This window comes from Parambassis ranga, chromosome 10, assembly GCF_900634625.1.
Source record: "Parambassis ranga chromosome 10, fParRan2.1, whole genome shotgun sequence".
NCBI classification, from domain to species: Eukaryota; Metazoa; Chordata; class Actinopteri; family Ambassidae; genus Parambassis; species Parambassis ranga.
In genome coordinates this window covers 16,719,793-17,296,508 of record NC_041031.1, presented here as the reverse complement: position 1 = coordinate 17,296,508, position 576,716 = coordinate 16,719,793, and the positions used below count along the sequence as shown (strand labels likewise).

Here is a 576,716-nt window from a genome sequence, read left to right as displayed (position 1 = left end):
TTTTGTGTGTTGCTGTTTCATTTGGTGCTGTGGACCCGTGTAGCTCTCACACTTGTTTCTGTTAGACTGGGCTGACGGTAATCATGAGGAAGATAAAAACATTAATTAACTTTATGATGTGTTGGTTTCTGTGTGATTTCCCTTCCTACTGTCCACATTAATCATGTGGTATATAATTAGGAGAAGTTTGGGGTTCAGACATATAGCATCAAAGAACCAACTATGCCATTAATGGATTAGTTGAAAAGAGCTGTAATAATACATCTGGCATCAGAAAAAAAGATGGTTTGAAGGAAAGAGCAGAAAAAGGATGTTGAAAGTGTGAAGTAGATTTTAAAATGCACAATGACTTGTTATAAATAGCCTACATTACGTGGCTGCTGAAGAGGTAAATGTGATAGAAAAGCTCAAACCTATGTTTATTTTGCTTCAGATTGCGAAGAGAAATGTTTGATTTTTGAGGGCACACCTTTGATTGTGTAGATGCAAATACAACAGATGTATGGTTATCACTATAAAGTGGAAAATCAAAAACTTAAAGTCTGATATGAGAAAATTAGATTATCAGTATTACTGTGTATCCCCTTGTTGTTAAAAACATATGTTATGGCTGTAGCATGTGTCAAATTAATGTTGTATTTCTGTCTATGATTCTTTTAGTTCTATAATGACAATAATCAGTGGCTACGAATATTTGTTTAATTAATATGAAAATGTGATTTGAGAAAGTCACTGAGGTATTTCTTTAGTATTAACAATGAACAGGAGCTGATAACCTAGAAGTACAAGTGCGGTTTATGATACAGACCCTGAGACTGTGTGATTCATCGTATACTCACTGCCAGCAGAGCTCTCTGCATCAATACAAAGTAACTTGAAATGACTGCCTCTGTTTTTACAATCAAAGTCAACATCCTGTGTTTCGTCTGTGCAGCTGACGCCTCATTATGGTTAGATCACTTAAACCGTAATGTTGTCTGCAGGAAGCAGCCAACTATTCATGTTTATGTAGTCTGAAACATAAAAATTGACATTTCAAACTTTCCTGTCTCAAAAGTTAGGAGACAGGATATGGCAGCAGCATATGGTCACATGAAGTCAGTTAAATGTGGGAGAGATAATTGAGCATGTTTGCTGTATCATTTCGAGTCTGATAATTTGATTAAATCAGGAAGTGCAGGAATGGTTCATAACACATAATATAAAGATAGAAGAGAAGAGAAATATAATGCAGCATGAAGCATCACGTTTGTCCATCCATACGTGACGCAACTTCACAAGCAGCCACAGTGTCTACATCACACACATCTGATTGGTTGTAAGCATTTTTGGACACACTAGGGTAATGCTCAGTTTCCCCAATAATATTATTTTTAAGCATTCTGTTAAAAAAAAATATCTTGGGTAGTTAAGTTTAAGAAATATTCATCCATTGTAGAAGTACCAGGTACTGCAGTACTTCAGATGGCCTCTTGAGCTTGAAAAATAAATTGATTTGGTCTCTAGTCAAAATTTCCATGTTCATGACAAGTGTCTAATTTCAGAATAACCCATGGATAAGAAATAGCAGCTTTACAAGTGTTTGTCAGATTCTGAATGTGTCCATTTTTTTTTCTGGCTGCAAATACATCAGCTCAGCCTCAAGTACACTTGGGCACACATCAAAAATGATATTGAGCATGCCCATGTGTTAGGTATCAGGCAGTGTCACTTACAATCTGTGCTATACTCACATGAAATGCATTCCACTTGCATCTGTCAGCCACTAATGGGAATGGACAAGGATATATCCAATGTTTGACAGGGGGTTAAAGTATACAGAATGCAGAATCACCAAAGGAACAGAGTGAACAAATGCAAATCTCCTTCTTGGTTAGTCCAACTAGACAAAGTCAAGCCCTTACAAATCTTAACCCAATCTTCCGTTGAGCAGAAGTGGTAATCCTTTATTTATTAATAAAATCAAATTGAGCAAATGAGACTTGGGGCGCTGTCTTGTCTATTATGCAGAAACTTGAAGCCGTGGAATTTCTTTGAAACAAATTGAAGCCATGTCTCAATGCACGCTGGACATTTTATGGTAGGTTTAGCAGGGAAATCTCAAAGGCTCATTAGATGTCTTCTGGCTGTGCTTGGTAGCTAAAGGGTATCTGCAATTCTTATCTAAAGTGGCAGGCTCCACTCAAATAAGACAAGAGCTATTATGAAACTAGTCCTTGCCAAACTTTAAGAGACATGTTATCCAATGAAGAGGAATTTTTAATGTCCTTGCCATACTGGAGGACAGCGGTACCCACGACGGTGCCTCTAGCCCTGGAGTGTTGTAGCCTGTCTCCACTTAAACTGATGGGCCACATCATTACCAGGCTTCCGCACCACTGTGGATAGAGAGAAAGGCAGGTACAGACAGGGTGAAAAGGAAAGAGCAGTGCCTGGGATCAGCTCAGTGTAGCTGCTGGGGCTCAGCTGCCCACATATGCGATTCAAATGCAGAGACTGGTGCGCTGCGACAGGGCTGTGCCGGACCAGGTACATCTGTATCTCTTCCGGCGCAATGTGGAGGAGGTAGTGAGTGACAGCAGGTGGGGATGCAGCCCAATTAGAGCAGGGCTGTTGGAGGATGATGAATGGGGCCGGCTCAGAGAGCCTAGGAGAAACATAGGCATAGGCAGGCTCGAGATGCCCACAGCTGTCTTACTGAATGAGTATAAACATGCTGAGGGGCTCCTCCATACAGAATAATGCAGCCACCATCTGCAGGCTGCCGTGTGCTCTCCTGTCGTATTCCACCTCTCTTTCACAGGCTATGACAGTTATGAGCTCACCTCCTTGACTGGCATGGCCTTGAACTAAATTTAGAGAATCATGCAGCTTGACACTCACCCCTGTGTACATTTATATAGAGGTAAAACTATACATTGTACAAAATCAGCTTTTTGTATGTGAGTGTGAATATTATCATTGAGAAGAGGGCTGTTGTATGATGTGTACTCGCAGCATCATCACCTGTTGCTAGGGGATATAATTATGTTGCCTGTCATGATGTCCTTAAAAACCTAGATTTTACCTTAGGAGGCGCTGGTTTACCCTCAGTCGTCATTTTTCTAAAGTTAAACATGGTAATAAAGAGGTTGAGTTTGTTCTTTTTAAATAACCCCCGAGCCGCTTTCATCATGGCTCACTGGGCACAGTAAATATACTGTACTTAATAAGTCTCAAAGCTTGCATTGACAGGTCAAAGGTCAGCTTCAACAAGAAGGTAAGAAAATGCAACTGTGAATATCGGAGGTAAATATTTCAAATTAGTTGCAAAAAATAACATGTTAACTAATAAATAATATTAAAAATTCACTGTTGTGTCTTTGCCAGTTGAAGCATCATAGTTTAAGTCTGTTGTGCCTGTTGCTGCTCTGACACATCTGCAGGTGGTAGAGATTAGTAGAGGTTTGTAATTCAATTTTGCGACTGTATGAAATGGGCGGAGACTTTTTGCAGGCCACCTGTCTAACCCCCATCTTTCTGTGTCATTACCGTTATCCTCTTTGTCTTATGGGGGGGAAGGGTGCCTAGTTCCCCTCTCCTCTTTAATGTGGGGTTAGTTCAACAATGTCTCTGAAAGATAATTATATAAACTTCTTGTTTGCACTGTTTGAGATATGGGTTGGGTCTGTGCATGCAGGAAAGGGAGCAATGCAGCACAGCAGTGCTTGAGATAAAGAGCATACATTTACCTGTTAATTCCCTCATGAGTTACCTCTCCTTGCATCAGTGGGTGGGTGTGCATGAATGAGCAAGGCGATCGAACAGCAGATACAGTAGATGAACAGCATTACATGACTGAAAAGAGAGGAAGGAAGAGATGGGGCACATTGAAAGAAGGGAAAGAGAGATGTTCCAGTGGTGTTGTGCATTGGTGAACACATTTGTCTTATTGCACCATCTGCCACAGAAACACTCTTCATAATAAATGATAATCCATGACTTGAATTGAGCAAAGAAAATCACTGCCATACCCTCCACTGTATAGGCAATTCTATAAAACAGCTAAGAAAGAAGGGAGTGTGTGAAAATTACAGCACACACGGTCACAGAATGGCAGAGATGACACCGTGCAGAGGATGTGTAAACCTAACAGCCCCCCCCAGTCTCACAGCAGTCTTCTGAATAGATGCCAAGTGCTCCAATTTAACACTGATATGTACTATGAATTAATGCAACCACTGTTCCAGTTCATTTTCACATTTTAGACAAAAAATTAGACACAACCATACATGTACACACAGAATCACATTATAACATTAATGTGAATGATGGCAAATAATAGGTTAATAGGTTATTCATTCATTCTACCAGATAAATAGAGATACAACAATAAATACATATTTAATTAAGATACAACAATACATTCACCTACAAATTTATATTTTTCCGTTGCACAAAATTAAAAAAAAAAAATCTATCAGCATGGACTTCAATTTCCAACATCCACCAAAACTAAAATGTAGCAAACTTCCTGTAACTTGTGCACAGTAATCTCATCATTACCATCATAAAGGCCTGCACTTCAGCTTTGAAAATAAATAATGATACAGGCTCACTACCAAGGCAGCAATTTAGGCTGTCAGTTAATCTTTTTTTTTTTCCTTAATTTATTCTTTAATCATTCTAGTCCTCTCTGGCTTCCCTTTGAACAGACATGCAGATGATGTCATTATGCAACACAAGAAAATTTACAAGAGCTATAATGCTGTAATTTATGTAACACCGTTTCACTTCCACCTTTTGCTAAAGTCAAGATTTTCACCTTGCAGAGGTGAAGGTTGGGGTCTTCTCTTGGCTGACAGGGATAATCCCCTCCTCCAAAACGGTTGTGTTCAAACACTAATCACCGCCCCCAGCATAATTGACTGATCTGAGTTTGGCTCAGGCTAATTTATGTGTGCAACGCCAAGAAAGCTTAAAGACAATCCTGGGGTGTCATTTATGTGATGGATATCTCCCTCTCGTGCCCTTGTTGCTGTGTGAAGTCTCATATGTTTACATATCTAGATGTGACAGGCTTGGTGTTAAAATGCAGGCTTCTGGGCAATTTTTTATGAAATGGTCCCACGCACACCTCAAAACATGAAACATATAGAATATGTCTTTGAATATTATGAGTAACACTCTGCAACTTGTGGCCAACATCTGTGGCACCGTGTAATTAATAAAAAACTGTTTAAAACACAATTCCTGCCCCCATATTAGCAAATGTGCGTGCATTTTCACACATGAAACATATTTCCATGTTAAAGCCATACCTCGAGACCAGGGATGTTCATTAATGGGGAGATTTCTGGGGAATTAACTGGGGATAAATTAATGAAATGCACTGGTTCTGCTATAAGCCTGATCTTTGGCTTCTGGTGTTATTACTGCTGCTGCTACCCTGAGCCAGCAAGTCAGAGGAGATGCAATAAGATGAAAGAGCGCTCGGTATGTAAATTATATATCACGCGTTCAATTGTGTCCTTCGTTCATATTGGCAGCATGTTTCGTAAGAAGTAAACAAAAGTATTTTACAAAAAAAAAAGTTATGATGGTAATCTGGCAGCTTAATGTCCCCTATTACAGATTTAATCATATTCTGCCCCCTCTTTAAGACTTGTTCAAAAGATTGAGAATAAAATAAGTGTCCAACTATAGGTCATTACCCTGCATAATGATCATTACATGTCTATTATAAAACACTAAAATCCATTAAAAACTTTTCCAATTAGAGCTGGCCCTGAAAGGTAGGTAGTTCTGAATGGGGAATATGTTGTACAGAATATGTTGTACTATAACATAACCTGTCCGTTTTATATATAGGAGACCAGTAACTGCGGTTTTACTAAAATGAATGACGTTACCCATAAAGACATTTTAAAAAGGGATGTTCAGCCATCACCCTCTCAGCACTTTTTGACTCGGTCCAAAAATAGTCAAAAAGACGAAGGGTTAACGGAGCGTAGGCAGACAGCTATCAATCTGCGAGAGCAGCCACCTGTCAGTGAAAAGACTTCTCATTATGCATAACTTTAAACCTTAATATCATCTAAACTGACGAGTTCTGTAAAAATTACTGTAGTTTTGTTTTATTGGTTTTACAGGCTGTTGGACATTTTAAACACACAAACCCTTTAGTAGCTGTTTAACAGCCACTGCTCTTGGCTTCGTTTTGTAGGCCACACAGTTTTCTGCTTGACTAAATCAGGTGGGCACTGTAGTTTGTAACAATGATGATATTTCAGCGTGAGTACTTGAAGTGCTCTTTCCAGGAAAAAGTTTATTTGGGATCCACTTAAACTATGGTAGAGTACTCATGTGTCATGGCTTACTGATGTATTTTGTATAGCTTTTGGACAATAGAGGCCTCGTAGAGATAGAGATCAGCTGTAAGGTTCAACTACTTCAGTAATACGTGTCAGTATTGCTTCATTTATTGTTAATTTTGTATTTTTTTAGGGGTTGTGTTGTCTGTAAGGAAAATACAGAATATCATCAGACACATCCTTTAAGTTGGAGTTGATTTCCTCCTTCTAACATAAATACATTTCAGATTTAGCCTGACCATATGACCATGGCTAAATTGCCATCTGTTGTGCCTGGAAACAAGATGGAAATAACAATTTGAGCAAGAGGGTCAGCTGGGGTTGGAAAAAAAGGACATGGAGAGAGGGTGTAGAGTTGGAGGGTCATCTGGCAGAGTGGCAGGGCTTTGTAACTCATGGCCAGGCATAAACCCCTCACATCTCTTTGTGTTATTTTGAAAAATGTACTTTTTACTGACGTTGTGGTATGCAGCTGTTGCATACGTTGCAGTATATTTAAACATATAGCACCAGAGCAATTTAGTGCGACACAACAGTGACTGTGTTTTTGAAAAATACATATAAACAGACAAATTCCTTTCATGTTGTATGTTGTGTGCTGCTGTTTATGTGTGTCTGAGAGTAGTGTGCGTGTTATAAATGTACTTGATTTGCATGTGACTACAGACCAAAACTGGGTCACTACCTGCTGGTATAAAGGCATGTGTGCGGCTCTGGGATGTCGTTCTTCATCTGCACACTATTTGTGAGCAAACATACTGCAAAGATGGTTACAAAGGTACCTTAAACATTACCCGCATCACCACACAGCTGTTACTACTAGCCACAGGCTCGGTCGCTTAGTTGGGCAGTAGAAAGAAAGGGGAAAAAAAGGAAAGAAAGAAAGAACTATTACATCAGCTTTGAAAAATTCAAACCCTGAGCACAACACTGACCTGCCAGAAAATTGTTGTTTGGAGAATTAAATGAATTATGAAAGTGCAGAAAAACAATTTAGTCTTGCATATCCAGCTGCCGTTCTAATAAATCACTGCCACCCAAAAAGAACTAATTTGTGTTGTTGTACTGTGAGCATGATTGATGAGCATGCTCCAGGTTGCAGTAAAGGAGACACAGTTCAATAATGCTGCACTATATCTTTAAAAGACTGAGGGGAGAGAGAGAGAGAAAGAGAGAGAGAGAGAGAAAAAAAAATCTTGTTTTAATCTCTTCAACTAGCATCCATTATTGATATTGATGTGTGTGTTTCTTTTACATACGACCGGAATCGCTCTCAAGAGCAGGAGCCAAAAGAATTAATGCCTTTTGTTGTTTTTGTTGACGTTTTTGTTTCGTTGTACAAAAAAAACAAACATTTGGCAAACGTTCCGCCTTGAAATCGTGTGTAGCAGCTGTCACTGGTGATTGTACAGTCTGAATTTATTCCAGTCTGCATTGCCCCACTGCTGAATCTACATTGCTGTTGACTATAATGAAAGCTAAACTTCTCTGTTACTCATTCATGCTGTTTTTTGAAAGCATACCTGCCAAAAAATAAAAAGCCTCAGCAGCCACACCATGTCCTGATGATAATGAGCATAAAAGACATTAGCCGAGCTTGTTGTAGTGTCACACCACGTTATGCTGTGTGCTGATGTTTCTTGTGAATGCTCTGTAGTCGTTTGGCAAATGTTCACCACTACTTAAATGTTTTCTTCACTTCAGATAAAATTAACAGGACATATTGTTACATGCTAACAGCAGACGGTACAATCTGGAAGCACGCTTGCAACTGGGAGATAAAGAAGCAACAGCAGCACACAGCAGTACAGCCCTATGGTTGAGCAGGGGCAGGCTTGACACCGCGGACATCAAATTGATATTAATATCTATATGAAGCCTTTACCTTTTGAGTTATCGCTCTAGCGGTCAAATGCCTTCCAGGAGCGAGGTACAGCTGGAGAACATGAATGTTTAACAAGACTGCTGCATAGTTCACCTCAATGCAAGCCTGCAGCTCTGAGCTGAATTATTAACCACTGCAAGCTTGGCCCAAATTCCTACTGAGATTACATTTATAGGTCTACATTCAGCAAAGTGTTAAGAAACAACAGAATTCTTAATGTTAGAAATTCCTGATGTAATTGCAGTGACACTGGCAACAATTTTCCCTCGCAAGGAACAGAAATAGTGGTCCCCACTCATGCACTGATATGAGTGATTCACTACGGCAAATTAAAGAGTAAAGTCATATAAATGTACAAGCATTACACAATGAGTCAAATAACATTTCATAGTTATAGATGAAGTGGTTCATGTTGTGCTTCCACCCAGAGTGACAGAGACAAGGATGGTTCTTATTTTAAATGAGAGGCAAGGAGCACAGAGGCACACGGTGGGCAGAGACATCTCAGTCACTTCTCGACAGGCAAAAGTGGGAGTTCAGCTGAACTCTATGCAAATGAGCAGAAGTAAAAATCCAACAATAGCCACTTGAAGGGCAGGTGTGCTCACCTTTTGTTCTTCCAGAGTAAAACTTATTTTGACCGCAGTTCTTATCACACCTTTTCGATCAATTTCAAAATGCAGGAGAGTCTCATTGTAGTCTCAGCTGCTTTGCCTCAAGAACACAGTGCGTCCCCGTCTATTTACAGAGATGACTAAAAAGAATAAATCATGGTGTCTGGGGTCACTCCTAGTGAGCTGTCTTAGTAGGCTATTTTTTTTTAAGGCCCAGACAGACCAAACCGACATCAAAGAAGTTGCTTCAATGAAGGCAAACTGTGGCATTGCCTGAGGTCGCTTGTGTACAAGCCAAAAAGTTGAAAAGACTACATCTAAACTTCTTCTGCTAAGCATTTGATGACAGATACTGTTGAATACTTTCCTTACAGTTTGCCTATTCAAAGGGCATATTCAAATAGCTACATAGATAATTGGACAGCTGGGATGTGGGGAGTGGCTCAACAAATGGTCATTTGACACACCCAGTAAATACTATCATGTAAGAGTGCATGTAAATGTATTTTTATGCAGTAGTTGAGACGAAATTTCTCTTTATTTTTTGTCCCCGTCCTTCACTAGCAGCTGCCTGCACTGGTGTCGTCAGTATACCTTTAGCTTTTTTATAATTACATTAGGAGAGGGGTCAGCACATGCCACACATAATGAATAAAACTTATATATGTAGCAGTTACGGAGTTTTAGATTAGAATGGGCAAACCAGGAGTTGTCCTGATTGGCAGCTGCATTGATAAACAGCTCTCTAATAGGCTGTGGATAGGAACATCCCATCCATGACTAACTCTGACAGCTATCCTGCTCTGCTTCAAAGCAACATATCCACTCTCCTCACTCTAGCACTAGGCCTCATTTTCAGCAGCTGCCTCAGAAAAAGACATGGATGGCAGCCATCTCAACCTCCAAACCAAGCGCAACACCCATCCACTTTCCCCAGTCTACTGTACATATATACACTGCCTGTAGTCAAAGTGTTGTGTTGGACTTGCATGGTAATTGCTCAGTGTTGTCCAAGGAGCAGCGGTAATGAATGCAGCATGTATTATGGCTGGGAGAAGCCAGGGTAGAGCGGCTTCTGTTGTGAATGTGGGAGAGGGCAGTGAGGTGATGTGGAGTGAGAGGCTGCTGCGATATGGTAGAAAATCAAGTGCTACACAGACACGTTGTTCATAAACCACATAGGCTCTGCTTAGTACACTGCTCCAAGCACCTTGTAGTGGAGCTTGAAATACCATCAGCTTCCCCAGGCACTAGTACAAGTGAGATATGTTAGTGGCTGGCCTTCTCCATCAAACAGCAGTGTATACAGTACTGCACTGCGAAATACACCCGTGTGTTATATATATATTGCCAAAAGCTTTAGAAATATTCACTGAAAAGGACATGCATACAAAAACTATTATTGTCCTGACTATTATGCTGATGTACAAGGACTCAAGCCTTAGGTTACAGAGGTCTTTGATGGATTGATATAGGTTAAAGCCAACATTAAGGGCCCTATTATCAATTATATATCCGTTATACATAAAAGAGCTATGGCTAGTCTTTCCGTCATCATGTGTGAAACCTTGGAATAATTATAATGGCCTTTATAGACTAACTGCTGCTTCATGTGGTGTGGGGGAGCTTAATAACAGTGATGTATTTGTTAAGGGGATAAAATACTCTATGTTCCTGTTCTGGTGAGCATATAATATGTGTAATGGAAACCGTGTGTCTCTGAGAGCGCACTCACTGGCATATTATGCATATTTTATCATGTCCGATAAATAAATATCTTTATACAGATATCATGAAACATTGGCACTGATCTGATGAAAAAAGTGCCGACCTCGTAAATATTTTAAAAACACATCCAAACAGCAGTGTGCATGTTGCACCAAGATTAGGCATTAACGCTTTGGGTTTTGGGTTAAAACAACATTTCAACATTTAATACGTGATAGTAGGGAAACCTATCGCGCTTTTCTCCACCAACTGGCCTGTTTCATACGCCCTTAAACCACTGCTGTTATTTTTCTGATGAAATCAAGCTGAAACTCCCTAACAACTGAAATGTATATTGATGATATATGTTGATATACTGACTACAGGGTGGGACATGGGACAAGTGCTGATCTGGTTCAGGTTTTTTTCTAAATGGCAGATCCATGTGATACATGCATCACCCAGGGGGAGACATTCCAGCAAATAACAAAAGAACAGGAGCTCAAAGTAATTATGTGTGGTGTGCATGTGAAGGAAAATTGACTGGACTGACTTAGACCACAACTCAAGTGTGTAGCTAATTTGTCACTATGGCTAAGGTTAGCCAAACTTTAGCAGTGATCTTATCTGTTTCTCAAGGCCTCTATATGCTGTGTGATTTTTTAGCAATCTTATAAGACCATTGCATGACACACTATGCGAGGTGAATCTGATGAACTTTGATACGACGTCAAGTTTGATGCATGCAGATTGTACAATTGTACAATTTACTGAATCGCAGGCAATCACAGGTTATGACGTAAGTCAATATGCGAGGAGGAGGAGGACGTGGATGCGGAGTGACAGGTCGCAGCAGCTGTCACACTGTGAGATAGTTTTCTGACACTGCTAGAATTTTATCACAGGTTATCTTTGGTCGCAAGACGCTGACAACGGCCGTCGTTGAACCCGCCTCACAGTGCGAGTAAGACCACCATTTAAGACCTAGGACGAAAGATATCTCCACGATTCTCCTACGGTGGTCATCTTTGGCTTGGAACAGCCCAAAATTGCAGTGTAAAGCAGCATTACATCATATTTAATTTTACAAAGTAAATGTAGCTCTCATCCACAGAACATTACTTCTAATTATTACTCAGGCAGTAAATAGGAAAATATATTTCTATACGCTTATTTTTTATAGATAAAAAAGATCACTCTTTATAATTGGTCATTTTTAATATTATGCTTCTTTGAATTTGCCACATCTCACACATACAGGTAACCTAGGATTGATGGTCCTGACTCCGTTTGCATGGCTTATATTTTGTCCTTGTAGCTGTTTGTTTGCTGCTTGCGGCATCTCTCAGACCCTCACTCCTGGAAATGAAAAGTATAATATTCACATATGACGAACTTATTGTATATGTCTTTAATATATATATATACATCTGGTTGATAGTTTGCCAAAACACAGAAACTAAACTTGAATCTTGTCGCATACATTTTTAATACATGAATATTGCATCAGGGAGTGTCTGCTCTTTGGATTGTAGCTCTTTGTTGAAGGCTTTTTTTTGTTACTGACAGAGTGGGCAGGTCAGGAGCATAGAGGAAAATGAGCACACTTTGCCCAGCCGGCAGGTCACTGCCCAGCTGGGAGCCCTTAAATGAGTGCAACCTTTCAAAGAAGTGTTGTTTGCTGAACCAAAAAAGCAGTGGTCACAGTGGAAATGAGAACACAAGAACTTTTTCTTATAAGCACTGAGATATCACAGCACAGAACCTGCTACTGCCTGTCAGTCAGCAAGGTCGTCTGACAAAGGCTCGCAGATGAATCAAGCGTCTCTGGTTTTGCAGCTCGAGTTGTTCTGTCACTACTTCCTTGTGAAAACACCACATCCTCATCTGCCATCCATGCTGCTGCATGGTCCTTGTTAAATCAGAATGTAGATTAAACAGTATGTGTAAAGGAAATGGGCCATTTTCTATAAACTTTAGTTCCTAAAGATGAGCCCTCGACTATTATTAGAGTTTTCATGCTGTGATTTTAATTAGGTTTCCATTAAATTCAGACCCACAAGCGTTTTGCAAATAAAGTTCAGCAAGACAGTCCTTGGCTATATGGACCAAGGACACAATACAAACAGCCATAATGCAGGTTCATGATTACAACACAGTTTTTTTAAGAGATGTTTAATGGTTGATCGGCTATTCGAGCACTAAAAGTTTACTCTTCCCATTAATGTTTCTCTTGTGGAGTCCACTGTATTCTTTTTTTAAAGAAAAGCTAATTGTGTAAACATACAAAATGAATCCTGTAATATGTTGGGCTACTGATGCAGCCTCTGAATTGACACATCTGGGGACACTTCACACACATGGTGGCACATTTCCTAATTTTGCCAATAGGGAAATAAACATAAGCACAGATTTTGAGTGAGAGACACAGGAGGTCATGTAGTAGCTACACATTCATTAATATTGGTCGTTAAAATTTGATTTTAATTGCTCCCCTGTTCAAGAAGTCTGTTTTCTCTCTTTTATTCTTTTATCAGTTTATAACTAATCTCTGCCAAGAATGATAATAAATGAGACAGTTTCTTTGTGTTATATGCGGGGAGAAAACATTTGGCTTGGTCAACTCAGCTCACCTGCACTGTGTAGGATGGTGTCTCCATGTTGTGCCACTTTCTAGAAGGTGGGGGTGGGATCATGGTGAAACATTACTAACAATGCTTACAAAACAGAAGTCCTTCCTCATGCCCTCCAGCAACTGTCATCTTGCATGTGAAGTGGAGTTTTCTGTCGGGCAAGAATGTGCAGTGGATCAAAGGGTTTGTCATTTGGCAGTTTATTCCTGTTGTTAAAGCGTCCGCGTGCATGCAGATCAAATCTGATTCTGCTGTTTAGATTCAGTCCATCATCTATACCTCAAGTGTCTGACACTCATATCCATATCCATTTGACAGCTTTGAAGAAAGACGGAAAAAAAAGTTTGATGGTAATCATTGGTGAGGGTAAGACAGCAAATTTTTGGATTCTGGACATCCTTAAATTATTCCATTTGTGCATATTCAAGGCTAAATAGCTAAATGAAGGTTGATTTGAAAGCAGAGATAGAGGAAAGCATGAGCTGCGATGCTGATACCTTACTGCTGGAGGCCCTTGGGCTGCTGCTCCGCTGCCTTCCAGTGGGAGGCAGATAGAGTCATCATTAGAAAGCCTAGAGAGAGAGAGAGAGAGAGGGAGAGTTGGAAACAAACAGAAAGAGAGAGAGAGAAATAACAGGTTTCACCTCAACTCCCTGCTCTCACTGATTCTCTTTGAACTCACAGCCAATTTTGCATGATTGCGCAGTCCTACGCCTCTAAGCCAGAAGGGCCCAGCGCTTCCGACATCTAACCCCTGCGCTCAACCTGTGGAGCCAGTTCCCGTTCGCTGCCTCAACTGCCTGCTTCAGAACAAGGGCCAGAGTTGAAGGAGGGGGGTTTACACACCCCTTAGCTCCAGTAATCACCTTCTTTTTCTCGGCTGCCTCTGTGAAACAGTTTTAGCCTGAAGATAAGCAGTTTTACAACAGTAAGCGCAGCAAAGCACATTTTGATCAAATGTGGTGAATAGCAAGTGGAAATGTAGTCGAATTTTATTATTCAAACTCTTTTTTTTTACATTTTATATCAGCCATAGCTATAATGAAGACAATAATTTACAGTATGTACAAGCTATATATTTTTGTCTTTGCTCTTTCAACAGATTTAAATGGTGTATGCATTTCATTGTGAATACTTTATCATATTTTCTTTTACTTTAAACCATGTTTTTTTAATATTCATTATCATCCTTTTTGTTTTTTTTTGTTTTTTCAAATTACAGCTTTCTGTCAATTTTTGTGCAAGGTTATATATATTTATATATATATATATATATATATATATATATATATATATATATATATATATATATATATATATATATATATATATATAAAGTTTGGCAACTCTTGTCTGAGTGTAGGAATGGACTGTTGCATAAAATAAAAAAGAACCATTTACTGGAGGTCTTGGATGGGGTCCGTAATCTCTTCTTGTGAATAGAAGTCATATGTGTAACACCTCCATCCACCAGCCTGACCTCCACCTCCCTGCTTTCCACCTCACTACATAATGGTGTGTTTACTTCCTGCTTTCTTCCTGCATCGGCCATGACTTGTAAGCAGTCCAACATAATTACTAAGAGATCTACAATGCACATGTCCTTACATAATCGCAGGCTCATGCCTGACCAATTACATGTAGGATTCAAATGATATGAAACAGAGCATCATGTTGTCTTGACGATGGATTCTTGTCTTGCATGTTTGCATGTATTAAAATGAGTAATTTCGGTGTGTGTTGTGGAGTAAGAAAGTGCAAATTGAGGTTTTGCTCATGTTGTCAGAAGTGAAGAACTGTAAAAGATATGATATAGATTATTCCGACCTAGCCCCTCCTCATCTGGCTGTTGAAGTGACTGATACGAAGCTTGTTGCACATTGATGAAGTTTGCTTTGGAACATATTTAACCCAAACTGCAGAGTGTGTTAGTCTTTTGTCTACGGCCAAACAGCCAAAGCCTGTATGTTATTTTGGGAACTGTTACCAATCTGCTTCTGCTGCTTATGTCAGGATCGTTGTGGGTGTTGCTCTCGATTTGATTGCTGGCTCTGCATAACACAGGTCTGTAGATAAGAATAAACTTCGAAGTGACTGCAGCATGTCTTTGCTGTTAGCAGTTTGTGGGGTTACGGACGGTGATCTTGGTGCCATAAACACTGAGGTTCTTGGAGAAATCTAACTGCTTTATTACTGTGCAGACACTGAGCAGAAGATTTTTCTCCTTGCACCACCCAGCAAAGCTCTCCTCCACATTCACATACCATTTTCTCTTCTGTTCTTGCCTTCACAGATGAATCCCACAAGAGACGAACGAGGAGACAATCCTGGAGGTGGTATAGCCCTGAGCTGCTTTTCAAATTAGAGGAGTTGAAGAAGAGAAGTGACAGCCCAGATCCATGAGTCATCCCCAGATAAGTCTAACATGGCTCCAAAGTGGTACAAAACTCCACCTGTTTGAAAGGAAGACATTTATTCTACAGATGATGTACCTCTTTTGATTCTGCATTGAAGCTGCAGACTCAGTTTTTATTCATGTTTTATTGATCACACAGTTTTCGTTAAGATCCTCTAATTCTAATACTTAGTGTTCTTTGATGTAATATTAGTTGTTTTTAGTCATACATTTTAGTTCTATACTTTAAGCACTACAGTTCTCTCCATGTTTGACAGTATATACTCTCATGCTTAAAGTAGGTGTTCATGTCCATTGTGCGGTTTAGCAGAAAATGCACTATTGATCTGTTTATACTGAAAGTATTTCAAGAAGTTTCAGTCTCCACTCTGCCAGGCTAGTTGAACATTGTGAGTCATTCATTGTCAAATGCAAAAATATTTCTTTTTCAGATATCTAAAGTTTAGTTGGGCGATAGCCTTTATTAGTCCTGTACTCATTCGTACTGACAGCCCATCAACATGAGAGCATAGCTTGGTGAAAATACGTCTCATGCTATGCTTGGAAATGTTAAAGCATGTTTTTTCTGTTGCTGTCAGTGGGTAGGAGATCAATGTGTTACTCATACCTCAGCTAGCATTATCAGCTAAAACATATAATGAAGCTGAATTACAGTTTTCTTTAAAGCTGTCAATATTTGCTCGCCTTCAGCTGATGTTTGTATTTGATTCTTTTCAGTAGACATTAACCCTTTAACATGGCTTTTGAGGTACATTTCGTGTCTATTTTTATTCACCCAGGCCGTGTTATCTGAAAGAGTTCAAAGGAAGGCGGCTGGACTTGTCTTAGTACTGAATTTAAGGCTACGGTAACATCCATATAAATATATGTACTATATATATATATATATATATATATATATATATATATATATATATATATATATATATATGATTCAACGCAGAGGAAAAAACATCAAAGTTCAGCTGCGGTGTTAATGTAGACTCAGACAGCCTGAGGTTATTGAATCATGCCTATTGAGAAGAAAGTTTCAAACCTACCCATTTGTTGTTATTGTTCATGGATAGCCTGTGTTTATAAGAATATAATTACTTTAGAATCAAACATTCAACACAGCTGTGTAATAACATAACACAATTCCACATTAGCAAATCTGAGCTGGAGACATCAGAATAGTGTAATGTTAGGGCTGTCATTTAGAAAATGAAACGTCTATATACAGTGGTCCAGATTGTGGCGAGTCATTCTCTTCACATTTCTAAGAGACAAAGAAGCACACCATTTGCCATGCACCTGACTTGCTTTTCTATCAAAGAAGCCAAACATCTGGGGGGCAGAACATTCACTCCACGGTCTCTACACTCATCCACCCACATGTAGAGTGTCTCCTTACTTTGCAGACATGGTGTGTAGTGAAACGAAGCCTCTATTACAAATGGTTCTATTAAGTGCCCTCAGTGGAGGATTTTAAGTAGCCTTGTGGTAATGATGGCTCCCACCTTTTCTCTCTGCTTTTTCTCTTACTCTCTCTCTCTAAGCGCTTTTTCCTTTCCTCCCTGTCTTTTTCTTAGCTTCAACAGACCCCGAGAGCACTAAAAGACACTTGTCTCTTCATCTCTTTTCAACGACACAGAAAAGATGACTTCTCTCTCTTATTCTACCCCGTTATGCATATCTTAGCTGCTCTCAAAGTGGGCCTTCAGAATTCAGTATTCAGCCAGGCCATCTTATGGTAGGATTGAATGCAGATCAGTGCTTTTTACTGGAGAATGTTTGATACATCCAAAAATCCCTCGTAGAAATGATTATGGATTCTGGGGGAATCTTGGGCCCTGTTTGAATAGGGCGAGCTGGAGGCTGATTCCACTGCTAAGAAGAACAGAGGAGATCAGCCTCCATTGTCAAGCCTGACAAGATTAAGCTGACTCAAAAAGCTGATCAAACCAAGCGAGATTCTGCGTGGTGAGGCGAGAAGTGGTGGCATAGGTGGCTGCTCTGAGGTGTAAACAGAGTTCTGACATTGACAGGGACACTTCTCATCTCAAACCCGCAGGGCCAGACAGAGACAGACCCCCCCCTTTGGCAGCCCTGCAACCACCTTGTGAGGTGATGACCATGAAATCCTCATCTTCGCCTCAGCGTTAGCAGATATGGTTGCTCTGTGGCATGGCTGCAGCGGTGAAATAAGCAGCAGGCAGGTTTTATCTGGCTGCAAAAGAATAGGATCGACCGGTTTTGTTTCATCTTAACCAAAAGTGATCATTATCTCGAACCTCATTATTCTTGTTGCTCTATATTTGCGTTTCCTGAGAAATCTTTGTCACCTCATTTTTTTTCTCTCTCTTAATAACTGTCGCTCTGTAATGAATGTGGTTATTAAAGGAACAGCTGTACAAAATAGTACAAACATAAATTGGAATTTCTGCTGGAGCAGACAACCCATTTAATAGCATAACAGATAAATACATCTCATTTGAAATGTCACCTCATCCACCCCCCCTACCCATCTTCAGTTATTCTGTTTTATGTGAGGTCTCTTATGACCAGCCATGCTAGTTGATTATAACATTAGAAGAGTTGCCTGCTCAGCAGTCAAAAGTATTACAGCCTCCACTACTGTAACAGCCATGTGTCTTCCCCCCGACATTTTCATCTCCTATGCAAATACAGACCCAATGGAGCCAGTAATCATTCATCAGGAAACTGTCTCCAAATGGTAACTGCTTCTGTCCTGTTCATTCATTATTCATCACCATGGATGGGTCAGGCAGCAAGAGGCTCCTCTAGTACACAGTCAGCCTCGTTCCACTGTTTATCTCTCTCTCACTCTGAGTATTGAAATAAGGGAAAAGTCCAATGTTCACTTATTTAGCTCTGTGCTGAGTGATAGAAGTAAAGCCGTGTAGCTTGGTTCACTTCTCCACCCCCGGATTTGATAAAACACCTTGGCCGCTGCTGATACTCCTGTTCATTACTGTGTTTAATGAGAAACTTCTGCATACACTGCACAGAACACACAGCGAGCGCACATTTCACAAATAAGAGGAAAATGTATTTAGGAGGAGCTGCAGATGTGGTTTCATCACAAATGTGACAGGCACTGTGACATGTAAGAAACACCTTCATAAACAGGCCAATATACAAACACCTCGCTGAAAACTCATTCATATCTCCTCGCCCTCTCCCGCTATCATCTGCAGTGTTTAATTCATATTACACTGGAAAAGCAGAAGCATCAAACCAACATGTTAACCCAGCAAAGGAAGAAAAATGAGCTTCCTAGGATGCAGCAGCACCGCGCTACTGTGTCTTTCTGGTGTCTCGTCTTGATCCCTGCAGGAATTTTCTGTCTGTGTATTAATAACCACTTCAAAGCGAATGTGCTTCCCTGAATGTGTTGTGCATGCATTTAGAGGTCTATCTTCCTCTGTTATGAACCCCCACAGCACACTACATGTAAACATATGAAAGGCAAATGCACGCCAACCTGCTGGCTGTAGTCTCTCATGGTGTACGTTGACTGTTTGGGTTTTTTTTTTTTTTTTTTTTAAAATCTTTGATTTGTTTTCACACATGCGCCCATACTTGTGATGGATGATTTTCCATGCACAGTATTCATCAAAGCTGTTGAATAGGTTACTTGTCACTGTGCAAATGAATGGAAAAACTATTTGTATAATGCTATGAAACTATAGATTGGCAAATTTCAAATTTACTTTGCTAATGGAACACATCCAGAAATAATATATGCTTTCTGTCTTCAAGTTGGCTGATAAGCTAAATTTATGGCGGTTGACTTTTGTCCTAAGGCGACAACTTCAGCAGGGGATGCCAGGAGTTTTCAGCTGTGAGGGTTTTGTGAAGTTTATAGAAAGGGCCTGGGTACATCCCCTCTAGTCTGTCATCATACTTAAGTGGAGCATTGTCTAGGCCCTGCAGCTCCCCCAGATAAAACTGCCAGTGGTGCAATTTCCCCAAGACCCCTCAGGGCCCATAATTCTCTTTGTAGGTTGTCTGACAATTTGCTAAGCAGTTGAGTCAGGGACACACACAGGAAGACTGAGAAGTGCCGCCGCTCGCTGAGCGTTCACTGTACAAGAGGTTCTACAGACTATTCTGCAAGGTTATGTGAACCATTTAACCTTCAAATTTCATATCGCAGTGAAAATGGAAATATCGAACTCTAACTCAAAGCAATATGAAGCACTCAGCAGGGCGCAGACAGGCAAACACACAGGAAATTTATAAATTCAAATAACGCAATATGGCTTTTATTTAAAAGAGGCAATATTTGTTTAGTGGCGATCATCAAAAGAAAGGGAAATCCGACAGATATACAGTAAGAGCCAAAAGGCAGAAGAAGAAAAGGGATTTTGAAGCTCTTTTTATCTAAGCACCGCTTCTCTCTGGGCAACCCAGATTTAGTGCGCAACATGCATTAATCACCCCGCCAACTGTAAAAAATTGCACCAAAGGAGTATGTTGGCTGTAAGCTAGACTGACATACATTCAGCACGCATGAAACATGTCAACTGCTGTACAACTGCACACGGAGGGAGCCAAGCCCTGTAATGATGCTCCGTGTTCCCCTTCACTTGTTGTGTTGCAGCCGTGATTATGTGTGTATGTGTGTGTGTTTTTTTTTCCCTGAGTGCTTCATAGCAAGCCATCTGTAATGCTGCAAAACGATCACTATGCCATTCACAAGGACACTCTGAAAAGTTAAATTTATGCAAAAATCTGTTGTGCTGCCTGTAAAGAAGAGACAGACAGCAACAGACAGCCATAAAATCTCTCTCTTTTTAAAAAAAAATATACTTCTACACTTAGCAATGGACATCCAAATCATATTTCCAATCTTTTTTCACACTTTTTTTTTCCCGCACAGTAAACCATTCACAATCAACCTGTAATTGATTGTAAGACGGAAATTGCCTGTTACAATCTGGGATAGAATTGCTAGAGGGATGCATGAGGGAACTAAATAACAAATGAGAGGACAGGATGAAAGACACTGCTTTAATTCACCACAACTGATTTGATAATAAAACTCGAGCCCATTTCACAGTATAGCCAATTATGTCTTCAGTGAGTTCTGCTATCGCGGCTGTTGGAGGTTTATGCCTCACAATCAACTCAGTAGCATATATAAAAGCAGTGGGTTGTCTGTCACTTAATGGTGCAGTTTGGAAACACCTCGACACATCCATTTATGTGTTATGTTACACATAATTAAACCGCACATGATGATTATTGCTTTATATTTGTGTTAGTTGTCAAAACATTTTAAAGCTTTCCCCGGTTTGAAAACTTTTTTTATTGTATGGTGAGCTCTCTTGACTAATTATGCAATTCAAAACACAGAAGAGGGCTCCAAGGTGACATGAAGTATGACTCAATTCTTCATGTGAAGGAAGTAATTAATTAGGATGTCAAATTCAGCGAGCATCCTTGCCTTCATTTTTCTTCTTAATTGGGGAATAATTTGGAATTTGGAGAGGTGGCATATCGCATATAATGAAGATTGACACCTGTTATTTCTCCCTGTCTCCGCCACCCACCGCTGACTACGATTTATTAATGGCTGTGCCCTTCTGTTAGGTACATGCGTTTCCTCAGAGCTCACTGTCAAAAGGGTCATATCCCAGGACACAGCGACGGCTGCTGAGGTGCCACCCTTAAGGGCAAACCTAGATGACAGAACAGAGCTGCTCCTGGGCTTGACTACTCATAACCCATGTAATGGCTGCCTCTCTCAGAGTGATGACTTCATTTTGACAGCCCTAATGAAAGGCTCCTAGACGCTACGGCCCCCCTGAAACTAATATCAGCTTTAAAAAATGTCAAAAGGTCAAATACGTGTGTTTGCACCTTTCACACAGCACACGCTGGCAATGATCCGCCCACACTGAAATTAAAGCCGCTGTCTGGATATGGAGGGAAGATTAATTGCCCTCTACAGTCTGGTTGTACTTAATCTCTGGTCCTCAAAGCGTGGCTATGTCAGATTAGGTTGCACTAAGCGCTTAGTGTACACACAGATAGTGACATGTTTAGGTCTGTGCATGCATATGTAAAACATAAAACACATACAGCTGTGTGGGTGGTTGCCGAATATGCAGAAACAAAAGCTACACATATATATATATATATATATACACACACACACAGCTGCTGAGCCAGACACCAAACGTCAATCTTCAATCCAGAGTAATTCACCTGAGACAGACCTGTACAGTGTTGTCACAGGACAGAGGATCCTAATCAAACCTGAGCTCTGTCAGTCCACTGCTCACCTTTTTTTCACACAAAATCAAATTAAATGAGCGAGGGAGGCATATGTGGTGAGAGAGAGAGAGAGAGAGAGCTACTGGCCTGAAACAAGAGCAACGATTCCATCAAAAGCACGACTAAATAATCATTGTTTGTGTGTAGCAGATTGGGCAGCTTGAAAGGGTTAAGCATGAGTGGATTAAAACGCCGGCACACATCCGTTTCCATACCCTAATCCTCTTAGTGCCCACTCCTAATACGTTTTTATATCTTTCCTATCTCTCACAGAGGTGAAATATCAGATTAGTTGCCAGGCTTTGACTATATCTTATTACAACCTCATCTAACACTGAGGAGTTGTGTGTTTCGAGCGAGGCGGGGCTGCCTCCGTGAGGGGCACTGGCCTCATTGACGTTTGTTTTACAAGTGCTAAATTAAGGTTTCAGCACATTTGCTGTGCTTTAAATATGGATGGTGCGACATTACCTTCTAATTTGCTCATGCATCATGCATCCCAGTGTGTTTTGTTTATAGTGTAATGTCAGGAGTCGATTCTCACCTGTGTGGTGGCAGTTTGACATACATTAGTCTTGGTGACTGTAGCAGGAAATGTGATGTAGATGCTGTGTTTGTGTGTCAAGGCAGGTGAAAATGAAGCCAAACATTTTTTTTTTCATGTTTCCTATTGTGAGAAAAACAAAGTGGTTTCTAGACATGATGTGTATTGACTCTGACATGTACTAACTTGTTTGTGCACACACACACACACACACATACACACATAATAATCCACTAGATAGTGTAAATACTACAAACAAATAGGCTATCAACCTGAGACCCAAATTCAATTTTAATATTGCCCCCAGCTGAATAATAGTGTTAAAATCAATCATTTTCTTGCAAAAGCTAATGAAACGTATGAGAACACAGGAATTAAATCAATGAACATGTTCTCATGGAAGGTTCTCTGATGCCGATAACAGACATTCATAGTTCATAAGCATCTCGTATAGACGGGAAGAGACGAGATATCTCTGCTGACAGCTCATGTGCAGCACCTGTGCAACTGTGCATCCTGATTGATAGACCTAGCATAGCTGTGTCCCCTGCATGCAGGGCCTCACTTAAAGGCACCTCTCAATAAAAACAATACAAATTTATACAAATATATTTAGAGAAATTTATACTTCTTGCATCCACATAAACCACCATGGTGATAAAATAATTAATTTTTAGCCATATAGGTGAGAACAGTGCAGCAAAGTATTTCAACTTGCCAGTCACACCAAATGTTGAGGTGCGCAGCCTGGTGCAGCTGGAGCAGTGCCTAATCAGGTCACCTTTACAGAGAACCTAATTTGCCTCTGGAAAAAAGTAAAGACCGTGCTGAGTCACTTACTTGTTTTTTTTCTGCGATCTATATTTGACCTGACCGACCTCTGTGGCTTCTGACTAAACCTGGATTTTTCATAGAGAATATCACTCATAGAGATACCATTCCTGGACAAGCCCTCAGAGCATGTGTCAATGAGCTGACAGACGTTCTCACCTCCGTATTAAGCCTCCCTCAGCCAGAGAACTGTCTCCTCCTGCTACCTGAATACCTACCATCGTCCCGCTTCCCAAGAAGAGCCCCATCCTCTGTGGCTGGCTCCTGGCCTTTCTGACTAGCAGGCTTCAGTCTGTCAGAGTAGGGAACAGGACTTCAGCCAGCCTCATTACAAACATCGGCACACCACAGAGCTGTGTCCTCAGTCCCATCCTCTACACCCTGTTCACCCATGATTGTGTGGCCTCCCACAAGGACAGCATCAACCTGAGGTTTGCGGATGACACTGCCGTGAGGTGGCCGCTGTGAAGTGAGGACAACAACCTCACCCTGAACACAGAGAAAGACCAAGGAGATAAGGAAGGAGAGGAGCCCTCATCAGCCACTGCTTATCCGGGGACTGGGAGTGGAGAGGGTGAGCAGCTTTAAATATCTGGGGGTCCACATCAGCAAGAACCAACACCACACAGCTGGTGAAGAAAGCTCAGCAGTGGCTGTACTTCCTAAGGACATCCTCTGCAACTTCTGCAGCTGAATTGTTGAGTCCATCCTGACCAGCTCCATCACTGTGTGGTATGTCAGCTCCACCGACATGAACCGTAAACTCCTGCAGAGTTTTGAAGACTGCATCTAAGATCACAAGGACTCCTCTGCCCTCTCTGCAGAGCATCTACCAGTGCAGAGTCGATAGGAGGGCTGCCTCCATTATCAAAGACCGCACCCATCCCCAGCAAGGTCTGTTCTTTCTTTCCCTCTGCCATCAGACTCCTCAACAACTGACAGGAGTCTGTAACAATGGACCTACTGACTGTTTACATGCAGTGACATAGTAACTGCAATATTGTCTACTGTTTTATGCACCTTAATATTCTCCTACTTTCCCTTTTTGTTGCTTAAGTATTTCACTTTCCTGTTATTATTTGTCTCTATTATGTATTGCATATTGTGGATATAGCCAACTAGTGAGTGCACCTCTGCTGTCATACCTAACAAAACACTATCAGTTACCTATAAGGGAATACAATGCCAAACAATTCACCTTTGACTTGCAGTGTATTTTCAGCCTGCAGTGCTCATGTTCCGTGTCTGCATTGCGGTGCACTTTCATATCAGCATAGAGAAGGGACCAGTTAATCCACAGGGTTATGATAGTGAAAGTTCTGCTTTATCCACCTTAAGATGATCCTGCTTCTGCAGCCCTGTGCTGCCCAGATATCAGTCAGGAGCCAAAGAGAAGAAAAAGTACAAGCGTTTGGGTATGAATGTACATCCCGAGGTCTGTGAGGGGCCGTGATGGCTCACCCGTGAACAGTGTGAGGTTGTTCCACCTTTGTGATCACTGAGGGACGTACACAGCAGACCAGGTTTTAGTACTGACAGCAGTATAAACACATATTGATGGGGAAGTTTAACAGTGCAGCTGTAGGAGAGACTGGGAAAGGCAGTTTCTAGTCCCTTTGTTGTTTGACTTAATATGGTAGGCAGTGGCAAGAAAAATGAACCATGTGTGATAGTTATAGAGTGCATAATTTAAAAGTACCTAATGGTACTGCACAAAGCAGCTCTAAAATGAAGAGTCTAGCTAGAAAGATGGAAAAGTCCAATGTTAAGAACAAGGATGTGAACAGTGCATCATTTAAGGCATTCAAGAAAAACAACAAAACAAATAATAAAAAAGGTTTTATAAGGATGGGATGCATTCAATTTGTTTGTTAGGTGTCAAGGATACACATACTGAGTGTTTACAGGCCATCTTTCATCTGCAGAGAATCAAAAGCTGCCCTTTTTCAGGAAATAGGTTTCTAATGTGCGATAAAACCACAGTAAAAAAAGCTCTGCCACTAGAAAATAAATGAGGAAGTATTAAAGAGGAGGCACCGCTGCTCTGTACCATATGAAATATCTCATTCCTAACATTTCCGAGTTACACAGTCAATGCTCAGGTCTGAGGGAGTTTTACCTCCAGTGCTGCCATTCAGAGTTCGCTTCCTCGGTGCATTGATCCAGAACTATGTTGGAAAATAGCCAGAGCTCAGGGAGCAAGAAGAAAACTGTTGAGTAGCGATTCCAGAGATGCCTCCTCCTCCCTTCTTAAAGAACTGCTGACATCATCTGCATCTCCTGACTTATATGGCTCTCATAAATTCAAACACATGGTTGGTTAAAACACATGAATGAGAGGGAACAACTCAGGTGGAATACAAATATGGAGGCTTTACAGCCACATGATGAAGCAGTTTCCAGGGAAGCAGAGCACTTGAGTGTGGACATCTCTCTTGCTATCTCTTCTTCTCTCCCTCTCTCTCTTTCTATCTCCGGCTGCAGCATGAGGCTAGCTATGGGGAAATTACCCATGAATGAAACAACTGTTGACACAAAGAGAATTATTTTTTTGCCCTTGCTCCACTGTACGGGCAGTGGATTATGAAATCCTGTGATCCATCCTCAGTCCTCAGGCCTCGGTAAACATTAGCTGACACATGGGGGAAAGGAATCCCCGTAGCCTCAGGGCCAGATTTCCTCCTGCCAAAATAAGCAGCACTACCCCACTACATACAGTAGTAAGAGAGATAATGAAGCCGGGAGGCTCCAGACAGAGCAATTATCTTAAATCTTCAGGTATTAACCACCTTAGCATACCGTCAGGATGTATTGAATAAAAAAAGTGAACAGAAAGAGACACCACTTGTAACCTTGATATTTCTAAATATGCGTAACCTTAACTTCCAATGACTTCCTTTACCCTTATTGCTCAATGAGAACAGGCTGTAGCCCCTTCTGAAGAAGTTCATAAGACGACCATATAATAATAATAATAATAATAGTATAGACATCTGGCTTTCATCTTCAATGTGAAAGGGTACAATCAGCATCATTCTCAGGTCATATCATTCTGTTGTAATGATTAGTGTTGACAATTATTTTCTGCCCCAGCTATCATGGAAGCAACAATGGCTTGTTGTCTTGTTTAGATAAGTCCTGTGACACTTTTGCTATTTTATCATATAAAAGAAAAAAATTCCCTTCTCATACCTTCCTGGGTGGTGTGTCTTCCTCAATCTCGGGTCCTCTACCAGAGGCCTGGGAGTTTGAGGGTTCTTCGCAGTATCTTGCTGTTCCTAGCACTGTGCTCTTCTGGACTGAGAGTTCTGATGTTGTTCCTGGGATCTGTTGGAGCCACTCTCTCTGAGTTTGGGGGTCACAGCCCCGAGGGTTCCAATTACCACGGGAACCACTGTTACCTTCACCTTCCACATCTTTTCTAGCTCTTCTTTAAGCCCTTGGTATTTCTCTAGTTTCTCATGTTCCTTCTTCCGTATGTTGCGATCACTTGGGATTGCTACATCTACCACTACGGCTTTCCTCTGCAGTTTGTCTATATATATTTATGATGGATTATGGTGAAGGAGCCACACATTTTTTGTAGTTATTCCTAGTACCTTGTGTAATATACCCACTTACAGCTGATATGTTTGGTCTAAAAGTCATGTATAGTTTGTTTAAGGACCTCTAGTGGTCAAGTCATGTCACAGAATTGTTTCAGATGTGTGACTGACATAGAAATCTCCTGCTTGTGTCCAATTTGCTGTCAACATCAATCTGATTCAGTACTGTGATCTGTCCTACATTTTAACCAAGCAGCTCAACTCCAAACTGTAGCATCAAATTGTGCCTCTGTCACCTGTCAACGGGCAGAAAAAGTGAGAACTGGATGTGAATGCAAATCAGACTCATCTCTCCTTTTAAGTAAAGATTACAAATGCTAATATGTTTTTAAATGTTAAGGACCTTCAACCTCTCCACGGATCAAAAATCAGTATGTGATGCTAAAATACAATTTGCTTACCCCAGACCACTCTGTGCCGAATGCACAATTAAAGTATACCGAACATGGCGTGCCTTTCATATGCCATCTCCTTGATCGCGCATTGCCACAGAAGGATGTTAAGTCTCCCAAGGAAGTCACTCCTCCTGTATCCCAACGTTTTCTGTTACTGAGATAAACTGCAAAGGAAACTGCCACCTTCCTGTAGCACCTTACACCACCTTTAATGCCAAAGGCCTTGAAGACAGCTAATTTCCATACTAATTTCTTTCTTTTCTCCCTCCCCACGCGGTAATTCCACACCAGGCATGAGGAAAGAAGACATGTGTCGCTTGATCTAATGGCGAAGGACTAATTGCATTCTGGGATACATGCCTGGAATTCAAAATGTCCCCAAAAAAAAACAAAACACACACAAAAAAACATGTTGTGCAAGCAGACTACATACAACATCGAGACAATTAATAACCCTCCTTCAGGGGAGGAAAATTTGGACTGTCCAGCCTCCCAGAAGACTGCACTGCTGCCTTTATTGATATCTGCGGCCAGATAGAGACAGGCCTGCCATCCCCAGGCAGCGTGACTCTGCCGGGGCTCCACTGTGACTGGACTGTTATGAGGCCAACTTAGGCAGCCTGCTCCAATCATAGGAGCACAAACAAGCCCCTAACCACACTGAATGCTAAGCCAGATCAGTCTCGGGGGTGGTTTGTCAGGTTTTTGCAGGGATAACATAGCATGAGATTATTTTTTTTTCTGTCTCTCATTGCTGTAGTTCTCTCCCTCTCTCTCTATCTCTGTGTCTCTGTTATTTTGAATTCACTTCTCTCTGAGGAGGAGAATGCTGTTTTGACATATGTTGACATGCGCACACACTCACATACATACATGGTGCCATAGGCACAAATGTGCCCCCTTGCTTACACCCACACACACACACACACACATGATGATGTGTTGACAAGTTAATGTTGAAATAACCAGACTTACTTGTTTGCGGCCTGCCTTGCGGAACCTGTGCCATCAAATGTTCCTGAAGCCAAGTATTAAGGTGATGAAGTGGAACATTTTAAACTGGCACAATCATAGGGCAGAGTCCTCATTACCATGAAGGCACTGGTGGCACATTATGAAAAGCAATAAACATGACCCTTCCTTCATGCGACTGCATCTATCACGCAGACAACATATGGGTGCCCGCAGGGGTGGCTGTGCTTACCCGCCTGGGGTCTGCTAACAACACTGTCATGGTCAGTGTAAAAAGGCAATGTCGTTTCCTGAACAAAAGCTACTTTTCTAGCAGCAGGAAGCCTACATTTGTTAGAGTAAGACTATAACCTTCCATCTTAAGTAAAAATGTGTGCAGCTGTTCTGCTTGTGCGTGCTCGGAAGATAGAAGGAGGCAGTAGCAGGCAGAGAGGATGTGTGTGAAGGGAAGTTTACATCTGTGAAGAAAAAAAAAACCTTGCTGTCTCTTTTTACAGCACGCAGCTCAGTCAGGCTAGTCAGGATTTAGAGTATTACCACGAGTAAATCAGCCCCAGCCGCTCAAAACATTTTGGATATTAGATTAGATAGACAGATTAGAGAGGAATAAAAACCCCAACAATATGCTTTCCTCATCTTGTGTCCCCTGGTTGTGAATGCGAAGATCAATAGACAGATTTACTTAAAACTGACATATGTCAGCACCTGTAAAATGCAGCCGAGCATACAGAGACTCAAAAGCACAGCTAGAGGTAGTGACCATGACGCCTCCGTTTACTGCTTCACTGTGAGGAGGTGAAAAAGGTACACAGCCACACTAATTTGTCTTGACGAGAAAACAGCTGTAAACACCCCTGAGGGGGGCCGACGAGATAAGTGCCATGTTGTTGAGATGGTATCAGATGGCAACTATGTCCCACCCAGGCACCACACTACATTTTCAGGTGTTCTATCCACCATGTTGTGCCTATTAATCAGAGTTGACATTGAATAAACACCGCAACACAAAGCTAATTGACCGTACGCCAGGTGAACAGAAACGTGTGTGCTCACACATCCTGTCTATTGTCTATTCAGAGTCTTGGGTTTTGTGTGCCTTTTTGTCTTTTTTTTGTGTTTGTATTTTTTGTTTCTTGAATGGACCCAGATCTCTAACAAAGACTACTGATTTTTGCACACCAAGGTAATCAGATCAGAATGCAATATCTGGCACAGTATTGTGCCAGAGATTACACCTTTTGTGCTTCATGCTATAGAAATGAACAAGAATGTTAAATATCATGCCTAAGAACAGGAGGCAAGCATTCAAAAATGTGCTGCTTCAGATTTTGAAATCAATATCGCAGGGTTGGTCTAAAAGGGTCTAACTCAAATTATTTACTTATTTATGTTTGTGTGTGTGTGGTTTTTTTTTTAAGTGGCTCAGGTTACCCAAAGTGTTCGTAGCTGCTGTAAAATGTTCAATTTTCCAATTCAGAAACTTATAAAAGAAAAGAATGCTGCAGAGTTCATTTTGTGTGTTCAAAGAAGTATTTTGTTGATATGAGAAAAATAGTACTGTAATAGGCAAAAAATGAAGAATGAACCACACACTTCTCCTGCCCACAGAAAAGAGAGCAATAAGTGAGCCAGAATGTTCAGCATGTCCAACACTGTAAAATTCACAATTAATCTCATTAATTATTATAAGTCTTATCTGTGTTTTACAGCTCTATAAACTGTCTCCACAAGCATGTTCTTATAATTTTCCAATCCTGCCAGGCTACTTACATACATAACTAAGAAATGAAACAAATTGCCATGGCAACAAACGTGTCAATATTTCTCCTGCTTTCGGTTAGCAAATCTAATTTTGTTTCTTGCAGTAATTTGAAAAATGAGCATTTAAGGACAACATGCAATGTAGCAAATTGCTAATGTTCTAAAACTGTAATTCCACTTTAGGAGTTTAAACTGCTGTTTATCGTACAGACATTCGAACAGAAACAGTGCGAACACATTTGGCTCGAAACATGAGAGGGCTGTACACAAAGTCTGTTAATTGCCACCCAACAGCATAAATAGCTAAAGCAATTATGCACAAATAGAACAAGCTTCTCTTAAACATATTTCATTTCAAAAGCAAATGGGTCATTGGGTTACAAATTATTAATTGTTCAAACATCAACAAACTGCATATTAAATCAATGGCAGCTTTTGATGATCAGGAGCCCCACCAACCACGCAGCTTCAAACAGCCACGTTTGACAATTCTTCCCATTCATTTGCATCTGTATGTAACAACGGCCACGTCCACTCTTTAACAGGAGACCATCTGCGCCCACCCGTCCTCTGCTTGTGTTGGGTGAAGCACAACAACGGAGTGTTATTTTAATAAACCTGAAGGAGCCTATTCAGAAAATCCTGGCACACATGTGATCAACAGCTTTTCAGGAACTACCAAACATTTCTGCCCAACAGGTTTGTCATCAGAAACCATGAGGGGAAAAAAGTTTTGTTCTAAGCTAAGACTGCTGCAAATAACAGAGGGAAGCACAGCTCCTAAAATAGGCACAAACATTTTATTTCCACTCACTGATTCACATCTAAATGACGGGGAGGGAAAGAAATGCTGTTGAGTGGTATTACCAGAATGAACCATACAGAGCTGAGCTGTAACCACTGTACTCTTTCTTCTTCAACCCCGCCATGATGGAGTCCCAGTCCAGTGCTTTGGGGAAATTAGGATTAAAAAAAAAACAGGATTAAATTAAAAGTTGCACAACAGCCACAAGCACATCAAAAAAAATAGTTGCTGAGGAGCAGAAGAGCCCAATTTTCTGTTGAATTGTACTTGAAGCCATGTTGTTTGGTGAGCCCAGGGGACACTGTGAATCCACAGATGGATGGCGAGAGTTGATACTAATTGATGTATCATGGACAGGCGTGGTGTGGAATAGAGTGGAGGGCGTATCGTCATTGACGAGATGCCCATAGATTAAGCCTGTCAGTTCCCCTTCCTTTTTATGCCTCTGGCAAGGGGTGCTCAGGAGGAATCAATTTTTTGAGAAGCTGTATGGGTGAGGACCATAATAATAACATCATCTTCAGCTCCTGCCAAAATAAGCATGGCCATCTTGCCCATTCAGAATCAATGCGCCTCTGTCTCTGCCTGTCTTTTTTTTGCTAGCTCCTGTAAGTCCATGTCTCCGCACGGGCCAAGATCCAGCGCCAGGCAGGACACAGAGGTGATAATGCCAGCATCTGTCAGAGGGGCTTAGATATTCCTTTCCAAGCAAGCAGCAGGGACAGACTACAGACGTGTGCCACTCCTTGGCAGCAGAGGAAGAAGAACTATGAAGTAAAATCAGTCATTCTGTGTGTACTTTCAAGCTTCCCACCACAAATGCTTCCAATGCTCAAAACTGATGTGAGGTTGTGAAATTCCCATAGATTTAAAGAGCTCTGCTGCTTTCTGTCTCATCCTGCACGGCTGTAAATCACATAGATGTGTCAGAAAATATCACTTTAAATGAAGAAATAGGATTTACAGGGCTGCATAAACACACAGTCTTACTGCACTTCATAGGGGTTTTGGACTTTTGGGTAATTTCATACATTTTCTGCCAGTTTCTTCAACAACAAATGTAGGCTGCTTAAATTAGAATAAAAAATTGTGACACCATCTCATCAAAGCTTAACTAAGGTCACAGATTTCTGGGTTATTTTGACAGCATTGTTATAAGTGAGAGATTTAATGACAACTGTGATAAACACTAATTATCACTTTCAAACCTCACTCTTAAATCTTAAATGTGTATTTTGCAGCATACATTAAGGTCTTCTATAAAGGTAGCTCTACTGGTGAATATACAGTACAGCAGAAGTAAAGACATGGCGAACCATTCGCTCCTGAGCTGTGCAGACTGACTGACAGTTTAATGAATCAGTCAACAAGTAAACACATTACTTTCTCCCAGTGACTTTTCCTGCTTTTTATTTTCTTTTCTCTCCGCTCACGGTGAAACAAACACCAATGCTAAACAGTCAATGCCACAGCTCCCACGGCAAAAAAATTTAAGGGATTTTAACATAGTGGAGAAATCAATAAAAGACACAAAGGAACGTCAGCAGCAGGAAGTATATTGAGGTAGATTGTAGCTCATAAATGAAGTATGCTTTCTGTGAGGAAAAAGAAATACATTGTGGCTAAATTACTGCTTATAGTTTATGATCAACCATGTTGCTTGGGGCTGTGTTGCTGCTTTTATTCACTCTGCACTCAACTGCAGGGGTGAAAAACAACATCGGCAACATTTAGCTATACTCATGGACAGTATAGCTCTGCTAATTGGACCAAATTATTATAAAGGATGTTTTAGCCAAGAGTGATTGCAGACTAGCGTCGGTATCCGCCTTTTTGACAAGAAACGGAAAAGTAAAAGATAAAAATAAATCACATACATGCATGAACAATACAAATAAGAGGTCCATTATACCAATTTATCAGAACAAATCTTCCTATCAGGCAGGCCATGCAAGCTTCTGTAACATAATACAAACCATACTATGCACTATGTGTTGTGCTGTACTAGAAAGCCCCGAGGAAAAAGAAAAGTCCCCTGCCACCGCCTACGGTAGTTTAAGTCGCCAACATTAAGAATTTATGAGCCTAAAGATTCTTCTGGCAGTCTCCAACGTGTCTCGAGAAAGTGTTATGGCAGAGCAAACAAGTTGCTTTGTTGATACTTGCTTACTTGTTTGTCAAGATGTGATTGCATTATGCAAGAGAGGAGGAAACATTTTCACAGAGACAGTGCACGGCATGGAGGAGATGCTGTTGTTTCATCTTCATCAATTAGGAGATAAGTCTAAGAGTGTGAGTGTAATATTTCCTGTTGCTTTTTCTATGCAGCCACATATTCTGAACAGTTTAAATCAGAAAGATGCAAGGCCCGGTGAGGCTGCTGCGTGCAGGGCAAAATCCTTCACAATAGTATAAAAATATAAACAAATGAGGTAAATTACATCTCACTATTGCACAACAATGACCTTATTCTCCTTCCTATATAGAGTTCAATCACTCTTAATTGATTAGCAATGATTGGATATGCACCTCTTGGACAGAATATTAATTGTGGTCAAACTGCAGACTTATATTCCAATACAGGGAGGAAATTGATTTTGCTGGTGGGTGTCATTGTTATTCTTGTGGCATGCCATTGTTTGTTTTTTTTCCACTGTGGGGGTGAAAACAGTCTGGGGGTGAAAAAGACAAGCTGGAATAACAGAATCGAGCGGACGCTAGGTGTCACCCTTGTGACTTTGAAATCGCTCTGCCCCTCCACAGGATGTGCTGGCGGCTGAGCGCGCCGGTGAGAGCTGGGCATGCAGGCAGGCAGACTGGCTGCATGGGAGGAGGGTGTGTGTGTGTGTGTGTGTGAGAGAGAGAGAGAGAAATGGGGACCGGCTGCAAGCGAGTGTCGCCTCTATCTGAATGAGAAGAGTGAGATTTCAGGGAGGGTGATGATGACAGTCTGCAATATGTGCAGAGGAACTTTATTCTCAACCCTTTTCGACTTGTGCGCGCTGAACTGTTGACACGATAAGGAGCCATATAATGTCGGCCTGAATTACACGCAGATAAGAGAGAAGGGGCGCTTGAATAATAGCTAATAATTGATGTGTTGTTCCTTTTATTGTGATAATTAGCGGCAGGCTGGAGGTCACAGTGCGCCCACCTCATTAAACTTATTAACATACAGTGAAGCCAATTAATATTTTTCATAGGATCATACATATTTTTCTCTATAATTTAACACAATCTGCCTTTAAGTGATGTAGACATCAGTATATAAACATGAAGCCTGAAAGATGATGTTGTGTGGACAGCAGTTGGAGGCCGAATGCGATGCTTATTCTGGAAAAAAAAGCTTTTTGTTTTTTATTTTTATGACATCTATGAAACAGCTTTTTGGTATTGATTTGGCCTGTGGTAAGATTTCCTCCCAGCATGCAGCTGCATGGGAACCCATCATCTATAGGCCCCTAATGTTTGTTCATTATTGGGAATTGCCTCACCGTGGTGCCTGCTGTTGCTGAAGTTCACACATAGTGCACATTAAACGCAAAGACAGGAGAGGCGCGTTCAGGTGATGAAACATGATGCGTACGGTTGCAGCGGCTCGCTGTATAGATCAGCACTTGATTTGAAAGCGTGCAACATTAAAGGTAGCAGGAAATACTATCCAGGATCTGCACTGATGCTATCTGCTCTGTCTTTCACAAGGGTTACCAAACCTTGACGTGTCAGTGCGCCTCGGAACAGATCCACGGATAACTGTGAGCATCCCCACGGTGAGGATCTGTGCTGTAAAATATGACTTGTTGGATAGAGCGCAGCAGAAGAGAAAACAAGGACAGATCTGTGGAAAGTTATCCTCAGTATCTCTGCTCTGCCTCTGCTGGGGAAGATTAGTCTGTTACTCTTTTTTTTCTTCTTCTTCTTCTGTGACGCCCATGGGAGCGTCCTCAAAGACCCCCATGGGCCCCCCCCCCCCCCCCCCCCAGACCCCCTTTTGGAACCGCAGCTCTAACGATCATCTAATACTCAGCTTCATGTCTCAACCTGTACGTTGTAATTGCCCGTTGAGTCGTCCATCTGCAGGAGAACAGGTAGTTGGCCGTGTTTCATTGCTGTACTTTGCCCCACCCACCAGCAGCTCCAGCCCTCCTGTGTAACCCCTGATTGGCTGAGGGGATTGCGGGTCCTGAGACTGAGCGCTCGGCTCGGAGCTGCGCGTCCGCCAGTGTGCACCAGTGAAGCGAGAGGAGCGCTTGTTGGAGTCAACTAGACAGCCTACTGGCAACGAGTGGTGATTTCTTTTTCTTTTTTCCCTCTGCCTCAGCCAGGCTGGATATAGGCTACAGTGCTTCAGTTTGCTGCAGCTCAACATGAAATGCGTTTTGAACATACAGTAGGCTCTGGCATCGTTTCCTCCCACTGGCTTTTGGCTATATTTTCAGCGGATTTTTTTGTGTGTGTTGCACTGACTAATGGTCGGGATATGTGAGATACGAGGAAATTAATTAGTGAGTAAAAAGCTTGAAGACTTTCGGACCGGATGAAAGAATAAATCTGCTGGAAATAAAAAAAAGGTAATCAGGACTTGAGTGATGTGCTGAGACATTCCTGCAATTGCACCCGTGTTCTTTAAGCAAAGATATCCGGACTTAGGCTGTTGAATAATTTTGTGACTGCAGATCCTTTTTAGCTTCTTTTTTTCCATCAGATGTGCAGTTTGAAAGTCTAAAGCTGCAGTTTGAAGAGGACATTTTTGCTTGTAAGATATCACACAGAACAAGATGTTTATCCAACCTGCGCCTTAAATATTGACTGGCATCAAGGCGGATCATTTAACACGGACTTTTGAGCTCCATCACTTCATCTGCACGGAAGATAATTGTTTTTGTGGACTTGCACACAGGAATTCTTGTTTTCTGTCTTTGCTGTCCCCCCCTCATTCAGCTCACTTGAAAATGGACAGTTTATTATGTGAGTCGAGACCAGTTTGCCGCTTGATGAGAACTGGCCGGATTTATACGACTAAATCGCGATTGTGAGAAGATTCAGCATGTTTTCACTGATCTGTCGTCCTCAGTGTTTCGTCCGCTGCAGCAGACCGGAGGATGTGCTCTGCCTGAGAAGAGTAAAATAGGTTAAGGCACTTGTTAGAATTCTATCTTTCACACTATGATATAATTGGCGCACAAAAACAGATATTCTTCACGCAGACACTTTTTGTGAACATTTTAATGAGATGATTCGTTTGCATATTTTTTCCAGTTTTCTTTGACGTGCGTAATTCTCACCGTCTTTATTAGGGATAGAGAAAAAAAACTCAACAGGTACAATGCAAACCAAGGAGATGGAATTACTACAATTAACTGCTGTGTTCCTATTATTTTGGGTCGGGACTGAGGCTGTAATCAACCTAAAGTATGGAATAAACGAGGAGATGAAGCCCGGGTCAGTGATTGGAAACGTGACAAAGGACGCACTAAAGCAAGGATTTCAGATTGCACCGCAGCCCCCGTACTTAAGGGTTATATCCAATTCTGAACCACGGTGGGTGGAACTCAGTCCAGCCGGAATCCTTACGACCCAAATGAAAATTGATCGGGATGTAGTTTGTCGACAAAACCCAAAGTGCATTATTTCCCTAGAAGTGATGTCAAACTCCATGGAGATCTGTGTCATCAAAGTTGAAATTGAGGATTTGAACGATAACGCACCACGATTCCCAACGAGCCACATTGACATTGAAATTTCAGAGAATGCCTCCCCTGGTACCAGGTTTCCCCTAGAGGGGGCAAGCGATCCGGACTCGGGGATCTTTGGAGTGCAATCATATTCCATCACTCCAAATGAGCTTTTCGGACTAGAAATAAAGACCAGAGGGGATGGGTCCAAAATTGCTGAGCTTGTGGTGCAGAAATCGTTAGACAGAGAGACCCAGTCCCACTATACATATGAAATCAGCGCAGAAGATGGAGGAGACCCTCCAAAGATAGGCGCGGTCCAGTTAAATATAAAGGTGATTGATTCTAATGACAACAACCCTGTTTTTGATGAGCCGGTGTATACAGTTAATGTGATGGAGAATTCCCCTATCAATACCTTAGTCATAGACCTGAATGCAACTGATCCAGACGAAGGCACTAATGGAGAGGTTGTGTACTCCTTCAATAGTTACGTCACCGAGAAGACCAGGGATGCTTTCAAAATTGACCCCAGAACCGGAATCATCACTGTCAACGGTGTTTTGGATTATGAAACAACACAAATATATGAGATCGACGTCCAGGCTAAAGATTTAGGTCCCAACTCTATTCCAGCTCACTGCAAAGTCACAGTGAATGTGATGGATACGAACGATAACCCACCTGTCATCAGTTTACTCTCACTGAACACGGAGATGGTGGAAGTGAGTGAAAACGCGCAGCGTGGATATGTCATCGCGCTGGTGAGGGTGTCAGATAAGGATTCTGGGGCAAACGGCAAAGTGCAGTGCAGGCTGCAGGGCAACGTTCCGTTCAGACTGCAAGAATATGAGAGCTTCTCCACTATACTTGTTGACGGCAGGCTGGACAGAGAGCAAAAGGACACATATAATCTGACTATACAAGCGGAGGACAGTGGCATCCCTCCTTTACGCGCCACAAAGTCTTTAGTGGTGAAAGTCACAGATGAAAATGACAACCCTCCCCACTTTCTGAAGCCACACTACCAAGAGATGGTGATGGAAAATAACCTCCCAGGTTCATGTCTGCTAGCAGTGTCAGCAGAAGACCCAGACCTGGGGATGAATGGCACAGTTTCTTACTCCATAGTCCCCGGTGAGATTAAACACATGGATGTAAACACATATGTCAGCATAAACCCCTCAGGCCGCATTTACTCCATGAGATCATTCGACCATGAGTACACTAGGACTTTTGATTTTAAAGTTTTGGCCAGAGACAATGGAAATCCCTCCTTGTCAAGCAACGCCACTGTGCGCATTGTTGTGCTGGATGTCAACGACAACACACCTGTTATGACAAACCCCCCTCTGGTCAATGGCACAGCAGAGGTTTCCATCCCCAGAAACGCTGGGGTGGGTTACATGGTTACCCAGGTGAAAGCTGACGACTACGACGAGGGGGAGAATGGGCGGCTGACCTACACCATCTCAGAGGGGGACAGGGCTTTCTTTGAAATCGACCAGGTGAACGGAGAGGTGCGCTCCACCAGGATGTTTGGAGAAAACGCCAAATCTAATTACGAGATCACAGTAGTGGCGAGGGACCACGGCAAACCCTCCCTGTCTGCCTCGGCCTACATTGTGGTGTACCTCTCACCAGACCTGAACGCACAGGAGCCTATTGGACATATCAACCTGTCTCTCATCTTCATCATAGCACTGGGCTCTATCGCAGCTATCCTGTTTATCACCATGATTTTTGTGGCGGTCAAGTGCAAGAGGGATAACAAGGAGATCCGGACTTACAACTGCAGGTACTGACTAAAATCATGTGTGTGTTTGTATGTGTGCATGTGTGAGTGTATGAGAGAGAGAGAGAGAGAGAGTGCGTGTGTCCACGATCGTGCCTGAAAACCTGCCAGTTGTCAGTGCATTGCTTTTCATAGCAGCATGTAGAGGCCCTAATGTGAGGACTGCAGATTTTCTTCCAGCTGAAATAAACCCGACTGCTTTAAATCAGACGCATTCTGCTGAGGCCCACTGTTCCCTGTTAGGGAAATGTGATTGATGGATTTAATCCTTCCATTGTAACCAATTGACTCATAAATACGACGGTTCAACTGTCATGTTCAATTTGCGGGTGTGTTGCCGGACAATTAACGTCCCACTGGCTCAATAGCAGTCCCAGACATTTATTATTTAACGTCCACCGCGCCTGATTGGCTGTTATCAGCTTTAATCTAGCGTGATTGTGGACAGTCCTCCAGGATTATTCAGCCCCCCCCTCCCCTGTCTTCCAACACTGTGTATCCAAAGGGGCTGCAGCAATTAAAGACGCTGGTGTTTACATTATTATAAAAAAAATATGTAGGTCACATCAGAGCCAGTGAGAATACTTAGTGAAAAAGGAGCAGGTTATTATTTCTGGACCTTGCATACTGAATATTCTGTTTTCTTCATCAATCTGAACATCAGGCCTGGCTTTGATTTCACTGTGTCACATTGCCACCATAAATTTACATATAGATTGGTTTTGAGAATTTAACCTGAAGCTATAATCATATTTTGCTGGAAACATAATTTTGTTGATTTAAAGTTCATTTTTCAAGCAGTAGTGGTCACAAAAAAAGTTCAAAAACTCCCTCAGTATTGATTAGTAATGATGGTTTTTATTCTTATGCTATGTTTAGTAGAAAAAAAACATGTTATTTCATATTTTTCTTTCATTTTTTAAAATATTATTATTAAGAGTAATCCTAATTTGGTCTATCTGCATTAAAATGCCTTTTCCTTAAAGCCTGATTGGAAATGCAGGGCAGGTACTGTGCAGATATAGATTTACTTAAAAATAGTTTGCCATGTTTTTAATGCCAGTTATACAGTTTGTTCAGAGAGGAAACACTGATAAGACAACAACATATTCAAAATTCAAAACTGCTCCCAGTACTTTACTCTCCTTGTGTGAGCCACTCTCCCTGCTGGGTGCTTTAATCAGCACTGATGTGCTCTGCCTCTCAGTCGCCACCTCGAATATGAGGAGCAGTTATCTCCAATTTATTGCTTGTCCTCTGTCAGTCTGTCTGACTCTGAAGATTTCCCCTCCCAGATTTCAATTTGGGCACAGAGCAGAGAGACAACATGTTAAAATGATAAATGAAAAAAGAGAAGGGAGTATTTTCTACCCTTGCAGCTGCCCATTTGCTTTGCTCTGAATCAAGGCAGAGCAGAATAGGGGGGGGGGGCGGGAGCTGTTTTCAAGATGCAATCTAAAAGAAAAATGAAAAAGACAAACTACAATGGTGGTTCTTCTTAGTCAGAAGAAACGACAGGAGATTAGTGCAGCAATTTAGTGAAGAACAGAGGCCAGTGCAGCCTTTTCAGGCAAGACAGGAGGCAGACACATTCCAGATATTGCAATTTCATGGGCTGCTATAGTTTTGCTCTGGGTTTAATGCAGGATATCAACCATATGCTCTCTGCTATTAAATATGACCTCTCCCAGAGTTAGAAGTAATGCTGATGGTTAAAAAAAAAGCATCACACATTATGGAATATGTCTAGTGAGGTTTGTAGTCATCACTGTAGAGTACTTAACATCTGTTCTCCAGCGGAAAACTGCAAGGCTGTACGAAGAATGGATATTTCCCCCAGTCTGAGGATCCTTTGATAAAACATGGCTGTGTTGCTCATTTGCTCTTATTAAAGTCAAAATACTCAGTTCAAGTTTGCAGCAGCCACTGAGAGCAGCTAAATGAATTTGAATCTGCAGTTCTCCTGCACTCCGTACTGCTGTGGGCTCGCTTGATAATGAAAGAAAAAAAAATGGAAATAGTGTTGGTTGTGTGCTTTGAATATGATTGCATATACCGGTAGTGCTGCTGAGTGTTGTTTTGCTTTGCTTCTGTGGTTTTGGCATGTTTGCATATTGTCTGCCTGTTTGTGACATGTCGATTGTTGAGCATGCAAATGCAAACAAACAAGGGATGACATTGCAAGCTGGGTGAGGGAAGTCACTAAGGTATGCTGTTACATTACATGGAAATGGGCAATGAGTCTTGTGTGGCACCCATGGCCGAACAGCGCCCTAGCTGGCATGGTGGGCGAGCTTTTTTGATCGTGTGCACAGGGGAGGGAAAGACAGAACACTGCTTTATTGAGTCTGTTCAGTTTCTTCTACTTGCGCAGGGTGGCGGAGTACTCTTATGGCAACCAGAAGAAGTCCAGCAAGAAGAAGAAGCTGAACAAGAACGACATCCGCCTGGTGCCACGAGACGTCGAGGAGACGGACAAGATGAATGTGGTGAGTTGCTCGTCTCTCACCTCCTCGCTCAACTACTTCGACTACCACCAGCAGAGCCTGCCGCTGGGCTGCAGGCGCTCCGAGAGCACCTTCCTCAACGTGGAGAACCAGAACTCACGAAATGCAGCTCCCAACCATGGCTATCAGCATCCGTTCACAGGGCAAGGTCACCAGCAGCCAGACCTCATCATCAACGGCATGCCGCTGCCAGAGGTGAGATACAATCCACTGTGCTCTGTCCTTGATCCTTGCCTGGGCTGCTTTGGCTATTAGAGGTAGAATCAAGGGATGAATGATTTTAAAATTGATTTCCATGATTAAATGTTTTGGTGACAGTGAAAAAGGAGTCACCTTTATTAATTAGCACATCACCTCAATCAAACTAAATCCTCACAAAGTGATGTAGACATACTATGCACACCCTTTCAGTATACCTCAAGGTCTGGCAATATTTCTCATTCCATTGCACCCTGTCAGTGAAATGTTTGTCTATTATTGATGGAAAAGCTGAGCTATTTGAAATGGCAATATGTCAGTGGACCTGAATGGAATCCTTCAAGCCATTTCTGGGTGCTGAGACTGAAGCTGACCTGTGATGAGAGCACTTTGCCAAGCAGAATTTGGAAGTCTGACAAAGTGGATTATTTGGCCTCACTTGTTTTTCCCTTCTTTATTTATTTATATATTTCTGTGCATGCTGAGCTATTGCAAAAAGAACAGTCGTTGCACTGTGCACCTGCCAAATGTATTGACCCGGGCTAATCAGCTCTAGCACACATCATTTCAGGTGTTAGCAGAAAGAATAATCATTGCTTAAATCTGTATGGCGTCTATTTGGCTGCAGTGTTACCGCATGGTTGCTCTGCACAGCCAGCCATTGAATTACCCTGACATACCATGCATGGCTCCAGCAGAGCAGCGACGGTCTCACAGAAAGGCTATTCAAGCTGACAGGTGTATGCCGACCAGCTGATCTTTACTTTATAGATTTTTGTATGTATGAACTGGCCTATTGGATTCTTTTGGCAACCTCCCTCTTTCTCTTCATGACCCACTTCTTCATGATCCCAAGGGAGAAAGGGACATTTGTGTTTGTGTGTATGTGTGAGAGAGAGGGGCAGAAAAATGTGCACCAGTGTGTACATAAGAATGTGTCTCATGCTCACTCATATAGACACTAGCAAATAAGCTCCAGCTCCACACACACACACACACACACACACACACATACACACACACACACACACACACACACACACACACACACACACACACACACACACATATATGTAATTGATGGGTCCAATCTCCATTTGACATTCAGTGAGGAGATGGTGGAGAAGGTGGGGGTGTGGGGTTCAGGAATGGGGGTCTTAAAACAAGAAACACAAGATGGATATTGATATATTGACTGGATGATCCAGCAAGATCCAGGCACCAGTGGATCCTGAGGGGTCAATGAGACCTACTTACAGGCATGCTGATTTACTGAGCCTGTCTGAGCTGGTTCTGAGCGAGTGTGTGAGTAACACAGGTGGAAAGAATGAGAAAATGTTGTAGGGGGTTGTTATGTGGTGTTATCCGGTCAGTGGAGGCAGCAGGTTCATGCAGCGACCCGTATGCTGTGAGGTAGGTAGTGCCATGCAGGTTGCCACCACCCTTCCGCAGCCAAAAAATAAATAAATAAAAAATAGATGTGGCTATGTTTAAATCTTCTGTGTTTGCAGCAATAAAATCAGAGTTGCCTCAGGATTAGGACATCCTTTATTTGTTTCAGTGAATGCAAAAGCAGAGAGGGAAGCAAATAGATCGAAAGATTGATTTTTGATGATTCCATATGCAGAGCTGAAGGCTTGTCTTGATGGAGCTGTGCGAGGGCAGATAGAGAGATAAGGAGTGAGGGAGTGTGAATCTCAAGTCTTAGTGCCAGGTGTCTGAGCCAGGGCCACGTTTTCTCATTTTCTTAGAGGCAGTTGATTGGCTTGATGGAGGCCCGGGGCTGTTTAGCATGCAGCTTCCCTCCCTCTTCTTTATGCACTGGATGTTGACAAACATCTCTTTGACCCGGCTTCTGCACATTTTCTCTGGACTGAGAAAAGAGAGCGTGTGTGTGTGTGTGTGTTCTTGAGAAAATAGCAAAAGGCGTTCATTTGCAGGAGCACGCCTTAACCTCCAACAGCCAGCCCCACGACGACAGCTGTCATTTTATTTCCACCCCATAGTGACATTTGCAGAAGACAGAAGCTAGAGTTAAGCTAAATTATGTACAAAAGCTGCTCTTAACTAAAAAAATGGTTTGGGTATAATTACAATACCATTTATAGTGCAAACAAACAGCAGTGAAATGACTGATAATTGCTTTGTTATATTGAGCAAGCTTGGGCTTGAAACCACTTGACTCCTCAAGTCCTCTACCCATATCCTATTGACTGGTAAGGACACACGAGTGGCTGCACTGTTGTGATTACTGAGGCTGCTTTGTCCCGAAAAAGCAGAAATAAACAAATAAATAAATAAATGTTTTCATCCTGAGGGCAACCTCATAATTATCCGTGATTCATTTATCCTCTGCAGAAGAGCTTTTTGTTTTTACACCAGGGCACAGTGATGGTTCCGTGTTTGTTTATTTTTCCAAACGTGTAGTTTTAAAATGATCATAGCCATCAGAACATGCTCAGAGTTGCTTCGCTTAATGGAGGGGTGAAAGGATATGAGCTGGTGTCTATTTGTAATTTGTGTTTTTGATCGATACAAATTTCTCCTGCATTGTTTCGTAAATGTAGGGCAGTGAGCATCCTGCTTATGTCAGAGCAGCTGGAGTCGAGCTTTTCCTGCTTCAGACAAAGCAACCCTGGCACACACACACACACAAACAGCAGACTCGGCCAAGATAACAGTGACAGGTCTCCCCAAAGGCCTCATACCCGCAATTGCATTGTGTATATTGTGTTCTCCCCTGTGAGTATGTGTACCTGGTATATACCTCCCTGAACATCACTGTCCGTTGTTTTGAGAAGCATCAGCTGTGAGATGTTTGTTAGACCTGCCTGTGGTAGGCACTAATATGAACGCTCGCAGGAGAATAGAGCTGTCTTCCATGGCTTAATTATAGTGAATCACTTGGTGGGGGAGACAATTATACAGTAAAGGAATGGCCTTTGGCTAGAATGTGTTTTTGAATTTGTAATGTGCACAAAGGCTTCTCACACCTGTGATTCCTGATAATGAGCATAGTAGCAAAATGAGTTACATCACTTTATCGATTAGCCTTATTCAGGTATGAGAGTGATGATTTTTCTTTTACACAGGGAAAAATCAATCAGAAAAGCGTAATGAATTGGTTTTGAAAGGTGGTCGGACATTGCACTATGTGGTGTAAAATGTTTGACATTCAGTCAAGAATGTGTTTCAGTTTAACTAATCGAAAAAAATCATCCACCGGATGCTTTCCACACTCCTGATACTTAAGTCTTAGCAATACTACCACAGTCTCGGGTCCAATTACAGCCCCCAAAAAATTGATATTGGTCGTGTGTTTCTTTATCCATCTCTCACAGTTAATAAAAAAAATGCTAAATAAGAATATTAATATTGAAACAAAAGAACCGGCAAGGGAGCACACAGCACCACCCTTCTGTTTTTTTTTTGTTTTTTTTTTTACCATCTCCCCCGTTAGTAAGGAAGATGTTTTGATACTGATGTGGGAGACACAACAGGGAGTGGTACCAGCGAGGCTGCACATCCCTCGCTATCACTTCACATCAGGACAATATGCATGGGAGCATTCAAACGTGTCGTATTGAGCATGCAAAGTAGATGTCATGCTGTCAGTGCGTACTACACATCTGTTGAAAGTGCCAATCTTCCCCCTCACACACTCACACACACACTCGTGAATGCACACACAATATTTCTTATGGAGTAGAATATGGGCTGTGGCATTATCATGTACATCAGAAATCTCAGAGAAGGAGATATGAGAGGCACAATCACACATTTACGATGATCAAACACTGATGTGATTCTGCATTTAAAGCTCGCTTTTATGTTGTTGTGAGGAAGCAGTTCTGCTGTCTTTGACCGTTAATGCAACAATTAATATTTTTCCATCATCTCAGCAGCAGGTTTGTTGTTTCCCCTAAATATATATATGTATATATATGTATATATATATATATATATAGACTGAAGGTCATTTTAAGTGATAAAGATGGTTCAGATTTAGAGTTTGCATTCAAGCTTTATTTTCCGTTTATCTGTGCAGACTGTAGCTGGCAAAATCGTTTAGCATTGTTTGTTTGTTGTCTGGAGAAAACTGTGATTGACAGAAAGCAGAGCACATCACGATTTGTTGAAAGTGTAACTGGAAGAGAACAACATGGAAAGCAGAGAGGCAGAAATTGGAAGTAAAAACCCTCTCATGTCTGGTCTCAGCTCTCGTGTTGCGGCTGAATGCACACATTAGTGCAACAGGAGGCGGTTAGAAGGTCCTTCAGAATGTAGTTGTTTGGCCTGATATGAGTTTTTTAGCGTTTAATTTCTGTGCCTCTCAAAATGGAATGAATGAGTCTGACATTATCATTACATAAGCTGAAAACATCCTGAGTCATAGTCTTAGTTTGAAATGAGAAATTTAAGATTGTGATACTAACATATATTGTGTAACTGTGTTGCAGAAAAATCTTGGAGAAAAGCATTTAAGTAGAAAAAAAGCAGGCAGATTCTCAGATGAGGCTGAACCTCGTCAACTCAGTTTGTCAGAGACTAAACTAATGGGAAGAAAACAATGACAGACATACAGATATTGTACAATAAAGAAGAAGATACACGACTGATTGATCTTAAAAGTTATTGTTTTTTTTTTTTATTTATGTGGAGACTGGGAGGTGTATGTTGCACCTTTTGAAGTTTCCTCCATTTGAAAAAGATTCCTTTCATCTCCGAATAAAAGCCTCAGAGGTGCTCTGATTGAGTGGCAGATAAACCTGTTAATTATTTAGAGAGGTTATTTGTAAGGCAGAGTCTCTGTCTTTCAAGTGTCAGCGTTTATAAGGTGAAATAAAGTCGTGTCTGTCAAAAATAAATTAGGAGTGTGACAGTGATGCACTTGGTGCCCTCTTGTAACGCTCCTCGGCTGGCTCCTCCCAACATGTTTAACACACAAAACTGCTGGAGCTTTGGGTGATTGAGCGACATTACTCAACAAGATGGTTTTCACTTCACGAACAACCAGTGCTAGTTTTACACTCGGTTGGGTTTTTATAGCCTTGACCCTAACCCGCAACACCCCATCACTGCATGTCATTCCTGATGTTGCAGAGGCACGGTGAAATGACATAACAACCCCAGGCAGCCAGTCAGAAGCACCCAGGCCTGCCGGGTGGCCACCCTTTTGTTAGGATCAGAGCATCCAGCCAAAAGAGCTTAAGAGTCAAAACACATGAGTGATGGCGCCTGATGTACACATGTCACCGTACGTGTCCCTTAACCACATGTGACTTGTGCAGATTATACAGAGGGGAGCTATACTGCAGGAAAAATTGAGGAGAGACAGAGTGAGAGAGAGAGCTATTTATAGAAAGTCAATGATTTTTCCTCAACCTGTATTGCTGCTGCCTGAAACATGTTATTTTTCTCTGTGAAATGCGGTGTTAAGATCAGGAAGTGATTTTGTAGCACAAATCACATTAACCTCTACAGAAGGCAATCATGTCATTTTTCTGTTACTTGGGTGGAAATTTCAAATATTATGATTGTTTCATGGGGTTTGTATGTGTGGTGGTTAAGATTAAAGTTATATTCGAGCAGCAACTCAGACAAATAAAACTAGAAAAGTGGGGAAAATATGAGAATATCTGCCAACAGTGACTGGAACAGAGGCTAGTAAATGTCATCCGACACACACACACACACACACACACACACACAACCACACACACACACACACAAGGACACACACTAAACACATCAGGTAAAAAAACGATCAACCTTTTGCAACTTGTTTTAAGATGAGAGCTGAAGCAATGGGGTTTTTACTGGACACGTATCTAAACACAAAAACAAAGGTGGCTAATAGCATTGGGCTTATAGGTTGATGGGTCCACCCTCAAATGAGAAAGGGCTAAATGAAGTGAAGGAAATGGACATCCTGATGATGATTATCACTGGGGAAGGGGACATCATTACGCACCTTGTTAAGCCCTGCAAGCAATGCTGCGCCGGCGTAATTACCCATTTAAATGAGTTTCCTGCAGCGTTGTTGTTTTTTTTATTATTATTATTTCTCAAATTAAACTCTCTGACACAAATATGACGCTTTTTGTTTCCTTTAATGGAAATTCTTTAACACTCAGGAACATACAGTACAGTGGAACTGCAACATGGACATGGCGTTCCTTTCGGTGTTTACACACACTCAGAGACAGTTCATGGGTGTGAAGGTGGAAAACAAAACTGCAACAAAAGTCTGAGGGGGGAAACTTTTGACAACAGAATTCTGCAGGAGAATTAAAAAAAAACGTCTCTGATTAAAGCACGTTTTGCTGCCTGTGGTGGAAATGCCTGTATTTCCATTAATATAGAATAGAAAAGGTCAGCTAACACATAAAAAAAAATACAAATGTTGTGACCAGGAGTGAAGAATATGTGCAGTGAAAGCTCACATTTCAGTGTCTGTCAACAGGAATGTGCCCCACCTCCATCCCTGTGGCTTAAGATGAATATTAAAACCGAAACATTTGTCAGAAAACATTTGTCCCTACTCAAGAGAAAAGAATTGCCAGCTTTATTTGGGGAGAATAGTTTCTTTCTTTTCTGATCTGTCATGGAATAACAAAACCAGAATGTTTTTCAGAAAGTAAACGAAGTGCGAAAAAAGTAATTACAGTTTTCCTGTAATGATCATTATGTGTGCCAAAAACTAATTTCATCTAAATATGCAAAGAGAAAAGGTATTAATTAAAATTCATGGATATCAAGCTTGTATTCTTTTCTCTCTCTCTCTCTCTCTCTCTCTCTCTCTCTCTTTTTTTTTGCCTTCGCTGAACTGCAGGTTGCCAGATTTTGTTAGTAGGGTTCCCAGGGCTTTCTCCTGAGTGCTGATGCTATACTTCTTGAATGACAGGGAAATGGGGGAGGGACGCATAACAATACTCGCTGTGAACGGAAACTTTTCCAAGCAGCCAGCCCTGACACCAGGGAAGAATGACCTTTCCAAGTGTCCTGTTTTTTGCCTAAAACAAAGAGGGAGCAGGAGGATGTTAGTTAGCATTTCCCCCATCAGATTAAATGTCAACTTCTGCATGCATAATTGTAGAATGGAACGGAGGAAGACTTGAAGTGAACCAATTTGCTGCTGGGAAGAGTTGTTTCACTGCATTGCAGCTATTGTCACAGTGCACTTACTTACTGTTTGGTTGGGTTCCTTTTTTTCATCTATATGTAAGGACTGCACCTGTGATTGTAGCATGGAACCAAAAGACTTGTCACATGTCTACCTTTTTTAAAGAGCAAGAGCAAACATCATTATGTTGCTCAGAGAAATGCTGCTTTATACTTTGGTTTTGTTCACTCTGTAGTGGTCGAGCGGCCTTTCCTGTTTCTCCCCCTTCTTTCTTTTCTGCAGATTCATAGAGTGCTTTTGTTTCCAGACAGAAACCTGGATTTGCATTGGGGGAGTGCATGTATGGGATGTTTGATGAACAGAGAAGCTGTTGGCAGGCGAGCCACTATAGCAGTAATATCAGCCACCTCAGAGGCATGCAGCAGTATGGCTAGAGGAGCAGCAGGGTAGCGTAATTGTGCATTGTTCATCCACAGAACAGAGGCAGAGCATGTAATGAGCTGTAGCATTTTCACCCAGCCAGCTTAATGGGCTATGACCGAGTATAGGCCTCTCAGAGCCCTTCGTATTCCCCCTGCCCTGTGTGGCCAGTGTCTTTGGGCCTCTTTTTCTTCCCCTCCATTCTCCCATTCTTCTCTGCTCGATCAGCGTCAGCCATTCTTTCACCCCTGTTAGCCCCCCTCCTTTATCTCTGCTCCCTTATCCATTGTGCCCCTGTCTGAGGAGATGGTGGGACCCCTAATGTGTTGAATGTGTGGCTCCTTTTTTCATTCATGATGTCTAAAAACCTTTAAGCGGTTAGCCTGATTCAGCCTGACATAAATCAGAATAGCTCATTGACGGAGCTCCGAATGCAGCGTGATTACATTAAAAACCCCAAACACTGAATACAAATAAAAGTTCAGGAGGAGAATCTGCTGATGTTAGTTGTAGGGGATTTGTTGTTAGAACTCAGCTCATTTTTCTATCAAAGGCTGTTTTGCATTTTGATTATCTAGTTTTCCTGAAAGCAATTCAGGTGTGCCTGATTCACTCAGGTTTGTTTTCCTGTGCCCAGGCGTATTATTTACACCCATATCTAGTTCCCAGGGAGGCGGGAAACCATTTCTTTGCTTGAGTGATACCAGGTCAAGTTGGAAAGACAAGAATATGTGCTGGGGAATAGATTGGATATCTACTCCGGACTGAGTGCGGAAGACGAAAACACTACTAATGATAATAGTTATTATGGCCCTGCGAGGGAATTGATAACGACTTCACCCATACATTTGTCCTCTCTTATGATATCAGAAAACAATATTCGGGGTTTCAGTCATGTGGCTGTGGAGCGCAGTGGGGCTTGAGTTTTGACTTTCTGCTCACATCCGCAATTTGACATACCAAAGCACAGGCAGCCGAGCTAATGAATGAAAAGCACTTGGCCCGCTCCATGTGCAGCGCGCTCTCCAGTAGCCTCCTTAGTTCAAGATTAGCTTTTCCCAGTTCAGTCTTATGGGGAGCCAGTGAGTCCAGACGGCAGCATGTCTATACTTGTTAAAGAGAAGATTGCTTATAATCTCTGCACTATAATAACAGGGATTGACTTCTCCTTTGGGGAGCACGGCAGGAAGGTCACTATGGAGCTAAATTCGAGTGCTCTTATCTAGTTGAGGGATTGTTACATCAAGGAAGACTGTAATGTGGAGACATACATGCAGGCACACAAAGGAACATCAATACTGCAAGCAGGCGGAAGCGTTCAGCACTTTGAGGAGTTTCCACTGCACGGCTTTTTAGTGGAAACAAACAATAAATAATAATGTCGTGATTAATGAGCTGTAGCTTAGCTTAGCATAATATTAAGACTGGAAATGGAACATCACCTACACACCCATCTGAAACTCCTCTACAGAAACTCAATAAAAAAAGTTGTTTTAGTAATATGTTTATGTAGGAGCATCAAAACATCAAAACTATTCCTTCAAATAAGAAATATGAGTAAATATACGTACTATACTAGAGACTGGCACCAAGAAGAGAAGTGATAGATATAAATTGCACATTTCTTTAATTTATTTGTCTGTATGTTAATGTGTGACTGCCCCCTTTTTTATTTGACAGCAGACAAAATACCACAAGGCCTGGGAGAGTGGGGTGAGGGGACAGACATGGGAGTAGTGTTCTGACTTTTCATTTGTTCGCTACCCAGTAATGATTATTTTAGCCTCTAAGCCCCAGATTTGGCCTTGTTTTGCGGTGGGAAGCAGCATCAATGGGGACAGAGCAGCCTTGCGCCGGCTGAGGAGCTTGTCTGTGGCTAAGCTGGTTGGCAGTGAGAGTCAGGTAGTCATAGGAGGTCAACTGGAAAGTGAAAAGGAGAGAAAATGGCATTTGAATCTACATGGGTGGGGATGTGTCGAGTTTCGCTGCTGTCTATACTCAATAGTTCCTCTGGTGGCAGAGTAACAAAATGTTCTAATTATAGACCTTCATCCTTTGCCTTGTTTGTAGAGCTGGTAACGAGCCAGTTGCCAGCTTGCATGAGCAACTGCAGAAAGCTGACTTTTGGTTTAATTTGGAGGACTAGCTATAATCCAGACTAAGTCCCTTAAAGCTGAAGCCTCCCCCCCCCTCCCTCCCACCACTGTTGGATTATGGGAGTGTCTTTAAAAGGATAAGGACCTGCTTATCACTGCTTCCCTCAACACTTGTTTGGGACTTCAGATGTGGGGGAGGACTGTTTGTCGTCACCCAATGTGGCCAGTGTAGACGTGAGTCATAGAGATTTGGCATCTGACAACTGAGATCAATGATAATCACAATTTACGGTTTTTAAACCCCTGCAGTCACAAAGACATATGGATCTTAGCATTATGTCTCTGCTCCCACCCCCAGTGAATTTCTTCAGGAAATTCCACATCCAACAGCGCTTTATTCTCTTTTACATGTACATTTATTAGCTGTTTGATACAGTGGCTTCGGCTTTTGTTATGTGAACATAAGGCCACTTGAATATTAGAAACTCTATGACAAGATAAGCTGATCAAAGCCTCACATTTGCATGTGTTTAACATGAGTTCTACATTTTCTCTTAAATTAAAATGGTACAGTGGCAGAATTTTTTCTTTTAAAATTAAAAAGCATTCTCTCATACTCCTTCTGTTATTGCTGCTACTACCTTTGAATTGTGACATCACTGTGAATCCTAGTACCTAGGACATCTAGCAAAGAAATACACACTTGTACTTTGTAATTTGTTCACACAATGTCTGTTCATGCTTGGCGAGATAAACATGGTGGCTGGTGTTTGTGTAGTCATGGTGATGTAAACACCAGACATGGTAGTTAAGAAAATGGTGGTGAAGCTATCTGCATCTAGCTTACCAAGCTATCTGTGTTTCCCTGTCTTAATGCTGAGATAACTGAGGCTTCATTCATACACAGATCAGTGTGATCTTCTCGTCCAATCATTATCAGGAAACATCCATATCAGCATCAAGTATTTTCCAAAATGTACTTATGCTGTAGCAAAATTAATGCAAATCATGATCCGGCTTTAGAGGTCAGTAAATTCACCATAGAGTAAAAGCGTCATGATTTTGTTTGATGTAATGTGTTTGATTGTAATAAATGAGCTGAAGTGAATCCATTAACAGCTAAAGCACAGTTCAGGTGACAGATGGAAGCTGTAGAAAAGGCTTATCCTTCCTTTTTGTGTTGTTTATTTCTGAAGAAGTGTTGCAGGGAGTTGCCGGAGTAGGTGTGTGTGTGTGTGTGTGTGCATGTGCGTGTGTGCTACAGTTGGGAATAAAGACCAATCTAGCACATACAAGCATATGTGTTGTTTGAGATGCTATATTTTGAGTGTGATGATGTTACTTATCTCATCGGGGGTGGGATGGTGGTGAGGTGAGGGAGCCAGGTGAATTCCTGGTGGAGCTGGGCTGTGAACCCTGAGCTCTCAGCTTAGGAGCAATCTGGGAGTTACAGAGAGAGCCGAGCCTCCTGAGGGGAGCATAGAAATAGAAGTACCTCAGTGTGAGTACTTGTTTACCTCTGTGTCAACATTTTTGACTCAGCTCATTAACCTGTGCATTTGGGTGGATCAGAGCACTGCTTGCCTACTGTGTCTCCCTCTCACATCTTTTTTTTTCTGTACAATTAATAGTTATAATTGAGGGTGAGCGCAAACACTTTAAAATCAAGCTAATGAAGAGATGCAACGGCTGTGTGACAGGCAGCTATCACCCCGTAAAGGCAGCAAATCGATTTCAGCTGATACCCGTTCACAGATACACCCTGTAGCACTTTCCTCAAATCTAATCACGGATCCATTTAAACGGTGTTAGCTGGCAGTCTAGCGGCCATTAAAATAAGTTTTCAAGTTCTATAATTTTGATTGAAAACAGAAGCACATGCCGAGGTAAAAAGTAACGACATTATAGGTCTTCCGCCATCTCTGAGAATGAGAGGTGTCGCCACTTTTATCCCAGCTCCTCTCCTCCCATTACACATGCAGCCAGCATCCTCTCTAAATTGTTTTGCATGACCTTTGCTACAGTAGCTCTAATTATTACCATCACACAGGCCCTGTAAGGCACACAGCTAATTATACTGGATTTATCTGAAGGGACATTGGTGCCATTCTTCATAGACACGTCTTGGCTGCTGTCAGTATGGGTGATCTAAAACCAGAATAAGGTTAATTTAGGTAATACAGTAATAGTAATTAGAGTCACAATAATTACAAGCATAATTGTAATAACAATGAAGAGCAGCCTATTAGTGTTAGAGATCCAAATGAACTTGCATCATGTATGCAATACCTTATGTAATTGAGAAGAATGACACCACCAAAAAAAAAGGAAAGAGCGCCGTGCATATGCATAATGACGTTATTACAGAGCCAGATTGTTGCTGTTTCCTGCCCATTGCTCAGAATCGATGTTTGACAGCAGTAGTTGAAAGATACATTTTCAAAGGCATTGTGGGATTATCCGTTAATGTAGGTACCAGGACCTCTAGTCATTGCATCTCATAAAGAGTTGTTATTAGAGGAAGCAATATTTTTCAAAGCTCCAACATGAATGAAGAGGGGCAGTTGGAGCCGTCTTTTGGCTGGCGGGCAACTCATGTAATGAGCCTAAGAGGGTTCCAATTATTCCACTTGCGATCAAAAAGGAGAAGGAGATTACTTCTCTTGCCTCTTTTTTCTTTGACATTTTACACAGTAACATCTTTTGATAGGGGCTGGAGGAGTAGAGGGGAAAAAAACGATTGCCAGTGAGCGTCTGATACTGTTGAGCAGGCTCCAGCAGTACAGTCCTTTCTGTCTAGCAGAGACGAACACAGTGCTTTCACACACACACACACACACACACACTCTTTTTTCTTTCTTTCTTTTTGGATGTGTTTGGACTAAAAGTACTTTTTCCAGTGCACGGTACATTAACTTTCCTCTTCGACTATGTCACCTGCTCAAGACAGAGAAGAAGCTTTCACACGTCCGCAGGCTTTGGCTACAGCAGACCTGATGGTTGAACGCTGCCATGTTTTTCCACAGAGTTATTGTAAATTGTGAGGATGCATGTCGGGTACTCACTCATTCACTGCAGTAGTTTTTTTCTTTCCCTCTGTTTAACAGTGTAAGTCATGTTCCGCAGAATGCAAAAGGGAGTTGAATTATTTGATTGTGTACAGATTTTTTTTCCCCTCTGCCTTTCCCAGATTACAAGTAAAAGCACATTAGATGCCTGGGGGTAACTAAAAGGATTTCTCCTTACTATAGGACATCAAACTATATCAGCCTAGGAGAAATAAACGATGAAAAAAACAAAAAACAAAAGACAAATAGTATTATGTACCACTGCACTGAGACAAAGAGAACTTTCCAATCTACATCAGCACAGATAAACATCCACCCCTAAGATATGTTCTTGGTAGATAACAGCTTAGTGTTTGCAATACACACAAACGCAGACGCAGTCGTACACAGAGCGGAGCTTTGATAAGCCCGAAAATTACTACATGTTGTTTATGGTGGCAGAACAAAAGGATTCAAGGTCTTCATTTCAAGAAATCAAACTATGGAAGGGTGGTTGCCGAGTTGAAAATGCATGTCAATTGGATAGATTTGACTAGATAATATAGTCATAATTATTATGAGGAAACAAGATATGTGCTCAGTGTGTATGTGATTGAGAACTGGGAGTGTACTGTGCCTCGCCTTCCCCTGGGGATCCACTGCAGGGGTAGGAGGCAGAGATCCGCCGTCTGTTGCTGTTTTCTGTGACCCTGCATATCCCCCTGCAGTGAAAAACGATGTTTGCCCCCAAAGATGGCCCTAATACAAATTAAATTAAATGAAGTCAGTGCAGCTAATCCCTGTGCGTTTCGGCTGCTGAAACACTACCCCCTCCTCCCTCCCTCCCTCCCTCCCCAACGAGAGGGTCAAGCCTACTGCATCTGGACCCCTTTTCCACTGGCCCGGCTCTCAAGCTGCTAGGCTCCCAGTCCCCAACGGAGATGACAGGAAGCCCCCGCTCCGGCTGTGTGTTCCTCTGTGACCGTATGTGCACAGCAAAACATGTGCTTTACTGTAAATCTGTGTTGTGTAGTTCCCTTAATTTCTGTTGTCTGGCTTGTGCATATAACAGTCAACGTACAGTTAAATGTAAAACACAAAGAATTCACATGTTCACATCTTTTAAGACAATGTACTAAACAGCAGCGGCTAAATAAAAACACAACATTGGATGTTGTTTTTTTCTGCCTGTGCCCTGATGGCAGTCTGTCATCATCAGGACTGTTAACAAGCCGGATTTACAGATGCAGTGGTGATATGCAAGCAGCTAATACTCTGCTGTCAATCCCAGCACTGACAGCTGCCTAAAAGAATCGTCCCAAATATTAGCACCAGATGTGCTTCACATTGAAGCACCAGCAAACAGCATCAGAAATCTAATTGGGCTTCCACGGCCGGATCACTGAGAGAGGAGTAGTCTTGTTGTTATGCAAGCTAAAAGATCTGTTCAATAAAATTCCCCCCTTTCTATTATATGCACTTTGGCATCAAGCCCAATCATCCACCCCTGATTTGAACACCGGCTCTGGCGGGTGAGACAAAGTGCGTCGACTGAGTTGTAGCAGCTGGTGTACCCAGATATTGTGTTTAGGGGCTTGTGGGCTTGGAGGGCGGGTGTGTTTTTGATGAGCTGAAGCTTGGAGTAAATGTGTGTGTGTGTGTGGCAACAGTATGCGCATTTTGTGTGTGCACCTGCACACATGCCCTTTGAAAAGCTCCATCACCCCTCCATCCAGCCAACACGCAGTGTAAACATGGTTTGTTTGAGCGAGTGGCCTGGGGTTGTTGGATTAATGAGCACTGATGAAGTTCCACTTGTATCCTAGGTGCTGCCTCCCTATTTGCTGGAGTGGCTGTGATGTGGTAGTGTGTCTGGAGGCGGTGACTCATTCCCTTTACCCAGTGTCAGATTAAGGCATGTCAATAAACAGACCCACTCAATCCATCTCCGAGTGACTGCATCCGCTCACAGAGCCTCCCAGTCTGTAATGAGCTGCTGCAAATCTCCATCCAACTAAAATGTCTGGAAAGATGCCTTGTCACAGTGAGCAAGAGAAAAAAGAGAGAGGGAGGGCGAGTGAGACAAGGAGACTACAGCAGTACCGATGTGACTGGCAGCCACCTTTAAGCTGCTAAGAGAAATCGTGCCGAGCTGCGCTCCACCATGTTGTTGTTGTGTGTGGATGCGCTCTCCTCTAGCAGATGCACAGATTTCTAATTTCTCATCTCCTCATGTGCATTGACTTAATCAAAAATTAATATAAGTTTACTGATTTCAAAAGTGACTGAAAGTTATGCTGTTTTTTCACTCACTGCTCTCATGTAAGCATTTAAGAGGAATGTGTTTACATAATCTACAGTGTTTCTGAATGTTTATTTTGAAGGCCCAGCCCAGGGGAGGTGAGAAAAACCTTTGGGAATATCTTGTGCACTAATTTAGCGTCCCCCCCTACACACCCCCACCCTCACCCCCCTCTCTCTTGAACGCTGGCTAATCTAGGCCACAACTGAGGAGAGAAACCGCTCTCGAGTAATTCTCTCAGAAAAATTAAATGACTGCTAAAAACATGTGTTTGTAATGCTTTTTTTTCCCAGAGGGGGCTGGAAACCACAAAATCTACCTGGATTAGATGTTCCTCTTAACATTTCCGGAGTCTCTCTCTCTCTCATGTGGCGCCATAGACACATTAACGGATTTTGGAATGAGAGGAGTGTGAAAACTTTTCTGTCTGACATCTAAATTAAAGAAAATCCCTCAAGACTTGCCTAAAAGGGGAAGTTCCTGCTATTCGAGTTTGATTAGGTTCCACAGGCTTTAAGAAAAGTAAGCCGATTTCTTTTAGGAAACAGCATAGATAGTCAGGTCTTTTTCCTGCCCCCCCCCTTTTTTTTACTATGTAAAACCGTGAATCCTAATCTCACAGAGATGTAGAGGTTCTCTGTTTGACCTGCAGAGGGAATAATTAGACCTGAACGCCAAACAGGTGTCAAATGAAACCCTATCCATGCACTCTAAGTGGACACTATAACTCCATCTGAAAAGCTTAAAAGCCCCAGCCTTGTCTCTGCAGACAAAGACAAAACAAAAACACCGACCCAGGAAGCCACACAGCCACCAACAGTTTGAAACATGTTGGGCTTGAGCAGCGATTCCCTGTAAGACAACAGCTCTGACTTAAGCCTCTTTAGCGTCAGCCAACTCTGCTGGAATGCAGACGTCTGCAAAGGGGGCCTATTATTTAAAATCTTTTCATCATGCTGAAAGGGAGGGAAATAGCTTTGACGTTGAGAAGCTCATGAATAATGAATGCTGTTTCTATCAATGTATGTATAATTAATCACATCTCTACTAACTGGACTTCTCTGGAGCCTGTAGTCCTGAGTGACATGGAGACTGGTCTGGAGTATCGTCTCTATATCAGAATAATAGACAGCCACATGATCTGCTGTTTGCTTTGTGGGTGTGTTGCACAGATGGAAGGTAGCAGTAGCATTAGCACTTAGCGATGGCTTTTTTTTTCTATCACTTTAAGGACAGAGAAGAGGATGGTGGAATTGTTTTGGTCTGAATAGGCAAATATTTGTTCAATTTCACACAGGAAGGCACGAAAAAAGGAGGAGGAAATGCAAGCAGGAAGTGCTGTTTCTGTTTACGTATCTGTTTCATTGTGTTTCAGAAAAGCTGTTATTTAGTGTGCTCAAACAATACCTAACAATTCACACATGTGGTCAGGGACACAAGTGACCTCATGATAGCACCGGGCTTATTTGTTTTTCTCTGTCCACTCACAAAGACTGCAGTAATGTACAACAAGGCAAGGAAATCTTTTTTAAAAAAACCCCTTCTCCCCACAGAATCACTCACTTCCACAACATGATTGATTTCCAAATGGGCTTCTGGGGTGAATTGATGGGTGATGAAGTGAAATGATGCAGAGAATGTGGCAGGTTATTTGTCACACGTGTACCCTTCTGTCACAATTGATTGTGTATAATTTGAGTTTGCAGGGTAGCCAGTTGATATTAAATGGTAACAACTCTGTGTATTCATCACGGCGGTCCCCTTTTAGCAGGCAGAAATAGAAAATGTAATCTCATCCACAGCCATGGCTGTGCCTCAGGCACTCTTTCACCCTTTTTACCGCTGATCCTCCCTCAGGGGGCCCTGCCCTCTCTAAAGGAAGAGGGAAATCTATAATCTAGCAGATGGCATAGGGTCTATGGGAAATGTTACAGTCAGGACCAAGGTGGTGATGATGGTGACCGGTATATGTGGCAAAGGGATCCCCAGGGTTCAAGGGTTCCTGCATTTATTTTTATTTTTTTTATGTGGTAAACAAAATATAAGCCCACATCCAAACAGGTGCACTCACAGTGTGCATCTTGGTCATGGGTGTTATGCAGACTGAACCTGAGCTGCTCAGAGCCTCTGCTGGGTGCAGACCCACAGACGAGGACACCGGGCGCCAGCACAGACCTGCAAGTCAGGCATTGTTGGAGCAGTGCTTTTGTAGTGAGGCAGAAAGAGTCTGTGTGTGCAAGAACGTGCAAAAGGCTCAGAGTGAAGCGTTTCTTTTCACATTTGCAGCGTATAGGATAAGAAAGTCCCCTGCATTCACACACACAAACACACACACTCCTCAGCATATTCACATGAGGGGAATACATACAGTACATCTATAAACAGCCACTTTAATGCACTAACCATCATCTGTTGGCAGCCTGTCCTCACCAGAGAAGTGTTAAAGTATGTAGCTATTTATCCTCCTGTGTTCATGAGGAATTATGCCTAGAATCTACTGCTTGGGGACTTGTCACCATGATAGCCTAGGAAATGATGGAGCAAGCTTCTCCATCATTGTAGTTGGTAAAATTTGATTTATTCTAAACCAAATGAAAACTTTAACTGAAAACTGTAAAGTGAGAAAATATCGGCCTGGAATTCTGCTTTTTACCACATCTCTGCTCTTTTATCTTTATCTCAACTAAAGCCTAGCAGGATAAAGAAGTTTATTTTATGCTCTAATTATGCTTAGTTTACCCCGTTAACCCCTGGGTGTTTCTTAATCCCATCCTTCTTTAAGGAATGGGATAGGAATAAGAAGGGACATAACATTTCCTAACAGGACTGAAGGGTGTCTGTGACCGAGCTGCAGCAGCGAGGCACGACGTCAGACTGCTCAAACACAAAATGTAGCCACAAAATTCAATCTGGCAGTTTTAATTGATTCTGTCTAGTCTGTTGTTTTAAACTGTGTGTTTTAGTGTGGCAGTAACAGCATTTTGCGTCCACAAGAAGCATGGCTGGATGTTTTTTGTCAGTTAAATTGATGACATTAAAGAGTTGCATCCATGACAGACATGAAGCACTCTCCTCTGTAATCAATTTTTCTTGCTTTAGATGCTCCACATTGAGACACACCCGCCATCCTGCTTAAATATCTTCTGTTTTTTTAAATATATTACATTTTATGTTTATCTCAAATGCTAGCTTTGCTTGCCTCTGCTAAGGCCATATGCTGTAGGCTTCACGTCAGTCCTATTTTGCTTTTATCTGAAGTTAGCATGTTGTTAGTGCATGTCGCCTCCTCTGTCCTTGTTTTGCCAGCTTGCTTCTTTGTTTAAATGCTATGCTGTGCAGCATCAGCTTAGATAATGCATACCATGGGGCAGCTGTGTGACATTTTTTTTCCTCTCTTTTTCTCTCCTATCTGTGTGACATCTGCTGAACTTGTCGGCTCTTTACTGGTGTAACAACTGGTGTCTTCGCTACCCCCCACCCCACCCCCAACCCCTCCTCTTCTCTCCTCTCTGGTGCTCCCCATGCCCCGCAAAATGAATACACTTGCATCCAGACTACAGAACCAATTGTCACGCTGGGAGGAAGGCAAATCAAATCTTACGGCAGCAACTAGGTGAGGAGATTGCTTTTCCTCTCAGTGGCAGAGAAGCAAGTCCATCGTCCCTGTGCCTCAGGTTTTGCTGGAGAGAAAGAAGTGAAGGGTTGAAAAGGGGAGAGCTACTGGGCTGCAGCAGCTGGACAGCAAGTCTCCCGCAGGTCAACTCTCACCTATTTCCTCCCATCTTCGACGTCTCTCGCTCTGCACTCTCTTTCCACTTCTCTCCCCACTCTTCTTGACACCACCTATCAGTCACCCGGTGACACCAGGGACTACTTTCCTGCCTCTGGTCCTCCAGATGAAACGGAACAATAATTATGGGGATAGAGTGGCTCTGGCCGCCAAACTGGGGCCGCTCAAATCACAACAACACATTGTCCAACCTGATTAAGTAGCCATTTGTGGCGTCCTTGCTGTAGTTAAGCAGTCCTCATCCTCTTGCCTGAAACTTGACCTCCCAGCAAGATATATTGACATGTCCTCCAATTTGAGGTCAGTCAGAAATGTGGGGGAAGACATTACATTTCTTTACAGGAAGCCTGAGCTAATGCATCCGATTCTTCCTCAGAATAGGCAACCTTAAGTGACTCATCAGTGCCCAAGGTTATACCTTCACATGATGTGATGTGTTTATTTCCACCGATGATTTAATAAATAGAGAAAGTAAACTTTGTTATTAGATTCATAAAGAGTTGGAGTGATGAAGAAGAGCTTAAGTGGAAAAGATGCCAAACTTCATGCACTATGAAGAGTTGCACCAACTTTGTACTTAGGAGTAAGAATCACGTTATGGCTGCCTTCCTCTCACTCCGAACATGCCAACCAAACCAATTACAGACTGCAGCCAGAGTGACATTCACAAGAAATGTTCTATCTTGTCTTTTAAATGAAGTTTTCCCCTTGTTACTCATGCCTTGCATTTTCATTAGCCCCTCACTGGATGCGCAGCCACTGTAGCAGATGAGGCCATTTCAAATTGTGTACGCTGGAGCTAAAGTGTAGCAGAGGTGGAACACAAAACATCCGGCATACAGTACACGATGACTGTAGGATATAAGCAGTATTCCAGCTATATGGTAATCTATAGAATAGAAATTTTCAATTAACTAACTATTCAATAGAAATGTTAGAATTCGGCAATGAGTCTGATACAATAGCTCATATAAATTTGTAAGATGTGGTGTAAATTATAAATTAAAGAAATAAACATTAATGATTAATTCGTGTTGCAGTACATTGCCACTACTGTTACCTTTGATATTTAATGGAGTCAAGTTGAACAGGAACAAAAGAAGTCAGGGGTAATACAAAAGAACAAACACTGTGTGTTCTAAATTATGAGCTAATAATAAAATGTTAATTAAATTCCTTCTTTATGAATTATCTCCTCAGTAGTAATGAGTTAAAGTTTAATTGGGGGTAAATGCTAAAAAAGAGATAGAATGAGGTTAACCTTCAGCACACAAACACGTTGCATTATAGGTTCAGCCAGCAGCGATCAAAGGCCCCGCTTATCGTCATACAGCCATGTATTGTTGTTGATTATACATATAAAACTCCCTAAAGTTTGCTGCAACCAAAGAGACAAGAAGAGTGTGAGCATCAGTCAGATAATAATTCAGCGCAGCATCCTGACTCTGAGCAAACAAGGACGTGCATTTGGTAGCATTAACAATCTCCTACATTTTTCATAGACTGCAAACAGGTCATGGAAGCTATTTGCCAGAGGTAAACACCACACATTCGTTGCTGTGATCTGCCAGCATCACTTTTTATTTATTTATGTGTTTATTTATTTATTTATTTCAAAAAGAGATCCAAGAAGTCTGGGACTAATATTTGACGTTTCCTTCGCTAACCCGCCCTCCCCCCTTTTTGCTTCCCCACCGTGTCCTCACAGCTCAGATGCCTTGTTGCTGGGATTTTGCTTCCACGCAGGCGCAAAAAACCTTCAAAATGTTCAACCCCGTTAACATCCAATAAGAAGAGCGTTTACACAGTCGCACACTGAGTTCTAATCCAAATCTGTTTGGTCACCATGTATGACAGCTGTGCGGGGCCACCGCTACCTCAACAGCAGGCCTGTGTCAAACGCCCAGCTCACTTTATAATCAGCCACTGTGCTCCGGTGCCAGCATTAACCTTTCATACCATCAGGGTGACTTTTTTTTTTTTTTTCTTTTTTTTTTGCCCGTTGGGTCTTTGATATCGGCACTGTGGACTCCGCTCGGAAGTCAGCCATTGACTCACAGCTTTTATCAGGATACAGTATCTGCGCTGTGGAATTTTAAGTGAAGGCTCTGCTTTCTTTCTGTCGGCAGAAAACACTTGCATCTCATCAAACTTTCTCTAAAGGGTCAAATCCTGGTTTTTGCGCAGGACTGGGGGAAGTTCTCTTGAGAGTCTTTCATATTCCGTGGCCCTCTGACATCTTTCATAGTAGATGTAGGAGGGGTTACCTGCTTTGTGTACAATGATTCCTCTGTCCGTGCGCTCTTCTCTTCAGACATTCTCCTTGCTTAAATAAACGTTGAAAAAAAATGAATGTAGGATCCCTTTGAACTCTGTTCTCTAATGTGGGTCAGAGATCTATCGCATGCATATTCTGAAAGCCTTTTCATCTGCAATTGCGGAGTTAAGATTCCCCTGGTACACTCTTAATTTCATCTACTTCTCTTGCAGTTATTTATTAAATATTTCTACATTAATGTCTTCTCAAACATGGTAAAAGTGAAGAGTTCAGAGAAGAAGAAGAAAAAAAAGGAAACTTTTCTTCTCTCTCTGTCTGCATGATAGTGTGTCCTCCCTAATGACTCCATTTTAAAGACAGTGGGCTGACCGGCAGTGAAGAGAGGGAGGGAGTGAGCGAGGGATCGAGAGCGGGGAGGGTGAAGAGGAGAAGAGAGGCTGTGCTCACTGCAGCACTCTCCTCGGCTCTCAACTCCCAGTCAGCCTCTCTGTGTGTGTGCTTTGAAAGAGAATAGGATTCAGCCCTTTGAAAGCCGAGGCTGCTCACCAGGGCCTTTGTGTAAAATAACATTTCAACTGAAAGCCAATTACTGGTAACATTATTTTGGTTGCTTCCATTATTAAAAGTACCACTCTCTGTTGCCCCAATCATCTATCCACCACACCCCAACCCCCCCTCTCCTCAACCCCCCCCCATGTACTCCCCAACCACCCCGTTCATCACTCTCTTACAGACGGAGAATTATTCCATTGACTCCAGTTACGTGAACAGCAGAGCCCACCTCATTAAAAGGTATGTCTTGATTAGGAATTGTTACCAGCACCCCATTACCATTGTTATCTGTAACTGTTTTATCTAATGAGCGCACAGACACCATTGCTGCATGTGTACCTGCATGTTTCCCATTCGGTATAATTGCAAAGGGGAGGGTGAAGATTTGGGGGTAAATAGCATTACTCCATAATACGTTTAGTAGACACTTGTTGAAATGATCCACAAAGTCAGATTATTAAATTACAAGGAAGAGCAGGAGAATCTGCATGTAATGATTTCCATATTTACAGATAACCCTATTATGTTTCTCTAATTTGGTTCATTAGAACACATGTGGTCTGAATTGTATCAGTGTATGGCTTAAAAACAACTACCTAATGATTAAATGAGAGATTTATCCCTCACAGTTTCCTGAGTAGTCTTTTTTTCCCCTAGTGTTAGTGTATAAATGTTTTCATTGTGCATTGTTATTCAGTGCACCTGTATGAGGATATTGGATATGGTTGCAGGTTTTCAGAAGACGGGGGTTGGGGGAGGGCCATATAATAATTCCCCCCAGACACAGAGGGTTTTGTAACCAAGCTCACTCTGTAAATCTACAGTTCTCCCTTCTTCTTCTTACCTGCAGCCATAGAACATTCCTGACTTTTTTTTTGTTTGAGGCCATCCTAGCCTTTTGAAAACCCATTATGGCAATTTCCCCCCCAAAAGATTCCCTGCATTAATGTAAACAAAGAGCATTCAAGTGTGGGCCTCTGCAGCACACTACAAAGAAATCCCCTCAGGAGCCAGTGAGCCTATGGTCTGGGACAGGTGCAATTACAGTGATAACATCAGAGCGCCGGCATTACCTCCACTGCAGTCCTCTCTCCCAGGCTGGAGAATGTGAGGCTCAGGCATGGGAATGCAGCTACCTTGCACTGTCCTTCACTTCCACTTCCTCTCTTTTTGTTTGCTCACTTTTGTTTGCTCTCATTTTCTGCTCTGTCTGTCCTTTCTTCAGACCTTTTGTCTATCCTTACATGAACTCATTTGCGTATTTGCATATTTTTATTTAATTTTTTTCCCTTCTCTGCAAGAACACATGTTCATATATTCACCCCTATTTAGTGTTGTTTGTAAAGCAGAATTTGTTCCAGTGGGATAGAAATCAAATGACGGGAACTCACGCTGTTACTGTGCAGCTGTTGATTGTGCCCCCACACCCCACCCTCTTTATTGACTGAGAGCCCCAAACAAGACAGATGCTCAGTTTGTATGCTTCCAGCGTTTCCTACATCCATCTTCCTTCCAGGAATTCTTGATTACTGCAGTATTTGATTGTAGTGAGTGAGTGCCTCCTGTTTGTTCAATGTGATGTCCTTGAAGTCAGTGCACCCATCTAAAATGTCCCTGTCTTAAAAAAAGCATCCCTCAGCTGCTGTGCTATCTGTTAAGTGAAAGAATCTTCTCTCAGTCCAAGAACAGATTTAAACCTCCTTCTGATTGCATGCTTACAACAAGAGGGAGTCTTTGTTCTTTCCAGTGGTGTAGAGTTAAGACTTAAAGCAAAATAAATTAGTGTTTTTCTTCTTTGAATTCGTGGCAATGGACCATGCTAAATGGCAAAGAATCCAAAGAAAACATTTTAAAAAAGCAAAAAGGACAGGAGGGGAAAGACGGACAGCTCTTCACAAGCCATTAGAGACACAGAGACGAAGGAGAGCATGTGAGAGAAGGTGATGTGACAGTTAATCAACATTTCCCTTTCCTCCCTCCTGGCCCCCATGTAGCACATCGACATTCAAGGACCTGGAGGGGAACAGTCTGAAGGACAGCGGCCATGAGGAGAGCGACCAGACCGACAGCGAACATGATGTCCAGAGAGGACACTATGTTGACACGGCTGTCAATGACGTGCTGAACATGACTGTCCCCCCTAATGTTTGCCAGCTGCCAGACCAAGGTAAGAAAATCTCTGCTTGCGTGTAGGCGCACCAACTGTGCGCGTGGGTGTGTGTGTGTGTGTGTGTGTGTGTTTAGACGATTGCAGCATCCTTTTGCAATATGTTTTGCGGGTTTAAAGATAAGACCTCCGTGTAGTTGGCTGTTTTTATGCTACCAGAGTATCTTTTAAGGTGCATTATGCCCATCTCTGGTCTCAGATGTGCAACTATGAATAACATCACAGTTTTTTTGTCTTTGATGTCCTGCTCTAGTAGCTAATGTGAGGGATCTCTGACTGCTAAGGCTACCCTTTGATACAGGCTTAGGCAACATTATTGACTGATGGTAGCCATGTCTTCTCTTGAAGCTGACCTGACTTCAGATGTGCTTGAATGGCAGCAATTAGGCTCACAAAGGTAGAAGGTGGAAATCTACATATCTCAATGTGCCCTCATCCATTATTCAATGGGATCATTTAGCCTGGAATTAATGTTGATGCTTCATTTCTGACTCACTGTTTAAAAAGACATCCACTTGGTTGGCAGAAGTCAGTGTAAGGGTCATGTTCATTCTTAACTACTGCCAGTCAGACTGAAGAGGAGAGTGGGTCAGTAAGAGGGAGAGGAAGCAGGATAAATCAGCGTGGAGCAGACCTGTATGTTACTATATGCACCTGAGGGTATTTACCGAGCTCAAAAGGAAACACCACCAGCACAGGTGCAGTGGCTCAGTATAGCACAGGAGTCAGTGTGTGTGTGTGTAAAAATTGCAGACATTCAGACTCATTAGCAGTTTCATTCACAGTGAGGAGGAAGCACCGTCTATTTTATATTTAAAAAAGCACACTCCCGCAGACGGCACTTACCAATATCACTCACTGTGTCTAAACTTTACATTCGCACTGTGCTCCAATTCAGGAACTTGTGCCAAATTTAGTTTTTCTTTCCTCAGTTAACATCGACATAATTCTGGCTCTTCTTGCACTGCCCCAGTAAGGCAGTCTGATGACTTTCCTACTACTTTCTTCTTTCTCTTAAAGAAGAGAGATTTTAATGAGGGTGAGATAACGAAAAGGAATTTCATTTTATGAAAATGCATTAAGGATTTAAGATTATGTGATTTTTTTTTTCAAATTAACAATCTATTTTTATCTGTGGACTGTGAAAGGGTGTGTATCTGGTGGAAGAAGCCTGGTCCCTATATGTGGCTGTTGACATTGTTCCAATGCAAAATTGAGGCATACAAGTAGAAATGGCTTCTTTGGGCTTGCAGCTCAAACTTTGTAATGACTTTGCTGAGAGATACAGATAGAAGTACGTAAGGTCAGGAAGTGCAGTGACTACTACAGTCCACGTGCACTGCGTGTTCCCTTGGCGGCATCAGATGATAATGAACAATGAAAAGTGAATTTGCTGACTATTGGTTGCCAGCTGTAATTACTTCACAACCCATAAAAAAAAAGTTCCTGTAAAAAAAATGCATACTGACAGGTCTTCTAGTTGTGGGATCTCATTATTGGAGACAATTAGAAACGATGTACATGAAGAATATTACAAGTGGGGAGAGCTCTCAGAGGCAGCTCCTTTTTCATTAACACCACCAGTGATTGTATCTGTTTCAGCAAAATGGATGCATGCCTCCTGAATGTGTAATGCAGCAACGCGTTGCTGGTAAACAGAACATGAGGCTGCCATTCTTTTGACCAGAACAAACAGATAATGACAAAGTATCTGTTTTGAATTTTAATTTGATGGTTTGTTATTGGCTCACTTTTTTCTTCAGTAAGGACTTGACAAAATGGCTTCACTGGACTCTTCCCCTTTTGTTTTTTTCATTGTTTTGGAAGTCTGTTGGCTGCAGCGGTCACACTGGAGAGTAATGAGAGTCTGTTCATGATTATTAAATGAATTCCGCAAAGATCACGTACAGAAATGTAATGACATGGCAAATGAAATCTTCCCTCTATTACCATCTCATCGGTCTAATTATGTAGTTAAGGGGCATGATGGGATGACGGCGATGGGCAGATTTTTGGCATGACGCACAGCTGTATCTGTTCCTCCTGTTGTTGTTTTTTAAAAATAATATTTTTTTTTAAACTCCTGTGCAGTTTCTTCATTTCCCTGATCCGTCCTCCTCAACTGACTTAGTGAGTACAAAGGCAGGAATAGAACAGTTGAGGGTTGTATAATATGAGAAGTGCAGTGGTTACAGTCATGTGACGATGTGGTTTTTACTTGGTGCTCGTCTGTCTTAATTGACAAAAACGGGCACTATCTGCCAGTCCTATTGAATGAATGGAGGGAATGTTCAGAAAACAAATAGGCATGTTCACTAAACACCCCGCTGCTTAGACGTCTTCTGGGAGTAACTCTGTTGTATAGTGCGTCTCTCCTGCCAGCTAAAGCAGAAAACAAGTCGAGAGACTGCAATTGCCAAAGGACAACAGCACACACACGAACTGAGGATAGCGGAGCCTTGTGTGTGTGTGTTTTTTATTGTTCTGTTTTCTCGTGTTGATAAGCACCGAGAACAAAAGGAAAGCTGGAAGGGAGCGGGAGGAAGGGTTAAACTCTCGGGCTTTTTACAGTGCAAATGTTTACCATTCCCAGTGCAATGTAAAGATGCTGTTTGCCCAGGAGGACGAACCGTTACCTTTTAGCCCCTCAATCTGCGTCATCTTGTCCACTTTTGTTTGCGTGCCAGGGGTCAGCTGGTAACCAACCCTGCACCCGGTTATAGTCATTATGGTATTTGACTTTTGTCAAACGAGTTCTGCTTTTTTCTTCTTCTTCTTCTTCTTCTTCTTCAGTGATGCGGTGTGAACAAGGTCATTCATTATTCCTTCACCAGCCACTACCAAGGTAACTTTAGGCAAAGTGCTTGTGAAGAGATTTTCGACTTAAATCGGAGTGAATAACTCTTCGTTGAATCCCTGCCAAGAATCTAAAGAGGCATATGTGCTCTTTTTTTTGTTGAAAACCTGACCTTAAATATCCTCACCCGGTGGATTAGATTAGGGAAGTATCCGAAGAACAAATTACATTAAATCTCTTAAAATCTATAAAGGAAAGGATATCTTTAACATGTAATGGCTCCCTCATATCTGCCAATAGAATAAAAATGGATGATATTGCTGTGGCTATAAACTGAGGAGAAGAGCTACATAAAATGAATTCTTCTTTATCTTTATAGGCATGTCTGTGAAGTTAGGGGGATTTGGTTGAAATGTGCGACATGCTAGCTTTGGCTCTGTAGAACCATTAGTGTCAAGGGAGAAGCAAGGGAACAGACTCCGAGGGTGCTGGTGACAAAGGGAGCTTAATCTATTTTTTCGACTTCCTTTGATTGTCATAGCTCACACTTTAATTCCCCCCGGATATGGATGAGCCCGTGGCTTTCAAGGATTAAGATTCATGTATTGTTAAATCGCTCAAGTTATCTCCGCGGGAGGGAATCGGAGAGCATGATGCCTTTTTTTACAGTGTCCGATTTGCGGGTTTTAGAGGTTTGTGGTCCTGGTTTTGGAATTGTTTCCAGGTCAATGTGTAAGTGTTCTTCAAATAAAATCCTTTTCCTCTTAGCTTATTAGACTCAAAGGGATCCAAGACTGCTCAATTAACCAGAGCAAGGAACAGGGCTCTTTTATTTCTGACACATTCCTTGGCCTCCACCTCTGGAGAATATCTCTCATCTATCTGTTAGCTCCCTGTAGGTGTGTGCCTGAAGCTGGAGCCCAGGAATGGAAGCCCCCTCAATGGGCCACAGATTTCTCCATATTCCCTCCTTCCATCAGCAGATCCGCAGGGTTTCACTGTTCCTAATTGATTTCAGCTCCCCCCCTCTACCTTTTTTTTTCCTCTCCTTTTTCCTCCATATGTCTTCCTGTCTTTCTCTTCTGTTGCCATCTACTGACTGCAAACATCGCCATCACACATCTCCCAACTTTGTGCCAGTCAAGCAGTTCCCGTTCCCTGTTGAATTAAAGAATGTGTAAAGGCACCTCACATGTTTCCGCCGCAAACTTGCCCTAAATTCACCACGGGAACATTTCTAGTTTGCAGTTCTCTGATCTACTAACGAAAATGCTGACAGGTGTCAGAATCAGGAAGGCAACAGGAACAGGGCTGTGCTGACAACATGAGAGGGGGAGAGAGCGTCTGTGTGTGAGGGAGACAGAGATTGAGAGATGAGCTCAGAGTCTAGTAAGCAGTCTTAGTGAGGGAAAATAAAAAAGAGGAAAAGAAGAAACAATCTCTCTGACAGGTAGGAGCGATTTTTTTTCTTCCCTCACTCCAAGATAACTGTGAATGCGCCACAAGATTTGACTGATTCTCAAACAACATTTGATTGAATTAAGCATGAAAAGTCTCCTCGTGATTCTGGCTGGCAACAACATGTGTTGTGCGATGATACTTTATGATTAGATTAACATATAAACTCCATACTGGGACCATCCATTTTGATTTGGATTTGCCTAATCTAATGTGGAACCAGTGGAGGTAAAATGGCTGACAGTGACAAAGAGCTCAGTGCAATACAAGCATTAAGGAAGATAGAGTGCAAATACACTGGAGAAGGCTTGCAAGCAGGTGTAGTGAGGTCTGTAATGAACAACTAAGATGCAGATTTTGCCTCTGAGATATAGAGAAATAAGAAGGAAATAAAACGTTGTTTCAAGCTGTGTCCATCTGGGCTCATCTCTATAGTTTTTTTTTTTTGTCATCGCTGACTGAAATTGCGTGATTCTGCAGAGCTGTTGTGTTGAAATTATGCCTAATGTAATAAAACAGAGCCAACACACTCACTGTGTGAAGAAAGTCTGCGTCTGCACAAACTGCTTTTATTTCTGTTCTTAATTTGAAAAAAGGCCTCTTGGTAGTGCTTGTTTGCGGTACTAGCATTAGTAAATCAACAGATTCTTTTAAAATCATCTGCAGACCCATCCCTTTGGTTAATTCTAAGAGGGAATAAGTTAGGAGATAAGAGGAAGAACTTAAACAAACGTGACACATTTTCATTCTCTGACATGTTGTTTTTTTTAACATGCATAGCCTCTAGCTGCTCTTTCCTCAGCAGTACAAACAGAAAAGCAATGCAAAAGGGCTTCTTCTCCTGCCTAGACTGAAAACATATAGTAATGTTATAATACTATAATGGCATCCCCTGAACCCTCACTCTGCCAAAGCTCTCCTGAATACACCCAGTGTATTTAATCAGCTCAAGAGGGGACTGCTTATCTCTTTGCACTTGTCATGGATAGCGTATTGAACATATCAGAGAGAGAAATGGGAATAGTTCATTATTTTCTAGGGCTCACAATGAGCCTGATGTATCTCATTGCAGGCCCTCCACTGACAGCTCATTTTCTAGACAATCCTGGCATTCAGTTCACAACGCGGCAGGGCAAGAGAGAGAGAGAGAGACACAGAGAGAGGAGGAGGAAACACAGAGGCAGAGAGAAAATAGGGCTCCGGATCTCCATTGCTTATTCATGACGCTGTGGCATGCTAGGTGTGTTAATAATCTCCGCAGAAACCAAGTGAATCACAGTTGTTTGTTGAACACCTAGCCAAGCTGGGCCCCAATCGACAGCAGATGGGAAAACAGGGGGATCAGGATGATCCCAGACAGAGGGAGGGAGATTAAGAACAGGTAATGTGCAGAAGTTGATGGGGGCCGAGTGTGTATTAAGGAGAGAGGAGTACCTGAATTTTAAAAACTCTCTGAGCGTGTACACAGTATGCTGAGTGTGTATGTGTGGCTGCAAGTGTGTCTTTAAAGGTTAATCAGAGAGGGAGTGGGAAAGCGAGAAAGGGAGGGAGAAGAGGGGGGGTGGAGATAAAGAGATGGCACAAGAGAGAAATACTATGGGTTGGGGGGAAATAGAGTGAAATTCAAGAAGCAGAGCTATAGCGTTGTCTCCAGTCTGCTCGCCTTTTGTGGCTCTGATTGATTTTAGTTCTTGTCTGAGGAACTGAGGCAGCAGCCATTTTTCTAACCGCACCATTGTGTTTTTAATTCTTTGAGGTCACAGCATGGACACAACCCGGACTCCACTGCATCACAAAGCAAGCCAGAGACAGCCGCTGAGTGCAGCAGGGCTTCTCCATGTGTACTTATATCACCTAATAAACCTGTTTCCAGAAGTTAATCAGAAAAAAACTCTTTTACTAATTACGTATTAATCTTAACATAATGGCTGTAATTAAATTATTTTAGTTCTTACTATCTTACTAAATGAGGGATATAATTGCTTTTAATCTGTCCCCACACCTTCTAGTAATTATACTGCCAAATCTCACTTTATTTTGGCAGGGGCACTGGCTTCCTGTCGTGAACAGGTGATGGTAATCTGAACACTGATCTACAATCTCCAGTGATAGTCTTATCTTCATGTGACTTCAACACAACAAGAGGTTAACAAAGCCTCCGTTCTGCAGTGCTGTTTACAGTGCTTCATTTACAAACTTATCACGCTCACCAACACAGACACACCTATCGTGCCAATTATTTCTCTTTGCATTGTGCTGCTTTCTCATTCATTCTCAGTCACTCGTTAAAATTTTACATGTGAGGTAACAGTAACAGACACTAGCCTTCCCAAAAAAGACAATGGAGACACCAGTTGTTTCCACAAATACACTGAGCAAATGTTGTTTCAGTGAATGTCCCTTTTATTTCCTAGTGACAAAGCCCTCCACAGTCGCCATAGTAATCTGGCAATAACAATTGAGGAAATCAGGCGATTTCGTTTGCAGTAAAGTCTGAGGAGGAGAGAGATAGAGAGAGAACCAGTGAACAGGGTGACCGGTGTTTGTTTACTTTGACTATAGGAGGATGTGGGCTAGAGGAATTGTCATCCTTGTGATATGGGCATCAATTGTATTTATTTACAGCTGGACTTATTACACAGTTGTGTATTATATTACTGTCTTACTGAAAATGGCAAATTTATGGCACCTCTTATGGCACTGGTCTGGACAGCCAAATTCTGGGTTTTAGTGGAAATGAGGGAGCGTGACTGCTGTATTAACTCTAATGGTAGCTGAGAGGAAGATTTTTATGATGCTGCCAGGGGAGTGCATCCCTATCTGATTAGGCATTGTTGTCTGTTGTGCAAGGGAGGCAATTTGTGTGCATAATGTGGGTGTTATACTTTCCCTGCAACCTTTATTATGCTAGGGTCTGCTAAGGTCCAAGTGATATAAATGTTTGCCCTCAGTGGGTGTGTGTGAAGCCACCAGTTAGTCTCAGCCACAGCTACAAATACACCAACTTTGCCTGCACTAGAGAAGCAAGCTAGCTGCAGAGAAAAGAAAATGTGTAATTGAAATAGGCCAGAATAATAAGTACATCTAGAAATTAGTATAGTATGAGCGCCTGTATATCTGTGGGGTCTATAGCAGGGTAATCCCAGTAACAGTCCTTGAACACTCTTTTACAAAATCATGACTTACCACAGCCTTGTTGATGAAATGGTAGGACTCTAGATTGATGCCATGTGGAGTAAACAACCTGATGGGGACATACTATACTCATAGACCTAACTCAAAAGGAGCCTCACTGTGTGGCTGGAAGTAGGCAGGATAGTCATAGAGTGACTGCCAAAGCAGGGCTTGTATTACAGGGATCCCAGGATATCAGACACCAGGCGGCCTGTGCTCCCTCCAGGCAGGGCAGAAGCTGGCAGCCGGCCCATATCCCAGATAGCTATAATCAGCTCCATTACCTGTAGCACTGACTCCCATTTAGTGGGGCTACACTGCAAGAATTAAGGATGCTGTGAAATTTAGGATAAGTACAAATGGCGTGCAGTCGCACATGCTATATAGCTACACCTGCTGCGGACACATACATCGCACACACAGGAACACATTCAGAACTGTACTCCACATCAACATGCACTGAATGGAGGGAGATTTTCTGGGTATTATGAGTCTTGGCATGAGGCGTTTGTTTTATCTTCCCTCTCTGTGAAAGGAAAGATTAAGAATATACCCTGCTCTGTTTAAAGGAAAAATCAGCTGTCTTCTGACAAGTACATTGTAGCCCGCAGTTTTCTGTCCAGAATACAAAGAGACATTTATCACTGCAGCTTGGGTAAGGGAGGAAGAGAGAGGGGGGTCTCCTGTGCTGCAGCGATGTGCATTTCTTTTTTTAACCCCTATTACTTCCTTTTTGTGGGGAAAAAAAAAAATGCTACACCTCCATCCGCTTTAATCCATTTGAGATTTCCCCCCCTTTTTATTTTTCTTTCATATCCCTGTCTGCCCCAAACGCCTTTGTCATCTCCATCCTGGTTCTTTATCTTAGTTCTCATCACCTTGGTTCTCCTGACAACATTATAACTCAGATGGAATATGTAGCAGGAATATGTTAAGTTATGTCGTCCTCCTCAGTTGTGGCAACAAAAGGTTACTACCTCAGGCAGAGTGCTATAATATTTCCATATTTTGCTTCTCCTCATGTATATTCAGCAAGACTGATTTATTCTGTAACATTTTACAGCCGTTGAAATGCAGAGTTTCTCTCTCAGAGAGCCTGCATAATACTGCATGGTGGAAAGTGCTCAGCAGAAGTTAAACAGAGGTTAAAGGGAAGTCATCCAAACCTCCTCTATCATTACTATCTTTCATTCACCAATTAGTGTCAGTGTTGCCCTCGCTGTCCTCCAGATGACCTTGCAAAGATGAGCTCAGTATGTTGTAATTCAACATTTTGAGTCAGTCTCAATGGTGGGAGGCACCTTGTGTCTGCTAGTAACCCAGAGTATAAAGTATTGATGAGAGAAGTGAGGGCACAGTAAGTGAGATGAGGGACCCGGTGAGGACTCAGAGAGCCTCCCCCGTCCTTTTTCTTGACTACTAGACCTTGCTCTTTGTCTTTCAACGCGTCTTCATATTCAAGAGCCTCTCGTCCTTTAATCTTCTCTGCTGCTTGTTTGACAAATTAATGTGCAGCCTAGAAACACATACAGCTACACATCAAAATTGTGATGTGCACAAGCTGAACAGCACATCAGGTTTACCAGTCTGCTTATTTTAGACTCAGTTCATTTGTGAGAAAAAGGTCAAGAGGCAAACAGGAACCAGCGCGGTGTTTCTGCACTGTGGCGTAGCTGACGGTGGTGGATAATCAAATTAAAGTAAATTCATTGGCAACTCACACACACACATTCTCAAAGGCCTTGTGGTTTTGCATTGTACTGCTAATAAGATATTTCCTTTAGGCTATCACATATCTTTCTGGACATTAAACTTATTATCATATCACATTAGTATATTATGTAAAATCAGGTTGGTGTGAAACATGTAAACACTGCAGCAACTGCTACAATAATCTGCTTATTTACAGAAATAATAACATGTTTTGATCGGGGGTTTTATGATGCACGTTCACCGTTGAGTTGAATGAGGGACAAAATTCAACAGCCGAATGTCACTTTTTAAATCCCTACTGTCCCCCACCTCCTAAAAAGGGAGGATAAAAGGTAATGAGAGAGGTCGGCTGTTAAGTTTAATGGCAGACAGGAAAATCTCAGAATGGCTCTTTTTAATGATGTGCTTCTTCTCATGCAGTCCTCGTTAAAGATGAGGCCAGAGTGAACAGAGAAAGGACAGGGGGGCAGCTGTGGTCAGCACCCCCACTATCTTCTGTAAGATCTGCAGGGGGGGTCTCCTTTGTGTGCGCTACGTAGAAATCCTGTGCTCCTTCTGTATTCAGCTCACATTAGCATCAGAAAATAAATAAAGCAAGCAATCAGGCCGTGACCTCATATATCCACAGTGCTTACAGCCCCCCCACCCCACCCTCTTCTGTTCCTTCTCCTGTGCTGTGCTCTACATAGGTTTAACTAGCTTGGATTTGCAACTGAATGTCAGGCTTGCTGTTTGGCTTTACCACAGGGCAGGTTGTTCTGCAGCTGTCTCCAGAGAAAAGGAACTCCAGGATGGAGAGGAGCGAGGGAATTGGATCTTTGACACCTGTCACTTCCACTCTGCAGCACCTTGCTCCCTTGCCTCACATAAGGACTTTTCATGTCACAGCTCAGCATGTTATCATGAGTGGGCACAGGGCCTGAGAAATCCAATTACTACTACTGTGTCAGACCCCTGCCATCATCCTAAAGTATGCTATAGTCATGTTCCTTAAATCAGAAAAGATGTGCCTATTAGTTCCTTCTCTTTTCTTCAGACCAGTCTCCCACCTCCGTTTCAATCGGTGTGTCTTAGATAGGAGCTGCAGCTCTTCTCAAGGACTGCCTTGCTGCTGACAATCCTCTGTGTAGCGTGGCACTGGCTGGTGGGTGGCTAATGCTATGGACATTGGTTCTGACTGTCTTTTATTAAGTGGTATCATGGTGCAGACCTCACTGTGGTGGATAATGGAGAAAGCTGGGAAGGAAACGGCATGCCTCCCAGATGCCAAACAGATTGGCCTTCGTGACAGGGAAAAAGGAAGTGTGTTAGAAAGTGTTAGAAGGCCTCCTTCGTGCTTCTCCTCCACTCAGTAGGTGTAAATCTAATGCATCTCCACACAGCAGGGGCATCGCAGTGTTCTCCCCATTTCTTTTATCTGCTGCTCATCCCTAAGTGACATTGTCTGTCTGGTTCAAAAAAGGAATGGGAGGGACTGAATTTTCAAGCCATGATCTGTTTCTCTGGGAGGCCCACCTCCTCTTAGTCTACACGTCTCTGCATATGAAGCAAAAACCTGCCCATCACACTGCATACCCCCACAATCACCATATTGCACTGTCTTATTTCCAGAGGTTGCTAAGAAAGGAAGAAATATGAAGAAAATGTTTAAAGGGAATTTTTTCAAAAAACTGAAAAAAATACAGACATAGTAAGGAGAGAGTAGAAGCCATGTCTGGTGCTTCTATGACAAGATAAAATGGAATATAAAACGCACAGTTCTGGCTAACACAAAGCGTGCACGGCTGAATAAGAAGCCATATTATATTAATTATGTAAGGCCACTCTTTTGAGGCAAAGCTGAGGCTCACAGAGGGAGAGAAAATCCTAAGATATTGGTTTGCTGCCTGGTGCCATCCCCAGTTGTTTGAATGCACAGACGTGTGCTGAATTATTGTTTTTATTTCAGATGGCTAAGAGAAATGGAAAAATTACAGAAAGAAAAATCACCAGAAATTTTCCTTCATGAAAAATATGTGGAGAAATAATGGTTTATTTGTCTAGGCTGCTTGTTGGTTGTACATTTTTTTCAAAGCCCTTAAATCTATTTACCAAAAAATCGTTAGTTTACTGTTTTGTTGGAAGTTGGAATAAAAACATGACTTTACAAATAGCCTTCTTGGTCAAATGGACTTCTTTTATTGTGGAAAAGCCCTGTACCAGACAAAGCATCGTTTTCTGGGCATTCCTGTTTATATGTTAACTTCTACTCATCAAAGCTTCCTCCCTCTTGTCATAGCCATATTAGGGTCAATAATGCATCTTTCAGTTTCATGTAGAATATCCTACTATCACCCAGAAATGTGATAAGATGACCTCACTTTTTGACATCAGCGATCCCACTCCATATGTGCTACCATCCTTTAGGCCATTTCTCATTCTCCTCTCCATCCACACACACTTGTGTAGCTTTCATCTACCCCCCTATCCCCATTCGTGGATGTAATTTAAGAGTCTACTTCTGCCCCCTTGCTTCTCCCAGACTCAAGGGTTTAGGAGCAAATTAGCTCACTAGCTCGGTCAAACTTAAACACAGAAATGCTGCATTTGTTCCAGTGTATTTAAAGGTGTCCTCTGCCGATGCATTGTAGCAGAGGAAACGAGCCAAGCAGACAGAGGCAGGCATGCAGGAAGGCAGGCAGGCAGGCGGTCTGGCTGACTGGCTGGCTGGCATGGAGGAGTGGGCAGGTCTGCAGCTGGGGACGCCAGCAGCATGCTGTGCTGAGTTTTGGGAGGGCATTGTATTCTTGTAGTGGGCCTGTAGCGCCTGAGCACAGGTTAATTTGAAGCTCATCATTAGAAGAGCGATTTGGATGCTCAGAATTGACAAGGGTGACATTTGCTGCGCTATTATAGCAAAATACATCACAGTACAACACAATACCTGTGATATAAAATGCAAAGACTCCATTATCAGTTTGACCAGTGAACCAGTGAGAGAGTGCAATCCTGTAAAGGTAAATCACAGGGTGTGTTTATCACTTAGCGAAGTGTCAAGAGTGGAGAATGTTGTCAATTCTCTCCTAAGCCCCCCCCCACAAAAACCTATTTCAGCTCCAAATACATCAAATTATGCGTACGCAATGAGCTCAAGTTTCATTTTAATTTTGACTTTAATTGCAGTCTTTTTCATCCTGTATCTTTCATATTTTAAAATAATTGTCTGCTTAAAAAAACTCCTAACCCAAAGATGAGTTTCCTCTGATGAAATTCATCACTGAATTACATCCCTGATTAGTTTTTTTGCTTGGAAATGTTATATATGGCCACACAATTATCTAATTTACTTGCACCGAGTTATTAAGCTGATTTATTTTTTTTTTTTTGCCAGTGACAGCGATATGGTTGGTATCACTATCTCCAGCAGAGACAGACATATTACAAGTTGTTTTGCAATTTAGCTGTTTTTAATTAAACCCTTACCAAAATACACATACTGACCCTCCTCCTGTCATCACAGCATTTGCAGGCAAAATACGGATGTACTTTTCACCATAATTTACTCTTACAATATTGATTATGTATGCACATGCTGAAAAAAAAAACATTTGTATAGGCAACAAATTAGCCATAAGGACAGTGAGACAGATATTCCACCTAATGAAAAGGTGTAGTGAAACATGCAGGCTGAATGAGTGTCGTTTTCTCTTCCAGACCTCTGCATGTTATTGGATTGGCAGTGTGTTTGAACAGTTGGGCACTTTTCAGGCAGACATGATACAGTGGCCTTCCCACAGGCTTTCTGGTGTTTTGTGGTCACATAAGTGTATTGTACTGGTGCTGGAGCCTACGTTGAGAACCCATCCGCTGCCTCTTTAACACAGCTCAGCCTTGTGCAGCCATGTGCAGCTCTTTATGCCTTTCTGCCTGGGTTAAATCCAATTCAGAGTGCCTGTTGAGAGAGTTAAATGGTCACTGGCTCATGTAATGTATGAAAACCACTACATGAGTTATAACACTGGCTGGTCTAAAAACTTACACATCACACAAAACCTGACCACTCTGAATCATCCTTGCTCTCCACATGTCATAATAGCAGCTAAGGGTAATGCTTTTAAAGCCTTGAAAACTGTGAGGGGAGACAGTCATTGTAGGAAGATGGCACAATAAGGTGAGAGAATCCCCTGAACTAAATATTATTTGTTGCAGGGGCACTGAAACCAGCCCACCCACGTACGTCATTATGACAACCAGCTCGCATCATTTCCACTACATCAAGCAGTCCATTGGCTAGAGGTCCTGCTTTTGAACAACACACTACTCTGCGATGACACAGTGATTTATAAAGCAGCATAGCGATTGCTTTTTTTCCTCCCGCTGCTGTTACACAGCTGTTAAACAGATGCTGTTTGTACCAATTTAGAAGCTAGTGCATTGTTTGTCAACACCAGTTTGGAAATTCATTCTTTATTCCAGGACCCGCTATTGACTGCAATGGCTCTGCCAGCAGCTAGGGAGGGATCATACAGTGGAAGCAAACATTTTTCAGATTTTGGCTTGAGCTGTTGCTACCTTTTAAAGCCGTTATTGACATGTACTCAAAAGATAATCAACTGTAAGACTAGCTCAAAATTAAGTAAACCTGCCTTTTTACAGGAGCTTTTGGGAGGACACGGGCAGGCCTGCTGGAAGTGACAGGCTGTCAGACAGTCACTGCAGCATTAGATGGATTAGACAGTGAATTTGTTCTTGATAAATTGACTGTTTCTAATGCTCAGAAATAGAACAAGGGCCACATTAAACCCTGGCTTCACAAGCCATACGACAGTACTAACATGGTCTCCCAGTGTGTCTAATATTCTTGACAATTAATAATCAACTGGAAGAGTTAAAGGAATTCTGGTCAGATAGGAAGAAATGAGAAGAAGAGATTTTCGGGTGAAGGATTCATTTAATTACATCAGCGTACGTGAGACAGCAGTACTGATTAGATGAAACAGGAGGACAGAAGGAGGAGAAGCATAAAGGATGGCCTTGTGTGTGGAGCTGTGAGAGATGAATCTGGGGTTTTTTGGGGGGGAATCGCTTGATGTGACTGAACCAGATGCTGTAGGGAGGAGGAGAGGACTCGGTGCTGTGTAGAGAATGATGGCTTGCGTGGCGCAGTAAGGGTGCCCCTCTACTGTTTGTAAAAACAAGACCATCACACTCCATCTTGCCGCTCCCGCAGGAGCCAAGCCTCCAGGCTGATTTATGGCCCACAGACTGAATTGGCTGGCTGGGATGACAGCAGTGCTTGGACTCTCCCTGGTGAGTAGTGTAGGAGGCTGCTTGGCCAAGCTTCAGCCTCAGCTGGCCGTAGAACTGTCCTCTGCTGTCGTTAGGACAGGCTAGATGTTAAGCTCCATTCCCGACGTTGAGTTCAGAGTGTCTTGAACATGCTTTGGACTCAGAGCACCGTCCACAGACACTTGCCCTTTATTCTGTTGGTGCCATATTTTCATTTTTTTCCCTCCCCTGTGATACTTTCATCAGCTTCTGCATCACAGGCTCCATCAAGACTCTGTAGTAACAATTTAGATTTAATCAATCTTTGCCATGTGACTGCCAGGATGGAAAATTAATATGGAGAGCAATTAGGAAACAGCCATCTCGCTGTCAAAGATACTCCAGAATACCAAGATGGGAGCAGAAATGTGGGTGATATTTTAGCAGCAAACTGCAAACCTTCTGTACAGCAGTCAGGCATCACTGTCTCCCGCTGAGTGGATCTTCAGGGCTGTGGTCACATTTATCTTCTATCTATACATGTAGATACGTCAGTCACCTCACACAGCCATGACACGAGGCACAGTGACAGAGTTGCTGTTTCTTTTCAGACTATAGTGGGTTACGTTCAATAGTTTTGTCAGAGCATTTTAAAGCCGTTTAATTTCAAAGACAGCGAGTGAACAGCGGGAAAGCAAAAGAAATCAAAGGGAATCTGTAAAATCTACGCAGGCCCACCAATAAAGAACATCTAGGTTTAAATTTCTCTAAATAATTTCCTTTCATAACAGGAAGGTGTACATTAGACTGTCTGGCTGTCAGTTCAGGAGTATCTATTTTCATATGACAAACAGAATCAGGACATTTGTTGTTACCGCGACAACAGAAATGCCAGCATCCAGAGGAAATGAAAAAAATAAGTAATTTAAGGCAAAAGTGACAGACATTCTTTGTAAAGTGATTTATAATGCCACACTGCTGTTCCAAATTCTTTTTAGGGTTCTCCGTGCCGCAAAGCCAAACTGACTGAATTGTGTCATACAGCCAGTCCCCATTGATTCGTGGTTCCAACTAAACTAAGAAATGCAGATTGAAGATTTCTGTCACCTGAATCTGGGTTCAGATCACATCAGCCCATGTCTCCGGCCCTCCAATCTGGTCTTCTTGTGTTTCTTGTGACTGCTTACACTTATTTTGTAGGATTACATTATTGTATTAAACCTTGAGGCTAGGCGGCGTGCTACTTTTGGAAGGGATAAGCTCCTGTCTTTTCCAAGCCAGGCTTCATATGTTAGCCAAACAGCACGCAAAATAGCTGGCAAAATCTCAGGGAGTTTAACGGGGAGTTCTCTCTCTCTCTCTCTCAGTGAACACAGCCTTTTCCCGTTTGTGTCATAGGATTTTGCTGATTCTCTTTTTTTTTGTACATTAGCAACAAACAAACAGCACCTGTAACTGTGTTATGTGAGGAATCATTATACGCAGTGCACAAGGGTAAATTGAGCAATGAGCTTGTCAGGTTGTGGGATTCCCACGCTGAAGCTAAAGATCTGTCTGCTGTAACTTGAAGTTCAGACGCCTTCATCTGATTGAGAGAAAGAGACAGGACTGAATCGGCTGCTGGCAGGCTGCAGATACAAGATGAAATGGCAGGGAACGTGTGGGTTTTCTCCCTGTGCTGATGCAAAGTGATGCTATTCCAGGTAACTACAAACAGAAAAACACGGACAGCACTATCAGGAGAATTTGGCTTGTGCATTTGAAGTGGCAATATTTATTATTTTCCACTGCAGTGTGCATCCGTAGGTGCATATTTAAAAGTGCTCCCGCTAGGCTTTGGACCCTAATTCAGTATTAAACTGCAGTATGTCTGATTTGTGGCAGTGCCTTGCTACTGACACATTGATTTTATTTTTATTTTTTTGACTCATCTACCACCAGATTGTTTTGTATTTTAAATGCACAACACGGAAAAACACAAGCAGCCTCCGCCTCCTGATGGAGCGCCCGCGGTAATTAATAGGTATTAAATCCTAGATCGGAAACGCTCCCAGTGACATCCTGCTCTGTACTGTACTTTAAGTCTGTTAGGGGAAATGATTGGCAAGCTTATTTTCCTGATGCCTTTGAATACACATTCACTGCAGGAGGTGCCTTCACTGTCTTCTGTTTTTTTTTTTTTTTTACTACCAAAAACCTCACTGTAAAAGGCTCTCATTCATCTCTTACCATTACAGTTCAGAAATAGGAGGAGATGATGTTTTGTTGAGATGGATGGCCTGTCACTTTTTTTATTTAAATTTTGCCTCCTCCATTTTTTGTGGCTCTTTTAGAGCAACATCTGCGTTTTATGAAGCTCTGAGCAGAGGCAGGATGTGTGAGTGTTAATAGCACTTGGCTTTTATAACAATGTCATTTACAACCCAGTTGCTCTCCCATAGACCCCTAAAGGAAAGGAGAGGAAAATGCCATTCACTGCCAATGCATGCACTGCTAAGCAGAGAGCATGCAACTTGTGTATATTTCTTTGTGCCTCAAAGGTTTTTCATGCCTTAGAAAGTGCTTTAGGCTATAGAAATAAGCCGAAGTGTTTAGAGGAAATTGCATTCATTACGGAGATGCTTGTAAATTTTTAATCAGTGGAGGAAAAAAAAAAAGTCAAATATGTCAAACAAGATCTGGGGAGAAATTTTAGATTACTAAATATAGAGCTGGAATTCATGTTAAAACTTTTGAAAGCATTTTTTTTGTAAGTTAAATATAATCTTTTTTTTTTTAATATACTTTCCACCGTGGTTAAAAATATCTTTATTGCAGACAGTCTTTCAAACAAACTGCTCACAGAGCCATCGTACATATAGGATTTAAAAAACAGGACATGGGATTTATAATGGCTTAGACATACTGTTGCAGTGGACAATCTAATATTTTTTATTATTATTTTTGTATTTATGTATTGCACTGCATTATGTTCTTGGTATCTGCTAAAGACTTTTCTGTTGTGATTGCATTATTCAGATTGGATGTATTTAAACAAAAAAAACCCAACTTATTGCCTTTTGTCTCCTTGATTGCTGCCATTGCAGTTCCATGGACCAATCAGTATTCAATCCAATTTACATACACATACAGGGCTATGACAAGTTAATAACATTCAGATTTTGCTCATTTTTACTTTTTGGCTTCAGTAAATGAGACAGTGATTTCACAACACCGCATATTTATACATGTATCTATGTGCAATGTGGATAATAAGTGTTCCTATTTTACACTGAAGATATTACATTTTGTGTTTACATGAATTGCTATTGTGCGCTACATTAGAGATGCTTTTTACGAAGCCTTATCTGCATTTATTTAAGTGACTGATATGTGTGAGTGTGTGTGTGTGTGTGTGTGCAGTCAGACAGACACAAGAAAAGGAATGTGTGAAGCCTCTCTGAACCAGTCATGTGGACATTAGCCGCTCATGCTTTGCATTCTCTGCACTGGTGTTTGTGTCTTCTGCCTACAGGCAAGATGATTCCTTCTGAATCCCCCCCCATGTTTGTGTTCAAACAGCCCATGATACCCTTTACTCACTCATATTCAGTCATTTGCGTACCTTTTTATCTGTCAGTCTCATCAGATTATACTTTATGAGAGACAGCTCTGGCACATCTGCCCCTGAAAAGCCTGTCTGCAATCTTTAAATATCGATCCCCAGGGCCTTAGCGGAGGTGCCTCTCATGAGTGCAGAAAAGAAGGGAGAAAAACAGATCATTAGTGATTTTAATTAGGTGATCTGTCAAGCTGCGATTGCCAGATGTAAGCGTATGCATTTGGGTCGATCGCAATCCCTCTCACAATCCCTTCTTGTCACCTTGGGCCTCTGGAATGGAGGATTGCTCTTAGGAAGAGTGAAACAAGCAGTAGAAATATGTCACCGTGTGTCTGTGTAGCAGGTTCTTCCTTAAGATTGGAGCTGGTGGAAACATGGTTCTGCTAATGTGTGGCAAATCTGTTGTCATGAGCAACCTTTAGTGCTGCTTTTTTAACAATTAGGTGTACATATGAATTAACAACAAACACAACTGACTTCATTTTTTTTGTTGTTATAATGAGGCAGAGATGTTCTCAAAGTTTTCCCCCAACACAACACAACAATCTGCAGTTATACAGACTCAGACAAACCTTTTTTTCACTCCAGCATTAAACATCATTACATATTTATAACTCGGCGCCAGATGACAGAGACAGAGGGGGAGACAGATATGAACCAGGCAGCAACACCGCAACTCGTCTGGTGTCTTTCTGTGTGAGATATCTGATTGCACTGTTTAAACCTGCCTTTCATCTAATGGTGCTACAGAAAACCCAATTATACAAGAGCTGCAAATGGACTTTTGATTTAACAATACGTAATTTAATTGCCATATTAGACGCACCCCAAACATCCAGCTCTACTTATCAGTGAGCAGTGTTACCGGGAGTGCTGTCTTGAGGAGATACACGTAGATGGAGTGCAGTGGAGATGAAGGAGAATCATTCAGAAATGTTTAACTTGTTGTTTAAATGAAAACAAAATCAACTTTTTTTCATAATTTTTTTCTTTCTCCATTTTCCCCTTCTGCAGATCCCAGTGAGGGCTTTCACTGCCAGGATGAATGTCGCATCCTGGGCCACTCTGACCGCTGCTGGATGCCTCGCGTTCCCATCCCATCACGTGCCAAGTCACCTGAACACGCCCGCAATGTCATTGCTTTGTCTATTGAGGCCACCACGGTAGATGTGCCACATTATGAGGATGGCACAACTAAGAGGACTTTTGCCACCTTTGGCAAGGATGGGCCTGAAGACATGGAACGGGGAGAGTTAAAGGGAAAGCGGACTCAGGAGTCTCAGGTGTGTAGCCCCAAGGCCAATGGAGGGGCTGTCCGTGAAGCTGGCAACGGGCGCGAGGCAGCCAGCCCCATCACTTCCCCTGTGCACCTGAAGAGCCCAGTATCCAAACCGTCATCTGCCTACAACACACTGAAATGCCGCGACGCAGAGCGCATTGCCAACCACAGCCTGCTGCGGCAGCCGGAGGGGAAGGACAGTGAGCCGGCTGTCAGGGAGATCAACACGCTTCTCCACGATGGCCGGGACAAGGAATCCCCCAGCAGCAAGCGCCTGAAGGACATTGTGCTTTAGCAAGCTTATCTACTAGAACACATCAACGTGCATACACGCAAACAGTGTAAACACACAATATATATACCCCGCAATAGCTGTGTGTGCAACAGGAGAAAGTCCGGCTCTGGAAGAGAGAGACACCCATTTGCAGTATACAAAATTCAAGAAGCAGCTTGGGCTGATGAAGATGAACTGTTGTGTGCTGCAGCTAGTTGTGTGCTCAAGCCCAAGTAGTGGATGTGGCTTTGTTTGTAGTCGCAGTACTTTTTCCTTGTTTGCTTTTCGTTCTGTTTCCTTTTTCTGAGTCTGCAGTGAGTGGACAGTCCGGATAATGTTGACTGCATGGATGCGGCCAGTGGAGCTCTCCAGCCCTCGAGCCAAAGCAGGACACTTACAGACACCTGAGGTGTCGCTTCACACGTACAGTTATGCCTTTTGAACTACTTTTGTATCACAAACGGACATTTGCCTTCTTTTGGTTTTGCAGTCTGTTTTAGCTGCCAAAATTGCTCTTTGTTCCTTTGTATAGTGAGCTCCGTCACTGTAATAAACAGATAAACACAGGACTCATCCGCACCTATTGTCAATTTACTCCTTCAACAGTTTCCAGTGCTTTCAGGACAGGGAACCAGAGCCTTCTTCCCTGACTAATAAGAAGAACTTTCTCTGAGTTTCCCTGAGGACGTCCTGGTGTCATCAAACTGTGAGGTCCTTACAGTATTTATATTTTATCACGGATGGAGCTAAATGAACTCTTGCTATCTGCCAAGCCACTCTGCACACTGGAAGTGGGACAGACAAACCCTTGTGTTCAAACTGAGTTGTATGAAAAAAGACTACTTACCGCTTTTGAAATCTCCTGTGCCCAATCTTGATTGTAGCCAGTGGAGCACAAATTAGAACTTTTTGTGCTTTGGTCTTGTACTTTTTTTGACTTTTGACTATGGGGCTAGGATAGAAGGGATCGTCACTCATGTCTTGCTATGTGAAACTCTGTATAGGGTTTACTATTATCATTTTTAATAACCTGTTGTTATGTGACAATCCCTTTAATGTTTTGTTTCAAGAGGAAAAAAAACAAATAAACATTGGTGTTCAACTGAAGCTACAGTAGCGTTTGTTACACAAACACAAAAATAAAAAAAACATATATGCCAAAATATATTTTATAAATAATTTAAAATGTATAATGAGAATATTTAATGCTGTGTAGTTATTTTATGAGTAAGTTATACTTGAAATTAACTTGCTTTTGTTCATTTGTCCTTTGCTTTTATATTGAACCTGATTTGTTTTTTTATTTCAAAATGAACTTGGATTTTTTTTCGTTTACTGTGTGATCCCTGGCAACTGTTGACTTGCAGTCTACCTTGTTGTAAAGAGTTTCTTATTGGTCGGTTCTTGTGCCATCCAGTTTCTGTGTGGGCTACTAGAAAAATGTAAAAAAGACAAAAAAAAATAACGACAACAAAAAAAAAGCGATTTCAGCACCAACATTAGTGTGTCAGTTCAATGAGCTTAGAGTGAGATAGCAAAAGAAACCAAAAAAGATGCAAACAAAACCTTAATGACTGCAGGATGTTGCTTAAATCTTAGTAGCTGAGGGAAAGAACAGTCTCCGGTGTTCTTCAGGCTGTAACGGGGTTCCACCTGTTTTAACTGTGCATTAGGTCAGCTTTCCTTCTTGGGCCCAATCAAGTTTTAAACAACAGCTTTTCAGCTTCTACTGGGTGCACTAGCTCTATTCAGCACTGCTGTCGCCCTGTGCCATCTGTGTTCGGCTGATCTCAAAGATAAGGTGTAGATCACAGTGGTATAAACAGGGCTCTCCCCTCCTACGAGCACCACACAACAGACTGGGTGGAATTGTGTTTGAAAGAACTAAGGTCTTGGAAGAGCCGTATGCCACATCAGCAATGTGGTTTTATGTTGCTTTGCAGTAAACTATGTACAATGTGGAAAAATATGAATGAAAATGGACAAATTGCATACAACAAACTAGATCTTGTAGCTGAATGTTTTGCTGGTCTCACCCATGGCTTCTGGCAACATGAAAATTGGAATAATCACTGAATGTATACAGCAGCTTATAATTAAACTATTAAATGTTCTCTCCTTTGTTTCTTCTTGTCATTACTCAACACAACTTGTATGAGATTGTGGTCCCTACATCACTTGCACTTTCCTACACAAAAAAGCTCACTTACAGTTTGTTCTTGCTACTTGATCTTCTTCCCTGTGTTCTTTAAGTCTCTCTTTTCAATTATTTATAAGTTGTTCTGTCATTATATCCTTCAGACCCTCCTCCTTCCCCATCTCCACTTTACCCTGATGCCCAGGTGGTGCTGCTTTAAGTCACCACTAGTGCACTATTTGGACTTTGCTCTGCTGTAGATGTCCAATCAACACAATACTTCAAATTTCTGTACAAAAGTTGAAATCCCCTGCAACCCTAAAGCATTATGTACTTTTAACATAATGTATCATGTATTATGTACATTGAATATACAGAACACAAATTTAATATATATTGTACATAGCTGATAGCAGATCATCAGATGTCTTTTTTTGAAGCGACCGGTGTCTTGGACCTCCTGAAAGAGGTGTGCAGCAATGATGATGTCAAAATGGTGACAACTGAGCTATGCCTTCATCTCGGAGAAGAGGTCTGTCGGTGCCAACTCAGGTGAATATAGCATCACATTCCTTGATGGCAGCTATCACTACTTGTGGGCTGTAGTGTTATCCTGATGGAAAAAACCCTCCTCTTCCTACACTGATTCTTCTTGATTGTCCCCATAGCTGCCTCGAGAGATTACCGTGATGGGGCTCTGTAACAGGAAGCCTCTGGTTCAAAGTGATGGCTACAAATTGCTGGAGAAACATCTTAGGATCCTTCTCAAAAATGGTAAGACTGACTCTTGACTTGACTTCAAATGACATGGATGGAGGCATTGACATATTCCTGGAAGATACTCAGGTCTGCATTCTACTGTACGGTTGTGTTTTTCTTCTATCTACCAGTTATGAATCTTGTCCATGACTGGCCTGTGTTGTGCGCTGCCGCTGACTGGATCTCTCCACCATGTTTGAATTTAGCACTCCCCTTCTTCACCATGCTATAATAAGGAGCATGCTTCCCCGTTGTCCTTGTTGACCTTATGGTAATAAACCCTTGTTGCTGTGGTAGCGTGCGATTGCACAAAGGCCGGACAGTGCTCATTTTCAATTTTTAATTACATAAACAGAATAATTACATAAGTAATAGACTTCAGACTCTCTGCTTGAGTGGACATGCATAGAATGACAGCCACAAACATATTAGCTGGAATTCATAAGTGTATTCAATCCACAACAAAAGCTAAAGTGATTTCTTAAACAAAAAATGTTAATATCAGCCTAACTTGTGTTTAATATGCATTCAAACCACTATGAACTGCCATTAATTAACTTTGAATAAATATAAACAAATGTGGGAGGAAAATACAATGTTTTTGCCATGGAATACATTTTGCCAATGCTGAAATACATTTATAATCTGTAACATGAAGAATAAGAGCTGTTCTTGAAAGTGTGTGTGATAATGCACAATTTTCTATTTGTCATGATAAAACAGAAATTAATAGTTACAGTTGAGGCTGCCTCTAACTCTGCATTAATATTCTATGCATTTGCTGATACTCTTTTCCATTATTTCCAAAGCAGACCTTTGGGAATCTTCCAACAAGTGAGGTGAGTGTGTGTGAGTGTGTGTGTTGTGCTGGGTGTCTATTTCTGATAGCAGCACTCTTTTCATTTTTTAGAGTGGATCACACACACGCCATTTTTGAGACATTTAACGTCCCCAAATGTCTTTCAAAACACTACAATGTAGACGCTGATCAGGAACATGTCGCCTGTCATTGAGACACACATTCCTCTGTGTGCTTTTACAGCCAACAGTATGATGTCATTATAGCACCAGATCCCACTTGAAATATTGATTTATTAGTCGACTTTGAGTGGAAGGGTCTAAAAGCTATGAAATAAGTTGAAAGGCAAGACAGAGGCTGATTCTTTCATGGTGAGTCTGCAACACTTTCTGTGACATTTCCACTCAATAAAGCCTCCACTTTTCACCTCCCCCATAGACAGCAGATCTTTCTCTTGAATAAGTTTGTATGGATTGTTAAAAAAAAAAAAAAAAGGAGCAGAGAATAGATGTAGAACAGGACACATTCCAGCACTGCAGAAAAAGAAGGAAGCAAACAAGCACAGAGGGGAACACACAGCTGCCACACAGCTGCCCTCTATGATAAGAAAAGGAGGTTGGCTTCATTTCTATAATTAATTTGTCATTCCCTCTATACCCCCTGGTGGAGCCGACATGAAAGCTGGTCTGAAAGCTAACACATCCATTAGTCTATAAGGAGGATCTTGTTTCTCCAAGCTAAGTTCTCTTCTCATGGGCAATACCACTATTCTAGCCCTGCCCCAATCATATGAATTACTCATGCCCTTTCAGCACTGTTTAGACCCCTGAGACTTCATAACAACCCAAAGGTACAGTCATGCCTCCAACTAAAGGGCAAAGAATGCATTTTAAAGTCCATTTTAGTCTCATTAACCTGAAAACAAACTGCCTTAGCAGCACACTGTTGCAGTGATTTTTTCATATAAACATATATGTTTTAAAAAAAATGTATTTGCAATTCAGGAAGTCCCCAAACAAGTGTTAGTCCATGCATCTTTAATTACACTTGATTCATTGTATTCATGGAAAAATCTCCATCATGGCAAGATTTATATCAAAGGTTACCAGGACACACATTCTATTAACATCCTATTAATGTTTCAATTATCATTTAGCAAAATCGTGAGAGAGGGAATCAGAGAACAATTATTCTGATTTATTTCTGTTGCAGACATGCAGTGAAAAAGAGCAGGAGGACAGCCTGCAGCCTGCAGCCCTGCATTCCTTCAACACAAAACAGTTTGTCGCTTGTTCTTTTGAGTGAGACACTCCTTCAGCCAACCCCCAATCAGGCTCACTGATAGCTGTTGCTCTGGTGACCTCATTCTATCAAAAGGTCTTGCAGCTGCTCTTGCTTCATTATGACCAACTACTCCATTCACTAACCTCCAGTGGAGGTTCACCAGGGGATTAGGTGACAGCCAACAACATGTCTGATGCACTGAAGTAGTATACCAAATCTTGGACTGCCTGTTGGATACCAGAAGCAAATAAAAACACTGTCAGTTGATGTGATGTTAAACAATATATTCTGAGGGAATAGCTTCTTGTCTACATAAAAAATTGGCCAATCTAATTTATATATGCTATCCGGCATGGCTGGAAAGTCAATTGGGATTGTATGCAGAATAACTACTGTGGATATGCTGTTTTTTTATTTTTTTTTAAGTTTGTCAAATGTATTTTATTTTGTTCTTATTATTACTAGGATGCTTCCTATTGGGCAAATCCAAATCAAACCTTCAGAGGTCTTGCATGTACCACATTCATCATTTTGCACCATGCATGTTTATACTTTGTTTGTACAGAACAGTCTGTGCTTTGACAACTACTGGAAGATGCAGGATGAAGGTTCCTCAGACACTGGAACAGCCCCTGGTGGGATTTTAAAGCCCCTGGAAATGAAGCTTCCCTCATTCAGACTGACTTCTTCAATATTCCTTCACTGATGAGCAGGGCAAGTGGTCAAATGTGCATAGTTGAATGTTTATTTTTTAAAAGAAATACAATATTAATATCATTCAGTGTGGTTTGACTATTTTCACATCTCCCTGTAAGACCATTACAAAGCAGATCCTGCATATTAACACCTATAAGCAAAAATGATTATCATCACTGCTGGATAGAAATCAAAAGGGTTCAGAGCAGAGTTCACCTCCCGTGTGTGTGTGTGTGTGTGTGTGTGTGTGTGTGTGTGTGTGTGTGTCCTCTCACCACATCTGTACAGAACATCAGTCGAGCTTGAATGGAGATTTTTAAGCTCCCTGGTGGATTCTGGCTCGTGCTGCACTGTGGAGGACAAGTTCAGACTTTGCCACTGTGAAGGTTTCACTGCACTCACAGTCATCTGAAAGTGGTAAGTTCTAAGAATGGGATATTAGCTCAGAGACTATGGTGTGAGACCAGAAAAGGTTTGTAGAATTTATGAGGACTTTCTGAGATGTCTTTTTCATGGTCTATTGGAACACACACAAAAAAAATCACCTTTTGTTAGGGCTTTATATTGTGTCAAAGAGGTTCGTCTTTGTCTCAGTGAGAAGTTGGCTGGTCATTGCTATCACCAAGAAGACTGATTACCCTCTCCATCTCCCCACCACAACTACATAGCTAATAGGCCTGGCCAGTAGCCACTTCCCTTTGTGGTAGTCACAATGGATCTTTGATCGCCACGGAAATGAGTTGCTCAAACAATAGTCTACACACACTCATACTGAGCCCTCAGTGCAATGTGGAGCGGCGTCTGCCACATTCCCCCAGCAAGCTTTAATTGGAAGTGATGCTAGACAGATCATATCATAACCATTAGTGATGCCCTGATAAAACTGACCTGGGAGCTGCTCTGTGAAGCCTCTTTGTCTGAAAAGGGTCCGATGAGCCCCAGGTCCCATCAGGCTGCCATCTCCAGCAGCAATCACAGCCTGACCTCAGTCACCTCTCTCAGCCCTTAATGCCCAGGATGCTGGCTCTGGGGCTGTGGAACAGGGGTAGTTGACCTCCTCCCTCTCCAGAGGATAAAAACGCTGATAGCAGGGACTAGAAATTAAAGACTGTGGCCTTTCAAAGCCTCCATTATTGTCAGCAGGAGCACAGCAATGAATCTCCCCAGCCTCTCCGTGGACATGCATTATCGGAGGGGTGATTATTTGACCTAAACTCTCTGCTTGCCAATGACTTATTTTACCCTGGCACAGGTACATTCTCTGACCTCTGTGCCCCCTTAAAGTGACAGAAAATACCAGAGTTTTCTTGAACTTTGGATTGTAAGTGTTATAAATGCTTCAAGGACTTTTGGGAAGCATTTCTAATCATTTTTCAGTCCATCTCAATCTGTTTTCTTTCTCTGTGGGATGATGCCTTTTACAGGAATATACTGAGGGACTAAAAAGATTGGATCAATTGTTCCACTGCTACAGTAATTCAGAAAGATGGATTGCAGGCCGAAGTGAGACCAAAATGTGCTGTGAAAAGCTAAAACTAAAGGCGCATGTCACTTTAAATGTCAGTTCTCTTGGTTAAAACCTTTCTCTTGTCGGCTGCAGACAAGAGAGTAGTTTTTTAAAATATGCAGTATCTTCAAAACCCTTTACAGCAGTGAGAGGTCTTTCTGCAGACCTTACTAGCTGTTGTTGTGTTTCTTGGGATTTTTTTGACAGTAAACATCTGTTTTTCAGAGCGTTCTTGAACACGGCAACATCTGCGGGACAGATACTGCTCATCCACTCAGCCTTTTTTATTGATCATTTACCATACATTTGATGACATATTGATTTGAACTGGTTTGTTTTTCTGCTGTTGTGTACAGTAACACAACGTTGTAGGCAAGATGTACAGTTTACATGGTTCAGTGTTCATTTCTTGGCCCACTGGTTTTATATGCATTGCCAGGGGAAATAATGCTTCCATTGTGTGCATGTAAAAAAGAATACAGTGAAAATAATCTTCTCAGTGGGCAGCCCTGTAAAGCTCAACACTCTGCAAGCCCCAGCAGTGAAGGAAAATGAGAACTTTAGAGCCTTCACACGCCCTTTTTTTTTTTAAACGTGTCAGGCACTGTTGGCACTTTGGTCCTCACTGATGTTACGGATAGATGGGAATGAGGCCAAGTTTAAAAGTAATTTGAAGCATATTCCTTGAAGTGAGTGATGCATTTTAAAAACTCTGGATGGAAGTGTGTCTTGCATTACTTTTATAGCTAAAACTGTGTATTTGTGTGTGACAATGTGACATTTCTAGTCCTGTCCTTATATGGTGACTAGTTGGTAGAAATAAATGTTTGCACAAACATTTTGTTTTCTGTCTTATACGATGGCAGTGGCCAAGTCCATCGCAGCCCAATGCTAATACTTCTATACTATTTAATATGCCAAAGAAAAAAATTAACGTTTCCCAACATAGTACAGAACACAGTGTGCCACAAGTACCAGGATGTTCTATGTCTCAGCCAGCAAGCCAGTATTTTTAGTTCGTACTGATCGACTGCAGCCCATGCATGCCTTCCTCCTGCCATACTCTCTTCCACGCCCCTGTTTTCTCCAGATGCTGGCTACCTGATTGGTTTCTACCTGTGAAGTCCAGGCCATAGTGCTAATTGGCTCATTTGAAACTGGCCTGTCCTCATCCAAGGCCCTCGCTTAAAGGAGCACAGCTCTCTCTGTAGTGATAAAAGCACCATTTTTACCTTTTTTGTTTTTGCTTGCATACCAAAGTGTTCCGGTTCTCTACAGTAGCTATAGCCCAGCATATACTCGATTACCTATCTTAATCTACTGAGTAGCTCTAAGCAGGAGAAGACGTTTTGCACAAAAGGAATAAATTCCTTAAACAAAGATATACTGTATTTTCCTGCTGGCGGAGCAAACAAAGAGATTTCAACAGCAGACAGATAAAAGGCTGGCAGCTGGAATGCAGAAACCACTTGTTTTGTCCTGCATGTAACCTAATTAATTTCCTTCTGGTGTCTTATTGTGACAGAACAGGTTCTTTTCTTCTTGTTCTAAAGAACAAAAAATAAGGTAACATGTGATTAAAACTTATTGGTTATCATAATGAATTTGATGTTTCACTACAATATATGCTATACCGCAGTATTTAAGCGCCTATAACCATAATATATTTGGTATATCTTTTTTTTTATTTTATTTTATTTGTTTTTTTTATTTTTTTATTTTTTTAATTTTTTTTTTTATTTACACAGTTTGCCACTAATAGAGAACAGTTTTGGCTAAATGTGGCTAAATGTGTTTCATTTAGGAACTCACTCCAATGTGAAAAAGTATCATCTGTTCAAATTGTCTCGGTATGAACATGCACAGCACACTTAAATAAATTCAATTATCATTATTCATATAATAATATAATTCACATTATATGCAAATAGAATCCTATCACATGAGTGTGTGTCTTATTTAGACAGGCTTCTCAAAATAAATGCCATTGTACTTGTTAAGAGGCAGTGACAAAGTGTTGGAATGGATTTCAGCATTCTGCCAAGAAGAATGAGAGATTACTCAGAAAGCTGAAATTGGAACGGTGTGTAGAGTGCATGCTACTCATTGTTCTCTATGTTATTTAAATCTCCGAACAAAAGTGAATGGATCGCCTGCAGCTTTGACTACAGGTGCATGTAGTTTCTAGTGCAGCTGGTGGAAGAAATTGGACATGGTTTCTGTTGAGCCGAAGTTGTCAAATGTTGTGGAGACACACAAAAGACATTAAATATATTAAATAGTGCCTGGAAAGGAGCATTAGAATAAAAAGTGAGCGCTGGCCGTTGTGGCTTTATCATCACAAATACATCTTCACAGATTTGTTGTGGGTGGTTTATGTAATGTAGCACAGCAGTGTACATATCTCCATGACTATTGTGTTGTTGAAATTCTCTGGTAGAGCACACAATAGCTTCATGGGCAGTATTCTACTGATGATGATGATGCTTCTGTCGCTTAATGTTCACCACAGCTCTATTAACAGTCCTGCCTTCAGTGTTCAGTGTTCACATTGATAAAAGTATTTTTTTTTTCTTCCTCTTTGGAAAGTTGTATTCTGGCTCATTTAGCAGATGCAGCTCAGTCTCTCAATGCAATTCTTTTAGAAGTCACAGAAAACCCTGGGGAGTAAGTGTCTTTGTTTAATGTGACCTCATGAAGAATAAGTAGCCTGGTGTGAGGTTTTTTTTTTTACCCTGAATCACTTCAACAATGGGGGACCTGGGTGATACCACCAACACTGCAGGAGAGGGAGAGAGCATAAAAAGCTACTGGGATCCACTCAGACAAACTGTGAGCATTAGAATCTTGCCACCCCCATTCTTCACTGCTTCTTTTGGTCTCTCTCCTCGGCTCGCTTGGGAACTTATTCTCGAATTCAACAGGATGGCTTCTAATGAACCCACACCTCAATTTCCAAAGCAAACTAGCATTTTTATGGAACAATGTGCCACCATTATGAGATGGTCCTTAAGGGATTTTCTGAAGTCTGTAGCACTGCTTCAGTGGTGCAGTTTATCACTTCCCTAGATTAGCAATGCATAGAGGAGGGAATGTTACTGCTAACAGCATTGAGAATGGGCCTAATTTTTATTGTGAATAATGAATCTAAAGGTTAGGCCATGCTCTGCCGGGACTAGGAGAGCTCAATACACCACTATTAATGCAGACTAAATACTCACAAAACAGCCATATGCATTGTGGTGCATATAGTCAAAACACACACAGAAACCCTGCAATTATCTAACAACATCTCAGGGAGAAAATGTGTTTCTGTGAGATTATTTTTATCTGTAAGCTAATCAAAAGGCTACTATCATGACCAGGAAGTTAAAATAAAACAGCCTCTGAGCTTACATAACATCAGCAGTAACCAAACTGTATACAGCACACTTTATTTTTGGTTATGAATAATTGGTGTATATGTGTTGTTGTTTGATAGAGATCCCCCATATCCTATATAAGGCTAAGTGCAGTCAGAGCCAATTCCAGCTCTCAGGGGGCGAGAGGTTGATTAAAACATTGATAGAGATGCTTCCTCATTTACTTAATTTTAGATTTCTATGTGTTATGTTTTCTGTGTGTTTTTCTAATGTTGCTGTGTGTTGATCTCTCTTAGCCAAGAAGACAGTAATTGACCAACAACCTGGTAGTCACCAAAGATTACAATCTGAACTCTCAAGAACAAGCAACAAATTGTCATCACAAAGATAAACTCAACTAGTTTACCAGCAAAGCAATGATGCAGTGCACAGATAAATTATCCTAAGCAATGGTATTATAGGACCCTGCTACTGTGTAATAAATTATAAATCAAGCAGAGACCATTGTCCTTATGTCCGTGCTGGTACAAACCATATCTCATCGCCCTTAGGGCTTTATTTCTCTTTGTAGCACCTTAGATACATATCTAATGCTGTCACAAAACCATTCTGATACTTCAATTAAAACAAGAAATAAAAATATTAACCAGCATGTAAATACCGGTATGTACTACTGACCGTGCAAATTAAGGTTTTTTGAAGACTTTAATCATTTTTATTGTGAGTAAATAAACGTCATAAACAGTTTGACCAGCAATATGCGGACGCCTCATTTTACCTTGACTGCAAAAAAAAGAAGTTTGACCAGAAAAATCAAAGTGAGTGCAAAACAGTATTTAAAAAAAAAAAAAATCCTACTGAGGTCCTCCTGCTGCTGCACCAAAGCCTGTCTGCCCAGAAACAAGGTGTTACAGGCATTCATTAAAATTGGTATTTGGCATGATTAATGATACTTGCAATATACAGGGAAGCTACAGGCTCTATTAAGGCTTTGGCAGGGTAATTCAGCTGCGTTGGGTAAAAGGGGTGGGTGGTCCTCGCTCCTCTCTGAGGAACCCCGCTTGCTCTGTCATGTAGTGCTGTGCTGTATTGCCGTTCAGGAATCAACACAATAACTTGATTTCGTTGGACGAGGAGTCTCTTCTTTTTTTTTTTTTTGCCTGATCATTATTTCCTCATTTTGCATTCATTTCATCAGAGATAATTTATCTCTGCCTGCTTTAATGAAGTGATAATTCCATGATAATTAACGTAATCCTGCACCAAAGCAAATTTGCCTAATGACTGTTGTTTTGATAGTCAGAGTTGGTGCATGGGAGAATGTCCACACTGGGAGGAATCAAGGCTCTGTGCCAGACAGAGGAAACAGGAGAGAGCAGAGACAGGAGCCAGAGGAGGGAGAAGACTGCCAGAGAATTTTACTTTGTGACCTTAACTTTCTGCTGTGGGTTGAAAGGACCCTAGCACTTTTCATTCAGCAGTTCAAATAATAGGGTGCTAATAGGTCAGCACAGAGAGAGAAAGCCTATTTGGTCTACCCTCTTATGTCTGACTACAAATATGACTGCGTGGAAATGATGAGCCAGGTGAGGGAGGACTTAGGCCAAGGTATTGTTCCTGACATTTCATTTGTTCTGGGGTACCAACTTTGACATTTCATTTGTTTGATATTTGTTCGACCCACGCAGCAGAAAAGTTTAACCTTTTCAAATCCCGGATTAAACAGCCATAAATACTCCTGCTGCAGTCAAAACAAATAGATTAACACTGGATAACGTGTCAACAGTTGATCATGCTGTAAAGATATGTATGTATGTCTGACTCATGCGTGTCGAGAATATAGATCAAATAATTAAAAGAAGCAATTTAATAGAAGCAGATGAGTTACCGTTTCACAGATAAACATGGATATAATTAACATCACAGTGTTGTTTGCCTGGTTCGGTATTATTATTATTATGTAGTAGGCTACTTTGTATTATATATAGCTTATATAGATGTATAGGCAATAGGATGGAAGAGAGGCTCAACCACAGGTCCATGGCACTTGTCTCTTGATATGTTTTAAATATATCTGCCTCTTGAACCTGGCTCCTCACAGTACTTGGACAACAATGGTGTTTGAGTGTACAACTCACTTATATAATTACTCTTGGCATAGACCTTTAACAGGTTCAAGCACAGTATAAGGTTAAGGTTTTATCTGAGCATACACATGTTGTATGCATGTTAGCTTAATGAAACTGAAAGTGTAATCTTATTTTAGGTATTATAAATCAGAGCTGCACCTTGTGGTAAAATAACTTTATCCGGGAGTTTGAACTTGCTTGTGGTTGTTAGTATTATTTTCTTAATAAATTCTAGTTGAGCTGTTTTTTCCCCTTCTTTTTTTATTATATAATGAAGTCCACAGTAGATGAAGAGAACATTCATAATGATAATGTATACACCTCATTAAAATGTTTACAGGGAAAGACTAAGTATGTGTGGGTCCAATTTGATCCTGCCAGAAACACAACACTTTCCTGAGAAAATGAGAGAATATAGTGTAAAGAAACAGATACTTTATTATTTTTTGTCAAATAAAAACAAAGCAAAAACATAAAGACAGGTCATTACATGCAAATGGAGCCATCCACTGGTTAATTCTGGATGTAGTGACATCTGGCAGCCCAGAAATCACCACCATGTTTGTGTATTATGTATGTTTAGGCATACAGAGGAAGCGTTACCCCCCCCCCCCCCCCCCCCCCCCCCAATCCTTGACAAGCTGACTGACCCACTTCACTCAGGAAGTGTTTCCACTGGGAAAATTGTTTTAAAACAAGCTCATGGTGATAATAATGAATTAAACACACTTCCACTGAAGTCTCAGGCTTATTAGTGTTCTGCTGATCAGCAGTGTGTGTAGCCATGTAACACCAATAAGCATCAGCTGCTTATTTTAGTTAATAGACAACTGGATTACAGGTGAGTTACTGAAAGGAATTTTATGGAAGTGTCGTTGACACTGACATCATACTTATTTAAATGAGACATTTTCACTCTATCCGTGAGGACAGATTGCTATTTATTTTGCACGTATTTACAGTGACACTGGTAAACAGTGGTAAAATAAAGCGCTGGAAGCAGAGTACAAGTGAGCAGTTGATGAGATTTGAATCAGAAATGATCTAGGCAGACTCCATAAAATAGTATTAGCTACATGTTTTACTAATCCGGTCAAATGGAAATGCTTATAGTGTCTGTGCACAGGTGAAAAGATAAAAAACATGTGTTATTATAATAAACATTTATTTATCATTTGAACTGTGTACAAGTACTGTATTGCCATCAGCAGAAATATCTCGTTACCCAGCCAGAAAATCACTGGTCCATGAAAATGCCCTTTAAAAATCATTTTCTGACCGCATGCACACTGTATTTTGGCTCAAGGATGATATTTGTGTATTTAAAGATCGGTCCTTTCTGCCTTATGTGTTATGTTGTTGCCTATATGGAGCAAACAAACAGCCATTTGCACCTTCAAGTGATTCCTTACTCCTGATTCCTTAGAGTTCCTTACTCCATGGTCGCTGAGGCAAACCTAACTGATATGATATGATATGATATGAGACAGTTTTTTTTTTAATCCACCATTTTTTTGGGAATTCTTCTCACATTTGAACAAAGTGGTGACTTTTTCAAAAGTGTAAACATGATTAAAAATAATAATAATAACAATAACATTCACCCCAAAAGAATGGTGCATTTTTTCATTTGTAATTGCATTTTGTTGTCACGTTGTTGAATGTTGCGTCAGCTCAGAGATGCAAGAATTCACAAACAGAAAATGATTTTGATTAATGTATTTAAAACTGCAATCAATAATCTACAAACATTATTAACTTTATTTGGAATAATTTCTCAAAACACAGCCACTGAGTAATGAAGTGTTGTCACTAATGGAAAATGCAGTGTGGAATAAGTGAGGAAACATACAGTATATTGGAGTAGGCACAAACCCCCCCAAAAAACAGTGCAGTTCAACTCATTTTCTGAGGAAGCCTAATAGAAGGTTTCTCAGGCCCTAAAAAGTCCAGCTGTTGACAGAGAAACAGGGTGGTCTGTCATTAAAAACCTCCAATTTGCTGAGAAAAGAATGACAATGTGCCCAAAAGGCCTCTGCAGTGATGGGACCTGCACACCTATTCACAGCAGTGTGAGGGTTTGTGTGTGGGAGGATTAATTAGGGAAGCTTGTTGGGTTCCTCTGTTCAGAGTACGTAAATAATTTAACCATCAGGGGTCAGATCCTATTAACCAGTGTGACATCAGGTCTGTATTGTGGCAGTGTTTATAGAGCTACAAATTACTGGGGAAGCTAAAGAGAAACAGGGTTAAGAAAGCGCAGCACTACATGATGCAGCCTTGCACACTTTGTCTGACAGTGAAAGCGTGTCACAGTTATAACTACAAGCATCTAATACTCTCACTCACAGCTAAAGGTGGGAGAGGTATAAATTGGCTCTGCTGATTCTTTAACTGCTTCCATCAAACCAGATTAGGAAGGTGAGCTGAAAGATGGACCCCTGATGGTTAATTGAGGTTTTATTAATGCTGCTGAAATTCCACAGGAAAAGGAGCCAATATGACCGCAGGGCTAGCAGGGAGCCTTCCACATTGCACTGTTTTACACCAATTACAGGCGTTTCCCAGTGTCTTTATCCTTACACAGTAGGCAAAGAAACCTATTTCATTTGACCTTGAATGTCCCTGTGTGGTTTTCTGCTCTGAGGATACAGAGACACTCCCTAGTGAGAATTCTATAATTAATAATTCATCAGCTCATTGCTAACAGATAGCAGTCTGGTGGAGGACTGACACATTAGTAGTTTGGGGGCAGTCTTTTCACTCAGTCCTAATGAGGTGTTTATAGTTGATTATGTAACAACACTATTATTCAGAATTGACTTATTAACCATTTTGCCACTGTCTAAATGATCAATATCACTGCTGCTAAAAAGTAATAATTATTCTGTAAATATTTAAATTGCTGTTCTTTTACAGCCCTGTACAGTATTGTAGTTTATCGTTTAGATAGTAGATTCAAGACTTTCCTAAATGATTAGTTTAAGGCAATGTTCACTACCAGCTGAAGCCATGAAAAAGCACAATTTAATGTCATGACTGGTATCAATCTTCTCCTCTACTTTTAGTGCGTATTTCCCAGAATGTCAGGTTTGTTCTAACAGTTATGTGACTCCTGTCTAAATATTTGTTAATAACCTTTTTTGAGTACCCTAATAGATTCTTCATTTTTGATCTTGTCTAGATCCTTCTAGCAAGTTCAGAAAGAAAGTATGATGCTGCTGTCTGCGGCTGTTTACTAGTATCTCTGGATGAATTGACACATCTGCCTGCTGGTGTTGCTGGTGTCAAGTAAATTGAAAACCGGCAGTGGTAGCTGTCACAAACGTTACTGTGGTGGTTACAGACACTATTTACAGCCCTCCCAGATCAAGGCTTTGCTTCTCCAGTTGCCTGTGCACGCACAGTTTTGTCAATTTACTCTACTCTGCACCAGTGGATTGCATGAATATTAAATTTAGGCTCTCAAAAGTGTCTAGCGGTGTGTATTTGACCAGGGAAAAATGGAACATGGAACTGTGTCTAACATCTTGAGGTCATATATATATCCACATGATTAATAGTTCAGGCCATCTTTTTCCTTCTCTATCTGTGCATTTTAGTAGGAATATCATGATCCTCTGCACACATGGGTAGTAAGGTGTCAGCAGAGCTCAGTACATTGACAGAAAATATCTTCCTGCAGAATCAGACCCCTCCTCTATTGATTTTATTAAGTACACCCAGAAATCGGTGCTAACTGCCTTTTAGAATGACGACCCCCTTCTGCTAGTGAAGCTTTCAGTCTGTATAACATTAATATTCATTTTCTTAGTTTTAACGAACCAGGCAACAAGCATGGAGTGCCCCGGGAGCACTGCGTTTAGCATCAATGGAGATACAGTCAAACAACCAAACGCAGAGGAAGTTGGCTGTCTCCTTCCCCTGGGCCCCATATTAATGAGACGATGCCACACTGCAGCCAATTACAGCCACTCCCAGACAGATGCCTTTGGTCCAAGACAACCACCCAGCGTAGACTCAACCCCCACCTCCTCCAAGTCACCCCTCCTTTACATGAGAAAACATACATCATTTCCCTCTGACAAAAATCCATTCGGGATATAAATTATGCATGTTATTGCAGTTAAAGTAGCCACCAACAATGGATGTTAAAAGGGGAAACTTTAGTACTCAAAACAAAATGTCCTGTTAACCCACATGTGATTCCATGTGTTTAGAATATACATTGTTTGATTAACTTGTCACTTACACGTCCATCCATCCATCCATCCATCCATCCTCTGAAACACTCCTGTTCAGGGTTTGCTGGGGATGTAGGGTTTTCAGCACCCAAAGGGCAGGAGGCAATAGACAGGTGGACATCACCAGCATACTAGAGAGCTAGAATTGGTGCAGATAACCACACTTTCACAGAGTACACACAATAAGAAACACATTTATACCTCCAATATATCTGACCTGCAGCATGCAGTCTTTGAACTAAACACAGACGGACAAGAAAGGAGCATGCTCAAAGCATGGTTGAGTTGGTTTTGACCTTCTCAATGTGAGGTGACAGATCTCAATATGCAATTATGAGTCATCAAAACCATTCTAACAGAGTATTTAAATCATAGCTTCCAATAAAATAGCTATACAGCAGCCTTAAAAGAAGTCCTATAAAATGTAATACTCTTGGTGGCCAGTCTAGCAGAACAAAGACGACTCTAAATAAGAGTGCTTTCTGTTAAAAGGGCTTGTCTAACTCTTGTGAGATGGCTTATTAATTGTGCATTACAAAGTTGAGGCAGTGAAAATAAGGCTATACCTGCCTGGAATCGCAGCATTCGTGGCACTGGATGACACGACTGCGGCCCTTCCAATAGGCAGACTAAGTGGCTACACTGATCACAATGACCATAAGCAGCAGCTGCTTTGCCTGCTGAACTTTGAGTTCACAGCTGCTTTTTCAATTACAGCCAGTTTTACAGTACAAATTCATACAATGGAAAACATTTCTTTTACCTCATTGTCTGTTATGCAGAATGTCCTGAGTAGGAAATGATGTTTCTGTGGAGAGGCTTTAAAGCAGTGATTGTCTTGTGGCCCACGCTTTCCATCCGGCCCCTTGAATATCACTGAATTGCCTGGTTAGCAAGGAAAACTAACCAAGGGATACATTGACATACAGCCAGGGATGGATTGAACCTTGACATTAAACAGGTGGTTCTCAATGAACACTTCTTTTGTTGTTTCCCATGCACATATTATCTATTGTCAGTCCTCCAAAAACGGCTTTTGGAAGACAGTCAGTTCCTTTCATGCATTTTTATACTGTTCATTTTTTTAATGTAGCTTTCTCCACCTGGTCCAATAGTGAACGGGTCACAGATGATCCAATGACTTCAAAGTCATCAAATCTGAGTAAGTGAGAAATTTTCGCACAGCTAAATTTCTTCATGTACTCTGTGAAGTCGCTGTCCCCTACTGTCTTAGGTGTGCAATAAAATAGCAGCCTCCCCCACAACAGCTTGGCAGCCTAACAAATATGAAGCCAAAATATCGCAATCGCCCTCTAGGGGCTTGCCACTGTATAGGTAATGAGTCTATCATCACTAACAAAGGCTACATAATGACATAAATTTGGAAGGAAAAATAAAACATTCATATATCAAATATTAATATATAACAGCACATTTTTTATCTATTTTTTTGTACAAGATCATCTGGCCCTTATAGTTTCTGCCGAGAAAAATTCCGGCCCTTGGACAAATGTAGTAGATGACCCCTGCTCTAATAGTATAAACCCTTAAAAATGTGTGCTGCATACAATAAAATCAAAGATTTCTATGAAGACTTCAGACAAAAATTCTTTATCATTGTTTCCTTTTATTATTTAGTTGTGTGGCCATTTATAATTTAAGCCTTAAATTCAAGGCCTAATCTTGTGCTTGAAAATTACTCTGTACTACAAACTATACAGGCCAGGACATTGTTCAGCAAGAACATTTGCACTTTGACATCATCTGTGAATATGGAAAGAAAATAAGTACTAAATCTGCCAGAATCTGGCAGCTAATGTGCGCAGACAAAACACTGGCCCATTTTGAGAGTGGAGGCAGACAGATACCAATAGGGGCCTGGGGACCTGAAAATCGTTGGGCTTGGCTGGTATTCAGGGTAAATCAGGGCCAGTAGTACGATGCATGGGCCCGATACAACTCAAGGGAGGGGGCGGGAGTAGCATGACTGGAATTAATTTTCTGTGATTGAGGCAATTGCCAAGGTTTCTGCAGAGAATCAAACAGTGGAATGTCATCGGAAGTGTTGTGTTCAGAGGCAATGTATCCTTGGTCACACTTAGCGCCATGGAGATGTTAGTGATAGCTTTATCTTGTATGTCTTTGAAAAACTAGGAAAAAGGCTCTTCCCTTGAGGAAATAAAAACTTTCTTTTTAATTTTAGGTGAGGACCATCAGAGCCTAATTTTAAAAAGACCGGAGCTTTTCATTATTTGAAGCATTATAAGCACAGATGCTGGAAAGGTGACGTGTTTGACACCAACTCAGAACAAAATATTGGACATACTTGACCAAACTGAGCTACAGCTAAAGCTAAATTGATTATTTTATTTTATGTGATGCTTCTATTCCCAATGAGTAATTATTTGTTATGATGTTGCAGCACCTTCCCAGTGTGTGCTTAAACTCTGCAGTACATAAACCTCAGTTCTTCATTCTTTACTAGATTGTCAGTTCACCTGTCCAGTAGTGCGCTCCGGCCAATCATTCTTCGTAATTTATATTTCCTTTGTGTTTTGTGATCAGTGGAGTAACTATCGGGTTCCTGTGCCAGGCTTTTGGCAGGACACCCACCTTCTCTTCAGCAAAGGACCAAGATCTTACTATGGCTGCTATGGAGGACTGCCTTTTACTGACCGGCTCAACCATCGTTTGTTGTTGATACTGTTCATATTTACTTATTATTAAATAAACTGCTGCATGTTCCTCCTTTTTGGTTCAACTCTAACCCATAGTATAGCCTATATCTCATGGCATGTGAGGGGCTAAGAAATTAAGAGTAATAATCACAAACAAAACCATGACAACAGTTGTTTGTAGTCTATATACAAAATGTAAATCAGACTGTAAACCTTGTGTAAACACACTGAAAACCTTCAGTCAACTGTAAATATATCCTGTGAGTCTTTTCCAGAGGGATGCTCTCACAGCCTCTGGAAAGCTGTATTTACTGAATGCAAACACACAGTAATTGTTATAATCTTTATTAAAATGAAGTGCTCAAATGTGAGACAATTGAGAATTTAAACAGAAGTCCAGTATTGGTACTTGAAAACAAGTGTAACCAGTATTCTGCTTCATTAATGTAAATGGAAAATGCTGAATGGGTTTCATTTGAAATATAAACAATGTGTAATGTGTGCTCTATTGTGTTATTTTTGCCTGAAACACCAAGCTGAGTTAAATGGAAAGGAAGACATCTGGGTTTAAGTTTTTATTTCTTATAAAATAAAAGTAAATATTTTTAGTGTAATGTAGTCGTCTACAATATCAGCTATAAGCCCATGTCAACAAGCCATGAGTAGACTGCAATATAGCTTCCGGCCTCCTGGGGCAGCAGCGTGCGGAGGCAGCACTGAGCTGCCAAGTTGCTGCGAGCCATGAAAAAAATAAGACATTTTGGACCAGTTTGTACGTCGGCATTTATATCATCAACGGACTTTAACTTCACAAGTACGTTTTTGAGTTTTAGTTTTCAGACGCAGTGAAGTGTTTCTGACAAGTCCACTGGCCCTCTCTTCCACCAGTATCAAGGTGTGTCCAATTAGCATCGTTATTAGCATCAAAAGCCCACGTTTGTAGCCGTTTAGTTCGCCATAAATGGTTGTAAATACGTGCTGAAATGAAACGTATACACATAATTTGAACATTGTCAGTGAAAACACGGCGGGGACAGACACAACCTCTCAAATCACATCATCAGCAACAGGTGCTGTCATCAGTTAGCGTGGCTGCCAGGAAGAGCCGACGGCAGACATCTGCAGCAAAGATAGCGGTGTAGTGTTGGAGCAGACACATTCGTCCCACCGCCAGCATCAGGGCTATCATCAGCAGCGGAAGTGTTGTTTGTCTGGCAAGGCTTGTAAACGACAGCTCTTGTGGGGCAGATAAAGTAAAGATGAGAGAGCACTCAACGGGCCAAGAGTCAGGACAAGCCAGATGAAGAACTGGGTCAAAGGCAGCTCAGTGTACACAATGATGGAAGGATTTTGGAGAAATGGTTTTGGACAACTCATCAGTTTTAACCTGGATGTCTACTCCAGCAGGCTTACATATAAAACCTGAGGCCACCTGAGCCGCTGACACTGAAGAGACCTGTTGGTGCATCGCTGACTCCCAGACAGACTGTCCCAGGAGGGAAATTAATCCTATCTGCAGGTTTGGCTTTGACTGTCATTGGTCCAGAACAGACCTGTCCTATCCTGCTCTGGAGTTCAACCTGGTAATCGATGCAATTGAGGATTGGATACGTTTGCACACACACAAGGACAAGAAAGAGCCTCTAAAGGTAAGACATCCTATTTACTGTGAGCAGTGTGATGGAGTTTGGTGCTTACTTGTACTATTTGTTGGTTGTTTGTTAGAAATAGCTTGTTTGTTGTTATCATGGGTGATTTCTGTCTGGTTTACTTGAGCTGACTGTAAATGAACGTAGGGTCATCTCATGTGACAGTGTTTCCATGAGGCTGTCACATCAGTCGGTTGTTGAGCTAAGTGGATGATGGGTTTGCTCTTTGACAGTCTGTTACCTTTGTTGCAGTGAGTGAAGTAGCCCTGCTGAGAGCTAAGGTGACGGTGGGCTGCAGCTGTCATTCAGATAGACTGTCACATCTAGCTCTAATTAATTAGGTTAGATATGCATGCATTGTTGACATTCAGGCTTGTACAGATGTTCCAATAGACACTGTGGTAATAGTAGCGCACACACAGGAAGCCTTGGGTTGAACTACAGTATTTAATTATCCAATGTATCTGTGGCGTTGTGCTAAAATATTTATATTTAAAACAATATCTGCATGTTCTACCCATGTCAGCTCCCATTTTCCAAGACATGCATGGTCACTCTGAATTGTGTGTGAATGGTTGTCTTTCTCTAAGTATTATTCCTGTGACAGACTGGAGACTGACAGACAGGGTGTACCATGCTTCTCACCTAGTAACAGCTGGAATAAGCTCCAGCTCCACATGATACCGTACACAATAGAGCTGATAAAACTGATGGTTGGTGGAGATATGTATATTGCAAATCACAATTTTAATGAATCCTTACTCTTTACATTATATGTATATTTTATGAATCTGCAGATTATTCTTACAATTACCTGAAGAATAGTTAGATCTTGAAAGTTTGGAAATAGTTGCACTCGAATGAATTTACTGTGAATATTTAAGGTGTTATGTTTTGATATGCAGATTGTATTTTCTTCAGCATCAAGTAAACAGCACACAGACAAGGACAAATGAAGTAGCAAATCTAATGGTGTAAAGAAACAAAGTGAGGTATCATGATACATGTGTGGACATGTTATTCTTTCTATAGATACATGCATCTTCTGCAGTCAGTGCAGCATAATAGATAGGAAGTTTTTTAACTGGTAGCTGTGTTGTCATGTTATAGTCAGATTAAAGTAATCTAAGGTAGTTTTGTTACTACTTGTGGTTTCTCACCCTAATTAGATTTAGTTCACTTATTGTGCAAAATATGGTATTTCTGGGTTTATTGCTGAGTTAAGTTTCAAAATATTGTCATTGTATAGTTGATACATTGAAGCACTATTTGTGAAATTCAGCAAAAGTTGCACTACAATTTTCTTTTTTCCTACAATGCACATGTAAGTGCCCTCAATTGAAGCTAATCAGCAAAATAAGGATGGCATTGTAACAGAATGTTTATCGGGTCCAAAGAAATATGCAGCCACTGAAAATTTGTGGGTGCCTGACTTGGTGAAAATTGCACTGCAGTAAGAGTTTAGAGATATTGAAATTATGCTTACATCACATTTTATTATAGAGGAGGTGTGGACATTCCACTCCCTAAGAAATTAATTTGTTAGAGCAAAATGTACAGTGAAGATAGATGAGAAATTTGGCAGGGAGTGAACAAGAGAACCCCAGGAGGTATCAGATCTGCATATTTTTCTAAATGTGTCACATGCCTGCAAAAGTACAGTACACACTTAAACGATAACACACATTGTATCAGGTCATCATGTTGTAATCTGTGGAAAAGGTTTTAATAGGAAGTGAGACAACATTTTTGAGATTTTTGTTTCTGGGCACAGGCCCTGCTGTTGTTCTGCATTTGGCACAGAGGCAGTATAGTGCATTTCAGCTGAACCACATATTAACACAAACAGTCACGTTTATGGGACACAAATTGTCACTTGAAAAATGCTGGCAGTAACCTAATCATATACATAATGTAGCTTGAATGATGACTGATGGCAGTCACTAACAAACAGTTTGAAATGAGAAAGCCCACAAAAATAGTCTGTAGTATTAAATGTAATATCAGAGAGTTATTACAAAAATGAATTCCTTAAAATGGCTACACTATAATCTGTTCTGTTTATGCCTGTACTGTGTGTTTTTTTTGGTAAAGAAAAATCATTTTAAAATAGCCATACATTTTGAGGTCAGTACAATTTGGATACAAGTATAATCTGGAGTAATTTAATCTTAAAGGCAGCTCAGTATTTATGCTGATTTAGCTCAACTTTTCTAAATTAAATGTTGAATGACATCCCCTTGAGGAACGTGTGGCATAAACCAGGGCGGCACTTTTTACACCTTTATTTGCTGATGTGAAGTGAGAAATATCAGCTGAGATTGCTTCGCCTGGAGAACATAAACTCTGGTAACACTGGATTCAACTCAGAACTCCCCATTGGCAATGACTGTCCAACCTTGGAGCAGCTGCTTTTTCTGCTGTTCCTGAAACATCTCTTTGAGGCTGAGGTGTGTTCCATAGTGACAATTTACTATTAGGTCTTAGTAAGGCAATGTGGGCAGACAGAGATGACCTTTGTCCTCCCTTTTGCTTCCCACAAGGCAAAGAGAGGCTCCTGTCTTGTCTAGGTCAACTTCCCTTTCAGGCAGACAGCTCTTCAAACTGTAGGGACTGCAGTCACCTCTGAGCCGCCTAGGTGCCTCACAGAGAGCCTTGGCTCTCTCACCTCTTGCAGTTACTGCTTAGAACACCACACTGTTGTTGCATCTGCAGGAGCTGTAAAGAGAGGCGAGGAGAGTAAACAAAGAGCTGGTTTAGATGTACCACTGACACTTTTGGCCAATTACTCATGTCTGTGGTCTGCAATTGGCCGTCTGGAACAGGGAAAATGGGTCTGAAGTGAAACATCGAGGTCCAACCACAGTAAATATAATTTTGTTTTGTTTTCACTCCATACCTTCAGTGGAGACAAAGAATTGTTCAGGATCTGAGGTATAAAACTGGCATTCAAAATTATATTTAGGTGATATCTCTCTGTAGCATATTCTAAAACATTGAAAACAAATGTGAATGTTTTAAGGAAGACATTCTTTAAAAAGAGATTTACAGTTGCCTCCCACCAATGTTGGTTAACAATGCCAATTTTGTGTACTTTTACATGCACACAAAAAAAGAAAATCAAAGATGGAGAGATGATTATGTGTTAAAGGCTCATTTCAGCATGGCAGTTTTTACCAAGTTAACATGTTCACTAAGGAGACTGGGGCCTGTGGCAGTAAGTGTCCTCTTCCCTTCTCTTGTTTTCAGTCGCTGATTTAATAAAGCTGTCCACCTAAACTGTCAAATCATCATGGTTTGGGTTAAAGACCTTATTTACAGTGATAAATATTAGAGGGCCACCATTCTTAATTTGCTTTTCTGGAATTTTCTTTATGTTTGTGGTAGTAGTGGGGTGTAGGTAGGTTGTTTTTCCAGCTTCTCCAGAATGTTACTCCTACCTGTGTTTAGCTGTGAATTTTCTGGACCTTCACACAATTTTCCCATCATTTATGTTTCCACCTAATCAGTGCCACACTGCTTGGTGTCACTGAGATGCACTTATATTCTGACAACTACTGTATGCGTCACCATTAAAATGTGAGGTGGGGTGAGATTTGTATCTCAGACCAAACATACCCACAGGCATGTAGCAGGCCAGGCTTTTGATTGTGTGTGCATTGCTTGTTAAGACCATACTCAAAAAAACTGCATGTACCTTACACATTTGTCTTAGCCACAGCCTATAGCCACACCAAGTTCATTGGATATAAAATAGTCATTGATGGAAGCAGAGGTATATTCCCAAATATTCTCATCGCAGCTGAGAGGCTGGAACTAAAGAGTGTTTGGTTCTTTGCCTTGAAAAAGACTACTAGTAGCTGCAGGTTTTTTTTTCTTCTGGTAATTGACTAATCGATTGTATCTGCTCTAAAGCCAGATTAATGTGATGTTAATTTGATATGAAGGATAAAGGATAAAGCCACTTTCTAAAAGAGTTCAAAAGGGACATCATCCTGTATAATATTGTTTTAATGAAATATGTTTCCATGAGTACATTTTTGCCAGGAGTGGGATCATATTTTCTGACTGAATTGTGATACAGATATATCAATACTCTCCCACAATATTATTATATACCATATTTATTCACAGTTTTTTGGGAAAACACAAGATATCTTTAAGCGTTAAATGAATGGCACAGTGGTGTGATAGAAACTAGAGATAGTTTGACAAAGCAAGATAGAAAACCCATTACTGTTCTTCTTCACGGCTTCCACCATACCTCCTGTGTTCTTGTGAATTAACTTTCAAGGGCACAGAGTTTCAGCAAATATTTCATTTCCCAAGATGGCCATCACTCAAGCTATCACTTGAACAACTCAAATCCGCCTTTTGTGAAAGAAAAAGGGAAAAAGATAGAGGGTATATAGAAAGTGGAAGATGACGGAGATTACTTTGTGCTTTTTTTGAGTGTCAATGTCTGGAGAAAGAAGTTGGAAAGATTGGAAGCCTGTCAGTGGACAATATATTGTATTAAAATGAAATCGAATTCTTCCCTAAAACTGCACCTTTGCTCATAATTTCAATGGATTTACTCCTTCTAATTAAGATAAAGAGGATCTATTTATAGGTTTAAAACACTACAAATGACACTGTGTTAAATATTTATTTTTTGCTTACACTTCAAATGTATCTATTTTTAATTGAATGTCTTTCTTTGCAAGATTGTACATTAATCATTTGATGATGTGAGCAACATGGCATTTAGCCAGCACTGATGTAAACTGGGTTTCAAAGAGAAGGTTTATTTTTAAAATCAGAGCAGTTCTTATTCTGGTTGATTTACGTACAAAGGTTCAGTAAAAAAACATTAAAGAACAAATGCAGCACGTGGAATCAATGCATTCTATTTTCTTTACACATGTTGGATTCTTTGTGTACAAAAGAGACAACATGATGGACCTAATCATGGCACTTCAAGACTCATGGTCTGTTTTCATAAAGCATATCAGCAAACTGATAACACTGTGTCAGCGTTTCCTCAGCTGAATTAGATATGTTGACAGCAAGCCAGAATAAAACAACAAAGAAGTGCATGGTCTGCATTTAAAGAATGGGAGGGCCTTCAGAAATTTATCAAACTGCCTTTTTCTATTTAAATACCAGAAGATTTTTTTTTGTACTTGTTTATGACAGGGCAACAAGTGCAAGTGTTGCTGGGGTGATAGTGGGGGTAGGGACACCGAAGACAGCTCCGGAGGTCAGTGTCTTACTGCTGCTGCTTTCAACATGTTGAAACCACTGGCAGAAGGTCAGATTACCCCCACCAGGATATGAAAAGAGAAAACAGTGCATTAGCCGCACTTTGTTCCTCCAACATACACAGGCTTTTCCCACTGGTGCTGCTGGTTCATTGTCCCTGGGGCTTCAATGGGTCACAAGCTTTTGGGGTAGAAAGGACAGGGGGTTGTCACACTGCTTTCCAAAGGTCGTTGTCTACGTTTGTCATAGCCCTAAGCCATCAATGGGAAACAACTGTTGCTCTGCTATTGCAATACAGGGATATTAAAGCTATTTATCTAGACACCCTGCCTCTGCCAAGACAGCTTGAAGGGGCTCTGATACATGCTTGATACACTAATCACACTCTCTCCCTAGGACCCCTATTGGCTGCCCTGAATTGCTTTCTCTCTCAGTTTCTCCCTTTCTCATAACTTTGATAACCCATGCCATGCAAACACAAATTGACAAGTAGTGCACTCGAAAAAAACTACTGACATTCCCTGCACAAATACATTAGCTTGAGCTTGTGGTGTCTTCTGCTGTCTTTTATACAGCACTCAGAACAGGCGGACAGCAATGCACCTTCAGGGGACTTGTTTGTTTTTCAGATGCAGACAGCTTCCTGTGAGGGCTATTTTGGTCATGGTCACATATTCACACACTTCTTCTAGATGTCCATCTGGGGTCTACATATCTGCTTATAAGTGTGTGCAAACAGTGGCTGGTGCTGCACTTTCTAACAAGGTTGCTGTTATAATAGACATGAAGTCAGGCAAAAACATTCAGAAAATGGTTAGAATTTATGTTTTTCTTTGGTTAGTTGCTTTCACAGCTTTAGTGTTGTCAGTGGATCTGCTGGTGATGATTTTTGTTATTAAAAGTTTGATTATTCTTCTTTTCTTTTCGGTTTATAATTTAATAATAGTCCTGAAGCCCAGAGGAATTACATATATATGGATTATAAATCATAGCAGAAATCTCAGAAAAATACCTGAACTTGTGTTGACACAAAAGCACTCAAGAGGAATAGTATGGCATGTCAGGCATTATAGGTAAAAGCTATATCCTTAAACATTTCTCACTTGTGCTTGATTGTACTGATGCTCGGTTTGCAGCAAACGGCAGGTTGATGGATCAATTGCTGTGGCAATTTTCATCTGAAGCTGTTCATAGCGGTTGTTACAAATCGATGTTTTAATGACTGATGGGAGGGAACGTGTCTTCTTAGTTATTATTGTCAGCAATCTTTTTCTGTCTATGCCGAATCTGAAAAAAATCTGACAGTCTGATGGTTGGTTGTCACTTGCCAATTCTTGCACTAAAACAATTTTCCAGCTATTTTAACAAAACGTTAAATATCAATACTAAACAATGACAAGAAAACATTGACTATTTCTGTCTTTCTTTCTCTGTTTTTTTTGCTGAAAAATGGAAGAATACTTGCACAAGCAGTTGTAGTACTGAATATTTATTGTATAGCACTATTTCAGGATTTTGTGCCACAGATAGGTAGCACCCAGACCACACGCTATAATAGCCATCTATTTTCATGCACATTTCTTGGTGCTTTCGTTTTCTTTCACTGAAAAGTGTAAATGTTTTCTGACAACAAAATGTATGACACTCATTTATAATGTCTGCTCTGCCAGTTTGGAGAAAATTACTTTGTGCTAAAAAGCCACTCAGTGCTTTGGACATAAAAATTCACCTGCTACAGTTTCACAAAACATGTTTGCTTTTATGTACAACCAAATGTATCAAGCTAAACTGTGTCCCATATGCTTTTGCTTTGCTACGCTTCCACATTTGAAGAGACGTGCTGAATGTTTTATTGTTGTCAGTGTCTGCTTCTTCAATGGGGGCATCATATCATTTTGGTAAACACTTAATTCTATAGTCCATTGGCTGGGAGCAATATGTGTGATTCCTGCAGCAAAATGGTTTATGGTGCAGTGATAGTTTTAGGAGAATTTGTAGGCCAGTCCTGACCCTGATCCAGTATATGCACTTTTCACTGCATGCCTCTCAAACTTGAATGGAGAAGCCTTTATTTGCTTGTTAATGCTGCTACGCATGCAGCTGGTATGAGCTTGGCAGTTGTGCTTGGCTGTGCAGTGTACCTTTTATTGACAACACTTTTCCTTGCAACAGTGGTCCCATAAACTGTAAGAAAATTGAGTTTACATAAGAATCTAGAGCTGGGCTGTGTTGCTCTCCCCACATGGTGCACTGTTGAGTTTTAACCTCCCCTTTTGGGCTTCTTAAACTTGTTTCTCAAATAGACATAATTATCTAAGTCTTGGTAATGAATGAATTAGTGTGTAAATATTTTTCTTTGTGGGTTGGAATCCCTAAAGCAGATAAAAGTAGGGCTCCTCATGGTAACACAACACTACCAATCCCTTATGTCATATACTCCAATTTTTGTTGTGCTTAATTGCAATTTGTGAATAAGAAAAAAAGTTTTATTTTTTAATCTAAAAACTTCTTTTAGATGAAGCCTGTTACAGGTCTAGGTGCAGAGAAGGGTGTCAATAATGCAGTGATGCTATGTATTTATTTATATCTTCCTGATGTCTACAAAGAGTTTGACTCAGATCTCAAGATGGATGTGCAGGTTCTAGTCACCTGTGAGTATGCTTTAAACATGAAAGTACTATTGACTACAGCTATCGGTGGGCTCTATAAATGAGGACATAATCCATTTATTTTACATATAAAACTTTTAAAGAGTATGCAAAGAAGCATTCTGTCTGTAATCATCTCTTCATCACAGTTTGAATCACTGCTTAATACTGAAGGACACTGAAGTCTTCCTTTGAAATTCTGGCTTGAAAGGCCATATCTGTAGAAATCATGGTACAAAGGAAGGGAACATTATTGAATAAGCAGAGATAATTGAGTGATTAGGAAAACATCTTTCAATGGGAGGGAATGGAATGTGGTAATGATAGAGTCTACCTCTCTGTACTTATTGAGTGAGGTTCAAGGTTACTTACAGAGGCTGACATAGCTAATCATTGCACATGTTTTCTTACAGTGCCGTCAACTGTCCGCTCTTTACAAAAGATTATATCCATGCCCTTTTGGCTTCGCCCACTTATACAAAACTTCCTGTCAGAAGTCAAAATTATGAGATTTCTAGACAACCATTCATTACTCTACATTACACGATGTCAAATAGTTGAACTGTTCTTACAGAACTAAATAAGCACAAGATAGCAAATACATTTTTTCAGAAATATATGATCAAAGCATTGCCCTGGTTTTATGAGGCGAAAGACAATAATCAAGAAGATGATTGGCTGATCAGGCGGGGGACTGGCAGCTTGTAGGTGATCAAAACCACCACTGGTGTTTAGACAGCCATGACTCCTCCTGTTTTGTGATTAAGTGCATGTAAGTCTTTAGGCAAGGACTTCTCAGCATGGTAACCATAATGTTATAAAAGCTTTGTTTAAAAGTGATCTTTATGTAAACTTAGCAAAGTTGTGCCCAAATTATCCAAACTGTGAAACTGAATGGAAAACTGAAGTGAAATGAAGTGAAAATGGGACATGAACTCCAGTCTCCTCTGTGAACCTGTTGAAGGTAAATGATATAGGTTTGTACCTCATCAACCACAATTTCACTGTTTATTGGTTTTGTTGGTTATTTAATACACAACATGGCCATTTATGTTGTTCCCCAAATGTTCTTTTCTGTGGTCCTTTCGTTTTTATAACGTTTTCTTACTGCATGATATGATGACATACTGAAATCATTAAAAACATAGGCTCTAGCACATCTTGAGATTTTTGAATTCACTATGTGTGAGGGAATAAGCAAAGACGAGGTAAATTATGTAGTTTCAGTTTTGGCATGTAATGCTTCATTTGAAGTCATTTCAAGTATTCATGGATTATATACAAGTGATCAAAAGCTTCTCCCATGCGTTGTAATGAGTAACAAACATATTGTAGATAAATGTGTTACAATCAGAACAACGTAAGCTTTTTTTATTGTTACTGTCAATTCAGTTATTACATTATCATATTATTATCATATAATCTTCCTGGATATTTTTTGTGGCTAGCAAAGGTTTTAGTGTGTGGTACTTGGGGATGTATTGCATTATAATACGCGATGCTTCCATTTTGTTATTCTGCTGTAGCCATAAATGACACAAAAATCTCTCTTCAATCCGTTCTCTCTGGCTTTTTCTGAAATTAATTCTAATTTTGGCACTGTATTAGAAATCTAGTTCCGGATTCTCTAAATGTATTTTCTTTGATGAAAAAATACAATGTATCATTTAATATATGTCATATGTAATATGTAACCCCTCCGTTTGGCGCTTGAATAGCTTCTGTGTACAGTACTGATTACCGATGCCATGTTATCTCATTTTGTTCTGCCTTACACAAGTATTAATATTGTTTACATTTGTGTCTGCTTAGAGTTAAGAGATTTTTTTGCGGTGCTTTATATTGAGGATTTTTTGTATTTATTTATTTTTATTCTTGATAAGAACAAACTAGTCAGAGTGGAGTCATAGTGTAGCAATGTTTCTTTTTCCTTAAAAGCTTTTCTGACAGGCAGCAAATGATTACATTGCCCACTGGATGTTAAGTTGCTTTCAGCACTGTTGTTGTCATTTTCCAAATCCTTATGAGTCTTTCTTTGTATCTGTCCTTGATTTTGTAGCATTTCTTTATAAGTTCATGAAACATATGATACAAATAAGACAATAGATGTACAGCATATTTGGTATGTGGTTTTATTAGTCCCAAAAGGCCATGTAAACGTATGGAAAACATTACTGTCTACTTCTAGGACAGTGCATTATCAATACTTCAGCATAAAAAGATATATCTGTTCACCAAGAGAGAGTGAGAGAGAGAGAGAGAGAGAGAGCAGTTGTGTGTTTTCTTTCTATCATTGGCACTTCATTGAAGTCCATGTTTTGCTGCCAAAAGCTAATAGATGACAAGGACCGGAAAGTGCTGTATAACATTATAGCTAATTGTCCCTCATCAATAATACATTACTTAGTTAACCAAATCTTGATACCCTGAATTAAATACACAGGCAATGTCTTCAGTTAGTGTGCAGTCAGTAAAAGAAATCCTAGATGCTCATTTAATGACAAAATTTTAATAAAACTTTTGCTGCAAAAAAAAAATCTAATGGCCCCTGGAGGAGAAATTTGTTTTGATATCATGTTCTTGTGAACTAACTGTTGGTTGTTCACCCAGAAACTAGCACCTACTTTAGCTTGTGAACAAAAATGTTTTTTATCCTTTACATGTAGATATTTATGCCGTTGTCACCAAATTACGCCTTCCAATTACAACATTCACAATAGTAATCCATTTATGGTCTTGAAGATGGAAAAAAAAACAAAACTAGACCTGACTGGACAGTTAATTTATTTATGCCATATATAAATTCATTGTTCTTGTAAACAAAAAACTTCATATTTCTAGAGGACTATCATTGTTGTGTCTTAATCTTCTTGTTTATTGTCTAAGTCTCAGTGACATGTTGGAAATGGTGATTTTTTTTTTTTTTTTTTTTTTTTTTTGCAAAGACGGAAAAAAACACTTTTTAACATGAAGGAACAGCATCAGCTCCACAGTCCTACTGCAGTCGACTTAACAACAGTGTTAAAAACCCATGAGGCTGGTTCCTGAAGGAATGCTTTTTGGGGGTGGGGTTTATGCACCACTAGAGAAGGGTAACAACAGCATGCCATAAGAAATTGATATAACACAAAGGAAACTACTCCCGAGAAATGTTCCCTCTGGCTCTTTATGTTCAAGAAATGGCCTTTTTCAAAACACCACTGGGCAAAACATTTCAAGAATTATTTTATTTCACTTCTGTTGAAGCCAGCAAATCTGCCATGCCAAGTCCATTTTTGCGACTTGCCATATTGCAGAAGAATATGATGCAAATTTACAACAGAGACAGTGAATAATAGTCATCTTCTCTAAATTATGTTTTTGGGTAAATCATACATTACCTTCATAACAGCTTCAACTCATCACTTGAGAATAACAAGCACAGTATAATCAAACAGCAGTGATTGTATTTTATTTATTGATGAGAGTAAATCAAAGTGTAATGCCACTAAGCAATTACAATGCCAGTCTTAATGAGTGCCTCAATTTGCATTGGTTGATTGCCAAAAAGAAAAGCATTGTTTTGCTGTAGTCTTCAATTGATCATTTAAATTAATTCCTAAAATGTGCATGATAAACAAACAATAATCTAAGTTTATGATAATTTACGAACTGAAGACCACGATGCAGCGCTTTTAACACAAGACGTTTCCCAATGTATGTAAATTCATAACAGGCATTTCAGTATGCAAAACAGGCAATAAATAACTTCTGAAGACACATACGATGGTTAATTTGGCTTTTTATTGACACAAAATGATTAAAGAAACATTTATCAGTATGAAATAATTACATTACATACATTGCAACAGAACAATTAGCTGTAACTGAACATGCAATATCATGGATCATCAGCTAATCATATGCTGGATTTGCTGTACATTCTTTCCTTGCTGCAAAACCATGGACAAAGCTACTGACTGCAGCATAGCACAGTGACTGCTCCCACTCTGAACACAGAAATGGTGCAAAGCTAAAAACATAGCTGCTTACATCAGTGTTCCTAAATTGGCAACCACTTCACTAGATTTAATAACTTCTTAGACCTTCTTGGTGACTGTATTTTTTTTAAAGCTGACAGTGACAATTTTTTCAGACTATCTGCAGAAATGTTGGAGTATACTGAACAGTCTAATACATACATACTTTTTTTTTCTTCAAATGACACATCTGTTCTACCCAAAGCAGATCTCAGTCATTTGCCCGCCAGAAGCAAAGGCCCCAATCTAACCATGAAAAACAGTGGAGCAGGTGGGCTCTTGATCTGCTGTGACCTTGCCACTGGTCTCAGGTGAGGTGAACATTCTTGCCACTGAGTGAGCAGCAGGCATAGGGAGAGGAGACCAGGCACAAAGACCTGTCAGCGGCTCTCTTTAGGTACAACAGTAGCTAATACAAAACATTACATTTTTCCTGGAGAAATGTAAGTAATGAGATATTAAAACATATTCTTCTGATTCATTCACTTTACCCACACTTTTAAACTGAATCTTTCATCTAATGCAACTCTATGTGTCTCCACGTAGTGGTTGACAACATTTTCTTCAGTAATATCTTGCAGTCTTTTCCCTGTTGAGAGCAGCAGTCATAGGGAGCATGTGCTAGACTACTTTTCAGTGCTGATATATTGATTTTTCACTAGATACATTAAGTTTCATTCAGTAATGAATTACATAATTACCATTTCAATGACTGAGCCAGCAGCTCTTATTTCTTCGATGTGATCTTGTTACCCTTGATTTCCTGTAATTCCGCAGATGTCACTTTGTCTGGGCTTTTCCCCTGAGACGGCAGTCACGGGGGATAGGGCCTAGATGACTGAAACTAAAGCTCAGGGAAAAGGACTAGTTCCCCTGTGTACTGACGGTGTATCAGAGTTTAGGACCCTTGTGACAGTATATGCAGCACTGCGAGAATAATAATACTGTAAAACTCTGAATGGAAAGAAGGAAGAGAAAAAGAGATACAGATGGCTACAGTTACATCAGCTATATCCATCCATCTGTTTATATCCACTTATTCTGTTGAATACCATGGGGTACTGTAGCATATCCCAGCATGCACTGGGTGAGAGGAAGGGTACAGTCTTGGCAAGACTTTAGTTTATGACAATGAAAACACACTTTGCGGAACACAATTTCAGAGTTCAGATCCAGGTCACATAACTGGAAGGCAGAGTACTTCATCCTCAATTTGAACCAATATAATTTATTTCTGTTTTTTTTTTCTGCCAGCACAATAACTAAAGTAACAATAACCAAATGTACTTTGATATATTAGTAATCCAACTATAATACGATACTTTTGTAATCATGACAAAAATATCATAACAATAGAGTTAGTGTTTTGATTAGATTGTGAATGTTGACAATAGCCACATTAATAAGTAAAATACATTTAAAAAAAGACTGCCCTTGCACAGTACTTGACTTATATCCAGATTACTCCACAAAACGAGTGTATATGCAGTGCTTGGCTTCCAATACAACCACGTCCCTGCTCCTGGTAATCAAACATATGGGTCACATATTGCAGGAGTCAGAAGAATCCCAAACTAGAAACCCTAATTAATGTCTCAATACTTGCCAAATTGTTGGCAAAATAGTTAATGTGTGATTATTGTACTTCAGTCCGTAGATGGTCAAATTCCATTTTATAAAACTGGCCAATTTTCAGTTTCTAATCCTAATGAGGACTCTTATTACTTTATTGGACTGATAAGGTACCAGTCTGTGACAGTCAATTTTCAAGACCCAAACCCTATCAAGGAACTATCAAGTGATAGAATAGCTGCAGGATCATTAAGTGAATGTCTAATTAACTTATTATAAGGCATTTCTGTGGCGGCTATCAAATCCTTCCTCTAGGCACCAATGCATCCATCTGACCTGATTTGATTGCAGTCACATTAATGAGCTCTGTGATGTCCCACATTCAGCCTCACCTCGCTTCTCAGCTGCAGCCAATAGCAAAGGGGTATTTAGAGTGGGGGGTTGATTGTGTGTGAGAAGACAAGAGACCAGAGTCCTAATAGAAGTGCAAGTGCAAGCAGCACTTAAATGCCCCTACTGGTATTTAAAGGTTAATTTGTTTGTTTCTGTGATTAAATTGCTCTCCATTCGTGTGTCAAATGTTTAGAAAAATGTCAGTTAAATCTGCTTAGGCCGAATCCTGCTGAGTGCTGGTGTATGTCTGCATGCTTGGAGGGATTATTGGATGGGGGAAGGGAGGTCTTAGGTGCAGGGATATCCCAAAACACTTAATTTAGGGACACACAGCTGCCCTGATATCACACAGAAGTAACTTTGTGTGGAATCAATGTCAATGTTCATTATATAGGTGTCATGTGTCTGTGCTGGCAGGAGGGAAGAGTAAAAAGAGAGCATTTATTTTCATGCAAAGTGAAATAATTTGCTTAACACGCGTGAAACTTATTTGCAAGACTCCCCTCAAATTTTTGCATGAAAACAACATGGAAAATAAGTAGACAAAAGAAGTCAATCACACAATATATAAGCCGGACACTGTGGCAAATTTTACCTTGTAGAACTATGTAATTACCTACTGTATTGTTTTTAGACTTGTTGTAAGTGTTTTACACCTCTGGGATTGACTTGTATCTATTGATTAGGTTACTTGTTTAACACATCCTTGACTATAAAATGTGTGACCAAAAGCATATCCAAAGGTCATCCTTTTAAGATGTGAATGATAGTGGAGGGAGATTTTGTCAGGATTAGGGACTCTGTGTGTGTAAAGCCCTGGGTTTAGACTTTCACTTTATCCATCTACTCTTCTCTCTCTGAATCCCTCTGTTGGCTAAAGTCAGAGAGGTTCGCTGCACTGCCCCCTCCTGTATGGGAACAACTATGAATATAAATAGGTGAGCTCCTCAAGGTATTACAACTCATCCATGCTTGGCAACTGGTTGAGAATGTCAATACCTGCATAATACAGGAATTGTAATTTCCTTCCTTTTCTAAAGGTTATAACGGCTGAGGTTTTGCGGGTACAGTTTAAATTATACTTGCACCATAATCTGCTATTTCAGTGTCACTGATATTAATGTGTATACTAATAATGGATTGATTTTCCGTATACTAGCTAAATTGGTTTAGTGACTGCTGCTATGTTGGTGTTTTGTAAGGAAAATAGTCAGCACTATATTAAAACTTCTTTTGGATTGAATAGCTCAGCTCATACTGCATAGAATATGTAGCTTGAAAATACTGTACATATTTGACATTTGAATGACTCAAAGCCAAAGTGCACAATGCATTTTTGTGGACTGCCGCAAGGATCTTAAATACTGTGAATTCTGTAAGTGGACCACCAACATACCTGGCATGAAACGAATAAGCAAAAATCACACAAAGCGCATTAGCAGGCAGGAGACAAATCCAGAGGCAAATAGAAAGAGACAATGATACGGTTTTAGCAGAGCAGGCCATTAAAATTCCATTTGAATCATGGCGGTTTGCAATTGTGAAAAACAGCAAAGCTGGTAACACATAGAACCCAATGCTGGGACTGTGTGACTCAATCCTCTCTGGAATTCAAAAATGTTGCTCCTTCCTGTGATCAGTCAGCCTGGGGCAAAGCTGGCACTGCTGGACTGTGCCTGAATGAGAGAGAGAGAGAGAGAGAGAGAGAGAGAGAAAGAGAGAGAGAGAGAGAGGGTATAACCGAGTGAGAAGAAAAAAGAAAGGAGATGGAGAGAGAGAGAGAGAGAGGGAGAGAGACATGTTGGTATGTGTGTTGGGCTCTAGGCCATGATACCAAACTTCCTTTGAACCAAGCAACTGTGGGCTGCAAGACTGATATAATATTTAATAAAATAATTACATACACTGAGAAAAATGCATTGGATAGGCAGTGTACCTTTTTATGCTGGGGATCTGCAGTACTAATAGACATGATTTGGCTAGTTGCCTCAGCTCTCCGTCTCTCTCCCCCACCCTCTGTATAATACATCATGCAGCTGCTGATATTAAAATTTGTGCATAAAGATAGAATTCTAAATGCTGGTAATATATGACTGCATTAATGCTATTTGTTTCAGCAGGCAAAGTTCATTGTCAGCAGTCTTACGGGGACATCATTAAATTCTGTGCATTTGCATTCACATTGGCTCAACTATATTAGCTAAGACTCGGTGCCTGTCATATCCAAAGGAAACATAAAAAACATATAAAATCCCATCAATTAAACAGTTGTCAATTTGTGTACAGGTGAAGTTGCCTAAACGTTATTAACGTTTCTAGAAAAAATGTAAGTGATCTACAGTAAAAAAGTTAATCAAATTATGTTATGTAATAGTTTTGTTTTTATTGTGAACTATTTCCTATATTTATTATAATTGACTTAGGAGATATTTAAATTGAAATTGAGCCTTTGGGCTGTTACAACTTTCTATGTGATGTATGCCATCATGTCAATGCACTCATCATTTCTGCTTACACCGCATGCTCTGCCAAGTGGTGCATATATCAAATCTTTACAGAAACCCATAGCTCATCTTTCCTTGAGCAAACTACAACACTATGCAGTCTTACCTGGGAATTTCACATAAGATTAATCTCTTAAATCGGTAGTGTTGGACAACTAAAAAGGTGCTGATAAATCTCCTCTTAAAAAATGTGCTGTCTTTTCATAGCTTTCACTTTTATGTTGAGGTTTGTTGACAGCATGTTTCCTCTGATTGGAAGTATTTTTACATTACTTAAAGTCTGAGGTAAACAATTTTAGACATTCTTGCAATAACAAATAAAACCTCGTATTCTGTTGTTTTTTTCTGCAACACAAGTGTACCACCTTATCTAAAGTCCAGAGATTACCAGTGATTTATACATATAATAGCCATACCCACAAAAAAGTTAGCTCAATAACAGATAGATGGGGTTGCTTAGCAACTGCTGAGTGCCATAACAGCAAGTAGTACCTGCTCCTGGAGGCAGTCTCCATCTTGTAGGTTTCTCTGTCTTCTAATTGGCCAGGTGGGTAAACAATGATCCCTTGCTCCTCCATCCTCCCATTTTCAGTCAGGGTCTGAAGTGACAGATAGCACCAGCATTATGCAACCCTTCTAACTGTGAGACTATGTACAAAACTGAATTGAAATGAAATATGGAGGATATTTACTCCCCGACTGAGAAGCCCAGAAATTTACTGCCTAAACCTGTCCCATATTTCAACATTGAGGTGTGTTGTCCCTCATTCCCAATCAATTAGAAATTATTCAGGAGGTAAACTGCATGAAATATGCTTGTGGCACTTTAAGTGCAGAGAACGCAACAGGCTGCAGGGCTAGGTTGGTAATTGTAAACAAGTAAATGGAGGAGCTAAGTTGGATGCAGAACATAAAGTGGGATGGATATCTTGTCCTACTTTTCAAACATTGGTTGCCTTTGTGTGCGTGCAAAACACTATATTTTGGCAGTATAAAACAGCAAGTTAATATCAGCTTAAAATCACTATTGCTCTCGCTATAAGTGCCAACACAGCTGCACCCAATTTGACCATACGAATTGCTTGTTGGAGTCACTGGTAAACTCACCCAGTAGTGTAATCACAATAACCTAAAACACTTTGAAGTAAGAAGCTGAATCTTTAGAGGTTAGCAGACATAAAACTTTAAACTGTTATTGATTTTAATGGATGTGATTTTTAAACTCTTGCCTTGGCAGTTAACTGTGCTATGATGTGTTTGTGTATACCAGATAAAATGCTCTGTCACTCCAACTTCTCTGTACACAGTTATTCCTCATAAAATCAAGGACAGGTTATTGAGATGTATTGTTGGTTTTGGAAATATATACAATTATAACTTTAAAATAATGTATACCAAAATCTGGTGTTTGGTTGTTTGTTTGGTCAAAAATGAAATGTTGGAGTGAGAATACCCACAGTTCCATCACCTATAGTGAGTGTGGTGTTTTGTATTCAGAAGGATCAAAAGAGTGATGACTGACAGTCAATAAACCCTATAGCTTTAGCTGGCTGTTCATGTTATAATGCAGGTTGTTATGTTGCAGCTTGATTTCTGTCTGGTATTGAACACCCTCTTCAACAGAAAACACTAGACAATAATAAATCAGAATCCATTGAGCAATAAATATAATTTCACATTTGAGTGTAGGTCTAAAAAGATGAAGTCATTTCTTTCTTGTCTTCACAATAGAGGACAGTGGAGAGAGATGGGATAGATGGGTACCCTTTTAAACTGAGGCTGTAGTCCTAATTGCAGTGGTTGCAGATGCTGTTTGGTCAAACCAGGAAGTGATGGCCACCCAGCTGTCATTTGGTCATCATTGATTATCAGAGCCGTAACTCAGGAACATATCCTTCAACCTGAATATTTTATCAATTCTTCCTATACTGAATACACTAGCCCACTAGGAAGGGTGATTTAAAAATATAAAGGATATACTTGTTTTCCTGCGCTGATTCTGTTTTATTGTCTCTTGTAGCTGCCTTGAGGCACCTTACAGTTTATCAATAATCACACCAAATTTTAGTTAGAAATGTGCTTTTCTAATTATATTGACATTAAAATTGACTAAATTTTTGATTAGCCTGTGTCAAAACAATCTGCTCAATGTCAAATAAAGGAAGGCACTAAATATAGTAAAATATATAGTACATACATAGTCGATGCTTTAAAGCTGCATTGCCTCACTCTTCAAATGGATCTTAATCAATAATTCAAAGTACCACTGAAAATATGCTGCAATCACTCTGAGTTACTTACCATTGTCTTTTTACAGATTTTTCTAAATTTCATATACATATACATGTAAGTTTGCATGGGTAATTCAGATAAGCATAGCTTATTTTTGAACAGTATTCCAGTGTGTGTAAGTGTCTTTGTGTGTGTGTCCTTAGACAAAGAGATGTGCTGCGTCTCTCAACAGGGTAGTGACACTTGCAGGACACGGTTACCAGTCTGTACATCATGATTAACCGAGATGTTTGTCCTGTGGCAGATCCATGGCATTTACCTCTAATTAGTTTTTTCTTCACATCTGCCACACTTGCAGTTATACAGTTGTGTCTCACCATTTGTCATTGGCCCCGTGGCATGCATTAGTGGAAGTGAGAAGGACTTGGATAGCCATGTGTCACTGTAAAGACAAGACGGAGCTGGTGGGCATCCCAAGAGACTCAGTAAATTCATTTGCTGTGGTGCTGATGATAGCACAGGTCATCTGTACACATAGGCTGGATGGCAGTCCCTCCAGTAGGGAAGAGCAGAGGAGAGGAAAGGGGGAGAAATGGAGCTTGGGAAAAGGGTGGATGAGAGGGGTGCATGGGGTGCATCCAAGCCCCTCTCACACTGAGCTGGGAGGCGAGAAGGAGAAAAAAGCCATAGTGGCTGATAAAAGAGCCATTCAGCTGAGAACACCAAGGACCTAATCACCAAAAACAGCCTTGATTTTGAGCCAGATCCCAGAGGAATGAAGAGCGGGCAGATAGAAGGATTTCTGTAACCCCTTCATTAAGTAACTTTTATTTATTTATTTGTCCACATGATGTAGCCTTTATATAAAGATATTGGATTCAAATTCAGTTGTGTTGTGTCTTAGTGGGAAAACATTTGATAAAGTGTGAAGAGGCAAGAGAAAGACTGTAGGCAAATGGAGAAAAAGAACTGGAGGAGCTCCTTGAATATATTGGGGATTAGATAATGCCTGTCGACATGTCATGAGTTGCAACATTGCTGCAGTTTCTCTTGTGTAACAAAGTGTGTTTACATTTTAAATCAACTCCAGATGGGAATGGAATTTTTAGTCTTCAGTGCTGTTAGCCACTCTGAGGAGCTTTAACTCTTCACATTTGACTGCCTTTTAGGCAGCAACCTGGAAATGGCTTTTCACAGCACTTCTGTAACTAGCAGGAGACGATTGTATTTTAGTCCTCATATATTATGCCTCAGATTAGATCTATATTGAGAAAAAATTCACTTGCTCAATCATATAGTCTTTATTGAAAAAAATACATTACATTGTGTTTTTTAGACTTCGGTAAACATTCACTCTTTAAAAACACAAAATATGCTGTTATTTTCATCAATGGTCATTGTATAAAATTACCTCTGACACAGTAGTGACAGCCGGGTACCATGTTTGATTTGTCATTCCAAACTTTTAAGTACTTATTTACTTGTAGACATATAAAGTAATATCACCTGGAGACTTTTTATAACACTAATGCACTACAAGGATGGAACTATTATAATAGTAGGTATTAAATCAGTGGGCAAGGCATTAACCTGGAGAACCTTTTTTCCACAAAAAACAATGCCCTGGTGTTTGTTAAACTAAATTTCTAACTGCTGACCCCCTCGGGGGAGGTGCTTTCCAAGTTCCATTATGGACTCTAATGTTTTAGAGAAACCGTGTCCAACGCTACAGAGTTTGAGAGCTTTATGCTATAGTCAGCGATTTAAAGGTTTAATTTAAAAAGGTGCATGCTTTAACATTATGCTGGCTAACAGTTTAATGTGGCATTATTCATTCTCGCCTGGGTCCTGCCCCTGCAGCTGACTAAAATACAGGTAGGCCAATGCTGATAGAAAAGAAGAGACCCTGTTCACTGATGTTCATGTACAGTAGCAAACCTTTGGATACATTAGGCATTTGTTTATAGATACAGCCATTTTACTGCTTCAAAATTGTGTAGTTTATTATGTTGGATAGAATGTTTTTCTTTGTTGCTTGACTATTTTAACACTCTTAACTCCTTAAAAATAAACTAAAAAATGAACATGTAAAGTGCGATTAAACTGACATTTAGAGACTGTTTTATGGATCTTTGTGCATCTTTTGTTTTGTTTTTTAAAGAAATGACAGCTGATTAATGACAAGCGATTTTCAGTTTTCAGTATATAGCTAACAAAACTATCAGTAGTTGTTATATTCTTAGAGGTCAAATTTAAAGTTCCACTCCCGGTTCAATTTCAGGTTTTGGACAGATAGCCTTTCGTGTCAGAATTCATATCTGAATCAATATTTGCAAGTAGTCCAGTGCCTGAGGCAGTGAAGCAACCCCAAGCCATAACAACTCCACTGCTATGCTTCACAGTTGTTATGAGGTTCCTAGCCTGAAAAGCTGTCTTTGTTGTTCTGTGCCAAACATATCTATGGTTACTCTAGCAAACAACTTTATCTTTGATTCCTGTATTCAGAGTACATTATTTCAAAAGGCCTGGTCTCTGCTTATGAGTTCATTGGCAAACTGTAGTTTTGCTCTTATGTTCTTCTTGGACAGTGAAGGTTGGTTTTTCATTGGCCTGCTTCCCATGCAGGTCAAATTTGTACAGTTTCTTTCTGATTGTAAACACACGCGCTTTGATAACAACAGTTGCAAGGGTTGTAGTACCTTCAAATTATGTGGTGATAATTTTTTCTTAGAGACTTCTTTTATCAAACAGTGTGCTGTTTGCTGAATTTGGTGTGGTAGCCCGTCCAGGACAAATTGGCGGACATTTGACTTTCGAGATTTTTTATTTTTTTAAATCTTTTGCCAGACACATTGGCATCCAGTCATGATCTGTAGTTTAGTTTAGTATTTGAGGAAGTTTTGTATCTTAGTTGAACCTCCTGTTTTAATGTAAAGATCAGCTTTCCTTGTGTGTCTCTGTTTCTTTACGTCGTAAGTTCACCTTGGTTTTTGTCAGTTTGTCTGTGTAGCTTTGATGGTTTTTGTATAAATAATAATAAATAATTTTGTAATTTTTGGCAGATATACCTTTGAATAATACTTGTTACCACAATCAAGTGGTCAACATGAATCAAACACATGACATGTATTTAATGTCTTAGAGTATAAAGCACATGTAAAGATGATTATTTATTATAATTATTTATTAATTTTCATAATTCAGATGGAATCTGTGTCTTCAAAGCCCTGAGCCACGTAAGGCCTATTCTTGGACGTACGCTGGTTTATAAATGTTTTAGATACGTCTATGCATGTGTGAGAGAGAAGCGGAATTAAGCAAAGTGACAGGCAACGATCACCGGTCAGAATTGGATGTTAATGAAGATATTTGTCTGCATGAGTGCTTTGCATGACTTTGACATTAACTTATTTTTGCATCCTTTCTGTGACCCTTCCTTCAACCCCTGATGTAGTGCATTGTAGGGTTAATGAATCTAAATAATCTATGGTTGAGTAAATTGTAACTGGATTTCTTGCTAACAGGCTTATCTATCTAACAGGACTTACAGACTCATACAGTAAAAGTTGATGCATATGCTAAGCCAATCAGGGTTGGATTTCATCTTTTATGTGTTTCCATGTTATGTATTTATTATGCCTGCAGCTAATAATGGAACGGCAGAAAAGCTAGTTAAAGGAGTCTTCCTGTGTTGGTGGAATTAGGGTTATAACACATAATGGTTGTTCTATTTCACACAACAGTTTGCCCTTTAATGAGGTTGTTTTGGCAGGAGTGAAGCCTGATAACTATCTTTTCTGTAAAGCACTTAGTGACACTATTAGACTCTTCACAAGCTTCAATTTAGTGTCTTTTTCAGGTCAAGTCTTCCAACTTTGTGCACTGGGAACATTAAACTACACTCATGTAGTGTCATTTAATTTTTATTCCACAATAGTTTTTATGTTGTTTTTGCAGATACTTTTTAGTGACACCAGCACATTTAAATGAAAATAGAGGGTAATATTAGTGGGAAATCAAAAACGCAGCTGTGACCCTTTTATTCATTTTCTTTTTTTTTTTTTATCGTTTTGTGAATGGCATGTCAGAAAGTAGTATGTGCTTTGAGTAGGACATTGTTCAGCGGTGTTTTAACAAGAATACTGGCAAAGAGGTTGATATACGAGACATATCAGTTTGTGTTTTCTTCTAACAGCATCTTATTGTAAATATTGTAATTAAAATCATACATTGATAAAACCCTTCTTCATTTTTTCGGTTTAACCAGTACAGGGTTGTATAATAAGGCCTTTTTCAATTGTGCATGTTAAACTGGTTGTATGTTGTAATGCAGTATCCTAATTCCTGCTGAAAAACCAGTGGCAGGCTTTATTATGGGGATATAGTTCACCCTCCCTATTTGCTATTCCAAATATTTTCTCTTTATTTCTATACACACTTGTTTGGCTGAGGAAAGCAGTATAGACATGCCTTTTCAAGTTGTTCATTAAAATAGTTGTGTGCCTTTTGTTTGCAGCTGTGTGCAGTTTTCATTGGACTGAGCTAAAAAAAAAAAAAAAAATCACAGCTCTTCACATGGCCTTTGAAATGTGTGTGTGTGTTTTCCTCATGGTAGAACAGAAGTACGAATTGTCTCAGGCCTCTGTCTCTCTGGGCTGTGAATGATTTATTTGCCTCCCAAAAGCCTGAACTATGACAACTTGTCAATTAAAGTCAGGATCATGGCTGCTGACACATGACACTTTTCATTTCATTCACTGCCATGCTGGGGCACCTCTTTATATTTAATCACAGTCAGCCATGGGAACCTTAAAATGTTTTTTTAATTACACTGCTCTGTTACCTAGTATTTCATTTTAGTTTTTCTTTCATAAAGCCACAGTTGACTGGTATTAGGGCCTAAACTCAGATTATCATGGTTCAAACTTTATCTTAATTTAAGATGACTCTTTGAAGGTCCTTGAAAATGTTACACGAAGAAGAAGCAATATTCACCCTTCAGTACTCGCTGTCCTCTCCCTGTGATATCAGAGCTAAGCATATGTTTGCTCCAGCATGCACATAAGAGGATAATAAATGCATATTAGACCTGAGTCTTTTATGTGATGCACAATATGAGATGCAGGCCTCTAACAAGATTGTACATCATCAAAGCGAAATATTTATATGGGTATATTTTCTGGGCATATATTGTGTTCATGCCTGCAGATTACATGTAGCCAGCAAAAGAAACATTTATTTTCTTTTGGGCTGCGAACATGTTGGAAAAATTTCATTTCATCTCACCTGTTCAGTCAGACAAATCTCCTACTATCTCTGCTTTAGAACAGTAAAACCTGAGATTGACCTGATTGACCAGCCGTTTTCACAGAGGCAGAGTTCATTGTCAAGGGTAAACTCTGTCAACTGCACCTACATTAAATTATGCAGGAAGTAGGCAGGGGATCATTATGTGACATCTGCAGTGCCACCAAGCACTGGCAAAATTATAGCCTGGAGTACTGTGTGATTGGCACTTAATGAGCAAATGTGAGTGACAGTGAGCTTTAGCCTGGGGGCAACAACAGCATGGGGCTGTGGTAGGTCATGAATCTGGAATAATGAAACCGTAAACGGTCCCCATCACTGGTATTGATTTTTCTTAGACTTGGTCTATGTTTTATGTCTATGATCACCTACCCATATTGTAGCTGTACTCTCATAAAGCAACCTGCACTTACAGGCACTATGCATGTAGTAAAAGAAGAAAGGTACTTTTGGATGAATGACCCATTCTTCCCCTGATGGAGCCCATATTTCATATCATGGTTGAACAGACTTTATTAAACTGTGCTCATTTTATATGTAGCCCTGTCTTTATATAAGCTAAGGCTTTGTCCTGATAGAGGTCTTCTGTCATCACTTTTAAACAGAGAGAAAGGGATAGGTTTGCAGAAATTATACCTTAGCAGATGAGTTGCACTTGACTCCTGCTCTGTTGTCTTATCAAGACCTTCATTATCATGCTACTGCTAGAGTGCTTTCTGACTGTAACTGGAAATTCACAGGAAGCCCCCTCCCCACCTGCTGAGGCCTTCTATTCCCTGTCCCGAGCCATTATGCAATTCCTCATGGTTGTGTGACTCTTCTCCACACCCACCTGTCTGCCAGTCTACCTCCCCTCCTATCTGCCAGTCACATTTTCATCTACAACCGCCTCCACTCCCCACAGCTACTCTTACTTTTCAATTTATGTCTCCCATTTGTCTCAGCCTCTAAGCACAAGGATGGATGTTTACAGTAACAGAGCTGCCAGATTTTGATTTTATGTTTCATCATCAAATTAGCAGTGTGTCACATCTGAATGATCTAAGTGATGTTAAGCGAGTGATATGATATTCTCACCAATACATTAAGGTTATGTATGCATCATTACTAAGCTTTGAATAACTATAAAAGTGGCTGCGTGCTGAGGAGATATACACTTGATTCTCAAATGTGTGCTTGATTCATCAACATGAAAGATATTCCAGTGTGAGACAACAGATGTGCGGCAGCAAGGTCACATTTAGAATGCCATTGAATTAATCAACTGGTAACTCTTCCTCAATAAATTCATTTTTTGAAATGATTCTTAAAAGCATGACGCTGACACTGACACATGACAAAGATAAACACACTAAATTAGAAGCTATGGGATCGCATGCACTTGGCAACACTTAAATCCAGTGGGAGGCCTTGTGCTATAGCTGCACTTGCTATTATTACCCTTTGCACCCACCATCATAACAGGCAGCCTGACTTCCTGTACAGTTTTTCAAGGCGTCTAGCTAGCCGTCTGTACAGTCTGTATTCTTTTTTTTCCCCTGACATATCCACATAACAACATTATGAGGGACATTCAATTGTTTGTAGGAAACTAATTCATATTTGAATTCAATGCAAAAGTACTTACTAAAGTTGTATTTTAATACTGTGATTCTGTGCAGTATTAAAGGTGATTGAATAACCAGTAAGCTGATCTGCCTATAAAGGTTAAACTTTAATTGTCTCATGCAGCTGTACAGCATGTGTGTGTATGCACATACAGATTTTGGGTGAAGTTCTGTCTACAGGACCGTAACAGCCTAAGGGCAAAAGAGTCCTAACTGGCTGAGTTAGGAGAAACTCCAAAAAATAAGGGGTGTGTCTTGGCTTTGTGACTCCCAAGTTTTTGGAGTTGTTTCTAAGTGTGAGAGAAAAGCGGCACATTTAGATGTTGGCTTGTTGATAAAGATTTATTTCATTCAATCATTACAAGTGATAATTCATTAAAAAACAAATCAAAACAAAACAAATATAAATAACAAAACCTCCCTTTGCAGGGTTAGGTTCCTCAGCTCTGAAGCTTCTTCCTAAAAGTTGCTGTCAGCATCTTTGTGGAGACATAGTGCCATTTGAGAACAGCTTTAAGATCTGTTTATTGTGGTCATATACAAAGACATGCTGCAATGCAGCACAGGAAGAAAATGAATAAGAAGACCGCTTCTAAGTAAGCTGCTGTAAGCATTATTTTAACACACACACAAGCTTTAAAATGCATTAACATATCTTTATGAGAAGGGAAATGCATTTAGAACATTTTAAGACCTCAAGGACACACAAAGTACAGATTGTTGAGTAACCTTTCAGCTAATACAATGGATAGGATCCATTTACACCAACACACAGTCTAACATTAAAGTCTGTATGCGTGATGGCGATGAGTTTATGATACAATGTTTTTTGTGGCTTCAATTTTGCAGTTCTTTCCTTGCTCGTATTGTCTCCCTTTATTGTAAAACTTGATGAGGAAGTTTCTAAAGTTTAATGGCATACACTGCCAAGAAGCTCTGCAAACTCTTAGTTTATTCTTGTCAAAGTGCTTAAGTATACAATTCTGTTCCAAAACCTAATGAATTCATTTAACATTTAATAGTGGAATTCTCTTAATGGTTGTGTTGTGTGGTTGGGAAAAAAAAAGGTCTATGTTGTTCAAACACAGTAAATAGAGTCAATCAGTTCAGTGCAAGTGATGTTGTTGAGTGTTGTTTCTAATGACCTGCTGTGCGCACTACAATAAATAGCATTTCCCGCTCACAAGGAAAATGTTAATATAATATATAATAGCATAGAGTTTTTACAACACAATAATTATTATTCATTTATCCAGTCCAACACCACATGTTTGAATGACTACTGGAAAATAATTTCATATGAATGAAAGACTGAACATTAAGTCAATGTACAAGATTCAGTTTTGATTCGATCAGAATACGCTGTTCCTTTTTATGCTTTTTAACTGGGAATTATTGTTTCTTTCTCCTCTCAGCGCCATAATTTCCTGGAGTTCACTGGAAAGTATAATCATACACTGTACACTCAGTGGAGATAAGCATCCAGGACACCAAATGACTTTCAGTGATTTCACAGTTTTTAATTGGATCCTATAGATAAGACAATTTGTTATCTGAGTTTTTGGGGTGTTTGTCACTCTAGGCAAAGAGTGGGTGATCTGATTTGAACACGAGAAGCACTGTAGAGTTAGCATATTTTCCAGTCCAAGTAGACTGATGTTTCCATACATACAGAAAGAGCTGAATGAATCTGAAACAAAAATGAACCTTGAAAACTGGCCTGATAAAAAGACTAAAAATATATTTAAAAAAAGAAATTCAGCATCAAACAAGCAAAAAGTAAGGCGAAACACAGTATGAAACAAACATGGACTGTTATGCAGATCAAAAACGGTAAAATATGGAATAACATTATAATGTTCATTGGACTGTTTGCGAACTCAAACTAATTCTGCGAAACCTCACAATATAAAGTCAAGACTTACCTCAGACAATATATCAATCTGTTCTTGTATTGTAAAATGCCATGGTCTGCTCAAATAAAGGTTAAACACGGAATCAATTTGTGGCAGCGGGTGTTGATTGTGTGGTCATGCATTGGTCTATGTATAGAAGTATTCATGGAGCAGTTCAGAACTTTTTGCAATAGCAGGAAAAAGTTTTTTAAACGTAAAAAGTAAATAACTAATTTTTCCTCTTAGCAGTAGTTCCTCAAATGTGCTCATTACAAACTATTCAGCAGCGCTAATAGTTGACTTGGGAGTGCTTATGGCAGATGTTCAATGTTTATGTGATGGCTCAGAGGTATGGGTTGTCGCTGCTGAAGGTCTTTTATTCGGTTAATGTGTAAGGAATCTACAGATGGACTTCATCCAAGCTAAAAACAAAACCCTTTCAAATAGCCTATTGATATCTATTGATCTCTACCCCCCTCCCCTCTGTTTGTGTTGGGGGTGTAGTAACAAGATCTGACTTTTTGTCCTTGGGTAGGCCTAGCAGAGTCACTCATACACATGCAAAAAAGGGGGCACATGTACATGTATGGGCCCTGGGAATGAGAACTAAATGCAGTGGGCTGTGTGGATGGGTAATGGAGGACAGTATGTGTCCTGGGATCATGGCGGATGGATCCTCCATTGCGAGGGCGATGAGACCTGAAGGGCGACAGGGAGATGGAGGCATTCAGGGAGAGAGCAGCCGCAGCCCAACGCTCTGTTAGGTGCCTAATGGAGAGACAGCAAGGAAGCAGCAAGCACTATAGGGCCCACTGCTCACAGAGGAACACTGAAGGAACACAAACTCACAGACAGGGAAGAAAAGTCAAGCAGCAGGGGCTGCTACAAGACTGGTGTGCTTCTGATTGACAAAAATCACTTGACTGTGTTACTAGAGTTCTTTGAAGGTGCATCATTTAGGTTCTTTACCACAACACAAAAAAGAAACCTTTTCCACCATTTACAGGAGAAGGAAGGGGTTTTTAGTATATTTTCTCTTCTTAGAAAGGACAAACTCAATCATGTTTGTGTGTTAGGCTGAAAAGTGAATAACCTTTTAGTCTCCAAGGCAGTACGGCTTAGCTAATTTTTGTCTTTTAGGCCCAGTTTGATAGTATGCACATTTGAAGAAGTACACTGTGTCTGTAATTATGAAACTCTCTCTCTCTCTCTCTCTCTCTCTCTCTGGAGATGCAATTAAGACAAATAAACTTTTTTTTTGTCAGTTAAGATTAAGACAAATATTTAGATTGCTATAGCAGCATGTTCATGCTTTGCCTTAAGTTAGCTCACACAAAATGCATCACCAGAGCTGGCCTAACGTGAGCCTTTTTAGTGTCTTTTGGTCAGCTGTTTAAAATGCTAGTGTAAATGGTGAGTGAGAAACCAGAGAACTACGGTACAAGTGTGAACACACCCTAAAAGTAAAGTAGAGTGAGCCTCGGTTAATATCAATGTTTAAACATGCTAAACTAGCACTAGTTATAAAATACTTCCCATTTGAATGCCCTTTTGACTGAAAGGAGAACAGTATTGTTGCCTGATGAATTAGTCTTTTACGGATTTATTTGTATTTTCTACATTTGTTTTATTTTGCCGCACAAAAAAATACATTACCTTTTCTGAAATATATATCATTTAATGTGGGAAAAAAACACTACACTGTATTTAGACAGTGGAGCTGCTTATCTAAAAATGTTCTTTGATCCGAGAGTCTGGGACAAATACAGATGGTAGGACACATTTTTTCATTTTCTTTCATTTAAGAGGGAGACTATATTTCCAGGTACAACACACAACTCTACCTTGGACTGCTGATATCACGCTTAATTGGATCAAAGTCTTGTATTATAACAAGACTTAGAATTATTCTTCCTCAGCGGAGGAGCTGTTTAATGAGTTCTTTTTCAAACAGTCTTACCTTGAAGGCAAATAACATACATCATTGTATTTTTCTGTACATATGGGAAGCTTAGGAGCGCAGAGTCTTATACGTTTTGTAATTTTTTACAGAAAGTTCAGTTAGTCATGTTTAGTTGACAAATGGAACATGGCTTCATTGAGTGATTGATTCCTTTGTAGACAGTTTTATATCAGTTTCTTTTTCTCTATTGCCATATATTTATACATGTAAAATGCCAGAGACATCTTTTTTTTTTTTGGGGGGGGGGGGGGGGGTTCACATTTCATCAAGGGCTGCATGGCTATGATTAAATGGATTATCTTGATTATTTGAATCAGTATTAGATTGCAAATAATTTATTAGAATTCTTAGTTGGTATTACTGACTCAATTATTATGCAACCATTGCAAAGTTTTTCTTGACCTCCATGCATGAGTTCTCCCAGTACCCACGTACAGGAGGACTGCACAAAGGCTGATGCTGCTCATCTTCTCAGCTGGTACTGACTTGCAATTTTTTATATGCCTGAAACAGAAATACCATAATATTATATATAACAATAAGTTATTGACTTCGAAAATGTTGCACATATTTTTTTATCTTTGGCCACAAAATTATCATTCTCCCATCTCACCTCTTACTATCAGTTTTTTTCTTTTGTATTAATAAAGTTTAGCATCCTCCTGAACGCTTATAAAGAGTGGTGCACCTTCACATACATTTTAAAATCTGTGCTAAAGTTATGAACATTCATTTTTAATGACCTTAGCCTCGGTTAACAAGTTACTCGGGAACAGTTGACATGAATAATTTAAATATAGTCAGTACAACAGAACGATAGGAAAGAGTATATTGGTTACATAAAGGTGTGAGTAAAAGTTGTTCAAGTATGGGCAACACAGAAAAGAGAAAAGTACTGTGTCTGTGTATTTTGTACATAATTTGGATGACATAGCTAGCACATTTTGATGGTAATATAACATTAAATCCCAGCGTTGTAATGTGTGGTGCACAACATATAACACTGCTCTCAGCATGCTACATGTTTAAAGCTATCGTAGTCACTGACACACAAATTATGCCAACAGACTAAGAACAGGACTGAACAGTCGGCCATGTCTCCTTCTGTTTTAAAAGGCATTTGTTATGTAAAATGCATTATAACTACAACCGTGTCAACAAACATCGCTTACCAATTACAGCTGCCATCATCTGTTGGAGGTACACTAAAGAGAGTAAACAACAATTTCAAGAGTGGAATGAGAGTCTTGAGGTAGACAAATATATTCTTCAGTTTTGAAACGCACGTTTTGTGACAAACGGCTCATTACTTGCATGGCAACGAAATACTTATATGAACATACACTAAATGTTCATATATATTTTATTGCTACCCATCAGTTACTTTATCTTGTGGAAACAGATGGCGATTAAATGTACACTTTATGAGGTATGAGTTGTGGAACCTCCTACAGGAAAATATCATGAATAGATACACTTAATTAATCTCAGTCTCCTCAATCATTGGCCTTTCAGCTCTTTCTATGTAGGGAGCACATGTATTCACAAGTGGAAATGGGTTCATTGAAAAGACAGAGGGGGAACTAGGTTAGAGAGCTGAAGCCCCAGAAGGACTCCACTACACTCCACTCAATAAGAAAAGCCCTAAACGGATTTCAGTGAGGGAACTGCTCAGGGAGAACTGAACAGATTGATGGATACACGTTCTGCATGCTATTGCTGGTGGAACAGCAACACCAAAAGCATCTCATCGACAATTACAGCAGAGAGAGCAGGGAGGGAGATAAGGCCAGGGGAGACGATGCATTTCAGGAAGATATTAGGTTTGAGTAGGAGAAAAATATATCCACACTGCCTCATTCAGTCTGTTTCCAGTGCAGTGTGTTAAGAATCCTTGGCAGTATTACATGAGTGTGTGCAATTCAAATCCTCTCATTGTATTTCTGCAGATTCAGTATGTTTCAAGGTCACTCATAGTCACCTGTAATTGATTATTACAAGCAAGCAGCCCCAGACTGATAAGCTCCTTTCACCATCTTAACGCTTGAGCCTGTTTGAGAAGACTGTATTCTCTGCTGCTGTTAACTGCCGACAAAGGAGGTGTAACACATTAATAGCTCAAGGTCCAAGTGCAACATCTACGATGCAATCTCAAGTTGCATATACTGGGACATATTGATATCTCTGTGTAGGCATTTTTAGCTTTACAATAACACTGCACTGAACATCAATACTTAGCACAGTCAAATGAGTATTGTGCGACACAAAGCTTGTGTTCATTTAGCAGGGCAGAAAAGAAATGAAATCGCTTATTAGTGCAGATTGGGGTTTGATCTAACTTCTAAAAAGCCACATATCTCTTCTGCAGGTGTGGATTTACTACTGTAGTGGTATCACAAAAACAAATACTCACCAACTGAAATCTTAAAATCAGTGTTGCGTTTTAATGGCCATCGTTTGTTCAGTGTTGTATAACACAACAACCGCAAGCCATTCCTAATTTGGTATCTGTGTCTGTGCCGTTCTCAGTCCCCATTTGCACACCCGTTCATGTGTATATATGGCAATAATAGCTATTAATGGGGTGATATTCATCAATGTGGGGGGTGTAATGCACCTACTGTCTAAAGGTAGGACAGTAACATTAGGTTAGGAACTGTATTTGTTTTTGTAAATCCTGTTTTAATTCTAATTACCATGCATACTGTTAAGATAACATCTGTAAGTTAGGATGTTTTGTAATATGGCCCCAGGCGTTACAATGCAATAGTAATAAGAAGGTCTGAATTTGCTGCTTAACTGTGCAGCCTAACAGTATGGGACACAATCATAGGAGAGCAGGGAAGAGACGAGCCACCTCACAACGTGGCACATGGCTTCAACAACACATCTCAGGTACTATCTGATGCATATGACAAAAAAAAGCATCAGCTTCTGGGGGGCCTTGATAAGATATCTCTTTTTGTTCTCTTTTCCACCACTACTGTCTCACACACAGCAGGAAATGTGTGGCTTGGCACAACTTTTGAAGTCTCACTTGGACACGCGGCAAAGGAAAGGGTTGCAGGTGTTGATTAGACGTCAGCTTCACTTTGGGAGATAAGTTGCTGTGTGAACAGGCCATTCTTGATTTTCAAGGACACAGGATGCATTTGAGAGTCTGCCAAAGGTCTGCCTTTATGCTGCTGCTCACTCCGAAAACAGCCAATGGGAGAATGATACTGAGAACGCACTGTAAAATGACTCTTTCAATCATTTTGTCTAATACTAATGCACAATATTACGCAAAGGAGGCAAAAATCAGGCATTAAATTAGATGTGCTTATCAAATTAAATACCTCTCAACAGATTAATACATCTTAATCTTGCAGCCTTTATTCATCAATAATGCTAAAGCACTAGATGACAAAAGGGTGTACATTAAAAAAAACAGCTTAAAAAAACCTCTCAATCATCAAATCAGTTATCTTTTTCATAATAATTTTGATGTATTATTTTTTTGTATAGCATATGTAGAAAGAGTGCAGCTTATTATGTTTAGCTGCATTTTTTAAAAAAAAATCACTTGGCTGCAGGCAGCTGTACCTGGTGAAGACCACAGAAAATCATTTGAACATCAACCTTCACATTCTGCGATGTGCAGTGGGACTTCAGCCCAGCAGCCTGTCATTCACTATGTTAAAACAATGCAGGTACTGATGATGTGGTTGCTAGGCAACACTAAATACTTGATTTTTATTGAATAAAAGAGGTATGCTTGTGTGTGTGTGTGTGTGTGTGTGTGTGTGTGTGTGTGTGTGTGTGTGTGTGTGTGTGTGTGTGTGTGGATTGTCTATTATTCATTGTAATTAGTTATTTTTCATATTTTGGCAATTCTTTCTCTCAAGAGGAGAGAGAGGCCATATGATAGCAATGTTCCTTTGCTTGTCAACATGGCGTGCTGCGGGCTGACAGAGCTCAAGGCCAGATTGAGGAGTACTGAATCAGTTTGTGTATCTGTATCTATATGGGTGTGTTGTTGTGTGGGTGTGAGCCCATACATGCATAGTTTGTCTTTTAGGCAAATAGTGTGCATAGCTCAGTGAAAACAGTCCTACAACTATAATAAACATCACCTAAATGCCAGAGGAAGTCAGGCACTGGAATTAAAGTTGCTGTTACAGTTGACCCAAACAAACTGAAAACAGACTTTAACTGTCTTTCCTTCTGTTGCCTCTTCCCATGGCCCTGGTAAATTAGTGCTGACTGAATCCTCCAAGTTCCATTTCTGGAGGCAGCAATGTTATTAGACATCACCCATGTCCTAAGCCCCTGCATTTCAACCGGTTTAGGAGAAATGTAGGTCATTGTAGAAAACCCACCTCCACGCCCCTCCAGCTCAAATCCAACTGACATCTTTGAGGTAAGAGAAGTCTTGGGCTGCACACTAATCCTTCCGGTCATACTGAGTTTCAAATTCAATCTCGGGTTTCTCATTATTGGTTTCGGAGATACTGAGACCCCATATTGGTCAAGAGATAGTCCAGCCAATCTGATAGAGTACTGTAGTAAGGCCTGTAAAAACTAATGATTCCTGGATCCATGGGTTAGTGATATTTACAGCACACAGCAGGTGTTAAAACTCAGGAGGCAAGACAGAGGGCTCAGTGTACTCATTGTTACTTGCTTAAAGAGAAAAGGTGCCCCAAATTTTTGATACTGGGGCATCTTGGGGCAATAATTTTTCTGTTTGTGCAGATGTAGAGGTGAGACGGTGAAGACATTTGCAATATATAAGATATGAAAAGGAAAAGGAAAAAATATAGAGTTTATTGAATAAGTCATTTCCTGAAAGGGTTACAGAAATTCACAAAGCACCTTGGGGTTTGAAAAACTGTTCATAAATGACTAAAAATGTATTCCTGGGGAAATTATGTCAGCACAAGAATGTATACAGACTTACCTACTTACACACACTATACGCACACATAACACACTCCTTTTATTATTACTGGGCATTTTCTGTCACTCAGATGAAGTCCCATTCTTTCTTTGTGCTTTCTCCTGATAATACAAGTGTCATGGATTTCTTTTCTTATTCCTCTGAGATGGTCTTAAATGTTGAGGGGAAAGTCGCAGTAATTGTATGTCTGTGTGACAAGAATCTAATTCCATCTCATAACAGACTAAAATCCTCCTGATTGGGGTGAGCAGTTAGATCAATACTGTTGACATGGTAGAAAATAGGTCAGGATGTATCTGAGTCAAAGCAGCACAGGGAATAAACATATCCAGTACACTGCTGCCTTATGAGACTACAGTAGTGCAGCAAAATGGGCCTGAAAGTAGTGTGTTTGGACATGGCCCAACAATAAAACAGTGACTAATAAAATGTTGACAGGCACAAACCTCTGGTTGCACAACCCTGGATAATGCAATATGTCTGGCTAGTGTTAGTAATGTTTGGTAATCCACATGGCCTGTATCCGGTTAATATTTTTTCAGCCAGCCAGAGGCAGTTTAGAGCACACAAGTACACACACTTGAAAGAACCTCACCACATATAAACACATGCACACAGATGTGAATTTCACATATAATAACACAGGGGTGGGAAAGTAACCTTGGAAAGGAGTTCTGTAGTCTTTGCACAGCTGTTTAGTACTCAAACATCATGTATCAATTGCTCAGTTTCATTTGTTTTTGGACACATTAAAAGTCTCTGGAGTGCTTTTATGTATTCTTATTTTTTTAATTCTCTGAGTCTATCAGGTTGTTAGTTCTATGAATGATTTATCTTTGCCTTTCACTGGTCAAGCTGTTCAAGGCTCATCTCCAGCAGGGTTGACCTATTTAGACATTTCTTCAAATTTAAGGAAAGAAATAATGCCCATTAGTTGGATGTTAAGCATAGGCCTAACATCCAAACATGTAGTTTTTCTTAGGTTTAAGTTATTTCCCAGTCTCTAAGAATCACAAAGTTGTATATCGCAGTTGGCAATTTGGCACTGTACGAGACCTTGCCGTAGACCTGTCTGGGCAGATGTGCTGCTCTGATTTGGCTGTAGGCTCATGGTGGAAATCCAGTCTGCAGGGTACAGATTGAACATGGAAGTAGATCAGAGATGATCTGTGTGTAGATCATGCAGATACTTGTGAGGTTCTTATAAAATTTGAGTGCACAGTGAAATGATAATTAGAGATTTAGAAACTGAAGCTTGGTTTAAAAAGACATATAAAATGGCTTTTAATTTAAATATTTACATAGTTTACCTCTGTCAAAATGCTCAATAATTAGCCATTTATATGATATAATTCACTTATTTAGTTTATTACCTGTGCAATAAATCAATCCAAATAATTACCTCTCTTACACCAATTCACTCACCTTATATTGTTTTGTATAGCAGGGGATTCCTGCCTTTACTGTTTTAGGAAAGGTATCCCCTATAATTAAAGTCATAAATGTCCAAGTCGTCATATAGGAGGCTTGAGCTGTTTGTGATGTGCTAGGAGAAGTTAATATCGCCAAAGCCGACTTATCTATAAGAGGGTTGCTTTTAAAGCAATCCTATGCTGACGTTCACCTGTTGTGAAGGTCCTAATACTGTGCTATAAGCTGTCTGACAGACAGCTGGGGTTTTTGTAAAGGGATTCATGTAAAAACACACACAGATACAATTCCACTCACAGACACACAGTGTTAAGACCCAGAGGTCTGTTGTGTAGACCCAGGCCATGAGTGCACATTGAATAGCACTACATGGCTACAAGCCTGGCACGCTTAAGTGCACAGCTATGGATTAGCGGTTAGCCCAGCAGCACCCCTTGATTATGCACTTTGTGGTGACAACCTAAGCACGACTCCATTATAATTGACCTCCTGTTAAACCAAGCAAGCTCACACTTTTTCTATAATGGTTCCTGTGAATAAACCTTTAGGTTCTTTACCTGATGCGTGGCCAAGTCACATGGCATTTCACTCTGCAATTACCACACTGAGGCAGACCTCCTGCTCCCCAGACTTTATTATTGCTACATGCTCCTTGGGTTTCCCAAATGACAATTATCTCCCCATGTTCACAGGTGATTCAGCATGAGTTCCATTAGTCTCTTGGTAGAATGCTGTTACATTAGTTCATGGCCTCTGGTCTCTTGTTAGTTTCCAGGCCACAGTAATAACAAATTGGTTCAGACTGAATCAAATTTAAAATAAAAAAAAAATCCTTTTCAATAAACATTTTATTCAATGTTGTGCTGTAATAATATAATACACTACACTCTCTCCTGATTGATTGAGGTAAATACACTTGTTGATTGTGACTTTTTTGTTGGCGGACTTGTTTTCACATCTCGCTAAGTACTATCTCTGACATGAAGTCTGAAGCTCTTATGCAGGCAGAGCTCACTAACAAAATTGCAATAGTCTACTATTATAGATATTCACAAATGTCATAGTTACTCATAGGCTGCACAACAAATAGGGCTCAGCTAAAAGGAATTTTTAAAGTTCAATATTATGGCTCTATTTAAATTACATCTAAAAACACATGTCAGAGCATATTCCAGAAGCATTTAGGTTTTCATCATAAGTTTAGTGTTCTGTCTTTTTTTGTCATTTGTGCTCTACAGAATGAATGAAGTTTAACCAATAGCCTTCTCTCTGTATGACAATCAGAAATGAGCAATCAAGTCATCTCTGTGAAGTGATTACAATCACACAGCTCTCTTGTGCATCAAAATCTACTGTATGTCAAAGGAATTTAGATCTTTGGCCATCAATGGAGGGAGGTTCCTGTGGTGTGTGTTGCTCATCTGTGTGATTGATGATAGGGCCTTGCTCTCTGTGGTCTCTGACAGGGCCTCAGTGGACTAGTCCCATAGCAACTACTCAAATGTGACAAGCAGACCAAGCTGGCAGACAGTGGCCAAGGTGAGAGCAGGACAGATGGGAAGCCTCTCTCCAGAGTATCTGCCACAAAGCAGAACCAAACAAACTGCTTAAGTATTCACTTTGGTTTCCCTCCCTTCCCATCTCACAGGCATGATCCGCTTTTGGCCCAACCAACAGACCTTTTTCATTTACATTTTGACACTGGTGTTCTTCACGCTCCCCTGCTGCACTGAGCCCCAGGTCTTCAAGGGTAATCAGACTGGTTGGTTGTAATATGCCAGGATGCATCTGCAATCATATGGAATTGACCATACATTGAAAAAAGAATGTTAGGGAAAACATGGATGCAAGCTTTTTCAACAAACAACACTGTGGACTTATAATAAATCTGGACAGACAATGGTCCCCTGTGAATTGCTGTCAAACTTAACACAAATAAAAAAAAAAAAAAGTGCGGTTGGAACTCGTGTGAGTCACTGGAGGAGATGGCAGTGCACACACCACCAGTCAAACCAGGCCCCAGCTCCTCCTCTTCACGCCTGAATGGCATCCTAAACATGGCTGTACTGACCTTGTAAGCAGCCATTAAACACCTGGAGGAATTCTCCCCATCTAATTACATTTACCATCGCCAGCCCTTCAGTGAAAACAGGGACTGTTACCCACAGTGAAATGAACAGTGTCAAATTGAGTTCAGGTATATATATTTAACGATAACTGTGAATGCACAGTACAATAGGATATTCCATAATACCTTTTTTTTTCAGAAAGTAAAAAAAAAAAAAACTTGGGTATTGGTGTATAGTTGCCAATTTTAGAAAGTAATTAAAATTTCTTGTTTTATCAGACTAAAGCAAACATTTGTTTAAGTATCACATTTATTAAAAAAAACATGAAAAAATGATGATAATCAGTTTTATTTTCTCTTAAATAATGCCATGCCATGAAAATGATTTACCTAATAAATAAGTAGTTTTGATGGCTGTATATAAACAGCAACTGAAAATGAGTTGAAAGTAAATGGTTCTACGCAGGACATAAACCCCAGTACCAAGCAAGCCAGCTCAACCACAATGACTCATAGTTCATTAAAAAAGTACAAAAAACTTAGGATTTTGAATTAATTGATTTTTCACTTTATTTTTTCCACATTTGTAATACATCAAACTGTAAAATTTACTTTGCTAAATGTAAATCACTACTCTTACAAAGACTACAATATGTAAGACAAAGCATTTACATATCTGGATGTAGCAGCTAATGTTTTTGTTTTTATTGGAACAACACCTGTGTTTTGGTGCTGGTCTTCACAATAGTAAGGCTTGCTTCATTCCGATGCTACATGATTTCATAATAAACGCTTTATCTTCAATTACCATTAATGAAAAAAAAAACTCAGATGACATTAGCAGTTTCTCGTCGACAGCTGGTACTGGCTTTTCCCAGAGGTAGATTATTTCAGCTGTAGCTAATTAATGCTAATTCTGTAATGGCCACACTGAAACCTTTGTCCATTGGTTAATGTGCTCTTTCCGTTGACAAACATCATCACTCTATCACTGCGAGTCAACTGTGTTTTGACATTCAGCAGAACTACATTTAAGAGAAATCCATCTGACAAATATGCTGGAAACCTAGTTAATGTTTCTAATTTATAAGAAATAAATAAGTTTAACTTATTTACATCATTAGCTTCACAGTATCTTGCTCTTTTCACTTTTAATTAGGTGCTACAGTAATATGCCCCAGCTCAAACCTGATATAAATTGATATGCATCTAACCACACTCAATATGTGTCTCTTTGATTACACATTAACAAAAGAAAACTTTGGAGTCATGCTGAAGAAAACTGCAGCGTGTCTGACAGTGGTGGAACAATTCCAAATAGGCCTCATGGTTGAGTGAACGAAAGGCGTTGGTAATAGCACTTCATTGTAGATAGACAGGATGCTGAGTGGAGTGAGGTGGGTGGGGAGTGCGCTGGTATTTTGATATCATTCAAAAGCTCAGCCATGACTTCGCAAAGCAATTACTATACTGTCATTTTGAAAATGGGGTGTCAAATTCAGATCACTAAAAAGAATGCAATTACGCCTAGACCTGACAGGAATGAGAATACGTTCTATTGTTAATGTATAGTATGACCGATGCCTTATGAATCTCTCAGCACAGTTACATGCAAGTTTCCTGGATGAGCAGAAACTCCCTACAATGGTTTTGTTCCTCTACTACAAAAGAAATGAGAGAAAAACCTTCCCTACCTATGTGTCAAGTGAACAAAAACATTACATTTCTATGAATTTAATATAAATTTACGTTGATTAAAATGTAGTTATAAAGTCAAATGGCTTTTTTACATGATGTATAAATTTTCACCAGAGTTGTAGTTATGCAAATGCTGGAGGTGGTGAAATAAAAACCCCCTCAGTATAATGTTATGTTATCTAATGGAACAGACCTTAAATATGAGCAGTGCTTTCTGTAAAGCTTATGATATTCAGCATGTGTTGAAATTGAGTCATAGAGCCGTTGCTTCAGCCCTGCAGTTTTTTTTTTAAAGCCACAGTATAGTTTGTTGCTGTAATATTATTATACATGATATTGTAATATTTCTCCCTCGCCTACATTCGCACACACACACTTTCACTGCTTTTATGTTTCCACCTTTATGTGACACTGTGTCAAATTGCTAACTGTTGGCAGTAGATATCAAGCTCAATGTTTTTGGAAGACCAGGCTGAAAATTCTAAAATGATGCGAGATTTTTAATATGTGTTGATAAAGTTTCAATAGACAAGAGTAACAGGAGAATTTCATAGTGCAGTGTTGTATAACAAACAATAACACTATTCTAAACACGAGTTTGTGTGTGTAGTCTGGTTTTGGTGTGATAAAAAACATAGATGTAATGTCATTAGGTTGCCCTATAATGAAAGGTTGCATATTTGAGCTGTAAATTATTGCATATTTCACAATATTTCATGACACTGGGGAATGACCATTGGTCAAAAGTCACACACACAAACAAGAAACACTGCCACCTAATTAGCCCAGTAGACTCCCTGAAGAGTTTACCTTGATAAATTTGGCCACAGGCTTATGTACTCATCACAGAGTGTACAGTATGTCCTCTGCTGTGTGGGTTTTTGTTTTGCTGTTTTCCAGTGATATCCCCTAATTTAGAGTGTGTAGGTTGAGAGCCTGTCCTGAATTACAAATTAAATAATACTGGATCTGCTTAGCTGCTCCATCCTTCCAAGCTGAAGTGCTTAAATAAGTATATCCTATATTTTCTGACAGCCTGAAAAAGCTATTTATGTTGCATCTGTAGTGTTTAAATTCAGAAGCTGCATTTTTGAAAGACCTACTCTAAGGTCTAAACTACAAAGGTCAAATTAATTGTTTTTTAACAAATCTCACTCGCATTTGATCCCCAATGTTTAATTTGTGGCCAAGTATTGACAGTGCACAATGAATCTTGGGAGTTGTTGGGCCACAAACACTTCAGCCAGTGGATCCTTCTAGACACCACTATGATGCAGAGACTGGGTCTCACTTTAGGGGCTGCATTTTGCATAATATGTTTTTCTTATTGACAAATTAACATTGCAAATTAAAGGATAAAAAGACAACAGCCCATCCATGCTTAAATATTTATCCTTAAAAGTTTCTGTTATAGTCAAGCCTAGTTCTTAAATTGTAGCACAGCTATGTAAACACAACTTGTTAGCTAGGTTAAAAATACAGTCACTTTTAGACATCCTGAAAGCTCACAAACAAACACGCAATAGATGATAGACTGATCAGCCATGATTGTTTGTGTTTGTCCCAGTAAAGTGTCCGGGTGACCTGCTGTACATTAAAGTTTCATGTATTTTCCATTATTATTTTATGTTTAGAGTATCAATCCTTTAACATTTAATAATTGACCACAAGTCGTGATGCATCGAACAATCATTTTTTTTCCTCCCACCACTAATATTCACCCTCATTCTAAGTTGACTACTAACGTGGAATGTTACCAATTCACTACGCATTTTAGAGTGACCGATGCCGTGCTGTAAAATCACATTTTTTCTGAAGGTAGACCTTTATCATTCCAAAGTTAATAGTTAATAGTGAGAGATGAGACCCTCTTTTTTATAACTATTTGTGCATTCATAACTTAACATTACAATAAATATCATGTTTTGTTTTACATTATATTTAAATGTAACTACTAACAAAGCAGATTATATCCCTTTAATGGACTGAACATGTAAGATTGCATTGTTTCCAGTGGTTGCTCAGACCGTTCATGCCTCTGATTATTGTCAAATTGTGGTTTGCTCTGTTTGGATTCTGATAGCACTAAGAAGATGATACAGGCTTCTCAAGTTTTGTGGATGTAAACACTTCACTGGTTGACATGAGCCGAGTCCTGTGGGATGTAAGTTTAGCTTCCACAGGCCTTGTTGTCTGCCAGTTTCCCTACTTCATAGCATTTCAGCTGGACAAACATTTGATCCTTGAGTTGGTCCCACTAACTTTCACTGTGTTTTCGAGAAAACAAGATTATATTATAGTTGCTGGTGTGCAGATGTTGACAGCTTGCTGCTGCAAATAAAATGCTTGGAATTAATTGCATGTACAGTGAAGGTTAATTGACCTAAATGATCGCTAATCCATCAGGACTAAATGCTGCAATTATCAGTAAACATGAACATTGGTAGTTTTTGAAAATAAAAGAACCCAAAAACCCTGAGGATATGAAGCTATCTTACACACAGCTTGCAGGAAGGAGATAATGGAGGTGGTAATTCATTCACTCAATATCTTGACCTTTATTCGAACTGGCACATTACCATGTGCTGATAGAAACCATCCCAAACATGACCTTAGGTTGGTAAGTATTTGCCATGAAAGCTGAAATTGTTTTAAAAGTCATTGGTTTAAAATTGAGAATACTGCGCTAGGTTGCCTGTGCAGCAGAATGTCTAAAGAATTGATCAGTACTTTTTATGACGGCTTCTTTCTTGAGTCCAGTTTGTGTTTGTGTGTGAAGTCTGATTGCCCTTCCAGGTGTCATAAAGGCTGAATGGACCAGTGGCTTTGTGCAATGACATGGTAGCTATTTCATGGCACTCCCCAATGGTCAATGACTCTGCTTCGTCATTGTTCCACGCCATTGTGCAGCTCTTTATGGGCACAGCTGCCACCTGTCCTCCATACAGTGTTTTCCAGAGTGGGAATGGCATTTTTACACTGTTAGAACTACAAGTGACAAGCATTTGACAAGCTATTTGAAATTCTGGTCCCACTCCACACATCTGAGCTTATACATAGTATTAGTATAGAGAAACTATAGCTGGTTTATTTGTAGAATCTGCTACAGAGGAAATCTAAAATTATAGCAGATTTACCCAGGGAAAAAAGGCGGTCTCATACGTCTTGAGTGGTATCCCTCCAGCTTAGCCATTAGCTTGCTGTTAATTTCATGCAGAGCAAGACAAGGTCCTCAACACTCTCTGTGTGCACTATGTGTCTGCATATTAACTGCTGAGTCAAATCAGACATTTACAGAAAAGGGCAAGACATTTGTTTTAATGGCTAATTGACATCACATTAGTTTTATGCAGAATACAACATCTATCCAGTCAATAATCACTTATCTGTGCAGAAGCTCAAGACTGACATATGAAGGGTTTGAATTTTTATTCTCTAAAATGTGGAATCAGTAAAGTGGTTAGCCTCCGGGGTTACTATTTGACAGGATATTGTCTTTGTGATTATTTTCTGGATAATTAGCACTGTTGGCCAAAACACTGGCATAGTAATGGGGAAAAATGCTGTAACTCTAATATATTAACATATTTTAAGAGTGATTCACTCATCTGGGCGTTTTGCATTTTGCTGCATCATGCCTTGTCATACTAACAGCAATACAGAGATTTATTTAAAAAAAGTTCTGCTGCAAGGTCTTACTCAAAGTTGAGTATGAGACATATCTTTGAATGTATCTACACAATTAGAAACACAGTTGGGTCATTTTATCACTGTTGAGAAATTGCTTATTATGTGAGCATAGAGCAAGGTAGAGCTCATCAGGTATTGGAAATCATGCTGCTTCAATAGTCCACCAGCAGTGCAAAATGCCTACCTCTTCATATGCTTCATATCCTTTGAGATTGGAACTAATACAACCCAACTGCATTTTCACCCTCTCACTCTTTGCTTATGTCAGCAGGTGATTATATTGCTCTCATTATAGCATTATTTCTATTCAGCAGTCAATTAGAACAGCCTCACCTGCTGTGTTATTTCTCCAAAGAAGAAGCTCTACACCATACTTTACCTTTATTTGTTACATTTCTATTACATACTTCTACTACATCACTCATTAACATATTTTCTTATCATTTGCACAATATAAGTGGTAAGATATTATTATACACAATTATTCCAAATATTGAGTTCATTGTGAGTTATCTTGGTTTAATATCCTTTATTCAATCGGGTGTGGCATTTGGTGATGATAAAACAAGAAGTCTTTATTCTCTACTTTACACATACTACTGAATGTAATATCCCTGGAACATGTTGTCAGCCTTTTCTACAAAATTTATCCAAAATATCAAACACATTTGACTCAGTTAAGTGTGTCAGGACACACAGGGATGTAAATCACATAAACTTCAGTAGCCATAACTTCATTTTTTAACATGCTCACATGGCCTAACAAAAGCCTGTAACATTTGTGTGCCACTAACTCTAATTTTTAAAGCTATAAAACTATAAAAGCAATGAAAAATATAGAACAAAATCCTTGATACTGAAGGAAGGTTTACATTACACGTACAACCATGAAGCTGTTCTATCCAGACCTCGGTGGGCATGTTAGCTCGTTTAGATGAGTGGTCCAGTGAAATGACCCAAATTAGATTGTTAGAAGAATAGCCTTTATGTGCCAAAGTGCCCCCATTAGGAATGCATGAACAAATGTGCATGTACAGCTTTCAATCTGGCCACAAGAAAGTTGTCCAGTTTTTCATTTGGTGTGTTAGATACAAGGGGCTTTATAACAAGGAAACTGATTTCTTATACACACAACACAAATATCAAAGTATTCATGGTTGTTATAATGTCATCATCTGTACATCTTTTTATTAAATTAATACTCAGATAAAATGCCCTCTAACTGCCTGGCCCAGCCAGTCCCATACAAACATGTCAGAAGAGTTAAAACATTTTAATCTCTATTGTGTTTTTCTTTTTATAATTACAGTTTTGAAAGTTAAATCCCAGTTGATGTTTTATCTCTTCTGACTCAAAATTATTTGTCACTAAATTAATTGCTCCACTCAAAGCGCAGTTATGGGAATACTCTTAAGCTCTGCCATTGGAGAGACTCTTTCAAGACATGAACAATAAATGATGAAATCCATATTTGGAATTAAAAAAAAAAAAAAAAAACAGCAAATGAACGTATGTGCCGAAATACCCTCATTAAAAATAGCACACCATAACATGTCTACGGTAGTGTAATTGCATATGTTCTATGAATTGTTGTAATTTAGAGTTTAATGAATGTGTCAATTACACTTTCACTATGAAATTATGACTCTGTAATTTGAAGTAACTGGGAGAGTGTACTATATGGTTTACATGGGTTGGCACAGTAATAAGCCTCAAATGCTGACAGTGCATCAGCAGCAAAGCACCAAGCCCCTCAGAGAGCCATCAAGCAGAAAATGATAATTAATTAATCATGGAGTGTGAGGCAAACTCAGTTCTATTAGCCCTTTGGTAATTCCTACCCCTCAGTCTCTACACTAACCATAGAGATCATGCCTGGGCTTGTTGACTCTGCAGCACTTCGATCATTGCACAGATGGCTGGTTGGAAAATGTTCATGACCTCTTCATTTACAATATTTTTGCCAGAAAACTAAACAGTCTGAGAAGAAGTGCCTGTTGCTTGTATACATATAGTAGCAAACACTTTTGACTTGCAACATAACCCACACAAGCAGTTTCCTTCTTCCTTCTGTTTCAAAGAAACCAGAGAGCATTTGCTTTAGGGGTAATATCAGCCTTTTAAGTCCTTGGTGGTTTGTAGTCCATCCTCCCTCAAGGCAATCCTGCCAACACCGTAGCTATATATTATTCTGCTTCATGACTTGGTTCAAATGTGGTTCACATGCTGCAAGTGACTCTCATGTTTTTGGTTAACATCCAAACCCTCTCATGGTTGTCAAAGCTGGGTTCTGTTTTCTCCCTCAAAATTGATTTAAGATTAAGATTAAGAATTACTTCATAAATTCCTGGGGGGAAATTAAGTTGTAGTAGCAGCATATCAAAGAATAAATACAACATATACAAGGAAATATATACACATACACGCACACACCTAGTAGCATAATATATATACACACACATAGTAGCAGATAACTTCCTCACTGTGAAACTGAAATTCAGAAGATTTGTAGGCCAAGTGGTTGATCTCTTCCTCTATTGTATATTCTGAACTGAGAATAAGGAAACTCTTCAGGCTATATTACTAATACTGTGACACTGATGGAAAGAAAGTGTCATTTTTCTGTGACACTCGTATCGAGGATTATACTTAATTAAGCTAAATTAGGGATACAACATCAGTAAGATTAGCTCGCAGATTATATTTGAGTCGTACTAGTTTGATATTATATCCTTACCTGTAACCATCTCTTCAGCAAATGTAGCTGTCTGTGATAGGGTGTGACTTTGATGTCATGATGATTAATAGTTACAATTAATGATTAATGATTACAATTAATCAATGTAATTAACAACTTGATATAAAGTGTAGTCAATTAAAATGAAAACCCACAGTTTAAAAACACACATGTCAGAATTTTATTTCATGCTCATCAGAAAAGGTTGATGTGTTTAGATTAGATTAAAATTGTCCTCCAGATGCATGAGTCATCACCATATACACACTCAAGGTAAAGATCTATAAATTGATTTCTAACTATGTAATATTGAGTGTCTGGCTGTAGCAGAGTGGCAGTGCATGCTGGCTATTACTCATTGGTGAATTTTGTATGTGTTGGATTGCCCATGCGGTTACCAAGCGAGACCATAAATTAGTCACAGAATTTGTTTTTAAATCGTGAGTAGGTCCATCAAACACTATCTCACCTCATCCAGATGAGTATTTCCACTGCAGCAGGGGCTGGGAGACTGTAGTAAATATTACAACAGAGGAGAGGGGAGTGTTAACTTCTCTTTAAACTAAAAATATCAGAATTTTTAACATCTTTTTGAAAGCTTATACAGTCTCTGTTCCTCTTCTGTTGTTTACTGCTGGATAGCACTTTAAATAAATAGAGACTAGTATAAGTTTCCTTAGGCCAGGCTAAAAGTGTTAACAGTAAGATTGAAATTTTAACATGCAGGCAAACCATTCTGTGGACTCCTCTGGTTCTGATCACTCCCATGTATTGGTTTTATCACATAGCATTTTCCTTAAATTCATGTCCCTATTTCACTGTGAATGTTTAAGGCAGGCATTCTATGCCTAAAGCTATAACCACCGGTATAAAGTATAAAAGATATCTAGAGGTTATGGACCTTTCTTTGCATGTTAATGTGAAACTGTACATTCATACATGACATTTGTGGAACAGACACCTTCCAACATCTGAAAGACATTATCTCAATTATGGTATGAGAAGACGACAGCACAGACCTTTACTCTGGCTCAATGTCCCAGAGGACTATGAACATTTCCATTTTGCTACAAACCATCTCCATGCAGGTCTGTATATATATATATGGGTATTTTATAGGCCTGTGGTCTGGCAAGGACAGAGGAATTAGCCTGATCTACATTCATTAACCTCATTCTCATTCTCCAGAGCAACAGTGCTGTAGAACTATCTGTCACCACAGCACAAAAATGATGAATTGGTAATCAGTTGAGAGCTGTCAAGAAAGCCCCAGGAATGCAAAATTTACGCAGTTGTTTGCCCTTGCATTAACTGTTTGTAATCAAATCACTATTTATCTTTGGTGCAGTTAGACATATTTTATGACCTGGTGTTGTCATATATAGGCAGAGAGACAACAGCCAACAGTGGTAGCCCAGGCAACACTGAACTGTTGGTATTTATTTCACAAAATTAGACCTCCTCCTGAAGCGTATGATGTGTGTTTGATGTGATTCATTTTTAATCATCCTGTTAAACTATTCATCATTTCCTTAATTAAAATGGATACATGCATACAACAAATCAATATGTTTAGCTGCTGTAAAAATAATAAAATAATCCTGCAGGTAAAATAAAAAATCAGAAAATATTATCAATAAAAAAGTACAGGCAGTTAATCTTATGTGCTGCCTTAAAAAAAGGAAAAATAAAGTTTGTCACCAGCACCTGGGTTTAGTGCCCATGTTGACCCTGCCACAAGCACAAGAGTCCTGCAGAGGAATCAATACAGTGACAGCTGAGCTCCAGAAAATCCAAACTGTATCCTAATTAGGAGGTCAGCGTGTTCCAAGAATTTCTCTCACCTAACTAATTGTGCTTTAAAGTTCAGACACAGCGAGCGGTTGGATACGGGAGAGCTTGGAAGGGCAGCCGATGGGTAGTCTACCAACCTGTTGTTAATGGCTCATGTTTTAAAAGTTAATGAGAGCCAGAGTTAAAAGCAGCATTAGCTAAAGGCTAGGTGGAGTTGAGCTATGTGGATTAACTTTTCATTACCTCCTCATTAGGTGGGCCTGGGGATTAGAGGGACCTCTGTATGAAATGTAACATGAAAATATCCAAGCCAGTTTGGAAGAGGGGAGCGGAAAGAAGATAAAGTAAGCAATTGAGCTTTTTGCCTCTCCCTCTCCTCAACGCTGACAACCCCCGCTACAGCTAAGTTGACATCGTTTGCTCCCTATTAGCCAATAAGAAGAAGGCTTGTAGGAGGAGGGATGCTACCTTTCCTTGAGGAGGTGACTTTGGAAACTAGATTGGGTCATTAAAAGTAGAATAAGGAAGGCCATTATAATTCCAACATTGAAGTTGCCATTTATTTGCATTGTGAAGTCCCTGGTGTAGTAGTTAAATGTCACTTGCCAACTTTAATGAGAGTAAAGTTAGGGAGTGAGGCCAGAGCTGATTAGTGTTTTCTGCAGCAATTTTATCCAATGCAGTGTCCAAAAGGACCATCAACACTTCTCACTGAGCGACTACTGGACAAACAGATATTCCCACATCTACCACAGCTATCACTGCTGCTTTAATTACTCTGAGTGAGGTAACAGAAGGTCACAGTCTTTTCAAGCTGATGTGTAATGTGCTGTGGGATGTGCCATTAAAGACAGTGTGTGAGTGCAGATCTTTTCCTTGTGTAATGTTAACATTTATTAAGATTGCTGTACTAAAATTAGAGTGAAACACATGTTTAAAACTCCAACTTCTTGAGCCCAAGTTATTTCATTATCAGGCCTTATAGAGCTCTTCACAGGTTGACTTGGTTCTGTAGGTACTGAGATGTGACCCAGATCCAATAGAGCTGGCTACAAATGACCTCAGTCTGTTTGCGTTAGGTCTTGTTTAATTTCCACATATCTAGGCTCCCTGTCAGCATGTTTAATATCCTCAGTGGATCCCAATGGATCAGAGCGTGCTCAGTATCAACTCTGATCAAGTGACATGTCCTAGTCACTGTAGGAGAAAAGTCTTCTTCTCTTACCCACATGGCAGCAGGTTTAAGCATGTAACAGACTTATTTTTGGAATTCTTGACTTTTATTGACATTTATTCTTAGGACATTTTAATTGTGCTGCACTTTCCCCTGCAGTGTTTTGTTAATTAATGGCACATCATGTTTGTGTTCTCTCTACTGGGGACGTCATGTTATCAGAAATTAGTGATGCCATGAGTGTTGGAGACAGGAGACAATAACAACACGTGGAACTTATTTGCTGTTTAAAAAAAAAAAAAAAAACTTTGACACTAAGAGTTGTGTGTAGAGATATTTTGAGTTTTCAATTTTTCAATTAAAAGTTATTGACAAAAAAATGTCAGAGTACAAAGTAAAACCTGAAACTTCTAGAAGCAGCTTAAATCACTCCACATTTATACATAGAATTGATGAGTGACTTTCATTCATTTGTGGTTTCTTGACAGCCCTATCATGAATTTGGTAGTTGCTACCACTGGGACCAATGAACGTTGGAAGAAATAGGGCTGAAAGAATAAAATAAAATGAAATAAAATAAAATAAAATGAAAAAAATTAACTAACATTCAAAATAAATTAACAGTCATTATATTGGTATGTATTGACATTTCAGCTTTACGTGGCACCACGGCCTTTTCATTTATCAGCATGTAACAGAGAGCCTGTACAAACCAATGAGTCTGTGTCATAGAACCTACACAGTGATAAACATTCAGAAATAACTTTAATGTGGGGGGAACAAATTGGTACTCCCTGCTGATGTACTTTTTTACAAAACTGATGTGACCATCTAGTATAACAACAATCAACACTAAGAATATATTAAAGGAAACAAAAATGCATGCACAGTCCCACATGCAATCCCTTTTGAGTTTCTTTGTCCGTTCGTGTGACCTATGAGAACAAAGGGGGCAAAAAGAAAAAGAAAACGTGTGAAAACAACTCTGAGAGGTGTGAATATAATCTGAATTAATGAGGCCATATCTTATGAGACGAACAGTCTGGAGTGACTGTGGGTGAACTCACATCATTTGGATAATTAAAGCAACTTACGTTGACATTTACCACACGTTTGTGAGATTCACACTAACGATAACTGACACCAAGCCTGGCCTCTCTTGTTGTGTTTATGATCAAATGATTGCCGTAGTTTATTTCAGCTCTGATACTCAAATTCTGGCATTGACTGGAAAGGGACACCAGTGACAACAAAGAAATACACACCTATCGTACTAATATCTTCATTATATCATTATACCCTATGCTTAGCCTGTGATAATTAGACGTTAGACGTAGTAATGCGTTGTATTCTTTCACCTTCTGTCTGATTGTCATCCATTAAACAGCATAGGATTTCCTGAAGAAACACTTTTTAAACATGTTTCCAAAGCTGGCCCCTGACAACTTCCTCTTACCGTTCGCTCATTGGGGTAGCACACATTCACTGTGACACCATTTCCCTTGATTTCCCTTGCTGGCCAATTAAGTAGCAGCACAAAGGAAGTAAGCTGTAGTCACACTCCTGTTTTCTTTCCCATAGTGGAATGAAATGATCACTCACACGCCCGTGAAACAAAATGACCGTGTTCTCCGAAACAGCCTGTGACATTATGAATCCACCAACATTAAAATAGAAGTCCATGCCTTGGCATTTCATAGTCACATTAAGGATAAAGAAAGACATGCTCTGACATACACAGGTGACAAAGACAAACTCGAGAAGAGGCACAGAATCCATGGATTTTTTTTTTTTGTGCCAGCACAAGTGACTCCTGTAAAAAAAAAGTCTCATGTAGGTCTGATAGCTAACAAACCAAACTATGAATGCCAATTATCAATCTTTATGCATGTGGATACTTATCATACATTGTAAACCCCAGGGTAATTAAATGCAACTGCTCTGCTTATGATAGCTATCATCAGTCTCTTTGCCGGAGCGGTCAATCATTCTATTAGAGGCCTTGCAGGAACACACTGTATGCTACAAGGCCGGTGGCAATGCACTGCCGCAGGCTAGCAGAACTAATTAGAAGGTTGCCCAGTGGAATTCTATCTCCACCATGTCCAATCTACCCAACCCATATCTACTTTTCATCCCAATTTTCATCTTAATTTCAACACACCCTGTTTCTGTTTCTCTTAAATCCCCCATCTCTCTGTCTCACGGGCCATCCATCACGTTTACTTGATATGTAGCCTGAAGAGTGTGATGCCCCCTACAAATTGAATGGGAGCATTAGAAGTGAAGTTTGTGATTTCACGCTGTTCTCATGTGGGTTCCTGAATATGAAAAAAAATAGATCATTGCTACCAATGTGAGAATTCTTTTTTGAGTACTTGAAAAAACAATCCAATGGAAAAGACTTTTTTCCTTGCTTTTCAATTCAGAAATTACATAAATATATTGGTTATCAGTCACTGTATCAGATGTCAGCTCATCGAAAGAAATTCACGTTGCCTTTTCTTATAACTGACAGTAATGTCATTGTTCAGCAAATACTCCAAGAGGTCAATTTTATAATAATACAGGTCAGAGAAAAACATCAATTTCTCACCACTTACCTTATTAATTTATATATTAAGATCCATTTTCTGTCAACATTTTTATTGATCACTTGAGTGATTGTTTCGGCTTAATGTACTTTATAAGACTATCTAAGGGGGGCTCTATGAAATATAATCACATGCAATACATGGAAATCAAGTTATCAAAATTAGTCAGTTAGTCTATTATTATCAATTAAAATTAATAAAATTTTTATTCTGGGGTGAACATTCCGATATAATAGAGCATGCCCATTATTCAAGTAATTACAAGAATTGATACGTTCATGACCTCAGGTGCTTTAGAATGGAGGAAGGAATTTTAGAAAACCTAGCAGATTTAGTTCCCTCTACTTATATAAACATCCAGAAAGGGCAGATTTGTGGGCTCATATGCTGTGCTGGTGGAAGATCACTCACTTCCTCAGCTTCCCATGTGCAATCCTTTTGACTTGCTCCCTTAGCTGTCTGAGAGATCAGTGTAGTAGAACCCTGTAATTGTGACCGTTTTTCATGTACTCCACCAGCAGCACTGCCTTTGCATTCCTGAAAACTGACTGAGGCCATCAGCTTGCCGGCAGACTTGGTTGATTTGTTATTCTTGGTGAACCAGAAACTCTGGGTGTTTCCATCATTTCAATTGTTCTTTTGTTTCTGGTTGAAAAGGGGTGGACCCATCCGCAGTCAGATCTCCCAGGATTCACCTCAAAAATGGCAGGTTGTCCCTTGACATGTTGTGCAGAGTCTGTTTCTCATCAGGCCCAAGGAGTTTTAGGACATAGTAAGCATTTTTGTGGATAACTGCATTGACATGTTCCTGGGAGATAACAGACTGGGGTATTGTACCATTGTGTTATTCATCAATCTGTCAAGATCATATCATGGATTTCAGCAGTGGTCTCCTGTGTGGTGATGGTGACCATGTGCTCCTGGACTCACTGGGTGATAAGCCAGACTTGTCCAATACTTGGAAGTTTCAGTTCCCAGAAACAAAAATACTACTAAACTTATTGACCGTCTGCATGTTCATTTAAACAGATAAATTACAGGAGCACATTGTAAGATCTTTATAAATTACCTCCTTCTAGTTTAGGCCACTAAATTATCAATCACCAGCGATATGATGCTCTGTGTAACATAAGCTTGTAGAGGTGAAGCTACACTGTAGTCACACTTTTTAGACAAGCTATGTTTATCTTATATATCATATATCATCTGGTTGTGCATATAAGTTACCTGTGCTACATAATTAATGTTTACTGTGAATACCTCTATGAAACTCTGATTGTATTTTTTGGACTTTCTTCTCTCATTTAAATCAAGTCTTTAAACTGGGAGGTACAGATGGCCGACACATTTGTAAACAGATGCCCTTCCTTTATTTCGCATACACTTTCTCAGGAACAAGCACACGCATTGCTATACACCTGCACAAGTGCATCTTGATCAGTGATTCTAAACAGATGCCCTGCCTTTCTTTCTCAGAAACAGTCCAACAAACCACTATACACCTGCACATGTGTATCTTAATCAGTGTTTGATTCACTCCCACGTGAGGCCCAGCCATCCTTCAACTACACATAGTGATAAATTACTCTCAGCTAGTCATATGTGAATTAAAATGATTATACTAAGATGTGCTAGTAATCATGCCTGAGGGCTTATTAAAGCTGTGCTGTTTTTCTCTTTTGGTATCCTTTATGAATCCATCGTTCCACAGATCTATAGTTGTATCATTTCATGTTTGTATTCTGTATTGCTTCAGTGTTTCGCTGCAACTCTTCCATCCATTAGAGCTTTTCTCATATATTACTTGTGTGCGTTTCATTTGACAGATATAAAAATGGACTGACAAACGTTAGGAGGCAGACAGACATTATGACACATGGAAGAAATCAGAACACAAACTTAGAAGAAAAACGGAAGGATAAAAAAAGCTATATTTAGACTGTGTGACATGAGTTGTTTCTGTCAGTGTCTGGACTACAGGCATCCTCTGGGGTTTGGGAAGGGTTCTATACACTGCCAAAGATGGATAATAGGATATTTTGAGTAATTTTATGAACAAAGCTCAGCTGCCGCAGCTCAACCTCAAGTAAACAACACACCTTGGGAATAGCCTCTGTTCAGCCAGCTTCTGTTTGTAGATTCCTGTCTGGATGCATGTTTTTGTCTGCCAGATGTAAAGAACAGGCCTAACCCTGTTAGCCCAGATGGAGCTATTTTGATTTCTTCTGATGTACATATCCTCATAAGTGGAAATGAACCAGAGGAAATTAAGATTAGTAACACAACCATTAAGCACCGTACAGCAATGTAAAAAAAATATAAAATATTAAGTCCATTGCCATTTTTTTGTAATTCTGCATTTGTTAAATGTACACTACTACAACAGAGACACTTCACAATGCACACACACATACAGAGAGAGAGAGAGAGAGAAAGAGAGAGCATAACATGATTTATAACAAATAAGTCATTAACTAATAATTAATCTAGATCAGTTGATTATTTAGAGTAGCAGGGCAGGAGGATACAGTGATTATCTACACACACAAGCAGACTCCCTCTGGTATACCCATACTGTACCACTGCAGGAGAAACAGGATTCCACATGAACATCTGTTGTCACAGCTGGTGTCATCCTCCAGATCTTTGTAAGATGTTATAACAGTGGTTCCGGGTCTTAGGGGTTCTGTTGTTCTCTAGCGATGGCTTTGGCCTTGTTTCCTCCCTCTGCAGCCATTATCTGAAATGAAAGAGATGTAGCTATGACAATGATCTCTTCGTTCTGTTGCCTATGAGCTGTTGGCACTGGTAATGATGAAAAAGAAGGGCTTTGCAGAGGGACATTAATGCTTCCTCAATGCTTTGTGTTTTTAAATATACCACATGCATTGAACCACACAAATCAACAAACACTACAGCTTAGTGTAAGGATCACTGTGAGGAAGCTGTGTAGAGCCAGACTGCAGCGTCATCAATGGAAGCTACCTTTGAAAACATTAAGACAGGACAAATGGATAGCTCGCTGCTGTTCATTTAGATGAAAACATCTGTTAGCCATTTTGACTTTTAGTCCAGATATAAACTGAGTTGTGTCTGATATACTGACATCCTTTCATTCAGCTTTGAACTGCTTATTCGTGTCGAAGTGCAACACTATGAGCAGAATGGCCAGGTTTTCTTTTTGACTGCAAATTCCTCCAGCTCTTGTTATGGAAGCCCAAGTTAGCTTTGCCTGGAGCACTTCCAAAGGGAGGCATCCAGGGGAATCGTACCAGGTGCTTGAGCCACTTCTCATTCTGGCTCCTGCTTCTGTGGAGGAGTAACAGTTCAATACAAAGGCCCTACTGACTCTTTAAAGTCTTCACCTTATTATGCAGACATGAGGCCAGCCGCCCTGTAGAGGACCGGCATATCTATTTATTTAGGTCTCAAACTAAAATGTCTGGCCTGGAGGTGAGGTTCAAAGTTCAGATAAAAAAACGGCCAGCTAATCAAGACTGTTGCTCCATGGCTCACAGGCCCGAGCCAACAACTGCAGATCAATGTGCTCAGTCTGTATCTGGAAGCCAAACTTCAGTTGCAGTGCTAAGTGGACAGCATTTAGAACCGCCGTTTGTTATCTGTGGTGTAGTTTCAGTGTTTGTTGGCTTCTTGTCATAGCACAATAGCATAGACTACAATGAGAACATCGCAGTCATACTAAAAGGAGAGAGTGAGGTCAAAACGGAGCAAACATACAATGCATTGCACCCAAATCACAAAAATATCTACAACCAAGATCATAAAGTAAGAGAAAATCAATAATGCAATTGGACACAATAGACTGTAGTAGTTAGACAGCATCTCTACTTACTGCTGATACCCCTAGCTGGCAGTCACCCTCATTTTCTTAAATTATTACATGATAACAAAAGAGAATTTGTTCTAAGATACAGTTGTTATGTTAATTAGATCACTGTAGATACGCACTAGAGTGTTCTGCAGAGAGAAGCCAATTAAAGACACAGAATATCTCAGATGAAGTCTGGCCAGTAACAATCACGGACTGTTCATCTGAGCAGCTTGACACTATTATATGGATTATTACTTGGCTCTAGCTAAACCTCCTCATGAAAGACATTTGTGCTGCTTCTTTTTCTTCCTCTTTTTTCCCCCTTACTAAAATACAGGAAATTATTCCTACTAGTGTAGTTGAACATTGTCTAATGTAAGATGCCTTATTTTTTTATATAACTGATGTAAACAGAACACAAATACAGCATTAAAGCTTCACAAAGCCATTAGTATTATTATATATTCTGTTGCAATTTCATGTACCACTGTCGATCCCCAGTATGTGGTGTGCTTAATTACAAATCATCCCACCAATATGGGAATTAATTTCTGTGTCAAATGTATTTTTATTCAGCGTCTACTACAATAGGTGTGGCTAGCACTGACAGCTAATACAGAATAAATACTCTAATGAACAGTGAAATTTATGGGAGCCGGAAACAGATGTGACTTTAGTAAACACTACATTCTCTCACCAAGCAAATCGATGTTAAAAACAGTCCTGCAAAACTAAACTGTTACAACTATTCTGACATCCTCCCCATTTCTCTATCCATTTTCATTAACCAAAATATGTGATTGGACACTCTAGTATGGTTATATATCAATCATCTAGTAACATTTCCATTTAGACATATATGTATTTCTTCTATTAAAATTCAGTGACTATATTTTTTCCACCCCGTTATGGTGAATATATATATATTTAAATGAATATAGCACCAATGTGAATTGACTGGATGCCCAAAAGCAAGGTGAAGAGTAATTGCAAAGTATATAGTTACCTACTGTGCATTGACACCTTGGCCAATGAAATACACACAGCAGACTTGTTGAAAACAGAAATGAGGATGAGTGCTTTATGTGTGGATTATTTTCTCATTTACTTGTTTCTTCATTAGAGCTTTTACACTCAGTTGCACCTTTGCAACTGTGAAAATGTATACTTTATCACAAGGGTTATACTGCAGGTTTTAACCCTAACTTTGGTGGAAAGTGTTCTGTTGTGTACTATTTGTTGCATTAGTTACATGACACTAGAACTGGTCTAAATGTAAATGGCTTATCTTGGTTTCAGAAACCTGGATAGGCTATTCCAATATAATGTATGATACTATACATAAACATCATATGCAAGAACTTGTAATGTTAGGTATAAAACATTAATACTGTTGAAATCATGTACACAGATATAAACAACCACCTTTCTCATTACAACAGTGAGCTATATCCTGAATATGATCAAAACACAGGGTGAAGCATCAAAGTGTGACACTAATGTAAACACACTGCGAAACTATTGTTTTGTTACATTTTCAGACAGGCACAGTCTGATATCGTAAGGAAACACGTCTGCACAATTTTTCATCTGGCAAAACTAATATTTGCATGCACATTTTCTGTACAAAAAAAAAATATCACAAGTATATTTATACCCATAAATAGCAACTGTGCCACCTCATTATGTGTAGCTATCATATGTGTTCTGCATAGGATATGTTATAATAAATCATTTCTTTGAATATTAATATAAAATGAAAAGATAATTTCAATATGGATGTGGTTATGTGTTGCTAAAATTCCGGGATTTATTAAGCTCCCTTTTTTTTCTACAAAGCACAGAGCAATAAAACATGTGTTCTGCCACTTCCGCACACAGCAAATTTACACACACACATACACATAGGGATAGTTTTTCTTCTTTAAAATATTATCACTTATATTGTGTAACTGGTGTCTGTGAGTGATGTGTTGTGATGTTGTGTAACTGGGAAGGGTGGGCTGTTTTGTTGTATTGTAAGTGGTGCTAGCTGTGTTCTTGACTTCTTTACTATATGACAATATAATGGACACAGGAGACAAGAGGTGATAGAGACACTGTGCTGTATGTAGGACAAGCATGTACAGCTATATTCATAGTCCATCTAAATATATAAAATATATTCTAGAATTCATTTAAATGTATCACCTATAAGGATACAAATCTTGAACAGACTGTTTCAGTCTTTCATATTATGATATGCAATAATATTCACTGTATTTTACCATAGATCCTTCTGTAACGACCTTGAGAGTCACATTTTTTAATTCAATATATGTTCCTTGTGAATTAGAGATTTTGTGTTTTTATGGTGTCCATGACGGCCTCTACTAACCCAAAACGTATGGTACAAATCTAACCACATGGGGTTACTGTTGGTAATGCTAATCCTTATGCAGAAATGGAGTATATCAGATTAAATTGCTCTAAATATAACAAACATTATGTTCTCCTGTAGAAGATCACAAGCATGGCTTATAGTCTTTGCTTTGCTGCTAAATGCTAATTAGGAATGCAGTGAAAATTGCTTCTTTGTCAATCAGAAGCTTAGTTGGCCATTTGTCTTTTCTAAATTAATGACTGCTTTAACAAGAGAACTTTTCCTTTAGCACAGGCGCTAATGACTAATAAACTCAACACTGGTACTTTCACTGGAGTTGTGTGGCGTGGCAGCTCAATGCTAATTCTTTCAGAATGAAGGGACTTCATTGTGAAGCACTAGGTGCTGCGTTAGGTTACAAGGTTTCCCAGGGTTATGAGCTTCAGAATATATAGAGAAGTGCTCAATCCACTGGCACACAGTCCTACACATTTTATTTCTAAGAGTTCCTAATGAAACACAAAATGTAATGCAGGCACTCTGCACAAAACACTCACAGTTTGCACATACACACACACAAACTATGCAAATGCCACAAAAAGGACAGGAACACATATTCCTGCTTTGTGCAATAAGAAGGTTAACCCTGTTACTAATTATGACACTAATTCATTATGAGAGAGAATTAAAGCCTGGCCTCTGTTGCTGCCCAAACTCCAATCAGGCTGTAAATGAGGCAGAAAAAAATGGGCTGAAGTCACGATTGGATAGACTCTTCAGACGTGAATTCCAGCACCTGCACATCAGGAACCGGCTACTTCATTGTTTGGTACCACCCTCCTCCTATGCATCTACAGCGCATGAAAGTATGAAAAAATAATAATTCTGTTCTAAAATGACTTTCACTATAAAATCTAAATATAAAAACACGAATCTGTGGATTGAACTATGACTGTCCACCTCTGCATGGGGTTAATGATCTTCATCATGAATTGTCTCATTTAAAGCTAGACATCAAAACATCATCTACCAGAAGAAGAGACTATAAGACTGTAATCATGTTTCATATAATGTATTTTCTTTGTCTTGCGGCACATGTAAATTAGCCATGCAACAAACCATGCATAATTACAGTGAAAATCTTGAAATAGTGATATAGTCCTTCAAAGTCCTGTGTTTTTTTTATGTTGAGCATGGCTGCAGCAACAGATAATAACTGTAGAACAGACTATTGGCACTGGGACATGACCAGACATCTGTCACATATGATGTATTGTGTGCCCAGTGAAGCCTCACCTTTTCACCTTTTCCATTTTCTCTTAGGATAGATACAGCTAGCACTCAAGAGAACTGCAGCCTTAAAGGAGACTATAAACGAAAATATCCTAGAAACCACCCATCCCATTTTCTTTATTGTCCTGTGTCAAGGGAAGCATCTTTTCTGGAACTCCTCTTGGCCATATTATGACAGCTAATTAAGAGGATGATGAGTGCCACATTGCTCTGATGTGATGGTGAAGAAATTAAAAATGAAACAGGAGATTATGGTTCTAATAATATCATTGTGTTTTGCTCTGGCCTAACACCTCAGACTTACCATGCACAATCAAATGTCATCACCAAAAAAACAATAAAATACATGCAGCAAAATCCATTGTTTTTCCAGATTGTTCACAACATTTCTATTTATTCATTTGACAAAATGTTAGGTAAACCAGCATTGTTTGCATAGATAGATCCATGTGATAATGTAATGAACTACATCTGTGGTCATGAGGGGAAACTGTCCAGAGTTTTTAATTGATTTTATTTATTTATTACAAATTTAACTGCAGTTAGTTAAAAGCAACTACAACGACCACAAATGTAAAAGGTTGAGCATTTCCTGGATTTTGTTTGATGGCAGTCAGATCCTTCGTTCTTCAGGGCTGGGTCAAAGAGCTAAGAATTACCCAGGTAGTCCTATCTCACATAACTATAAGGAAAGAGAAGAAGAAGAATGGTCAGCAAGTAAGAAAAAGAAAAATGTCGCAGTGTTATTTTTGGCTAAGATTAAATTTGCAAGCGAACATGCCTGGAAATCAGCAGACTTTAGAAATGTACGTTTATTTTAAATTCTACCTATAGAGCTCTGACGGCAAAATGTTTATGTGGAGACAGCCAGGGGCAGACTGCACACAGAAATCTGGTCTGAGATGGTTTCTTACAACAGTAGTGAGTGAACATGCATTTATTGATGAAATCATGAACTCTGAAGTGCACCGTGACTTTTGAAAGTAATTTTACATGCAGACTTTAATAATAATAATAAAACAAATCACAAAACATTAATGAAATAATCCAAATGACTTTGTTCCATGTGATTGACCTAAATTACACAGGGCACTTTAGTAAAGCCACTATTGGTGTAACTGTAACACAGAATAATACACCTTTTGTATCTTTGTTGTGTAAGATATTTAGCCTAAAATCTTTGCATGGCCATTAAGGGCTGACATTTAGTTAACTAATATATCGAAATAAATCCATTACATCAAGTCTGGCTTAAATGGCCAAACAGTTTCAGGGCCATCCCTTCATGGAATTATATTTTGAAAATACATACACTGTATTGTCTATGCCATGAAATAGCAGCATGTGCGACATTGATATATTAAGATCATATTCAACACCTTTCTTGTATGACTGTGGGAGGTGAGAACATTGGATGTAAGAGAGAATCATCTGAAAAGCAAATTACGTCTCAATGAAACACCAACTGTGTTTATTTTAATAGCAGATGAGAAAATATATTGTGCTGTGCAAACAGTATTTATTGTGGCGCTGCATGTTTAGGGGTTGATTTTCATAACATGCATAAACCACTAGGTAATTGTGAAGAATCTTCTGCATGATACAGCTGCTGCTTCTGTTCCTTCATTTATTGTTTTTCTTTCTTGTATTTTAGGTTCATATCCCACAGTTTAGAAAAAAATAAGATTTCTTCAATCTAACCTTTCAAGAGCTGAGCTTGATTGATGAGTTTACACTGGTTTTCTGGTCATTGCATTTGCAAATAAAATCAAATAGACTCCTTTTGCATATTTTACAGAGAAAGTACTTGAGAATTTAGAGGTAGGAAGGTGTGTATAGCTGTGCTGTAGCTGGAAAAAGCAAAATTGGACCATAATACAAACATATTCCTTGCTTTATGGCAGTCAATATATGTGTTTTTTTTATAACCACACATGGATGTGCAATTGCAGGACTAAATCTTTGGGATTTTCCTGCCATTTATCCTGTGAAACATCTCCACATCTTTGAAATCCCAGGCAATGTATCCTTAAGACTAGATCCTGTTGAGGGTGAATTCAGATGAAATTGAAGCTTAATTTCACTATTGCTAAGATCGGCTTGTTGGCATAGCCATTGTGAATACGTCAGTAGGCCGACAATATTATAAAGCTGAAAGCACAGATAGCACTAATCTGCACAGATAAAAATCTGGATTTCTTGTATTTCAACTCTGGATATAGCTCTTAGCAATGCATAGGGTAAACTTTGAAAGTCACTTTCAGTCGAGACTACCTTCAAATGTTATTTGAGGCTTGGCAGCAGAGTTCCCTGACAGGTTGTGCCCCCGCTGCCCTAGTTGCCGCTTGGCCCTTCTTTGCTCTGTATGGTGAAAGCACCACTCAGTACTGAGATGCCTGTGGAGAGGCTGTGAGTGGGGGGTGTGGGAGTGTGTCAGTGGTTATGTGTGTTGTTGGTGTGTTATGGGACCTGCTTGGCTGAAAACCCAATCAAACAGCACTTGTAACTTACACCGGCTCAGACAGCTTCCTTCATCCTTGACTGATGACAGGCAAGAAGGAGGTGAAACATTTGTGGTGTTATTTGACATAATTTTCAACCAGATCCATTTACTCATCGCTGCAAAGCACATCATGACACATTAGTGACATACTAATGACTTAAAAGGAAAACTATTTATGTCATTCACAGGATGACAAAATAACCTTAAGTTATCCGTGATTGATTAGGATGTTGATCCATACAAGTAATTAAAAGATATTATTTATATCTAGCTTCAGAACACTGTTTTTGGTTTGTTGAAATGCTCCCAATGTGCCACACCTATCACACTGGGACTATGAGGACTGACCTGCATTACCAGACATTTCCGTCACCAGGGCTATTAAGTGATGTTGTAACACTAAAAATGAGAAGTGGCACACCAACATTGTCACAGTCTGTTACATTATTATGAGGCATTACCTCTTCACCACTTCTTTCTGGGTCTTTGCTCCGGCTTGCTCCTGTTGGCTGACTGAAATAATCTGGGAATTGTTTACTTGAGTCACAGCGACACTGTCACTCTAGGGGATGGATGGAGGGTGGATAGGGGTGTAGCTTAATATTCTTCTTCTGACACGTAATGCACCCACATGAATGTTTGTCATGTGTGGGCGCCTGTTGACATGTTATCATGGAAGTGTGCATTGGTAGCAGGAAGGCAGAGACCATATAAATCTTAGACAATGGCAAATCATTTTTAGCAACCAGTACATCTGCTTGAGTTTCATTTTGAAACAGACTTTGCAAATGTTTGCCTTTGCAACTGCCTCATTTTAGGCCAGTTACCTATAATAACTCATTACGTTAAAATCATCACAATACATGAATGGAAATAGTGTATGACTCTGAGCATATGTACCAGCCTATGCGAATAGTGACTTGCATGTCCTGTCTTTGTGGTGGTGAAAGTCCAGAGTAATTCTGTATTTGCTAGTTAGAATTTATCAGAATATCTCATGTAATTTAACTTCTAACATGAATGTTTAAAAAGCCTGTATGCAGTCATTTAATCATATTCTACCAGGGAAATTTTAAAAACAGGAAGTGTGTGTGAAATTTGCCCAGTGAAAACCAACTGTGGTTAGCACATTCATTTGTATTTGAAGACACACAAAGTGTAGTCGCTGACACACACACACACACACATACACCGTGCACACAAAGTCGCATACAGGCACAGAGTGAGCACCTGCTGGGAATGTCTGTGGGTCTGGACATGACCCTGTCAAGAATGTTCAGGAGATTAATTTTCCAGGCCTGTTTTCTTAGATAAAATTTGCGACGGAATTAGAAACGTGAGACGTGGGGAACAAATCCGAAAATGATATATATTTCAAAGGGATTAAATAAATCAGCATATTTCTCAGTTCCTTCATTTGTCCTTTGTTTCAAGCCAATATTTTTTTAAGGTAAAATAGACTGTTAGCCTTGTCAAAATGTATGAAGTTGTTGCAAGAATTTCCAGTGATAGACATCGTCCATGGAAAATGAAGCTGGGGCTCCATGCAATGGTAATCAGGGCAGAAAAAAAGAGCCCTCTGAGTAATTTATCCTCCAAAGTAATTTCAGTATTTATGGGATTCACCTTCAAAATGTAATGTGGCATGCGGGTAGAAAAAACATAGGAAATGAGAAATCCACCAAGGAGGAGAGTAAGGGGAGAGGGAGGAAGAATAAGAGAGTCAGGGAGGGAGAGAATTCCAAAGTGGGAGTCATAAAGTAAGTCATCTCCACAGTCTGCCATCCAGACAGGTCTCCCGTGACCTCCAGCACCAATGCCCTGCGTCCTTCACATCTGACATAGTTGGGAGGACGTGCTGGAAATATGAGACTGTCTCCGCGTACTCCATATTTGAATGCACATATTATGTCTTTGTCTGGATTGGAGCATCTGTTAAATGACTGAATAGTAAATTGTGTGCTGAGGACAGCAGACTTGCAGGGCAGATAAAGGAGCTTTGTCTTAGTTACATTTCAGCAGGTAGCAGCATGGCTTAGACTGCCAACAGGTTTTGCTACTGTGCAAGCCTAATGGTGGATGACTGAGGGGAGGAGAGGGAGTCGCTGGTAGAAGAGATGCGATTTTCCACTTGTCCAAGCGGTTTTCTGTGAAATCACATGAGTTGCCTTGCGCTTTTTACAAGGAGTGAATTGCACAGCATAGACTTTAAAAATTGCTTTATCTGCTGGATGCAGAATAATAATCAGATAATAGAGAGTGTTTGCATCAACACACCCGGCTGTATTCATGCTACTTTTTATGGTAATGCAGCTTTAATTTGTTGTATTTTTACTATTATCAATTGCCTGCTTGATAGTGAAGAAGGCTTTGTTGGTCTGATGCAGTTGCTAATTGGAATATGGGTTCAATGTTAAGTGTTTCAATTTTAGATTACACAAGGTTTGACTCATCAAAGCTTTCCTTGAGACCGAACTATGGGTCACATAGTTGGTCACAACCAATCGGTGTCCCTTGGAGAAGAGCTGGTAGTTATGGTTGCATTTGGATGAGAGAGCTGTGATTAAATGCCAGCCTAAGCCAGGTTTTTGGCTAGTAAACATGTCTTTTAAGTGCCAGATTCCTTAAATTGTCAAAAAAAAAACATGTTAACTAGTTGCTATAATCAGATGAAGAGTCTCAGTGGCTTGTGGACTGGTTGAGGCTTCTTTCTCCCAGTATAATATGTTGTCCAGTGCTAGGACTTATTTAACTTTACACTACTGTAAAAAAAAAAAAAATCAGCAGCCCATATATGGATATTGAAATCTATAGAATTCCTATACCTTCTGGTATTCATTCATACCAACACATAATCTCACATCTCAGTAGTTCTAACTGAGGGCTATAGTTCCAGGTAGGGCTCTTTGTTTCTTATCAGTACATTTGCTGAGTTTTTGACTGCTTTACTGCAAACTGTTAATGCACTTCTATCACTAAAGCAGTAATGCTCCTACTGATTCATGAAATAATATGACTATGTTGCCTTCAAATCAATGTAACACTTATTACTCAGCTCCATAGTTATTATCTTTCACAGTGTCAGTATTGGTTTACACTCATGGTTCATCTTCTTACTTCCTAATCCTGAAGAATACAACCTGTATTTTCATATCCATTGTGTTAGAGATGCCAAATCTACATCCTATTTGTTTACATTTCTTAGCAGAGGATGTACCTTTGTCCTTTGAAGAAGGGTTTTCTTTCACATCATTTTAAAGTACACTGTAGTGAGCTTCTATAAATCTAAGAAACATTTTTGTTTTGCTTTACCTATTCCAGTGTAAAAATAACCACTTATTTGGTTACATCGTGCACTTTTTTGTTTACAAAATGATGACAATATTGCTGAGAGTATTGACATAGCTATCAATAAATTCCCAAACCCAGACTTACTGAGCATATATTCGATCCTCTTCGGTAAGATTCCTGCTTATGCACAGAAATGGAAACAAGTTCTTTTTTTAACTTCTGAGGATTGTGTGTTAGTACTTGAACAACATCCAGAACAGTTTTCTTGCAGCTGATCAGAATTCTTGGCTTGCCTTCCTCTTCCTTCAAATCTTCTATTTAAGGATTGCACCCCCTCCGAGCTATTGTACCAGTGCCACTGCGCTAATCAATCACAGACCACACTGTGTGCGGCTGTATGCGTGCACTTGCAAATTCTTAAAGGGGTGTTTAGCTAATGCTATTCGAATGATTATGAGTCCTTAAACATCAAGCCTATTGCCAAATTGCCCTTGACACAGAAATATGTTGTTAGCTAAGATAATGTGCTGCCCATTATTTTAGGCTATAGTGCCCTGCCAGAATGCAGGATTATTTGGAGCTTGCAGGGCGGTGGCAGCTGCACACTTAGAGATACACAGAACAGGGAACAGGGAGCATCTCCACCATTATGTTGCCAGTTATGGAGACAAGAAAGAAAATTATAGGTTATATCTACAAGCAGAATGAAATGCCTTTTGGCTTCATATGATATAAAGTATTTAGAAATGCGACAGTTTTATGATGTGAAAAAGCTGGAGTATTTGTAAGAATTTCTCATTAAATAATTGCTGTGAAATAATGACACCCTGTAGGGCTTTAAAAATAACTTTTACACCTGGTACAATCGCTACAAAGATTTGCTTTTTGCTTTTATGTAGTGCATTTTGGGACCTCTCTATGCAGTTTTATTTCCCACGAAGAGAACTGTACTTTTTCCTCTGAACATCAAAAGCAGCAAAGGAAAAATGTATTAAATATGTGTCTAAAAGTTCATGTACTCTTATTGGAAATATTAAAATGTTGTAAAAAAGGTCTTTTTTTTCAGTATTCTGAGGACCCTAACGCATTGTGCTCTGATTGCTGTTTATGAATCTATTTGTCAACCCAGATGTGTAGTTTCAGAAATATCTAAAGCAATTGTTTCTCATTGACTCTGAGTAGATGAGATATGGATTATGTATTAACCAATGCTCTCTGACAAAACAGGTGATATATGCAAACACTTATGTCCTCTGTTTTCTTCAGTCAGCGTGCTTCAACATTATAGTTAATACAGACATGTTTTAGGTACAAACTGTATCATAAATCATCAGCACATCCCACTCCATAACATCTCCATAAACATGGATGAATGTGATAACCAGAAAACTCATCATGCAATCTCATACAGCAAGGATTGGCAGTGAAAAAAAACCAACCTCAAACCCTAACCTTTACACACCGTATAAAAACAACTCCTGACATACATGCACCTAAACCATAAAAGGAGGCTTGGGTGGATGGATGCATGTTGCACTGTAAATCAAACACCTGCCAACAAAACTGTCAGAGCAGTGTCAGTCTGTGAGAGTTCAAGTGAATTGCTGGCATAACTGTGGAGGTGGTACACCAGTTTTAAAGCAAGTTAAAGGGCTAAAAATAGACTGAGACAGAATGCAATACATTGTACTTAACATGCTTCATATAATCCAGATGAAACTGTGTTCAGAGTGCAATCCTTACATTGAGGCTGCCATGCAGCATGTTTGTACCCAACCAGCATCAGGAAACATTTATGCAGTAATTCAAGCTCATGTCTAATATAAACATAAATAAACATTTGTATTCAAATGTATTACACTGGATTTATTTCTTTGTGATACACCATGGGACATTGAACTGTATACTTTTATACATTAAATGCAGCCTGTTCTCAGTAGAAACATAGGTTTAGCCCTGTGAATGTAAAATGGGTTTTACACATGGACAGGATCTATTTGTACCCAAACAATGAACCTTTTATAGAGCTATCCAAGTGTGTTTAAGCCTAAATAGGAAAGTTAATAATAATAATAATAATAATAATAATAATAATAATAATAATAATAATAATAATAATAATAATAATATATTTTATTTGTCAGCCCCTTTCTGAACACTCAAGGTCACCTTACATCAATATCAATTCAAATTAATTTTCTCAATTAAATTTAAGTTGTGCTTAACAGGTGCTTAACAGAGACCCAGAGCCTGACCCCCGTCCAAGCACTTAAAAACCATTGTCTGCTTTTAGGTGACTGAACCATGTACGTCTTTGTCTTTGCTGTTTTGATTGTTTCACCCAAGCAGTCCTATGTTCCATTTTTTAACTCATTAAATGTTTTGCTGTTTTATGCATGGGAATGTGTTGCAGTCAAGTACAGTGGCGGTTATAAGCAAATTAAACCAGTAGTGGAATTTCAAGTTCATTAATATAGAAAGTAATGTTAGAGTTCTTTTGTTTCAAAACTGAGGACACACCGAATAAATTGACAGACTGATATATTGTGTAAGTTGAGAAGTTTGCAGGTTCTGTTAAATTATGTATTGTGAGTCATCAGTGAATGGGAAAGTGTTGCACCCATAATGTAAACTCATCACATATGCTGTATGAGGAATCTTGCAAAAAACGACAAAATGTCTATAGTTGTGAAAACGAAACGAAAAAAGTGCAATAATGCCCTTTAGATGTGTTGAGTAAACATGATTGTGTACAGAAGTAGTCCCACCGTAGAACTTACAAAAAAGCAACCTGAATGATCCATTTAATAATAAATCAAGCATTGAAAGTAAGACAGTGTGTGGGGAGTGGACGATAAGTCTGTTGACACCAATATAAAAGTCTATTGACACTACTGTATTGCCTGTAAAGGCTGTCGCTGGCTGATATTGAGGGTATGTATCAGTATCTTCTTGGTTTTATTTTGTTGCTGATGTGTGTTCATAAGAAGTGGCATTGTTGCAAAAATAGCGTAGGGTGCTCATACTAGTAAGTAATTAACTTATACGTTGTATTGCATGATGTGTAAAATCCTATTTAAAAACTGGCACTGACTGTGGAGAACACAACAGCAGGATATTATCATGGATGGATGTCAAAAAGAGGGAGTCCGGAAAGCTGTTTGTTGTTGTAGCAATTAAAGCAGTTCGTGTTTTGTGGAAAACTGTACAAATAGATGTCCAGTAGATGACAAAAAATAAATAGGAACACAACAGCCGAGGCCTTTTCTGCTTCAGAAGCTTACCATGGGTAAGACTGTGTCTGAAAGATGTGTTGTACACCACCTGGCTGATGCATTTCACAGAATACATCATTTAATCACTGACCCTTTGGTTCTAAGAGAGAAAGAGAGAGAGTGAGAAGGAGAGAGAGAGGAATAATAAATGTTTCAAAATGAATTCTGACTCTATGAGATGTCATATGAAGCTTTAATTTTAGAATCCTCATGAAGCAAAATGACCAAACGTATTATCAGCCGAGACTAATCCTTTTTATATAAATCCCCACATTTCCCACTTTGTCTTGTTATGAGAGACCCTGCATGTCTCCTGGACGCTAGCTACTATCTTTATTCTCCCCTAAAAACCATCAAATAGTACAGGTGGAGGGTGGACACAATCTCATTCATCATGATCAATGTCTTCATGTGGCTTCCATATCATACGAAAGCAGATCCCTACTCACCTTAACTGCATCTTCCAATAAAGCAAAAAATATGAGTGAAACACAGTCTGAATATTACTGAATATAAAAGTGAATTGGAAAGCCAGGTAAAGGAATAAACATCAAGTAAACCAGACAGCACACATAATGTACTGGGAACAACAACTTTTTGGATAATGTCATTCACTCCTCCAGACAGACATCATTGCACAGAACTGATCCTATTCTGCAAACTGCCCAAGTTAAATTATATTTGAGTGACTTAAGACTTAAGAGTTTGACAGACAAGACCAAAATGAGATAAAGGAAGAGCCAAAGAAAACAGTCACCTTACTGAATCCCTGTGTGTGTACTACCACGGACAGTAAAATGCTTTTAGCAAGGAGTTTTGGTTGGCTGGTGTCTGGAGAGGATTATTTTTGCTGAGTGAAGCAACTCCTAGCTTGTGAGAATTAAGCTACTTTAGGAAGAATGCTATGTGACACCATGTCTATAATGTCACTCACCAATTGGATCTGGCAATGTCATTACAAAAAAGAGTACAGGATAAATTAGGGCTGGGCGATAAATCGATTTTAATGATTAATTCGAAATTGCTCTTTAAGACTTTGTTTGTTTGTTTGTTTTTTTTCATGTATATCGATTTTAACTTCAACCACTGACGCACCCCACTGTGCTCCCGTAGCTCAAAGTGGGCCAGCCCTCCCCCACCTGTATCTGACAGTGTCGCACAACATGGCAGCCGGCAGAGAAGAGCTCGCCCATCAAAAAGGCTGTTTAGAAATCTAAATGTAATAGTTATGTAGCCTAATATATTACAGATACAGATACCTGTCCAAGAGCCGACTGCCCTCTGTCCCTACTGTCACTTCTCAGTGCTGTCTAAGGAAATGAAAGCAGTGCTAATTTGTTTTAGTTAGCATCATCATTGTCATCAAAAAACATCTAAATGTTCTGTCCCAGGTTATTCAAACACCAGCCTTTTAATATGACCTGGTGCATCATCATAGTGGACAAATTGATAATCATGAACATTACAGTGAAACTAAATATGTGGAAGGATTAAGTCTACACTGGGCACTTAATAAAATGCAGTCCATCAGAGTGAGTCACTCTGTTTAGCCGTCACACAGACACAGGAACAAAAGCTGTGGCAGACATACGGTGATGATGAATCCATTATATTTGTAGCTTTAAGCACCATCGGTACATTAGCATGCAGTAAAAAAGACACTGTCCATATACTGTTTATAATCCATTACAGGATTAGGATCCTATGGGAAGGTTACGGCACAATCTGGTGAAAGCCCATATGGCTGTGTAAGGCCAAACAGATTTAATCTTTAATCACACATTTTGCTCATAATCTCATCATCAACTGGGCGTGGTGTCTGGATTTTTTTCTCTCTCTCTCTCTCTCTCCTTTTTTTAGTGTAGCCGTTAGTCAAATGAGGCCACCGCAATCAGCCCTGACAGATTTGGAGCATGTTACAAGCCCTGTTTGTCACAGGCTGTACCTGCCACTCAACCAGCAACACAGAGAGAGAGAATAACAGAAAGGGAAAAAAAGATAATTTTGTCATTTACCTTTTGAATGTCTTTAGGTAACCTGAAAAGAAGTAATTTTAAGCTCCCCTGGGGCTTAAACGGCGTGCCTTGATTTCGCGGAAAGTGCTGCAACCCACACACAAACTGTACTAATTCTATAGCTTTGCAAATTGCCAGCTCAAACCTTCTATAGATCCTGACCAAAATTTGAATGATAGGCTTGTGCTATGGTAACCACCATAAATAAAATCACAGTTTTCCTACTTCTATACTGGAATAATTGAGCAAGGTCAGATACAAAGCTAGATTAAGAAATTTTTCAAAGCATCTTCAAACCTGCACACTAAATCTAAATGAATCCATTTAAAGTTTGAATGTTACCGTTTTAGGTCCATTTAACCCAAAGTAGGTCAGTTGTTTCTGATAAATCCTAAATAACTGTGACTCTTTCAGACCTCTCCTGATTGCCTAATTTGAACAGATGTGGATTTACATGCCAGGTGGTGATTTCAGTGTGTGGGTGTTAAAAAAATAGCAGGTTTTAAAAAGAAAAGAGAACCTAATATTTTCAGTTCTATTCAGCTTCAAGGTGAAAGACTGGGTGTTAAGTGTTTGTTGCAGTTTTTCTTTAAAACCTGCTTTTTTAATAAGGCCATGATGACAGGGACGCTTGGTACATAACATAGTTGAAATCGTCCTTGAAAATGAACATCACACTCAAATGCATTCATTTTTAAAACAAAGAAGATGTGCTGGGAAAAAAACACATTTCTGATTTAAAAGCTTAATGTGATAAATTGAAAACTCTCATTTTCCATGTATTCAAACACATGCTCCTTCAAAGAGCCTCTACAGCAGGGTACAGGAAGGGCAGGAGAAAGGAGCAGGGGGTGAGGTCTTCTGCCTGTTTCTCAGATTCTCTCCACATAATCACCTGCAACAGGATTAGTTCAGGGGCTCAGGGTCTGCCACTTGGTTATAAATATGTTTGCCAAAAGCCCCAGCTGGCCTTCCCTGGTATTTGGACCAGGTACTCCATGTCCTCCTACCCTCAAGAGCAAACCATGCTTCTTTCCGGCATTCTTTCATGCATGCATGCACCCGCCTGTCTACAACTTGTACATGTACAACTGACATTTTTCTGTGTCTTCTTCTCTCTTCAATAGAAAATATTTTGTACATGAGACTGTTTCTGTAAATGCAGCCTTACTGCCTTCATGCCATGTAACTGAGGTCGGTTGTCATGCAATTTGCCTCTTGCACTGTCATCATGTGCTGATTGAAGGCTTTAAAAGTGCATGTCTGTGCTTTGTAAATTACTGCGCTTAGCTAGTAAACCACTACACGTTAGCTTCGAGTTGCAAATGCAGCTGCAGGGTCCATACAAATTGCAAATTAAGCACATTTTAGAGGAAAATGAGCAGGACATCATAACGCAAACTTGAACCATGTTTGCTGCTAAAATTTCAGTGTGCTATGTTTCTGCATGACTGCACAGTTCTTCTGAAATTGTTATATATATATATATATATTACATGACTACATGAATTAAATTCACACTAAATACATCTCAGACTGCTTATCATATGCAGATAGTGTGACAATAGGAGGGAACAGATAAATAAATAGGGATGAGAACAGAAAAATACAAGTCAAGATGACAGGGTAGACTGTATGGAACATATGGACACTGTATGGAAGTAATTTGGTGTTCTTTGCATATCAATAATTTTGAACAGTTGATATTCACCTCACATGTTGTTGAGTCTGACTGAAGGCTTTGTGTGTGCAGTAGCCTCTCCTTCTTTGTGGAAACCCTTAGTAAGTCAGCAAAATATTGTACAGAATGTGCGTGTACTCGGATGAAATGCACACACCCACTATGTGGAAATACACGATAGAAAGGATATACAGTAGAAATGATAAAAATTTGACCTATGACAAAGATTTTAATTTTAATCAACCTATCACACTAATGCATGTGGATGATGCTACCCCAATTTTAGTCCATATCGCCCATCTCTACCACTATGTGTGATGAGAAAGTGTACACACAATACCAGTTTAAAATTAAAATGGAAGAAATAATTGAAAACAGTGGTATTTAACACTCATATTCTCCAAAATGTGCACCTTAATTTGCCAATAATCCACTATACATTTTAGGGTAGGGTAAATTTATTTTGATAGAGGACATTTCTGCTAATCATTTTGTGGTAGGTCATTTATGCAAAGATAAGTTTTTGATTATGCATGGCCAGAACTGGAGTACTAGAGTCAAACAGACATATGTGCATCGATCTTAGGTCAAGCATAAAAGATTGAGATTCTAACACCTTGCAATCCTGATAATCTCTGTATGCTTATCAGTGCGGAAAGACTAGGAAAAGATGAGAGCATCCTGCTGTTGCTTATCCCTTCCCAGCATGACTGATCAGAGGAGGAGGACACAGGTGGAGACCTGGAACAGTGTCATCATCAATGCTCAAACAGAAACGAAACAGTTTGGCCCAGGCACCAGGAGCTGGATTTAGCCAAGGTGGGAAATGCCAGCCAAATGCATTTTTGCTCTTCTTGATTCCATGCTCCCCCTCTCATAACAATATCAGGGGCCCTTCCATGGATGGAAAGAAGACTAATATTGAACAGCCAGGCCAGACAAATAAAAGTAAAGTGTACTTAGCCACCTGTGAACCAGCTGGAGAGGAGATGGCCATAAGATGGCATTGGGTCCTCAGAGATTCGGTCTGATGAACAAAATGAATGAAAACAACAGAAGCACTGGACCTGCTGTTACACAGAAAATTATGCAGACCCTTTATCAGAATTACTAATGAATGGTGCTGCCACAGAACGTCAAGGCATCTGTGACTTGGATGAACAGTGTGTGCTATGTTGATTAGGATGTATTGGTCAAAATAAATCTGACTGCTGCGTCTGTCACAGGCAGATTTGATCAAGACATTTACAGTTCAGGTCACTAGCACTAGTGTTAAGTTGGTTTTATAAATCTGCATTAAGTTTCTTCTTTCAGCTCATTTATTTAAATTACTCCTCGTCCTAAGGATGTCTCCACATAATTTGCAGAGAAAGAGCCCATCTAGGCCCACCTAATCGATAATCAATCTGGGGCTGAAACGATTACTTGAGGAACTCAGATTTAAAATCTTTGCCTTGAGGCTTGGTTTGATTATGAAATTATTACACGGTGGGCAAGTGCACAGCAGTAAGTGAACCAAAAGGTGTTGCTGTGACACCCAAATGAGCAAAAGAGGTAGGCAAACAGTAGAAAACCATCACAACTCTTAGGCATTAATTCAGTAATTTAGTAGGTAGTTATGCTAACTACTACAAATGTCCTAAACAATACCACATGTAAGACCGGGTCTCTGTTTGGACTTTCCTTTTCTAAGTCCACACAGATTTCCTGCTTCAAGCTCTTGCATGAAAATTACTTCGATGACTGAGAATCTTTGTTGAAAGCATACACATTGGCTATTTTTACATACATACAAAGCTCCACCATATTATAGAGAATAGAAGAAAATTATCTTTATCGTATAGCTTATCTATTCATAAAACAAAACAGTAACATTATTCTTCACATTATGTACTGTAAATAATTTTGATCCCAAACCGGCCTCCTGTACCTTCTTGAAGACTATTAACTGGTAGTGTATTCCATCTTACCATCTGTACATAGCCATTCTCTGTAGCAAGGTTCAACTAGGAGACACTTTGTAATACGAAATTAGAATGCAAATTTACTTGCAAATAATTGACAATAAAGCTGTAAAGGTTCTGTTGCCAACTCCTACTCTGTGAACTTGTAACCAAGGCTGTGCAGATCCTGGTAGAGCACTCTGGGGGCCTCTGAGCCTGCCCCAGGTGTGTTAGGATGAATAAAAGACGAAAAGAGGTGGGACCAGAAGTGAGTGTGTGAGAACAGGGCTCAGTCTCATTGTTGAACTGCAGTAAATTGTATTTACTTTTTAAACATGAAGCTCCTTTCTGTTACATATCTCATTTGATAGGTGTGTTTAGTAAAATGAGAAGAAAACCATTCATTCAAAATTCTAGGCAATCTTTTCACTGATACATTTCTCCTAAAATATAACAAAGAGGTCTGCTCTATGTCGAATAGTTAGCCAACACAACTTATTATGCATATTATTTATATTAGTGACATACAAATATTGTATATTGTATTAAAGCATAACATGCTGCTTTATTTTTAAACTGACAAAAAAGTAAAAAGTGCAGTAAAGTAGTGAATCCATCTTGATCAGATGCTCTGTGGTGTAGAGAACCTGTAGCTGTGTTAAGGGTAATGCTTGTTGAGCAGGAACAAGAAGACCCTAGATTAGACTGAGCATTCTGTTTAAACAGACAGGGTTTTGAGATGCTACCAGGATTTTGAAGAGTTTGTCTGTTGTTTTACTGTAGAGAAGAGCGGCGTGGACAGTACATGTGAGAAAATGTAAACAGTGCATATTCGACAAATGTTGTGATACATAGTGCTGTCATAGTCACACACACACACACAACGGAGATGGTGGCAGCTGTAGCCTGAAAATATTTAGAAAAGAAAAATGCAGGAAATAGATCAGAAGCATGCATGAAAATATACACATCCTGTGCAGACAGCTGAATGTCAAGACAGCTGATCAAGACACTGTAAAATCAGGCTCCCTGCAGGCAGGAGTGGGCGATAAAGCCTCCAAATTATATCACGATATTTCAGAGAAAATTCGTTATAATTAAATTTTTAGGAAAAAGAAAAACTACACACATGCTTGCACACTCATATGCATGCACAAGCACATACACACACACACCTGTTCTCATGTCATTAGTCAAAAAATCTCTCACAAAAACATGTTTGTGTTGCCATTTTTGTGGTAACGTAACACCACAGAGGTAGCTCACTTAAATGGTGCCAAATCCTCATTCAAGGTTGAAGCTGTCTCTCCCCCACTACTATGGCAGTGTTGATATGTAAGTGGCAACCTTCAAGGACCGTAAATGCATCATAAGTCATCATGTCCTATCATATTGTAAATAACATGATATGATGAGTTTTTATCATATAAAATTTATACTGGGGGTAGTGTGGACATTATGATTTGGCACACCCCACACTGCAGGTATCTAAATATTGTTTTAAAACCAGTGAAATGTATCAAAAGATATGACTCTGTGTGTGTGTATGTAAAACAAGATCTCCCTTGCTGATCATTCAAGCAAGCCGATTGTCAGGAAACTAGCATCAGCTATGCTACCTCCCACACATGGCCTCATGTTGCCAATGGAGAGCAAGATCATAAAACCAAAAATGGGTGGGTTTGAGCCTGCCAGCAAAGCAGAACCAGCAGGGGAGCTACAGTATAAGCAGCAGCCTTTTCAGCACTGCCACTGTAAGCAGAAGCGCTGAGGACTGTGGTGCTGCAAGATAAAGTCCATATCTAAGGGTGGACAATCCGCTCATTTCGGTGGACTGAGCTTCTTATGGTGAAGGTGCTAATCACAGTCTTGCTACTAAATCTGAGATGAAGGGGCATAAAATTAACCTGTGGTTGTGCTCTTCAGATTGAGCAGAGATTGGTGAATAAAGCTAACCCCCAGCCTACAAGCGTGCTTTAGGCATCCAGCAGGCTAGCAACAAAGAGGCATGTTAAAAATACTGCAGACTCTGTGCAGTAACTAAGCCAGGCTAGAAGAAAGGGTTTGACATCTCTGGTGGAAGTCATATTTGGCTATGTTGTCACTGCTTTTTCTGGTTTAAAATAATGGATAGGTTAAGGATCGAAAAGGGTCGACCTAATTTGTTGAATATATTTATGCAAACATCCTGTGTTCTGCTCTCCAATATGATTGCTTATGTCTGTGGAGTGTTAAAAAGAACTAACATACATAGGCTGACTTGGTCCATTGTTCATATTGCCATTGTGCATGTTAAAACACATATTTAGATGCTGTACAAGGGTTGCATCCTTTGAAGGATAACATTTCTAGACTGAATGTGTCGCAGTAGTGAAACAAGGCTGTCCCATTTCTAAGACTCCTTCAAATGCGGTCAGTAAATTTATCCTTCCTGTCCTTGGTCTTGAAGGATCCGTCAGGTGGATCCAGGGAATCCCCTGGAGTCATTGCACATTGGTATTCTTTTTACCACGATATACAGTGAACTCCACAAACTAAACTCTAACATTTTAAATGTTAATATGAAATACAGGTTGCTAGGTGACAGCACAATGTGATCAACAAGCAGTCTTACACGGATCAGACCATCACATTTAACAACCATTGGCATGACTTTCATGGTTTTAAGAAGGGCACACCTCTGTAGACCACATGCTTTGAAAGATGTAGCCTCTAATCTGGGACACAGTGTAGTGACCCTGTATGGAATTTAACATAACCCATTTACAACCCTCTAAAAGATGAGCAAATATCAGTTCCCCTTGGAGAATGAGCATTTAGTGCTATAACTTTAATATCATTTTTCAAACCATTTAATCACTGATAATGCATTCACACTAACTCACTGTATTCAATTATCTGATCTGTGCTGACATTAGTCCACCCTCTGCTCAGTGTTAGCACTGATCAGTATTAATCTAATCAATTATAGACTCATTTGACAAGCCAAAGGCTACACAAATCTTATACTAACTGAGCTCTGTAAAACATGTCATGCATTGTAATGAGAGTACTTGATAATAGCCGTCAGCCTGAGCTATTTGTGCGGCAACCAGGGCAGATGATTTCAAATATTGAGCATTCAATAAAAGAAAACCACCATAGCATCGTTGCTAATTATACAATTCTCATGCTACAGGGGTATGCTCCCATGAGAGCTGACTTTCCCCAGCCCTGATGCACATGCTCAGAAAGATCATATTCTTGGTAGTATCAGCTGAGATGTGATTGCATTCTGCCTGATATTCTGCAGTTCATTAACCTATAGCTAAAAAACCTCCCCAGACAGTTGATCTAATAGAGAGGACACAGTGCTCTATCCCCTCTGCTCCAATAACTAAAGAGTAAAGATAATTAGGGCTCAGTTAACAAGAGGAGAGATGCAAATTCTCTTTTCCATGATATAGTTCAATTATAATTTGCTCCCCAGTGGGCTTAAGAATCCTGGGAATAGTCACCGTGTATACCCAAGGGTCATCCAAATGCATTCCGTTTGCTTACATTGCATGACATTTCCACAGTGAGATGTAAGGAAAGGTGTAATCCTTTGGTTATTGCTTGTCAATAACCACAACTCAAATGGAATCTTTCATTTAACTCACACCTAGAGCAGCACTGGGGAAAGCTGGCCTTTCTAATAAGGGGGAAAGTAAAAAGGAGTATAACAATGCCAATGCATAATGGATTAGCCCAGGTTTGCAAGCTGAATATCAAACAGATCCTCTAGTACACACGGGCCACCTGAGCTCTGTTACAACAGAGTTGTTAAGGTGTGAATAAGCCACTAGGTGAACGCCCACCCTGACGCTCACTTTGACACACGATATAGATAAATGAAGCATGCTAATGAGCTTTCCAGAGGCTTCCCACCAACAGGAAAGGATAATCTGTTAGGACTTGTCTCTGCTCGGATTAGTTTTATATAATAATATAAGGAGAGTAGGCAGAAAATACCAACGCAATAAATATGGCTGACTATGGAATAAAAATATGTTAATGTAATGAAGTCCTATAAACTGAAATAAAAACACAGCATAATACTTTGTAGTTCATTTTCTTTTTTCTACTTTGTAAAGCTCACGTAATTTGTACAATAATTTGCATCAGAGAAAAGCGGTGCAGCGGCATTGCTGTTAAACTGGAAAAACTGATTAGGTGGTGTCACAACGTCGGTATTCTCAATGACTGCAGCCAAGATGTTCACATAAATACACAGATGTTGAATGGGTGGAGGATGTCAGAGTGAAAAGTTGCTGCAGCTGGTGCCAAGATACACAGTGTTTGGAAATAGACACAGGTACACATACCCGGCGCTGCCACGAGGTACTGGCACATGTTGAAGTGGACTTGGCACTCAGGCATGCGAACAGATGTTAATCCAGGACAGATAATTACATCAGTGAGTGAGCAGACATTTTTCCACTTAATTTCCGTCTTTTAAAAGTGTGACTACTCCCCAGAGGCACTTACTAGAGAGATGCCCCTAGATCTGGTACCTGGGAAAGAGCCTAAAGCACCTCATTGAGAGTCTTGATCAGTAGGCTTCAGTGTGACCTCATCCTCAGTAGGAGGCCAATCAGTGTCACTTCCACAGACGTGTTGCTGAGTGTGTGCGTGTGGAAAGGACTTAACAGCCCATTGCATTTTCTGTTATTTATCATCTTACCAATACACATGCTAATTGTGAGCTACAGAGAATTTTATATCTGTGTTTTGCTGACAGTTGTATTCTTTTGTATACATCTGTTTCATAAAAGCTTGTTTTTAAGAAATTAGAGAAGTAAGACGCAGTTAATTGTAAGCTTTAGCTTAATTTTTTTTAATTTTATTTTTGCAATTTGCAACTCCACCTCTCATATTTCTACATGTTATTTGACTTCCATTTATAAATGTGTGGGGGTTTTTGTGTTGTTTTGTTTTGCTTTTTTAGCCATCAGTAAGATTTTGTGGCATGATGGCGAATAACTTCAGTGTGCTCCACTAAAGTGTCAAATGATTCTTCATTATTGTCTATCTGGAAACCAGTAAGTAGGTTAGATGAGAGCAGGACAATTTATCAGCAGCTCTTAGTTGTAATTTAGCAACCCAGATCCACTGTGGCACAGAGTTGAGCTCTGGGACAATGGTTCTCTCCTGCCCAGGCCACAATAAATCTCACTTTAAATTAAGTTAGCATGTTCTGCTACATTGCTTAATGAGCTGTGCTAGTAAACAATATTGTGGTACTCTCACTGATTGATTGGTGACAGCAGCTATACTGCCTTCACAAGGGCCTTGAAAGGACACCAGGGGTTCTTATGGCAGATGCTTTCATCACTTCTTCCTTGCAAACAAATAGGGGTCATTGTGTTGCCTCCATACTCAATAAAGTTGTAGGAGTAGTCATACAAAGGGTGACTTCAGCTGTAATATGATTGTGTATGCATGTGGCTGATTGTGTGGTGTGTGTTCACGTGTGTGTGTGTGTGTGTGTGTGCGCTTTTAGGTAAGTGTAAAGGAAGGGTGCAGAGCTGCATTAGGAAAATTTACAGTCCATAAGACATTAGATAATTCATGGTGTGGAACCATGCGATAAATAAAGCACAAGCGTGGGTAAATAGTCTACAGCTATGAGTGTCACACTTGTAAAAGACCTTCCAAAGACCTTCTTGCCTTTGACAAAGCAAGTGGGCACCAATAACTTCTCCTTACCTGCTGCCTGTTTGAAATATAAGTCTCCACTTCAGCCAGTCCTTTACCAAGAAATGTATCTTTGAGACAGTTTGTGTCTATTTTCTTAGTCTGTCCCTCTTGTGATGCTTTCTGTTTTCTGACAGTCTTGACTGTAATGTCCTGTCTTCTTCTTATCAGCATCTACCTTACGTAACTGTATAAAGTTGGAGTTAAAACCGTTTCAATGAGGTATAATTAAATGTGGCTGCATGGTGTGGGAAATGAAGTGTGCAGTATTGAGCAGTGTTGATATCCAAAAAGCCCTTTCCCATCGATCGTGCGGAGAACTTAGTTTTATGTCCTTGGAAAGTGCGGCAGGTAATCTATTGAGTTATTAAACTGTGAAGGGGCAAGGGAATACTGGAGCAAACTGTGATTCCTATGGGAATTCCCGCAAACTCTTCTTAGTCTAAACCCATGCACCGAGTTTCAGTATTAATAGACAAAGCCATTCTTTTCTGACTTTTGATATTACAGTGTTGGAACTGTAGTGCAGGGAGGAAAAGTGAACGTAATGGACAACTGCCTTATAGGTTCCTGAGGGAATTAATTTGCTGTAATGTTCAGTTGACAGGAGGACATGACAAAGAGACATGCCAAACACAGGAAACATGGTTAACACTTCCAATCGTGTCTGGGGTAAAAGAAAAATTGCCAGGTTATCACTTGAGAAATAAAATATATATTTATACACACGCATATACATATATCTTTGCTTGAGGGCTTGTCTTCCTGTCACAAAACACAAGCAGTATCACACAGAAGCCTTTCACATACAATTCAAATTGTGCCATTTTTGACACGTCCCCTCTGATAGTGTTCAAACCACTGAGCTCAGATGGAGGTGGCACTCAGCCGGGCAGTTTCCTGGCCCCAAATATGTGACAAATTCATTTTATAAAAGGTGCAGGTGGCAGATGAGGCTCTGCAATTGAGTGTGAGCACATATCCCTAGGCTGGCTGGCAGGGTCTCATTGGGAATGCCGATATGCTCCATACGCTTTTAATCACTCGTCAGGGAGCAGAGATGATACTAGGCCAGATCTGACACATTTTAGAATGGGTTAACACTGCCTAGGCAGAGTAAGAAAAGGGAAATGACCAGCATGGGAAGCTAAGAGAATGAGGGAGAGTTCACTGATGTGGAGAAGGCAGGGTATGAACTTGAGGTATGTACAGCAGATTGTGCCTTACTGTCTCCAGGGTGAAGCTTGTGTTTTCCTCCATCTTCTCCCCATGTCCCAGAAGAATCCTAAGCTCAGCAACAATATGGCTCAATTATAGGCAGCCATTGTGCCCACTATTCTCCCGCGGCATGTAAGGAGGAATTAAAAATGTGTAATATCTGAGGAATCGCACACCCGGATGCACTGACCTGATATGTGACACTCTAGATTCTCCTGTCTGGAGCTTTTGTTCTGGAAGACTAGTCTGGGGAACAGCCTTGTTCGGTAAAATTGCTTACATGGTCTGAAGGGGCCATGCTGGAGGAAGAGAAGAGAGTTTGGACATTATTATATTTACAGTACCATTTTTGTTTTCCTTTTTCACAAATATTGGAAGGAAGTGAATAGCTTGTACAGTCACAAGTGTGAAAACAAAACGTGTTGTGATGTGAATGACACCTAATATGCTGACTGTTTTTAAAGCTAAATGAATTAGAAAATACTTTTGACATTTGAAACACTGTGTCATCCTTTCAGGAGAAGAGGAAGTACCCGTTTGCTTTTATCATTGTCTGCTCAGATGTAAACACACACACACACACACACACACACACAAGAAAAACATCCTCTGAGACATGGCTTCATTCAAACCAGGTGTACACAGGTGCACCTTTACGACAATATCCCAAACACATCAGCTGCCTGTTTTTTATTGTCATAATACACATGTACACTGGATAACCATATCACAGCCATATCATACAGATAAATGTCATACGCTCCCAATGTTTGTCCTTTAACAAAGCAGTGTGGCACCCGATAAGGACGCAATGTAAATTAGGCCTGAGGCTCTACAGTACTATAACGGAGCCTGTCATATCCAAGAATTAAATGCAAATCATGCATTATCGCCAAGCACACTCCCTATCCTGGAGAGTGATGCCTTTGTGTTCTTATGCAGTGAGCAGAAGGTGCATAGCCTTCTAGGTGGAAAAAAAAAAAAAAAAACACAGAGGAAAAAACAGGCCTTTGACAGGGAAAAAAGCAATTGTGACTGAAAGGGACTTGTCAATCGCACAAACAATACCTGTCGCTCACCCTGTAATTATGGGTTTCATTACACAACCATGCACCTTTCTCGTGCTGTCACTGCAACTCTCTATCACTGTGTATGCATGCAGGCAGACACAGCACACTGCCACACACACAGTGGTGAGCATATGAGACTAGCAGCAAACAGGGTACATGACAACTTTTTGTTTTTAATCCTCAGAAAATGTACGCATCAAAACAAGGTGTAGTAAATCCTCAGGCTTGGCTCTTCAGCTTAAAAAACAAAAAAACAAAATAGTAGTAAGTTTGAGTAATGCAAAGACACTGCAACAAAGAAATGTCAAGGAGAGAGATTTTAATCACAGATTGTGCCTGGTGCCTATGGAGAGTTACATCTACAGTACAGACAGGTACAACAAGACGATGCATTCATTTACAAGCTCCTCACAAATGCAGGCTGCATGAACAATGTTTGAACTCCCAGAAACTCACAATTCAGAGTATCTTCTTTTGTGACTGAGGTAGAAATACAACTTGCTTATGTTTTAAAATAAAATAAAATTATATTTTAGGCCAGGGCTTTTGTGTACTTGTACAGGCAATTACACTCTCACACATTTGTTCTTACATGACCAGTGAGCTATAAATATGTTTTTCAATCCACTCATTGGAAGATTGAATGCCTCATGGAAATTATACAAAAACATTGGAAATTAGTAGCTTGGTCATGCAACCTCAAAAGCTGATATTGATGAATACCTGTAAAGGCACAATTACAGTGTGTGGATGTGATTGCAGAGGTTTTAATGGAAATTTATTATGACTTGACATCCCACACAAATGTCCATTGTGTTCGATGTTGGCCATGTAGCATCCATCCTTTGACATTTGATAAAAGACCTCAACATATTTATAAACTCCTCCCCATATAATAATGGGAGCCAGTGGCATTAGGGTAGTCTCAGTCTTTCATTCACTCCTTTATTCTCATATGCATTTGCTATAATGCTTTGGTGGAGGCCATTCAGAGCTAATGAATGGATGTAATTGAGAGGCTGGAGTAATATACAATTGAAGTCTTTCACGGGTTTTATGGATCTGAGGCTAATTAATGAAAAATAGAAGCCGCATTGTCTCCCATCAAATCCAATCCTTAATTCACCAGGGTCCCAATCACCCCTTCACTGGAGCCTAACATTTTAATCATCCTACCTCTAGAGCACAAGGCCAGTCCCCTAGTCGATTATTGCAATTCAATTTAGCATATTAATTATAATCACTGCCATAGGGTATGTTCTTTCCCTCTACTTGAGGTGAAACTGCTCAGTGTTTTCCTCTTCCAACATATTTGCTTATCTTTGGCCTCATTTAGGGCATGCATATATCGCCTTGCTACTATGGGAAACAGCATGGTAATTTACCTCCTTGTGCCCTAGACTGTCGGTGTAAAATACATACCATGTTAAATATGAATTTATAGAAATAAATGTATTTGTGTATCTTGATAGCCTAGACCATAGTTTTATGACTTTCCCTCAAATTGTTGATAGCCTGATTTGTATACACTGCACTAAGACTAACATGCCTAAAGGCAGGTTGAAGCAATGCTGCAGAGTCTGCATGATGTGAGATGATGATAAAGTAAGTCCCCTTGCTGTGGGTCTCTCCTTGCTTGACACAGAGGTCTGCCACCACCAACCCCCCCTCGCTCCCTGACGCCTAGGCCTCGTCTCTGCCTTGCTGTCCCTCGGCTCCTGGCATTCCTAGCCAGACCCCTGTCAAATCCCAGAGAAGAGGCAGATGGGCTTGGCTTTTTATGTACTAATCAAGGAGGAATTTGCTCCCTCACAGACACGTCACCTTTGACCCATGTGTCTAGTCACATTCATTATTCATTCTCACAGAGGTGAGCTGCTGTAAAGGGTTGAGAAACCGAGAGACAGAAAGAGAGAGGGAGCGGAGGATGAGCAGACAGTGGCAAAGAGGATGTATGTGGGGTGATGAGTGCTTGTTGTGCTCTGCTCCAGCTGCCAGGTTATCCTCGCATTCAAGTGTCCCTCAGTCCTCCACACTACCTCATGTGGAGGAAAATCTTGTGGTCCATGTTGTGCTTTTTCTTGCAAGCACTCCCATACTCCATGCCTTCCCTGTGTTCTCTCCTTTCTGGTGGCAACTAGGGACAAACCATTTAGACAGCATGATCAGTGTAATGACTGAGTGAGAAGCAAAAGAAACAGGAGGGCAGCCAGGGCAAAATTAGCTTGTTAATGGTCAGATAGAAGATATACAAAGGTTCAGTCGCATTAGAATTACCAACCTGTTCACCCACCATTACCTTCATCATTTTGCTAGTTCTGCTACAGCTTGCAAGCCCTGAAGCATTACCATGAATTCATAGCAATAAATACATCTATTACTGCCACAATTACAGATGTTTTCAGAATGTCCTTGAACATGCAGAGATGACGAAAGGATAACAGTGGCCTTGCTTAAATTATTCTTTTAGTTTTAGGGGTTCAATCATCACATATATGGAAGTGACAAGGATTTTCGAGCCAATACAATTCTGAATTAGCAAATCCATTTCTAAAATTTATATAAAAGGCTACACACTAACTGACTGTGGTTGCAGTAAGGATTAAGTTAATGCTCCAGGGCACTAAGTGTAGACTGACTGCTCGCATGAAGGGATCTTTTATTGAACATAACACCATTAGTAAAATTGGGTTGGTTAGCAAGTCATTATGTTGGTTAATCACTTGAGTTGATTAATCACAGCCCTACAATAATCAGTGTATGTAAGGCTCATATAGTATTTGCTGCTCATTTATGACTTCAACATGAATGTTGATTTCTTTTTTTAAATCAATACCTCGTGAAACATGAGGCACATTAACTACAGAAACGCTTATGTGCCTTCTCATGCTCTGTTTGTACCACTTTTATATCATTAGCACCATGACAACAAGCATTTATGTGAACATCAATATATTTTCTAATCAACACAATGAGGGGAAGATACAAAAAAGGTGTGGAGTGCGTTCAGCACAAAGCAACAGCCAGAATGTTAGAATGTAATAACGTCAGCAAGTACCAGAAAAATGTGATCACACTTCTCAAAGGCTAATTCCATATTACATTCATGTTAGCACACTAATCAATTTAGATTCACCCATCAAGCTTAGTCAGATCATTAGGAAGCAATTTTCATTTTGCCCAAGAGTCCATTAGTTGCTTGAGTAACATTGGACTCTAAATTGATGCACTCAGATCGCATCTGGACTGATTTCAGAACAGAATTACATACAAATGCATCATTAGATCTAAAAACACATTGTCAGTTGCAGACACATCAAGCAGTAACATCTTTACAGCACTACCAGTCATTCCAGTAGCTTCTATTATTGATGTGTTTATGGTGGCTTTAGGCACCCTTGCTCCTCCACTTCTTAATAGATGGAAATAGCAGCGTATACGCTTCACTGAGCATCACAGGAAGTGACTTTCAGCTACCTTACACAAGGTGGGCAAATCAGTGGGGAGCAAGCCATTATGGCAGTGTTGTGGTTCATTTGAGTGCCATGCACTGTGCAAGAAAACATGATCTTTCCAAGTGGCCAGGGGATTCTGCACAGCAGGGTCGCTGGGGAGGAGTTGCCCCGTAAATTAGAACTAATTACAGCTTCGATTGAGCTGAAATCCAGTCTGCTCAGGCCCACATTTCCAGCAAGACACAGGAGGGATTTCACTCTCTCCCATTTAAAGCTCAGTATCCATAGGCAGCAGTAACGACATTAAATAAGCATTTCAACATCCTCTTGAAGAATATATGTGGGGGAAAAATGAGCAGGTTTAAACATGCTGAGTAAGGATGTTAAAATATAATTCATGAAATTAGAACCTGACTGTTTCTATTTTAGGCTACAGATTAGATAATACCATACTGTTTGCATAATCTTAAATTGCTAATGAGATAATTACTGCTGCATGGTCTGTGACACAAAAATGATTGCTTATCCTCTGTTTTTCTGTTTTTTTTGTAATTGTTGCAATTAGTGGAATAAATTATACTTTACTGGACATTCTGTAGCTTAGCATGATGCAAGTGTGATGAAATCTTTTCAGCTGAAGCTCACAGAGAATGGAGAGCAGGCTTTGACTTCATATCAGTATGAGCCTTGACAGAAAAAAAAAGATTTCTCTAAATATAATAAAAAAGAAATGCAGTGTATTTTTACTTGCAATGTCATCTCAAAGACAGCTTCTACACCAGACCAAGGCCTTTCACTTCCCTCAAAATCATGTAGTATCTGCACGAGGAAAGCTATGGCCCACAGGATGCTAGCATTGTGAATTGTGTTTACAAGCTTCTTCAAGCAATAAAGAAAAAGCCCACAAGCAAAATATACCCTGGTAGAGAAAGAGAGAACAACAGCAAGGGTTGGAGATGATTGTGGTACCTGGAAAAAACATGGTCAAAGATGTGCAGTGGTTCGATTAAAGAATTTCAGAGACCAATAAAAGGAAAATACTAATAATCACGGCCTGTTCAGGGTTTTTGATCCATTTAGGGTGGAGACGAATTGTAGAGGAAAAAAGAGAAGATTGTAAGTTTGGATTCGTTTTAAGCCTCCAATCAAAAACCTCAAGAGCACCAACAGTGACCATAAATCCTTCCAACCCCTCTCTGCTTTGTTAAAGATGATCTCCAAGGAATCATTCATTTTACTGTTACCATGGGCACTGGAACAAATCTCTCCCATCCTCTGCTCTCCTCTGAGCTCCTGTTTTTAAACTGTCAGAGCTACTAGGAAAAAAAAGAATTACTCTGCTCACTCATAGCATAGCATTAGACTTACCCAGCATGGCATGGGGATGATTGCCATCAGCTTCTGCTGCCATGTCTGTCAGAAGGACGGGGACGTCTAACTTGCATCACCTAGAAATTGGGGGGTGTGGGGAGGCTTGACGTAGTAACATTTTTGCTGCTCACCTACTGGTTGTTGAAATTGAGTGAGGTGCCCAATCTTCTCAGTAAGGGTGGCAGACATAGAACACATTAACACCTGTGAGACTGGTAAGCTACAGCTTTGGCAAAGCTTCTTAGCCCAGGCCTGTGTCATCCATTTTATATGGGCTCTGGCACAGGGGCATTTCTACACTGCAGCCTCACTGCAGCATTACAGAAGGGTAAACTATGCTCAAGCAGCACTGAGGCAGTGTGTGCTCTTTGCATCACTTTGACTTTCTACAAACAGACAGAGAAAGTTAGTAAAACTTTGAGAAAGATGAAAAGAACTGCTTGACATTCCAGTACTCAACCACATTAACAGTTAACACAAGCTCACAATCAGTGACACTACTGTAATGCTGTGCGCTGTAACCCTAATAACATACAATCAGATTTAAAAGATTTATTTAGACAATATGAACAGAATGAACAGTTCTCTTCTGGTAAAATAAACAAAAACGTTTAAGATCCTGTTAGACTGATAAAACCACATTTCAAAGTTATTAGTTTCACCTACTTTACTAAAACTAATTAAATTTAATTCAACATCCCTGCAATAAAACTGACGTTTATTAGGGCTGTAATGTTTTTTGAAGCCGTTTAAAAAAAGATTTTCCCTCAACTTTATGGTCATTACCAAGGCTGTATATTCAGACCGGAGTCTGTTGCTAAGAAGTCTTTAAAGTATTTTGCCTGCAATAAATTAGATGATCAGTGGACAAAATATTACAAACCACCACCTTTAGAAAGGCCATACCAGTGTTAACAAGCTGCTGTAAGAAAATGTAACTCTAAATCTGTGATCACTAAACTGTAGCTGTAGATGTAGCTGCAAAATAATATATATATATATATATATATATATATATATATATATATATATATATATATATATATATATATATATATATATATATATATTTAATGTGAAAAAAACACATTAGTATATAGTTAAGTCACAGAAAAACAAAATATAACTTTAGGGTTGTAAGATCTACACAGCCATGTTGACCACTGACCACTGTAGAGTCTGATTAGGCTGTACATTCAAACATTAAACACTTAGTGTGGCATTGTCATATAGTGTGGATAAGTGAAACTTATTTGCCATTTTAATATTTAAAGATGTAAATAATTTGATGCTGCCCCTCATATCATTTCATACTGTACAATGTTCATGCTTCATGCATATTCTGTGGGTGGACATCGTTATTTTGCACATATTATTTATTTATGTATTTTTGTTTTTTACCTAACCTCTGCTTACTCCAGTCTCATTTGAATGACTCCTTTCGTTGGCTTGTCATTTTACTATCTGGTAATATAAGACAATAGAGTACCTAGTGACATCATTAAAGTTTCATCTTATTAACCCAGTAGGGAAAAGTAGAGAATGCAGGGAAATGGACATCATTACTGAGCAGAGTACTTTCAGGGAAACATACTTCTTTTTTTCTTCATGCTGACATTAATGATTGGCTTCTTTGTCATGCCATGGCAGGCTTGTCAGATTCTGCTACTATGGAGATGAGATCCACCTCAGGCTAAATAATGTTAATGGGATGCCCACACAAACACCTATCACATATGTCTTTAAGATGCTACTCACCACCTCATCTTGTCTTCACTTCCAGAAGCAACATCCTGCAAAAAAAAAAAAAATCTATCACAACTATTTCTCTAACCTTGAGCTCTTGTGGGAATTTACTTTTTAAAATTTATCTCAACCAAATAATAAAAATACATTAAAAAATGCATCATCTGGAAACCTGTTTGTGGATTTTACCATGACCTGCTGGCTCAAGATATGGCTAAGGTTAATATTTCTATTCCCTGAATTGTATGTCGTATTTACACACTGTTGCTATCAGTCCTGCAGCTTGACACAGGGCTAAGTGATGTCACTACTGGGCTGACAGCTCTCCAATATGTATGGAGGGGGTGGAGAAACAACAGTTGTGCAGAAGTGAAAAGAAATTCTGAGGGGACAAATAAAAGATGATGGGGAAATATTGTGGACACATCTGTGTGGTTCCAACACAGAGCCTCATAAATAGTCTGCACTGAGAGACTCCTATGGGAGGTGAAGTGGGCTGCAGCTAATGCCACATCCATGTTGCGTGGTTGCAGAGAGGAGTGGAGGCTAAAAATGATCATTACAATCATTAAATCAAATTGACGGGTGGCTACAGTCAGGTAAATGTTGAATTCCGTCCAGTATCTGTGGGATTAAGGAGCGACATGAATTCTTTGTCGCTAATTCTTCAAGACAAATAGCAGGGCTCCCTAGACACCGCCCCCTTCAAGGCAGCAGGCAGCCTGCACTAATTAGCAAGGGAGGTGTGAAGGAGAAATCATTACTTTATCCACACACTGTGCCCTACATACTCCCCTCTCCCCCACAGACGCCATCAGTCCACCTCCTATCTATCCTCTCCCCACAGTCTGCAGTGTGGTGTGGTGCATGTGCATATTCACGTGTTCACCTGTATTTGTGTGCAAAAACCAGCAATAGTGAGTTCAAAATGGAGAATAAAAGGGCAAACAGACAAAGGCAAGAAACGGGGATGAGAAAGACAGAACAGGAGAGTGGATGATGATGATGAGGATGATGGAGGTGCTAGAGGGAATGGAACACAGTGTCAGACTAACCACTTGGCAAAGGAGTTGGAAGGAGGGATGGAGAGAAGGGGGCATGTTTTGCAAGGTGTGGACAGCTCATCGCCATGACTCCCTGGGTGTAATTACAATAGAATGGTCTCTGATTGATCGTTTGAGCTAGCAGACCTCCAAAGCACCTCTGTGCTGTGGCTGAGGCCTATGTAGCAATGCTTAGTCCCCCCACCCCTTCGCCCGTGGACCTCAGCTGGGCTCTTATTCCCAGCAGCATGATTCATGAGTGCTGGAGCACTCTCCTGACCCAGGCAGGCCTGCAGTCCAAACCATCAGGTAGCACTCAAAACAGTTGCCCTCTCCACAATTAATTAGCTAAAGAAGCAGAGGGCAACCACCACCGCCATCACTTTCCTGCTTTCATTCTTTCATTTTAAAGCCAGCATTCAGCATTCTTAAACTGTTCATAATAAGATCTTGTTACCACGGAGCACAGATCAACAAGAGGGGAAAATAACCACAGTAGGCTGATCTTGCTAGAAGCACTGCTGCTCATACGCTGACACAATCCACCACAGGCTTACCCGTAGAAGTACATAGCCAAACCAATCAGATTGTGAGCTAGAAGCCACAAGTAAAGTGGTGCACTTAGTACATCCTGGCCACTATCTCTTCAAGAGCATCTTGAATATTTAACCATGGCTCAATTTTACATACAAGCTTTCAAAATATGTGATATTTATTTCATGGGGACAGAATGCATAAAAGCTGTGAAAATTGAACCCTGTTGCATTTTTTCCTCTTTTCAAAAATGCACTTATATTGAGCAGCACTTACCAACACAGTGCACTCACTCTGTTTGTGCCTCAAGTTACACTTACTACTACTTCCCCCCCAAAAAGTCAAAAGTAAAAGCAGGAAAGAAGTAGATATATTGGGAAAAGGATGAGAAGGAAAACCATTGTCTGTGAAGGCCAGCAATTTTACCTGAACTTTTTAGCAATACAGCTATATCGGTGCAGAAAGGGGAAAAAAAAACAAAACAAAACAAAACAAAAAAAACATCTATGCAGGCACTTCACTTTAACACAGTCATCACTCAACACCAGCAGCAACTCAGAAAGAGAAACGCGAGTGGCACAAAATAAAACACTGCTCTAAAAAGGATGCACAACAATCCAGAAACATTCATGAGTGAGTCACATCTAAGGCAAATGATTCCACATACAGTAAATCCCCCTCAACAACCCACCCACTCAGTCCCCACCCCAGAAAAAAAAGCGTCTTTTCAGCACATATTCATAAAGGTTCTCTAATGGCTTCCAGAGGGACAGGGGGGCCTTCTCCTCAGACAGAGACATTTCACAGGCCCACAGGCGGAGCAGAGAAGAGCCAAGAGAAAAATATCAAGTCTGAGAGACAGTGTGAAAAAGAGAGAGAGTGACAGAAAGGAAGAGACAGAAGGAGAGAGAGGATGTCTTCATCATGAGTGGAATAAGAATACCGCCCCACTGGGGTCTATTAGTGAGCCTTTGCATACAGTGGCAGCCTCACTGATTTCCAAGTGTGGCAACAACATTTAGCCCTCGGTTTGCTATAGCAGGGATGTTGAGGTTGTTCAGGAAAACCCAGATAACCCCTTAAATTCTCTATAGATGCTAGATTTGATGGGCAAATAAATAAACAAGTAAATGAATTATTGCAGGGCCTTTTGTAATAACAAAGAATACAACAAAGCATCTAGTGGCATCATGTTACAGTGGTCACTTTTTTTAAAATATGTTTTTGTCTTTTGCTTTTGTCTTTTCAAACTTAAACTGGAACCCACCAGGACCTCATCCATGACTTTTCCTGTGGTTTTAAAATGTGGGTGTCTCAGTAAACCACTATCTTGGCAGTGCTCAAATACCTCCTATCCACAAATAGGGTGGAGTTTAATTGGAGTGTATGCCGACCGCTTTCAATGTGAAACAATACCCAGTCTTTAGTCAAAGTGGCCAAATTAAAAATGTAGCGCATATGGCAAATGGTTATTAAAGCTGCCAGATAAACAAACAAAAAAGGTTGTAACTTTGCAAACATGTAAACTACTCTAAAGTTGGCCATTTTAGGCTTACCAGACTGTCGTCATGTGTAGTCAGCACCAAAACCTGTAAGTGTGTGAGGGGTACAGACTCGACCAAACCTCTGTCGCAGTCATTCAAACGGGCTGAGTCTGGATGCAGTCAGGTAGTGTGAACTGGTTCCTGAGCCACTGAAAAGAGAGGGTGGGACACTGTCAGAAGACGACAGAAAGTAGCGGGACTATCAAAACAACAGGCTCCTCCACTAATTGATCCAAACCCGTTTTTCCTTCTTGATGTTTTTCAGCGCAGGTAGCTGCACAAACAGCAGCAGCAAGCTGACTGCCGTCAGTTTGTTTGTATCTTCTTGGAGTTTTTGGTGGTTGGCAAACAGCAAATTGCTGTATTACCGCCACCAGCTGACAGTAGGATATGTTTGCTGCATTCAGTTGGCTTTAGTTGGTTTGACAAATCTTGTATTCTGTGATCCCTCATCAGGAACAGTTTTAAGTGTGCGACCCGCATCGTCATGATGCCTGTGTGTTAGTGTGTCCTCCTAGGCCTTTCGAAATCTCTTAAGACTGGGAAAGTCATGTCGTGTGTCCCCAGCTTCAACATGATGTTCTATGAAGATTAGTCAGTCAAGGAACTGCAGGTTTTGTATTTGTATTTATCTTTCTATAGAGAATGAGCCATAGCCAATAGTGATTGCAAACAGGCTTTAGTTCAAGTGCATTCACCATTTCTTCATCAGTACTGGGAATCAGAAGCAGCCCATTAACAATTCTTCATGAACAGATTCCTCTGCTCGACATGGTGCTCATTAAAGTTGCATTGGGAAGGTGCCATTTCACTTATTAGCCTAATTGTCAGGTCATGTAAATTGGGCAGATGACAGTGAAGGTGTCTGTGCCAGAGGACATGCTAGTTTCAGTCAGACACTGCCGCTACACAGTATAAGTCATCACTTGCTGAACACGTTCATACGTCACATATACTGGCCAAATTAAGCCACAGACAAATTAAACAAGCTTGCTCATAAACTATGGGACACAGATGGGGGCATGCTATATATCATTGCCATGGTCCTCATCAATCATTGTGTGGCTGGAACTCTTAACTTCCCATCTCATGGATAACTGCGATACCTGCACCTCCACAGTCTCATCACCCTTAGTCGAGAGTGCGGTGTCAGAGTCGGGTTGACTGATTAGGTGACTCCTTACCTCAGACTAACTCACCTCAGTCTTGCTTCATTACACAGCTTAATTTCTGATTGAGGAGCATTTGAAGAGTGTTTCAATCCCAGTCCAATCAAAGTAAGTAACAGGTACAGGTGTAGTGACAGAAAACAAAAGTAGTCCTGCCATGCCATCCGCCATACCGTCCCTGTTTGCAGACTGTTTGATTTTTTTTATACCACCTCACCAAAACCATCCTATATGTTGTTGAAGTCAGTAGCAATTGATTTATTCTGTTGTTCATGTATATAATGATGCCAGTTTTAAGATTGAGATTAAGAAAATCTTTATTTGTCCCACAATTGAGAAATAGCATTATTGAGAATATGCCCCAATAACTGGTGTGGGGTAAACACTTGAACACTCACTAATGTGACCAGTATTCAAACGCTCACACGAAACATCACAATGTGGAATAATCTTAGTGACTTTCATTGTTGGTGCCAGATGGGCTAATTTCTTAAATGGGCAATCTCCTGGGATTTTTATGCACAACAGTCTCTAGAGTTTTCTCAGAAGGGTCCATGAAAAAAACAAAAAAAAAAACAAAGCAAAAAACAAAATAAATAAATAAAGGAACCTGAGCTGCAGCTCTGTGGACTGAAATGCCTCTTTGTGATGAGAGAGGTCAGAAGAAAATAGCCAGTGGCTACTGAAGTACTCCTTTGAGTGTATAGTGTGCATGTATGTGTTTATTCCTCAGTTCATATGCGGTGTTCTTTTGTGCCAGCAGCACCTTGTTATGACTTTTTACCTTGTCCTATAGTTTCAGCTCTGTTCCATGACTGACGTATTAGTGCTTACAGCCCTGCAGGCATGTTTGAAGGAGACACTTAAGTCAGGTTTTGCACACAGCTCTGAGTTAAGGTGTTTTTTTTGTTTATCCATTTACTGTATTTTAGAAATAATCATTTACATAAAATAAATCACAACATGTTTGAATACACATGATTTAGTTCTCAAAATGCACTCAGGCTGTACCATCACAGTAACTGACACAATTAAAAACCTCAATGGATTACAAGATACCAGAAGATGTTTACAAATGGCCCTATCATTCAATCTGCTGCTTAAAAAACAAACCTCAATGATGAAAATACCTTTTTTTCCACTGAAGCCAGACAATACAGATAATTCAGTATTTGTACAGTGATTGTAAGGAAACCTGCAGTACTCATGATGTTTCATTAGTTATTGGGTGTTAAGTGTTAAAGCTCTAAGTACATCCTTTTAATGTGGTTCTAAAGTACATCAATGTGATATGCTATAAAACCAATTACTCATTCAGTGTACTGACTTAGCCTTTCCATCACATGAACAAACACATTCATCTAAATAAAGGTGTGCAAAAAAAGGATAATCTATTTTTATTTAAATTTCAATGATAGTGACTTTTAAAAGATGACACATAAAAAGCAGTGGACATGGAGTGATTAAACATCCAAATAATAAACTGAGATCATACACTACAACAACAATAAGAAAATAATCTACATCTTGTACCTTGCTGTTTGATTTTTATGCCACATATGAGTGAGGAAGGGGCCAACAAAAGAATCACAGGTGTTGTACTCCATGCTCTCTTAAACCTGCACAATGGCTCTCAAAAATATAAAAGGAAGGAAATGAGAGGGTTGTGCACCATGCTTCTCAGGTGAACAGCTGGACTGTGGAATATTTGGCGGGCAGAAAGTACGAGGCACAGCTGGCTTTTAAGAGGAAGAGCTCCCCTGGAACCTCTGGGAGGTCACAGCCTGCTAGGCCGTGAAGCGTTGCTCGGCAGGATCCGTGTGTAAAGGCAGAAGGCCTGTGCCACTGTGTGCAGATGTTCCCCCCACTCGGCTGGCTGCTTCAAAACACGTACACACACATGCACAACACACACTTGCAATGCACAAACCTTGGTGCAGGGATGATTTAACACTTCGAGCAAACACTTAACACAGACACCTTTCACTGACATATTGTAGGTGCACACACAAGTAGGCAAGTATGTTCCTACATATTAAATCTGCACAATCATGTCTGCACAACTCACGTCACTTTCCTGTATCCTCCATAGCAACAAGCACTACCTCAGTGCTTCTGAGTGGTACTGCTGAAAACAATAAAGTAGGGTCTAAATGAGCTCTCCAAGGTCTGAAACACAACCAAATGTAGCAAGGTGCCCCTCAAATGCAGCAGCAAACTGCTCCTCTTCTCTTCATAACAGAGCAGCTTCTATTCATTACCCAGAGGAAAAGCAGAGTTGCAGGACAAAGTAAAGATGAAAAAAGCTCAAGGCTCCAACCTTCACACCCCTCAGTATTATACCTTGTTATGTATGTCTCTCAGTGCAGTGTGCCGCATTTGAATAGCATCCTCACACACAACCCAATCAATAGCAAAAATAAAAGTCTTGCCTTTGATTCCTGAACTGTATGCATTTATTGACCTGAGTGCACCTTAGAGAAATGTCCATGAGGGGATCAGCCATTTTGTCCGTGGTAAACCTAGCCAATGTTTGTGGTATCATTACAGACTAACTCATCGAATAACGTCAGTCAAAGGCATGGGAGATGTAGAATGGGAGATGGCACCGCAGGATAGGTATAGTCATCAGACCCAGAGCATCAGCAGTGTGTTGGCAGTGATGAATAGAGAAAAAGACAGGATGAATGGCAGGTCCTAGTGAGGGACAGCACTCTGCACTGCAATCTCCTCCACACCGTCTGTCCACCCCAACAAACCCCCTCTCAAACCCACAAGACAAATCCCACTGCTGACACCAATGGACAAGCACATCTGGCAACCAAGGTCCAGCAGGGTCCACAGTGACAACACCAATCAGCCACTTGATATTCACAGTGCCGACTTACCATTCTCTCACTCTGATGCCAGAGACAAAAAGAAAGAGAGCAAAAGAAAGAAGGGGGTGTGGGGGTTAACCTTTCAACAGGAAATCAAATATTAATCAGCCCAATCACAGGCAGATCACCGTTACTGCAGTCTGACATTGATGTTCAATCAATCAAATGCTCTAAATATGGAAAGAACAATGATATCAACAATAGAGGAACAGGAGTGAATGATGATAGCAGGGCTATGAATATTAACATCCTGGTGCATCGCTAATCATCGTTACCAGAATTCTATCATTCAAGTGTTTTTTTTTTTTTAATCCACTCATCAGCATGTGCCACATGTTAAGTGTTGAGGACAGTATCGGTGCAGGGATGTTTGTTTGTGATGCTAAAACCTGCACTGATATGACAGCAGTGGTCATTTATATGTATTGTGAGTTGTATTGCCTTTTCATTAATTATGTACTAGAAACTGGCCAAAGGCTATATTGTTTTCTACAGTGAAAATTAAATATTGATAAAGCTCCAGCTTTCACCCCAGATTTCATTGTGTTAACAAATATGTTTTGTTTGCAAAACAATTTGGATTTAATAATTCATCAAAAGGGGGGGAGGCCATTATCATTCAGTATGAGCCCCGTGCAGGCTCCAGATGTCAGGGATCATGTCTTCCTACTGACAATACATGCAAAGTCTGTGCCCTCTTTTATACATTATTGAAAGCAAATTCTGGAGGTGGAGTTAGACATGGGCACAGGGACGGATACCTAACATGTATAAAGGTGACCTGAGACTGTCAGACAGGAATCGTGACAGAACTACAAAGACGTATTTACACCCATATTCTGTGTGACCATATAAGCAGTTGTGGTTACAGTGCAGTGATTTTGTGTCAAACCAAAGAAGGATTTTTTTGAGCAGCTCTGGTCCATCTAATGCCCTGTACAATAATATATGAAATATATTTTATCAGTCTTTAAATCTGAGCAGCATGGGTTGGTCACAATGGAAAGGCTTACCATTCATTTGTCATTTTACATCTTTTCTAGACGGAGCCTTAAGATAATAAATACCATTGACCTGTGCCAATTGTATCCTTTCACATTGCTGGTAAAAACCTGATGCTAGTGAGAGCAAGACTAGATGAGGTCTTGTGCCAGTTTATCCCCCTATTCCCTTCCCTCAACCCCCTGAGGACCCTGCTTGGTCTGAAGGGTTGACCCTGATTAACTGGTTTACATATGTGGGTTTAACCCTCTTTAGCAGCCCATACACTCACTGGGGATGCCTCAGTTAACATGAAATATTTGATTATTTTGTTAGTTGCAGGTGTTATCAAGAAATAGTGCACATATAAGCTCTTGAGGCCAATGTTAGCCAGCATGTTACTATTTTAAGTAGAGTCACAGCTCGTTTTGGCTTCTGCTTCAGTGATGTTTTCTAACAGCAAGTAGTTGCACCACAGTCTCTGTTTTGTTTACATCTGCTTCCCCCTGAGATGACATGAGCTGCTCTCTCTGTCAGGCTAATCGTAATAATATCTCATAGTGTATGTCGTGCCATTATTGTTTTCAATTCTTGTGCTATGTGTGCATGGTTAAGATGTTTAGGGTTTTTCAATGCATGTTGCAGAAAATCTATAGTCTGGGTTTCTTTTCCTATTCAGTGTAAAGATCTAAGTCACCATGAAAACTGGCCATTTAAAGGTTAAAAACCCACAGGGCCACAAATCCAGGGTACAGAGAGATCATTGTGTCCCAGCGGGCTATAACATTAGTCACCAGCCTCATGTTGGTCATAAATCTAACACAGCAGAATCTTGACCCAGCCTGGGAGCATGAATCTTTAAAACTGAAATTATTCATTATTTGTCATTATGAGCTGAAAGCAGGGTAAAAACAGTGGCGATTACAACCTTAACCTGGAACATCCAAACCCTATTGACCGCTCTGTCAGGCTTCGGGTAACAAAGCTTGACTTGACATTCTGTTAGCGGCAGTGTGGGGGCTGCTGAATACAGGGGAAGTGGTGTCTGATAGGCGTGACGGAGAAGAGAAAGAAAGAGAGACAGGAGACGCCTGTTTGGGATTTACAGCGGTGGCAAGCTCACCTAGCAGCTGACCGTACTGCTTCACAGGTCAGCCGCTCTAACCGGACTCCATTAATACGCCAGTCCACCTTGTGGCACACTTTATGCTCCAATGCATCCACCGCCTTAGGGACAACTTCACTGGCACTTTACTGTAGAACAGAGCAAGAGATGCAGGACGCCTGGGGTCCAGGAACAAAGAAACCCTCTGAAGGAGCAGGGTAAAAGAAAAGTCACACATAAAGTTTGAAGTCTAGCTCTTCTTACTGTGTACTTATATACACCACTGTATATTGCTGTATATGTGGTGTGCTCAGAGAGCTTGAGGTTGTACAGGAAAAACTCTCCCTCTTGTAAAGGTCAGAGTTTCTTATTTTTTGCTTTTGAGTTGAGCGGCTCATCTGGTATGCCAGAGTCCACTTTTTTGGCCCAGTAGCCTGAAGCACACTTTAGGGATGGGCATGGACATCATGGTATAAATGTGTTTTATGGCCAGGCAGCTGCCGGGGGCAGGCTGTTTTTTATGCTTTCTGGCCGAGTACAACATGGCCACCTGCTTGGCGTAAAAACCCTCACTGCTATGCTGGGCTTTATGAGCACGTTCTGCAACGAAACAAAGATATACAAGGACATGCGCGAGGAGAGCTGCAAGCTGCATATGGTGTGCACTTAAGCAATTCATTGGTGCTATAAGCAGTGGCAAATCCTTGTCTCCTCATGGCTTTCAGAGCGCCATGGGACCTGGGGGATACTGCTTGGTTCACGAACCCACTGATGAATTACTTTTCTCTGCAAGTCCATGTTTCCCTTAGGCGTGACTGCATGTGTCACTCCTCTGACAACTCTGTTTGCTTAAGCTCCAGAAAGCCTGCTGATTATCCTGAGACAGTGGATGGAGGTGCTGTGCTGTAACTGGGTGGGGATTCACAGATGATCACCCATAAGATTCAAAGTAGAGAATGTGCTTTGGGGCTGTGGAGGGCAGTGAGTAGCACTCAACCACCTGGTCTTCTGAAAAACAAGTTCATGTATGAGGAAGAGCGAAAATGATTATTAGATGGATTTCAGAGTGTCATCCCTCTCCCCTGCTATCTCACTTTCACTGCGAGCGGCAGAACAAAATTACTCCCTGCCAGTGAATAATAAGGCAGTTTATGAAACGTGACGAATGCAACGGCGCTCTACATGAAATACCAATGAGGGAGGCGCCCCAGCGTAGCAAATGCTACATCCTAATATCAACAGTCACCTTGTGTTACTCCCTCCGCTCCCCAGAAGGACACATCACGGACAGAGTGATGAGCACGGAGCATAATGTGGAGACACTTAACAGTCCCAGTGTTGGCATGCGGGCAAAGACAGGTGACCTGCCACATGCAGGCAACATGCCACCGTCCACACCTGGATGGGGTGGAGGTCGTCAGTGTCACCTGTGTGCTGACATGCTTTGTGCATATTTATTCACAGAGGGAGGTGAAGTGTGTACATGACTCAGATACAGTTGTTAGAATCAACTTAGACACTCGTGCGAATCAAGAAACTTAGTTGAGATGACACGCTCAGTGAAATGTGTGAATATGAAATACATTATCAATCAATTAATATGTGCAGTAAAGGCAAATGAATTGACAGCTGTAATGATGAATCCTTCAAGTCATTTATCAGGTAAATGTGGATATTACTTGGAAATTACTTTTCACTTGCAAAGGTAATTTCATACTGTTAAAATGTAATTTCATACATATTGTTAATGGTAAACTTCCCTGATAGTATCCTTTGCCTGTCAGCCTTGTGATATTTGCACACATATCTAGTAAAGTTGGACAATAAAGGTGATTAACCTTTGGTCAATCTTTTGCATTTAATCCTGACTAAACAATAGGCTACTGTTCACAACCATAAAGACTAGAGCAGACCATGAAGCTGTAAACTTTGGACTGTAGGGCCACATACACAGATCTATATAGTTGAGCTCATATTTATCTGCACTTGTTCTTTAGAAAACTGTGAATGCATTACCTTACACTGGACCCTCCCCTTCTCACTCATGAGCTACTTACAGCCATCAACATTTATTCTGATTCCATTCCCTCACTAACATTGGCCAGCCACCTGCAGCATCAGATGTGCGTGAGTAGGTGTGAAACCTACCCGCATACTGCCTGAATTTATTTATTTAGGCGCACATTCACGAGTAGGTCAGGACTTGTCTGATTTGGTTGCAGTCTGGAGCCCTGCATTACATTGCACAATGAAATTACAAGCTGAATCCTAATAATATATATAATCTAAATATCTATTGGGAATTTCTCCATTAATGTATCCTATACCTGGCATGTTTGGAATAGAAGAGGCCAGTGTGTAAATGTACTGAGTGTGAGGTGAGTGTTGAATTACATTGTCTACCAATAACAACATTATACTTGTTTTTCAAACCAGACTTAAAGGAATACGTCTACTTAAACCCATTTGGGATTAAACATGAGCAGCCCAAAGGAGTTGAAATTCAGATGTAATGATAAACATACAGTGTTTTGGTCAGCATTGTAAAAAAGTCTTTGAGTTATACCAAAAACAGGGTGGACCCTTGAGGAACCACAACTAATCATTTCTTAGTATATTCTGAAATTTGTGTTGTTTACATCCAAGTTTGGAAGATATCAGCTTTGGTTTGCTCTGTCTTTGGCTGAAGATTGTTGTTTCTGGGCATATGTATGTATACCTCCTGTCAATCAATGACTCTGTGGCAGGAATGCGCCTCATGTCACCTGGCTTCTGGTCCTCATGCCCACACAGTATGTTATCAGACGCTTCCCAGTGCACCTGTAAAAAGATTCGGGCATTTGTCAGAGATTTAATTTATATTGAAAATAATCTTCAGCAGCACTCCTCATCAAACAGTAATGGTATGAACTTCTCTTTCTCAGCTCAGCACTGTCATTGTGTTTTACATCGTGCTGGAGTTTTTGTCTTTGCTTACTGCAGCGCTCTCTCCCTCACCTCAGACTCCTCCGCAGCTGAGTGACAAAGTCTCTCCTCTGTGAAATCATGCGTTTCCCTCTCATCTTTATCTCTGATGGCCATTCCTCCAGCTCGCGGGTCATTATTTGATGCTGGGTGCGGCAAAGTTGAAAAGTCTACTTTGATAGCTTGCACACTTTAAACCTTTCAGTGCAAAATGACTTGATGTGTTTCAGCCAGAGCATTATTAATAATCTCAGGGTTAAGATGCAGAGCTGGGGAATGCCCTCCATTTTTTATGAGTGTTTGTGTTGGGGGTGTGCATGCATGTACTGTAAGTTTGTATCCATGGGGTCAACCCTTTTATCCTCGTCTTTCAGGATAGAGTGCGTGAGTGTTTGTGTGTTTCAGCATTCTCCACAGGGACTATTTCAGTTGAGGGCAAAGAACACAGAGAAACTTTGAAAGAGCTTTTATGTACTTCTGAGTGAAATGATCCTAAGAAAGGCTCTTTATAAAAATACTTTTTATTCAGGCTTCCACATCCAGAAGGGCACTTACTCAATTACCAAGCTCCCTTCCTCCCTTTTTACATCCATCAATCCCGCCTCTATTCTTAGGCCTGTGTGTGTGTTGTGTGCCGAGGCACCGCTATGGGCAAAGAGCATGAGCTTAGTAGTAAGCAATGTAGGGCATGTCAGTGAGTATACAGTGAGTCAGACATTTGTAAACACTTTTTGGCCATATTGTAACTTCAAAAGATCATACACTCAGAAAAAAGACAACATATTTGATTACTAATCTTGCTGTTGTTGGCTATTTTTATAGCAAATGTTTACTGGCCCTGATACCTTTAAAAATGCCTTTATTATCACCCATTGGCTGAGGTAAAACGTGGCATGTAGGCTGATGCTGTATGACAAGCTATCTGAATGAGAGGTAAACTCATTCTGTCGCCCTCACTTTTGCATCTCAGCTCTCTTTTAACTGCAGCCTTGTCACTCAGTAGCCTGAAAGCCCAGACCTCACACAGGTTTGACAGATAAAAGTCTCCTCACTTCATTGCTGTTTGACATTTTACCTCCCAGAAAAGTTTCAGCCTCTCTCCTCCCTTTTTCTCATAAACACACATGCATGCACGCACGCACGCACACACACACACACACCCACCCACCCACACACACACACTTTCTCTTCTTGATGTGAGTCTATCTTCTCTCCTCCTGTCCATCTGCCTGGCAAAATGGGGCCTCAGACAAAAGGAGAGGGAAGCTAACTCAGTGATCTGAATCAAATGGCAAGAGGAGGAGGGTAGCAGAGGAAAAGAGGAGTGATGGGTGCCAGGGAGGGAGCGCAGAGACGGTGGAGACAGAGGGGTTGGATGGTGAAGGGAGGCATGAGGGGCTGGATGTGAATTTTTTCTGACAGGTTGAAGTCTCCTCTGAGCTGACCCTCTCCCTGCTGGGAGACATGTCTCCTGGATGTGGGTGGGGTGCAGCAGGATGGAGAAAAGGGGATATAAGAAGGAGCAATGAAGTGTGATCATGGGAAATGCCATGCTGAATGCAGCAGCCTCAGTGTTTCATGCAGTATTTTAGTTTGACCCGCAGCACAAACTCTTGCAGGACTCTATCAGTATTAAATTTTCCAGGTTAAGTTAATACCACCATCACTCAGTGTCAGGTAGCATTGTTGAACTCAGTGTTACTATCCAACACTTGAAGCACACTGACATAGAAGACACATCGGCTGTCTGGGTCATTTTAAAATTTCATGTACTGAAAAAATATATTGATTTGTACATAGTAACATTGCAGCAGGGCAGAGTGGACAAACACAGTGACAAGTGACTTACAGAGACTCCAGGGCCGAAGGAAAAAAAAAAAAAAAAACAAGATAAAGAGGACAGATCATTGGTTTGAATGTCTGGGGAGGATGTCTGAGTGTCTGTACAGCAGACGAGTAAAAATGTCCTATAGTCAGATAGCTGCAGGCATTTAAAGAGCAGGAGTCTGGATGCTGAGTAAGCCTAAGAGAATCAGACAGAATAGACAGATCAGTGCATGGTAGCCAATTCATCATTCATTTAGTGAATCAGCAAAAATTCAATTAAGCTTTTCAAAAAGATCTTCTGGTTCCCTTGCTCTTAGACTATATGATTCATTTCAGTTTCCTGGTTTAGTATTTTTGCAAAGTAGCATATTTTAATTTTTGCAGCTCAGCAGCTCCGTGAGGTCACACTGTTAACATGCTAACTTGTCATATTTTATATGTTCAACATGTCAGCATTCAGGCTTAGTGATTATAGTGTCAGTAGTTGTTTGGTCAGTTGTGAAGAAAGTACATTTTTGAAATCATTTGTTCTTTCAGCTCACAGAAATGGTCAGTAATCTGTCACTCAGTAGACTTTCTTGTCTGGAAATCAAGAGTGCATGCATACAAATTTAATCACAGGGTAGCTGGGTAGCTTCTAAGACATGAAACAAAGAAGATAAAAAAAACTGTGATTTATCTGCTCTGTACTGTGACATAGCTTTAAAATAGTAGAACATATGAAATCCAAATTACTTAAAAAAGGAGTATTAATTACTCGCTGGAGTTAATGTATTATAAATTTTACTACAGTAGAGAAAATACCTTTCCATTATTTCCAGACACATTTATCCGTTGATAAGCTGACTAGTGTAATGGATTCCAAACGTTCATTTGAATAAAAGTTGCTTTGAGGTGCGTATACTGAAAAAGTTTGTGAAGCTTTCTTCATGGGGTGCCTGGGTGTTCTGCATGCTTTCATAATTGTGGGCCCATAGAGCATGCTCATTAGCATTCTTCTCAGGCGAGAGGATAGGGAGAACGTGAGGCAGAGATTCTGCCTGCTGAGCAGTCTGACTTCCTGTTGGCTCCCTGCACACACAAGGAAGGAAATAAAATAATCATATGGATTCTTTGAGACTCTCTGAAAGTTATTGGATCAAATGGAACAAATTATGGTGATAACAAAAACGGTTATTTTTCAATAATGTTGCAAAAGTTGTATTCAGCTTTGAGCAGTAATTTGTGCAATTGGTTGTAACACCGTCTGTCCACGATGCCACACAATGTTGGCTGGTGGCTTGGTTGAGTGGCTCATGTCTTTTTGTGGTTGTCTGTTCTAGTTAATGTTTGAACTTTTACCAAGCAGAATATCAGTGAGGGGTGACGCAGTGTTGTCTTGAAAACCTGCGGGCAACTGTGCTGTAGTTTGAATGTTAATTGTATGTTCTCTTTGCTAAATAAATAAACGCCAATCTGTAACCGCCAAGCATCCGTAATCGTTTTGTAGCTGTGCCGCCTACTGACTCAAAACTAGTGCTGTGCAATTTACTGGTTCGCACCGAAAGACAGTTTTTATTTTTAAATTATATGAATTTTTCATATACAAATGTTCGGAAATCAGCACGGTGGTTAATTGTTTCACAGGGGACATTTTTTATTGCTGCACCGCTAAACAAGCATGGAGCGGAGCACAAGTATTAGCGGAGTTGTTGAACGTGGAAAGAGGAAGTTCTGAACCAGAAACGTGTGTGAAACTCCACATACGGCCCTACCACTGCACGTGCACACACACACACACACACACACACAGGTTCTAAAGACGTTTCAGTGCAGAAGCAGCAGTTTAGGTAAACATGTTTAAAATGAAGGAGGAAGAAGATGTTGCTACTATTTAGGATTTCACAGTTTTTCCAAATATCTCAGCTTCAAACATGTTCACCTAAACCACTGCTTCGGCTGTTGTTCAGCACCAAAGGTCACTGTATAATTCAGAAACTGATATAACAATAATAATAAGATAAGATAAGAATCCTTTATTAGTCCTCCGCAGGCGAAATTCACAATATACCGTGATACAGAATTTCACAGAAGAAAAGTCATAGCAGAATAGTGAAGCTATAGCAAAATCCATCCTCGTCTTTCGTCTATATTTCAGGCTTTAGTTTCTAGGGGGACTAGAGGCATGAAGTAGTCATGTAGACCATAAAAAAAAAAACACCAAACAGCAATCAACATATTGACACTGAGCTGTGGATGGCACAGAAACCAGGTGCACTGTGGTGTAGCAACATTCCAAATGTGTGCCAGGTTGTTCTTTTCACATATGTGGTACACACACCTGCAGAACATTAGAGAAAATTCTTTCACAGACACACTCATCGAGACAGCCACTCACCCTGAACACACACGTACGGGCATTTGTCAAACTCTCATATTTAAGTGCAGAGAGCTGCTTGAAGAAGATTTCTTCTCAGACAGAATTAGCCCGGGTAAGGAGGGAGCCGATACTGTCTGCTTTGTCTCATCTCCATAATGTTTGCTTATTCCATTAGGTGGAAATGCAAAATGAAACACAATTATGTTGTACTCCCGCTGACAACTGATCTGTCACCGGGCGCATTAGAAACACAACTGAGTACAGGGTGGAGAAATTAAAAAAAAAAAAAAAAAAAAAAAAGTGGAGGGAGAGGAAGACACAAAAGAGAACTTGTGTGGGCCTTGCTCATCTCTCAGAGCCTGACAAGGCTACTTAGCTGGAGGTTGTGAAAAAATAAAACAGGGTAATATAAATAAATAAAGAAGCAATACCTGCCACACACACACACACACACAACTGCACCCCTAAGCTCATTAAACAAACACACTTCCAGTATCTCATTCCTAGTTCCACCCATAAGACGGATCTCTCACCCTGGTACGCAGAGCACAATTACACCAGACCAGACAAATATAGCACGGAGGTATAATCTTTCTGAATCACCTGGAAAGTCAAGAAGATAAAAAAGCTGCCCTTTTTTTTTATATACTTGCAGTGCCGGTGCCTTGTAAGGAAGTAGGTTGGCCTCTTTCAGCATGTTTACTTGCAGCCAAGTACAAATTAACCTCCCAAGATCAACAATAAACCTAATTAGAGTTGTGTTCTGCAGCACACATCTCTAAACACAGATCACAGCTTGTTGAGAGATGAATCTCCATCTGTCTGGCTGCACACTGGGAGGAGGAGAGACTCCGAGAACATCAGTCCCAAGATTGGTAGAAAGGAGCTTTGTGTGTGTCTGTGTGTGTGTGTGTGCGCATAGGGGCGAGGAAAAAAAAAGTGAGAGAGAGAGAGAGAGGTCCCTGTGGCCATGGGGGTTACTTCCCCATGTCAAGCCTTATTTTATGATGTCATGCTGCAGCAGGGAAGTGGGACGTGACACATGCAGGGAGGACACGCCATTGGATTTGAGCATGTGTGGTGGCGGTGGCCGGGACTGTAACGCTAAGGAGCTTGGACAGGAGCAGCTCTGCCCTGCCATTTGACACTCACTACCAGGACTCAGACAGGCAGAATCACAGTGAAAGGCATGTACAGACTCAGTTTAATTTCCACACTAAAATATGATGTAGCTTTATGATTCATTTTATGACTGCCTATAATAGAATCAAGCACCAGAGCTTGTTTTTTTGTGTGTGTACAAAATATGAATTTAATAAAAAAAACAAATACTTCCCTGGTTATCACATTAAATCCTTCAAAACAAACAAACAAATTATTGAATTCCCACATTTTGTTTTCTTTCCTTTAAGTCACAGGGAAAGATTTGAAGGTCTGGAAATGATTAAAAAGGGCAATTTCATTCCTGGCTATGTATTTTTGTAACTCTGCAGTAATTTCCCTAAGCTGCTGTCGGACTTGACAGCATTATCACTTTGCCTTTGACACTGTGCAAGATAAAGCAGTAGGGACACCAAGGTCCAAATATGTTGCTTTTATAGGTAGGAGCTGTCCCATTCATCATGCGCTAAAACCTGGAGCTCTCTCTGTAATCCTTGTCCATAAGTCAGTGTGGGGCAGGTATCTTCTGCCCGGCCACAAACTACACTGAGGATGTAATTTCAGACCCAAGCGAGGTTAAAAAAAAATAAGTGATAAGACAATGCACCAGACAAAGACACACACAATGTGTTTCAGAAATCAGTTTATATAACAAAGTGGTTATTATTTAGTATCATATTCCATTACATACTTTATGGAAGGACAGTGTGCATAACCATTTTGTTTTTTTTCATGTTCCTACGGGTACAAATAAACTTAAAATGTTACAAATATAAATGTTTCTTAAGACAATAAAACATACTCAAAGACAACAAGAAAGGTAGGCAGGGACATGGCAGCTTACACATCGTGGTCGGACAGGGTTTGTCAACAGTTATGAGCATTGTTTGTTGATTCAGCCGCGATCGGTCCTCCACAAGTACTAGCAAAGTCGGAAAGGAGTGGATATGTGGCAGCTGGGAGCTATTTACCAAAAGAAATACTTTGCAAATAGTTCACTCTGTTAGTGGGAATGTTGTATTTACGAATCTCAGACAACTTTCTCCCTCTCTCTCCCTCTTTCTGCCTGAGCAGAATGTCTTTGTGGGGTAAAGTGCGCAGTCAGTGTTTGAGTAAGTGTGTAACATTGCAAAACTTTTTAGCTTTGCCACCTGTCACCACCAGAAATGGCACGTTTTGACAAAACCTTTCATACCCCTGCCTCCTTATTATTTTTTTTTTTTTTTACAATTACCATGAGCACAAGTCATATAATCAGCTGAGGTTTGTTAGTTACAAAACAGTAAAAGAGATGAGGGGATGATGGTCTCTAATATGATGGAACAGCTCTCTCTCTATTTTCCTATAAAAACACTTTATCCTAAGAGATGGAATGAGGGGGATACACGACAATCACTTACAGGGGCCAATGATGAATGTTGTCACTAGAAGTTTCTCTTATAATTAAAATAAACTTTTCAAACACAGTGGATGATGCACAGAATGTAACGTCCAGGCATAGGGAAGATGCTGGAACTTCTACACTGCAGTCCTTCTACAATGGAAACATTACAAACGTTTTCCACATCAACTCCAAGTAACCTCCAAAAAAATTTGTTTTAGATAAGAAATACCACAAGACTATCATGATCACATCAAACCTCCTACTTTGAATGACATTTTGTATTTGAGTTGTTTTTTCAAATGATGGTTAAAATTTGTAGAAATGTTTGCAGTTTTTTTTAATGACTGTACAATCTTACTTAAAATTTGATACCACAAAAAGTTGGCACACTTGAAAGGAAATTTAAGTTTTGTTTAAATAATGAAAAATTTTTCAGTCAAATTATTTTATGAAATAATCACTGGTTATTGTTTTGGCCAATCACAAAATAAAATAAAAGGTGTTGAAATAATGATAATAATAATCAAACAGTTCAGTTTTGTCGACCCGTCCATCCACCCTGATCCCCTCACGAAAACCCAATTTATGCTTTCTGCATCTGCGCGACAGCTCCGAGCACCACAGAGGTATGGGTGTCCCTGTTATAGTTTGTATACTTTAAAATCAGCACATACATATATATTAAGGTTTTTAAAGAAATGTCCCTGCTCATTTGCTTGTTTTAAAGTATTTTTAAAGCAGCTGGAATAGAGCTCCTCTTGCTGCCTTTTTTAAAGGGTGTCTAGTTTTCTGGCACATGCACAGCTGTGGCTCTGCAGACAAGTTAGAGAAAGAAAAAAACTAATATTTGCTTGGTCACTCGGACTATTGCAAGATGCGGAAAGTTAACATTTTTGTGGCTCTGCAGCAAATACTACAGGAAAAAGAGGGTTTAAATGTAAAAGGTTAGATTATAATGTAAAGAAAAAGAAAATAAGTAGAATACAGCAAATATCACACTAGAAACTGGCAATGATGGAGAACTGATATTTAACAAAAAAAATGGTCCAGAGGACACAGAGCGATTATCACTGCTGTGTACAACACATCCTTAAAACTCCTTCAATGCAGATCATTCTTTATGCTTTCTCTGCATGACTGTCTGAACCTTTTATTCAGAGGAGAATTATTGTCTTTAAATATGCGGCGCTCTCAGAGCATTGTGGGTACACCTTGAGCCAAGATGATGTGTTTTTTGTTTTTAGATGCATGCAGGCTTGGAGAGGAGGCATTGTGAAACAGACACGTCACAAGCATCACTGTTTGAAATGAAAAAATCTCCATCTACTCATCCCCGGTGTCGAGCACACCGAATCCTATTTTGCCAAACACACAAAGCCTAAAGCTGAGTTTATGGTATAAGTTAAGTAACTGGTGTTGTGGTAAAGGGGTCACTTATGCCATTAGTGCTGGGGAATTGGAGGCTGTTTGGAGGCTTACTTGCTAAGACAAGCATCATCTTGTCCGCTGTGCCCCTCGGTCGATTATTCTGCTCGTGCCCAGTCTCCGTGTGGATTCAGTGGTTGTTTTTAGTAGCATCTGCTTACAGTTTAGGGTAGTGAGGGGACAGGATGGCCTCAGGCATGAATATATGAATAAGGAGTTCACGTGTGACAGTGGGTCCACACAGAGTAACAAAGCTCATAGCAAAGTTTCAACTATCTTGTACACAAACACCAAGTATCTCCAGGTACTGTAGTAGAAGTGTTTTTTGCTGCGGTGCTGCAGATCCCACAGGAAGCAGGGATTTTAAATAGAGTGTTAGAGTCATGAACTCCTGGTGCAGATTATAAGGGCAGGTTTTTTCCTCTCCAAAGGGTTTTACTTTTACGACTAAAAATTGTTTAAAACTGAAAAAAACATTTCATATTTTTAATATCAAGGTTTAGGCATTACAAACTGTATTTTTATTCCTTATATTATTACACTTTTAAATGCAGTAAAACATGGTTCTTTAGCAGGATTGTGGTTTTTCTTACAAAGCTCATTTTAAAACCCAATGGGAGAGAGGAAAAAAAAAATCAATTGAAAATCTGATGTGGGAACCTAACCGGTCTCTAGACAGACTCATAATAGCTGGACTGCTTTTTAGTGCCTTCATATTAAATAAAAGCAACACACAGATTGAAATAGATTAATAATGGAAACATCGTAATACCTTTATATAATCATGTGTCCCTTGCTGAAAACCTGTGTGTGACCACAGGGAGGACAGGTCAGAGTTCATGTTAGTTTCTCCAGGCATTTAAAAAATGTGTCTGTCTCACATGTTAACAGCAAAAGTGACCTTGGGACAGAGATCAGCACCCAAAGGCATTGGTTAGATATTACACAACTAAAAATAAAATGCATCTTGTCAAAAGGGAGATGGGTTCATGATCCGTGAGTCACATGCTCTGACATATTGGTGTGGACAGGGGGGGCCAGCTCTCGTGGCTTTGCAGAATAATGAGTCCGGAGATTTTCTTAAGAATGCTGAAATTCTCCTGATGTTGGCTGACGAAGAGGCTGAGAGGAAACTGTTTCCTCTTAGGTTAGGAGTTTGGTGATTTGTTCAAGAAAACGTCAGCAGGTTGACGGCTTGCCAACACGGTTGTTAAATCCTTGTCTTCCCCTTGTTCTCCATTTAAAAGACAGCTGCCCCCTTGCCCGTTGGCTGAATGAACGGTGCACAGTGTGTTCTCCAGGATAAGCACAACCGACTATGCAGTTCTTCTTGGCAGAATGTCTTTCAGATAACATTCGATGCATGTTTTCATGTCAAAGCTGTGTAGGATCTGTAGTATTTTGATTATAAAATGATTAAAATTGATTTTTATACAAAGAAAACCTTTCATTCCAAAGAGCAGTCGCCTTGATCTTTTTTTTTTTAAACAAGCAAGAGGACACAAACATTTAGTGATGAGACATTACTGAATAAATATGTAAGGCATAAATTCTTCCTTTCTGTGTAGTTTCTTTTGGTATTTTTGTTTCATACTTGGTGCTGTGTGTGTGATTCCTCTGTAAAAGACTGTGTGTATGTAGGCGTGCCACGGTAAGGGCTGCTCCGTCCCTCCTTCAGATGTCGTCCAGATCTCCTCCTCGCAGGCCTCTTTGGCACTTGTCTAGCGTCTTATGGTAGGCGCGGGTGATCATCGAGCTTGGTGATTTGCGTTGTGGCGTGAACGAGACCTTTCCAGGACTGCACGGCGGTTGTCTGTTGTGAAGAAAAAAGAAAAAAAAAAAACAGTCAGAAGCAGTGTGTGAGCCTGAGAAAGAACAAGACAGCATTGTTGCATTGATCCATACGGGCGCAGGAGCTCAACTAAATAAAAGACTGTATAGAGAAACTAAAGGAGGCGAAGAAAAAAAGTCAGAGGGGAAAGGAGAAACAACATGAAGCAAATTCAGGCTGATTGAGAGCAGAGCAGCAGGGGAGGATGGAGAAACAGAAGAAGCTGCTGGAGTGGAGGTGCTTGTGTCTGGTGTCATAGTAACTCCATTCAGCTTCTGATCCAGGCTTTTACTCAGACAACCCTTCAGTATTCTCACATCAGATGCAGCGTATGCACAGTGGACAAAGTAAATGCACTGTTCTGAAACACGGTGAGCATTAGAACAATGACTATAAATATGATATATATATTTTCTGTTTGCCTTGGTAGATCGTTAAGTCTGATTCATACTCCATGAGAACAGTGAACTTTCTTTTTGCTCTCGGTGCTCCAAGAAGAAAATGACGTCACCTTGTTCTTGGAGCGCTAGTTCGGCAGTTCTCAGCTTGTTCTCACACATGGTCTGGGCAGAACTTTTTTCTCGGTGAGGTTCAAGAACTATTGTGTGATTGGTCAGGATTTCAGAGTGGGCGTGGTCAATGCAGAGAAGCAGAAAAGCTTCTCCACTAGCACAGAATCCACACAGGTTAAACAATACTGTCTGCCAGACCTAAATCTATTATCATGCTACAAGCATGTACACCTCTCTGAACATAATCAACTTGTTATCATCCCTCATCCAGACAAACAACGTTCACCTAGACTGCTGTTTTTGTCGTTGTTCAGCAGTGAAGTGTGTTTGCAACCTGTGCACAGCACACACACAGCCAGCTGCAGTGGAAGGGACATATGAGGAATTCTGCACACACATTTCTTGTGAAGTATGAAAAGTCCGGGCCAAAGCCAACTTTATACTTGTTCTTGCCACCTCGGAGACACGAACAAATGTCTCTGTTCTTGTGGAGTATGGAACAAGCTTTAGTCTCAGTGTGGTACGTTTCATCTGCAGCCTTGTAGTGGGGAGTAGCTGCACCATGCTGTGCTTATAAGTGTTCAGAGGGCGGGGCGACCGTGGCCACCTGTCTGCCTTTGGAAAGAAAGTTTTTATCAGCACAGAATCTCTGTGGTTTGATGTTTTGTTGAGCTTGTCTGGACATTCAGACGTGAGTTTGCAGTTTGTCTTCAGTTAATGCTGCTTTACACAAAAAGCTTCTCATTGGTGAACTAGTAAAGGACTTTAATGTGGAAAAAGTCAGAGACTGTGTCTGTATTTTCAATAATTCATCTGATTGATACCTCACAGTCTCAGGCATATGTACACATCAACTCCATTCAAACCATTGTCCATCCTTGAAGAAATAAGAGTTGCCCTACATAGAAATCAAGTCATCATTCAACATGGAACCAGGCAGATCTCAAAGGTCAAACACCTTAGTGTCCTTGGAACGTAAAGATAACATTTTAGTTCGGAACTGAATTGTTGTCCTGAAAGATTGATCTTTTGTGTATTTTTCTCTATAGTATGGATATTGTAAAAAAGGAGCTTTGTTTGTTTTCTTTTGTTTGCTTGTTGGTTTGTCTGTTAGACTCCAGGAAGAATAGCTGGAGATCCTAAGAAAGAAAAGGACTATATGAAATAGTATGTAAAGAATCTAAAGACACTGACGTTGGATTGTGGCAGGTGAACAGCCTATAACTTTTGATGTAGGTACTGATGACAAAACAAAGCTCCAACAGTAGTGATTGCTTTGTAAACAATAGTTATTAATTTCCTGTTTTGTATCTGAAGCAGTGAATGTGGCATCATTAACTGATAAGAAGCAAGAAGACCTCAAAATCATCCTTATTGCTAGATGACTTCTTTAGTTTGGCATGGAAACAACCTGCTATGAGGCAAACTAATCAAAGTAAGTCCTAAGTGCTCAACTTTTAGTGGCAGAGAATGTGTCTCTGCTGTCTTTGTGGTATGCAGCCGGGGACCAAACACGCTTTGGGTTTTCTCTGCTGCCAGTTCTATGACGAGTCATACAAACACTGCTTCCTATGCCATCCAACCATGGCTGCCCAGAACTGCCCATGGCATCCGCCGGGCAGCCAGGTGGCAGGTGGGGCCGGACAGAACCAGGAAGCATAGCCACGGAGATGACTGCAGGCACACCCACACAGGACTCCCTGGTATTTCCAAGCGTGCCGCCGCCAATGTGGCCATTAGTCAGTGCCAGCTGTAGGGTGCCAGGCGTCCTGGGTTGGGCGTTGTTTAATGGCACTCGCTCCATCCATCATGTCAGGTAATGAGCTGAGAGTGACTGTGATGGCTAGGAACACATACACAAACGTGCACACACAAGATCCACACAGACTCCCACATTCACAGCAGAGAACAGAAAGCACTCACTTCTTCAGACTGGATACAAAGCATCATGCAGATGGTGCACAGAAGGAGAGAGGGAGAAAGCAAAAGGGAAGGAACAGAAGGACCAAAAGGTAGACAGATCGAAATGTTTAAATCGAATTAGTCCATGGGCCAGACGACAGGTTGATACCACCCAAGAGAAAAGGTTGCTTATACTTTTTAAAAAGAAACAAGTCTGTAGTCAACATTTTGGTATGATAACCCATTGAAGTCACAGCTAAATTACTGTTATCAGCTGTTAAAGTTACCCTTCCCCGACGAAATTAAATGAAATACATTTTAGACACTTAGTATTGGCCCTTGTTAAAGACATATTTCAATGATTTATAATATGTTTGGTATCGTTTTAAAGGGGACATTCTGAGCTTTCATTCATGCTCTTTTGTATATACTTTTGACAAGTACAGAGGACACTGGAGCCTCAAGTGAGACATAACCGTAATGTTCTCAGTGAGAGAACCACAACCCAAGGTTTGACCCTAACCCTAATGCAGAGCTAGGGTTAGGATCTCGGCCGTCATGAGGCTTAGAGATTTAACATCACATTTCTCCACAGTCCTGCAGTAGATGTTCATGAATCTCACGGTGGTGATAGAGAAGACGTTCTTTAACAATAATCCAGTAAAATATTTGCTGCAGTCCATCGCAATGCTTAGGGACTCAGGTGAGACATTTCCGTAATGGTCTCAGTGAGACAAATGCAATAAACTTTGAACCACAACTCTGCGACTTTCCTAACTCTAACTCTAACCCTAGTTTTGACCCTAACCCTAAACCAATAGCCCACAATATAGAAGTTATAGAATACTTTTGTATTGTTTAGTTGTTAATGAGTCTGTTGTAATTGTCCACCCTGCTTTACTGCAAAGAGGTGGTATTGCAGGAAGATTGCCAGTTCAATTAATGTACTTAAAAGTTAATAATAGACTACTCAATGTAGCAATATGTCACACATATATATATATATATATATATATATATATATATATATATATATATATAAATACTTATTTAAGTTGTATAGTTGCAACCGATAAATAATTATCCCATATTAGCATTGCTCAAATAGAATAATGTGGGTAAACTTTGCATTTCCTGAATCCTTAGAATCATGCCAGTATTGAAGTGTTTGTATTTTGTATCGCTTGTGCTTCCTGATGCCACAGAACTAAAAGACAAAAGATGATTTAGGCAGAAATGGCAGGAAAATGTGTGTGATTACAAGTTTGAAGAGCTCCAGTCACTGTACTTGTCAAAAGTATTCATAAAAGAGCTTGAATGAAAGCTCAGTGTGTCCCCTTTATTTTACATTATTGAAATATGTCCTTAACAAGGGCCAATAGCAAGGTATGCAAAATGCGTTTTTTCATCAGGGGAGCGTAACATAACAGCTGAATAATTTAGCTGTGACTTCAATGGTGTTATCATACCAAAATGTTGACTACAGACATGTAGCTTTTCAAAAAGTATAACCAACCTTTGCCACCTTTAGTGGTACTGACATCTCGTCTGGCCCGTGGACTAAAGGGTTCTGTATTCTCTGCTTCCTTTTGTTTCACAAACATTCATATTCGGTAGGCAATCATTAAAGTTAATGCTGTCACAGTTAACAGTAACAACACATCATGACTACTTATCCATGCACTCATTTTTCTGGCCACAGGTTGTGCCTCACTCTGGAAGCATGACTTACACAACCTTTCAAAACAAGCATTCACAGTATACAAAAAGAAGGAAAAATGGGGACAGTTTAAAAAGAAAAAAAGTAGATCATCCACAATCTATCCCTGCCAATCATTTGCAAGCCCAGTTTCTGTAACCTCGTTTCTGGGCAAACAGTCGCCTTTAACCCTCAGTCTATCAGAGGAGCGTGGTAAACAGAGCAGGGAGAATACAGACCCTCTGTCTAATGTGAGGTAATCCTAGGCCACGTCTATTACTGTAAATAGGATGGGGGGTAGAAAGATTAAAGGAAACTATACAAAAGAAGGTCATATATTAATAACGAGACAAGTAACATCATGGAAAAACAAACAATCAACCCACAGATCTATCACAATTACTGCTGCGGTGGGCAGCTCAAACGATGTTATTTGTCCAGCACAGCACAACATACATACATGTACAGTCTGTGAGTCACATCATATACAGAATACCTTCCATCACAACAACCTAGTTTTAAACCGTAGTGCGTCTCTGTAATTGATTGGAACATGAAGTTTACACAGAACAGTCTGTTCTGTGTGTGTTCTTCGTCGATTCAAGATCCAATGATCTGCTCAATTTTTTTACATTTTTTTTTTTTTATTTTTGTGTTCTTCGATTCCATGGGATAAATGATAAATGAGTACGTTTCTTACCCAAACTGAGCCAAAACTTTTGTTAGAGGGCTTTGAATAATTCAACAAGTGGGAGGAAAAGGGCAATACATTGAATGTGACAATATTTATCAATAAGCTGTGAGTTTTAAATAACAGAAAAATCAGGGATCACATAATTGGTGGCTTCAATCCTGTTAAACCAGTAATCCATCTACAGAGAGCAGAGCCTGTTGGATTCCAACATATACAGCTGGACCACAAGTGTTGTTGTTTCACCATCAGCTGCATTGACTAAAACAATGTACCCACAGTTAACCTTGGTATTGATTCAGAGTGCAGGTGTATTGATACTAATATGAGAACTGTGCACTTAACAAGAGCAAAGGCTGCTGCCTTTGTTACTTGGGAGGCAGTCACATTATATGCTGTGTAAACTAAAAACAATGGAGACCATTAGTGTGATCACTTGTTGAACGCTGCCATATAATGCTGTCTGCTCCTTTGTGTAGAACAACAAATGAAAAGTGCCCTTTTGGGGGGTAGTTGTGTCTTGCCTAACTGTCTGAATATATTGTAAAGCTTTCGTCAAAGACTTTTCAAAAAAAGGAGAAAACTGCATCTCCCATCAGAGGATCCTTGAATGGAGAGCTATTGGCTTCTCATAAAGACTTTTCTGTTCCTATCTACAGTTGCATAAAAGCCCATCTTTCCCCACCTCACATCAATCTATCACAACAATTGAACAAACAGCAGCCATTTCTACAGGGAGAGAAACATTACTGCTAGCCTCTACTGAATTGAAAGCTTCAAGCACACAGGTGGAGAGGGAAACAATGTGAAACTAGGGAAAAAGGAGGAGAGATCCACACAACTCTATGTCTCCTTTATAAAAGCTGATTGCAGCTCTTTCTACTTGCATTGGTTTTGATGGCTTCTTTACCTGCTTCTCCCAGAGGCGACATCTTTCCAAGTTACAGTAAGCATGACACAGAGGAGCACAAGAACAGGAGAAGAAATTGACAAAAGAAAAGCAGGTATTCCATGATACAGCAGGGACATGTTGGCATACCAGAACTTAATTAAACGCTGCCTGGCACTGTTTCTCAAAATGTTACTAAATGCACCAAGGATTTCAATGAGTGTGAGCAGATGGAGGGGGGAAGTCACCGAAACACCCACTGAAATATATAGTTCTTTAAGTGGAAACAGCTCGATGTAGAAGATCTTACACACACACACACACACACACACACACACACACACACACTCTCCCTCCGTTTCTAACACATAGAAGCAAATCCTTGCATGTATATCATGATGATCCCTGCCACAAGGGAAAGACTCTGACAAGGGTAATAGGAGGAGGAGAGGACACCAAGCTTACTAAACAGCTACAGCAGAGGCTGTAAGCCGCCACAAACCCTCTCCTGACTGTTCGGAGGGCCCCCAGTGAGACTTCATTTCATGTTGTGATGGATGTTATAAGATTCTTCTGAAGAGATTAAATATCATAATGACTTTTGTGTTACTGTCATCTCCTGCTAATTGCAGCAAATTACATCATGATAGGCTTCTATGATCTGCAAAAAGAAGGAAAAACCTGACAGCCATCTATCAGACATTTTCACTTTGAGGAATTACCTCTCAGTGGCCAGTACAATCAGGAAGGCTCTTGGAGGGATTATGCTATGTATGCTAATATCATCTGGGCTAACATTTACTCATCAAGGTCAAGTAAATAGTTAAGAAGCAAGCTGCTGCAATAGGAAGCAAATGCAAAAACTGCAGTACCTCAAATGGCCACTTGATGCTGGCTCCAACTTTGACATAGACCCTAATGGTAAATGTCTAACAAACATTTACTGTCAAATAAGCAGTTTTCTTTTTTTGCAATTATATCAAGGCTTAAAGTTATGTGGCAGGGAGTGGAGCCAGAGCTATTGTTGGAATATTATTACTATTTGCTGCCTTTTATGTTGAATAAGGGAGCAATGACACAAAGGCAGTGAATTGTCAGTGCCTTTGTCTGAGTTCCACTGCACTTCATTTTGAGTTAAAAACATAATAAAGGTGATTAAATCTCTGCTCGCTGCACATCAACATGTGCCTCTCTGTCGAAGGGGGGAAGCATCTGCAGAAGCAGCAACAGGAAACGCCGCAACCTTCTATCACCCGTTTTCATCTCCTCCGCCTCTCTCCCCTCCCCTCGCGTCCTTTCCTCTACCAGCCTCCAAGCTACAGAGTAATGGAACTCCCTACACAGAAACAAGATACGGCGTATAAATGGGATGCAGAGGGAGAGAAGCTATTTCTTCCTATTGAAAGTTATGGCCCGGGTATCGCAAAACTACAGTCACGGCAAACAGAGCCCCTCGTTCACTGGTGAGAGTAATCACCCCAAACAAGGAGCAGGGGAGGAAAACACAGTGAGGAGAAGGTGAGAACAGCTTGTGGAGGAGGATGGGTCAAAGACAGTGTCAGGGAGAGTTTTCCATCAGATGTTACAAGTTCCTCATTGATTTATAACAAGCAGCTAAAACATATACAATGCAATGCATGGTAGAAGATTAAAGGATTTCTCTGCTGCACCTCTGTTAGTGTGAGCTTCATTGTTCTGCTATGTATAAATATATAAATATAAATATATATAAATATGCTTTAAAACCATTTCAGTCAGATTTGTCTGTCTCTACAAGTTGTTTTTTTAACAAGCTGTAGTTTCCAGTAAACATGAATCACGTTGCTTCTGGTAAGAAAACCAAAATAATTTGTTGAGTTCTGCAAACAAGCTAACTGTATGTATGTTTAACAGCTTAACAATGATAACTGCACGGCTCCATTTTTAGTATGAATCTTGTAATGTGTATTTTTTGTCTATACCCTTACAAGCATGCACTATTGCCATCTCTATAATTATCAGTTCCAAGGGGAAAAAAAAGTTATTATTACATTAATGCACAAATGTCTGCAAACCACACTCTGCTATTTTACTTATACAAAGATTTTAATTGGAGCTGATGTGTAGAAGTTTCGGCCGATAAATATAGAACTGTTTTTTTCTCTTTTAATCATATATTTTATCAAATTATATTTTTCCCATTTAGCTTAACCAACATTTTAAATGAATTTCTGTAATTTAAATAAAATGAATTAAATTGAATTGTTCTAAGCATGTTGCATTTTTGAAGGCATAGTATAGTACAAGCGCCCTGGCCTAGATATCTATCATCTGTTATTTGCGTATGTGCTGTCTACATTAGAGACTGCAATATCGCACATTCGAGCTAAGAACACATGAGTCACGACCTAATCTGTCCTCCCATATTGCTTGTATGAAACACAAGAATACGTCTCCTTGTAGTTCAAAGGACATCATGTTATATATTTACATATTCCGGTGAAATGTGTTTGTAGTCAAACAGAAATGTGGATTACCTTTAAGCAGTGATATTTTTTTAAGTATTACTTAAATGAGGGGGCTGTACACATGTCAGGGGAAGTGAGAGCGAGGGGGCTGAAATCCGGTGCTCGATTCGGTGTGTTCTCTCAGCATGCCGTAGCAGACAGAGACGATCAGGGGTGGCATGACAGAGAGAAATGCCTAAGACAGGTCTGGACAAACATGCTGAGGCAAGATACTGAAATTCTCCCACTTTCTGTGTTTCTCTCTCCGTCATACACTCCTTGTCCTCTTTTCTGTCTTTTTAAATATTCTGTTCTCCTGATTTTCCCTCTTTAATCCCTCTTATTACTGACATTAGCTCCAGTGTTTACTACAAAATGCTAACCTCTTGTGCTTTCAAAATCAGGAAGCTAAACAGCAACACTATCTTTTAACCTGAAATGTACACTGTATTGGCATACATGTATACAATTTAGCATTCCAGTTTGACAGTTTGTGTACAGAATGCAGAGGCAAAGTGAGTTTAACTGACAGTCTGTTGAGATAAACGGTAACGAAGAGCGGTTCGCAGAGAGCAGGGTGGTCATAACACATGCAATTGGTTTTGACAGCACAGGGATGTGGTTAATCTTTCCATGCCTCTATCACCACTCTATCTCACTGGGTACTGTGATGTGCATGTTTGGCAATACCGGGGACCGACCCAGATAGTGAATACAGCTATTCTACCCCAGCAGTTCCACTCTTGCACGACTCTGCCTCCCCGGATTCCACTTAAGTTCCAGACTCTCCTTGACTGAAACCGAGTTGTGCATCTTCACTCAAAAATGGCACCAACGCTTGGATTTATATTCTTTTCTACCATGCTTACTATTTTTTTTCTTTCCATTATTACAACAACCTTCCTCTTCATGCATTCAGACATACTGTGCATAAATGCACCCCATTTCACTGTCATGTTTCTGCATACACATAGCACATAATGCACATACACTGACTCACTACTCTTCACTACCGCTAGTGAAAGGAGCTCAGTCTCACAGTAATGCTTCCTGACTGCTTGGCACAAAATATTTTTCAGGAGAGCAGAAAATCACTGTACATTCTCATAAACAAATGCATGTTTAAAAAAAAGAAAATGCCACTCTGTAGTAAAGCTACATCACAGACAGCATAAGTGTGACTTTGTGCACATAAAACCTGTGCTCTTCATGCACTTATGTGTCTGCATGACTCTTTGCATGTGGTAATCTCCAAAACATCCATCTCCTTCATGAAGCTCCGCTAACATTTGTTAGGCTTTTGATTGAAAAGGCCCTACAGTGCACAGATTCCTCATTGGGCTCCTTGGGTTCAGAAATCTCCTTAAAATATCTCTGCTGGACTTAGATACCTCAGTCACGGAACAATGCCTCTCGGCATTCTGGGATGCAGCAGAGGCACACACAGCCCAAATGAACAGTTATATGAAAACACTTTTGCGATCGATCAGTGCCTGAGGCAAAACTCCCATTCATGATTATCCTCTCAGCAGTCAAGTTTTGGGAGGCAGGCTTGAACCTAAGTACAAGCATAAAAGAAAACAAATATCCTCCCGAGTAAATTCCTGAAACTGCTAAGAATTGCCCACCTGTTTGCCTACAGTTTGAATTTACTTTACACTTTGACATTATCTCCCTACTTTGGCTCGCTGAAGTGTACAGTGCAGTTGGGAAGTGTGGTGGTGTTGGGTATGCAGTATTTTATCTAAGCACAGGGAGCATCTCTACATTTAAATATCGACTCCAGAGCTGCACTTTAACTTCTAAAATCACATTCAATCAATTTCCAATATAACAAGACAGAAAGGGAGCTAATTTACTCAGACATAATGCTTGGAAAGCTTCTTCAAAACATGCACTGTCAAAACATGCACACTGGACTGAAGCCTTTGATTTGGGGCTTCACCAGCAGCCCGAGACCATGACCACAAGGCATGCAAGAGCCATGGAGAGCACAGATGGGGCCTATAGCAGAGGCCTGGGTTTCACAGGCGTGAGCCAGGAGAGAGAGTAATCCATCAGGCCAAGGCACTCTGGAGCCTAGGGGGGGCAGTCACTGATCCTATAAGACTGATTGGGCCTCTGTGGGAGGTTAGACCCCCTGACTACATGGACATCAGTGCCTGGTTTGCTCTACTGAGGCTTGATCTGAACTGGACTGAGCCAAAGCAGTGACCTGCTTCCATTTGGATTCTGTAGAGGCAGCTATGTAGATCAAAGATAACAGCCTGCACTGAACATGTTCCATGAACTAGGTGAAAATAGATTCAATAAAGTTCAATATTTCACATCTGAACAGGTCCAGCTAAGACTTCAAATGCGAAAATATGTCATCATTTTACTACAAATAATTCATACACCTGTCCCCAAACAGACATAACTCTACGTACTATAATTACACTGCACTGTATTTAATACAGTTCAAAACTTTAGATGAAGTGATATGAATCTAATTACTTCATCCAATGGTCTTCCGAGCAGACGAGGTCAGAGACAGCATCAGCCAGACGAGCAGCTGGAACCTGTGGCAGCCAAGGCGAGCCACATGATTGACAGGTGAATGAGTAGACAGAGAGATAGTTAGACAAATGGAAGCTAAGATATAGTTTGACAGACAGATGGGAGCGTAAATGGATGGTTTGGCAGCATGATAAGGTAAATAGGCTGATGGATCACCAAACAAATGTGGGAGGAGGAAGGAAGAAAATAAAAGAGAGAGGAGAAGAAAAGAATGCCTGCCTGCAGACAACAAAAGATAGGAAGCCAGATAGCCTGATAAACACAGATGGATTGTGTTGATACACAGGGAGGTGGGGCAAGATCGATAGATTGTTTTATTCTATTTGCTTGGCAAACTGGAGATTTGATGTGGCTGGTATCAAGGCGATCTGTTTCTGACGACGCCAGGCGTGACTGTTACAGATGGCGAGATAGCGACACATCTCAATCTTTGGCTAGCCTCACTGCAGTCGATCTTAGCTGCAGCGTTAGCACCACCAACAGTGGCGTCATCACTTCCCGAGTGTTATCAGAAAGCCTGTGTGAAATGTATCATTTCCTGTAAACCTCCACCCACTTTACATTAGGTGGGGCTCTGATTAGTCAGGGTGGATCAGGAGCTGCAGCTCGGACTAAACTAGCTCTCAAAATTGAGAAAGGAGAGGATTCTTTGCATTTTCTCAGTTTTGAACAAAACAAAATGGATGCCCTGACAACCCGAAGCCTCATTACTGCTGCTTGCGTTTATTATGTCAAAATGGAAGACAAGGGTATGCGAGATTTAGAGGCAAGGGCTCTCCTAGTTAGAAAGGTGGCTTTTCTCTGTGGCTGCTTGAGGGACATGGGGTGCACTGCAACAGCATTGATGAGTGTTGCAGGGCTTATAATAGACAGAAAAGGCCCAGAAAGCATGCCCTTTAGAGGTGCAGCATCTCTCACTGTCTGACAGCTTGGGTCTTGGCTTCACAATGACACCTTCACAGCGTGCTCAAGATGACACACATGCTCACAGGTGCATAATTCTCACACAAAGTATCAGGAGCACAAATAAGTTTGGCAGCACACACACGTATGCGCAAACTGGCAAGAACACATGTGCACGCATCCGCAGACACACACACATAAGCGCTAATCCATTTGCGATGTGTAGATAATACCTGACAAGTGGAATCCCAGCAACATGCTGACAGTATTAACACTTACAAAACAAGCCAGGCTATAAAAACATCCTGCATTCAGGCTGAGGAAAGTGTTATGGAAACAAACATCTGTTTGTGCCATGTTAAGGAAGCAGTACACATCCTTGGCTATAAACAAAAAAAGCTCTCTAGGAATAGTGTTGAATTTCTGTCAGAACCACATAGTAGGTGAAGAAGGGAGGTAAACAGATGTGGTTTCTTTGACCGAGAGAGCGGTTTGCACCAGTCCACAACAACCGAGGAGAGCCCTGTCCACTGCAAAGGCCTCTCCTTTCTCATTAGTATTGTTGAAAAAAATGTACTACTGAAATGATTAGTTGACAAATCAAAGTTTTGAACACTTACTAAGTACAGCCTCCTAGGTTGTTGTTTTACATCATTACACATAGAACTGTGTTTGCATTAATGACACTAATTGTCGGAAGGTACCAACTGGCTCAACCGTTAAAACTTCACAGTGGGTGCTGAATAAAAAGAGCAAGATATACAAATAATTTTAAAAATTAATATTTATAAATATATAATATAAAATATATATAAAAAAACCTACATGCATGAAATAACAACAGAGCAGAAAGGTCTAGTGCAGAGTAAATTACCTGCCAACTATTTGGACCGTTACAATAAACACACCAGGCTTTGGAAACAAAACTGGTCAGACACAATAAGGCTTTAAAATTTAGCACATTCAAGTGTAGAAATTGGTGGAAAAAATGTTAACTCTATGGCAGAACAAACATTTCACTGAATAATAGATGAACCCCTAAATTATCATATGTGCAATTGTGTGATTGGCTTCATTTCTCAGCCCTGGAGGCTGCTGCTTGGTGAGAGGGGGAGAGAGAGAGGCAGACTATCTCTGACAGAGTGTCACAACTGCAGACACTTTTCAAATCTTAATAGAAACATACACAGCAATATATACACACACACACACACACACACACTAAACTGTTCTAAGAGCTTGTACTCAATAGCCTGGAGCCCAGCATCACCACAGCTGCAGCCACCATAGGAAAGGCTGAACCCTATATGGCCAACATAAGTTCAACAACATCTAATGGTAAAAATTAGCAGTTGTTGATAATTGCTCGTCTTTAGTGTTTTGGTTGCTGCTAGCAACACATTTTTACTAGCATTAGCAAACATTAACACAGCTGCAACTAACATTATGCACTCAAACAAATTACTGATCACATATCAGTAGATATAGGTCAGGCAGTTTTGCAAGTTAAGTTACTTTTTGTTATTGATGGCTCAGTACAGATTTTTTTTTAGAAATAAATAAATACAACTTGTTAGACAGCTGGTAAGTTTTCTAGCAACAATCAGAGCCGCCATCCAATCTCAGGATTCTCTAGGACTGCTCGCCACTGATGCCTTACCCGAGTTAATAAAACATGGTGTTGTGTGTTATTTATTTATTAATCCCCTTTTTGATGTGTCCCAGTGCACAGTGAGAGCAGTGGTGGAGATCACAGAAGGCTTTGCAAGTAAGCAGCCTCACTCTTTCCTTCCATGCGATCACCATCAGACCCATTTGGCCATGTGAAGATGCTCCCTTCTGTTCACATGGGTGGGGGGAGAGTGTGGGAGGAAGGAGGGGGCTGTTGCAGGGTGGGTGTGCTTCCAGAAAGACTTTTCACTTTCTCTTTTAATATAAATCATTCATACTGAGAGATGCTCCCTCATGTACACAAAACACCACAACCCTTCCTGTGATGGGCTACACTTTGCTACCTTCATGTTTTTGCTTGTGCATTGCCTGTGTTGCTGTCAATGTGGGTTTTAGTGTACAAGAGTAGAAGTAGAGGTGATAGACGTGTGGACTCACTGGCTGCACAAACAGCAGGAATTTGAATCAAATTATTTGAAATTTCCTTTGAACCAAGCTGAAAATCATCATAATAATCTTTGTTCTGTTTGATATTTCTGTCACGATTGCAAATGAGAAAAAGAAAGTAATTTATTCACCTTTATAAGATTGTGAATGTGTCTGTGTCAAGACTGATATGCAGAGTTGCAGTGATTCTAATTCATCCATATTCCTTAACTACATCTGACAGCCACTGTCTATTAGAGCTCCATTGTGTCTACAACTTGAATGAAGCAGATGGATGTGCAGCCTGTGTGTGTGTGTGTGTGTGTGAATGTACATCACTGCTATACGTATGTGTGCTCTTGCCAAATGAAGCGGCTGCAGGCTGACTACACATACCCACAAACCAGACATCTCAAGCGACAATGAATTCTGTGTGGATGAAAAATTTATCTGTCCCCTTCACTTATTCATCAAGGAGGAAGATTTTTCTGCAGGGATGCCCTCCAGAGATGTGGCGCTCACATGCCAGGCGGCCTGCCGCCACTTTACCCACAAGGTTTTCAATAAAACAAGCAAACAACACAATTCCAACACCTATAAATAAGTGATCGTTCCTGAATAAAGTGCTGTACACACAGCCCCTCACTGAGGCCACTCATCACACTTTAATGGAGCCCTGTACCGGCCAAACTTATTTCTCTCCTCTCTCCCTCTCGCTCCTCCTTTCTGTCTTTCTCTATCTTTGAGCAGAGTGAGGGAACAAAGTCAATGGAGGGAGCAGAAACAGGAGAAGCTGAGGTCCATTCAGATCATCATCATCCCATCACTTGGCTCAACACTGGTTAAGATACAGCTCCTTCATGATTTATGAGACTATCAACATGCACTATCCTCCCCTGTCTCTCATCTCTTTTATGCACATACACACACAAAAAAGTGCATACACCTCCTTGAGTTCTTTTCTTTACTTATTTCTCCCTTTCTGCAGACAGGTTGTTCACAGCAATTTGAACATTGAGAACGGTAGCTCGCCAGATGCTTGGGCGTCTGTCAACGTGGTGCTATTGTTAGCTAGTTTTTGATGAGATTTACATGGCAGAAAAGCCATCAAATAAGATATACTACTGAGAATATGAGAAGGGATCACACCTAATCCGCACACCTGTGTCTTGGCAGCGCTAAGTCTCTCCTATCTAGACCAACAACGAACATGCACACACACACACAAACAGATACATGCATCCACCTACCCACACCCACACAATCAAGACTGCAAACTTACACAGCAGCTTGAGTCTGATTTAGATGTGGGCTTTCCTGAGGCTCAAAGGCTCACAATTACCATACATGTTCAAAAACACGCTTGAAAATGCACAGAAGCAGGAGCAATACACTCCACAGCACCTACTCACAGATTTACCCTGTGGTCGTCTAAACCAGAGGAGCAAATCGTTTTTAGGATTTTTATTTACCCTCTGGCAAGAGGAACTGTCCAGCTGTACACTGAAACTACGTTAGGAACAGGAGTGAACGGATTGTATCAGCCCATTGTATTAGTTTAGAACTTTCTCTGTGAACAAGAGTTCACTGAATTAACTTTTATTTTAGGATTCAGTTCCTGGGGTCCTTTACTTTCTGGGACTATTTGGCTGAAAAAGGCTCATTGTACCTTTTTCTCTCTCTGCACATCTGACTGATGTGCACACACACTCACACACACACAGTGCATATCAAACCTGTGCTGATTAAAAAAGAACTAGGTCACAAGTGTCCTGGCTAGTGGCACTTTTTGCTCTGGCCCTATAAGCCTCTTGGTTACCCAGAATCCCTTGGCATCTATGTCAGAGCCAGGGCCTGAGGCAACACACCTGTGTCCACACTTCTTCACTGGGATCAATTAGCATTAAAGTTTCAGAGCTGCTTTCCCGCAGTGTGGACATAGTGTACACTGGAGGGGTACAGCCTGAAAACAGCCACAAGAAGAGACTGACAGAGACGTGCAGAGAGTGAGACAGACATACACCACATCAGTCAGAACAACACACACATACACAATTGTTCCTTCAACTTTAACCCTGTAGTGGCTTCTTTGTGGTTTTCATGAACGGACAAGCTACTACACATGTCAAATGTTTTTGTGCACTACTCATTCACACACATATCTGTCAACATAATCACATCCACTAGGGTATAACACACACTTAACACCAATACCAATACTGGACAAACCAAAAATGCTATATTGGGTATTGGTGAGTGCAAAAATAAAACACCAGTGTAAAAAAAACAGCCAAAACTGCTTTTTTTTCTCCACTCTGCTCTTCTGAAAATCAATTCTTTTTTCACCGATATAGACCCAAAGTGCAACTTCCTGTTCTAGAGCAGCACAGAAGAATGAGAATGTTAGACAGAACTAGCAAAATGTCAGCAATTGTGCTGAAAACTGGTTGCATCTGCATTGTGCAATGTTGCCCATTTTAACAACAATCTGTGAAGCATTTGAAGAAAGAAAGAGCACCGTGACTTCCCAGAGGCAAAGTAAAGGTAAATGGACTGGGAGCAAACGCTGTGAACTGCACTTAGAGAACATATAAAAACATATATACTGTGCTGTGTTTTATGTTATTCAATAGGGGCACAACCCTGACTATTGTTGAAGTGTATACAGAAACAGCATTTTGGCTTTGGAATTGATATAGGAAAGGAAAAAGCAGTGCTGCTCAGCTCTGGAAAAATGTTCAAAGAAAGACCATGAACTCTAATGCATGCAACTTTGTGGGTGTCAGTAGTTATATTTAAGATCTACTATCAACACAATTCAAAGATCTTCAATATAAAGCCCTATCAAGACCTTTGTATTATTCCATGCAGCGAGAGGAACATGTTGGACTTTCTGTTTTTGGCAGTTTCTCAAAACAAAACTCTCTAAAGAGGTCATAAACATGAAGTATACGTCTTTAAAAAAATGTAGCCATAGTTATCCACCCACAGGTTATTATTTATTATTCGTAACCCTCCAAAGTTCACATGTGGCTAAAAAAAAATGTTCTGTATGAGCCTCTATCTTCCAAGATAAACCCGCTCTTCCTATTCAAATCAAGCACCACATAGCTTGTCCCAAGCGGATAGTCAACAAGTAGGTGGTAGCATTTGTTTTGAAGGGAGCGTACAATCCTGGGGCTTTCACCCTGGGGGGCTTTCCCACCACCGTGTGTCACTTTACAGGAAGCGTGGATGTGTTTGGCCGTGTGTGTTCCTGTCATTGTGTGTGTGTGTCTGTGCCACAGAGGAAAAAGAGCACTGAGGGCAGCTGTACCTGCGCTGCCTCGTGGTTGTCTCTTGACAGTGCCCTTCACATCACAGCATGGGCTTGGACATTGGATCTGACAGAAGTGACCTCCATGCCACATCACCCTCGCAGAACACACAAACAGACCTGCACCCAACACAAACACATCTGCACACATGCCTGATAACTCACTGGCATGTATGAGTTTTTAGAGCATTTAAAGAGCGAGATGATGCATAATCAGGACAACAAAAAAATAACACACAAAAATACTGCATATTCAACACATCCGTGCCAAGAAAAACCACAAACTGCAGACCACAGTACCCCCTCTGGGCTGCTTAGCCACCCAGCCCCCCTGTCAGACAGCTATCAATAGGGATTCCAGCAGAGTGGCTGCTAGACAGCATGGGTAAACAAAGAAGGGATGAAAAAAGAGCCTGAATCAAAGGCAGAGTGGGGACCCTGTTATTCTCCCTGAGCAGGAAATCATTTGCTGGCAATTTGTGACTCATTTTGAAGCATTTTGTGTGGGGGTACGTTTGACACATATGTCACATATATAGTGATGAGGAGGTGGGATGAAGGGAGTTGGGTTTGGTGGTAAACTTTTACTTATATATTTAAAATGTCAAGAAGTTTGTTCTTTACAATGCTGCTATTTCCAGAGAATTGTTGGCTAATCAGAATTTGTGTTGCATGTGTCAAACAGGAGGCAGTAATTGATGGGATTCAGTGCCGGCGCGATTCAGCGTGATTGATAGGGAGCAGAGGAAGCACTGAGACTTGCATTTTTCTTCCACTGTAAGTAATAAAGAATATACAGCATTTGTGCGACTGCTGGGAGTTGAGTAGAATGATTATTTTATCTGACATGTCTTTCCTAAACTATTCAATCAATGCAGGACTAACATTTCCACCTTCCCCGACTGATTAGCCTTATCCTACTCCCCATAAACACAGTGTCATTACAAGCAAATCCTTTTCCTCTGCACTTTTTTGACCAGTGACATATTTACTTGGCCTCCCCGAGGCCTAATTGAAATTAAGTTAGGTGACCTTTGGGGTGCCTATAGGGACCCGGTTGTTCTACAAGCCCTGTACTATATTTCATTTGCTTGAACCTCATAAATCAGCCTGTTGAACTGGGCCGAGATGATGGTCTCGACCTTTCTCATGACATTTCCAAATGGCCACATCCTCCACCTAGGCTCATGCCACCATGAAAAGCACCCAACCATAGTATATGAAGATGAGAATGAGTCTACTACACTGAGTGCAGGACACAAAATAAGCTAGTGGCATTGGGAAATAGCATTGATTTCCACAAGTGGTACTCTGTGTGCACAGCTCTGCAGAACCAGGTTTTATCGATGAGAACAGCGGATACCTCGCATATTGTGAATATGTAAAGAATGCTTTTGACTTTCTGAATACTCAGTAAAAAACATTTTTAGTGAGCACTTGAGGTGTTGTGAAGGAAAATGTAAGGACGCAATTTAAAATGATGTTGGTGGCCTTATCAGCAAAGCCAGGTGGCTTTATGTGTTCTTTCCTTCAGCTCCGTGCGAACAAGATTCTCATTGTGGTGTTTCTAAGCAAATCTACACTGGCAACAGCATGGCAAGACGCTTTCCAATTTTGCATTGCTGCATGCGTGGTGTGTGTACTATGTATAGTCTGCTGAAGGAACCCGGTGTATGTGTGTACTTGTGTGTTCTGCAGGGAGAGAAGTAAAGGTCCACTTGTGACAAGCCTAGTGGGAATAGGAACATCTGGTGGACCGGCTGCTCCTCTGGTTAACATGCTCCTCCTCAGTGGCCCCTGATGCCAATACACTCAGGTACCAAATGCGCACACACACACACAAGTACATGCTGATGCGCACACGTACATGGACACATGCAAAGTCAGGTGCATGTACACATGCATACTCCTTTTCTTTAGCAAAACCACATGATGTTCGTCTTTTTAAAATGGTCCATCATGTCAAAGCACTAAAAACCATTATCACAGTGGAGAGAGATATAAATAGAAGGCTTATCATTCATACAACGATGCTAAAGAGCAACTATGTCCAATTTGCACCAGATGCTCTTCAGAGCTGAATTAAGCCTGCGTTATTGCTGGTGGAAAATGTCATGTTATTGGCAAGGTGAATCCTCTCCATTCCAACTCCTGTTCTTGATGTAGCTATGCATGGATTTGTGCTGGCTCGCTCCCATATCCACCCTGTAATCAACCAAATACAGAGCCACGACTTATTTTATCTCTCTCACTCCCTCAGTTACACATGCATGTGTATTTGAAGCCATCATTTATAACGCTGCTCAGCTCCGGTGAGGTGTCATCTGTGCAGCACCGGATGGAACTCACTTCAATTAACGGTTCCCTCACCTTCGTTAACTAAGTAACATAACAAAGTAAGAGGTCACATTTCCACTGAGCGTACGGCTGTGTAATGGGAGACGACAGGAAGAGTCACTATTCCTGCATGAAAGGTTGAGCTACTTGATAGAAGTGGCAGCAGTCTTAGTGGAATGATTGCTCACTGCCCCCAGGGCTGGCATTTGGTGCCCTAGGCAAGATTTTGCACTAATAACTCCGACCTCCCTCACTCCCTTCCTCCTCTTTCTGTCTCCCTGACACACACACACATTTTGAGTCTGTGCCTATAAATCCACACCCTGAAATGTCCTTATTTGAACAGCAGCCCACCTACTGTTATTGTGGGGAAATTTTGGCTCTCACATTGATAGTAAGAGGACATGAAGACACACATGAACTGCAACCAATCTCAAGCCCACTGTAAGAAATGGTGGGAGAAGGGTGTGTGCAGCAGGACCAGACTACACTTCCTGAACAACCCTGGCAGCCTGAGGAACACTCCGCTGGTCTCCTGCCAGGGCCTCAGCATCCTTCCTTCACCAATCTATGTAATGGCAGTGCTAATGATGGTAAAGCAGGCTGTACCTCAGAGAGCAGTAACTTAGACACAGCTAACACTATCGCCACTGCCACCATTCCATGGTGGTGATGTGCTCCTGATTACACACACACACACTTTCTTTATCGCAACATGACCAAAACAGATTAGACAACGAGCGTGCGCACACTTTCACCAACTCCTTGGAATCTAAACAAAAATAACACTTATTGTAAATGTTCACTTTCTTAGCTGTTTGTCATGGCTGAGAAAATAAGTGTATTGATTTTCCTTTTTTTTGGAAAAACAGAAAGAAAACAAAACAAAAGTGAAGAATGTTACAGAGAAGAAAAGGTAGGATGGAAGGCATGAAGGAGGAGAAACTACAAAACATGAAAAGGCTTTTTAATGTTATTGGTGAACAGCAGTGAAAAGAAATCTGAACTCCTGGAACAAGGGGTTATTTTTACACCCAGTGTGGCGCAATGAACCTGGTGGATATGCATTGATTTCCTCAATGATAAACAACACAAGTAGCATCTAAGTAGTTTGAGCACTGGCCCCCTGCAGCTGATCATCACACACACCCTAGTCCCAAATTGATGAATCTCACCAGGCATCCCTGTGTTTATCCATCTGACATCAATCATGTTCATCTGAGAACAACAATGTGCTTTTTTTGTGTAAGATGTGGACTTTTGTATTTAAAGCCACACTAACAAATACAAGATGCTACTGTATATGTATATGCAAATGCACCAATGGGCAACTCTTTGGGCTGCAGTCCCTAAAATGGCCACTAGAAGCTGTCTGCAAAAGCAAGTCAATCTCTCATCCATTTTTCTAGAGCCACCTTTTAAAGCAATACATATTTACAGGCTAATGCAAATTTCACATTCCATTTTCACAGATTTACACACATGAACATTCTGTGTTGATCACTGAAGAGATTTTGGGCTAGAGAATAACCACAAGTCACATTCCAGTGTGTAAATTGCCAACCAAGTTGTTAAACTTGTCTGGAAATTTAGAGGTCTGGTGTTGCCCTCATCAACGGCCTATTCAGCTGAGTCTTTGTGGGCAGCACTAAAGCTGATCACGCTATCAAGCTGTATTATGTTCCTTGATAAGTGGCAGTGGTATAACATTAGTCACAATAATGACCTCTGAGGTGTCCTGATGCAGGCAAATAATGAAGTTGGTGGAGGAAACTCCATTATGTGTTTTGAAAATCATCCCTTCAATCTCATCTATTACTCTCCTATACAGAGACACGTCTTTGTGCCTTATTGCTTATTTAACCAGATCATGTTTACGTAAATCAAAGTGGGTCTTTTCAAGCAAATACATGAGCGTCTTTACTGATTAAAATTATAACCGTGGCTGTGTCAGTGTGCAGCTTGCTGAGGTAAAAACCAAAGTTGTCCAAGTAGTTGCGCCTAATTTGATTGGGATACATTTTGACAGAAAATCAACTTTTAATGAAGAGCCGTGTGGTGGGAGAAATTAGCCATTACCCTACAGAGCTGGCATAAAATGTTTATAAATGACAATGATGTTGGCACTGACTGTGAAGGAAGTGCAGAGCTTTGGGAACGCGGTGACGTTTAGATTGTCAGAGGATGGAGCACTGACTTCACCTCATCTGAGGAGGTAGAGGGGGGGGAGAGACGGCAGGAAGAAGAAAGGGAGTCTGATGGAGAAGGAAAAAAGGAGGAGGGGCGAGAGACTGCAGTTATGATGTGTATAAGAAAAGGAGACAGTGAACGACAGGGCGAAAGAATTTAAAAGGCACGGCGTCTGTTGGCTGGCAGGATGGACGGAGGGAGTGAGGGAGGTATGCGACAGCCGAGCGTGGCAAGTGCGGCAGAACAAACCGGTGGTGACTCACGGGCTCCTTCATTCACCGCTGTGATCAGATCCAGCAGGACAGGCCACCATATGGGATGGCACAACTTATTCATCCAATCACTAGACTACATACGGAACCGGAGAGGGGGAGGTGTGTGTCTGTGTGTGTTTGTGTGTGCATGGGAGGATAAGGTGCCTGAAGGTTCCCCGAATATGACACAAAAAAAGACTAGGAATGTAATTATCTACTAAACGCACTATATTTGAAATAAGGACACAATTTGAATTTTAAGAAGATTTTTTCACTGCATTGTCGTTCAAACTGTTGTTCCACAAATCTGACAATCTCTGCCTGAAAGTTAACTATAAAAAAACATGAAAGCAACACAATTAAACTGGGAATTCTCAGATACCACATTTAGCTATTTTCACTCGATATACATACATATAGTGTCTCAGATTATTTGTTTATCCTCTTACAAAGAAAAAAAAAACAACCTCTGACTCTGTCATCCAGATGACATATTGAAGGGAGTCAAATACATTTAAACAAATTATTAAATAAATCCTTCTGCGATAATCACTCCTGTCTTTTCCAGGCCTCCGTTAAATGCAGATTAAAGCTAAGCTCTGAGAGGTGAAGGGCCTGGCAAATTGAGCCCCAACACACCAGGCACAGGAATAGAAACAGACATAATCTAACCAAAGCCAGATATTTATGTGAAGAAAAGAATGTTTCTACCCGGTTGGCAAGAGGCATCATAAACCCTTTTATAAGGTACCTCTACTACACTGCGCTTCACAGAAAGCAGAACCAATTTACTTAACTTCACAACATGCAGGGGCCCGCCGATAAAAGTGTCTGTCCTATGCCGTGGCTGGCAAAGATATTGTTATCCACTTTGTTCCTCTGCCACCTTGCCAGCTTACACATTTTTTTTTGCAAGACTGATAGCAATCACTGTAGGGTAATTTAGGGATTAGACTGGAGGTGTAGTGTAATCACATGCTTTTGGGCTGGCAACACAGTCATTTAGGATATAGGTTGGCAAGACTGTCCAAGATGTACCTTTAGGTTTCTTATCTGAAACAAGGGTTCTTAGAAATGCTCAGGCTGCTGTCCCGATTAAGAATTTTTATATTTTTATGTTTTCTTTTTTCAGTCCCCCACTGATGCAATTTCCCCATTGTGGGACTAATAAAGGTTTCTTAATAGCAAATATTAGCAAATATTTTAGTTTCTATTTATAATCAATAATACATTTTCCAATATGAAAATAAAATGTGTGCTTTTCTGAGTAGAAGCAGGTGTAAAATATTAGTCCAGCTCTTCAGCTGCATTCATTCCTCTTTTTATACTGGTAACTCAGAAAAGATGCAAAAAGCTCTGCACTGTTTGCACAAACACGTCTGGCTATTCTCTAAAAAACACCTAGAGATAAGGACTTGATGAAAATGTAAGATTTCAGTGGGAAAAATCAGAGGATAGCATTAGTTAAGTTAAAGAACCACATTACACATCCCAGAAGGTTAGTTGGCAGTGTTATCACATTGTCAGTGAGTCTTATTCACAGCCAGTCCTCCTGCTTCCTTTTTCCCTCTGCCCTTTGCCACAGGCTCCCTTCTTTTCTTAGATCCTCCGCTCCAAATGATCTACTTTTCACTTCTCTGTGTGTGTGTGTGTGTGTGTGTGTGCACATTAGGGGCACTTTAAGAACAATTTGGTGTGGTAGGTACAACTCTGCACTTCAAAGAGGCTAAGTATTGAATGCAATGACATGTTATATCGCGTCATCACTGTTCAGCTGTCGGAAAGGAATGAAAGGCCTTCAACCAACAAAGCTGCTTTAAAAATATTTACTACAATATTTACTACAGTACCTCTGCACTGCCTTTGTAGATTTAAGCAGCCTAATCTGATTTCAGCTGTAAAAATGCCCAGCGTATGCTCGGTATATAATAATTAGAAAACATACTGAGATCTGTAATGAGGAAAAGGAAAGCTAGAAGCATGAGTGACCGTCGTGAAGTGAAGGCAGAGCTCCATCTCAAGGCTAAACAGTAACAGCTCCTATATCTGACCACCGCCTGAAGGCTCACGCTCCACACATTTTGCCTGTTGCCCTATCTGGGGCAGCTATATTTGATGAGAGTTGACAGTGGTAAAAGACTGTCTGCATCAAAAAAAAATGGTCACATTCTGACTCCAGATAATAGATGTTGCCATTCTAAGCCAATAATAGTGTCTATAATGAAATCAGTGGAGCAGAAAAGAGGCACTCTTTCATTTCCTTATACAGGGCCGTGCGTTTTGTGCATCCCATTATTCATCAGGTCCTGGCTGCTGATAACTGTCCCATTTGCATCTGAATCAAGAATGCCTTATAACCTCCCCCTCCAAAAAAACACCACCCCCATGCAAATGAGTGACCTAAAAAGAGCAGGTACTGTATTTAGTTATATGTGAGCAACTGTGACCTACTCTGGAGGTTGTGTTAATGCGCTACCAGGGTGGAATACAGAATGCCAGAATGCACATCGTAATAGCATTAAGATCGTTGGATACATCTCACATCTTGATGTGAGGCAGTCGGAAGTTGCAGAAGCAGCTTCAGTATTTCTCTGCTTGGAAGTTTCTGCCAAACATCTGTATTTTGTGTTGCCCTTTTTCTCCTGACATGCCCTACTTCCATGAACAAAAAAGGGTAAGCGTGCGTCGATGAGAAATGTGAATAATGTTGGCCTTGCTTTTCACAGAATGCTTGACTCACTTCAGTGCGTTCTATGGTTCAAAGGTACCAGACTTCCTTACTTAAGATCTTTGCTGCAAGTTAGCGGCATACTCTGTGATATTTGTGATCAATCATAACCGCATAAAAAAAGATTGCTCTGGCTCAAAATAATAAAAAAAAAAGATACTATCCGTAAAGTAGTGATCTTTTGAGGGATGAACTCCACAGAGGGAAGTCTAGCTTCACCAGGCAGACGGACAGATTAATGGAGTGTACCGTCATATACAACACTCAGGGTGCAATCCCCTGCTGTGTCAACACCACAGTTAAAGCAGCAAATTGCGAAATATGTGTAATCCCTTGAAATACAGGTGGATTGCTTTACTGTCCATACAATTCAAGAATACTGTAAAAATCTTCCCTGCATTTACACAACTAAAAAAAATGAACAAAACATTCACACAGGTAACCAACACAAACACACTCCCAAATGCCAGAGGGCAAGTGGATAGAGAAGGGCTGTGGAGGTCCTTTGTGCACTCTGAGTTTAGGTCTTGGCCATTAAATAAGCTGGCACTGCAGAGGTGAGCTGCATTGACAATGATGTATGAGAGAAACACAATCCATTGCTGTTATGAATTGGTTGGCTCTGGTGCGGACACTGCTTTCACACGCACATGCACACATATACGCACAAAGGCATAAGCAAGTGCACAGACACAGACATGCGCACGCACACAATCAAGAGGGAGCAGTAGAGCCAATAGTATCTTCCTCTCTTCCAGACAAATTCAATTTTCATCCAGGACATATGTAAGCTGATTAAAACAGCCAACAAAGACTGGAGAAATATGTCACATCCTTCAGGACTGGACACAATATTGAGTGCTGCTTTGGCAATGGGATGCCTGCTCCTTCTCTGTCCAAGTCGCTGCTTTTCTCTCTCATGACCTTTCTGCATCACCTGATGCCATCATGCATCTCTTTCTTCTTTTTTCCTATCACTTCCTTTTCATTTCTGTACCCCGTGGCTCTCCTTCCTCCTGTCCTTGAAAAATCAAATGCTTTAAAAATCTTCTCTCTCTCTCTCTCTCTCTCTCTCTCTCTCCATACTTTCTCTTACATACTTTGTAATATATTAGTGATGTAACTGAGTAGCAGAGCAGTCATCAGGATTCTGGATGTTGAGGTGAAAGTTTTCAAATGTGGTCTTGTGGACTCTTCTACCTCTCGGGCTGTGGGTTATACTACCAATCCTGGTTCTACATTTTTTCATTTTTTTTCTCATGTAACTATAAAGTTCATGAGAAAAAAAATGAAAAAATGTAGAACCAGGATTGGTAGTATAACCCACAGCCCGAGCACAGACAGAGAAGAGCTGAGAACAAGATTTCACCCTGATAACATCACATCATTAACAGTTTATGGTTTCATATTAAGCTTATAAAAAGATACACCACTCAGGTTAGTTGTTGGGTGGTGTTAAAATGTAAAAAAAAAGAAAAAAAAAGAATCACAAGTAAGTTTTTATGAATAAATTAAGCCCTGTTTAATTACTGTGCCATTGTGTCTTACATGTGACATACTACTAAAAATACACACCCCTTTAGAAAGTTTAGTAAGACAAAGGAAGCAGCTTCTTTTCCCTCTTTGCACTTGTGGCTGGGGTGGAGCCTTGCCAATCTAAAGTGTGTCACGCAGACACACAAACCCACACATACCCATGCACCAGGGGTGCCGCAATATCTGTTTAGCCACCGCAATAATGTCATATCACCAGAAGATGTGTGAAGAACACATATGAATTATGGATGGGGGAGGTTAATTATGGATGGAGGGAGGGCAGAAATAATGCCGTAGACATTTCCCTGAAACACATGGTTGGATACATGGCTGTGGACCCAGTGCACACGTCTTGGCAAGTATCAAGTCAGAGAGATTCCTTAATTAGCTAGTCAGCGCTGATAGTGGTTGGTCCTTGTTGCGTGCGGATGTGTTCAACCTCATTTTAGTTAAAGAATACGCTTCAGATGCGTGAGATGAACGCGCCTAACTCAAGTTGACAAGGAAAACTGTTCACGTCGACAACAAAGCAGCAAAATTATTGTATGAAAAGCAATTATACTAACGCTCATCCTTACAGTATGATGTGCAAAGTGATCGTCAAGACAAAGACGAACGAGATCCAAGAGGAGCGAATGAGGCCTTCATGTTCCGTTCTGTCAAAACATCCTTTTTGGCGAAAATATACTACTTTTGTAATCTTTGTCTTTAAATGCACTTAACACGCAAATATTTGACAGGTTTAACATCTTTTAATACATGAAGAGTGTGAGGTATTTGATGCAAGCAACCGTCTGCATCTGTGTGGATCAGTGATTCCTTTGCATGAGAGTTGCACCTGCAGCTCTGAAAAATCGTAATGGCCTGTCAACCACAAACAAAAGAAGTACCCTCCAAAAAGGGGGGTCAAAGATTGGTTTGATAGTGAGAAATTGGGGGATCCAGACTGGGTTGGTGGGATGTCTTAAAGAGAAGCAAAAGGATCAGGCTGGAACTAACTAGGGGCGTGCCGTTGCCTGGATGAGGAAAAAAGACAGGGCCATTGGGAAAGAATGATGTCTCAGACACCCGTGGAGCCTTGTTTTGGAAGCCTGTGACCCCTGGAGGTTTTGTGGAGTTGTAGGAGGATTAGTCAAATGGCCCTACTGCTTTTGTGTCACAGCCATGACACCTCACCCTGTGCTGCGTGTAGTCATAATTGACTAAAAACATCTATCCAAACCCACCATCTATCCAAACACACTCACTATGCTTCAAAACACTATAATGAAAATAACAGAAAGGACCAGAACGTTCTGTCTTACCATTCACACACTGCTGTTTGGCAGTGAAATGCAATTTCAGAAGAATGTTACACAGCTTTTTTTGAGGTATGAACAGTGCTGTTACACTAAGCTCACTCAATTTCTGTCTTTGCAGGCATATCTGTAACTGTCTGTCACCTCTGGTGTTCTACAGATCAAACAGAGTCTAGATATATAAGACTGCAGTTTCTTTATAAAGAGAGATTACTACAGCTGAGTAGGTATGACATAATAATCTTATGTTCACATAGGTTCACTGAGTTAATATTTGCACATGCCTCTGATTCCCAGCTGCAGCATGAATACAGTGATGGTGATTACAATTCCAATAGTACAAGTGACTAATGAGATCAAAGACAATGAATCTTTCAAGGTTAAAGAACATACAGGAGGAGAGGTGGAGTCTGCTCTGACATCCTCAAGTTCAATGGAGGCAGAGTGGCGAAGCACAAGGCCATGTCTGATTTTGTTGCAGTCCTCAGCTTTGAGGGCCTTGGGACATCCACATGGCCACATTCACCCAGCTCTACTGAAACATTCAAAGCTTTGCTTCCAAAGGGCCAAACTTTTGTTCCCTCACAAAAGGTCTGACCAGAGGTTCTCCCATAGATGGGAGCCCCGTTCAAAATCAGATTATTTCCAGTGAAATCCTCCTTTCTCCACCTGCCACTTAACTATGTCACTGCCATTGTGTCTCCCCTTATAAAGCTCTCCAGTTTGGCATAATGGAGGCTGGATGTGTATTATTGCTTTTACTGCCGTTTATTCTAGAAGGAAGGAGGCACATCCCACCCCCACCCCACCCGTCTTACTCCTTCCCTTATATTTTTTTCTTTGAAGAAAAATCTGGGCCACATGCCCCAGAGGAACGCAAAGTGCTTTAATTCATTCGCACCTTTTCTCTCTGGCTGCCATCTCCAAGGCCTCTCTTTATGCCCAGAAGTGATTTGTTCAGGCTGGACCATCAAAGCAATTATAGTAGCGGCCTGCTTCCCTATTATAAGAAGAGATGACTGACAACAGAGGGATGGTGCAGGGGTGGAGGGCACTTGGCTTCAATTTATTTGATCTGAAAACATTTGTTTCTTTTTTTATCCACTTGAGTAACAAAACACAAACAACTGGTCAGATTATTTGCAAGTTGTTTTTTTTTGACTAAACACATCTTATCCAATTGGCTATGCGACATTTTTCAATTACCTTCCTCACTTTTGCTGAGCGAAGTGATGGTGGGCCACAGTTAGGTGATGGAGGACAGAAGATGCCAGCGATGTAACAAAATACTGAGAGGCATGGCAGGCAGTGATGTGTAGCAATTAATGTAATGGACATGAGAGTGCACAATCTTTGGACTAATGAGAATGTCTTATATTACAGTGCAAATGCACAGGGTCGCCAAGACTCCTATCATTACTGGGCTATAGGAAGATAGCTCACCACAAAAGGGGATACTCCGTAAATGGATAATGTGGGTGGAGAGAGCCGAGTATGGCGCCACTGAGCCCATGTTACAACCAAGAGTAATAATTCTGCCTGGAGTGACATGGGGTCATTGGGATGGATGGAGACAGGATGGAAAGGAAAATAAAGCATTTAAAGAAAACAGGGCATTGAGGTTGAAGTAGGGGATAGCAAGGAGTAGGGCAAAGTGAAGTTGATAAGAAAGAAACTGGGGTCATAGAAGAGCAGAGAGGGAGGGGGTGGGAGAGAAACAGGAGAGAAACAGTACCACAAGCTGAGTATCACAAAGAAAAGAGGAAGAGATGAGGGTGCATGGTGTACAGACAGCAACGGGGCAATATGACACATTGGCTAATCAGTCTGCTGTCCTTCTCTTTCACAAGCTGTCATCTCCATGCCATCAAGCCATCAAGACCCGGTGCCTCTCCTCTCTCATTGACTGATTCCCCTGTTCGATTATTCAAGCTTTATAAGCAGCAAGCATCTATTCAGCTAAATGCAGAACCAGTAAAATGAAAGGGCTGCTTCTTCAGCCATATTGATGATCATAAAAGTTTTACAGTTGGTAAAAGAAAAATCAATTTATCAGACTGTTGCTACCACATAAACATATTAAAGGTGGTATCAGGGGTGTTGAAAGAGCCCTGCAATGTAGGAGACATTAATAATGCACACCGTAAATGATTTTACATGCTCTCTCACTAATCATAATGTACGGTGGCTGAATATTTACAATGATGGAATGCTATATTTAACCATCTGCTGTACATGTGAGCGTGCATGCATATGTCGCTGTTATTGTTGGCACGACACGTCTCTGGCTTTCGTTTTCACACTGACCTCACTTTTCCTTTTAAAAAGCGAACCTGTGTGAGTCACACTGTGACACGGAAATCAGGTCAACCGCTGGCCTGCCAAGGAATGCTAAGCTTCAGTAAGCATTCCCACAAATACAGGGCAGAAACACAAAAGCAAAAAAGAAAAAAGAAAAAAAAAACACACACACAACGATCAACTATATAGCCACACACCCCTTTCCTTCACTTGTCAGAAATATTAAGGAACATCACAGCTCCCGTCTGCCATAATCTGCCCCTGGGCAACAGCGACCTGAGCCACTGCAAGAAACTCATCTAGAGTTGAAGGAGAAAGAAAAAAAAATAATAGTTGAGGTAATGCAGTGTGCAGCCTCATCCTTTACTTAGCTGGCAATGCCTTCGGGGTGAAGATGTTACCAACTGAGCAACCTCAACTGGCTTTCAGCTAATGCATGACCTCCATACTGTCCAGCTACTGCTCAGGACTTCATCCCATCTTCATGTGAGTATAGGCTTCACATGGAAACACACACATATGCACTCCGAAATACATACAGCAGACATGCATTATTATGCATGTACACACTACACTCACATTGGCACACATGCACACAACAACTCTCTACCCTTTGCCATCTATGTGCTTAATCCGCATACACTGGAGGCAGAAGGTCTGTACAGTGGCAAACTGTCTATTTTTAAACTTGACATATTAGTCATCTCTTAGGGGAGTAACATTGTAATTTATGGAATTCATGAATACCAAACTGTTGTGTTCCTTCTTGTTTATTCCCCCCCCTCCTTCCCAGCAATGTGTATGTAACTGCTTGGGATGAATTCAGATAAACTCACAGCTGCAGCTGAGTAGGATCCCCGTCTCTATAAGAGACAGCCGTCAATCAGCTTCTGCTGAAGAGGGAGCTCGGTAGCTGCTCACTCCATTTTAGGCATGTTGTAAAATGTGTGAAGATTTCTAACTGATTTTTTAAGCCCTCGATGACAAGATACCGTTGCTAATAGAAACAAAGATGTGCAGCCAAAAACTCTTGTCTTTTTGTTTCATAGTCTCTTTGATCCTATCTTATTATGTATTTAGTAACCCATACAGTTAGAGCATGGGGCTTTTACATATAAATGAATGTGTGTTTCATTCGAGCAATGCAAACACAATGCTGTTTAAGCTTATAAATGGCAGGCAAATCTTTTTGTGTATCAGTAGTGTTAAATCTGGGGCCTGTGCAGACATTGTATACTGTAGGCATACGTCATAATCACGATTCAATGGTAATAATAACAATAATAACAATGTACACAATACACTTAGGTTTGAGAACCCAAAACTGTAACTTAAGGAGTTGTGAAGTTTGTTTCTTTAATCAAAAGGTGCACTGGCAGACCTCTGGCTAAAAATATTGCCTTTCAAAGCTAATGATCTCCAATTGTACACTTGTGAGTAATTAGGAATCACTGTTCCCTCACTAGTTTACGAGAGCAAATGTGTCATTGTGAGAATAAACAAACAATTACACTTACACTCATTATGCTCTAATTGCATCATCGTAATGACAAGCAAGGGGGGCATCTTATTAAACAGTACCAACATAAAGCAATAACAAACTGCAGGACCATACCCGACAACTTTAAAATTTGACACACAAAAATGGGAAGTTATATGAGAGCGTGCATTTAAATGCCTCATGGGTATTTGGTGGTCAGGGACAACAGCAACACACTGCATGCACTTAATGTCGCTGAGAGTGCTGCTACAGCTTGGAAAAAACTCATACAGGCAATAGAGTAATTTAACCCCAGCCAAATCCTTCCATCAGCCACTAACCAAATAGAAGTCATGATGGAAGGAAAGAAAAAATAGAGAAGCAGCTAAACCATTGGGATTAGTGCTAAGTAACTAGATGGGCCATATCACTTTTCCATTACGAGAACGGAATAGCTATTTCAAGTGCTGAAATCTAAATAAAAAAAGGTGAACTTAGTCCTTCCTCTGTCTTTAGCTCATTCATGTGTAAATGCTGTTTTTAAACTGGCCTATATGAACAAATAGAGCACTGCCATCATATCCTTGAGCCCCATCAATAAATAAAGATGACACAAATAAACAGATAAATAAATAAATATGAAGGGCCCAGCAAATGGGCATCAGTCAGCATTAGCGATGGAGCCACGTCAAGCACAATCATGCTCGGCTGTTGTGTGATGTGTAAGGGTGTGTGGGGATGTCACTGGGTTTGTTTTTCACCCTGAATTGTACCTTCATTTACCACTCCCAGTGTGTCTTCCTATCTTTCACCTATATCACTAGATACTATGCATCTGTCCATTGTTTCACAGTTTAGTATTTGCACACATAAGGTCACCTTTTAACCATCCTGCCCACCTCTGTGTCTCAGATTTAACTTTAATTTACTTTAAACTTGTATTTCAGTTCACTAGATGTGTTACCAATGTACACGCACATATTTCTCTGATGCTTAGAAGCCACATTTTCCACAATGTGTGGAATCTCTGATCTCTGTGATCATATTATGATGTTTGCTGTTCAGATAGCAACAAAGATGGCTTACTGCTCATGTTAAGTAAACAACGCAGCTTGGTGGTTGAAGTGTGTACATCCTACAAAGGGTGTGGGAGGCTTACTGCTGTTATCATTCTTTAGTGTTAATTAAGGCTGTGCCTGCCGGTACAATTAACAGCTTCAGAAATAACCTTTAGCTTGATTTTATGTTTTCATTGGATTGATTCTTCTTAAAATAACCTTCACTTATTATAGGCAAAAGGATATATAGAATATATAGGATATATATAGTTTGTGTGTTACCTGCATACAAAAGGTTATTTTTGCATGTTGTGGATTCATAGGTCGTCATAGGTAGACATGCTTGGCAAGTCCAAGTCCAAGTCCAAGCCTCTATGCTATCAGGCTAAACAAGCACTTACTCACTAGTTAGTATGAAATAAATACTGCAGATTTACTTTTTACATAAATGCATTGTTTTTAAAAAAAAATAAATGTAATTGTATATAGATTGTCACCAAATTAAATTATAACTGTAACTAAAAAAACAGTAAATCTGTATTCCATTTCTTCACCACACAAACATTTTAGTCAAGTGTTGCTGTCTCAAAACATTGTTAACTAATTATACATTATTCATTTTTATCTCAAAGTACCATGGTTTCAGAATTAGCATATTCAGGTTGTAACTGAATAATAATGGCAGCTCAACATTTAGAAAAGGAAGCTGTGACTTAAACCCACTTGAAACCATGTGGAATTTACCTGGTAACACTACTAAGATTGAAAAAAAGGAACACGTCACAGGACAGAGGGCTTTGCATACGTTTTTTTTTCCTTAATATTCTTGTTCCCAGACTCACCTTTACTGACAGGTCCTGCTGAACGGAACATTAAACAGTCTTTGGCTGAGACAGACACATTCTGTCTGTGTCTGTATTTATGTGAATTACCATTATCACTCATTGACCGGTATGCAGTCCTTTTCCTATAGCTCAATATTACACATCATCACATCAAGCCCTCCTAATGGGAAAGTAAAATATTATTTCCAGCTCATTATGGTTGACAGATTGCAGATTGTAGCTGACACTTCAAATGCAAACATCAGCCTGGGCATTATATCTTATACTTTAATAACAGCTGCATAATATGAAGTAGTTTTGAAAAAAGCGGAGGAAGACACATTTGATTCTGGCTCTGTGTCTTATTGTCAGGGGAACACATAACCATACAGAATGGCATCCCATTCCACCGCACATTATTTGTTCTCTAGCTCATCATCACTTGGCCCTGGTGTATGCCTAATGAGCGATAAATAAGGTTTAATCCAACTGACACAAGTTGCCCATCCTTCAACACTAAGCATGATAGCTTGGGCGAGATTCCATTGGAATTATATGAGGGCAATTTTTCAGCTGGTAGGATGGTCCGATTGCCTTCCCTATATTTGGCTTTCACAGGCATTCCTTTGGCTTTAAGCTCTGCGAGTTTATAGGTCTATTAGGAATACATCAACCAATGAATGACATCAATCTTATTGCATGAATGTGCCCTGGGTAAAAATAAGATAAAACCTTCCATTATGGGGCCTCCAAAGCACATTTGGCCCACAAAATTGATCCAGTATTGACAATTTACACTTAGGGTGACCTTTCATAACTGCCCACATACTTGAAAGCCAATATTGTTTGGAGAGTGAGCAAGGAAAACACTAAGCCCACCACAAAAGCTGCAAAGAATGTTATTGAATATGATAAGTCTGCAGACATTTCTTGCTCTGCAGTTGTTTGTTGATGGTTCTCTAGGAGGGCAGGCTGAGCGCTTTTACTCGCACCAATAAAGTAAAACAATACTAGTCATAGGTGTCTAAAGCTTTGAGTCCATTATTGCACTAGGTCATTGACGTTATTTAAAACAAACAAAAAAAACAAAACATGAAAAGGACAAAAAAGGAAGGAAAGAGAAAGTAAGCATCACTACAGGAAGCTTGGCACCACATGATTTGTCTTCTCAGACATTGTAAAAGGGCATAATGGCATCAAAAGGGCATTTGGCCAGCCCCCTGTTGATACCCTGTACTCAAGGAGACAGCCTGGGTGTAATTCAAACAGCAAAGGGTTTAGGGGGTACTTAAGAGCAGGGGCAGGGGCGAGAGACCCCTGGTGTCCACTCGGAGATATGGCCTTTATTAAGATTTGATTTATCTCCTCAAAATGGCTCCATGTCACACTTCACTTATTTTACGTCCTCTCTTGGCAGAGTCAAGCAACGAATCAGTTATGCGCCAAGGGTACTCAAATGGTACATAAAATCTTCATCTATATTTCCATGATGGGTTTTCTGCTGAGGATGAAAAATGATCAGGTCCAGGGAAATGCCCTGTGGGTCAATGGGAGGGACAATGGCTTTGTCTGTGCCCTAGGACATCAAATCTTAAATGGAGTGGCTGTCCATGCCTCAGTTCCTTCCCATCAGCCATTCTCTTCAGCCGCTGATAAACATCCTTATCTTTAAGAAACAGGTGATAGATTTCAAGCAGCACGTCTCTACAGAGCTCTTCTCTCATCTACTCTATTGATATCTCACATCTACTAAGCCATCCGAGCTTTAGCATGAGGCACCGACACCCTCTGGGTCCCTTTGCCCCAAATCATGTTAACTCCACTTTCTGTAGAATCGCCTCTAGGGCTGCCCCAATGAATAACATCTATCAACACCCTGAAGTGCAGGCCAGGAGCTTGTGGAGGCAAAGAGCCTCAACTCAGAGGCACCCTACAGCAATAGTCACTATCTGCTATGTGGCACAAGTTCTAATATGTGTGTATGTGTATAAAACAGTACTGGAGAACAACTGCCAGCAAGGTTGAGAGATAACAAAGAGATAAAACGATGTGTACAACATATCTATGTGTAAGGAAATTAATTGTTAAGGGAATTATGATTACTATCACTTCCTGTGATGTAATTAAAAAAAATCCTTTAGATCAGGAGAAAGATGAGAAAATAGCTACCAGGGTGAACATATTGTATTTGTCTACATCAGTGTAATGTGTGTAACCAACATTAGTAATAAGATAGGGGACATAAGGAAGCACGCAGGGATATGCTTTATCTTTACAAGCATCCCATCAAAGACACTTTCCGTTGAAATTTTCAGTTACCTCTTTGCAGATTCATCCCTTTTCTGCCTTTAAAATTTCATGAGACAAAATAGGTAATTTAATCTTCATTAAACATACAGGGGGCTCACTTTCTGGTCTGGCCAGCTGAATTAACTGCTTGGCTTCAAGGGATTAGACATTCAGGCGGAAATCCTGTAACCCTGACAAGCCTTATATCATTGCACCTCCATTTTTTAAATAGGCATAAGATGACCCCTCTCTGTTCAATGTCAAATAAGTCCTTAAGAGACTTAGTATATAGAGCAGACTGAACTTTTGATGGACTGACCTGTGAAGGTGAAGCAGGAGATGAGGGGCAAAGAGAGGAAGGCAGAGAGGCGCAGGTTTGGGATTGTAATGACATTGAAAAGGCAGTAAATAAATAAGATTGGCTTGGTACTCTTTGAGCTCTGATTGATGTGTCTTTTGGGATGCCCCCCAATATGAAAGACCTACTGAGTCTGTGGCTTTCATCCCTGACCGAAAATCAATGGCCCAGGATGTATGAAGGCTCCTGCACTCTACCCACCAATCTCCTGCCAGATTCCCAGGTAACTGTCTCACAAGAAAGCAAATAAGAAATAGACGAGGAGTAGTTTAACACGTATCCTTTGTAAAATGTAATTTTCAATTACACTGACTGGAGAAAAACAACAACAACACTATCCCAGTTAATATAAAGTAATAAACCAGCTGGATTCAACATCACAGTACTTCCCAAATTATCCTCCTGAAATGAGCCTGGACCCACAGTGTGGTTTCTCTGGTCTCCATCAATCCATCCACTTTCTGTGTGTTGAATTAGGAATGGCTGGTCTAATTGCATAACACATGAGTATGGCCTCCCGGGTTAGATTTTCCATCTTACACAAAGTGGAGACAAGGAAATAGGAAATGCTTCTGGAATTGGATGTAATTGTGACTGGCGGCGCTGCGAATTGTGCTCAGCCTGACACTCGAGGTAGTCTGCTGAAGTACGGTTTAGCCTAAAGGACGACAAAGAACGCCATGGTGGGTTTAAATGAACTCCTTATGACGTAAGTGGCGATGCTTGTGGGACTCTCAGAGACTCGCTGGCACACGCTGCTCGTTTAAGGATGACGTGAGGTTAATCAAGCTTTAAAGCATGAGATTACAACAGGCATGACAAGCAGGAGTGAATAGATTTGGCACACACTGTGATAAAACTGCTCAGAAAATTTAGGGACTGAAGTAAATTCAGGGACTGACTGCTGTCTGCCCCTCAGAGAAAGCACATATATACACAACAAGAGTACATAAACATTACTGCTGTTGTGCTGACCCAAAAAGGACGCCATCATTCTTTAAACACTGACAAAAACATTTTCACACCCTGCACACAGGAGTAACAACCCGCACACTGCTTTCAGTGACTAAGATGCCTTTTGTCACCAAATCGTCCATCACCAGGAAACGCCATTGTTTCTCTTTACTGTGGCATTTTTTAAAAAAAATTCCTTGAACTGTATATTTTTGCCCTCCCATGTTCTATAGCAACAAAATTTATTTCTAGCTTCCATGTAGAAAAAAACATCCATGGATCCAGCATGTCAAAAGGATTTTCCCATCTCATCACCTCATGGTAGAGAATCCATGCAGCTGTTTATCAAACCAGTAGCCGGCTCCATATCAATAACAGGGAGCTCTCGATGCATAATGCATTCTGGTAGCTTAGCAGTGTGCTGAGACTGCGATGCACAGTGCCATGCAGGAAATAGAACCATCATGAAGACTGTGTGGTTTAGGCTGTCTTACAAAAGCATGAAAATAGGTCACAGAGATACTTTAGATTCAATACAAGTCAGTATTTAGTTTAACAATGACCCCTTGACACATGTTATATAGTGCATGGGTGACCTAACAGCCTAAACAATATGAGACTGTAGTAAACTAGTGAGCAGAGTGTGAAGGCTGCAAGTAAAATAAGACACGTCCCAAGTGCAATCCCTTAGATTAGGTACCAAGAAAGTCCAGTACAACACTTGCTGCAACAATTGATTTGTCAATCCCATCCTTCATCACAAACAAGACTCAAATATACTTTAATTAAAGTCTCACATGGGGGCAAGAACTTAAAACAAAAAGGAACACTCAAGAAACTGCCAAGTGATCTTTACCAGATAATGAAGGGCGCTTCACTCTATCTGCAGTTTCAGTCCATCAAATTATTCTAGCCTTGTGTAAGTATTGTGTTCTGTGCAGTGTCCTCATCAGGAGCCACCTGTGCTACTAGAAACCACTACAACATGCCAAACAAACAGAGTCTGTGTCAGTTGTCCTGCTCTTAGAAATACTGGCAGTTCCTCCCTATGTGTATCACACTAGCTCCTGTTCAAGAGCTTGACACTGGAGCTGCTATTGTACATAGAAGCAAGCCAAGCTATGCCTAATTAGTAATTCCACACCTCGTGTACTAGATTTAGCTCCTTCCTACCAAGGAAGGTAATATTCCCAGGTGTAAAGACAGTTCTCCCAGTCAGTTGTCCACTTCTAACAGCCAACGTCTTGTCTTAATTAAAAAAAAGAAGCTTTTTTCACAAGTGCAGTAAAACAAAATGACTGATGGGTGCCTCCAAAAATACACATGTAGTCATTATTGCAGTATCAAATTAAAATGTACATCAACACCATCATCAATGAATCCGCCAGCACAATGGCAGGTATGTGGACATGCAACATCAGCAACAACAAAAAACACATATCCTAATGAGACAGCCTGCACAGCGTAAAACAGCAAGAATCTGTCAGAAGGAAGGATGTCTGGGGTGCTACTGCATGTCAGTGTGACATTTACCAAACATACACCATACAGGAAAAGTAGGCAAGACACAAAGACAATATGAGTGGACAACAATGTCACAAGACAGAATGTGACATCATGCTGTGACAGGAGGAACTGATATGCTGATTGAAGCTGCTCTATTAGACAGAAGCTGTGCTAAGTGACACTTTTTAGGGTGTTTTACTGTTGCACATTCAGGAACAAGGGGCCAGCTCAAGGGTTCAGATGTTATCCAATGTAAGGTTTGCATCATGCCTATTGCACCCTCTCCAGTCTGTCTTTTCTACTCCTCCACCTTCGAATGTTGTGTTATGATTAAGTTTAAATTTATCATCAAGCCAAAATGTTCATGTTTACTTTTTCAAGTAACTTTTGTACATCTTTTCCACTTAGCACAGGACTCTGCAAGTTGTAGAGCAGCTCAGCTTCAGTGTTGACAAGGACGAGTGTGAGTTACGAAGCCAAAAGAAGAGCAGTAAGAAGCACAGTGGTGTTGGTTCAGTGTTAAAAAAGGTAGGTAAATACACACACCTAGAGTTCTGCTACCATAGTTAGCACCCGGCCACCGAGAGGCTGGACTGGAAGGACTTTGATCACCTGTAATAATGTTTGTGATTAGAAAAAAAAAAAAAAAATAAAGAGAAAGAAAGAAACAAATACAGAAGGGAAGGGAAGAATGGGGAAAAAAAAAGAAAAGAGAAAAAAGCCATCAGAAGAGATACATTTCAGATAATGGCAGAATGGCTCCCAGAATCAGTTGAAAAAACCCACACATTAAACCCAAAGTACAGAAATATGAAGTGCAGGTAAAGAACATAGCTGCTTATGATTATTGATGAGCAGCATGTGCGTATGTATGTATGTGTCGTATCATTTTTTGTCAACATATAACATAAAAATTGAAGAATAGAAGACTGTTATGACCATTATTAAAGTTTTATTTGTCCGTCCATATTTGGAAACAGTAGTCAGTAGTTAAGACACATACATACATACATACAGAAACAAATTATGCTCCAGATAAAGGTCCATCAGAGTGTAAGAAGATGTGATTCAGGAACAGTTGGAAAGGTTCTGGACAATGTGCCACAAGTTATCTTTCCCAAATAAAAACAGACTCGGCACAGAACATCACCAGAAGAGTACAAATCTATGCCAAGTCATCATCTAGCAATGCAGCAAATACATCTAACCAGCTAAATTAGCCTGAAATTCCACGTTTTTGGAAGTGTATTTCTATATGAACAGAAATATCACAAATAAATTATGATCGAAATTCAAATAAAATTTCCTGCCTTGCCTTGTGTAGCATGTCTATATCCAAATCATCCAAACCTGTCGCTGGTCTGATTTTAATTTTTTTACCCACTTTTTCCTGTCATGATTTCCAATGTGGAGATTGCAGCACCTGTGGCTCTTCTGCAGCACTCTGACTTGCATTTCAATTGACCCTGGCACCTTTAGTAGGTGGTACTCCCCTGGGCTCGGCCCATTCATCATGGCAGAATGGAATATGTTAACACCAGGATTACACTAAATCAGCCTCGGTCCTGCTGCTAAGTGCTTTATGAATGGGAACAGGACAATAAATTTCTAATGACCTGCACGAGGACGCTCAAGTGCTCGTCTCTGTTCCACCTGTTTGTATGTCCATGTGTTTCTGCATGTGTGGATGCTTTATGTGTGTCATGAATCCTCGGAACAAGAAAAAAAAACAACAAAAAACAAACTCTAAATGACAAGCAGCAGTCAACTGTGTTTCATGTGGGCTATTACTGACAAAAATAACAAAGATTACAGCTTTACCGTTGCGCGGCGTCCGTTTTCGCCGATCACGGAAGGCTGCTCCTGATTGTAGAGCTTCCATTAGGCTATCCATCACACCAGTTTCATCTCCTTCTGTAAGAAACCAGATAACAGAGGATGTTTACAAGATGCTAGGGTCATTAACAGTCCTTACCTGTACAGACAAATACATGTAAGCACACACTTGGATGACTGCGTCATGGTCTAATTTCAGGTATTGTGGTTTTGATGCCTTCTACCTACAGAACCATGAACAGTTATATTGAATGACAATAAGGCAGTGATATGATTATTAATAAGCTAAACACAATCCTTGCAAGTGTATGTGTGTTGAGTCAGAGGACTCTCCCTCATGTGTGTCCACTTTTTTTCAGTAAAGAGCAAGGGGAGGAGGAAAATACACTTAGATTTTAGTTTAGAGTTTAGAGGAGCCTCAGGATGAAAGCATCCAGTGATGGTCATTGACAGATATTCTTTCTGTGGCTAACGCAGGGGAGCTAAGTGCTCTTTACAAAGATTTAGTGTGGAGCCGCTCAATACCCAGGCGCTCTATCATTGTTCAGTCAATGACACGGGGACCGGCCTTCGAAAAACATTCCCCCTGCCCACCGTTCCAGCTGTCGCGTGGATCCATGAAACCAGAGAAGTGGAGGCAGTCAGAAAGGCTACAGGGCCAGGTATGAGAGACTTTAAGTGCTATAAGGGCAACAGCATGACTAGTTGTAGGCACACTGTGCACAGGCAGCACACTGCTCAATGGTAACGGGGTTCAAAAATAAGCTGAGGTTCTATATCTGGGTCATCTATCTTTGCGCCCTAATACTAATGAGTCAGAGGGGCACCCTTTTCATCATTCTGGTCCAGAACAGACATTATTTTAAACTAGGATCATTAGGGTGACTTATTGTGGAGCTGGAGACTTGGCCATCAATTCTTTTGCATATATGAGTGAACTAGCTCTTCCCCAGTGTTTACTATCAGGACAGAGGCATCGTGTTTCTGCACTGTGCTTACAGCTACCGATGAAGGGGAGCGCTCGAAAATAAGTGGAGACAACTGCTACTTTCAGCACACAGCACTTTCCCAAGTACAGGGGTGATCAGTCTATTGTTGCGCGCTCGCACAGGCAAATTGAATTTATGAGCAAAACACGTTGAGACAGAATGGTACCTGATTAATTTTAGGAAATGGCACATATTTCTGCTATTACCAGAGAAAGTCAGCCTTGCAAATGTTTTATCTTCTCCAGCAACAAACCACCCAACCTGCAATCATTCATGCAAATAAACAGAAAGAACACAACTAAGAATAGAACGACATCTTATGCAAATTTTTAAAAAAGAAGCTCTTCAGTCGTACTCACTAATTTTACTCTCTATCTCATTCCTTCTCTTTCTTCCTCAAGTCCTTCCCAAGGGCTACTTTGAAATCAAAGTATCTGTTCCGGCTGTGTGCTGCGCTTAAAAGCAATCCCGATTAAATCAAGCTTAATTAGACCAGCTTTATCAGAACAAAACCAAAGCCGAGCCAAGTAGTGCTTATCTCAAATTGCAGCACTACACCTCAGATAGCAAGCTCATTGGTTTAAAAGGGGGAGCATGGGTTTCGTCTCCTGTGGACCTGAAGAACAATATGGCGAACAACTTGCAGCCTCTATAACTATATCAACTCCCAAGATCTTTAGCTACTCCTTCTTATGTAGGCTAGCAAGGACACATTGTGACTCTGACAGAAGGCAGAACGTGTTAAGTGTCAGGTAAACATTTATCTACAACCACCATGGCACAAGAAACTTTTTGACAGCTCCTTCTTCACTGCCTTCTTCATGGAGACCCAAACATCACAGGGGGCACCTGACACTTTGATCAATTTGTCCTACTTCTAGCTTAACTGTAGCACAATTCATCATTTGTAATGGCCAGGACTTGGGAGCCCTGGTAGACTGGGGTTCAGGGGGGGAGGAGGACTGCAGACACAGAGAACCAAAATGACTAAAATGGGAAGCATACTCCCCAGTCACTTCACAGTGCTCAATTAACTATGTCCTAAGCTGTCTAAAAATCTTAAACTAAAGCAGGTCTTTCTATCAGCAAGAAACTCTTAAGAATAAGCATACTTCAGACTGTATGAACTTACATACAGGGTTATATCTACAAATCTCTACAGACAAGGTTAGTATTTAGTAGGAAAACTGAACATTATTTGACTACACTTATTCCAGTAATCCTCAAAGCAAACTTTCCTCATTACTTGTTGTAACATTGCCCACTTTAACAGACATTTCTGCCTCGTTGCTGCAATTCACTCGTCTTATTTTGAGCTGTTAAACCTAAGGCAAATATTCATCTGCTTCTCATTAGCTGCAGTAGTACATTGCATGGTGGGGGGAATTACAGAAAAGCTAACCTTTTATGCCCAAAGATCTTTCTCAAGAGGAAAGATCCCCTCTGCTCACAGGAAATTGCTTTCTAAATGGGTTAAGATGGGCTAAGACCCAAGACATTGACAAACCCTTCCAGTGATGAAACACCTTGGTGGGCACCTCAACCGACAGCCCAGGGGTCCTTTAATGATCTTATTAAAGCTTGTGGAAGCGTGGAACATGGTTGTGGCTTTCATACTTTCAGGTAATTTCTTAAACAGTTAAACCTTTAAGAGCAGGACTAAAGCTCTATGAAACTCTACCTTCTAGAGAGGAATGGAGTACCTCTGCCATATCTTTCCTGTTGATCACCTCCAATCCTTCACCCCCTCCATTGTTTTATCTGGATATCTGGTGGTACCTGATCACAGAGGGCCGTGCCAAATGTAACCATGAGCCCTAGGGAGTGACTCAGGCTGCAATATATTTACAAGCAGCACTATCACATTTTCTAATTAGAGGGATAACAAGAGCGATGTGCTCTCAGCAGGACCGACATAAACATTTCACACATCAGATTAGTTTTTTCCCAAGAAAAAAAAAAAAAAAATCTGTAAGAAAATGTACAACTAACCAATCCCAGGAGTAGAACACTAAGTAAAATGTGGACAGTAGAAAGCACACGCAAGGCAGAAATGTGAAGAGTTTCTGGGGCTGCAGTTGTGTATGTTGAAGCGGGTTATTCAGAGAAACTAGTGTAGCACAGCAAGGTCATAAAACACCTTCCCGGATACTTGACGACCTGAGTCCTGTGACATTTAATTATTTCTAAAACATACACCGCAGTATGCAAGTGTGGACATACGGAGCTTCAGCTACAGTTACTGCCTGCCTAGTGCCTACACATTTTAATTCAAGTGCATGCTGTATATTTTCTAGAATAGGGCTAAAAATAAGTCAGTGTAAGTCTGACAAAGACAGCATAAGGAAGGGAATTATTGTAGCCTGGCCAGCCATCCTAATTCTCTTTCTATTCTACACAAACATTAGACTGGTCTCTGTGGATGCGAGATGGGCTTCCAGGGGGCGCAACTATCGGACACAGGAAAAACAGAAAAAAATCCATCTGCACACATTTGAATAGACATACAACCAATCATGAAGCATGTGACGAAGGCAGAGCGACAACCAGACCAGTATAAACAAATGACGTCATCCAGTGGAAAACGTACGCCTGAGAATGTTTGTTGGTTTAGTTATAAAAATGTGAAAATCAGTGCAATTAGAAATTCTACAAATAGCGGCAGGCAGCAAGTCGTCATATAATGCCGCCCCATTTCAGATAAACTGTCATGGTAGAACTGGTGGCAAAAGGGGAGGAATTTCAGACCCATTTCACAAAGAAAATTTTCATGCAGTGAGGGTATGGATAGCAAGGCTGGAGACACAAGCTAATAGGTGACAGAGCAAATACGGAAATAAGCAAATAACATCACAAAATCTTTATCTGTACAACACTGCAAAGTAAAGGAACAGCTGTCACCTCAGAACATGACAAAGCTTCTCACTCAATCACTCAAGCAGAATAAAACCTGTGTGTTTTTGAATGAAATGCTGGGCTTTCTTTTTAAACACCAAAGGCATGACATTCCTATAATTATACCGCAGTATCAACAGAGCCTTTTCATAAATTCAATTTGCTATCTGTCATCTCATGCATGTTTTGGGGGGAGAAAACACACAGCAGATCGATTGAGAACTCAATTTCTGATGGCTCACATGCGGCCTTTTGTGATTCACGGGGGAACAGAGAGACAGATAATTCTCAGAATTCTAAAAAGCTTTGTCTAGTACATTCATACGAGCTTCTGATACGATTGCAAACTATAACATCTTGGATCAAGTCACAAGTGAAAGTAGTAGAAACAGTGACAAGTTAGTTGACTCAGTTTATAGCATACAAAACAATCTTCATGGACATACTTTAATCAATCACAGCCATGTTTCTAACTAAATCAAAGTGTTTGACAAATTCAGGCAGAGCAGAGATGTCTATTATCCACTACTACCACCGTCCAACCAGTGCAAATTCCTGAGTCTAATTTGCACTGTAATGAGATCTAATGAGAGCTTGCAGGCTGTGCGCTTGATAAATTGAAACCACTGTGAGCGGGGAACACAGTGAGAGTTTAACCTCACCCATATCACCCTCCATGGCTCCAGTAGAGAAGATGAGAAACAAAAGGAAGAATGAAGAGGAGAGGAACAACTTTTTTTTTCCCTTGCTGCGGATTGTTTTTGAACACATTTGAGCCCATCTGTTCCCCCACAGAAAGTCACCTGTGCAATTAACCTGGACCATTAGCCGTGAAACAAAGGCCTCTGTGAAGGGAGGGGGTGCTGCTTTATGGCCAGGTGGAGAGGCAACAACCACGCTTTCTTTAATCTCAACTCGTCTCTCTACTCGCACTTGTATGCACCTGGTTTTGTGTTATTTTCACACCTGAATTCAGGCAGAACCACCTGCATTACTCAATACTCCATCCTCTTACTGCTCTGCTGGTTTTGAGCCGAGCAACCCCCTTTCACTTGCCTTGCTTCCCTGCTGCCCCAGCAGCTCCTAAGACCTGGGCAGAGAGAGAACACAAGTGCCTGGAGGACAACAGTCGTGCACCTGTTAGATGTATTTCCTTTGTTTTTCCCTCTCCCTTCTTTCACCCTCTCCCTGCTGCCCAACCACCCAACCCTGACAAAAGCTTTGACACAACAACCTCAGAAACTTTTTAGAACGGCCTCAGTCTTTAATTTGTAGGCACACACTGGTCCGCTTGAGTGAAAAAAAGAACAAAAATAATGAGAATGGAAGAATAGGATGGATAGTAAAACAACACATTTGCCTGCTGATTAATCTGGATTGTTTTCCTGGAACAACTTGATGAGCAAGCCCTCTCTAGTCTGGCCAAACTCAATTAGGGATGCTCCCACTACCCTCTACTCTAGGAGGAATAGCAGTGCAGCGACTGCTCCGCTGTGAGGCTCTGTGTAGAGACAGGGTCAGAGAAAGTAAGCTTGGGAAGACGTGTAAGGGAGGGAGAGTGTTTTGAACATGAGAAAGGTGTATCGTGTTTGACATGCATGAAGCAGAGACAAGTGTTGGAGCTCGACTGGCCTGGTCACTGCAGGCCTCATCTCGCAGGCTCAAAGAAAGAGAAATGTCCTGACTGCATGAGACTTCAGGAAACGTGGAAAGAAGTTGGATGTCAACAAGGGAGAGATGAAAGTGGATTAGCCGCCGTGGCGATTTGCATTCTGTGGTGGAACGAAAGCCCCAGCGATGCCCCGAATAGCTGGATGCATGAATAAGTAAACAAACAAAAACAAAAATAAACCCTCCATCTGGATGGATGCTGCCAGGCCCCAAGTGAGAAACAGTAGGGAGGGGAGGCTGGGAAATGTGGAGGGGTGGCTGTGGGGTGGGGTAGGGGAGCGGGGGTGCTTCCACCATAGCCATAACCACACTGTGTTTCCTCTGCTATCATTTACTTCTGCCTCCAGCCTCCCCCGGTAACCATAGTCCTATCCCTATCTGTTCACTGCTTTTGGCTAGTTTGTCCAATACCACCATCAACACACAAGGCAGAGCTCCAACCCAGCACTGACAGATGTTAAGTTGACACACTTTCTCTGAGCCACATGGGGTCATCGTGTCAGGATGCCAGCAGGGCCATGGCGCCTTTCCTCTCTACAGACTGCCCCTTTTTCCATAAGTTAATGCTAAATATAGCTACCCATGCATTTTTACTGACCTCACAGCAGGATGTACACTTTGTTGATGTCTGATTTTAACCATGCGCTCGCTGAAAATTGATCAAACTATATGGCCATGTGCAGAGGTTTAGCTTCAGTAAAGTGTTCTATGTTATCACATTAATAAAATGTTTTTTGATCTGCTCTCTTTCACTATCAGTGCAGCAGGATAAAACGCTGTAAAAGCCGCATACCTCAACCTTAACAAACCTTAACAAAAACAGAAAATAAGTAAAGACAGAGAGAAAAAGACACTGGAATCTGCAAACTTTCTGTATTCACTTGAAGGATTTTAGATGCCATTATGAATTAGAGATAGGGTATGTGCTTATAGGGAAACAGCCTGTGTATTATGGCGGCCATCCACCTCGCTGTGGAGCACTGACATGAATTTCTAGAAGGTAAATAAAACCATTTGAGTAGGCAAAGTACGTTTTGCTGCTGACCCCTGTCCACAGTGGTGTCAGCACATCTATTTGTTTCCTAAAAAATATGGACGCACCAGCTACTGTAGGTAATACACAGACTATGCAACACTGCAAAAGAAAATAAACAATCCATTTTATCATTAGCAGCAACAGAAATCAGTCAACATCCGTTTCAGTGCAGTCAGCAGATTAGATGTAAGTATTGCTGTGGTACAGCAGAGAGACGGTGCAGTCACAATGAGCTTGGTAAATGAAGAAGTGCAGGTGATTTAATTGCAATTGCAGGGACATCAGAGAGGCAGAAGAGGTGTAGTGAGCTACTATTAACATTCAAGGTTCAAGTCCATCCATCCCAGTGCAGATTCTGCTTTTTAAATGAGTGAAACCTTTGGATGGTGGATGCAGAGTTTTGGAATCCAGATCAAGATAACATGTGAACCAAACCCCACATGGGCTGTTTGCATCAGTGAAAAGGCGGTACTGTCTGGGGAAGCTAAATGGATTTGACAATGGGATTTGATGGTCTTTGTAGTGAGGGTAATTCGGTTTGATTGACTGTAAAGTGACTGGTGAGGTCCAGATCTGGGAGGGGAAATGATCAGACATTTGAACCACCCACAAATTAATGAGATTCAACTGTGCCTGAGCTGATTTCACTGAGGAGGAGAAGAACATTTATGAAAGCAGTGGGAGAGAGGAGAGTATGTGAGGAGGGTGAGTGTGCAACAAAGGGAGAGGCATGCAGGAATAGCAGTGACAAAACAGAAAAGACAGAGATGCACGTCTCAGTTCTTCCCAAACTTGAGGTTTCTTGGTCTGTCTCTCGATACAAGACAGTGTACTTCAAACTCCTAATACTGAAAACAGACCATAGAATAATTTCATTTATTTTAGGAAATATTATAATCTTATGAAGGTTTGTTTTATTGTCCCACTTACAAAAAAGATAATGTATTAAATCCTTGCATGTCACTTGTTTATAAGTATCTCTGTACACGTCTCATTTCCTTCTGCTTGGTCTTATAGGGCTAGGCTGAGTTAGGCACCTCGGGGCAGATTGTGATTCTGACTGGAGATAAAGCACAATCTAATACGCTGTTATTTATTAGAATGGGTGTATGACAGCAGATAATCCGGTGCCCTTGTTCCCATCTTTCAAGGTAATGATGGAATTCACCTCTCCATACGGCAGGAGCTTTCAGAGCGGGCCTTGTACTTCTTGCTCTTGCATGTAGTAACAGGAAAATACTTTTCATATTTATAAAGCATCCTAATGCACAAAGAGAGTGTCCATGTCAAAACATCAAAATGACACTTCAGGTAATAAACAGGTAGAAAATTCAGAGTCATTGTATCATAAATACCATTGTTACATTGTGGAAAGGTCTGTCTTTGTTATATTTTACATCAAACATGAAGGCCAAGTCTTGTTCTCTAATATCAGCTTCATTTTCCAAGCTAAGCTGAGGAATACTGACAATCTCTCTTAAAAACATTTCTACTTAGGTTTCTGACCTTCACGTCAGTCCGAGCTATCTCCCCTGGTTATATTGTTTGCCTTGTCTCTGTGCCGTGGCGACACAATGCGAACTTGGAGCCAACCTGTCCACCCCACCACTGCTTGTCAGCACTTGTCTATGATCACCTAGCTGGCATGGCTGCGAAGCAGGTATGCACTGGCCTACCGGCAGCTGTCAGTGTCACACAAAGCCATCAATCCACATCTCCAGCACTGTCATTCTTGACAGGGCTCTGCCAGCCACAACCAGCCGGCCGGCTGCACGGAAATATGTCACTTTAGTTTAACATGCCACAGTAATAGACACTTGAATTTGAGAAATTTGCTTTGGTAAACAAAAGAAACACACACACACACACACACACACACACTGACATTGTGCATTAAGAGTAGAAAACACAAAATGACAAGGACATGTAGAGCTATAGAATCAGGACAAGCACAAATGCCATTTATATGAATTGTTTACATTACATTGCTGAGTTATACAATACACAAAAAATTATAAACACTGCAGTACTCCAGCCTAACTAACCTTACCAACTGATTCTACTCATATTTAGTAAATGCGATGCTTTTCACGGAGAGTAGCCCACTTTTATTTATGTAAACATACACTATACACATCCTCACAGTGTGAAAGGTTGACAAGGAGGATGCATAAATAGAAGCTGCAGGCCCATCATTGTCAACATGCCAACTGCTCTCTGCAGAGGATCATACAGACGTGGAGACCTCGTTCTAGCAGGGCTAGCTGAAGGAGAAAAATGCCTCAACAACTATCAGCGGCAAGCCTCTTCAAAGTGTCTCCTTAAATTACTGGACATTTCGTTAAATGTGTATGACTGCCATATTTTTTTTAACTATTGTTTAAACAACTTTCGGGTGGTGTGCGCACAAAGATAATTACATTACAGATGATTATAATATGTGTTCGAAGCTATATTATTTTATAAACACTGTGCCAAAACCTATTTTCCCACTATAATATTCCCACAGAACAATCCAATGTATGGATCTATATTCAGCTGCTGTCTGCAAGCTGTTGCAGTGGATTGAGGTGGCTCTAATTCAGCATGTAAAAAATATGATCACTTTGTAAATAAAACGTAATCATAAAAACAGCATCTGTGGAGCCTCTGTGTGTGTTTTTAGGGTTTCCTTGTAATAGTGTTTTAGGGATATTGAAATAATTGATGGTACAAAAAGCTACTATTCCTGTCAAACGTTCCCATTCTGAGATCTAAAAATGGTGCATTAATGGATTCATGGATGAGATGCTATGAGTGAAATCAACAGAGATAGCAGACAGCTCATAAAAGCAGTTATAAAACTCTCAGGTTACAGCCCGCATGCTTCTAAACTTAATGTTCTTCAGGTTGGCCATGAAAATGTTTTTCCAGCTTCTGGGACTATTCACTTGCCGGGTTTAGTTGAAGTTTCTCAGGTCAGAGAAAAGTCAACAAAAAAATATGCAAAATATAAAAACTCTGTCATTTCTCCGGTACGACCTGAGAGAAACGCCTGCTCTAAATGAAATGTTCCCCTAACTTTTATATCCTAGTTATTTGTCCATTCCTATGTGCCTTATGCCAAGCTGCATTGTGCTCAAAGAAACAAGTGTGCTTCCCGGCTCTGTTCAAAGCTTACTGAATTTGACTGGGGTCCACAGTTGACATGTGGGTTCAGACACTTGCCCCAGACGGGGGCAGTGACCCTGGTGAAGCCAGCCGAGCAAGCAGGCGGCCAGAGGGGCCTGGTACTCCTCATACATGCCTTAGAGAAGGAAAGTCCAGATGCTATTCCATGCTCTGGCTCTTGACACACTCAGCATGCTGCTCATGACATTGCCTCATGAGCTGCAATAAAAAAAAAAAAAAAAAAACTATCCTGCTGCGAACCATCCTCCTCTGTTTTAGACAGAAGCATTAGTTTGGCTTTATTCTGCAGTGTTCAACAGTTATTTCCAGTGTAGTGAAGTGATTTAGTAAATGTTGAACATCTGGTCAGTTCCAGAGAATATGGAAACCCACTTAGAGCAAATTAAAACAAATGGGGTGACTGGGTAATGATTTCATAAGCAATTTCCTACATTAGGATTTCTAATACTTCACAAAGAAAACGTGTTTAGTGCTGCACTTGTCTCATCTATCAATCATGCTTGTTGAAGGAGTTCGCAGGGTGTTGAACATGGAGACAGCACAATCGTGAGTTTATCAACTGGGAAATGGGATTTTTATTTTTATCAGTTTCCTAAAAGCATTTGTCTGTAACCACTCCCCCCCCCGCCCCACCCTGCCTGGTGCCATCCTGGCAAACGCTAAATGAATTAAACTCTCATTAAATATGCATTTCATTGTTAATCATTTGCAAGCGAAGAGGATTAGGTTGCAATTTGTGAAATGACATAAAATCTATCCCTTCTTAAAAAAAAAAAAAACAATTGAAAAACAATAGTATGATGCATCTAGTGGACATTTAAGCAACACAACAGATAAATCAGTAAATCCATAAAAAAAGATAAGACACCGACCTGTGGATAATTCTCTTAAAACAATAGCCATATGTTTACTCCATCTGCTCATGCTGTAAATATGGGCTATCTATCTATCTATCTATCTATCTATCTATCTATCTATCTATCTATCTATCTATCTATCTATCTATCTATCTATCATCCATCTATCATCCATCCATCTATGGCTGAAGACAAGAATAGATATATTGAAGTATCCATTTCAGTGTTTGAATTAGCTTTTCCACCTACAATGCAAAATTAATGCTGAAAATGTTTGGACATGATTAATTGATAGTAAGAGAATTCAAACAAGCCTCTTTGTGCCGTACACTACCTTATTTTTCCTCAGCCTTCATAGAAAACACAACTGATGCTCAACATGAAATATTGATGTGAAAAGTCTCCTCTAATAACTAACTCTTCAAATATCTGAAGCACATGTAGAATTTTAGAACAGAATGGGAGAGAAGAGCCAACACTCTCAAGCCAAGGCTGTCAACTGGGGAGGAGTGGATGCACAAAAAAAGAAAAGGCAGGCAACATAAAAAAAAAAAAAACAAAAAAAAAAACACTGAATATCCTGCGATGTGTGCTCCAACCAAACAGCTTAAAGGGGAAACACAAGTGTAAACCACCAGGCTGCTGTGACCTTCAACCTGATTCTGGCTCAGGTTTGCATTCACAGGATTCATTTAAAAGGCTCTGGGTTTGATTGTCCTTTCTATGATTATGTTTTACACAGAGACAAGTTAGTAGTAAAAAAAATATTCAAGGTTTAATGAAAATGTGTAGTCAAAGCTGGTAAGGACCTTGGCGAAGAAAAAAAAAAACACAGGCGCTGCGGCTTAGAACATCTTGAATTTAAAAGTGTGCATTTCATAACTTCCAAGGTCATCGTCATCGCGACAGTCCACTGAGCTAGGTGTTGGCGCGGAGCACAATCCCCACTATCTCCTAGGCTGCAGGCAACGTTGCCCATGTCATCCTCATGTTTTATTCATGCGAGTCATATTATGGCATTCAGAAACTGAGATCAAAATCTGCTCTGGCAGAAACATTTAATATCATACCTCCTTCTCTATCCTTCTCCATCTGGTTAGCTAGAATAAGAGAGAAGGGCAGACAGCTTCCTACAGCTCAGCCATGTTGGATTATTAAAAGTGAAGCTTTCAGAGAGGTCACTGCTCAGGAAAAAAAAAAAAGTGCAGCGTGCATCAATTATCTCGGAGAGTTTGTGGCATACTGAACGCTGTCTTGTCACATTTCCCAAGATGGCTGAGCTACAGAGAGGTCCTTGGCTAGTACTGACATTTAGAAGCTGGTGAATTGTGGAAATCCCAGTATGTTTGTCAAAAAAAACGGACAAAAGACCACACTGACTGCTTGCAAAGCCCCTCCGGGCTTGAAATTCCTTCTCAATGTCATTGGCATAACAAGACACAAGACTCCAGCTCTGTCACTCTAATTTTTCAAGTGTGAACAACTGCAACTTACACTGATCAATACGTGGCTTACTGTTATTGCTGGAGGACAATGGAGGAAATTCACACACACACACACACAAAAGCATAACACTGCAAACAGTGTTGACAAAACACTGCTGCTGTTTTTTCTCTCGTGTTTTTTGCACATGAGCAATAAAAAAATAATAACAATGTGGCATCTACAGAGAAATCTTTAGTAACCTGATTACCACTGTAAAAATGGACACTACCTTAGTATGATTATTTATTTTTTCATTAACTGTGTAGCTCTTATATTGACCAGGTCCACCTAAATTTAGAGGTTTTACATACATTAACTCGCCATCACCACACGGGGCTACATAGCAATGCAAAGCTCAATAGCCTTTGTGCTTATTCCAATAACTGGTGATATCACTGTACCGTAAGACTGATATATCTTACTAAAAATGTGGAGAATATATACTGTAGGAGAATCTGTTTTTGTCTCTATTCAAAGCAGCATAACCTCTCTGTTGTTTGGAAGCATTGTAGCAGCTATAGATGTAAATATAAGATTCCTTCACAGCTAAAAAAGATGACTTCCCTCACTCCTACACATTATCCTTTTGCTTCTGAGTTCAACTCTATATGAGGGAAAATTCCATAAATCCCCCCCTCCTGTTCTAGTCCTCCAAACTCCCCACCTGCCTCCTCGTCTCCGCCTCTGTGGCGGCACAGGGAGAAGTGACATACCTTTGTTCATGTCAATCAGCTGCTTCTTCTTCTGCTGGCGCTCCTGCTTCTCGCGCTCTGCTTTCTCCTTCGCCAGCTTGGCTCTCTTGATCTTCTCCTCCATCTCCCTCTTCTTGTGGTTTTCCTTTACTGCTTCCTGATGAGGCACACACACACACACAGATAAAATCAGAATCTGGCTCCTGCCACCACCACTCTTTTAGTGCCTTCACTTCTATATAGTGTTCAGACACAGAAGCATGCCATCAGCAGATTTTTATTCAGAGAGGGGTTTGATAGTTGGAGATAAGCTGCTGGAATAAACAATATATCATGCTTGTGTATGAGCTTTTCTAAATATAAGCCTATTTGTCTGCAAGGCATCCAGCCTGCTTTGCATCTTTTCAATAACACAAAGAGGTGATATGTTGTCAATAATACATCAATATTGCATTTTATGCATACATTTAAAGAAATGCTCGATGATCACCACACATGCTGGTACAGTATATTTCCTGTGACTATATGGGGGAAGCTATTACATGCAAAATGAGCAGTGTAGCAGCAGTGTGCCAGTCTCTGGGGAGGGAGAAAGAGATATCCTCCTCCTCCTCCTCCTCCTTCGTGACCAGCTGAAATGTCAGGAAGGAGTCAGAGAAAGAGAGATAATCAACAGTATGTATTCAGCCTTTACAAATGTGTCAGTTTGTTCTTGAGCCAACAGAGAATAAGATGCAACTGTGTGACCTTTGGAGACAACAAAATGTTCGCTCATCTCAAGCCTGTGGCGTAGCCTTGAACAGGAGCCATCATAGGTGTAAGTATGTGTGTGAGAAAGAGGTCATACTATATGTGCATACGAGTTAGTGCATGTGTGTGTGTGTGTGTGTGTGTGTGTGCATGCAGTATGCCGGAGTCCATGAGCATTTCATCTCATCTGTGGTGTGCCCACTCCTCCACCCCCTGCACCCCTGCCCCTTTAGTATACATATGCGTGTGTGTGTGTGCGTGTGTCAGTAAGTGAAGGCATGGCCCTGTCTGTGCACTGATATAATAAGTGGCGACAGTAGGCCCCCATCTAATGCCCCTGTGGTCCTGATGTGTGTGTCGTGTTGGCAGCTAAGACAGAGGGATTACGGGGATTGTGGGGAAGGAACAAGGAAAGAGCAGCTCATCATGCCAGTCAATAGCAGAGCTTTTCTCCACGTCCAAGGACACAAGCCCTCATTGTCACTGTCTCCTTGTTAGATGACAAGGGCAATGAGAGAGGGGGGATGTAATGATGTTCAAGTAAGAAATACAGAAAAAAAGAGCTAAATAATAGGGAAGAATGAGTCTGATTTCATATTATGTGCATTACAAAATTTTTTTTTTTTTTGTCACTGCAGCAGATACATATCAGCAAACACAATCAGGACTCACTCAAGTCAGCCTGTATTTTATCACCACATCAACACTGCGTAAATGATACAACTACACTATTGATTGTGTGCACTTTGCTGCTGTTTTCAATTAGAGTGGATGAAAGGTGTGCTTTGTATTCAGTAAATGAAAGAGTTAACCTGTTTGTTTAAATAATGGGCAGCTCCGGCATCACAGGACAGGATTCAATTCACTTCTGCAATAATATCACTGCAATGCTCAATATCTGCGCCATAAGTTAAAAGATAAATTATGCAGATTACAAATAAAATCCTGTCGGCAAAACTTATTTTAAACAAACAACTAATTCTGACTGTAAACATGATTATGCAACATAATTATGTTGCTCTAATCAAACAGCACCACTAATTAGCATAGCATCAAGTGTGTGTTCACTGTTCTCTTATTTTTCCCTTTACCATGCTCTTTGATGGCCCTTATTTTGCTGTCGGCAACAACCGATTGTATCAGGTCTCGTTTTCTTGGCAACTGTGTGTATTGTAGGAGGACATACAAAAGAAAACTATTCTCACGAGATGTGTTTTTTTAAAAATAGTCTTTAGTGCCAGCTCCAGATTTAAACCTCACTGGAACAAAACACAACAGATCTGGTTCCTTTTGAATCTGCTCAGATATTTTGGATGAATTCCAACAATGTTTAGAAAAACCCACACAGCACATTTTGTGTCTTGATGCACTTAAGACAAATGTCAAATACCTACAATGTGATATCGACCATGGAAACATGGTATACTGTCATGGTGAAGCTTCTCACTATGATAACTGGGGTACAGGTGGCTTAATTTGTCGTTTTAATCAAAAGAATCTTCAGTAACAGTAAAAATGGTGTAAAACATATTCAGGATAGGGTTCATTGACCTTTGTTGATCAACAAAAATATAATCAGTTAAGTTAATGTAGCTTCTTGTGTTGTTTAAACTTTAATCTTAAAATGTGCCATGTGTGCCACATCAATTTATTACAGGCACATTGGTTATTGAACACACACAAGCTGTCCTCGATTCTTGCCCTATCTGGTAATGTAAGACTTTCTCTTCCATAACTCCAGTCACATAATGACTGATGATGAGATCATGAGAATTTTACCTAAAACCTAAAACCCTTACCCTTTAGTTCAACATAGTGTGTAATGATGGCAGGTAACACAGCTGAAGTGGCACATAGTTGCTTTCAGGCCCTGAGGTGGTGATTGCACATCACACTCATGGCCTCTGTAGTGTGTGAGACGTAGATTATAAATGCTCCTCTGTCTATACCTGCCTGGAAAACTGAATGCTGTGTAAACGACAGGTCCAATCTACCAACAAAGAGCAGGCAGAAATTTCCCTTTTCCAGGTCTGCTCTTTCAATAATTCATGAAATGTATTTGCTGTTCTTCCTTGACCCTGCACAAGACAATACATCTCCCACTGCATGCTTTCCCTTGTATGCATACAAGTTTGCCCGTCCAATGAGGGAGCAATAAGTATTTCCAACTGCTCAGTTGTGCCCAGTGATCTCACACAGAGTGTCACTGCTATATCTCATTTGAATTTTACAAACACTACAACGCCTGGGCTTTAAGCAGCAAATGTGTTTATTAGCCATCTGTTACACTGCAGGCCAGGATGTGAGGGGAAATGGCTTCAAGAAGTTATAGGTTACAGATTGTGAGACTTCTGCTCTGTGGTGTACATGTATTCCCATATTGATAGGTGACCTCTAAAATCTGCTGCAATGAATTTAATGACTCTGTCACATTGCTGTAAGTGAAGACACAGAGGAAACATGACAGTGATTCAGCAAGGAGGTGAGGGAGAGCAGCTCTGTCATCCTCAGCATCATCGGCATGATTATGGTAATTTCTCATATTGTGACGGAATTAGCAAGCTTTAGAAATATCAAATGGGCTCAGAATGGACGCATGCACCGCACCACACACACACACACACACACACACACACACACACACACACACACACACACACACACACACACACACACACTCACAAGCCATCATTCTAATCTCTTAGATGCTCTATCTTGCTACTTTGCGAACCCGGTCTGGGTCTTTTGGTCTTATTAGAAAGTCACTCAATTAACAAGGAAGACTGTTAGCTCATCCCAGCCCATCTGCTGTGCTTTGATAACTCATTAATGAAAAAAAATCCTCATCCCCATGCTCCTGGTCAGGATTACGTACACACACCCTGCGATTGCATTTCACTCATACTCTATTTCAGAATATGGCAGCAGCATTAAATTAACAAATTGTTGGACTCTTGTTGGAATACTGACTCCATGTACTGAAATCAAATAATATTTCATTGGCCACAGAAAAAAAAAGACACAGAGAGAGAGAGAGAGAGAGAGAGAATGGGATGGGAGTGAGGGAGAGAAAGAGAATGAAACAGAAGGAAAATAGAGTTAATGGATTCTCTTATCAGTTACATTCAGTTCTGTGAGGACTGTCTGTCAATGCATTTACTCAAATGCCTTATGTCGGTCGGGTGCATTAAGCCCGAGCTTTTTAGTAAAAGCAATTTAGGGTGACTGTATTGCAATGGAATTCTTTAATACTGCAGATGCTTTGTGCTGTGAATGCATTACACAGAGCAATGCAACATAGACGGAAGTGAATCAAACAACTCAATGTCTCAATGTTGAAATAAATGTCTGAGGCACACCAGACGTGTCAAGAAGTTAAATTTAGTCAAATTATTAACTGACGGGAAGTCATAGCATTCATTTGAATGAATCAGCGAAGGTTCATGTAGGTCAGCTTTTTTACAAGATAAATTACGAGCATGCATCTCCCCGAAAATTCCTTTGCACTGACAAGAAAAGCTGAGGACGAGGAGAAGCAGTGAGCCCAGTTGTTTTCACAGGGTAAGAAAATAAAAACAACACTCAACAACCATCGATTCCTTCTGCTCTGCAAGCAGATGGGATTAGCCTTTCTGTCAGCTGAGCTGAAGAACCAAAAACTATAAATAATATCTGAAGAATATGGTGATTAAAGGATTGTTTTTATATGAATATATTAACTTATCAACAGCATATCCCACCCATTTCACAACACCAGATCCCACTCACATCCCTCCCCTAAACCATAGCAGGAAAGTTTAAATCAGCAATAAAATATTCATATGCAGCTATTTGCTTGAGAGAATAATTTATTTTCTTGGGTGGAAGCCTCTTTTAGAGATATGCAACTCTGGAATCCTTGAGGGAGCGTTGTGCTGTGTGTTTGTGCACTTTGATCAGTGGGAATGAAAAGTTGGTTTCAGATGGGGATCAGAGTAGAGAGAGGAGAAGGATTCAGACAAGGGGACCTTGCCATTCATGTTAATGGATTGTGAAGACTGAGAGTATGCCGTCTGGACACCATGTCATCATCCTGACACCGGGGGCTTTTGGTGCGCTGCCAGGAGGGACGGATTGACTGTACGAGGTGGAAAAGCAAAGATGCTTGAATAAATGTTTAACAGACTACTCAGCGGAACAGGAACTCTTCCTCTGTTCTGAAGTGATGTGTTTACCTTACCATCAATATTACCTCTACACAGCTAATCTGCTTTGACCTTTATTCACTACTCTAAGAAGCTGGAATGTTTTCGTTCCTTTTAATCCTAATTATATTCCAATTTCAAATGTACCCCTATAGTAAATTTTTCTCGCTTGTGTATACAGCTCTACCTGTATTACTCAACGTAAACAGCAATTGTGCTGATGTGTTTACTGAAAGTTCATAATTATTTAAGTAAAATCATAAATCTTACTGCCACGCGTGCAATTTTAAACTTTCAGGCATAAAGCAAAACTGATTAATTTCATAACTCGACAAACTTCTAACCAAAGTCCTCCTTTGATTTATTACATTTTACAAAATTCAGCAGAATCTAACGTGCCCTGCGGTGACCGCACACTCACATGCATAAACCTAAGCAGCTCCAAGCTAATGAAGCTGTGTTTAACAGGTTAAGAAGATTGCCCGAGCCTCCTTTATCAGTAAAACACTCATCACACTCTGAGCATCCCAGCTTTAAAATAATATATTCTAATCTGTTTTAGAACTTTGTCTTTCTTCACTTTTGATTTAGTGCTAGAAGTTTCTTAATTATTACAGAAGAAGAAGAAAAAAAAAACCTTTCTGTGCACCATACCAAAAAAAAAAAGCTACCTACAAGGACAAGAAGAACATCAACAAGATGTGGTTGTGGAGAAAGAGGTTATGTTTTATATCAAGGAAAAAATAATTGGACTAAAAGATGAGCTACGGGAAGAAACTGCATAGAAGGAGAGCACGGCAGGGGAACAGTGAAATAACTTAAAAATACAAAAACTGAAGTGTGTCAGGACCACCCAAGGAAACACAGGGTAAATATTAGAGTAACCAAGTGTTCAAGAAGTGAAGAAACTAAAGAAAAAAAGAGCAATAACGGTAAAGTCTTTGTGGTTGTCTTACAGTGAAAAGGGTGTGTTTGAAATATAAGGATGAGGATGATTTGGATGAAAGTTTTATAAAAAGTCAGGACACCTCAACTTTCCCTTATAAGAACCCCAAGTTTATAGATGTGCATTACAACATAACCATCTTACCCTCTTAACATTCAGTTTCATCCATGAGCTTCATCCATTAGTATAAAAATGTTTCACTCATGTTGGCACCATCTGTCAGCACCTAAAGTTTGATGAAAATGTGTGCATGTGTAACACAGACTCATTTCATTGACACCCAATGTGTGCAAGCAAGCGTGTTCAAAGGCATGTGCATGTGTGGGCGATGGCTTCTGTGAGTCACTGTGCGTGTATTCCCACTCCGAAGAAACAGCAAACATGACATTTTCATGTACATGCACACAAACATGTTCTCTCTACACTCACCATGAACAGGATGCGGAAGTTGGCCAGATCTCCGAAGAAATCCTCCACGCTGACGGAGTGGGGGTCAAAGGCGAAATAGCTGCCGATGTTCTCGTAGAGCTTCTGCATGTTCTTGTGCATGGTGGACAGTTTTTCATACTGCTCCCGGGCATGCTTGCAGAAGCCGTGAGAAGGGGCCAAGAGTCAAGGAAGAAAAGGAGAGTGACATGTTTCACATACAGACAAAAAACATGCTCAAACGCCATTGTAATCAGACATAAAACCTCACACCAGATAAGTATGTTGATCTGTGGGGGGGAAAAAAAAGCTATTGTGAAAAATGATCACAAGCTTTATGGCATTCAAAAGGCCCACCTATGTCAAGGTCAGCGAAACAAAATACTGGATAAAGAAGGGTCAGAGACAATCTAATGTGCCATTACAATAACCTCTCCATCTCACTTTGGAGTCAATGGCATGGTGAGCTAATAGCTGCAGCCCTGGAGTAATGGAAAGGTGTTTTGTAGTCAGCAGCATGACACAGATGGTTGCTGGAAAAGCTGATTGCAGTCATTGTTCTATTGTTTCTCACAACAACAGTGGGGTCAGGTTGTTTTGAACCTCACAGCTCACGTCGCACTGTGTAATTTACTGAACAGGCGGAGCACTTTTCTCCTGGTGAATGACTATTGACAGCCAGCATCAGTTAAGCATTATCACAGCAGCCATTGACCTCATAGAGACTGCACTTGGAAACTCCAAGACTCAGGGAGCTTGGAGCTCCGGGAGGGATGAGGATGACACAACACACACACACTGCATGCACAAGTTCAAGTACACTAGGTAGAAGACAAGTATGGGTAAAAAAAAGAAAGGAAAAACAAACACTAGTGTTGATATACATATATTACTTGCTGCCGTAACTATATAAAGATACAATTATAGCTAGTTCCAAAAGTGCATGAAAAAGATCTCTTATCTCTGTTTGTTTGCAAATACTGTATGCAATCAGGCAACAAACACGAGTAGTCAGATGATTAAACAAGTTGAAAACAGGCGACAGGTGACAACAACAAAGACAAAGATTACAAAAATAATGTTTATCAGTTTATCTCCTTACAAATAATAATCAAACCTTTGCACAGATAAAGCTGCTGGGTTCGTCCACTAAACAACACTTAACCATATATATTAAGGACATTCTGTGTTATTACTAAAGAAGCCGATCTTCCCACTGTTTAATAAAGTGAGGATTTGAGTATGTGCTACATCTTCTTTTTACAGATGCTGGCCTGCATTAGGTCAGGCTCAGAAGCCTGAGAGAACAGGGGAGTTGAGTGGATTCATTTTATTTTTGACAGGATTCTTTTATTTTTGACTGACTGCTTTACCAAACTGAGACAACAACACTTCCTCACAGATGTATCGTCACTGATCACTAGCTATTGCCTGTCAAATTTTGGGAGATGTGTATGAGCCGAGACAGTCTGGGATTTATAAGAGAGAAATCCGGCACCTCGAGACCACAGCTGAGGAGCAGTGGCAGCATGTGACGTCAGCCTCAGAGAACTCATGTCTGCTGGCCATCTGCTGGCCAAGCTACACTACAGCCACTTTCTGCTTCTTTGTGTTGCACTCAGGTGTTCAGGTTGTTAGACACCTAAGAATGATGCCCTAGTCTGTGATTTGTCATGCTCTGCAGTGTGTAGCTGCATACACCACCTTGCTATGTGTTGCTGCTAAATAAGCAAAGACCTGACTTCAGAGCAAACATGAGTGCTGCATAGCTGCGGCTAATTTTAGTGCAATCACTAATTTAATACTAATCTGCAGACACATCCTACCTGCTGTGTCGACTGTTGAATTGTACATGAAAGCTTCGACAAAGAACCGATTAGCAATACTTACAAGACTGTAACATAGAGCGGTGGTTTCTTTTTGTCAATTTATGTCAATGTATTTTTCTCTCCTAAAATCTATCATTATTTAAAGGAACTGGACTATACTTTGCCCCTTTGCATCTACTAAGAGAGCAGTTTCCTGTTCTTTGCATCATGGGTGCAGTTATAGACAATTAGTCCTCTTATTCTTGTCGCCTTGGCAACATACACAGGCTGGTGGTACAGCATGTGGCCTGTGATTCCCAGGGTGAAACGGTTACCAAGATATTATTCTTTGTGAGCAATCTGCTATTAGTATGTGGAAACCACAGTGTTTCTACAATGCTGTTTGTTTTTATTTTTTATTTATTTTTTCCTGTTCTGTCATCTTGGTAGACGTCCATATTCAGGTCCAGGATTTTTTTGCCCCCCCCCCCCCCCCCCCTCCCCCCAGCAAGTTATTAACTTGCAAATGTTTTCCATGTGGATATAAATAAAACATTTATATGTGCCAATATGTGCATGTTTGATGTATCTACAAGTACACATGCTTACATGTACGTGTATGTGAATGTGGATGGGCCCCAGCTGAGAGGAATAAAAGGGCCGACAGAGCGGCTCGTGTTTAACAACGATAGCCCAGTCCTGGTTAGCAGCAAGCCCACACACGTGCACAGTACAACGGGTGGACTCGCCCTTCTGTCTTTCCTCTGTCTCTATCTCCATGTCTGCCTGGACCTGATCGACCCCCCTTTTGCTTCTGTCAGGCTGCTGTTATCTTAACTCACACCTTCCCCCTTACTCAACTTGTGTGTGAACACTGAAGGGTCCAATGGATAGATGTAAAAGTAAAACTTTTATTTACATCAAAACTCCTCAAAGAGTTGGGATTGCATTTGTTTGGTAAAGTCTTAAAATGATCCTCGCAAAGAAAAATCCCTTTTAGGGTTCCAGTCTACCATGACCAGCACCATATGGTGTTGTGCCATGTATTAGTGAAGCTGAACTTCAGTACTTCATCCAAAAATACTGAGTGCTAGACAGAGATTCATTTAAAGTCTTCACTTTCAGTAACATCCAACTGGTCATTGTGCAAAAAAAGAAAGGATTCAATAATAAATGTGTAATTATGAAGAACTATTTATAATGACAAACTGAAGACATGCAAGCTCATGCCAAAAACAATGTGTTAATTTAGCATAAAAGATATGTTGATACTATCCAACACTGGCACAAAAATGCTGATTTACAAACAGCATTGATTCCACAGTGCAGTAAAATGTTGAGGTCACAGCTTTTGCCTCTCTTGCAGAATAGCAGTTAAAAACACTGAGGCAGTGATAGTTGTGGCTTGTGGCTCTCTGTGTTTCACTTTCTTCACTTCTCTCCTCCGTCTCTCTCTCTCTCCCTCTCTCTCACTCACTGCAAATACCCATGTATGCACATGCACTGTGGTAGATGTGTCCCACTGGGGACTGGACTGAGGCTGGCTGGGCTTTTGCTCCTTGTATTTCCACATCAAAGACATGTCATATTGATGGAGCCTGACGCACACTATCCTGCAGCAACACAACCGGTATGGAAGAGCCTTCATCCAACATGCATAAAGAAAAAAAAGAATAAATGCTCACACATAGAGCGCGCACATTCGCTCTGTCAGGTTGTTACTCTTTTTCTTCAGCTCTACTTTCTCACAGTCATCGAGGCCTCTAATGTTTGTTCTCCTCCAAAGATACATCTTTTTTATTTTCTTTCTCTCTGTCCACCAATGTCTCAATCAGACACATTCCTTTTATAATTCTCTTTCTACATTTCCCCATTGATATTTTCTGTATTAAATTCTCTCAAATACGAACTCCCTCCTTCTCTCTCTGACTCAGAGTGAACTTTCAGAAGTGTGCTGTTTGAGCTGTGTCTGGTATTCAAGTCACTTGGGCTTGAAGCAGAGCAGGGAGCAGAGACATTGGGTCTCAAGGTAAAGCGTCGTACAGCCTTTGGTTGCCCCGGCCCTGTTTGTCAGTCTTTGCTCTCCTCTCGTAGCTGTCCTCAGAGGAGTGCTACACTGCCTGCACTTCCTGTGCACCAAACACCACCAACACAGAGCAAGACAATCGCTCCAGGGCCAGAGGGCTTAATGTTGCAAATGCAGATGTGTTTACTGGATTTTTATGCTATTGGCCCTTCTGGAATTTCTGCATAGCATTAGAATGAATGAAGGCCATCCGGCTAAAGAGAAGCTGATACAACAGAATCTGTAGTGCAAACATGGATTGCAGAGAAGCAGCAAGTCACTGGCTTAGACAACTCTAATTTCTGACAGTGTCATAACTGACAGTGCTGATTTAGATGTCAGATGTGAAATATGATGTGCTGCACTCTGATGCTTATGCAAATGTCCCGTTGTCGCCAAAATTCACCATGTAAACATCCAGAATTAGGTCTGTGTCCTGCCACAGTGTCCTCATTAGTGTTTAATCAGTCAGTATTTATCCATGTGTTTGACTTGCCAGAAGGGGTACATCTAACATGAGTAAGCTGTGATTAAGGGCACACATTTTAACACCACGTCAAAATCATATCCAAGTTAGATTTACTCACAACATGTATGAAAGAGGCTTTTTTTGGAGCAGAATCAATTCAATGTCTTGAAAAAGCCCAGAGAACGAGAAAAAAATCAATTTATAGAAAAAAACTGTCTTCGCAATGGCCACCTATGAGGGTGGCAATACATTACCTGGTTTGTTTACCTGTGTGCATGAGAGAGTTATTAAAGTGCTGCATAAAACCCTACAGTGGGGGCCCAAAAAGCCTCCTTAATAAATCTCCTGTAACCTACTTCCATTAATGTTTATTTAATGCTTTTCCTATGTGCTTCCTGGCCCCTCCATCCAAGGCCCCACACTAAGCCTGCTTTTCTCCTAACCCCACTATCCCTGCTCCCTTTATCCCCTCACCTACTGCCAACAGCCCCTGTGGGCCAAATTACACCATGGCTGCCCAGTGACTGGACATAACCCGTAATGGTGGGAGAGAGAGAGAGAGAGATATGCAGGAATGGGATGTAGAAAGTGAGAAAAAAGACAAAATATTAAAGGTAAAAAAACTAACTGCAGCTGTCATAGCTTTTTCCACCAACGCTGAATAACACACATAAGATAAGTCCGCCTCTTCAGAGAGGAGGACAGAGCCATTCTGTTGTGAGCATGATACAAGCTGAGGGAGGTCCACAGGATGAGCAGGCAAGCGGCTGACAGTATCCTGTGTTGGGCCACAGTGCAGACACCAGTTCTGTCAGAGGGAATTAGTAGAGCAGCCAGTTCCAGAAATTTAGGATGTGACCTGGTGCTGAGGTGGATGGAGGGATGAGAGATGTGTGTGAGAGGACAAGGAAGAGAAGATAATGCGAAGAGAGGAAGGGCAGGAAGCAGGGAACTAAAAACACTAACAAATAAAAAGTCACTGTCACATTTCCAAATGTGATGGATATAATCTGTGCTACGTTTGCATGTTCATTGAATACTAATTATAATAAAATTAATATTAAACAATGATTAATGTTTGTATCAACTATTAATTACACATAGATAAATCTCTCTGAATATTTTTATGCAAGGCCACAGTAACATTAGAGTTATCATTGCTTACTTCAGTACAAAATTAGAGATCAGCACAGAAATGTGAGTCAACAACTGAAATTCTCTGGCACTTGCACTTGTATTTACTGAGTATGGGAACATGCAGTGCATACTGCAATGGCGTACCAATAATGCTCAAGTTGAGTGACCATCAATGGCTGCTATTCTCACTACATGGCAGCTCACTCTAAAAATGTAACAAACTAACTAATGGTAGCAATCTGACATCACAGTAGCATGTTAACATTCTGCTGTTAGCATATTTTGACAAACAATTTCTAGCATTAGCTAACATGGTAACGTTAGGACCAGCGTCTGTCTCACTGCATACTTTTGCCACCTGCTGGCAACTCTGAATACAGAGTGAGCCCATCAGAAAGCTGCTATTATTTAACTTGTGAAAAACATGAGTGTGCACACAAAATTCCACAGCCACCCGTTCAATATGTGTCAAGATGTGTCACTCTGGATCGAAGTGGAGTGCAGACTGATCGACCAGCGATGATGCCAAGAAAAAGACACAACGACCCCTGCCCCACAGCAGTGGCTGTCTTCACAGACAGCTAACCTGCACTTGAACTGACAACTGGCATAAAACTATTCGCTCAGTGCTTAAACATAAACTAAATCACATGTGATTATATATTTAGGTAACAGCTCACCTGAGTCTGAAATAAAGTCTGTCTGTTGTGCATATAAGACTGCTGGAATTCAAGTCAGGCTCATTTTACATTGTGGGGATAATTAAATCTGTACCAAACGGAATGCTCTAGTGAAACAATACTGAGTGAAAACTGCTGGACTTTGTCCAAAGTAATCAAAACAACACCTTGGATGGAAATCAGCAGTGCCACTGAGAAATGCTATCCTGTTGATTCATCTTTGTCACTGCAGAATAAACTGTTTTTCCCCCTCTGCTTCTACCTGCCTGTCTCTCCTGGATGCTGAAAGTTGTAAATAAGTTTGTGATTATCCAATGTCGTTAAAGTAATATTAAGAGAAGGTTTTAGAAATTGTTTTCTTCTTGTTATGAATATATTTGGGACCAATCACAGGCCTCTTATGACACTACAGGCATGCACTGTGCCCAAACATTTGTGCGGTACTTGACATATATATAGTTATATATGTGTGATGAATGAATTTTCCTCACATCAGAGGTTCATTGGATTATATTATCACTTAGACATGGGGGTCATGACCTTTACTCTCTCCATACTCCTCTCCATCATCTCACCTAAGGCTCCCATCTCCTCTTTCTCTGGAAATTAAAAGCCAGATTTGATGTCAATTTTACTGTCAATTTATTCCGCCCGTCCGTCCCTGAAATATTTATACGTGTAGAGAGGAAGGTTGCTACTGCTTAAGCATTCAGAGCTCTTCACTACAGCACCCAGCTGGTGTTATAACAGCTCAAAGAGGGGGAGTCTGGTGGGTGTAATGACTACATCTGATAAAGGAAAAGAGACCATATAAATTAGAAATGAGGGGATTAGGTCCGTGGGAATGACCTGTTGAATCATGGATAAGCTATTAAAAAAGCGGTCAGAGCGCAGGAAAAAATGGAAAAAAAACTAATTTGATATCCACTATAATGGGGTCCGTGAGTGAATGTGAACACAACACAGTTGAGTTAAAATATATGGAGAAACATACACACACATAAACACACACACTATTTTATCTTTGATAACCATTTATGTTTTTCGGCATCCTTTCATCCTCAGCTAAAGCAATCTCGTGCCACATCGATGCCCGGGGCCGCTGCCTCTTTGTGTAATTTTCACGGCGCGGAAACATGACAATGCAAATCCACTGTTTACAACGTTCATACTTGTCAAATTGTAAAAGGTCAAGTCTCTCGCTTCCCCTGATCTAATCGGTAAACATCAATCCCTACCTAACATTACAATGGCTTACAAGATGCCCCTTGATGAGAGAAGTACTTGCAAGAACACAAGCATAATGCACATTATTACTAGGTTCAGGAAAGAAATCCGAACTATTTAGTACACCTGTCACAGTCGGGGCGTGTGTTTTGTCAGCAGCAAGTAATACACTGAGGCATTTTTTCCACTGGCACGAGACAAGTGTTGCCAACTTGGAGACTCTCTCGCTAAATCTGGAGACTTTGTCTAAAGCGAATAGCGAAAAATCTAGAGACTTTCTCTGGTGACTTTTGGAGACTGACATGAACTCAGCTACTGTCCTAAACGAGCAGCGGGTGCAACCGTGAGCTCCTCCCCCGCCCCAAAGCACGCACAGGCGGTCAGTCTCACAGTAGCTTCACGCAGCAGTCAGAGCAGAGAGGGGACCCACACCACTCTGTGTAAACTGCCGCTGATGGAGCAGGATGTAATTAGCCTATTTCAATGGCAAAAACAATATAACATTTAAAAAAAAATAAAAGCCTGTCTTTCTGTCTCTGCCACAACTTTTTTCCTCTTTCCTACAGTGCAGTGTCTAATACAATTGCACATAACTGGTCAATTATGCAAATCATGTAACAATGTCATTTAGTGGGACAGCCAATAGCTACTGTTCTTACTGAGGAGTTGGCAACACTAAAGCATCTCTCTGCAGCACTAACACAAGCAGTGACAGAATGGAATCTTTAGAGGGCCAACAGCAGCAACACAAATGTAATAACTGACTCCTAAATATATCAAATGCTGGATAATTAGCCTATATATTTTATGCTGATATGATATTTCCAGAGTGTTAAAAAGTCAAACAAGCAAATCTCAACAATATAAACCAAACTGTGACCTCAGAACCGTGATGCAAACCGAACCGGGAACCGTTCCGCCCCTGATCCTTACAGACACAGGTCTACTTGGAAACAATTTCACACAGCTAAAGAGCCATTAAAAACCCAACAAGGCAATTAAATGTAGCCTAATGTAGAATGTAGACGAGTTTGTGCTGTTACATTTAGTTATGAGGAAAAACATGAATAATCCTCGACATGCTGTTGCACATCTATTGATTAGTGCTTCAGTGAATCCATCCACCACCTTCTTTCCCTCTGCACGACAGAGCTGGATGAACCTGGGAGGAAAATGACTGCAATCTCTTCTCTCATAATTGCAAGTGCTTCCAGTTTAATTATTTAATCTTGTTTAGATAAATTCACGCTACACCTTTGAATGGTGAAATAACATGCAGTATTTCTTTATCAACGCAGCTAGCATTAGTGCCAAACATAAGTGGCAATAACGCTGCCTGTGTCTTATTTATGTTTGCACCACTTTCTGATGTATTTTGCTTATTTTGAATAGAACCAACATACAGCACTCCAACCTCCTATTGAAAGAAAGAAAGGCAGCTTTTTTCTTCGCAGTATGATGGCTCAACAGACTCATCTGGCTTTGTTACATAGTGCAGATACTGTTTTGTGCAGAGGGCACAGTACTGTTTCCATGCACTATGCCTTGTCTATTTGTTCTATGAGACTATGGCAGTGATGAATCACAATAGCGTGTCTCCAGTTTTTGTTCATTGCTCTGTCTCTTTACCAGGCTCCGATAAGCCTTTTGTAAACACTACACTGGAATATACAACCAGACCGTTACCACAGTAGGTGTGTTATTGATTATTCATGCAAACTAAAAGAGGTGCTGTTTCTCAGAATTATGAACATGCATACTTCCTGTGAACACTGTTAATGTTAACATGTTACACATGGATAACAGAACAGCACATCCACTGACAACAGAAGGGGTGTCTTGTTCTTTTAAGGTTTGTGTGTCCCTGTTTGTGAAGGCTTAGGTATTTTAGCTATGTTATTAGGTTCTGAAAACATCATAGCTTATTGCACCATTTCCTCTGCTAACACAGCTAACATGGTCACTAGATGACACATAGGTTTGTTGCAGGAAGCCAAGGAAATGTTCAAAGTGACAATCTTTCCTATAACTGCTTCTTGAGCCAAGGTTGGAAAACCTAAAAACATGCCTGTAACTGCCCTGACTTCCTTGCTTTAATCTGACTTAAATCCCAGCAAAAATGGTTATATCATGTGATCTTGTGCTCTCATGACTCAAATGGCGCCTAGCAATTGCAGCACTACTGTTGTTTTTCTGCTGAGAACAGCTAGAATGCTAACACTGTAGCACATTGGTTTAGTCTAAGACTATATTTATCAGACCAACTGTCAAAGTGCACAGACATGAAGAAATCTCCAAGGCGCAGTCTTTAGTCGCTCACTGATACGCAGCTATTCTTGCTTGTGTTATCCCTCTGTATGCCATCTGCATCGATTTTAGGGAAAGCATTTGAAAAGTGATATTTGACTGGGGTTAACGCACAGCTTCTCCAGATTACATCTTCCTTGTGTGATCACCATGCATAAAGTTTGAAATGGGACTTCTTAGGTGGCCACTTAATGCATGCCGTCTGAACACAGCAGTAATCAAGCCAGGCGGTGCCGTCTGCAAATGGACATCATGTTGGGCTGCCTTTGATGTCTGCTTCTAGACTGCAGGCAAGTGCTTTAAATGTCAATGGAATCTCCTGCCTTCGTGCTGGACTTTTTTTTTTTTTTTTAACCTTGTGTGTGCTGAATTTCTTGATATTATGTAAATTACATTGATACATTTTACATAGTGTTCAAGTGTTCTGTTCTAATATGGGAACAAGAGCAAGGGTCAGCTGCAATAATATGCTGTATATCATTTCCACAATTCCCAACAAAGACATATTCAAATTAACTGAGTGCGTGAGGAAGAAAGGCTGAAATCTGACATCCAGCGAGGTCCACCAATGCACTGTTGAAGCACAAATCATTACAACTCTCAAATGACATAAAAAGCAGTATCTAAATCAATCTGCTGATTTATTCCCAACACAATAAACAAACTTTTATCAAAGGTAAGGGTGTAAAGGGCAACAGCCCTTATTTGTTGATAGCTTTCAATAGCTTTCAATAGCCATATCTCACAGTGCAACTATGTAGTTAACAACTGGCCAAGTTTTTAATTTGTTTGTAGATAAAGAAAGGACTGTGGCAGGAGTGATAAAAGACGGGCTGAAAGAAAGAGGGAGAGAGACAGAGAGGGAGAGCGGAGAGAGAGACTGTATATTGATCAGATTCCTTCAGTCAGACCACTGGCCCAGCAGCTAGCGTGACAGAGTACAGCTCCATTCAATAGCCTTATCATTACCACAGCACAAACCCATTCAGCAGGTCAGGCTGTTTGGCCCTCGGTTCAGTTTGTGTGTGTGTGCATGCAGTGGAAAGGAAAACGGGGGGGGGGGGATACATTTCGATTCTTTAAGCCAATGAATCCCATTATAAGACCACTTACAGCACATTTCTTTGTCCAGAACACTATCAGCCTAATGAAGTGTCCTAAGAGTAGAGGGAAAGGCAAAAACGTAGATAGTACTCCAGAGTGTAGAGTTTGTAGAGTCCAGGTGAAGTTATTGATGGACAAACATAGTAAGAGGACAGCGGACATTTCTCTACAACATCGCTGCAATGTAATCATACGTTCAGTGTCCTACAGTTGTACCATAGTCCTCTCTGAGTGACACGCTGTAAATTGCACCCAACTAACAAGAAGAGGCATGTCAAACGTAACAATAAGACAATCGGCACTAAAGTATTGGCTAGAATGGGTTCTTTAAATACGAGGACAACCTCGTCCTTTATTAGATTACAGTCAGACGTGAATGGCAGAAGTAGCTGTCAAAGCTAGAGGAGGAGAGAAACAGACTGAGGAGAAAGGAATAATGGAGCCGTCTCCATTGGCAACACAGAGGCACAGACACTATTTTTAGCAAATTAATTTAAGGCTCTAAATAATTAACTGATAATTATCTGGCAATCAAGAGTAAGATAAAATGATCTTCCTGAGAGGTTTTTTTTTTATGTGGCTCAGCGGGCAGGCGACAGAGCTTTGTGTGACTCGCCAGTCAAAAAAGAAAAAGACAAAAAAAAAAACTGCCAAGTGTCACGATGCAGAAAGAGGGAGAAAAAAAATGACAGGGAGAATACAGAAAGATGTTCTTGCTAGAAGGCAAGTGGATTTGCTGATGATTAGTGCCTAATGAGTGACAGAAAACTGCCACTTTAAATGCATTTGTGTGTGGAATAATCGATGTGTGCAGCAGCTGTTCGCCATGTGTTCCTCATACATGTTGATACGCGCAAACGTGTGTATATGTAAGCATAAATAATCAAAGTTCAATTGACATTCTCATTTGCCCTTACAACAAGTTATGTTTTTTTTTTTTTTTTCTCTGACTGTCACAAAACTAAAACAGAGAGCAGTGAGTAAAAGTTCAGTAGTTTTGGTCGCAAGTTCAGTGGATGTTTTGTGTCCAAGTTAGGTTATCTCCACACCTGACCCTGGCAAGATTCACTTTAAAAAGAAAGGAAGAAGGGGGGTGGAGAGGGGTGAGGAGCCTGACAAGCAGTTGATAAACTGCCTCTGGCTATGTGTGTGTGTCCTCCAACCTGTAAAAAAAAAATAAGATTACCTTCATTGCCAGTTCATCTCCTTCCTACCTAGTCCTTCCTCTCTTGTCTTTATCTCTGTGACCTGCTCATATTTCACTTCTCAGCCCCTTGGCCATTACTGCTGTCCTCCCACTATTGAACACTTCTCAAAATGAACACTGTCACATTCACACAGTACAAGCTGCCAAACGAAATATGCAAATCTGTCAATCCATTCAATCTTTCTCTCATGCCGCGCCGTGTCTCTAATTGCAAAAAAAAAAACTACTGATTGGTGCACAGGGATGGAGATTTTGATATCCCAGAAGACCACTAACAAACAGTTTCTAAATAAAAAAAAAATCTGCCTTTTCATGTGAAAAACATAACAATCATGCATTTACAGGGGGAGATACGTGGACATATGTTTGCATACGGAGAGGGCACCATTAGTTTGACGGTGTGACAGGTTTTGGCGAGAGCTAAGGTTGACAGGCCTACCTAGCCTCCCCACTGTGCAACCTTTTATAAAAATCAATGCCACCACTAAACACAACTCTCCCCTGTGGAGCTGGGCCCTGTTACAGCCTCCTTCTCCTTATAGTATGGGGAGGAAAACACAGACAAACAGATAAATTAGAGCCTGCCCAGCTGCCCTCCTCTCATTCTCCAGCCTGTCTGCTATTGTGAAGCGACAACACTGTCAGTATTTTTTTTTTTTTTTATTTTGCTGCTTTTTTTTTTAAAAGTCTGCCTTTGAAACAAGAGCTCTTGCATTTACACTGCACTTTCTTCAGCCAATTATATTTTCTTTTCTCTACAGAAACTAGCTGTGAAAATCATTGTTATTGGCTTGATTGGTTGTCGATGGGTGAAACAGGAAAAAAGGTTTTGGAGGCATTGTACACATCCAAGAATAGGATCTTAAGAGGGACTGGCCCACTGCGTGACTTTACTCACATTATCTTCGCTGACATACATAAATTGTTCTCCCTTAAAAATATGGCAAAAAAATGTGTATTACTGCAAAATGAACAAAAAGAAATGGCAGGACGTGGTGCAGGAAGGGGGGTGCAAAGCCTGTTAGCTGGGTAAATAGACATTAGCCCTATTGTCTTGTCTTTTTGTCTTGCACCTTAAGAAATGTGCTTTCATAAACTGTTCTCCCAGCATATATTCACTGACAGAGGCACTGACACTTGTAACTTGCTAACAGCTGACAGCGATCGCACTGTCGGTGAAAAGCCTGAACACGTCCTTTGAAAATGCATTCATTGCTGCGGAGTATAGCATTTCTTGACACTAAGATCAATCTTTATTTTTTTCCCACAGAATATTTATCAAGTGAGGCGTTTGAGTACCACACAAACACAAAGCGGCTCTACAGGTATGCTGCTTGGCCGTGTTACCTGCTACAACTGCTCCATAGCACCATCACTGCAGTCATTTGGCAGTCTGTTGCTCTAATTTGCATCAGATTACATGCCCATGGAGACAAACTCTCCTTAATGGGTAGCATCATCCTCTGCAGGTGGCAGGGAAGACAACGTGAGTTGGGGACACAAAAATGATCTGCCTCCTCGAACGCTCACTTGTCATTGGCTGATTGCTGCTCGGATGACATCCATTTGCACTCTGAGATATTTGCAACTGCACACTTTCTCTCTATTAACATTAACCACACCATCCAACAATGTGGACACATTAACCCAGATATTTTGTTAATTAGCACATCACCTAAAACCTCAAAGACTTGTTAGACCTCAGCTCTACCTCTTCACAATGAAGCATTCTACTATGATTGTGCATACTACACGCATACATATATATATATATATATATATATATATATATATATATATATATATATATATATATATATATATATATATATATACATACATACTTAATTTTCACTTAAAAGTAATGCATGTGAGTTTGCGTTATAATAGGTGGCTTTAACTAAACTAGATGCAGCCCACCTTTCATGAGTGTGGGCAGGGGTGGGCTGTGGGATGATATTGAGCAGGAGAACAATCTATATCAGTCATTAAAATGCAAATGTGTTTACCAAGTCTAGCTTTGATGGCGCACTAATAACAAGCAGTGTGGAACAATCATGAATCAAACTTGTGTAGCGACCTATTGAACATACGCCGACGCCATGTAATGAAACAAGAGCTGAAATAAGAGCAGTTTCGACAGTCAATACAAAATCCTGTCATTATCTGAGAATGTGAAACAGAGAATTAAGCAGCACAAGATGACACTGGCATCGTTCCAAAGCTGCTTTTTCAAAGGAAACCTAGTTTCTATGCCCTAAATTAAAGACTATTACATGTGAGACAGATAGCAAATGCCACTGCGATCTGTAAATAAACAGGGGTATAAGCACAGCACCTGTTTATGCATTGTAATCCGATGCAGCTGGATAGACCTCGCAGGTAGCAGCACATAGGGATCTCCTGCTGAGGTTGTCAAGTATGGTATAGAGATATTAACACATCAGGGAGTTAAATAAATGCTAACCCAGTGTTCTCCAGCTGTTTCACACTTGCGACCCCTAAAATGAGGCTCCTTGTAATACCTCATAACAGCTTGCATTGTGTCTAAAATGTATAAAACCTGAGTTCATTTAAAGGGTAATTTCAGCATCTTTTTTCGAATCTGCCATATTCTAATTCCATTCAAAACAGTTTTTAATAAATGTTTTATTACTAGCTGTTCAGGTCAGCTTTACATGCCTTTGCCTTCTATCTATCATGATATTACTGCCTTGTTTGTGAGGGAAAACAAGGCAAACAACATGAAACTGAAGGTACATTTTGATTTCAGACAGGTCAGTCCAGTTTAATGTTTTTCCAAGATCTGAATGAAAACCAGCAGCCTGTGCTCAGCAGCTTATACTTCAAATTATCTCCATGATTGACCATGACATACCTCCACTACTACAGATAAGTTTGTGAGCAACTATCAAGAAACACAGTAAATAATTGAACTCCAAATCAGAGGAGGAGGATTGGGCCCCTCCCTTTACACAGCATTAATTAAAGAAACAAGTGTTTAGATGAGAAATCACACATCAAAGCAACAAAACGATCCAAATTCAAAACAAATAGCAGGGTGAGAAATACTCTTTTAAATTGCAACAACTTCTCTGACATGTAGTGTCAGCTAACCTGCAGATTTTACACACCTAAAAAAGGTGTGTATAAATGAGGTTTTCATGGTGAGGACAGGCTGCTAAGTGTTGGTGTATGTTAAATATTGCAGGCATCTCTACAACTACAACCAGGCTTACAGTCAAATGTAGTGAAAAGTAGTTTCATTCAAGTCCAGAGGCAGAACATAATAAAGAGCCATTTTATTTCATTGTTGATAGAGTATAAATGTATTAAATTATCATTTTTGGCTGGAGATTACTTTTTTCTTTTAGTGTCAACAAGTAGGACAGACAATACCACTGCTAATCACTAAGCACAGATCTCTCTCTTTCTCATCTACAGACAAAATGAAAAGCTCCAAAAAAAACCACACTGGGTGCCCCGGGAGTCTCTGTGGCAACACAAAGCCATGTGGGGCTCTGTTCAGAATATCTACTCACTCATACAATCTCTTGGAATCCTGAAAAGAGTTAGCAGTCCCTTTTAGAGCTTAGTCAATCTGAGTGGAAGGGATATAGAGAAGAAAGGAGATTGGTAACATGAGAGAGTGAGCACGAGGAAGTAACGGATGGGTGAGGGAGACAGAAAGAGAGGGACTTTGCAAATCATATCATCTCTGTGAAAGCAGCGCTGAAAGATAGAGATGAGCATTACTACTAATCTCCAATCCACACCTTGAAAAGAAGTCTGACTTTCATTTACTGCTAACAAGCTCTGTCGTGTGATCTCTGTGGATGACAAAAGCACTCAATGAACAGATTACACACTGTATTTACTGTACTGTCCTACAGTATGGAACAAATCAGAAAATCTCCAGTACATATTTTAGTCCCCTAATTCCCTCATTTGAGATGAATATTGAATTTTTGGTTTAACTATCACAGTTTTGGAAAAAAACAAAAACAATGACAACAACAACATATGTTATTTTATATGAAGCCATGGCAATCAGTAAAGTGTGAAATTAGAACTAATCTCAGAAAGGATTATTATCTCCGATCAGTCTGCCATCAGGGAGAATACTTGATACTGTTCTGTTTCAGATCAAATCTAATAAGCTTAAAGGTAAGTATAAGGCTTAGTATTCATTTGTGGATAGAAAAGCCCATTCTGTACATAGTTCACTTGTAATATGATAAGGAGATATTGTTGGGGGATTAGGTTATCTCCCAGGAGATCTATTAGTGGATAAGTCCTACTGGCTGTCTTATGAATCATTACCTTACTGGTTACAATCTGATCTGCACACACCCTCCTTAAACTACCAACGCTATGACCACACACACACACACACACACACACGCACTATGATTTAAACCCTTAAGCCGAACAGCAGGCAGATTCAAGGCATAACAATAGAAACCCAACATCGAGTACCAAAGTGGCACGTTGAAAGATCACTTAGGGTGTCATTGAGCTTCTGTGAAAAAAGAATAGAGAGATGAGAATCAGCAGATTGCCAACCTGCGCCCGCAGCACAGCAGGGCACATCCATTGCCCTGTGTGGGATGATAACCGGAGAGGTAGAGAACAGACGCTGCATCAGCTGTATATTCTGCAATGATGGCTAAAGTGACATTAAATAACACAGGGGCTAATCCTCTTTATGGAGAGTACAGTTTCAGTCAAACTGGCTTCAGCAGAGTGCTTTTTGGCTATTAGCAAAAATATCCAAAATGGAGGGCTTTAACATAATGGTAATGGAGAAGCAATTGGTAGAAGAATGCTACAAAGTCTGATGTTATTATTAACAAACTGGCACTATGTGTCACCAGCTTGGCCTATACATTACACATTCAGCTCAGGCAACATCCTGTACAACAGTCACGACTCTGGTATTTAGCAAGAAGGGATGATGGAAAAAAAGAAAAGAAAAGAAAAAAAAAAAACAAACTGAACTGCGTTTCTGCACAGAGCCTAAGGGTCTGATGGGTGAAATTCAATCCACTTTTTTCCACCTGTTAGAAATCTATTAGAGGCCAATAAGGATGCCGAGAGGAGAAGGTTTGAGATATTTCAGGTCAGCCTTGGAGGTTAATTGTTGAGTCGTCTGTCTGGTCAGTGAGGGGATCACTGTGTGAAAGCAATCCTGAAGGCAGGGGATGAACAGTGAGTGTGGATGGCATTGAGGCGATTAGAACAGTTGATGGAAGAGGCAGAGATAGAGAGAGTCACAGAGAGAGAGAGAGAAAGAAGAGGGAAACATGAACCCATAGACCTCAAATCAACACTATCACAAGGCTGCCAATGCTAAGTGGGTTTAGAAATACACTTAATGTGTTTAAGAGTGGTTATGTGTAGCCAACAAGCCCACCGTGGCTGGCTCTACTTACATGTGTGGTTTAACCTTTGTGTCAAGAAGAGATAAAACAGAAATGTTAAAAATAACTACCCATCACTTACTGGAATGTGAAAAAAAAAAAAAAAAAAAACTGTGCACATGAGACAACCCGTACCACCCACCCTCTCCCCTTGCTGAGGTAATTAAAGAGAATCTGCTGAACAGAGAAGACAAACTGATTAAAGTCCGGCTTAATCACATCCACGGAAAACCTCAAGGAACTTCCACTCGACTACTGTTCCCTTTTTAAGGTTACCATTTTAGAGGAAAAAATACAAACATAAAAAAGCTTAAAATAACAAGCACTGCGGCTGGTAATGTGGAATTGTTTACTTTGTTTTGATGAAGGTCAAATTAAATCAAGGAATGTAGGCTGTGGTGGCTGATGATAAATATTTGCCTGTCCTTTCAGATGTACAGTGAAAAGACATGGCCCTCCTGTGGGCATCGCTCCACATCTCTCGGGCTGCCTCCATGCCAGTCCCATTTCACAACTTGTTCTACATCTGTGACACACCAGCACACACACACACACACAGACACGCTCACACATATACATGAATGCACGGAGGCACTTCCTCTCACACATACAGAATGTCCCTCATCACCTTGCTCAGAGATGAATGAGTTTGCCGCTGTCCTCAATCATTTTAATCACTTCAATGGAAAATGCCTCATTCACAGCTATCGTTCCCACACTGCCTTGGAGCTATCTCATGTATACACATTCCTACACTCCCCTGTAACACCCTCCTCACACAGACACACATACACACAATGACTGAATGTCTTTCACTGATAGTACCAACTCCTGTGATACTGGAGCATTACCCTCACCGTCTCTCTCTAAACAGAGATAACAAGATGCCTAATGACAATGACATATAACTGACACTCCACAATTATTATCATTATTGAAACTCTTAAACATACATATCCAGGTTGGTGTTATTCAATTGACAACCCAAAATATCGGCACAGGGCTGAATTTGGTTTTGATATTGAATTTCACCGTTTATCGTGGCTCAGATGTTATGTATCGACTTCTTTGTGTGTTGATATGTGTTTATTGATGCTCGCTGTACTTGTATGCCAGTTAATTGAAAGAATTATTTAAGACGGATGCATGCTGAGATCATGCTGCAGCAGACTGGTGCAAGAGGAATCCTCAAGATGTTGTGGTTTTTAAAATGTTCTGTTGTGAGTTCTTTGTTGTTTGTGTGTTTTTTTGGGTAACATTAATAAACAAATGACTACACTGTGCACAAGATTTTAGGCACTAACATAAATCAATACCTCACTCAGTAAACAGTTCTCCTACCATACTTTTTTTTTTCTCCAAGGTTTTTGCAAGTAGGTTGTTGCACTCATACTGGAGAACTTTGTAAAGTGAAGGTTGTCTCAGCTGCTTCTGTCTCTTCATGTAGTCCCAGGCTGACTCCAGCTATGTGACCCTGGCTGTTGCAGGACTACTTTTTTATTTTATTTTTTTTTTACACACAGGGGGCTGTACTTTTGAGGTTTGTTTAATGCACTAGGGAATAGGATTGATGTCAAAGAGGAGTCTCCTGGATGCACAATCACATCATAGCATATTTCAGCATTATCGGTGTTATATTGCTTAAATAGAAGGACCATCAGCAATGCAATAAATAAACCTGAATATGCCAACTAAGAGCAACAGGAAGCCCTTTAATATTAATAATGCTAATACTACTGGGAGGCTCGGCCGATTGTTTCAAAGATGCTTTATTGGAAGCCATGGCAATGCTAAAATTAGAACTGTGTAACCAAAAGGAGCAAGATAGTGCAATCCATGGTTGTTATTGAACATGCAAATTAAAACTGAAATTACTTTGGAGAGCACTGCTTTCTAAGTTCGATGCTGCTCTGCTCCAATGATAATTACTGGACTGAGATGTACATTTTTTTTTAACTGTATTGTTTGTGTGTTTCTTCTCATTTGCATATGAGTCAGAGATAAGAGTCCCTTTCAGGGCACAGCTCCTGAAATACTTAAGTGAACTAAGAAATACAGTAAAAGGGAACAGAAGCAGCTAAAATATGTTGGTACATGTTCACATTACACCAAACCATTTCATTTATGTAAATATCAAAAGCATTACTTAATGCATATTTCATGTTAATTCCCTTTGTATTAACTGGGAAGAGCCCTGCCGTGTACCAAGCTACATACATAATAAGCATTGAGGAAATGTGAAAATATTACTATAACAGCAATGACATAATATAACTATAACTATATAAGAGTGGAAATCAAACTATTAACACTATAGGAAATGTTCCTGTTATTAAATGCCTGTTGTTTAGTACTCACCTCTATTGCACCGGTAGGTGGAAAAATATAACAATGAACATTTGACAAATCAGCCTTTAAATTCAGATTTCTTCATGCAAACTGTAGGAGTAGGGCGATGGAGAACATGCAAATAGAATTATATTTCAGATGGAGCATCATGACCTTGCTCACAGAGGTTTAACAATATGACTACTGCACCAAACAAGCCTGAGGCACTGTAACCCCTGCTGTACCATCCATCACAAACGTGCCTCAAAAGCACAGTCGGCCCACAGAGCACATGAAAACTGCAGTCAGTCATTCAAATGGCTCAAATTGTTCTTTATTTTGATATATCATGTTTCAACTCGCCCCTAGAAACAATACAGGAACCTTCCCAATAAGTTTTCAATCACAATTATTGGTGCCATGATCTGGCACCTTCACTGAGGTGTAGATCTTACTTCCATGTCCTTTTTTACTAAAATAACATGCACATCTTCCTCCATATAGTGTTGCTGTGCAATAACACCTAATCCCCACTCAGCAGTGGTAGCGCCAACATGTCCCTCCAGTCAACGCCTATTCCTACCTACACCTCTGGATGTGTGTTTTCACACCTGTACATCCTCTGTGACATGTAACATCAGGATATCATTGGACAGAAATGTGCTTGAATCTGCACTATAGTTGGCACCACCACTGTGTTAAACCATCTTCAATGTGGGCCCGCAAGGAAAAAGTATGTAGGTGTTTAGACAAACAAAAATAGAAATGAAAAATGTTTTTGACAAACAGTCTCATCACAAAGCAGTTTTGGTGTCGAGCTGTGAAGTAGGAGGAGCTGAGGGGCCCAACAGTAAACCCCTTACATTAAAAAATTAACATTTCAAAGATTGTATTTTTTAACTAAAAATAAATAAATACATTAATTCTCAGTATGGAGTACTGTGAAAGAACATCAGTCGCCAGTAGAAATGTCACCATGACAATGCTACTGGCGTATGTTAAGGCCTGCTGTTTTAAATATTACAACATGCTACGACGACTGTTAACCATCAATTTGCACCTCAGCCAGTACGAATCAGCACCACATTATATCTGCAGAATGCACTAGTGTCTATTTTAGGACCAAACACTGCCCCAATCTAACATAAACATTCATTGAACTCCATCCATCCATCTTTAACCGCTTATTTAAAGTCATTTAAAAGTGAACTAATCTTAAATTTACTGTAAGTTATTGAGTAAGTTTAGCTTCAGCACACACTTAGGTTTCTTCTGTATGTTTTCATGAGGACTAAAATCTAGAGAGTCTTAGAGTCATGTCCTAACAATGATCAAGTTTCCTATTCCAGACATGGACTATTTAAATTTGATTTTACCATAAATAGTAAGTTAATGTAATGGCAACTTCCCCTCATGCATCCCCTCGTCCTTGAACATACACTAAACCTGCCGTTACTCAGGTAAATGATAAGCATCATAATGTAAAGCACTAAGGTAGCAAAGCACTGTGTGTACACCATTTACACAAAACTCCGGCTTGTTTTTCATCTGATGATATGTATGAGTACTCAAATCTGCAAGATTGACACAAAAAATACATTCCTTACATATATTATCAAGTAAGAGAAACTACAAAAAAAAGAAGAGATCATACATTATTGCGACACCTGTATGGGTATCACTAAGAGTCGTTGCAAGGGGGAAAAAAGGAGATCTGAAAAGAAAGACATTATGGTCTCTGAGGTTCCTACCTATGTTCTTAAGTTAGGAAGGAAAGCCCTGAGGCATCAAAGCAAAAAGCCTAGGGATCAACTGTAAGTCTTCATCACAGAAAGTCAATTCAAGGTCAGCTGCTGGTTCAGGTAGCAGATGTGCCTCATGCATCCCTGTAGCTGTTAAATGACAAGGCTTACACCCTTCAACAGACTACAGTGTGTGTGCAGCGGTGAGAAAAAGAGACAGACAATATGAGTGGGGTGGGGTGGGGGGGGGGCACTTGTGTTACTTATCCGTTTTTATTTTCATGTCTCTGTTATTGCAGCTAACACCAACCTGTTAAATGAATCTCTCTCTGTCACCTAATGTGCTAGTGCACCAGCGAGAGGTCCCACTTAAAAGCAAACAGACTCATCTTGTGTAATCACGTTCATGGAGGAGGCATCATCAACACGAGCAGTAGCACTGGGTCACTCTATCTATCCATGCTGCTAATTGGGGGTTAATTGTTAATGAAAACCCACACAGGCATGACTTTTGTTGTGTCTCACAGTACATTAGCGCTGCTGTTGAAGAAAGATGTGAATGCTCAGGTTTCAATGAAATGCCTGACAAACTACTGTTTTGAAGACACACTGGTGCACATCAGATGTCACTACAGCAGCAGTTACGGCAGCCTGTGTGTAACACAGAAATAAAACTAGATGCACAGACGAAGCAGAGACAACACATCAAGTCTCACTTTGCATATAACTGCCCTAAACCTAGCAAGTGGCATAGATTCCAGGAGCAGGTCATTGATTGGTTCAATTGATTAAACACTCAATCACTGCCTGGGTGTATATTTATTGGCTGTAGGCAAAGGCAGGATGCTGTGTTCCCTGGCATTTTTTTTGGCTTGCTCGATCACAGAACCACATCTCTCACACCAAAGATGGGGACATTCTCGTTAGGGTCATACAAAGTTCACTCCTTCATACCCTCTCTCCCATCCCAGGTGAACGTAAGTTTAAGTTTTTCACATGAATAAATCCTTTATTTCCACGAGTTTAAATCGAGGCAACTGGACTCATGGACTGTTTTTTGAAGACGTTTCACCACTCCCCCAAGTGGCTTCTTCAGTTCTTCAGAATTGTCAAAAAAGAATCCTCGAGTTCAGTTGCCTCGATTTAAACTCCTTTAAAATTACTGTGTGTCTTCTAAAATAGCTGTCAGTACTATATAAATAAGTAATATTTAATTCAACAAAATGATGAAGGTCTCTGGTATATAGAAAATCAACAGATCAGAGTATTTTAGCATGAGCGTTTGAATCTGAAGTAGTACGGAGTTACAAGCCTCTCAGCACATGTCATCAGCAAAGAATATCCTCTAAAAGCTGGAATTCAACAGTGTGTTTTGACATTTCTGTCTCGGCCTTGACTGGCAGAGAATGCCAGCCAATCCCCATTTGAAATGCGACAAGGAAAAACAAAGCCTGTCAGAATGAGTTGGAGAGATGTCTACTGAGAGCCACATGTGGTGAGAAAGAGAGTCAGGGGGGAGAGAGGAAAGGGAGGCAGATAGAGAAATACAGAGAAAGAGAGAGAGAGGGAGAGAGATGAGAAGAATCGGTTCCTTCCCTACATGACTCTGTCCCTGAGACACACGTCACGCTGCTCCCCCCACAGTGGGTGACTCTGACAGGATACTGTCTGTGCAGCATTCCCCCTCTGTGTGATTGATGAGCCTCATTTTGCCAATTAATGGAGAATCCCCTGTTGACTACCATCAGATTGCCGTTTGTAACTGTTAGTGTTTCTGACTGTCACAGATTTATTTTAATTAGCGATCCCTTTCTCTTCTGACTTTTGTATTGTGTCTTGAATTCACAGAGCCGAGCGTGCACAGTGCCACGGCAAGAAAACGGCCCGCTGAGTTATTTACCATCATTTATTTATTCACAGAATGCACAGCAGGTACCACCGAAGACCACATCTTTCTTAGAGGAGTCAGCCCCGATGTCAACCATATAACGTATCTTATAATCAATTAGCAAACGTGAGGCAATTAGTGCACTTTATTTGCATAATGAAGCGCCTAATTGCTCTAAAGCGAGCCAATTCAGTCAATAAGTTCGGCAAATGGTTTGTGAGACTATGTGTATGAGCAGGCTGCCGCAGAGATGGCCTGCAGTCATGCAGGCACAGTGATCCGTAAGGTCCTGTCAGGGGGAGAGGAACGATAGCCAACATGAAGCTATGTTAACAATCAACAGAGGGCCCAGTCGCAAATAAAACAACAACGCCTTATTCCCTTCAGGGTGTCAGTGAAAAAAAAGGAAAAAGATCACTGGGGTAAAAGGAGAGGAAGTGTTCAGGCATTAGTTTGATTTACATTTTAGAGTGGCTTTCAACTGGCATACACAGCAACTTTAGCTAATGACACTCAGGCCTTTTCATCAAGGAGCTTTCCCTGCCTTTTGGACCCTGCCCCACTGCACTTACAGGCAATAAGGCCCAACACAAATAGAGCTACAAGTTAATACACGTGTGCAGAGGAACACATGTCTGCTCCCAGCATGAATTACTGTACATTTTACCTACTCATTACTAACATTTAATTCCTGTTATAGCGGATGCATTATTACTAGTCATTATATAGGATCTAATGTATCGTTTACAATAAAACCATCTTTCATTGTGGACTCACATGCTGAAAGACACTGTAAACCCTCGACAGCGCATCTTTACTGTAAAAATAACCCTAGTCACGTTTTTTTTTTTTTTTGTCTTCAACTTGCATTTGATAGAATAATTTGCCAACAATAGGCCTGCCATTCACCTGAGTCTTGGGGATTTCATTAAAACGTCAAATGAAAGTGAAATCATGAGCCATGACGGCAGAGAGTGGGGATGGCTAAGCAGAGAAGCGTGCCTGGTGTCTACTGCAGGATTAGAGCTCAGCAACAAGTGCTCAAGGGGGGCTTTGCATCAAGCCCAGGAGCCCATGACAAATGAGGGCGGCTGGGCCTCCGTCTATTACCCTGCACTAAGCCCAGGCCTTTTGGGGAAGTAATGAGGTGCAGATTGGAGCCTCTGCCACTGGGTCCTTAGCCCGACTTTCACCAGAGCAGAAATAATCAGCAGAGACCTGGGTCAACGGTGCCAAAGCTACACAGACGCTGAGCGACACATGGAAACACTGAGATAAAACAGATCAACTAAACAAATTTCTTTTCAGAGTGCTTTAACCTGTTATATCAGTTCTGCATGTGTTGCTTGTTGACATTGCACCCTAAACGTCAGAGAGGTCCTAAGGATGTATACCGGAGGTAACTACATATTTTATACTGCAGAAGAGCAGGCCTGAATCCCAGCAGGACACAGTGGATCCCAAAGGACATCTTCTAGGCCTGGCAGGGCATGGAGGCTTTATCAGTAGAATATGACAGTTGTTCACTCAGGAGCAAAGGGGTATATCCAGAGTACATCATGGGTATACTCCAGCACCACCCCCCCCCCCCCCCACTCTTGCCTCTGGAGGCCACAGTCCAGGCAGTCTGTCAGCAAGTTTACTCTACTGGTTAATGGAGCTGCCACATCAGGCCAAGTGTCACAGACTAACAAGATACTGATTGCCCAACTTCTAGGAAATTCTCTCTTATGACCAGAGGGCACAGGAATGGTCTGTCTGGCAGGGAACACGGCCGACGACAGGGAGAGGGTGATGGAAACAGACACTTACCGATGACACAAAGCAACTGAAATATATCACTTTTTGCCTTAGTTAATATATGGTTATATTATATGGGTCTTACATGCAGTACAATATATTGAGTTAAATTTCATAATTTCTAATTTATTGTGACATTTGGTCACTATATTACATGTACTAGTCCGATACTAACACTTACTCTAACCTAAAAACTAGTCTTTGTTGTAAAACTTAATGATTTATTTTGTGGGGACGTGCCGTCATCCCCAAAGAGAAGCCCCTGTGCAAATAGATTTATGTCTCCACAAGATGAGCAATACCAGTACTGGCTCCTAATAATGATTAACTCATTGGTCTGTGGGAAACTCGATCCAACCACTGGCTTTTCTGCCCTCGACACAAGCATACTGTTCTAAAATACAACCAAGCTCATGCTAGTCTGAACAATTACAACTACTGCTAAATCACAAATATCTCACATGTTGCATGCAATGCCAAATGACTGCCACCTTGGCAATATAGCAGAAGGGGAGGGAGTTATATATCTAACCAAAGAGTTATAATTCATTCAACCAACAATGCATTGTTCTTGTTGGAATGTGCATACAACACAAATGAATACATAATGTACATATCTAAGAAGAAGCACAGTGTTCAGCTTGTATATATACACATAGGAAGACAATCATATCTTCTATGAGATGCAGAATTCATTATAAAAGACCAATATTTGTTCTGATGCTTGTAACCTACTGTCACAATATCGGTTTCTTTGTCCGAGTCAAAGTCACACTCAGTTAAAAGACCGAGAAGCAGACCAGGCAGAGAGTGAGACTGTTTATTTACACCCGTTTCCACTGAATTTGGGGTAATTAAAAGCCTCCATGGTTTATCTGTGCTTTAGTTAATTGGCCACACAGTTTACAGTGAATTTCATTAATGGAGGAAAACACTTGGGTTGGGGTTGGGGGGACTTGAAAGAAGGTGGTGATTAAGAGAGAGAGAGCTTATGTGTGGCAAAGGATGGGTTTAAGTATTTTTGCTTTAAAAATGATAAGGAGCTACTCAAAGTGCCATTAGCATGTTTTTAACCCAGTTCTACACAAACATACAGAAATAAACATGATGATTCTGTAAATACTCTGGCTACTGTTTCAAATACATAAAGGTGCACTAAGCTTCTCCAAACAACACCGTGCTTCTCCAGGATAAACACAGGGGAGATGTTTCTGCATGTTGAACTCAGCAGCAGGCTAAATAGAACAATTGTTGTCTAACTGCCATTTATTTGACCTTAAGTGCTTGGTGCTGATACAAGAGATTGCTGCACCTGTACACAAACCTAGCCTGAAGCCAACAGAGTCTGCAACTGTTGCAGTTTGACAGGGGCCATCCATAAACACATTGTAGTGAAGCTCTTTCTTTGAAGTGTGAACTAAATCAGGCTGAAGACAGGAAACAACAAGAAAAGGTGGAACCTGTAAAAATGTGTCTGTCGATTCTTAAACCACAATAGAGCGGCATTAGAGGCTTAGCCTTCAGCTGGAAAACAGTGTTGCTGGACTGACTCTGATAGCAGGAGTCAGCTGGTTTGAACAAAGCTTCCTCATTAGTATGACAACGTCACCCAGTCCCTGGTTAACTTGACTAAAATTCTGGTAGATAGTACTAAAAACAAAACAAACAAAACAAACAAAACATGGCAGTGAGCCACAGATTCAAGTCACTCATCTTCACTCATTCGGCCTTGTAGAAATATTCAACAGCTATGAGGATACCAGGCTGGGGAAACTCAATGACTGTGTAACAATAACACAAACACGCACAACACACTAAAACAGACAAAGAATAAAAATGAATGGTTGAAACTGTTGAAAATACCACAAACAAAAAAGACACATACTAGAACCACAAAATGAGAAACTGTTTTTTTGTTTTAAGAATCTTACAAATTGGTTCTTCAACACAAAAAAGTGTTCTCTGAAAACAGTGATTTATCAATTATTGTGTGAAGATGGGCAAGACAGATCCCGCTTTGACTGTAGCATTCTGGGAAATAAAAGGTGAAGTTAAATATCACTAGGTTGGTTTCAGTCACTGAGTACAGCACAGAGAGAGAGAGATGTATTGCACATGCCCAAGCATTCATCAAGGTTCAGTCCGGTCTCCCATCATCCCCATCAAACCACCTCACTACATCAATATTCTAGTATGCACAGTCTCACTCTACTCACTTCTATCATATCCAGCAGCAAACAGGCACGTGTGTGAGTGTGTGTGTGTGGTAGCAATAGCCTCCCTGGTGAAATAGGGCTCTCTGGGGGCTTGTGCCTCAACTCTACAGCCTTTGTGGGCCCCCATTACTTCTGACAGATAGAGATCACTAAACTGCTGAACAAACACCCCATTCAGTCATTTGCATACATTACAGTAATGGAAGGAGAAAAATGTATCAATAAAGCCAAATGAAGTGCTTCCACTAAGCTTTTCTTTCCTTCCTTCCTTCCATCTTTTCTTTCTTTCTTACTTTTGTTTATCAGATTTTTTTTCTTTTTTTAAGAGGAAAAAAAAATCACAAACTGCTGAAGTCTAAACAAATTAAGAACACTAATCATGCATGGTGAAAAAAAAATATTATTACATTTTAATTAAAACTATGCTGCTGTGGGGCACACGTTGCATTTAAAACACCTTGCAGTGACCAAGCCTTGCTAAAATTAATCTCAAGCAATCTCAAGCAAAAGACAAGAGTCACACTGAAACAGAGGCCTGTGTACTTACATACACAAGCACTGTAAATTACTCTCCCTCCCTAACACACACAGAAAAGCACACACTAGCAGACTGACTCATTCATCACAGCACAGAGTCAAGACAACAGAGCTTCACTTAACTTTTTCAGGGTTGCTCAAGCATCAAATGCATGACTTTTAGCTGTTGTTCTTCCATCTGTCATGCTTCAAGGAACTGTCATCTCTTTTTTTTAACCCCAGATATAGTTTAAAAAAGATGTGTTTCCCTTACTCTGCTAGCTTACATACACCACAGGAAATATGCAGCATTGTATTTCACAGTCGTTGTTCCAACACTTAGCTGTGCAACACAGTATAGAGTGCTACATAAGCTCATTGCAAACACAGGTACTAAAAACCCTCGGCAAATCAAGCAGTCTCCACTTTCTATCTCTTAATCTCTCTGTTTGCTCCATGTGCGCATGGTTTCATCCCATCATCGTGCTAGCTTGCACAGAATCAGCCCAACATCTGATATCTTAGAGAGGTTTAGAGTGGTGGAAAGTTTGAGAAAGAAGTGAGGCAAATTAAGACACACACAAAATGTGTAGCAAACAAACCCACCTCAGAGCAATCCTCAGAATACATTAGGCTAAATGTGACTGCACACTTCTAACTTCATATCATTATGTACTGTGCTATAATTAACACCACACAAAAACAATACTTTTTCTACCTTAGAACTACAGTAGTATAACTCACAATAATTACCTTGATATGATTACATTACTATTAACTGTATCACTTATTATACACAGGACATGAAATATATGCTCCAGTGAGAAAACAGAGAGAGTAAACAAGCATGCCCTTTTTCATTATTTGACACATTCTTGTGCCTCAAGTGCATCTGCTCAAAAAATAGTTCAGTGAAAGGGGAAGAAAACTACTGTACCATAATGACAACACTCCAAAATGGAACACAACACAGATGGAGGATGAAATATATATGCTTTCCTACTGGTGCCTACTTTAAATAAACCAAGTGCTAAAATAGATCTTAATAAATCCTACAAAGCCTCTTTCCTGGCACCAAAAACCGATCAGCTGAGATGGGGGAGAGGGAGTGATGTCGGGTGTTTCAGGTCATGGCCAGTCAGCTTCTCTCGGACATTCTCTAGGGAGGATCCCCAGACAGTGAGGAAGAGCCACACTGCAGTATATCTACACTTCTCCATTTCCTCTCACTCAAACATCTCGTTCTCACAGGAGCCTCGGAATCGATACAGACAAAGGGAGAAGCTTTGTTGCCTGCGTGCTCTGCATCGCCAGGGAAGTCTCTGCTTTTTTTTTTTTTCTTTTAATTATACAAATTTAAATGCCCATCTTTGACTGGGAGCAGATTGTTAATGCATCAGGGGGCCATTACTCTTATGGCACCAAACGTGCAAACTCAGCCGAAGTAAATCTCAGAAAAAAGGAAGAGAAATCAGGTTAAACGGTGTCTTATGTGTGAGCGGCTAGCATATGGAAACACCTACTCACTTTTCAGATTACTCTGGAGTAATCCTTTCTTTTCTTAATAATGTTAGACAAACAAAGGAGACCCTGCTGACTGCATCATTGTTTTGTCTTTTTTTCATGAAAGGCACCTTAGCCTTAGGGTACTGACAACAGACTTGATTTTCACCATTGATCAAACTTATAGAGTGAGGACCTTTTCTCCAAGAAAGGGCATTGAAGAAAGTGCAGAGACATGGCTAATTCAATTTGGGAGCAGAGATGCTTGGGTTTAAGTGAAATACTCTGTTATCAAAACAGGAGAGGTGCCATGAGGCACGGTTGGTTGTGTGGAGAGGCTTGTGGCCGGTCAGGAGATGAAATCAGGAATGGGCGATAAGTTGGTGTGAGGGGCTAGAGCCCCTATTAGAGTCCCCCAGGGGACAAGCAGCAGTGGCAGAGTGCAGTAAAAATAGCCACGGGCATGATTTTACTCCTGGGACCCAGGGAGGAGTGAAGAGGGAGATCTGATCAACATCTCACAGCAAGGCAGCCGGATTCATTCCCCAAGTTCCCTAGGGTGCCACCTATCACACCAAGTGACTTAAACTGCTTACCACTGCCAGGCAGAACATAAACAGCAAACACCTTTGCTACTGCTGCCAACAAAATGGGACAAAGAATGTGCAAATATAGTCCAATGCATATGCTGTTGGAGTACAAACCTGCGTGCTGGTAAAATGACAATGAAAAGGATATCGACATCTTTTCCACAAACTTATCCTGTTTGTCTTCTGTTTTGGGGAAGTTTTCAATGTCGTTCTCAAGCCTCTGAATCTGACGCTCCATGGTGGTCAAACTGCCCTTTAGGATCTCAGCAGACACTGTAAAAGAAAGAACAAACGTTTGACTACAGTACAAAGAAACAGCACTTCCTCAAACACATACAGGGAGGGTGTTTTCTTTACGTCAGACAACAAAACTACTTGGTTAGCATTAGGAAAATATTACAAAATAAGAACATTAATGTCCATAAATTAAAGGGTGTGACATCATGTTAGAAGAAACAAGACTTAGGACTTTAATCTGCAACAAGCTTCTGTGCCATTTTCCTGGCCATGAGGATAAAGAGTAATGCTCTAAAATCCAACATTGACATTTTCCCATAGTCATAGGAGGGTTCTATCACTGGCTATTTAAGTTGCTTTAAAAAAATGCAACAGATTTTTTTTTTTAATTAAAAAAGGCCTTAAAACCAATCATGAATGGATGTGTGTGCAGTGTGTGCACGTGTGTATGCAGTGGCTCATTAATCAGTCTGTAATCACTGTTTGCAGAGTTGTTGTGGAATCCACAGTATTCAGATCAGGCCTTTCAAGTAGAGACTTCAAACAGCATGCAGTGTCTTAGGGGATCAGACGGGACAGGAGCATGGACGCAGTTACAATGTTTAGGTTGCTGTTAAAGGGTTTAGTTCTATTGACACACAAAGACGCACACACATACACACAGTGCATGTAGATAATGTTTCGAAAATAAAGAAGTAAATTAGACATCGGCAGAAAGTCAACAACTAAAACATTTACTTTATTTTTTTTCAAAATAAATAATATCATTAATATTTGAATTGCAGAAATCTTTCTTTTATTTTAGAGGGTTAAGTAAGTCACTGTATTTGTTATATTTAGTATAAGGAGCACTTAGGCACAGATGGAAAAAAAAAAAAACAAACATAAAAATGAGAAAAACAAAGTACTCAGAAAAACACTACAGCCTTGTTCATATGTATGTTAAAATAAACTGGGCAGATAAGATAATAGTGAAACCTAAGCTGATGCCGAAACTAGCTGAAAGATTCAGATCGATGCCCTCGCATTGACCCCAAATCACAAATGCATATGTATGCAAATAGACAGCAGAACAACCTCAATCAGATCTTCAGCCTGAGAAAGATGGATGTAAAACTAAGTGAGAGGTCATGGGGGTCACCATAATAAGTGTTTACATTTCTCTTTGAGCCGGTGTGAGGCCAGGAGCTACATTAATTTAAAACTCAATGGTTGGAGCTGCAGAAGAGGAAAGGTCAAGGGGTCACAAAACCTCTAAGATTCTTTCGCTTGAGAGTGTTGATGTGCACAAGAAATTTCATCCGCCTTAATTTGTGAACCTATGTAGGTTAAAGACGTACAGGCATGCAAACAGATGGTTAGAGGCGATCATATAACAACCTACTTAGCAGATGTTAAACACAAACAAAACAACAAACACGCCCTGCTGTGTGAAAGACATTATCCATTGATATGTAGTAGCTGAGTGATCATGTATTTCAAAAACACTGCCGTCTATGAAAATGGTGATTTAAAAAAAAAAAAAAAAACATGCAGGCAACACCATCATGCTGTCATGTCATCCTTTTACTTTGCAACACTGATTGAATACCACTCAAAGCACCAATCATGGATAACTTATATAATTCAACCTACACCACACTGACATCTGCAAGGTTAGGTGACCTTCTTGACCGTAGCTGAAGTGCTAAGGAAGTGAGTAGGCTGGTAATAGACAAGCTGTCATCAGATGTAGCCTCAGTGACACGAGGGTTGACCTTGTCTTGCTTTACATCAGTTCCACAGCTTTGGCTTGCTCTTTGTCTCATTTCCTGACAATAAGATTGGATGGCAATACTGTGGATCAAATGGCTTCACACAAACACTGAAACAACCTGTACCACAAACACAAAGGTGTCTAAAATGCATCCCCACTAGAACACACACACATACTTTCACAGATGCACACAAACTGCTGTCTGTGATCAGTCTAGAAGCAATATAATAAGAGTGAGGGTTGAGGTCACTGTCATTATTAGACTTTTCAGCCTAGCTAGCTGGGCAGACAGGCTGGGAGATTCACCGTCCCTCCTCCTCAATTCTCGCCGAGCTGACTCCTGGGAATGGCAGTGAGAAAACCACGCTATCACATAGCTGTTTCTCCACTGATAGGGCCTCTGAGATCCACATGCTCTTGTCACTATGATCTCAGACTTACTAATGGTGAAAAAGGAAAGTGGAGAGACGATGTGAGATAAAAAAAAAAAAAAAAAAGAAAAGAAAAGAATTACAATAACACATCAAGCCAAGCAAAGGTCACTGTCATTCATCTGGGCTTATGGTGGTTGTTTGAGGTTTGAATGATAGTTCTGGGTAATGATTTGGCTGAAACATTAAATACAGTTACTGCACTAGCCAAGAAAGAAAGAGTGGCTGTTTACATAATCTGAGTGACTACAGTACAGACAGTAGTTTACATGGGAATTGCAAAGTGACACACATAAATGATGTCGCTAAAACAAGGATATTATATATAGGATATGTTATGCTTTTCAGAAATGTATATATGCTAATATTAAAACCCTGCCTCGCTCTAATAATCAAGTGTCTACAGAATGTAGCACAGACTCTTTTGGGATATCATTAGTAAAATTACCACAGAAATAACACTGCTATTTTCAGGGGACCAACATGGCAACATCAGTAACTTCTGCATTCCAAGTGAGTTAGAACAAGAACAGAGTGGATGTAGAAGAGTGTGCTGTATATTATTGGCTGCATGGAAGACCTGCGTATGTCTTTTAACATTCACATGATATATGGTTTCATCCTGCAGAGGATGAGAGGTGTATAAGAGACAAGGAAGAGGTGAGAAAACACAAAAGCTCCTAGAAGGACACACAGTAACTTGTTTGAATAACACCAAAAACCTTTGTGGTCAACAACCTTCTAATTTATTGATATGAGCTCAGTAATACTCGCCGCTGACACATTATTCATTCTGAAGAAGAAAAGACAGATGAAACATATTTCATTAGGGTTTGCCCTGCTTCCTTCAAATAAAACTGCCACAGAAAAAAATACAGCATAGCTCACAATACCAAATCAACCTCCATAATGTGAAGATGTCAACTTTCTATTCAGTAATTTGTAGAAAGGGCCCATTTTCCTTCTGATTTATAGACAAATAATACCAATCTTTCAACCAGTGCTCCTGCAATGCCGCCAAAGGTTACAAAGGAAATTGAGATTTATTTTGAATGTTGCTGCCAACATGGCATAAAGGATCAGGTTTTAAATAATCTACACACTTTTGCAAACAAAGACAAATGCAAAATAAAACCAAAAGGGAAGGTCACTCATAAAAGCATTTATCACCTTACCCAAGTGTGTGTATGCTTGTGGTTGCGTAACTTTAAACAGCAGAAATAAACAGGATACATTTCATATTGATCACATTTTGTGATAATGTGTTTCTTAAATATGTCTGTGAAACACATTTAGGGACGTGTTAGTCTAACGCACATGTTGCCATGCAGCTTGTCCTCCACACAAACCTTGAATTAATGCTTTAGGAGGGTGTGGTGAACAGAAAGTGAACTGGTTTCAAGGATCTAAATTTATCAATGAAATTATTGTCATGTATTTCATTTATTTGTTGATACATTTACACTAAAACAAATATTCTTATAACTCAGGTATACCCACTATAGAATTTAGACTGCTTTCCCATTGGCAGTAAATGAACTTCTCCTGAGGAGTCAAATATGACAACATGAATGTGCAGAGAATCCAAACCAGAAATATGTGCCAGAAAACGGGCTTATTCATTAGCATGTCCAGCAGCAGCTGGAGCTAATGAATACCTGCAGACCTGGGAGTAAATTGCACGCTTCAAGGTAGGGTAGGAGATTTTGAAAACTCAGTGAGAGTCAGCCAGATTTTGAAAGTAAACACGCGCCCTTTTCTCCTGGAGCTCACCCCGAAGCCACGCCTCCCAACCAGTCTGTGACTTCGGCTATCATGCACGTACCTCTGTGGTGCGTGCAGAGCAGGAAGAGAGTGCCGAACTAATCAGTTGCTATCGCATTGTAAAGAGAAGTTACACTAATTTAACAAAAAGTGCATCAGAATGAAATCTCCTACCCTACCTTTAAGAAGATCTTAGTAGGATATTAGCGATGTTTTCCTCCAGCATGAAAGAGGTTGATCAGTATGTTGAGTTAATCTTCCCTTGTATTTCTCTATAGATAAATTAAATGTGTTGATTTTAAACTCTATAGATCGTGTTAAAACTTTAAAGAACTCAATCTTAGCCCTGCAATTTTTTTTTTAATTTTAATTTTTTTTCTTTTGCATAGAACAACGCAGAATATCTATAGAGGGCGACCTCTGCAAACCCTTATGTGCACATAATGTCTGTTGAAGGGCATATTCATCACATCAGGGCAAGATTGGTTATTGATCAGCACGATGATACCAAAACATGATGGATATGATGTCTCCTTAAGAACACTTTGTACAAATTAGTTATTTAAAATAGACCCGCCTACTTTAAAATGACACAGAGTTGTTGTGTTTTTGAAAAACGGAGGAAAGAGAAATCACACTTTTGTTTCTTTTTTCCTAGCTGTTGGTGGCACCTGAAAGTGAATAAGAGATGAAGTGGGAGGCAGACTACTGTACACCAGTGGAAAGAGACAAGAGGATAAACACAACTCTGTGTGTTCTCCTTTCAGCAGGAATCAAAGCGGCTCGAGTTGCAGCAGTGAAACTGATATTGTTGCTGTGACAAAGAAGTCACATTGTTCTTTCTGATTACCTTGGATCATGTGATGTTAAAAACAGCAGGCAGGAGAAAGCGGCAAATGAGGAAATTTAATGGACAGCAGAAATAAAGGAGATAGAGAAAACCTTGTGGCGCTGTATTAACTGTAAACATTCTATCCATGTCTTATGTCGGACTGGTAAGTTATTTATAGTTTAGTAAATAATTGAAAGCACCAGTTATGCTGAATTATAAATAATTCCACATATATAAAGGGAATGCTGTTGTTACATCTTAGAAAACACTCTAAGATCAATCATTTGATCTTTGTGAACACAAATATGCAGTATTGTGTGCACTTAAAGGGGCAAATCATCTTCGATTTTGTCCTATTTCCTCATTTAATTTGCATTGTCCTCAAGCCCTTCATGTGACAGAACTGTCGCTGTAATGAAGGATTTATCTGTTCGTCTGAAGAGAAATGCTAATCGTCCATAAAGAGGAGAAACCTAAGGTTAATATTCATAATGGTTAATCTGCAAATCCCTGCAGCCATGTTAGCGGTGCCACTATTTTAATTACAATGATATAAATTATTACTGCTACACAACTCGCCTATGGAAAAACAAGGTTGTCCAATATTCTAAAACTGCACAATCTATAATAAAAAATAACAGGCAAGTACATAAGCATTAAACCAAGAACAATAAAACATGACATGAAAACTACATAATTGCGTAAATTACAGTTGTGAATGGAAGCATGGGCTGGAGCCAAATACTACAGCCAGACACCTCCAGCCCAAAAAACCTACACTTTACTGTACCTCACACTCCAGAAGGAGGGCTTGTTTACAATGGGGGTCATGTCTGTGAGACTTTATTGCTTTTGGCAGCCATCTGAGCTACAGCCCAGTGCCAGATCTCTGGAGGAATTACAAATGGAGTCAATTACAATATATTTTGATGCATGGGAAAGTTTAGACATTGACCTGGGGTGATGACAATTCCCCGGGAAGTGGTGAGGAAATCAGTCAGGGTGATGTGCTGCTGCTATACGTGAGACTCTGCCCTCTGCAATAAAAGGAATAAGGAACTGACTGGGACACAGTGGTTTACCTTCTGTCTCCTGACAGCCTGAATGCTAGTCATACACTCACTTTGAAGATGGTCATTTCTCTTTGGCAAGACATATTTTTCTGTGATACCGTTATAATATGTTTCTGGTGTCATGCAAATAACAGAAAATTATCAGTCAAGTGTACGGACAATTTGGATGGTGCCTGATTTTTAGGGAAGGTGTGAGACAGACACTGATGGGGGGTGAGGTGCCCCATAGCAGGTCTGCTGAAATAACCTGTTGGGTGAAATAGACAGCTGAAGCTGAAGGATGTTTTTTCAGTAACAAATCAGCTCTCATCAAGGTAAATTAATATTAAAAATGCCAACGCTCAAGCAACTAATTAATTACAGTTTTCTAATGGCTGCTAAATGTCTAAATGCCTGATAAAATGCCTTCATTTCATAACTGTTCATCACACTCAGTTGAATCTCTTAACAAATGTAAACACATTGTGAAATAATGCAAAGTACTTCGCTCAGAGAAGAAAAAGGCGATTCTGCAGGCAGAGGAAGGACATGTGTGAGTGTAGCAGACAGGAAAGATGCTCGGTGATGGAGGTGTGGCAGTCATAATAGCCTGCAGAGGTTGACTCATGCCTCTAACCTCATTCACAACTTCAAAGTTGCACCTTATCACATAGCTGAGGCTATTTCACCCTACACCTCTAAGGGACACACTTCACTTCACATTTCTAGATTTGAGAAACCCAGAACCTTCACTGGCCTGAGATCTGCAAAATGCACAGCTAAGAAGGGATTAAATGTTTTTTTTTTAAAGTTGTCTTGATTTGACTATGGTTAAGTGTTTGTGCTAAAGACATCTGAACAATTGCCTGATAATCTACCACTACAAACTAAGCAACAAATCGCCTGCTTTTAAATATTTAATATTAAGTGTAAGGACATGAGTTATTATGCAGTAGCTGCAAGCAGCCATTACCAGGGTGTAGGCCTGAGGGTGCACGCACAAAGACTCACACATATATTGTTTTAGAAATGTGCCCGTTCCTCTAAGAGACGCAAATTCAAAGATGTTACAAATTGAAGAAGGTTAAACATGCGATGTAGAAAATCTCATGAGTGCCAGACTGAGATAAACAGTGCAGAAAAAACAATGTATGCAAAGAGAAACTAGCGGCATCTGTGTAAAAATGCTATCATCATTCTTGTATAAATTGTATTTTATTGCCGCTGTGCTTAGAATGGTTGAAATATAAAAGGTTTCATGTAAGTCGGCACTTGCCTTGTACTATGGGGGGGGGGGGGCAAAGAAACCAAAGCATAATAGCAAAAAGGCTCCATGAAAGGATCACATAGTTGAGTGATTATTCTCTGTAGGTTGCCTGACCCCTCTTGGTACTAGTTTTGCAAAGAAACCTGTCAGTCTTAATCCATCATAACTGATGTAAGTTGGGGCTGCATTTGTTCAATGGAAACCAGAAACTGTGGGTAAAGAAGTGTGAAGCAGCTTTCTATGTGTTTATATATAGAAACTACATTCATGTTTGCCTTAGTGGTGGGTGGTATTTAAAAACCTCGTCTATTGTAAATGTACCAAGTATAATTACAGTTTAGGAAGTGATAAAAAAGCAAAAAAATTATACAGTTCCTCTATATGCTATGAAAAAAGACCTCAAGCAACAGTAATTAAAATGCTTTTTTTTGTTAGCCTACTTTTCTCTGCAGACTTGCACTCTAGTGGTCGTTGCAGGAGTGTACACCTACTGGTGCCTTTATGATTTACACATGGAATACTGTCTATAATGAAACCTGGACTGCAGCCATTATTATTATTATTGTCTCCTCCATTGTCATTCTAAGTAAGCACACTATGAGAAATAACACATTTTTTTAGTGAAACAGTAATGTTTTTTTTCTTTCATCAGAAACAGCAACAAGGTCAGTTTCCTTGGGTTCAGTGGGTGCTGAGCTGCTTCCTCAGGTGGTCCCATAACACCTCCCTCTGTTTTGAGTTTTCCCTTCTACATATTCTCTTCTTGCTTAGTGCTTCCCTGCCCCTAAAATCCTGTCTTTCAGTCACTCTTAGTTCTCCTTCTCACTCAGACTCCATTTCCCCTCCTGTCACAGGCTTTCTCTCATGTTCTCTTTTGTAGTGCAACAGCTCCCTCTGTGAGACATGCTGCTCCCAGACACAGGAAGCTCTTTATATGGGCATATTTACACAAATCCTACTATAGCCATTCTAATATTCATATATTTATATATTTTTAGTTAAAACAATAAAATATTTTTCTGTGTGGCTCATTAATACAACTATAACTGTTTGTTTAATATTTTTTTGTGATGATGGAGATGGGATATAACAATGCTAAAAACTATATAATCAGTTTCTGGAATGAAAACAAAAACTTCACTGAGTGAAACTCAGTAACACCAACTAAGCACTATCAAGAAAATAATGTACATTGCAATTTATATGGACTAAATAACTACTCAAAACCAGTTAATATAGAGACAATTTTTCCTGTATCTTCCATATATTTCCAATTCTTTTTTTGTTTCCCTTCATTCATTAAAATATGTGTCTGTTTATTTTATCACTTTGACCACAGAGCATATTTCAGAAATTAGATTTTCTACAGCTCAACGTCTGCACATGTGTGGTGGTGTGTGACTCATAGGAAGAGTGTGAGGGTGGGTGATGACTCAATCACTGCGATTGCCTTCTTTTTTTTTTTTTTTTCCTTTTGTTGATGAAGCAACGTAGAGATATTTGTTCCACTAATTACCATGTGTGATTCTCTACAGGGTCACACACTGCACAGTGTTGGATTGGTGTAGGAAAAAAAATACATCTTTTATTACTCATTTTTGTCATGGAAAGGAATTTCCCCCTTGCTGTGCTCTATGTTTATGATAAACACACTACTATGCTGCAGATCACTGCTCATCTTTTTTTGTTCTGATTTGTTCTCTGTATCCAGATATAGAAGTTACATTAGCTATTATCTTTGAAACATATATGAAACACGTTACATCTCATACATATGTGCATGCTTGAGGTGCACCACCACCAATAGAACAGGAGAGTAAAAGTCTCATTGTCATTGTTCGGTGGAAAAAAATGAGATGCAGGCCAGCCTCTACACAGCTGCAGTTGCATATTAACTACAAGATTTGTTCAATTTTTGTTGTCTTTTTTTTCTTTCTTTTCTAATTTTGGTAAACTGTAATACACATTTTAAAAATGTTTTGTACTTTTTTCAGTGGTGGAGGAAACACCAGCTTAAGAAAAAACAACCAAGGAAACATTTTCATCGATTTTACAGGTGGTCAATACAACACATGTAAACTGACTCACAAAATAAATAAATAAATACAGAAATGTCCCAAACTGTACTGCCAATAATTAACATATATATTTCCATATAAATTTAGTCCTTGTCTACATCAAAATAATCCCACAATAAGGAATGTTTTTTCCTCAGATTGACACAACTCCATCCATGGCAACAGCAATCTTTAACACTCCCAAAGTCTTGCTCCGTGAACTCTGGTAACCATGCCAATCACTGCCACCTCCATCCCTGATTATTGATGAGATTGAGATGGAAATCATGTGTTCACTAGAGGAGAAAAGACAGCCAGACTCTCCTTGATTGGCTTTAAGCTGAACAGTCATAGTGAAATGGCATCAGTCAGATGGTAGGTCACACTACCTCAACATGCTGGTTTTACTTTCAGATGACTGGTTATGGTGGTTCCCAAACAACAGCAGCGGAGCAGGAAAAGGGAAGGTAGCTGAATTTAATAAGCAGGGTAACAGACTAGAAGATGTTAAAGCTGGGTACAAGGTATTTGGCAGTGGCAGCAGGAATACATTTTGAATTATTCAGTTAAAGGTACAATCCTCAATCTAAATGCAGCAGAGTTTGCTGGGTGGATTTTAATCTAACCCTTGAAACTGCAGTCAGGACAACATTCTACATCAAGTGTACCTGATCATTGACAGATTGATTCTACAATGCACCTGTTCTGCAAATGAAAGGATGTTTATTACAGCTACTTTCCTTGCAATAGCATTAACTTAATTAAAAATGAATTGTTCATTTAATATCCAAGTTCCATAGAAGGTATGGGCCACTGTTCACACAGTTACAGCACAGTAATACATTACTTCTGAAGTTGAGATACTTTTCAGGACATCATCCTTTTGACAGCAGGTAAGTGGCAGTAACAAAAGGAAACTATATTCACACTTGATGCCACATTTGACACAAATGCCACACACTGTGTATATGTGTGTCAACTGAAGATTTCTTGGCCCTGAAATGACGCAAATGTACAAATAAATGAGAGAGGTCAATGGAATCAGTTAGCTTGCAACGTCAGGAGGGCCTTTAAACCCAGACTCCTGTGTGATGGATGTACCTCTACGATCTCCAACCTACCAACAAATAGCTCCTTTGTAACACAACCTATGCCTGTTGATGGTTGGTTGCCTTTTTTTAGTAAGATCAGATTTAGTAAGTGGTCTCCATAAATAGGGCTTTAAGAGCCAAGGCGTACACCTTTATATTTAAGTATCAAATGTATACTCTTTAACAGTTGCTAGGTGATGGGAGCAGTGTGATGTCACAGCTGGTGATGGAAAAAGAAAATCATCATCTTCATAGGGAAGACCATTTAATTTACTTGTACAGGTTTTCACACTCTACGACCAGGAGAGATCAAACAAGAAATGAACGACTTTGGCCTGCAGTCTGAACAATATGTGGGCGTAGGTTTGCTGTTTTCTCTGTCAAATAGTCATTTCTTTTAAATAATGAGTCACGTTACTATGCAGACATGATACAGTCGCCTCCAGAGGACACGTGACCCAGTGATTCAGCAACACGTTGATGTCTGAGATGTGGCTAACCAATGGACAAAGATCTGGTTATTTATCATTTACATATTATCATTTTGATATCAACTTAACTCATCTTAAACACACTCAAAACATACTTTATATCACCAGCGGCTTTTAAGGTTCCAAATAAAATAAAACAGATGCCTACATAATTTTAAAAACACTGTACAGCAAGCATTAAGGTTATATATAATGTGTTCTACTTCTTGTAGTTGGGCTGTGACCCACATGTACCTCCCTAAATTAGGATTTTCTTTGTCCCTATATTGCACTAATAAAGTAGATAGGAGATTCATATCCCTTATGTGATGAGAAAGGTCAGATCAATTCCTCCAACAACCACATCTGTCTTCATTTAGCAGCCACCACATAAAGAGGACATAGAATCCCTTTAGAAACACATGTTTAAATAAATGTAGAATCATGAAGTATTTAGGCAGGGATGTGTTCAGTATTCATTTGGCTGGAGCGTTGACATGTCTTTTGTTTTCTATCCTCATGAGACAGGACTCGGTATGCATGATTGCCGAGCCATAAACACAGCCCCTTTCCACCTCAGGCAATCCTTAAACTCATCAGCAGGGTAATGAGACTTTCGAGCTAGGAGATGAATTAACTGGCTGATTTTCTTGTTTTTATCCACCCCCCCCTCCCTACCCCAATACAGAGTAGCTGAATATAGCATCGGGAGCAATCCAGGACTGTGATGTATGTGGCATGACCAAGACACACAGAAACACAGCTGTGATGAAGAAAATTGATTGGCTTTTGCTGGAGGAGTATGAGATAATCAGGCCTTTGCATTAATCAATGTACGGCAAAAAGCGCGCTGAAAGGCACTTGAGAGGGGAAACTTACAATGTAAAGCAAGACTGCATGAACATGCACAAAATTACAACTAAAATCATGACTAACAGTTCCATATCACAGCAAAATCTAAACTCAATACCAAAATCCTAAGACGTGCTGAATTGATGCTTCACTAAATGCAACAGGCAGGACTGCAGCTGGTGATGGATCACATACTACGTAGTAATAGCAAAGCTTACTAGTTTGGGTGTCACTGCAAAGATGGGTGGGATCATAATGCCCTCAAAGTTATCACCCCAAGATCACTCCTTAAATCTCAGAAGCTAAGAAGGGCTGGATGTTTGGATGGGAGGCTAGATAGATGTGGCTTAGCTATTCATAACAAAACTTATCACTCATTATTAGTAAGTTAGTCCTGTGTGAATGAGAGGCAAATGGTGAAGTGCATTGTCCCTTAAGGTAGAATAGTATAGTCCATTTACCACATCTCACAGTCAAGTGAGAAGAAGCAGCTGGTGACTCCATGTGAACTGAAGGGGACACATGGCAGTCTGCACCATCCTCAGGCTAATACATAATGTATCCCTCATATACATGTGGACTCATTAGATTGGAAATTTGAACATGACATAAAAATAACAGTGTACTTAAAGTGCTCCAGTACAAAACAAGCAACTAAAGAAGCCTGACTAAAAAGAAAAGACGAGAAAATGTGGAATTACTAAAAGAACAGAGCAGACAGGAAAGCCGAACAGACTTATGTGTGTTTAATATAAGCCAGAACCGTCACTATCAACTTAATGAGGATCAAGTGCTACCTTTTTTTTTTTTTTTTTTTTTTTACTATTACCTGCTGATAAGAAAAGATGTTCAGACTATATACATGTGTTTGTGAGTCTTTAAGAGTTATTGGCATATAATTTCATCTTATTATGTGATGAGATGGTTTGTTGCTCAGAACCACTGGGATGCATACTTAAAAATCTGAAAGGGCAGGCACTTGGACTGGTTGGAAGAACCATCTGTCTTTCACTGCCAGTGGTTTCTCACAGGACACTGATTGGTCTGACCCACAATTTGGCGGCCACAAATGCAGAGTTCAAAGTCTGACAAGATGGATTTTTGTGTTCTTATAAGCCCGCGCATCAGATGGAGTCCAGCTGCCTTGCTAAATTAGGCACCATGATGTCCACCATGTGGTTGAGCTTGACAGTCAAATGTTGACAAAAGTTGTCTCAGATGTGTTCTTTTTAAAAGCTAGCTAGCAGAGATTCGCTGCCATTGTGGGGTAAAAGAGCTGCTTTATAAAAGCTGACAATGACACAGAAACTAAAAGTACACCGGCTTTGTTACTCAGAGGAATCTGATTTAAGCACAAAGCTGGCTTTCCTGTTCGTGGTCCAGATGCCAGCTTACACCAATCACAATTTTTTTTTTCTACATTTCACAGTTTTATTTATTCCAAATTATTCCAAATTTTGAGCTGCTCAAAAATAGCTTTTTTCTTTGTTTTTATAAAAACAGAACTACCAGAGGCACTGCTAACAGGAGCAGACAGAAGACTGTTCCAGGTATTAAATGCCAAAACTCTGCCAAAAACATGTAGGACCTTGGACTGCAAAAGACATACAGTTACTAGGGTGTTTGTGCTGTTATCTGGTAGCCCAAGGCAGCTTCATTGTGCACTCCCATTTAACTGTTACTTAGGGGGTTTTGTAGCTTGCAGCCAGTTAGCCTATTGTAATAACCAACAGCTTAAGGCTTTGCTGAAAGCTGTTATTGCCCTGAATGTACAGTAATACAGCATGAATATAGGCCAGCAGCACAATGTATTTTTAACCATCAAAGTATCACAAATGTGTGTGTAAATCATTATTATAAAATGGTTCTCCAGGAGTTTCCTGGAGGCTAATTTAATTAATATTTTTTACAATACAATAGAAGAAATAAGCCCTTAGGTAGGGTGATCTGTCAAAAGTATATGTTTAGGACAGTAAGATGATAATCACGACCACCATCATAGTAAACCTTGCACTGCTCACATGCAATCACATGTGCAATGTATGGCAATTCTGCGAAGACTTAAAGGAAAGGTGTTTTAGATGACTGGGTGCATCCTCAAGAAGCCATACAAGCAGGACGCTGATATAGAAGAACACAATGCAGAAGGGTCCTCACTAAAGAGCATAACCATTGAAGGGTTTGGCCTTTTCATATATGAAAATGTAGACAGACGGGAAAATCACTCCTTAATCATTACTCCTTAAGGGCTCTTTAAATTGCGGCCACAAATATGTGCCATTTTTTTTTTTTTTCAATCACTTTTGACTGCAGGTGGTCGGCACTGCAAGGTGAAGTAGGTCAAGAGAAAATCATAAAAACTGACAGACAACCAGCAGCCTGTATGGAGGCAGATGGGTAAAGAGACTAATTCAGACTCACTTTCTGGTCAAGGTTTGTAGTAAATCCCACAACTGTATATTCTCTTATAAACATTTGCAGAAGAACAGGTTTAGTTTGGTATAGGAGAAACCTTGCTTTCACTCTCTTGTATCACAGAGAGTTATCTGGGGTGAGGGTCAGTACAGCAGGTCGAGGAAGAGCCAGCTTTCAGGACATTCAACACATTCTGAGACTCTATACTACCTGGCTGATAAGGTTAGCTTGGAAGCCCCAGCACAAGTGTGTAAAAACAGATCTACATGCTTAAACTAAGGGTGGAGGAAAAAAAACTGGACCCAAGTTATGGACCCAAGTTATTCTGGATGACTAAAGCACATCTATTTTATGTGATTGAACTGGTGATCTAGTTGAGAACGGCACGTCAGCTTCTGTCAGTGTCAGTCTGCAGTCATAAAATGTGCTCATTGTTAGGTATGAGTTCCTCTAAACTGCTGGCTCTGATGGCGTCCAAACGTTTAATCCAAGCTAGTCAATATAATGACAGGGTGACTCCTGTGAATAACTGGACACCCACAGTGAAATGCTAACCATGTTAACAGCATCCCAAAAATTTTGCATCTTGAATATGTGTTAAAAAAAAAGAGGGGGTGGGGTCAGGATAAAAAGCAGCAAAATGGAGGCAGAAACCTCTCCAGAAGAAAAAAAAATGTACAGGGGAAGCTGGAAACAATAATGGGCTGACATGAAACATAATCCCCTCTGTCTGCGATTTTATTGGCAGCCCCTCCAAAGAATGGTGGCTCCCCTATTATGACTTAACACATCAAAATCGCAGCATAGCACACACAGAAAAGGCCACCTGATGATAAACACAGCTGACAGCGTCAGAGGCTTTATCTCGTGGCTGCCTGCAGCTCGACACAGGTTCAATTTGGCCTGCAACAATCGATTCTGTCCCTCCTTACCTCTGCTTCAGTTGGTGGAATAAAAACAGACCTTTCGGTAAAGAGCAGGTCTCAGCTGGTATGCCATGTCAAGGCAAAGGAGAGGAAAACTAGCGATAGCAAGACACCTGCACTGTGGTCAATGGCACATTTTGACTGTTGTCAAAAAAGTACAAATCTTTTTTAAAATATAAATAAAGGCTGAAGGCTTTATACATCTTGGGTCAGTAATTAATGAGAAGAGGATATAATTAATAATCAGACTGTGGATTGAAATGTTGTGCAGTGTAGTCATCGTCCTTGTTGTGACAACACTGAAGCCATCAGGTTAGCCTGTGGTAATGACAGTGTTGTCAGCCAGTTTTAACAAACTCTTGTTAAAGATTAACAACAGAAGGGTGTCATGCCAAAAGTGGGCAGATATCAAATATGTGCTATGATGTGTACGCATGTTTAGAGCTATGTTTTAAACCTAAGGCCAGCTAGGGATGTGGAACAGTATACCTCAAAACAAAATTATGCAAAAGTGCTGGTCAGCCCTGTTTACATTGGTTTTGATTATTCAAACTATGTTATTTATAGAGACAAAGGTTAGGCAAGGATTTTTTTTGTTTTTGTTTTTGTTATTTCTCATGCAATGTGATGCCACTTTCAAAATGCACAACTAATGTAAAGCAATAGCCAAACATTTCAGACACTTGAGGAGTTTTGATTATCTGTCATACAATATACCATCAGAGCCAGTGGATTATTTTGGAATTCACTCCAAACTCACTTGTTTGGTGGCAAGCTGAACTCACAAATTCAAAATTCACTTGCAACCACAGTGCTGTCTTCAGTGACTAGATGAACAGGAAATCCTGCAACAGGTGTGTGGTCCACAGAGAGCTAAGACCAAGATAGTGGTGTTTCTACCCAGACCGTATACCTCCACTCATAATACTACAATAATTAGTACTATTTTAAAAAGTAAACCGACTCCACATATTAATAAGGTTTTTTGGTATGTGAACAAGCCGCCATCTTGTGGTTAATTTTGTTCCAAAAAGTGACACCCAGCCTGGGTCTCTCTATTTGAAGAGAGCATAATCATTTCCTTAGCTGAAAGCGAGGGGGTTGAGAATGATATCAGATTCATTACATGGGAGGAAAACACTCTGTTATGGTGGTGCACAATATAGAACACCCCTTTCATGACAATTATTAATACCCTGTCCCATTTATTTCCAATATCAACCCTCCCTTCAATGAAGGTTGTCCCTCTGATCATTATGCAGGCGACCTGGCTTCAAATCCTCAATTTCACATGCAAATGCAGTGCAACTAATTTAAATAATATTTGAATATGGATCACACAGTGTGACTCCATATCACAGAGCTGTAAAAAAAGAAGGTGGAAAATGCAAATCATCAACATGTAAGAGAAAGGTCACAGTCAGGACCTGTTAGATTTATTTTGGAAATAAAGGGCTGGCTGCTAAATTAAACCCATTTCATAAAGCCTGAGGACAAAATTAGAGGAGATCAGCATGATTTACATCATAAAGACAAACAAACACAATATGGTTCGTACTACACAAAGGAGGCTGTTTCTGATGTGAAGGTGGATTTGGCTAGTGTATGATAAACAAAGGTGCCTTTTTTTTTCATCCTGCACTCCAAACAATGGCAGGATGAGAAAAACAGGTGATGTACCAAAACGCCTTGGCAACAGAAAGCCTTCTGTCTTAGTCTAACACCCTACAAAACCACAGCACTAAAAATATTTGAGAAACACAGCATGGCTAGTGTTGTGCATTGATTTATATAACAGTCTACAAGAATACAGCTGAGCTTACTTTGAAATTCACCGGTGCATAATTTCCTGAAATGGCAGGACAAAGAAACACGTGTGGCATCCAGAGAACAAAAACACCAGGAAGATGACGGATAAAGATAAGCCTGGCAGAGAGAACCTGAGCATGCCATATAAATGTTGCAATACAGGCTGTGAATGCCTATGTAGCGCTCCGTCGTCGCTCCTCTTGGGAGTATAAATCATGACTGATGGTGGAATCTTCACACATAGCGGCATGCATTAACTGAAAGGGGCACGGGGGAGCCTATTCCCTTGAGCCCAGTAAAACTCCTATCAACAGCACTGCAATGCTAGCTTCAGGCCATGCTTTTAAATTACATATTGATGACAGTCCATGATAAAAATTACTCAATTTAGTATCCAAAATCAATTTCCACTGCACAGGGTGGTTGTCGAAAGCTACTCAGATTCTTATGACAGCATTTCATCCACAGACACGTTTTCTCAAACAGTGGTCAATAGAGGCAGAGAGGCACTTTACAGCAATGACCACCCAGTCAGTAAATGATCTGTTGCCTCTCTGGGTAAATAGTGTGTCTGTTATGATGTGTGCTTTTTTTCCGTGGCATGGTGTGATTTGTGTGCATGGAACGGACAGAAGTAGGATTGTCACAAAGATGAGATCTTTAAACTCCCTTCTGCAGATTTTGAGCCTTATATATCTATATCAACACAAATGTGTTGCTATTATGTATGAAGGTTTGGAGAACATTTCACATCCGGCAGCAAACATACAATTAAAAGTGAGACTGTAAATAGATTTTGCAATGTTTCTCCTTATTGCCTGTTGGTTAGCGGTTAGTTGTCCTTTTACGATAAGAGCAGAGGCTAACTGGGAGGATGACACACAAATCTACAGAAACACCAACATGGACACACCGTGCTTACTCTCTAAGAAATACCTGACAAGAAAAAGTGGAAACTTCAATAAAATTGTTAACTGAATGACAAACCCTCTTGTTTGCAGCTTGAATATGTGTTGCTCTTCTTTTTTGCTGTCGTAACATCTTTGTCACACCTTAATCAGAGAGCTACCTACTGATCTTTCCTCACAGGATGATGATTGGTCCAAACAACTGTTGCTTGGCAACACTTATACCGCTCTGGTAAAATGAGCTGTCACATGAACTTGTGATCTCATGAATCTAGGTGCCCAACAAGTAGATATTTTATCAATCTTTGGATCATTCCTTGAAGACTTTCTTCATTTCATTACCTACACCTGGTTGTATCTTTAAGAATGTGCTGTGAGATTGCAGCCTATCCTGGCTGGCTGTGAGGGGGAGACAGGTTGACCACTGGACCCCACATGGTCCATCACACAGAGTTGCCCACATCAATCACCCCTGGTTCATAGAAAAATAATTCACATCCCAAATAAGAGGGAACTGAAAAGAAAAGCCAAATGACTAACTGTCAACAGTATGAAACCAACATGATACATACACCTGACTTTTATAAATACATTTCTACACATATTTATATCACATAAATCCTGAACAGGTTGGGCATATGTTCTTCCAGTCAGTCAATATCACAGATCCCAGCACTTGTTATTGTAACGTGTCAGCTGAGCCTTATCTAGAGGGTGTAGGGGGAAAAACTGCTCATTTGTATAACAATCATAATCATTATATTCTTTATCAGAATAGCCCGACAGACACGTTATCAAAGTCTCTTCGCATAAACCAGCTTCAAAGTTCTCCAGCGTTTAGCAAAATGTCCTGTCGATGGCTTCTCAGCGCAGTTGCTAAGCTATTGTTATGGTAGGTCAAAGGCATCATGTCTGCCTCTCCCTCTGTTACATGATTTTATCAATACGCAATATGTACGGTAAATCAGACATCATGATAACGTGGAGTGAATGAATGAAAATGTCAAGGCTGCGATAATGTGAAAAGCCAGTATCTAGAGAGCTAGGTGGGAACTCCCACCACTTTGTACTCTACCACTGAACATTATGTGTCTGACTGGTATATCAAGACGTTTCTACCTTGTTAGTAGGTCCATGCAATATGCAAAAGATCAGCTGAAAGGTTGCCTTGGGAATATGTGCTGTTAAAAATCTGACATAAGATATTAGGTTTTACTAATGTATACTATCTACAGAAAATTTGTGCAAACTAAGAGCTAGCATGTCAGTCACTGTGTTCTCTGCTGTCGTATAGGGATTGTCAACAACTGTACAGGTACTTTATTACACAGCTCTGATTGGTGGCAATCAGTGGTCTGTTATTGGTTAGGAACCGACTACAGAATAGAAGACACATTGTGCCTATTCTGAATAAACAAATTCATTTAAATTAAATGCACAATTACTGCTATGCGTATGTGGTGTGCTCAACACACAGTGGAAAATACTGCAATTATTTCAATGCGGAGGTGTGGATTGCTTCCAGTTATAAGTTAGTGTACAATAACAGAGTTGCATTTGAAACGGAGCTTCCTTGTTCACCTCAGCTCATGGAACACTCCCAGCATGGGAAATGGTCTACTGTGACAGGCTGAATTTCTAGGCTGGCAAAAAGCATTATTCTCATTCCTGGTCCCATTGTCAGCTCTCATTGAAATCTGCTGTCACAGACTGGAGCCTGATGCTAAGCAGAGCTGCTGGCCCCCCTGCATGTGTCTATCTCTGTCTACACTCAAACTGCCTGGCCAAAGTGGTGATGTAAGAAATCAAGAGGTGGAGGAAAAGGGAGATGGACAGAAAGAACAAAAAGAAAAAAAAAAAAAAGAGAGAGAGAGAGAAAGAGAGAATAGTTGTTTTGGTCTTGCAATGAACTACTCATCCACCATGAAGTGAGTACAGCAAAAAAAAAAAAGAAGTGAAAAAAGAAAACTCTCCAGAGCTCATCACTCATCCTGCACTGGTGGAGCTCGACAGGTCTGTTTCCTCTTTCTAATATTCTTCATGACAGACTGTCCATTTACACTGCTGGCCTCGCTGATCCTGCTCTATTACTTTCAGGGTCCAGGGATGAGTATACCTTAAGCAACCAGTGAGAAAATTGTTTCCATTTCTAGCTACAGTGACAATGTCAAGACGACTAGGGGTAAGTGCACTTGGAGTTATATTGCTGTGCATATGCAGTGTGTTTAACACACAGACGTGATTACGGTACTTGTCGTGCAGCAGGCTATAGATACCTGAAACTTGTGTCTAAGACATGCTTGTTGTTTTTTCATAGACTGCAAACAATGAAACTAAAACTCTGTACATGCAGCAGTGCGAAATATGTCCACTCAAATCGGCTCCCAAAACTCCCAAAACTGTCATTATTTGTTTATTTCTGGGAAAAAAAGGTATCTTCAATAATGCAGCTGCCCCATGCCAAATTCTTCTGATGTATAAATGATGAGTTCTTAAACGCAGAGGAGCTTCTGTGTAGAACTGCACTCTGAAGCAACTGAAAGGTGAAGAGGTTCAGATTTAGCAACAGCCTGATAGATAGACATCCTAAAATGTTACACAAGCGAAGAGTACAACTAAGTGAATGCCAATAGAGTCGACCAAACACCTGTCAAATTATTGATAAGGCAGTGTTTAGATGCTGTTGTCCTGAATAACCCATACTTCCAACCACTGGAACTTTTTCTCTCTGTTTTGAATCAGTTTTTGTCCTCGGGGTACTGTCCATGTGAAACTTACCTAGTCCCTTTAATTTAACATTGATACTGACTTTAAACTTTTTAACTTTTGGGTTTTCAAACTTAGGAGAAAGACAGCCAAGTCATGACATTAAACTGTTTCTGTGTGATAAAAACTGACTGATTTGACTCATTTTTGCTTCTAACAGAGAGATATGTTTAGCAGTTTGTGTGTTCAAAGAGTAGTGAGTGCAGCTTCAACCCATCCTGGGAGTACTGTTTTCTAACAGTTCTGCCAGTATGGATTAAGGGTTTTTTCTTCTCTCCTTCCTTCTTGCAGACCCTTTTAATCTCAGTCAGATTGGATGGACACCATCAGTGAGCTGCAATCTTCAATGTCTCGCCAACGATTTTCAAAGGGCTTTAAAATCCCAGCTTTGGCTGGGACTCACGAGTACAAAGAAACAAAGCTACTCCAGTGTTGTCTTAGGACTGCACTCTAGGTCAGTGTACTGCTGGTACGTGAAGGTCTGAAGCTGTATCAGTTTTCTGTCCTGTTCAGGGTTCCCATCATCATGACCAGCTTCGCTGCAGCTGGGAGCATTATCATACTGTGGGCAATGCTAGATAATGACTACAGCCTGCTTATTTGTAAAATGATGGTAGTTATAATACAAGAAACATCTGTGTTAAAAGCTTCCTATACATCCACTTACTTGCAATTTCCCACTTTATAAATTACACTAAAGTTGAAAGGCTGCACATCCGTGAGCCCCATACCACACCCTATTAACTCCCATGATTAAAAGGCAAATGGAATTCCCATTGAGAATATTAATATGCACCTAAGTCAGATTGTCATTCAATTACTTCTAAGCGAGAATGAAAAAGTTTGACTACAAATCTAGAAAGGAAAATTTAACTGGGTGTGAAATAGGTTATTTTTATTTCTGGCAGAGGCTGGGGCAGCTGCACTGGTACTGGTTGTGGTCATAGTTTTAGGCATTCTCGCTATGAGAAACTTCTGAGTGAAGTGGATGCATAACGTTGCTGTAAGGTGATACTTTGATAGGAATCCAAACCACTATTGAAATAAAAAGGATCAAAATGCACGAGAAGAAGCAAACTAGAGGACTGTCACCTTATCAGTGGTGTTCTGTGGAGAAGGACCCAGCTATGGAGGATGACAGAGCACACAGAAGTTCACTATAGGGGAAAACATCAAGTGCTACTTGGCCATTTCAAACAGGAAATGGCATAAACAAAACTAAAATCTTTATATTCAGTTTTCATAAGACAGAACTTCCATCTTCACTAGAGATTCATGACAAAGTCCTCTACCCGATAGCACAACTGCATTTTTTTTAGGGGAATATTGGGAAATCTTAAGTTCCATTCAAAGACAAGCGCATAACCTTGGCAGGAAAAAAAAGGTCAGTTCCGTATCTTTAGCAGCAGTATTTATATGTTTGTTTTGAATTATGTCCAGTCTCCTGCAGCCAACTTTAGTAAGACATCCTTCCATCCCTGGCTGGCATGAAGGAATATCTTCTCAACCCCACGATTCCTTGCGACTCCACTCAAACCAAAAGACAAATCATCCTCTCTGTGTCCAACCCGATCCAGAACAGCATTTTGTCTACGTAATACAGAGCCGAGTACTGTTGGGGGTTTAAATGGGAAATGGGCACTGCTTTATTATGCTGCAGTGCCTTGAAATGAATGTGGATAATAGATATATTCACAGCGGTATTAATATCCTCTGAGTTCATCTTTTTTTTTTCTTTTTTGGCTCTTCTCATTCTCCATTTTCCCCTCTCACAGGCTCCAAAGTACTTTGCCCTTGGCTATGCCTTATACTAAATAGATTTATGAGAACATTTGTGTCATATTTCCTCTTTTCCCGGATTGTCAAGACAGATTGTCAGTGCACCACTGATTGAGTGGAATCACCACACAGACTTAGTTCCCATTGTCAGACCCCACGTATTCATCTCTAGGGGGGAATTTAACAAGGCAAATTGGCCAATGACACTTCTCTCAAGGCTTTGCCACTTCCATTAGGATGAGGTCAGGGGTATGAAAATAGTAGACTCTATGACTACATTTAAAATGATTATAGTCTCAATGACCAATAACACATTTATGGATTCATCCATGCAGTATATAAACAGTGCATGCTGTATATCTTCAGTATTGACTACACTCCTAATTTAGAGCATCTGAGATGTATAAAAAAGGTTTGTATAGAATGCTGCTCCGAGCTTAACCACCACAGCTGGCATGTCTGAATTAGAGGCCACTAATTGGAGCTGATATGAAACAAAGTGGACCCTACCAATTACCCACACAGGATATGCATGCAGTTACATCACAATTCAGTAGACCAACAAAAGTTGTTTGTGAATGTATGAGCTGCAGCTGCCAGTCAACATAAACAGGCAGTGTACAAGGTAGATGCTGCTTTCTATGATGACATAATATGCTAATAAAAAAGGCTGTTTCCAAAAACTTCTTGGCAAAGTGACTGTTACAACCCAGGGCAACAACATGTGCTACATGACTTATCAGCGATCACAATTGATTTATATGATATTTAATGCTAATAACCTGAGGAAATCAATCAATTAAAAAGTTTGATCACAAAATGAGCATAATGGGTTTTTTGGACATTAAGGGGATGATTTCTCTCTAAAACTACCACATGGTGAGGCATCTTTTAAAAATAATTCTGAAGCTAGTCTTTTATGGAAATATACATTTGAATCTAAATAACTGAATTGAAACTTAACATCAGTAAAAATATCAATTGTAAGTAGAGAAACAGGAGAAAAGAGGAAGTAATTGGTGTTTTTATATGTGCTATAACAGTAATTTACACCAGCATAAAGCTACAATATCATAATGTTAGCAAATTAGCACTGAGCCTTACATTTACTGTAATGTCAGGATAGTATGGCACACTGAATATTATGCACACAGTCAAAAGCAATCAGAACACAGTGGAATAATATATTTCTAGTGGAGTATTTAAAAAAAATGCAGGCCTAAAAGAGAGCACAAACTCTTCTTGCCCCACTTGCACATAGTGTTTTAGAGTACTTGGCAGATTTTTTATTTTTTTTTTATGGATCTTATAGTATAATTCCACACTGATGTGATGCAGAGACCTGGACTCAGTGAGGACTATAACATCTGTTGCAGGCCCTTTGTGCACTGTAGCTCTGTGACTCTAAATGTGTGCTTCGCTGCTGCAGAATTAATCTAGAGACGACAAGCTGTGACAGAATCCCAAAACTATTTGCAAAACTGCACCTTTAAACTTGCAAGGAACCTGCACCATGACACACCACTGCCAGCAGACATCAAACCAAACAAACTGCCTTCTGACAGAGTCCCATGCTTCAAAGAGTAAATCATCATCAGACCAGAGCACCATTCCATTTTTCTGTACCACAGTTCTTGTGTTTTCACAGGTGGAGCAATGGCTTTTTCTGGCTGCAAATCTTCCATAATGACCACTTCTGACCCAACCTAGCTGGACTGTAGGCAGGTATACCAGAGTATCATTGCTTTCTGCCAGTTCTGAGCTGATGGCGCTGTTGGACACCTTCCAGTTTTCATGAGAAGCCAGCTTGATGTGTCCTTTGCCTGCTACACTCATTTCCAACAGCAGACCACTGTGTTTCCAGTCCTCAGCCTTACACATTTCTTTGTGCTTCTACAGGGGAGTATGGACAGCCCATCAGGAAACACTAGTCTGTCAGGGGATTTCTGCCAGTAAGACACCCTGCAGATACAGGATGACCACCTTCTGACATGTTATGCCCTGTACAGTCTTGCAAAGTAGAAGTTGAAACTGTCACTTCACTTCTTCAGCAAACTCATCTTTTTAATACAACTAAGCTTTAGTTTTTTGCATTTTACACAGACAGCAATTAATATTTCCTATACAACATGTTTAACCTCCCATTTATTAAACATGTGTGTCCACAATGCATGATTAATGAAAAAAAAGGCACAGTCCTTCCCCTTGTCCACATCCTATCTGGAACATTTGCAGATTGATACCCCTGTCTCCTTACATAATTGTGTGAATTTCAATTAAAACTGACCTTGGTACAGGTTTTGATAATAGCTGAATCCATGGAGGAAGAGGGTTGGGAAGGTTGGGGTGGGGGGGCTGTCCTGAGGGAAAAGCGACCATCTACATGTGCTGGACTTGTCTTAGTTATGGCTGCCCTGTAGCATTCATCAGGATAGTTGATCTCCTCTACTCACAGGCAAGTTTCTTATGTAATAAAATCTAGCCTGATATCCCTGAAATCAATGACTTTGGCATCGATAGCCAGAGTCAATAAGATAAAATGTACATTTTAGAATCAATAGAATTGTTGAGATGTTGACGTAATGAATTAGTGAACACATTAGGAGATTAGCACAGGGAGACTTTAGACTTTGTAGTGCCTCAGTAAGACAGAAATAAGCTATCAGTATTTAGAAGTGATCTAATAAAAGCGATCCAGATAGTTGCAAAGTGGCAATGCAATTTCACAGAGAAACCGTGCACTGGAGGAGTCCGAGGTAGCCAATCAAGTCAGGGGAAATTGTTATTTCCTTAGGAAATTTTCTTGGCCTGATTGCACTTATCAATGACGTACATTAATTGTACAATTCAGCTTTTTTGGATGGCCATTTGATTACATTTGAATCCTCCACAGAGTTAAGTCAGCGCCTTCCCAACGAGTCTCTGGAAATCTACAATCAGAAATCCAACGCTTGATTGATATACTCACTACACAAAAACATGCAAGATGTATGCTCATATCTGTTTTTTCACTCTAAATCTTAGAAAATTTAGGATTCATGTACCTTGTATTTTGGTGTTCTATTATTGGAATTATACTTCAGGGGTAAACATTATTTATAAGCTTTTTAAGAGTCAATAATAATGATTTAAACCTTGGATGATTATATCAATACATTATTAAAAAGCCAGTATTTACTTAAAGCAGAAACATTGATTTGTAAAAATAAAAATTGCTGAACTGGAGGAAAAAAATGGAGAAAATAAAACAGAGAGGGGTCAATCAAAGTTGCATGTGGAACTGCTTTCAGAGAGGGCTATCATGCACGAGAGGCTTTCGACTTCATATCATATTATACTGTTACTTTTTATTAAAATGGTCTGGTGTACCTGGTGTATTACAAAGAAAAGGCAGCTTCAATAAACCTTTTAAGCCAGTTTCCCTCAAAGGAAACCAAAATCCTGTCAAGGATCTGGAGATAGCAGTAAATAATTAAGCAGATGCTCTTGTTATATGAGCAATAAAAGCTTTCAAAGCACTGAAATGGCCAACACGTGCCCTCCAATCACTGTGCTCCTGTGCATCTAATGGAACTGATTAGGATGACCATTAGCAGAGATCTTTTTCCTTACCTAAACATGCTATAGTCACATAAAATATGATGCACTGCTTTGCTAATAGGGCAAACATTATCAGAACTGAGCATCAATGCCTGCATCTGATGTTGTGATTGGGTTGTAAGTGGGGTTACAAGCACATCTGTCGGTTGTGTTTGCTTACAAAAAAGGGAGCTGAACACAGGCAGGTCACAAATATAGCACATTTGTCTGTCTGGAAAATGGCACTTTAATATCGTGCCAAAAGGCTCTGCTAATCTCTTAGCAGTGGTGAAACCTGAGGCAGGAAGCGACTCTTAAGTGTGCCGTCTAATTTCTGAACGATCTGTGAAGTCAACACATTTTACTCCTCAACAGGTGAGCGTTTAAAATCTACTTTAATGACATGTGATGATCAATGTGACAACACTGTGTAGTGTAAAGGACGGTGTAAGCATCGTAAACAGTTTGTTTTTAATCCCCGCTCCTTAAATAGTTTGTGGCAGTTATTTATTGGCTTCAGCCAATTAACTGGCTTTGCCTTGAATAACTCATTTCCATGAAATGACACATTTGATATCATTCAAATGTGTTCATATAGACATCTTAATATATCCAGTGCATGAAGACTATTCAGTCCACTTACACAATGGCTGACGGCCTCAGTCAAGTGCATAATTAGTTGAATTAGATTAAATAACCAATTATGAGCCTAACAAAGTAAATAAGCCTGCAGGGATTCCACCAAATGCCCGAGAATAGAATTAAAGTGGAATTACTTTATTGACAGGCTGAATGACAGTGTGGTCAGACAAACAACTCTATTCCCGTCACCAAGAGCAAGTGTTAGCTGTTGTTAAGGGACAAAACAGATTAACCAGGGGGTAAAATATGATACAAAATAAACTATAATAAGTAAATGCATATAATGCAGGGTTAGAAACCTGTCGCTTTACTTGGAACTGGAGTGTAGTACAGCATGTATGTATGGGCAGAAAGAGACTTACCTTTGCTGGCGTTCTCCACATGTTCCAGTTCATCTGGGAACCTCAGAATGTCTGGGTGACTCTCCTCGCACTTCTCAGCCAGGAAATGAAGAAGTGTTGCATTTTGATTGATGGATTTGGTATCACGGAGCTAAAAAAAAATAAATTAATCAATTAAAAAAAAATACAAAAAATACAAAAATTAAACAATATAAGTAATACATATATCAGTCTGGACTTTTTCTTTTACATTACAAGTTCTTCACAATGAGTTTAGTCACTGTTTAGTTTGTGAAAAAGAAAAACAGGAAACCCAACAACTTCAATAGCTACATCGCTGTCAAATTAAAGTCAGTCATTATTCAATGCAAGTAGTGTGCCTGTAACAACCCTTATCCTAAAGTACAGTGCTGTACTGAAAGTAACACCCAAAACTCTCAGTAACAGTGCAGTACAGTACATGAGTACCACTCTGACCTAAAAACCAATTACTGATAGCTAAGCGATAACGGGAAAACTTATACACAATGACATCTCTGAGAATCAAGCCGTGAGGCAGGAAAGTTTGAATGGGTGTACATTACTGTACTGCCATGTTTGCGTGAAGCTGGGATTCTTCACATCAGTGCATAGCAAACTTGTTTCATATTCATTCCCCACCGTGATTGCCATGCTGTTCGAACGGCATGCTGGGAAAGCTAATTAGCACAACCCACCTCTGTGTACTGATAATATCCGCGCTGTAAACAGCCTGCAGTTGGACATGCCCACACATGCGTGCATGCAAACACATGTGTATACTCCCTTGCACACACACACACACACACACACACACACACACACACACACACACACACACACACACACACACACACACACACACACACACACACGACCATACACACATTTAGGCAACAACAAACTGAAACAATTACAAGCACTCAGGAGCTCACACACATATACATACTTTCACTAGATGAGGATCAATCACTGACGCATGTTTGGTATAACTGCAATTTAGGCTACATCCAACGGAAATGTAATCGCTTTCATTTTCAAAAACGTCCTCCGTAAGCACGGCATTGTTTCAATTAACGTCTCTGTCCACACGGAGCCACTGAACAGATCTGTCAGAACTTTCCAGATCTGCCTAAGCTCATCTCCATGTGACAAGCTTTTATCATACAAGATTTGTATGTTACCCCAAACTGTTATTACAGAAAAGTATGTGATTACATATGCTAACTAATCTTAGCAACATGTAATAAAGAGAAGAGACAGAAAATGATTTGATTTTTGGATGTTAACAAACTTGATTGTTCAGTATTGTCTACTGCTTGACTACCAAAGGTGATAATGGCTCAGAGTGGAAATCTAAACTTGAACTCATTTAATGCTCAAACAGAGTAGGAGGATGGACACACTGGGGTTTCATTAGGTGCAATGGCTGTAAACATAGGGGCCGTGTGGTTTCAGGTAATAAGGCAGCCATGACAATTATCTGATGAACCTGGGAGCCTATTAGTGTTGTGAGGTGAATATTACTAATGGAATAAGACTGGATTAAGACCACAGAGGATACTGTATTTTTAAACAGAACACTCTGACCTCTTCCCCAACCGGTACCTTTCATGTTAAATGACAGAATAAAAAAAAAATCCTTGTTACACTAGTTAGATCCTGATTTAGTGGCCACATTCCCACACTTCCCATGTGTGTGAGTGAGTGTCCTGGGTAATGATTTGATCAGTTGTGTCATTACTTTAAGCCTGACACTGGTGTTTTTGTTACACTGTTAAGCAGAATATTAGCTCAGCCAACACACCAGCCGGATCAGTCTGGATAAAACAGATGCCATTATCTACTCAAGACAACATTTGGCTACATTAGGAAGCAATTTATTGAGTTATTGGAAATAAAATGTCGTCATATATCTCAATATCTACAAATTTAAGCCATATATGGATCAAATAGATATTAAAAAATACCAAATTGCATCATATTGCCTTTAGCTTATTTTATATACAATAATGCTAACTTGAGATTTTTCATAAATGTAGGCACATAAAACACTGGGAGACAGTAGTACTCCCTTTTAAAGTAAAATAGTGAGGTAAAAAAAGGAGGTATTGTTGGTAGTGGTAGCACATCCTGCAGAGGGGCTCTGTAAGGGCAGAGGGAATCCACATAAAACCCCTGGTGTTAGTTTCACACTATTTTACATCAGGAATGTCAGTCAATTCAGCTTTGAGGTATCGTGAGAACTGTGCCAGAGGCTGTGGACTAACTGGGCACTGGTTGTAGTGAACTCGTCTATGTCAGAGTCCAGAGCCATTTTAATCTCAGCCCATTCACGGTCCAGGCCGTTTTAAAGTCACAGCTGATAAGGTACGAAATGTTCTCCATGAAGACTTTAGAGTACCTAGGCTATGATTTGACTTTGCATTTTATTTATTTAAAGTATCTATATAGAATTCCTCATGTATTTTTTTTTTTCCCCACACGGGTTAGCTATGGTGCCTCTTATCTCCATCTTACTTTAAAGGGCAAACTGACTGGATTGGGTGTGAATAAATGCAACTGCTTCAAACAAATCTGTTCATTTGAAGTAAATGGGAAAAAACAATGCTTTATTACTGTGCTGCCGAAAGCAAATTCAAATTCAGAACAGTGATATGATTCAATCTTGTATAAAATGAATAATAAATTGCCTTGAGGTAGCATAATGCCAAATCCCTCACTAGTTAGCACAATGCATTCTTATATGAGGATTTAGAGCACCAAGTCACATTACAAGCAAACAACTTTTCACTTTAGTTTGGAAATATATAAAGAAATCTATAATTAATAAAGTGGCAACGGGAATCACACTAACAGAGGGACTGTCAACCCTTGATTGCTTGATTTAACTTTGAGCAGCAGCAAAGGACTATAAAATTGCATATTACACAATCACAAGAAAGGTAGAAGAAAATGACATGCAATATTTATACCGTGTATAAAAGTGTACAAGCCCACTGCTGAGAATAGGTTGTGTGGCTAGAAGAAACATAGGTAAACTCCCCTCCTGTGCTTTGGACATTAAGAGCATAATGGCTGTGGTAATTGTAACAGCTGTGGAAACTGCTATATTCTACACAAGCTAGGACACAAGGTCACACTAATGTACTGTAGATGACTCCTAGTTACCAAGTCAAGTGTGCAAGAGACAGCATGTTCTGTTCAACTTAAATTGAACATGAATCATTGCCATGTGGTCTTAAATTATTAAGCGGAGTCAGTAAACATATTTTTTTTTCCTCAGTAAGGAAATATGACCCGAGAGAAGAAATATTTCTTTGTTTTTGAGTCATACAGCAGATGGATTTATACAACATTTACTAAATGTGTTTAATTATGGAAACTCTCTTGTATATTCCTAATTACCATGCTTATTTTTATGCATTTTATTACAACATGGGCAATCTTTGAAAACATAGTTAAAATGTTCTCGACTGCCATATGCTCACATATTTTTCATACTAAACTGCACTGTAGTGACATGAAATTCCCATTCACCAATGTCCTTGTAGAGCGCAGAGCAGAGCTTCAGCTGAATGTATGTGACCCTGGAGAGCCCCTGGGAGATTTGTGTGTCCTTGAAAGCAAAGGGGTTGCAGTGAAAAGGCTCAGGGTCTAAGGCAAAGGTGGGTCAACCTGTGCCCTTCCCTGTACTGCTCATTCCCATCATCAACCACCTCCCTGATGAGCCCATTAGGTTACCCTAGACCTGCCACCCAGGGGGCCATTTACTTGATTGACTAAAGTGAGAAAGCAGACTTTTTTCCTTGTCCATCAATAATGGCCCAATCAGCCCCCTGAGGGTTTACCAGGCTCTACACCAACACTCCACACTGATTCAGTCTGCTTGCAGGAATACCAAAGGTGCACCACATTTACTATAGTAAATCCCCTTCTGCATAAGAAACAGGATTGCTAGCTTTAGGTATGTGCGGAAGGTGTGAGTTGTGGGATTCAATCATGATTCTCTTCATTCTTGCACATGGGGAACATTCTATTTCTCCACATATTTTTTTTTTATTTTAACCAGCTGCATCACTGCTACAGAAAAGCAGAGCATCTAAAAGATAGATGTTGAAACTTTTTTAGCTGTTTACCCCCACAGCTTGAATGTCAACTGCAGACTGTACTGGAAGGAAGTTTGCCCAAGGTCCTATATCATATCCAATAAATATTCTGGTCAAATGGTTAGTGTGCACAAGCTTTGGGTTCCTGTCTTTGTATCATAGAGAGAGAGACAGAGAGATATGCAGTAATTGCAGACTCCCTTTAGACCAAAGTAGAAAAACACAGAGCAAAAATAAAATTCTTACGATAACTTCCTACCTTTGCCTTCTTGAGGTATCATTTTAAAATCAAAGCTTAAAGCCCTGTTTTCACTGTAACACGTCTAACCCCAGCTTTGTGTGTCGGGGGGGTTGACAGCTTTGTGCTTTGTATGTGTTTTGTTGTGCATGGCTGGCAGTCTTCTCTTTCACACCCTTACATGCTGTGATTTTACCTGGCAGGGAGCACAGATGCTGCCTTCGCTGGCAGCTCCACACCTCCTAATGTTTGATTTATCTGGATTATTGAAATATTTTTTTTCTTTGAATTGTCTGTGTTAGAAACATATTTGAAATGAGTTTGTTTACACCTTGAAATGTGCGTTGCAGTCACATTTTTTTTAGGTCACATGTCCAGTGGTGCTGTTTGTTTGTAAGGTTACCTTGCACAGGAAGCCGATGTTAAAACCAAACGTCTGGGCATTCCTCGAGCCAGCGTTCATGTAGTTGCCAACCAGCAACACCAGCTCCAGGAATTTGCAGAAGTTTTCACTTTTCTTAACCTCTTCACAGGCGAACGTCACGTTCATGATGTCTGGTCGAATGTTGTTCACCTGCTCCTCGAACGTCAGCTTGAACAGAATGCCATTGAGGCGTGGCCGTAGGAGTTTAACTGAACTCATCTGAGGAGGGAGATAACAAAACAGTAATAATTGAAGTAGTCTGTGATGCACAATTAAAGTAATTAATCAGTCACACTGCTAAATCAAAGTCATTTTTTATCTGTATGAATTTTCATTTATAAAATGCAATAACTGTGTGCACTTGTTTTTCATAACACGTGCGCCTCTCACATGCAGTAAAAGGTAAAAGTAGTATTTCACTGATGGGCCAGTGCTTTAGTCTGACAAATAACACACATATGTAAAGGATACTAAACTGTATTATGACACAAGAGCCTTTTAGAAATAAAAAAAATGTATTTTGTGGCTTGGTACAGTAAGAAAAAAAAGTGTGAGGGCAAATTCACACTGACGTCACCGCCATGTTGGGTCTCCTGTGTAATTACAGCAGCAGCTAATAAACTGAAAATCAAATACCCTCTTTAGTAAATGGAATTTTCCCATTTGCTGCATCCCTCCTGACTTACATATGGATAAAGGAATCTCCTATTAAACAGATTTGTCATAAATAATATAACAGCTCCAATCAATGCATGTGGGCTTGGAAGTGGAATCACTGAATAAAAACAGAGCAATGGAAATATCTAAAGTGGGAGGAAACCCTACAATCCCACTTATCTCGATTCCTCACATACACATGCTGCTTTCTCTCTCCCTTAAATTGATTTGTATACAATAAGTAGAAATCACATTAAAAAACAGCACTTGTGACACCTCTTGCAGTGAAGAGCTTGAACACAGCTTATTTCCCAGGGGAACTAAATATCTCTTCAACGACACGCTGCTTCATCAGTAGGGAGGTGTATGATCACAACATTGTTGAGATCATGAGGGAGACTGCCCCCTCCTGCTCCATTACATCTTCTAAAAGACATAGGTAAAAAGCCTTCAGTGGGTAAAGAGAATAAATGGTGTGATGGAGCATGTCTGCGATCTGTGGATCTAACCCAACGTGTCTTTTGTGATACAGTATAATGTAAAACCTCTGTGATCTCAGTGTAAAGTTAACTTTAAAGATTCCTTTTACGCTTGCCTAAAGTGCTGGAAAGTCACTTGGTAAATGGATGGCAAGGGCAGTTAATTAAAAAGTAATTACAGCGGTAACTAAGTGGAAAGGTCAGAGCAGCTTGATGATGTACTTCCCTCCTTCTACAACAGATTTTACAGTACAACAACTCAACCCTGACTTTTCGGGTTACACTGAGCGGTAGGTGTAAAGAATGGTAAAAACCTCTACACGATGCATAAGATGGTAATAAAAACATTACAGTTAAAATCCACACTCACTGTTAGAAAATTACTTCTTTGGAGGACTGACGATAAAGTTAACTTTTTTGAAGATCATAACTCAAGTATACAATAAGTATATCTCACCTCCACAGAAGTCAGAACTTTGGATGTTCATGGTAAGTTGATAAGAGGATTGGGATACATCACCAAGCTGGTTGACTACAGCTGCATACTTTTCAAAGAACTTTATTACAGACAGGATTCATAGCCTTAGGGTATGATTTTATCATGAGACAACATTGACAGTTGATGTCAAAATATGGCATTCACTAAGTTCTTGATGCTGAATCCTAATGAAAAATGATTGAACTGTTCTTTGCTCGAGTCAAAAGGACTTTTTTGAACCACAGCCTGTTATTTAGAAGTTGGTGTACCAAATGTGAACATTTCATTTAATAACATGTGCCCTTTGTGTTGTTTGATATTAAAGTTAAACATTACTGCAACTTTGGGGACGAGTTCCTTTAAAATTTCAGTATATTTATTAAAACAAAAACAAAAACATCTCAGCTGTTTAAGCTGGCAAGTGTCTGACCATGACAGACTGTGAGTATTGTTGTGTATACTGTGTGGTTTTGTGGGTATCCAGAAATCATACTCACCACAATGCCAAACTGCTCGGACTCCACCAGCTCTTCATATTCACCCTTTAGTTCCGCCAGCGAACTCAGCTCTTTCTGCTCTGGCAGGTTCTTTATCAGGTTCTACAAATGGAAGAACATGCATAAACACACAGTCACACACAGGGAGCAACTGTTCATGCAGACCTCTTTTTCTGGATTCCTATTATTAATTCTGCAGTCTCGTATTTCTGAGGAACCCGCTGTTGCTAGGGACAAGGTTTGGATCTAGTCTAATGTGCAACTCTCGGCTCAGCTTCAGCATTATTTGTAACAGGGGCAGAGGGCGTTATAAATTAGGCTACTTTTCACAGGTGGACTTAGATAGTCAGCTAAAACCCTCACTTGCCTCCTACAGGCCAGGGCAGGAGGGGACACGGCAGACACCACCAACAACAACTTTTTGCACACCTAGACAGTCATCCTTGGTACTGCATGTAACACATCCTAATACAGGTCAGCATGGCATTAATGCAATTCTAGGCAATGCAACTCAAAAAACACCACTTGTTCTGAGCATACAGGACACATGTAGGAGTCATGTAATGCTCAGCTGGCTATCAACTGACTGCAATTACCAACAAGACTGACTGGACAACTGCAAAAAAAGCGACAAAGTTGGTGCAAATTACTGGTGGAATGGAAGTCCTTCTGTGTACTGTTTGACACACTTCTGCACATGATCAAAGATTACATGCCAAACTTTTTGTTTTCTCTTGTTGGATTGTAAAGGAAAACTTTCCATCTAATAATTGTATCTGTATTCAAACAGATTGTTCTCAGAATGCACTGAGGTTGGACGGTGGCAGAAATGGAGTAGATTAGGTCACATAATCACTGCTCACTGTTGCTTCTTTGCTGTGTGAGTATTGGGCCTTAGCCAATTACTGAGCATGTCAGACACCTTCACATAACTGACCTTCTACTGCATAATCCACGTCACCTTGCAATTGTCTATAAAATACATGCAACAGCTTTGCCATTAATTTGCTACTGTCTGATAAATTACCTTTCCAGAAGCCAAAAAAAACATGATGGTGGTGAGGTTGAAGATTAAGATGGAGATGAGGAAGATAATGGGAGGGGCTGCGTTTTCTGTAAATGTTAATTGTTTGTGTGAAGGTCAGCCAAGTTAATAAAATTGACCACAGCGACTTTTTGTCCTCTTTTTCTCAGAGGAGAAGAAGAGGAAGAGGTGCCCTTTCCCAGGTCTTCACAGAGCTTCCTTCCTCATTAGCTCCCTAAATTTATTCAGCGGGAGCAGACTGGCGCAGGATCACGTGGCCAGATGGGAGCGCAGACAGGGAATTCAGAGAGCAGACACAGCTACTGGGACACAGGCCTGGCTGACCATGCTATGGACCTCAACAGCCATCAGAGACAACACGGCCAGAGTCTGCCGCCCACTAATGATGACATCTCTTTCCTTCCCTCAGGGGATTCAGAAATATAAAAAGTAAGCCATAATGCAAGCCATGCAATCCAGTTTGGGATGGAGCCATTAAATCAAATGTTGCTTGCTTTTGCCAAGGCCCCAATTATGGTTTGCAGCAGCCAATGGTGCCTTAATAATGAAGGTTTTTTTATAAAATCAGAAGAAGCAGAAAGAATTGTTGATGATATATTGAAAAAAAAAAACATGTGTGTGGAGTAAAATTATAAGTGTGTACATATTATTTCTTGTTTTTATTCTAAGCAATGGATCCACTGCATACCACAATAACGCTGCTTATTATTCACTTATGATCTTAGATGATGAAATAACACTTAATGTTGTTTCATGTATAGTAATTATTTTATAAATGAAGGACTTAAATGAACATAAAGCAGAGACTGAGAGACGTTAGTTAGAAAGGCAGGATTCAAGTTGTAAAATTGTTAACTGTCTGAAATGCATGTGTAACAGGCTTCCAGGAACCAGGTTTCTATGACAGTCAAATTCCAAATGAATAAAAAGGGGTCTGCTGGTAGAGTAAGTGAGAGCACAATGCAGGGCGGATAAAGTTCCTTTCTTGAGCTCTAAAAGACATTAGCAGCTGGATTAGTAACAAAGTTCTCTGACAATATATCATTGGCTCTGAATAAAACAACATCAATACAGAAGCAAAGCATTCATCCGTTGCGATAGTTATTGCTAATACTGTGGCAAATCCGATTATTTAGACTTCTCTGGCAAACAATTAGGGGTATGATTTCACCCTCGTACAGTAAGTCTCTCACAATGCCTTTCCATTTGAGTCTGAGTCTGGTTTGGAACAATATAGAATTGAAGAAAAGTGTCCTTGGCAGTCTTGGTTGGTGAATGCATCGCAGCCCATTTCTATATCACTGCAAGTTTCTTTCTTAAACACAGTTGCATTTTTATTCTGGCATAAAGTAATTCAAAGTAATATAGAAAAAAACAACAAAAAAAACAAGAAACTGTTCTCGAACATTTCAGGATGCCACAATTAAATCCAACTGGAAAGCATGAGTATACTACAAGGTAGTGGAAAATCAAATCCACCTTGTGCTTGTCATTTCATTTGTCTGTCATCTTGTTAATTATCAGAAACCCCGTAGAGTACAATTGACACAAAGGCAGCACCATATGTGTGGCAATGTGGGAGACTGGGTGATGATGCTGGGCCAGACTCCTCACCGCAGGCCACCAGACACACACAGCAGTCTAGGAGAGATTACTGGAAGTATGTTAGCATCACTACACATTCATTCACCGCCTTGGGCGAAGATGAAGGCGGCACATAGAAGCACACATGCTGGCACACACCAAAGGCGGAAACAGCTACAGCGCCATTTGGTTGTTCAGGTTAAAACCTTATAAATCTTAAACAGACTGTAGGCTGTATGTTAAAGTGAATGTATTCAGTAGTGGCTGTATACTAAGCATGTTTTAATTATTTATTTTTTTCTTTATGGTAAATCTGATCAAGCTAAGATTTAGATGTGTGACACGATAGGGAAAGAAAATAGTGTTGATGCCTGAACCTGACAATACAGATTGAATAGAGCCAAGTGTCATAAACTGCAATTCCCTCATGTGACCTCTGGGGGCTGGCACCAAAAGTGATTGGATACTCATAGACCTCTATGTTAAAACACCCGGCTTTACAGCAGAAATACACACGTCTGTTACCAAAACTGGTTTCTACTGATACAATTCATATTTCTGTACAGGGTATTAATTATATAATTAAGGGCTATGACAGATTTAAGTACTGAAATGAAAGCATTCCTGCTTCTGCACATTTACATGACTGTGCATACACATAGCTACATACCAGCTATGTTGTCTTAAAAATGTAACCAGTACTGTCATACTCCATAATGATGGGCGCATCATTTGTGGACATTGCGACTTGTGACTACCATGCTTAAATGACCATGAATGTTGTTGTTGTCTGAGGTATTGCTAGTGGTGTATAATTTTATGCATATTGTTTCCCCCAGAAGGGTTTTTGTTTTTATAGAATTCCTGTTACACTCAAAAAATATACGCTTTAACTGTCAATCCACCAATTTGACAAAGCAGAATCAATTCATCTTTGCCGGAGACAGCAGCGGTTTAACAGCCCATGCACTTGGACAATTTATTTCCATTAGTGTGAAAAAATGTAAAAACACAATGCATGCCTGTCTGTCAAAAAGTGTTAAATTTCAATCTGTAGAATCACCGTAACGCTAACGTGCAGTGAATCGTTTATGGTTGTTATTCCAATTCTGAAACAGATTAGGTTATCATTGCACAGAATACTCAATCAATTTAGTATAGATTTACTGACAGCAGGTCAGTTCAAGGACTCGCAGGGAGCCGTACAACATGATCGCCTGTGTTTTCCCCTCACAGTTATTTGAAATTACATATTTTTGGTGCAGTACACACAGTTTACAAATAAATTTAACTGTGGCGGATATTGGTGAAAAGATGGCAAAAGATCTGTACTTGAGAAAAGAAAACAGTTGGGAGGGTAAAGGAGAGTGTAAAAGTAATGAGATACAGGTTACGGTTCACTAAACATTTGTAGAGGATGACAGTATGTGAAGGGCTTACACTTCCGTACTTTGATCCCTGCTGCTGTCAACCAGCTTCCAAGTAAATCAAGCTCACAGGTTCACAGCAACTGCACACACACACACACCAAATTAATATACAGTTTATAAAGGGTGGGGTATGTGGTGTGTGTTTGTGATTAAAACAGTTTACAGCATTGCATGTTAATAAATACAGTACAAGCAGTGCATTCATGTGAAACAATAAGAAAATGATGTAAATATTCTGTGTATAGAATCTTTCAACTTTGACACAGACTTGTAACAGCTGCTACTTCTAAAGCTCGTGCATTGTGAAATACACTAAGGGCAAAGTGAAGCATATTCCCAACAGTAATGTCAAAATGATAAAGAAGCCCAAGAACCCTTAAGATACAGTCTGAGGCATGTCAATCGATAAAGCTTTTCTCAGAGCAATAACGTCTTTATTAAGCTAGGTTAAATAAAGGAGAAAAGGGAGAGAATCACCTGATGTCTCAAAGACGATCAGAGTGAACTGCGCTTCTTTCTAAAAGGCCTATGGGAGATCTATAACAAAGACAGAAGAGGAGCCATGTCTGCCATGTGCTTGACAGATGTGATTTTCTCCTTTTTAATTGATTTTCTCCTCAATTTTGGGAGACAGACAAACATGTGGTATTCTGCAAGTGCTTTGTGATGAAGAGCAACATGGGTCTGCCATTTCCCCACCATGGCACCTCAGCAGGCTCCCTGCCTGGCTCATAGCAAATCAGAGAAGGCTTCAGTTTGAATCAATAGCAAAATAATCAACAGACAAGACGGCTTCTCAGCATTCTGCAAACCTTACTTCTCAAACCAACACTTGACAGTTAGCAAAAAAAAAGAGTTTGTGTGCAATTTCAAAAAGATTTTTTTAAGCTTAGAAGTCACAAGAGAAAACTTTGCACAATACTTGAGGGTGTAGACTGCATGCATTTCAAACAAAAGGTTACTAGAACTAGAAACTGAACAAAGGTTTTTGTTTTTGACAATGGTTGCAGTTTTGATGGATAATGCTCTTAATGAAGTACCCAAATTAATTATTGGTGATTTTACCTTTTTATAACAACATGTAATTATTAAGTACATCTATAATAAAACATTAATTAGTATGGGCTGACATTTTCAATCATTAAACACAACGTTAGTGGAGCAACTTACTGGAGAAAATAGAAGACGATGAACAAAATGGAAAATCTTGTCTCAGAGGTAAATATGTTAAACAATGAACATCGGGCTGCAGTGTTTACAGACTCCACACCCTGCCAAACCACACAAACACCTCAAATCTCACTGTGAGCAAAGCCACAGTGACAGATTGACAGGCAACAAACTGAGTGTGACAGATTCTAAAATCGTATTAAACTAAATGAGAAATGCAGTCTTAGAAAAAAAAAAGACACAAACACATGCAGAGAGGGAAACAGGTTGAGAGAGAGAGAGAGAGAGAGCGATGGGGGGAGGGATTAATTTGAAGGTTGGGGCCGGAAAACCTGACAGACTTAGTGTGACATTAAATTTGTCTTTTAAAATGAAATATGGGATTTTTTATTTATTTATTTTAAACATGCACACCTGAGCACCTATATTTACCATGAAAGGTGTGAAGTAGGATTAAGAATGAAACCAAGAAGGCAAATAAAGTTTCACACACACAGAAATACCTATAATAAAGGTGACAACAAAGAAAACAGAAGGAGAGACAGATGAAAACTGGATATACACACTGACTGAATAACTGTGCATTTTAATTGTACACATAGATTGCATGATTATGCATCATTAAAATAAATCCAAAGCATCAGGACAAACTAAATGTGGAACATTTGCTAAAACTAACTTGTCAAGGTGGAGAAAAGTGGAGGAACTTCACTTTGTTGCACTGAAATTGTTGCTCATTTGTAACCATTCTTCCTTTGCAATGTCTCATATAGTCACCCCTAATACAGAACCGGTATATGATGAGACTGTCAATCAAATCAGAAGAGAGCCAGCATGCAAACAGTAATAGAAATTAATTTGTTTGTGAGTCTGCTGTCTCAGAGTGTCTCTTTGAGTGATGTGCCATCTGTCACAGAAACAAAGACACAGAATTGGAAAGTGAAAACACAAAATTAATTTTTACTCTGTTAAGAAAATAGAGCACCCAGTGTGCTGGAGGAGGAGTGAATGAGAATGAACTGAACAAAATCAAAATTTAACTGTTGTGCTGTATTGTGCATACATGTATGTGCGCGTGCTTTTAATCAATATTCAACCTGAGGACAGGAGTACCTGGCCAGGACCCTGTGGGTAGAGATCAGCAGCTTGCTGATGATCAGTGAAAAGTACATGTAGTACCTTGGGCCCTGGCCATCAATTTCTGAAGCGCATTTTATATTGCACCAATCCAAGCCCTGTCTCTCTTTCCCTTGCCTTTACTTTGTTTATTCAATACCTCTCCCCTCCTTTCCTGTCTTGTTCTCCCAGCCCTACCAAATCCGCATAATGTATTTCACATTTCATTGTTAAATTAGCATTTGATGCAGAAGAGAGGTATGTGCTGTGTGCCAGAATAAACCACAATTAAGCCCATGGGGGTCTCGTTTCTCCTGCTTAAGCTCTAATCCAACAGGCTCATACTTATCGCCGTGCCCCACATGTGCACTTTTACACCCTGAAAATGATGCCCGACAATGTTGCCAGTCTGCTACAATCACCTGTTACAGGAGTGAACATAGGCTGGCATGGTCACTGCCAGACCCTGCAGCCAATGAACAACTGCGTGTAATGATGGGGCCATGCATATGGATGAGCATGGTGGTGATCTGGGTGATTGACAAGAGAGATAAACAATAATAACAAGCAAGGCGAGTTCGAAAGACTCCTATGAGACCTGCTGGAAAGGTTGTTGCCATGGCGAGGTGAGGGGAAGTAGTGCAATGCCAAAAGCTGGTGTTTACTGTGAGACAACCATGTCAGTATGTATCATGATTTTATGTGACACACTATTTAATTGGCTGCAATTTATGAGAAAGTCGTAGCACATTTCAATCTGAAATGGGAGCTTTAATTATTTAAAAAAAAAGCAATGTTAACAAGTTCATGTAAGGTTTGGCTTGATGTGACGCTTTTCTTTGAGTGTTCCCATTTATTTAGCAGTATTATAATATATATTCAGTCCATGCTAAATCAGGATGTGTACTTGTTTGTGTACATTCTACTGCTCACCCCCAATCATACCATAAATACAAATGGTTGATGTAAAAGCCTTGGTAGGTCGACCAGGCGTACACACCAAGTCATTAGGACATACTGAGTTTTAAACACGGGAGAAGCTGACACTTTTCTGGGTTTCTCTGATACTCTTACTGGTGTATTTGCACACAACATAGGGCAATACTAATTACAAATGAAAAGCAGCGGTGCAGTGTTAGTCATTAGCCTTTCCTTTTGAAAGGAAGATGGGGTAATATAAAATACATTGGCAGGCATTAAACATTAAGACACCACTCTGATATTCTGCACAACAAGCCCCGAGGGCCGTATCATTCGCTGACGAGAGTTAGCTTACCACACACACCAAAAAACTGGGCGTGCTAAAACATTTAGAGACGACTACCTCATTTCAACCAGCCAAATCACATGATGTGTTCAGAGCAGGGTTGGGGGGAAAAAAAGCTGCTCTGCAGCAGCATAAAAAGCTGCTCTTACACTTAATTCTCAATATAATAGATTTAGACATTGAGTGCGTTCATTTCTTGATCGACTGCAGGTTTTATAGTGAGAGGAGTCTCAAGAGTCACAGAAAAATATCTTCAGGAACAAGAAGTCTTGCAGCAGATGGTACAACCCCAACAGATGCCTGATCTCAACACCATTCAGTAGGGGGATTACATGATGAGACAGAAGCAATTCAGACAGACTGAACTATGAGAAACGTGGCTTCTCAAAGATGGATGAAACAACCTACCAGTAATACTGTTAACCTGTCCTCACCAGGAAAACACTGATAGACACAAGAGGTCAACATTCAGAGATGATTGAAATGATCTGTGTTTTCGCTGTGCCTTGAGGAATTGGCACAGCAGAAGCTTCACATCTGTGCAGGTAAAGACTCAATATGAACGACTGTGCTGTGTGTACTCTCATGTAGCTAACTTTGAACTTCATTTAATTAAAGTTGTCAACACTACATACAATTCTTTGTGATCATACATTAGCTGCGAGTCACTGAGGTCAACGTAGTGATGAGCTTTGATGTGACAGTTAAATCAGAAATGGGCCATAATTGGACATCACAGGGACTCTGCAACCACTAGACTATATATAGTGCATGAAGAACCATGCGCTGTTTTTTGCTTGATGGGAGTAGAAGCTGATTAGACCTGAAAAAGATAATATTTGCCAGAGGGAGCATTAGGAGAGGATATGCATGTATTGTAGATTAACTGATGAATTTAAAAACTGTGAACACAATGAATAATTTCTCAGATATGCTATTTAAGCAACAAGGAGAAATACTGTACAATAACAATAAAATATACAAACGTGACAAAAGAAGATGCTGTGAGAGCTTGGAGACTTGCTAAGCATTAATCAAAACTCTTCAAAACCAAATCACTTAATCCTCGTACTGTAAGAAAGAAATCTTCATCACAACGTCTTGGACACGAGTCCACTTAGAGATTGCAAACCATAACAACAATAATACCAAAATTGTCAGCAACAAAGTTATGTTTGAGTGACCATTGCCACAACAAATAAATTGTTTCTTTCTGTACTGTATTTGTTAAAATAACTGGGCTTACCCACTTTTTTAAGCTAGCTTGAAATGAAAAGCTAAATAATGCAGCAATGGACCGATCACACTTAAATATTTAGACTGAGCACTTACAAGAAATAACAAAATAATATAAATATAATGGTTAATAATTCATATAGGCACACAGTGATACAATATGTTTATGCCCCTGCTGATCACAATACACAAACTACTCGAGTGCTTATTAATAATCTGGGCATTGTTTGGCCTTGCTGTGCTCCACTGGCAGGAAGAGCAAAGGCATGGGACCAAATACCATCATTATGCCAGTTAAGCCCTCTCCCTGGGGCAAAGAGGCTGCGAGGGACTTTTGGAGAAATTAAAAAAAAAAAAAAAACAACACCAAAGGAGAGCCAGCTTAAGTCAATAACAGCAAGGTCATGGGCATAGCCACGTCATGATTTAAACAATACAAGAGGGGAAGAACATGCAGTCAGCCAGGGTGCCATTGAAAAGGACTAGTGGGGGCTGTAGTGCCAAACACAATGCAACCAGGCCCCTGAAGCACAGAGCACATGTGCCTGACTCTATTTCCCACACAAACATGGTCTACAGGCCCCTTCCCTTGCTACTTGTGTTGCACGCCAACAATAGCGATGAATAGCTTTGTCAGGCTGTCAGCCTTTTAAAAGCAGACCTTTGCCAGGCTTTCCGAGGCTCAACCTGTTTTCACCGAGCCAACAGGAATTGTTGTCTTTCATTGTCCTCTTCAACTCATTGTTATACAGCGTGCGGTAGTGGGATGACTCTGATGTCTTTCTGCATTTGATGAAGCTGACCTGATATATTCGAGTAACCTCTGTCCACCAGCACTATGAATATGGTAGGCAAATGAGCAACAGAGACAAAGAGAGGGGGGGGGGAGATGGATTGCATGCAAACATGTCTGTGTGTGTGTTTGTACATGTGCAAGGACCTTGCACACATTTACTGGTTGGATGATAAATGACGCAGTTGTAAAGGGACGGGGAGACAGAGGAGATAACTGACACTGTCTATCCATTTGCATGTACTGTACGTATGTTTGCACGCTGGGCTCGTGGAGATGGAAATAAGTGTGGAATTGCAAGGATTCATATGGAGCATGGATGAATGGTGAGAGCTAGGACTGTCTGCCAGCATTCAGGGATGTGTACATCATCTCTGAGGCGCTGATGGGCCCTAATGCAGAATAAGGAGAGCCAATCAACTCCTATCTATCCACTCTGCCAGGGTGACACATTGTAGGGGTACTTCAAGGCCAGCGCACCGCCACATTCTGCTGACAAATCATTACATTAGACATGTCGACGGAGAAGGAAGATAATAAGATTGAGTTACAGAGTTTTAGATGCATTATGAACACCTCTTGCTTCCTTGATTCCTTCCATTTTCACTACTCCTTCCATTTATCAATTCCCCGCTTGTGTGTCACGTACTGAATTTTGGATGGAACTGAGTTCTGTACTGGTTTATGTGTCTCTTGTATAAAGTGCTACAAGACCAGTTAAAATGTAGCCACTGTTTATGAAGGGTCTTCATCACTGTGTATGAATGCAGCTTTGTCAGACTGATGGGTGAAGTTATAATTTAGTTTTGTTTTGTTTTCTTAAGGAAGGCTAGAATATTCATAAGTGCTAATGAGTTTCACAAAAAGATAAAATATTGTCAGTCAGTAACAGAAAGGTCTGGCTATCAAACCAACAGCATATGCACCACCTTTGTAAACACACACACACACACACACTCACACATGCATCAAAAGCAACTGACATCTAAATCTACAGAACTTTTTCCCCCTCTTTAATCCTGACCAGTAATTTAATGATCTTAAAGTGCACTGTGTAAAGTTTAAGACTGACTTAGTTCTATACAGCCACATTATGTAGATTCTTTGATAGCTGCAAAATAATTAGGAAATAGAAAATAACTGCCTCTATTTAAGCTGCCTTAACCTGATATACTATAATTTTTAAGGTAGGGTAGGAGATTTCATTCTGATGCACTTTTTGTTAAATTAGTGTAACTTCCCTTTACAATCCGATAGCAACCGATTAGTTTGGCAGTTTCGCTTTAAAACGAAGAATATTAATCATCTATGGAAGCTATAAAACACTAAAAACATCAGCCAATCCTGCGAGGCGCCCCTGCACGGAGAGTTGGCTGGTTGGCTGCTCTCTTCCTGCTCTGCGCGCACCAGAGAAGTACGTGCATGATGGCTGAAGTCACAGACTCGTCTCCAGGTAATATACGTCCATGTGATTGGCGTGGCTTCAGGGTGAGCTCCGAGAGAAAGGGGCATGTGTTTACTGACTCTCACTGAGTTTTCAAAATCTTCTACTCTACCTTTAAATCCCTCCTAAGTGCAAGTCTATTAATAAAGACTTATTGTGACATTTCCTTTTTTAAACAATTGCGACTTTATTTTTAGTGTTTAAAACATTTACACAGATCTTGTCCGATCGTCTGCTTATCCTAACAACAGCAAGATGGCAAAATAATTTCCTTTTTTACCTCCCATGCAATGCATACACATATTCCGTCTCTGTATGTGCGTGAATCTGTCCATGTGGATAAATGGTGATTGGCGTGTGGCTGAAAGTGGGTGGTGTGGAGTGATTAATCAGCATAATGAGTGTAGATGAGCACTGTGCAGATGGAGCCCACACTCAGGCCTGTGTCACCCAGCAGGAGGTCTCTTTGCTTCCCTTCAGTGGCTCTGTATGGCGTTAACTATAGCTATAGCTGTATTTCTCGGTCATGTGCCGGTGGCTTCCTTGTTTAATTTGTGAGCTCAATTTGTGCATGATTTTGCTTTGTAATCACCTCATTCTTATTTCTCCGGGATGGTAATCTAAGTATCCAATTAGCAGCCCTTTCATGTAAGTAAAAATTGCTCGTGTAAGTTTTGCTTCTGTGTGTGTGTGTGTAGGTGTGTGTGTGTGTGTGTGTGTGTGTGTGTGTGTGTGTGTGTGTAATAAATTGTGCTTTGTCTGTCAAACACAATTAGCCTCCTACTTTAATCTGAAAATGCACAGGAAACCCTATTACATCATTACACATGACAGTGGAGTATTTCGATCAATAAATTCTACACAGTTTTCATGAATCATTTAATACTAAGTTATTTATTTAGATAAAAATGTGGTGCGGTCTAATAAAATACGCATCGCTTCTAGATCTCCCACTCAAATCCTATTTAAAGCTGATATGAATGTTAGTATGTCATCTATTAATTTTTGCTGGTAACAAAAAATATTCTCTAAGGATAAACACAGTGTGAAATAATCCAGGCTATAGACAGCCTGTAGGGCAAATTTCAATCCAGCAGTGACACACTTTGCCAGATGTGTGTGCTCCTCTTGCACCAGTAAGTTAATTCTGTTGGTCCTCCTGCCTCCCCCCCTGGATTTCATGACATTAGTTTAGTTCCCCAATGCCAATGCTGACTCACACACTCCCTCTCATGAGCCTCATTGAGCCTGCCTCTTTGTTACCGGCCTCACTGTTCCGCTTCACATTTATTAAAGAGGAAAATGGAGGAGGAAAATGGGACAATGGAAAGCCCCTACAAGAGGGTGACTAGCTGCTTGCATGAGGAAACAGAAGTTTGATTTTTGTGACAAAACCTGACCACCTGTCAACACTGGTAGATTTACATACTTTATGTATGGATTTTTTTAACACTAAACAAAATAAAATTGAAATTTAGAGGTGTTGCATCTCTGCATGTAATTCTAAGCATTTGCTGAGTGTCATATCTCTGACTTTGACGTTGCTTAACAGCTCTGAAAAAGTTGCCGAAGGGTTTCAGTATTTAAGTGGCCATACACCAGCATCGGCACTTTGGTCAGGGTCAGTTTAATGGCAGCTCTCTGATGGTAGTGATGGAGTGTTTCTGCTCTCTGTAACCTAAGCTGACTACTACACACCACTCTGACCATTAGTGTGGTGTGTGTGGTGTAGTAAGGCAAGGCTCGGGTGGGGGATTGGCTAAGGACGCAGCTGTCCTGCTGGCAGCTATATAGACTACTTTGCTGCAGAGAGGCTGAAGGTGGAAAAAGGTCAACACCTTAACTTCCTTTCACAAAGCAGAGGGGGGTGTGCCATCTCATAACGTACACGCTGTATTTTCTGCCAGATTACCAGCCAATTAAAGGTTATCAGAGCTCAAAATAATAGCCCTGCAGGGCAGCTCTTTGGATAGAGCCCATCTAAATATATATTGCATCTCCACCTGATACTAGGGGAGGGGCAGACCAGCTGCTGTACAAGCTTTTGTTTAGAAGCGGGGAGAGCATATATGTGTCAGTACAAAAGCAATTTTATTTTTCCTCCAAGACCTCAGGACTTAAGCGTGAAAACAGTACTTGAACAATGCCTGTCTGAAAAAACAGTAAACACAACACAGTATATCACCACTAGGATTATACTGAAATCAAATCTTCTATTTGTTGCTCATCCCTGAAGTCTATACTTCCAACTGCTAGAATGTAACACAGCTGCTTTAGTCGTAGGGACAGTGCTAGTGTAGATAGAAGCTTGTGCTGCATAGAGATGCATCTTCACCTCAGATGCACCCGCCCTATTTTCAATTAATGCTTTCTGAGAGGAGAAGAAAAAAAGAAATAAAAAGGGAGCAAAAACAAGTAGCCTTTAGGAAGCTCATCAATCATGGTTTAAGACAAAGGCAAGAGGAAAGGAGGGTGGAGTTGTGGAGACTTTGCCAAGCCTTGTCCTTCATCATCCATTATAAGAGGATGAATGGGGGGTCTCCATGGTCCACATGAGAATGAAAGGACAGACTTGTGCCAAAAAAACAAACCAGACCAGTTTTAAAATGGGGTCACCACACCATCCACCAGACACTGGAAATCCAAAATAATCTTGAAGGCATGGAGGACCTCTTTCTCTCTCTCACTCTCTCTCGCTCTCTGCACACACTCTCACACATTTTTCACCTTCTGTGTGTGTATGGGTGTGAGTGGTTGAAAAAACTAACACACCACAGTGAACATCAGTCTTACCTGGATGAGTGATTCGCTCAGTCTTTCCTCGTCTACCTCCAGCACAATGTCCCGGATCTCTTCATAAGGCAGGCGGAACGAGCCCAAGAAAATTGCTGTTGTGATGTAGAGAGAAGACAGTCATTTCCTCTCCTTTTTTTATTAGACTGCAGGGTTCAAAGAGACATTTCGGCACTCATCGCTCCTCAGACAAAATGACCACAGACCTAACTTGCCTGTTGGAAAAACTAATACACTTTCTGCCCCTCAACAGGACAATTTGTGTCACTCTGACAGAAATTGGAAAGGAAACCATCAAGATTTACAGTGAAATGGTGTCAAAAGCAATATGATCTCTGCCCAGCTGTTAATAAAAAAGAGTGAAGCAGAAACAGAATCACAACATGGAAACAACAATAATAATAATAATACTATGTTATTAGTTTCAGCAGTAAAAGTGTCATCTGGAAGAGCAACATGGTTTTGTTTGGGAGGATAAAAAAAGGGGTACACAGAATTTGCCTCAGGGGAAAGCCCAGTGGGTGTTTCACACTACAGGTAGGGTGGCTATAGTAGAAATTGGAGCTGATGGTGTATCCAGGTGGAAGTCACAGGTGGAGGTTTGGTAATGAGTTGGAGGAGAGTCACTTAACAGCTGCTGTACTACTGAAGCAGTGAGACCTGATGTCTGTATTCGACGTGCAGCAAAGAGAAAACTACTAAATGTTTTGTTTTTTGTATTCTTTCATAGTCTTATTACACAGGCTATTGTAATGAGACTAGTGCATCACCATGACACACTACAGTATTACTTACTAAAATATTAAGTGAAGTGAGATTTATCACTTTGTGTTAGTGATTTTCAATTGAAGAAATTCATAAGGTAGAGCATAATCTACATTTCTGTTGTTTTCTTCCTCTCATCGGTGTGACATTTCAAAGAACAACGACACGTGATAAGTTTCTTTATAGCCGCTGGTGTCTTATTAATAACAACTGGGTAAACAAGCTTCTCCCACAGGGAAGCTGTCAAAATAAGAGATATACTCTGTATTACATACAAAGCTGAGAGTGCAGCTGAAAAGTAACAACCTCTGGTACCATCATCAGCTTACACCTGTTTGGTCACGGTACTTCCTGGTTGTACACAGACCTAATATGAGGTAAAGTGGTGCAGAGAAAAAAAAAAAAAAAAAAGCAGAAGGCAACAATAAAAAAAAATAAATAATGCACCTGCACATCCACTGCAATATTGTGGCAGAACACAATAGAGCTCTTTCATCCGCAGTGCAAAATCTAATTGCATGGACTTCATAAGTGTTTGACACTCATGATGTGTAATATCTGTAGCTATTAATCTTCTTCATTTCATCATATAATGATTGTAATGTGGTAGATATTTATATTCTGAAATTTTACATAGGATGATTGGAAAGTTTGTGGCCATAAAATTGAAATGTCAATGCACACTCAACATCCAGTATTTGTCTAATAGTATCTAATCCTCTCTCAGAATCAGTGAACCAGTAGGAATAATGTCATCCCTACTACCTCCACAGCAACAACATCACTTTTAATAATGGTGACCACAGAGCTCTTTCGTCACCTTGGATAACATTCAGTTCGTCTTAGAAGAAGTAGTAGCAAAAGCTGTAGAAGTAGAAGAAGTTGTATTCTTCTCTCTGTGAAGCAGAGTTCCACCACTGCAACACTTTTTCAACATTCTCCTAGCTGTAGATCAGCAAGACATCATCACCTTTAACAAAATGAGTTCCATCAATGAGAACCTATGAATTCACCTCATCCTTTCTCACTCTCTTTTTTTGTTTTGCTTATTTTTGCAGACAGTCTTTCTGGTTTAAACATTTCACAACCTCTAGTAAAGTTTGTTTTCCATTTTTTTAAGTATTCTTTCTAAAGTGTGATTTTTAAAAATGTAGGATGTTTTATTTTTTTATTCTTTTTTTTTTAATATAGAAGAGGAAATGCTTGTTGCTAAGCTACAGCCCATGTACAATTCTACATGCATTATTTTTAAAAATGTTCTGAATTCCAGCTATACAGCTACTAGGATAGCGGGGGCCACTGTAATTTAACTGTAACTCAAAGTGGGTGGTAATTAAGTACAGGGCCCTTGTTGCCTTACATAAAGCTTGACTATAAGTCAACCACACGGCTATAGACAGACACATACTATGTATCAGATATTGCATAATCATTATACTAAAATACATAAGTGGCACTGGCATTCCAATCACTCATGATATCCCACTACCCATCCCAGTTACTGAACCTTCAATATTGTCACACATCAAACCTGAAAAGGGAGCTGAGAGGGTTCAGTGGCAGGCAGTAAATATGATCTACGGTGCTGTAGCATGTGTCAAGGTGACTCAGGAGAGCTGTGTAGCTGTCTATGAGCACATGCCATCCATCCAGCGCTGATGTTCTGAAGGTAAGGATTTCTACATTATTTTTGCTTCCAGCCTCAAAGCTGCTGGTTCTATAATCACAGACGGCCGTGACACCTAGCAACCTTGTCACAGGTGTCCCATTAGACAAGTGCAATGACAGGTGCAAAGGCACGTTTGCAAATGTACACGCACATAATCACATGTGCAATGCATGAAAACACACACATATGCTTCTGTGTATCATCCTTACACTCATGCTACTCACACCAGACCATTATTCATCTGGTCCACGAAATATGTCACTGTTGGCTTCCAGTTCTCAGCCATTGCAGGAATTTATTTAGGGTGAGAAAAAAACATGAATAAATGAGGGAATGGAGTACCGGATCTTAACTTCTGACATGCATATTTAATGATGTGTTACCAACAATGTTGTGTCTCTGAGGTAAAATCTAAGAGAGTTGGGGTAAAACAACAGGAAATGCTCTACCCAGTGATTACGCGACTTCTAGTAGCCACACACATTTTAAATCAAGAGGATTTTCCCTACTGCCGGTCATTTATATCTACCCACAAAACATATCAAGTCTTTATATAAACCACAATAAAAAGTGAATAAAGTAAATATGCCAGTGTTAAATTTAAGTCCACTTGTGCTTCTGATGATTTAAAACACTTACCGTACATGTAGCTTTAAAAGTCAGCCCTTAAATCAAAGTGCTTGAACATGATCTTTACATACTTGTGGTGACTGCTATACAACTGCCAGAAAATCCCCAAGTCTCCCAACAGGCTCAGTAGAATGCTACCCATATGGAGGACATTCTGTCATTCTCCCAAGCAACTTAGTTGTGCTGTCCATTAATATTTGCTAGTTGCCACAGAAAACAACACGTATATTAAAGAAAAGACTACATTTTATACATTAAACCCACTCTTAAACTAATAGCTGTGTCTACTTACAGAGATTCTGTGCAGTCTTGGCATCCAAGATGCGTAGCTCTTTAGCCTTCTTCTTGAATTGTGGCATTTTGTCGTCAGTCTCATCCTTCACATCTTTTCTCACTGCAAGGTCAAAACAAATATTCAACATTAATTGAAAGAAGAACACAGTTTTTAAGTAAATTGCTGACAATGACAGCTTTCAAGTTGTATAAAAATAATAATTGCATGACATCCAAAAACATTGTTTTCCTAAACAAAGCAACTTAATCAATTTGCATATATGTGCAAATGTGCAAACAAGGGTAAGAGATGGCACAACCCTATAAAAAGCGTGTGGATACCAGAAATGTTTTGGCTACTACTGTGCTGCAGTTAAATCAACTAATCAAACATGTGAAGCGTTCTACATTCGATGGGAAATGGACACATTTTTCCATGCACGCAGAACCACCAGTGCTGAGAAATGAAATGAAAATCTGCAGCTCCTTGAGTAGCCAAGCGAGTCGATCTCCATAGACCTCCATGTTAAAATGACCAAGGTGTGTGATTGTCCACATGTACAACACTGCTAAAATAAGCAACATTGCCACTTTCAAGGTGGAAATGTATTGTTTCACAATGGTTCCACGGCACACATAGTATATACATGTTGAGAAGCACATGTGATTGACTTTTATAACACAGAAGTGGAACTACCATACCATCTTCTGTAGTGCCTGAACATTCCTGCAAACTACTTTACAAACATTTGTCTGCTTGTGCCAACGCTTCTGCCACTGCGACAGTGGGAAGATGGTTGATAAGCACAGCTCCTTCCCTTAGGCCCTGCCTGTCAACTTGGTAGAGCCAAGGAGATAATTGTGTTACCCCCCACAAATCCCAGAAAATGGCATTAAGTCTGTGCCTGAACACAATAGACAAATTGGTCCAAGAATGAACGGATCTTTGTTTTCATAATGGAGACATTATTGAGCCTGCATACTGTGAAAACACCACATGTCGACATGTATTTCTCTTTGTTAATGCTGCAATAACACCATGCTTGTCTAAAAACACACGTGGACCAAAAGGTCAACATTTTTTAACTGAGATTACAGGGCTGAGAGTTGTTAATTTTTCACAATAAAGGAGCAGCGATATGAGAAAGAAGCCTCCCTCTCCCCTCCCAATGGTTTATGAGAGGCAGCACACTTTGTTGCTAATCATCACAACTGCTCTGTTTAAGCCCAAGGTGGGAGTCTCTCAGGAAATCTAGAACAAACAATCTACTCCCTTAGTGCTGGCTTGCATATTTGAAGAAAGAATCAAAGAGGCAACGTCTCCCGGGCAGCCAGAAGAAGCAGTGCTGATGGCACCTGCTTAACTCCAGTGCTTGCTGTCAACACATGACATCAAGGATGTAGCTGTTTACTGTATTAAATAGTGATAAAAATGGTATATGTGTACAAATGCTACACATCACACAGTAGTGTAATTTGCTGCCAACCTAACAGGACTAACTAAAAGCCCTGTAGGAATGTAATACACAAGGCATTGTATCACCTTCAAACAGGCACACACTTAACCCTGTGGCTTAAACTTCTCTTGTTACATATTTCTAGCAAAAAAAGACAAACACGGCAAGAAACAGGACTTGAGGTTTTGTGAATGCATTAAGGTACAGGTTGATGGGCAATGAATTATTTACTAAAGATGTTTAAGTCATGAGAGGAAAAATCCCACAAACTTGGCTCTTTATAAATGGTGTTTTCTTCTTTTTTTTTCAGGAGTAACACTTCCTGAAAGTTGAACAACTAAAGTAAATGTTGAGACAATATAAAAGATAATTTGTCAAGTCATTCAAGTCACAGCTAGTCGAATCTAAGAGTCAAATAAGTTCTGGCGTCATAATTTACACCTCTTAAGGAATCGGCTCGTTCCTTCCACAAGAGCAGCTCTCAAAATGTCCACACTTGTTGTGATGTTTACCACTTTTAATGTTTCTTGACTCTAAGGTGAAATACAGAAGTCATTATGGTGATGAGCCACACGAAAGATGTATGTATGTTTTGTCCAAAATAAATTCCACACAGTGGAGAGCATTTCACATACAAACACACAAACAATAGAAATCTAAAAGATAGAGCTTATAGAAACTTAGTAGACTAGAAGTGTAGGTGAGAAACAGTGAACTCTTGCCTGTCGTATATCAGTGTGTTTGCTGTCTTAAAATCAAAACAAGCAATCAGAAAAAACCATAACCCTTATTTCCAGGCTTTTACACACATTTGTTTTTAACTAGATTGATTTTCACATATCATTGTCAGCAGTTTCTCAAAACCCAGACAATAAGACCTCATAAATAATTCACATGCCAGCATTATCCTGTCAGTAACAACAGAGGCCAAAGGAATGATGTAGAAGTCCTGATGTGGCGAGAGCTTTGGACAAAGAGCCAGCAAAAATAAAACATAAGGAAATAATGATCTCTCTGACAGAATGGCCCAGCTGACATGGGGCATATTAAACTACATGTGGGGAATTGGGATGCTTTTTGAACACCCAGTTGTTTTCTTAAACTTTTACTATCCATTTGTTTACTTCTTGAATATCTCGTCTTGGTAACTCACCCTCTCGGCATGGTGCGCTCAGATTTTAGGGTCAGTGCCTTAGCTGTCTTACCTCTTCCCCTCTGGTGCTTATATCAAATTAAACAGATAAACAGCACCTCTAATAATCAAAATTTCTTTCTGATACTGTATGATGCCACACAGCTCAGCGCTCTCCCTCTGGGCACTGAGGAGTGGCACCAGGCTGATTTCTGCTACAGTATTTGCTGGCTGACTCAATTATGCCACATGTCACATGTTTCCTCTGAGCACTGCATGTGGACTGATGGGCCCTGGAGGGCTTGCACACATCCAAGCTGCCACACTAGTTGGAGTCCCAGGTGTGTGGGGAGGATGACTATAGGTGGCATATAAGCAGATGGTCGGCCACAATAATAAAGCAAGTTTTATAAATGTATCCAAAACACAGGAGTTGTCAGGGAGTTACTAAAAATGCCTCCCTCCACATGGTTTAAACTTTAGACCACCTCATTTACAACAAAAGTTGTACTTTTTCTTGTTGTTAAAATACAACTTCACGAAGGCGCAGTATGTTCATCTAACAACTTTTTACTGCCAAGAAAGCTTAACCTGTTCAACACTGTAGGTCCATAACAGCTGATCAAAGTCCTTGCCAATATATAAACGTGTTTTACTAGTTGCCCAGTGGCTAAAATATAATACTCTGACAACAATGCCATCCCTCATGCACACAGTTATATTTGTTAATGGAATCTCTCGAGCAATCATGCAGTGAAGAGCCATTTGTGATGGGAACAATGTGGGAGGGTTTTTTTTGGCAGCTTCTTGGTTTCCTTGAAGCTATTGTGTACAATGCAGTCCTGTCTCATGGATACATTATTTCTGTGTCAGCCTGTCAGATGAAAACACAGTGATAACAAAATCTTAATTACAAGCAGCACAATCATTAAGTTTTATTAATTTAATTTAAGAATTTTTTGTTGGGTTAAAAGTATGTCAGGCGCTGGTAGAGGAATTTGTTTTTAATCCAGGCAAACTCAGCCAGTGAAAGAATGGGAAGAAAAGAAGCTGTTGAAATATGAACAATGCCTTAGAAGCCTTGCACCCCACTGTATTATGTAGAGCTTAACTTTCACATAACTGATTCCTGGACTAGGCGGCTCTCAAAGGGAAATAATAGGTCAAATGCTTTTGACGTGATGGAGCAGTGCAACTTTGAAAGTAGAAATGTACCAATAAATTAAAATGTTCCCATTGATTTGTTGAAACATATTACGTTACAAGGGTGAAGCGCTTTGAGGAGCATGTCAAGGAGAAACTTTTTCAAAGCAATGTTTAGACAAAAATCTACCGAAGCCAATGCGACCACATGACGAGGAGCCTCTGGTGAGCAGCATTGTTACACATTACATTAACTGAGGGGAGTTAAAGCTTCCTCTATGCCAAAAGAAGTCACCAAATTGATAGAGACTTAAATGAAAAATTCAGGATAAAACAGATTTGGCTTATTAGGGATGACTTGGCATCCATGTTTAGTCTTCTCTGTGGGCCTTGGACTGAGGTATACCCTTGGGAAGCGCTGTGATAACAACAGTTCTCCAACACTTGGACATCCACTCTGTTTGCTGGCCCAGAATCACTCTCCTGGTTGCCTTCCATGTGATATCTCCCTCAAGACGTCCATAAAACCCAGGGCATTACAAAGCTAAACACTACCACATGTTCACTTCCGGACACAGACCATCCGGCTGAGCCCCGCCACCAGACACCAGAAAATGAGCAGGCCTTGAAAAGAAATAACAGAAAACTGCAGATGACAGGTCTTCAGCAAACATATTTAAAGGCAAAGGAACACAGAGTGGAGCAGACAATGTGGAGTCTGGTGCTCTACGAGGCAATTTATTCTTTCAATTGTGCAATCTCCCTGCAAACATGCGTCTAGTTCTCCATCTCAGGGTCTCACACTGAGGATTGAGCTACTGGAGAGATGCCAGCCTGTCTAAAGGAGATGGCCTAAGCCACTAAAATGCTAAATTTCAATGTTATATTTATATCGTGGCATCTGCACTAATGCATGCTCTGCATCGGTCTGTTGTGGTGAAGACAGAGTTGAGCCACAAGGCAAGGCTTTTGCTTTAATTTAATCTATCTTCCTACCCTAGCCTACGGCCACTAGCTGTGGGTAGTGACTAAAAGAATGCGAACGTGTATACAAGTTGCTGAAATGAGTGTTAGACTCTCCCTTAAAGATTCCATGAGGAGCTCAGTCATCTGGGAAGAGCTTGGTGTAGAGTTGTTGCTCCTCCCCATTGAGAGAAGCAAGTTAAGGTGGCTCAGTTGTCGGGTTAGGATGCCTCCCTCGTAAGGTGTTTAAAGCATGGAAGAGGCCCTGAGGCAGAATTAGGACATGTTGCTGGCCTGGGAATGCCTTAGCATCCCCCCCTAGAGGAGCTAGAAGAGGTGGCTGGGGATATCAGGGTCTGGATTCTTCTTCCTTAGGTTGCTGCCCCCATTAACCGACTGCAGATAAGCAGAAGACTATGGATGGATGAATGGATGGCTGGATAAATAGATGGTGTATGTATTTATTGATACATAAATCCACTGACTATGAACTATGACTAACTTAAAAAAGTAGCATTTATTACAGTTTATACTGTATACAGTATACACAGAATAGCGAACAAGGTCACTGAATGTGCTGGCAAGATACAGACATGCTGTCCATTAAGTCCTACAGGAAGTAATTTCTCTCAGTCACCACAGCTAGACAAAGGCCTTATTCTCAACCTCTCACTCTGCTGTGTTGACACATACCTCTATCCTCCCACAGTCTTGGATCATGCTCCCACTCAGAAAAAAGGCAATCCCTTTCCTTTTGACTCACAGACCTGAATGTTGTTTTTGGCAAGCCAGCACTGCTAAAACAGAACAGAACTAAACCATCTATAAATCTACAACTTCAGCCATCCATTAACACTTATTTCTACATTTTTTGTCATAGTGGTGTTGCTTCACTATTTTTGCTACGTTCTAACCTTGATATAGCTAAAATGTTGACCTTTTCATTGTTTTAGAAATACTCTGCTCAAAGTGAACCATAAGAAGGGGGGGTTCTCAACCTTGCAATCATAATCATGATAATAAGGACTTGAAGGAAGTGGCTGATAATGATAATGATGATGGCAACAGTGGATAGTGTTAGTGTGAGCACACCATAAAAAGACACTATAAGAAAACGCTTCCCTTCAGCCAGGTATGACAATGTGAATAGTTTTTTTTTTTTTTTTTTTTTTTTTTTTTTTTTTTTTAAGTCTTCTGCCCTCCCATTTTAAAGCATCTGGTTCTGGTTTTCCAAGTGTGTGTATAAAAAGCAGGATAAGGCCCGCAGAGTCACACTCTGACCTGTGGCCAGTAATGTTTTCAGTATGCAGGGAGAGGCTCAGCCCACGGTGGAAGGTACACAGCTGGGCTTGGAGCAGAGCCCAGTGAGAAAAGCACCATCTCTTCTAATTGAGACAACACAGATCTCCTTCAGTGACGCCCCTGTTTCTATCCTAGAGGGAAGGGGACGCTCTCCTGCAAACAATTAATGTCTCCAAAATGCTCTAAAGTGCAGAACCGGAGCAGCAGTAACATTCATATACATATCATTCTTGCATGTACTTTATTGTACGAGTAAGAAAAGCTTAATACATAAAGAAATCCTGACAAACTTTGTGTTATGGGATTGACTTGATGCCCTAAGCAAACCTGACTTAGGCATAATCAATAGAGTACACTAATGGGATATGTGAGGGATATGAGGTGAGAAGGAGTGATGGTTCAGTGTAGCAAAATTTCACCAACAACAGATTTGTTCAAAACAGGATCAAAAGAGAAAAACCACAACAATGCTGAGCAAAATAAAAAAGATCCCTCAGATCAATATCTCTGAGCATTGTCAATGACCTGGGGTTCAATACAGCCTTTTAACAAATATATTTAATCTGCCCACATCTTCACATGGCTATTGTTCTCCGTCTCTCTCTGCAGCTGGGAGTGTGGGAAGGCTCTGACTCTGCCTCTTAAATTGGTCATGGAGACATGCTTCTGGGGCAGTGAATGGATTGAGCCTGACAGCCAATCAGTTGTAGGAAACCATTCTCTGGTTGTGCCAGGGCAGCTCGTTGTGATCCAATGCGCTTGATCGCTGGTGGGAAGGCACAAGCTGATGGTCCAATTGGCTGCACCTGGCGTCTGTTAAGACCCCACCATGCAGGCCAACCTTAAGCATTCAGGAGAGGACGCAGAAGTTGGGCTTGTGTCACTATCAGGGATTGAAAAACAGAGATTTGAGATTAAGGCTGTTTCTTAGACAACTGGTAGGATTACTGATGTCCCTGTGGTCTCTATTACTAGTCCCTGTGCCATGCTATAGAGGGCCAAGCCCACAGAAAGACTCCAAAGTATAGTTAAAAAGGCTGAGAGTGTTGGAGATTGAGACTGGGAGTGTTTGACTACAGACAGTCAATCACCCAGATTGAGATTGGGCTAAAATCAGGGGCACACACATATGTTGGGATTAATGACTGAAGTGTTTTGGAACTTGTGAAATATGAGACTTACATTAACTTGTCAAAAAAGGGGTCCTTTAAATGAAATACTGGGAGAATATTTGGGCAGCCTCACTGGGAATTACCTGAAGACATTGGTATCATTTTGGCCCCTTATGCTGTCATCTTTACTGCCTAGTTTAAAAGGTGAAAACCAGAAGAGACTGGAAAAAGTACTTTAAAGTATTGTTGAAGGGAAAATATAGGATACAATATAATATAGGGCAAAACACGTTCTGGATGTCATTTACACTGTCTGCTACAAAAGATGCCCGGGCTTTGTGTGTGTGTGCAGTGCCTGTCCTACTTTTGCTACTTTTGAGTCTATTTGACAGGGTTGCATTTTGTACATTTGTCAGCTGACAGAACATGATCTGCCCTTTCTTTCTTTTATTAAGCACTATTATTCTTACCCTTTCTCTCCATTTCATATGTAGCCCAGTTCCACTCTTTTTTTTGATTGCTTGTTCATTATTTTAAGATGAAAACAGGATGTGTGACAAGGAGGAAAACAAATTGTTTTATTTTCATTTGTATTGGGTCTTAGGGCATGTAGATTTTTTTTCTTTATTATAATTTCTATTGTATTTTCATGAACCTTTCCTAAGGTCATGGATATATGTTTTTGCATGTAGAAATCAGACATATTTTCATCTATTAGGCTGAGAAAAGCATGATGGATGGTACTGCAGCTTTCAGCTAACAGCTATAGAGGAGAAGATATCAATTATAATGGAAAAATAACAGTATTTTTATGTAGTGACAACTACTTTTGTTGAAAAATCAAACGTGCAGGTGTGTTTTACATACGTCTAAGCAGAAATGTAAGAGTGGTGCATGAAAGGTTGTCAAACAAGGATAAGACATCCATGCTTATGTTTTATTTTTAAGAAATGTGCTCAAGTATTATCTCTTCTTCTTGTGAAGGTTAACCGATAGGTTGATCCAATTTGTCTACTGAGGCGTGAAAGGACTTAAGAAATACTTCACATTTGTGTGCTGGAAAATGTCAAGGTTTGCTGAGAGATGAGGACAAGAGGAGGAGGAAATGACTTTTTTTCTCTTGCTGGCAGCTTGACTTCATGCTTGTTAGCAGCAATAGGTTTATCCTAGGCAATCAACACAAGGACAGGTATGTACAGCGTGATTGTAAGTCTCAAATTACATTAATCACATCTACCAAAGTACTTGTATTTACCCTCTCATATATGTTTATATAAACACAAACATGCACGTAATGTGAAAACAATGTGACTGAAGCCATCATGTCACCACCTGATGACTATTCTTCACACAGCTGCAGAGAGGCATGTTCTGGTGACATGAAGGTGTCAAAGCAGACATGCCCTCATTAAAGATGCTCCATGCAGCACCTGAGGATGGAGTTTAAGCAAGGCACGGAGAATATGAGTGTAAAGAGAGGCACTCGGTCGTGAACTGCATTTAAATTCCAAAACCGCAGTAGTTGTTGAGCTTCTCACCTGCTTGTGTTTACAAGGAGTACTTCACTTTCACTCTCTTTTTTTATTTCAGTCTATGCTGCTCTTTATAAAAGCCTAATGGCTGTTTTTTACTCCTCTGATGACACCAAGTAGCCTCCTAATTGCTAACACTGCATTTTGACCATTATGGCGCTATGCCCTCCAGCGACAGTCAGCCACTGTTTGCATGTTAACATTTTACATCACAGCAAGCCTGTTAAAATGTCAAATACCATCCTGTACCAATATAAATACAATAATAGGAATCTAGTAAAAATTATACTGACTTTTTTTTAAGCCTCTCATTTTTGCAATATAAACCCTTGGAACTTGGAGAGAGGCACCTCTTTTTGTGCCATATAACAGTTATAAAGCTATAAATCATAAAGAATTAAAGTTGTTGTTTTTTTTGTTTTTTTTGGGGGGGGGGCATTGTGTGCCCACTGGTGTTGCTAATAAGGGAATGTATCGGTGCTCCATATGCTACAGATATTTAAATATTATAGCCCCTTACACTTCCCCACTGTTTTGCACAGCAAGTGTAGAACAGCCAAATACTAATGGTACATGACTGCTGACGTGCCATGGCCTCAAGTTGTGCTGATGCCACATCTTTTTAATGTTGTTTTAATTAAGACATGTAGGAATTAAAAACACTTTAAATATATGTGTTTATGTGCAAATAGAACCTATATACTTAAACTCATGGTGGATTTATAGAGATACAGTGAAAGCAGGTGAGGATTAATGTGGTCTATGCAAGGACAGAATTTTCAACAACAACAAAAAGAAAAAATCAAAAATAACCTTTGCCCAGTTTGATGAGCGGTAATACAAATTATGAACTAATATACACACAAAATGAAGGCTATACCTCCTCTTGTAGATTTGAAATGTTCCTTATTAGAATTTTGTGACATGAAAAGAAGGTAACCTGTAATTATTTGAAATCTAGCCTATTAGAGTGCAGCCTTTGACTATATGCTATGCTGCACAGTTCCAATCTCCATAATAATTGTCCTTTGATTAGTCAGCGAGAATAAAAACAGGTTAGTCAGACCTAATGAGCAATAATGACAGTCGTGCTTTTGTGCCGTACAGTAGGGGCAGATCTCAGGATTTTAAGGGTGACTGCAGTGTCTGGGGCGAAAAAGATATTTTAAGTGCAGTGGGCTGAGTATGATGCGTTTGAGTTCTACTTGTACCTCCCAGGGATTCTGTATTAACCTGACGGTAGTAAAAGAGAGTAGATGCAGAGGCACTGAGCGAGCGGCTAAATGTAGTTCCGCTTGTAAAGGGAAGTCTATGAGCAAATGAAGGGAACTAATAAATGACAATACTGCTGACCTGGATATTTAGTACTTACCCATTAAAAATGTACACCATTGACTGGAATAATGACTTTTGAATTATTAAAAACACACAACCTGATCTTTATTTGCCTAGAAACAGCATGTTTCATTTGTTAGTTAACAACAAAGTAAAGTGGGATGTATATACGAGCAAGCTGTTGTTGAGCTCCAAGGAGAAATTTAGAAAGGAACTTTGGTTGGGACCTCATATATACAGCAACCAGTTTGGTGAAGGTTGATGGAGAAGGAAAAAGGATCTTGTAAAATGATGTCACAATACTTGATTATAGCTATAATGTCAATAATGTAACTAAGAATAATCCACATAGAGCTCCTTTATAAATGGCCACCTGGTTAATAAAATAGTTTTGGTCAGAGCCTCAATACTGAGCTTCAAACTTGCTCTTCAGAAAACCTATGGGAGACATCAGAGAAGGTTCATCCATTTTTATTTACAGTGTATATAGTATCCATTACTAAGTATCCAGTACTAAGATTCACAATGGCGGTGTAAGCCCATACAGTGGAACATCCACTTTAGAGATGTTTCTGTGGTGTGCTGATCAAAAGCAAGTACACAAGCATCTGCTTCTTTAAGCCTTTCAGAAGGTACTGCTAGATGAAGGGAAACTGCATGAGGGCAAATACATGTCCAATGGCATAAGATGATCTCTGGAATGTGTTCTCTCTCTCTATCTTTACTTTTTTTGGCACGGACAGCCTACTCAACCACAATCTCTAACTCCCTCTCTCTCTCTCTCTCTCTCTCTCTCTCTCACAAACACTAGCCTTGATCTTGACACAGGCTTGTCTGAATCCCTAAAACTCCCTGAAACAAGCTCTGCAAACAAAAATGTAAACATATGCAGTCTGAGCACAAGTCTGATATAAAAGCACTTATACATAAGTAGCCACAGCTGGAGTATAAAAAAGAACAAAAAGATCAACACAAATTCTCAAAACTGCACTTTTATCCATAACAGCCACAAACAGCATATAAACACAGGTTGAGCCACAACCAGATGTTTATCATCGGCGGCGGTTGTCAGGTGTATTTTATGGATGTTCCAATTTCCCTCTGACATATTAAAGCTTAAGTGCACGCATGTTACAGAAAAATGGCTGAATCCTGCCAAGACATATCGAAGAAGAAAAAACAAATTCATAATGCTATTCTCCAGCTGCCAAGGAGACAGAACTAGGCTGAAATGCAAGAAAAGGTGGGGGAGAACACATTCACGTAGACAATATAATCTGTTTATTCCAAGGTGCATCTTTTAAATAGCTGATACGCTCAGTCGGTACACTGCAAAAAATGCTGCTACCATTTGGAAAGATGATAACTTCAAACACATCAACGTCTTTCGGGGGGAAGCTGCCTTGTATTGCACAATGCAGTACTCTACTGTAGTCTGCTACCCCTAAATTATGTTTCTACATTTGATATGCTTTTAAGATACCACTTTTGTGAAACCACAGTAGCTAAAATACTGTCATTACAGCTCTAAAAGGGTTTGTGGTGCTTTGACATGTAAGTACATCACTTAAGCAATTTGGAGCTGTGAATGGTTATTGCTGTCATTCTCTTAAGCACCATCCTCTGAACTGATGGGCTCCACCTGACAAAGGTGCCCATGTGAATCAACACGTACTGTTACGAAATATGCACTAACAAGTACTTCAAAGTCCAGGCTTGCATGACTGGTTTACATTGGAGCGTGATCTCCAGCATGATACGTTCAAAAATTCAAGAACCAATGAACACTTCTATAACTTGAAATTCCCACTGATCTGCAATCATTAAAAAAATTGTAGCGAAATGACATTCTTGTTCTTCCCTCCCTTTTCTCGAGTCAACCATATCTTCACTCGATCTTGATTCACACTGATCCATACACTGATGGGACTGGTGAAGAGGAGAGGTTCATAGAAACTACAACACAGGATAAGCCTTCTATTGCAGGAGATGGATGTAAGAGGAAGGAAGTCATGCAGAGGCAATTTCTATTGTGAGTGAAGCAGAATTGTCTGTGTATGTGTATGTATGCACTGCATGTGTTAGCTGTGCACACATTTGTCTTGTGTGCAAAAGGAAAACTAAAGGTCGCTCAGTTTTCTTGCATCCAAGCATCCAAATGTCATCACTGTGTGCAATGAATTTTGGGATAGGTTGGGTAGCAAAGCTCCTCCCCCCTCTCCCCATGGCATCTTTAGCTACCATGAAAGAGAGTGGTGCCACATTTCTTGGGACAGATTTAACCGCAGCCTTCAAAGAATGCAGACACTGAGTTAACCAAAATAATAATTTAGTTATTTGTGAGTAAGGAAGGCATTTACATCAGAGGCTGCAGCACATACACTGCAAACTAGCCTTTCCCTTTATGTAAAATATTTCTGCAACTAATATAGCAGATTAGCAAGGTTGCTTATTTTTGCACTTTGGATCTACCAACAGTAAAATGTATAGACTCGATTTGTGTGAATTATACCTTGTAATTATTTTTACATCAAGAAAAGTCAAAAATTGAAAAAAATATAACATTCCTTCAATTTTAGATGAATCAAGTGAAGTCCCAGTTCTGCTGCATGCACAGTCTCAGAAATGTATAATTCCATCCCCTGTCACAAGAACTTCAAACAAGAAAAAGACCACACACACACACAAATTCTGCAACACCTTCCAAGTTGCACAAGCGTTTCAACACCCAGATAATTGCATCGCAGCCCAATTCAGACAACCAGGTGGCAGCATGTGTTTTTGAGACTTATGACTTCACATACCACCCACAATCAGTGCCGTCCTCCAGGACTTCAAACACCCCCTCTGTTCTCCCAACCCTGCGGTCCCCACTCTCTTGGGGAACCGAGCACCTGGCCCGGGAGTTTCATATTCCTCTCAGGTGTGCCTGCGCAGCATTGCACTAGCCTGATATGCACGCATATTAAGTACTTTATTGGCATTCTATTTTTCCCAATAGTTGCTATTTTACTTTCAAAGTAGGCCACCACTGAACTACAGAGCATCCTTTCTGCCTACCAATTCCATCAGATGGAGAATGAGTGGTCTCTGTATCCCCTCAGGTCTACCTGTGAGTGCTTGTGTGTGTGTGTGTGTGTTTAAACTAAGACTTAAGAAGAAAGTCTTGTTCATATTCATGTTTATAGCATCATCATGATTCATGTCATACCTATTTTAATAGGCTGCTGGACTGCAAATTTTAATGAGGCTAATCTTTAACACAAAGCATTATGCACAAACCTGTCCTCTCTCAAATAATCCCCTAAATTGCAGACCCTTACTCCTCTCCTCTTCCAGTCTCCCAACCTCATGCTCTCTGTCCAACCTGTCCCTCTGTTGTAGGTAGCTGTCTTCTTATCAGAGCTGGAAGCTCACAGAGTATTCCCAGTGGCCACTCATGGCTTTCTGCCTTATGGGACTCAACAGATTTAAAACCTGCAGAGAAAGCCCACACTGACTCCATTTCCCGGGAGAACAAAGTGCATCGTGGAAGGAGGTGGATGAATTACATGTACCCCTATCCCTGTCACTTGCAAAGCCATCCTACAGACATACCAGATCCCTGTTGCATGAAGGCTACACTTTCTCAGCTGCAGTCATTTGGTTTTCAGTGACAAGGCCAAAAGGAATGTGTGGTGCGGTGTGTTATTTAGTTTGAATTTGTTTACAGTAAATAGGGTTAAATTATGCAGTTCCTGTAGAGGAAATGCCAGAGTCAAAAAAGTTAAAAATTAAATCGATGTTCAACTTTTTGATAAACTAAATTCTGAACTAGAAAACTTGCTCTAGCACAGAAATGATTGCAGAATTCTGCGAACAGCATTTAAGTTTTTTCCAAGAGTTTAAATCGAGGCAACTGGACTGAAGGATTGTTTTTTGAAGACGTTTCGCCACTCCCCCAAGTGGTTTCTTCAGTTCTGCTTCAGCAGTCTTCAAAAAACAATTCTGTGAGTGTTAAAACAAACTGGAGTCCAGTTGCCTCTTAAAAATTCTTTTTACCTGAATTTCCCAGAGGGACCTTCCCAAAGGGATTAATGAATTCTATTCTATTCTATTCTATTCTATTCTATTCTATTCATCCATTTTCTTGGACCCCAAACCGGTAGACGATACTACATTCATATACAGGGCGCTTCAGTATACAAACAACACTGGACTCCATTGACTTAAAATCTGCTATTCCAGTACTTTTGGACATGTGCAAACTCTTGATACTGTTTTCTGAGCAATTACAATTCAGACAAAACTGCAGCACTGCAGCTTGTACTGGCTCATGACCAAATTAGTTCAATAAACTACAGATGTCAGGAAAAAAACACATGCTAAGGGATTTCTATGACCATACCTTCAATATTAAAATACACACACACACACACACACACATATACATACACACACATAGTATGCATTCCATGTTAATTAATCTATTTCTGGAGCATCTTCATTCATAACAAACATTCTGATTGTGCAGTGTGCTGTTGGGTGCTTAAAGGGTGGAACAATCATGACAATCAAAACGCTGCACACTTAGAAGCCCGGGCAGGAATTCAACAGGAATATGTGTTGGCTGTGTTTCTCAGGCGCTGGATGAAATAATTGTCAGCAGTCAACTCTGTGTTTACAATCTGTCTGTTGTTGTATGCTGGACTGAAAGTGACAGAAAAGAACGGTCTCTATTTTCAAAGCAAAATCAAGGAATGGCAAAATCATGTCTAATGTTATCAAAGTAATTATTTCTTCAGGTAACAATAAAAAAATCATAATCAAACATTTATTCAATGAATTGCACTTCCTCTACGAAGACCATGCATGAACTTATAACATCTATTAAAAGCGACTGAGTCTTCCAGAAAGACTCCACAGGAAGGAGAGGTTAAGTGAGCTCATAGCCAAGAACAATTGCTTGCATGGTTGCTGGCACTAACAAAAGCATAATAAAATGGCTCATGCTTTTGTTGTACACAATAGGGGGTCCTTACCTGAGACAGTGTTTGAAAATTGCTTAACATACTCCAGTTGGGTGTGAAAACTGCTTTGCTACACCTAAATCTCAAATGGTCTGTATTCCTCGGATGACTGTTTGGCCTCATCGAATAGCACGGCTATGAACATGAAGAGCATAATTGACTCATGTCCATAATACCAGTCCGGCTGAATGGATGCAGTGGGCTCTGCCGCTGTTTGTCTGCTGTAGGTTGAATGATTGCACTTTTCCCATCTAATGCAAAGCTATCATCCTGGTGCCAAAGCATCACGCTTTCCCCCCTCAGTCTTCACTTCTTCTGTCCATCACTTGGAACATCTGGATTCATTTTAGAAGGTCAGGGGGAAGTGAAGCAGAAACTGTCAGTAGAAGCTGTCTTGATGTGTGTCATGAAATGAAGCAAAGAAATGCCACCCTCAGAAAAACGAGGAAATAACGTTTCTGTAGATAATGAAGTCTGAGAAACCTTCAGGTGAGATAAAGGTGTGGATGAGTGCTATAGACACCCAGGTGCATTAAAGGAAAATGGGAAATAACAAGTGAGGCCCATACAACAGATTATTTATAGAAAATATGCTTTTGCCCACAGAAGACAAAAAAGCTGAAAAAAATCAAGATAAATAATTTGAAAAAAGACATTGCAATCACCCCAAAACTGAGTGCAAACATGTGGCCCTGGATTTTTTTTTTTTTTTTTTTTAAGGAAGAGCTGCACCAGAATGAGAGAGATGTGCTGTGAAAGCCCCTCACAAAAATAACCATATTTCATTATGAGTATCTTTATTAGGTGTGTGCTTTGGGGTGCTGGCTCATTTCTTCAGGGGCAAATAAAAGTAAGCTAAGCACTACTACCATAGTCCCTCCCACCCATCTCACCATGCCAATACTTCCTCCCTAACTCCGTCTTCCTCTTCTTCCCCCCCTTACTATTCCTCCTCCTGGATTAAAAGCTCTTAATTTCCACTAATTACACAAACTCATTTCTTTTTCTCCATGTCTCGGCATTCCTCCCTGTTTTTTCTCCATGGGGCTCATAAACACGTTTTGAAACAGGGTTTAATAAGACTGCCTTGTGAGGGTTTAGGGCCTTTAATGGACATGGGGCTTGTTTGATAAGTCTCCACTTCATCACACACTTTATTAATTAAAGTTTATATTACATTAGAAACAAAGTTAAAGCCATTTGCTCCTCAATAATGGTTTCATGTAGCTGCATATCTATGGCCAATTAATTGGAGTCTTGCCTCTTCATTTGCATTTTGCCCTTGTTTGACAAAAAAAAGTATGTTGGGATTAGCTGCAGGCAATATTTTGCAATCCAGAATTATCAAAAGCTTGACTGCACAATTCAAAGGTGTCTGTTGAGCAGTCAGTCCAGAGTCTACAAGGTAGACCACCAAAAAAAATAGAGGAAATTGGTAGAAATGTGGAAAATTAAGATTTAAGAGATGAATAATCTGAATTTAATTAAGAAATAAAGATAAAGAGTCTGGTGCAGAACATCATCCCCAACATCCTGGGTAAATGCCTGGATTAGGCTACTACCTCCACCAATTGATGATCAGAGTTGCTTTGGGATTGATTGGCAGCCTCACCCATGGTTTGTCCCATATTCTATTTGCAATCATCATAGACAGGATTTCAAAGTGCAGTCAGGCAAAGGGAAGAGCCCAGTGTATTGTCTCTGCTGTTTGCAGATGATGTGGCTGTGTGTGCCTCATTAGATTGTGAAGTTCGACACACAGTACAGCCAAGTGTGCTTGGCTTTAACGAAAGCCAGCACTTCTAAGTTTGAGGCCATAGTTCTTTGCCAAAAAAAATAGTGGATGCTACTTTCAAGTTGGGAGGAAGTTGCTTCCCCAAGAGAGAGAGTTTAAGTTTGAGGTCTTGTTTACAGCCAATATTAGTTTCGGCTTACTATTCCTTTTTGTTGGTCATTTAAGCACATTATATACACAAGGCTAAATAAATGATCACACGTGTGATGTAACCAAACCACACTCATGGGATATTTCCCTTGAGTTTTCAGCAAGGGTATCAAGGTATTGATACACTGATTGAGAGTCAATGCTGCTAGATACATAACACACTGCAAGAGTCTAAAATGCATTAGCAAAAAAAACAAAAAATATGAGGTGCAAAAGGCAAACTGAGACCCTGTGAAACAGCCTTCCATGAATGGACACTACCCACCAACAAACCCCCGACTACCTACCTAACCACCCACCCACTCACCATGCACATTTTGTCTGGGAAGGAGGATGATGTAGGAGGCAATGCACAGGAGACAGCAGGAGAGCAGAAGTGGCATGGCCTGTCAGACATAATGAGTAAGCAACGATACACACAGTAATTGTGGCCAACTCCAGGGACCCCCCTCTGTGTATGGCTGTGAGGGCACTGGTGTTTGTGTTTGCAGACGCGCACGCACATACACACAGCTCAGACGCGTGCAGAAAGCAATATGTTAAAAGAAGAAAGGGCACACTGGGGGCAGCTACACAGAGTGAGACTGAAGGGAACAAAGAGGGCTATAAACACTTTGTGTTGCATGTTGACTGCATAACATATTTTACACACACACACTTGGCAACAAACTTACAAAAACATTAGCATCTAAGACTTGGAACATGTTTAAAAATATGGAGACACAGATACAACACATCCCTGCAGATGTGCCTAAATTGTTATGATGTAAATACAGGAATTGAAGAACTAAAAATGTGTGTGTTTTAACACTCACTGTGTTAGAGCATCATGTAAAATCATTAAAGTTTAGGATCCAAGACCTGAGAGTTTATGTTATACTAATACAGCATTTTACCTCATCTATAATGGGCATAATGTTATTTGGACAGTTGTAATAAAAAAATTGGGATCTCATTTAAAAACAATCAGTTTATATTATAATAAATGAATTACGTTGCTTCTGAAAGAAAATATGTAAATTAATGATATTTCTGTTTCACATGTTGGACTATGGAGGAGCTTTTTTTTAATTAACAACAGGAATTTACAAGAAAATGAACGACTTGGCAGGAAAAAATGAAGACAGAATGAACTAAATAAATTAGATTAAACACTGGAGGAATGTCTTAATTTATGCAGTATTTTTAAAGCTAGAACAACAATTTCATTATCTTAACTTGTAAGTGATTCATTACAAATCAAAACTAAATTTGACTATCATGAAAAATAACAGTTGGAAAGTAATCAAGTAGTGGTCAGCTAGTTTCTGCAAGAAGAATATAAATATTGATGAGAAACGGAGTTAAACCTCTTTGGATAAGGAGACAATGAGATTAGTCCTTCAATCAACATAAATACATGCTGCCATCTACCGCCCCTAGATTCTGGCATTGGCGTTTCTTTCATGGGCTTTAAATACATATGTAGATGAGGCTGGTGGGGTTAGTGAGCAGCGGTCAGCTCCTTGTGAACATGCAGACCTGTGACTGACTGGTCCTTGAGTATGACGCCTATTACCCCAGATTAAAGGAGTGCCTCACCAGCCTTGGAGGATGGGAGGTCGCATCTCTGTTTACCCCATGTCAGGAAACAACGCGGGGCAGAGGCGATGCTAAAATGTTACTCTATTGTGTGTCTGTCTTCCTTTGTGTGTTTGACAAATGAAGTGTATACCGATACAGGGTGGAGGGAGGGAGAGGAGCTTACAATGGCAGCAGGTGCAGCAAGACAGCTAATATTTGCACAGCAGCTTCTGTGGCAAACAAGCAACTCCCCCTGAAGAAAAGGGGCAACTGTCTCCTCATAAATGGCTCCGTTACAAACACATAAATCCAGGGCTGACTCCACCATCCAAACCTATCTGTGCCCCCCACTACCATTCTTCTTCTTCTATCTCCAAATCCCTTCAGTGCAGGACAATTGCCAAGATGCATCTTGGTAACATGTGACATTGCAGAGGTCAGGCTGAAAGCTGTTGTGTGAATGTGGTGTGTGTTTGTATGTATGCTGTCCCCCACCTGCAGTGTGGCAGACCCATTGCCAACCACACTCCAGTCTCAGTCACACTTTTACTATGATGAATGTATCAGTAGAGGAGTTTTGTCCGTGGATCAGACTCTTAATGCACTGGTTATTGTCAAGTCCCAAACTCATGAAGCATCTTACAAGAAACAAAATGTATATTAAAACACTCCAAATGTTCTCCAAATGTCAAAAATTAATCATTTGTTCTGGATGAAAAAGATTTCCAGCATCATTTCATATTTTTCATTGCAGGTTACCCAAAAAATGCAAAGTTTGAGAGACACAATGGCCTCATATATATGCATAGGCCCTGGTTATAACAAGCTTATCTGCTCTTAGGAGCCTCCAAAAAAGGTGGGGGTCAACATGAAGTGGGCTGAGAAATAGTGATTGTTAGTAGGCAATGGCCTTTTTTCACGTTTTCTTCATTCCTAACCTCTCTGTTTTGTGATTAGGCATAAGAAATGAAATCTTAATCCATTTAGATGGAAAATCCATGGCAGCCGCCCTGGCCGTGTGGGGGTATTAATAAGATGACAATGCAGATTCATCAGTGGGACCAGACTGTTGTTCCATCACTGCCTGTCTGCAGATAATGAATAGACCGCACACCAGCAGAAATGCTGGAATCTCTCTCATCAAAAGAAACTGTGAACATGTATTAAATATTATTGGGAAATCAAAGCGAGTAAAAACAACTTTAGATAACATTCAAAAAGCAAACCTGCTGTAGGTTCACCTTAAATGTCAAGCTTAGCTATATCAAACAGAAACAGGTCAATAACTGAGGAACAGGACAAACCAGAAAAGTCTTCAAGAGAAGTCTTCTTCTGTACATGTTAAAATGAATGCACCAAACACTAACAAATAATATATGTATATATTACAAGTATATCAAACTTTTTGGATATAATAAAAAATGTTGGCAGACATTGCAAAAACATCAGCAACACACTGAAACATCAGTGCAGAGATGCAACAGAATCAGAAGTTTGCAGACTCTTTTACAAGGTTTTGTGTGCTGGTTAAATACTAATTTTAATAAACTTTGGTTGGAATGAAATAGCATTCAGAAAGAAACTTCTTCATCAGGAGCTACATCCTTGGTGGTGCTAACCATGCGACCACCACCTAATTCTGTTTCTAAGGCTGATAACACCACTGGACAGCATTTGAAGGAGACAGTCTCTGAAATTGCTTTACTATTGTTTATAATTGGAAACTCTTCCCCACTGAGTCTGTCTGCAGTAATGCTGCTGTGGTATACTGATCACTCTAATGTATGGCCAACTGTATGTATGGAAGGATGCGTGCATGGATGCTGGGATAAGCAATTAAGCATCCTCTTGCTATCCACATCATACTATGTATTGACATGTGGAAGCCTTTTGAAACACAGCAGTGAAGAATACACTCATTCACTCGTATAGCAGATGGTTAATAAACCTCTGCGGTGTACCGAGGTTATCAGGTAAATCCATCTGATTGGGGATATCATCAACAGACAGGGGACATGTCTAAGACTTGATGATTTCATAGAAGGTGGATGGCATGCAGCGAATGCATTTTCAGATCTTCAATGAGGGCTGTTGACATATCCAGAGCAATAAGCCCAATGGAGGGTGACCTTTCCACCTGCCTGGACAGGGGATTGATGTGGATCCTAGCAGGACTAATCACCGAATGAGGATCACTGGGACAGGAAGTCCCTCTGGTTTTGGATAAGAGATAAAATAATAGAAATTCAGCTTCAAGAAATCTTAAATCTGCTGCTGAGCAGAACAGTGAAAATTCGGAAAAAGCACAATACAGTTTCTCACTGCTTACAAAGGTGAACATTGAAATCAATAACACACGGGCGTCTCCTAAGACTTGGCTGGTGCTAAGGAAAATACATGTGAAGAAGGGATTGGGAAGGTCTGTGGTACCAGCATGGTCAATAAACTGGGCCCTTGCCCCAAGGCAACAAGCTGACTCCAGCTGTGAGACAAGACCGCAGGCCAGTGTTTAACTTTCATCCTGTCAGCCAATGGCTCTCCCACTGCTCCCACACCACTTGCCACTCAGCGCGACATTCACCTCTTCCTCACTGCACACCCCCGCCCCCTTGATGAAAAGGCAATCAGTGAACTGGACTGGTCTGCATGGCAGCCTGAGGCGAGACTAAAAATTCTGCAGTCAAGAGTTTTCTATGAGAGATGGCACTGTGGGTAAGGAATTGCAGACTTGCTGCCGCGACTGCTGCTACAACACCTGAGAACCTGCTACCTTGAATTAGCACGAAAACACAAGCAATTACAACACCTAGAAATGTGCAAATTAACATGTAAATTGATGCAACTGAACCAATCTCACCCATGCTGTTTTGGCAAATATATTCTCTTAAGCTTTTGCTACACAAACTTGAGCAGAAACAAACTTTCAATTGAAAATGGTGTCGTTTGTGTTTCAAAATATATAAATAAATACATAAAGATAATGAGCACACACCATCGAGCTCAAACCCATGGCCTAGAATTAGCATGGCCTTTCCAAAATCAAAGCCCATGGTTTCCTAGGCCATTTCTTTTGTATGGCACACAACAGCTTGAAGAAGTATGTATATTATATACATAGGCAGTAACATAGTACCAACCAGAACACACAAAAAAGACTCCAACCTAACAGGGACTTACATGCTATCAATTTCACAGGAACTTCGTAAAAACTATTTTAAAGATCCCTGCCACTGTCTGCAGGAAGATGAGGAGTCAGAGTAATTACTTAACCGTCCTATCTTGGCCTAAAAGTGACAAAAGACAAATCTACAGTTGCAAATTAACCCCGGAATAATGAATGAGGAGTGGAGCCCCGAGGTCTTAATTGAATATTTTCTGGATTCATTTTGTTGACAATGATGGATGTGTGCAAAAAGAAGGCCTCAGCAAACTCATAATTCATATTTCATCATCCCTACATCTGACTTCTGCTGTACAGATTTATTGATTAGTAAATGATGAGTTTTCATTGTGCAGCAAAACTGAATGAAGTTTGACATGTACCGATGAGATTTGATAAATTGCGGCTATCTAGATGTTGAAGAGATGAACATGAGGGCTTCATAGTAACATCTTTAATACAATAAAGTTAGCCTTAGTATTTGAAACCAAGCAGCAGCTGAATGTGTTTTTTCATAATGTGCGACCCTGCTTTGAAGCACTGCACAATGTTTGACCTGTGTCCTAGTGAATAGACTTCTAAGTGTGTTAATAATAATAATAATAAAAAAGGAGGGTCATCTTGTGCAGCATTCATACTTGAGTTGTGTAGTTTTTGTCTGTGAGCTAACACTGAAGTCTAGCAGTGCAAGTGTGGCTAAAAAAATGTGTGCTGTTTACCAATTTAGGAGTTTGTCCTTTGATGAAGCAGTCTTTGGCCTTTGCAGGAGTGGCCTTTGTAGACTATAACAATTAACCCAAATAAGAAACCATGTGCACACTAAGAATTTCCAGCTTGTGTTACAAGTTGTTATGAAGTGCTGCTCCATTCACTGAGCAACCTTGGCAGCAAATGTTCCACCATGTTCTTCTGGAAAAAGAAAAATCCAACCTTTACAGCCACACAATTCATCTTGAAATGGCATTTGCAAACGATCAAAGAGCTTGATCCTCCGTGATCATCAAAAAAAAGGGCTGTATTTACAGGGCACATTTAAGGATGCCTTTCAAACAGTAAAGCTCTGACATGCCACTTGTGACGCAGTCTGGAAACACAGCTTTTGAAGGATGCAGCCTCTGAATTGAGACACAGCTGCAGTGTAGCTGTAAAGGCTAGAGTATACTTCATGTACATAAAGCCCTAGCCTCTGCGAAAGGATATGGTTATGAATGTTGATCAAGCTTAGTATTAAGTATTTCTAGCAAACTGAAGCAGAACTAATGTGTAGCATCTCCATCTATCCTTTCACCGAAGCACTGAACATAAATAGCTTCATACATTGAAAATTTAAGACCTTTGTAAGATAAGTATCAACACTTATTTTGTTCATGAGCACTACCATGAAGAGCTTCACCAAAGTGTATTTAAATCTATAAAGTGTGTTGTGGTACTGTCACAAATCTGCTCAATGACAGTGGATTGACTTTGAAACTGAGAATGTCATTTCAAGCCCCTAAAAAGACTTGAGTGTTTGGCAGCGACCTTGTTTTGGATGCTATTTCTGTGGGCAGGCAACACTAAGCATGTTACTAGAGTAAGACGATTTTGATGGGGGAGAAGTCACTCAAGGAAATAAGTCAGATCGCAAAGCCTGAAGCGCTTTAAGGACATGTCGGATGTGCACAATGCAGTGCTGATCACAGAGCACACTGGGGCAGATCTCTTTAAAATGCTGCTCCATGAATGTGACAGTGCTGCTCTTGGCATTCTTATTCATGGGATTAAAACAGCATAAGGTGGTGTGTGAATTTTTACAACTTTAGTCAGGAATGCAATTCTTAAGAGGAGGGGGAAAAAAGAATTTTACAAAGATGATTCAGACCAAAAGAGATTTTAACACTGGCCCACAGTGTTGTTTACTCCAGCAATCAGACTAGAGACTGGTTTACAGCTGGTGCTGTGGGTGAATACAATTAACTACCTGCTTGGATGGAAACTCAGCAGCACAACAGAAAACCAGTGAAGTAGAAAAATCAAATCCATCCTAAAAAATTATGACATTTTAGTCTACACAGCCAGATACACTTAGTAATCTTTGCAAAACATTTTTTTTTCTTATGGGTATTCATATTAGGTGAAAATGGTTTAACGCTCAGTCACATTTTTTTGTTTTTATGTTTTATGTTGAAGTCAGTTTTATGACAAAAATCTACATTGTTGGGAAAAGTGTGAATACTTTAAAATGTACGGCATATGCACAGAGACAGAACTGCTGAACCAGATCCAGCTGACAGATGACTATACTTTCTTCATGGTAAGATCAGACTACATCTACCAAAAATATGGCACTGCACCCTGAAAGTTTCCTTATTAACAAGAACAGGTGCGTGTATAGACATAGAAGATTTTGAACGGCATTAAGGGTAACCTGCAGAGAACTGCTGTTGCTTCCTAGTTTACTAAAGACATCTGCAAACATTTTTTAATATGCACAAGTGCACGTCTGTTTGACTTTGCAGTCCAACCAACTGCACCTGACAATTACATTCTAAAATTGCTACTACAATGAGCTAATGGTGCACAGTCTGAAATAAATTAAACATTTGAGTTTAGAGAGATGATGAGAAACATAGTAAACAATAGAATAGGTAATATATGATTCACAGGACTAGATAAAAACTGCAAACGGTAAGGAAAAGGGTGGATAGCAGCAAAAACTTTACAAGACATCACCACACTTTCTTAGTAATGTTTCCAGCATATCATGATCAGCAGCAATGACTGTAAGGTTAATGCACTTCTACTTTTGATGTAAGTGAGTATGCTTTATGCTAACACTTTATGAACTGTGTTACAATGTCAGCACTATAAGCCCCTTAACAAGTGTTATGAGGCCCAGACTGTTTGAAACCAGATGCAACCAACACCCTCAAGCAAGAAGTCAGCACTGTAATCTAATAGTCTTGTTCTCATTTGATATCCAGGCTGCTGCAGTAAAGCCACACCTGTTAAAAAAAATCACCATCCCAGTCTCTGGAAGCAGCACTGTAGCAATTTTGGTATATAAACTACAGTCCTGGCAGTATTCGCCTTGTTCAGACCATATAGGTCACCTTGAAGGCCCAGGACTCCAAGTAACACCGCCGATAAAAGACAACCTCATCAACACATCCAAGGGAAGTAATGATGATAGACCATGAATAAATATTTTCCCAGATGATTAAGCTGGGAGGAGATGGTAGAAAGGTGGGAAATGGTGGCTGTGGGCCCAGGCTGTGTGTGTCTGTGTGAGCGAGGGAGTGTGTATGCAGGAGGTTAGATAAGGAATGGAGATAAGAATGCAGCTATCTGGGGCATATAATGTGCTAGGAGGCTCTAAAACAGCCAAGTCAAAGCCAATCCTCCCTTACTCCCACCACAACTAGCACAGCAAAGGTAAGGTGAGTTCACAGTCCACCAGAAGTTCACTCTATGTCACAAGGCTCAGCTCAGACATTTTATGCTAAATAACAAGCCAGAACCACAGGAAGAGGTAATGAACTATTCAAGTAACTCAGAATTATGTGCTGCCTGTGCAGAGGGAGGTGACTCATCAAAGAGCACTGATGTGTGTTTTAAAAATAAGACTCAATCACACATCCTTGTGATGTCACATGAAACTTGCAGTGGTGGGTATTGGCATGCATTTCTGTGTTGTACTGTTTATAAATGAACACACATGTGTAGGTCTATGCCAACTACAGCACATATGGGACGTTTCCACTGATTGATCAAGCAACCATGAACTGTAATAATTGCTTTTCGAATCAACTTCAGCAATCTTGCAACTCAGGCACTTTCTTTAATGTGTGGATCGCAAACAAATGAGTTTCGTGTTTTTACTTAGAATTATTGAGACATCTGGACTCGTAGAGTTTTCTCTATATTTTCTAACACATTGAATAGAATAGCCCAATGCTTTATACACATTTGCTGATTATCAACTTTATTCTAAACAGTGTAATATGATCATCCAAATGAACTTAACAAAAGGGCTTGAACATTTCCTTACACTTCTTACAAGGATGAGGTTTGTTCCAAACAAAAACGAGACAGGGCAGCATGACATATTTACCACAACACTAGATCTGTTCACTTAATGACATCCACACCAGATGGAGCTTAAAGGTGACAGCGGGAGCAGAAACTAGAGAAAAAGCAAATTTGCTGATAAAATAAACCTTAATATGTAACCTGCAGCCAATTATGGGACATTGTTGAACAGTAAAAGGGTGCAATGAGTGAAAGCTTGGGATGAATAAAGTTTTTCTATTCTACTCTATTCTATTATATTAGATTCTATGCCATGCCTTTCTGAATGGCTGTACACTTGTAAACAACTGCAGTCAATCATCCATTTTAAGTTTATTAAACTATGCTACCATGGCAGCTGTGAACGATCTTCATATCTATGGGGAACAGCTCTGGCACACTGTTGCCTGCCTTGGAGCTGCATCACCTTTGAACTGATAAAATAATGTCCACACTATATTATTATGTGTGGGGTTTTAGTAGTCGTCTGACTGACTGATTATATTTTGTTCAACTGTGATCCGGGAAGTCTCAGTTAATGACTGGCTGGTTTGTTCCCTTCAGTTCCAAAGTTTGCCTACACACATCTTTGTCCATCAAATACTAGTTAGAAGCTGATGTGCTGATAGGAATCACTGGAACTGCATTGTGATGTGTCAACTGTATCTTCAAGAGGAGCCATTGTGAACGCACACTGCCACAAGGCGAGAGGGCACAGAGGATGGCCATGCTTGAGCAAGAAAAGGACAACGCACTTCACTGATAAAGAATGGAATCTGAACTATCTCAGCAAAATAGACAAGTGCCACTATGTGTAGGAGTATTCCCTGACCTTGATGGTTTTAAAATTCAAGTGGTGCTCCAACATCTAGACCAGGGGTTTGCTATTATTGCAAGAAAAAAGGTCCCATTTTAATAGAAACAGTTAATTGCTTTTTTTCTTCTTTTTTTTTTGTTAATTCATCTTCTGTCATATTCAAACTGTATGATTTCTTATGTAATTTGACCCAAGGGGTCCAGTGAAAATACCCAACCAGTCGAAATCACACCTCACAAATAGGAATGTTTGAATCTGGGTTCACTAGATAAATATATATCGTATTTTTCATATCTCGAGTATCATTGCTACATTTTATTTTCCAAGAAAAGTCGTTTTCCTGCTGACAGTCATATAATCTATCAAACATACTGTATATCTTGGTCATGACCGTCTGGGCGCACAGCATCACCCAAACAGATGGTCTCAGCTGGGGCTTAGCAGGGAGTCGAGCAGAGAGGAGCATACTGTAACTGTCAGGCCAGGTCGCTTGTATCCCACTGCTTTCTGCTACACTGATCCCAATCACCGTACACCTGCTCTCCATCTTCCCCACTTTCAAACTTCACTTGTAAGACATGCTGAAAGATTTGAGGAAGATGTGAAAGTGGGAAAATACACTTCTCAACATTTAAGCTTCAACCCTGCATGTGAAGTGAAGGCCCAGCCAAGCCCACCATGTCCAAAACCTTCTTCTGGCTTTTCTAATGAACACAGAGACGTGCAGATTTGGTGAGGTCACAGTATAACTGGAGGCCATCTGCCTACTCATGCTGGACTGTGATTATGAGCCTTAAGACTCCCCTAAGGTGAGAAGAGCGAGCACAGGCAGTTCAATAAAGCATGCTGTCTTCTAGAGTGATTTTCACACTTACTTTTTACACAGTTACTTTTAGCCTGTTTGTTCTTTCATTTCTGTCTCTGCCCTACTTCATGAACACTACAGCACTGTCATCACTTTCTGCATGTTCAAATTTGTACAGAACGAAAAATATATAAAAGAAAAAGTTGTCCGCCAGATCAGGGAAAAATTGGTAATATTTTGAATATGTGTAGGCATTGAAATTAGCAGTTCTTTCAGTACAAAAAGAAAAATAAGAAACAGTGAATAGTTACATTCTAATAGGCCTTCACACCACTGTTGGTGCTCAGGCTTAATAAATGCCTTGTATTCATCCTTTCATGAGCTGGCTGGATAAAAAGCTAGATGACAGACGAGGGAGAGGTAGCTGAACAAAAAAAACATCTGCCGCAAGAAATATATTACCTTATATTATATTGTCTTAACAGAAAGAAACTCTTTAGCACATTTATTTTAATTAATAGAAATGTCTAAAAATAAATTATATAGCTTATATATAGCAACAATCAAGAAAACATAAAGAAAATTTGAGAGTATTTAAGAACACCAGTCAGAGTAACATTATAGTTGTATTCAAAAGGTATCTGCTCAAAGCCATACACATACACACATCATGTACCCATGCTGTTTATACATGTCCTTTTCCTATATTTTTTCTTAAATCTCAGTTGTGGTGGATAATTATTTGTTTTTCTATTCCCACACCGGGCCAGAACAAAGTGACCAACTGCTGTTGTGACTGCCCTGAAATGATTGGCAGAGCCTCACAGAATTCCCTTAGTTACAAGGACCAGGGCTATGGCAAAAACAAGGTTCCCGCAGGGTGCAACATCCCCTGCTGCTGCCATACCTGGAGGCAGCCAAAGGGGCTGCCCCATCTACACTAATAGGATCGACAGGCGAGGGCTGACACACTCCTTGCCTACCTGCTAGCACAGTTGATGCATCTCAGTGTTGCTAGCATGAGGACAATAATGAACACAGATTCAAAGTTATAAAGCGTGCTTCATCCTATAGTTCAAACCAGCCTGACAAGAGCTTCTGGCTATCAGTCAGGACAGGTAATGGCTCTACATAATTCTGACATATTGCTTATTGTTCATCTACCTGCCTGCTGGATCGACATCTACCTTTGCACCTTTCCTCTGCCTTTTTATTTCTCCCACTTACAAGTCCAATGCTTTGGGATCAATTTGGAGGGATTGTAATTGCCTCGAAACTATTGTTGCATCATTAGGCTGGAGTTCTAAGATGGCATTTGCAAGGAAAGAAAGGGCATGGCTAACAGCTTCTCCACAGCTCTAAAGGTTACTTTTAATCACCCAATGAGGAATCCTCTTCTACCTCCACATTCCTGGTTTAATTTTTTTTCTCCCAGTTCCAGTCAAGGGTCCACATCCAACATGCAATGGCATATCTGGCAGGCAGCTCCACTAATTAAGTGGTGGGTTGGTTTGTTACAGAAGGATTCTGACCTTTGACATGTTGTACGATGATACAAAGAGGTGGCTTTCGCTTACGTGGACTCGAGAGTATAAAAATAAAATATAAAAAACATTTGTAATTGAGATAGTGTTCAATGACTGTAATGCATCTAATATGAGAACTTCTACAATAAAACAAGTTTTAGGCTTGATGGAGAATTGAGTATATTCTGGCCACTGTACTACTTTTATCCCTACAAAATGGCAAAAATGCTGCCCTATTAATCTGATCAGAGGGGCCACATTCCTATGGCATGCCATCATCATTTTTTTTTAATTCAAATATGTTCCTCTGCTATTCAGGCAACATTTTATGACTTCACCCAATCCACCAATGCAAGGTTCATGACTATAAAACCCACAGCTTTCCTCTATTCTTGCATTGTACTGTATTTTTCATTTCTTTTATTCGTGTATAATTTTACGACTTCCACATATTTGAGCAACTGCTACAAAGCAATCCCCCTGTGGGGATATTAAAGCAATTCAGGATTCTGATATTCAGGTAAGAACTGGCGTATGTTATCAAGAAGCCTCAGTTGATGCTCAAATGGCTTCAATCTTAAGTTTCCAAATCCTACAGAGAGAGGGATGGCAAACGCAGATTTTATGTCATGGGAAGATGATTACACTAGAGTGGGCCTTTCATTCTTTCACTCCCAAAACAGGCTTCACTTTACTTAAGAGGTGTCTCTGCTCAACTAGTAACAAAACAAAGTGGCTAGGGGAGAACACCAAACTGCCAAATTGAAACGAAGAAAGCTATAATTCAGTTTTTACCCTGTCAGTGCATACACTAAGCTGCTGCCATGATTGTCAGTGATGAGTCCTCCATTTTTCTGCTTCTGTCTGTCTGACTTTTCAGCCTCTTGCTTCTTCAGATAAAGCAGCTTTTTCAGTAGACCAAAACCCCCCACGGGTGATTCTTTCATAAATGCATAAATGAGGGGGAAATTATTATTCACGGCACTGAATTTTGAATGTGCAGCCACACACGTGTTCATCAGCAGGGTCTCTTTTTCTAACTTCATTATTTCCCTTTAGGAGTGAATACAGCCTCTACACACAAGACAGTCTGACAGAAAATTCTTGCCAGCGATACATTTCTGCTCAGCTTCCATCAATGGTAACTGTGATTCTTCAGCTGACAGTGGTAAGACTGACACACATCAGACGTGTGCACGAACGTGCACAGCAAATCTAGGTCAAAGATCCATTAAATTTTCAACAAAGTCCTGTGCTCCTCTGCCATGGAAGTGCAAGGAAAACAATCCAAATGGATGTGAAAGGTTCACTGTGCTCCATTGTAGCATGATGGCTATCACTAGAAAGCCTGGGTAGCCTCTGGACTAGTGCATGGACTCACAACTACACACATAGACTAGAAAACAAACACTTCACTGTTCTTCTGTGCATACGATGCCATTACCTCAGCATACATAACACATGTCATGTTGTCTGTCTGAATGTGTTGTTTTTTCCTCTTTTATGTGTTAGTTTAACTGGAAACCCACAGATATACCAAATGCACTGATGCCAAAGAATATATCAATGTGAGTTCACCTACACAAAAAAATAAAAAAAAATAAATAAAATAAAACGCAGCACACAAAACTCCGGTTGAGTAAAGGTCACAACGAGCCAGGACAGACAAACTGTATGACTCGGCAGCAGTTAAAAGCTCACTCTGGTGAGTCTGTTTTCATTTCAAATAACTACAAAGAAGAGAGAAATAGTGAACCAGTTCCCCAAAAATCAAGAAATTCTTAATGCAGTTAAACTTCATTAAAAGTTTAATGAAGTCACCATGCTAACTGTAACTCTTTATAACAAATCTTGGGATAGTGAATATAGTGTGTGTTACATCAGAGAAAAAAGTATGAGGAGAAATTTTCTTAAAGCTTTTACATTTTAACATACTATCCATCATGTTGACCGTCAGGAAGTCAATTAATAAAACACTGAAAGCAGCACAAGCTACAGTTTTTGGTAGGTGACCACTAGAGGACAGGATTATTGGGAGAGCACATGAGTTTGTGTTTGTTTGAAACCAAATATGGGGTATGATAAAACAGGTAAGCAGCGTCTAACAATGGCAGGAAAAACACACAAAACAATCCAGAGAAGTTACACTATTTTTTTTTTCTAAACCGCCTTTGTAGAGACGGATTCAGCTTAAAGGCAAGGATGTTACTTCTGATTCCACTGTGGGAGACTATCCCCAGTAAAAGTCCAACCATGGCCAGCACTGCTGGAGAATTATATCTGGTAGAGCACTATAAAAGTTGATGAATTATCCTCAGTGGACTCTACTGAGCACAGTTGAGCCCTTCTGCGTTCGGAAGTGAGGGCTGAAGGCACAGACACTGCTGCCCAACTGATATGAGTGTCCAGACTCCCTGCCCAAGGGGAGTTCAAACAGTGAGTGAACTGGAGTCGAAGGAAGAGCTGGAAAACACACAAGTGTACACAGAGACAGTAGCAGGCCTTGGTGGAATGTGATGTCCAGTATGTGAGCACCATAAGTAAACAGGCGGCTGCCATTTAGCTAGAAGACAGTCAAGAGCTGCTTCAGTGTAGAGGCACTTCAGGACTGCATGTCTTTATAAGAGAACTCAAAAGGATGGGTACTTCCAGTCTTCATGAAACAATCAGTAATTCGAACAAAGATGAAAATATGCCACTTTAAGAATACGTTTGTTTCTTTTTGAGACGTGCAAAGTCGCCCTTTTAAGAATACTTTTTTGAGATCAGATGTTTAAATAGTGCAGAGGTAACATTAAATGTGCTTGGATGTGTCGTGACAAACTGATGAGACAAAATATATATTTCTTTAAGAAAATCTCGATCACATTTGGAGAAAACTCTTTTTCCTGCACGTCATTTCAGTAGCAGAATATTATGTTGTCACAGTGTACAGCCGCTACTATTCAAAACGCATGCAGGCTGACAGCTGTGCATTAGGAAAATAATAATAATGACAAATTGTTCTGGCTATCGTTTTGCTTGTCATTCAGAGGCTATCAGCCATTTTGTTTTCATTTGCTCACAGTTGCTGACTGTGTATTTGTAGAGTCACCAGCTGACAGGTCAGTATGAAGAGTTTTTAAACTAACATCGTGCCGCATCCATCACGCGGCACATGGTTATTAAGTCATTGATAATTACAATGCTATTCAGAATGAAACCAAAGGAGGAAAAAAAACAAGAACGTGACACAATCTTGAATAATGACTCACATTTCATTTTAAGTAAAGCACTCGACAGTGACATTTGAAAAACAGTGTCAAATTCGGGAGCAAATCTCAGTGGGTGCTGTCAGAGCCTAATTAAAGTACAGCATCTACTTTAGCACTTCTCTCTCTCAGCCTTGAAACAACCTGCATTCAGTCTCTCTTGTCTGTATGAGTGTTTGCATTCACATGTTTGCTACACACTGATGAGCAGTTGTGTCTTTGTGCATGTTAAATCTGTATCAGAAGGTGACAGAAGACAAAGTACGGACCACATTTTCCATTCAGTGCTATTTGCCCTGAGGAGAGGCTTGCCCATAGTCCTTAATCTCTGTGGGGATGTGTGTATGTGGGCCTATCAAGCTTCAACTGAGCCAGAAATTCTTATATCTTCCCCTGCCGAGCCAGCAAGTTCCCCTGGTGAAGGAGAAATCCACACGCATGCAGGGAACCGCAGCTGCACAAAACTAGATGTGATTTCTGAAGCCGTACTTTTTTGTGATGCTTTGTGTGTCACTTTAACTGCAAGGTACACCTTATGATAACATTAAATATCAAATACAACAATAATGTTATGCTCATAATAAGTGTTGATCAACACCTCCGTTACAAAGCTCTAACAAAACAGGCAAACTGGACTGCTTCCATCCACCCACGTGCACATACACGTTCCAAATCAAAGGAACAACAAAAGTAACAATATGTGTTTGAAGGCTTAGGTCTCATTCAATCTCAATGCCCCAAAAAATGCTTTAAGGTAAATATTAGGGGAAACAGAAAAAAAGCATGTCCCTAACTTCTTCCCTTTGCAACTAATTTTCACATTCTTTTTTTCCCCTCCTTGTCATGTTGTAATTGGTTTTATCATGGAATGAAGGTCATCAGTGCTGTGCTTCCACTGGTGGTCTCTGCATCCTATTTGGTACGGCGGCATCCTAATTATCACAGAAGAACACATCCACGCTGACCTACAATAGCCCCTCATAGCATGCAGCTATGTTGGTGCACACACATACGAAGGCACGCACGCACACACATTGATTTCAGATAAAAAGGAGCCCGCAAACAACATGAAATGCTCTCAGCCCACACAGTTAGCTGGCGTACACCCATTGTATGTCACAATGACAGTAGCCCTAATACATTCCTTATTAACAGCAGAACAACCTGCCTGGGGTTTTAATTGGGAATGTGAGCAGGTATTGGCAGTGCATCAGATAGGAGGGCTTGATGGTTATTTCGAGTGGTCTGATATGAATTCCAGGGGGTCCCCTCTATGGCTTTGTTGTGCTTATTAGTCGTCTGAACAGATAACAGATTGCATCTTAATTGGGAATCCCACCAGTAGCCTTGGTAACCATATTGTAAAATGATCCACACCTTTTGGAGTTTGTATCTGTCAGGGTACAGGCCAGTGGTAACAGGTTAGAAGAGACACGGTTTTAGGAAGCTTGCCTCGTTAGCTTGACCTTTATCTTGAGGGACAATTACATGCACCGATCAATAAAAAAATCAGTGATACAGTGTGGCCTTTATAAGACTGAGTACAGGTATTAAATGGTCTTATGATCGAACATTTCAGTTTCTAGATCACAGTACCACATCTCGGTGATTGGATGAACTCACCATCTATCTTGTCAGCAATCAGATTGTTTTCTTACAGGAAATTAAATAAAATTGCAATTGCAAGTTGCAGAGGATAGTTTAAACATGATCATGTCCTCTGATGTGTGTATGTTTCTGGACTTTCTTCAAAAACTGTTCTCTGTGGAAAGTTTGTTTTTAATTACATGTGCACATAACAACCTGGTCAACGTGTCTGCACTATGTACAGATCAGTTGGCCCACTATGATCAAATTATATCAGCATCGACCAGCTAATACAGTTGAGCTGCATTTTCTTTTTCATATCTTCCTCTAATGTACCTGAACAAATGTGGGACTGATCTTTAGATGCAAACAATTTTCCACAGAAAATTAACCCCCACAAACTGTGTGAACTTCAGCAACTCCCGGTGAAACGCACCCATCTCCACCAATCATTTGTGTTTTCCTCTCTTAAATGCAAAAAAAAAAAAACAGGGAGAGGCGCGCTTCAATGTTTATGAGCGAGGTGTGCCTCAGACAACATGCAAACTGTGCTTTCTGGCCTGTTTGCATGTTTGATGCATAAACTGCGTCTAGACAAAGAATGCCTTCAGGATTCTGAGGAGGAGACAAAGAAAAGATCACAAAAAGAGCTGAAGAAGAAACACAAAAGTGAAGTGTGTACTTCCCTGGATTGGAAAGAAACAGTAAGAGGGAATCAAAATGAACTACAGGGGGGAGACACTAATGTGATTCATTTTTTCCTCCATGTATCCACAAAGCCACCACTCAGGGTCTTTACACATTAAACCAAGGAGCAATCAAAAGGAATCACACACCCATTTCTCTTTAAATTAAAAATCCAAATTCAAACACTGCTACAAATAGCAATATGACCTCACCTTTCACAAAGTGCTGCTGACCACACACGCTACAGAAGAGAGAATCGTTTGATCAAATATGAATCAGTTGCACAACATCTAATTGCAGTAAGTAAGGAGCTGATAATGAGTCAGTGAATGAAATCCAGCTGTGGTGGGGGGAGGCCAGCTAGCTGCACAATCATGAAACTCACAATCATTTATACAGGTGTGAGAAATGTGGATTTTTCACAAGCACTATAGGACCGGCTTACATGAAGCGTGTAATTATTAGTAAGTAACTGACTTGTTAAAGGCACACTTCATTCATTCATGCATGATTACAAAAGCCACATGAAACACCATTATATTTATTGTTGAGTAACCTTACTGTAAATGGTGTGTAGAAATGTTATATGTGATTTTATGGATGTTTAAAAAATGTGTCTTACGTAACTGCCTAACAGCAAGAAACATGAGACAACACATTTCATGAAGCGTTAAAAGGTCATTCGTCTGTTTCTGATGATAAAGTTTTCTTAACCGGTCACATGACCTTTCAACACACACTACATTTTAAGCATCAGTTTGGCCTCTCCTGCAGCTAACTGTTTTTCTAAGCTGTCTCCACACATGCAGGAAAAGGGAGTGAACGTTCCTTTGCCAAATACATTTTCATGTTCTCAATGACATTCACTGAACTCATGCTCTTGTGGACATAAGCTCCTGAGAGAAAAGGTTCATCTCATCTTGACACAAACCATGGCTGTACAAAAAAAAAACCTGATTGACCACAGTATTGAAATGCACTTACTCCACCGGGAAATGAAGCATGTGGAAGTTAATACTTTGGCTTTCCTTCAAAAAATGAGTTCACATCAACACAGTTCAAACATCCAGGTCTGTCCCTGTCACAACATACAGAAAGCCCTCACTGTGTGATCTGATGAAATTTTGATGGCGGATATGTTGTGCAGGCTGTAGGTATATCTGTGATTTTTTTTTTTTAATCCAATGAGGCTGGGAGTGAGAGTGTGCTGCTCTCCTCCAACCACAGATTCAAACCTCACAGAGGCCTCAGATTATTGGACTGTATCACAGTGCCCCCTACTGGCAGAGAAAACTCTCTGATAAAAGCACCAAGAGTAGAATGATGACAGGTAACACTAATTATTGCTTCAATCAAAACAAGGACTATGGCATGCAAATAACAAACACGCTCCGCTGACAATGGAGAGGGAAAATGGCATAATGAGATCATAATGCAACCTTGCAATTTTAAGTTCTTTTTCAACAGTGGCAGTTTATCTGATCATCACTGAAAAGACTTCAGAGTAAAACTGAGAATCCTGAATTTAATGTGTTTTAATGTGTTATGTCTATTTAACGTTGTGCCTTCCTTTTGTTAAAAGTTGTATCTCATTTCTCAGTGATTATGTCCATATCCACTTCACATCCATAAATATGACATTGCCATATTTACATTGATGTTTCTGTTTTGCATTATATAAAATATTTGTCATTCAGTCACATCAAATAACTCCCACCTAATACTTCAATACAGCAAATTATTGTGAAATTGCCACCGAAAAATGCAAGACAAATGTTCTAGACTCGGGTACTTGTGTTATGCATAAGCCAGTGTTTTCTATTACTTTGATTGAAATTGCTAACACATCGAAGCTGTTGCTGCTGGGCTAAACCAGCACCTCTCTGCATATTTATCAAAAAAAGCAGATAAATGATATGTTTACATCTTTGCTTTGGACATATTGCTTGTGTTGACTTGGTCGAGTAAAATATCTGTTCTGCAGGTTTGGCAGCTTAAGTGATGATTGTTGGAAGGTAGCAATATACCCTTGACCTGCCAGCTCTGATCAGCGATGAACTGCTTTGGAGACCTTGAATTGTGGGAGCTATTCATATTTTTTTTCCTGGTGAGAACATATATGACATCAAGGCACATTCAACAGAGAAAATATAAAATCACAGCTAAAATGATGTTTATTTTTTTTTTTGATTTGACAGCTTGTTTCTCTTAATTGCAACAGACAGAACAATAATTCTAGTGCATGCAGATGCAGCCTGTCAAGGCCACCATGAGGGGTGTGCATTTTCAGGCCCTGTACATGTTGACATGGAACAGATCACACGTGTCTATAAATTTTTATCTGAACCCTTGAATGTGACCACTGTCAAAATGTGACACCCCCCCCCCCAAAAAAAAAAAACTTTTTAAAACCCCAATGTCTTACCAAAGACATCGGAAAGAAATCAACAGAAACTTATGAGCGAACACCACCACGATGCCAGTAAAGGAAGGTAATTTAGAAATCTCACAGCTATCTCCTGCTCCAATAAAGTTGACAGAAGTGCAGTGCTATATACACAAATCCTCTGCTGAGAAATGTTATCATTTTTCTTAGCAGCAATAACAGCCTCCACAAGTGCACTTATCACACCCTTCCCCCTTTATCACACCCTTCATCTCAAATAATACTACTTCTTAAAACATCTCTTTCACATGTGTACCATCTGTGTCTGTCTTCCTGCACTCGTCTCATTTTTTCACACATCCCCCTTACATAAACACATTCTTTTTTCTGTACTTGTATTAGGTTCTGTAGTTGAAAAACAAATTTCTTCTGGACTGAAAAAAAAATATTCAGACAGAAAAGTCTATAATGCAAATAATATAATGTAGTCCCTGTAAAGTGCTGACAAGACCAATATATTACTGACAATGACAATATTAGAAATAGCCATGTTTTAAAAGCTAAATTAAGGAGATCATGGTGTTGGATGTGACAGCATTTAAGAGAGAGAGAGAGAGAGCCAGAGATTTTGATGTTTCGGTCAGACACATAATGAAAAAAAGATAAAGATGAATTTGTGTTCTATATAAAAAGCAATTTTGTTGATCACATCAAATAAAAGAGAAAACGAGTCTTTCTTCATGAGACATGCAATATTGCCCTGTCACCTCTCTGCTGTTTCTGTGTCACATTACAACAGCAACTGTAACACATGAACACGCAACTTGCATCTGTCATCTTTTCCCTGAACACCCACCTACAGCACATTCTGTTTACAAACATGTATGTTTGTGCCGTAGGTGGGCGTTACTTGTGACAAATTCCACCTGTACGCACAAACAAAACTACATTTACTACATGCTTGTGACAGGTGAGGTTTGTCTTGGCGTCTGTGAACATTAAATTGGAGGCACTCAAAATCCTATTAATGACAAGATGAAACTAAAAGTGGTTTATCACCATCCTTACATCATCCTTTGTACAGAAAACGTTATTTCACATCTGTATATCTGTAAACAAAGTTCCTATTCCTACCTTTCAAGCTGCTAGAACATCTGAACCACCAGCAATGCCATTAGTGAGAACAATGTGCCGGGAGTTTCTTTTGACAATGAAATGTCATTGGAGCCTGTTGTAGCTCTCATGCTGGTATCAGCGCCCACCTGTGTCTAACTATGTATCAGAACACCCTGGGGGTGACTGCATCGGATTCTACAAGGTACCACCACGTTCGAAGCACAATGGTGCACTAGCTGCTCTGCTGTGGGGCCCTTGGTACTTCTCTAATAATCTACCCAGCATGTGTTTATCTTTGTTGGACCAGGTTGTGTGGAGGAGGCGGTCGGGAAAAGGAAGGCAGACAGAATCCTGCCAGCCTGCATGTGAGGCGCCCGCAAATCCAGAGGGACTGCTGGCTTTGTGTGAGCGTGTGTTCATGTGTATGTGTGCATCTGAGAGACAGAAATGGCAGCAATACAGTTATGCCAACATGAGTTATGGTCTGACTTACACAGACACACACACAAAACATTTAATTGCCAAAAAAAAAAAAAAAAAAAGTCTCTCCCGAGCTCCATTGTGTCTAATGTGTTCAACGTTAATCTTACCCTTTGGGGACATTTGTTGTTGTGTTAATTACACACCACCAGGAGCCCTCATTAACACACATACAAACATGTGCATGCACCAGCACACACACAAACACACTATGTACACAATTTAGGTGGAGCAAGTCAAGGCGTAGATTAAGTGAGGCAGTCCAATATGGGAGAAGCGAAGCTAATGAAGCGTTTACAGACAGTGGGGCCATTTGAGACTTGCCTTTGGTCAAACCGTCTCTCACACCTTTAATGAACAAACTCAGCCTCAGATGTAGAGAAGGACTCGTGGGCCCAAAGTGGCCGGCATTGCCCTGCTTAGTCATCCACTACAGCGCCAGCTCATCACATCCTGCACACCTCTTTGCTTCCACCACTGTGCGAGCTTTAGTAATGCCAGTAGAGTAAGGCAAACTGCAATTCTGACACACAAACAATTAACCCCAGAGTACTTTCCCCGGCCCTCCTTCTCTGCCTGCTATCAGTGCTCATTACGATCTGCTACTCAGTGCAACCATTAAAACTGGTAAAAATGCCTAAAGAAACATTTACAAAAACAACAAACGCTTCTAGTTGTTTGTCTCACTCATTTTTAACTACTTTGGGGAGTACACAAAAAGAGGCAACTTGTTTTTTTCGCCCTCCTGGCGAGTGGACCACCCATGTCAGGGGCACAGTAATGGGCTACAAGGTGACTGGTATGCACCTGTCTTTCCCTCATTTTCTCCTAACGGCAGGACTTCTAATTACGTTGTAGGGGGGGGGCTCACACATTCAATTATGTACTCAATTATAGATACAGCTGTAGAAGATTTGTAAGAGATGTATGGCGTTTCCTTGGGAGAAATAGCCCCAGATTATTTGGGACAGATAACTGCAGGTAGGAACCACCTCTAAAATGAAACCCTCACTATCCGCACCAATAAGCATAGGAATGAGGGTGAATGCATGAAAAACATTGTAATGAAATACATTTTTTTGTGGTTGGTGACTGGTACAGGTAATATATATACATACAGATGTGTGGGAAGGAATGCATTCTCATCGCCATTCTTCAAGATGAAGTCTCCATTTCCGAGCCACTGAACTTTAATATTTTTTTTTTGGTGATATGCTCTTCATATTCACATCAGACATAAAATACCCAATGCATTTCACTGCTTGGTGTGATTAAAATTAAAATCAAGGCGTATCAATCCTCTCAGGTTAATTTGTCTTACACAGTACATCCGTGGTGTCTTACTATCCTGGGGATGCCTGTGGCCTCAGAAAGGTTAATAAGCTGCTTTACCTCAACACAGCTGGATTGGAGGAGAGTTGGAAAGGTGGAATGAAAGGCCAGGAGAGTAGAAACACCTTAATGCAAATCCACGCAGTCAAAGTAATCTGTCAAGTCTTTAAAATCACCAGCTCCCTACTTAACAGTCTTCAACCACAGCTAGACCTGTACTTCCCATGCAGCAGAAACATTTATGCACGGGCTCGACATCAGCCAGCCCTCATCCAGAGATGAACAGCTGGGGTCAAAGGTGATGTAGAGATGATGAAACACCTGCTGGAGTTCGTTCTTCAGTGCTCTGCCAGCCCACTGTGGATCTAATGTCAGCAGAGTCAATGTTTCACTTTAATGTGGTTGATTCAGTTCGATGTTACAGCTACAGCTTTGCCGTGCTCATGTATACTATAAAAGCAAGTACAATCCCCATGACCCTGACACTACTACTGATGTAGCTTCATTTTTACTGGTGTGTGTAGGTGGAGCAAAAGTGCAATAAGAGTGCAACACCAATGAAAGACCTAAAGCTTAGCATGGCTAAAGCCTGACTGTGGCTTCCAGCAGGTCCAGGCACCCTCAGAGTTTGTGTATTCTTTGTATGCTCATTCAGGCTGCGGCAGAAGCATAACGCACCTTTCGATAAGCCATGATTCACACTTACTGTACAGCATCCTCTGCACATTTATCACATTACAGCTTCGGAGTTTACCGCATTGTTCTACTGTGTGTTTAATGAAACATGGTCGAAGAGAGAGAACAAAGAAGAAAACAATCTGTAAAAGCTGTATTTCAAAGAAAGCATTCCCCCCTCAAGGCTTCAATACTGCAACAATAAAAACACCGAGCTGTGGGATTTATCTATAATTTCATCTACCCATAACTGCACCTGTACGCCTTGTTTTCTTGATTTAACACATCACATTTTAAATGATCGTTTCACAATTGATCTTCGTCAGACAAGACTTCAATACAACACACAGGAGGGAGTATCACCTATGCAAAAATAAAGATAAAACTGTTCAAAAATAACCATATATGCTCCTTAGATGAACAGATTCATTAACAAATGCTTTGAAAAGTTATTTTTTGCCATCCCTTGTCACTTTAAGAAAGACAGAATTGAGGACACTCTTTTACCTTAAAAAAACAGACAGAGATTTGGAAACTGATAGTGAGTATGTAAACAGAAAGAGACAAATATTCATGCAGACAATGAAACACAGACCTAAAATATGTATGCTGTGGATACTGTAGCAAGGCGGTGATAAGAAGAAGAAGAAAAAAAGGGAAGGTACTGACTTTTAGTTCAAGGAGATGACAGGGAGGAAAAGACAGTGAAGAGTACAGAAAGGTGGAGTGGGAGGATGGGGGAAGTAAGCACAAGCAAGGAGGAAATAAATAAAAGAAAAGGGAAAAGCAAAGGCTAACTGTGCCAATACATGTATCCTGAAGGGAACTGGAGAAGTGTAATGGACAGTTTATGTGCTGCTATAGAGAAGGTAGAGTTTAGTATGTGGAAAACCAGTAAAAAAGACTCAAATCGCCTGAAGTGTCTTTACACAAGAATCATTTTCATACATGTATTTTGTCAGACATGTATCAGTACATTTTTTTCCAATGTTGACTGGAGACTGACAATCTCAACCTCACATCCTCACAACTACACCAGTAAACACAGAATGGTCAGACAGACACATCTGGATGTTTGGCCGATGTCATCTGTCCACGGGACCAGCTGTGAAATCAGGATGTAGGAGAAGAGCTCATGGGCTATATAACCTGGGGGTTTGTGTCCCCTGTAGGGCAATTTCTTTGTTTTAGTTAAGTGCTTTATTCCCGTGGCGACCGTCACTTCCATTTCCTTTTTTTTTACTTGTAGTTACGGTTTCCTGGTGATGAGTGGCTGCACAATCTACAGCTGGCAGGCTAGTCTTACAATAGTAGACAGTTGGTTTGTCAGTATTTTAACATACAAAAATAGCTAAGGTTGCTATTTGCTAATTGCTAAGGTACAGGTTCTACAAAGTCAATGAGCATATTTCAAAAAAGCTGTCTCAGACTGAAGGCACTGTGTTTTACAAGCATTTGACAGCAACGCATTTTAATACAACTACATTTCACACAGATGAATTCTACACAAACGCAATCTTTATGTGTCACAAAACTTCCTAAAGTTTATGTTTCTCTAGTTCCAAGTCTCAACAATTTCACTTAAGTGTCTGTTTCTTGTGTTGTTTTGTTTTCAGCTTGTTCTTTCCCTTTTTCAGGTGACTGCAGATCACAAACTATAATCAGCCTGGTGTGTCTACCTCACTCTCTCCTTCCTTCATCTCAACCTTTTCTGTCTGTGCAGTAATTTACCTCACTGTGGCATGAGGAGTCATGATTGTTTATATTCAAGGAGGCACCATCTTGAACACGCAGGACTCTGATTGTTTACCTATCCTGCATGTGGCATCACGGTTGCTCCCCCACAGTTGTTCCCTCTCCTCTCTGGCCCTCTGCAACATTGGCTATGGGAGTGTCACCCCCACCCCCAGCCCACCAACCAATTCCACCAAAGAGGCTCGGAGACAAATTAAACTTAATGCCATGTAACAAACTCAGCAGGCTACGGTGCACAGTCAGACATTGTGTTAGCCAGTGGAGAAACGGAACCTTGTGTGCACTTTGTGATCTGTATGGAACTCAACATGGAGCCAGATCCAAAGTGCGTTTTTGAGGTTGGCGTTGGGCTACAAGTGTAAGATTTGGATGCTAGTAAAACAGTTGCATTTAAAACCGATGAATTAACAGCGAGGTAACTGCGTGGCCAACAGAGTTTGTGTTCGATCTCATTTAAAAGGAAATTATGAAATACAGCGGGTGGTTGGTGTTTGTAACAGCTTGAAAAGTGTTACCCCCCCCCCCCCCAAAAAAAACAGTGCTTGAGTGGGACTCATTTACTATCACCCGCATTTCAGTACAAAAACAATATGCATTTCCCTGCTATACTCTCATTGACAGATGCGATACAATACAATTTTTAATATCAAACAAAACTTTTGCAACTTCTTCATTCCTGTCTTGTCTCACTTTAAAAAATGGGCAATCCAGTGCAGCAGGCCATCCACACAGAGTACAGTGAACCATCACGCATCAAGCATTCCCTGTAAAACTCGGCTTGGTTCTTGTACTCATACTTCTGAGCTGGATTAGATATGCGCTCCATATTCTGCTGTCTGGGATCATGGGGGTGAGTTAATGAAGCTCCACCGGGGCTCTTCCATGTGAAAAGCTCCAGTGACAGTGCTGACATTGTCCTCTTTTTAAAAACGCAAGTCCCATTGTTAACAAGCATCCTATCACTCAATTAGGCAGGCGCACCGACACCGGATCAGATGGCACACAGGGAGACACACAAACCGACACACATACACACATACACACACACACACAAACACAAACTAAATATATACTTCCCCTTTGTTTAAAACTAAATATCACTTTTGAATATATTATACTAATATAGATTAATATTGCCTGAGGTTGGTTGTTATTGTGCATGATATAACAAAGACAGTCATATCAGTAAATGTCATGCAATGGTAATAGTGGTTCATATGAGTAAATACATAGCTCTAAATTTAACATTTAACTATCAAAAGAAGTTGTGTTTGTTATCTGTGAATGCAGTAAAAAGGTTTACAAACTTATTTTGCTACTCTGTACTTCAGAGACTTTTTATATCATGCCGTCTTTGCCCCAGACTCATAATTATTCAGGAGATTTCAATCAGAATTTAACAGATATGGGTAGTCAAGGAAACAACTAAACAAAGTGAGACAAACAGAATGAACTTACTCTACCATGAAAAGAGAGACAATGCTTACGCACAAACCTAAATATAAAAATGTAAAAGATAAAGTACCTTTGAGGGCCAGCAGAGAACAAGATTTAAAAGATATTACAGAAAGATTGACATATCCCACACTCATGTTAACAGAGATTATCCAGGGGAGTCAGCATAAAGGAAAAAAGATTATTATTTATATTTATTGTTGAAGAGACAGTTTTTGATGAACATTACACTGTACCTGAAGGCACATAAAAGTTAGCAGGGTGTAGACTAGGGAGGCTGTAAGCGGCAGGTATCAAAGAAAGCTAATATTCAGAGGGCTAAAGTTAAAGTGCACTGCGATAGCCAGAATGGCTCTCATCTGAGAAGAGAAGATTAAAATCAGTGGGACATCACAGCAAGGCAATATGAGGCAGGAATGAGAGGAAAAAAATCTCTGGCTTTCTCACACAGATGCACATGCACACATAATATAGTCTCCTACAATAAACCAATTACTTGTCATTAATATTTAAGGGCCTAATTTCCATTCATATGTACGTAATATATTAAAAACGTGCAGGGATGAGCAAAGAGAAGGCCTTACCCTGAGATATTCACAGTGGGCTAACTGCCCTGGAGAGAAACGAACATTTTGGGTATTTTATTGAGACAAATGTCTCCTGCCTCCACCAGCAATTAATGGCCTCCTTACTAAAAAGCAGTACAAATTTGAGGCCCTTCTTTTTTCCAAAACAGTCTAATATCCTCTTTCCCTTGCTTCAAGTAATAATGGGCATTTAACACAGAATGCATTACTTAGTGATGGAGATGCAAGGAAAGGTCTGAGGGGGGTCATCAAAACAATTTGCCAAGAGGACGCATCATTCCACTCAGAGTCTGATGACAGTTTACAAAATGAGTATGTGGTAAAATGCCAGTTGTGATCTTGTTTGTGGGAGACTGAAGCTGTTAAACAATGAGCCCGAGTGAGAGTGGGTGTCTTATTACCAGGCTGGCCTTGACTCCAGATGGACACCATCACGTCCAAAGAGGATGATTTCAGAAGGAAGCAGAGATAAGAAAGGAGAGAAGAAAAAAAAAAGCGTAGGATAAAGATGCAGCGGAGGCTTCCTTGGCGCACGCTCCATCCTCTCAATTAACACAATCAGTAATAAACAGCCACGTCCTCAAGGGACACATGGCAAACCATTAAGCCTGACTTCCCAACACTTTGACATAAAATATATCAAAAGCTTATCACTACACACTCACTATCAAAACAAGGCAGACTATTCCACAGTGGGATGCAGAGTCTTGAGTTGAGCTTAAACTCATTAAGCTAAGGCCCTTATTATATTGTAAAGGCAGAGGTTTATAATAGTCCTGGGATATGTTTTTTTTTCAAGAGCAACAAGCTTTGCAAAGGTTTTTATCAACAAGACATATTGTTAGTGCATGAATACAGCTTAACAGGATTATAATATTGTGAGTAGCTCTCATTGTTGCAACTGTGTGGTGCGAGCCAAAACTTGTGCCCATAGACTTGTATTGAACAGGCACTGTAGGGGCCACAGAACACAGTGTGCTGGTCAGCAACAGTTTTCTTGTCTGAGAGGTTACAGAGTGTCATGTGAGGTGGCCGACCATGCGTGAGTGTGTTTGATCTTGTGGCCAGGTCAGCCCTGATGTTAACAGAGTTATTAGGGGACTTATTAGAAAGAGTCAGAGAGCCAGCAAAACCCCCCACTGATTCCATCATTACTGCCGTTGTGGCCGGGTCATTACCGCCCTGCTGCTCGGGCTTTGTAGCAGGGATTGAGAATCTGCTGGTGTGCACACCACATTGGCTCAGTGGGGAGAGAGGGAGAGAGAGAGAGAGAGAGTGTGTGTTGTAGGGACAGAAGAACAGGAAAACGGGTGTCAGATTGAGGAGAACTCCTAAAGGACTTTATCAAATCCTTTGTGATGAGTGGAAGGATGACTTCAGCCATCACGGGTTTTAACCAAGTTACCTTTTTGGAGCTGACCTTTATAGCAATAACACAGTTTGACAGGTCAGAAAAAAAAGAAAAACCAAAGTGAAACATAAAAAAAAAAATCGTATAGATCAGAACATGTTTCAAGGCAAAAATCTGCCTGCACAATTCCTGAATGCCATTCTGTCTCTTACAGGCTCTGTTTTAGACCAATTTTTTGGACTATATCTAAATGTTGTAACTTTCCCTTTACCGAAAATACAAGAGGCAGAAGGATATACAGATAAGTTACAGCTCCGCATATTTAAACACCTCCATGAAAGAATGGTCAAGAAAAGCTCAAAGCCGTGCAGAACAAGTGCAACAAACAAAACACCAACAAAATAACAACACGTCTTCATCAAACTGACAACATGAGCCAATGTGAAATATGGTGCAAATCCTTACAACACAAGCAATGCAGAAATGATGAAAGTAGCGCAAATGACAACAGTAACCTTTCAGGACAACCACTGATAAGTAGTCGACAGTTCATCATTTTCACTTTTTTGTTGTTTATCCTACTTGCATCACATTTGTTTGTGTAGTATTTGCAGCTGATCTGGGTCACTCAGACATCTAACCTAAGGTAAAGATAAAGAATCTGAGTGATCTAAGCTTCTAGAAGAGATCGGTATGTTCCAGAGCTGCTGGAGTATTAATATAGAAAAATCAAATGCTAGGGATTTAGCATAGTGTACATAAATATCTTTATTGGACTTATGTTTTGTCTGCAGAAGTGTCACTAAACACCACAAACTTCCTTCAATGAAACCTTCAATGTGCTATGTATACACAGCTAAAATGTGTGTCTGTTTTGCAATTCTCACAGAATACTGACTTATTGCACACTGAGATATACAGTCTGGGCTTTTAGTTGTTGACGAGTGCCCTCCTTTCTTTGTGTTGTTCCTGCTGAGGAGCCCAGACATCACCATTACAAAGTGGCATATGCCCTTTGTCCATCAGCAATTGATGTGGGCAATGGAGGAAACATTTCAGAAGAAAGGGGGTGTGAAGTTTGCCAACATCAATCTTGTTTCAAATTGAACTGCAAAAAGTTCCAGCTGAATGAATTGCCTTTCAAATGCAGGAGGCCATGGCTACACGCATTCAATCCCAGAGTGAATCTGATTTGATCCCAAGAGCCGCACAAAGGCACAGCCCACTGATTGATAAAGCGAACTGAGGGGAGATGAGAGTTAATAAAAAAAAAAGAAAGAAAGAATGAGAGAAAGAAAGAGTCCAGTCAATGAAGAAGAGTGTAAAGAAATCGGGGAAAGCCGATTCAGCCAAGTAAATGCAGAAATGAAGGAAAAAGACAGGAAAAGAAAAGCAAAGACAAACTCCCTGAACACCAAATAAAATAACTATGACGCCCCCCTTCTCCTGTTTTTACACACAAAAAATGTGATTATGGAGGGGTGGTTGACTCGGAAAAAACACAGAGATGTCTGTGATAGCAGATTTTTATAGCTGTTTGTGTGGGTGGTAATTTTCTGATCACAAAGCTCACGGATAGCGTTCACAAAGGTGAAAAACCTGCCTCAACATCAGTGACTGAGGTGTGCCTGCAAATGTAACACCTAACTCACAGAAAATAAATAAATGAAATAAAACGTGCTACATTCTCCAGTCCTCATTTGTGATAACACTTTTAAGAAAGATTAGTTTATTATTTTCATTTTTCTGTGTAACCCTGAATTTATCATGTACACTGTAGTGACAATAGTCTGTTAATGTCCAATCAATAAACTCTATGTAATAGTTTAGGTAAGTTTATAAAACCTATTTATAAAAGATTTCAAAATATGTTGTTCATATATATTGTTTTATTTCTTTCCTATTTTGTGTATCATTTAGCTACTCAAACGTGATCATCAGTGAGGAGCATTGATGTAAATATAATGTGTTTTATGATTTATATTGACTTTTATATATCTATATATATAACTTGCAAAACAAATAAAAACTGCCAGTAGAACTTCATCTGTTACTTGTCTTTAATGAACTGAAGAACTGACATATGTGTTAAGTTTTCAATCAGGGTAAGAACGATCTCTTAATAAATGACAAAAACATAAAGAGCCACTTTTAGAAGATTGAACCCGAGCTTGAAATCCCTCTTGATTATCATTTCCTTTTCTTGGTAAAACTCATTAAACAGTAAGACTCATAAAAGCAGCAGGGGAGATGACAGTCTTGCATTCTCAGTTGTTTTCGAGGCCTCTGAGCACAATAAGCATCTGAAAATTGGGGGCTGTTAAAGTGATTCTTTTTTTTTTTTTACTGCAAAGTGTTGTTCTTCAACAATGCAAGTAACAAGCAAGAATCCCAAGGAATGCGGAGATAACAGAAGCCTTTTTTGCACCATTTTCTGGGGGCAGCTCTGCAGGGAAGGCATTTACACCTGCTTGCCTCATCTTTCACGATACACTAGGCCCCCAAAGTGTGCTTTACTTATAAATATCCGCATCTTGAGGCAAAGATGGAGCCGCCAGGAAGAGGCGGGAAAAACACAACCAACAAGTGAGTATGTGTGTTGTAAAATTGGTGACAATATCCCAGACAAATGAAGTGGATTTTCACCAGTGACTTGTTTGTCAAATCAGCAACAAGGATTTATGGTCTGTTCTGTAGTTACAACGAGAGAGGTTACCGCAAGAGTGGAAGACCCGAGGAATTCATCTTGCAAGCGGTGCCCTCGCCACCTGACTCCACCAAACGGCTTTAAACTTCACAGATAATCCGTTCAAGTAATGGGCTTGAGATGAAGGAAGACTCTGCACACATATAGGTCAGATTCAATGTGGGAATGATCTTTTAGACAAAATAATGTTGAGGCACACTTTTCCTTATGTGGAACGCATCCGACTATACTGCATGAATCATGAAACGCTGCAAAGAGGAAAACAAATGAACCACTATCTCATTTTAGGAAAATCCCATCTAGCACCTTTTTTTCTGCAATACCATCTACATCAAAGCCTTCTCATTGACTTTCAACTTCACTGGGAAGGGAGGGGGGTAGATATCAAACATTAAACAGCATTTTTCATTCATGAGCAAATCATGTTCTGTTTCAACAATAGAAAGAAAAAGAGCTGATTCAGTGAAGTCGCTGCAGGGGTAATTGATAGGGATCCAGCAAAGGTAACTCCCGGGGGAAATGCTGGATCATGAATTCCTACCCTGCCAGCGGGAACACGGACTATCTATAGAGCTTTTTTTTTTTTTTTCTAAACCCCACTGGGTGAGAAAGTGAATTTAATAAAGAACTAAAAAGGACATTTAAAGCTGAATTATAACCATGTGTCTGTGGAACTCCAAATGCTAAGCTGTATTTTATTTTAACAATCTATCTAAAAATGAAAATTATAACAGCTGCGCTCTGCAAATGTAGAGCTGATTTATGCTTAGTGTTAACACTTTCTTCCTCAATAACAATTTATCAATCAAATAAAAGAAAACAAAGAAAGCACAACTGGGGGCACTAGCGATGCAACAGAACTTTGATCTGATATGCCTATAATGTCCTCATTCTGACTGATATATACTCATTTATTAACACCTAATTGCAGAAAAAACATCAGGTTTACTGTACTTCTTTAGGTTTAAGTTTTTTATGCTGACATTACTTTAAAAAGCCTTTATTGGCAATTATGACTGTGCACTGTACCTTGATCTTTATGGATGCATACAGTACTTTAACTATACCTGCTTTATCCTGCAGAGAATTATTTTCCTCTTATATTAAAAAAATGAATTGTATATTATTTTTAGACAGAATGAGGAGTTTGGGAGGCATATGGATAAAAAAAAAACAAAAAGACTTTTTTTTTTTAACAGAAATACATTTGACAGAAAGAATATGATGTTGTCCATAGTTGCACACTCCTCCATTTTTGGAGTGTGTGTTGGGAAGAGAACATGGACAGGTCCTCAGGGCTGACACAGAGCTAACACCCCTACTGTTCACTAAATTAGAAACAATGATTTACTATTAACTAGTAAGCATGTATGTATATTGTTGCGAGGAGGCCGGAGTACCCAGAGAATCCCATCCCATCACTATCTTGCTGTGAAGTGCCTGCATCCCAATTTCAATCGATGTATATATAATTAAATGTGCATTGAAAGCTTTGACCTTCTGAAATTTCATAGGGCACATGTTAAAAAATATAGAATCTGGCACATATCCTCTGGTGAAAGACGAGCAGAGAGCATGGCGTGACTGCCAGCCCTATCCCTAGCACTTCATTAAGCTTTGCAACAACTGTTCTTTCCAACCCACAGTCTCCTTCCATCTGTATTATGCCGGCAAATCACCTTGCGGCAGCACAGGGAAAATTGCTATTTATTTCACAGTACAAAAAAAGAGATGAGACTAGTTTGTAGACCTGGAGGCTGTGAGAAAGACAAAGCAAGAGGGCAGGCTGACTGGTGTCCAAATAGACGGTGGGTATATGGGATAAGTTGGAGGATTCTGTACAGTTATGTCCACACACGCTGACAGAGCTCCGATTTGACTGTTCTGCGCTTGACAGGGCTCTGACTTCTCCCCTCCCACTGCTGCTAGAATTAGAGGGGTGCACTGCACACACATAAATACACACACATTCGCACACAAAGAAGTGGAAAACACTCAACTTGTCATTGGAGAAATACATCAAGTGCCTTCACACACACACACAAACACATTCCTCAATGTAAAAACAAACTTGCTCTGCACTGCTTGTGTTATTCATCAGTAAGTTAGGTGGACTGGTTGTGTATCTGAGAAACAAACTGGCCGGGACAAGTGAACTCCCAGAGCTTCCTTCACCATCTTTCCTGATGGAAGATTGGTCTACTGGACTGGAAAAAGCAAGAAGCAAACCAAGCATAGCGTCTCTTGTTTCGCACATATCTGTACCAACGTTGTGCACATCCACATGCACAAAAACCACACTGATGTGAAACTACTCAGTGATAAAAAGAACAAATACAATGTGCAGCCACATTCCCAAAGTCCCATAAAAAGACTGCAACAAGGGCACTGGCATCCCTAATTGGCATAGAGATCTGAATTGAGAGCATAGTGTTCAAATGCACTAGAAAAAGTGCTTGGTTTTAACATAATTAACATTTCAGTGAGAAAAAAAAATGTTGTCACAAGATGAAAGTATCTTGGCATCTATTGCCAGAGAGGCTAAATGAAGCATGTGTGCATAGATTAATTAAGGATGGGGCGGAGAGAGATGACACCTCCTTACCTTTGCTCTGTGAGAAGCTGAGGGAGAGCTGAGCAAATAGGTCAGGATTCTCAAACTTCTCTTCTTTGACTTTGATCCAGAAGCAATTCTCTGCCATTTCCTGTGGCACTATCTGCAATGACACAAGGATTCCATTATCACACCACAATCAGAAACTGTCATTCCACCAACCTGCCACTCAAAAGTTCTTCTCACTGGAGATGGGGTTTGTTAGTACTTCTGTGTGTGGACACACACATGCCCTTATGTGGCCTCCTACACATCTAAGCAGCGAACAGAACATGCAGCAGGAAAAAAAAAGGCAACCACCCGGGTTGAATGCATGTTTTATGTGATGATAAATGACCTGAACGTACTCACGCTGAGCCCGACTCAACAGCAAAAAAAACAACAACGGTGGTTGAATTTTTTTAAGTGACTGAAACGACAGCTGTGTACATGTTTATAGGTCCTTCTGCTGTTGTGTGAGAAAAAGAGAAATGTCCCGCTGAGATTTATCACCATAGTTACAAGGAAAATGGTGAAAAGGCTTGGCTTGTTGCCTGTACGCATGTTGTGAAAAGGCCACGCTTTGCTACTTTATATATTTATACTTTATGTATAAGTGGCGATACACACTTCAGCAAGAGATCATACCTTAAAATAATATCCTAAGGGCTGCAACACTCACGCCTCTATGGGCATCAGCTTTGTAACAAATGGTTTAACTGTACCTTATAAACTAAGTGACAGCTCGCTTGTCTGTAGTAAAGAAAAGTAGCCCCCACAGTATCATTTGCTGTTAGATCCTGTTCGATCCTGTCTGGATAATTAATTATCAGTAGTCTAATTAATGAAGTCACCACTGCTACGTCTAAATTTGCTGTTTAAAGTCACTCATGGGATCCTGTAGTATAGCTATGCTATTAGCCAGAGCAGAGAAAAAAGGTCTGTTAACTATCTGTGTGCCGAATACATTGACAAGACTTTTTTTTTTAATCCAAATTATTAGTAGTGACGTGTCCCTACCAACCCACCTACTTCAACACCCATGACCCTGAGTGAAGAAGACACATCAAAGCACCACGTCTTTGCATAGTGTCTGCCTACATAGACTTGGGTGAAACAGGAAAGCCTCCGAGAACGAAGCAACACGCTGAGATGACAGCAGGGATGCTTTCTAACCCCTCCTCTTTTCTTCCCTCTGAACTACTCAGCAGACAAGAAACAGCAGGAGTAAACAGAAAAATCCAGACCCACCTAATGTGTTGCAGTTATTACTAACTAATAATGTGTGTGACACTACGCTACTTCTGATGTACATCGGTGAAGTGCCATGGTGAGAGTTCCTAAAGTACTACTACTACTGATGCAGCTATTTTTTAGGGCCCGAACGAGGTAGTTGACCTACTGCACTGCTGCCATTAACCTCCTCCAAACCACAGTAATTACATAAAGAAAGGTGTCAGCACAACACTTATGCAACAGAGACCAAGCTCCAGCTGATACAGGCCAATCATTCCCAAGGCCATATAGTGATGATGATAAGAGCAACAGTCTTGCGGAGTCTCTGGGTGCTTTAATGGAGGCTTATGAACCGTTCAACCTGAGCTCGTTTTAGTGTTGAGTACAGATAACAAAGTGCCTCTGTGCTCTTATTTGCTCTCATGTAACCCACTCAAAGCCCTAGCAGGCAATCTGTCATGTCTGTGATAACCTAATACAGAGAAAAGGTGAAAGAGTAAAAGTAGAAAAAGCATCCAACACCGTAATGATTCATTCCTTAAATTTTACTCTATCATCAGCACCACTCTCACCGCTGCTATGACGACTAACCTTGTATCTGTTGTTAAATTGGAAGCAGCCTTTTTATGCCCTGTCGAGACACAATGATTTTAAAACAAAGACTAATTGTTTTGTTTTCTCATAAAAGTGCTGGTGACACACAGGTGCATGTTTTGCACTGTAATAAACTGGGCTGATTGCGAGGAGACGAATCTCTAAACACATGTCTGGTAACTTGAAAAGGTTTAGTATGTGGGGAAGTGATATAACAAAACAGCTCCAAACGAGGCTTTTGAAGGATGCTTTACAAACTTAAGAAACTTCTGCTTTGTGATAATAAGTTATGATAATAAACCAAAACAGAACAAAAAAAGGTCCTCATCACAGCTAAACACCACCCCACCAAAAACTGATTTTTTTTTTTGTTTTGACCAACTTAAAACATATTTCTAAAAGGAATAATAATGTCAGGAAAGAAAAGAGAAATTGATTCAGTTCTGCTGTCCTACATGAGAATTTGAATATTTGAGTACTGGAACCCATAATTACTACTAAGGAACCAATACAACAAGTTCAGAAACAGCCTCCTCTTCATGACTGATCCTTGATATGCTCCTTTAGTTTCAAATTTAATGTGAATTTTTTTTTAAGAATATTGGTCTTGTCTTGGATTCACCTGATTGGCTAAACACAGCATCTGGATGTTGTCTTTATTTCCTGCTGTTCTTAAATAAGCTCTGTAATACTACACTAGCATGTAATTACATAAAGGTTGGGTTTCTGAAATATAAGAAATGACCATGTTTGTGTATTGTTTATTCTGTCTCCAGCACAGTTCCCTACTCACTCTGCACACATGATTTTCTGTGTAAATTACTGACACACAAAAAATGGAAGTGCAAGCAGGAAACGATAACTGATTTATAATTCATTTAGCACCTAAACAAAGCTGACATTACCCTATTTGCGCCTGTGCTGGGCACTCAGGTGAGCGTCTACTGCTTCTGGCTATGGCTGCACTGCCACTGCATTTCCTGCTCGACTAGTGGACTTGTAATGTAATTGAAAACAATACATAATACATGGATGCACTGTCAACATATAAGTGTATGATATACTGCGTGTTTGTGGGTATACACATGGAGATATGTCACAGCAGTCACTACTACAGCTATTTTAATGTGTAGCTGTTTTAAATAGTCAACAGCTGCACACTCAATATTAAAGCCTTTTTCCCCTGACTGAACCTTACACTTGTTGGACATCTAGTGAGTAGAAGGTATGCGGGTATAAAATATGTTTTCTTTCCCATTCCTTCTTTCTACAACCAAATCACAATTGCTCCTGGCACACCCATACTTCCATCTGCTGCACCTAGAGAAGACAGACGACTCATGTCCCACTTAATCGACACAAGAGACAAAGATTGTTTTTCCTCAGGTGGTTATGAATTTCATTTGCATCACCAAACTACATTTCCTGCGGAGGCAAGGTTAATGCTCCTGCACATTAACCTGTTTCTGTGCTCTTTCCAGACAAAGGGCATCCACACTGCACTGCATGCGCACAAATCCTATATGCAACAACACACAGATGCTTCTCCAAAAAATGCCTAATGATATCAAGGCTCTACAACAACAAACCAGCCCCACCTGCTATTAAGAAACAAACAGACAAAAAATAATAATCAGTTGTTGTTTTCCCTACTGTTTACACGCTGGATATCATACTGTATGCTACACTATTAATATTTTCTACCCACTGCTCATGAAACTCCCACACAGAGTCGGGCATTTGCATACTTGGCATCTTAGAGAAGTTTTAACGTGAAGTCAACCTGTAACATGCTGATTTCAATCCAATAGTCAGTACTCCGTCTCTCTTCATGTCTGTCACAGTGTCTGGATGTGATGAATATATAATGTATCGTTGAGAAAATAAAAGCTCATTTGGTACTCAAACAAAAACAAAACAAAAAAACAAAAAACTGATGGCCTTTAAAAAAAGGTTATATGTGGCTTGACCCCAATAAAACCATTAAAATAACTGGCCCTGCTAACATGATGTCAACAGAACTAGTCTGATAGTTTGTTTACAGCCAGTAATTGGAGACTAAAACCCAAGGTCACACAAGTATCAGTGAAGAACCATTAAATTAATGCTGAGAACCCCTGGGGCAATGGATAAATTATCTATGGTAAAATAAAGCCCAGATCCAAGAGAATGCCCCATTGAAATTGTATTCAAATGTGATGGAACGCTACACAACCTAGGCTTCATTCAATTATGCTAAGAATGTGCAAATCCAAGGACATTTGTGCAGTGGAAATTGTTTACTGTTGAATCCTTGAAATGGGCGCTGAGTGTGGAATAGTCTGGCCTTTGGCTGAACGGTTGTTTGACTAGATTAAGGAGTGAATTTGAATAGAGCTTCATTTAGACTGAAACATCAACTTTGCATCTTCTCACAGTGTAGTGGCTTACAATATCCATAATCCACTAAAGCTAGTGCAAAATGTGTGCATCTATGATAATAAAACAACAGAATAAAATTCCTTGACTGCATAATACTTCCAGTGTTTGGATCTCCATACCTTTGTCCAGTTCACCCTCTTCATCACAGCTTCAGGCTTGTAGGTCTTCTTAACCTCCAGTCCATAAGGCAGCTTGACAACAGGCAATGCAGGAGGTGGTGGAGGCCCACCAAAGCCCCCGAAGGGTGGTGGAGGCGGCGGGCCACAACCAGGGGGTGGCGGTGGAGGTGGAGGTCCACCACCTGGAGGTGGGGGCGGTGGAGGCGGTGGTGGAAGTGACGCGTGACCAGGGAGAGGGGGTGGGGGAGGAGGAGGTGGGGGACAGCCACCTGGTGGGGGAGGAGGGGGTGGAGGAGGTGGTGGTGCTAATTTACCCCCTGGTGGAGGTGGTGGAGCTGGAGCTCCGGCTGCAGACGGGCCTGCTGCGATCTGCGAATACAGGACAGAAATGTCAGCGATGAGACTTTGATCAAGTCTGCCTGTGTTTAAATTCACACCTGAGGTGAATGTTAAGATCTTTTTTTTTTGTGCAGTGAAACTTAATGTACAGAGTGATGATTTATGACTGACAAATGAACAGTAACCACACTGGCTTCACCCTCCTGCAGCAACTCTTTCTGGATGCAGAAATATGCTACTACTGTGAGCTGTTTGCTCTTTGACCTCAAACCATACAAACATGCAGCGATTTATGTCTGTTGCACATCAACAGGTCATTCCACCAACATGCATATCAATGCATGAATTTTGTAGCTTATTTATTTTTCAAAACTAGACATCATTTACATTTGGTTTGTATATTTTAATATTATTTTATTGTAAATGCATTGCTTGACTTGCAGCAGTTGTATAACTTCATTTAACTATGTTCACTTTTAGAGCAGATCTAAATACAGTCAATACTCATCAATTAACATGTAACTACCAAATGTATATCAGTTTGCTCATTTAAGACACAAATTCAGCTGATTTTGGGGCAATAATAGAATCATAGTCAAACAATTTTCTGCCAAATGCTCAGTCTGCGGTGTTCATTAACCCTCGTAGATATGTACGCTAAGCAAATTGTTGGAGAAAACCTTGAATGATTACTGTTTTAATTCACGAGATAAGAAGTGTTCATTATAAGTCCTCACAGTGTTGGGCTATTAAACAGTAGACAGGGATGTAATTATGACCTGAAAAAGATAAGACAAAGTCTTTCAGTCCTTTGACATGTCAACACTATCAGAGCACAGACACAGGTAGTTCCAGAAAAAAATATGCAAATACCACAATTACAGACGCCCTGGCTCTGACAGGGTTTGATCTTCAGAGCTGATTAGATCCTGCCTTTTACCAAAAAGCATTTCCACTTGCACTTCTCATTTCCAAAACCAATTCCCCACAATGTGCATTTTCCCTCAGTCACTTGATTGTGTGCATAAAATGTAATTGGCTTCATATTTAAAGACATTACGTAGTGTTTCATTACATAATGGCATTGGTGGATTGTTTATTAGGTTCAAAATTAAAAAGGTGTTCTACTAGGAGCTTCTTATGCAGATTGCCCAGAGCTCTTCAGTGAAAATCCACATCCAATGATTACATGTCTGTCAATCTTGAGCCCTCTGTGGTCCGTTTCTCTTTTAAGATTAATATGTGGGAATGGAAGCAAATTAGCTGCTAAATTAGAGCGCAGTTGTTTCCATACTGAGGGGCCCTCTGAGTCTAAATCTCTCTATCCACCTCTCTCTGTTGCACAGCAATAATAAGCCCACTGTTCCATGGAACTCTTGGGATACAATACTGCTGCCAATGGCATTCAGATATAAACATCCCCAAAACGTTTACACAGTATATAAATAACTGATTTTGGGCATTTTTGTGTGATTCATTTGGGACAACATCAGATTTCATGTTCCGCATTGTAATTAAGTAGCAGTGTAATATAAACTATTATACAAGGATATTGTACAGATAGAGGAGCCAAGATCATATTAATAAATACATGCAAGGGGTGATTGATACATTTGTAGAAGGAACTTTTGTGATATTTCATTTTGTGTTATTAAAAAACTGTTAATCCAAGTAGGCGGACAACATCAGCCTTTGTGCAGTTATCTGGTCTAAAGTGCTTAACATCAAAGGGGGTCCTTGATGACAAGGTGGCAACTTCAGAAGAAAGTGTTCCGTTTTACAGCATGGTGAAGAAGGGGCCTGTTGAATTCAAATGTGGTGAAGAAGATTAACACTGTCATCATCACCACAGAGAAGACCATTAACAAGATCCATGACATGAACTCCAAATGACCGTTGAGGTGTTGCTTGCTGGGTCTGGATAGAGCTCCAACTTGTTGAGAGATGGGTTTGACTGAACATGTCAAGGTTCAGCGTGGACCCAAAACAATCAGATCAATGAATAAACAGAGAAGGTGACACCCTCTGTATTCTAAGTGCTGCTGGTGGACTATTAGGAAGGAGGTCACACTATTACAGGGGCTTCCCAGGAATATGGATCTTAACTGATAACCAATACCTGCCCTGTTCACCTGACCAAGCACCCTCTGAACACCACATCTTCCTGGAGATAAAGAGGAAACACTTTTTGGAAGTCCACAAAGAAGAGATCTGCATGTTCCATGGCAGCAGGACTTAATTTGTATATGTATATGAAGCTGTTTTTTTTTTTAAATTAATGTATTAGGTTTTCTAACATTTATTCTTGATCTTGACTCAGAAACCTATCAATCACCCTTTATTTAGTGTGTTTCACCAGTCCCAAAACAATCACTTCCTATGTTATGTCAACTGTACATTTCCAGTGTATATTATGCACAATCTTATAATTGCATGGTTCTTTTAAATGCTGATATTATTCAGAGCCCATCTGGAGCTCTGTCTGAAGTAGAGAATCAGGCCGATACAAAATTTAACCCATCCAATTTGGTTTCATACTCTTCTGGACTCAGTGGGGAGGTCAGAATGGCAGGTAATTAACTCTGAATGCTGTGTGATTAAATCTTTGTGTCAATCTCATATCTGATGGAGAAATTCAATCACAAGTGTTTACTCATGAAAATTGCTTTAAACAAGCAGGTAATTTGTGTCTGGTTAAAAACAGTTACAGTTTACTGTAGCTTTTAATTATCAAAATAAATATCTCAATCAAATATCTAAAGAGTTTAATTATTTTAAAGCTTATTTGTTTTTGTGGGATTAACAAATATGTGTCATTGTGTATGGCATAAAAAGAATGAAGAGACTTTAAAAAATACCCCTTAAATTTAATATTTAATGCATAATATACTTCTAGGAACATGCAGAGAAAACAGAGGGGACGATAAGCAGTTCTAGGATTTTCTCCAACTAAAGAGCTGAAGCGGTGTTAACGCTGCATTTCTTACTACTAACTTGGATTTGCAACATGCTAAATGTGAGATTACGTCAAGGGCCACACATGCAAAGAGGACACCCACCTTGGCTTCAGATTCCCTGATGAGTCTCTGAGCCTCTTTGAGCTTGTCTTTTTCAATAGTTAACTGTGCAGATAACAACACACACAGACACACACACACACACACACACAACACCACAGAAAAACAGACACGCATGACAAAAGACACAGAGGGGTTCAAAGAGGCACAGATGGGGGGTGGGTTAGATAGACAGAGAAGAAGAACTGTAGTACACAAGAACAGGTAGAGTACGGTACTCACACCAAACACAATAAAGATAGAAAAAAAAGAGGCAAGCACGGAGGATGTCTCTTACACAGTAAATGACAATGGTAGTACAGTGTTATATTCCCATTTCATCTGGATGATCCATCTGATGTGCGAAGGCAGAGTGTACTGTACTTTTATACCTAAAACAAGATGTAATCTATCTTCAAAAGAACATCAGTGTGGAGCAATGACTGCATGAAAGGAACAAGGCACCGCATCACTGACAGTTGGTGCACCTTCAAAAAAACAAAAAAAACCTTCCTCCATTTTTTTTTCTGTTCCTGGCATAGCAAAATACATTTCAACTCAACACTCTTAGATGTGTGATGGGCATTGATTTCACTGTGCAGTCTTTGTTTTAGAAATGTACCCATTTTGCTTTGATATTTCACTCTTGTGCAACCTTGCCAAAAGAAAGAAAAGAGGATGGGAACACATTGTGCAGCTGAAATGTAATATTTTTATGGAGTCATTTCTACAGAACACATCTTACTATGGACTGCAGAAAACTAAATATTTAATGTGTATAATGGAAAGGGGGGGATGGAAATCTTTGCTTGTGTGTCTTAAAAAGAACTTTCATTCTGTAAAAAATGGTAGAAAATGGTAGTAAAGTGCAATATTTAAAGCAAAGAGAAATTTTATTTTACACTTCACCCATAGGGATTTAAAAGTTAGAGGCTTTCAGATATCAAAGTTTCAAAGAACAAGCCAGGAAGAATTTAGCAAGAGAACTCTGAACTGCTTTCAAAGATCAGCAACACTCAGTTAATGTAAGGATAAATGTATGACACAATTGATTTAACTGTGTATTTTTGGCTTAACAACTCAACTGGCTCCCCCGCACATAATAAGTACTGCATTATGAATTCTGCTGTCATTATTAGTTGAGTCAAATTCTACAATCAGCTTAGGTAGAAGGGAGCCAAAGACAAAGAGAGTGGTCTACTACACCTCCAGCTGCTCTTGGGGGTCATGCTGGGTCGGCTACAAGACCGCCAGGTAGTTAAAACCTATTAACGGGATGGCGCCGAGTATTCCAATGCACGTCTGCAGTGCTACATTATTCATCACATCCAGAGCCAATTCAATGAATAGCTTCCATTTTTTTTTTGCCTTGAATGGTTGCGAGCAAAGGTTTGGGGAAGGGTGGAGGAGTGCCACTTTGTTGTGATTTCAATGTCCTTTTGTTGATGTTTACAAGCAGAATCTCCACTCAGCTCAATTGGGAGATAATCAAACAGACACATCAAACAGACCGCTTGTTACAATGCCAAAGTTCCAGGGAGAAAGACTCTCATTAAATGTGCTGGTTCACAAACAAGGTGAAGAGTAGCGACTCAGGCATGCATGTGTTTTAATATCTGACAGGAATTCAGTCTGGAAGATGAAAGGTTAGGGTTAGCTCCCACTTCATTCATATTCAGCAAAACGCCAGCGACGGCACAGCTGCTTTGATGGACAAACTGAATGCGTGTCCACACACCGATTTAAAGGTTCTGTGCTCTCACAGTTAATGGCTTTTCTACAGCGCTGTGTCAAATGTGGAAAAGGCTGCAAAACATACTCCTACAACCCAGTCTTCCTGAAGTAGCACAATCATAACTGCCTGTGAGGATGACACTGTTGTTTTGTTCACTGCCTGAGGTAGCAATCGAACCGTCTGTGCGAACACCTGCCTGAAATAAGAGGTAACTCTGGAGTTGTTATTACCAAGACTGCATATTTCAAAGGATTTCTGAAAAAAATCCCCTATATAAACTTCCAATAATTCATACCATTAAAGTGAGTAACCATGTTTATTTCATGCATTGAACATATTTAAGCATAAAGAATGCCTTTTTTTCTACCTACAAAACTGCGGAGAACATCAAGCCTTCCTTGTAGTGAAATAAACTTATAAAATTGGGTAATTAAACTTGTAGTGTTGAACGCTGGAGCTTTAATAGCATCTATACTAACAGTTTATGACGTTTTAAAAATCTCCCCACCACAGACATACTTGTCCCTTTTATATAATTTGGATGCTCTGGGGAAATATAAGTCAGTGTCAGCATATCGGCCAATACTGCCATTTCATTGTCGAATAGCTGATAATTACAGACACTATATAACCATGGATGAAGCATACATCACCCGACCCATACGTTTCTGAAGAACAGTCTTGAGTGGAGCATGTTGGAGCTGAGACAGGCAGTCGTGAAAGTGGGAAGCTTATAATGTGAGACGGCACCTGCCAGTCATTCAATGTGGTCACAAACCATAATTATGCAGGTTTAAGCTTTAATATAATTAACAAACGTGAGTTCATTTCTGAACCCCAGAGGTTGCTGAAAATCCATTGCAAGGCCAATATCTGACAAAGCTGTTAACAGATAATTAACGCATCATTCTTTTGGCCATGATAATAATGCAGTTAATCTAATATCATAACAGCCCCATTCTGAAGCACATGTAATATTCCAAAGTCCTTAGGGTCACAATAGTCCAGGGTCCTGCAAAGCAAATTACATGTTTCCTAGCTGAGGTTAATGTTGATGTTGATGTGTGGCTCTCCGGCAGTAAGGGCTCTTTGAAGGAGCATTGAGACAAACAGGGGGAAGAGAGGGTTTGACTCTCCAGGGCTTCTCTACTCTACACTACCTGTTAATGCACCACAGTCAGTCAGTCTTCAAAAGACACGGGCCTGCAAGGGGATCGCGAGGGGAAGGTGTGCTATAGCGAAAAAAACATTTGAAAACAACATAAAAAAGCTCCAACCAGGGAAAAAAAAGGGGCACGCTAAGGTAACACAACCTGATGCAAAAGCAGGGGAGAGCAAAGAGGCAGAGAAGGTGGAGAGGAGCTTCTGATTCTGATGGTGTGATTAAAATCAGTGTGCAGTAATTAGAAAAAAAAACTGAGAAGCAAGCGTGACAGCTCACAGGCATATAAAGAGCATGAGTGAGACACACACACAAGTGACTTTGGCTAGGACAAAGCTCATACTACAAAACAGATTGCTTAAGGCCTGCAGTAATAGAATGATACAAGTGTGAAAATTCACATTGACTCTCGGATCACATGTGTAGGCGCAGCTTATCAGACGGTAAGTGCCATCATAAGCAACAGAAGATGAATGTTTGAAAGAAAAAGGCATCGCTGATATGGATGTAGCCAAACCATCTTTCAATGCTGGTTTATATTAAATTCCCAATGCAGGGAGGCAAACTGCCCTTTTGTCCCAAGGTAGTACTAAAGTGTCTGAAATTGGGTTAAGGGGGAAATAGCAGTCATTTTCTGTGCTCAAAATGGAGGGGTTTGCCTGGGAAGAAATGATGTGCAGACCAGGAAAAGAAATGCAATCCATCTCTGTGATGATAGAATTTCATAGGAAAAGCTTCAATAGAGCAATTTGCCCATATAAAGAGCTACAACTTAAGAAGGAGATTGACCCTTTATTAAATCAAATGTTCTTGCATGGATGATAACTCCCACTTACAACAGCTTCACATCTGTAAGTGGGGTAGAAAGATATCTTTCTGACTACATCAAACCTTTTTCGAGTGGTGCCATTACGTCTCAATGCAATGGTTTTAAAATAAACATTTTTATTTGTATGATTCCCACTGTTTTATTAAGAAAAAAAAACTCAAATGATTATAAAGTGCTTCTGCTTTTTGCTGCTTTTTTGGGAAACATACAGTATAAAGACCTCCTGAGGATGTAACACTGTTTCACAGAGTGGTGGGACTTTGGTTTATGGATTTACCTGGGACTCCAGGGCCTGGATCTTCCCCTCCAACTCTTTGATTCTCTCTTCCTTCTTTTGAGACTCGGCCTGTGCCTCCTGCCGCGCGCCGAACTCCTCATCAAACTGCAAAAGAAAGAGACACAAGTATGTGCAGATAACAAACAGGTGTACGCTGACGTAAACACACACATACACATACAGGTTGGTGAGCGGCAGGGTGTCCCCAGAGACTGGCCACGGGGCACATCAACAGACACCAAAACACGCTGTCTTACACTCTCTGGCCGATTTCTATTCATAGCCCTTGTGGCCCTAGAGCTCTGTTGTCCTTTGTCTTTGTTTCTGGCCTGGCTTTCATGTATGTTGATGGATCTAACCTTTGCAGAAACTAAGCCATGTCGCTACAATGACTTCACGGGCCCAGCAGGGTGCGTGATGGGATGGTGGGACAGGAGTCTTAAGAAAACAACATTCCCAGAACCACCACTGCTGTTTTCAGACAGCAGTAATGAGGCTCCATAAAATACATGTTGTGCTTCAAGTGAATTGTATTTTTGCGTATATGAATATTATCATTATTAATCCATAAGGCAAGCAATCACCTTGCATTAAAGCAAATCTAAAACAAAGTGAGAGCTTAAGATGCAGAGCTGAGTCAAAGCAGTCGGCACATAATTTAACTCTGCACAAGCACTGTGCACAAATAAGTATACATCAGAACATCACCATTGATTCTTGTAATGCAGATACGGATCATGTAGCGTCACAGCCAGGTATTGATGAGGGCATGGAAAATCAATAGCTTGTCTGGGAGCTCAGAGGAAGAAAAAAACTTCCCTGATGGGAGTTGGCCAACCAAAAGGGGGCTGCTGGAGTGATTAATGCCTCACCTTTTTGGAGTACTCTGCAGCCTTCTGTTCACTCTCTTCAACTTTAGCTTTATCCACGCACTGATCTGAAAGACATGATTGTCAGTGCATGATTAGCTCCTCATAGATAGATAGATAGATAGATAGATAGATAGATAGATAGATAGATAGATAGATAGATAGATAGATAGATAGATAGATAGATAGATAGATAGATAGATAGAAGGATGGATCGAAGGATGGATCGAAGGATGGATCGAGTTAATGTCAAAAGTACTGTTATTTTATAAGCCGACAAGGAAATACCAACAATGAACAACGGTTGTAGACAAGAGTAACAAGAGTAAAAACATTATCACTGTTTTTTTCTTTGTGCCATTATTTTTTGAATAGTTTGTGTGTTTCAGTACATTCACAAATCACATCATTTACAATTAAGGTGTAAATTATTTATCACATATTATGTAACACATTCTAATATGAATGTGGATGTGGGGAAAAAAACATTAAACAAAGCAAAGTGAAAAGACACTTTTCGCTTAAATATACATGTGGATGTTTATTCAACCAACCATAATGCTAAAAGCTGACCAAATCTCAGTACAAAAGTTTGTAGACTTCTGAAACTTTTAATGACCCTATGGCTGGCAAGTCACAGAGGTGTTAGTGACACAACAGAGTGACAAAGTTATTTATTTCTTCTCTCTGAATGTAAAAACACATTAGAGATGCAGTGCAAATAGACGATGATTCTGCAAAAACAGCACAACTTAATTAAATTCCCTTTGCCAAATGAGATTCGGTCAGTTTCTTTATATTTAAAAATATATATAATTAATAATAAATAAGTTCCTGTTTTAAACACGCCTGGACAACAACATGTGAAATTAGTAACAAATTAAAAAAGTTACCGATCAGATGGGTAAAGTCCACATCCAGTCTTTTACTGTAGCCAAAGTCAGGGTCCATGCCATTGCGGTGTAGCACCACCTGAGACACACATTCTTCTATCACCTTGTAGTACTGAGGCCTGAGAGGTCAGAAAACAAAGCAGAACAATTAGACAAGCCGCAGAAAGATATGAGTGACACAAACTCTACAAGGATAATTAACCACAAATGATTCTCTTATCCGAGCTAGAGGTCACAAAATGCCATGTCAGAAAGGGTGCTGCTGGAGAAAATAGGCTCCCTATTAAATTTGATCACTTGCTTCACCCCTATCATGAAATTAGCAGATTAATGGCTACACCGAACCCAAGTAGGTGTTAGTCTGTTCATTTCAAGGTGACTGATGGTAGCCAAGGCTACGCTTGCCCTCTTGCATAATTTGCAATCATCTTTGCCAATTAGAGCAACCATAAAAACCCAAATGTAAATCTAATCAGTGTAACGTGTGTAATTGAAAGCACAATGGTCGGGAAAACATGTCAGCCAGTTAGGAGTGTGACTGAGTGCTTGGTGTTGTCAAGCAGGGTGTGTGAATCAACCACCATACAGGTTGGTATGTGACCTTTTCTCCGTAACATTATCAACTTTAATTGCAAGTGACATTTAGCAAATACAATGTTCAGCTTCAGCTGAACTCCAAACTGAGAAATAATTATTTTCCAAGCATGATGTTGACCAAAAGTTGATGTTTGAATTTAAAACTTAAACAGGTAATTTAAAAAAAAAAACTTCTTTGAAAGTTTAATGCGAGTGAACTGACTATTTTTTAAATTTAAACACAGGATCAAACAACCCACAACCAACTATTGCTCTTTTACTCAACCAAGCATGAACAATGTTTGTTAATGTCGAATGAAAAACTACGAGCTCTGTCTTTGAGACAGCTCAAAAATCCACTGCTTACTACTGGTACTGTTGAAATTAGCATCAAACAGATAATATAACATAATCATAATCAGCCACAATATAAAGCTGATTAGGCAAACAGCCTTTCAAAAGGAGGCCACAGTGAAACACTGGTGATTTAATGATCATGTGAACTTTCTTCACCTTTTTTTTTTTTAAATAGAAACTGTACAGAGATGATGCTTTGTTCCTGTATGTGTTAAAAAGCACACGCAGGGCAGCATGCTTTCATAGGGAGATTATGTTTCTTTAATTTACATAAATATGGGTTTATTTTTTTTTAAATGTTGTCTTTGAAAACCTTTGCATAATTTTATACCCTGAAGATGACAAGATAACAGTCTCTATTAGAAAAATCCATAAAATCCCCATACAGTAGATATTCTGGTGTAAACCATTTTTAGTTTCCTGAGACTCCTGGTTTATATAATGAATAATTGAAAATCTGTGATAGCCAAAAGTATGAGATTTTATGACAACTCTGATCCAGATAAGGAATTCAAACTGTGATCAAAGCCTGTCTGTCTGATGGCTGGGCATGAAAGCATTAAGGGGAAGAAGCGTTAATGTTACTAAAATGTAATAATTGACTTTGGCAGGCAGAACTGTGAACAAAGTGTCTCTTGCCAGGTGGGTTAATTGTGCCCGAAACGACAAAATCCAGCAGTGTATCTGAGTAAAAAGGAATGCATGTGGTAAAGAGCACTTTGTTATAATCAGACATTAAATGGAAGGAAGTTTATCTTCAAGGCTTTAACTCTAAAAATTTGGAGCTATGTTTGATGATACCTTGTGGGTGGACAGACCATATCATGTTATGAACAGAAATATGAAAGAGCACAAAATTCTGAGCCAAAGCAAATAAGAATAAATCAGCATTTAGGTGTGCTGTTTTGAAAGCATGTAATGCCATACATTAAGATTGAGCTGGTGGATTCGCCCACTCATGACTGGAACAAGCTAGTGAAAGCTCGCACGTCGCCCTGCATGGCTTAAGCACTGTGGCACTCGGCTTACAACTGTCACCAATGTACACCACATTATTATCTCAATAAGCCGGCCTATTTTTCCCTTCGTCCTCCATCCTCCGCCACCACCGAGCAGATAGGGGCTGGGTGGAGATAACTAGAGACGGGGAGCGGGTGACCCAGAACTGTCAGGCCCCTCCACAGTGGGCAGGGCTGGGCTCCAGAAGCAAGCATATGTCCCCTGTATCATTCCCCACCTCTTCTTTTTTACTTTGGCACTTTCATTTCTTCCAGTGATAGCTCGCAGTTCAGCACAGCCCCAGCCACTTGATCCAGCTCTGCTCCACATAACCAGTGTAATCCCCATATCACCAGGCTCCAAAAGAGCAGATCTGCTCTATATTTACTGGGTGGGTTTGATGTGCTCCCATTCATTAGGCTTGCAGTGAGAGATTAATTATCAAAAATAAACCAAGCCCTAGAGGGGAGAAAAACAACTAATGTTGTGTTTGGAGGAATTACAGTAGACAGAGCAGTTATACTATAGTCTGTCTTATTATTAGAATACTAATTATAAGTGTTAATAAATTAGCATTAAATATTGGACAAAAGAATCAAGGTAACTACTAATTCCTGTGAATACAAAAACAACACCGATCATCACAACTGAAGGATTTCCACCAGCACCTCCCATTTCTTTAAAACATGTGGAAATCTATACTATTTCCCATTTTAACACAATTTTGACCCTAAACCTTAAAACTGCCTGAAAAAAAAAAGACAGATAGTATCTATTGGAAAAAGCAGCATGCACTGCAGCACTGTGTCTTCCATCATCCTAACTCCACAGCAGTGATGTATGGGGAATAAAATGCCTCAGTCATAATGCATTTCTGCTGTTAATGTTTGTGTCTGCACATGTGCAAGTTTCTCCTTGCATTTGTTATGAAGGCTGGAGGAGAAAATCAAAATCAAAAACACATCTTTAAAAAGACCATCACTTTTTCATGAGCATTGATACTGATCCCTTCATACCACTGGCTTACAGAGGCGTGTGTGGACAGTGTAGCTGAGGTGGACATGGCGATACTAGATGGTTAATGTGAATTCTATTTCTCACTTCCTCCGAATAGATGAAGAATACATTATTCATAACTCCAAGGGAACAGCAACTTGTCTATGTTAAATTCATCTTCCTCCTCTCATCCTGCCTTCATCTTCCAACTTTCTTTTTTAAGTCTTATTTCTGCAAAAAAGGTCTGACACAGCAGTGAATTCATCAGTGTCACTCCACTCAGATAAGTGGTGACCTTACTTTCTAGTCAGGCAGCTGTAGTAGAAAGTAAACAGCACAGTTAAAAATCCTAATTTTCTCTTTTTTACATATGTTTATATGTCTAAATAACACAATAATACCCAAATCTTTACTTATTACTTGTGTTTTTTAGTAGCGAATAAAAGAAGCTGCATCCCAGCTGAAAATTGTTGTTATGCTCCAAACCAGTGGCAGCTGCAAGCTGTTTTCTCTCTGTGTTGTAGCATTTCACAGTGTGAGCTTACACAGGTGTGGCGATAAGTTCAATATACTTAAAGCTTTTTACTTCCAGAGGTCAGCGAAGCAGCTACAAGATGCATGTCATCTCCATAATTTGCACTGCTTTTAATTAAAAGACTGTCTTTACATTTACATACTGGCAGTTTAAATGTTCACATTTGGCCCTTAGTTACGGACACAGTTTGCCTCCAATTACAAATTGCTACCAAAAAATTCATTGTTGGTCAGAGATAGACAGACAGACCCATAGGGCATTAACGACTTCCTGCAAGTAATGGACAGGGCTAGTGTTAGTGTTTTTTTTTTCCATATCAACTTAAAAAAAAAGGCCCTGAAGCTACAGAGCACACTGACAGAGAGCATCACAGCGTCAGTCAATACAAGGCCAGTGGTACATAAGAAAAAAAAAAAACACACACTGCACTTACCTGATGTAATAGTCGTTCCTGATGAGCAATAGGTGCTGAAGGATTGACAGGAAGTAGGCTTCTGAGTTGGTGTCTTTTACCATGTTGGACAGGAGATGGTACACCTCATTCATATCAGTGCAGAAGCAAGGTTAAGAAAAACAACTTTAGCACTGAGTCACATTTTAGTTTTTAAAGTTATTTTGAGTTTATTACTCACTCACTTCAGATTTATATTACCCCTAGTTTTCACTATAAACACTTATTTCTCCCAGTTTTTAACTCAGGATTTCTGACAGGTATCATTGTACAAAGGCAAACAAAGACATATCCATTCTCTCTTGGGGGAAGCTAATACAGTGTAAACAGCTAACTCGAGGAGGGGCAGATTGGCAAATGAAGAATACTCCCTCTGGTGTTCCTGTCACTCCAGACCATGCAAGACAGAGGAAATTAATTACATGGAAAATCTCTGAGAATGACAGGGATCTGATCATTTGCAGAGCAAAAAAAAAATACGTCTGAGATTCAGTTCACAGATTGGACCTGATGTGCGCTCAGGACTAAAACTTCATGTTATTAAATTTGCAAAAGTATTGATTATGTGTCTTATATTTTCTTTCCCCAGGAGGAAGCAGTGATGGCTTTGACATCAAAAACAAATGTTAAATTTAGACTGCCTCATTTTTTTCTCAATGTGGAAATATGCACTATATTGCTTGATCAGTATTTGTTACTGACACCACTAATTAAAAGAAGTACACAGCGCTTGATATCAAAATTAGTGACTACTGCAATACATATTCTAAGGTCCCATATCAAAGCCCTCTTTATGAAGGCTTCCACGTGTCCTCATGTGATCTCTGCACAACGGTTCATTCCACCATGCCTGTAAACTTCTGGTTTTAGCCTGGTTCCTGTTGGTGTCTGTAGCTTTAAATGCAAATGTGCTGCTGCTTCCCGCACTCTATTTCTTCTTTGTTTAGATATAGAGGCTTTGTCATTGTTGCTTGTACCATTTATATTGCAACAGGAAAACCAACCAGGTTGAAGTTAAACATAAACATTTGAAGCAGTCTGGGGTGAGGCTCATCCCCTTTTGACATCATAAAGGGATGCAGAAATGACTAGCTGCTTCAGACACATCCTTTGTCATCCACAGAGAATGAAAGAAATGAGGGGATGGTCTTATCTCATACTTCTTAGGTCTCTATACACGCTAGGGAAATGTAACAATAGAAAAGTTAATTTTGCATATGTCCACAGTGTAAAAGAACACAGGAAAGGACTGTGTTCAAGGCAAAATTCAATTTTTATGTTAATGGTTAATTTGTTGTACAAGATCAGTTTATGAAATATTAAATTTGTGTTTCTCAAACACCTAATAGTGTTCTGAAAGTGTAGCTCTAAGAAATAAAGCACTGAGGAAAATGAATGATTTGGAGTCTATTTAATTTGTTTGCTGTAAAAAAGATGGATTTCCCTATGGAGCTTCATCTTTTCTGAAAAAGTGGAATAAGCCTCTCAGAAATGTGCACACGAGCAGAAGAAGAGTATAGCGAAGAAGCAGCACTGTTATGAGAGCAGAGATGTAAACCTGATTGCCATCTTAACATGAAGTGTAGATCTTGATAAAATATTTACACAGAACTAGGTACTGACTGCAAAGCATCCCAGTGACATTTACAACACTGTGACACCATATGCTGTGATTCCCCTCCTTCCTGCTATCTGTACAGAAAACACCAGTTAAATGCAGAAACTGACTTATGATTTGTAAGTGGCTGAGTTAGCCATCAGTCAACAATCTGCACATACTGCAACCAGAGCAGATCAATTCTTTTAAATACTGTCTGACACTTTTCCTATTAATTTCAACAATGTCTGTAATTAAACTCCCATTCCGTATCAAAAATTTTTAGAAAAACACGGATGGGAATACAGCCTCCTCTAAAGTATCATTTCCTTCCCTTGCATTAGCTAAGTGTGAAGCCTGGGAGAATTACCAGTCCTGTGAGATTCAATTATAGCCTCGCCACAGCAGCATTTGAGAGGACATGAGAAGGAGCTCACACTGGGAAAGTATCCAACTAGCTTCATCTATCACTAAATTGCAGACACAAACCTAATGTAAAATGCCAATCTATTCAATGGCACCCCCACTGCGCTCTCTTTCTCACTCTCTCTCTCTCCAAATAATGAATAAACATGAGTGGCAGTCAAGTGTGATGTAGGCCAGTCAGTGGTGGGGGTCAATCAATCACCATTCCACAGCTCATTAATATTTATTAAGGGCCTAGAGTCACCTCCTCGGCACCTGGACCTGGGCCGGACACAGAGGAGACGAGCCTTTTCAGGTTAATATTCATGACACTGGTGGGAGAAACAAGACACATATGTGATGCTCTGCTAGTAGAACTACCTGCCTGATACCATGCATATATGTGTGTGTGTCTGTGTGTGTCCGCACACAACAAAAGGGACAAACGTAGGCCAGCATCCGAATTATGCCCAGATCAATACCACATTGTCCTTGGAAACAAACATTGGGCCTTCTCATTTGTGAACCTGCTCAAGCACATCATTAATCCAGGTGCCCTTTTTTTCTTCTCTCCGATTTCCTTCCACACACACACACAAAAAACCTCCTCCCATCACCTACATGTGTCAACAGAAACTGTCACTCACAGTAGCACTTTGTGCCCATTCTAGAACTGTGGGATTTGGTGGAAGAAAAAGGTTGTGGGAATGAACATCTGCATAACAATGTCAGAGTCGGGTTTGTCTGCTCACAATGTCAGCCATTCATACATAGCCTCAGAGAAGATTTGTGAATTATTAAAGGGTTCTCTTCTCTGGGATGCTTGAAGAAAGTTTCCAACTTGGGACTAAATTACTTCTCACCTTATTAACTCCCACTCTGAGTGTTTGGACTTAAATGAACATTCATAGAGAGCTAGAGGTCAAAATTCCCATTTCTAAATTGAAGCGGAGAAGTTAAGAAGAGGCAGTGCCATATAATATGATACTAAAACCCTGCATACAAATATTAATTTACTACAGTGTGGAATAAGTGGTAGGGCCGGGAACTCATAGGCCTTCCTTTTGAGTTTTACTACAGTCCTACTTAACCCAATACTAACAGAAAGCACATAAAGTAAGGTGTAGATGGAGAAGAGGAGAAGAGTAAATAAAAAGAAGTGTGAAGAGGTCAAAGGTTAAGATGACAGGGTTATTTACCTAGTATACCTGGCTGGAGATGGAGCTGGATATTGTGCTCTGGCTCCTCTAATCCTTCTCTAATGAACAAGCCCATGAGGGGGCTTTAGCCTGTAAGGCTTCACCAAACCCACAATATACACTCATCTCTCACTGGTAGATCTGCAGACCTGTTCATCTGTATATGCACACAGAGGGGGGAACAAAAAAGGATATTCCATCTCAGCGCGAATGTCGTCCAGGCGATGGGAGAGTTCGATGGAATCCTCCTCCTTGTTTTCATTGAACACCCTTAGCTGGATGTCCAACTCCTCTGTCTCTTTTAACTCCTGCAATGAGTAAGACATGCAGCACATAGTTGAGAATGTGTTATAAGATTCACACCATCATCATCATCATAATAAACAGTCGCATGTAGCGTAAACTGATTTGCTTTGTTATATCTTGCCAGACTTTTTTTTTGTCACCATCACCAACTAGATTTATTCTGAAAATCTGCAGCACCATAATTATTAGTTTCCCTGTTCCAGCTGTACTGAAAACTGGGAACTGAGCTGCCCTGAACCTTTTTCACTAAGTATTCCAGACAGTACCAATTCCTGCACACCTGTTCCAGCCACAAGGGGCTACCGGGGTGCTCTTTACCACTTCTCTATGAATCACCGGCAGTGGAGTTTACAGACGGAGACAGGGCCAAATGTAACCCAATTTCTGCAGGTATCAATCACCCTGTGCCGTTTTTTGGGCGCGCCATCTGTCTTCAGCAAGCAACACTTGTTCAGAGGGAGGTACACAATGGCACACAAAAAAAAGAAAAGAGGAGAGGAGAGCCGCACACGGCCGTCAAGGACTATGAGAACAAAAAAATTGTGCTCTCGTTTTCAGAAGAGTTTACTATTTCTCTGCTACGCTGACTCCTGAGCATAACTCATAATTAGCTGAAACAGTGTCTGAATGTCGGCATTCAAAGCCGTAAATGTGGCATTCATAAATGACTGTACACAGAGACTCTTTCATATCAGGGGGCAGAACTGAAGATAATTAAAGTAATGACAGTAAATCAACAGGAGCAGCTGGGATGACTTATTAACAACTGGCTCTGTGACATGCTCACCCCACTTGCGACAAACAAGAGCGTGAGTGATGAGTCGGAGCTCGTTTGCCTTCGGCTCGTGTGAAGATGTGTAAGGTTGCTGATAATGATGCCTGCGTGATGAGGTGCAAGCGCTGCATCGCATTTGGCACAAGTTCCTACCACTGCTAATTAAATTAATATTAATAAAAATATTCATACTTCTCTGTGTGTGTGATGGTGCCTGGTTGTTATATAAACACAAATGTATAAAAGCAATCTTTGAACCTTCAATTTGGAAAAAAAAGACTGTTTGGCAATTAGGCTAATTGAATTTTACTGGCCAAGTGTTCTCTGATAACTCACAGGAAGGATCTTCTTGAGGCCGCATCTTAAAAACTCATTGCGTAGATGTATCCGGAAATCCAGGTCATCAGGGGAGGTGACCAGAGCATTGATCAGCTGCATGCAAGCAACCTGTGGTCCAAACAGACAGAAAGATAGAGGGAAAACAGATGAGAAAGGATACACATAAGAGACATTTTTCTGCAAAACACATCAATAAAAGATTAAGTAATAAAATCTGAAGTGTATGTTTGGTTGTTGTAGGGTAAATGTGTGTGTTTTTGTGTGGGATATTTTGCTCTAAATTCAAAAAAGAGATGGTAACAATCAGGGGGAAGGGTAGAGAAAAAGAGAGAGAAACCAGACAGAAGATGGTAGAAGTCTGCTGCCCGATTGACTAGGTGTGCATTATTAATGGATTTATTGGTAAGGAAAAAGCCTCAAAGTGTGTGTGTCTGCTCGGTGGGTGGGTGGATATGCGGAGGGGGGGGTTAAGAGGAAATCGCTGATGAATTATAATGAGCAGTAAGGTGTTCCAGGGGAGTAAGCCTCGGATAAGACAGTTTTCCTTGGACAGTCAATCGATAGAAGGCTGAAGGATTCCCATGGACAATGTGAAATGCTGCCTTCTGGAACCTTGACTCTGTGCTGTGGGCTTGAATGTGTTATTAATAAGTCACAACAATGGTGATTTGGTGTGATTTCCTGGATCGGTTTTATTATTTTTCAGGGTTAAAATACGCTGTTTGGTCTAATAGTTTTAGCAGAATCAATACACACATACACACACAATGTGTGAGCTGACTTCATCTGTCGCCTGAACATTTTTACACAGTTTTGTTCATTAATTTAAATGAAGTCGTAGTTTAATAGAGCCACAAAATTAAATACAAAAAACATTAATGCTTTAAGTTTTGACACCAAAATAGTCCTTTTCCGTAGCAGCAGTACATGTCTGTTAGCCATTTTATATAGGGGAGAAAATGCTGTTTAATGACACCGTATATTCTCAGAGGAAAGTTTGTTGCGGTAAAGGATGCAGCAACATTGATGCCAGGGACCATGAACATGGCAGATTTCTCCATGTTTGTGAAAAGCCCGAGGGCCTTGAAATAAGATCTGTGCATTGAAACCTGACATTTTACTGTATCCACCAGAGGCCAGACACATAAAAGAAACTCCACCAAATCTTCACAGAATTCATATGAGTGAAGAAAGCCATGGAGTTCATGAAAAATTCTTTCTCTTCTCCTACATACAGATTCATACTTACATCTAGTATACCTAAGTATAAATAGGAAGCCATTGCGTAGGTAGGGAGGGGTCATTATACGTGTAAGGTTAAGGGGGCTGCAGCGGTGCTGTAGGGGGAGCGCCGAGCATCGTAATTAAAGGCAATACTGTTGAGGTGTTAAAGTTGAAATACAGCAATTCCCACATACTCAACAGACAAGTGTACTCAGAACCACGGTAAAACACATTTTAATGATGTTAGCATAGTGTAGATCTGCACGTTTTGGAGCTTAAAAAAATCTATTAATGTCTCTGAACCCCCTGCATCAGTGATGCATTTTAATTTACTTCAATTAAAGGAGCTTCATTTCATTAAAGGCTTTAAAAGAAAAAACTGGCTCCTAATAAAAGAATTTCTTTTCCACCACCCGCCTCATCAGTTTCCTTCATGACTCTTCCTTCATGACTTCTCAGTCCCTGCAGCTAATGTAATTCCTTAAGTAATTTGCTGCTTTTGGCTTGTCAAAAACATATTTTAAGTGGTGTTGTTACTGCTGTTATATAGGTTTTTTTTCCTGCTGCTGAAGAAAACTAGTGGAAATGAGGAGAGGTGCGGTGCTTTAGTTGCCCTTTCACAATGATTCCTCTGAGACCCAACTTGACAGCAACATGGAAAAAAGCAAGAGGAAGTATTTGTAAGATGTGTGAAAGAGGAAAAAAAGGCTATGAAAGGAAGAAAAAAGTAAGAAAGAAATAAAGAAGGTACAGTATATGGTGGAACTCAACAACGTTTTTATTATAATTTTCTGTCGTTTGAAAAAAAAAGAATATGGAGAATAGAATAGAGAAGCTCGGTGTAGCAGGTGTTTTTGATTAAAGCGGCTCATGATCACATTCCATCATGTGCTGGAGGTGCTGTAAGGTTGACAAGTGGACGTGAAGACAGGAACAGCGGAAACACATATAAAGACAGCAGGCTGAGGCACTGTGGACCCCACAGTGACACGGCTGTCAATTTCAGTTTTGCCTGCATCCAGTGTCTTCAGAATGAAAGAGAATTTGTGTGAATGACAGTGTGACAGTGTAACTGTCCACTGTGGAGAAAACTGTAATAAGTTGCTGGCCTCTTTACTAGTCTGGGTAGCATCAATCGGATCACAGAATAAATGCCCTTTAATGAATTGTGTCACATATTCTGTTAGATTGCTGAGTGAGTAAAACATACTTTTGATTACTTTCACTTTGTCCTAGATTATTATTTCATGCAAGACTGTGAATGAACGTGGCATTCACAAAATAATGCGACCCAAACAGAGTTCCACTGATGTTCATGTTCAATTTTTCCTACAGCATCAAGTTAAAAAACAAAACTGAAAAATGAACTACCATGCTATGCTAACAGTAGCCAGGCTGATCAGCTGACAGCTGAGCTAAGTTTATAAGCAGCTAATGTGAAAGTACAGCTATAGCCACTTATTTTTGTGGAATAATGTAGAACAAAACAATGTAATCTGTTGGTTATGAGGACATAACTTTATTTTGATAATCACTTACTGGAATATTAATAGGAACAAAGTAGAGAGTCATGTTTTACATTGTAAATACAAATATTCCTCACTGTTGCTGCAGGGTTGCTGTATTGGATGTTTGAACTGTCACTGAATAATTAAATAAAAGGACGAATGTGACGAATGTACTGTGAAGTGATGTAAATGGACTGTTTGTTTGTGTAATTTCTAACCTGCAGCTGCTGGGCCTCATGGTTCTCCAGTCCTTCAACTATTGGAGCAAACCTCTCTTTATTGTTCCTCTCTGCAGCAATTGTCATGGCAGCTAGAATCTTATCCAGGCTGGAAGGAAACACAGAGAACAGTGAACAGGCAAACACAAAAGTCAACAAACTCTTTTATCACCTCACTGACAGGACATTTACTCACAATTTTCTGCTCAAACACCATGTATCTTATCTTCCCTGTCGTTGTGGACATTGACTCGGGCCGGTCTTTGGTCACTCTAACAAATGCTGCTGCTTTCCCCCTCTTTGTATGCAATCTACTCTATTATTGATGCGCTATCCAATTTTGACTTCATCTTGCTAGACAAAAACAGGGTTTTACTGCAATGCGTTAAGTTGTCAAAGCAACTGTGGGAGAGTGTGTTTGGCTGCAAATTATTGCAGGGATAGTCCAACTGTTCAAAACCCATTCATTGTGAAGGTACGGTAAGTAAATTAGAAGACTTGCTTAAGGTGGCTTAGCTTAATGGATGATTGAACAATTTCAGCCTTTAAACTGTGAATGGAAGAATCTGTGGTAAACATAAACACATACACTCACACAGGCCTGCAATAAAAATACACTGATGTCTTACAAGCTAGTATATGTGAACCATAATTCACAATATGTGCAAATAATAGTCAGCAGCAGGTGGTGCAAGGCTCTATTTGATATTTTGACCTCATCAGCTGAGAGGTTCTCTGTCTTCAAGAGTTCTATTCTCATGAGTACAAAAGTCAGTCACACAAGACCTAATGTAGAAACCCCAATTTATGTGTGCACAAACATTTTTATGTTTCATCACACGTGTCACATAAACTTGCTGTTGTCACTTTTATTATCTCGTAACAACCCAAACAATGACATTTTCAGGATTATGGAACGTTACTGAGATCATGCGTCTGACCTGTTAGAACCGCGTGTGTGAAGTAAGCCTGACACTGAGATAAATGGAAGGGCCGTGCTCTGTGATAGAGGTTACAGAGTCAGAGACAAACACAGGGAGCTGCATACTGAGCAGCTTTAAAGCAAGTTCAGACGCTTCAAAACAGGCGAGATAGATCTGCTTAACTTGTCGTGTTCCCTTTTGATGCTGTCAGCTGAAGTGGGTGTTGAACATGAGCCAGCATCACAACAGTGGTTGGCGGAGAAGTTTTTGAGCGAAAAAGTGACACCTCAGCTTCTTTGGCTGTCATTTCTGCAGGATATGGACATTTTAATGCAAAGCTGCCATTGTGGCAAAGATCTCCATGTTTACTCGACCTATTCCTGAACACTTTGAGTGACAAGAGGGAGAAAAAGTGAAGGAGGGAGATTTGTACTTTCTACACACCTTGTATCTGCTTAAAATAATAGTGGTGTTTGTGGGTGTTTTTTATGCAAGCAAGTCTATACCTACTTTTACTTACTTTACACGCAGACAAACACACACACACAGCCTGTTTTAAACATTGAAAGGCAGGATTGTAGCAACTTTCCCAAAGTTTTGGGCCCGTTGTTTTATAAATGTACGAGATTTTTGGAAATTGCCAATTCCTATGCATGCGCTCCATGTTTGTTCTCAGTAAAAGCCTTTTTTTCTGAGAAACTATGCCCATACCTTAAAGGGATGACTCCTCTGACTATGCCCAAACTCTTCCACTAACTGTGTATGGCTCTGTTATGATTTACCCATGACTGTTAGATAACAAAGAGTGTAAGAAGTGAGCTGCTCAGAGAAGACCTTGAGCCTTCCTTCAGAGACTTTGTCTGCGTGTGTGACTGCTCCTTCTTGCACTTGAGTGCAACAGTTGATTCTCTTTGATTATTCCTAACAAGCCCATATTTCTATTAATAATAATTGTCTACCTGTCAACTGAAATGCATCAAATCAGATTTCTGCCATAACAATGCTTCATTAGGGAACAAGAACCTCATGTAATTACACATAACATAGTGTATAAATATGAATTCCTGAAGACACAAGTTATCCTTACAATAAGAGGTGTAACCTGATAATAAGCACAGTCTTAGAGTATGTAAGCGATGGGAAATGCATTGGGTAAAACTTGAAACCCTTTTTCTGAAAGCATGCACAGTAAGGGTCAGCAGTACAAGCACAGAGGCCTGTTTGGATGGTCAGAGATACGAGACACATTGCTGAACTCAGCTTCTCAAAACAGAATTTGTGGGTTTGTTTATTTCCTCCACTGCATACAGACTGACTTTGAAGTGCCATTGTTATTCTAGTCTGGCCCTGTGGGAAACAATAAAAAACACTCCCCTAAATCCAATTTATAAGCTGTCAGCCAGGTTGTGTCCGTGGCAAACTACACTGAGTAGCTCAACACATTAAACAGACCAGGTGACCCGACAGATCTCCACACCGAATGAGGTCATCTGTAAACGCACTATATGCTCACAGTGGTAAATATACAGTATATGCATGGGGTGCGATCTCTGTATGTGCACACGCCACCCAGTGAGAGCAGATTGAAGCAACAGTCATGGTGCAGCATTCTCTCTTCTGCTCACTGTTTCGGAAACATTAGTGTGTGTAAACACAGCAGAGAGGGACCATATGTCTTTCATTGTTACATTGTTTTTGTGTGAATTAGGATTTCGAAAGGGTGTTGTACTGTTTCCATATCAGCTGTGATTTACTGGGAAAGATGGGGAAATGTGTTCCACCCTCAACTCTGAATAGTAAACTTGAATTACTGCCTCATGGTTGCATGTCTCTCCCAACTAGTGAGGCAGCCGTTTACAGCTGCAGGTCTGATATAAAATTCATAATAGTATCATAAATCATGGTGATATTCTGTATGTAGAGGGGATTTAATAAAAGAAGTGTAGGTGAAGAACTATTTTTGTAAGACCACGGTGACTTTTTTAACCTTTGACACCAAAAACCCATTAGTGTGTGGTTGAGTCAAAACTGTTTCTGCACTCACAAGAATGAGATGAATGGATAATACTGTCCATGATATGCATTTGTTCGGATATTTTGTTCACTCATTATGGCGTTGTCAACTAGTGCTGCCAAACCTGCACTTTTTGAGAAAATGGCAGAAGTAATGTATTTTTAATGTATCAGATGCAATCTGTGTGGCCTTGCATTCTACAGTACTATGGGTTAACACCGTAGCCTCTAACTGCAGAGGTAACTATCCAGCCAAGACTTATTGGATAGCTAAAACTGCAGCCCAATTAACATCATAGATTATAATTGACTAAGAAAAAGTCATTTGAATTGCACTTGATGATGCTTCTTCCACAGAGGGGAACCAGAGGACACAGAGGATTAATATGCTTGAACAAGCAAAGGACGTCTCAATTCGCTGACAAGAATGGAATGTGAAGTTGTTTGCGCTGACTGTCATTGTTTCTGTCATTGTCGTGCTATAAGCAGACATAGGCCTTTCAAGATTACACGCAGTGTTTTCGGCCTTTTTGATTTGGTTGAAAATCAGTAGTTTAAAGGAGAGAATCTGAAAGTTTATATAAAAAAAAAAAAAACTAAGTTTAAATTTGATTTTTTTGTCTAAATATCTTAAATTTTTACATGGTTTAAATATAAGAAAAAGCTATGTAATTTTATTTCTAATATTCAGTAACTTTATTTGTGTAATTTATTTTGTATATTTTATCTTTTTTGATTGATGTATACTATGCTGTGTCTATACATTGCTGCTGCAACAATGAAATTTCCCAGTTTGGGATTTTGTCTCTGAAATACCTGTGGATTTTATCTTTTTTTACAGAGTTTTTGTTTTCTTGAATGTAGGTTTTTTCATCATATTTAACAAGTGCAATTTTATTATTTATTGTCAAAAGCCAAATCTTCAATTTTATGCACTGACTCGTAAACTGAGACAAACTCATTGTCTTGCTTCAAAATCGGTGAATACACCATCTATAATGTACGACTGAGTGTGACAAGTGATTAAACTTCCACTTACATGTTTTCCTCTCCAATAATGCAGAAAGCAGAGAGGATTTTCACGATCTCTGTCATCATGTTGGTTTGTTTGGGGTCAATCGCTCGAGCCAACAGCAACAAGCTCCGTTCATCTCCCAGGATCCTTTGCAGCCCATACTGTGAGACACAGAGGATGTATGACAGAGAAAAGGGCCCATTGGGTATAAATTAATGAGAGCATTTGCATTCATGGAGAACTTTCACTCGGAGTAAAAAATGAATTACACAAAAAAGCTCTAATGTACGTAAATTATAGTTAGCCTTAATTTTCTTTTAAGGAGGGACAACGAGGCCATGGGAGAAAATGGAGAGGATGATGAATTAATTCAATTCAGGACAGGACTATAGGGAAAAATACTTATAGTCTCCAGTACCTTTTAGTCTCCCCACAACTGAAGCAATGGGTTGAGATGACCACGTGTGGGGATTAACTCTAAGAGAAGCAGTATCAATAGTTCATCTATCCTTGAAATGTGTGCCACTTCTGAGAAATGAGCCAGACCTTCCCGAAAAGGATAATTAAAAGATCGGAGACTGTAGGCTGGAAATGGTAAAATTAGCTTCACTTTGCCGTCCCATTATCCCTGGGCTTGTCAGGGGTCCAGATTCAAATCAGGCTTTGAATTCCGGCCACCTTAGCTTTTCTACCATGTTTAATATAAAGGTACTATAATGTAGGAAACATTTATTTATTCGTTGTATTTCTGTCACTTCATACAAACCTTGTTGTTCATGAAAGCTTTCAAGCACTGGATGAGTTTATGCTGGTTCCGTTTATCAATATTCTCTTGCCTGGAAAATCAAACAAGAACAAAAATACAGTCATCTCATGAACAGACTCTGGTGCTGAGGTGAACATGTGATGGCGTATGAGTCAACTCACTGTTTTTTGTCCAGCAGCTTCTCCAGAGCATCCAGAAGAAGGCCGAGACCCTCATGGCCGAAGTTATTAACCCAACTATAAACAAAACACACACACAAACACACAAAATCAAATCACTCAATATTCAGTCATATTTGTTATTGCTCTTGTGGTTCAGTGTAAGCCAATGGTGAATAGCAGAAGGAAGCAAGCACAAACAACATTAGCCTCAGAGGAAATCAGTCACTCAGACTAATATTAGAGGTTTAACACTTAACTGGATAAATTAACTGTTGTTGTGGTTTTTAATTCTTGACAAGGAGTGCTACAAATCAAAAAGCAGCGTGCCCTCTCACTGATACCGAATACAGTCTAAATCAGTTTGGATTTAAATTGTACCCATTTACAAGCAAATGAACACCCATCCGTCTTAACTAGTGTTCCTATCACTAAGCAGTTTGTATCCAACCCCCCCCTGTGAGCTGCTATGTTACTGTGCCAAAAGATTAAGCAATGCAAGAAAGATAACACTGTAATCGATAATGGATCGTGAGAGATAATTGGCTATAAACCACAGCGTATCAGGAGACAGCAAATGATCCAGTGCAGATGAGCCCGTTTGTCTAAGCCAGGAGAAGAAGAGAGGGTGGGAGGGGACAGCGTGGTCACAGCCAGATTATGTCATTAGCATCACTTGTTTTCAGGCCCCTGACTGTCAATAACGCAAAATGCATGGGGTAATTTTCTGACATTAACGGGGGCATAAGTCAATGATTTATCCCGCCTTTTTGACAATGATTTGAAATAATAATGGTTTGAGTATTAAAGCCATTTGTATTGACTCAGTGAGTCAGAAGAGGCCCTCAATTAGGGATGAGATGCATTAGCCGGAGGCAACCAGTGAAGTTGAGGTGAGGCATTTCTTTGATCTGTGACTAAATTAGCACGCACAACAACGCCCCACCTACCGTTACTCAAATTTCATTAGAAGACAAGCAGAGCCAATTTACACGTTATTAATATTTACTGTGGTGTATAATGATGATCTGTTTTCTTAATAAAAACAAAAAAATCAAGATGTTTATAAGTGTCTGTGTTCCAATTTGAATGTTTCCTTCTAGCGTCTGCATTGTACATGCTGAAGGCCATGAAAGAGAACAAACTGGCTCAGTTTACAGGAGAATAACAATGCACAGTTGTATATATTAGTGATACAGAGGTGGTGGTAGGAGTAAATTAAAGGCAACAAAGAAGGAGAGGAGGCGACATGGCTGAGCGGGCACAATTCCTTAGTGATGATGGTAATGTCGGTCAATGGAGAGATGGAACCAATGTTTGTGAAGAGACATTTTGTTCATTACACAGTGAAACTGTGACATGGGCTGTTGTTTAAAAAATACTTTGTCCTCTCCTTTAACACAATATACAGTTTGTGTGTTAAAGGTTATTTTAGGAAACAAGGTGTAAATGCATGATGTGTTGGTTTCATGCTTTAATTAAATTTTGAATAATGTTATTACTTATCTAATCTTATTAGTTAATTTACTAATTATGACTCTGGGCTTACTATTCTTGGATTCTGTTTGTTAAGGCGCTTTCAGGGCTTATGATACTACAGCCAGCTTTAAAATTTAGTTTGGGACTGAAACAGTTTGTTATTTTCAGGGTAAACTGCAAAATATGAGCTGCATTAAACTAAATGAATAATGCATCTGGTTTCACAAGGAGATGAGAGGGGAGAACTTAAAATGATGATATAAGAGGGTGCACTTGATTCTGATGATCCAAACAGACTAAGAGAAATCTGTTATCTTTGGAAATGAGGTTATAGACCAGGGAAACTTGTACTGCTACTGTGCCTAGACCGGATTGATGCAGCAGTCAGGGGGAGCCAAAATTTCACCAAACAATTCATTCACAAAACATGCTTATGAAGCTTTACTAATACATCACTTGTTAAATAAGAATGTAAATTGAAAATTGTGCAACAGATGTTTGTGGAAAGTGTGTACTGTTTTTGGTTTCTCTGTGCAACTGAAACAGGAAAGACAGAAATGAAAGGAGGGACTGGGAGTGTTTGTGCAGTGATTTTTTCATCAAAAATGTATGCCTTGCTGCAGGTTGCAACATAACGTCGTCCTCCTCAAGGTTTTTAAGGCACTAAATGTTTTGAGTCATCCCTACATCCCAGACTGTCCATCATTTTCTGTCCCCTCACGTATACCCTTAGGTCCTCTACAGCTTGCCTTCTAAATGTCCCCAAAGTTACCACAAAGAAAATGAGAGATGGGACTTCTATAGTGTTTGTCCTGAGGCAATGAAACAGTCCCTCTCTGTTCATCAGAAAAACTGCCTCAATGGACAGAATAATATTACTAACACAAATAAACTAGCAGCATAATACTTGTAGAAGTGCAATAAGGTGCTGGAACAGGCTGCTGGCCTGCCCGTCTGTTTCTACACGTCCATCTCTTAAAAAACATAAAACTAAATCAGTTTAAAAGCATTACAAACATTATTATCAGTGGTACGGTAGCTTTGGTCAAACATAAGTTACTTCAACAAGAGATCAACCCTTCCCTGATCAGCCTCTTCTCCTAATGTGGGCATACATCCAAGGATTTCATTAACTTGGGGGAGAACTTGTTCATCTAATATTGATGGCTATAATCCTCTAGTTAAGTGCCACCAAATTGTGTTACTTTCTGCAATCATGTATATTCCTCAGGCAAAATGAAAAATTCATGGTCGGTCTTAGGGAAGCAATTTCTTATTTTAGATATTTTCAGTTATTTCTGCTGTAGTCGTTTTAACTACTATAAAATGTATGCTTAGGCTTTCTCACATTTTTATCCTGTTTCAAAGTAAACAAGATGTTTACTGGCAAGATGTCTCCACTCAAGAGCGGCTACATCGGAGTCAATTCAGTCCATTATGTCGCAGACATTGGTCTGGATTGCTGTACCAAAAAAAACAAAAAACTAAATGTCATGCAGGGACATGACTGCCTGTCAAGAAACATCTGTTTCCCAAAAGAGCAAAAGCCATTTCTGCCTTTTTGACTTTTGCTGCCATAAGATAAAATGTAGTTATGCATGAGAAATTACTGCAGCCATCCATACATCCAGCCAATTTCTATACTGCTTATATTGTCTCCAATCACAGGGGTCTGGAGCACACCCGATTTCATCAGGAGAAGGATACACTCCAGAGAGGTCACAATTCATCACAGGACATGTAGGCAAACACAGGAGGAGAATCCTAAGACCACTGTGCTGTAAGGCACTAGGCCATCACTAGAAGATATGAGTGAGTATATTTTTATCCATATGCTATACTCTAGTGAGCCTGCTTTAAATAAACGCCATGACTATCAATCACCTGCTGGCGCCATCATCCAGACATTTGACACAACGCCTTTCAGACTATATTTCAAGGTCCTTCTCTGAAACACTACAGCACACATGACGTCAATGACATCGGTGGTCTGTTCAATGTCTCAGTCATCAGAACACATGTATGTAGTGTGGCTGTGACTGAGGGCCACACTTCAAAGCAAAGTGTGTAGAGATAGGAACATAAAATGTGTTGAGCATTAAAACCATCTCCTCAGGGAAATGTTCTTGCTTGATGAAAATATTTGTGCATATCGCATTTTACAGTGACTTGGCAGAGGCAGTGAGCAGACACTGTCGCACCCTTTCTGTTAGACTGATCACCGGTCTCATGCTTAGATTGCTTGTGTGTGTATTGATTACAATCTATAGACCAGTTTTATTATTTTATCAGGGATAGGTGGGGAGTTTTGTTACTGAAAGCTCCTGTGCAAGTGTAATATATGTTATATTGTATTACATATCGAGTCGTACAACTGTCCTTCTGTGGGACTACTGACCTATTTGGTGCTACAGAATTCCAAGTCAGGCCTTAAGCACCAAAGAGCAAACAGGTCTGAAGAACACAGCATGAAACCAAGCACCTCCACTGCCTGCTTAGTGATTTACCCTGCCAAACATGGAGCTACATTACACTCTGATCAATTTAATAGCCAGCTTGAAGAACCATAATGTACAGGGCATATCACATGACCGATATTAGATATAAAATATTAAGTATAGTTCATGTTCATTGCATCCTGTGGAATAATTCATTCCATAAATATCTAAGCGCAAAACATTTTATTCAATATTTTAGTTTGTATGTATCTGTTTAAAAACCTCATGTCATTAGCATGTTTGCATCTATACAGTGAACTCTAGCGCACACTTATGTGACAACATATTATGACCCTGTTGGTCCTTCACATTATGCCAAACCAGGCCCAGCCTGCTGAGGAATGGACTCTACAAGACCTCTGAAGGTACCCCATGGTATCTGGCATCAAGGCCTCGGAAGCAGATGGAGCCGCCTGTTACACCGCATCCCCCCCAACACCCTGTTGCCGGATCGAGATTGGTCCCTCTCCAGACCACTGTTAGAAGATGCTCACCACTGCTGTCTGGGAGCAAAACATAAGCCTGGTCTTTAGGGACATGATCCAACCCAGTTGTCTGGCCATAATGTTTTGGCCTTCTCAAAGTCTCTCGGGTCTTTACACCTGTCCATTTTCCACTGGCTGCCACTAGCCGATATGAAAGCCAAGCATGAACTTCTGTGGATGGGTCACCAGGAGAAAGTAAAAGGGCTGTGAAGGTGAAAAAATATCCACGAAAATATACACCATAGTATCATCTCTATGTATCCTTGTCATCAGGCAGTGTTTTTGACGAAGGCTTGGAGCCATAACTCACATTAAATCTACCACAGACAAATAAGAAAGCAGAATAGAGGAGTCAAAGCACACAAGCCACAAAGCATTAGTCCAACAACCCACCGTAAGTATCAGGACGGTAGAAACATTGCTTTTGAAAATTAGTTATATTATTCTAAACAACTCAACATACATTTAGCCCTGTTTTACTACAGCATTACCTGGCTCCCTGCTACTATACTGTTTCCACCACCATTTACTGTAGGTAATACAGTGACTGCGGATAAAACCCTACTTTAATGAACCCCACAATCCCTTTTACAAGCACTGCTGCTACAAATTAATCAGTGTTTTTCACTTCACTTGTAAGAGGTGATGTTTTCTGACATTGGTATAGAATGAACATGTCACACTCACACGTCTCCAAATATGCCCTGCTAATCTGAAAAATGCAATTTCATGATGTAAAACAGTGTGAATGCCTCGCCTGCGCAGTATTTGCAAAACCTTGAAACCTTTCACCCTAATAAAACACACACACTTTTGTTTTGACCAATACTTTCCTTTTTCTGTGTTTTTTCCTGTTGTTTTGTTGACCCTTATTCACAGAAACCTTCACCTCACACAGATGTGAGTTAAATATTAAAGAGATTGTCGATGGAAAAGGTAGAACCAAGAAAAACTGCCAAGGAAAAGCACCAAGTATAATGGACACGCGGTGCATCAAGCATCAAGCATTTATACATACAAATAGAGCCGAAATCACTGACCTGTGCTGTCCCTGAAAGAAAACAACAAGCACCGGATATGTTTAAGTGACTCCAGCTAACATGTGCTCTCTCCATCCATGCTGTCATCCCACTTAGCTGTCCTGATAATATCTCAGGTCTTTTAGCTCCTGCTGGCTGGCACAGTCCTTAAATATAATACATCACTGAGGAGAATATTTAATAGCTGTGTTGACTGTATGAAAAAGCAGTTGTTTTTTTCTGCAGCTTATTTCTGCAGAGGAACCATTAACAGAACCAACTGGGGTGGTACTGTTGTTTGATATTGGTGTTAAAGCAAGCAACAGTCTGAGGACAATATATCTGGAGTCAGCACTCCACAAATGTGATTTGTGGTGTAGCCAAGCAAGCACAGGAACAGGAACAGAGCAGTACTCAAAAAGAGCACTTTGCACTTCTAATGGTATTTGAGTCTCAGCTTGATACCAAAAGGTGGCTTTAACAAAGACTGAGAATCTAGTACATAAATGAATGTGGAACTGAAGGTGCTCGTGTGCATGTGAATATGAAAGGAGCATGAGAGACTGGAAAGTCTCTATCAGAGATAAATCAACTATTAAGCGCTGACAGCTGACAGCACACCATGCTCCCTGGATACTGTGAGATGACCCCCCACAGAGTGCAAAACACTCTTGAAATTTCTAATTATCCCCTGAACAACACTGTGGATTCCTACAACAACCCACACTGAAAGTAGACACAAACCAACAGTACAAGCAGTATTCTGGGCAAATGAGCAAATATTTTACAACCCAGAGTCCATTATTTCTGGCAGTTATAAATCCTCAAGTTACATATAACCCTGGCTGATACTTGTTTTTTTTGTGTGTCACTGTCAATATTACTGGGAAAAAAACTGATAAATAGGACTTTTATAAATAGCATATAAATCAAAGGATGACTGACTACAGTAACAGTGACACACATGTAAGCATGTGAAGCCAAAACAAAGGTGCCAAACTCTGCAGTTCCACTATGAACCACTTGAGGCTCAGTCCCCAAAGACTCCTATGTTAAATGATAATCTTTACAGCAGAAACAGAACCTGCTGCAGAAACTGGAATGGCTCTTGTTTGGCACAATTTAAGTATCAGTTTCAAGGAGGAGACAGAAGTGCAATGGCAAGCACTTGAAAGAACTGAATCTATTTTTAAAGTCATTTTTGCCAGCTTTTAAGCTAGCTGTATTTGCAAAGTGTCAGTGCTCACCTCCCAGTGTGTGCGCCACAACTTGTGCTATTATTTGATATCTGTGAAGGTGAGATGGTAAAACATCAGCACAGGTCTGCAGTTTTCCTAAATTCTGGAGCAGACAGGCTGACTTTTCTTCAGAAAAGTGAATAATTATTTTATTTCTGGGTATCAGAAGCAACTATGAGTCACTTTAAGACTTTTGAACACATTGGATGACAACGTTTTTTGTCTGGAAATTAAAACATATTTTGTGTCATAAATATTCTCAAATTATAAAAACATCAACTGTCCTGTGGTATTTCCATTGCCTAGAAAGCACAGATAATGAGAAATACTAAAAAGGACAATAATTAGAGATTTATATGACATTTATTGCCTACTGTATGTGTGCCGGTTATTTCCTATACTGGAGTGAAATAATTCAACTAAATCAATATAAAATTCAAATCAGATACTCTGAATTATGTATGCATCACTCTGGGGCTGTAACAGATATGGCTATCTTGGAGGTTAACAGATGGTGTCATAAAATGAAATAGGCATCACTCTTAAAATATACTCAGACACTGAGGACATTTATGTCTCCAAAATCATTTTCACTGCCTCTGAGGAAGAAGGGCAAACATCAACTGTGAAGTCAGCCGCAAGGGTAAAAACTAGTAACTTAGCTCGTTTCTGACTGCTTGTCACGTCCGGTAACATTCATGCCACATTTAGCAGTCAAATAAAACTCCTTTACTGTTCTAAAACAAGAGTGACTGTCGCATCCTCAAAGACAAAATGAATCCGCTAATGAATGAAAATTTATTCTGAAAAGAAAAATAAAGATTAGACAAGTCTTACCTTACAGAGCTCTACTAAGCATTTATGTAATTTCCAAATGTTTTAATAGTGTTTCTCCTTGACAAATGATAAAGCACATTTTGAGTTTTGGAGAGTGGTTGAGAGTGGAAGTAATAACACTAGAGAGATGCTCACAGCAAAGAAAATTATCACGCTGAAAAGCCTCCACTTCTAGTGTGTTTTTTATTTATTTTTTTGGCTGTGAAACAGTCACAACTTATTTTGCGGCTCTAACATGTTCAGTTTTTGGGTAACTTGTATATTCTCCGCCTTCCATCCTCATCCTTTCCTGGAGGATGGTAATGCTTGATCGTGATGGCAGGGAATTAAATTGCTAGACTCTTTCCCCCTTATTCTACAAAGTGATGGGAAGAAAAGAAATGGTGCTTGATCCAGGAAGTTCAAAAGCATCAGCCTGCCGTGTGTCCTGAGGTAGCTCCCTCTTATGAACTGCACTGAGGACACCTGTTTTTTAATGATATATTTAAAAAAAAAAAAATCAAACTGACATGAAGTCTGATTAAGATTACAAAAGCTCTATCCAGGAAAGTGAATATAGAAGATCAATTATAGATGATTCACTGCAGTATTCCCACATCAAAAATGACAGACATGAAACGGTTATTAATCTCTGTGAACGATCCATGTGTGCCTGACAGAGCCGCTTCATTGATGTCTACTATATCGCAACCCTCGTACAAGTATCATTCATTAGTGTATTGTTAACTCATTGCTGTTGAGCTGAAAGCCGCTATTCACACTTTGTGCCTGTGCCAGACAAGATTTTTGGCCTAAGCTGCTAAGAGGGTACGCACAACCTGTGAGACATTTAGATGCTCATATTTGTTCCACAACAGCAGAAGGACAGATGGATATGCTCCTTTGTGCTGGTGTTAATTGGCTGCTGTACACAGAGGAGGCCAAGGAGGAAGTCGGGTATATGAGAGCGCCAGTTAGTGCTACTACTTTTAAAACTTTAATGCCAAGGGAGTGGCATGTTTGACAAATTTATAATTGTCTGGGTTTTTACTGTACCAGCTCTTCCCACACATGTAAAATGTATTAATGAAGAACATTAATACATTGTTTAAACTTATAAATATAAATACACTATGGTAACTAGGGATGTCCTGATTGCCTTTGGTGCGAGCGGTCCTGGGTTTGAGACCTCGATAAGCCGCTGCGTGTGTGAAATGTCTTAGCTTGGGAAGGCTGAAGCATTTAAAGTTGGCGGCAATGCATGGTGGGCAGTTTGGCGAAGCAGAGCACATGTGCAAATCCACAGTTTTGCTTGCAATAACAGGCAAAGTCATTGCAGTATCATTTATGTGGCGCAAAGGTGCAGGATTACACAAATGACTGCAACGAGTGACTTGCTATTTGCCTTTGTAGAGAACCCTAAAAGTATCAGATCGGGACTCGGTATCGGCAGATACTCAAAATCAAATGATTTGGACTCGGACTCAAGGGCAAAAAAAAAACCTGATTGGGACATCTCTAATAGTAACTGAACTAAAAATTGTTTTACCCCTTTACACTAAAATCATGTAAATCACTGTAGTTTCTTAGTAAACAATAGAAATCAGCGTTGAAGCCTTCATTCTCTTCTTCTTCAAATTCAATGCCAACTGAACGATGTTTGTGTGCTGCTTCAACAGAGACTGTAGTAATCTGATGCTGAGATGGCAAATTGCTGATGGAAGTGTCCTAGTGTTTCTAGCTCTACAGATTGGCCCTTGGGGACAACAAGAAACCCTGACTGTTTCAGAGTCATTTGACCCAGGAATGACTGCAGACTATCCATTCCAACTAAAAAAAGATAAGATTTTAGTGGATATTAGTGTGCAGAATAAGGGCTAATAAAAGAGGAAATTGGGGAATCTTAATTCTTTGAGAGCACCACCTCTGTACTTGGCAAAAATTATCAGTGAGTCTCAGTGCATTGTTAAATGCTTTATCATACTGAGTGTTAGGACTGACAGTCGACAGGACAGGCGACTTAATGTCAGCAGGCCTAGTAACTCCACCGCTCGTAAAAAGCCTATTACTACCGGTCCATGTACACCTCAGTGCTCAGCTACACGCATTCAACTGAGAAAAGCTGGTGAGTCTGATTCAGACACCCTGTGCGGCAGAGCAGCAAGATCATCACAACAACCTACACCTTGAGTATACAGACACAGAGAGAAACTCTAGTGTCAGCAAAAGTTCCGCCTCCGCAAAAAGACCCCACAAGAAAATGCTCAGGAGAAAATGTCTGACTTGTACAGTGAATATTTCAGATAATAAAAAGTAAGGAGCCCAGTTCAATTTCACTTTAAATATGTCTTAGGGATCTGAGACCTAGAAGGTCTAATATGGAAATCACTGCTGGGTTTTGACAGAATCATAGTGTAATGTGGAGGGCTAAACACTAGGAACTGAAGAAAGCCAGAGAAGCAGACGTATACTCTAGTGTCAAAAACTGCTAAAACCTCTCGCCTGCTTTTTATATTAAAGAGTCTATTAATGTAGCAGCAGCTGGGTTAGATCACTGGGAGCTTTACTCTGTTACTTAGAATAATAACAACAAATATAAGTAGGCTATGCCAGGTCATGCGAAAAAAAAAAAAAAAAGATTTTTGTTTTTTACATTACAAGGAATATTGTTTGCTTATTTGGATATTAAATTTATTCATACATTTGAATGGATATTAATATTGTTCCCTTGTGTGCAAAACAGAGGAAGAAGCTGTGAAATGAGTAAGAAAAGATGGTTGGTCTGAAACATCCCAGGATTTCTCCCTCACAAAATGAGAATAAGAGGGTTGTAATTTTCTGTAACTTGGCATCTCACATCATGTCAGTGGATTAAGAAATTAATGAGAAGTGGCTAGTCAATCTGACACTTCTAAATTAAGAAGCGAGTATCCAAATGACAAAATTAAAAGGGTAGAATGAAGCAGAGGATAAATAATTGGCTGGGGGAAATTCTGACAGAAAGAGAAGTGGAAAACATGGCAGCTGAGGAGAAGAGAGTGGAAACAGAGAAGGCAGCGGATGCTCCAGGCAATGCCATCTGTGGGTGGATCTGCAAAGGCTGCATGCCACACACCTGTGTGGGACTGCCTGGGAGATAAGGCCCACAGCACAATGGCCCTGTGGCCACCTGTGCTGCCAAACAGGTGCGCAGCCCAGCCAATTAAACTATTAGACAAACACAGGCCTCTGGGAGCAAATTAGAAGGCTGCCCAAACACCAGAGGAAAAACAAAAAGCAGTGGTAAGCACTCACTGTGAAGAACAACAACACTTTGATGGTGAGACTTTCATTCCACCACACAGTATTAAGTTTTATGTTAAATGAAGCAAACTGCTGAGTTTGATTTAAAAATCACACCAATTATAAATAAAAGTCCAGACCACAAGTTGGTTTTTTGTATATGCAGTAATGAAGGAAAAAAGAAGTTTGTATTTATCAAAATGGCATTAATCTTCCTCAAGTTACATAAACAGAAACAATTAAAAAGGAGACAGCGAGTGTGGGCTTTATATAAGAAATCACCCCACATCAAGATTATTGATCATGTAATCTATTGCTTCAGAATCGACAGGCTCATATCTTAAAGTCTGATGGAAAACACATGAAAAGCGAGACACAACAGAGGTGGCCTAAATCCAAAGATTGAAACCGCAAACCTCCCAAGTACAAACTGAGCATGAGACAGTCCCTCAGAGCCGGTCCTGGCGTGCGGTCACACAAGATATGGTTTTAGTTTTTCTGTTTATTGCACTTTCTATGAGGTTCACTGATACACAGATACACAGTCTTTGAAGTGAGGATTGTGGATATCCTTTTAGATTTCAGAAAGAAGCAGCAATGCCGCCCTACACTTCACATCAATATAGTGCTTGGTTTATAGAAGATTGTACATTATAACACAAATCAAACAACAAATATAATAAGACTTTTCAGAAAACTTTCAGCTTATCATAATTCTGAGGTTTGACTAAAAATAACCATGGATGTATTGCTTTTAGATCGACTTCACAGTAAATTCCAGTATATCATAATATACCGATATACCGTACAAAGGTTACATTAACATAGTGGAGTCAAATGTAGACTCCTGGTGTGTTGTGATCCATAACAATTAAGCACATTCATATTAATAAGAAGTAACCTTCTCCATGCTTCAAGAAAATAATCAGTCCCTTTACCCCAGGAGAGAAATGATAAGAGGCGTAAAGAGGAGCAGGGGACCGGTGTTAGTCAACACTAACAGTCCTCCTCGGCACACACACACACACCCGAAGGTGACTCCCTGGATGGGCCTAGCCATCCGTGGGAGGCAACTCCTTCATAAACTGTAGGTCCCTCAAAGCTGGTCAAAGGTTTAGCCATTTAAAAACACCCACAGGGCAAGCCTGGCCTCAGCTGGACCCCCTCAGCACCAGTTGGCCTTTCTGAGTGGAAAGGCTGACTTGACTCCCCACAGCTTGCTGGAGATTTTGGACACTGATCTCTCCCATTACTCAAGGGATAATTATTTAGCTATTCATTTATGCCATATCACATGCTATACATGAATATAATATATAATGTGCATTTGTGATCAGCACATCATCTGGCTGTATTGACTGTATTATGTTCCAAACTAATATCTTTAAACAGGGATTTAACATGTCAGATAAAACAGACCCTTTCTTTCTATGAATAGCATCCCCCATAATAAAGGAGTAAAAGGATTGCTTAATGTGTATCATTTTATCAATAGCTTAAAACTCTGCAGTCTTTATTTGCAAACTGGTTCTTGCAGAGATGGAGCAGTAATGCTGGTATAACCTAACAGATCAAATCAAGCCTTCTCTGAGGCTATGCTGGCAGGTCCTTTCTCTGCAGGCAAGGTCAACATAAAAATGTATTCCACTTATCCAATGACCATTTAATATGCACCGCTCAGTGGTTCACATTAAGAAACATCTCCTCAACAGTGGGCTGGTAAATAATTTAGATGGTCTGCTGTCACTAAGGGTTCTGTTGCACTAATGGGATGAAATTAAAATTGAAGATTTGGTTTGCAGGACAGAAGGCAGAGAATGTGGATAACAAGTAGAGACAAGGCTAGAAAATCAGTGAGGCCTCGTAATAAATGACTCAAGAAAGCCAGGCAGAGCTCAGAAGAGAATGGGATTTGTTTAAATAAGTTTTTAGTAGAATAAATAAAAGGAGCATTTTAGTTTAGTTAGTTTTAGTTTCCCTTCTATTACAGACTTGACATTATTTGTATGATTTGCCAAAACAAATGCATGAACATAATCCATTTATGCACATATCCAAGGCATTGATTTTATATGCTTTCATCTTTAAACTCTTTAGATTCATTTTTACTTTACACAGTTAAAAATGTGTATCATACACCTTGTGTTGTCCGTCTGCTTTAACGCTCAGTGTGACTGTTGTGATTTTTCTGTACTTGCCAGTGAACACTAAAGACATTTTCAGTATGTTCGGGAAGACTGACGCCACAGTTTCAGTTTTTTTTTTTTTAGATCAATGTCAAGTATATCCTTACTATTCCTTTGATCATTTGATCCCTCTATGGAATATCATACTTTTTTTTTCCTAAGCTTTCAAAATACTTTTTGTTAAACACAAAATTAAGTGTCAATCATCACTGCTGAGTTTATGTAGTATTTTTTTAACTGTGTATGTCTGCTGTATGTACAAATATGTGGTACTAGCAATGCTAAAAGAGAAGCCTAACTAAAAAAGTAACAAAGATATGTATTTTTACATGTACTTTATATCAAAACAGATCGGCTCATTATGTTGTGAGGAAGAAAAGAAAAAAAAAATCAGTGTGCTTTCTTCTGATTTTCGACCTAATCAGTGTGCACAGAACAAGAAGCATTCAAAAAAAAAGTTTGTACTTTAAAAAAGAAACTTCCTCCGGCACAAGGAACATTTTGCAGTTAGTGAAAATAAGCTTCAGTTACTAACCTGACAGGGTTACTGGTAAGAGAGACTCTGAGGGATTCCAGGCAATTGAGCAGCTTCTCTTCTGTGATCCCAGATCGCAGTTCGTGGACATATTCTTGGGATGACAGAGTACACTCATGCTTGCTGTTCCTTAGTCCACCCTGTGAAGAAATATCAGCAGGACAGTTATTAGACAGGAAATTCTTACCTTGGTGACTTATAGAAATGCACAATGCATGTATGATTTAATTCAGTTTGATATAAAATCCATCATCACTGCAACAAAGAGTGTGCATAGTTTGGTTAATACTTGCTTTAAAATAATGGATTCTTACAGTGGTGATAATAATATAAAACCAACTGTACTGTTTGTTTTCCTCAGCCAATGCTGTAATGGTGGACTACGATCAGAGAAAAACAAACACTGGCTCTATGCGCAATCGGTGGCAGCTCCTGCTTGAAGTAAATGGATTCTTGTGTATAATCTCCACAGGGATATGTTGCTACACTGTGCTTACACAGTACTACTTCCTATTGGCAGCAATACACACACTTCCAGCACATTTACACTCGCTCTGCATTACACCGTGGACTTTACTATATATCCAGCGGATACTGTTTGTTTGACAGTAATGAATGTAAAAGCACTGCACTTTGATTCAATTTACAACATCAAATTCACTTTGATTACAAGATGTGCTAATTGTCAATTGTTTACTGTTAAACCGACCTACATTTGAGGTGGTGGTTTAGGCAAGGTAATGCACAAAAAAAATAAGTAAAACATGCTGCAAAAAACAGCACCACATGTGCTTGAACCTGCTAGTCAAAATCATCGTTACTGTGTTCAACCCAGGACTGCCGGTTCCCCACAAAGTGAGCTGTGCTAATAGGCAGTTTGGGAAGTAATAAGCTAGCTCATTTATCTGGAGAAAAGAGACGCCTGCTGCTCTCCTGCAATGCACAGTCAAGATGAAAGAACCATTTTTTGAGGCAGTCTAAGAACAGCAAGCTGCCAATAATTACGTGCTTTCAGTGTAAGCTGAGCTCATCGTCTGATTGGTTCAATAAAGACATAACACGTAAGTATTTACTTGGTAAAAGATGACGTAAAATGACAAATCCTATATGAAATCATATTGAATTATTCACTACATTCAGTACAATGAACCACAGTCTGATGCTATTCCGGATGAAAGATTTAATTTCTTCAGTCTTATGTTATTTTTTCACACAGACAAACCATTATGTTTCAGACATTATTCTCCATCATAGTCATAAAAGGAAATCTACTCCGATACATTATTTTTCTTGAGGAAAAAAAACCCTAGAGACCCTAGAGGTCGATTTTTGCAATAAATCCCTTTCAGTCCCTTTCTTATCCGTGTGAACACTTACATGATTCATCTTTTTCTCTCTCACCATTGGCTGGATGTAGAAGAGGCAGCCTGGTTTAGCTTTTATCTGACTGAAAACAGTTATTAGGCCAAGGGGGAGATAAAAACTCTCCTCATTACAATCTAGATTTTGCAAATGCTATGTTACCAACCACAGGACTGTGTCACACACGCCTGCCCACCACGATTTCACATTCTTTCTCTGTACTGGCAGGGGTATTTCTATGGGAAATTAATAAGATGTGAAATGTAGAGAATATGTGAAATGTCAATTTGAAGGATAAGAAAAAAAACACAGATAGTGCAAACACTTAACACAACCCCGGGGTGCGTTGTAGGATGTGTTTGAGCTAAATTTTAAGGTTGAATATAGAGTTGAGTATATAGAGTGGCATAAAAGTCTCTTTAGGGTTTGTATCGCAATAGCACTTTTCAACCTGTTGAAAATTCTGTGCTGTTAATTCTTTATTCTTTTCAAATCACTTCTCAACAGAAGGTTTGTGTCATTTGTGTTTGAATTAAAAGAATAAAGAATACACAATTTTACTCTTTAGCCTTGAAATTGTGTAGTTCTCTATTTTATCAACTTTTAAAATAAGACAGGTACATTTACAAAAAGCATTGTGGACCAATCTTACATTATGAAAATCAGTTAACTGAAGTATAACAAAGTTCTTCAGACGCAGCAGCTAGATGCCCTTCAAAGCAGACCACAGAGATTCCAAGTTATAACTTTAAGACACAATAACTGTTAGACAACCTTATCTCTCTCTGTTGTGTTAGTCAAGGCTCTATCTGTCCGAATAGTAACCGAGGCAAGTGGACTTCAGTCCTTTGCTGGCCAAGGACACACAGCAACAACACAGAAGTAGTCACTAATTCAAAAAACTTTTCACAGAATAGGCATGAGACATCATCCCCAATTGAGAAGAAGGCTGAAGCTGCACAAGTCATTACACAGCAGGGCTGCTACTCTCTGGACAGCAACCTGCAAAACCTAAAGGGACCCAGGCCATTTAACCAGCTAAGGACACTTCTTCAACAATCTCCGATTCAGTAATGTGAGGAATGCGTTGCTGACAAATTTAGTAGTGTTTGAAATGTTTTCAAAGGAAAAAAAGGGTCAAAATCAACCGTGAGTGCAGAAAGTTTAGATAAAGTGCACACTTCATGGCTTTCTCAGGAGAGAAAAAGCCTGATTTACACAATATGCAGACTACTGGTAAGTGAAGTGAAGGTGAAGTATGTGGAAGCTCTACAAAAAACAACAGTAGTTGAACAGTAGTAGAACAGTAGCAAATACTCCACTTAAGCTGTGTATCCTCATTCAAACTCCCAGCTAACTCTCAACAAGTAGACAATACCTCAGTCCAAAGATCTTCACTTCTAAACCCTCATTGACAATGAAGGCTTTCAGTAATAAAGTGATCTGGAGGTTATGGCTATAACCATGGTTCTCTGATTAGCATGAGTGAGTGTCTCACTATGGGAGAACGCCCCCTGCGTGATCCCGACAGAAGCTTTAATTACACTACACCAGCCCTTGGGGCTGGTATCAGTGACGTCTATGTCAGGAGGGACCGCCCTCCTCCTATATAATAGGCTGACATAGCTTCAGTCGCCATTCAAACAAGCTCACCTCTTCCTCGCTTCCATAGCAAGGAGGGTGGTCTGGTGAGACACTCACTCATGCTAATCAGAGAACCATGGTTATAGCCATAACCTCCAGTTCTCTTTCATAGCATTCGTTTCGTGTCTCACTATGGGAGAAATACTGACTCCCGGATTGCCAGACATGCCTGTAAAAATGACAACTGTCCCAGAGGGGCCTCACGAAGAGTGGGTTGTACCCCGTGAAAACCCTACCCCAAGAACTGAATGTGCCAGGGTTGGAACTGTAACATCCAACTTGTAAAACCTAGCAAAAGTGTGGGGTGAAGCCCAACTTGCAGCTGCACAAATTTCCTGGGCTGAAACCCCCTTAAAGAGAGCCCAGGAAGCAGCAAGGCCCCTAGTGGAGTGCGCACGCAGACCAGCAGGAGGCGGAAGACCTTTGGTCGTGTAAGCCAGAGCAATAGCCTCCACAATCCAGTGGGAAAGCCGCTGTTTTGAGACTGGCTTGCCCACACATGGCTTAGCCCAGGACACAAACAACTGGTCACTCTGCCTAACACCCTGAGTCCTGTCCAGATAGGTCCTTAGTGCACGGACCGGACACAGCGTATGCAGACGCCGATGCTCCTCAGAGGAGTAAGGCGGTGGATAAAAAGCAACCAGCTCTATTGGGGAGAGAGACCCAACCACCTTTGGGATAAAGGCTGGGTTAGGCTGCATACTGACCCTCTCGCCCCCTGGTGAAAAATGGGTACAAGCCTCGTGCACAGACAGGGCATGAACCTCACCGACGCGCTTAGCCGAGGCCAAGGCCAGGAGCAGCGCTGTCTTAAGAGATACCACCTTCAAGTCCACCTGATCCAGTGGTTCAAAAGGTGGACCAGAAAGAGCATCCAGCACCGTGGGCAGGTCCCATGACGGCGTAAGAGACCTAGATACCGGCAATTTACGTCGTGCACCTTTCATGAACTGACACACCAGAGGGTGTCGACCCACAGATTTACCATCAAAACCAACATGGCAAGCAGAGATTGCCGCCAGGTACACCTTGATGGTTGAAAAAGATTTTTCCTTCTCAATGAGGTCCTGCAGAAAGGATAAAATCACCCCCACAGAACACTGAAAAGGAATGGCCTGGGACTCCGAGCACCAGCTCTCAAACACTTGCCACTTAAGCCCATACAACTTCCTAGTCGATGAGGCCCTAGCACATTGAATAGTCTCAATGACACTGTTTGGGAGTCCTGTTGAGTTCAGGTTAAACCACTCACGGGCCAGGCCCACAGAGCCAGCCTCTCTGGGTGAGGGTGAAATATTTCCCCTCGTGCCTGGGATAGCAGGTCCCTGCGTAATGGCAGCTGCCAAGGCGTGCCCGCCAGAAGCTGGTAAATCTCCGCCATCCAGTGTTTCGCTGGCCAGTGCGGAGCCACCAGGATTACGACCAGCCCCTTCTCCCTCACTCTAGCCAGAGTTGGAGGGATGAGAGCCACTGGGGGAAAAGCATACAGGAGAGCACGTGGCCACTCGTGTGCCAGTGCATCGATCCCCAGCGGAGCCACTCGGTCGTGCAGGGAGAAGAACAGCGGACACTGGGCATTCTCCGCTGACGCATAAAGGTCCACTGCCGCCCGTCCATACCGCAGCCAAATCTGCTTCACCACTTCTGGGTGAAGTCTCCAGTCTGCATATAGAGGGATCCCCCTGGAGAGTAGGTCCGCCCCGCAATTCAGTACGCCTGGAACATGAGTCGCTCTCAGTGACTGAAAGTGCACATTGCTCCAGACTATCAGTCTGTGTGCCAGCGCATGCAACCGCAGAGATCTCAAGCCTCCCTGCCTGTTGATGTAGGCTACCACGGTGGAGTTGTCTGTCCTCACTAGGACATGGTGTCCCCGCAGCCAGGGGAGGAAATGTTTTAGAGCCAAATGAACAGCAATCAGCTCCAGACAGTTTATGTGGGTGAAGCGCATGTGAGGGCCCCACTTCCCGTTCACTGTCCTCCCTTCGTGTGTAGCACCCCAGCCTGTGAGAGAGGCATCTGTAGAGATCACCTTCCTGGCCGAAACAGTTCCCATGGTAGCCCCCTGGGTCAGAAACCCTGGGCTCTTCCACTGGCGCAGAGCCAGTGAGCAGTCCACAGAAACCCTCACCCGTCGATGACCATCTCGGAGAGGATCTAGGCCAAGGGAGGCTACCCAACGCTGAGGCCCTCTCATGTACAGGCGTCCCAGGGGTATCACCACCACAGACGAGGCCATCAGGCCTAACAGCCTCTGACACTGTCTGAGTGTGACTGTGTTGCCCCTGTGAAACAGTGCAAGGCATCCTTTCATTGCCACCACCCTGTCCTGAGACAGGAAAACTCTGCCTTGGAGAGAGTCCAAAGTCAGGCCTATGAAGGTGATGCACTGAGAAGGTGTCAACATGCTTTTTTCCATATTCAGGCGAAACCCCAAACTCACCAGATGTTCCCTGAGAACATCTGTATGGTGGGCCGCCTCTCGGGGTGTAGAGGCTGCGACAAGCCAGTCGTCTATGTAAGTGGCCACGCGGATGCCTCTCTCCCTGAGTGGGGCTACAGCTGCCTCTGTGCATTTCACAAACACTCTGGGACTCAATGACAGGCCGAACGGCAGCACCATGAACTCGTATGCTGTCCCTCGGAAGGCAAACCTGGGAAACTTCCAGTGTGGAGGATACACTGGAATGTGGAAATATGCATCCCTCAGGTCGACAGATGTGAACCAATCGCCTGCCCGCACGAAACGCAGCAGAGAGGCGTGTGTCAGCATCCTGAATTTGTATTTCCTTAAATAGTGGTTCAGGGCTCTGAGGTCCAGGATGGCCCTCATCCCCTGCCCCCCCTTTTTTGGAACCAGGAAATACCTCGAGTAGAACCCGCTGTGGGCCTCCTCGGGCGGGACAACTCTTATTGCTCCTTTCTCCCTCAGAGTGGAAATTTCCTCTAGGAGAATGTTTGCGGATTCTCCCTGAGCATGAGAAAAAATCATCCCTTTGAAATGAGGTGGAACGGCTCTGAATTGAAGTCTGTAACCCTTCTGAACGGTTCTCAACACCCATTCTGACCGTGTGCAGGCCGCCCAATTCTCTGTGTGCAGAGAAAGCGGGCTGACCGGCAACTCTGTCATATGTGGTACGTTGGCGCCCTCTTGAGGTCGAGGTGCGTAACACCCAACGCCCATCCGCCCCGGTGACTCCTGCCTGCTGCATGGAGGTGCCCGGGCGGACCGCGTCACAGCCGCGGGGATGTTGGTCCCCGCGGGCTGTGTTATAGCAGAGAAGATAGTTGTGTGTCTTAACATATCTTTTTTCTGCATTTTTTTCATAGTCATAGTCAACAGCGCCCTCGGCTCTCTGCCTGGATGCGCATTGGACTGTTTTATTACAGAGTGCAAGACAGAAGTGCTTGTGCAACACTGAGAATGCTGTCTGTGTTTGTTGGGCACTCGAACGTGAACACCGGCCCAAGTGCTGCACTCTATGCGGGCAACGTCCCGCAGAACCCGCTCTGGAACTGAGCTGGAGAAGGGCAGGGCGACCCGTTGGGGGGGCAGCCTGGGTCGGCCCTCCACCTGGGGAGAAGCGGTCAGGCCTGCCGCTTCCTCTTCCTCACCGTCGCGGTAGCGGGTTGAGGTGGTGGAGCGGCTTGCCGAGCATGGGGAGACTGCTTCCTAGCCCATGGGTTGCCGGCGCTTTTAGGGGCTGGAGGGGCTGCCTGCGTCTTGGACACCTTGGGGATCCGATAAGCAGGAGCCGGGTGAGAGACAGCCTGAGCATATGACTGACGCGAAGTGCCGGGAGTAACAGGTGGAGCCCTCCTCGGCAGGCAAAGTTTCAGCGCCTCATCATCTCTCTTTTTCTCCTCACATCTCTTCTGCATGGAGGCAACAGCCGAGCCGAAGAGCCCATGAGGGACGACCGGAGTGTCGAGGAGCTCCTCTTTCTCCTTAGTCGTGAGGTTGGTGAGCCCCAGCCAGCGCGCTCTCTCTTGCAGGACCATAAGACCCATGGCTCTTCCCGTGGCTTGGATAGCTACCTTGTGGAGGCGATGGACGTGGTCCGTAATGACGCAGATTTCTTCCCACAGGGAGTTATCTGGTTTAGCCGTCATGTCCTCCTCTAATTCCGCCTGGTAGGCCGTCAGGATAGAGGAGGCGTTGAGAGCTCTGGCCGACAGAGCCGCCGCCTTATAACACTTGTCAGTGAGGCTGGACTGAAAGCGGTCTGTCTTGGAGGGAAAAGATGAAACCGAGGAGGACAGGGACGTCTTCGGGTGAAGGTGTGTCGCTACCAGCGGCTCAATGGGAGGTATTTGGCGGATGCCGTTAGCCTCCATCCCCTCGCAATCCAACAGGGAGCTCCCCGAGATGGGGTGTTTCTCGCTGTATGGTTTAGCTTTCCACGTAGCCGCTATCTCATCAAGCAGCTCTGGGAAAATTGGCAGCACTTGTTTCCCCGTCTTCTTTGCTTTGGGCAGCTTCTTGCCATCAAAGCGAGACCTGACTTCCTCGGCTTGAACCGTGGGCCACGGGATGTTGAGCCTTACAGCGGCACGTTTGCACATGTCCTGCATGTCGAGATCCAGGGGAGAAAGCACCGAAGGGATTTCTCCCATCGCGACGCCCGGCTTTGCAGCCCCGCCGGTGACGCTGAAGTTAGTTTCTTCTTCGTCACCGTCTGATAACAGGAGCTCGGAGTCGGCAGACTCTCCCTCCTCGTCATCAGCGTCTCGTCTCGGGTCGACACGGATAAGGCTCTCCCATCCCTCCTCTGACGGGAAACAGGAGTCTGCAGTCTGGTTAACTGCGTCTGCCCAACTCAGCCTGGGCGGCAGCGCTTCAGCCGCCCCACCCGACATATCCACCCCGCCTTGCGGCGAGGCTGTCTCCGACAGCAGTGGGTCACCGCCGGACAAACTAGCCTGGCGAGCTAGCCGTCGGCGGAGCAACTTGCGTGGGAAAGCAGCGCAGTGGATACAATCGTCCGTGGAGGACATAGCCGCCTGCGCGTGAGGTACGCCCAGACATGCTGCACACACGGGGTGAGTGTCCCAGCTAGACATTTTATTGCCGCAGGGGCAAAGCTTTGGGCTTTTCCCGACTTCAGCGGGGTTGTTAGCCGTGGCCATGACTAGCATAGGGTTCAAGGGCGCTAGCGTTAGCTTGTGCAGCTACTGGTTGTGTTCAGGGAAATATGGCTATTTTCCTGGCTAGCCTGTGATGAGGTATCGCTACCTGCTGTGGGTATTATTAGCGTGAGCTGTATAGTGGTATTGCTACCTACAGACGATGCTAACGCACCCGCTGTTAGCAGAAGTATCGCTACTTCGGCTGTGACAAGTATTGCTACTTGAGGCAAGAGTATTTCTACTTTCACCGATAGCGTGGAATAGTATTTCTACTATTCTTCAGCTGTGAAGCAACCGTGTCGTGTGGGACCAAGCGCCCGGTGACCGAGTTTTCACTCGAATCAGTGGGCAGTTTAGCTAGGCACCCAGTAACACAGTTGTCATCAGGCTTCTGTGAGAAGCGAGAAGAGGTGTTTGAATGGCGACTGAAGCTATGTCAGCCTATTATATAGGAGGAGGGCGGTCCCTCCTGACATAGACGTCACTGATACCAGCCCCAAGGGCTGGTGTAGTGTAATTAAAGCTTCTGTCGGGATCACGCAGGGGGCGTTCTCCCATAGTGAGACACGAAACGAATGCTATGAAAGAGAACCACACAATTACACCCAAATACTATAGCATATATAAAGCCTGTGTTTGTGTTTTTAACAGCTACAGCATAAATGGCATTTATTTTTTTCAGAAAATCCTCAAGGTCCACAGCCCCCCGCCCCGAAACAAACACTGTGTGTGTGTGTGTGTGTGTGTGCGTGTTTGTGTGTACATCAGAGTTGATTGCTGCCATCACAGCAGTCAAATCACCAAATCTGTCAAACACACTGTCTGCAGTGGATCAGCTTAGACAACAAAAGCTAAAGCAGCTTTGTCATGACAGCAGAGAAGTGATACAGCAGAGCAGAACCTTTCTGAATAAAGCTTTAAAAATAATGGAAGGAGAGGTGTATTAAAGGCAATATGTCTGAAAACCATTCACCTGCTATTTAGACGAAGCTTGTCTTTGGTACTGCTAGATTTATTTCTTTTTGATCAAAAACAGCTAGTACACTGACAAAACTTCAGTATTAAACTTTACTTGTGTATTTTTAATTTTATTTTATATTTTTGGTTTTTAATTAAAAATGTTGACCCATTAATAGCCAGATACATGTGTGCAGTAACACAGTTTCAATGTAAAAATGCTGCTTGTGTTATTGCAATTTCCTCTTTGGAAATGTCTAGTTATATGACTGCATTTTCACTCCTTTCTCAGTGATATGCAGTGAGAGGCAAATAGATCACCCACTTTTTATTTATCTTTTTACCTCTCAGTGGTTCCCAGCAGGCATACCACTATGTCCAGAAAAGCTAGAGCTCTGGTTTCACCACATGCTCTGACCTCTGGAAACCAAAGACACTGACCATAAACTGCTTTTTCATGACCCTAGCTCAAATCAATAGAATCCTTTGGGATAATATCAACATTACACCACCATACTGGCAGCAGAGAAACAATCTGAGGAGCCAGAGGAGGGATTACCCACTGGCCACTGGGTAATAGAGTTTTTCCCCGTCAGGCTCACAAAAATGGTCAACAGAAGAAAATGGCCAAAAAAAGGACCCTGGAGGATGGGAGGAAAAGGAAATGGAGGGGTGGGAGAGAAAGATGTTTGGGGTGCAGTGGTAAGACGTAAAAAGTGAAAGAAGCATAGTGCGAGGATGAGAAAATGTAAAGAATAGATACAAAAAGAATGTGAGGGAGGAAAGGCAGGGCGAAGAGATAGAACATCAGGAGACACTGCAACCGCAACAGCAGAGGACAGACACAGCCTTTTGACCACAGCCTAGAGCCTCATCTCCTGCCGCTTATTGAATCCCCTATTTGTCGATAATGGTATTTCCTGCCAAAGCAAATAGTGCTGGGAGCAATTACTTCAGTGAGCCTGTCAATTTCATTTTGGGGGGTTACGGGAGCATTGAGGCTGATTCCCTCTTCCTCTATCACCTCTGTCTCCCTTTCTGTATGCCATAGGGAATGGCAGAGTGCCGTGCCTTCCATCCAGGGCAGGGCAGGGAGACAATGCCAAGGCGGCTGCACCTCCACATGTCATCTTCACCTGTAATGAGCCTATAACAAGCTGGCAGCTTCCTCAGTGCCCAGTGCTCGGTACACTGAAAGTAGACTGATAGATACATTATTCAGCTTCCTTGTCAGCTTACGGGAAAACCACATGAGGAGTAACATGTCTGGCCTGGAAGCTTCAGCATGGAGATAGCTTCCAGGCCAGATACGCTTCTTCCATTCCACCCACCTGGCTGCCCCCCATTGTTATCATTCTCACACACATGTTTGAGATAATGCTTCCCAACTTTCTTATAGTGAAGAAAAGGATTTCACAAAATGGCATTACTGTCTTTGAGGTGATCAAAGCTGTATGATAACAGAAATCCCTGTAACTTTACTAATTTGATTGCTTGAATTAAATCTGGTCTAATGTCCAAATACTGCTTCTTTTTCTCTCTGAGAGGAAAAAAAAACCTTTCCTACATCCTTTTGTAACAGTGTGAGTTTGTGAGCTAGACTTATGAATAATAAGTGCAGGAAAGAGGGTTGATGGGGGGTACGTAGAGACACAAAGACATATTCTACGAATCAAAACATATTAAGACACCTACCCAAAAAAAGTCATACTGAAAATTATGGATTACTGAAAAAAAAGATCTAATTAGTGCTTCTTTGTGTGTAATTAATGAAAATTACTAGCACTCCCTACTGTTCTGTGTAAAAATAATAAAGATAGAATCTGAGCAATTAGAGCAAAGCAAGCGGCATGATAGCCATGTTATAACTTAATTTCCTGTCTATTAGAGGCTGACAGATTAGCTAAGAGAAATGATACAACAAGAATGGATAATGGACAGTCTGCAGACAGGTGCAGCTAGAAGCTGCATTTATGTACAGGTTTAAAGTTGGGGCTACACATACTTATTGGATGGAAATCCTGCCTGCAATTTGATTGAGTTCATCCAATGAGTCATTTTGTTTTTGAGTGAATAACTGCATCAAGACAGGTCTACAAAAGATAATTACAGACCGGAGAATAAAGACCAACGTGACCGTGTACAAATAAGCAATCCTGCATTTAACACAATCTAAAGTTTGGCTTAGGAGTGTGACAGCAGTCACGGTAAAGGTCAACGGAAACATGGATCAGTTGAGATGCTGGTTGGATGGACAATAAGTTTTCCCTAGACCTACTTAAAGGACAGAGTTCTGCTGCTGGCAGATAAGACATTTCATCTATAGCCACCAGGGCGCAAGGCTCCCATCTCAGTGGGGGATTTCCCACCAGACCATGTGGCCAAGTATTTCATCTCTTTCTCTCATCGTCCATCTACAATTCAGTCTTTTTACTTCTTCCTTTATTTAGTTTTTTTTTTTTTTTTTTACCTTTCTGTCTCTCACTCCATCCGCAGTGAGGTGTTTTTGAACCTTTAGTGACAGCTACAAAGAAATATGCGTTTATCTGTACACACCAGGGGCTTCTTCTCTTTTTCCTATTTATTTTCTTCCTCTATCTTGTGCCAGTTGTGGTCAGAAAAACCAAATATACAGACAGCTTTATTCTCCTATGTCTGGTGCAACTACAACTTTCTGATAACACAGACACAATTAGGCCTACAACATTCTCTCAATAATCAGGCTAGTGGCATTATATCTTGCGTCCAGACAAGACAAGCACAGTGCAACAGAGCAGCACACTGAGAAGAAAAGACAAAGAAAAACAATGAGGCATTAGGCTGTTTGAAAATAACACTGCAGGGTTCACTTAGTAAGAAACACTGGGCAGTGGCCAAGGCATCATGGTGTGTTTGTGTTTGTGTGCTTATCCCCATGGTCTGGAGGAAAAGCACCCTGTGACAGCAGTAACCACAAAAAAAATGAAGATTTTAGAAAATTCTAGTCTTTTTTTATTTCAACACGAAGATACCCACAATAGTTTGTAAACGTAATTCAATTACACAGAGAGGTGTTCGTATTTGTATGTGGTGGGAGTGTGTGTATGCATGAACACACCAGAAGGTCAGATTAAAAAAAATGGAGCAGTTCAACCATAGGGCTGAATACAAATAAGATTTATTTATTTATTCAGAAATAGAATTTATACAGGGATGTTTTTTATTAAAGAAAACCATGTTCTTATAAATGGGGTTTTAAACTTTCAAACAAACAGAAAAGAACCGGCCTCCTTTTTTTGAATTTAGTTGTCATGCAGTAATGAACAAAGGAGGGTTAGGTGCTGACAGAAAAGGCCTTCAAAACAGCCAAAGGCAATTACAAAGAACTAAAATGCATCCGTTCAACCCTGTCAGCAATAACTACATCTGGACAGCTGAATGAAACCTTTTATTTTTGCCAGAGGCCGCAAAAAAAACATGAACAGTTGCCCATGATACAGGACACGATCTCTCATTCATGTGCTTAATTACAATCATTGAAACTTCTAAATGTAGGACTCAAATAACCTTGTAACAACAGTCACAATTACTTAATAGTGCCCAGCTTACTAATGACCATCAGACACAAGGTTACAAAGAAACCAATGCTACAGAACTTAGTTGCAGCTAGCTAGCTAACTGCAAAGCAAAGTCTGTTCAAGGTTAACCTGTTTGTGCTACCTTCATCTTGACCTTCACTGCACTAACAACAAGGGTAATTTTGTTCACCTCTTTAAAGTGGCTCACCTCCTTCCTTTCTCTTTCACACTTTTACCTTTAGCTTGACCCATGCTACAGAGTTCAGGCTTTAGAGAAATCCCATGCACGCTTCGCAACCATGTCCGTCCTCCTGGCTGTGACCCAGAGGTGAACAAGGTGAGGGCAGAGCAATAGGCAGTGTCAGCAAATTCCCCTGGCTTTAATCCTGCTGTAAGTTGGCCTGTATCAGTGTTTCAAATTGTAGGAAAAGGATGCCTACATTGACAGAATATTCACACAAGGAGAGATGGATTCCCTATCATCACATGACCCCAAGGGGTAAAGCAGTTATCGTCAGTGAAGCAAGGTTAAACTAAAGACTCCACAAACCACAACTCATAAAAAGACATAATGCCAATCAACTGAGCTAACTGATGAGACTGGAAAATAAAGTTTTGATGCCGGTGTGTGGACAAAAAACAAACTCAAACTCTTACAGAAACCATCCAGAGGAACTGACTAAACTTTGTGGCCAGTGAGAGGAGAAAAATTCCACTGTGTGAAGGAGTTGATGGATGGAAGAGGCAAACAACAGAGTGAGGGAGGGGCCCTGAATAAGTAAAGGTAAATTAATACATAAATAAAATACTGATGCATTTAAGGAAGCCGTTTTCAAAAGACAACCACACACAATCTATATACCAAAAGGGAGTGGAAAAGGGGGATACAATCATACAATCTAAATTGCCCCATACTTATTTAAATAGTGTTGAGGTGACTGTGCAGAGGGTTATTTTTGCTATCTGTCCAGTCTCCTTATCTGAACACTTTTTACAATGTCCTTATGTGACAATTTCATGTATATCAGAGTTGTGTGTAGCATCTCAATGTTATTAAAATATGAAAGAGTTCAAAATAATATCACAGGAAATACAATGCATAAGGGCAGAAACTGTAACATGGCTGTTGACAGTGGGGAACTCAAGGTCAGCTATTTAAATTTACAGTTTGACAATCTAAGACAGACCTGCTCGTGGTTATGGAAATGGGTATGTGTTTTTTTTGTTGCCCCTACATGATCTGCTGCTCGAGGTCCTGGAACCTTAATGTCTGTAAACACTTGAGTCAGAACTTTGGCCTTGCCCTATTGATTCTCTGTTGCTGTGCTGTACCAACTTTTTACATCCCAATGCAAGAAACACTTGAGCGCACACACTCCCTGAAGCGCACACATACTGTATATACATATCCACATGCACAGTGGGTGTCGAACATTGTTAAAATGCTATATACCCCAGTTTAACTTAAATTCTGTTTCTTTTATTTGTTTTACTTTTTGTGTGTATATTTAACTAACCACTGTTGATAAATTTCTGACAAGTGAAATTGCTGTAAAACTAGCATTGCAAATATTCTTTCCTCTGTCTGTGCGTGTGTGCGCATTAATACAGTTCAGCTCACACAATTGTGTGTGCATGCTTGTGCCTGTGTTCGTACATGTACGATTTTTTTTTTTCAGGCTATGTTTGTGTGTGGTGCAGAATATTCCCCTAAGCAGTTCTCCCTGTGCTTTGCAGGACTCATGTCTGCACTGAATTTCAATGACACTTCTATAAAGATAGGAGCAGATGTCAGCCAGCTCACTGAAAGTCAGGTAGAAGAGAGCAAGGAAAGCAGAGTAAGAAAAATTGACAACACAGTAGCTCTTGAGAGAAGTTATGCATCTATTTACAGCAGTGTGATGCATAATAACAATTTACTTTTAGAGTAAAAAATTTCATAAATATGATTTTTTTATTGTGAAAACCAGTAAACCATTTAAACCTATTATTAACATGCATTTTCTTTGCACATATCGTGCTTTTCCAATGTGTTGTTGTTGGGTTACATTTCTAACTGGTTGATATTCGATCCAATGCAAGCCTGATAAGCCCCAAATAGGGTCTCTTTATATTTTGTCAATGCAAAACGGAAATGGGGTTTGAAAGAAAGTTGATTAACAGATTTTTTTAAAGTTATTATTCCAACAGTAAGATTATTACAGAGATTTATAGATTTTGTTTTTTTGTTCTCCATTAACTCCTTTAAAAATAAGCCCTTGCTCCAACTCACCCACAGTGCTTTCAAGACAATGCTCTACACTCCAACAACTTACCAATCAATTCAAGGTCCGCTGGTGGCTCAATAGTGTCCCAAAAGTTCTCAGAAAGCACAAAGACATGAAGTCTTTTGTATGCAGATGAGGTGAGAAAGGCAGCCAAATTTCCACAGTTATGTGAAAGTGACGAATGATGACAGAAGAAAACTTGAAAGGCAAAAGTCTTCTTGACACTTGTACCCCCCAACCCCCACGTGCTCCCAGTGTTGTGGCAAAGGGGGTTAACAACAGCGCTGTTAAGCAGGTAAAGTCACATAGGATCTAATTTAGGTTTTCACTGTGGTCTCTGCAGCATTGATTGCGATGTGAAGGCCTAATGAACTCTGTACTCTGTGCTCTTGTTTCCAGCTCTGGTATCTTGGGTATGAAGCCAAGAGCTGCAACTACTGACTAAAAGTTTGGAGGAGGACTACAAAAAAGGTCTGAAGATAGGGAAACAACCCTGAAATAATAAATAAATGAGCAAGAGTGCAGATGCTGCTTTCTAATGTGTGTCGTGTTTTATGCTCCTTCGTCCTTCAGCGATCCTCTCCATAAGGGACTAACCTTGATAAATCATACAAGGAGCAAACACGCTATGGGGTCAAAAGGTCCAGGATAGTCTGATATTCTTCTCTTTTCAGTCGCTCTCCCCAGTGACTCAGCTGAATAACAATCAGAGTTCAAAGAATAAACAACACTTCAATTATCTTTTGTTGACTTAAAAAGACATGTGTATAGACAGAGGCACGCTGTGTGATTTACATCCCAGACACATCATACACATCATACACGGGGCCAGAATGGTGCATACACTCAGGTACACGTTTTAAGACCCACATACACCTCACATCTGTCATCAAGGACCTGGCAGCAACAAACTCTGTCTCTCTGGTGTCACCTCAGCAAACAGTCAACTAGCATGCACAAAGAGGCAAGAGAGGAAACAAGTCTCCATACCTGCAAAGGGCAGAAGAATTTATCATTCAAAACCACGAGAGTTTGCACTAAAATAAATCCAAGCAGTGCTTGCTTACTATTTTCTTGACAATCTCTTGCTTGTGTTAAAAAATATATATTTACATATTAGAATCTTCAGCCAAAAAAAATAAAGGGGCCCTTTATGTACCTTCATGACTTGCTGTTTGCTTGTTTCTGTCACTACCATTACTCTTTTTGTGCATTGGTTCAGTAAACAGACAATTAGTGTGATCTCTCTGACCGACATGCTCTGCTGACAATTTAATCAGCTAAAAAGCTGCCAATCGGGGTCTGAGTAGTGTAAACAATTCAGGACACAGCAAAAAAAGTTGGCCCAACATCGTCTGATGACTTTAGATTCAATCATCTAGATACCTAATTCTTCCCAAATGTCTTACTGGAACACAACATTTCCATGAACAGCTTTAAATCAAAGCAAACATAGCAACCCTTACAAATGACTGGCTTTACCCTTTTCTCTGACTTAAGTTACCCTAACTGCTCTAATCTCACCCATGTCTCTGTGGTTATCTCTACAGAGCATGCAGCGGCCAGCAATCAAAGCCAATGTTCTTCTTGTTTCTGTACCATTCTCATTAACAGATAGAGAGGTCGTCAGTCTACACTGCACAAGGGCAGACCATTATAGAAATATGTATGAAAATACAGTATATATTGCACATATTGTCTATATAAAGACAGATGATGTCATAGATCTACCTCACAGCTCTGTTGCTCATATGATTTGCAGAGATGTGTGTTACTTGCAGTTTGTTTTCCAGCTTTCCCTTTGCTGTCAGTAAGTACAGTTTTGCTTTGGCCTCCCTCTTACCTCCTGCTGTTGGCCTTTTTCTGGACTGCCTGAGCCACTGTGTGAGGTTAATAATGCTCTGCTGGGTTGGCCTTGGCCCTATACTTCTACTACTGATGAGTGCAAGAGTGGTGACCCACACTGTTGGATGACCCAAGGTCACAGCCTTGGTGCCACAAAAGGCACCGATGCAATATACATCTTCACCTATACAGCATGAGTGAAACTCAACCACAACATATTTCTAATATGAGTGCAGGCAGGGCCCTACAACTTTCTCTGTCAGTTCTTGACTTTGTGTATGAGTCATTTGAGTATGTACTATTCTATGTACTTATGCAGCTTGTTTTCAGCTCTACCCTGACCCACTTTAGAGGTGCATGCTTGAACTTATGAAAGAGTGATAATTGTAAAATTGTAATGTTCTTCACTTAATCATTGCTCCTGAAAAACTCTGCATCCTTATCCGTATGACACAAAATCCACAACCTATCATTTCCTGCTCACCCTTTCCAACCTGAGAACAAACTGCCAAGAATGTGCAATAAATAACAAAGAGGAAAACAGGATGACTGAGGACAAAACTGGGCTCAGGTAAAAATGATTTGGCAGGGACGTTAATGATGTCCAGTCCCTACACAGGTTCTTTGGGCAGATTCTGATGGAGGGGACAAGCATGATTTATGACAATGGCAGTCCTGGGAGAATGGTGATGGGCCTTGCAAGAAGCAGAAAGGGTGGTATGCAAGTCTGTTTGTATCTGTGTTCATGCTTGTGTTTGTAGTGCTGACCCTCAATTTGGACAGGGGTGTAAATGGGAATAAGCTGAACGATGACCAGGTAAACATGAATTTGCACACAAAAACACTGACACATGCATTCAAATTGACAAAGCAACAAAAAATCTATGCATTTCCTGAACCTAGAAGCACTGGACTGGTACATCGGATTCAGTTATTATTTCGAGGGCAGTCAGCTTTGATCTCCTTCTCATGTCTGCATTGGGGTTGTCTCATCCCAGAGATACATTTCCTCTCCTCTTCCCTGTTAGCTAGATAAATAGGATTTCAAATTGTCTGGCGCTACCCCATCAGAAGAAAAACATGATCTATGAAATATCTTCCCATGAAAAACCCATACTGAGAGATTATCTTCTCATCACATAGACAGCCCAGCTAACAGATAAGGGTGAGAGAGGTGATCTGTACTGAAAGTGGAACACAGTGTGTATGTGTGTGTGTAAAGAAGGTGGCCACATGTGTGTCTGTATAACAGTCTTTGCATATGCGTGCATGTAAATAGAAAAAAACATCTAAACACATTTGTAGGGAAAATGAGAACAGAGCAGCACCAATCTGATTTCTTCCATTTGTGTCCCAAGCCTAAAGGGGCTCCCCTTCTAATCAAGCATAATTGAAAGAATTTACACTGAGGTTTCAGGAAACAAAAACTGTTTCTTCTGATATCCAGACTATTACTTTGTCTCTATCAAGAGGCCGCAGTCCATTCAATAGCAGTAGAAATACCTATTCATCAAGGCGTGTGTGTCCAGGCCCTGCCTATTAGCAGATGGAGAGATCTTTAACAGCCCATAAATGAAAGCTCCAAACTCAAGAGAAAGCACTTGCATCAGCAGAGCAACAGCTAAACGAACTCTCTCCTAGGCTGGGCTTGACTACTCCAACAAAGCAAGATTAATTTGCCTGTTGAATTGAGGCCGATGCCCTAGCCATGGCATGCTGCCTAGCTGATGGTGAGGTGCAACGATGCCTCCCACGCACGAGGAACATTGGTAAAATGTCAAGAGGGCAGCATTACGTGGAAAAGCAGAAAGCAGCTTACACAGCTTTAGTGAGAAGAAAAGATTTCTTTACCTGACAGAAAATGTAGTCTACAACAGTCCATACATGATTTAATCGAAGTGATAAAATGGTGCAAAGCAAAAATGCTGCAAATAATAACTGGAACAAGAATGGCTTTGTTCCTGTGTTACACACAGGGGCACATTGCATTAGCTAAAGTAAAATAAGATTATTAATGAGATTATTATTAAGTGGCCAATATTGAATTCATTACAAAAAAAGGTTAATTAAAGAGATACTGAAAATACAATATCCTTGAATTATATGAATACTACCATTAACAATAAAACATGGGGCACCTCTCAAAATACCAAAAAAAAATAAAATAACCGACCTTGGGTGAATTAATTAAATTCTTCACCTGTCCAATATGCGAGATAAAAACCAGTGAGACTCAGCTCTGGAGTGGCAGAATTAGTTTGAATGAATGTAATGAGAAAAGAAATATAATTGCTTCAGTGACAACTACTTGTCTTCTTCTGCACACACATTTTCGTTCTTGTGTGCCTGGACATGTGTCTGCAAGTTAAACTATTTGAGTCATTATGAAGTGTTAGTTTTCCAAGCAGAAGCTACTACAGCACCGGCTTCCTTTCCTGGCCTGTTCTTCCACCCTCCCCCTCTGACAGGTGTGACCTTTCGGTGGTGCTGGTAGCGGCCACTCTTACCCCCAGATAGTAGGCCTGGATTAGTCACCATCTCTGAGGATTGTGGCGCCTTGCACGAACGCGCATGTGAGGACCAAGCTCTCTCCAGCATGGCCAAAGGGCCTGCTATGAAAAATAGAACACCTAATGCCCAGAGATAGAGACATTCATCAAAGACCAGCGCCCCTGCCTGCTTGCTTTGTGTGCTCACTTCCCTCCCTATTCTCTATTTAGTACTGAGATGCAGAAACAACTCAGTTATTGCACAGTCATAGAAGAGAGATGGAGAGGTGTATTATTATTTCTGTAAGAATGTTTTTCTGCAAAAGAACTTATGATTTCTTTTACAATCATTCACTTGCTACAAGTGATCTCTCATGTTTAAAAGAAAATAATGATATGAGGACCTCATGAGAATAGACATCAACAGATGGATGCAAATAGAACATCTCCGCCATTCGATTCAGCACAGCCACCTTTTGAATGACAATTGCAGGAAGATCATTGAGAACATCAGGAGGAGACCAAAAATATCCAGGGAAATGGGAGCCGTGCCAACTAATACCATGCAGCCAGACCAGTTAACCTCTGCAGTGAACTGCTAAACCCTGGGGTCTGGCTTGGTAATGGCATCTCTTCTTCTATGTCTTTGCTCCATCACTGCATTCCTCTCAGTGGATCCTAGATGGCCACAGAGGAATACTATAGCTGACCAATAAGCATTCAGGCCAAAATATAACAGGTCACAAAAACTACATTGTCTTTCCTTATTCAAATTCCACCCAACCAACAAACCAGTACCATGATACAGGGAGGGGAGAAAATATCAAAGCCTAAAGATTCTGTGCAATGAGATTTCTGCTTTGCCTGGAGGACATGGTTATGCGAGGAAACCTGTGGAAAAGAAATGTAGACTGCTCACGCAGAGCTCGCACATGCAGATCAGTAAACATATGCATTCAACTCATGTGTTATACATATTCCTTATGGATTTATACTATTCAAAATGCTGAATTGCTCTTGCAATCTTTGACTTCCATTTGCTCTCTTCTCATGGAATGGAAGTAAGGGATTCAAAAAGCTATGTTGACAAGCAATGGCCTAAAAGATTGGGCTCCTTTCTGTGGGTGAAGGTGATTTTTCACACAGGGCCTCTACATAACAAACACAGCAGACTATGCCAAAGGCTAGCCAGCAGGATTTCAGATGCACACACACCATATTTCTCTGTAACACCACAGCTCCAGGTGCCTCATGGGGCCACTGCTTTCATTCATCCCTCCATCTAACCCCCATACCCCTGTCTCTCTGATCCTCATCTTTTCTCTCTGAAAACCTCAGGTTTAGATGGGCCTTCAGTGTGAGAGCTCCTGCAGTCATACATAGCTCTTCCAAGAGCAATAGGAAAAAGCAAAAAAAAAAAATTCAAAATGAGGCAACACTCAAACAATAATTCAGCAATGTAAGAATCCAAAGTAAACTGTGGTAAACAACCTATGAAGAGGAACTGTGCAAGTGTAGAAGTACTGTTTCGCTAATACGAGCCGACACGCCGCAGTGCTGTTTCATGTACCAAAATGTGTCTGTTTGCTCAAGTGACTGAACGTTGCATCAGGCATGCAGATTGTGTTTGTGTATGTGCCATTGTGTTTGGCTGTGCGTGTGCTCTTTGCCAGTGCCACGGGCCTCTCAGACGTGGGGGGGCAAAATGCTCTTTAAGAATGGGATTTAGCAACATAGAGGCAGCTCTGGCATGGCAGCCTCAAAGCGGAGGCTGGCAGAAATTCCCTCTGTACATGTGCCTTTCTGTGTGATGCACGTTTTCTCATGGATAAACCTACTGCCACCCTAGAGGATGGGCTTCACATGGTAGTACCAATAGACACACACACACACACAGCATCATGAAGAAAAACATGCTTGAATAATTTCTAATACTGCAAAATGTATGAATAAACATGAGGGAGTGACAAAGAGGGTGGCGTTTGGTAGATGACTGGGTGAGGAGTCTTGAGTGTAAGTAATATGTTAGCATCTTCTGTGCGACTGAGCTGGTAATTTTTACAAACACAGATTCTGTCTCCAGAGAACGGAATGAGGGAGGGATGCCCCAGAATGCATGAGAGATTTTCTCTAATGTAATAAAAAAACATAACAAATGCAGAAAGAATTTCAACATAGAGCGGATTCGTCCATTCAATCATGTATTGTTATGTGTATTCCTAAAGATACAATGCATATTGAGCTCTGTATTTAGCCAGAGACAATTAAGGTCTACACCATTATTACTTCTACTCTCTTGATTCAGCTGAAAGAGACACAGGTACTGCATGTCCCTAGAGACACACATACAGCATCATTTTAGTCAAACATTCCAGATGAGTAGCACAACCTGCTGGTATCTGACTTAGAATCATGCCAGTGTGTAATAAAACATGAACATGAGAACCCCAGAATCACTCAGCGTTTCATCTAATTCCATTTGGTTTAGCTGACCGTAACTCTGTCTGGTTCCGCTACCCCTGCCAGCCACCACAGACTGATATGCCTCCTCCAAGGGAACGATGAGTAGGCAAAGATTGCTTAAACTTCTGCTCAGTAGACTCCTGTCTGCCAGTCCACCATCAAGCTAGCCAAGTTAAAAGATTTATAATTTGATGTAAAAAAATTAGGTATCTAAATTTGCCTGGTGACAAGGACAGGATTTTATGATTTTTCTGTACAGACAGCTTTCCAAGCTGCCTAGTGACTGACAACGATAAAAGTGAAATGGAGAAGCCTGCCAAGATGCCAACTATAAAATTCTGTCAGCCAAAGAACTCTGCTGCTCAGGGCCCTTGCCCAATGGGCACCAGAGGAGGAGAGAGAAAAAGAGATACAGAGAGGTAAGAAGAGGAAACAGATGGGAAAAACAAAGGGATTTACAATAGGGGAACAGTCTCCTTTTAACCCCAATATTTACTAAGAGGAAAAAGGATGGTGAACTTACATTAGAGGGGTTGTGATCAATAACCACAAATATTAAATAGCCTACGAGACCCTCTAACGCATTGCTTTATGTGTATGTGTAACACCGCTTAGAGATAACATTAGCCATTGTTGTGATGACAGACATGTTCCTGATGCAATCATAGGGTACTGGGCATCATGGCCCTGCCTTAACTCCATCTTTCATGGGTCACTAGCGAGATAGTATAAAACCAAAGCACAGAGTCAATACTAATGAGAGAAGACATATTCCAAGTGGAGCTGGTGACAGCAAGTGTATCAGCACTCTGCAGCCTTCCCCAGCACTATCTGCCTATCAGTGGGTGAGCAAGGCCATGCTGAAGATTAGGTTTCAAGAGAAATGTGGCGAGTGAGTATGACTTGCCTGTCACTGCATCTACAAACACCTCAGAGAGTTGTCACAATAATGGAATTTTTGTTTGGAGGAATGGTGGTAGCAGTGGGAACAGAGCACAAAGATAAACAAGAATATAGGCTCAGTTGTCAGCACAGATGTGAACTGGGACCTTAGATTATCAAATCTAATTCTACATCAGTAAAAGAAACATCACTAAAACAAAATTTGTGTGGATATCAGCAGGTGATTATGCAACCGTATCTCGTGACGTTTTTAATGCTTTGGCATCCGAGATCACGTTTTAGTTTGACCTAATTCTAAACACGTCTGCAATGAAACCACTACCAGAATCAATTTGTCACCACTCAACATACACCAGCGAGCTGCATCTATTTTGACTCCTTATCCATATTTAATTTTAAATTAAGCAACACTTCATATTGATTGTGTTTTTGTTCACTTCAGAACACAAACCACAGAATAATAGAGACTAACTTTTTTTCCTCATTGGCTCTTTAAAAAACACTCCAGCATAAATGATTCCAAAGTCGCTCTGTGGAATATTTTCTACTTGCACATGCAAGCTTTGGATGATTAACATGCATAAAGGTGCATTCAACTTGCCATGCACCACTGACAGCAATAATGTCCCACTGTGGACGTGAAATCCCTGTGGTTTAATCACCTAAATACAAAGACCCTGAAGGAAGAGAGCATCCTCATTCTGAGCAGGAGTAACATTAGCTCAGTCAGGCTAAGACAAGCATCACATTCATGAACCAACAATGGAACCAAGCGCTGTAGTAAATTGGCCTGTATAAGCCCCATAAACCATTTCAGATAATGCGCAACTGGTTAGTGGGCAGACATAATGAGGTTTATCGCATTGTAAATGCACACAATTGGGCCCGTTTGGTAAAATACAACAAATGCACATGGGCACTGGGGTGTGAACCTCTTTAAGCGTCTCTAAGAATTGTGGGAGCAGTGAGATCGATGTGTGCTTTAGCTAAAAAGCTATCATTATCCAACAAGCAAGAGGATTTAAAAAGCTGAAGTAATTTATCATCAAGTGAATACCTCAATCAAAAGTCAAGGACCCTGCCATCCCTTCCCTGCTCTTTGTGCTTTGAATCTACAACATTTGGCATTTTTAATGAAGACTTCCTGAATCCCCAGGATCTGACCGAGCTTTACTCTATTTCCCCTGGTGAGGGATCAGTGCCGGTATGACTGAAGTGAATGCTGCTTTCCGAGTGGCAGCCTGAGAATGCACCTGGACTCCTTAATGGAGACACCCACATTGGAACAATGATAATAATTGACAAGTATACTGTGGAGCTTTTCAACCAGAGATCTATTTGAATGTGATGACAATAACAACCAGGAAAAAAATAATGCAATGGCAAATACACATGTGTTTGAATATTAATGCCACACTTAGCAAGATCTCTGCCCTGGCAACATTATCAGAAACATCCCGGCTAATTAATTAGAGAACGGGACTTGACCTTCAAGGTGCATCCACTGGAGTTGCTTGTTGATAGGAAACAAGGACGGATTTGCTCATGTGAGATTAGAGAAACAGTGGGTGGAATTAATACTGAATGACATTAGGACTCCATCCATTTATGGGGGATCCATTTAATGATGTCCAAAAAGTACCAAAACAAGCTAAATGATTGACTGATACAAGAAGAATGGAGAGCTTTTTTTAAAAACAGGAAAGTTGGGGTTATGTGACCATAAGAAAAAATATTTAGAATACATACCATATTTATACACTCAACCTGTGTTCTTTGGAGGGCTTTTTAAGCCAGTCAAACAATAGATAATGGCCGTATTAGCTAGAGAGAAAAATAGGTAGTCATGTCCAGTGATGGAGTTGCTCTGGTTTTGCAAAGCCCAAGTCAGACAGACCATCATGCTGTGCAAAGTTTGTAAAAACTTCAGCAGTGAAGACACAGTGGAATAGAAGCAATGTGACCCAATTCCAAAAAGACATTTAAAAAGCAGCTAACATTAGCTGCCTCACTTTCCTGTGACACCCAGTATGACAGGACATGCTACCAGTGCAAGGAAGAGGTGCATATGATGCATATTTTCTCTATCCATACAACTGTTTTGTCATTGTTGCAATACTGTTTCATGTGTTTTTTTTTCCAACAGTGTATGCAATAAATAACTTAATGATTAATAGTTTGATCAGTTAATTCCTTTGCCTTTAGAGCCTTGCTTAGATATAAAATTACACTTTAGTTATTATTACTAATAAAATAAAAATCAACCTGGCACAAAGGAGATATGCTTCCACTGCTGCCCTCTATCAACAACAAATAGGTAAAAAGTGCCGAAAATGTGCTTTACCATTACATTTATTCATTCACTGCTGCTACATAGAAACTCTATTTTACAGGTTGGAGTAGATCACTGAAGGCTCCAAGGAGGAGCCGCAGTCTTTCAGTTAAACTGTGACAGAAAGGCTGAAACCTGTTATGTTTAAAATGAATGTTTTCATGCATCTTGATTAACCCTGACAGAACTTAAAAACTCATTTTGTAGGCCATTGATTTTATGACAGCATAGAGTTAAAATGAAACCTTCAAATGCCTGAACATTAATATGAAGATCAATCAGTTGCACCGCCTATGTTCACCTATACTGTATGTTTGAACAAATTCATGGACACTAGGAAGTAAATCAATACTTCCAGGCATGTGAAAGGATGTAGCAGATTGCAGCGTTTACTCATTGATATTTATCTAACAAACACAACAACTGCACACACTCAACACCAGGAAAGGAAAACGGCTCTGTTCACAGGCATTCTGGTGGCTGGTGCTATTCTTTTCTCAATGTGTGACTACCGTACAGGTTTGTGCACATGTACCAATCCTTTTGTTTGTGTTTGCTTTTGCGCACACACTCAGTTTTCACATACAAGTGTGGTTATGTGTACTGTATGCATCTGAAAAGATGACAGGTGGTGGGAGGTTTGTAGATCTTTTGAGACTTGTCACACTGTTCTGGTTTATGAGCCAATGACAGGAGACACACACCCATCCACATCAAAGTTTATTACAGTTCATCACCTCCCCACCTGCAGTGTAATGACATTTAGCCAATCCTATAAAAATCCCAGGAAACCTGTGGGTATAAATCAATGCCTTTCCACCTTTCCAGCTGCTGCTCACATCCATTATTAAAGCTTCCACATCATATTCGATAGCGTATGAGAGTGCTCTTATGACAAGCATGTACAGGTGTGTATTTATGCCTGTCTTCCCCCCAAATTTGGCTTGGGAGAAAAAAACGAACAGACATTCATAGACAGGAATAGTGCACACTCACACAAACAACATCCCATACTGTAGCAACCCCCATCACCCACATCCCCAGCCCCGTGGAAAAAAGGATCAGTGTGTATCTCTGCTGACAAGCAGTTTACATAAAATCCTATTCGTTTCATCCAGGCAACCCTGGTAAGTATATGGTCTGCTGCAGCCTGGTAGAGGGCTGCATCAGCTCCACCTGTCTGGGACTGAGGTTTATCTGTTTTGTTTTGTTTTTTTCTTTTACGGTCTTCACATCTGACAACTTCTTGTTTCCATTGCTCTCATATGTCTCTAAATGTCCTAATCAGATTCAGATGTAACATTCAGATAGAGTCCAACATGTGGTGTAATGACAGAGGCTGGTTTCTGCTGTGGCATGCATACAAGCTTGCCTCCTCACCTGCATACAAGCATGTGTGAATACGTGAGGTTGTGCGAGGCTATTAAATGAAATGAAGATTGCGGTGTGTGGTTCCTAATGCAGTCAGTGACTACCCTCTGCAGGCAGGCTGACTGAACATCAGGCAGGGAAACAGAGGGGAATATTCATATGAAATAAGGGCAGTACTGTAGGGATTTACATGTTGATGTACAATCATACTCAAAATATTAAAATAAAACTTGATATTTTTGCTTATGGACAGTCATTTATCAAAACTAGTTACTGAAATTCTAGATGGCTGCTTGTATTACTTTTCAAAGACATTTTCAGAACCATTTGCAATTGATGAGCTCCATGCTGCTTTTTGACTACTTACTGAAAACCATTATTTATAATGAGCCATTATGGCAGACAAGTACATTATAAAAAGGGGAAATGTGTTTCATTGTAGCTATTTTGTACACATTTATGTTGTTAAAAGGAAAATTGTTTTTCTGTGGCAATTTGAGTCTCAAGTACAGCTCGTTCAGACCTGTTTTTTTAATTCAGCACATTCTGATGTTAATGCTGTGCCTTCAGAGAGTCATAGAAATTTCAGAAAAATGATCATATATTTCTTTATAACTATTTCCAAATGTATGAATGCAAAGTTATATAGGTTTAGTGTTGATGATTGAAGGCCAAACCAAATACACACGTAACCATATACTGTCTTCATTCATTTAGCAAGTTGATTCAGGGCTGTTACTAGATTGCTCCATTTCAGAACACACTATATACAGTATCCAAACATGAGCAATGCTGAAACCATCAACAAGCCATAAAGCTAATCTATCAATACCATTGGAAGGTAGGCGCACAAACGATCATTCATGTCATTTCCATTTCTGTGAAGATGGGAGGTACATCAAGGTCTATTCCCAACAGGTTAAACAATAGCAACTGAAGTACCTCATTGCAGCACATCAAAAACTATGCACCACATGAGTCTTTGAATGAGCTGTTGAAAGAAAACAGACAGTTTCCTGTCAAGGTGAACAACCTGAAATTAGAAGCATTATTTACTGCACTGACATGCTGCAGAGAAGAGCGAGCAGGGAAACAGTAGGTACTTAAGGATTGTGTTTAAAAGGTGAAATGCACGGCCTGGCTTGTGTGACGCTGCATCTTGATTTGCTCAGTTGGTGCAAACTGTACAAGGGCATTTGTTTTTGGTGAGGAGGAGTGAGATATACTTGATCATTTAAGGCCCCGGTTCCAAACTTTGGGTCCAGAATCCCGTCAGTGTGTTGCCAGCAATCACACGAAATAACGAGATTTTTTTGCGCTCTGAGGTTCTAAAAATCAGATTTACACATTAGAAAATTCATATTACTTTATATATACATATTTTATTTATCCATAGTTTGGGATAAAGTACATCTGTCTATCTATCTATTACTGCCCCTTCATAAATAAATATAACAAAACCTGTGAACCAAAAGAAATACAATTTTTTTTTTAATTTTTTACTAATAAAACTGTGAAATCAATCACATCATGTTCATGCATGCTTTAGGAACTAGCCTTTCTCCAATGTCCTCCTATGAGGACATATTAAAATTTTTTCTCTTCTGTATCTTGCACACTCTTGCTCTTACACTTTCTCTCCCTTCCTTCCTCTCAGTCTGACTTCTTAGTCCACTGCCCTGGCTCTTAACACATGTTAAGTACGGAGGTCAGCTGGATGCTAGGGGTCTCTCTCTCTTCTGTTAAAAAGAAGAATCAGCTTATTAAAAAGTGAGCTCTAGAGGAAGCATCCATGCTCCACCTCCCACTGAACACAACCACTTTACTAAGCTAATTAGCTACTTGGGCCAGTAGCTGGTGTCAATAGGGGAAACAGCATATTTCACCCTGTCAGCTTCTACTGGTGACCTTGGATGAACTTTTGATACACTATTAAAGAAGATGCCTAGACATGTCAATGCTGCCCAGTGATTTCAGCTCATACTTACTATAACTACAAGGCAATATCATCAACTAGTTTAAAGGTCTGTGATCCTCCAAAATAGGGTAAACTGTTTTCCTAGAATAGTTAGGACTGTGTACAAAGTTGCACTTTGTTATGGACTCAGATGAACTCTGCCACCACTGAACAGCACTATAAATGAGCTACAACTGCCTTGATCTAGTCATTCCAAGATCACACCTTCACACTGATGAGTATAATAATTTGACATGCAAATAGCAATTACTGTAGCTTCACTTCAGTTGACATTCAATAGCTCCGGCATTTCATCCACCAGTTTTCTGTAATCACAACTGAGTATCTCGCCTTTGCTAGAAATGAAGTAGTGAGGGGGGGGACTCCGAAGGTTGCTGGATACTTTTCAGTGTGTCTCCTTAAACCATCACTTACTGATTGCTTCCCTTTGCTGCTTTCTGGCACCGCAGCCTGGGTCTTTGATTAGAAGAGTCTCCCCCATAATCACAAGTGTATGATTATGGCATTAGGCCGGATTCTTCACATCAGAATTTGCAATCAAGAAATTGGCGTCAGAGATCGATACAGTGCAGCACCTCATCTGATGGCAGAGAGGAAAGAGGACATTGTGTGTGGGAGGAGGAAGCTTAGGATCAATTAGGAAGCGGCTGCTACGTCCAGACATTACTTTTAATCTTCTAATGCATCTGCGCAAAGACGTGGAGCCCAGCGTTTGTTGGCTTCTAAGACAGAGGAATCGATCTTTTCTGCACATCTTGACGCCAGTTCGTCCTGGGCTGTTTCAACAGCATTTAAGACATAATGAAAGCAGAGCGCCTAAATCCGCTTATACTCCCTAAGTGAAGGAACTGTATTTGGTGTCACACTTGAGGTGAGGCTGAAACATCTTAATCCTTTGAAATAGTTTCTAATACATCTGAATACCTGGTTAATCTCTCAGATGTACTGTAGCCTACTGTAGTGCTGGAGGCTTGCCTACTGTGTTGACATCCTGTTTCATCATACTGATATTTCAAATACATAAAAGGAGGAAAGAGGCCTTGACTGACCTGCAGAGCAATACAACTGACAATCTAAGAAAAACACTACCACATGTGAAACTTTTCCAACTAGTCTTTTGCTATGAAGTCAATTACTGAACTTAGAAATTGTAAACCCATGATACACTGACAAATTGTTTCATTGGATAATCTAAAGTGTTTTGAACAGATTCATGCCACAATTGTGGTGGAAAATAATACAGGGGACTTGGTGTGTTATATGCAGTCCTTATCAATGTAGTCCATGTGGAGTGTGTGGCTCATTCAATTAATCAGGCATCATTTAAACCAGCAGGCTTGGTGACAGGGGACCCAATCACTGGTGAAAAAAGCCATTCCCGGCATTCCCACTCTGTGTCCCCCACACTAATGCACTGTGGCAACCTTCTAACTATCCAATTCCAGACCCAGACCCCCATAGTTTACACAGTCCCTCAGCTTCTTCCCAGTCACCATCTCTTCTCTTTCATTAGACCCCACACCTCTATCAAAGGGAGAACGGAGGAAAGCTGCAGCTCCATCTCATGTCAGAAATTTGCCTCTAAGGAACAGGAAAGTGGAGGAGAGAGCTAAGACTGAGTGGAGACAGAAAGAGAGAGAGTGTGATGAGGGAGAAAGAGGAACCCAAAGCATCTCTAAGCATAACATTTCTATGAAGAAGAAAACTAGGTGCGTGGGTGTATGTTTGAAGTGGATGGACAAACCAAACAGCATTGACTGTACTGTCATTTTTAAGGTCTATTAATGTGTCTAGAGATTCAAAAGAGGTCTAATCACAACTATAATAAGAGAATTTCTAAAGCAACATGGGGCAAAAAGCCATTACCTAAACAGCAGGCTCACACGCATACACACATTGAAAAAAAAAGCTCATATGTGGCAGGAAAATCAGTCTTGAAAGTGTAATGCGTTTGGAAAATTGTCGCCTGCAAAGATCACATGCAACAACACACGTAAACCAATACCTTCCTAAATTGTGTTTGCCAACTTTAAAGCAATTGTGTGGGATTTTTACATATAAACAAACGTCAGATTAAGCCTGTCAGCATCAGGTAAATCTCTGTTTTTCACAGTATACCAGAATTTAATCTGGTGCCAGCGGCACCATTTCCACACTAGAAGCTTGCCAGATGTGAAGAGGGCATAGAGTAGGCTACAGCAACTAGGAGCATCAAGGAAAATCCAAAGAAGCATTCAACAAAAGTTTTTTGCAAGAAAGAATTACAGTCTAAGAAAGAAAACATGGATTGCCATTCGTGGGACTCTTTCTTGTGTGCAGAAGACTTTGTGCTGCCAGCTAACAACCATCACTCATCGTTTTGAGAAAATACAGTAGGTAACTGCCATGTCTCTGAGATTACTCAAAAACCCCACCACCACACCACATAATAAAATGCAGATTCCAACCATTTTTACCATTTTTAACCATGAAAAATAGCTCATAAAGTGGCTATAGTGTGATTAAGGAATTGTACAATCAACTGCATTGTGTGTCTTTCTAATAATTCGTATTTATTTAGTGTATTCTTTATTTTTAAGTTATGTATGTTGTGGGTTTGAGTGTAACACAATTCTGATTCTCTGTATGTCCAGTGCATATGGCAGTATTAACAATAAAACTGACTTTAATTTTGAAGTTGTCCAGTTTAGGAAGTAAATGATGACTGCTCTACAGCAAAACTTCTCTAAACAGATAATGTTCCTTTACACCTTGATAGGTATAGATATTCTTATGCATTTGTACTACCTATACTGGATATGTGTGTGCACCTGACAGTGAAAGGAAAGCTAATCCCGCTGACAGACTCTAAACTTGACCTGAACAGTGACCCCAAACAGCAGCAGCCCATGTAGAGAAAGATGGACAAGCTGGCAGGATGCCTGGGCTTGCCAACATCTTCTCTTTTTCTAAGCACTCTCAAGAACTGACAAAGCTTTAAAGATGCTGCTGAGATTCTGAGACCCGTAGCACAGAACCACCACCCCCACAACCGTCTAAGAAGAAATGATATTCTGTCCTGCAGAGAGAGAGAAAGTTCTAACTCAAATATCCTTGACGGTGTGATGATTAAAAAGGTGGAGAGAAACAGAAAATGAGCTGAGGAAATTGGCAAATGTTCACTGAGACTGTAACTCTGTCTGTGTGCATGTGTGTGTGTGTGTGTGTGTGTGTGTGTGTGTGTGTGTGAGAGAGAGAGAGAGAGAGAGAGACGGGAAAGGATAATACAAGAGACAGAGTTGTGGCTATGAAAGCAGGACATGGGTGGATAAAATTTGAGGAAGAGTTGCCTTGATTCTTGCGTTATCATATCTTGTTGGAAAGCAGAGTGCAAAGCTGTCAGCCAATCAAAAGAAATGAAACAATAACAGTAAAAAAAAGTATTTGTTGGAACAAAATACGCAACACATAACCTACAGGTTTCCCTTAATTTTTAATTTTTAACCTGCCTGAAAACTCAATATACTCCTCTGAAAGTAGCCCACAGGTTCTAAACTGCACAATAACACTGCACCCACATACATAGCAGCAAAAACCTTTTAATTCTAGCACTCAAATCTGCTGCTCTTGGCATTTCAATATTTATTCACATTTGCTAGCAGGATGTGTGGTTTTTAAAGAAAATAGAGGTGAAGGTGAGATATGTGGTGTTTGAGTCACGCTGTGTGTCTAAACATAACGGCTTGGTACGGTTATTAACTTGCAAGTTGAAAGTGTACAGGGTAAGATAGAAATAGGAGTCCCCGTGGGTCCCAGCCACTCCAATTTCAACCGTAGCGTCCCAATTAAAAGAGTTGCAGGGCAGAAGAGGTTCCTCTGCTGGGCTGCAAAAAAAAAGTGGTTCACAGACCACCTTCTGAGAGGGACCACGAGGCAGCAGATTGCTCAGATTTAAATGATAATTTCCAGAGAAAAGATAAAAGCTTAGTGGCAATTTAGAATAAACTTTGCACAAAACATACTTTCTGCTGCCAGCGTGAGGACACAATGTATTGACCAACATCCACCGAAGACACATTTATCAAAAAATGTCTTCTGAATAGCACAAGCTGTTGTGGGTTTAAACAAATGATGCACACACAACACACAGGTTTACAATAACAAATCACTGACTTCAAAGTAAACAAAAAAAATGATACAGAGGTCCAAATTTTGCCTACCAACTGTTTTGCCACTAAACACACTCTTTTTTACACACTATTTTTTTAACTCAAAAAATGTGGCAAACAAGAACCATCTTTCAAAGCCTTTGTCTCACTTGCCATTATCCAATTATAGCTTTCTTTTATATCAATTGCATTTCTGTTTTTCCTATTTGTAATCTACAAAAAGAACACTCATTATTCGTTGCTGGCTTTCCATCCTTTGAACCTATAACATTGAGAAACTGTCACAAATAGCTTGTGTAACCACTGGGCCGGAAAAGGCTTTCTTTTTTCGGTTTTACTGATTAACATAAATGAAGACATTAAAAACTGTAGCCCAGAGTAGCATTGTTCCACTTAAGTGGAGAGTTCACAAGACAAGATGCAGCTGACAAAATGCAGGACTGCCTCTTATATATATATATATAGATATAGATATATATATATATCTGTTTAATTGAAGTAATTCTTCTTTTTTTACACTGACAGAGGTCACATGTGTTGCATGTGATCTTTCACATATTATTCAATACATTTCCCAATCATATTTTTGAAATCCCTTCCCCAATTTATGCTCTTTCACATTATTACTAGCTTAAAAAAAAACAGGAAAAAGAAGTATCACACTATCAATATCGCATCAATATTACAGTACCTCTTAGAACTGCTGCCTCGCAAGAAAAAGAAACAAACATGCACTCCACAAAATCCTGCCTTTGGGTATTTATAAAACATTAAAGACACAACATCGCCATTATCAGGCTTGTGTTTTTTATTAGAAAGAGTCATCAACATTTTAAGCCATTTAAATTCAGAAAGCTCAGAGGTCATTTGTTTGTCTGACACGACGTTAAATCAATATCAACACAGAGGTAGTAAATGTGTGCTATTAAGCTGCTGCCTTCGAAGTGATGCAACACAGAGACAATCGGCCTGCTTGAGCTGCAACTTCACCATCGCCTGAGGAAGTCCTGCCTTTGCAATCTCCAGGCAAACCATGGCAGCACATGGATGCAGGTGCATGCACACACAGGTGTGCGAGCGAGGATACTTAACTGTCTGTCAACTCACATTATGGAGAAAGAAAAAGCAGTCTGTCGAGGGGGAGAAGAAAAAGTGGACTGCTAGGAGATGTGCGCGCCTGCCTGACTTGATTTTCACCTACTGCCAACAACAGGGGGTGAAGTTAATGAGGTTGTTCCATGTCCTATCACTACCAACCCCGGTGTCCTCTAACACACTATATATTCTCATTTCCTACAGCGTCATCATGGAGTCTGCTCCTCACCACATTTTTCTCTAGAATGACAGTGCCTCCACATATCTGGCAAACTGAAATCTGGGACATCCTTTGTGCATAAACACAGACATTGAGGACAGAATGGACTGAAGCATGGCCGTGAGAAGTCGCAGTGACATGGCACACACTGGCAATGTGTCACATCGCAGCTAGAGTCAGAGAGAATTAAAAATAGAAAAAAGGTTGAAGACAAATGTGGAAATAATAAGAACAAAAGGTAGATCATTGTAATGTAGAGCATGTGAGACATCAAGTGATGAAGCCAAGTAGGTTGAATCATCTAGAGTAGTACTGACAGAGTGACTCTATGTCCATATAACACAAATGACATGGGTTAGAAAGAATTTCTGGGAGGCAGGAGGAGTACATATTGCTGGAAGTCACAAATAAACAAATCATCTGAACAAGCACAACAACACTGTGATGTTCATATATTATCAAATCACACCAAATAGCAGGAAAGACTGGAGGGATCAGCAGAATGACTTCACAAAAAAAGGGGTGTCTTTTAAAGACTTCTGAACATTCAAATGGACACAAGGCTCTTCTTCTGTCATACATGTGGGAGGACGGGAAAAATGCTTACCTCCCCCATGCAATTATTACTGTAGTAATACAATCTGTGAATTATTAAGCTGGTGTTACAATAGCCTAACCTCATCCAATCATGCTGGTGTGATCTATAATTCAACAAGGGCTGCCGAGGTTCCCTTATTATAACCAACACACTGGAATTCCAAATGAGCACACAACTCACCCTCACTCTTTCTCACTTTATCAGTCTGTCTCTCTTACTCGTTCTCACTGTCTCTTTGGCTGTCTCTTGCTCAACTTGACAACAGCAGCATATTTACTCATTCGTCAAATACACTGATGATAGCGCTGCATTAAAATCATTAGCAGCCAATTTTCAGGAATGAAAATTTTTTAACTCTAAATGGAAATTTCGGCAATGGGATGAACGTTACCAGAAACAGCACAAGAGAGTGTGAGTGAGTGAATGTCGCAAGGAGAAAAAAAAACTCTGTTTGATCATCATCCTAATTACATCTGTAACAATACCCAAGTTGTTTTGCACAGAATCAGCTTGAGAATATGCAAATAGACACTGCTTACACTTGTATGCAGAGCCTGGGCAGAAGAAAAACGTGCATTGTGGTGCTTTCTTGTTTTGAATTTCAAAAGGAAAGTGAAAATTGTCCAAGAATTCTCTTTATAACCCCAGGCATTAATTCTGCATATTACAATCAATTATAGAGATCTGAATAGCAGATTTATCTATGGAGAGAACATCTGGAGAGGAGTACTTCAATAAGACTATTGTATCAAAAAGGACTCCTCTGTGGAAATAAAATGTTACGCTGCAACCAAAGTCTGAGAGGGAAGAAGAGAAGAGAGACAGGGTTAGGGGTGCAATTAGGATGGAGGAGACTGCAGACAACTCCCTGATTGATGTTGTTGCATATTCAGGAACATGCTGCTAACACAGGAGGACAGGCAGTCATGGAGGGCCAAAATGTCTCTGCATAAACATTTAAAAATATAAAACACTCCAACACATTCTAACAAGCCCACAGAATACCAACAAAGAAAAGCACTACAGAAACTCAATCTTATCTGTGCTCCAACTGTACTGACCCTACTTGAGTATACTTTGTCTCATATTGTGCACTTCTCAAAGTTACTGTATATATAATAAACATTTCAGAGCACAAGTATTACAAATAACACTTCTCTCCGTACTTAACTTCTTCAATAACATAAGGATGTATATGGCAGGATCAGATCACTTTGTCCTTCATTTCAGACTTCTTTGCATACACAAATAGCCACCTTTGAGAAATGCAACACTGCCTGTGAAATTATTTCCCTGCGTGTATGTTTTCATTGAAAGTATAATAGAAATAAACCACTGACAGTGTTGTACTGCACAGGGTCTTGTACATTTGTGTTCTTCATGCTCTTCTGTTCAATAATTAAACTGACAGAGCTGGGTCACTGACCAGGTGGAGCCTGTCTCTTATCTATCTATCTATCTATCTAACTATGTGTGTCCATAGAGACAAACACATGTGCATTAAGAAAAGCTTTTAACAGGCACAAGCTAAGGTGAGAGATGAACCTTTGCCCAAAACAAGAAATCCAAAGGTCCAAGTAGCCCACTCCTTTGTTTTGCACAGATCTGGCAAGGCTGCAGCTACAGCCAGAGAAACGTGACTCTCTTTTCCTTCACATGTCAGCTCTCCAGGGTTGCAGAAGCTCGAGAGTACACCAAGATCACAGAGATGTGATGGAGTGCTTGTGAAATTCAGAACTGGCAAGGGACAGCAAGGGAGAAAAAAGCTTCATCTGATCCACAATGGCATTTCTGAGAAACGTGCACAAACACGCAAACATGTGCCACTGTGTAGAGTGGCATATCTGCACTCCAAGAATTCAACAATGAGAAAAATAGAAGTTAAGAATTCTTCATTTCATTAAAAGCCTATATGTTATTGTGACACTTGTTTTTAAGCATTAAATGCAGAGTCAAGATTCCAACCACATTCTACAGAAACAATGCACAGAGGAGAGGAAACTGTGGATAGGACAAGGCCAAATTTGGTATAACAACACACCTTTAATTTAATCTCTGCAGTGATTAAAGACACTCCAAATTTATAGCACGTTTTTCTTAAGCTTAGCTATCACTGTGGTTGTGAAGGTTGTGACAATCTTTTCAAATACATGTAATTTTGCCTACTTAAGAAATCATCATCCTACAATCAACATCCTAATTTGCAGGAATAGTGATGGTAATTAATTACTTATAAAAAGAATATTTTTTGAAATAATCATTTAATAGCATACATTATCCACATACCTTCACTTAGAAGCTGCCAGTGGAAGTATCCTCCACCTTTTTTAATTTTGTTAGAGAACTGTTAAGCCTTTCTGCACAGATTATTGCTTATCAAAGATCTCAAGGTGATTTGCGCAGTTTATACTATTGTACTTTATTAGGAGGAACATAAGCCTGTGGGCTGCAGAGTTTCAGTAAAATTAGATTTTTACATTAACTAAGGCCATGGATGTCTAAGGAAAAGGTGAGGTGCAATTAATCCAAACAAGATAAGTACTTTGTGTACAAAATAAAACAACAAACACAGGGCTAAGGGCAATTGTAATGCAGGCTATTGCAACATATTATCCAAACCCAGTTAACGCTTTGGTTGTAGTCTAGAGAGTCACTAAGAACGGACTTAACACAACCATAGGCTTAGGCATGCTCACATTAACTTTTCCACTGAAACATCAAAACATAAACGAAGCACAAAGCCACTTACTTTGTGTGTGAAGTGATACGGGTTTGAACGGCAAGTAATAGGGGTACACAAGCGCACCGAGAGAAAAACCAACAAATATGCACACACTCACACACACATATCCTCGCACAGACATGGAGGCACAAACGAATACACAAATGCCACAGCCAGCTTGCCATCTCTCTGCGGACAGGAGGAACACTCCCGCCACATCATTTCAGAGTGCTTTTCATCACAGTGTGACAACATGTCAGCTCCAGTCCCCGTCACTACGCCACACTGCATTGATATTCACCAACTGTGCAGCAGCCTGGGACACAACACAGCCATGCCAAAAATATGACACTAGAAAAAAAAAAAAAACTCTCCTGCATTTACTTGCCTACGCACACACCCACGTGCTCACACTGAGACCGTTACATACATGCACATGTGTCTGCAGACACACCAGTTTTATCCTTTGTATAATGCAGTTAGCAAGCATCCTCACAACAGCATTGAAGTCCATCATCCATACGCTGCTGGTCAAATGCATTTCCACTCATTTATGTCCTCGTCAGAATGAATTGTTTTTGTGTTCACCACCTAAAGAGAGCTCTGAGTGATTCTGTACATTACATCAGGATCCTTCCTCGACCACCTGTCAGCCAGAATGACAGACTGATGACTGACAGTGCAAATTCTGCATATATTTACTCTGAACCCATCCCACAAGCTACACTCGAAAATTACTATTCAGTACCTACTCACATTTACACCCCTGGGGCAAAGAACAGGAGACTTGGGGCAAAGCAGACTGACAGGAGACTGCAGTGCTGTCTGTGTGTGAGTGTCTGTAGGTGTTTGTGGTTTTAGGTGTGTGCATTTGTAATGAACACCATGTTGTGATTTAATTACTGTTATTTTTATCTGTGATTTGGAAATGTTGCAATAACACAATCATCTGGGGTTCCAGACAAAAAGATAACAGTGACTGATAAACAACTGTATTACTCTGCCATAACGTGAGGGTATTAAGATTTTTACAAATGCATTTACATTGCAGGGGGCTGCAGTATAAAGTATGAATCATTGATGATCACTCTTGACGTGGAGGGGATATGAAATTGATGAGGAATCAAATAGGCAGCCAAGTCAATCTGCTCTACAAATATTGCCTGCACTGGAACACCAGGTAAGCATGTAATGAAATTTCTAGTGTAGTTTGAAAATCCTGCACAAGAGTGCGTTCTCTCTTTTGACTGCTCTGTATCTTCCGCACAAACACAGCCCTGAGTGTGAATACAAACACACTGGGTGGGGGGGATGCATTCAGTGGAGCAATTAAATGTCCCTGTGCGTGTGCATACAAACTATCAGCCAAATCAGACTCTACAGGTATCCTCTGTGGAGAGGAGGTAGTGTGGATTAATCCACCCCTGCATGTCCGAGCTGCATGGCTGCTTCACCAGCCAGGACTACTGGGCTTGTTAAAGTTGATTTATTAGGCCCCTGTTTACTTTGGCTTTCCCAAGCAAGGCAAGGTCAACTATAATGGTCCTCTGAATGGGAATACATTTCGACCTGGGTATATATGGCCAATGCTGTTTTTCCCCCAGCAACCTTTCATAGGATGCAATATCAAATCACCTGCCCCATCCCAATTCTAAACACACACTCCAGCAGTTCTATCCCCTAGAAGCCATGCTTAGGAAGTTTCTAAATGGGTGAGCTATCTGTAATGACCTTTTATTCTACTGTAATCTACCTATTCTGAAGCACTCCTGTGCAGTGCTTCAACTATTCATACATGTGGGAGAGAACCAATGCATCCATTAAGATCAAGGTTTTTACATAGTATGACGAGAGTGAACAGGAAGGCATGAATTAATGTGGCTTATACCAAACCCAGCTTGATAACAAGATGCATCAGCACACTTACTGCCTGCTGATAAAACGGTACAAGGGTAGAGCTAGAAAAACCCCATGCCTGAGTCAATGTGTGGCAGGACACAGAGTTTCAACTTTCAAGTAAAGATTTCTGGCAAGTCCCACAGTTTGCTATGTGCAAAATTAAATACCTGTATTTTGAACAACTAATCCGTTCTACCTCTATCAGTTCTGTAAACAAATATATCTTTACTTTGCATGGTAGAGGTAAGGAAAGATGGAAAGACAGAAGGTAGATTAAAAGCAAAGGATCTGTGCAGAGGAAAAATGATTTAAAAAAAGTCCATGTACTGGATACTAATCTGCATGGTCAGTAAGGAAAGAAATATGGATGGCTTCCCAGAGCTGCGCTATTTACAGTTGTAGCCATTATAGAAAGTGTGCTTTTATTTTATAGTGACTGCACCACTGCTGCAGTGCAGCTCCACTGTGGGCAACAATGAATCTCTCAAATCATAATACAGTTAATAAATCATCGTGCAAGTGTTTTATGACACCAACACTGAAACCATGCTGAAATGTGGAAAAAGGGAGCACATATGTGCATACAACAAACATAATTAGGACCTGGAAATGGGCTGCCATGGGAAAATGTGTCTGTTGATGGCTATTGCTTTATATATTTAGCTACCTCTATACAAAAACTTGGCCCATGTCATTACTTCATGTTGTTATCAAAAGCATTAGACAAAGGTTTCATTTTTTAGGATGTCAAAATTACAATTTGACTTTTAAAGGATCACTTCGCTGAACCTTATGTTGGATTATGACAACATTTCTTTAATGGTGTCTTTAATATTTAATTATCTCAGCAATCAGTGAGCATGTTCTACATTCAAACCCGTCATAATGCCACCAGAGTGCGAGCTCAGAAATGTCATGCCGACATTCAATAATGCTATTACATTGGTGTCCGGTGCACTGTGTTCAGCCATGTTGGCTCGCCCTTTTACACAGCCATTAATTTGGCGTTATAACTATTTCTATTGCCATTTTCCGTGGAGCAACGAGAATGCAACCATTCTGCCACTACACATTACAGAATGCATAAAAAGACACAACAGTCATGCTTTGAACAGGCTGTGGGACGGACGGGAGAAAAACATGTATGGAGAAATGTATTAAAGTGACAAAATTCACCTTTCAACACAGACAAAATTCATCTGGTCATCTGATTTGTTCTGACAAATACATGAGGTTGCCATAATCTAACACTGTTGGCTTAAAAACACCATGCTCGGTTAGAGTGATGATAATATATTACAGCAAAACATAATCCAAGAAAACGCTCAGTGAATTAGGGTGTGAATTACATGTGTGCCACGGTGGGTGTGAGAGCAGTTTGCAACCTTTATCAAATGTCATCCTCCTTTTCCATCCTACGTTTGTCACTTTTTTACAGTATCTAATGAAGCAGAAACACCAAGTAAAAAAATCACAAGAAATGTATCCAAGGTGATTTGTCAAGATTCTGACATGTAAGTGCAGAGCTCAGCTCCAAGCTCTTTGATATAGTCATTACCCTCTCTGTGAGGTTGATAGCAGAAACTTAAAGCAACTTTAGCTAAAAACCCCCAACCCCACCAAATCCACCCACTGTTCCTCCATCACAGGGCAAAGTAATCCAGTTAATAACAAAACAACCAGCTATTTAATATTCTCCCACATGCACTTGAAAAATATTTTCTGTAATGCCTCTGAGACACACTGGTCAGATTACCATAAACCTCTGTACCAATATGCTTAGTTTAATTTCAAGAAATTAACTCTTGCCTGGGGCATACCTCCAAGCTGGAGGAGTCACTGGAGCTAGCACATCAACGGCAACATGTAGTGCACCTGTATAAAAGCTTATTGTGTATTTAAATCCTCATCAAACAAAAAGTCAACAAACGTAATGAGGCAATAATTTTTCCCCAATGAAACAAATTTAAAAATTTAATAGTATAGATCAATTACTTTAAACTTTACTTAAGACTAATCAATAAAGAAAATATACTAAGTACACATGTAGTTTTATATGAGATAAAATACAATACAATTGAGATATGAAAACAAAAACAGATCAACTGGCCTGCATAATGTAGGATTATAATCCTTCTTTACACCGAAAGTCACATAGTGAGTTGGAAAGAGGAGAAAGTGGGGGTCTTCTACTGTGCATGTCTCTTGAGATTTTTATTCCCGACATCACAACTGCACGATAACTTGAACTTCCACCCACATGACGACCATATCCAGCATGAAGTGCTGCACACACATGCATATTTATGTGCTACACATGCACTTCCGCTCACTCCTTATTTAAAGCTCTCTTGCTCTTTGTTGTTCATGCAGTCTCTGCATGAACAACATTTTTATTCCAACATCTAAAACGAAGTGTTTCTCTGACTTCACAGGCTACAATCCCTTTGCATGCGCATCATTTCAGTCATTAGATCATGCTAAACCAAATCTCTTCAAGCACAGCATTTAACACCACATGAATGCTCCACTCTGTCGACGGCATTGATGAGGCTTTTGATATGACTTCAGTCCATTAGGTAGTCAAAAGGAATATACTAGCAGATAAAAAAGAAATAAAGTCAACTCAATTTCACCCATACAATATCCTCATTTCAAAGGGAGGCTTTACCGGTGCTTCAAGGCACAGCAGTATATGTATGCATAGTCATTCCACTCTCACTGGTAGTTAGGATGTCTGAATAATATATAGGAAAAATTGATTAGACTTAACAGCTGTGAACTTACTTTTAAGGAATTCTCAGTTCAATGGCAGTCACATGGCAATTGTAAAACAGCTGAATGAATACAGGTGTGTATGAAATTGCTAGGATAAAATGCAGGAAAAAAAATGTCCTTGTGGTGATGCCTCTCCCTCAAATAAGGAAAAGCAAATCTGTCTGAGTGCTGATGGGCTAGATTACTCAGGCTCTAGGCCCCATACAAGATTAGACTTCTCTCCTGCTGTGTTCAAGTGAATGATAAGAAATATAGCTAAAGGATGTAGGTGCTTTTATGAAGGTTGTTTCTTTAAATATAATTTTTCCAATTTAAAGTGTAAGTTTGATGTTTCGATTGAGCTCACATTTTCATCTAAAGACATGAAATTCACAAGAAAACAGCAGTGGTTGAGTGTTTAAGGTGACTCATGACAAGTGTTTATTTAGCTCTCTTGTGATTGTGTAAAACTTCCTGGGCAGTGCAGGACTTGTCGCCAGGACGCATCACATCCACTACTGAGGATATTTCCTAAAATCAGGAAATAGGGAAAACCACTTTCATTTGTCTTTTCTTGAAAGACAAAGCTCATTCTCTTCATGATTTACTGATTCTCAGCCAGGGTAAACTACCAGTAGTAGACCCTTGAGAATATCATCCGATCAAAAAGTCAGGTAAATGTTGACGAGCAAGGCCTTCAGTGGTATATAGGACTTCGACTGAATCAAGACGGACAAAAGAAAGAGACAGGAAATGAGGGGAGTGACACAAGACTGGGACTGGGATGAGACTGATAACACAAGCAAAAAGAAAAGAGATAGGAGGGGTGAAAATTGAGATGAAACTGATTAAGTTCAAGTAAAAGGGCAGGCAGAAATACACACAAAGAACAGTTGCCCAGCACAAGACACAGGCAAGAATAAAGAGACCCACACAGAGACATAATACATCAGCAGCAACCAGCATAACTGTGTAATTGAACCAGACACAACAGCACTGTATCTGTTAATCAGCTTTCCTCTTTAGAGTGTTGAGTTCATTTCTCAAGGAACAACAGAGTATGTCCAGCAAGAGAGTGCACTGTAATTTTCCAACCAGCCATAATAACTTACCCATAATGGGTTTATCTCAGAAGACTGCTTGTGATTGATAAAATGCTTTTTAAAGCCTGCTTAGACAGGTCAGGCATTTTTTTTTATTCGAAGCTAACTAATTCTCTAAAACTTGTCAAATAGGATTGGCTGCACAAACAGAGCACTAAAATTCCTTTGCTTATCATGCACACACCACGCCAAAGGTTTGCCAAATGTTTCAATCATATTCAGTCATAATGACATTTTGGTTCACATATGTGTGACAACAGCAATACCATTGTAGTATAGTGAAAATATGCATTGCTACATTCAGATGTAGTCAGTAAGGAGAAATTTGTTAATCTTAGTGGTGTGGCTACAGCACATATTTGGTTATTATCTGACAATAATTATCGAAAAATGAAGCAATTATACTTTTAAACTACTCAAACATCAGTATCTGTATCAGCTCATGAATCCAGCAACATAACAATGTACTCAAGTATAAATAACATTAAGGGACAAACACACTAGTTGAGGCAAAACATGTAACCTCCACTAATCTCAAATTATGCACTAGGGAGCTCTTCTTGGTTTTACTCCATGTTTTTATCAAACTAATTTTATAATTAAGCTTTATGAGACAAGCAAGATGTATTGGCTACCAGGACATGGGACTGTCTGTCTGCCAATGCCAATAACTTTATATCAGTCCCTTCTGCAGGAACTGGACAGCAGCCCAATACTACACACTGAGTGGTTCATTGGTTATAAACCCAAGAGGAGTTAGACCACTGTAGCTGTAAAAGGCAATCGCACACGATACTGAGAAACAGAGGGGGAGCTGTTATATTAGTCGCTTTTCTTGTTAGTCAGCCCCAATTTTGCATAATTCTGTCTTTCGGCATATATAAACCCCCCAATTGTATCACACTATCTGTTGAAACCATATCTAAAGACTGAAACATTTATAAGCTACATCTCTTTGATTTCCAGCATCTAATTTAGGGATACGACCAGGTGGCCACTCGCCATTAGGTTCACAAAGAACAACTAAGGGCCTCCTGGTTCTCTGTAAATAATTAGTAGATTTTCTGCCGCACTGATTTCCACTCTGATGCGCAGTTAGAACAAAGGCCCATTTCATCCCTAGAACCATCAAGACATAATCTATTGTGAAAAAAAAAATTAGAAGAGATGTTATTCTTATTATCTAATTAATCCTGTCCATGCCCCGAGGTTATTTAATTTGTTGAAAGTCCATTAAAAACCCTGCATCCGGCAAATAAAATAATGAGGATCTTAATTTGCTCCAATTCGGGAAGGCAGTGCCATAAACAAGAGCAGGCAATATCAGGCCCTACAGACAGGCCAGGGTACTCACTAAATTGCTAAGAGAACTTCTGGAAATTTAATACCTCTGACAGCAGTGACAATAATTTACTCATTATGCCCACATGACATCCCATAAACAGGAAAACAAAGCAATACCTTTTCAGAAGGAAATGATGTCTATTTAACTGACTCATCTGTGGAGCTGGGGAAACGGCTTTTTGTTCAAGGGCTTGATGTGTCTATTATAGCAAAAGACAAACTTATTTATCAAAGTGAGACTAAGTGTGTTGCGACGCTTGGTTTGTCAGTTATATAGCACATGAAAGGACAAACCAAAATCCATCAATGACAGATTAGCATAGAAGAAGAACTGTTTCAAGAAGAGTATAGTTTTTAAAAAAGGGTTCAACTGCAGGGGTGCAAATCAAGGAAATGACAGTGCGCAACAAAAGCTCTCTCTCCCCTGTCCAATATACAAAATGATTGCATGCAATATTGCTTCATTTGGGAAGAACCGTTATTCAAAGTACTCTAAATCAAATTTGTGAAAAGACCCATTGAATTCATTACCATGATACAGTAAAGTCTAGCCAAGTCACAAGCTAAAAAAAAACAGAAAGAGCTCCACCTAAACTCCAAACAGTAAAACTTCTATCCTAACTTACCCATTTCACAGGGCCCTGAATATTCTTACAACTATCCTCTTAACATCCATCTTATCCAAGTAGATCTGGCATCAGAGAGCCCGCACAAAATGTGTTATCTTAAAAATCGATCTGTAGCTTTAATTAATTCTTTCGTTTCTGAAACCAGCGCGCAATCGATAAGAAATAGGCGCTACTTGAAGAATGTCATAGATAATACTATGATAATTTTGAATATTAAGACCCACTTTATCTGCAAATGCCATCTGAGCTGCAACTACCATCAATATTCCTTAGGCATCCCAGTGACAAGATTCATGTTTTCCAATAAAAGAGTGATTCCCCAGCCCTGGTCTGGCTTGATGCCTAAGAATAATATCAGGGAAGTGTTTATTGAACCCAGAGAAAGATGGCACTGGGCCATCATTCACAGAACAAAACAAAATGCAACAGACAATAATCATAAGACAGAAAAACTCCACTCTCTCCTGTTCTGAGGAATATCTAAATTCAGAGGGGCAGAAAATCCCCACCGACATTTTTGAGCTGCTTTGCTTGCTCTTCTGTGCCTATTTCCTCCAAAGCTCAAATGACCAGGAGCAGCATGTCTGACCGGAATATTTAAAAAGCCTCATTTAATGTTAGTATTACTCCAGGGAATAATAAATTCACTTGATAATGAAGTAAAGCTTTCTAGAATGCAATGCTCTGGTATCCCGGCATAACTTTTTTCTCCTTTCCCCCCTTTCTATCTCTCTTACTCGACCAGCTGAAATCCTATTGTGTCTGTGTGCATTGCGCACATACTGATCTCAGCATGGCACAAACTGCATTCCTAGGGCTTTCTTCAGCTTCGTACAAAAAAAAACTAATAAATCTAAAATGCCTTCTTTCCCCATGCTGGGGATTAGGCCTTGGTAGAAGCTATGGTTTTACATGTAGAGAGGATAATACCATGGAAATGGAACCCTGCTTCTGCTACATCAAGTCTGACTATGAAGGAAACAGTGCTGAAAGGCCGCTAGAGCCAATGATGTCTCTTTAGGTGAAGGCTAGATGCTACAGCTCAGAGAAAAATTGCTGTGAAGGACTTTTGGTTGCTTAATACATTTCTGAGACGATCTGTTATTACAAATCAGCATATCAGGGACTTTCCCAGCCACTATAAGATGTTGTACATATATGGGACAATACTGGTGAGAAAAAGTCATGAGTCCAGGGTTTTATCCAGGAGATTAGAGTTTGTGTCACTTTACTTTTGTTTTATTCACTGTTAGTGACAAAATGCATAGATACATAAACCCCAGATGTTTCAATCACCATCACAATTTAATTTTGTTTTTTCTTGTGAGGAAGTATGAGCAAATGTGTGTGTTGTAATTGCTAAAATTACTTCTACTACTACTAATCTACTTCTACAAGGTAAACATTACTCCAACTGGCAAGGATACAGTGAATATGTATACCAACAACACGGGCCACAGAAAACACCATAAATGAAAAGCCACCTCTATTGTCATAAAGCCATAAGTTCACAGGGAGCTATATGCAATCTTAACCCAAGCATATGGTCCTCAGACCCTGCCCCAGTTTCTTTAAGCCCTACTAATACACATAACGTATACAACTAGACATTACTAAACACACAAAACATTCTTTCCTGCCATCTATGACTGTATAACAGATAACAGATATGGTGATGTGTATAATGTAAGAAGAACCAACATACAAGCAAGCACATCATCACATGCACCACAGAGCGGCAACAGCTGAACACATTTTCTTGGTGCCAAAGGCCACATCCAACCATACTGGTAGGTAACACGGTCCCTTTGAGCCTGAGCCAAGCTGCTCCTAAAAGCAGGCGTGTAGGAGGCGACACAGCTCAAACCCACACAGCAATGTGTTTACATAGTGGTATGCTCTCTCAGGGGGAATACATTATGATCCATGCACAGGAATATACATTATTTTATTACTGTATTTAGGTAAAACGTAACATGCTTGGCACAAATTTCCTGATGAGATTTCTTCCCGTTTCTTCCTGTTGTTTGCTTACAGGCTATAAAATGATCATTTCAAACCACTTCATGGTTGCTTCATACATAAAGTTGTCTTTAAAAGGAATACACTAAAACAGAAAGGCTTGCAGAGCACAGTAAAAAGTATTTTGTTACAGAAAGGAGAAACAGAAGTCCCTAACCTTCTACCTTCTTCACAGCCTATTGTTCAAAGTTGTGAGGGAGCGCAGGTACAAAGGTGAAGCAGTTACTTCCCTCCCCTGTTCTTTAGTGTGATGTCTGCGTGCTCACCATACCACACTAACACAGAATGTTTCAGAGCTCTTCTCTCTTTAAACACTAAAGATCGGTCTCTCCGCTCAGTACCACTTACCAACTTCAAGGTGATGCAAACGCCAAAGCGTTAACTCTACAAAGTACATAAGTTTCAGACACAGACGCATGCTCTCGATAGAGAGCTGGGAAGAAAGTGTTAGTGGAGGAGGGGAGAGGTGACAGGCATGTGAGGAACACCTTCTGAAGTGTCAAAAGATAGGCTCAGCTGATGAAAGAGGATAGGAAAGAGGAAAGGAGTAGAGGAAGGAGGGGGAGAGCAAGAGACAGAACGAGCTGATGTGACATCTGAGGCAGTGGAGAGGCTTTCAAGTCTGGGAGCATTGGCTCTGTATTCCATGCAGGAGCTTCTCTGGGTGAATTTTAAGGTTTGTGTATGTGTGTACATGTCTCAGTGTGTGTGTTTGATAAAAAGTACATGATAAGTATATGCATAAATGTGTAACAGTTGTTATATTTGTGTGTAGTGAACAGAAAACATGAGAGAATAAAGACTGAGGTGTGCTGCACATCTGCTGGTATGTGTGTAGCAGTGTAAAACTCATACTGTGTGTGTATTCAAAATATGAATATATATATCCACTTTGCACCAGGGGTCTTAATTGCTCACTTTGGTCATACTCATCAGTTGGCTGAGAAGAAGAGGGAAGAATAATGATTAACAGTAATATACACATAAGACCACCACTCCTGAAACCTGGAAAATCGATTTGCTGGCCTGGGCTTGCATAGAAAATTGCTGCAGAACAATCAATCCCTCTTAAGTTTTGTGAATCCAGTCGGGTAGCTTAGCCTGAGGGAGACTAGACAGGGGCATCAATGTGGGCACAAGGGAGACCAGGGGAAGACAAAGCCTTGTCAATAGTGCTTCGTTTTCCATCAACTCTGTTCCTTAATCACCCTGGTCTTAATGCGCCTTTCTATCGGACAGGCCCACTCCCATTCCAATATATCCAACATGAGATAGCCCTAAACAAACATCTACCTGCCTCCTGCTCACTCGCTCTTAGAGAGCTGCCCTCATCCATCTAAGCCAATAGCAAAGGTCTTCATTACAGAGTGTGTGGCGAGAGGGTTGAGGAAAGTTTGTCCTTATTGATGGTGTCTCCATTGTCTTATCCTCATTGAAAAAAAACACTCCGCTCAGTAATTACCTTCGGTGTCTCCTTTCTTCATGACCAGGTCACAGCTACTTTAAGTCCTCACAAAGACAATTAACTGAGCGGAAGAAGAAGAAAAAAATCTTACTACAGGTTACCCTAGAGTGAATAATAAGAAGCAATAAAGAAAGAAATATATTATTACAGAAACGATGCAGACACTGTTATGAGAGGTATAAAGGCAGCTGCGACTAAATACAAGGAAGAGCATTAATCAACCCTCTGTGGTAGTTATGTTGTTGTTGTTGTTGTTGTGATAGCACTTTTGAACTTGTAAACAGGGAAATCTGAAAAATCTGAATCAGAATTGTGTTTTTTGCCATGTAAGTGAAGAGGTTTGACATTACAAGGAATTTGTCTTGGTGATTTAGTGCATACATAAAAGAAGTAACATATAATAAGAAGTATGCATGGGGTAAAATAAAATAAAATAAAGTAAAGTAAAGTAAAACAAGTGTAATCTAAAGTAAAATAGGGCTATAATTTGACATGAATTTACAAAATACAAATGAACAGAACAATGTGTGCACATTTTGTATGAACACAACATAGACCCTGATATGACTTCAGTGTAACAGGTACCACATATGGATCTGTGAGGTGGCACAAGGGTGCAAATTAGTGCAAGTACGAAGGTAAACAGTGCAAATAGTCAGCAGGTGGATCATGACAGGAGCATGGTACAGTGACTATACTAAAGTGACATAGTGCAGAGCAGTATGATTAATTAGATTAAATGAAAAGCAGAGAGCAAAACAAACGCATAATACAGTGAAAGGCATTCCAAAGACAACAAATCAGGGAAAAGAAAACAGCTAAAAAGGCATTAAGCCAAATAGGAGTGCATTCACACCTGAGCACTGTTTAAGACAACTGTGGCAGAAAGCTCATCTTCACCGAGTTAATTAGCAGTACCCTACAGTCAGCAACTCAGGGTGTGGGTAGGAAGACCTGAGGGAGAGCAGGCGCTCTTTGTGTCGATTGGAGTAAATGGCTGGCCTCCCTGATGAGCTCCCATCAACCCTTGGAGCCTCCTGCCGTCACGTCCCACTTGATGATAATTATTTGGAAGGCAAGCACTCTGCAAATTTCATTATTTAGATTTGGCGGTTGACTTCCGAAGCCTACCACAAATTACCAACATGGCCACAAAATTCTCTGTCACAACATGTTTTCAATTTAGCGGGCTATTTAATAATACTGACATTGTAAATAAGCATACCCGTAGCTTATTTAATCTGAAAGCACTGCTGCTAATTAAGCCTTGATGCTGAGCTGTTTAAAACACTTATTGTGCAATCCAATAAACATATTTAGTAGGATAATTAAAAACATTCCGGTAAATATTGCAGGTTGTTTTATGAAGCATTGCATTAAATACATGAGCCACTTTGAGTCTGTATGGATAAAAAAAAGTAGGCTGAGATACAACAATCAAGAACAAGCAGTTGATCATGGGACCGATATACCAAGAATATTCTGAGCGAAACACATCACTTTGTTAACAGCATGTTGTTGTTAGGACATAAAGATCACACCGTCGATGTCGTTAACCCATGCAAGTGAGCACCATATGGAATGTCAAGCTATCTGAGCAAGTCAAGGATAGCAGACACCTCATGCAGCTCTTGCAGAAACTTTGGTTTCACCATCTGACTTGGTTAGTTCCTACTTAATTCCAGGTGTCAAAACCATCATCTACCCCTAAGCTGTCACACTCTGCAGTGACACAGTATTGAAGCTTAATACCTGATGCTGTCTGACTGTGAATGACACTTACAAGTAAAATCTGCCAAAAAGCCAAAATATCTGCTTCTCAGTGCAACCTAGCAGGGAAAGGGAGACTACCTGAGAACACTTTCTGCCATATTTAAATGGCTATGGTTAGTCTCGTGTAACTTTAAACCTGTGCTGAAATTTAAATGAAGTGCTTCAGTTAAGTGGTTGAAATGAATTATGTAAGACCAAACACGAGCTTGAAAGACAGCAATAAGAGAGATGAAGGATAAGGGATATCAACCCATACAGCATGTAAGTGTTTTATGTAGTGTACAAGTGTGTGATCAACAGCAAAAGGATTTATCGTGCAGTAATGATTCTGCATCAGAATATGGTTGTTTGATAAAAGACTGCCTAACAGATTCAGAGGATGGAATGGAGGAAAGAGGAGGGAGGGTTGGGATGGAGAGGTAAAAAAAATGGGAAAAGAGTGCAAAACCCCTCAGGAATTGCAGCGTACAGAGACTTCTATTTATAGAGGCGGGACTAGAGCAGAAGAATGACAGACATCTCTTCTGTACCCGGAGCACCACTGAACTCACAGTAACACAAACATACCAATATGTATGCGTACTGATACATTTTGGGAACAAATTTCTCTCTTCCCATTCCTGAGATTGTTCTTGCTTTTCTTCACTTGTTTTTTTTTATCTTTGTCTCTACCATGCACACTTGACCTTCATGATTATGCATCTTACAGTATATAAATTCATGAACATTACTGAGTGTAGACAGACATACTGTATACCCCCTCTCTACAATGTAGATAAACACTTCTCACAGAACAACACGTGTAAAACATAAACACTCTCATCAGAAAAATAACAACAGTTGTTGATCATGATGGTGCTTGGTTTAATAGCTATGTGCCCAGGACTTATCATGGTTATCATGGTAGCCAAGAAAACAATGGAAAATCTTGTTGCATGTGGGAAAAAAAACACTTTTTAATGTCGGGAATGGATTTTTGCTAACTCAGCCCTTTATAAATCATAGGTCTTTAGGTAAATATAATGTTTTTCTTTTCTTGGTTTGTTTCTGGTAATTAATGTCATCTAAACTAATTTGGTGCATCTTCAGCCACAGATATATGTTCAATTAGATCAATACCTTTCAATATAAAGAACATACTACTCCTAACTCAATGAATATGTTACTGTATTTTGACACCAGTACACTGTTTAACATGAATGGTTTGAGGCTGAGTGCTTAGCTAAAAAAAAAAACTTTGTTTTGGTCCCATTATGCTAATGATCTGAGGTAGGCATTAATACACATGGCCAAAGTTTCTCCCCGGCCAAGAACAAAAGGCTTAGCCACAAAGACAGATACAGAGGTGTATGTGTGTGTGTGTGTGTTGCAAAAGGGCATTTAAGTTGATGAGCAAGATTCAATCTATATGTGTTAAAAAAAGACTAAGCCTACGTGGCTGATGTTGACAGCAAAACAAACAAACAAATAAATAAATAAATAAATAACACTGGATATAGAATCTTTCTGAGTCAAGAGCGGAAGCAGAGCAATGGATGACAACAAACATTTCTGTGCCTGTGCCCTAAGTTATAAAAGCATTTATACTGAGCATCAATCTGTCCTGTGACATCTGTCACAACATCACAAGCTGGTGTGTTGCAATGTGCAGACAACTCTGCTGCTTGTACCTTTGCCTCCTACTTAATGAATCCCCCACAATTCACCAAACCTGAAAGTGAAATGATGACACTTGCCATTTATTAATAGATTGAGACCGCCTACTCCTCCAACTTAGGTATCAGTTATGCCTGACAACTGTTTGATATGATTCACAGGTGCTACTTTTCAGCTGCATGCATTAATGTCTTCCAATCTAATTTAGAACAAATCAACTTGTGGCCAAAAGCCAAGCAACAGAAGCATTTCTCCTAATTGTATAATTTGAAACTATGATAGCATAGTAATTATTGACTTTATCTTTTCTTAGGCTTCTAATCCTACATGTTTGCACATTATTATGGTAACCTCCAGTAGCTAATACATATAATGTTTAAAGTGAAAAAGCTGAAGGAGGAAAAAAACAGCTATTTAAATTAGCATTTTTTTCATTATTCCATGGACTGTAATAATAATTGTGGTTAGGTTCATGCACATGTTTGAAAATAAAATATGTTTGGTCATCACACAATATAATTAGTGTGTGGTTACCTGAATTACATCTGCTGCCGGACCTCCGTTGCTTACTCACATGTGTGCGAAAGTAATGTGTGGCGAGTTTGAGGATGCCAGCTAGGATGGAGTGAGTTAAGCAGCTTAGCACCACAAGCAGACCCACCTAGCTGGGCCCTGCTGGTTGCCCCCGGGCCCACCCCATGCCCTCATTATCCTCCTGACTCCCTCCACCTATCCTCCTCCAGCAGTGGGGCTAATCCAGACTGAAGGGGGTAGGATGTAAACCTGGCAGAGGAATCCCAACTACCAATAGACACCTGCACTGAACAGAAGCACATTGGGGTGTGGAAACCATTGAGAAAACAATCAATCTGTCAAAGTGTCAAAATCCATCTTAAAAAAAATACAGTGGCTAAAATTTCTTAAGGCTTCCTTCAGATAGGACATATCTATATCTATATATATATATATATATATATATATATATATATATATATATATATATATATATATATATATATATATATATATATATATATATATATCTGCACTAGTGTACAACAACATGACAGTCAATGAGCTTTGCAGCACAGTCAAAATTGCTGTCAGAGTTTGTTGAACATTGAGCTGCAACCTGCAACACAGCTCAGCCCATTCAATAGAAATGTATTGAGCCAGACAGAAGAATGGGATCTAATATTTATATTTACTCATAATATATGCATTTCAATATGCAGCCATAAGTGAGGTCACAGAGCCCAAATTAGACCTACATACAATCAATAAAAATGTCTGCCACAATAAAACACTTAATTTGCATTATTATTTTTACTTTTTCAATTATTAGTGGAAAATAGAGAATGGAGCATGAAGTGGCAGTTTGTGAGAGAGGGGCACAAAAGATTATATTTCTGCGTAGCTTGTGGTTCTTCAGTCACATAATGACCAGCAAGTCTTCTGTGCTTTTGGGATCTTGTATGGTTTTTCATGTGAAAATTAAGCTTGAGGCTATTCCACAGTGTATCAATCAGTGTGACTGAGGTTTGAAGACGCATGAAACAAACCAGTGGGCTGGGAAGGTGTTTGTGTGTGTGTGCCTGTATGAGAGTGCCTGTTGTGTGATGAGGGTAGCTGGGGTAGAGGGGGATGTCATCAGTTTTCTTTCCCCAAAGCACAGGGTCAGCAGAAATGCTGTACAATTCTCTTCCCTTGTTGCCATGCATGAAGCTTCTGTCAACAGACCTGGACCATCTGTCTTGTTATTTACCACATCCTTGTTTTTTCCATAATCCAAACTCCACTTTATGTTTCCAGTGAGGAGCTGCATTTATGAATAACATAAAGGGGCCAGCAGTAATTAAGAGGCATAGCATTAATAACATGCTAAAATAAAGTTTGTGAAGAGTTCTGGACCACATTTGCATTATTTTTGCTTAAGCAAATAAAATCTACTGCATTGGGACAGACATGAAATTAACTAACCTGGAATAAAAAAGGAATTTGTGGCCGAGCTACTGAATTTTGAGACAATATTAGCATCTTTCCTATGTTGACATTACTACTGCCAGGAGCTCATATACTTCTGTGACAACTGCAAAGTCATTTTATCCACAAATGAATCCAGATTCTACCATTCGGAAACAAAAGCCAGCTGTTAAAGGGTCTGAGTGAGGTTCTTATGCAGGAGGAAAGGAGTTTAACAAACCCCATTACATATATTGTGGTGTATTCAACAAAAACTATTTATACTTGGTACAAAACCGACTGGAACAAGTCCCATCCCAACAATAGACTTTTTTTTCCAAATTATTACATTTGGAACTGTGCTATTACAACATTTTTTTTCCTGTGAGACAGGGCAGTTCATTATTTGAGTAACAAGGTTGTGTGATTTTAGCTTTCTTGAAAAGATTAAAGAGTTGCAGTTGTTTTTATTGATGCAAAACCAATATCCTTCCATTTGAAAACGGAGTCTTATAAAACTGAAATCAAGCCTTGTGTGAGTTGTGAATACATCAGTAAATAGAAGAAAAAAGAGAGAGGTTAACAGCATGCTTCCAGTCTTACATAAAACAACACGCCCAACTCCAAAGTAGACAGATATCTGGCAGTGTGTGGACCTAAAGATCATGTTTAGAGAGATAACAGGCTCATTTAAATGCATGTGAAACTCCTATCATCACCAAAAAAAGAGCCTTCCAGAATTCTGCATAAAAATGTGCCGCATTCTGACTGTCAGGGAAAAGAGTGATGGAGATGAAGGGAGCTAAAAATGAAAGAGGAATTATAGTGATTAAACTAGTACACACAAAAGATTCATGCTAACCATGCATAGCGAATGGCTCTCACACCTAAAGTGAGGGCATCGTCTTTAATCAGAGGGTAATTTATTGACTCCTATTTACAAAGCCATAATACTAGTGATCAAGCCATTCAAGCATAAAATGCAATAAACTAGGGAAGTGTTTTGTGAACAAAGGCAAATAGCAAGGGCCCACACATCATTATGTTCCCTTCATATCCCATTAGATTAGCTGTAAATGCGTTTTAGGTTAAGGAAGGCCATGCAGCGAGTGTCAAGGGTAAGAATGCCAAATTTCATGACATGTCCTCGTTTCACTGCATATCGTCCTATTCCACTCAAGGTAAAGTGAATCTGTGCACCGACAATGGAATATGAGGTCATCATGTCAAAAATTCATCATGAATGAATAAGCAGTGTTGCTATCTTTAAATTAAGCCATTTTATTGCAGCTGCCATCCAATACCTGACTAATTTATTGATGAATTAGTTGATACAAGAAATTCACACCTAGCTAGCTAAGTACAAAAGATCTTATAAGAAACACTTAAACACCCCCAGGCAGAAGACCGTTGGGCCATAAATTCTGGGAAGATCTAGTTTCTGTTTATTCCCACAGCCTTTTCACAAGTTATTTCTCTCTCAACGGAGGCAGAAATTCTTGTCCATCAGGGAGAACAAAGCCATGTAATTGGCTGCTTCCACACTTGAGCCCCAGATAGCACAATGTTAATAACAAACTGATGAGAAATTCATTAAGGCTCCAAATAAAAACAATCTCTCCTCGATAAGAAGCGAGTACATTATAATTAAACGGATGCCTCGCCGTTTTCATTAGGCCGTGGAGCCTGAAAACTTGAAGACTGAACCGCTGAGATGGATGCAATTAAGCATGATTGTTTTACTACACATTTGAGTCTAAGGTATAAAACAGAGGCACCATGTTAATACAATAGGTGTTCACGCAGTGGGAAAGAGATCTAAGGGTTATATTGGAAATTAGCTGACCATAGGTGCGCACTGTGGCAGGTTCACCCTATAGTCTGTGGGAACTGGTCAAGTCAGAATTAGTTACACTGCTGACTACTGCGGAAGAGACAGGCCGCAGAGTGTAATTAGGCATCTTGCTACTCTCTTCCCATCACTTTGCCTCCTTTCTCATCTCCCCATACTACTCAGAACCTTTCATTCGATCTTCTTCTTTCTGTCCTTACACTCTAAAATCCTTCAATGGCTTCACAGAATTCTGAAATGGCCAGCTTCAAGAACACAAGAAAGAGATGAGACGCACAGATTTCTGTGTACTTCGATACTCTGTGCTTGTCATGACAGGAGAGGGAACTGCTTGCTTTTTAGCTGTCAACCATGCCCTGGCAAAACCCTGCCTGCCCACAAAAATAATCAGAGACCAAAGTGTGAGATCAGGACTCAAATGCCCCTTCTTTTCCTATCACAGCACCAGCAGCCCATTTACAAAAAACACACAGCAAACCAAACAGAAATACACAGACATGCATTAAATGAAAGCCTTGTACCATGATATGAATGAGACCACTCAATATCACCAGTGACTCTGAATACTGAATCACACCTCTATTATATGTTTTGAATGTACAAGTACACAATAGCAAACATCCTTGCTTCAGAAAACCTTGCTTTCAAAGACAAGGTAACTGGTAGAAAAACTGATAGCCGTCGCACTCTCAAAATGAAACATAGTCCACCCATTTGTAAAGAAAAGCTGTTTGTGCAATGGCACCTGGGTCAAATCAAGATAGGAAACAGTATAAACTGAGCATTAGCCTTGCTGACAACTTTAAAAATTGGCTTAATGTCCACAAATTGCCCTCTTTACACATAGCATGTTGCACTACTCTCAGCCATTTTTGATTCCAATTGGCTGACATTCCACATACAAGTTGCAATGACTGGAGGAAATCGCTGCAATACTTAAACTGTCAGTTCAACATATGGATGGATGGAGCTTTTGTCGTTTGACCTCGTGGAGGGGGGGGGGGCAAGTGGGTCACACTAATGTGGACCAATAATCTCTCCCAGAGTCATTAGGATGATCAATGCCATTCTAATGAGATAACATCTGGAACAAAGGATCCTAATAGCAGACAGCTGCTGGGTAAAGTGAGGTAATTAGGAGAACATTCAGTGATGCTAACTAATGCTGCAGCTTTTGTGGCCAGGTTTGAACTCCACCTTCTTAACATGCAAAAAGACAACATGTTGAATATTTCACACCTCCTCTCATAACTAATCATGGCGCTGTGATATCAACAGTGATGCATGAGAAGAAAAAGCGTGCACGAAGGGAGGGAGAGATACCTCAAAATCTCAGCTTGACATGAATGCTTATTGAGCGGCACTAAATTGGTCAATTATGGAGAAAATCTGTTTTGAGGTAACCTTTAAGCTTATTAAATAAGCTATAAATCAATTGTTAGAGTAGAATGAGTAGCTGGCTTTTAATGAGTGAACATGTCAAATCTCTTTTTCCTTCCTTGTTAGAGTGTGTGTACGCTATATGGAAATATACAATGCACTTGCATATTTGAAGTAAGTGAGCTTAAAAGAATTACTGTTCAGTTCTATAGAGTTTAACACAACTTTCAAGTATACAACTAGAAGTAGCACAGTGGTGATTCAATAGGTAAGTGAAGGTAAGTGGCTCAATTAGAGAACTAAAAACTTTGAACAAAAAGACTGAAGTCCAAACACTGGCTAAGGAACGAAGCAGGAACCAATTAGTCTTACACAAAAAAAAGAAAATAATGGAGAGCAGCGTCAAGAGAAACTTCTTAATAGTTCGACTAGAAGTGTCTGAGCGAGTCTTTGGTGATCACGAATAAACATAATTACCATGAACAAAGAAGACTGCGTGCACTAACATGAGTTTAAATGATACTCCATTGTTGGACTCCAAAGCATTATTACATACAATAAAGAAAAGGGGAAAGGATGAAAACCCTTTCAGATGGGTCCTTCTTTTGAATTTTAAATAAAACTATAGATAATTAGTAGTTCCACAGGTAACTGTAACACACTGTTAGTGTTTTTAATGAAAAACTTGACATTAATAATATGACAAACAACTTTATCAAATGCCATAATTAAAAATAAAATACATTTACATAAAATGCATCACTGCTAAAAGCTAATTAACGATGGCCCAACACAGACCGCTTCTTCTAAGCAATTACACAACGCCATTCTACTAAATATACTGTATACAAAAAATTAAAAATTCTTCATTGTGCTGTTTCCGTTATTTTAATATGTACATCCATACTGTGTAGGAGACACTGTACACACTAGAAAACTACATTAGTATGGGTGGTTAGGGAAACAGAAAGAAACACCATCAGGGTTTGAGTGCAGTCGACACTGCAACAGCACTATTCCTCAGAGAGCAAGACAGTGGCGGTGAAAAAGCTCCCAACTAACAGTAATTGGTTTTAAAATAATAGAATTCATTACAGTTATGGCGCTTGTTCAGAAATGCAAACAGGGGAAGAAAAAACATTCACTAGAGACTTGGGTTGAACTGCTTCACTAAAAACCATGGGGAGATGAAAGGCATAATTCAAATGACAATTTTAGAACCTTTAGTTCATTTATATCAGAAGCGCAGAAGATGTTGCTGGGATAATAACATCAAGATTTTTTTCTTTCCATTCTTTTGTTCTACTTGCAGGGCTTGGAAGGAACTTTTTCCCTCTCAATTTCATTCTTTTGTGGTGGCAAATTCCTCCTCCTCACACAGACATGTGAGGTGACACACAAACAATCTAGCAAACAACACCCATCGGCAGGAGAGACAGCCAACTGAAAGCTAACATGGGAAATCTTGACAGGAAAGAAGAAAAACACCTCACACATGACACTGAATTTGCTGCTTGTCTTATTAAATGACTGCGTAATTATACACATCAGGGCTCTGCATTGGAAGATCCTGGGCTGTTCTTACACTCAGTTGCAGACTATGTTAAATTTAAGGCCAGCATCGCAGCTGTGAAGAAGACATCCACCCAATCAGCATCCTAAAAAAAATAATTTCTCTGGACCACTCAGGACATAAAGTGAACTGTATCTCAACATACTCATCTCAACATAATATGATGTCACCTCACATGCTGCGTCTATAGCCAACATCAAGGACATCACTATTTGACATCACTATACATCTGCCATCAAATCAGCCTCTGGCCAATATCTAGTAAGTGACCCATTCAAAGGTAGTGTTTCCTCCTAGAGCCTTTACAATATGTGTGAAAATATCAGCAGGGATAAACACTATTTTTTTTCTTGCTTCATATTTATTTGGCACTGTACCTGAAGAAAAACAAGCCCACCATATGGCTGTGCATTAAAAATGGATGCTGTATGGTAGTGAGGGCAACCTGAGATGAATGACAAGGTGGAAGAAGTTGAAAAAGTAAGCATGGCAGTGCTAAGATGTTCATTCAGCCCCTCTCAGTCATCATTTACTGGCTATGCTATAAACCAGCTGATAGCTGAAAGCCAGGCCCAACCAAGACCGTGTCTCAGTAGAACACACATGGCCAAAGAGGCTGTGTCTTGTCAAGTGTGTCAATAAGCAAATATGGCTGCTGGGGTCAGAAAAGAAAGATGAGGTTTCATGTCCATATCTCTGAGGAAAAGTAACTGCGATGGAATTCTCAAATAAAAAAAAATGACAGTGATGTGATGTCAGTGTGCAGGCATAATGCATAAAGGGGTTTACAGAGGGAAAGACAGTGGTGTAGTTCTGTAAACACATGTAAATGAGGTGTTGTTGGTAGGAGACAGCAACTGTCCATCCATGTGGGGCTAATCTAACTAAATAATTCAAGTAAAAGAACACAAGAGTGCTCAACAGAACAAATGTTGTTAACAGTGTAAAGGTAACATGTTACATTACAGTCCAAAATTGTTATAAACATTACAAAGCAATAGAGGTTGGCTTTCTTCCACCATGTCAGAAGTCTCACTTCTGAATTTGTGCAAAGGAGAGCTAGTAATGATGAATCTAGCCTCTCCTTCCCCTCTGTCTCCAGTAGGAAGGTGAAAGTATTGATCAGAGGAGACCAATTTGATAGCTGTTGAGCCATTTCACACTTATTCTTCCCTTTAAAGATCAGACATCTAACAAATGGCATTAGTGGCACACATAGCAGTGCATTACATAGGCTGAGAGAAACCCATTAGGTCAATTCCATAGCAACAGTGTGGCTCCTCAGCTCCTATAGAGTGCACCAGTTCAGTGGCCCATTCAATAGGCACCCACTGCCACCAAGTGCCGGCCTTCAGTACTGCAATACTGGGTGGAGAGCTGCAGCTGATGTCGCGACTGTCTGGGTAGATGCAGACCGTGATATCAGTTACTGTATTTACCCAAGATCCAATGGCATCATCACTGCTGTGAATCACACATCAAGACTATTTCAGAGTTGTTAATTTGCTTTGATAAACAGCTAAAAACTTCAGATCAAGCAGATCACAATAGGCAGACAAAGATGAGACCATGTAATTTGCAAAAGGCTGCTCCCAGTTTGGCTGTTTACCATGTGCAGAGAGCAGCCAGAATACATGCAGAGGAGGCAGTGCCAGCTCACTCAAGATCAAGAGAGGGAAGACTCATCTCCTGGACTACATTATGTCAAACAGGATGAAAGTAGTAGTGACATCATGTGTATTTATATCAAGCACATAACCACTTCATTTATAATTATTTATTAATACACTCTTCCATTCATTTAGTCACAAGAAAAGGCCAGCAAACCAGCCAGCCACATGACACTAAAGAGTGATATAACTTGAAGGATGCCATTTTCAAACAATGGCCCATCTCTCCCGAGTACCCTTAAAAAGAAACTGCAAGCCAGACAATAACGCAGCAAGTGATCTGGCCTTGATCATGTCACCAATCATTACAGCAGAGAGCTGTCTGGGGAATCAGGGTGAACCTGGCTGTTGATGAGGCGATTATCTGGCTTTATTCTTGCGCGTCCAAGTATGACAGTGCTATGAAAGCGCTATAGCTGATAGGCAGAGACTATACCTTGTTAGCACTCTGTTGTGCTGAGTGGACTAGATGGCTGAGCAGTGAGGGGTTCCCACAGGGCCTGGTGGGCTTACTGCATGAGTAGGGGGGATTATAAACAGGCCATCAATGTGACTTTCTCCAAACCCAACATCTACAACTTTGGTTTCCACTTATGTTGACCGTGGGTCCCTGTCAACAACTGTGTCTTTGTCCTTTCAATACACAGTTAGATGTTACAGATCAGTAGGGTCACTGCACTGCCTACGCTGGAACACAAGTGAGTGTGAAGTCTTTGGACTGGTAAGAAATGGACAAAATAAGAGTCTGGCAAGGTTACAAACAGCCGTGTATTATCCCAATACCTAATGCAAGCATTCTTCATGCAAATCTAGACATACCCCAGCAGAGGAAAAAAGCTGACTCTATCAACCAAAGCAAATAACTTACTAAATATACACAAATGCAGGGGATATCGAAAAACTAAAGAAGCAAATAAAAAATTTGGGAGTGACTGCAGGAGCAAGCGACCATAAAACATGGGGATACACAGAATTTCACAGCTGTGTGAACAGTTAAAGCAGATGCGATGGGATGTGATGGTAGATGCATACAGAGAGGCGGGTTGTAAAAATATGCTATAAAGTTTATGGAGCCTAATGCGGCCCTGCAGGAGCCTCCTGCCGAGCTGAGCATGCCGACAGTGCTGTTGAGGGTGTGACAGAGCTGTGGGGGAGCGATGTACAACTGAGAGCATATCCAGTATTCACAAGCTCCACCACTGGCGTGGGGATGTGCATACAGTACATAAAATTCACAGATATGCAATCAGCAGAACGAAGAATCCCGTTTTTTTTTTGTTTTTTTATGCCTGTCCTTTTCTAAAATAGAGTCTCCTCCACAATATCTAAATCCATGCTGCATGTCTACCGGATGTGCATGGTGAAAAACAGTGCTACTTACCACACACATACACACACAATGAGGTGCACACACCAACACAAACACACATAGAATATAAAGCACTGCCATAGCCACTGTTCAATCCAATATCAGCATACTGTGACCACTTGAGCCTTTCATGTTCCCTTCAAAATAACGAGATCCAGCTCTCTTCTTCGATTGAAGAGGAATGATTGTTTCTGCCTTTGAAAAGACATATGTTGTATCAAGAGGAGATGTATGAGAAGCCAGCAAGGGAAGAAAATAATAGAAAAACAAAAAAATAAAATGCCTACAAATGCTGATGGAAACAAGTTTTGTTTCCTCATGCTCAGAGCTGTTGTTGACTTAATCCTTCCCATACAGACCACTGTCACAGTTAAACCCCAGTTTTTTTTTTAGCTTGCAAAGGTCAATCCCTACATGAATGCTTAAAGACATGCTTCAGCTAATAAAGAAACATTAACTGATAAGTCACATGAGGACCATAAAGTTCAACATGACATGACAACTCCGAAATGAGCTATTACAATATTAACAAGATCATTAAGTAAATGTTCTGACGCACCCATCCTTCACCAAAGTGAATGTTGTCACATGTTAAGCATATCATCAAGACTAGAAACACTTGGACAGCTACACAATCTGCGCTCTTCTGACTCAGTGCTTCACACTCATTTTGAAAAAAAAAAAAAAAAACAGGAGGGCAAAAGAGCCTGGCCTCAGCTCTTATTTGAGAAGGTTTATGCCGATGTTGAAAACTGTGAGGGAGATATTAAATGCTACTTGGGCAGATGTTTGTCCTTTCAATGTGCACAAAAGCTGAGATGTAGCTCAAAGTTTACTGAGCAAGTGAAAAATATAATATTGAGGTTCAAAGTTAGGAAGCTGGTATGGTAACATCAGCCGTTAGAAACATTCTAAAGGAAAGCGTGTGCAAAAGTAGGGTTCGATCTGAGTATTTGGCCATTTGTGTATTAAATCCTTTCAGATTCCCAGTCAATCCCAGGTCAAGCCCAGTCAATCATCTCATTTTAAATGGGTTGAGATAAAATGCCTTCTACAGACTAAAGGCAAGGAGATTACAGAACAAGCAAGCCCTTTGGTATCCAGTGTCAAGAATATATGCCATATAAAAGTTTTTTCTTATGGTACACTATTGACACTTCAAGGTTGTGTACTCATATTTCTGATGATAAGTGTTCTACCAACAGGAGTACTATCTGAACATTAATGTATATCCACCACATGACCATGACAGTGCATTAAGGAAACAAAAAAGACCACAAAAAAAAAAGTCAGTAGCAAGTTTCATTTAAAATGACTGCAGACTCCAAAGATCCACAGATATTATATTCAACAGTAGTTTGTCAAATAAAACCTTCCTCATTTCACTCCCAGACAACTTTTTTATGTCAATCAGATGAACTCTAAAATGTGTTTTCAGCCAATCAAAGAAAGATCTTATTCGAACTGTCCCCTCTAAAGCATGTTTCCTTGATCTTAATTTAAAATAGAATCTATGGTGAACACTAGCTCAGGGCATGGGAGGCTCACGCTATTGATTAATTTTTCATTGCCGTTCTTTTAAAGCACCAAGGACATGTGCCACATCAAATCTGCTCAACCCTCAGCACCTAGTTTAATAGCTCGCTTGAAACAAAAAGTCTTTTGAGGCATGTGGTTTGAAAAGGTAAAGAAGGGAATGAAGGAGGGAGGCGTCTTGATTTCTTTCAGGCTCGCGGTTTTTCTTTTAGTTTTTTCTTTTTACAAAGGTCCTTCGAAAGCACTCCTGGCACAGTGAACGAGCACTTGATTGGAGTTAAAGAGGAGCCAGATGTCTGCCTCATATCCCTGCAACTCTCTTTCTGTATCCCCTGTTTCCCATCTGGACATGCAGCAATCCTCTATCCTTAAGATATTTATTTAAAATTCCTAAGCACTTGCAGAGGAGAACAGAAGTATAGGTAATGCTCAGATAAACACCTTTAAAGAACAGCGATGCATTCCAAAGAGTAGATTGTAGTTTTTCATGCATTGGGATTTTTCTTGCTTCTTTCACTGACAACAATAAACAGAGTACAGTGGATATTTCTATAACCAAATTAACCATCAACACCAGACCTGATTTCAGCCCTGACTAATATGTTACCATGGAAATAAGAAGTCATCTGTCCAGTCATACAGATATTGATTCCCTTCCTAAGGTCTGTAGATTGCCATTTTTTGACACATGGATCACATACACACACACAGTCATAGACTCAGCAGCATTCTGTATGACTTGACAAGCCTGTCAATTACAGAGCATAGAAAGACGAGTCGGAAGTCCACTTTCACAGTAACACTGTAGGAGTCATTGATGTATTGTTACAATATGGCCCTTGACTTATGACGTAAATCAGGCCAATCTTTACAGAGACAGGAGCTATAAAGCCCTGGTAATGGTCAATAGCCAGCAGCGGTGTCTGATCTGTTTGAGTTTACTTGCAGGCATGTAGTTACCTACTGCAGGTATGTGTGTTGTTCATATTTTCCTCAAGCTTGCTTAAGGCCTTTGAGAGAGCATATGAGATTTAGCAGTGTTGTACACTAACACAATGGTCAGAGTGGATTAGAGCCAATTCACACAATCTTCTATTCCCACTTCATTCTCTACTGGGAGAGGGGAAAGTGCCAGAGAGATTTCATGCTTCAGACAGAGGAGTTACAGTTGTGTTTTCCCTATAGACAATCCTAACCAGCACTTCCCTTCCAGCACATCTGAGAGCACTCTGTCCCACCGACACACGCTGACAGCGTGAAAATGGGAATCTGCCAGCAAAGCAGGGAGCTAACTGTAACCTACACTGGGCTAACCAAGCTAACTGTTCTGTTTTTTCCCTCCTCTTTTAGTGGTATATTTAAGAATGGCAGCTTATAGCTTTCTGTAATTAGCTATATCTGCGAGGGAGGACTTGCAGGACTGGTTGAGGTCACAGAAGGTCACAAAAGCCAGAACAAATGCTTTACTATGGTCTTAGGTTGGAAGAAATCTATTGATAGCAAGCTTCTCTAGCATCTTCAGCACTGTAGAACTTATGAATCTAGGTCACCAGATTTCAGATGAACAGTCAGGATACAAGCGGAGGTTAATTATGTCATATTCCATTTGCTAACCACAATGTGACCACTTCTGTTGATTGAGAACTGCTCCATCTATGTCTGCACAAGCTAAGCTCTTCCCACTGAAATAACCAAGCACAAAAGAACAGTTTGAAAGAAGGAGAAAATGCAATCGATCCAAAATGTCTTTCTAAAATGCTTGAAAGAGTGCGGTTTGTCTGAGGGTGCCGGTAGTGCCAAGGCCAGGTCACAGTGCACTGCTTCGCCTTGTCTGTTTTTTCTTCTGAGCTTTACAGTTCTCTTAATCCATACACAATTCTCAAAAGGCAATGAAACACCATTTTAAGTGACAATTCAACATCTGTTGAACCCATAGGAACGTTAAAACTTTTAAAACCTTATCCTTACAGACAAAATAAGCACCTGGCATGTTATGTGTGGAGAAATGTAAAAGATCTGGCAATAAATGTACAATACCAATTAGTTTGGGTCTTTAGTAAACAAGGTAACCTTGGTAAAAACAACAAAGCAAGAATAACCTGGCAGAAAACAGTCTTGTTGTCTTCATTTGTTGACAACAAATTCAAATATATAGCCATGAATACTTCTCCTAAATTAATGTAGTCCATCTCTGTTGAAGGCTGAAAAATATTGTGACTCGCTAATGCTCTACTGAGTGTGTTTGCACAGTAGAGTTTTGCACAAATTAGTCTGTTTGCACAAAGTTCTCCTAAATGATATATATTCTAAGTATTTTTTTGAGACAAAATGAACACCATTAAAACCATTTAGATGCACCATGTTCTGATAAAGGGATTAGACTGAATATTATGAGAATGTGTGAGAAAGTGATCTCTCTTTGTTGGTACTGCAATATTCAAATGCTAATTTAGGTACAACACTGCAATCTATTTTAAAAGCGAAACAGCAAAAAAAAAAAAAAAACAAACAACAAAAGGCGACCCAAGTCATTTTCAGTCTGTATAATTTCAAAATCCCCCATTTTAAAGGGCTACAATTTACATTCAGGAGTTGTGCTGACAATTTATAGCCTTTTCAAATTATAGCCCATTAGCAATATCAGGGCTCACAATAAAAATCCAGGCCATACAAATGACCTCCTTTAAACAGTTCAACATCCTTCGAAAACAAGATAAAGGGATGTGTTTGTGTATAAGTGTGTTTAGGGTAGGTGAAAAACACAGAAGTAACAAGATTCAGAATCCAAATAAATAATGGGCTACTTACCGCAACTTTGCTCCCAGTTATCTGCATGCAGCGATCAGCGGAGAAGGTTAATGTGCAAAAAGACACAAACAGCACAATCATTAGTAGGCCAGAGAATCCTCTCCATTACAAGTTGAGGCATTAGCGTAACTTTTGTGACATCACAAAAATCCTTTTGCACATTTATAGCACACACACTACACAATTACTACAAAAATGTTGAAAAGCCAATAAGAGAAACTTTACAACTATGGTCACATGCTAAGATAATGTCTGTGTTTGGCTACTGCAATTTGCCAATCCTTAATAAGGACACATTTATTACAGATAAATGCAAATTATGTAAATCAAGAAAATAGAACTTGTGGCAACAACAGTGGAAGCGTTGAATTTACATGTTTAGGGCATGCCAGTTCCACACAAGGGATTTATTAAATGATTATCGGGGTAAAATATGATTGTCCTTGTGACTGACTGAGTGATGGTTATAGATCACAGATGCAGCTCCCAAAAGAAACAGTGACTAGTGTGAGCAAAGAGGTTGCGGAGGGTCTCTCTGGGCTGAAATCAATCAGCTGCCATTAAGGTTGGGCTTCAGGTGTCAAATTTGTGGAGTAGAGCTACCATGAACCTGTGCAGTCAGCACGATTCTTGGGGCTTAACCTTGTTATCTGTCAATAGTGGCAGGTAGCAAAAGTGATTTTGATTACTGCAACTGTGGGGCTTGTTTCACAGTAGGAGGGTGTCTGTCAGCAGCATAAATGTATTCTAATCTGTGGCTGAGCTCTTCTTTCTCTGCAACATGTTTCTGAGGAAATGCATTTTGATACCAGGAAGTTATAGGACACAATGAGATGCGTTTTTACATCCTCTAAGAGAAATGAGTGAAAAAAACTCCCTTTTACTGTCACTCTCTAAAACTCTCCAGGTCTGTGGCCATTTGATGGTTAATTTCCCAGCTCCATCCTTTCCACCAAGAGTTTATGACAAACATAAAGTCTGTTTTACACCTGCCACCATCTGATCACGCAAATTCCACCTTTTAATCACAATGTCTACATTTCCTAGCTCTCCAGGGACTGCACCATGGTGCCATCTATGACTGGGTAGTTTGTTTTAATACTGCATCGTGGAATGGCATGCAATAAGGCAGACATTTATATTTTCCACATAGTTGATACCTACATTAAATCTTTTTTAATCGTATTTTACAAAAGCTTGACCAAAATCACAGACACTATCTTAAGTGTGCTTATATAATATTCAGGGAGGAGCTTGAGGGGAAACGGCACAGTTTTACTGCCAAATTTGGTTTTGAATGCACTGGAACATACAGTGACATAGAGCATTGGGCTCTCACTGCAGCATCAATGATCTGAGTAAACACATGGTTTATTATGAGAAGAAGGTGGCACATGGATGTCACATGAAAAAAAATATGTGAGTAAAACTGTATTAATTACACTGGACAATTCCCCTTACAAGACCCTGCCATCACACCCTTCCTGAGACGTAGCATGTTAGAAATCAAACAGGGAAAAATAAATAAATAAATAAAAAAATCACTGTTGGTAGTCAGAGTAGGTGTCTGAGAAGTGAGGACATTTTGTGTTAAAAATGAATTTTGGCAGTTATAATTAGGTTGGCACAGATTTATATGGACAGAAGAAAGAACAAGAAACGAGGTGAGGAAGAGAAGGGAAGTGTTCATGCAAAGCTGATGGTCACACATGTCCACAGACACACTCCTGCAGAAGCAGAGTTGGAACCTATTGAAACACAGCTCGTATTCAAATGAACAGGGTCATCATAGAATTCTCCTGTGAAAAGACATTCCATTTGGTGTTGGGGTAATTTGCTAGACTCCTGCTGAGGCACCCTAGTAGAGTATGGGAGTAGTCTCAATCTTGCCTGGTGACAGACTAACAGAGAGGTGGCAATTCATGAGGGAGAGAGGGGAGGGAAGAAAGCTTTGACTTTCCTTTGAAAGACATATTTTACAAGAGCAAACAAAGCAATAATCAGCCTTTTCTCATATGAGCTATCATTTCAAGCCAGATAGCTTGTTTTGATACTGTAGCCTAAATGATATGCCTACATAATGAATATGCACAGAAGAAAGCTATGAGGGAAACACACACAAAGGTATCGAGGAACACCAAAGCACATGCCCACAAGCAAAAGTCCACATAACACCTCCACCAATCTACACTATATGCTCTGCAGCTGCTGTAGGTTCAAGCAGAAAGTGACCCAAGTCTAAAAAAGACTAATTTGAGTGTAATGTCAAACTTGTCTTCCATTGGCTAAAATAAAAAAGACAGACCTTTTTATAAATCCTATTGAAGACAAACAGGAAGTAAAGTAAAAGGCACATAAAATCTTCATCACCAAAACTTCAAAAATTCATTTTTCTTTCACAGCGAAGGCACAACAGCAAGAAAAGTAAACCCCAACAACTCCAAAATGCAATGCTCCTACATTTAGTCAGTATTTACCCTTTTAACGTGGTTTCATCTAGACCACACTGCATGTTCATCAGCACCCACAAGCAACCACAAATACTGTCTAACCCCTCATTCTTAACAGATATAGGAAATTCACACATGCGTACACATAGACCGTGATTCTCAAGGAGTTGCTCAAAAAGGCCATGACAATCAAAAACTCTGCTTTACCAAGGATTTAATTAGGTTTATAGGTTTATATAGGTCCATAATTCTAGTAAAGCAATTATTATACGTTTTTGTAGCAGAACCTAACTAAACTCTGAAGACATTAAAATAAATATAGACACAGAAATATTCCTGTGTAGTGTCTCTCAGATAGAGACGATACCATGTCACATTACTGTCGTAATCATACTCAAATATCCCCTAAACTACTAGGGTGACGTAAGTTGACTTCACATATAATTAGTATGTGACATAGCATGTGGATGTACAGCTGTTCTGTGGTCTAACTGCATGTAAACCAGCATGAATCTGTATGTGCAGATACATTATCACTGACATTCAACCACCCCCCCTCCTTCAGTCCTATTAAATGTGATAGCAGGGTGCTGACAGACATCACATTCTGTCCTCTGTCCTTAGACTACACAGATTACGTTATTCATTTGAATAAAATATCAGTGCTCAGAAAGCATAATGGGCCCTGTGAGGAATTCAATCATCTCGGATAATCATCATTATCAATAATGCCAGTTAATTACCATAACAATGGGGAAGGTAATAAATGATGATGTCAAGGGAGAGCTACTATGTTCCAGAAACAATGGGGGCAGAAATCACTTTTTTTCCCTTCTTAAATGAGAATTTCACCTCACAAGTTGGCCATGACTTCAAAAGAGGATGAGAACATGAATAAATATGTGCTACCACCAAACTATGTCTTGCTGTTTTGAAATTTGAGTGACTGGGCATCAACTCTGTATTAATAAAGGGGATGAAAATATTATCTATTTTATTAATACTAATGTTATTGTAATCAACAGTAGAATTACACTGTGCTGTGAATCACAGTTTTATGTCAAACAGGTTCACCTGTTGTTGCCCCCTAATGTAGTAAATATTAAGACATTAATTTAATTTTATCTCTTCTTCAAAAAAGTAAAAACTGAGGTAAGCCCCCCACCACCACTGGGCAATATTCACATGCAAGAATCCACAACCAGACAACCATCACATTTTCATGCAAGCACACTGTAGGATCGGACAAGCACTGACCATCCACCTAGCTTTGCGTGAGTGAGTGACTACAATTTAATTCCAGTAGATTGTGACAAAATGAAGAGAGAAAAAAATAAAAACTGCAATCACAGATGTGGGTCTCAGGCATGGAGAGTGGTATAAGGCAGCAGAAGTGAGCGTGCGCAGGAACGGATGATAAAAGCAAGCCGTAAAGCAGTGCATCAGGTTACACTCATTCTGGGGGATCATCTGTGATGTGCTGTGATATTTCAGCCCACCCACAACAATCACACAGTGCACTTCAGTTAATGTAGACAACACACTTCTCTCACTTACAGATTTGGCAGTGGCTGAGATGTACTGGACCACCATCTCACGCTTGGTGCTTAAGTCCTTTCCACGCAGAGGGGCTTTGCGGTCTTCATTCAGGTTCATGTCCTCCTACAGAGACACACAGTGAGCAGAAATATTATTATTGATTACTACTAAATAGATTTGAGAAGCAGTTAAGAGTGCACAAAAATATGTGAAACTTCAATGCTGGTGACCAAACATTTGCACACATAAACTCACAGTCAACAGTCTCACCAGACTCACTGTTACTGGACCAAACATTAATAAAACTAGTGTTCTAAATTCACCGTTACCTTTTTCTACCCTGATCCTCTCCTTCCATGCCTGGATACATTTCTTTTGTATCTTTGTTTCTTTGTTAAAGTCACAAGGTATAGCAGCAGAAAAATAATGGCAATAATAATTAGTCCTTGAAAAGTAGCAAGGCTGCAGCAATAAAAAAAAACTGTACACTCCAACTCTGAGCATGAGAACAAAATCAAACAACACTGCCTCTATTGAGGCCATGCAATCACACATCAGATAGACTGGATAGACAGTATCTGCGTGTTATTGGGAGTATTATCTTCATGCTACTTTAATTCTGCATCACAAAAGAGGTCTTTCATGTGAGAGACATCAGGGGATTGAGAGAAGGCTGGACAGAGCACTAAAAGCTAGGGAATGACATGATGATTAGAATGGAGGGGGATGTTTATCAGAAGCACTCTCTCACAAAGAGATGCCTCGAATGAACAGAGTGAAAAAAAAAACATCCTCCTCAGGGTTTCAGGAGAGTGGACCTCAAGTTGTGGAGGCATGCTGCCCTCTGCTGGGAGGCAAAGAAAACCGTGCGTCCTTCAGTATGCTCGATCTGATTTGGCAGCCATACCCTTCCATCCGATTTAGTGTAAAATTCACCATATAAATTAAGCCCATCACATATAAATAAAAAGAGTGCATTTACAGAGTTTTGAATGTCTTAGCACAAGGAACCTGATTCAAACAGTTTTGCTTCATTTGTCTGTGAAGCATGGGCAGGAATCCCATCCAGGGCACTGTGACCTAAATTCCTCCAACTACCGTTCCTCTGGTAAATACCCTCTGAGCTGAAAAACCATTAACATCTTTTGTGGAACTGGGAAGGAAAACATGCCGCTGCAAACTTTTACAATTGCCAGGCTTTTTCATCCAAGAAAACCAGCAGGTTTTTTAATTAATCTTTGAACCCTGCTAATTTATCTGCTTAATTGGCATTCAATAAAGGCGGCAAAATGTAGCAGGGTGAATACATTGTAGGAGGGGTAGGAGTAGTGGGCCTGCGGGACACTTGTCAGGGGGCAAACTAGAGGAATGAGCCCTGCATGTTTAGCCTCCAAAATGATTAATGCTCTTTTATTAATTACACCCTCACAGGCTACATAAAAAGAGTCTCAAGATATCATGACTGTGCTGCTGGTGTGACTGATATGAGAAGATTTTCATTAATAACAGTGGTTTAAAAAAATATGTACAACAGATTGTTGCCTCATTCTAAGCTGGAAAGTTGTGCTAATAATTTTCTAATGGTAATCTGTCCATATTTATAATGTAATTCAGCAACATTTGGCTCAACAAACATCAGTGTTTCTGTTGATTCCTGCACATAAACATCCAGCCCATAAGTAGAAGGACAGCGGGACATTGTTTTCCTTCTTTTGGCTCCGTATTCCAGCATTTTAGATTTAAAATGGCTGGGGTTAATGAGCTGACTTTCAGCACCTCCCTATTGGTTGAGCAGACTCCCTCTCTTTTAATAAACTTCCCCAGTTCTGGGACAACACAGCAGTCTGTTGATCCTAAATACAGCCAAAGCAACCAATGAGTTTTTCACAGTGTAATATTCTTGACTGGCCAGTCACCTCAATCCAACTGAGCAGGTGTTTCACCCACTAAAGACCAGTCCCCAAACAAGCAATAAGTGAAGATGGCAAAACTACAGGCCTGGCAGCGCCTCACCAGGGAAGATACCAAGCATCTGCTGAAGTCTGTGGATTGCAGGTTTCAGGCAGTCATTAACTGCAGCAGATTTGCAACCAATTATTACATATTTTGTCATTTAAGTTTTTAATTTGACCTAGAAACTGTATAAAACCTGTTCAGTTTCCCCCCTATATAACGCAACTAAGATGGGGGGGGGTGCCAAAACAGTATGACACATTGTGGCTAAAAATAACAGCCCAGACCATTACAGGCTTCACATCTGACAAAGGAACAATTAATGGAACTATCAATCCAGTCAAAGGATGTAAAAGACACAGAGTCCACCCTGTGAGAAAAAGAGAACCAAAGAAAAGTACAAGAAATATAAAAATGTTTTGCTTCAACTGTGACAAATCAATTACTTTGCCCACTACCCCGAAGTCTGATCCATGAGTGTGTAAGGGCACATGCAGTAATTCTCCTGTGGGCTAGTTTTAATGTCTTGGTGCAGGGTGGAACTGCTGAGGGATCACATAGGAGCTTATTACTAGGACTGTTCATCCTGACAATGGCACACAGGGAGGCACATAAAATTTCAAACTAGCCACAGCAGCACGCTGCAATGTGACATTCTTCTTTGCTTCTGTCTCTGCAAGCACCTCAGTACAACTCCTGTACTCCTGAAAATTAAATTCTCTAAAGACTGGCAACAAAATGGCACAGGAATCTAATTAGTCCGATCAGTCATAAGTACGAATGTCTTGCCTTTGTAAGATTTCATCCTGACAGACCAGTAAGGAGTAGGCATCATTAGGGTAATAATGCCATGACTGCTAATGCCCACTTCTGCACAGCGCATTTAAATGCCAATATGCAGCCAATCCTCATGTAATAAATTCACAATGAAAGCTCAGAAAATGTGGCATTTGGGTGCTACATTTGGAACATGATTTGTCACCCTGGCGACCTTGTTTATAGAGCTTTTAGTGGTTACAATATGAGACAAACATTAGCTTGTTAAGCAGTGACTGAAAGCAATAGAAAATTGTGACTCAATGGGTAAGTAAACAGGGTGAATGTTAGTGAATATTAAAACTTTACACTATATTCATTTTGTTTTACTAACTGCAGGCCTCTCAAGTCTTTAGAATGTGAACTTTTTTCAGCCTTTTATCGACGGATATGCAGGCTAAAATTCATATCATCGGGTTGACTAAATACTGGATTAGTTTACATAAGAGCACTAACACCACAGTTTTGCTTTTCTATAACTATCCTTTAACAAAGAAAAATTGTGAAATGTCAAATAACATGAGCACGTTATTATTTTGTTCTTCATCGCTTTAACCTCTTGCATTGGAGTCAGCTACAGCAACACAGCTGCCTTCTTACTGAGATGCAAACATTGGACATTTCATCAACGGATTTACTGCTGTGCATTTTGATGAGAGCCCTGAATTCCGGCTGTGCACATATCTTAAGAAAAGCAGAGTAAAGACATACACTACACACTTCTAAAGGCAGTGTGGAAAGTAAAGGTTTTTTCATCATTTTAACTTTCCCTGTACAGTTATGAACATACTCCTGCTCTCAATGGTTAGCTTCAAAAAATTCTAGAAAGTGTTTATCTGGTTTTTCTTCCTATTTTGCCTGATCCCTTTGATGACCTTTTGGTAATAGGCTATGTGCTGTTAGGTTTTGAGATACATAGTGCAATGTGTAAACCACTTTCCGGAGAAAAAATATTTTTACTTTCTCCTAGTCATTAATGCACAGGAGGAGGTCTCACTAATATGGCATGGGTCAGCCCTTCATTTGAAGCCAGCTAGACTTCTAAGGATGCAACATGTAGCACCATAACAACAATCAATATTGAGTTGGGTGCAAAGACAAAGAGAGTGACCAAGATGTATGACATAAAAAGACTGACAGAAACAGAGAGATGCTGAGAAGAAGTGGCTACCTTAAAAAAAACTATCCACCATGGCTCTTTCTGTTATTTCTGCTTTATCAAAGCATAAAAGTTTACAGTCTATGAGGGTAAATAGTGGTAGCTTCGAAAGTACATAGGTAAATAACCCTTTTCTTTTTGATTTCATTACTGTAATTATACTTCCCAGCCTGAAGTGTCAAGGCCTGTCAAATGCCAGACCAGCAAACATGCCTTCTGTGTCGTCTGTCACTGAGCAAATTGAAGCCTGGGTTTAATGTCACGCCGCTGTGAGCACAAACATAGTAATTGAGAGGTGAACTGAGTGACAGGGATGAGCACCCAGGCAAGAAAACACTGAGCAGTAGCCTGATGAAAACCAGGAGCACTGGTGCCATTTCTCTGGCCCTGGCAATAAAGACCATTGTATGAGGAAAAAAAGGAAAGGCAGGAACCGTACCACGCACACATACACACTCAGAGACATTACCCACAATAGTACACACAACCTATGCAATGAAGCCAGAGTAATTCAGCTCCTCACTTCAAAGAGATGGGCTGAAAGCTTTTTGTTAGATTTCAATTCTGCAGTACATAAGGCCAAAAAATGCATTTCAATGAAGAAAATCACAAGTGTGACAGAGCTTTGACCCCACAGATGAGTGTGAAGTGAATTTCAAAGTTTCATGTAGCTCTGACAGTGGCCTAGGGAATACGTAGCTGAAGTCCTACTTCAGACAAGTTTAACATCTGAATGTGGAATGCAGCTATCTTCATTGATGTTCTTTGGGGTTTTAGATTCCGCTGAAACATTTCTCTCTGCTAATAACAGATTAATTAAACCTTTTTAACCCATTCTCAACCTTGGGTTTTTTCATTTTCCTTGTAAACAAATCTAGAAACCAGACTGAAACCAAAATGTAAGTGCTTGTATAAATGTTGTTTCGTGCATTGTTATCCACAACTATTTCCCTGAGCCAGATCATTGCACTGACTGCTATATTTCCTCATTGCAAAAAAATATATAGGCACAATAGATTATTTAGAGAGTACCCGATCAGCACTGCTTACAAAATCTTTGGAACCAGACAAGACATACATTTCTGTGAATTTTACATTTTATGGGACACAGTCTGATCAATAAGACAAGAATGAATCTATGTCTAATGAACATGAAGTTGTCTAATGTGATGGATTTCTTTTTTTCATGGGATTTATGGCCAATAAAAACAGTCATCCTTTAAATATATATTCGACTGTGTGAAGCACAGCAAATGCTACAAAAATTTAAATATTAAAAATGTGTTCAAACACATTTGTACTTTAGTTCAGGGTCTGTCGTCAAAGGAATGCTACTGTACAACCACATTAGAGGAATATACTTAACCCCTCCTCACCAACATTCACAGCAGCATCTCTTTTTCTCTAGTTGTGTCATTAATTTGTGATGCTGTGGCACTGGCAACTGCATTAAAATCATCTGTCTACCCACCTCACTACAGGAAAACATCGCAAGAGAAAAAACAAAGCTTACCATCATCTTCTCAAAGAGGTCAATGATTTCCTTTTCAGACAGGTTCATGGACCGGTCGTCGAAGAGGGGCTGAGGAACAGGCAGCTCAGCTTGAGTAGAGAGGGGGTCTGTAGGGTGCTGTATGAGGGGCTTCTCCTTCTTCATCCCTGTTTTTCTGAAACTGGTAATACGATCACGCTGAAAGAAAACAAAGTGTTTGTGATATTAAAATACTGTTTATGGTGTCATTTAGGTCAAGTATATAAATCACTGAAAGAAAAACTTTTTCAAGGTACGTTGCTTAAGGCTGCCAATAATCTCAGGTCCATGTTTACAAAAATAAAAGTAAAATAATAATAAATAAATAAATAAATAAATAAATAAATAATAAATAATAAAAATACTCTGTGCTATCAAAAAATACTGTTTAAAGTAAAAAAGATGCTCTGACATTAAGGGGAGTTTAAAATGTGTTTCTATCAAACAAAAAAAACATAAATACTTAAAAATAAATACTTAAAACAAATCCAATAAACCTAGTGGTAGTAGGCAAAGCTCATGAATCTTTACTTACCATCAATCCCACAGTATCACCATGTTATTTGAATTATACAAGCTCTTAGTGTAAAGGTCATTGTTATCTTTATCGACGCTGACACCACTGTGACGAGTGAAGTGAGAGTGTAAGAGCAGAAGAACTACATGTACGGCATGCAAACCAGTAAATGTTAGTCAGTAAAATGGAAGGAAGTGGGCATGCTGGATGAACGGATGAATGAATTAATGAAATGATAGAATGAGGACAAGCATGGTGTCAGTGGCTGTAAATTTACTGAAATTTTACTGGATGGATCAAACACACTAAAACAAAACTGAATGTGTTCAATGGCCTGTTGACTCCATCTTAAAATGCATTTTTTAAGTGTCAAATCCAGGCTATTTGTTAACCAAGGGTATTAAAATAGCCCAAGGTAATCACATCCAATCAGAAGTGCTACTGATAATTGCACACTAAATGATCTATGAGCTGCTCACAAGCGTCTAAATGCTAAAGGCTAAGCTTTGCTTATAATGAAAATTTTAAGCAAATGGGTCTTGGCAGTGCTAACCAACAGCACTGTAAAAATCACTTTATTTACATAGCATTACATAGTGCTAACAAACACTTTTTGTTGTTTTTTGGACTATCTTGTTAAAATATGAATTAATTTATTTGTTCCTGGCACATTTGATCCATTCATATATTTCAGTTCAAGTCCCATGCAGCCATAACAAAACATAAAAAGGATGTAAAAACAAAACAAGGCACATCAAAATTAAACCGAGCACCTTACCATATCATCAGCCAATGTTTTTATGTGTATGTTCTGTTGGAGGGAGGGTACAGTGTGAAAAAACAAGAACCAAGAGAAAACAACAATCCTGCCAAAAACATAGTAAGCATCACATCTGACATTCACATGTACAGTGTCCTCTGGATACAGTCTCATTATCTCTGTGAAACCAAATAGGTTCAATAGTGGTAGCATAAGTTATAGGAGATGTATGTGCTAATGTCAGAGTTAGCATTAGCTCATTATGCCTTTTATTTTTATTTATTTATATTTATTTTTATTTTTATTTATGTCTTTTTTCCTCAAAAATGGTGATGCAATCAATTCCTGGATACTTGTACATGTGTAAGATGTGACAGTACTGGATGATTCCAAATAATAAAGCAGATGTAAAGATGTGTGTGGGTTCAAGAGTGAATTCCCAAGGTCACACACTTTATACACAAATAAAATGAGACACATTTTCACAAAGCCCCTGTTTTCCCACAGCCGCACCAGTTCCCAACATCCTGAAAACATGCAAGTTAGTGCTGCTTGAATAAAGTTGTGTAAATTCCAAAAATTAAACAAAGAAAACTCTTCTTTGTTCTCTTCCATATGTTCTAAAGAGCATCTTTTGTGGTGACAGTGGCCCAAAAGATTTAAACAACAACTTCTTATACAGATGTCTGTCTTCATCTCAGACACAATAAGACAGGTTCCTGCCAAAGGCTTGTGGCTCGGCAAGGGACGGCCATTTGAAACACACCTCAAATGGGAAGCAGTAGCAACACTGCCATATGCTGTGGCGCTAGGCTGTAAAGTACTAATGAGTAGGGAGATGTGCGGTAGTCATGGCCATAAAGCCTGCCTCCAGCCGTGGTTTTCTCCACTATTCTAATCAGGAAACTACCGATGCCGGGGTGAGCAAACAGATTGGCTCTAACCTGCACCTCCCTCTGTGTATCTTCATCAGCTGTCGCTCGGGGCAACACTGAGCAGACACTCAAACTGCCATATCTATCACTAGTTTTGTCTGGAACAACTGATCAACAGTTGGGAGATGAAGCTATGAACCACAGAAAATACAGCTTCAATCTCTGTGTGAACAAAATCAAGATAACAAACATTCATCACACATTGTGCATACGGGGTTCTGGCCTGGGATGGTCTGTTTCACTATTAGTCATTGCCTTAACCCTAGCTGCACATCTGGAAAGCAAAGAATATAACCTGAGCAACAACTTTTCCCATTTTAAACTCAGAGCGTATGTATCATTAAGCCCAGCATTCTCTAGCAGTCTAAAACTGCGTGAAACAATAGCTAATTTTCAAATGGAGTACTTAAACATTTTCTAATCAATTTAACAACAATCAAACCACTGTTTGGTTAATTGCCTTGACTTGAGGGCCTTTCCTTGCCCATTATCTTGGCAACATCGCAACATTGCAATTTAACATCTAACAATTAAGCTTGCATGTCCTCTGGGCTTCTCCGGCTTATTAAAGTAAACTTTTTCATCATAATAAATGTTTATTACCAAACACATATTTCTCTAAATAACCTAATCAAATTAGCTCTGGGTCCCTCCTTAATCAAATATGATTATGACTCCATGCAGATCCTTGAAAAATGAAAACACAAAGCAATATCCCACAACTTGAGAGTCAATTTGGGGACACAAAACCATACCAGTATGCATATTTCACATAGTAACTTTATGAATGAGTATTACAAACTACAATTAATGTTAGTATTACATTAACATGTGTTAAACATATCCTGTTCTCAGTCTTATTACAAAATGGCAGCAAATAAATTTCTTCTGAGATGGACAAAAGACTTATTTTGTTTCGGTGTTTCGATCGCTGCACAGCTTTTAAATAGCAACGCTCGCTTTACTCAACCAATTTAACACCACCATCTGTATGACGTTAAGTCCTTTCTGAAACTATCGCTATAAAATCAGTAGTCACGGTGCCTTTAAAATGAGTTTAGAGGAAAATTAGGTTTTACTTTAATTAGTTCTAATAATAACAAAGGATTACTGGGAGCTAGCCATTGTTGGCAGTGAAGGCTGTAATGCAATGTGCTGCTGTCAGTTCTTGGCTGCTTCATCAAACTACCTTGTGTCCCTGTTTAATCGGCTGCTCTGTTCCAGCAACAGGCTAATAACTGTTAGTGGCGCGCACACACACACACACACTAGTTTTGTTTTTGTGAAACAGATAAAAAATTCACATTTCTAGGGCGAAAAAAATAAAATTAATGCTGATACTGTAGAAACTGCATGTTGAAAAAATGTTATAATTAGCTCTCTCATTACAGTGAAGTAAAGCGCTACAGAAGACTGCACTGAGGAGGTCTTACAGACGCAGCGGACAATAACTATTAGCTCACTAGAAACATAGTGACTGACACCAGAGAGCTGTTAGACACAGAAGTAGTATAAACCATACCGCACTACACAACAACAATAAAAGCAATAAAAAGCGACAAGCATTTCTTTACCCCCCCCCAAGGAAAACATAATATAGACTTATAACTAAGCATGAATGCAATCTGTCAGAGTAATGCTAATTAGTAACGCCATGCATAACTTGGAAAATGAACATGAGTCTGTTTACATAGGACCTTTGCAGCCACAGTCAGTGATGACCCAAATTCAGACAAACTTTCAGAAACCCCATACTTCAGCACTGTATTGTGGTTTGGATTATACAGAGAACAGCACAGACAGATGTCTTCACTCATAATAAAATCACAGATAAGAAATACAGAAGCGGGAAAGTCCTGTTCTGAATGTCAATATTATAAAGGGACTGTGGCGCCTCAACATTTCAATAGGGTGCATCAGAGCTCCTACTAAAAAAATGGGGCCTTGTTCAGAGCTCTGACAACCACAGAAAACTAAAGAAGGAAAAACATAGCTGCACAAAGTGCAGGTACATTAGTGGGTAATATTGGCCAGTCATTGTCATAAACATCAAAATGACACAATTTATCTCAGGCAGGATGTACAGCATTGCCAATATCATGGTCAATTTTGAGGGAGTGGCATCAGACAGCAACAAATACCATCCATGTAACTGAATTAGACAAAGTCTAAACAAATTAGTTTGCCTAAGTGAATTCTGTCTTCTCAATGGCTGTCTGTAAGCACAGAAGCAGTGCGCAACACAGAGTACACAGATTTCTCAAAGCCTGATTAGTTGTCCTGATATAATCGATCAGGTGTATCCATATGTTTGCACTTTCAAGCAGATCAAAGTCATGTATGACATGAAAACAAGAGCAAAGATGAAAACCAAACATTGTGTCAGCTTTTCAAAAATAATGGATTTGCAAAATGGACATGTTTGGACTAATAATACTGTCACTAATGAACTGATTTATTTACGAAGAAAAAGACACCTACAATGAAATCTCTCTTTCTACCAGCAGCAGTAGGATGTGTCAGACTTCTTAACTGTTATAATCACTCTGACACAGCCACATATGCAATGGACTATCTTATAACCACTGTGACAACTGAAAAACTGCAGTGTCTCGAAGCTTATCTGTATGTGAGTTATAGTGGCAGTGATACAGCATGTCCAGCACTAAATGTTACAGTAGACAGTACCACTAGCATATACATGGGGCAACCATCATACACATAAAGGCACACTTGTCATCCCAGCACAGTTGCTCAGCTAAAAAAAAAAAAGAATGCACTAGATTTCTGCAAGAGCCGATATGCCTTTAAAAGGGCATGAATCTGTGGTAGGCTTATTATTTCAGGAAAGTGTTGCTAGTGTTTACAGTTTCCTAAAACAGCAACTGCTGAAAAGGGGAAGTACACAAAAGCCAGTACAGCTAAGACCTGAATGGCTCCACACAGGATGGCCTGACCATGTGACTGCAGACTGGCACAGCAATGCCCTCAGGTTATCTCCGTCCATTGAAAGCAAATTTCTAGTACTGTATCCTTGAGGGTGGATAAAACATGAAGCCATTTCAAAAGCCTAGCTTTGTAAAAAAAAAAAAGGATGGTGATTTGTTCATGGCATCACGTTAAGTGTCATTTGTATTTTAGGACTGAAATCGGTCTGTCCCAGAAAAGACTGTATTGTATGTGCTAGAGGGGATACCATACAGTGTGTCACAATTTTTATGACTTATTGTGGCTAGGGTTTAAAACCCAGCTTAAATAATGCACAGTGTGACCACACATGCTGAATCAGTTGTTCTTTCTAATTGCTGACATGTGCAAAAATGTAGTGAATGCCCTGGTTTTTAACTACGGCCAGTCAGCTTAGTGGTAGTCAAATATAGCCAGGCCTTACCAGAAAAACAACAGTAATGGTTGAATATTTAAGGCTGTGCAATTACCAGTGTTACATAGCTGGTGCCTATCCACAACAGAAAAGCCTGTGTGTGGGTTAATGCCTCCATTTACCTACTCTATGTGTCAGCTTTGTCAGTCATGGTACATGGTATTCAATGCTAGGTCATCAAAATGGTTTAAAAAAATCCCCCAGAACCTGAAAATATTCTGTTACATCTGTCACAGCACCTGTCACATTCCTGTGTGAACTCCACAAAACCACTGCTACATTTTAAAATATGATGACTCATGATATGCTTGTGTCAAGCCTTTTTTTGCTCAACAGTGTGCCAACTCTGTCAGCCAGTCAGTAGCTGTTCTACACTGACCTCTTTTCACAGACAGCCATGGATTACTACATGAAGATGTTTATTAATCTATTAAATGATTGATTCATTTCATTCAAATGCACCATCTGCTGCTTTGTTACCTTCATGTATTGTTAGACATACAATCTATAGATTATATGAAGTAGTTGCACTTCCTTTCACAGACATTGTCAAATTCTGCATTGTATTTATAAAATGATGATGTACTCATTGTATGCATTAAGACTATGACAAACACAAAACCTACAGCAATCATGTCATAAAATAAGTGACATAGCAGGAAAGCCTCTTCTTCAGACTCTGCAGTAGCTCATTCATAACACACCTGCCATGAACCATCAAACCATTGTATGTAACAACAACAAACCTCCAAGCCTGATTCATGTTTATTTACAAGAAAACACATGTATGGACTGATCTGCAGGTTTTGGTCTTAGATTTCCAAACCTCAAGTCTTACTAAGTGACATATGAGCTCCTAAACTGTCAGCTTCTTCCACTGTGTGACTAAAGCATTCTTTCCTGCTTCCTCTCGTCAACTTCCTGAATGCCTTTAAAGCATCCACATGTGGTCTGCTTTCTGCTGTTTCTCACATGTCTCCTTAACACAAACGTAGTACCATTTGTTCAATAAAAAAATACATTAAATGAGGAACAAAATACAAAAAGTAGAAATACACAGAAGGAAAAAAAATAGGAATGACTACATGTCAAAAACTTATCAAGCCTGACCAAACAAAAAACTGGTGATAACAGAACAGTTTCAACACACGGACAACCAACCACGTGTCCTTAAATGATCCTAGAGGCTTCGCTAAAGTTAAGTTACCAAAGCGTCACAGGCTTCAGATACCAAATACATGAAGGTTAAACAGTTAATTCCAACTAAATATTTTTTAAATTTGGGTTGTTGCTTAATATGTAGCATAGCTGACAACAAACAGGACTTTGCAATATGGGATAACCCATGTCCACGGTCCTTCATTCACTACTTAAGTCTGTTCAGTACAGTAACCTTAATTACTGTAATGACTTGATGAGGATGATTACAAGCTACATTTTAATTAATAACAGTTAATTAGATAATTGCAAGCAATGTCAAATAAAACCTGACAGACAATAAGGAGCAATGTTTAGAGAATGCCAACCTTTTGTTCTGTTGAATTTTAAAGCAAATTCTTGTATTGAAGTCAATGTAACCAGGTCAAGCACACTAGATACAGGGAGTAAATAAAACTAGTTTTTAAAAGAATCTTAAGACCAAGTAGTAAGCCTCTTACAGTATTTCCACAGTCTTCTATTATCTTTCATTATCTACAAACACGTAATTACTTGGCACATGCATTTTCTATTATGGTAATATACTATATCCATCTAAGTTTGATCATAACTGCCGTTTCTGTTGTGTGGTGACCTCATAGTTGTGTTTTTTCATCTAAATATGCTCATCACTGCCTGTCCAAGTTTTCCCACTAATATCACTTGAAATTCTACACATGCACAGGAACCCACAAGTGGCCTGTGTGCTGGCGTGACTTCAGATAAGAAAACCCAGTGATGAAGTTATCCACTGAAACAAAGCAGATACTGATCAGATTCATACTCTTTCATTTTTAAAGCCATCACACTGATTTATAGTGCATAATAATTGTAATTATTTTCTCCACTAACACACATATGAAGATTTCTAATTGTAATTACATATATGAGACGTCCTATCAATCCCTCACCAACATGTATCACAATGCTTTTTTCCCCTAAGTCAACTAGTTATTAATATCGAGACCACTAGTACAAGTCAACTATCCCACCTATTCACAATGTTTATGTACAGTGGACACATTTTACAGTTATGCTGTAAGCCAAACAATGACTAGTTTCACTCTACTACACATGTACAAATAAACCTCTGACACACGGATCACCCTGACCCCAAACATCATCAGGGCCTTGACTAAAAAAAAAACACAAAGCCATTCGGCACTCCTGGTTTGTGGTTACAAAGTTTGATAATCTGACACTTGTCCATTGTATATTGTCATTTGTTTTTTTTCCCCAGAGGAAGCATAACCATTGGCTGCCAAGGAATTTAAAAAAAAAGTATCAACTGTAGTGGTCAATGCAGCTAGGCGATAAAAGCAACACTTTGTTGATGATGCAAACAAAAAACAATTCTCCATAGGTCAGGATGTCTCATTTGACAACACTCAGTTCAACATTTGTGGTATATGATGAACCGATTTTAAAGGATGTGGCCCCTCATCTGAGAAACAGCTGCAGTGTACTGCAGAGTGAGATTCTCGTCCAAGGGACATTCACTGTATCGGTGAATCAGTCAACAGTTACCTAACCACAGCAGAGCAGTTTGGCATGTCATGATCAGGGAAGCTATAAGATACTAAATAAATAGCTAAATACTAATGAACCTGTTGACATTAGAGCACACCACAGATATGCTGAACTTATACATTCACAATGCTGTTTTTCATTAAGCAAAATGCCGCATATATAAAAAGCAAGTAATACATGTGTATTTACTGCATTTAGCTTGAAGGCTGCAACTTATGAATGCCCTCTGTTATTGTATGAATGCAGGAGATGATTCTTCTTTTAATGCTGTTCTGTGGGATCATCTTTTACTCTGGTATGCAGAGTTAAACCTGCTCCTCTGAATTCCTTTTAAAGAATGCATTCCATCTGCCTCTTATACCGGATGTCTTTCACAAACCACTGAAAAGTTCTGTTTATCTCACAACACTGCAGTGTTATTCTAACGTCCTTGGCTATGCTGAGAGTATCTACATCCCAGGCCCACAGCCCAAATGGTGTTGGTGTGACGTAATCGTGCCCAGTGACTTGTTAAACAAACAGACCAGTCAGTGTTTCTCCTCTAAAAATTTGCCTTTTGCTTAGGCTAAACTGTGGCAGGGTCTGCTGCTTTTCTTAGCAGTCTTGAACATGTTAATGTGCATTTTAGCTGTTTCTAAAGTGAAAATCTTAACTTGGGTGTTGTTCATGAAAGATATATTACCCCAATCTTTAGTCTGTACCACAACCACACAACCTATACAGCATGTCAAGCAAGTAACTCTACAGCTCCATATATGGTGAAAAGCATGTGCAGGAAAGTGCAATTAAGACAAAGTGTCCTGCTATCAGGCAGAACTAAATTTTGGTCAAGTACAAGATTTTATATCTGATATGCCTTTAGTTTCATTTCAGTTTAGGTTTACTAATGCAAATATGCACATACCTTCATGCTTGTGCACATTAAATTGTTTACAGGTCTACAAACATGACCCTACAGTGTACACTGGGGCTGCTAAAAAGTGGGGATAAACAACAGAGGACAAATCACAGCTCCACCCAGGGATGAATAATCACTTCCTCCTTCAAAGTCAAGAGCTGTGCTGAGATTTTTTTGTTGCCACAGCCACAGTTCATGCTTCCTTTGACTGTTCTGCTTGGAGAATTGAGCAACAGGGAACGTGCCTGGCCATGAGACCACTTTGAGAAACACAAAGCAGTGATCTCACCTCTCACAAGTGATTTGCTGATGTCATCCCAGGCGAGGCACTCTTGCAAACATTTAAACTTGGGAGGCAGGATATTCAAGAGTTGCCGGCTGCTGTCAAGGTTTCTCAAACCAACACCCCTTGGGTAGCTCTGGGGAGTGCATGTCATTTCAGTCTACTCTGGGATTTCCTGTCTGGCAGTTATAGCCAATCGTCTCTTCCTCACCTTAACTTTGCTGCATACACTCAAGTTTAAAGCAACTTGAGTCCCTGTTACGCAACACTGCAGCACAGTTTATCTTTGCTGTGTCACAAAGTAACTACAGTTATTACCTGAGTAAACAACAAAGGTGGTAATATAATCAACCAGTCAGTCATAAGGTTGGCCTTTTGTTTTGCAATCTGTTCAGAACAGTTTCTCAGTTGCTTGTTTAGTCACTGTGGTTGCAACAAAACCAAATCAAACCATCAAGATGAAACATAGAGCTGCAAGGACGTGATTATTGCCGACTGAAAGGCAACATCATCTCGAAGGTTCAACAGCAGCCAGAATTTCCACGCTGAGCAATCATGGAAAAGCAGAGCGAAAATCAACAGCAGCCAAACTTTTTCCTCTCTGGTCATGGAAAATTACTTTCAACCACTGGCTTCCACAGCTGCTGACAGCATGTCCACAGTGACGTGCAGTTACAACACTCTGTAGTAATACAATTAAGATTTACAATTCTACATTCCACTTAAGACACTACATCTGAGACTGTGGCTACACTTTACCAAAATGACTCAATTGTAGGTTTTGGTTGCTCTACATCTGTTTACACAATGCCTGTATAAGTTGTTACGTCTACAACTAGGATAAGTTAAGCTATTAGTGTTTGATCCAGACCTCAAAGAGAATCAAATAACCTCCACCAGAGCCAGAAATCGAATCTCATTTGCATAAAATGAATGGCATGCAGGAAAAGCCTTATGACAAAAGAGCTCCAGTGATGTAGACTCAGGGGTGTCCCCTGTCTCTGTAAGGACTCCCTCTACATACACTACTGAACCAGGCCCAGGCAGTGTGGAGGCTATAAATGGAATAAATGCTGTTTTGTTATCTCAGACACTGCCCCTCAGACTAACAACACATTTATCAGTCACACAGACTGTTAATAAAACCGCCAAAAACACAGTGAGTCATCCACTAACTGCTATTACAACATATATTGAAGTCCAGCTGTCACAACAAGAGTGCTCTTCAAAAAAAAAGAAGTATTGATGGGAATAATCACATGATGGACTGAGTGCTTTCAAACTGAAGCACTCAGCAAAAGCGTATCTGTTTTCCTCAACCATAACTGCTGTTAGACTACATTAAATAGTAAAAACAACACATCAATACCTATCTGTGCCTCACCCTATGGAGTCACGTTTCTAGATTGTTTTGCCTTCACCATCAGGATTATACTACCAAAGTAGCTGTAAAAGTGATAGGACTGCTTCATCTTTAGCACCTTGTGCCTGATTAATAATTGACACAAACGTATGGTGGTGACACTTCATGAAACTGTGAAGCGAGTGAAGTGAGTTTCTCTTCTTCTTTACTAAAGTTAAGTGTGAGAGTAAACCCAATTTATGGGATTGTGATTACAGGATGTGACAGTTCATTTACACGTGCAACATCAGTGAGCTGCTTTGAATACATACCAGCTTTTTGTTTTTACCCTCATCCTCGTTGGCTTTCTTTTTAGAGGGTTTGTTCGGATCCTCCCCACCGCTGGCTTGATCCATTTCAGCTTTATAAGTTAGTTCCCCTCCAGAGAGACTTCGTGCGACCTCCTCAAAAGTTGGCAAACTCCACCAGCAGACTTTTCACTATACTTTTACAGCAAAGCATCCAGTTTAGGTGTTCTCAAAATCCATTCCGTTTAACAGATGAGGTGTAAATTTAAGCTGGCCGCTTCCAAATAGTAACCGGACAGCATCGAGGGGGCTGCTTGAAGAAGAGGTGTGGTAGGATATACGTCCTGATATCTCCTCAGCTCCGCAGTAAGTCTGTCAGATCACACCGCGGGTGCAAAATGCTTTCTATAAAAGCACAAAAAACACATTGTACAAACAGCAATTAATCAGTCTAACACAATGTCCTGGCCGTTAAGAGGCACAAGTGTTTGTCTTTACACGTGTTTCTATGTGCAGCAGCAGACCTATTAGAAGGTGGCCACATTCGGGGAAGACAGTTAAACAAATGTGTCGGATGTAGCAAGATAAGAAAAAAAAACAGCAGACAGTGTGATTTTACACTTAACAGGCAGACAAAAAGAGAGCTGGGTTTGCAAAGAAGCTAAAGTGTGACAGAAAGGCAAACTTACAGCCGTTCAAGTTAGCAATAACAAAGAAGTAACCGCTCGAAGCGCTTTCATGATGCTCTGACAGGTTTTAAGGTGCACCGTTATTTCACTGACAGTACAGTCCTTAATTCACAGTTGTTGTATTATTGGGAAATCACCGTTGTTCTCTTTGCTTGGAATACTTTGCAGTGCTGTACACTTAGCCAAGCTAGCAAAGGGGCGACTCTTAGCAGGCGAACATTGTTTATTTGAGCGGACACAGTTGCAAACCAGCATCTACCATACTACTCCTTAAAATACAATGTGAACAATAAATATAATGTGAAAGAAAACTAAAAAAAAAAACACACACATCCAGAGCTTACCTTTGAAACCAAACATGAACACCAGGCCCACGGCGGATTCCGCCCACCCACGTTCTGATTGGCGTCAGAGACACGTAGGGTGTGGGGATCCCGCCTGCTATTGGTCAGTTTGATTGTCAATCAGAGAGTCGGCGTGGCAACGTATGGGAGGAGACTGTTGTGACGGAGAGGTCAGGCTGATCTCACAGCAGGCGGATGGGACTCAGTCCGTTGTAGTAATAATAGATCTGTGAGTGAGGCAGGCTGACCGCGGATAGGAAGCAAAGCGGGAATCTGCTGGAACAAAGCGCACCCAGTGTGTGTGTGTGTGTTTATCACGCAGACACACAAATTCAGTGTCTCTGTGTGATGATGCCAGGTGGTGTCATTGTTACCCGCTTGAATACTAGAGTGCATCTGCCCTGCCTTGTAACATATGGGTGTGTTTCTATAAGGGACAGATGTAGGCCCAATAATATAAATGCAATATCTAATATTCTGCCCAAAACTATATTTATCAATAGACTGAGTGTGTTCGTTTACAATAGCTTTATTGGTTGGATGGGACATTAATCAATTATATAAAAAATATGGCCACATCGGCGTCATAATAATGTGTTTATCAGTATGTATCAGATATGTTTTACATCTAATACAAAAAATACAAGTAGTACATCATGGTATAAAATATAAAATAATATTGGTAAGTACAGTATATTATTTTATAGGTAGTCTTCATCAGGCAGCTGTAAACCTCAGCAGTACAAGTACAGGACATTGTTTGGGCTCCAGGATACCATGGCAGAACAATGATGAACAGTTCCACTAACATTTCACAGGGGCTGAAGGCCTGTGCCCTTTGACAGCCAGCTGTAACAATCAAAAAAAATTACGAATTTGCCCTTTTGTTGGGAAGACAGTAACAGAGTGATTTGTCACTGTGTATAGAATATGTGTCTAGTTGTCCGATTACACTGCAGTCACGCGGAAAGCTATGTTTGTGTTTAGATCAATACTGAGCAGTTTTATGCGTGATTGCAGAGGTATCTCATGATATTCCTCCCTGTTAATAGTAGAGCAGGTAATGGAGATCCATGTAAACAAACACTAGATAATGTCTCCACTTTAAAAAAAAATAGTGTTTCTTTATCTTCTCTTTCCCTGCTTGAATCTAGAATTCGATTCCAACTACTGAAACCATACTGAAAGCTGACAGCCATCACACTTGCAACATTTCCTTCTGTCTCACAAATCTCACTTCTCCAATAAACAAACTCACATTAACAAACAAGTTTACCAGCCAAGCAGTCATCAGTGCTGCGAATGTTGGTCTATAAATAAAGCTTCTCTCTCTCTCATGTCATTCTGTGGCATATGACCACCATGTGAAAGCAGCAAACTGTAAATAAGACACTTTGTATTTTTTTGGCCTGTTGCCCTGAGGAAGTGGAAAATGTGGAACCTGAAGTTGTGGTGTAAGAGGAGGGCCTTTAATACAGAGGAAACACTGATAATATCTGGAATAAGGAGCCAGCCACTTTTAACACAACCTCGTTTAAAGGAAAACAAACTACTCAGACAAACCATCAGCACAATCAAATCACCATGTGTCTTTCTGTGGGTGGAATTCATTGCTATGGAAGCCAAGAAAATAATCACATTGTTTTGATGACTATTCTTAACAATGGTGATTGATAATGGATGTACCACATATGACATTTTGGCATTCATGACAATGGACTTATTGTCATCCATCTATTCATTTTCACTGCTTATTCAGCATAAGCAAGGAAACCCAGACCACCCCCTGTCCATCCACCATGCCAGCAGAGAGACATAATCCTTCCACGTCATCCTGGCTCTGCACAGTTAACTCCCCCAAAGTTGGACAACACCACAACTTACAGAGGCACCCAAAGGAACCACGTCACATCACGTTGTTCTCAACACGGAAGAGCAGCGACTTCTTCTTTCAGTCACTACCCACAGCTCATGGCCACAGACAAGGATAGGAATGTGGATCGATAGGTAAACTGAGAGCCTCACCTTTTGGCTCAGCTCTTTCTTCACCACAACAGCCCTTGCCAGAGCCCAGATTTCTACAGATGCCACCCATTGGCCTATTGATCTCCTGCTTCTGTTCCTAATTCAGGAACAAGACCTCAAGACTTGAACTCCTCCACTCAAGGCACTAACTTGTCTCCAATCCTGAGAGGGCATTCCACTCTTCTCTGGCGTAAGAACATGGCCTCCGATTCAGAGTTGACGTGTCTCATCCACACCGCCTCACACTCCGCTGTAAACCACTCTGGTGGCAACTGGAGACCTTAGTGCTATTTGGCCAGTAGGACCACATCATCAGCAAAAACCAGGGATGTGATCCTGTGGCCTCCAAGACCCCTTCTACCCCTTGGCTGCATAACAAATAGAATCAGTGACAAATGGCAGACCTGAAGGAATCCAACCTCTACCGCAAGCAAGTCCAACCTATGCTCCGTCTGTAGATTGACTGCAAAGTTCAAAGTACCCCATACTCCTGAAACACCCCCACCACAGGATACCCCAAGGGACACAAACACATGCCATCACAAAATCCTGACAACACATGTTCTGCTATATATTTATATGTGAAACTAATCAGTATGATTTTTTTGGTCTGGTCTTTATTTTGTGTGTCAAACTGCATTTCTGTCATTTGGCAAGTTCTATTATGTTATATAAAAAAACACAAATAATTGTCAACATCAACTGTATCAACTGGAGGAGCCGGTCATAGTGGTGTCGCCTCATCACAACAAAGCATGTAAAAGTAGCCACTCTTAGTAAATAGTGAAGTCATTTGCAGAAGCATGTTAACTACTTCAGTGTATTCTAGTTTAATGTGTATGATATTAGGTGTGAGTGCAGCTAACTGAAAGCAGCTCCAAACATTTAATTAGGTCATTGAGTTTTCCATCTGTCCATGTTGAATGAATGTCACAGTCCTGCTGAGAATTTACCAAGGAACTGCAGAAAAGCGATGGTGCTAGTGTGTAACAACAACACATGGACACATTTCAAAATTCAAAATAGACAAACAACGGCCTGGTGATTCAACTGCAATCCTACAATATTAGAGTATAACTCTGGTAAATGTGTCTCTTTTTTGGGAGAGTCAATATCCCCTCTCCAGCTCTATAATTAAATACATGCAGCTGCTCTGGATATGGGACATTATTTTCCCAAGAGTCGTTTGGCCATTCTGAGATGACTGGCCATGGCCCCTAAAAAAGCACATATTCCCCGATCAAAATAAAAACAAGGTCAGAATACTGATTCCTCTCCAGAGTAGGCTATGCTGTTTTTGCTGTTGGTTTAACTGCTCTCATTCCTGAACTACTGAGACATCATATCATTTTTAGAAGTTGTCACTTGTAGATGAGTGAATTCGGATGAGATACAACAGAGTGTGTTCCATTTATGCTCAGTCTAACAGGAAGGTTTGAGTCCTGAAGTTGTTCAGGTTTTCCATCATTTATTTTTTTACATTTACTATTCATAGCCTACAGTAAGATTTAAGATTCAAAGACTTTTTATTGTAAATTTCAACAGGAATCAAAATACTGTTTCTAGTGTTAGAGCATGCAATTAATAAAAAAATAAAAGAGAATAAAGTAGTATCAAATAAAATAGATAATGTAAAAATGAGATCTACACACAGTAAAAATATAAGTCAAATACATTGTTACTGATACTTGAACAAATGACTTCTTTTTCTTATGACAGCAGATATTTGAGGCAGGAGGAAGATACAAACTGTTTTATTCTTCAAAAACATTTGAAACACTGCAAATAAAAAAAAAAATCACTGAGTCTCCAATAACTGCACGATTTTCCCTGAAAACAGCTTGGAGATATTTGTTTTCAATATTTTCTCCTGAAGGTTAGTTTACCTTGTTTCCATGGGAGACAAGTACTGCTGTTTAGAGGGCACTTGAAAACACTGTTCATGTGACAAAACACACAAAGATGGTCCTGAGAGAAGTGTGTCACCACTCAGTGTTATGCAAATACAATAGAAACTCCGAGCGTGCTTCCACATCATTTATATGGTTCGAGGCACATCAGATGAAGTGGTGGCAGAGTCTCTAAGCAATATCCTGTTCACATAAGCATCACAAAGACCTTTCCTTGGCCTCTCTTGCATTTTGATAATACATCAGGAAAATGTGCTGCAGAGTTCTAAAGCTATGGAAAAGATTACTAAAATAACATGAAAAAACTGTGACTGTTAGTCAAAATGTAAATTATGAAATTACATTTTAAACTTTAAATCAGCGTGTCCACAATTTTAAGGTATGATAAAAGTGCTTGACCTAAGCTATGAGGATTTTAGAAAACCAAACACAGGTATTTTCAACATAGTCTTCCACATTTCTATAATTAGTCCAGCATCCATGGAAAATCATCTGGATCCCTTCTTTATTGAAGTCACCATCCTGGACCTGAATTGATGTCAGAGGGGTGGTCATCAGTGTCAAAATGGTGGCCAGAGAGCTCCTTATACCTTTAGGTGATAGTCTGAGGGTGACAGATGAATAAAGTAGGTGTTGGGTGAGTTGAAATTCCTGATGTGGAATCAAGCTTTACTTGATAAATAATCAATTTTTCTCAACAAATCTGTACTTTTGACTCTTATTGGAAGTTCTGGACCATCCATCTCAGGATCTTCTTCTTTACATGAACTTTAAAACAACACATCACTTTTTTGAGGAGTTAATGCCAGTTCATGTGTCATATATCTTAGGATATCACCTTTATTATAGGCACCATTTCCAAGTCATTCAACTTTCTTCTTGTCCGAACATAGTATTTCATAAAAGCCAGCCATTTCCATTGAATGCACTTACTTTGTCACATGACTACACCTTTCTTAGCAGTTACCATCACAAAATCTGCATCCTGTGGAAGCCAATGGGGGCAAATAAACAAGAAAAACAAACAGAAGCTCATTGCTTACAGTGCAAATATTTAGTAAAGTTTTTAATGGCCTATTGCTAGCAGGCAAAGTGGCTAGACAAAATGAGCAAGGAACATCCTTATATAACAACAAACAGTATAAGCTTGGCATACATATTATAACAAATAAAACATTTTCTATGAATCATTTTAATTTAGAAATGTATTTTTTTTTATTTATTTTTTTATTTTCTTGTAAATGCTCAGCTGCATTTTCCAACCATTACTGAAGTAGAGCACGACTTGATACTTCGGTTTGTTCTCTTTGGGTTCTGGATGTTCCATTTAAACAGACATAAGTGGATGGTAATCAGCGCTGTTTGCACAAACTGTGCAGTAAACAACTTGACTCTCCTTTCTATAACAGCTTCACCATAAGAACAGGCCCATTGTTCACATGCATAGAATACAGGATATACACCCAAACTTCCTGTAAAAGGGTGCTGGCAGGTATTACACTGTAATTGCTTACAGGGAGCAGAACAAAGGCTCAGCAAAAATGGTACTCGCTAAAATGGTAATTACTTTTTTCTAACTTAACAGTCCCCACAGGTGACTACGGCCTAATCAAGAAAATGACAGGCCGATTATACCACCACTGGGTCGGGTTCATTTTTATTCACCCTACAGGTGAGGTTTGCCTTTCCTGAGTCCTCCTTATAGAATTTCTTGAGTGATTTCGGTTGACTTACGCTGGACTAACCAAGCCCCAGTTTGAATTCATTGCTAGGGAGAACTTATGTTCCTGAAAATATTTGCAGTCACACACTTCAGACATCATTTCCTGAACTCTTCTTAATTAGAAATCATTCAATGCTCAGCTTTATTGCGAAAAAATAAATCACCTTGTAATTAAAATGCTAATTCAGTCAGGATGTATGTGTCACAAAGAAACCTGGAATCCCCAAGATGACAGCCAAAATATATTAAACACATCACCCAATTTAAAAAAAAAAAGAAGAAATACTTAGGATTCAAGGAGGCAAACCAGCCGTGATAAAAAAAAGTGACTGTGTCCAAAACACAATTAACATATTACATTTTTTTTGTACAGGATAATACAGAAAGCCTTACAAGCAGATACCATTGGTTTAAACTGGACAAATAATTCCCAACTTCCACTTACATTAATCTCTCAAATCCTCGCAGTGCATTAGCAACTCTAAAATGTTAGCATCAGCACTTTCCTTACTCCTTCATACCCTCATTTATATAATTGATCATGAACAAAGCCACTAAAAAGTTCATTCAGGTTTCCAGGTTAAAAGTGGAATCAAAATATACAACCTACAGAATATACAAAGACGATCTTGAAAACACAGGAAGCTGCAAAATTACACAGTATACACATCTAGCTGCATGGCTGTGAGCTCAAACACCTCGGTCTATAATCAAGCTGCACAGCGCTCTCCCTTTTTGGGGGAACAATGGTTTAGAGGAATCACACACACTGGGTGGATTTTGCATCCTAAACCACACAAGTGCTAATCACATTTCCCCTTCTGTTATAAATGATGTATAGCCATACTGTACCAGACTTGATTTGCTGGAATATGAAATACATATTTAGTCATTCTTGACAACGTTCCCTCCTGTGCTCAGAGTTGAACTTTAAAAGCTAGAAGAATGTACAGTTTGAGAGAAACTTGGAACTTGGTGGAGAGGAAATAAAGTTTGCTTGAAGACTTGGATGGTGTTTCTTTCGGTAAGAAGTCATTTTTTGTTTTTGTTTATAAGCTTCTGACAGGTTCCGCTGGTGTTTTTAATACAAGCAGTTGTACTGCTCTTAACAAAACAATAAAACTGGAGCAGGAAATATTTTGCCGCTGGATATTTTCCATTTTGACGTCAGGTGACTACAGCTGTATCACCTGTGCTGTGTGCTGATATTGAATTCCAGATTCCTATATAGTATGAAGTCCAGTTATGCTCTTTGCTAGAAGCTGTGTGACCAAATAAATCATAATAAAGTTCAAATTGTTGATAAAATATCGTAAAATGAATCAGGTAACAGTACACACTTATTTACTGAATACTGCGGCATTTCAAATCAACAGGCACAGAAAGCCCTTGGTGACATGAAGTAAGCAAATCTCCAAGGACATGTTCTTTTTGTGACCCCACTAAGCATATTAAGAGGTTGTCAGTCACCCACAAGGTAGCTGTCAACTCCATAAATGTCTCCAGTGCCATGACAGGGCAGAATGGCTCTGTTGGTTTATTTATTTATTTATTTATTTATTTTCCACCTGAGCTGAATTGAATGCTGCCAACTCATTGGTTGTTAACATGAAAAGATTGGCTGTTAAGAATGATGGTTTTGCCCAAGGATAAATCCTGACCCAATACACAAATAAAACCTGCTCCAAAAGTGGCCTCTCACTTGAGTAAACAGATGAGTGGGAGTGCATGTCACCACGCACCACGAGGCCTCTCTTCATGCGAACCACTACAGGCCACGAAGTCTAACAACCAACAGTGACAAAGTCACACACAAAAGGTCCGGCAGGTCTGACCTATAAGAGTAACACACCTTTATGGAGAACATTACCTGTCACTCACTTTCTCTCTCTCTCTCTCTCTCTCTGAGGAGGGTGTCGTATGTTATACAGCAGCAGCGGCAGAAGGTTCAGCCGGAGCCAAATCATTTGGCTGGAGGCTGCAGAGGAATGCAGCTCAGTCTCATCCTATCATTCTGATTTTAATTGGTTTGTGCACAGTGACACAAATTGTTCTTTTTCTTCACAGCACATACATTTTAAACTAATGCATTTAAATTAGAATTGTTTTCAGTGTCCGCAGCAGATTTTTTTTTCCAAAAAATGTTTTTGATACATTTGTAATATCTTGTGTCGTTCAGACTGGTATGGATCATTTTTGTGAGATCCAGCACAACAGCCTACAACCTTACCCTGTTTTTAACCACTAACCTTAACCAGTTGTGCTTCAATATCAACCCCAGGAGCAGCGCTTCACCAGAATAAAGCACAGGGTGGACACAGACCCAGGACTCCTGAGTGAAGGCACATTGCAAGTTGGAGCCCTCTTGCCTCCTAACACTGACATTTAACACTTTATATAGTGAGCTGATTAGTGTATGCGTACACTAAAAATAAAAATGTAACAGTTTCAAGTGTTAACAATACATTACACACATTACACATTCTGTGACTATTTCACATAATGGGTGACACAGTGTCAGGATTTTTTTAATGACTCACTTTTGGAGCTAACCTCAAGTGGCCATTCAAGGAACTGCAGTTTTTGGCACATTAACCAAATTCCTTATTATTATTATTATTACTATTATTTATTCATCCCTGGACTTTGCTTGTTGGTGCATGTGTGTAATCTTGAGATGCTCCTGGAAATGATTTTTGTCTAGACTCTAGTAAAAAAACAGACTTTTATTCTTGATTCTACTCTTGTCAGATTTGATTACCCCATCATCTCTGTCAGGCAAAAGGTTCAACGTATCCAGACTCTCAATGCTGTGTGTGTGTTTTACAAAGAACGAAAACAGCAACAAGTTCAACTTGTCCCTGCGTCAGTAGGAATGTCTGCTTTCAGTGTGTGTCTGTGTGTTGGTTAGGACATTGTAGATCGACTCCCTCTGCCCATGTTGTGTCAAATTCAACAGATTAGCTATGATAATGTGGACTATTTTTGGATCTTCAAACAAAAATTCCAGCAAACTCCACCTTGGCCTCTCCGGATTGGATAGGCAGCAGTGCTGTGTGTTTTCTCTGAGAGAGGAAGAGGGCAGCTCTGGGACAGGAAACACAAGCAGATTTCCCTGGTGGGAAGCCCTTTTAGTCTGTCATAGATTTACACAGGAAAAACACAATGGAGGCCACAAGTCCCTGCCGAAGAAAAGCCTACAGCAATAATTTTATTTCTTTTATCTCACATTATATAAATGTACTCTTGGCAATTTATGGATATAATGTAATGTGCTGGTCTGTAAACGTTTCTTAACCAAAACATTTCATGAACAATTCATTTATAAATAGCAATAAGCACATCTAACCTTGACCACACAGACTGAATCTCTATTATGTACCCATCAACACACCAGTCTGCCTTACTCATATCATTACCCCCAGTTTCCACCCTACATTCACCATATTTCCTGTCTGTGTATTGAGTAGAATAGTATCTGAATCATCCAGTGAGAATGCATGTGTTTACTACAACAGTTAGTTTTCAACATCTACATCATTGCCCCTTCTATCTAATCTTATAAGGGGATGGAGTTCAGCTTCTATCTGCAGTCATTTAATGCTGCTCCTTTTCAATTATACAGTGCTGATTGGCTTTGCTAGAAAACAAAGAGCTGGAACAGAATACTGAAACTTTCTCAGGGCTAAATCTGACCAGAAAAAAAAGTTTCTCAAATAAAATCACTTCACTGCTTGTTGTCAACAAAATCTTGTAGAATAAAAAGAATAAAAAATAAGACTACAATAAGGGCTAATCAGGCAGTAATGAGAGGGTTACTCTAAAATGTGTTTCTTAGATTCAATACATGAAAAATAAAAATAAAAACAATACTTAACATGTATTTTGTTAGATTACTCAAAAAATGTGTGTAACACAATGAATGCATTTACACCTGAACCCAGGAGTCCCTCCAAAGGTAATGTTTTGTCTGGCAAAAACGGATGAAGACCCAATTTTTCTCCGATCCTTTTTTCCTGAAGCACCAACTCAGAGTGAAAAACAGTAAACAAGATGAAAATAAAATCATGTGAGTCCAAACTCAACATTTTGTTGTCTGTTTTTTTTTGCCTGGCAACAAAACCTCTTGAAATAGAAATGGCAGTAGAGAAGACTTGGTTGCATGAAAAGAAACGAAAAGAAAAATGCTGCTGATGCAATGCTGCATGGAACTGGGGGAGCTAGCCTGGATAGAAATAATTGGTCCAAAATATTTTCCTCCAGACATTTGTTAGCTAGCTACTATTCAAACAATGCTAACAGTTTATTTTACAGTGAGCTGACCATTCAGCCAAGGAGCTTTATAAGGCTCACAAAGGTTTCGTTTTTGATCGCTGCTGAATTTGGCATTGAGTAAGGATCATTTTAACATTTTAAAGCACAAACATTCATAACATTAAACAACTTTTACACAGAGGTACTGTCAGAGAAAAACGCACACAGTTTTCAAGGACTGAAATATCGACCTCATGTTCCTGGTGCAGACAGGCTGCTCACTAGAGTAGTTTGACCAGCAAGAGCCTAATTGAACTACCACTACATTCAAGAGGGAAAGATGAAATGTGGGGTTTTCAGGTGGTTAGGACTCAAATGCAGACTCAGACTCAAAAGTAAAGGGAAAAAATCAGTTCTTTAATTCAGGCTAAAAAAGACAGTCCAGCAAACAACGGTACCAGAGAGGAGACAGCTCTTGAGTCGCAGTGCAGTCAGGGTTTGGTACACTGTGCGGCAGTCCGACCAAGCTACAGTACAGCAGAGGTAGAGAAGTCTCAAGAGTCGCTGTCTAGTCTGGGTTCGGTACACAGTGAGGTAGTTAGACCAAGCAACAGTACAACAGGGACAAGGCCGTCTCTGGAGTCGAGAGGCAAAAGGTGGTGAATACACGATAGCAATCAAACCAGTCAAAGGTACTCCAAACTCGGTAATCCAAAATACAGTCGAACCCAGGAAAGTCGCTATAGAGTTTAAATCGCTGGAACGCTCCAAACTAAAGACAAAAGACGATCAGGCATAGAGTGAGTTGAGACGCAGACATTAAATACACAAGAGCAGGAAGACAATGAGACACAGGTGAAACACATTAGGGAGGGGCAGGTGATCACAGAGGCGGGAAACACAGAAGAAAGTAAAACACACACAGACACACAAGGTAACAGGGCATTTAAAAATAAAACAGGAAATAACCAAAATAACCCATGGAAAAACAAAAAATACAGAATACCAAAATGACCAAAAAAACCAATGATTTAACCAGAAAGCAAGAACAACAAAAACACAGGCTCCTTACATGGAGCGTTTAAAGGGAAATCCCATCATATTTTGTTGGTTTTAATAATAAAACCTGAACAGTCTGATTAGCCTGCTCTCTTTAGAAACAGTAATTGTAGCCTGTCTAATCCTAATATTCTCCTTTACACTCATGCAGTTAAGAAGGCACCTGTAATAACATTATGTAAAGCAGTGATCTCTGTCTGATGATGCGGAAACATTCACTAAATTAGACAGGAAAAGGTGAACCCTCTGATTCATGGTGACATGTGATACACACTGAGATGAAGGAGTTCTCTGAGTTATACAGACTCATTGTCTTTGAACAGGAGCAGGACAAAATATTCTGTGTTGCCTGATGAGGAGAGATTTGAAGAAGCATAAGCGAGGAAAATGAACTCTCTCCTGTTTGTTTTTTGTAGCCTCCCTCAAGGGCAAGACATAAGACCACACACCTGAGCTGTTTCAACTTAATTGCAGGTTCAGACAGTCATCTAAGTACTTGTATCTTGTTTTGTTTAATTAGGAATAATTGCGTTGAGCCAACATGAACTGTCAATTGTAGGGTTTATTTATCTGGAGGGTGGTATTTTACAAGAAATAAAAAAAAGCGATGTGAGTCGTGATGATCAGCACCATCTGCTGTTATACACGTTATCTGATCCATATAAAAACGCCCTGCCCAACGCCAACAGAGCTGCGCTTAACCAACAGTGACATCTAGAGGTTTAATATGAGACAGTATGTCATCCTCTCTCATGAATGCCTTGTACAAAATGTACAAAATTATTGGCAGAAATGATACGCACAGCATACATTTACTATATCACTGTATGGGGAGAACCAGTACATAAACCATACAGCAAACTACAGCTGCGCAACATGGACAATCCAGCTGATTTTTTTTCTTGCTTCTGGCTGTGGCCATCCAATTAGTCATGCACCACTGTAATTTGGTGATCAGTGGGAGCTCGAAGGCAAGATATAACAACATGGATGACTTCATGAGGCATGGCACACCAAATGACAACCATTTACCATCAAATTACATTGCTCTGCAAGGTCAACAGCTCTGCGTGGGGAGCTTTGAAAAACACATTTAAAAAAAAAGAAAAAAAAGCTGCTGTGCAATTGCGTGAAAACAGTGGAGCAGAATGCACAAATAAAAATGTGATTTCATGTCATCCATACCTTGCTTCTGGTACTAAAGACAAATATCCTCTCAGAGATAAATTACACCTAAGCTACATTTTTTAATGTAAACATTCCCTACTGTTTGAAATGATGGGCAGGGTTATTGGCCCCACATCACATCACAGACAAAGGAGTCTGTCTGTAGCGGACAGCATGATTTTAAAATATATAAAAAAATCATATTTGGTCCCAAGAAATAGTTGAACATCTATAGAAACTTAAGTAAGAAGCCTCTTCTTTCTTCTATAAATATGATGTGTTCTTCCAGTTTGCCCCATAGCCAGGTACTCGACATGCTATCATCCATTTTGTGAAGGTTTAGTGCTCGGGGAGCAAGATTGGTAAATTGTGCTCCTAGTCAGTGGTCCCAGCAGGAAGAGTGGTACTGTTCAAGAGGCACACAGTGCCCCCAGCAACCCATTAGGATTAGACTGTGGACTAAAATACATTCCCGAGGAAGTGAAGCAGTAGGCCCAGCAGTGAAAGACCTTGTATTTTAAGACGCACACAAGTTCCTCTTTTGTCTCCCACCACTAACAAACACTAAGTCTACCTTGCTGCCATTCTCACTTCTCATCCTGTAAAGCATTTTACTGCTTTTGGGAAGAAAAGGAAAGGTCCTCAGTGTGAAATGGATGTGCAATCACAGCCCTTTCCTTGAAGGTTATTACCCACACTTCTTGGCTTTTTTTCCACGGCCACCATGAAGCCGATGGAGGAAAATGACAATGGTCAGGTTTGTTGAGTCAGAGCATTAAGCCCCACAAGCAGGAGAAATGGCTTTGACACTACAGGCTCCCCAAATCACCACACTGAGCCACCTAAATGCCATGGCAATAAACAAAGAGACAGGCTGCATTTTTCATCACAGAAGGGGAGCTCGTTTCGGAGCGAGGGAGGCCGGCGCATCTTGTTTGGTACTTTTGTTGAAGCGGTGCATGTGAAGTGCTGTCAAGGAACAACTTCACAGCGGTGGGACAAAGCTTTCATTAAGGCTTAAATTGAGGGACATCACTAGAGCCCAGCACATCTGGGGAGCTTTTTTAGTCCAGGTAAAGCACTGGTGAAAACAAATGGGCCAATTGAAAGCTTATTACAATGTCAAAACAGAGTAGCCAGTGGCAGCAGAAACAAAAAATAAAATAAAAAAAAAAAGTATTATCTGGTTTCTTTTTCCAGTACATCTGGTGGAGTAATATGATTTTATTCAAAGACATTTTTGCTTTTGTTAATCATACGCTCTTGTACTTCCTAAAATAAGGAAGAAACTAGCAAGCAGGATTTTGTTTATGTAATATCTCCCTAAGAATTTATTCGAGAACATTGAAGTAAACATTACAAAGCAGCTGACAACCGCTACCCAGTGACCAATGAAAATACTACATCTGGACCAACCTGTCCATTAAAGGTAGGGTAGGAGATTTTGAAAACTCAGTGAGAGTCAGCCAGATTTCGAAAGTAAACACACGCCCCTTCCTCTTGGAGCTCACCCCAAAGCCTCCTAATCACATGCACGCGCATTATCTGAAGACGAACTGCGGTCTATGACTTTGGCCGTCATGCACGTAACTCTCTGGTGCGCGCAGAGCAGGAAGAGAGTGACAACAAGCCAATACTCCGTGTGAGGTCCACCCAGAGGATTGGCTGATGTTTTTAGCATTTTATAGCTTCCACAGATGATTCATATTCTTCGTTTTAATGAGAAACTGCTGAACTAATTGGTTGCTATTGGATTGTAAAGAGAAGTTACACTAATTTAACAAAAAGTGCATCAGAATGAAATCTCCTACCCTACCTTTAAGTGTAGCCGATATCAGACCATTGACACAGCTTACAAGCCTCATAATTGATTTGTTTGGTCACAGCATCACTCTTGACCATAAGAAAGTGTTGCTACATTATATCCAGGCTCAGTTACTATGTATAGTAACATTATCTTATGAAGTAAGTAGCAGTGATAATCAAACCATTTCATTGGTCAGCTTGACCTGAGGATTATCAACACATATTTTTTACAGCTGCAGTAAAATGCACTCACACAATAGCAATCAAAGGTGATTATTAAGCACATTTCCTCCAATTATGAAATTATTATTAAGCTAACCTCCAAGTTCGCCTAAGCATAGTGCTTGTCTTGAAATGAGCCGCACTTCCCTGACCTATACATCTGTGTGGACTGCACAACTCATTTGTTACACCGTGTCACATTCCAGCTATTGTTATTCTCCACGAAGGCTCCAGAAACAGCACACCTCTGACTTCTTAAAACCTTGAATCCATTTTTTCCCTCCTCCCAGGTTTGTCTTGTCATCTCATGAATTATTAAATTCCAGAATCAAAGTGATGGAGGCATCACCCTGAAATGATGAATGTCATATCAAATGAAACAGACAGCATAAATTGTAAGGCGGGGTAAAAAAAATAGAAAAAAAAAGAAGCTGTGGCTCCACAACGATGATACCTTTATCATTTTTTAGTTAGAGAAACCTTGTAAATACAAGAGCATTAGAAATCTGTTCACTACACCTCTTTGTTGAATAATTGATAAAGAGGGTGAAGCTGTAAACACCGATTTACAGAAGTAACAACCATCTGGAAAACTTTCCTGGAATGGCAAAAAAATAGGGTCTAAAATTATTTGCACTCTGCGTGCTGTTGAGTTTTTTTTTGTCATGTTGTCATGGCAACCAGTGGAAAATGATTGGTTGAGTTTGTGGAGTTTTAAGTGCAAACATCTGGTTTTTGGTAGAACACCAAAACTGCATATTTTGCCAAATATGGTAGTCGTAAATTAGCATCAGCATTTTCAAGATTATATAAAAAGGGATTTTGTGTTAAAATACTGCAAAGATACAGTACACTCACCATTTTAGGTCACCAATTTGTCTCACAAGACAAATGAGAAGGAGATAAATTAGATGATCCTGTAAACTGTGCATGTGCACTATAACCTGGTCTGCATGCGCTCATTAATCAGCTCTCTGAAATGCACGATGTTTGAATATAAACTTCCCAAGCATAATAGATTATTATTGTCACTATTGTCTGCTGAATCTGTCTCCACACTTTTTCGACCACTTGGCACTGAGTTATTAAGCCCCACTGGCTCCCTTTGATCTGGAAACTTATTATGAGGCATCATGTTTTCATTATCGTGAAGATGACATCTTGATCACACTATGATTTATTCTGCCTCATTCAATTCGCTTAAGAACTCCGGAGGAATGGGTGGAAACCCACACATATATAGACACACACACGCAGCTAAGAAGAGGGAGTGAATGAGGACATTGTAGGAGAGAGATACATTCATTTTGGGGACAGAATCCATTATAACCCTCCTGTCAGCCCTTCAGTTCACTCTCCATTATCCTCCCCCCCACCACCAATCCATTTACTGAGAAAGATTAAATTCTCGAGGAAACCGTAACCCTGCCAATTAATTAAATGGTTTAATATCACATATATTTTATATCATGCCAGTGAAATATATTATTTACTACACACAGTATATAATAACAGAAGTGGACAAGCCTGTTCTCCTCAAACAGATTGATATTTTGAGGCGTTAAAAAGACCAGTGTCCAATGCCTCTTCCGTTGTTGTTCTGCAGTTCTGCATCACATTACATTTCCCCAAACCTAACAGAGTAGTTTTAAATCTGACCATCAGTGAAAGTTAAAGTGAAGCACAAGAAATGAACTGTGCCACAGAGGGACAGAGGCCTCAGCCTCATTTAGGAAATCTGAATCAAAGTTACAGTGTATGCATAAAGTTCTATGAAACCATCCAGCGGGCAATGGAGGGGACGCGTTACCATGGTAACCAGGGATCAAATCCCAATACGTTTTGGGTAAATAAACCTCACCCAAACAAATCACCAAGAGAAGGACAGCAACACATTTTAAAAAACCTCAAATCCTCTCATCTGAACTGTGATAGCAATTTTCTTGGTTACCGTAGCGACGTGTCCCTCCCTTAACAACACAACATTTACAATGGGCTGTCACAACGCTTTGAAAAATCACTGCCTGATGTCCCTTTCCTGGAAAAGTCCTGGAAAGTGCTGCTAAATGTTGCAACAACCTTGTCAGTGAAAACCTCACAGTGGTCCAGTGATCAGCTAAATGCTGCCCTCTGGGTCTGACTGGACGAAGACAGAACAGCCATGAAAACTCTCTATATAATAATAGCACACACCATAATGTACTGTGTAATGTTACTGAGAAGTGGTGGTTTATATCAGGCACCAATTTTAAGAAACTTTTCTTTTAATAACACTTTATGCTGTTATTGCCGTGTACGCTTGAAAAGGCAGTTAACTTTTCAACAACTTTTTTTTTTATTTCAAGACACTCAGAGTTGTTAAGACTGAAGTTTGTCAATTTGCTGTTCGAGTTGGACTAATGTTAGGCATTCACTCTTGATTTTCTTTCAACCTAAGAGCTTTATTTAACTGGCTGGGTACAAATGGATAAAAACAGCATTCTTTAGGATAGTGAGTCACTGAGGGTCAGGGAGGAAGCACTCAAGAGGAGGAGGAGGAGGAGGAGGAGGAGGAGGGAGAGGAGGAGAGGCAACGTTCATTTCTTGAATCACAATGCCATCCAGTGGTAGATCTGTGACTGACTACCCTACAGCATGAGGACTTCATGTTTTTAAACCCATAAAGATGCAGTCAGTGATTATACACATGGAGGTTCAATAATCACGATGAGTCCATAAACACATCGAACAAATCTGAAGTCTGAGAACATAATGCTGCAGTGATGTCAGTTGGATTAGAGACTACTAATTCATATAAGATCATATAGAATGTAGGATTTAATGGCTCTGCTGTTTGAGCCATATTAGGGAGTATCTGCTTAAATCTTGAGTCCACTCAAAGAGATAAGTCTCTACATGGTATAAGTGCAGTTAGACCATGATTTTATAAAATTTCTCCTGTTCAGGCCACATTCCTTTCAGTCATATGATTTTATTGATCAGCTTACCAATGCTACACATTGGCACTTTTGTATGTATTCATATCGCTATTCATCCTTATCCGTGACTATAATGCATTTAACAAACTGCTAACAGAACACAAGGAGAATGTTAATTAGTCATCTATCCAGTCTTGTTGTTTTAAAAGTTTGAGACTCGTGATTAATGGGTTGGAAAATCATTAGAATGTAAACAGTGCCAGTTGGTGTACAGTCCTCAGGGGTTTGACTGTGTGACAAATATGACTAATTAACCCACTGAGCTGACCCGCGACCCACTCAACCGCTCGACTCGAAAGGGAGGACACCAATCAAAACACAACCAGCCCCTCCAGTGCCTGAAGTCACGCACTCAATTATGAGACAAAACAAAACAAGCATTTACATTTTTTTTAGATCTTATATAAGGTCAAATTAAATACAAGAGGCAAATATATGTAATTTTATTAGACATTCTTTTACCTATTATGCAACAGTTCTACTGAATAATATAGATTTTTAGGGGGCAGAGGGATATTTGGACAAAGCTTTGGGAAGGGGAACTATGTAAACTCTGCCATTGCTGTCAATAGTAGTGGAAGAGGAGAAAAGTTATTCAACTATTTTTTTTTGATATACAGCAGCTGAGACTGAGAACAATCTGCTCTCCACACTGTTACCGCTTGAAGGTCATTACATCTCAGGGGAGAAAAGGTGAAACTGAGCTGAGCCATGACCATGATGCTGCAGGTTGGAGGTTGTTAAGCTCTGCTAAAATGACCTGTACATGCTGAGTGAGGTAGCCTTGTACAGCAGCACAGGTATTGAAAGTAATATGATCAGCCACAGGTCGTCTGTAAAGGGAATGAATGGAGTGTAGGAGTAGAAAGAAATGACTCATGGCCTGCTGAAATCCTGAAACATTAGATGAAAGAGTGGGATGCTTTCAATGAAAAATGAAACATTCATTCTGAACAACCGAATAGAAATAATAAAACAGGCTGTGAATCAGATACATAGATTAATAATGAACATCATGTATAGAATGAATACATTAACTCAAAAAACATGATCTGAAATTATGAAAAATGGACTTTCATGTCTTTATAATGTATTTTCTGCTATTATTGTATTATTTTACACTTATTTATGTCAGCTTTTAAACCCCAGATTTTATCTATATTCCTCTTTGTCCCCATTGAGCTATACCTCAACTTTTGTGTAATTTAAGTTGTGTTCAATATTATAATATCCATAAAAAGAAATGAAGAAAAACTGATGATAGGACTATTTTTTTCTACCAACAGGGGGCAGAAGAAGCCAGCATAAAACTTCACTGAGACCCACTGATGCAAAAAAACAGCATAATAGATTGATTTATAATAAATTTATCTTTTACTAAATCATGTGTTAAAGGAAATAATTGTCTTTATTGCTATTTCACAGAAAGGAGTTGATGAAGGAGTTAAAGAGGTATACAATACAATATATTTAGGAATTCATGCACAACAACAATGGATGGAGAGAACAATACAACAGTTCAGAATTGTTGAAAAGTCTCAATGACACCTTTATCCAAAAAGCAGAATCAATACTACTAAATTAACAGAAGAATAAGTGGGAGCTGACATCTTTAGCACTAAACTCTTTAACCATATGCCCCTTGATTCAGATGGGTAACTCATGATGTCATCATCCAAATACAAAATTCTTGTGCCAAACGTGCTTACATAAGCATACATAACAGCTGCTCCACATGAGAGGAGACTAAGCTTATAACGTGACACAGCTGTTGTGATAAATGGTGTCTAATGAGTAGTATTGGCCCTGAATGGGAGCCTTGGATGTCTGGCTGTCCCTCACCATGCTGTGTGCTGCGTCTGCCGTTAATGTATTCATGGGCAGAAAGCGGGCTCCCACCACCTGTGACATCGTGGCTACAAACAGCCTTTTTATCGCCCTCCTGCCTCTTCAATCAACCGGCAGAGAAATAAAAATGGTGATGGCCTACAAAACACCTGTGGAGAGACCCGAGATTCACTGTGAGAAAAGTATTCAAGCACGATTTGTACAATCCCACTATGACACATGAGGAAGTCACAGGAGCCCTTTTGATGGGAGAATGACATGCTGTTGGTGTCGGCTGACCCACAGAGAGCATTTTATGGGGGAGAAAGTGGAGACCTAGACAGTCGGGTTGCATGCATGTTTTTGAATACATGTCCACATATACCCATGGCACAGATTTCAACCCTATGCTTCTCCTCTCTCATCTGCTGAGGGTCTGAGGAAACGAGTTAGAGGAGGCTGTCAAATTAGAATTAGGGCTGCCCTACTTACTCCCTGCAAAACGTCCCATGTGCCTCACTTCTGGATGGAGAGGCACTCTTTGACATGTCTCTTTCCTTTATCTTCCTGGCACATTTCCACAGAACTGTAGTGTCTTTATCAAGAATAGCCTTGTAAAAAAAGGAACAAACTCCTGATTTTAGCCAGTCCTCACCAGAAAAACATAACAGAAGGATGATATTTTAGTCATATAGCATCTCTACATTGGGATGGGGACGCATCCACTACTGCCTGATGGAGCTCGTTTCCTTCTAAGAAAGTTAACTATGGGCAAAAACTAAGCAGCAAACAACTCGTGGTGTCAGAGGGACCTGAACCTCAGACTCCAAAGCAGGCATCTCAAACCTCCCCTTCTTTCCTTACTCAGACTGTTGCAGCTGTGTCAGACCCATTGCAATATGTTGCTGTTAACATAAACATAACCATGTGTCATATCTGGAGGAGGAACCAAATGTGGGGTTTCTTGTGAGGACATGTTGAGTCAGTCATCAGTTGGGCTGCAGGTGTAATTAACGTAGAGATTCATAGACTTCATATACTTAAAAGTATTAAAATTCTGCCTTTCCAGAATGGACTAAGCCATTCAGATCTTACCTCCAAACTTTAACCTGTTTCTGCAGGAAGCAAGCTGCATGCTGATTTTTACATCAGCCTGGGGAATAAGTGATGACCACTTAATGACTCCACTGTAGCACTCAGAGATCAAGAACCTCAGCTTACACTAGGTAAACCCAGCTTTCCTGTCACAACACAAGTGTATGCAGGTTTTTTTCCCTTTAATTACCTCTGCCCCATTTTCATAAACAGTTGTATAATAAGGACTTTGGGGAAAAGGCATCTCAGATGAAATCACAAACATTTCCTTCTCTAAAGAAACACCAAAAATTGTACAATAACTGACCTAGAAATTCAGACTCGGAACAACAAGAGACCCTATTCATTACAGTGTGAAGTCAGCAGCTAGTTATACCACCATTAGCTGCATGGGGATACAGTAGCTAATCCTTCCCATAGCATTTCTGATAAGTTGCTGGAAGGCAGCTTGCTGTGCAGAATTTAATTTCTGCACTCGGCTGTCCAAAAGCTTCACACCAAGCACCTCACAGTGACACCAGCAGTCACCAGCTTTTCACAGGCTTTCGTTGAGCTAGTGTGTTCGGTTGCTCACCAAAACATATTCTGTGTGTAGCCTTCTGGCTGTATTGATGACACTGACTTGCAATTTGGTGCCTTCGCTGGCACATTGTCACCACTGTGTAGCCAAGCGACATCATTATCCACATGCATATTGTCACTGGCCTGGAAGACACCTCGATATATGTAAACCTTCCACATAGCCGTGTTTCCAGCTTTATGGATGTTCATTTTTTTTGCATTGCTGATTTTCACTTGATGGTGAAAAATGTGTTTTTACAACAACAGAATAATCTTAATCTTTGAACTCAGTGAGGTGAATTCTATATTTAGAGGATTTCATATCCAAGATGTCAGCATTTCCAGTTGCCAGCAGCGGTCTGACATCTCTTTTTGGCAGAGAAGAAACAGAAACATGTACCCAAAAATAAGCTCTTCAGATCTTTTTTATGTTAACATATAAATTGGTTCACCTCTATTGCTCTATAGTTTGACAATTTCCAATGAGCCTATAGGCAACATTAAGGGCAAGGGGATAAATGGAGAAGAGTTGCAGTGCACAAATGGGGTTTGCAGAGTGCAGGCGACATATTATCTCTCTGCTCCAAGGATTTCATGTTGTGTAATAAAGACAGATGCCAGCTGTGTGTTTGTATGTTCATGTGCAGGTTTGTGTAGGGGTGGGGGCGAGAGTTCATGTTGTATTTTTTTCCCACCACACCAATATCTTATCTTTAAAACCTCTTTGGCTCTGTCCTCCTGGATTTACTGACCCTGCACACACAGAACTGTACGATACAGCGGTTTGGCCTGAGAAATAGGAAAAATATTCAAAGCTGAAGGTGAATTATGTGCAAGGGAAAAAGCACGGGAACGAGGGAGGTCCAGAAAGAAAAAAAGAAATGGACGATAAGAAAGAGAAGGTGCACAGAGAGACTGAGGGGAAATAAAAGAGCACTATTCATTGAATGGCCACAAAACCAGTGACCTTCAATGAGTTCAAACACTCTCATCCCCCCCACCCCATAGCCTCCAGCTGAAGCTGATGGGTAATTTCATGGGGCTAAGGAGTAGATGTAGAATCATGCAGTGCTGCATCCTGTCCTATCTTTACTACGAGGTCAGTGTTTTGCATCGTGGTTTTCTAAAATAAGAGTCCATCCATCCATCCATCCATTCTTCTTAACCTGTTTTGTCCTGTGCTACAGGCTAACAGGGGGCCTCGGACTAAAGGTTGACCAATTCATTGGTTGGCTAATCAGGTCCTCCTAAGGTTTTCAGCCCTGTTGTTGTTGTTGTAGGCCTATTACAAGTATTAGTTATCATATACCTGATTACAATCATTTGCCTAAATTACCCTAACTGACTTATTTTGTTTTTCATGCACTCTAAATAATGGTATTATAGAATACACAGACTTAGACTAGACTTTATTGATCCCTAAAGTTCTAACCATGTATTTGTTTTTTAATAATTTCAGTGTGATGGCTGAACATAAACAAAATGCATATGTCAGCATTTCTCTGAGCTAAAACAAAGGAAGGCCAAGTGCAGCAGGGTCTCATGACTAAGTGTCACCACCTCATACTGCAGAAAAAATGCAGACTAGTTCAATAAATGTTTGAGTTAAATCAATTTGTGCATCATTTGTGATTATTGTCTGCTGTGTTTAATTACATGGAAGTCAAAAAGAAATAAAATAAAATGTCAACATTCTGTATCGACCATCAGCTGATCAGTTGACCTCTATGCTTCTATCTTTTAAGGCTTCTGGAAATTCCAGATCACCTGTTTTCCAGTTGCACCTTTGTTATTTAATGAGCATGCGTTTGCCATGAGGGATGGGCAACAGAAAAAGCTGAGCTGATGTTTTTAAGGCAGGCTAACGTTGATGAGCCTAATGCATTCCAAGGGGGTTGTTGACTTGGCTCTTTTTAGCTTGGGGATTTTTACCTTGAAAATATTGCTGTTGTCCTCAGAAAATGTGGCTGTAGTGTAGACAAATCCCCTCAGGCATTCATTCTTTTGAAGGCTTAAAATTTGATAATTAAAGTGTCACATTTGCAGGAGCTGACACAAACAGGATGCTCTATGGGTTCGCTTTTGTCTCTGTGTATATGTGCGTTTTAATCTGTGATCACCACGTCTCATTGTTGGCTTCATACACCACAGCAAATGCATTTCTCATGTTCCCTCATAGTGCCCTTACGGGCATGCTTATGTATATATGGCTTTAGAAACAGCATGGTGGAACAATGCATTTGTCAAAATCAGTACAGACACAACATGACAACTTCTCTGTAGGTCTGAAATCGCCAGGCTTGGTCCACTAAAGAACTTCTTTTTTAATCCTCCTCCCTCTCATTTAGCTCAATTTCTCCTTCTCCACTATCATTTATTCAGATTTTTTTGATTGTCCTCGGCGTCGCTGTTACCCAGCCCAGTTCCAACCCTCCTTTCCTCCCATCTCTGCCTGTAAATGAATGAACTGTGTGGTCATTAAACGTGACACTTGGAAATCGAATAGCTGCCGCCGATTGAGCGGAGAGGAGTATCATATGAAAAAGGAACACGGTTTTTTTTTTTTTTTTTTTTTTCAAGGAAAAAACTCACAAATGGTGATCATTATGTTTCACACAATCTGTGCTGCTAATCTCACCATGCATGTGTGGCACGCAAAAGCCATCAATGTGAGGAGAAATTGCCTGGTAGACAATAATGAGACAAAAATGCATTTTGTGCATTCTCATCTGTGGTAATGTGCAAACTTGTTTACAGACAGCATCATTAGAAAACCATAAATAAAGTCAATGAGTAATTTCAAACATACAATAGAGAGGCCATTATGACTGCTATCAGGGACTGCAACAGCTAAAGCCATTTATTATTTACATAAATATTTGTAGCGCATATGTCTATATGTAATCAATTTCCAGTGCTGCTGTCAAGTCAAGAAATGTGTATCTGCGGCAATTCATGGACTGTTTCACCCAAAGTGTGTGACTCTATTGATCTTCTAGACAGAAAATTGGATGGAAACCATGAAAAAACACTATTTGTCACGTTATGCAAGATGAGAAATTGACGACAGCTTTCGTTTAGACACTGTACATTCGAATGGAAGTTGCTGAGGCAACAATGTAGAGATGTAATTTTAAACTTCGCCTTTCGCAACATTATATTGTTTATGGGGTAGGAGCATAAAAACATTTACTGTAAGCCTGACCACCATGGATCAACCAATGAGGCAGAAAGCAGGAAGAAGTATAAAACCTAGGAAGAATGGATTTGGAGAATTAGACAGTAGGGTTGCGGGAAGGGGGGGGAAATCCTTTTCCAATACAGTGGATGGTCCATTTGTTAAGTCCCTGAGGTGGAGGAGGAGGGGGGCAAAGAACATGTGCCATTAGTGCGACATGGGGTGTGCCATTAAAGCAGCATGCTCAAGTGATCATGCAGTCAGTGCTGACATGCTTACTATTTGACTTTTGTCCCAGCGGGGTGCCCTATGATCAGGCAGACATCTCGGCAACATAAATATGCTTCATACAGTTGATGGTCAGTAAACAAATCAAAATAATTTAAAAAAACTAAATTCAGCTTGGCAAACTGGCATCTGAAGAAGTAATCTGTTAGAGATTAATTGAATTAGATCTAAATGTAGTATAAATCTAGGGTATGCTACCAGGCCATAGCCAAGAAAGTCAAAGATACCGACTTTGAGTTATTTTCCACTAAAAGACAGATAATGAGGTCTATAAAAGAAAAAAAACAGACCCCTAAAGGAATTGGAGGACATATTGCGCAGATCTGTGTGTCAGGTTGGATCAGGTCTCCAGTGGGGAGGGCTAGCAGGCTGACAGCAGGAGGGCAACAGTGGACTTTTTGCCTCTAAGCCTCCCTGATTGCTTTGACACCCGTGGCATTCCCCAGTAAGAGTGAAAAAGCAGCAACCGCAGGCTGTTTTATTCACATCTAAGTAATGAGAGTGTGGTGAATCTCCAGTTGCATCCCACTGAAGAACTTCATAAAATATAGAGAGAAGGCAGTAGTAGATGAATTTTAAGATATTTATTTCACAGCGGATGTTGTCATTGGTATCTAGATCACTGTATCTACAAATTTGGTCATTTTCTTTGTTACTTTCTTTATTCATTGTTCTTATTTGTTTTCTGTGATGTACGGTACTTCTGGTCAGTTAAATTTAGGCACCATGTTCTTAGCTTGACAGGTTCATCTGTTACAAGGTTTCATGCAGCTCTGGTCACCAACTTATTAAGAAGATTGAAGACCTGATGTCAAAAACTGCTAAAAGAGATTGGCAGATTCACCAGATATATACATAAAGCTTGCTATTGGTTGAAAGCTTCACATCCCATTCTGCTACCTTCTTTTCCTTCTCTGTGTTACTGTTTTCAAACATACACCTGCTTGTTTGATGAAGATTCTGCTGTTTCACTATAAAGCAGTTCTGCTTGGGTCTCTTGATGGCTGAGACTTTGGCCTGACCATCAAACTGCTTCATTTCTCCTAATATTACTTTATTAAACTCCTCCAAGAGCCAAAAGGTAGCAAAGTATGTGTAGTTTTATTGAAACCAGTGAGTTCATATAAAGCTAAAGTGCCGGCAGGCTTTACATCGAGAACACTGATTATCATTTGGTGCTCTGTGTGTCATGAATTAAGACAAAATGTATTAATCTTGGATGATTATTTTTCCAGAGGACAATGAGCAAATGACAAGAATTGCAAGTGTTTCACTTCTCTGTGGATTTAAGAACTAAACCAGGAAAATAACTGAGACTAGAAAACTAAAAATACAATGAGTGTATGGATCATGGCGTCTTTATCTTAACCCTCACCCAGTTTTAAGACCTAACCTCAAACAGTAGTGTTGTCAAATCCAACCACGATTAAAAACAAAACTTAACTGCAGGTGAAAACAATACAATTCTATGTTCTGTCAGCATAAATAAATTCAAATGTTTTTGTAGGATTATAAGATTTGAATGCCTCAAAGTAGAGCTGCTCCTCCACCTGAGAAAGGCCAGTTGATAAGGACGTCCACCAGGCACAGGCTAGCTTGACAGAAGACCAGTGCTTGGACTGTGTTTAGCTGGCCTGTGAGCATCTGGGTTTCATAGCTGCAGTGCTGTAAAAACACAGATTGATGCAGGTTTTGTTTCCTTGCTGCCTCCCTCATATTCCCCCTTTTTATAAAAAACATTTTTATGTGTCTGTAAATGAAAGCATCATTGTTGGTGTTCCCTTGATCTTAACAAAACAAAACCGAAATAATAGAGATAAAAGCAAAAAATAAATCAGTGTGGTCTCATAGAAATAGAGGACGACCAACCTACACACAGGTTCTGAATATTCATTTCTACAGAGGGATTTATGATGGTAACAATTCTCCTCTGAAATGTGTAATCCTCCATTCAGCATAGCCAGATCACAAAACTCACTCATATGTGATGACTTCACATTCGGAGCACATCTGTTTTACAGGCACTGGATACTATCTGCCGAGTCTTGCTAATATGACAGACATGAAACAACTGTCAGCAGACTAAATAGTGCTGCGGTGCTCAGAGGGGAAAATCTCCTGCCAGCTGGTCAGAGCTGCCTTCCAGCTACTGAAAAAAAAGAATTAAAGCCATAATGGTGGATGCAAAACATGTGGCATCTGATAAAACCTGTTTAGAAATTAGGTTCTGGCGTAAGTTTTAAAGCGGACTAAGACAGGAGAAGACATGATGGACAGTTTCAAGGCAGCTCTGTCAAAGACAATGACATGGACATCAGCTTTAAGGCAGTCATCTGCAACCTTAGATTCAGCTGCGTATTATCCAAGAATGTCCACAAGGACATGGTGGTAACATGGTGTTCCTTCTTACAGCATGGGGTGCTGCATAGCAAAGAGCAGCTGAGAGGCTGGTTACATTCACAGAGACTTCAGTGGTACACAACTGGCTCTGGTTCATATAGATATCTACAACAAACTCCAAATGATCAAGGTGTGTTCTGACATTCCTCAGGCCAGATAAGGAGGAGATAACCAGCCTTATTCACCATTCTCCACTCTTTTTTAATCATGGATGAGACTTGGGTCTCGGTCAGAAACAAAAAAGATGTATTGAATCAGTGCAAACATCTTGAGGCTCTGGGGTTCTGCGAATCAGTGAAATCTGCAGCCAAGATTGTATTAGCCTCATTTTTAATGACTACAGAGGGAGTGCTGCTGTTTGACTACCTGGGAGAGATTCACATGATCTCTGAGACAGAAGAAAAAAAACATGAAGACAGGTGGAAACTGACAACACGGGACCAACCCACAAGTCCACAGTGGTGATGGCTGCCATTCGAGAATGTGGATTAACGCTTCTCTAATACTTGGTATATTCGTCCGATTTCACTTTCGTAGGTCACCCTCACTTCACCTCATTCACGTTTCAATTTAGCACACATATTTTAAATGATTCCACTAATCGTGCCTAGTTAACCTCACTGCCTGCAGCATAAAGGCTCAATAACGAGTTGTACTTTGCTAAACTTGGTCTATCCTTCCTGCTTTAAGTGCTTTAATGGGGTATTAGTGACAGGAAATGAACATGGTTTCCACAGATAAGGTGGCAGGAAGTATCATTTCAAGACCTCATTATTCCTGAAAGGTGTGATGTTGTATATTATGCTATCAGTCTCACAATCAAGTGTTTACGCTATCAGCTTTGTTACATCCTGGGGGACATTGTACTCTCCAATCACTGTGCACTTTAATTAACTACTTGGCAATTAATGCCACGCTGAGAATTAGGGTTGTGTAATCGCCTTATCCCCTGGCAATTCATAAAACAAATATCTGGCAAAGCAGTGACATGAAACAAACAACTCGTTTCCCATCATAGCCGTGGTGTATTGCAGCTCAGTGCAGACAGGCTGGGGAGTGAAACAGCCTCTGGCATCCTTAAGAGACAGTTAAGTTAAGAGACAAAAAAAATGCTATTCTGTATGTTTTGTAAATGCCCAGCCAAATAAATGAAAGTGATGAAAGGCAGAGCAGATGGTGAAAACTTTGAGTCAGTCTTTTCCCTAAATGTTCACTCACATTGCAGTTTATTTACTCTCTTCTTGTGAATGTGCCCTGAACGGTATGAATTTGTAAATTGTGAGAAAAGTGTTTTTAAGCACACCTGGCAGACAGACTTCCCATCTCTGCCGTACCTGTTCCTGCAGGCCTTCCTCCAATTTGCTTTGCTCAGTGGAGTGGAAATGAAGAATGATAGGCCTTGTAAGTGTCCGGCCTGGAACCACTCTTTCTAAACTGCTCTCTCTACAAGTGTGCCACTTATTTATAGATGATGGGTATGGTGGATTAACAAGAATCCCCAAGACTACAGTTTGGAGAAATGACTTTGAGGGCTTTTTGGCAGGGTCCAGCAGTCCATTTCCCAGCACAAAGCCCAGCTGAGCCTCTTGGCCGAGGTTATAGACATGGCACTCATTGGTTTTTAGACAGCACAGGACAAGCTGAGGCTCTCAGAGAGGCGGTTTAGCCTTGTGTTAAACCCTGCTGGTTACAGTAGAGGTGCACTGTTACACCACATCATAGCACAGTTTCATTATAATGCTGACTCTAATTTCTCTATGTTTAATATATATATATAATTATTATATAATGTAGACACATATCAGCAGCACACACTTCACACAGTTAGTCAGCTACAAAAACAAACATTAAGGTTTTCACTGGCAAAGCTTTGCAACATTCTTTACAGTCTCATTTACATAGACGGAGAAGTTCAAACAGCATGATCTGCTCCGAACATAAATCTGCAATTTTGCTTTCAGCTTCTTCTTTCTCTCTCTCTCTTTCTCTCTCTCTCTCCTGTCTTGATAAGCAGGGTTGCTCTCTGGCTCAACTTGATGCAACACATCCTTTCAGGAATGAGTGGAGATACAAAGTGCAGCCATGCAAAGCAACCCGGGCGCTCTCAGGTAGTAGGGCGATATTTTATATTTATCAGCTTTCTAAAGAAAGTGCAAGCCTTGCTATATTCTCACACAGCGAGGCAAAAATAAAGCCGTTGTGCAGCCCTAAAGATGTTTACAGAACCAAAAACAGAAAGCTGTTCTCCAGTGATTTGTTTATTTCTTCTAGCCAAAAGATTGGTCGCCCTTTGACAGATAGTTTATAGTGTGGTGCTTCGGGGGGACTAAAGAATGAGAGGGTGATGACAGGAAACCTTGTGTCAGGAGCTGAGCAGAGCTGCCCTTATTTATCTTAACTTATGGACCTGATAAATTCACACAGAGACCATTGTAGACTGTGGTACTATAGATGCTGCTGCTGGCTTCATTCTACAGAGAAGCTCATCCTAAAGCAACATTTATTCACATCCCTGTATCGCACACTGACTGTAAGAGAGAACAGAGAAAAGTGCTGCTCCGACTTGATGCAATCACGGTGTGATGATCAGCAGCATTGTATCACACAGCTCAAATCTGTGTGCTGTAGGGAATTCTCATCAGGGTCCTTCAGATTGTGCTGGTTGGACAGAAGACAGTTTCTGATTTAATCCTCTGGTTGTGTGATAACTATCAGTGTGTGCAGACCTCTGGTTCTGACTCACTTCTCTACTTCAAAGTTCAAACTTTCAGTTACTTTTGCATAAAAATATATTTAATCTCAGGGCTACTAATCAAATAGAAAATTAACAAATGAATAAATTAAGTGTTTTTTACTCATCCATTCTGAATTGTGTAACTGTATTTACAACCTAGCCACCATGTTGCTCCAGCTACATCTTTATGTGTTTGTGGGGACTCTGATTCACAATGAGGGCGACCCCTCTGACAGAAGCAGCCCTAACCCATACAAGGGGTAGGGCTGCCCTGACCCTTAACGTAAAGTATTTTTTTTTTATTATTTAAAATCCAACCATGATTAAAAACAAAACTTAACTGCACTATAGGTGAGTCAAACCCTGGACTCCTGAGTGAAAGTCCACCATGTTGCATGTATCCCTACCATTGCCTAACTTTGCTGTATCAGTCCCATGACCAGATGCCATTGGTACAATAAATGCAACTATGTGTTGTATATGGAGACCGTGTTGCATGTTGAGGGCTCATTATATGTGTCTATTTTTTAAAGCACTATTTTATGTAATTCTAATATTTTCTTCTGCCAACAGAATCCTGTAAGATCTTTTAATTGATTTGTAGCCTCAGACTGTAAAACAGAGTGAGTGCGCCAGCTTACAGCAGAGGGAATTCTTCTTGATCTCGCTAGTTCTTGCCAATGGAATAATTTCAATGAAGACCCAAAAGACATTCCGGTGCAGATTCACGATTCAGCCATGTCTTCCTTTTGTATTTAATGGGGTCAACAAGAGACTGAGGTTCAGAGAGTTTCTGCGAAAAGTTCAGACCTTTACTAAGAAAATTCACTTGATTATTTCACCTCCTTATTTAAGAAACAGCAGTGCTGTGTGTGTGCCTCCTCCCTCTGGTCTCTCCAGTGGTTTTTCTGCTCAGAAAAACAGAGCTGAAGATTAGCGAGCCCTAAGTGAATGTGCTCATGCTGCACATTTTCCTTTGATTACAGCAGGGAGAGGAGCCCGAGCAACGGGATATTGCACTAGAGGGGATGGAGAAACACTTTAACTGCTCCCTCACGAATTAGCCCACTGCAAGGATGTAATGAGGCCAGGCTATAGTGCCAGTAATATGTTCCACATTAATTATGTATTGCTATTGACAGCTATGGATGTATTGAGGCGCAACTTTGGAATTGTTTTGTGGTCTGTTCAGGTGGACAGATGGGCGTTTGGTCGGTCTTCAGCGCATCGTCCTGCTGTGTGGGGTCATACAAAGTCCTCAACAAAGTTCATGTCAGGTGGTGGCTGCTATAACTTTGTGCGAGAGGGCTGGAGTGGGATCGTTGCTTCTTTTAATTGCTCTTTTTGAACGAGATGCTTTGTGACCCATTGTTGTGTCATTTTCACTTGCGATTAAGGTCAGGCAACAAATTTAATGAGGCAAAAGTTTACCATGTCTCTCTGCTATTTCAGTTGCCATGGTGATGGGACACCACAGTTAACATACAATGTATAGATACAACCACAAAACGAATTGGTTTTTAATGGTTGTTAAAACTCTACTCAGAAAGTGAACTCAGGCAGTGAATACTATGTTAATGCTGCATGGAATTCTACAGAAGTCTCTTAAAGAGACAGTATCCCACATAACTAGGTTTGGTTTTTAAGGCCTTACTTTGACTGCAAATGAAAATGAGCAATTTACCACAAGAGAAAATGAAACTTTACTACATGTGAAGGCAACACCTAACAATGAGTGAAAACAAAACAGGAGTGTTTAAAGCAACGGTGCCGGGGAAACCCAAGACTCTAGGGTGAAAGTCTAAATGTTGCATGGCCACCACCAACCTAGGCCTGCCTCCTTATGCAGAGCTTTGTTGCTTTGTCATTCCATGATTGATGATGTGTCAGGTGACGTCAGCCAATACATATTATTTCATGCCTTAAACACAATAGCATGTTGTTTGGTAATGAGAAATTAATCCTCCTGCTTTTTTCTGTGGGTTTACTTGTGTTTTAAAATACACAAATGCTCTAATATTAGTGAAAGTAATAAAATACTATAAGGTTGTAAAGTCCCATTAGAAGAATATCTCTAATTCTGTTCAGCACACCATTCACTGACTTCAGCTACCAGCAAAATATGCAATAGCAAGGATATGACATACTTCCCTCAAGCCGATTTGAATAATATCTCCTCTACAAAGTACACTGGGCTCACTGGGCTGGAAAAGCATAGGTGGGTGCAGTCTCCTTCCACAGCAATTGATCCCAGGGGATTTTAAGTGGATTAACATGTTATTCATTCTAGATGCAACCCCAACCGCGTTTGTGCGCATTAAGGAAAGTGAGAGCTTTGGCTTGTTTCACTTGCCTCTGGTTTCAGGTGATACTGTAATCTGAACTGAGCACTGTATGTGGCGGGGAAATTGCAAAACTTCAACTCTCCCTGTCTGAAGACATTAATTGGCCCATCAAGCTGGGCAAATAATTACCCTAACAATATGACTGTGTGTTGAGTGAGGCTTTAGGTCAGTTTGATTTAGACACAGACTGCACAGTAGATGGGATAAATTACCAATAAGACAGGGACAGTTGGTCGAGACAAGTATCAAGTCTCAAAGCAGGCAAAGTACACAAAACAAACTCGCTGATGGTGCACACACTGCAAGATCATTTGACAAGGACACCAAAACACACGAAGCGAACAAACAGACACAGCACACCACAGGGCCCAATTTATCAGCAGGCATTTAAATATTCTCTTTAAAGTGCTGCGCAGCTGCAACCTTGTTGTACCTTGGTAGCAGGCAGGAGGCCTTGGCTTGCATTCAGAAGACACAGCAGAGCCAGAGAGAAGTTTCACACTGCTGAAGTGAGTAAAGGCAAACCAGCCACTTCAGCAGCAGCCATGTTTTTGCCAACTCCAACTCCTTACTCCCTGCAGTTTCTCACGGCGTCATGCCTTCTGGTTCCCGACAATGGCAGTGCCATTTTTTTTGTGATATTTATTTATTTAGACGAATACCTAACTGTTTCAGGTAACAGAGTGCGAAATGAAGTTATGATTTATGTTGCTGGTTTGCTTGATGAGGTGCCAAACAAGCATCTAACATTGTTTTTCCATTGCTGGGTTCTGCGATGATGTGTAGGGTTTTCTCAGGCATGAAAAACAGTAATTCATACTTAAATGAGTGTGAATGGGAAGGGACTCCTTCTTAGTTTGTGATGCCAGAAATCGTCAGGGAGTGATGGATGGTGGGGGTGGAGGGAGAGTAGGGGTGGGACTGCTTATTAGATCATGTTTGTGTCCTTAAGCAGCAGTGGCCAGTAGCAGTAATAACCTCAGTTCATTCAGTAGCATCCAGTCCTTTATGTCCTTAAGACATGCCTGAAGTTTGACTATCAGTCAAAGTCATCAGTATAGCATGAAAGACTCAGCCATGTTTCTGAATAATATTTCCTAAAGGGAGCACGTATAGGGTGAACTGTCCAAGCACAGAACCCTGTGAAACCCCATTATTAACCCTTGTATGGAAAGAGCAAACGTCATTAACATGAACGAAATAGATTCTATAGTTTGCTTCCAGGTTACAGGGCTGTGATGCAGTCTTAATGAAACTGGTACCACTGCTGCAGGCCTGCACTGAGTCAGTCCTCGGTGACAGCCATGTTTAAGATAAAACTGTACAGCAGAAGTACACAAAGTGGTTTTGGTCTCTCAGACTTTTTTCTCTGTTTGTAATGATTGTACAGCAGAAAGTGGGCATCACCTGCCAGCCTGGGCTTCACTGTGCAACACTTCCATCCATTATTATCTGGAAGCTACACTATCTTTCTAGGACTCTAATACAAGTTAATGCTTTGTTGGCCGAGTTGAATTGGTACTCAGGGCTTTCATTTGAGGAAATGAGTCATGTGAGATGATCACATGGGTGGGATGACACAATCTGTGAAATGGAGTCCTGAAATGTATGGGTGTGCATGTACAATAAGGGCTGTAGACACGGCAGACATCTTTGAAGCTACTTAAAAATTAGCCTTTTTATTAGTTTGGTTTGTTTTATTTTACTAGGTTTAGTATGTCATTGTGTTTTATAAACAAATTGTTATTTTCATTATCAATATAAACTGAGATGTGCAATACTGCACAAAATTGTATTCAGTGTATTCACTTCATCATCATTTCTTCAGTTCCTAATAGAGGCGCTATGAGTCAATAAGCAAGGTGTGTGTGACTGGAACACACAAGCGTTTTATTGAAACATAGATCAAGGACGGGGTTAATTGTCCATCCTTAAAACAAAAAACAATGCAGTGTCAACGAGACAATGTTGTGGAAGAAACAGGAGAGTGAAATTACACCTCACTGTTCAATGAACTCAAATCAATAGATGCTCAGGGACAGTGACAAAACACTGAGCTCATTCATTATGTCCGACTGACCTAAAGCATTTTCCACGGACTAATACAGCTGAGGATTATTAAAAGTACTGGTCACATATATAGAAACACATGAAGCAGAAAGAGAACAAGACCACTTCCTGTCAGTCAGATGGGACCAGCGCACAGAGGGGACTTGTAAAGTAGTCCAAGCTTTGGTATGCATGCAGCTATAGACCGATTAGTGCACATATAGAGTGTTGTTGTGCATGAAGACACGGGTTAATGGAATAATGCAATGTGGCGAACACTACAGGCTACGAGCATAATGCAAATATTTACCTTTCCACTTCAGCAGAGCGCGATGAGCCCAATATGCATCTCATTTACATCACAACACCGAGCGTACAGGAGAGACAACGTTTAGGTAGAGATGCAAACAGGAAAAATAAGGTCACTTCATTCGTACCCTCTGGAGAGTTCTTTTCTCTTTTCCTCCCTCATATGGTGAGAAACTTTGCCAAGCACAAAGCTGAGCCTTACATACTGACACCATTTCTGTGCTGTGCTCACACTTTAATCCTTAAGTCCTTAACAGAACACAACAGAAAATGTCACTCAACTCCCCAAGGGCTATCTTTAACACTACTTATTAGCATTGAGTGTAAAGTTATTATTTTTTTACTCATTCCTGAAGCTTGAGGCAACAACAAATGACTCCTAGTTTTGCCCGAGGCTGTGTTCATCAAATTGCTCATCTACCTCTATCCACTCAAAAGTGGTGTGTGGGTATGCAGCAGTTTCATTACCTTTATATCTGTCATTTAGTTTGACAGTGCAGAGTTGAAACAAATGCACATTTTAATGGCTAAAACCTTAATGAGGAATTGAAAAATTCATGAAAAAGATGACCATTAAGGTTAAAGCCTCGCTGAGGTTACCCCTCCTGTGTGCTTCGCCAATCGCTTATTAATACACCCCTTGCATGTTTTTGACACCGGCTGTCAGAGCACACCATTCATACTCTTAATAAAAAAGGATGCTTTTACATTCTGCCAGGACTGCAGAAAGACTGCAGAGTGCAGGAGAGGCACAACATTTCAGTTTGGTAATCCATCTCAAACCAGAGAAGAGGCACACGTAGATTTAACCAACTGATAAAACCACTGAGGGGGGATCATACTGTAGCTGCTTCATCTGGAACTTCTTGTTCCTTCCCAGTGTAAAGCCACAGTGAGCCAGAATCCTACATATAAACCAAAGTCTGGCACATCTGAGCCCATGTCAAAGGAGTTTATGCTGCTGATTTAGCCTGTCAGAGTTCAGTGCACAGGTGGTGTTGTATTTTAAGTTACATTCGGCTAAGCAAAACATGGGAGAAACCATAGCAACGGAGATGGATTAGGCTACAGCAATTAGAAGTGTGCTGATGGTGTCTCTGTCAGGAAAAATAACAAAAGGAAGCCCCCCCAAAAATGGTCTTTGATTAGCTACTCCAAATAAAAGTAGCATATAGATAAAAGCTTACAGTCTTAGTAAAATACTGGCTATGTACATAGAACACCGGCTTTAGTGCCAACCTGTGCCATGTGGGCGTTTCTTATGGTTGCTCTTATGGTAAAAGCTAGGTTAAGCAAGCTTTTATCCAGAGTTTAAAGTTAGATTAGCTCTAGGCTAACTTAGCTCTAAGGTCCCATATTTCAGTCCTTGAGAACACATTTCTTCAGGCCACATCTGTACATGTTCAAGAGGGGTTGGGGACTCATTCAGTTAGAAGCCGGAAAAGATTACCGCACAACAGGAACGGTTTTCCTTGTAAAATGTGTTCAGTGTTTCATTGCTTTTAATCCCTAACATTAACCAGTTTTTTTGTTGTTGTTTTTTGCTGCGATTAAAAATGAAACTGAACCACTGCCGAAAACAAAACACCTCGCGATGTCAGGGAGACTCAAACCTCAGATTTCTGGGTTAAAGTCCACCATGTTGCATGTACTCCCATCATTTACAACCTGCCCTTTCACTCTCTTACTCGAACAGTAAGTTAATTCTGGCAATATGATAATATGTTTCATTATCAAAGGTCTTTATGTAACATCTTATGTCGGATATTATATCCACAAGTTCTGTTAGCATAAATGCAACCATGACATGTCATATCTGGAGGATGTAGTATCAACCAAATGTTGCATTTTCTCCTGAGAATGTGTTGTTTTACATTCAAAACTACAAAGCTATATTATATATTATGTTCATTAGAATTGGCATGCTGATGTGAAAATGAGGGAGGCACAAGACTGAGGCTTCCCTTCATCCTGTCTGTCCTCATTAATATGCTGTTTGAGGCTTTTGCTGTCATTTTGATTCAAATTAGAATTGTGATTTAAGGTTATTGAATCACAGATGAACCATGAAAATTACATATGAACCACTGAAAAACTGTGACCAGCTTTAAGGATGAGAGATTTTTTTCTTACATGTGGCAGGTATTATTCCAGCATTACTATCTGTTCCTGCCGGCCTTCTTGTCCTCTTTCTCCTTTTTACGTCTTTTCCCCAGAACAAACTTCCATGCTGGGACCACTGAAATCCGATGTGACAATCTTGGTGGGGATTTGTGGCTCAGAAGTCATTAAAGCAAAACTCATATTCAGCACAAAGTCATCAGGAATGAAAATGAAACCAGGCCCACATTGTTCTGTTCCCACCTAAAACAGCACTGTCAAAGTCTACTCCTGTTTGCTTCATCCTCCTCTTCCAAGCTTCATACACTCAGGAATTCAGCCTGTCAAGCCTACAGTAGAACAAGCTTACTAGCACACAGTCTCCTCTCTCCAAATTAAACTGGAAAGCAAACAACAACAACAACAACAACAACACTGCTAACAAGAGCCATCCCTGCCTTGTTTAATTCAAAGGGAACTCACGCCTCATCTTTTTTAAACACCCTTTATGTGGAAAATAAAAGAGGGTTCATGCATTAGTAAATATGCACACGCACATGTATATACATGGCACGCACACACACACACACACACACACACGATCCAAGGATGAGTGGCAGACCGATAAGGCAGAGGTGACACTCTGTTAGGCTTAGTTGTGCACACACACACACACACACACACACACACGGCATTCCCAAGCGTGACTCTCCATCTCCATCCAAGAACATTAAGAGATTTCGCCACAGTGAGGCCTCTGCCATGCTCATAATCGCTCCCCTCATCTCCCAGTCGAAGTATTTGTCAGCTCCGTTTTGCTGGTATGCCTTAGAGATGGGTCCAAGCTGGCCTCATCTGTTCACACGATTATCTCAGCGAGGAGAAATCTCACATCTCACCTTTATTTGTCTCTCACATGCACTCGCGGCTCTCTCATCTCTTATCTGTGTCCCAGTGAGAATGTTAATAAGTCGCCGTGCCACAGGATTTTCTATTCTGTTGGATTGCGCTTCTTTATTTAAATCGAATGTGTCAGAAGCATTAGGATACAGTATTGATGTTTTTTTCTTCTGTGTGCACTGATTATAATGCATCATCATAACTTTGTCATTTATCTTTGATTTGTTACTCTACATAAATCAAAGAGCAGTCCATTGGTCCTCAAGGACACAAAAGCATCTGCAAAGTATATGATATTACAATTCCTTCAACTTAACTTATCGTTAGGTGTGTATTCTATTTTGAGGTGCAATCTGGTATTCTCACTGTACATGCCAGAATCTATTATGAAAGTCTGACCTTTTTTCCCCATTATTTTCTTTCTCAAGGCTTCTCAGAAACATGGAGCTTTGAAGTGTAAAATATGATCCCTCTGCATCTGCTGTAGGAGCACAGCTTCATATATAAATAAGTTGTTGGAAAGATGAAATGCATTTTGCCCTGTGGTGGATGAAAGCAAATGCTAGTTTGAAAGTATAATGCTAAAGTGTGGGATCAGGCTATCTGCTGACCAGTTTAATAAGACAGGGATTTAACCCTTCACAAGTCAATGACAAAGAGCATTATTTATCAGTGGTCAGTGATTAAGCGCTGACAAATGTGTCATTTTAAACACATTTAGTACCATCCAAAAAGACAGACACCAGAGTCAAACTAGATTTACACCGGCTGCGTAACGGACACGTAGTGACAGCCGCAAACTAATTACAGATTTGTGGATTCACACTTACTTGGACAATGTGGTGCATCCTTGGTCTCTGTTATATAAAAATTCTACCAGACTGAGGAAGTGACAGAAAGTGTCAGAACACAACTGGTCCTGTCAGCCACTAACAGCCAGCTGAGGAAACAAGATGATCAGGACAGGAGATGTTTCGGTATTGGAACTCAGCCTGACAGCCTCCCAGTGAGATTTGGCTCCAGCGTAGCACAGTCACCTCTATCTCTTCTCTCTTTTAGGGATTGTTATCTACTTGTCAGGAGTAGGACAGGACAGAGAGAGAGAGAGAGAGAGAGAAGAGGAAAAGAGAGCTGTAATTCCCATCTCAGATGTTCAGGGACTCCTCACTTGATTAATGAAACAATTGACTCAGTGATTAACACCTGTGCATTGAGTTACTAAAAAAAGCCCGAAGAGACCTGAAATGGCCAGATATTGATTTCCTCCCCTCCCTAAGTGCAACACCTATCTCCCCATGCCTTCTCTGTGACCATGAGAAACTGAGCACAGCGCAGTCTCTTTAATTAATAATCTCATTTGCATACTCACCAGGGTTACTTTGCATTTGATCACCATGGCTCATATTAGAAGCTTTAATTAGCATGCAACTCTTAGGTATGCAAAGGGGGAAACCATTCCCCAAACAGTGTTATATTTGTGTAGTTAAATGACGAGAGACAGTGATAATGAATTAAGTTATATATATATCAGTGTAGTGAAACATTTGTTTAGTGCTGCCTATCAATTATGATTCTTGATCATGATGAGATTTAAATGATCTTTTATGATGCAGTAAGAATGGTGGATGTAATATTCTTGTGTTGCTTTCTACAGAATCTGCTTCACTTATTGATTTTTCTGGTGGGACTGGGATTAATTGCATTATATGTATTATGGAAAGTTGTATGCTCGCTCGCTCGATTTAAGATAAAGACCTATCAGGCAGATCTCAGGGTGCAGGCAGAA

The 576,716-nt window shown here is 40.2% G+C and overlaps 2 protein-coding genes across 9 annotated transcripts; one reads left to right on the top strand and one right to left on the bottom strand.

Moving 5' to 3' along the window:
- Positions 1 to 35,045: 35,045 nt before the first annotated feature.
- On the top strand, positions 35,046 to 86,418 carry pcdh19 (protocadherin 19). Of its 4 annotated transcripts, none has more exons than XM_028416704.1 (5): positions 35,046 to 38,282; positions 40,654 to 40,768; positions 62,777 to 62,835; positions 64,590 to 64,762; positions 83,767 to 86,418. In XM_028416704.1, the coding sequence occupies exons 1-5, from the start codon at positions 36,136 to 36,138 to the stop codon at positions 84,324 to 84,326; spliced, it is 3,054 nt and encodes a 1,017-aa protein (XP_028272505.1). In that variant the 5' UTR covers positions 35,046 to 36,135; the 3' UTR covers positions 84,327 to 86,418. The 4 variants fall into 4 exon arrangements, with proteins under 4 accessions (XP_028272505.1, XP_028272503.1, XP_028272504.1 ...); XM_028416702.1 differs by having other exon boundaries at positions 40,654 to 40,981; XM_028416703.1 differs by having other exon boundaries at positions 40,636 to 40,768.
- Positions 86,419 to 212,611: 126,193 nt separating this feature from the next.
- On the bottom strand, positions 212,612 to 540,298 carry diaph2 (diaphanous-related formin 2). Of its 5 annotated transcripts, XM_028415521.1 has the most exons (32): positions 540,026 to 540,298; positions 538,001 to 538,273; positions 536,992 to 537,372; positions 527,111 to 527,143; positions 525,798 to 525,974; positions 520,375 to 520,479; positions 516,368 to 516,388; positions 450,486 to 450,625; positions 436,951 to 437,025; positions 436,790 to 436,859; positions 436,048 to 436,184; positions 432,073 to 432,181; positions 429,120 to 429,230; positions 427,898 to 428,010; positions 424,484 to 424,600; positions 420,588 to 420,706; positions 419,698 to 419,762; positions 418,826 to 418,930; positions 414,826 to 414,888; positions 411,428 to 411,796; positions 407,070 to 407,181; positions 356,264 to 356,365; positions 352,908 to 353,002; positions 339,030 to 339,131; positions 336,898 to 337,137; positions 332,151 to 332,280; positions 305,304 to 305,428; positions 275,149 to 275,313; positions 268,861 to 268,996; positions 256,029 to 256,121; positions 254,754 to 254,819; positions 212,612 to 216,022 (listed from the first exon to the last, which is right to left on the bottom strand). In XM_028415521.1, exons 3-32 carry the CDS (start codon positions 537,073 to 537,075, stop codon positions 215,958 to 215,960), a joined length of 3,444 nt encoding a protein of 1,147 aa, XP_028271322.1. In that variant the 5' UTR covers positions 537,076 to 537,372; positions 538,001 to 538,273; positions 540,026 to 540,298; the 3' UTR covers positions 212,612 to 215,957. The 5 variants fall into 5 exon arrangements, with proteins under 5 accessions (XP_028271322.1, XP_028271326.1, XP_028271324.1 ...); XM_028415525.1 differs by lacking the exon at positions 254,754 to 254,819; XM_028415523.1 differs by lacking the exon at positions 527,111 to 527,143.
- Positions 540,299 to 576,716: the final 36,418 nt, after the last annotated feature.

Bases quoted from the DNA above. Each gene is read 5' to 3' on its own strand.
- diaph2 (XM_028415521.1), bottom strand. From the start codon at position 537,075: ATGGATCAAGCCAGCGGTGGGGAGGATCCGAACAAACCCTCTAAAAAG. The intron at 420,707-424,483 runs GTAAGTGCAGTG...CTGACCTCTCAG, and splicing joins AGGAACGACTATTACATCAG to GCCTCAGTACTACAAGGTGA. The intron at 339,132-352,907 runs GTAAGACTGATG...TTCCATTTGTAG, and splicing joins TGAGCGAATCACTCATCCAG to AACCTGATAAAGAACCTGCC.
- pcdh19 (XM_028416701.1), top strand. From the start codon at position 36,136: ATGCAAACCAAGGAGATGGAATTACTACAATTAACTGCTGTGTTCCTA. The intron at 62,836-64,589 runs GTATGTCTTGAT...GCCCCCATGTAG, and splicing joins AGAGCCCACCTCATTAAAAG to CACATCGACATTCAAGGACC. The intron at 64,763-83,766 runs GTAAGAAAATCT...CCCCTTCTGCAG, and splicing joins TTGCCAGCTGCCAGACCAAG to ATCCCAGTGAGGGCTTTCAC.